The sequence below is a fragment of the Hyperolius riggenbachi genome, chromosome 9, assembly GCF_040937935.1.
Source record: "Hyperolius riggenbachi isolate aHypRig1 chromosome 9, aHypRig1.pri, whole genome shotgun sequence".
NCBI classification, from domain to species: Eukaryota; Metazoa; Chordata; class Amphibia; order Anura; family Hyperoliidae; genus Hyperolius; species Hyperolius riggenbachi.
In genome coordinates, this window is record NC_090654.1 from 92748434 (window position 1) to 93325149 (window position 576716).

Consider the following 576716-nt stretch of genomic DNA (forward strand, 5'->3'; position numbering starts at 1 on the left):
TTGGCGGAGGACGTAGAGCCTCTGCTGGGCTTTCCTCTGAGTGGAGACAGTGTTATCCTTCCACTTTAGGGAGCTGGAGATGGTGGTGCCCAGGAGGCGGACACCAGGCACTTTTTCCACCACCCTCCCTCCAATGTGCAGTGGAGGTGGGGGGGGGGCTGCTTCCTAAAGTCAAAGATGATCTCAACGGTTTTCGCGTTGTTGAGGACTAGCTTGTTCACCCTGCACCAGCTACAGATCCTGTCAACCTGATTGCGGTATGCCTGTTCGTCGTTGTTTGAGATCAGGCCAACTATGGTGGTGTCGTCAGCAAATGTGATTACCTTGACAGAGTCTGCCGAGGATCTGCAATTGTTTGTGTAAAGGGAGAACAGGAATGGTGACAGGACGCAGCCTTGCGGGGCCCCAGTGTTGGTGGTCCTTGGTTGCGAGGTGGTGGAGCCCAACTTGACAACCTGGGTTCTATTTGTAAGGAAGTCCTTGATCCACAGTTGCAGTGTGGGGTGGACTTCAAGCTCAGACAGATTATCCTGTAGTATATGGGAGCTAATGGTGTTAAAAGCTGAGCTGAAGTCGAGGAGGAGGACCCTGGCATATGAATTTAGTTTGTCAAGGTGGTTGTTGACAAGCTCCAGACAGATGTTAATTGCATCGTCGGTCGACCTATTTGCCCTATAAGCAAATTGATATGGGTCTAGCTGGTCTTCCGTTTTGTGTTTGAGGAGGGGCAGGACTGCTTTTTCAAAAGTTTTCATTATGACCGATGTGAGCGCGACAGGTCTGAAGTTGTTGAGGTCAGACGCGCCCTGCTTTTTGGGAACAGGGATGATGGTGGACCTCTTGAAACATGCCGGTACCTTGCCACTCTCCAAGGATTTGTTAAAGATGGGGGTAAGGATAGGGGCAAGCTGCTGTGCGCACACTTTCAGGCAGGCTGGAGACACTCCGTCAGGGCCTGAGGCTTTCCTGGCATTTAGTCTGGTCAGGTGGTGTGCCACATCCGCCTCGTTTACGGTCGGGGGAGGCGAATTTCGGCTTGGTGGTACTGTGGCCTGGGGTGAAGTGAAGGGAGCCCGTAGCTTCGGAGACCCCCCTGGAGTCTCCATCTCCTCGAACCTACTGTAGAAGCCGGAGGTTTTCCGCTAGCTCAGTGCTGGGAGGTGCATTTTGGGGGGGGGCTTGTAGTTGGTGGCTGCTTTTAGCCCTCGCCAAACAACCTGCGAGTCATTTGAGGAGAGGTCCTCCTCCAGTTTAACTGCGTAGCCTTTTTTTGCAATTTTCAGTTCTCTGTCTAGGTTGTTCCTAGCCCTCCTGTATTCCTCCTGGTTCCCAGACTTGTGTGCGGCTTCCTTGCTACTGCGCAGTTGCCGAAGTTTCTTGGTGAACCATGGTTTGTCGTTTGGGTACAGCTTGTGAGTTTTTGTTGGGATACAGGAGTCCTCACAGAACCTGATGTACGAGCTCACATTGTCTGCCCACTCATCCAGGTTTTGTGTCTCCAGGGCCTTCCAGTCCGTGCAGTCGAGGCAGGCTTGGAGTCGAAGCTTGGCCTCGCTTGACCACACTTTGGTTGATTTAAGGACTGGTTTTGCAGTTTCCAGGCGCCTCCTGTAGGTGGGAATTAGATGGATGAGGCAGTGGTCAGATGCGCCTAGTGCTGCCCATGAGGTGGCTTTGTATGCGTCCCTCAAGACCGTGTAACAGTGGTCAAGAGTGTTCGCGTTTCTAGTGGGGCAGGTGATGTGCTGATGGAACCGTGGAAGCTCTTGGCGCAGGTTGGCCCTGTTAAAATCTCCTAGAATGATGAACAGTGAGTCCGGCAGGGCCGTCTCCCATTGAGTGACATTGTCGCTGAGATCACGCCGAGCGGTTTTGACATCGGCATCAGGTGGGATGTACACGCCGACGAGCACATAGGAAGAGAACTCCCTGGGAGAGTAAAAAGGCCTGCAGTTTATCAGGAGGAGTTCAAGCTCTGGTGAGCATTTTTTGGCAAGAACAGAGGTGTTGGAGCACCAGGTGGGTCTGATGTAGAAACAGATGCCGCCCCCTTTCTTTTTCCCGGAGAGGGTGCTGTCGCGATCCGCACGGATGAGGTTGTAGCCTGGAAGGTGAAGGGCACTGTCCAGGATGTTGTCGTGGAGCCATGTCTCCGTGAAACAGAAGACTGGAGTGTTGCTGTCGAGATCCCTCTTTTCCCTGAGGAGCCGCAGCTCCTCTAGCTTATTGGGGAGGGAGCGGACGTTCGCTAGGAGGACTGCCGGTATAGCTGACCTCAAGCCCTTCCTCTGTAGCCTCGCACGGGCACCTGCCCTGCAGCCTCTCCGGCGTTTGCGTGCATGTGGCTCTGTCGGAGAGGCCATAAGTTCCTGGACATGGCTCCAAACGGTAGCGGCCAGGAGCCTATCTTCTGGGTGTGGGGCCGTGGCATGCTCCCACCTGAGTAACTGAGACCTGGTGTAGGTGGTGCGTGTGGGAAGGGGTGGTGCGGGAGACATGCAGGACTGAGGCTATGAACACAACAGTGATACCAGCAGTAACAGCAGCTTATGAGTTAGTGCAACAACAGTGTTACCAGCAGTAACAGCACCTTAAGAGCTAATGCAACAACAGTGATGCCAGCTTCAGCTTTGCCAAACAGTCCATAAATCAGTGCATACAGCAATAGTGCAACAACAAGAATCTGAGGGGTTGGGGGGGGGTGATCAGGAGCCCCCAGGGGGCAGTTAGGACCTAAAATTAAAAAAATAGCGTTGACAGATAGTGACAGGGCGTGATTGATTGGTCATTAGGGGAGTGATTGGGTGCAAACAGTGGTCTGGGGGGTGGGCAGGGGGGGGTCTGAGGGGTGCTGTGGGCGATCAGAGGCAAGGGGGGGGCAGGATCAGTGTGTTTGGTGCAGACTAGGGTGGCTGCAGCCTGCCCTGGTGGTCCCTCGGACACTGGGACCACCAGGGCAGGAGGCAGCCTGTATAATACACTTTGTATGCGTCGATCGTGGGGTTAACAACCCGCCGGCGCTTCCGAACGGCCGGCGGGTTGTCGTCAGTTGCCAGGGGAAGCGCGCGTCACCAGTGATGCAATCTCTCTCCCGGCATGCCGAAAGGACACAACGCCCATGGGCGTATTGCAGTCCTTTCGGCGTCCACTTTGCCGCCGCCCATCGGCTGTGGGCGGTCGGCAAGTGGTTAAAGCAAAACCTGCGACTTTGTATAATATAAAAAAAAATCATACTTCCTGATTGCTGATGTGTTCCAGACACCATCCTTGCTGTTTTCACAACACCCCACTGCTTTTCTCGGGTCTAAATTAATTCTATAAAACTTGATTTTAGGAAGCATGATGGCTGCAACCTTGCACTCATTTCGTACACATAAATCTAGAGCCATGGACAAGATGACAGTAAGCCTGAACATGTGCATTGTGTCCTCTTGTGTGCTACTGCACAGAGCCAGCTGTGAAAGAAAGCACATTCTGAATGAAGTGTGGTTGTTGGAGGCTGAGAGGGTATGTCTTTGGCTGTAATGGGCATGTACAAGGCAACCTATTGCTGCTGATACAGCGCCTTCTGACTTGTTCTTTAGACAAGCTTTTTTTTTTTTATCAATACTTTTTTATTGAATTTCCAAAGGTGAGTATAATACATATGATAACATGCTTTGAACAAAGATAACAAGTATAACAACAGTGTACTCTTGCCAAACTTTAGTTTACAGAACTTTAAAGACCCAAATCTTAATTCCCTTGAGGGTAGCCTATATTGGGGTCTCAACTTCTATATATGAACCAGATGTTTGAGCAACTTTCCCAAACCCTTTATTAACATGTTTTATCTCTCTATCTTTGTTGGTCATCACTCCTAAACAAAGATGTCATAGTTGTTATGCAGTTTACAAGCGAAGTTAGCTACCATTTACCTTACATGGTTAAACGCTGTGAAGTCCCAGGATCTCCCAACTGTGGTACCTGGGGTTACAGCTCGGTGGGAGGGCGGGCACAACCTCCTGAGGGGAAGAGAGGGGAAGGAAGGGGGGGGGGGTTGCGGGGGGATCCAGATATTGCTACTCTCTTTAAGGATTATAATTACTAATCCGTTGAAATATATACTAGCTATAGGGGTTATTTTATTAGTTTGACAGTTCTTCCCAGTTAAAGGACCATACGTCTAGGTGGGTAGGCTGGTTATTACGGAGCTTGAGCAGCTTTTCCATCTGTAGGTTGAATTTAAGCATGCTTATTAGTTGGTTGATGTGAGGCCTTTCTATTTGTTTCTAGTTGGAAACAATTAGTTGTCGAGCGATACACAGGATGTGTGTAGAGACTAGAGTTGGGCCGAACAGTTCGCCTGGCGAACCTCTCTGGGCCTCTTACTACTTCCGGGTCGCAATGACCCGGAGTAGTACGCCTGCGCTGCCCGGCGGAGCGCGTCCTAGATCGCGCTCCTGTTGCCGGGCGCTCTCTGCGCATGAGCGTGACGTCACTCATGACGTCACGCACATGCGCAGAGAGTGCCCGGCAACGGGAGCGCGATCTAGGACGCGCTCCGCCGGGCAGCGCAGGCGTACTACTCCGGGTCATTGCGACCCGGAAGTAGTAAGAGGCCCATGAATTTAGAGATGTTCGCCGGCGAACGGTTCGGGAACCGTTCGCCACATCTCTAGTAGAGACTAAACTCCGATTTTTTGGGATTAGGTCTAGATCTATGGCGAATAGGGCCATTTTGAAATTGAATGTAAAGCTGACTCCTAGGATTTTATTTAGTATGTGTTCTACTTCCTCCCAGAAGGGGCGAATCATGGGGCAATCCCATATTATGTGTACTAGCGTGCCGGTGTCTGAACATTGTCTCCAACAGAGGTGCGTGACATCAGAGGAGAATTTAGAAAGCTTCACTGGGGCGTAGTACCATTTTGTGAGAATTTTCTGAGCTGTCTCGATGTGTGAGGCACATTTTGAGTATTTCTTTATATTTAAAATGGCTTTGGTTAATTCTTCCAAAGTTACCGAGGTGTTTAAGTCATATTCCCACGTTCTTAAGTATTTATTGAGGGAGGAATTACTAGCTTTGGTTAACCAACTATACCATAGAGCTATACCTTTTTTTTTTTGGGGTGTGAAGTTGGATAAGAATTCCCAGAGGACTGTTGGGGAATTTGTATGGGCTTCTTTTTGTATAGGTGGGCTATTTGATAATAGGTGTATTGCTCTGAGTCGGGTAGCTTATATTTCCATTTAAGGAAGGAGAATGACTGTAGTTGATCATGGACTATGATTTCATTCAATTTTGAAATCCCTGCTGCTCTCCATTTGGTAGTGTTCAGGTTTGGAATTACCGAGTTGAGGGTCTGAATAGGTACGTGGATGGTGGACAGTCTCTCTGAGGACAGGTTTAAATTAGCGAGGTACTTCAATGCCAGGTTAGTGGCTGATATGAATGGGCTTTCGACAAGCTTTTGACAAGCATCTTGTCCCAGCTTTGAACAGAGGATTGCACAAAACGGGGGTAGATTGGAGCGTCGATTTCTGAACAGAACACATTCTTTCCCAATGAAGAATGGGTATGTATATTTATTTTTTATAGGAAAACTGGCTTCAGGTACACTTTAACTTGAGCATCATGTTATAAAAAAATGATGAGGGAGAAGAATCAAGAGGCCTCATGATGTAAGCAATATCAGTTAGCTAAAGTCATCCTAATTGTCTGCTTTCAGGTGATGCAGCAGCAGGGACACCGGTAAACATGTGAATTGTTGCCCAAAATCATTTAAATGTGTGTTCAACTAACCAAAATAAAGTATTCCCCTCCTTATAAATACACACACATTGCAATAGTAGTTTTAGCTGTACCCATGTCGTTATCACCAACTGGAACCACTGATAATTTCACAACATATGACACTGCTACAGATACTACTTTGAAATATAATTTATTAATACAAATCATTGACTTAAATACAGTAAATACAGTAATTAGTGTACCCAAAGCTATTTTACTAGTTTTATTTTGCTGCCTGAAAGAGTTAATTTCTAGGCATGGAAGTAATGGCTTTTGTGTTGTTGGTACCTTGTTGGGAATATAGTTAACATCACTGATAAGCAAATTACAGCCATAAAAGTTCTGTAGGCAAAATACAACTTCTAAAGGGCAGGGAGAGATAAAATGCCTGAACTATTGACCTTTTTCTAACTCCAGGACACGTAATAGGCAATAGGCTGCAACCTACTTTGTAAATGTTTAACTATATAAGAAAACCCTGGGATGCTTGAACAAAAAGTCATTTTTAGTTCACCTCATTTTAAAGCCAACCTTTTATATTCGTATTTATTTTAAAGACAGCTAAAAATACAAAAGCGGTGCGCAGAAATCTAGGCGCTGAGTAATACTGATAGTAGACTATCCATAATATTATTAGTATTCTACTATTGTAGATTAAGACTAACCTCACTTCCCTATGCTTAACCCTAAACCTACAGGTAGGCAGTAGATGAAATTTGCTCACATTCCGCCACTATCTCCACCGCTAGTTGGGGTTCAGGTACACCCAGACTCTGGGAACCACAACCTGCTCCCACCTGACAATAGCCAGAGTTCAGCTATATTATAGCCGAGCTCTGGCGCCCAAATTGTCCACCATGCACCACCATAGCCGTAATTTACATTGCGTGGTATGGCGGTCCACAAGTTCCCAGGCTCGCTCTTCACCCAAATTGCCTACTTTGAACTGAAATTACAGTTTGGAAGGTATTTAAAGCTTTAAAATAAAAAAGCTTTGAAATCAAAGTAGAAATAAAACAATATACCGTAAACCGAATAAATGAGTCTAAGGAAACGTAATAAGCTTGATCATACCATGGTTTATTTGTGTTCTTCACAGTTATTATTTTATTTTCAGTTGTCAACTTTTATTCACAATCCAAGAATTAATTTATGGACATCCACTGGTAAAATATATAACTTGCATTGCAAAAGTACTTTGTACAATTGTTATTAACATTGTTGCAATAAAACAACAACAGAGGGCATTCAAAAGACAAGCTGTTTTTGTTGCAAGACAATGTTTTACACAAAGTACTTTGTATTCTTCTACTTTTTAATTTGTCTGTTTTACAGTGCAATTTTAATTAGAAGTTTTCTTTAAAAAAAAAAAAAAGTGTTATTTATTTTGTAGTTTATAGAGTTTAGAGGCTGTTCATAAATATTCTTGTGATAAGTATATTGCTCTGATTTAATGATAAATAATGCTGTGGAATGTACGTTTCTTACCTTCATAGAGCAGGAGTAAGCTGACGAGCTTCATGGCCATTTGTCAGTGATGTAGTTTGTGGTGTACTACATGCTAGCTTTTGCTGTACAATCAATCCTATTTCCCAGAAACCCCTCCTCCTGTCAGACATCAGAGACCTCTTTCTTTCTGATGGGCAATGATAAAAACATACACAGCATTTTGTAAAAATTAGTTGAGCTTTTACAGCATCATTGATTTATATTAACAACTGTGGATATCAAACGTGTATTACAATATGAGTTTAAAGTGGGGTTAAACTCCCAAAACTAAAATTTCTGTAACCTCTATTAACCCTCCTGGCAGTTTGCAAAAAAATCGCCAGGGGGCAGCAAATCTTTTTTTTTTTTATTTTTTTTTTTTTTTTTTCATGTAGCGAGTGATCGGAGATCGGAGATCCGGAGATCCCGTTCAAAGAACGGGATCTCCCGGAGGGCTTCCCCCGTCGCCATGGCGACGGGGCGGGATGACGTCACCGACGTCATCGACGTCGTGACGTCAAAGGGGATTCCGATCCACCTCATAGAGCTGCCTGGCACTGATTGGCCAGGCAGCGCACGGGGTCTGGGGGGGGGGGGGCGGCTGCGGCGCGACGTATAGCGGCGGATCGGCGGGTAGCGGCGGCGATCGGGCACTGCACGCAGCTAGCAAAGTGCTAGCTGCGTGTAGCAAAAAAAAAATTATGCAAATCGGCCCAGCGGGGCCTGAGCGGTGCCTTCCGGCGGCTTACCCCGAGCTCAGCTCGGGCTTACCGCCAGGAAGGTTAATTACATAACAGAACATTCAAAAGCATTTTCAAGCCCTGTGTGTAAAATTCTTTATTTTCACAGCAGACAGCAGTGTACCTGTCTATTTAAGGGTCCGTTTCCACTAGTGCGGTGCGAATCACCGGGATTCCACCGCTGACGAAATCGCATGCGGATGCGATTCCGCGGGCGATTTTTGCCGCGATTTCGCATGCGATTTCGCATAGGCAGGGTATATGCGAATTTAACCATGTCACTGCCTGGTTCAATTTGCATTAGTTTTCATGCGAATTCGCACGCGAAATCGCGGCAAAAAACGCATGTGCGTTTTCCCTATTAAATGCATTATGTGCGAATCGCCTGCATTCCTCACGCAGGCGAATTCTGCAGGCTCTGCCGTGCAGAAAAATCCTGCACAGAAAAATGCTCAGAAATCCTGACAAGTGGAAACAGTCCCATCCACTTTCATTGCCTATGCGAATTCGCCCTAGTGGAAACGGGCCCTAAGTGCAATGTATATTCAACAAAAGTTACATTTTACACATAAACCCTCCTTTTTTCTTTTGATGTATGTTTATGCAATATTGTCTCTAGGGGTGACCATTGGTTTCCGTTTATAGTTTTTGTTATTAAAGAGAACCCGAGGTGCCCGTGTCCCTTCCCTCCCGCTGATAGGAGGGAAGTGACGCGGGCGGGTAGCGCCGATGCGGAGGAGGCGGGGGAGCGACGCTGACTGACAGCGCATATGTAAACATTGTGCTGGCGACGCGCTGCATGTCGCCAGCACTGCGGAGGGGATAGCGGAGCGCAGGGCGGACATGGAGGCACACCATGGGGCAACGGAGGCTGGTCTTAGTGTGCACAACCAGCCTCTGTGCCCCAGTAACATAATTAAATCCCACCTCGGGTTCTCTTTATATTTAAGACAATGCAGACGACATCTTGAGTTTAAATCTCAAAAATAAGAATAAGAGATTGATAGCCAACCAGGTCTGTTATTGTGTAAAGTGGAAATGAAGTGAAAACAACATAATTAACTACCTGTTGACTGACGCAGTTTAAATCTACGGCGGCCGGGTGGCGCTGCGGTTCTGACCAGACGTAAACTCTACGTCCCATTCACCGCGCCCATCCCCGCTGCTCTCGCCGCTCTGTCCCCGCCGCAATGTGCTGCCCTGCCGCCTCTATGACGGCAGAGCACTGTGAGCCGGGCAAGAGCCATTTTCATTGGCTCCTGGCCCTGTCATTCCTGTAAGCCGTTCCCATTGGCTTACATTGAGTGACAGGGTCAGGAGCCAATGAAAGCGGCTCCTGACCGGCGCACAGCGCTCTGCCGTCATAACGACAGCAGAGAGAGCAGCCTGCGGTGGGGACAGAGCGACGTGACCGGCGGGAGCGGCGGATTTTAGTGGCGATTCGTCGGGAAGCGGCGGTTTACTGTACCAGCACCCCCTGGTCTTTAAGGGGGCAGAGGGTGCTGGTACTGAAGTGGTTAATAAAATTGCTTATTTTTTATGTGGGAGAAACAAGACGAACTCTGTGTGAGCGTATGAACCATCACAGGTTCACCATTAACAGGAAAAGAACCAAAAACGAATATGCCAATATCCCGTTGCCCATACACTTCTGCTCATATGGCTATAGTTTAAGTGATCTTCTCCGCACTGTATTAATGGGTGGCTTCAAATTACTCAACGCAAGACTAATATGAAATACAAAGTTTATACATTGGTTAAAAACTGTAGATGAAGGTTAAACCACTTCACCTCCCCCGGCATGAATATCTCCTTGCTTTACCTTGCAGGGACGTAGATACTCCTCCTTTGCTGCCGCGTGCTCCTGATCACCCCCCCCCCCCCCCATGCTCTCTCTGTGCTCCTTACTGCCACCAATCACTAGATGGGAGATTAATGAATGGAAACACTATTCCCATTCATTGATTTAAGTCCTCGTGTGAATGACCGCGGCCGTCTATGAGATGGTGCCGTCATTCACAAAAACTACGCATAGGTAAGTTATGCATGAGGACATCTTGCGACCACATAGTAAAATTACATCTACAAACTTTTGTTTTTATTAAAATACATTTTTTTACATCTGAAAGTAACCCCTTACCTCCCACACTCCAGAATGGTTACCCCAAATTTTTATTTGTATAGTATAATATATATATATATATATATATATATATATATATATATATATTCCAGCAAGGCTTGGTGTACAGAGGCGCCAGAGTAGAATAAAAATGTTTAAAAACCGTCTAAAAGAGGGGGATGTTCAGGTGGACTTACCTCCCTCAAAAATATAAAACTCAATTGAGTCACAATATATCAATACAAAAATATTTTATTGAATTCCACTTAGTGCAACGCGTTTTGCAGGTGTGGTCCTGCTTCATCAGGCAAACAGGAGTATAACTCAATGGGTCTAGATGCAAAAGCGAGTGACAGAGGCGCTCACTTCTGCATCTAGACCCATTGAGTTATACTCCTGTTTGCCTGATGAAGCAGGACCACACCTGCGAAACGCGTTGCACTAAGTGGAGTTCAATAAAATATTTTTGTATTGATATATTGTGACTCAATTGAGTTTTATATTTTTGAGGGAGGTAAGTCCACCTGAACATCCCCCTCTTTTAGACGGTTTTTAAACGTTTTTATTCCACTCTGGCGCCTCTGTACACCAAGCCTTGCTGAAATCTTGAGTCCACCCTCGGTGGAGGGGTGCTACCCCGTTTCCTATATACAGAGAGCGACATCTTAAAAACCTGAGTGGGGTCAGGTTCTAATACTCCCCACCTGCACTTGAAGTGGTTGCCTATGGGTAACCCATGCTTGTGAGTATATCTAAATATCTTGCTTTTAATCACAACCAACTTAACTTAACAATACTACACCATATCGGGCTCTCGATTTCTCTTTGGTCTTCCAAGCATATATATATATATATATATATATATATATATATATATATATATATATATACACAGTATATACAATTAAAAAGAAATACATAAACAGTAATTTTAGGGACTGAACTTTTTTAATATGCATGCCAAGAAAGTATATTACTGTTAATTTTTAAACTATGGGCTTGTAAATAGTGACGGGCGCAAAACTGAAAAAAATGCACCTTAATTTCCAAATAAAATATTGGCGCCATACACTGTACTAGGGAAAAATTTTAAACGTTGCAATAACTGGGACAGATGGGCAAATAAAAAAGTGTGGGTTTAATTACGGTAGCATGTATTATTTTAAAACTATAATGGCCGAAAACGGAGAAATAATGATTTTTTTCCATTTTTTTCTTAATATATAAAATAATTCTTAGCAAAAGTACCCCCAAAGAAAGACTAATTGATGGCAAAAAAATAAGATATAGATTGTTTTGTTGTGATAAGTAGTAACAAAGTCTCTTGCTGCTCATTAGTGTGTGCAGACATCGCTGCTGAGTGCAGTCTCCATTTGAAACTTCAGATCATGGTATCTTTCGCTACTCTACAGATGTTTGTAAACGACGTGCCTCTGAGGACGCAACTTCTGGTCGCGAAACACGTGTCAGGCAGTGTGTGTATGTGAAGTGGAAGTCTGGTTTTGTACCTATGTTTTTTGTCCATGATTTGGAGAGATTGCTAAGAAAGAATAAACTACAAGAACTTTGGTTCAAAAAACCCCCCACTGTTTTGCATGTTTGATATTTGTAGTAATAAAGTTATAGGTGAATAACTGGAAGGAGCGCTATTGCTTTGGTGCTGCGAAAATCTTAAAATTTTAAATATATGTAAACAAATACAGCTAAGAAGTACCTTTCTTCCAGAGTAAAATGAGCAATAAATTACTTTTCTACCATGTTGCTGTCACTTACAGTAAGTAGTAGAAATCTTACAAAACCGACAGGTTTTAGACTAGCCCTTCTCCTCATGGCGGATCCTCAGGGTTTTCTTTATTTTCAAAAGCACTTAGTGAATGGCAGTTTCTCTTTCCAACTGCCAAAAAAATGTGCAGTGAGCATGGAGGTTGGCGAGTATTTGTTTTAATAAATCTTTTTCAAGGACTGTCTTTATAAAGAATAAAGGCCATGCTGAGAATCCCCTATGAAGAAATGGGCTAGCCCAAAACCTGTCGGTAATATCAGATTTCTACTACCTATTGTAAGTGACAGCAACATAGGGGAAACATAATTTATGGCTGATTTTACTCTGAAAGAAACATACTTTTTCTTTGTATGTGTTTACGTGTATGTAAACACATCACCCCAGTACTGCAAACTCTTCACTGGTTGCCAGTGAAATGGAGAATCAATTTTAAGATCTGCCTGCTGACATTCAAGGCCCTAAACCACATGGGACCCAAATACATAGCGGATCTATTGGAACTTTATGCCCCTCCACGCACCCACCGCTCTACCAACAAGATGAAGCTGATTATTCCCAGGATACACTTAACATTTGGTGCTCGGGCCTTTTCCTATGCAGCCCCTACTCTATGGAACTCACTTCCACAATCAGTACGAGAGGCTCCTTCTCTGGACAGCTTTAAAAAAAGGCTAAAAACTCACCTCTTTTCCCTAGCCTCTGAGACTGTATAATGCAGGGTCACAGCGCTTTGGTCCCCAGGGAAAAAAAAACGCTATAAAAATATTATTGTTATGTTACATTTTTACATTTTGCGATAGTGGTCCTTTAAGGGGAAAAAACCTTGGAGGTGAAGTGGTTAAATAAGAAATTAACATTTCTTGTGCAGATATGATGGGTTTTAAATCCCACTATCCTTTTAGTTAATTTCTTTTTAAGATTTGTGCTTGTAAGCAGGGTTTTAAATTCTATAATTGGCTTTAGCCTAGAACAAACATTGTATGTAGCCTGACCAAGTTATGCTTGAATGAGGTATGATGTCTCCTCATCACACTGAGTCTGTGAAATGTAATGATCAAGGAGACATGTGGTCTAATCTTTGTTTGTCATAAATAAGCTAGCATCCCTGTGGGACCTTTTTGATGTTGTATCTAGGCATCCATTGACATTTATTGCAGAACAATGTAAATCCTTTTCAATGTCCAATGTATATAAGATGTGTTCTAACTTTTGTCAGTATACAGGATTCAGTCTGATGAAGGCTTCATAGCAGAAAGCTTTCAGCTTTTCTTCTAAGTTAGCCGATAAATGGCATCATCCTGATTCAAAACTTCTTGCTTATTTTTTTACAATATTCATTCATAGATTATTTAGTCAGTGTTCTGTCAGGTGATCTGTGTGAAATTACTATTATTATTATTAATGTATAAAACACCAACATATTCTGTGGAATGTTAGTTTTTGAAAGTTCTATGCAGAGGAAGATATTACTTTCTTGGCAATTGGAAAAAGATGTTACTTCCCACAATGCAATAAAGTTTACACACAGCAAACTGTCAGGGCCATGGTCATGATATCACACCGTAGGAGGGGTTTTGCCACAAAATTAGCCACACAGACATCCCTAATGATCTATTTGAGAAAAGGTAAAGATTTCTCGGGGTAAAGGGGGTATCAGCTACTGATTGAAAGCTCAGTTCTTGGTTAAAGTTCCTCCACAACTACTATTGTTGAGGGTGTAAAGCTGAGTTCTCACAGACATGGGTCACCAGAAAGGCAAGCAACCACAAGACAGGTGGGGAGAACAAGACTGATGGCTTCAGGTCTGCAGGACCTTCAAGGACGTGTCACACTTCCAGATTAATAGCCCCAACCTTACTACCAATAGGTGGGTAGCTGATAGTGAAAGAAGAGAAGCCCCCCAAAAATTATAAACTTTTTAAAAGCAGGAAAAAGGTGGATTTACCTCAAAGCAATTGTTTTTTTTACATAGCACCACTGGGCTCTTATTTTTATCACCCGATGAAGAAAGTGTTATAGACACTTGAAAAACATTGGGTCATATACAATTCCCGGTGATAAGAAGCTCAAAACATGCAAGCTTTATATCACCAGACATTGCTCAGGTTTTACCGGCAAATTCAATTACTGGCTTCACCTGACCAATGTCTGAACGCAAAGATCCTCACTCAGGTGAATAGTAGCTATCTGCCTGAGGGATGCTCCTGTATCTCGAGCAATGTCAAGCAATGGGGAAGAATTTGTGCAGTGGAGCTATCGGCACTGTTTCCTCACTCGCTCCATCTAGAGGAGCGTACACACCTATCACTGTCAGGCTTCCTGGCACTTACCTGATGTCTGATGTACCATGCCAACCTCTGCTGGCACCATCACTTCCCATCATTCTGCCCTGCTTGTGGGACCCGTTGTGACTGTAACCAGTGCTCTTCTCTTCTCATTCTTCTTTGGAGCTCAGGACATATGCACCCACTCTCCTGGGTACTGGAGGTGTGGAAGAGCCCAGAGGAGAGGGAGAGGCTTTTGTCACCTCTTTCTTACAGAGCCACCCATATCCCGCACCATGCAGGCTGATATAGGTTAGTATGTTGGAGCCCCATGCAGGTTGACTCAGCCATCCAGGCTATACCAGCCTGCATTGGTAAGAAGGGGACAAAGAAAGTTTAAAGGGGAGGTATTATGACATTTTTGTAAGACTTCAGCCCCCCTACCAAAGCTTTAATTAACCCCTTCTCACCATACTAGCCATACCAACCCACATGGTACATGGAATACAAAACAGCTGGTCCACTGCGCTCGAATCAGAAAGAACTATCCAGCACTTTTCATATGCACATCCACAAGAGTGCTGCTCCTTTCTTACTTTTGGGAAGTAAGTGGTTTCCTTGTTTTTCACATGGTACATGGTATGGGGGTCTCTGTAAGAGAGGGGCAACAAAGCACCCCCCCAACACAGAGCACTTGTCCATATCTCCAGAGGCTGGGAGGAGATGGGAGTAGTGTTGGGCGAACATCTAGATGTTCGGGTTCGGGCCGAACAGGCCGAACATGGCCGCGATGTTCGGGTGTTCGACCCGAACTTCGAACATAATGGAAGTCAATGGGGACCCGAACTTTCGTGCTTTGTAAAGCTTCCTTACATGCTACATACCCCAAATTAGCAGGGTATGTGCACCTTGGGAGTGGGTACAAGAGGAAAAAAAATATTTGAAAAAGAGCTTATAGTTTTTGAGAAAATTGATTGTAAAGTTTCAAAGGAAAAACTGTCTTTTAAATGTGGAAAATGTCATGTTTCTTTGGACAGGTAACATGCTTTTTGTCGCCATGCAGTCATAAATGTAATACAGAGAAGAGGTTCCAGGAAAAGGGACCGGTAACGGTAACCCAGCAGCAGCAGCACACGTGATGGAACAGGAGCAGGAGGAGAAGGCCATGCTTTTTGAGACACAACAACCCAGGCCTTGCATGAGGACAAGAAGCGTGCGGATAGCATGCTTTTTACCGCCATGCAGTCATAAATGTAATAAAGATAAGAGGTTCAATAAACAGGGACCGGGCGTCAACGCTAACCCAGCAGCAGCAGATGTGATGGAACAGGAGGAGGCGCAGGAGGAGAAGGCCACGCTTTCAGGTGCAACTCAGGCCTTGCATGAGGACAAAAAAATGTGTGCGCAAAGCAATGCAATGAGTAGTTTTCAGGACACAATGGGCTATTCGGAGGAGCTATTCCCACCCCCACAATCTTCTACCTGTGAAAGGTCAATGGAACAGCCACAAATGTTGTGCCCGGATTCACAACCTTTTTCTGTGGAAAATGCACCTCGCACTGAAATGCAAGGCGAGGCCGAGGATGAACATGACGTCAACAACTCAACATGACGCAAAATGGGGGCGGAACAGAAAGCTGCTTTCAATGTTTTGAAGGCCTTAATTGCCTCCGGTGGCCAGTTAGATGCATCATTCATCACACCCAAATCCCAGAGCAATGTGTGCAGGAATTTGAATCTCAGGAGGTGTACCGAGATCATCTGGACAAGTGACCAAGTGACAAAGTGACCAGTGACAAAGTGACAAAGTGACAAAATGACAAAGTGACAAAATGACAAAGTGACAAGTGACAAAATGACAAAGTGACAAGTGACAAAGTGAGAAGTGACAAGTGACAAAGTGACAAGTGACAAAATGACAAAGTGACAAGTGACAAAGTGAGAAGTGACAAAGTGACAAGTGACAAAATGACAAAGTGACAAGTGACAAAGTGACCAGTGACAAAGTGACAACTGACAAAGTGACAAAATGACAAAGTGACAAAGTGACAAAGTGACCAGTGACAAAGTGACAACTGAGAGGTTGTTCTGGGGAGCTCCACTGCACTCAGTCGCATATGAGGAGAGGTCTCGTCGGGACTGCTGATCTTCCTCAGCTTGCTCAAAGCCTTGAGGGTTCCTGAAGATCCTCTGCTTGGAGTTCGCCGGGGTTCAGCTTGGTGTCGGGGTCGGCGGCGTCCTCCTCACTCCAACGTGGCAGATCTTCTGTTGAAGGAGAAAAAAAAAACATTGTTAAAAGTCCAGTACCGCTTCTGAAGGACTCACCAAGAGATGCAAGAGCGCTTCAATCTAGCGCACCATCGCTCGCTGGGTGATGTCCCTGCCTACGCGCTGGAATTCTACGCTGCACATGCTAGCACGCTTTTGCGCAGTGCCGAGGCGCATTCCAGCAGCTAGTAGCTACCAAGCTTCTGTGGATCTGATTGGGCCACCATGTTGGATCTCTGCCAAGTCCTCCAAAATTTTGAGCAATCCACGTTGCGTGACTGAGCAGTGACAACTCTACAGTCAGCATTACAATACCACTGCTGTGTTTACTGAAGAAATCAATGTTGAAGATGGAAACCGCTGGCATGATGCAAGTGGGGGATTCTGAAGATGAAAACGATCAGCGTGATGATACCAACATCAGGCAACCTGCCTCAGGAAACGCTGGTCCCAGCTATGACAAAGAACAGGACGAGGAACAGCTGGAGTTGGAGCAGGAATTGGATGCCCCCACTGCCGAGGGACAGAGCGGTGCACGTTGGACTTCCACAATTTAGCGGGAAAGGACAGCAGAAGAGGAAGAAAGTGATGCTGGTGACGAATATGGTGCATCACAACAATCACAACGCTTACAAGAACATGAAGATAGAGGAGTCTGGCAGGACTCTCTGGCACACATGGCTCAATTCATGCTAGACTGCATTGAACGCGGCCCGCGCATTATTCACTATTCATTATTATTCATTATTCTGGAATCTGGACAACACCAATTACTGGGTTTATACCCAGTTTATACAAACACAATGTTAAAAAACTGATTGAAGAAAGTGTCAGACAGGTCAAAAATGGAACAATTCCAGCAGGCCCTTGAGGATGGAGACTTTAGAGAGGAGATTGACATCCTCCTCCTTCTCTAGCCAGTTGTACGCCGACAGACTGACTTCAGCAAACCCAGGAGGACCAGGAGGGCAGCAAAGAACACAAGCTGCTGCTAGTGCCCAAAAGGGAATGGTATTGGCAGTGTCCTTGGAGTGGGAACATTTTCTGACACCCATGCAGCAGCCCACAGAACAGCAATCGGGCAGTTCCACGTCCTCCAACACCAATCGCCTAGAGAAGATGGTCAAGGTCCAGGACTACATGTCAGATGGCGTAGCTGTGTTAAACAATCCATCTGCAGACAGACGGTGAGTGTGACAGGCAGCACAGAAGGACCATGGCAACTCACTCATAGTACCACAGTTTGATAGTGCTGCCCAAAAAATTATATGGATCCGTGGACCCGGGCACTGCAGGCAGTACTGGGAAGTGGGAACGCAGATTTTAGTACCTAAACACACGATACAACATGTTTTCCGGGGTCGGACTTTGAGGCACATACAGATGGTCCCGATCATCATCCTCATCATACAACTCTTCTCCTGAGTCTGACCCACCCACCACCTCTGCCACCCCAACATCCCCAGACACAGACCCCTCATCGTCCTCAACATTAACTTGGGATGCTGGCCTGAGCCCGACCTCCTCCTCCACATCAGGCCCCATCATCTCCTCAATGGCAGCCCTCATTAATCGTTCTGGCGACGGACCGATGGACACAACATTCTCCTCCGGAGAGGGCTGCTGCTGACCACTGGCTGCTGTAGTGGATGTTATAGCTTGCGTGGGGCGTTGGCTGTTGCTGTTGTTGGGAGTGCTGCTCACAGCGGAGGTCTCTGAGGAACTCATGGTGAGCTCATATAGTGGTTGGCGGTGAGTGGAGTATTACTGATCCCAGCAATATACACACTGACTGGCAGAGTATGCAATGCTATATAGTCTGGCTGAGCGGTGTACACAGAGTGGCAGTACACACAATGCTATATAGTCTGGCTGAGCCGTGTACACAGAGTGGCAGTAAACACAATGCTATATATAGCGTGGCTGAGCGAGGTACACAGTGGCAGTACACACAATGCTATATAGTCAGGCTAAGCCGTGTACACAGAGTGTCAGAAAACACAATGCTATATATAGCGTGGCTGAGCGAGGTGCACAGTGGCAGTACACACAATGCTATATTAGTCAGGCTAAGCCGTGTACACAGAGTGTCAGAAAACACAATGCTATATATATAGCGTGGCTGAGCGAGGTGCACAGTGGCAGTACACACAATGCTATATATAGCGTGGCTGAGCGAGGTGCACAGTGGCAGTACACACAATGCTATATATAGCGTGGCTGAGCGAGGTGCACAGTGGCAGTACACACAATGCTATATTAGTCAGGCTAAGCCGTGTACACAGAGTGTCAGAAAACACAATGCTATATATATAGCGTGGCTGAGCGAGGTGCACAGTGGCAGTACACACAATGCTATATATAGCGTGGCTGAGCGAGGTGCACAGTGGCAGTACACACAATGCTATATATAGCGTGGCTGAGCGAGGTGCACAGTGGCAGTACACACAATGCTATATATAGCGTGGCTGAGCGAGGTGCACAGTGGCAGTACACACAATGCTATATTAGTCAGGCTAAGCCGTGTACACAGAGTGTCAGAAAACACAATGCTATATATATAGCGTGGCTGAGCGAGGTACACAGAGTGTCAGAAAACACAATGCTATATATATAGCGTGGCTGAGCGAGGTGCACAGTGGCAGTACACACAATGCTATATATAGCGTGGCTGAGCGAGGTGCACAGTGGCAGTACACACAATGCTATATATAGCGTGGCTGAGCGAGGTGCACAGTGGCAGTACACACAATGCTATATTAGTCAGGCTAAGCCGTGTACACAGAGTGTCAGAAAACACAATGCTATATATATAGCGTGGCTGAGCGAGGTACACAGAGTGTCAGAAAACACAATGCTATATATATAGCGTGGCTGAGCGAGGTGCACAGTGGCAGTACACACAATGCTATATATAGCGTGGCTGAGCGAGGTGCACAGTGACAGTACACACAATGCTATATATAGCGTGGCTGAGCGAGGTGCACAGTGGCAGTACACACAATGCTATATTAGTCAGGCTAAGCCGTGTACACAGAGTGTCAGAAAACACAATGCTATATATATAGCGTGGCTGAGCGAGGTACACAGTGGCAGTAAACAATGCTATATATAGTGTGGCTGAGCGAGCGGTGTACTACTGTTCCCAGCAGCGACACACAATGACTGGGGGGGACCCTGGCTAGCGTGGCTGGAGAGCGAACTACCCTGCCTGCCTACCCAAAGCTAAACCCACAGACAAATGGCGGAGATATGACGTGGTTCGGGTATTTATTTACCCGAACCACGTGACCGTTCGGCCAATCAGAGCGCGTTCGGGCCCGAACCACGTGACCCGTTCGGCCAATCACAGCGCTAGCCGAACGTTCGGGGAACGTTCGGCCATGCGCTCTTAGTTCGGCCATGTGGCCGAACGGTTTGGCCGAGCACCGTCAGGTGTTCGGCCGAACTCGAACATCACCCGAACAGGGTGATGTTCTGCAGAACCCGAACAGTGGCGAACACTGTTCGCCCAACACTAGATGGGAGGTGGGTGCATGTGTCCTGGAATATAAATGTGCATTATTATGATGTAGTATATTTTTGGTATGGAGACTGTGCTGTTCACTCCATCACAATAATTCACATGCATGTCATGTCTTTAATGCACACTTTTCATTATCATCATTTTAGAGACACTTTAAAGTGGCCCATAGATGAAGAAAACTGCAGTTTTTTACTTACCCAGGGCTTCCTCCAGCCCCATATGTATGGATGCATCCCTCGCCGTCCTTCCGCAGTCCTCCTGAAAATCTCCGTTCAGCCGCAGTCAACTCCCAGCAAGCGGCTCAATTGAACTCAGTCTGACTGAGTGACGTTACCGGGGCTCACCGTGGCTGAACGGGACATTGTAGGAGGACGGCGAGGGACACAGCCATGCTTATGGGACTGGAGGAAGCCCCGGGTAAGTAAAAACGGCAGTTTTCTTCATCTCTGGGTCACTTAAGCTGAGAGCTCCATGAAGCTGGCCCCCTACAATCAGCAAAAATAAAAATTCCACCATGAATGGTTAGTTCTATGTTTGTGCCCATTTGTGCTGCAAAAATTAAGATTTGTTCTGCTTTCATTTTGAAGATAATAGCACTTTTCCCCCCCAAAACAATACCATCACCCAGCCCCCATACAACAACCCACAGACATGAAACTGGTATGGGTGGAAAGTGTTGTGCATATGCTCATTTGTGCTGCAAAAATCATCTTTCTATCTTTTATAGTTTTTGAGATATTCACATTTTTATAAAGGTCATGGACTCATGTCCACTTCTTCAGGCCAATATTGTGTGCCAGTAAAAACACCCAGCTGAGCTCATAGCATCTCAGAGCTCGACTCCGTTACCTGTGGGTAGGTAGTTACTGGAAAGGGGAGTATAAACCAAGATTTCAAATAACTTAAGTATTAAATAAAAACAATATACACATACGTAATAGGTTTAGAATTAGACAACTGAAAAGTGTTATTATTTGAAAGTTTTAAGTACCCTACTGTCTGAAGGTTTAGATGAGCACAAAATCAACACAGTATAGTACGCATAAAAACACATGTAAAGACTTAGTAAATCAACAATCTTAGTGAATAGGGATGGACAAACTTCATGATTTTGTAATATGCCTTCCCAAATTTTATCCCGAAAATTAATGAAACAATTGTTAGTGGAAAGCTCCATTGACTTTAATGGCAGGCAGTTGCTGTAAGAGGCTTGCACCTGCACGGTTCTCTAAAGACTGAACCGCGCAGGCGCAGGACTCTTACAGTGACCGTGTGATGATCTCTTTTAAAATAGGCAATTGTACACTACCGATAGGTTGATACATTATGTGTCATTTAACCACATTTCTAAAAAAACTTTTTCCTATCAACTTTAAAATCTTTAGGAAAACTACAAGGTCTTTTTGAAGAAAAAAAATCATCTTGTTCCCATTGTTCTACTTAAAGAGGAACTTCAGCCTAAACAAACATACTGTCATTAAGTGACATTAGTTATGTTAATTAAAATAGATAGGTAATATAATCTCTCACCCACCCTGTTTTAAAAGAACAGGCAAATGTTTGATTTCATGAGGGCAGCCATCTTTTTGGTTGAAATGAGGTGACAGGGAGCATGAGACACAGTTCCAACAGTCCTGTGTGCTGATCACCCCTCCCTGTTGCTAGGCAACATGGATAACAACATAGGAAATCCCATCATGCTTTGCACAGCATCAGGGAAAAAAATCCCGGGCAGTTTTCTTTGATGGGTGGAGCTTAACCAAAAATGCAGCTAAAAATGATGCTTTGGTAAGAAAAACAAAGTTCTGATGCTGTGAAACTGTTATAGAAACACCAAGCCTTTTCAGTTCTGCTGAGTAGATTTTTAGTCCGGAGGTTCACTTTAACATACCCTGCAAATCTGGTGATTCCAGCACGTATGAGAGCTATGCTATTAACTGGCGGCCAATGTTAAATGTCAATCTTAAAGGTGAACGCAAATTTTCTCGAACAGGAATTATTCTCCGGGAACTGTTCTCTGGAAACATGTTCATCCATCCCTATCAGTGAACAATCATTTAGAAAGAACAATAACAATAAGACTTAAGATGGTGATAATCGTTTGTGTGTACATACCTAGATTACATTATAACAACATAATTAATGATTATTAAAAAAAAAAAAAAAAAGATTAGAGAATCAATACTATATACTGATTAGGTTAGCAAGAAGTTTTATATCAGGATGATACCATTTATTGGCTAACTAAAAATGAATTCATTTTTAGTTAGCCAATAAATGGTATCATCCTGATATAAAACTTCTTGCTTTTACTGATGGCTAACACGGTAGAATACCCTACTGCTACTACTATGATTAGGTTAGATCATAGTTAGATTGTAAGCCTTTTGGCAGGGTCCTCCCTTCCCTAGTGTATTCTGCATGATTGTGTGCCCCATCATTGTGCTCCTTTCCTATGACCGCCTCATACTTAAATTACTGGACCTACCTGACAAGACCAAAATTGCATGATCATGGATTTTGTATCATGTTTGCCTTGTTTAGCTTTGTCCGATGTTGTATAACCTTGTTACGTTACATGTCATTCTTTATACCATTGTATGTGTTTATTGTGTAATATTTGGCACTTTATAAATACAAATAATAATAATACATTTTCAATTTCAATTGGAAAATAAGACAGAACAGGAAGTGTGATATAATAATGTACAGTAGATAAACAAATAAAATGTATTTCTTGTTTCACGATACGTTCATGATAATAGCATAAAATACAGTAACGGATTTACTAAAAATATTTCTCAAAATGTTGAATTAATCGTGTTGATTAATTGATCTGCAACTTCAATGCCCCATTTCTGGCCATAGACTTTTCCAGTTCCTCCTCCAACTGGCATTTGCTCTTCAGAATCACTGTTAGCTCACTAATATGTATTATGATATACAGATGTTTTTATTACATACTGCAGTTGTTCAAAACCTGCTGTACACGAGGTTTGTATTATGATGTCAGGCCTATGTAGTACCATTTCTAACTAGAGGAAGTCAGAACAACGCCTCTCTCTTGCTTCACCTGATTTCTTAGTGACTGTCACTTTGAGAGTATACAGTATGTGCAAATAATATTTGAAACTGACTGCATTCTTGATGTGGTGAATGTAAAGATCCATTAAGTCTTGTAAGTTCCACACTGGTGCTTCTGCGTAATATGAACAGAGGCGCCAAAAGTATAAAAACAGTACTTATTAAAAAACTAAAAATGCTTCGGAGGCAGTGGTGGACTTACCTCCTCCAAGCAGCCCCAAGAGACTGTATTATTGTTATTTAATAATACAGTCTCTTGGGTCTGCTTGGAGGAGGTAAGTCCACCACTGCCTCCGAAGCATTTTTAGTTTTTTAATAAGTACTGTTTTTATACTTTTGGTGCCTCTGTTCTACTCTGGTCATATATATCCACCCCTGGTGGAGGGGGATACCCCTTTTCTTTTTACTGTCTACAGAGAGCGACTTCTTAATCCTGAGTGAGGACAGGAAAATCTCCTCACCTGCCTATACAGTGGTTGCCTGGAGGTAACCCTGTTTTGTGAGTATACATTTGTACTCTGTCATTACTCCTTCCGTTCCATAACCTACTACACTATATCGGGCTCTAGGCTTCTCTTTTACATATATTCTGTGTAATATGTCACTGGCAAGTCCAAGATAGATGTACGACGAGGATAAACATCAGCAGAACCAGCAGAATCAGCACATATCGCACATAGGAGGTGCACTGAGCGAAGGACCAGTCACAACCTGAATCTGAAAAACAAAAAATGCAGCAGTGTATTAATAGTTTTGCCAAAACATTATGTTTAACATATATAAACTAGAGTGAAAAGCTCCTCATTTACATAATACAAGCTGGAACTTTGGCCAAAAGCCACTGCCCCATGTTTTAGTGGTGGCCAGAGGTATACTTATTTCAAAATGCCTGCTACTTGGGGTGGCATCAAAAGCACCAATTATTATAACAACATGGCACCACCTACGGGGAGTGGGGGGGAATAGATGGGGTTGCTCCCCTCCCTGTCACAGCAGTCCTGTGAGAGCTATAAAATCCATCCGTAAGTGGTCTCTGGATCCAGGTAGGGATGAATGATTATACTGATATCATTTTCATCAAATTAAAGAAATTACCTTCACCTGGGTGCTGCCCATTTTTGGTCGTGCTTTTATTAACTGCTTCTCATAAATTGGGTCACTCTCACCACCACTGGGAAAGTAAGAGGAAACCTTCAAATATAAGAAGCTTTTAAGGGGGTAGTGTTTAATGTGGGGGGCATTGCCCATGATTACTCCTCCTCAGAGGCATAACCAATAAAAGAAGCAAGGTCAGATTTCTGGAAAGGCTCAAAAAGCTCAGGCCTTGGGTAGCTGTAGCCCAAGGGGGCACCTGGATATGAAAGAAGGGTTGCTACATATAAAAGGTACAGACTAACCAGCAAGCTCATGGTGACCCAGAACTCATTGGAGTGTGTAAGGGACTACAATGGTCCTAAAAGCCCCCTTACTAAGACGTTAAGAAAAACAAAAGTTTGCTTTCTTAAAACAGAAAGAATTTGCGATAATTCAGGTTGGAGTGAACTTGAGATGTCTCCCAGAGCAACACTGCTGAATATATGCAAATTAATTTGCATATATTCAGCAGTGGTGCTCTGGGAGACATCTCAAGTTCACTCCAACCTGAATTATCGCAAATTCTTTCTGTTTTAGGAAAGCAAACTTTTGTTTTTCTTAACATCTTATGGCCCATACTCACGGGCATCAAAAGTGGCCTGTCGCCAGCACACGTGAGCGTGCGGGCGACAGGCCGGCGACAGCTCCTCGCCAGGTCCCTCCGCGTACACACTCGGAAGAGGGACCAGCGGCTCGACGGAAGCTGTCGCCGACTTTCCTCCTCCCCCCGCCGGAAGCTCTGCATACCTCAATGGAGGTTGCTGTCGCTAGTCCGCGTACTCACGCGGACTAGCGACAGCTGCGGCGGAGTTGCGGCGGCGACTGTCGCCAGGCGATTGAACATTTCAATCGCCTGGCGACATCAGCGACGGGCGACAGTTCGGGGTGCGCGCCCGTTCAACGGCCCATACTCACGGGCGACCTGTCGCCGCAACACGCGCGCGCCGCGTGTTGCGGCGACATTTGTAGCCCGTGAGTATGGGCCATTAGTAAGGGGGCTTTTAGAACCATTGTAGTCCCTTACACACTCCAATGAGTTCTGGGTCACCATGGGCTTGCTGGTTAGTCTGTACCTCTCGGATTTACAAGCCCTACTGCATAGAGCCAAATTAATCCATGCCATGCACTGATCAAACAATTCGAAACAGTCTGTATGCATGTTGGATTATTATGGCTCTGTACAAATGAACAAGCTGACACATCATTGCATTCCAGCGGTTCTGGAGGTGTGTTTAGCTTCTAAGGGTAACAATGGTTAATTTGCATATATTCAGCAGTGATGCTCTGGGAGACATCTCAAGTTCACTCCAACCTGAATTATCGCAAATTCTTTCTACATATAAAAGAGGAGGCCAAAAATAGGGAGCAACACATGAAAAAGGAGAACTAATGCTCAAGGTGGCTGTTTGTGTAAGAGAGGGGATGCATACAAGGATTACACACATGGAATAGGGGGCTGCACATGCAATGGGAGGGGTGCTGCTGCACATGGGGAACCACAACATACTTGACCTACACAAAGTTTAAATCTGGCCTTGGAAATAAGTACAAGCAGAATTATCAACATGAACCCAGAAACTGCTGCACAGTGGGTCAGAATGGACAGGTTAAAGTTGACTTTGTAACTTGAAAATTGTATTCTTGTTTACTGTTATTTTATGAAACAACTCAACTGCCCCGACAGATCATCAAATTGAAGAAAATTAAATAAAACAATATTTTGCTTTAAAACCCAGAAAACCAGATGGACAGCTTAAACATTGAACATTTGGGCTGTAATTTAAGAAGGTGTACATTCTTGTACCATGTCCAGTGCAGTGAAACTCCATGGAGACCATCTTCATTATATACAATGAGAAAAATAAGTATTTGATCCCCTACTGATTTATCTTGTTTGCTCTCTGATCAAGAAGTGAATTGTAGTGATAGGTTTATTGTAGCTGTGACAGACAAAATAACAATAAAAGGGCCCTCAAAAACCCAGTGCCCCAAGGTCAGAGCTGGATGTGTATTGAAATGAGTGAAATAAGTATTTGATCCCCTATCAAAAGATCAAAATTTCCAGTCCCCCGGGTGTCTTCACTGCATGTATGTTGGGATGTAAGGGAGTGCTCCTAATCCTAGCTTGTTACATGACCTATATAAAAGACGCCTGTCCACAGAAGCAATCAGATTCCAAACTAGCCACCGTGGCCAAGACCAAAGAGCTGTCCAAAGATGTCAGGGACAAGACAGTAGACCTGCACATGGCTGGGAAGAGCTACAAAACCATCGCCAAGCTGCTCGTTGAAAAGGTGACGACAGCACAATAGTTCACAAATGGAAGAAACACAACACAACTATCAATCTCCCTTAATCGGGGGTTCCATTCAATATCTTTCCTTGTGGAATTGCATTCACCATGGGAATTTTGATAAAGCATCCACAACTACACGGGGGAACTTAAAACTTCTTCCCCTCACTGTAGCTCCAAAAGTTATTGCTTAAAGAGACCCTGTACAGAAAAAAATCTCCCCTGGGGGGTATCTACCTTGGAAGGGGAAAGCCTTAGGGCCCCAATGAGGCTTCCCCCTCCCCTGTAGCTGCAGGCAATCCAGCGCTGGCTCCCCCGAAGTCTCTGGCAATCCTGGCTCGACAAGCCTGACAAGCTAGATTTATTTACCTTCCCTGGCTCCAGCGGGTGGCACTGTTGCGGCTCTCAGCACAGAGATAGGCGGAAATAGCTGATCTCTGTTGGGTCTGCTCTACTACGCAGGTGCAGGAGACTTGCGCCTACGCAGTAGAGCGGCCCGACAGCGATCGGCTATTTCCGCCTATCTCCGAGCGGAGAGACGATACTGCGCCTGTGCTGGAGCTGGGAAAGTAAATATTTACATCATCGCTGTTCGAAGGGGCACAGCGAGACCGCCGTGGGACACATGAGGACGGGGAAGCCTCGATCGGATCCGGAGGCTTCCCCCACCCGAGGTGAGTACTCCCCCAGGGGAACTTTTTATCGTTACAGGTTTTCTTAAAAAAAAAAAAAAATGAAACAGTTTTTGACATTTGACATTAAAATTTTCTAATTAAAATGTACCTAAGAGTAAGGGAAGAAAGGATTTTTACTTACCTGGGGCTTCCTCTAGCCTCCTGTAGTCCATCTGCTCCCTCGCTGTCTTCCTTTTCCCCTCTGTTGTGCTTCTAACCAACCCTGTAAAGTCCATGGCTCATCTGAGTAGCGGTCTACTGTGCATAGGCACTCCTCGCCGCAAAAAACACCTGATCATGCTCCCATGGATGGGAGCTTCCTGCGCATTTGCAGTTCATTAAGACTGTAACTGTGCTAGCGCAGAATGTTTCCAGGCACAGGAATGTGATTGGATGGTGAGTGCGCCCAGGACCGCGCATGTGCAGTAGTCCATGATCCAGCTGGATCACCGCCTTTACAAAAGCACAAAGGAGGGGACCTGGGTTACAATGGAGTATCTTTACCTGTTCTTTTTATTCTCCATTGGGTCTGAACAGAAGTCTCACTGAACAAGGCATCACAAGTAACGTTATCTCCATAGTCCCAGTTGTGTTGTCTAAGTGAGAGTAAGTTCAGGACAGTCCAGCTGTGATTTATTTCTTTACAGTACATCATCTTCTTGCCCTTGCGTTGTGTTCCAGAGAGACTCCAGGTCACATAGATGATCGAAGGTGCCAAAGTCACCACACAAGCTATCTGCATTGTATTGTCAGGAGAAGGAGGAGCCAGGAGATAGATGGAGCTGTTTGCAGTGAATCTTTCTGCAAAGGAAGTAAATAGATTATCACGAATAATGTAAGCAGCTTAGTCTTTAAAGACAAATTTTCAACTTAGATAAAATCAGACTTGGTCACTCATCCCTTTCTTTCCCCACCAGAGTGCTGGAATCCGATAGCTGACTGGGTCACTGAGATAAAAGGCACTAGAAGACAATTCCGGGGGCATGGCTAGAAGCTGTAAGAGAATATCTATCTACTTGCTGCATAAAGATACTGATTTTGACCTGAGGAAGCAGCATCTAGCCCACAAAACGTGTCATCTAGTGTTCACAATGAACTATTTTGCAGTTGGTGACTTCTTCAAAAGTAAGCCATCTTCATTTTAAACTGTTTTTAGATGTTTTATCATTCTAGAGGTGCCCCTGCCACCACTGCATAACCATAGACAAGTCATTTTTTACCTAAATGTCTTCAAATTTCAGACTGAATTTCTTGTTCTGTGCTGCTATTAATCGTATGTAACTGATATGAAATTTATGTTGTCATTGACTACTGACGATGGATGATACTGTATTGTTCTGGACACTCTGTGCTTTCTCTGGAAGTTTATTTTTTCCTCTGTTTTACAAACAAAATCAATAAGCTTTAACTGTTAAAAAAAAAACGAAAAAACTTTCAGTCTGAAACTCTCTAGAAACCAGGGCAACAGTATCTAGCTTGGTGTTAACTCTCTGTCTCTTTGGAGCATATTGTGGCTGGATAATACTGGTTAAGGGCTTTGCCTCGGACATTGGAAACTAGGGTTTGAAACTTGGCTCTACCTATTCAGTAAGCCAGTACCTATTCAGTAAGGAGTCCTTGGGTGAGACTCCCTATTACTGTAGCTGCGGCTCTCAAGCACTTTGAGTCCGACAAGAGAAAAGTGGAAAATAAATCTTAGAATTATTATTATTCTATTCACAAAAGGCCAGTAAAATTATCATATGCACACAGCATATATCACACAGCACATTGTTGTTGTCTCTTTTTTTCAGGGGGGGGGGGGGGGGGGCACATTACATCTGATGAAGCAGTGCTGGACTGGATGCTGCAAGGTTACTCTATGCGCAGACCTTGCTGCCAGAAGCAGTGGCCCTCCCAGAAGTAGAAGGTAGACTGTGGTAGCAGATTAGCAACAGCAGCTTCCACCATCATTTAACCCCAAAAGGTATCTATAATGCTGTTGAGGAGGACATCATGAAAGTCTTTGTGGGGGAGGGATTGCTACTGGGTCAAGGCTCCCATAAACTCATAGAGATCTTGGGCCATATGCAATTCACTTTTTCACCTGACTTTTCTCCCTGGAGATAATTTTTCTTCTTTAATTTAGAATAACTTTTTAGTACTTTTTTAGTATTTTTTTTGCTTTCTAGTGATTTAAAAGACATTTTATCGACAAATTTGAAAATTTCACCTAGGAGAAAACTCAGGTGAAAAAGTTAATTGAATATGGGCCCTTGTGCGCTCCACCGTGCAAGTTACGTGGTCTGGCTGACGTCAGTAGTTCTGCACCTGCGCAGTACAATCCTGATGGGATCAGCCAGACCATGTGACCTTCGCGGTGGAGCGCACAAGAAGCCGACCTGGGGAGCGGAGGACACCGGGAACCACCGAAGCTGCAGCGAGGGCACAGGGTGGCTGCCAGGGGCTGGAGGAAGCCCTAGGTAAGTGGATTTTTGTTTTTTAATCTGCCTAGAGGTATCCTTTAAAGTGTACCTGTCGGCATAAAATCAAAAATCAATTCTTTATTTTTACCTGGTAAACAAGTAATAAGGATGCTAACCAGGCAATCCAAAAGTTAAAATCACTATTACTTTTCTTGTTGATAAATGATCATTCTCCAGTTTACCTGGCTCTTATTTGGTACACACAAAATTTGGCACACAAAAAGGAAGTTGCAGGACATGTTGGGTTGTCTTTTTTGCTCATCTATTTCCTCTTAGACTTAACTAATGCGGCCAATCATTAGTTAAGTCTAAGAGGAAATAGATGAGCAAAAAAGGACAACCCAGCATGTCCTGCAACTTCCTTTTCCCTTTTCCTTTTTGCCTCTTTCCCTCCTGTTACACATCCCCCCCCCCTCACTTTCTATAGTGCAGGGTGGGCAATGCATACACAATCAGGCAGAGGAGATTAAGGGAGGAAATCACATCAGGATTGGCTTCAAAATAGCTACACTTAAAATGGGAAATGCTGAGAAGGTTTTTCTCTTTTTTTTTACTGTAGAAAAATTACTAAAATCAAAACGCGGACAGTGCAATACATATATTATGTAAGTAGAGCAAGTATATATATATATATATATATATATATATATATATATATATATATATATATACTTATATATGTGGTTTTTTTCTGAGATAGTATTGCTAACAGCTCCTCTTAAAGGATTTTATGATCTTCCACTGCTTCAGTAAGAAGCTTCTGCAAGATTGCCTTCTGGGTTTTATAAGATTTTCTCAGTTTAGCATCAGTCTGGTTGTTTTAAAATGTCCTCTATTTTAGGTTCTGGAAAATACAGAAGGGGTATGCAACTTTTCACTGCTGACAGTAAGCCCCCACCACTTGTAACACAAAGGGATAGGCTGAAAGTGTTTTTCTCTTTTGAGACAGACGGGCACAGTGCAGAACAAGTCTTCAGACAGCCTGTGTGTTTCACCTTCACTAGCGCATTATTTGTGATGTACAGGTTGTTTTCTACATTTAAAGAAAAAAATAGAAACCTACTGCTTGTCCCAAATAAAAAAACAAAAAACAAAAAAACAAGTCTGTTCACAGCACACGACATGGATGCTTTTGTTCATTAGTCCAGCATGACCATGACCATGCTTCCAATTTTTTAATTTCTATTTTAAGACAGGTAAAAGGCTACACACTGACTTTTATGGCACTCTATGATTATAGTTCAAAAATCATTAGTTTATTATAATGATTTATTTATTAGACTGTCAGTGTCCCAGTTGGTTACATTTCCATTTCCCCTCAGTTTTTTTTTCCAAATTACAGGGGTCATTTGGACCACACAAAATAATACAAATTTATTGCATAGGATTTAGAACTTTTTGTCATGTTTTTTTTTTTTACTGTTTATGTCCATGTTTGGAAAAATCCATCATCTACTGCCTAGACATCAGTCTGGTAACTAGTACAGGAGCCAGAAAATATGTTCAGTTGCTGAAAAGCTGGCATAAATTGTCTTGGTTTATTATCAATTTTGTAAGTTTATTGGTTTCAATAATGTCTTTAGTGGCACACTATACTGTTCTGAAAATTATTTCTTACCTCTTGTAATTAGTGTTGTCCCATTGCCAAACTTCCGGACAGTAACATAATGGAATGAGCAGTAATAAACTCCAGCATCATCACTCTGTACATTATAAATCCTCAGGTTTGCCTTGTTGTCTCTATTCTCACATCCATATTTATGCCGATCTTTATCTGTGGAACAGCTCTTCACAGTCTCTGGGATTTGTGGGGCATTAGAACTCTTCTTATACCAGGAAACAAATGTACCAGTCTCCAGATTCTCACTGGATACACATGTGATAACTCCAGTGGCTCCGATATCCGCTGTCACACTGTCCTGAGGCTGATACAGACTCATCTGTGCATCTATCACTGCAAAAGGAGAGTCAGGTCAATATCTTGTATCAAATAGTTACAATTATACATACTAATGTACTTAGGCTCCTTTCACACTGGCGTAAAGATCTATTCATAAGGGATCTGTTTGGTGCGTTCCGAAAAGTGGAACGGAAGGATGGGTCCCGCACGATTTTTTGGAATCGACTGGATGCGACAGATGGAGGCCATTGGAATCAATGCTAGGCTTGCCTATGAGAATGGACAGTATCCATTCTCGCTAGGCAGCTTGTTATGTGCGTTTCGCAATATACTCAACTGCCACGCTCCCTTTCGAGTCCCTGCATGGAACAAATGCCGGTATGCCGATCGTAAGGCCCCAGCAGAAGCACCTCAGGCTCCCATTGGTTGCAGTATATCATTGGGAATAGTCCCTCCCAGGGAGGATTCTCATAGGTTCACTGAGTTGTGGATCAATGAAAATCCTCACTGGTACTCATGGAGGATTCCTATTGGTCTTTTTCAAACTAATGGGAGCCTGTGATGCTTCTGCTGGGGGATCAGGATCGGTGCACTGGTGTTTCCAGCATGACGTGACCTGAATGAACAGCAGCAGTGGCAGTTGAGACATAAATGGATGGCGGCAGCAGCAGTGGAGGAATGCAGCAAGTGAGTAGGGAATGGACCAGATTGGAAAACAGGATGAAAAACTGATGCACAATGTAAGAAACTGAGCCGTTTAATCGGAAAAAAGGATGCCTTTTTAAAGGATCAGTTTTTCATCCGGTATGGTGTGCTTCCAGCCTAAATCTCTGTAAAACGTATAGCATTATAAGCAAAATGGTCTTTTATACTAGGTAACACTGACAGCTCTGACAAAAACAAACTAGCCATAACCTGAAATATTTTAACATCTGGTAATGTTTTTGCACTACATTTATACTTTAGGATAGTGAGTCTTGAGCTTCTTGGAAATCCACGGATTGATCGGTGAATGTAGAGGGGGAATTGCAAACATTGCTAATTCCAGGACATGTTTATGAACCAGACTGAGGGCCCCTTTCAGATCAGGCATTAGAACCAAGCAATCCCTAACACACAAACACTCTAAAGGCCCTTCCAGACTGAATACGGGATGGCGGTGCACTAAGATTTTCAACAACAAATAACATTTGTAAAGCGATTTTCTCCCATAGGACTCAAAGGGCATAATTATGGCTCAGACCAGTAATTGGTTGATTGGTACATTGTGGTACAGAGGAAGGACTCTATAAGTCTGGAAATGCCAGGCTAAACAGGTGGCTTTTCAATCTTGATTTGAATAACTTCTTGGAAAGGGGCTGACTTTACTGGGTTTGGTAGGGAGTTACAAAGGGTAGGGGCAGCATGACAGAAAGCTCTGGCTCCAAAGGTTTTGAGGTGCACTCTGGGAGTGACCAAGTTTATTGAAGCTGCTGATCGGAAGTTGTGAGAGGTGTGGTGCAGCTTCAGCAAGTCCTTTATGTATCCAGGGCCCAAGTTGCGCAGGGATTTGAATGTCAACAGTCCAATCTTGAAGAGTATTCTCCATTTTACTCAATTTCACTTCTTTTTGATAACGCGTTTTGCCTGGACTACAATTTCCATGCACTCCCTTTCATTTAACCCAAACACAGGAAAAATGCAACAGGCACTACATTTGTGATTGGGTTAAAAAGGGATTGCAGTCTACTGTACAGGGCACCACCATTACTTTGTTAATCACGGTGCCCTTGCAATTCACAAAACACCTGCGCTTCTAAAGTCAGATTGAAGCACATGTAGGCCCATATGCAATTCACTTTTTCTCCTGAGTTTTCTCCTAGGAGATCATTTTTCATCTTCTATTTAAAATAACTTTCTATCACGCTGGGCATGACGAGATAACCATCACAGTAATATAATACACAATAATCGTACAATGTGTAGTCAAGTCTGGTCAGAATTTGTGCACAAGTTTTACAAAGTCAAGGTACAAAATCGTTAAGCTTAATCATAGTCAATATCGAGCAGGGTCATACACGTGTATCAGATGTCAGTCGTATTGCAAGGATCAGGCAGGAACAGAGTCAGGAAACAGGCCGAGTCGTTAACGTAAATCAGATGGCAGTGATACAAAAGAGCTAGGCAATAGCGTGGTCAGGAAACAAGCAAAAGTCGGTACACAGGTAAATCAACAGTAGATGTTATATTAATAATATCAGGAGGATATTATGAATAATTATAATTACAGCTATCAAAAATCAAGACAGAACGACTGACTAACTAGAGTACATATATATTGTGTGTCTACACAATATATTAATGTAACTCAATAAGCTAGCTAGCTAGACCAGGAACCAGCGAACTGATTAGTATCAAGGTCGGCGAGCACTGACTGCTCCCGACCTTAAATCCAGATTCCCTGATCAGTAGCCACTCCCATCTGATGAGGTCACTCATGACCTCATCTGCTGAATCCTCCTCCTGACCCTATAAGGCTCAATGGAGCTCGAGCGTGCGCGATGCGACCTTTGGGTCGCATGCGACCCGGAAGACACAGCTGAAGGGAAGCAGTCCCGCCGCTCGTGCGGACCACGCCAGGCCCGCCGCGGGACCTGCCGCTGGAAAGTAAGGATGTTACACTTTCCAGTGCTTTTCAACTTAAAACGTACTGAAAAGTAGGTGAAAAAGTACTGTAAAAAATATTTTGAGTATTTTCTTGCCTGCTGCTGGCTTGAAAGGCATTTTATTGACACGTTTAAAAATATCACCTAGGAGAAAACTCAGGAGAAAAAGTTAATTGCATATAGGCCCCAGTGTGGAAGGGCCCTGATTACCATTAAAAGAACAGTAGTCCTATGAATTGCTATAGCATGTTTAAGCCAGAGGGTACTTGCGAGCCTCTTGTGTATCACCCATGGTCCTACCACTAGTGTCCCTAATAGCAGGAACTGCATTTCTGATGCTTTCAGGTTTAGATGGAAGACAGAACCAAAGTCAGTGAAAACTGGGAAAGGAGAGCTCAATATATCTATATATATAACCCTGATTTGTGAAGAGTAGATAACTTAAAGGATACCTGGACTCAGAGAGATTTGGGGCTGCCATCTTCATTTGAAAAAAAAAAACAACTCAGTTATCTGGGTGATATCTCGATTTTAGATGTGTCCGAGTCACACATCTGGAGCAGGTGTGGAGTTAGTGTGTGGTCATACAGAAAGCATAAAAGTAAAACCAAAAAACAGGGAAAACACATTTTGTAAAGAGTCTGCAATGATACGCTATGTATTTCTCTGGGTTCAGGTTAATTTTAAGCTAATCTTCTCACTCAGTATTTCTTTTAAAGAACAACTGTAGTGAGAGGGACATGGAGGCTGCCATAGTTATTGCCTTTTAAACAACACCAGTTGCCTGGCAGTCCTGCTGATTTATTTGACTTCAGCAGTGTCTGAATAAGACCAGAAACAAGCATGCAGCTAATCTTGTCAGATCTGACAATAATGTCAGAAACACCTGATCTGCTGCATGCTTCTTCAGGGTCTATAGCTTAAAGTATTTGAAGCAAAGGATCATCAGGACAGCCAGGCAACTAGTATTGCTTAAAAGGAAATAAATATGGCAGCCTCCATATCCCTCTCACTTCAGTTGTCCTTTAAAGACAGGTTAAAAAAAAAAAAATAAGTGACGCATCAGTTTGGAAGGCCTTTGAGTGGAGATTAAAATATGAATAACTAAAAAATAAAGTAGATTTTTATATTGTCGGTCTAAAGAACAGTTTTACTTTCTTACTTATTTTGTCTTCTTTTGTCAAACTTTTTTGAGTAAATAATAATTTATGGATTTATGGACATTGGAATAGTATGTAATTTACAGTATATCCATACAGTACTTAATGTTACTGGTGTTATAACATTATTACAACAACAAAATAAAATAAGACTAGAGAAGACAAAGTTTTATTGCTGCTGTAATGCAACTTTTCATATGGAGTACTACATAACTTATATATTTTGATTAGTGTATATTTTTATGAAGCTTGTCAAGAAATCTAGTGATTTTATTTGTAGTTGTTAGATTTGTGTTTGTTTGTTTTATGTATTTTATACTGTATAGTATTTATAGATTTGATGTTATGTGGGGTTTTTGTTTTGTTTTTCATTCTGATTTTATGATAAATAATGCTGCTAAATATATCCGTTTCTTACCTTCATAGAGCAGGAGTAAGCTGACGAGGTTCATGTTCATTTGTGAGGTAATTTGTGGTATGGTACTTGCTAACAAACAACATAAAATGAATGCCTATTTCTCAGAAACCAGACACCTCCCTTTTGCCTTGCACTTCTTATTCTTTGAAATGTTGCAACATTATTGGTTCATATTAGCAACAGTGGATATCAAATAAGCAAAAATATTTATTACAAAATGGCTTTGAGGCAGAACTTCATAAATCATATTGGGCCCAATCAAATTCACCTTTTTTTCTCCCAGGTTTTTTCCTAGGAAATTAGGATATGTTTACATATCCTGTAAAAATGTGGATACTGACTGTAAAGCCATATACCAAGTTTAACTTTAACTATTGTAACATACTACTTTGTAGACTACTTATTTTGTCCTCCCCTAGAATTACCTCCTCATATTCCCATATAAAAGATTTCACACATGCTTCACCCCTCTGCTGGAATGCCCCTCCACAACACATCCTTCACTCTCCAACCTTTGATATCCTTAAACACTCCCTCAAAACTCACTTTTCCCGACAAGGATATACTCTACCTAAGGCCATTCACCCTTTGACCTAAGGCCAAGCTGCACTCCTACTAGATATCCTAAAAACACATTGCCTCTACCTATGATTATTGTACACTACCCCAACTCGTGCCCTTTCTCCATACCTTTAGATTGTAAGCTTGCAAGGCCAGGTCTCTCTCCCCTTTTTGTGTCTTGGAATTAATTATACATGTTATTCATCGTGTTACTTTTGTCACTGTAATTACCAGTTCAAAATTTTGTATCAATTCTGAATTTTGTACCAGTTCCGTATTTTGTATATTAGCATATGCCGTTGTCTGTATTATTCAGTACCTCAAGTTCGTTTCTTACTTTGTACAGCGCAATGGAATATATTGGGGCTTTATAAATCAATAATAATAAATTCTACATGCAAAAAGAAAAGAACGAGCACCGCTGGGCTGTATTCCTTGATAGAGCAAGTTTATTCAGGGCAGGCATAGACAGCTTGAATTCAAATAACGTTAGACCATGCAGCTACTCAAGACAGAATGTTAGATGCAATTAATCAATCCACATCGTAGTCCAGGTGAGGATAAAAGGGGTGGCTGCAGGGGACTGGTTGCTGGGCGCAAGGGCTGTTTTGCGTTTGACATGTTTGTTCACATGGAGGCCAGGCAAGGGAAGAGGGTGGGCTCTTTAAGCTGTCTGCAACCTACTCCAACTCTGTTGCCTTGGATACCCAAAATGAAGCCTCATTCTGGGGGCTGTTCGCGCATTCTCTGTCTGTCCCTGTGTCTCGCTGCCCAGAGAGGCGGGATTCTAATCTCTGTCCTCCGCATTCTCTGGTGCCTAGCAACATACGGAAAACTGCACAGCCGCAATCTGGCTGTAAAATCACCACTCATGGATGGAAGAACTGCGATGTAAATATACGTTTAAAGGGGAATATTTCTGCATGCAAAAGAAAAGGGAAAGCATCTCAAAACTGATAGATGCTATTAGCAAGACCACCCTGGAGTAGACAGTGACGGGTACGTGGACAACCGCACCATGCCTGCCCGAAGCTGGGAAAGAAACTCCACTGAACAGATAAACACCCACATAGTGACCAAAAATTGGTCGACAAGTTTACAGTAGGTGATAGACTCAATCCTTCAATTTCAGTTGAAATAGGACCAACTACTATAAAACAACATCCTCAATAATGAAACTATGGGCTTGATTCACTAAGACAAATAGCATGCCTTATCAGAGTTAACATGTATTATCTGAGTTAACACGCCTTATCAGAGTTGTCACACATTATCTGTGTTAACACACCTTATCAGAGTAGCATAGCGAGCGCTACAAACTTATGCCTGCTAATTGGCAATGACGAGAGCTCCACCTGTCCTGCCCTGAGCCCCTGCGGGTCCAAATTACTTTAAATGACATTATCCCCGCACTTTGATTGGCCCAATAGGCTGTCTGTCACTTGACAGGAAACTTGACAGGCAGCCTATAGGGCCAATCAAAGTGCGGGGATAATGTCCTTTAAAGTGATTGGACCCGCAGGGGCTCAGGGTAGGACGAGTGGAGCTCTCGTCATTGCCAATTCGCAGGCATAAGTTAGTAGCGCTCGCTATGCTACTCTGATAAGGTGTATTCACTCTGATAAGACATGTTAACTCTGATAAGGCATGCTAAATGTCTTAGTGTGTCAAGCCCTATGAGTGGACAATGCGTGTCAGGCACTGCCCCTACGGGGGGGGGGGGGGGGAACTGGTCATAGTGTGTGTGCATCAAAAAGGGAAAAAGATGGTGGTGGTGGGGAAACGGGTGACACCAAAAAATACTTTGACCACCACAAGCCCTCCTAAGAAAAATGAGAACATACATTTTGGTTCCCACCTTATTCCCGAAAGTAGGGAACCAGATAAGGTCCACTAACATAAACTATCACTTCGATCATGAATCAACCTAGAGGCATGTGCACACAGACCAATCCAACCTGGAGTGTGCGAACCACCCCCTAGATCATCCACAAAACAGCGCAGAAAAAGGGGAAAAGAAAGAAAAACGAAAAGTGAGTATATAAGATAGAGAATAGATTCACAACTATACATAGATTCCATCATAGCTTGTTATTGCTTATTATCTCTACTGGACATCAAGTTAATAAAGGAAGGTATGTTTATAAATACTAAAGGTGAATAGGAGCTCTAGCCTGAATTGCTGTATTTTTTTCTCAGATTAGATCCCTCCCTGATCAGATCAGCTTAGGGCTGATTTAATTTAGTTTAGTTTTCAAGCTCCTGTCAATTAAAAAAAGGAGAAGTCAACACCAGCCAACTAATGAGCACCAGTGGACTAAAGTATGCCATCAGTTTTTACTTTCGTATTCCTCTTCACTGTGTTTTGAGGTGGGAGAAGTGTGAACAGTGTTCATACCAGGGGTGCTCGGATGTGCCTCATCCACGAATTCGGCAATCCGCGTGGTTGCAAAAAAAAATCCGCATTCGGCCCCGCCGCATGCGGATTTTCGTCCGCGTCCACGCAACCACGCGGATTTTCTGCCGTGAATGGCGTAATCACGCGTGGATTCCCGCCCGGAGGCGGAATTTCTTTTAACGTTAATAACAAAGCCCCCAAACATGCTACAATCCCCCAAATTGCATGGATTATCGAGGTGATAAGGGGCAACATAACTTCAACATAAAAAATTCCCAATTTTTTTTTTTTTAATGGCTTTTAAAGACAAATCACCACTGTAAATGGGGCTATTAATTGATAAATACGTGGTTTTAAAAAGGGATATACGCGTTAAGCAATCAAAGAGGTGAAGGCGAGTTCCAATGGCACTTGGCGGCGAAGGTACCGCTGGAGGAGGATGAGTGGCTGACGCCAAAAAGGCCCCAGAGAGGTTTTTGTAATTTTTTTTTTTTTTTTTTTTTTTTTTTTGCAGCAATTAGCAATGACATTGCAGCAGAGTTGTCAGTGGACACGGGCAGTGTGAACGCAGAGTGCAGTGGTGGTAGCGACTGAGTCAGGAGAAGGACTATGCGGGCGGTCAGTTCAGCAGCACAGAAGGACCACGGCAACATACTGGTAGTAGTAGTAGCAGCACAGCGTCATAGTGCTGGCCAAAAAATTAAATGCACCCGGTGACCCGGGCAGTGTGAACGCAGACAGAGTACAGTGGTGGAAGCGAGTGAGTCAGGAGGAGGAGGACAATGCGGGCGGTCAATTCAGCAGCACAGAAGGACCATGGCAACATACTGGTGGTAGTAGTAGCAGCACAGCGTCATAGTGCTGGCCAAAAAATTAAATGCACCCGGTGACCCGGGCAGTGTGAACGCAGACAGAGTACATTGGTGGAAGCGATTGAGTCAGGAGGAGGAGAACAATGCGGGCGGTCAGTTCAGCAGCAGCAGCACAGAAGGATCATGCCAACATACTGGTGGTAGTAGTAGTAGCACAGTGTCATAGTGCTGGCCAAAAAATTAAATGCACCCGGTGACCCGGGCAGTGATAACGCAGACAGAGTGCATTGGTGGTACCGTGGTAGCGATTGAGTCAGGAGGAGGAGGAGGACAAAGCGGGCGTTCAGTTCAGCAGCAGCAGCAGCACAGAAGGACCATGGCAACATACTGGTGGTAGTAGTAGCAGCACAGCGTCATAGTGCTGGCCAAAAAATTAAATGCACCCGGTGACCCGGGCAGTGTGAACGCAGACAGAGTACATTGGTGGAAGCGACTGAGTCAGGAGGAGGAGGACAATGCGGGCGGTCAGTTCAGCAGCACAGAAGGACCATGGCAACATACTGGTGGTAGTAGTAGTAGCACAGCATCATAGTGCTGGCCAAAAAATTAAATGCACCCAGTGACTCGGGCAGTGTGAACGCAGAGTGTAGTAGCGATTGAGTCAGGAGGACAAAGCGGGCGGTCAGTTCAGCAGCTCAGAAGGAGGACCATGGCAACTTACTGGTAGTAGTACCATAACACCAAAAAATTAACCAAGGTAGGCACTAGGCAGGTAGTAACTGTCTTTATAAAGGCAGGCATAGTTAACAACAATGTGCAATGTGTCACTTCCGCATAGTTTGATGCATTTCCGCTAACCACGACTTCAGCGCCGGGTTTCACGAGCGTGAATGCGGATTTCTGTCCGCATTCACGCGAAGCCGAAGCAGATTTTCGTGGTTGAAAATCTATTCACGGCTTAGCGTGTCCGAGGCGGAATGCGTCAAAATGGTCGTGAATCTATGCGTAAGCGTGATCACGACCTGGCGGTGAGCACCACTGGTTGATACAGATCAGTGTTACAAGTTTCATGCATGCATTATTTATTTTAAATTAAACATTTAAAAAAATAAGTAGACTGGCTCAATTGATGTTTTCTGTTTGTTCGGTATGAGGCAGGTAAGAAACATATAAGAAGGCACAAATACGAAGAATTGAAGGCAAGTGTAAAGTGGTATGTGCGATGTGTGGTCACCAGGAAGTGGTCATACTGACATGGCAGGTTAAAGACCTCATACAAATGACAACTTTCTGTTTTAATCAGTTACTGTTTTAGGCGGACGCATGCATTACATGTTCACACAGGATGCTGTATATTGATGTTGACCAGTGTTCATCTTGGCAACCACAATGTGCTTTCAGAATGAATTTAGCAATAGCAGAAGGCTCAGTATTTACTACTGGAAACTTGTGTTCGGTTTCCATCAGTTGAATAATATCTGCATAGAGTGTCTTTTTTGTGGGGTTTCTCCAACAATCCAAAAACTTTTTGGCAGCTTACATGTGCTCTGATAAATTGACACATGTTCTTATGTGAGCTGATAGTGTATGAGCCAATGTACCTATAGCTGACAACACCTTCAGCTCAATCCCCCAAATACTGCACAAGGCAAGCAGGCAGGACCAGATTTACCATAAGGCACTGCGCCTTATGTAGGAGAGGCGGCTACCGTACACAAAGGCCCCCTACCTATTGGGGGGCTACTTAATACTAGGGTGGGGGCACATCGGCTCCATATAATGGATGGGAGCACATCTACTTCCTAGATTAATTGGGTTACCAAATACTGGAGAATATATGGCTACCTAGTCCAGGGAGGAGGGATGCCTACCTAATATGGGGGTGTGGCCTGTGCTTACAGGCTCCTGAGCTGTAAATATGGCTCTACAGGCAGGGCATAAATGTACTAAAGAGAGCTGTATTATTATTATTATTATTATTATTTAGTATTTATATAGCGCCGACATATTACGCAGCGCTGTACAGTGTATATATACTGTATATATTTTGTCACCAACTGTCCCTCAAAGGAGCTCACAATCTAATCCCTACCATTGCCATATGTCTATATTATGTAGTGTAAGTACTGTAGTCTAGGGCCAATTTTAGGGGGAGCCAATTAACTTATCTGTATGTTTTTGGAATGTGGGAGGAAACTGGAGTGCCCGGAGGAAACCCACGCAGACACGGAGAGAACATACAAACTCTTTGCAGATAGTGCCCTGGCCGGGATTCAGCGCTGCAAGGCGAGAGAGCTAACCACTACGCCACTGTGCAAAAAAAACAAGAAGTTTCAAAGAAGTTTCAGTTTGCAAGTGAACCATCCCATCAAATTCAGAGAAATTCCTATTTTTTATCACTGTGCAGATTGTTTGAAATAATCGCAGTTAGATATCATTGGTCATTTAGAGTTTGTTCACACAGCAGATGTTGCCGAGTGGTGCACAATACCTAGTAACAGCCTTAAAGAGAATCTGTATTGTTAAAACCGCACAAAAGTAAACATACCAGTGTGTTAGGGGACAACTCCTATTACCCTCTGACACAATTTCGCCACTCCTCGCCGCATTAAAAGTGGTTAAAAACAGTTTTAAAAAGTTTGTTTATAAACAAACAAAATGGCCACCAAAACAGGAAGTAGGTTGATGTACAGTATGTCCACACATAGAAAAATACATCCATACACAAGCAGGCTGTATACACCCTTCCTTTTGAATCTCAAGAGATCATTTGTGTGTTTCTTTCCCTCTGCAGCTATCTTCCACTGAAGTGTCAGGCTGTTTCTTCCTGCAGATTGCAGACAGCTCTGCCTGTATAATTCCTCAGTATGTGAAAGCCCAGCCAGCTCAGAGGAGGATTTATCCAGCTTGTAAAAGATAATAGAGCAGAGAGAAGCTGCACTAATCTAAATAACACACAGGCAGTGTGCAGAGAGGGGCCTGGAGGGGGGAGATGCATCACAGAACCACAACACTGAAGAACTTGGCAGCCTTCCAGACACAGGCTGACAAGTCTGACAAGAGAGAGATAAGTTGATTTATTACAGAGATGGTGATAGTAGAACGTGCTGCAGTAAGCCAGGACACATTAGAATAGCTTTTGGAACTTGTAGGATGATAAAAAACAGGATGCAATTTTTGTTACGGAGTCTCTTTAACCTCCTTAGCGGTAACCCCGTGTGTGACACGGGGTAAGCCGCCGGAGGGTGCCGCTCAGGCCCTGCTGGGCCGATTTGCTTAATTTTTTTTTTGCTGGACGCAGCTAGCACTTTGCTAGCTGCGCCAGCACCCCGATCGCCGCCGCCGCGCGCGCCCGATCGCCGCTATCCGGTGCGGCGCGCGGCCCCCCCCCCCCCAGACCCCGAGCGCTGCCTGGCCAATCAGTGCCAGGCAGCGCCGAGGGGTGGATCGGGTCTCCCAATGACGTCCCGACGTCGCTGACGTCGGTGACGTCATCCCGCCCCGTCGCCATGGCGACGGGGGAAGCCCTCCAGGAAATCCCGTTCTTTGAACGGGATTTCCTGATCGCCTATCGCCGGAGGCGATCGGCGGGGCTGGGGGGATGCCGCTGAGCAGCGGCTATCATGTAGCGAGCCCTCGGCTCGCTACATGATAAAAAAAAAAAAAAAATTTAAAAAAACTGTTGCGCTTCCCCCTGGCGGTATTTTTCATACCGCCAAGGGGGTTAAACTACTGCTGGCCATTTTTTTCTATTATACACTGCAGTGGACTACTTGTCCGGTGCACCAAAATACTATTTGTAAAAAATTGTAAATTCTCAAATACAAGACAAGACAAACAGGGCCGGCCTTTGACCTGTGCGACCGGAGCGGTCGCACAGGGCGCCGGCTTCCAGGTAGGCGCCATACGTGCAGGTCATCTGGCCGCATCTACCTGTTTTGCGGCTGGGCGCCGGGTCTGTGACGTCACGTAACGTCCACGATCTGGCTGCGGCTTGCGGGCGGGTACGAGTAGCCGTGCTACGCCCCCTGGTGCCGCTGGGGGTGATGGGGACGAAGACCAGGAAGCGACTGGCGGCTGCTACTGCCTCTATCTTGAAGTGAAACAGTAGCGCCGCCCCTCCCATCAGAGGCTACGCTGGTCCTGGACCGGAGCTGCGCATAGGCAGCCAGCACATCTGCATTCAGTGACGGAGCGAGAGCCACTGTGTGACACTCCTCCTGGTCCTGGACTGGCCATCTTCTTCTGGTACACTATGACTGCACAGTAAGTGAAGGGGAATGTGCCTATATACAGGGGGGGGGGGTGGGGGGGGGGGGGGGGGGGGGGGGGGAGATGATATGGGAATCTGCTTTTATCTACTTTTATCTACACTAAGGGATCTGCCAATGAAGGGGTTATGCCTATATCCAGGGGGGGGGGGGGATGGGAATCTGCTCTTATCTACTTTTATCTACACTAAGGATCTGCCAATGAGGGGTTTATGCCTATACAGGGGTGGGGAACTGCTCTTATCTACACTAAAGGGGATCTACCAATGCTAAAAGGGGGAAATGTCTATGTGGGAGGGGGGGGGGGGGGGAAGAGGGCAAGGAATCTGCTTATCTACACTAAAAGGGGATCTACCCAATGCTAAAGGTTGGGTATAACTATACACGCTAAAGAGGAGGGGGGGGGGGTGCAATCTGCCCAGATACACTTAAAGGTATTATCAAGTTTAAAATGCTGCCCCCTAATATACTTACCCGGTGGCTTCCTCCAGCCCCTTGCAGCCGACATGTCCCACGCCGCATCTTTGCTCGCAGCTGCCAGCCAGGGGTCCCGCTGTCTCCTCTAGTGCACTTGCGGAAGCGCCACCATCAATCAAGCCACTTTTTCAACAACTATTAAAGAGACTCTGAAGCGAGAATACATCTCGCTTCAGAGCTCAGAGTTAGCAGGGGCATGTGTGCCCCTGCTAAACCGCCGATATAGCGCGGCTTAACGGGGGTCCCTTCACCCCCAAACCCCCCACTGCGACACTTGGTCGCAGACTTGGTCGCTGACAGAGGCAGGGCTTACGGCTGCAGCCCTGCCTCCAGTCGCGTCTATCAGCGGTGCATCGCCGCCTCTCCCCCGCCCCACTCAGTGAAGGAAGACTGAGAGGGGCGGGGGAGAGGCGGAGATACGCGCTGACAGACGTGCGTGGGGCAGGGCTGCAACGGTTAGCCCTGCCCCAACCAGGAAGCGCTCCCCGGCTGTATCGAGGGGGATTTGGGGGTGAAGGGACCCCCGTTAAGCCGCTGAATATCGGCAGTTTAGCAGGGGCACGTGCCCCTGCTATTTATGAGGTCTGAAGCGAGATTTATTCTCGCTTCAGACTCTCTTTAAGTCCTTTTTAAATTATAAAATGCTGAAAAGTTATTTTAAAGCAAAGATGAAAATTTACTAGGAGATAACTCTAGAGAAAAGGTGAATTGCATATGGGTGTGTGTGTGTGTGTGCTCGCGTGCGTGCATGGGTGTGTGTGTGAAGAGGATGGGTGGGGGGGGGGGCGCCAAAATCTGGCTTCGCTCAGGGCGCTGTGAAACCTAAGGCCGGCCCTGAAGACAAATAATATTTATATTGTGCTTTTCTCCTGGTGGACTCAAAGAGCTAGAGCTGCAGCTCCTTAGGCCGCTCAACAGACAACCAGGATCATTAGGGAGCCTTGCCAATAAAATCCTTACTGTTTTATGTAATAGCTTGAGCTGAGATTTGAACCCTACTCAAAGGCTTAAAGAGACACTGTAAAAAGAAAAACATCCCCTGGGGTGTACTCACCTCGGGAGGGGGAAGCCTCCGGATCCTCATGAGGCTTCCCCCGTCCTCCTCGGTCCCACGGGGGTCTCGCTGCAGCCCTGAACAGCGGCCCGACAGACCCGACAGCCTGTTCAATCTATACCTTTCCAGGCTCCAGCGGAAGAGCTGTTGCGGCTCTTCTGACGGAGATAGGCGGACATAGACGATCTCTGCCGGGTCTGCTTTACTGCGCAGGCACAGGAGACTTGCGCCTGCACAGAAGAGCAGCCCGACTGAGATAGGCTATTTCCGCCTATCTCCGTGGGAAGGAGCGGATACTGCACCTGCGCTGGAGCCAAAAGGTAAATATTTACATCGCCGCCGCTCCGGGAGGATTTTTGCCGCCACCGTGGGACCGAGGAGGACGGGGGAAGCCTCGATTGGATCTGGAGGCTTCCCCCACCCGAGTTGAGTACCCCCCAGGGGTCGTTTTTTTCGTTACAGATTTTTTTTAAATGCTACATCAAAGGCCACACCCTTAAAGAGAAACCGTGACCAAGAATTGAACTTCATCCAAATCAGTAGCTGCTACCCCCTTTTACATGAGAAATCTATTCCTTTTCACAAACGGATCATCATACATAATTATTGTAAAAATGAAGCACTTTTTTAAATTACATTATTTTCACTGGGGTTCCTCTTTAACCAGTACGCTATCCAACAAACCCATGTATACATGTGTACGCATACTTATATGGAGTACATTTCTATCAGATTAAAATGCACCATAAATCACCTTTCTTCTACTTCCCTGTCACTTATAGAAACAGTAACCATTTGGCAGATTTAACAGGTTTTGGATTAGTCCATCTCCTCATTGGGGATTCTTGTTATTTCCTTTATTATTTACAAAAGCTGCCTATGATAAGGATCTATACAAAGTGGCCAACCAGCCTTCCTTATTATTATTGATTAATACAGTGCCAGCATCTTCGAGGAGTAAGTGTGGGTAAGTGACAGATGTGTTGAGAAAGGAAGCTCCGGAGGAGGGGAGAGGATTGAAAGAAGTCTTGTAAGCAGGAGTGAGAAGAGGTGACCAGAGATGAAGACAGGAGAATGTTGTTAGTAGAGCGGAGATTGCTGTAGGTTTATTTAGATAAGAAGGAACTAGGTTGTAAATAGCTTTATGGGGGAGAGTCAGGATTTTGAATTGTATCCTTTGTGTAACTGGCAGCCAGTGAAGGGACTGACAGTGTAGGATAGGGCTGGAGAAGCAGGAAGGAGAGGTGGATGAGTCGTGCAGCAGAGTTCATGATGGACTGTAGTGGGGCTAAACGGTTGGCGGGGAGGCCACAGAGCAGAGAGTGAAATAATCTGGGCATGCACCAGAAGTTTGGTAGTGTCCTTTGTGAGAAAAGGGTTGATGGGGGAGATGTTCTGTCTTTCTTTGCTTCCTTTGGGACTTCCTGTCCTCCTTGTGACCTTCTGTTCCCCTTGATCCTGTTCTGACCTCCTCTGTCCCCCAATCATGGCCACTGGCTGTCCCCAAATTCCTTCCCCTACCAGCAACCAACCTCCCCCTTGCCTGGTGACCCAGCTGTCCCACTATGCTGTGCAACCAATTGGAGCTGATGCGGCGGGTGCCACGAGACCATGCCGCCAAGGGGAAGGATGAGGCTGAGGAGAATCCTTCACAGAGATTGGAGCCAATGGTTTCGCCGGCTGGACCATGCTCTGTCATTGTGGCCAATTACTGCTCCACCTGAGCAGCGGTGACCTATCAGGCATCGGTGGGCGTTGTTCAAAGACAATGCCTACTGATGCCTGATAGGGGAAGAGCTGCTGTCTGCCCACCAGCTTTTGGCAGACTTCCCACCATAGAGAGCCATCGCTCTGGAGCAGGAGACAGAGCGTCTGACAGCTAACAGTTCACATGCGCTGGGTCAGGGGAGTAACACTGGACAACAGGAAGCACCGAGGAGGAGAAAGAGAATACAGATTTAAAGCATGTGGCTCATAGGTGAGCGCCGCTGCACTTTGGGTCTGAATAAAAATAACAACAGAATAGCTTCTTTCCTGTTCTTTACATAAAGAAAGAAGTTTTAAATCAGGATGATACCATTTATTGGCTAGCCGAAAATGAATAAAAATAAGCAAGCTTTCGGCCTTGCAGCCTTCGTCGGGCTTCAATCCTGTTTGCTTGCAAGCTGGTGGTACAGACAGCTATATACATGCAACATCAAAAGGGAAAAGAGATATTTTTTCACGCATAAATACATGTCATTAAGATGCCTTAATTCAAACAGAACATCTAAATGGGGTTAGAGGTTGTTAGCTGAGATAAGGATCCTTGTTTACTCCAGTTTTAGTTAGCCAATAAATGGTATCATCCTGATTTAAAACTGCTTGCTTTTACTGATGGCTAACACGGTACAATACCCTACTGCTACTACTGTACATAAAGAAGGTAATCTGTTTTCTCTTTACCTATAGTAAACATAGTCTATTCTGATGCTGTCGCAGAAGTAGTCAGTAGTGGGCTAATAAGAGGCAGGAACTCAGCTTATTGACTGAAAAAGCTGCACTCTGACTGAAAAAAGAAGATGACGCCATGTATTATGAAATGCTGCTGCTATTTGTAAATATGTGGATTTACATATCATGGACTCAAACATCTTGGAAAACTTTACTCTATTCAAATCAGACAGAGAAACAGGTCAAACAGCCTGACACTTTCCAAGAGGACTTTGCACCATGTGTATCAGAGGCGAGTCAGGTAAAAAGGGTGCTGCTATAGGTCGTAATGTGAATTATGGCTAAAGCGGTGCTCAGTGAGTGACTTGGGTGCCGGCCAAAGACGGAGCCCAAATTACAATAAAAACAGCGCTATTCGGCTGTTAGCAATAGCTGGAAGCTGAATTACGTAGCTGAAAAATTTGGCACAGCAGGGTGAAACGTTTGTGCCTAAATTTCCTGGTGCCATTTTACATCTATGTGTCAGGATAGTGGTGACAGGATGTATTTAATAGCAGAGTACAGTGTCGGACTGGGAGCTGGAGAAGCTGAGGAAATCCACTTGCTGGCCAAGCAGCAGTAATCCGGTCACGTGTTGCTGATCACAGTGAAGACTTGCTGCAGGTTTCTATTGGGAGGAATAACACAGGGTTACTGCTGCTTGGCCAGCAGGTGGATTTCCTCAGTTTTTCCACCTCCCAGTCTGACACTGGCAGAGTACATTTGCTCAATATTGGTTTCACACCTGGTAAGCATTAATGAGCTACATAATAAACGACTTTATTTTCAGCAGTTGCTTACAACCACAGTAGTAGCTCCCCTGGACTCTGGTCAATTATTCTTTGATATTGTTTCAAGAGTCCAACCCAAATTCCTGGGGACTAATAGTGAGGACCATTAATGTATGAAGGTAAATAGCACATTTTACTGCAGTGTTTGTTAGTATGGAATAGCACATCTCTAGCTGTAGGGGTTGTGAAGTGAAGTGTCAATAGTCAGGGCCATGTAATAATTTTGCTGCAGGGTAACATCACACGTAGTTTTACTCTAAAAAGTTATTAATCTGTACTCAAGAAATATCCACACACAGCTTTGTTAAATGCCATTTACCAATATTTTATTGAACGCAGAATAATGTATAAGGATATGTGAAATAAACATTCAAAACATTACTTGAAATATATGGCACCTATGCAGAGATCGTAAACTTGACTTGCTTGACTCGACCACCTGTAAAGTTGATCCTTTGGCTTTAGCAGTCTCCCACACCCGTAACAAGCATGCAGCCAGTTGAGACAATCTAGATATTTTAGAGATCATCCAGTGTACTTCATTGAGTCAAACCCACAACCAAACCCCCCTCCCCCCCCCCCAGTCCCCCCGCTATTTCCCTAACCCCACAGTTATAAAAATATAACAGTGAAGTATCTGGATGGCTGGTCCATGGCAGTCACAGATCTTCCTTTAAATAGTTTAAAAAACTATTGTATAGGAAACTCCATATGTAACCCATGAGAATCCCAAGAGGTAAGTAGGCACTTGTTTAAATAGAATAATTTAACATCATTTATAGAAACATATATTTAACCCTTCATTCTTTATTTTCTACCGTTTATTAGTGGTTTTCAGGTGAGCAAACATTTCTGAAAAAAATATATTTTACAATGTTTTTTACAAAATACAATAAATTAGAAATATTAAAAATACAATATATTTTTTACAGAACGGCTGTACACTGTGAACTCCCTGCTGTTATTTGTACTCAGCTCCATACACAGGGTAACATCTCACCTGCCACAGCACTTTGCCCTTCCACTTGCTGGCCTCCATGTAGAGTCACCATGGTGCCACTTTCCCAGTAAGACAGAACAACAGAAATGGATGCGGGAAGAAATAGGACCTGGATGGAGCTACATCACAGTGGATGTCTGCTGTGCTGACATCCTGTTCATCTTCTTTCTCCATCTCAGAAAACTGCTGGACTTGAGAGTGCTGGTTGGCATGGACAGGCCTGCTTTGTTTTGGCTGCTTTATATACTGTGAGTTACTGCTGAGAACAGTAATTGCCCCTTGCATATTGCTTATTATGCATTACAAATACTGTTTTGTTTTGTTTTTGTTTGTTTTTAAAAACATTGATTCTTTGTGCTTATTATTTGGTTCACCATACTGTGTTGGTGATCCACAGGATGTACAACTCTGAGTTTGTTTATTGGCACACTCCAGGAGGTATTGGAAATTGTACACTGGTACAGGGTTGCACAAAAACTATATTGTGGCTTCTGTCTGCTGGAAAATGCTCTAAAATAATAGAAGCAAATTTGTTCATTTGCACTAGGAGTTATTCAGAACTACAGTCTCAAAGGGAACAGGGGTGCTGAAATACTATAGAATGTACAAACGGCATCAACAATACAGGCCAGTAGTCTTAGCACTAATTATTTCACAATCAATAAATATTTTTCACACTAGGAATTATAACAGTAGCATTATCACAGATCAAGGGGTCGTGTGGCTGCTGCCTGAAACCCAGGTCTTTAGTGAATGCTGGTGCTGGTGCACAGGAAATACAGGGAAATAACTTTACACCCGCTCAAGTATACTGTAATACAGTGCCTTTCAGTGCAACCTGGGGAAGGTAGGCACTGTGAAATTTTTCCTAAGGGCTCACAGATCCCCAAGTAGAACAGTACCATATGTGTGCCTTCTGACACACACACACACTGAGAACTGTAGTGAGAGGTATATGGAGGCTGCCATATTTATATCCTTTTAATCAATACCAGTTGCCTGGCAGCCCTGCTGATCTATTTGGCTGAAGTAGTGGCTGAATCACACCAGAAACAAGCATGCAGCTAATCTTGTCATATCTGTCAAAATTGTCAGAAAAACCTGATCTGCATGCTTGTTCAGGGTCTATGGCTGAAAGTATTAGAGGCAGAGGATCAGCAGGATAGCCAGGTAACTGGTATAGCTTAAATGGAAATAAATATGGCAGCCTCCATATACCTCTCACTACAGTTCTCCTTTAACTATTAACTATACAGGATATAGGGGAGGTTTCATATGGAAACTATTCTGATAACTCACTGATCTACAGTAGCACCAGCTATGACATCTGGGTGAAATTCGGTTGCAGCATCTCCGTTACAGTTCACATATACTGTACAGTAAGTGCGGAGGGTGAATGCTTGCATGCCTTCAGTTGTATCTCTTGGTCCACACATCCTTCACATTTACAGTAAATTGTAGTACAATCCATATGTACTAAAGATGGAAACAATTCATAGTACAGCAGCTGGTGCATGTATACTTGTGTGTCAGGGCTCTATATACATCCACTGTGACATCAATATAACCGTACCCCCAGAAACGGAGAGTTCAAGACACTGTACATTACTGACCACACTGACTGCTGGTATGAAGAGAGGAGTCCCACCCAGTGCATGTTTTTTTTTTTTGTTACTGTACAAATCCATACATAATGTGAAATGTCCTCTCGAGCACTCAGTCAAGAAAGAAGATGTCATATGGGAAATCTCACACTGATTCTTGTAAACAGGGCCATGTCTGACCTAACTGGTGCTCCAGGCAAGAGAACCCCAGACTAGCCCACCCTTCATACACACTGTATGGAGAGAGAAAGGGAGAGAATGAGTGGAGTAGCACCAGCCAACAAATACACAATAAAAAAAACCCTTGAAAGCTGGAAAACATCAAAGAGCCAGTGCAAAACTGGAATATATTGTGCAGCACAGGGAAGACTTCAAGAAATGGAATACCATTAGTACAGAGGGCACACTATTAAGCCTTGTACACTAGATTGCACTCAAGGCAATTGCCTGAACATCCAGAAACTACCCTGCTTGTAAGCTTGTGACGCTTTACATACTACAGTATAATCTCATTATAGTAATGGCCCAGCATGCCCTGGTACATTTTCTGCTGCAAAGGACCAACTTTGTCCAACCATTAGTGGTAGATTACAAGCACTTGCACATTTGGGGGACTACAAGGTTAAGTACACCTTAGGGCTACAGAGCCAGGCTGGACATATTGCTGATACAGTATCCAGGGCTATATAAAAATTGCAGCCGTCACTAAATAGAGGCAGCCACTCGCTTCCTGTGAGTGGCTCCGATACCTCTGCAGGCGGGACTTGAAGCACGTGCCCTGCAGCACCATCCTGAAGAGAGCTGCCAACCATGGATTTCACACTAATATATGACACATGCACTCCCTACTTTTTTACTATATCCAAAGTCAGCATCATGTGCGGGCCAAAAAACATGTTTACTATAACAGAAGTTTTATCATGTACAGGTGTACTATACCAGGCGTGGCTCCCGTAGACTTATAATGGAGATTGGCCGGGACCTGAAGAGGTAGTTTACTACACCCGAATGTTTACTATACCCAGGTTAATTATAGCGAGATTATACTGTACAATAACATGACCTATTATTCACTCACATCCGGGAGGCTTCCAGACAAAAAATAGCTTTGATGCAGTCTTACACGGATATGAAATGTTTAGTTTTTGCAAAGTACTTGATTTACCGTATAGTCCGGCATATAAGACGACTGGGCGTATAAGGCGACCCCCCAACTTTTCCAGTTAAAATATAGAGTTTGGGATATACTCACCGTATAAGACTACCCATCTTCCAAAGCACACCAAATTAAACTAAAAATAAAAAAAAAAACATGTACTGGTGCAATGTATGAACAGATACTGGTCCTGTACTGTATGCGTTACCCAGTATATAGTTAATTGACTTGTTGCATTGGTCAACTCTCCTTAGACTGTTCAGCTCTCCTTGTCTACCTGTTTATCAGAGCGGTATGGAAGAATAGATTGCGCTCCCTCAGCAGGGAGATCTGAGAGGCGGTAACAGGATAGGGCGTATCACCCGGCATCAATGACACCCGGCGTATAAGACGACCCCCAACTTTTCAGAAGGTTTTCAAGGGTTAAAAAGTAGTCTTATACGCAGGAATATACAGTACTAAGATTCTCATGGGCAGGAGAGCACTGGAAAACAAAGATCATCTTGCACTCAGGTTGGTGATGTGTGCATATGACTAACCACATGACCTCTGGTTCACTACAGTGATTTTTCAACTTTTTAACAAACCTCACTTATTTGCCATTACACAGGCTTCTGCAACACGGTAGCCAACAATGCACAATATATTGGAAAGACTTTGGCAATACTAATATGTAAGGAATGGCATAGTTGAGAACCAGTCTGCAGTATGTTCAAACCCATTTCTCAAGAGAATGTTGGACAGTTATAAGATATAAATGCTGGACCATAGATTGAAATGTGATTTTTGGATGTTTTTTCTTTCCCTGAAAAGGATTAGGTTAAGACATTATGAGTGGCCACAACAAAATTCATAAAAAAGAGTCCACTCCAAAAACTTTATAAAGAATGAAGGTGTGATATTTTACCACGCCGGGTCTGCAAGTATGTTATTGTTGGCCTGTCATTGGTAGAAGAGCTGGCTTTTTCTCCTATTCTTCAATATATTCCTATTAAGTATAGATTCATAATAAAAAAAAAAGTTAGTACACAAGCCAGTGCTCTAACTGAGACTTCATGCACTCTAGAGGCCACTCCATCATTTATAAATAGTTAAAGGCCACGTTTGTTGCAAATACTCCAGTTTTGCTTCTACGTCATAATGCACAATCCATTAAGACATGTCCTTCATAATTCTGCGAAGTCAAGTTTTTGTGTTTTTTCTGAAACCTTCATTGCAAGCAAAAGTGGAAAAGGTGATCTCGGTCATTAAACGCCTTCTTCCTGAGTCTCTTCTTCCAGAGAGATTGGTTCTTTCTATAAATAATAAAAAAAAGATTAAAAAGGAATCAACTATGTAATTCATCTGTAGCACTTCAAGGAAAAAAAAAACATTCTTAGCCACATATAACAATTTTTTGGAATGAATTTGGCTTAAATTGCCTTCAGAATGGTGGTGCAGTGGTTAGCGCTCTTGCCTTGCAGCACTTGGTCCCCGGTTCGAATCCCAGTCAGGTCAACATCTGCAAGGCGTTTGTATGTGATCCCCATGTATGTGTGGGTTTCCTCCCACATCCCAAAAACATACAGATAAGTTAATTGGTTTCCCCCTAAATTGGCCCTAGACTATGATACATACACTACACAATATATACATAGACATTTGGTAGGGACTAGATTGTGAGCCCCTCTGAGGGACAGTTAGTAACAAGACAGTATACTCTGTACAGTGCTATATAAATACTTCAAAAAAATTACTTAATTAAGAGACAATTTATGAGATAAATCACATATGAAATAGCATTATTTAGTCATGCTAACCTACTGTAATGACTAGGAAGAGCCCAGGGTTAAATGTTACAGATAAGTAAATCCATAGACTTTTGGAGCTGAAGTAAGGCTGTTTCAGAGCTATTTAGTATCTTAGGCATTAGAACCTTTGTCAACCCCCACACCATCCCTACACCCCCACCACCACCACCATCACCACCACCAGAGCAGACATACACAATACTGTACAATTACTGTAGTATAGGGCAGTGGTTCTCAAATGTTTTTAAGTCATGACACATCTTGCCAAATGCTCAGATCTCTGTGACACGTCACACATGTATAATAGAAAAATACTAATAATAACCACAAAATGGATGAAAATACACTTATAAAATGAAGCTTAGAATCTTTCAGGAATATTAATAAAAAACAATCAGTGGGACAGTTGCCCCCCCCCCCTCCCCCATTTGGAATGATCATTCGCCGACAATATGCACTGTGCGTTTTAGCTGCCCCTCCCCCCCATAAAAACCCTCAAACTCAGTATAGGTAGTTAGATAGCCAGGTATAGGCGCCCCCAATTGAAGAAGGCAGGCGTAGGTGTACCCAATATAGGTAGCCAGACATAGGTGTCCTCAGTATATAGTAGATAGCCAACTATACACGGGAGGACTGGGACTTTTTGGCCTAGGGGGAAAAAAACAACCCAGAGGCCCTTTCACGGCAGCCCCAGCCCAAATGCGTATCTTTGTGTGCAAATACTGTATAAAAATGGTAGCATAAAGCAGTGATACATTTTGCAGTGACATTAATAAATACAAGGAGAAGACCTAATCTTTTGCAAAATTTATATCTATGAATTATGTAAAAATAAGATTTTCATAACCAAAGGATGAAATTAGATCATTAGTGGCCTCCATTAAAGTGAACCTGAAACTAAAAAAATTAAAGCATTTATATGTACCTGGAGCTTCCTACAGACTCCTGTAGGCCGCCATCCTCCTGGGCCGCTTTGATCCTCCACTTGCCTCTTCAATAAATCCTCCAGTGGCACTGTACTGCACCTGTGCGCCTCTATTGCCAGGAGTGTTCTCCGCCTGAGGATCGAAGCATCCTGTGAGGATGGCGAGGGACCCCAGGTTGATATAAATTCATTTTTTTTAGTCTCAGGTTTCTTGGAAGGACAACCGAGGTGACACATGACATTATGAGATAGACATGTGTATGTATAGTACCAAGCACAACCCTCACTGATTAGTAATTATAGGCGTAAAATATTTTTCCTGTCAATAATTGGCTTCTGAAAGCAAGAAATAGATAACAAGGATCCATAGTTCATAGATTTGAGCTCTGGCATACTTCAATGAAGGTGTCATTGAGCAGAGACAATGAAAAAGTAAAAACTTAAAAACTAGATATAAATATAAAATAAAACTGTGAAGTATCTTAAAAAGTCATTTTTAGGAGACGAAGGATGGATACAATTGTTTTTCATAGCAGCTTATTTTCACCACAGATGTCCTTTAAGGTAATTAAACAACGATTCCTAAAACCCCCCGAAGCCCCCTTCCCCCCCCCCCCCAAAAAAAAATAAAAATAAAACTCCCACACATAATAGGGTGTTCTTCTTTTAGATACTTTAAAGCAAATAGTAATTAATGGTCCTCAACCACAATGAAGCGCTGCATTCCAAAGTGGTGTAGGAATGTATAAGACAGCATCCCCCCCCCCCTCAAAAAAAAAAAAAAAACATACATAGTAAAGCAGCATTTCTCCCATAACGTGGTGGAAGAGGAGATTTGCATTATGGATGTGCAGCTAATAAATCCTGCAGAAACTGCATGATGCTAGCCTATCAGTATGCATCACAATCTTTGAGGAATGTCATCATGAAGAATTAAGGAAGTTCTCAAAGCAAAAAGGGGTCCAACTCAGTACTAGCAAAGTATCCCACATAAAGAGGCCAGAGAAATATACAGTATACATTTTCCTATATTTTATATATTGGAGCCGTTCACACTCCCATTGGATCTGTTGCGGTAAGCAGGCCGCACTTATGTTCAGTCCGCAATAATGCTGGCCAGGCGGATGCATTACCCCATATAGCATATGGGGGTAACACTTCTGCTACAGTCCGAGCACAAGTCAGCTGCCAATCACTGCTGCTCGGTCCCTGTACACAGCCCAGTGGGCAGCAAATGCTTCTGCCAGCCTCTGGGCTGAGTAAAGGGACAAAGTAGTGGTGATCAGCGGCGAGACACCTGAGTGGCAATCGCGAGAGAAGCAAACGGGTGGAAGAGAAGGGAATGGCGCAGAGCGGATGCAAAATGGAAGGGAGCGCATCCACTCAGCAGATGCACTTTCTGTACCCCCTTTTGCATCGCTCAAGTGTAAAATGGCCCTGAGAGGGTGACCTACCTCTCAAATCTCTTGCTCTGCTGGTCTCAGTGTGTGGGGTTTGGTATGGTGCAGCCATCCATGCTGTGCTGCCAATACTATTAGAATAGAAGGCTGCATACATGCATATGCCTGTAGGGGAGGAGCTTTGTAGTGATTTGGAGAAGGACCTATGTTCTGCTCTGGGGGCGGGGTTTCACAGAGGTAACCTGGTGGGGAATTCATGTCATTATAACCCCCTCTGATACTTGCACCCCACCACACTCACTGTTTCTGTAATTAGCAGCCAAGGATCTAAAAAAAGGGGGCGTGACAGGAGGAGGCGGAGCAGGAGCATTCAGCCATGCCCTACATCACTGCCTACTCTGACCCAAGTGACAGCAGCCAGGAGGCCTGAGTGAGTGAAACAGAGACAGCCCCATCCCCCAGGAAAGGTGAGGGCGGAGCTAATTGAGCGGCCCGAGCACTGTGAGTGGTGATGCTAATAGCAACATATTCTACCACTATGATCCAGTCGTCCTGGAGTTTTGGAGGATAAGGCGACCCGGGGGAGAATTCCTTCCCTCCCCCAGCCCAGTCTGCGCCTGCAACTATAGATGCCCCCAGTACAGGTAGCCAAGCATATGAAGTCAGGTGTAGGTGCCCCCTGTATAGGTAGCCAGGCGTGGTGACCCCAGTATAGGTAGCCAGGTGTAGGTGCCCTCAGTATAGCTGGCCAGGTGTAGGTACTCTCAGTATAGGTATGTACGTAGATGCCATCAGTATATGTATGTAGGTGCCCTCAGTATAGGTATGTAGGTGCCCCCAGTATAGGTATGTAAGTGTCATCAGTATAGGTATGTAGGTGCCATCAGTATAAGTAGAAAAGCATAGGTGCCTCCAATATAGAAAGTCTCGTGTAAGAGCCCCCAGCATAGGAAGTCAGTTGTAGGTGCACCCAGTAGAATGTGCAGGCGGCAGCCACTGATCACTCACCAGCTCCGTGGGCTCCAGCACTGATGTTTCTGTTCAGCACCATCTCTGTCTCCCTCTCCGCTTCTGTGCTCTGCCTTCAGTCCATGTTTACTGTATAGTTAGAGCAGGGCTACAAGAAAATGGCTGCCACATTTCTGGACATTGGCATCCATTTTCTTGTAGCCCTGCTCTAACTCTACATGGAGCAGAGGCAGAGCAGAGAAGCGTGAGAGGGAGACAGAGCGGGGCGGCAACACATACCAGAGGCTGCCACGACACATGAATGTGTAGCTGCACACATGTGTAGGGCAATCACTTATTCAACTAAAAATGAATTTGTGTAGGGTAAAATAATGATGGAACAACAGAATTCATTTTTCCTGTAAAAGTGTTAGTCTTTGGAAAATTCAAAAGGGTGCTGCTGGGATATTAGAGTATCTGAAGCAGCTCTGGGCATCAAAAAAAGAATAAATGTGTGGAGCGTATAGTATTTCGCACTGAAGAGTAAGTGTGGTTACAACAGACTGTGGGTAGGGCCAAATACAGGACATAATGCAAAAGTATTCAAACCTTTACTGCATGCCGTAGGCAGTGTATGAATTCCTCTACATCCATAGAGCTTATCAACTTACCTATTTGCTCAATAACATTCATTGTGCTTATGTGTGCCATATGAAATAAGACAATCAAATTCATTAACAATAGATCTAGTTTCTTATGCACACCGTGACTCAACACTTAGTGGGCCCAATCCAATTCACTTTTTCTCCTAAGTTTTCTCTTAGGAGATCATTTTTCATCTTCTGTTTCAAATAACTTTTACACACTCTGTAAATGTACTGTCAAAAGTATTTCCTTGCTGGCTGGTGGCATAAAAGGCATTTTTTGATGGAGACTATCTCTTCAGCTAGGTCTTTCAGAGGCAATAGCCTATTGTAATATAATAGGTCCTTCAGGGAAGTATAAACATTTCTAGACCACTAAGTGAACTTGTGATATTGAAAACCTTCAGGGAATTCAGGATTTCTTAAAAATATAGTTAATGGCGATGGGTTGCTCTGCCAACTGTACATCCATCTATACTTTCTTCATAGGGCTAGCATGTGTTTTCTGAGGGCTGGAACACACTAGAGCGATTTTTTTTGAGTGTTTAGGGCTCGTTCACACCTAAAATAGCTAACCACTAGCGACTTGCGTAAGCGGTTTTTGTGGGTGTTTTTTTACGCGATTTAACGCAGAGAAATCGCTGTACAAATTCTCGTTTTTTGAGCGATCGCAATTAACGTTTCTATATATTCTAATGGCGATCGCTCCAAAATTGTCCGAAAAATGCTGCATGGAACACGTTTGCGATTAGTGATAATCACAGAAAGCCTGCGATTATCACTAATCGCTCAAGTGTGAACACTGCCATAGACTAAAATAGCACTAGCATTTTTAAAAACCACTAGCGCTTTAGCGATTAGCGGGAATCGCACGATTAGGGAGGTTTTCAAAATGCTAGTGATTTCCCTAAACGCTCAACTAATGCTAATGGATGGGCCAAATTCCACTGGAGCGATTGTGATTACCAAAATCACAAACGCAGGACTTGCAGCACATTTTTGAGCATTAGCGCTTTGCTTTAGCGTTTCTACAATGTAAATATATAATATATAAACGCTGGCGTAATCACTCGTCAAACCTCCTACACAGAGGGATTTGCTAGCGTTTTTAAATTACTACACACAGTAAAAAATCCAACGTTATTTACCCCAAAGTCGGCACGAAAATTACCCGAAGTTATGCATGATTGCAAAATTACAGTTTCTGGTTATGGTTACAAATTAACTACTTGACCACTGAGGGTTTTTTACCCCTTAAGGACCAGAGCGATTTTCACCTATCAGCGCTCCTCCCATTCTTTTGCTTATAACTTAATCACAACTAATCACAATGACAGGATCTATATCTTGTTTTTTTTTGCCACCAATTAGGCTTTCTTTGAAAGGTACATGATGCTCAGAATTATTTTATTATAAACACATTTTAATTGGAATAATATTAAAAAAGTGGAAAAAATTAATTATTTCTCAGTTTTTGGCCATTATAGTGTTAAAATAAAACGTTATACTTTGGATAAAACCCAATTCATCCATGACTAATTATAAGCCCGCAAATGAAAAATAGTTAATTTTAGATGTAAGTGTAGGTGCTGGTTTTCTGAACAGGAAGAGCCGAGATTCAAACCCTGGTCTCCTGTGTCAGTGGCAGAGCCTTTAACCTTTACACTATCCAGCCAATAAAATGCAATGGCAGCTTTCAGGGCAAGATAAACTACACTTTGGAAACTTGTAATTTGTAGACAGACAATGTTACTTGTGCACAAAAGCAAATCTGATAACTGTATGAGTAATAAAAAGTAGGAAAACACATTTTTATTGAATGTTATGTCAGAGTTTCAGATCACTTTAACCTCTTTGGCGGTATTGACGAGCTCAGCTCGTCAATGACCGCTGGAGGCCTCGCTGGGCCGATTTAGATAATTTTTATTTTAAAACACGCAGCAAGCACTTTGCTTGCTGTGTGTCTCTAACGATCACCGCCGCCGATGCGCCGCTACCCCCCCCCCTCAGACCCCGTGCGCAGCCTGGTCAATCGGTGGCAGGCAGCGCTGAGGGGTGGATTGGGACTCGCAATGACGTCATCACGATTGTCGCCATGGCGATGGGGAAGCCCTAAATGAAATCCCGTCCAGAATGGGATTTCCGGACAGGCTTGATCGCCGGCGGCGATCGGAGGGGTAGGAGGGACGCTGCAGGGAGCGGGGAATCATGTAGCTAGCGCTAGGCTAGCTACATGATTTAAAAAAAATACAAAGAAAACCGCTGCGCAGCCACCCTGGCAAAATAAATAGAACGCCAGGGTGGTTAAATAAAATGTGTTTTGATGTAGTTTTACTATTTGGCCACAAGATGTCCTCAGTCATTATTTCCGATTCACATACGTATGGACATAAATCGGAAATAATGCGTGCACTGTAACAACAGGAAAATACAATGAAGCAGGCATCTATTAGATGCCAGCGTTCATTGCCATGGGGACTTAGATTAATGAATGGGAACTTTCCCATTCATTCATCTCCCCGCTAATGGGCAGCGACGGGAGACTAAGACTAATGCTGGGAATACACGGAGCGATAGCTCCTTATCAATCGAGCCGCTGATGGCTTGATTGATAATATCCGACAGCTCCGATGACCGCGCGGATCAATTCCCCGCTTGAGCAGGAATTGATCTGGGCGGCCGCGGGGACAAGCGGGGACGGGGCGGGATCGCTCCACATATTCCCAAGTGCAGTTCTCCCGGGCCGTGATTATACTGCACAAGGTGCAGTAAGTAGTTAAATAGAGTCTGAAGCCAGATTAAAAATGGCTTTTTAGCTCATATTCAGCAGGGGCATGTTTGCCCCTGCTACAACGCCGCTATCCCGTGGCATAACGAGGGGTCTTTACCCCCCAAATCCCCCCTGCTACCTCCGGGGAGCGCTTCTGTGTGAGGCAGGGCTATAAGCTGCAGCCCAGCCTCACAAGCGTGTATCAGTGGTGGCTCTCCCCCGCCCCTCTCAGTCTGCTTTTGCTGCACTGCCCTGCCTCACACGGAAGCGCACAGGGGCAGCAAAATCCACGACCAAGTTGGTCGTGGATTTTGCAGGGGGTATTTGGGGGGTAAAGACCTCTCGTTATGCCGCGGGATATCGGCGTTTTAGCAGGGGCAAACATGCCCCTGCTGAATATAAGCTTAAAAGCCATTTTTAATTTGGCTTCAGACTCTCTTTAAATTATAATTTTTTCTGAAATGTTGCATTACAATCTTGCATCATAATTGTAAATTACGATGAAAAATCACGATTATGCGAAATTCATGTTCTTGTGAATAATTTTTACCACTTAGTATCTTTTTAGATTTGCATACTACACTATCAGTGACTCTTGGTGTGTGCATGTGCCGGGAAAGGTCAATGATATGTCTATGTGCAGGGCCCCTCTTTGCAAACTACACATTGTAAGTATACCCGTACCTATAGCTACCTCTTCTCACTCCCGCTCCAGTCCTTGCATCTCCCCTGCAGCTGCATAACAGTACACGGCGGTATATAAAAGTTATTATGTGAGTTACAATTAGGGATGGTCGCTGCATTCCGCGGAATTACAAATTCCGCTATTCCGGCTGGAATTTGGTGATTCCAGTTCCGATGCGAAAAATGAGCTCTCTCTCTCTCTCTCTCTCTCTCTCTCTCTCTCTAGGACTTGATGCCATTGAACTGAATTTTCAGCTTAAAACCATCAATGGATATCGGCAGAATTTCACAGGCAATTTGGAATTCCGCCGGATTGAAAAAGCGGTGACCATCCCTACTAGAGAGAGAGAGAGAGAGATGAATCTACATGGCTATCTGGGGTTCTCTTCGGACAACTGTTGAACACAAAAGGCAAGGCCATGCCTGGGTGGGCTTGAAGCACCAACCTTGCAGTTAACAGCCAAATGCGCTAACCAATTGTGCCACAGAGACTGTGTACCACAAAGACTGTGCATGCAGTTGTTGTTGAATGATTTTATGGGGATGTATGTGTGTCTTTTGGAGGGAGGAAGTAAGTCTGCTCCAAGAAGTTTCAGAATGTAGTGTTGGTGGTATAATGGTTAGGATAGCAGCCTACTGAGCACTAGACCTGGGTTCAATTCCCAGCCAATGTATGTAAGCTGGCTTTTGAAATTCTACAATTCCCTAAGCAGGCTCATTTTTCTCTTGGATATATCACAATGGTACATGCTAGGCTGGCTTCAGCATGTAGCATTGTAGTGTGTTGTGTTGGTGGTATAATGGTTAGGATAGCAGCCTACAGAGCGGTAGGCCTGGGTTCTATTCCTGGCCAATGTGAGTTGGCTTTTGACATACGACAAATCCTTAAGCAAGCTCATTTTTCTTTTTGGATATATCACAATGGTACATGCTAGGCTGGCTTCAGCATGTAGCATGTAGCATTGTAGTGTGTTGTGTTGGTGGTATAATGGTTAGGATAGCAGTCTACAGGAGGGAGGGAGTGAGTGAGGAGGGAAAGGACTAAGGGAACAGTTAATAGGGCTTATGGCTACTATATAGCATAAACAAGGTTGCTTTTGCGATTATTTTAATTTTTCCGCCGGAATCCGGAATTCCGCGGGATTTCGCAAAAATCCGGCGGAATTTTCATAGCAACGGAATTCAGCACTGGCGGAATCCGCAAATTCTGGCAGAACGGAATTTACTTTTTCCGATCATTCCTAGTTACAATTAGTTATTATTCTGTTTATATTTACTCTTCAAAATATAACACCTTAAAGGGAAGGTTCAAGCAAAATAAAAAAATGAATTTCACTTACCTGGGGCTTCTACCAGCCCCATGCAGCCATCCTGTGCCCTTGTAGTCACTCACTGCTGCTCCAGTCCCCCCCCCCCGCTGGCAGCTTGCCGACCTCGGAGGTCGGCAGGACGCATTGCGTACATTTTTACGCATTCCCACTAGTGCAGGAACATTAACACATACATTTCTACGCATTACTGGTTCAATGCGTAATTTTTTACGCATTGAACCAGCAATGCGTAAAAATGTATGTGTTAATGTTCCGGCACTAGCAGGAATGCGTAAAAATTTACGCAATGTGCCCCTGCTGACCTCCGAGGTCGGCAAGCTGCCAGCGGGGGACTGGAGCAGCAGTGAGTGACTACGAGGGCACAGGATGGCTGCATGGGACTGGTAGAAGCCCCAGGTAAGTGAAACTCATTTTTTTATTTTGCTTGGACATTCCCTTTAAGTATAAGAGGTACACAGCTTACCTTTGACATCTGATGAATTGGGATAAAATCTTTAGATTTTTCACAGACTGGAAAAAGAAAAAAAAAAAGGTAATTAAACAATGGCAGTGCCAGAGTCACATGAATACATGCGCAAGCTAACAGTGACAGAAAACAAAACAGTAAAAGTGTTCAATAAAACCTGTTAAGTGCTTCCAGACTTTGATGATTGAAATCTACGGCCAGTTTTCATCCTGTTATACCTGCCAAAGCGTAGATTTCTGCCGCACACTTCAGCTGAACGCATCGCTCTCTCCCCATCGCAGATCACTCGCCCTGCTGTCTATATGACGGCAGAGCTGTGTGAGCCGGTCAGGAGCCTCTTTCATTGGCTTCTGACCTTGTCATCACTCAAAGCCATTGGCTTACATTGATGGACAGCTCTGCCATCATAGTGACGGCAAATAGAGGGGCCTGCGGGGATGGATGGTGTGTGCAGCGAATTCGTCAGGAGACGCGGTTCTTTGGTACCAGCAGTCTCTGGTCTTTAACGGGGCAGAGACTGCTGGTACGTAAGTGGTTAATCTCATGTCTGGTATTTTCTTCCCTCAAAGGCCTCAATTCATAAAAATGAGCGTGGTAGTTCAGAGACGTGCGGGAAATTACTGCTAGCGGTAAATTAGGGTTTTTGCAGTGAATTCATTAAAAAAATTCTGAGTGCGATAGCAGTCGGTAAGTGTGCGGTAAGTTTGCGGTGTGGTGCGGAAAGCTGTCGGTAAAATTTGCTGAGTGCGGTAGTTTGCCGCTGACTTCCTAATGACAAGGTGCATGCTGGGTAGAAGTAGGCAGTTTTAGACACATGTGACTTATTTTTTATAAATTATTATATTTTTTATAAATGATTATATATTTTTTATAAATTATTATATTTTATATAAATATATATATAAATATATATATATATGTATATATATATATATGTATATATACATATATGTATATGTATGTATATTATATATATAATTATCCTTATAAATTATATAACTCTGTACGATTTCTAACCCTTCCTCCTCTGTATCCTTAAAAATTCCATAACATTAACCTGAAAGGGCTCCATTTGTCACCTAAAATGCTACTGTGTAGAGCAAACTCGCCAGGTCTTTGCTGGCGATAACAAGCTGTTATTTATCGCTTCCTTACTCCCCCTTTTTTTTCCATGAATACACTTCATTCACTTTACCGACACAAACAACGTTTACATTACCGCACCATTACCACACTAATACCGCATGCGATAAACATGCGTTAAATTTTATGAATCCACTAACAAAAATATACCATGCAGTAATTTACTGCTTGGGCGATAACGCATGCGGTAATGCTTTATGAATTGAGGCCAAAGTAAGAAATCTTTCTTCTATTGATTTTGATCATCTGCATTTCAGTTTTCTGGGGCACCTCTTGCCTCCCAGTTACCCAATTTAGACTGGAAAGACTTTATTTATTCTTTTTTCCGCATTTTTTTTGTAAGTGTATCATTAGGCCATCCAAGAGATGTGTTTGTATAAGAGCAGGCAAAAGTCAATAAATGGATGACATAAAATTACAGTAATATCAAAGACCTCGGCGTCATTTCTGATGGCCCACCATTTTTGTTTGTAAGCTATGCAGATACCTGAACCTGACAGAAATGGTTAGACTCTTTCAAACAGAATCAAACAGAAAAACACGGCCTGCACAGATGTAACTAGTCAGGGGATAATTCAATTATAATTAACTGTCAAATTATCTGAAAAAGTAGCACAATGTACTTACTCTCCTCATTTGGCCAACTCTCTTCAGCACTTAATTTCAAATCCCAAGTCTTATATATTATGCATCCAAAAATACCCAAAAGGAGTAAAATGGCAGGGATCAAAAAGTAGTGGTGTCGATTTTCTGTAATGGACAAAAATGGAGACAAAAACCATAAAGCAAACTTTACATACATTTAATTTCTTTTAAAGCAAACTTAAAAAGCTCACGTCACGTGCTCGTGCACACTAGTGCACTCATTTAACAGTGAATGAGTTTTGCTAATAGCAGCACTTTTTTATGAAAACAAAAAAAAGTTGAAAAAAAAGTATTAAAGTGACAGTGTCACCCTTAAATAATAAAGTCTTTCTCTCATTCCCCACCCCCAGTAAAATATTAAATCCTACCTAACTAATTAACCTCTTGTGTTACCTATACTTAGCCCTAAGATTAGTGGATACCTGTAATGGCTGTAGTGATTGCATGCGATAGCTCTGGGACCCAACACTGTACATATGCATTGCTGTGCTTGGGGTCCCCAAACTGTGTGCCATAGCGATCAGATCCAATCACTACAAACACACAAGCTGGTGATAATGGTATGCCACATTCCACAACTAGTGATGAAATATGGCATGTAGGGTATCATATTAACAGGGCAAAGACAAGTAACATATTTTGAGATGTTTTATAACTGTGGCACATGCCATGCGAAATTTGTAAAATGTGAAATATGAACAAATGTATCTTTTCTGCACTTACGCCAACATTTGTGTGCATAGCTGGCCCAGCATATACCCGCTGATGGGTTACAAATTACCGGCTCTCCAACTTACTATCATTTTCTTCCAGATCTATACTTTGCCCAGCCTAATCACAGCCCTTTATCAACCCTTTCAATTCATTAACCACTTTGTCTCCAAGGGTTTTTCCCCTTAAAAACTAGAGCACTTTTCCCATTTTATCGCTGCGTCCATTCATCTGCCAATAACTTTATCAGTACTTATCACACTGAAATGATCTATAGCTTGTTTTTTTAGGTGAGGTACTTTTTGCTAAGAATTATTTTATTCTAATTGCATTTTAATGGGAATAATAGGAAAAAAATTGAAAAAATTATTTCTCAGTTTTTGGCAATTATAGTTTTAAAATAAACCATTCTACTGTGGATAAAACCTACACATTTTATTTGCCCATTTGTCCTGGTTATTGCAGCGTTTAAAAAATGTCCCTAGTACAATGTATGGCGCCAACATTTTATTTGGAAATAAAGGTGCATGTTTTCAGTTTTGCTTCCATCACTAATTACAAGCCCATAATGTAAAAAATAAAAGTAATTTACTCTCTTGACATACATATTAAAAAAGATCAGACTATAAGGTAACTATTTATGTTTTTTATTATTATTATTTTTTTTATGAAAAAGTTTAATTTGGGTATTTATGGGAGAGTGTGGGAGGTAAGGTGTTAAAGTGGATCCAAGATGCACTTTTACTCATTGCATAATTGTGTTCCTTTCCTATTGTTTATAGGGCATTCCTCAAGCCAAAAACTTTTTTGTTTTTGTTTTAATACTCTAATTCCCTATAAACTAAACAAGCCACGCCCACAGGTTTTCAGAGAGCAAGGCATTTTTTCAGACAGTAGCAAGGGCTCATGGGAGCTCAGTCTGGGCAGGAGGAGGGGGAAGTATTACTAGCCAGAGATTTCAGAGGCAGAGGGGAGGAGGGAGGAGGAGGGGAGATTAGGTTTTTTTCACAGGCTGAGTGCTCGAGATGCAGATAAGCCTGCCTCTGTGTAATGTTTAAAAACAACATGGCTGCTGTCATTGTATCACAGAAAGAAATAATCATATTCTATTTAAGCTGTTTGCAGCTAGATTTGCTGTGTAAACTATCTAAACTTTAGATAATATATATAGATAAGTTACTTGTTATAGTTAGTTTTTCATCTCGGATCCGCTTTAATTTTAAATTATATGTAGGTCTTTTTTTATTGAAATAAGTGTATGTAGGTGTAATTTTACTATTTGCCCACAAGATGCCCTCATACATTTTCTTCCTGCCGCATACTAATAAAAGAAAGAATTTTGCTTTTAGTGTGCGCTTTCACATGGTGTCCGAAAAAGTAGTGCATCCACATGTGGCAACCTCGTTACATGCAGGAAAGCCGTGCGGGATTCAGCCAAGTTTGATCCGCGCAATACATCTAACCCTGCAATTTCTTTCCAAATTCTTCCATGTTTGCATTTGTGATTCTGAGTTTTGTGTTTTTTAGGTTCCAAATCTTTTTTCTTTTCACATTTTTAACAATGGCTCCAGTAGTGCACGTGATAATTCTAATCTTCCAGGTAGGTAAGCATTTTTATTATGCTTGAATATTACTCGAATGTGGACCATGTCCTTGGGGGGCTGTCCGTGCATACTGTCTTATGCAAACGGCGCCTGCCTTAAATATTACTGAGCCTAAAAAAATAAAAATTGAAGGCCAAAAAGTTTCAGAAGTTAAAAATACAGTTCCAGCTCGTTGAGTATTCGCTACCCCGTTTCCAAGCTTGTACATTAGTCTAAGTTGTGACAGCGCTCCTCTTAGTGTAATCTGTGAATTCAAAAGAAAAAGCTCCACATAGTGCGTTACTGATATAACTGTATTGCAATAGCATGCAGCCACCCTCGCATGCACTGTGATCCACTGTGCTCCACTCCGTGTCACAAATCCACACAACACCCCTTCAGTATAGCAGCTCACCAGATTGACACCAACTCAAAATCCAAGTGGGTCTAGCGTACAAACTCCACAGCAACAGATTGTACTGCTCCAGTTTTCCAAAAGTATAAATCCAGTATTTAATCCACAGGTTGCATATAAAACAAGATGAAACAAAGCATAGCGTAATACAGCTTTAAAACTTAGCACATGGGCCTGCGCACTTAAGCACACTCACTTGATCCAGGTTAATGTGAAGTCTATCGGGCTATACAGCCCAGCAGTATCGCTCTTCCGTGCGGTGCCGGTGTCCCGTGCCTCCGCTCCGTAGGTAATCCTTGGATCGGCGAACCCTCAACTTCCCCTGCCCAGTGGGCTGACCCTGATGAGTCCTTAGGACGAAATGTGTAGGGAGGAGCCAGGTGCGTCTGACGTCACTGGGTAGCGGAAGTGGAGGATTCGCCGATCCAACGATTACCGCCGGAGCGGAGGCACGGGACGCCGGCACCGCACGGAAGAGCGATACTGCTGGGCTGTATAACCCAATAGGCTTCACATTAACCTGGATCAAGTGAGTGTGCTTAAGTGCACAGGCCCATGTGCTACGTTTTAAAGCTGTATTATGCTATGCTTTGTTTTATCTTGTTTTATATGCAACCTGGGGATTAAATACTGGATTTATACTTTTGGAAAACTGGAGCAGTGCAATCTGTTGCTGTGGAGTTTGTATGCTAGACCCTGTGGCGAACATTACAGAAAGTCGTGCGCAATCGCCAATGATTTTCGTATGGTCCTGCACAATTACTGTCAGTCCTGTGTACATGTACAATACATGTCTTTTTCCCTCTCTTCTCTTAAAAACACAGCCCTTCACCCTCACATCCTGTGTCAGGTCGGAAAAGAATTTCACACGTGGCCGACCCCCTGGGCAGAGCCATTTGGCTACACAGCTCATGTCCCAGAAACTAGCTCAAACTGGCTGAGATAAAAGTTCCCTCCAAGCTCATAGACTCAAACAAAGAGAACTTTAATTTATTAATAATTCAAAATAGGTTTGGCACAGCAAGACAAAAATGACATTTCCTGATACCTAGAAATCAGCTCTATCATTCACCTGAATTGCAATTTTCTGGCTATCAGGAATCAGTAGAGAAACGGCTTTATCCGGCCTGCGTAGAGCGAATGCAATAGAATAGGCATGTATAGCCTCGTTTAATACAGGGCCGCAGGCCGCTTATGAATATAGTCTCGGATTTGCGATGCGCCAATCTGGGGCAGAGTCAAACAGATTATTAATAATTGGTACATTTCTTGCTCTGGGGGTGGCAACCTTGCTGCCAGGAGATAACCCTGCCTTAAACACACCTACTTTCCAGGTAGTGACAGCCCCAAAACTCAGGTCCTCTAAAAGTGGGGCGGGACCAAACCTGCCCAGTTCTCCAAATTTCATCAACCAAGAAAGTCCAGGCATGCGTTCAAGGAGGACCAACGCATGCTGTGTTCAAGGACTCTTCACCTTAATGCCTACTTTTAAACTGGACTCTGTTTCTTCATTCTCCAAATGGACTATCAGCCATAACTAAGTAAGAATTTTCTGATTTTATTCCTTTTTATTTTTAAGCTCTGTGTATATATGTTAATTGGTGTATATACCTGTATGTAATGCATTTTTGTTATTAAACATTTTAAAAATCGTTTAATGGTTGTGACCTGTTGCTGAACATACACAATCATACCTATTCTCCTGAAATCGCTACCCTGTGTTTAGGTGTGCCTTTATAACCCGTATGCGAGAACCCGGCCCAGATATAACGATCTGACCCAGGTTCCTGCATACTGCTAAGGGTTAATAGAGCGTTCTCGAAGTCCTAGTATAATTACAGTAGCGGGCTGTGTAACTCGCTTGGTGGCAGATCTTTGAATTGTATGTGTGAGGTGAATCCGTTGGCATCCGAACACTCCCTCCGCGAGTCAGTTCATCAAATTGTGAAGTCGGGTTACCCTTCGTGATGAACAAAATGACCGTGTGAGAAGATTTCTGATGCTGATCGATTGACCCCATCCGCAGACCGGCCTTGCGGTCTGTGACAGACCCACCTGGATTTTGAGTTGGTGTCAATCTGGTGAGCTGCTATACTGATGGGGTGTTGTGTGGATTTGTGACACGGAGTGGAGCACAATGGATCACAGTGCATGCGAGGGTGGCTGCATGCTATTGCAATACAGTTATATCAGTAACGCACTATGTGGAGCTTTTTCTTTTGAATTCACAGATTACACTAAGAGGAGCGCTGTCACAACTTAGACTAATGTCCATGGATACTGTGTCAACCACTCACTCCTTTTAGGGTGTAGCATCCCCTTTTGCCAACCTGGGTCCTGCCATACCTTCCTCGTTCTATATTCAAGTTCTAGCTTGCTTCTGTAAAGCAGTAGGACCACCTATTTAGAAGACATTTTTAAAATAAATGAATAATCAATAGGCCAGTATGCCGATAGGTCCTATTCCTTGTCTCTCTCAGATGTACCGGTATTTTAACTTTTGTACATGTGGTATTAATCGAGCTAAGTCACTTTTTAGAGGCCATGTTAAACAATTTGCTCTACACAATAGTTGTTTGATCCCATGCTTACAGAATCATGCCAGTAATTTACATTCAATGTGATGTGTTAATTAATGTTTGTTTATTCACAAGCGTTTGAACCAAGGGTCAGGAACCTTTCTGTCTGAGACAGCCATAAACACCACACATTTTAAAATGTAATTCCGTGAGAGCCATACAATTTGTTTCAAACTGGGACAGTAGAACTCAAGTCCCTGTTGCCATGGTGATGTGTATACATCCATTGTTTTTTTATATCTTGGGTACTTGGTAAAAGGAAATACATACAGCAGCTTCTATTACTTTCTCACTACAGGGTCATTTTAACCTCCGTAGTGTTAACCGTGAACGTAACTTGGGCTTCATAGCTATGTAAAATGGTCAGGCCTGATTACTCATGACAAGCTGTTACAAATTGAAAGTTAAAACTTTACTACAAAATAGAACAACATGGACAGTGTTCTTCTGCCATCTAGTGGCTGATCAAAATCATGTAGCCTTTAGCCGTGTACTGCTTGACTGTTCTACTACTTTGCTATGATGCTGGAAGCAACAACATGCAGCAAATTCACATTATACTGTAAATTTTAAGTATATGTTACATTTTTTATTTATTTTAATAATTAATTGCCTTAAAGTGTACCTGAGATGACCCAAATGGCAACATTTATTCTTACCTGGGGCTTTCTCCAGCCCCATGTATTCCATTGCCTTCCTCCCTATCCTCCCGGGTGCTTCTTCCCATTCATTTACAATCTTTGCCAGTAATAGTCTCCAGTCACGTCAGTCCAGCTCCACTGCGCATGCGCATCCCCATCATACTCCCGTCACAGGGAGAGTCTCTGCAGCCGAACCCGTGCAAATGGAGCCCATTATTTGCAAAGATTGTAAATGAACAGAGCTGCCCAGAGGTCTGGGGAGAAGCATACAGGGAGCTGAAGGAAGCCCAAGGTAAGTATAAATGCTGTCATATGCGTCGTCGTCATATGCGTAATTCGTTTTCTGTAGGGAAAATGAGGTAATGAATAAAATTGATTATTAATTTACAAACATTAATTTACAAATTATTTTGGCAGTGTTTGCTCATTGTAAAATGTTTCCTCACCCTGATTTACATTCTGAAATTTATTACAGATGGCAACATTTTTAGTCCTGTCTGGTGCAGCTCTGCAGAATGTTTGTTTGCTGAGAATTCCGAAGCCAGTAGAAAATATACCTGGCCTCCCAAAATGCTCTGGGAGGAGAATTCCGAATAACTAAACAGCCTGGACTAAACATCTCTGGGAGGGCAGGGATACATACAATTATACAGCAATATACAGTATAGATATAGGAAGTGTTTCCTGATTTCAGCATTAGAAACACTTCCTATATCTATATATCGCTGAAGGGAGAAATAAGACACCTGCAGCCAAAGCTTGAGCAAGCTAATGAGAGATCTGTTCCTGGATCCTCTGCAGTTTCCCCATCAAAGGCACAGCCTAGCAAAGGACAGGCCACCTCTGCACATAACAATGCTAATGCAGATGAGCAGGAGGACCCCCTGCAAGCATACCCTACAGCAAACACAGCAGTGACTGAGACAGTACTTGCTATGTTGCTGTCTCTGAAATCCACATTGCAAAAAGAGATTAATAAATCTAATAGGCATCTACAAGCAGCCATAGATGAAATAGGGACCCGCACAGAACACATGGAAAATAAGAGGGCGGAATTCACCAAAACTCACAATGAATTTGTGGATGCGTACAAAGAACAGGCAGAGGAGATTAAATGGTTGAAAACAAAGATAACCATTTCAACCCTCTGGGATTTTTCTCCTTATGCATCAGAGCAATTTTCACCTCCCATTCGTTTGCTAATAACTGTATCACTACTTATCACAATTTATTAATCTATACCTTTTTTTTCCGCCACTAATTAGGCTTTCTTTGGGTGGTACATTTTGCTAAGAATAATTTTTTTATAAATGCTTTTAACAGGAATATTGAGAAAAAAATGGAAAAAATTCATTATTTCTCAGTTTTCGGCCATTATAGCTTTAAAATAATACATGCTACCATAATTAGAACCTATGTATTTTATTTGCCCGTTTGTCTCGGTTATTACACCATTTACGTTTTGTCCCTATCACAATGTATGGCGCCAAAATTTTATTTGGAAATAAAGGTGCATTTTTTCAGTTTTGCGTCCATCACTATTTACAAGCTTATACCGTAATTTAAAAAATGTTCGTAGTATACCCCCTTTACATGCATATTTAAAAAGTTCAGACCCTTAGGTAACTATTTATGTGTTTTTTTGGTGTTTTTATTGCAATTTTTTTTTCCATTTAACATTTTATTTGGGTAATTTTTTGGTGTTGGGAAATAAACAGTTAATTTTACATGTAATAATGTGTGTAAATTGCCTTGAAAAATGTATGTAGATGTAGTTTTACTATTTGGCCACAAGATGGCCACATTGATTTTTCTTTTTATGTCCTCCTCTCTTCCCGGAAGCATAAGGAGGATGGAAAACGTTTTTTGTTTTTTTTTCAGAAAGACTGCGGCCTCTGATAAGAGACCGTTGGTTTGAGGACTTAGATCGGTGAACGGGAACCATGTTCCCGTTCACTGATCTCAGGGCTACTGGGGAATGGCACGGGTGCACAGGGGCACGCCCGCGAATGCATGCGGGAGTGCACCGAAGTGCGCCACTGCAGCAGAGCAGCTGTCTGGATGTGATGATCACATCCGGGCGGCTGAAATGGATAATTGATAGCGAAGAGAGATCACGCAGCTGCCTGACTTTTCAGAGAGAGACTTGCTAATCAACAGAATTCACGGAATCCCAAAACCTAAAGATTTGCCTGATACTATCCAAAGAGATGTCCTGCTGCGTTTACATGTTTACCATATGAAGGAAAAATGAATGCAGCAGATGCACAAACCTCCACCGCTACCAGAACAGTACTCTTCTCTGAAGTTTTTTGCTGATATATCTGCAGCTACTGCTATGGCAAGAAAATCCTCCCTAGATGTGAACTTTGATAATATGACTATAAAGACTTGTCAAATGTTATGTATGCATAATCTCTCTCTCAATAAAAACTTTTTGACAAAAAACAAAATACATTTTTTTCGTTCGACAAAGTGTGACATTTTTACCATGTTTTTCTAGTTGGAAATGTAATGCTGAACAGGTTAAACCATCTAGCCACACATTATAACAAACATAAAAAGTAACAACTTTTTGTCACAAAACTGAGATAAAAGTTTCTATTCTTCTGTTTATTTTGAAATAAGGTTGAATTTATAAATCACCTAACCTAGAGAATGTTAGTGCACGTCTGGCCAACCCATGGCCAATGCCACAGCTGAGCCAGCCCTTTACAGAGCTACCTGCACTCCATAATTCACGATGTTTAAGTTGTTCAGAAATCCACATTAAAAGTCTTCATGGAAATGCAATACAATGGGACTATATATATTGTTAGGATAATAAAATAATACCTTTTTGCTGACAGGGAGTCACTCGTATGGAAACATTCTTCTTGCTGGCAGGGTTATGGACTATACACCAAACCTCTAAATCCCTGGAGTCCCGACTCACTGGCATCTGAATGGTGGCTGCAGTACTATTATACTCATGATAGTCAGAGTCTCCATGTCTGTATTTCCAGCTGTAGGAGACGTTTGATGTGTTCGGGACAGAGCAATGAAGAACCACATTACACGATTCATTGGTCCTATTTATTTCTGTAACATTTACAGATGGTGTAGGGACAGCCTCTGTAGTTATAGAAAGGGGGGAAAATGTACTGAATCTGATCATCTAAATTGCAGAATTGAAAAATATGACATACATCAACATTCATGTAGGCACTATTTTTGTTTACTGTTTAAAGAAACAAGAACCTTCCACTAATTGAACAATTCTGTAGACATGATACTGTCACAATGCAAACATCAGAAAATAAAGTGTATTCCCAGCCAATCTGGGGAGGTTTGTTACGTATCATCCTCCCACTCTGATCAGCTCCAGAAGTCTAGAGGCCTTTCCGAGACTGGGGTCCATATGCAGTTACATTTTTCTCCTGAAATATTTTCAAACTTGTCAATAAAATGCCTTTTAAATTGCCAGCAGGCAAGAAAATACTTAAAATAATTGTAATAGTACTTTTCATCTTCTTTTTGATACTTTTTCAATTGCAAAGTGCTGAAAAATTATTCTAAATAGAAGATGAAAAAGGATCTCCTAGGAGAAAACTCAGGAGAAAAAGTTAATTTCATATGGGCCTATATCTGAAGAGTCCAACAGCTGTGCAAAAATGAGCAACCACCTGACTTACAGGCAGGGGAGAGACCAGGGCACATATGCAATTCACCTTTTCTTCTGAGTTTTCTCCTATTAATATTTTTTCATATTCTCTTTAAAATAACTTTTCAGAACTTTGCAATTGAAAAAGTACCAAAGGCAGGTAAAAATGTATTATTAAAATAATGTTTATTGTCTTACTTGCTGGTGGTTCAAAAGACATTTTACTCAAAAGTTGAGAAAATATGACCTGTAAGAAAACTCAGGAAAAAGATTGAATTGCATTTGGGTCAAGGTCTTCTAGCATCCCCGTCCCCATTAATTAGATATTGACTACTTGTTCAGACTTTGGGCTCCCCTCTCCTCACCTCAATAATTTGCTAAGGCTGATATAGAGATGCAGGTGTTCCCTGGAAGCCCTGCTTAATCTGAATCCTTTGCTCACTCACTCAGTCCACTCTGATGGCATCACTTGTATTACAGAGTAGATAGCGATGGCCTGGCTGAGATGCCATCTGCTACCTGCACATGGGATAGGGCCCTACTTATCCATACCTGCAGAGCTCACCTCCCTCCTGCCTGCCCACCTTATCCATGCTCAGGTTTGTGCACAAGAGATGGACTGGAGCATGTAATATTTTATTTTCCCCATAAATAGCAAACAAAGTCTAGTGAACATGCTCAAGAGTGAGAAAATTCTATGCGATAACGTGAAAACTGTGGAAAAAAATGTGAAAAAAGCAAATATTTGAAGCAACATTGCAACCATGAACATATTTTTGTAAATTCACCCTAATATTACTTATCTCAGAATCAGAATCATCAGAATCATCTTTATTATCGCCAGCACACCAAGTGGTGTACCCGGAATTCCTTGTGGATCACATGCCAAGAGAAAATCGGGAACATATAACAACACATGATGCAAACATAGCGAAGGCAAGCAGGACATACATACATTTAAGGCATATTTGTTTCAATTCAATTAGAGTCCTGGGGGGTGGGGTGGGGGGACAGGGATTGCTGCTGTGGGAGTCCATGTTTCAGTCATAGTTTACAGCTGAGAGGATGGGACGCCTGGGGCTAGAGTGTCCCTGGAATGTAGGCGGGGGGGGGGGAGTTTTGAGTTCAGTGAGTTCAACAAGAGAACTGTTTGGGGGAAGAAGGTGTTCATGCGCCTAGTGGTCTTGGCGGGGATGGATCTGAGACGGCGTCTTAGTGGAAGGGTCTCAAAGTATCGTCTGCCCGGGTGGGAGGGGTCGAGTAAGATTTTGGAGGCTCTTGTCTTCATTCTCATGGAGTAGAGGAGATCTAGCGAGGGCAGTTGGGCACCAATGATCTTTTCTGCTGTTTTTATCACTCTGTAGAGTTTATACTTGTCTTTGGCGGTGGCTCCTGCATACCAGACGATGATGGAGCAGCAGAGGATGGATTCGATGGTCGCGGAGTAAAAGCTGGTGAGCAGATCCCGTGACATTCCGAATTTTTTCAGTTGGCGTAGGAAGAAGAGCCGCTGTTGAGCTTTCTTCTGGGTTCTGGTGGTGTTCTGCTCCCATTTGAGGTCGCTTGTTAGGGTTGAGCCTAGGAACCGTACGCTTTGGACTCTGGAGACCTCGGACCCATCGATGTACACAGGTAGGGGGGCCGGAGGGAGTTTCCGGAAGTCCACGATAAGTTCCACAGTCTTTGCCGCATTGAGAACAAGGTTGTTGTTCTTGCACCAGTTACAGATCCTCGCAACTTCGTTTCGGTAATTGTCCTCCCCGTTTCTGTCGATGAGGCCTATGAGCGTGGTATCATCTGCGAATTTGATAACTTTGACGGAGTCTGAGGCCGAGGTACAGTTGTTCGTGTACAGAGAGAACAGGAGAGGGGACAGCACGCAGCCCTGCGGAGCTCCGACGTTGGTGGTTCTTTCGCTGGAGATGCGACTGCCAAGCTTGACCCGTTGAGTTCTGTTGGAGAGAAAGTCCTTTACCCACTTGCAGAGGAGGGAATCTGCCCCAAGATGCACAAGGTTGTTGATCAGAATGTCCGGACAGATGGTGTTGAAAGCCGAGCTGAAGTCCAGGAAAAGGACCCTAGCATAGGCCCCTGGGCTGTCGAGGTGTTCCGAGATGTATGCCAGGCTGACATTGATGGCATCGTCGACTGATCGGTTTTCCCTGTAGGCAAACTGGAGTGGTTCGAGGAGGGAGCTGGTGGAGTGCTTCAGGTGGGCCAGCACTAGCCTCTCGAATACTTTCATGGTGATGGGGGTCAGGGCCACGGGTCTGAAGTTGTTGAGTTCCGTGTTCCCTGGTTTCTTGGGGCCTGGGATGATTATGGACCTTTTGAAGCAGGAGGGGACCTTTCCTTCTGATAAGGATCTGTTATAGAGGGAGGTGAGGATGGGAGCTAGTTGGATTGCGCAGGTTCTCAAGCAGAGTGAGGACACCCCATCCGGGCCCGAGGCTTTCCTGGGATTGAGTCTGCGGAGGTGTCGTAGCACAGCCTCTTCCTGTACTGCGGTCAGAGCGGGGATTCCACTGGCCCCTGGGGGGCCCTGGGCGTCCTCTGTCGCGGATGCCGAGAGGTCTGGAGCTGGCTGGGATGCTGGGGCCACGGGCTGCTTGGGTTGGAGATCAAACCTACAGTAGAACTCGTTGAGTTCCTCCGCCAGTTGTGAGCTGGAAGCTGCTTGGTGAAGGGGAGGTTTGAAATTCGTTGCCGCCTTGAGACCCTTCCAGACTTCCCGCGAGTTTTTGGACTGTAGGCTGAGGCCTACCTTATTAGAGTAGGTCCTTTTTGCTGCTTTCAGTTCTCTGTTCAGGGTATTCCTGGCTTCCCTGTACTCTTCTGGGGTGCCCGACTTGTGTGCCTCTTCCTTGATCTTCCGGAGACGTCGTAGGTTGCTGTTAAACCAGGGCTTATCGTTTGGGAAGACTTTGAAGGTTTTGGTTGGGATGCATGCATCCTCGCAGAAGCGGACGTAGGAGAGGATGTTTTCAGACCATTCCTCCAAGGTGGGTGCCTCCAGGGTCGGCCAGTCGGTGCATTCCAGGCATGCCTGCAGCCTCAGTTTTGCATCCTCGGACCACTTTTTAACAGTTCTAGTGATGGGCTTTGTCATCTCAAGCTGCCTTCTGTAAGAGGGGATCAGGTGGATCACGCAGTGGTCTGAGTTCCCTAGGAGAGCGCCTCGAGAGGCCTTGTTAATATGAAAATGCATTTGCAATGAATTAAAATTTTGTGATTTCGTAATGCAAACCGAAATCCATGAAATTTGGAATTCGTTCAAAATTCTAGGCGTAATTTTGGAACTTCAGTAGATTCGGAACATGACAATTCCGAATATCCCTAGTCCTGAAACTGTTGTCCAGTTGCAACTACGTAATTTTCTTTAGACATACTATGACCTGTATAAATAAATGCCAGATTTCACAGGCAAACTGAAAGTAATTATACAGTAGAGTCTCAGTTATCCGGCACCAACAGAGATCGGCTGGTGCCGGATAAGTGTGCTTTCTGGTTGATTAAGACTTAATGTTAAAAATTGGCCTAGCTAATACAGAATTATATCCTACTCTGTATACATACCATTTACTCCGTATTAAATGTTAATATACAGTAATTTAAAGGAAACCAGAGACCTGAAAATAGAAAGAATCAAGAAAGAATCAGGGCTTCCCCCAGCTCCATAAGCACATCTGAGTCCCTCGCCTTCCTCCCGCAGTTTGCCATTCAGCCGCAATCAGCCCCAGAAACTGTCTCAGTCACGCAAGTCATGGTCTTCTGCACATGCATGGGAGGTCCATCCAGGCACAGAAGACCACGACTGATGTGATGGAGCCAGTTACCGGGGCTGATTGTGGCTGAACGGCAGTCTGCAGGAAGACGGCGAGGGACTCAGACGTGCTTATGGAGCTGGAGGAAGCCCCGGGTAAGTATTGATTATTTCTATTCTTAGGTCTCTGGTACACTTTAAAGTATATTAGCCTTGGGAAAGCCATGGAACCCAGTCTTAAAGGGAGTCTGAAGTGAAGAAAAAAAGTGCCTTCTCATTCCTCTCCTGGTCCCCTCGTTCCACCGCTCGCGTAATAAGTCGCCGACCGATGAGCCCTAGTGCTCCCGAAGATGGGCAACTCCATGCTGCACATGTGGAAGCACGCTTTCTCACGCACTTGCACATGTGCAGTAAGGAACCACCGTCTTTGGGAGCACTCGGGCTGCCAAAGACTTTTTAAGCCTCCCGCAGCAGGAGATTTGAATGGGAGAGCCAGCGCTGGAACAAGGGGACCGTGAGATAAACGAGAAGGCTCTATAGGACCCAGAGCCTTCCCTCTCCTTAGGTAAGTATCTGTTTTTGTTTTTTTTTTTGTTCACTTCAGACTCCCTTTAAGCACAGGAAACCCCACAAACAGCCTAAAAAGTTGGCCTTAAAGTGACACTGAAGCGAAATAAAACTTATGATATAACGAACTGTATGTGTAGTACAGATAATTAATAGAAGATTAGTTGCTAAGAAAAGAGTCTCATATTTTTATTTTCAGTTATATAGCTTTTTTTTATAACATTGCATCATTCTTTAATATTTGCAGTTTACATCCTGCACTCTGTATTTTAAACTATGGAACAGATCAGAGCTAATGTCTTTTTGAACTTTCCTGCAGTAAAACCTTAAACAAACAAGAAACAGTGAGAGACAAGGTTGAGATGAGTGCTTCAGAAAACAGCACTGCAGCTGACCAAGCTTGGACAGAGAGCTCAGAGAAACTTTTTTGCATAGATAACAATCAAAGTTTCTTGACTCTTCCTGTACTGGAAACAATATGAGACTCATATCTGTGCTACTAATGTTCTATTTCTTAGCTGTACTACACATACAAATCATTATCTCATAAGTTTATGTTCACTTCAGATTCCCTTTAACCACTGTGAATACTTCTGGCGATTTGTGCTGGTTGGTTGAGACTTCTGGTTAGTTGAGCTCCAGATAATGCAGACTCTATTGTAATATTCTCCTGATGCATCTAATATATTCATGAAAGGCATATAGTTATATGCAGTTGTATTTGACATTTACTCTTTCCTAGCCCTTTTGAAACACGACTTTACAAATACATAAGTCTGAACACGTACCATACAATGTGACATAGTAAGTAAATTTAAGAAGCTGATGGTCCACCAGAGTAACATATGCATAGTAGATCCCTTCATCAGCCTTGGTTGAATCTTTTATACGTAGGACTGTTCCATTCTTCAGTGCCTCAAGACGGCCTGTAAATTGATGGTAATGGGGCTGCAAATCATTGTCTTCAATTTCTGCTATTTTGAATGTTTGATTCCTGTTATCAAACTTCCATGTCACTTGCGTAGGAGGCTCTCCGACTGCTATTGACAAGTCAACAGATTGGTTGAGAAGGCCAATCACTTTAAAAGAAGAACGTTCCCCTGTTATGAAAAGAAGAACTTTGTAAATAATCTCATCTTGCCACATAACATGAGTGCAATGTCATTGCTGATTTTTTATTTCACAAACACATAGTGGAAAGTGCAGTCAGGTCATAAACCAAAATTTCTTACCCAGGGATACAATAATTTGATCGGCTGAAATCACTAGCATTAGATCAACTATCCAATGGACAACAATTTTTGGACAAATGATCAATTATTGTAAGTGTCACATATCTATGCCAAGCATCAGAGAGCTACATCATGGTCAATGAGTAAGCTCCACCCTTCCATAAATCACTGTCACATGATAAATTACTATTGGTTTCCGCTAGCCTACCAGCAGCAAATATTTATCCAATGGTTCTCATACACACGTTAAAGCAGTGGTTCTTAGCCTGTGTACGATTGAAATTCAGGAGTTTGGTGAGTCGGTCTCAGGGGCTTGAGGGAGGTGTGTGTGTGTGTGTGTATCCGTTCCATTGAGTTATGTTTTGAGGTGTTATTCATGTTTTAATTGTTTTGTTCTTTGAATGCAGTGATTTTGTAAGATGCATGGTTCATTTTGTGTACGTATAATATATGTTTTGAATTTGAAAAAAATATATATTTTTCCAACTTTCAAGGGTTCTGACTATAAAGGGTTTGGTACCTCCAACAAGGTTAAGAACCACTGCAGTAGATGGTTCTTGGCTAAGGTGACCAGTCAGAACCATCTCTACCAAGGATCTAGCATTTACACAGTAGCTGGATAGTGTATTGGTACCCTTCCGTCTGGAGGCCCCTCCCTTGTGCTGAATACCGCTATCCCTCCTCCCCCCACCATAACAACAAAACACATTGAAAGACTGTACACATCTGTGTGGCCCCCAACTGTCATTCAAGGGTATCGATTTCCGATCCCCTGTGGACGACATACTTTATGCCTGTGTACACACTTTACATATGAGCCAGTAGACAGAAAAACTGTAAATAAGCGATACGGAAACACACTGGTACTCAATCAGACTTATTAAATACATTTCTTGTTTAGTTTTCAGTGTTCAGCAAAAGAAAAAACTCTTAGGGCCCTTTTACAAAGGGGCGGTGCAGTGCGGTATTTTTACTGCACCCCACCGCCGGGCAATGAAAGTCTATGGAGGCTTTCATACTGCCACCTAACAGCGCGACGCGAGTGACAATTTCACCGCATCCCCGGCGCAGGGCCAGAACTACATTACCGCTGTGGTGTTGCTTCGACTTAGGGCGATCTGTGTCATCCCGGAAGTCATGTTAGTCAATAGCGATGCGTGCTTCTTTAACCATTTCAGCCCACAGGGACTTTTCACCTTATGCATCAGAGCAATTTTCACCTCCCATTCATTCGCTAATAACTTTATCACTACTTAACACAATTTATTGATCTATATCTTGTTTTTTTCCGCCACTAATTAGGCTTTCTTTGCGTGATACATTTTGCTAAGAATTATTTTTTTGTAAATGCATTTTAACAGGATTAATAAGAAAAAAATGGAAAAAATGCATTATTTCTCAGTTTTTGTCCATTATAGCTTTAAAGGGAACCCGAGGTGAGAATAATATTGAGGCTGCCATATTTATCTCCTTTTAAGCACTACCAGTTGCCTGGCTGTCGTGCTGATCCTCTGCCTCTAATTCTTTCAACCATAGACCCTGAACAAGCATGCAGCAGGTCAGGGGTTTCTGACAATATTGTCAGAACTGACAAGATTAGCTGCATGCTTATTTCTGGTGTAATTCAGTTCCCTACTGCAGCCAAATAGATCAGCAGGGCTGCCAGGCAACTAGTATTGTTTAAAAGGAAATAAATATGGCAGCCTCCATATCACTCTCACCTCGGGTTCACTTTAAAGGGAACCAGAAAAAAGATTCTATACATACCTGGGGCTTCCTCCAGCCCCATACACACGGATCGCTCCCACGCCGCTGTCCTCCGCTTCCTGTATCCGGCGGTACCGGGTCCCGTAGTTTCAGCCAGCCGGCGGCAGCACGCGGACAATTGTCCGCATCACAGGGGCTCCCGGCATACCCGTACAGCTGCATACTGCGCAGCCGCACGCGTAAGGGTATGGAGGGAGCCCCTGCTCATGCGGACAATTGGCTGCGACCGCCGGAAGTGACGGGACCCGGTACCGGCGGATCCAGGAAGCGGAGGACGGTGGCGTGGGAGCGATCCGTGCGTATAGGGCTGGAGGAAGCCCCAGGTACGTATAGAATCTTTTTTCTGGGCCCTCTGGTTCCCTTTAAAGTAATCCACGCTACCATAATGAAAACCTATATATGTATTTTATTTGCCTGTTTGTCTCGGTTATGACACCATTTAAATTTTGTCCCTATCACAATGTATGGCGCCAATATTTTATTTGGAAATAAAGGTGCATTTTTTCAGATTTGCGTCCATCACTATTTACAAGCTTATAATTTTAAAAAATGTTCGTAGTATACCCCCTTCACATGCATATTTAAAAAGTTCAAACCCTTAGGTAACTATTTATGTGTTTTTTTTTGTTTTTTTTCATTGCAATTTTTTTTTCCATTAAACATTTTATTTGGGTAATTTTTTGGTGTTGGGAAATAAATAGTTAATTTTAAATGTAATAATGTGTGTAAATTGCCTTGAAAAATGTATGTAGATGTAGTTTTACTATTTGGCCACAAGATGGCCACATTGATTTTTCTTTTTATGTCCTCCTCTCTTTCCGGAAGCATAAGGAGGATGGAAAACGTTTTTTGTTTTTTTTTTCAGAAAGACTGCGGCCTCTGATAAGAGACCGTTGGTTTGAGGACTTAGATCGGTGAACGGGAACCATGTTCCCGTTCACTGATCTCAGGGCTACCGGGGAATGGCACGGGTGCACAGGGGCACGCCCGCGAATGCATGCGGGAGTGCACCGAAGTGCGCCACTGCAGCAGAGCAGCTGTCTGGACGTGATGATCACATCCGGGCGGCTGAAATGGATAATTGATAGCGAAGAGAGATCACGCAGCTGCCTGACTTTTCAGAGAGAGACTTGCTAATCAACAGAATTCACGGAATCCCAAAACCTAAAGATTTGCCTGATACTATCCAAAGAGATGTCCTGCTGCGTTTACATGTTTACCATATGAAGGAAAAATAAATGCAGCAGATGCACAAACCTCCACCGCTACCAGAACAGTACTCTTCTCTGAAGTTTTTTGCTGATATATCTGCAGCTACTGCTATGGCAAGAAAATCCTCCCTAGATGTGAACTTTGATAATATGACTATAAAGACTTGTCAAATGTTATGTATGCATAATCTCTCTCTCAATAAAAACTTTTTGACAAAAAACAAAATACATTTTTTTCGTTCGACAAAGTGTGACATTTTTACCATGTTTTTCTAGTTGGAAATGTAATGCTGAACAGGTTAAACCATCTAGCCACACATTATAACAAACATAAAAAGTAACAACTTTTTGTCACAAAACTGAGATAAAAGTTTCTATTCTTCTGTTTATTTTGAAATAAGATTGAATTTATAAATCACCTAACCTAGAGAATGTAAGTGCCCGTCTGGCCAACCCATGGCCAATGCCACAGCTGAGCCAGCCCTTTACAGAGCTACCTGCACTCCATAATTCACGATGTTTAAGTTGTTCAGAAATCCACATTAAAAGTCTTCATGGAAATGCAATACAATGGGACTATATATATTGTTAGGATAATAAAATAATACCTTTTTGCTGACAGGGAGTCACTCGTATGGAAACATTCTTCTTGCTGGCAGGGTTATGGACTATACACCAAACCTCTAAATCCCTGGAGTCCCGACTCACTGGCATCTGAATGGTGGCTGCAGTACTATTATACTCATGATAGTCAGAGTCTCCATGTCTGTATTTCCAGCTGTAGGAGACGTTTGATGTGTTCGGGACAGAGCAATGAAGAACCACATTACACGATTCATTGGTCCTATTTATTTCTGTAACATTTACACATGGTGTAGGGACAGCCTCTGTAGTTATAGAAAGGGGGAAAAATGTACTGAATCTGATCATCTAAATTGCAGAATTGAAAAATATGACATACATCAACATTCATGTAGGCACTATTTTTGTTTACTGTTTAAAGAAACAAGAACCTTCCACTAATTGAACAATTCTGTAGACATGATACTGTCAGAATGCAAACATCAGAAAATAAAGTGTATTCCCAGCCAATCTGGGGAGGTTTGTTATGTATCATCCTCCCACTCTGATCAGCTCCAGAAGTCTAGAGGCCTTTCCGAGACGGGGGTCCATATGCAGTTACATTTTTCTCCTGAAATATTTTCAAACTTGTCAATAAAATGCCTTTTAAATTGCCAGCAGGCAAGAAAATACTTAAAATAATTGTAATAGTACTTTTCATCTTCTTTTTGATACTTTTTCAATTGCAAAGTGCAAAAAAATATTCTTAATAGAAGATGAAAAAGGATCTCCTAGGAGAAAACTCAGGAGAAAAGGTTAATTTCATATGGGCCTATATCTGAAGAGTCCAACAGCTGTGCAAAAATGAGCAACCACCTGACTTACAGGCAGGGGAGAGACCAGGGCACATATGCAATTCACCTTTTCTTCTGAGTTTTCTCCTATTAATATTTTTTCATATTCTCTTTAAAATAACTTTTCAGAACTTTGCAATTGAAAAAGTTCCAAAGGCAGGTAAAAATGTATTATTAAAATAATGTTTATTGTCTTACTTGCTGGTGGTTCAAAAGACATTTTACTCAAAAGTTGAGAAAATATGACCAGTAAGAAAACTCAGGAAAAAGATTGAATTGCATTTGGGTCAAGGTCTTCTAGCATCCCCGTCCCCATTAATTAGATCTTGACTACTTGTTCAGACTTTGTGCTCCCCTCTCCTCACCTCAATAATTTGCTCAGGCTGATATAGAGATGCAGGTGTTTCCTGGAAGCCCTGCTTAATCTGAATCCTTTGCTCACTCACTCAGTCCACTCTGATGGCATCACTTGTATTACAGAGTAGATAGAGATGGCCTGGCTGAGATGCCATCTGCTACCTGCACATGGGATAGGGCCCTACTTATCCATACCTGCAGAGCTCACCTCCCTCCTGCCTGCCCACCTTATCCATGCTCAGGTTTGTGCACAAGAGATGGACTGGAGCATGTAATATTTTATTTTCCCCATAAATAGCAAACAAAGTCTAGTGAACATGCTCAAGAGTGAGAAAATTCTATGCGATAACGTGAAAACTGTGAAAAAAATGTGAAAAAAGCAAATATTTGAAGCAACATTGCAATCATGAACATATTTTTGTAAATTCACCCTAATATTACTTATCTCAGAATCAGAATCAGAATCATCAGAATCATCTTTATTATCGCCAGCACACCAAGTGGTGTACCCGGAATTGCTTGTGGATCACATGCCAAGAGAAAATCGGGAACATATAACAACACATGATGCAAACATAGCGAAGGCAAGCAGGACATACATACATTTAAGGCATATTTGTTTCAATTCAATTAGAGTCCATGTTTCAGTCATAGTTTACAGCTGAGAGGATGGGACGCCTGGGGCTAGAGTGTCCCCGGAATGTAGGCGGGGGGGGGGGGAGTTTTGAGTTCAGTGAGTTCAACAAGAGAACTGCTTGGGGGAAGAAGGTGTTCATGCGCCTAGTACTCTTGGCGGGGATGGATCTGAGACGGCGTCTTAGTGGAAGGGTCTCAAAGTATCGTCTGCCCGGGTGGGAGGGGTCGAGTAAGATTTTGGAGGCTCTTGTCTTCATTCTCATGGAGTAGAGGAGATCTAGCGAGGGCAGTTGGGCACCAATGATCTTTTCTGCTGTTTTTATCACTCTGTAGAGTTTATACTTGTCTTTGGCGGTGGCTCCTGCATACCAGACGATGATGGAGCAGCAGAGGATGGATTCGATGGTCACGGAGTAAAAGCTGGTGAGCAGATCCCGTGACATTCCGAATTTTTTCAGTTGGCGTAGGAAGAAGAGCCGCTGTTGAGCTTTCTTCTGGGTTCTGGTGGTGTTCTGCTCCCATTTGAGGTCGCTTGTTAGGGTTGAGCCTAGGAACCGTACGCTTTGAACTCTGGAGACCTCTGACCCATCGATGTACACAGGTAGGGGGGCCGGAGGGAGTTTCCGGAAGTCCACGATAAGTTCCACAGTCTTTGCCGCATTGAGAACAAGGTTGTTGTTCTTGCACCAGTTACAGATCCTCGCAACTTAGTTTCGGTAATTGTCCTCCCCGTTTCTGTCGATGAGGCCTATGAGCGTGGTATCATCTGCGAATTTGATAACTTTGACGGAGTCTGAGGCCGAGGTACAGTTGTTCGTGTACAGAAAGAACAGGAGAGGGGACAGCACGCAGCCCTGCGGAGCTCCGACGTTGGTGGTTCTTTCGCTGGAGATGCGACTGCCAAGCTTGACCCGTTGAGTTCTGTTGGAGAGAAAGTCCTTTACCCACTTGCAGAGGAGGGAATCTGCCCCAAGATGCACAAGGTTGTTGATCAGAATGTCCGGACAGATGGTGTTGAAAGCCGAGCTGAAGTCCAGGAAAAGGACCCTAGCATAGGCCCCTGGGCTGTCGAGGTGTTCCGAGATGTATGCCAGGCTGACATTGATGGCATCGTCGACTGATCAGTTTTCCCTGTAGGCAAACTGGAGTGGTTCGAGGAGGGAGCTGGTGGAGTGCTTCAGGTGGGCCAGCACTAGCCTCTCGAATACTTTCATGGTGATGGGGGTCAGGGCCACGGGTCTGAAGTTGTTGAGTTCCGTGTTCCCTGGTTTCTTGGGGACTGGGATGATTATGGACCTTTTGAAGCAGGAGGGGACCTTTCCTTCTGATAAGGATCTGTTATAGAGGGAGGTGAGGATGGGAGCTAGTTGGATTGCGCAGGTTCTCAATCAGAGTGAGGACACCCCATCCGTGCCCGAGGCTTTCCTGGGATTGAGTCTGCGGAGGTGTCGTAGCACATCCTCTTCCTGTACTGCTGTCAGAGCGGGGATTCCACTGGCCCCTGGGGGGCTCTGGGCGTCCTCTGTCGCAGATGCCGAGAGGTCTGGAGCTGACTGGGATGCTGGGGCCACGGGCTGCTTGGGTTGGAGATCAAACCTACAGTAGAACTCGTTGAGTTCCTCCGCCAGTTGTGAGCTGGAAGCTGCTTGGTGAAGGGGAGGTTTGAAGTTCGTTGCCGCCTTGAGACCCTTCCAGACTTCCCGCGAGTTTTTGGACTGTAGGCTGAGGCCTACCTTATTAGAGTAGGTCCTTTTTGCTGCTTTCAGTTCTCTGTTCAGGGTATTCCTGGCTTCCCTGTACTCTTCTGGGGTGCCCGACTTGTGTGCCTCTTCCTTGATCTTCCGGAGACGTCGTAGGTTGCTGTTAAACCAGGGCTTATCGTTTGGGAAGACTTTGAAGGTTTTGGTTGGGATGCATGCATCCTCGCAGAAGCGGACGTAGGAGAGGATGTTTTCAGACCATTCCTCCAAGGTGGGTGCCTCCAGGGTCGGCCAATCGGTGCATTCCAGGCATGCCTGCAGCCTCAGTTTTGCATCCTCGGACCACTTTTTAACAGTTCTAGTGATGGGCTTTGTCATCTCAAGCTGCCTTCTGTAAGTGGGGATCAGGTGGATCACGCAGTGGTCTGAGTTCCCTAGGAGAGCGCCTCGAGAGGCCTTGTTAATATGAAAATGCATTTGCAATGAATTAAAATTTTGTGATTTCGTAATGCAAACCGAAATCCATGAAATTTGGAATTCGTTCAAAATTCTAGGCGTAATTTTGGAACTTCAGTAGATTCGGAACATGACAATTCCGTATATCCCTAGTCCTGAAACTGTTGTCCAGTTGCAACTACGTAATTTTCTTTAGACATACTATGACCTGTATAAATAAATGCTAGATTTCACAGGCAAACTGCAAGTAATTATACAGTAGAGTCTCAGTTATCCGGCACCAACAGAGATCGGCTGGTGCCGGATAAGTGTGCTTTCTGGTTGATTAAGACTTAATGTTAAAAATTGGCCTAGCTAATACAGAATTATATCCTACTCTGTATACATACCATTTACTCCGTATTAAATGTTAATATACAGTAATTTAAAGGAAACCAGAGACCTGAAAATAGAAAGAATCAAGAAAGAATCAGGGCTTCCCCCAGCTCCATAAGCACATCTGAGTCCCTCGCCTTCCTCCCGCTGTCTGCCATTCAGCCGCAATCAGCCCCAGAAACTGTCTCAGTCACGCAAGTCATGGTCTTCTGCACATGCATGGGAGGTCCATCCAGGCACAGAAGACCACGACTGATGTGATGGAGCCAGTTACCGGGGCTGATTGTGGCTGAACGGCAGTCTGCAGGAAGACGGCGAGGGACTCAGACGTGCTTATGGAGCTGGAGGAAGCCCCGGGTAAGTATTGATTATTTCTATTCTTAGGTCTCTGGTACACTTTAAAGTATATTAGCCTTGGGAAAGCCATGGAACCCAGTCTTAAAGGGAGTCTGAAGTGAAGAAAAAAAGTGCCTTCCCATTCCTCTCCTGGTCCCCTCGTTCCACCGCTCGCGTAATAAGTCGCCGACCGATGAGCCCTAGTGCTCCCGAAGATGGGCAACTCCATGCTGCACATGTGGAAGCACGCTTTCTCACGCACTTGCACATGTGCAGTAAGGAACCACCGTCTTTGGGAGCACTCGGGCTGCCGAAGACTTTTTAAGCCTCACGCAGCAGGAGATTTGAATGGGAGAGCCAGCACCGGAACAAGGGGACCGTGAGATAAACGAGAAGGCTCTATAGGACCCAGAGCCTTCCCTCTCCTTAGGTAAGTATCTGTTTTTTTTTTTTTTTTGTTCACTTCAGACTCCCTTTAAGCACAGGAAACCCCACAAACAGCCTAAAAAGTTGGCCTTAAAGTGACACTGAAGCGAAATAAAACTTATGATATAACGAACTGTATGTGTAGTACAGATAATTAATAGAAGATTAGTTGCAAAGAAAAGAGTCTCATATTTTTATTTTCAGTTATATAGCTTTTTTTTATAACATTGCATCATTCTTTAATATTTGCAGTTTACATCCTGCACTCTGTATTTTAAACTATGGAACAGATCAGAGCTAATGACTTTTTGAACTTTCCTGCAGTAAAACCTTAAACAAACAAGAAACAGTGAGAGACAAGGTTGAGATGAGTGCTTCAGAAAACAGCACTGCAGCTGACCAAGCTTGGACAGAGAGCTCAGAGAAGCTTTTTTGCATAGATAACAATCAAAGTTTCTTGACTCTTCCTGTACTGGAAACAATATGAGACTCATATCTGTGCTACTAATGTTCTATTTCTTAGCTGTACTACACATACAAATCATTATCTCATAAGTTTATGTTCACTTCAGATTCCCTTTAACCACTGTGAATACTTCTGGCGATTTGTGCTGGTTGGTTGAGACTTCTGGTTAGTTGAGCTCCAGATAATGCAGACTCTATTGCAATATTCTCCTGATGCATCTAATATATTCATGAAAGGCATACAGTTATATGCAGTTGTATTTGACATTTACTCTTTCCTTGCCATTTTGAAACACGACTTTACAAATACATAAGTCTGAACACGTACCATACAATGTGACATAGTAAGTAAATTTAAGAAGCTGATGGTCCACCAGAGTAACATATGCATAGTAGATCCCTTCATCAGCCTTGGTTGAATCTTTTATACGTAGGACTGTTCCATTCTTCAGTGCCTCAAGACGGCCTGTAAATTGATGGTAATGGGGCTGCAAATCATTGTCTTCAATTTCTGCTATTTTGAATGTTTGATTCCTGTTATCAAACTTCCATGTCACTTGCGTAGGAGGCTCTCCGACTGCTATTGACAAGTCAACAGATTGGTTGAGAAGGCCAATCACTTTAAAAGAAGAACGTTCCCCTGTTATGAAAAGAAGAACTTTGTAAATAATCTCATCTTGCCACATAACATGAGTGCAATGTCATTGCTGATTTTTTATTTCACAAACACATAGTGGAAAGTGCAGTCAGGTCATAAACCAAAATTTCTTACCCAGGGATACAATAATTTGATCGGCTGAAATCACTAGCATCAGACCATCTATCCAATGGACAACAATTTTTGGACAAATGATCAATTATTGTAAGTGTCACATATCTATGCCAAGCATCAGAGAGCTACATCATGGTCAATGAGTAAGCTCCACCCTTCCATAAATCACTGTCACATGATAAATTACTATTGGTTTCCGCAAGCCTACCAGCAGCAAATATTTATCCAATGGTTCTCATACACACGTTAAAGCAGTGGTTCTTAGCCTGTGTACGATTGAAATTCAGGAGTTTGGTGAGTCGGTCTCAGGGGCTTGAGGGAGGTGTGTGTGTGTGTGTGTGTGTGTGTGTGTATCCGTTCCATTGAGTTATGTTTTGGGGTGTTATTCATGTTTTAATTGTTTTGTTCTTTGAATGCAGTGATTTTGTAAGATGCATGGTTCATTTTGTGTACGTATAATATATGTTTTGAATTTGAAAAAACTATATATTTTTCCAACTTTGAAGGGTTCTGACTATAAAGGGTTTGGTACCTCCAACAAGGTTAAGAACCACTGCAGTAGATGGTTCTTGGCTAAGGTGACCAGTCAGAACCATCTCTACCAAGGATCTAGCATTTACACAGTAGCTGGATAGTGTATTGGTACCCTCTCTCTTAAAAAAAAAAAAAACTCTTAGGGCCCTTTTACAAAGGGGCGGTGCAGTGCGGTATTTTTACTGCACCCCACCGCCGGGCAATGAAAGTCTATGGAGGCTTTCATACTGCCACCTAACAGCGCGACGCGAGTGACAATTTCACCGCATCCCCGGCGCAGGGCCAGAACTACATTACCGCTGTGGTGTTGCTTCGACTTAGGGCGATCTGTGTCATCCCGGAAGTCATGTTAGTCAATAGCGATGCGTGCTTCTTTAACCATTTCAGCCCACAGGGACTTTTCACCTTATGCATCAGAGCAATTTTCACCTCCCATTCATTCGCTAATAAATTTATCACTACTTAACACAATTTATTGATCTATATCTTGTTTTTTTCCGCCACTAATTAGGCTTTCTTTGCGTGATACATTTTGCTAAGAATTATTTTTTTGTAAATGCATTTTAACAGGATTAATAAGAAAAAAATGGAAAAAATGCATTATTTCTCAGTTTTTGTCCATTATAGCTTTAAAGGGAACCCGAGGTGAGAATAATATTGAGGCTGCCATATTTATCTCCTTTTAAGCACTACCAGTTGCCTGGCTGTCGTGCTGATCCTCTGCCTCTAATTCTTTCAACCATAGACCCTGAACAAGCATGCAGCAGGTCAGGGGTTTCTGACAATATTGTCAGAACTGACAAGATTAGCTGCATGCTTATTTCTGGTGTAATTCAGTTCCCTACTGCAGCCAAATAGATCAGCAGGGCTGCCAGGCAACTAGTATTGTTTAAAAGGAAATAAATATGGCAGCCTCCATATCACTCTCACCTCGGGTTCACTTTAAAGGGAACCAGAAAAAAGATTCTATACATACCTGGGGCTTCCTCCAGCCCCATACACACGGATCGCTCCCACGCCGCTGTCCTCCGCTTCCTGTATCCGGCGGTACCGGGTCCCGTAGTTTCGGCCAGCCGGCGGCAGCACGCGGACAATTGTCCGCATCACAGGGGCTCCCGGCATACCCGTACAGCTGCATACTGCGCAGCCGCACGCGTAAGGGTATGGAGGGAGCCCCTGCTCATGCGGACAATTGGCTGCGTCCGCCGGAAGTGACGGGACCCGGTACCGGCGGATCCAGGAAGCGGAGGACGGCGGCGTGGGAGCGATCCGTGCGTATAGGGCTGGAGGAAGCCCCAGGTACGTATAGAATCTTTTTTCTGGGCCCTCTGGTTCCCTTTAAAGTAATCCACGCTACCATAATGAAAACCTATATATGTATTTTATTTGCCTGTTTGTCTCGGTTATGACACCATTTAAATTTTGTCCCTATCACAATGTATGGCGCCAATATTTTATTTGGAAATAAAGGTGCATTTTTTCAGATTTGCGTCCATCACTATTTACAAGCTTATAATTTTAAAAAATGTTCGTAGTATACCCCCTTCACATGCATATTTAAAAAGTTCAAACCCTTAGGTAACTATTTATGTGTTTTTTTTGTTTTTTTTAATTGCAATTTTTTTTTTCCATTAAACATTTTATTTGGGTAATTTTTTGGTGTTGGGAAATAAATAGTTAATTTTAAATGTAATAATGTGTGTAAATTGCCTTGAAAAATGTATGTAGATGTAGTTTTACTATTTGGCCACAAGATGACCACATTGATTTTTCTTTTTATGTCCTCCTCTCTTCCCGGAAGCATAAGGAGGATGGAAAACGTTTTTTTGTTTTTTTTTCAGAAAGATTGCGGCCTCTGATAAGAGAACGTTGGTTTGAGGACTTAGATCGGTGAACGGGAACCATGTTCCCGTTCACTGATCTCAGGGCTACCGGGGAATGGCACGGGTGCACAGGGGCACGCCCGCGAATGCATGCGGGAGTGCACCGAAGTGCGCCACTGCAGCAGAGCAGCTGTCTGGACGTGATGATCACATCCGGGCGGCTGAAATGGATAATTGATAGCGAAGAGAGATCACGCAGCTGCCTGACTTTTCAGAGAGAGACTTGCTAATCAACAGAATTCACGGAATCCCAAAACCTAAAGATTTGCCTGATACTATCCAAAGAGATGTCCTGCTGCGTTTACATGTTTACCATATGAAGGAAAAATGAATGCAGCAGATGCACAAACCTCCACCGCTACCAGAACAGTACTCTTCTCTGAAGTTTTTTGCTGATATATCTGCAGCTACTGCTATGGCAAGAAAATCCTCCCTAGATGTGAACTTTGATAATATGACTATAAAGACTTGTCAAATGTTATGTATGCATAATCTCTCTCTCAATAAAAACTTTTTGACAAAAAACAAAATACATTTTTTTCGTTCGACAAAGTGTGACATTTTTACCATGTTTTTCTAGTTGGAAATGTAATGCTGAACAGGTTAAACCATCTAGCCACACATTATAACAAACATAAAAAGTAACAACTTTTTGTCACAAAACTGAGATAAAAGTTTCTATTCTTCTGTTTATTTTGAAATAAGATTGAATTTATAAATCACCTAACCTAGAGAATGTAAGTGCCCGTCTGGCCAACCCATGGCCAATGCCACAGCTGAGCCAGCCCTTTACAGAGCTACCTGCACTCCATAATTCACGATGTTTAAGTTGTTCAGAAATCCACATTAAAAGTCTTCATGGAAATGCAATACAATGGGACTATATATATTGTTAGGATAATAAAATAATACCTTTTTGCTGACAGGGAGTCACTCGTATGGAAACATTCTTCTTGCTGGCAGGGTTATGGACTATACACCAAACCTCTAAATCCCTGGAGTCCCGACTCACTGGCATCTGAATGGTGGCTGCAGTACTATTATACTCATGATAGTCAGAGTCTCCATGTCTGTATTTCCAGCTGTAGGAGACGTTTGATGTGTTCGGGACAGAGCAATGAAGAACCACATTACACGATTCATTGGTCCTATTTATTTCTGTAACATTTACACATGGTGTAGGGACAGCCTCTGTAGTTATAGAAAGGGGGAAAAATGTACTGAATCTGATCATCTAAACTGCAGAATTGAAAAATATGACATACATCAACATTCATGTAGGCACTATTTTTGTTTACTGTTTAAAGAAACAAGAACCTTCCACTAATTGAACAATTCTGTAGACATGATACTGTCACAATGCAAACATCAGAAAATAAAGTGTATTCCCAGCCAATCTGGGGAGGTTTGTTACGTATCATCCTCCCACTCTGATCAGCTCCAGAAGTCTAGAGGCCTTTCCGAGACGGGGGTCCATATGCAGTTACATTTTTCTCCTGAAATATTTTCAAACTTGTCAATAAAATGCCTTTTAAATTGCCAGCAGGCAAGAAAATACTTAAATTAATTGTAATAGTACTTTTCATCTTCTTTTTGATACTTTTTCAATTGCAAAGTGCTGAAAAATTATTCTAAATAGAAGATGAAAAAGGATCTCCTAGGAGAAAACTCAGGAGAAAAAGTTAATTTCATATGGGCCTATATCTGAAGAGTCCAACAGCTGTGCAAAAATGAGCAACCACCTGACTTACAGGCAGGGGAGAGACCAGGGCACATATGCAATTCACCTTTTCTTCTGAGTTTTCTCCTATTAATATTTTTTCATATTCTCTTTAAAATAACTTTTCAAAACTTTGCAATTGAAAAAGTACCAAAGGCAGGTAAAAATGTATTATTAAAATAATGTTTATTGTCTTACTTGCTGGTGGTTCAAAAGACATTTTACTCAAAAGTTGAGAAAATATGACCTGTAAGAAAACTCAGGAGAAAGATTGAATTGCATTTGGGTCAAGGTCTTCTAGCATCCCCGTCCCCATTAATTAGATCTTGACTACTTGTTCAGACTTTGGGCTCCCCTCTCCTCACCTCAATAATTTGCTCAGTCTGATATAGAGATGCAGGTGTTTCCTGGAAGCCCTGCTTAATCTGAATCCTTTGCTCACTCACTCAGTCCACTCTGATGGCATCACTTGTATTACAGAGTAGATAGTGACGGCCTGGCTGAGATGCCATCTGCTACCTGCACATGGGATAGGGCCCTACTTATCCATACCTGCAGAGCTCACCTCCCACCTGCCTGCCCACCTTATCCATGCTCAGGTTTGTGCACAAGAGATGGACTGGAGCATGTAATATTTTATTTTCCCCATAAATAGCAAAAAAAGTCTAGTGAACATGCTCAAGAGTGAGAAAATTCTATGCGATAACGTGAAAACTGTGGAAAAAAATGTGAAAAAAGCAAATATTTGAAGCAACATTGCAATCATGAACATATTTTTGTAAATTCACCCTAATATTACTTATCTTATTGTTAATGTGAAAATGCATTTGCAATGAATTAAAATTTTGTGATTTCGTAATGCAAACCGAAATCCATGAAATTTGGAATTCGTTCAAAATTCTAGACGTAATTTTGGAACTTCAGTAGATTCGGAACATGACAATTCCGAATATCCCTAGTCCTGAAACTGTTGTCCAGTTGCAACTACGTAATTTTCTTTAGACATACTATGACCTGTATAAATAAATGCCAGCTTTCACAGGCAAACTGAAAGTAATTATACAGCAGAGTCTCAGTTATCCGGCACCAACAGAGATCGGCTGGTGCCGGATAAGTGTGCTTTCTGGTTGATTGAGACTTAATGTTAAAAATTGGCCTAGCTAATACAGAATTATATCCTACTCTGTATACATACCATTTACTCCGTATTAAATGTTAATATACAGTAATTTAAAGGAAACCAGAGACCTGAGAATAGAAAGAATCAAGAAAGAATTAGGGTTTCCTCCAGCTCCATAAGCACATCTGAGTCCCTCGCCTTCCTCCCGCTGTCTGCCATTCAGCCGCAATCAGCCCCGGAATTTGTCTCAGTCGCGCAAGTCATGGTCTTCTGCACATGCATGGGAGGTCCATGCAGGCACAAAAGACCACGACTGATGTGAGGCAGCCAGTTACCGGGGCTGATTGTGGCTGAACGGCAGTCTGCAGGAGGACGGCGAGGGACTCAGATGTGCTTATGGAGCTGGAGGAAGCCCCGGGTAAGTATTGATTCTTTCTATTCATAGGTCTCTGGTACACTTTAAAGTATATTAGCCTTGGGAAAGCCATGGAACCCAGTCTTAAAGGGAGTCTGAAGTGAAGAAAAAAAGTGCCTTCCTATTCCTCTCCTGGTCCCCTCGTTCCACCGCTCGCGTTATATATCGCCGACCGATGAGCCCGAGTGCTCCCGCCTCCCGAAGATGGGCAACTCCATGCTGCACATGTGGAAGCACGCTTTCTCACGCACTTGCACATGTGCAGTATGGAACCACCGTCTTTGGGAGCACTCGGGCTCCCAAAGACTTTTTAAGCCTCCCGCAGCAGGAGATTTGAATGGGAGAGCCAGCGCTGGAACAAGGGGACCGTGAGATAAACGAGAAGTCTCTATAGGACCCAGAGCCTTCCCTCTCCTTAGGTAAGTATCTGTTTTTTTGGGGTTTTTTTTGTTCACTTCAGACTCCCTTTAAGCACAGTAAACCCCACAAACAGCCTAAAAAGTTGGCCTTAAAGTGACACTGAAGCGAAATAAAACTTATGATATAACAAACTGTATGTGTAGTACAGATAATTAATAGAACATTAGTTGCAAAGAAAAGAGTCTCATATTTTTATTTTCAGTTATATAGCTTTTTTTATAACATTGCATCATTCTTTAATATTTGCAGTTTACAACCTACACTCTTTATTTTAAACTATGGAACAGATCAGAGCTAATGACTTTTTGAACTTTCCTGCAGTAAAACCTTCAACAAACAAGAAACAGTGGGAGACAAGGTTGAGATAAGTGCTTCAGAAAACAGCACTGCAGCTGACCAAGCTGGGTCAGAGAGCTCAGAGAAGCTTTTTTGCATAGATAACAACTGAAGTTTCTTGACTCTTCCTGTACTGGAAACAATATCAGACTCATATCTGTGCTACTGATGTTCTATTTCTTAGCTGTACTACACATACAAATCATTATCTCATAAGTTTATTTTCACTTCAGATTCCCTTTAACCACTGTGAATACTTCTGGCGATTTGTGCTGGTTGGTTGAGACTTCTGGTTAGTTGAGCTCCAGATAATGCAGACTCTATTGTAATATTCTCCTGATGCATCTAATATATTCATGAAAGGCATATAGTTATATGCAGTTGTATTTGACATTTACTCTTCCCTTGCCATTTTGAAAGTCTGAACACGTACCAAACAATCTGACATCGTAAGGAAGTATAAGAAGCTGATGGTCCTCCAGAGTAACATGAGCATAGTAGATCCCTTTATCAGCCTTGGTTGTATCTTTTATACGTAAGACTGTTCCATTCTTCAGTGCCTCAAGACGGCCTGCAAATTGATGGTAATGGGGCTGCAAGTCATTGTCTTCAATGTCTGCTATTTTGAATGTTTGAATACTGTTATCAAACTTCCATGTAACTTGCGTAGGAGGCTCTCCGACTGCTATTGACAAGTCAACCGATTGGTTGATAAGGCCATTGACTATAAAAGAAGAACATTGCCCTGTTATGAAAAGAAGAACTTTGTAAATAACTGTGTTCCTCTCATCTTGCCACATATCATAAGTGCAATGCCATTGCTGATTTTTTATTTCACGAAAACATAGTGGAAAGTGTAGGCAGGTCATAAACCAACAGTAGTTAATCCTGCCTCATGGTCTAATTAACCCAAAATGAGGCCACACAGCGTACTTAATTCATAATACATGCTGTCTAAATAGTCCATAAATTCACAACCTTCTTGCACACATCGCGATCTACTTTGCCCAATAATAATCTCCATCTCATTGATCCATAAAAATATCAAAACCCACCACTCTATGCAAAACGTTGGGCCACCTATCTGTCCTTAACCCCCTATGCCTAAAGAAATTACATAAAACTTAGTTCGTACTGCATTACTATTTGAATCACCCATTTAACATAGGGCTTAGTTCGTACTGCAATACTGTCGGAATCACCCATTTACACTCATAGCAGCTTAACAACCTAACGCACTGCTCTCTAACTAGCCCATTACACTTCCACCTGAATACTCCATGCATGCTATTAAACCCTCAATCTTCCCTCATCAACTAACTACACTACCACCCTGTGGATGTGTTGCTAACTGCAACCGAACAGATAGACCTATCCCCACATGTACAATCTTTATCCATCTACCACCAATTAATACACTATTAATCATTAGAAATGAAACAGTTTAGATCGATCTCAATATTTAGACCTTCTGGTGTCATAGTGAGCAGATTATAGATCCAACATGTTTCCATTTTCGATAGCTCACGCACCTTATTACATCCTCTCCATTGTGGTTCAAGTTTTTCAATTGCACAGGATTGCATAGACATAGGATCACAATTATGTTGTTTTTTAAAATGTGCCGACACACTACGATTCTCGTGCCCCTTTTTTGCCTTAGGGCTCGTTTCCACTTGTGCGGCGCGCATCTACGAGACGCGCACCAGCACTGAGCGGGTCTGTGGGCAGGCAGGCGAATCTTATCAGCCGCGCCATGCACGGCTATGGAAATCGCAGCCTCCACAGCGAATTCTGCTGGGGGTTCCGGCTGAATCACTGCCGCAAGCGATTTGGCAGGCGGCGCCATTATCCCCTATGGCAGAGTTTCCCTGCGCGATTTGCCTGCAGGGAAACTCTGCGGATTTGCGTCGGTTTCCGCGATAGTGGAAACGGGCCCTTATATATGTGCTCACCGATGCGGTCCTTCAGTGCTCTTGTGGTTCTACCCACATATTGATACCCACATCCACACCATACTGTATAACATAATCCACATATTTGGTTGCACAAGAAATGAATGGTATAATTTTATACTGACGTTTGGTTACAAATGACTCCAGACACTGTCATTTGTAACCATGTTGCTACTCTTCAGAAAAAATTAAAAGAGGACTTACAATTAACCCACTTAAATACTCTTTCTCATAATTGCATTCACCTGTGTACAGTATGTAGGTCAGGAGTCACTGAGCTTACCAAGCCCATTTGAGTTCCAATAATTAGTTCAAAAGGTTTTGGAATCAATAAAATGACAACCGTGCCCAAATTTATGCACCTGCCTAATTTTATTTAAACAATTATTGCGCACTTTCTGTAAATCCAATAAACTTAGTTTCACTTCTCAAATATCACTGTGTGTGTCTCCTATATGATATATTTAACTGACATTTTTTATCATATCAACCAACGATTTATACAGGAAAATCATGATGATTAACAAGGTTGCCCAAACTTTCGCATCCCACTGTACTTTTACTCTAACTACGATTAAGGGCAGATGGTAGGCCCGATACGCGTGAGTTGATCCTGTGATTTTATTGCATGTCTGTGGAATTTTTGAATTTTTTGAATAAACATATCAGCCTTTTACTTCAACCTGGTCTGGATTGCGGATCCTTTTGTGCATATCCACTGTACTTTTACATCGGGGCAGTGCAGTGCGGTATTTTTACCGCACCCATCGCCGGGCAATGAAAGTCTATGGAGGCTTTCATACTGCCACGTAACAGCGAGACGCGAGTGACAATTTCACCGCATCCCGGGCACATTGCCTGAACTACATTACCGCTGTGGTGTTGCTTCGACTTGGGGTGATCTGTGTCATCCCAGAAGTCATGTTAGTCAATAGCGATGCGTGCTTCTTTAAACACGTTGGCATAGTGACGTTACATCACGCATGTGGGGAAGCATATTTTAACAACACACTTCCGCGTATTTGAAGCAGGAAGTGATGGCAAGCGCGTGTCACTTCCTTCTTGGCTTTTGGCCAGACAGGGAACTGTTCCCTGAAGGCCTTTTTTTGGCGCTGCGATGCAGTGTGACGAGGGCACCACACCACATTCCTAACGCTGGTTTCTAGGGTGAAACCTGCCTTACAGTTTCAACTGCATTTAATTTCCATAGCAACATAAAACCAACAATATTAGTTATTCTAAATTTATATATTCAACAAACTTGTCGTGCAGTCTTATTTTTGTTTTCAATGTCAAGGTCGGAAGGTTTTGTTTTTTTATTTGCCCATTATTTTTCTACTTTTTTTTTACTTTTACTTTTTTTTGTGAAAAAAGTAGCTTCCAAAAAGTCAACAAAGAATTTATATTAACTAACTAATCCACAACGATTATCAATAGCTACAATCTGAAGACACTGAGTAGTAGTAAGCAATAATCATTCTTTCAATTCACAAACTAATGAGCTGCACAATGATTCTCTCTCTCTCTATTCTCACTCTATTTCTGTAACGATTGGTGTCGGCACACAGAGAGAATCTGATTATTGATGATCTGCAGAATCATCAACAATACAGATGTATACCTGATTATGGATGATTTGCAGAATCACCAATAATACAAGTATGACTAACCTCTGGACACCTAATGAAGTGTAAGTGTTTTGGTGCAACTGTAGGCTATCTCCCGTGGGGCGGGAGACACAGATAAACTACGGCCAGTGATCACCTAAGGAGCAGGAGGCCTTCGGCTGTGCAGGGACTATCTCTTTAAGAGGAGGAGATAGAGATAACATTGCAGCCAGCGATTCCCAGGTAGACTGGCAATAAGACTGTACTGCAGTCCAGGATTCCCAGTTGGTTTGGAAATCAGACTGTACTGCAGCCAGGGGACTCCTACGGAATAGAGGCCACTGGCTGCACTGCAGGAAGGACTCTCTGAGGAGCAGGAGATCTTTGCAGCTAACTGACACCCGGTGGATTAGTGTCACAGGTAGTACAGACAGACTGAACACTCGAGGGATGAGTGACAGCCAGAAGGGTCAGGCAGGCCAGGTCGGCAACACACGAGCAGAGAAGGTACAAAGACAGAAGGCTGATTCAGTAACCGGGTACAGGCAGGGTTGGCAACTTGTAGACAGATAGGCAGAGGTACCGAATCAGAAAGAAAGAGAGAGGTCGACAGAGCCAAAGCTCATAACAGATATCAAGCACAATCCTAGCCTGAGGTGTGAGGTCCTTGGTCTCGACACCCGGGAACTAGTCTCACAAATAACACAGTATCCTATGCTTGGGTGTGAGGTCCTTGGTCTCAACACCCTGGAACTGGTCTAAAGTATAACACAGCAATGACACAGTAATCCTAAGCTTGGGTGTAAGGTCCTTGGTCTCAACACCCTGGAACTGGTCTAAAGTATAACACAGTAATGACACAATAATCCTAAGCTTGGGTGTGAGGTTCTTGGTCACAACACCCTGAAACTGGTCTAAAGTATAACACAGTAAATAACAAGAGCGGAATCTGGCTAAGTGTGAATTCCCAGGTCCACCTGGTTCTAACACACTGTAGGATCTGACTGAGGTCTGAGTGCTCACACGTAAGTATTCGCAACGGCAGACAACCAGCAACTGACAAGCAAGATCTATATATACTACAGCGCTCTGCAGCGCCGCCCCCAGCCACTCAGCCAATCAGGAGTTCCGCTGGGATCAGCTGATCGTCCTGATCAGCTGATACCTCTCCTGCTGGCATAAAGGTCCTGTCTTCTAGCGCGCGCGCGCGTAGCTCTCCATATGTGTGCACTAGAAGGCCCAGGCAAACCGGACACATGTTGCTGTGCGGAAACCGCCGGTCTGAACGCGGAGACAGCCGTCCCACCGCCAGACCGCGCGGCGGCCTCTCCGCTATTCCTTACAGTACTCCCCCCTGAGGAGTGGACTCTGGACACTTCCCACCCGGCTTCCCAGGATGTGAGTAATGAAATTCTTTCTTTAATACTTCCGCATGCATGTGACAATCTGGCACCCAAGCTCTTTCCTCCACACCATATCCTTTCCAGTGGACCAGATACTGCACATAGTTTTGCACTAAGCGAGAGTCCAGAATCTTTTCAATCTCATATTCAGGTTGGTCATCAACCATCACAGGGGGGGGGGGGGGAGAGGAATCCACGTGTACTGCCGGCTTCAACAGAAAAACATGGAATGATCTCACACCTCTCATGCTGGCTGGGAGATCAATCGCATAAGTGACATTATTAATCTTTCTGGTCACTGGGAATGGTCCTATGAACCTAGGACCCAGTTTGGTGACAGTTGCTTCAAGGCCAAATGCCGAGTGGATACCCATACCATGTCTCCCGGAGAAAACGTCCATTCTACAGACCACCTTTTGACTGCCTGTTTTTTCTGCATCTGGAAAGCTTTCCCCAAGTTCCTCTTAACCATTCCCCAAATCTCCCTCAAAGCTCTCTGCCAGTCCTCCAAGGCTGGGAATGGTGTAGATGCCACAGGTAACGGAGCAAACTTGGGTGATCTTCCCGACACTACCTGAAATGGGGAAAATCCTGAAGAGGAACTTTTCAGATTGTTGTGCGCAAATTCCGCAAATGGCAAAAATGTTACCCAATCAGACTGAGCATCTGCGACATAACATCTGAGAAATTTCTCCAGGGACTGGTTAACTCTCTCGGTCTGGCCATTGGTCTGTGGGTGGTAGCCTGATGAAAATACAAGGTCCATATCCAGCTGATGGCAAAAAGCTCTCCAAAACTTTGATACAAATTGGACTCCCCGATCTGACACTACATTTTCCGGAATGCCATGCAGCCGGAAAACGTGCTGGATGAAGAGATCAGCCAACTCCTGGGCCGAGGGGAGTCCTTTTAATGGAACAAAATGAGCCATCTTACTGTATCTATCTACTACCACCCAAATGACTGTCTTGCCCTCAGACCTGGGGAGTTCTCCTACAAAATCCATGGACAGATGAGTCCATGGTTCACTTGGCACTGGTAAGGATTGTAAAGTACCCACTGGTGCCTGGCGAGAAGGCTTACTCCTAGCACACACTGCACATTCCCTCACTAACTCCTTACAATCTGTTGCTAATGTAGGCCACCAAGCACATCTGGCCAGTAAATTCTGAGTTCTGGTGGCCCCGGGATGACCTGCATTCTTATGGGAATGAAACAGATGTAAGAGTTGCAGACGAAAAGGTAGTGGTACAAACATCACCCCTCGGGCTTCCCCTCTGGAACATCCTGTTGGTAGGGACTCAGAGTGACTGTCCAATCTTTCCAGGTCTCGGTAGCTGCCAGGACTACCCTCTGAGGTAGAATGGTCTCAGGGGCTGAGGGATGTACTGTACTGTCTTGGGCTCGAAACACCTGGACAAGGCGTCGGCCTTGATGTTCTTACTACCAGGGGTATACGTTATAACAAATCTGAATCTTGAAAAGAACAAAGACCACCGGGCCTGACGAGGGCTAAGTCTCTTGGCGCCCTCTATGTACTCTAGGTTTTTATGATCTGTATAAACTGTGATGGTATGCTCTGCACCTTCTAGCCAATGTCGCCACTCTTCAAAAGCTAATTTAATAGCTAAAAGCTCCTGATTACCAATATCGTAGTTTTTCTCTGCGGGTGAAAACCTACGAGAAAAGTAGGCGCATGGGTGAAGTTTGCCCTGCAAACCAGAGCGCTGGGACAATACAGCCCCCACCCCAACCTCTAAGGCATCAACCTCCACGATAAAGGGGAAGGTGACATCCACATGTCTTAAAATGGGTGCAGAACAGAACAGTTTTTTCAGTGTAGAGAAAGCAGAATGTGCCTCTGCTGACCAGTGGTAAGTATCAGCACCCTTCTTGGTGAGACTGGTTAGAGGCGAGACCACTGAGGAGTACCCCTTTATAAATCTCCTGTAGTAGTTATTATTATTGATTTATTATTATTATTATTGATTTATAAAGCGCCAACATATTCCGTGGCGCTGTACAAAGTAAGAAACAAACATGGGGTACATAATACAGACAATGGTGTACACTAATATACAAGATACATAATAAGTGACAAAATACAAAAAATGGTACAGCATACAGAATACAAAATACAGAAGTGGTAATGACAGTGATAAAAGTAACATGATGAATAAAATGTATAATGATTTCCAAGACACAAAAGGGGGAGAGAGCCCTGCCCTTGTGAGCTTACAATCTAAAGGGAATGGGGGGAAACAAGAGGAGCGGTAGTATACGATACAGTATATAAGGGCAGTGTGTTTTAGGATACCTAGTAGGAGTGCAATTTGGTCTTAGGACAAAGGGAAGTGGCCTAGGGTAGCGCATATGCTTGTCGGAACAAATGAGTTTTTAGAGAGCGTTTAAAAGTAACAAATGTTGGCGAGTTACGGATGTGTTGTGGGAGCAGGGCCGGATTTAGGCCAAGGCCACCTAGGCCATGGCCTAGGGCACCACAGGAGCAAGGGCACCAAAGCAGCAGGCTAAACTGGTGTAGCATTTGGAAGCTTGCAAATGATGCAATGCAGAAAGATCAGGCAAGCGCCTGACTGCGGTATTCTGCTGCTAGCCGCCTGTGCAGCAGCCACCTTGCTCTCTGTGCACATTTGCATTGTGCCTGGCAGCTATGGACTTGGGCAGCATTGGAGACCGAAAGGAAGAGGAAGCCTCTGCACTGGAGAGCGAAGAAATGAGTGACACTGATGGCTGCTGCGGTTTGAAGGTGAGCTGGCTACCTATACTGAAAGGGGTAGTGGGCAAAGGAGGGATTAAGGGAGTCACCTGGCTACTTATACTGGACGGAAAGGGGGGAGGGGTCATCTGGCTACCTATATTGGGGCATCATCAGGCTACCTATACTAGAGGGAAAGGGGAGGGGTTATCTGGCTACCTATACTGAGGGGTGGGGATCATCAGGCTACCTATACTAGAGGGAAGGGGGGAGGGATCATCTGGCTACCTATACTGGAGGGAAAAGGGGGGGGGTCATCTCTATCTATACTGAAGGGGGGCAGCTAGTGACAGTGGCCTACTGCGGTAAAAAGTACAAATCCGGCCCTGTGTGGGAGGGGATGCCAGAGAAGGAAAATCTTGTAAGCGGGAATGTGAGGAGGTGATTCTAGAGGAGGACAACAGAAGATCGTGTGCAGATCTGAGATTGCGATTGGGTTTGTATCTGGAAATGAGTGATGATATGTACCGGGGAGAGAGATTGTGGAGAGCTTTGTAGATTAGGGTTAGGAGTTTGAACTGGATCCTCTGGTTAATTGGCTGCCAGTGAAGAGCTTGACAGAGAGGGTCAGCTGAGGAAGATCGAGAAGAAAGATGAATGAGATGAGCAGCTGAGTTCAGTACCGACTGGAGCGGGGCCAGTTTGTTAGAAGGTAGTCCACAAAGTAGTACGTTGCAGTAGTCCTGACGAGAAATTCTAAGAGCATGTATTAACATGTTGGTTGTGTCTTGAGTGAGAAAGGGATGGATGCGAGATATATTTTTGAGTTGGAGATGGCAGGAGCTGGTTATGGAGTTAAGATGAGGAATAAAAGAGAGAGAAGAGTCGAATATTACCCCCAAGCACCGTGCTTTGGGAACTGAAGTTATGGGAGTGTTATCAACATTTATAGTTACTTCAGGCAGAGAGGTGGCCAGAGACGGTGGAAAATTTATTAGTTCCGTTTTACTCATATTAAGTTTTAGGAAGCGAGAGGACATGAAGGAGGATATAGCAGACAAGCAGTCAGGAACACGTTTGAGGAGGGAGTTAAAGAGACTCTGTAACAAATTTTTCAGCCTTAGTTCTTCCATCCTATAAGTTCCTATGCCTGTTCTAATCTGCTCTGGCTTACTGCAGTCTTTCCTAACTGCACTGACTCTGTAATAAATCAATGTATCTTTCCTCTGTCCTGTTTGTCGGGCTAAGGATTGATTGTGTGGAATGTGCAGGGCTGCTTGTGATTGGTAGAAGCGATACACACCCTCTGCAGGCCCCCTGCACACTGTGAATGACTCACACACTATGCTTAGCTGAGCCTATTAGAAGCTGGTTAGTTTGTTTGTAAACATTGCCTAAAACTGTTAATTACAAGCCAGGATTGCAGCAGAGAGTGGCAGAAACAGCACAGAGGGGCACAGGAGAAAATAATGAATAGAATGGTATGCTTTTTATTGTAAGAATATTAGAGTACAGATTCTCTTTAAGGTCTGGGTCCGAGAGGTACAGTTGCGTATCGTCTGCATACAGGTGGTATTGAAACCCGAATGAGTTGGTTAAGTCACCAAGACTGTGCATGTAGATGGAAAAGAGGAGGGGACCAAGGACAGAGCCTTGAGGAACACCGACAGACAAAGCATGAGGAGAAGAGATCTGATCTGAGTAGGAGACTGTGAAGGAACTTCCAGAGAGGTAGGAAGATAACCATGTGAGAGCAAGGCCCTTTATTCCTACATTTGAAAGTATTTGTAAGAGTAAGGTGTGGTCAACCGTATCAAATGCTGATGACAGGTCAAGAAGGATGAGTATGGAAAATTGACCTTTGGATTTGGCTGTAAGAAGGTCATTGGCCACTTTGGTAAGGGCCATTTCCGTGGAGTGGTTGGAGCGAAAGCCAGACTGGAACTGATCAAGTAGGGAGTTAGCTGATAAATAATGGTTTAATTCTGCATGTATGTGGCGTTCAATTAATTTGGAGGCAAATGGGAGAAGTGAGACTAGGCGGTAGTTGGCGAGTGTGGTAGGATCTAGAGATGGTTTTTTAAGTAGTAGTGTCACAACAGCCTTTTTGAGTGGTGACGGAAAGATGCCAGTGGAGAGGGACAGGTTAAATAGCGATGTTAGTGCAGGCATGAGAGATGAGGATAGCTGCGGAATGAAATGGGAGGGAATAGGATCCAAAGAACAAGTGGTTAGATTAGCTTTGGATATTATAGAGGAGAGAGAATGTTCAGAGAGTGTAGAGAAGGCAGTTAGAGAGCAGTCAATGAGAAGTGTGGAGGTGGGATTTGAGGGCTGCTTGGAGAATTCACTTCTGATTTTGTCAATTTTATCAGTGAAGTATGTTGCAAATTCTTCAGCTGATAAGCAAGATGAAGGAGGAGGAGGAGGGGGATGGAGAACGGAGTTGAAGGTGCTAAACAAGCGTTTTGGATTGTGTACTTGGGCGGATATTAGGGAGGCAAAATAGGCCTGTTTTGCCACAGAGAGTGCGTTTCTGAAGGTGTTCAAGGCTATTTTATATGCGATGAAGTCCTCATTTGTGTTACTTTTCCTCCAATGCCTTTCCGCTGCTCTAGAGCATCTTTTTAACTGTTTAATGTCTTTGGTTATCCAGGGTTGGCGACTGACACGGTGAGGGCGGACACTGACGAGGGGGGCGAAGACATCCATGACTTTTGTAATGGAGCTGTTGTAGTGTATAGCAGCTGAGTCTGGGTCAGTGAAGGATTGTGTGAGGAGAGGTGCCAGGGCATCAGAGGCGGATTGCATGTCTAGATTGGGATAGTTTCTGCGAATATGTGAGCGTGCTTGTGCCAGCGTAGTAGGAAGAGAGGAGGAGAGAGAGAAGCTAAGTAGGTTATGGTCAGAGAGTGGTAGTGGATCATTAGTAAAGTCAGTGACAGAGCAGAGACGAGTGAATACGAGGTCAAGCGTATGGCCATTAGTGTGGGTTGAGGTAGAGGACCACTGAGACAAGCCATAGGAGGAAGTGAGTGAAAGAAGTTTGTTGGAGACAGCGTTCTTGGTGTCAATAGGAATGTTAAAATCACCCATAACGATGGTAGGGATGTCAGAGGACAGGAACTGGAGAAGCCAGGCAGAGAAATGATCTAAGAAAACAGAAGCAGGGCCTGGAGGGCGGTAAATAACTGCAATCTGGAGGTTTGAGGGTGAGTATAGTCGGACTGTATGGACTTCCAAGGATGGCAGGGAGAGAGAAGGAATAGGAGTGAGAGGCTTGAAGGAGCATTTGTCTGAGAGAAGAATGCCCACCCCTCCACCATGTTTATTCCCACTTCTAGGAGTGTGGCTAAAGTGGAAACCTCCATAGGAGCAGGCGGCAGGTGAGACTGTGTCAGAAGGGGTCAGCCAGGTTTCAGTGATCCCAAAGAATGTGAAAGCATTGGAAATGAAAAGATCATGGACGAAGGGCAGTTTGTTGCAGACTGAGCGGGCATTCCAGAGGGCAGCCGAGATAGGAGGGGGAGTAGGGGGGAGGAGTGGAATATTAATAAGGTTACAGTAAGAGGGAGGGAAATTTGATTTGTTGAAAACAGTGTTATTAGCAGGGGGGAGTGGGGGTCCAGGGTTAGGTGAAATGTCCCCAGAAGCAAGGAGGAGGAGAAGGCAGGCAGAGCGGAGCAGAGGTTGCGGTATATACTTATATGTAGATTGGCAGATGTAGATAGTAGTTGGCAAAGCCCAAAAACCTCTGGAGTGCCTTCAAACCCACAGGTTGAGGAACTCCAAAACAGCAGAGACTTTTCCAGGATCCATGGAGAGGCCAGACGTAGAGATAATGTACCCCAAGAAGGCAACGGAGGTTACCTCGAAGAGACATTTTTCCAGTTTAGCGGAAAGTGAATTCTGTCTTAACTTCCTTAACACAAACTTGACATGTTTTCGATGTTCCAACAGATTGGAAGAGAAGATCAGTATGTCGTCCAGATATACTAAGACGAACTTCCCCAACACCTCCCTGAATACCTCATTAATCAACTCCTGGAAGACGGCCGGAGCGGTACACAACCCGAAGGGCATCACCAGATACTCGTAGTGCCCATTCGTCACCATCTCTAATTCGAACTAGGTTGCATGCGCCTATTTAATCTAGTTTAGAGAAAATCTTGGCGTTGGTAACCTGAGTGAACAAATCATCAATCAAGGGTAATGGATAACGATTTTTCACTGTAATCTTGTTCAGGCCTCGATAATCAATGCAGGGACGAAGGCCTCCATCTTTTTTTTTTTTACAAAAAAGAATCCTGCCCCTGCTGGTGAACGAGAGGGGCGGATGAAACCCTTGGCCAAGTTCTCTTTGATGTATTCCTGCATTGCCAGTTTCTCAGGCCCAGATAGATTATAGAGGTGACCTCTAGGAGGCATACAACCAGATCTTAAATCGATGGGACAGTTGAAGGTACGGTGAGGGGGAAGTTTATCTGCCGATTTGGGACAGAATACGTCAGCAAACTCTGCGTACTGAGTTGGCACAGCTTTAACCTGAATCTTGGTATTTGTAACGGTTACTTTCGCTAAACAGTGATTATGACAATGGGTAGACCAGCTCGTTAGCTGACCTGAAGCCCAGTCAATCTGAGGGGAGTGAAGTTGTAACCATGGCATGCCAAGAATAATGGTGGAGGTTGCCATACGCAGGACCAGAAACTGCAGACTCTCTTTGTGTAGCACCCCAACATTAAACACCAACACAGGGGTCCGAGAAAGGGGTTGTCTACTTTGCAGAGGAGAGTCATCCACAGCGGTGACCAAAAGCTGTTGGTCTAACGGGAATAGGGGAATCCGTGCGCTCCATACGGATCGAGAATCTCTACTCCGCCCCCTTGCTCGCCCCGCAACTGGTGGTGATAGTAGAGGGTATACTAGAATAGTTACTCAATTCAATTCACATTGGGGTGATCTGAACGAAGCCCTTAAGGGATGCTGGAGGGTGTTACAGTTAGACCCTAAGATAAGGGAAATTGTGGGTCCAAGGCCTCTGATCACTGTACGGCGGGCCAGAAATCTACGGGATATTCTGGTCCAATCGGAACTACCAAAGAAAGAAGGGGGCACATGGCTTAATCGTGTCCCTCCCCCAGTTGGAATGTTCAGGTGTGGGTCTTGTAAGGCCTGCCCCTTTGTTATGAGGACCAATAAATTTAGATCCCAAGACCAATTGAAAGAATACAAATTGAAAAACTTTCTTAATTGTAATTCAACCTGGATCATATATCTAATCATCTGTCCATGTAATAAGTATTACGTGGGCATGACGACACGAACATTTAAGGCTAGACTCCTTGAGCATCTGGGTAACATCACTAATGGGGAGAAAAGTCACCAATTGCTGAACATTTCCAGGAGGCACACAACAGCTCAATTGTGGGACTTAGGGCAATGTGTATTGACAACCTGGAGGTCTCAACACGTAGAGAGCGAACAGAGGCAATGTTGTTGCAATGGGAGGCTATGTGGATGTACCGATTGAGATCGAGGCATCCACAGGGCCTAAATGTGGATTTTTCCCTTAGGAGCTACTTATAGACCCCTTATGGATATTCACTCCATAGAGTTTAACATCTATCTGTGAACTCAGTAATAGTGATGCTTGCAAGTGAGGATGGGTTTGGAGTGGCGAATGTGAATGTGTTGGGTTGATTGATCCAGATGTGATACGACTACTTTAACCCAAATAATTAAAAATCAAAAATGTATATATTTTACCTTGCTCCTTTACTCAACCAATTCCCCTAACCTGTTCTCACCCCTTTCCTCTCCCCCCTCCCCCCCCCCCTTCCTTACCCCTTACCCCACCCCACCTTTGCCCTCCTCCTTCCCCCCAAAAACCTCTCTCCTCCTTTTTCCTCTGGTTCCTAGTATTAAAAACTAAAAAAACATACAGGATAAATACAACTAATGTTGCAAAGGATTTTGTGCATCCTCTGCCCCTAGAGGGGATACCTACAGTAGGCGCATAGTGCTGACCATTGGGGATTGTCCCGATCACTGCTTACTCCTACAAGCTACGTTAATGTGCCCTCTGATGCAATGCTGCTGCGGAACAGGAAGTCGGGTTGGGGTTTCCAGCCCGGACATATGTGTTAGCAACACCTATACCAACTAGCGTGCGGCGGGAGGAGCTAGAGGGATACTTATTCTCAGCCCCCCGCAAGCAAGCCACGCCCCGATGAAGACCGGAAGTACCGGTCGAAACTAGTCGGCCTAGCTGCGTCCTGCCGCCCATCGGACTAGCCACGAGTTCCTCTCCGTGGTCCCCAGAGTATGGATCGTGACATGGATAGATGCTAAGGGTAAACAGGCCCGCCTACACGCTCAATCCACAAGCCGGATGCAGGGCTGAAAACCGGATCCACACTTCATCTGACGGTGGATGTACAGGGGCAGTGGTGCTCCTGTGCCCGGGAATTTGAATAGCTAAAGCAGCCGGCAGTGTGAGTTTGGTGTTTGGACTGAGGACCGGAACCTTAATCACTGGGAGCTTGCCTGAGGAGAGGAGACCTAGTGTGCGGACTGCAAGGGGGCCCCTGTTGTGCGCACATATCAGGACGGACTGTCATCTCTGGGACCCTTTGCGGACTATGGAGTTGTGAGTATGCAATAAGGCCCCACTTGCAGTCTAGGGGGCGGGACTGCTTTACATGTGCTTGCTCATATGACTGCTTTGCTATCTCTAAAAGCCTCCCTGCATGCTGCGGGACTTCATGTAATGCATGGTGCTGACATCAATTTGCTACCCCTGAGTTCATCGTGACTCTACCCGGAGGAGAATATGATAACGGCCCTGTGTGTGCGCTCTTAGGTGGTTCGTGTGTGTGTGTGTGTTGGCATACTATGTGGTGAGTCTGGTGGGCGCCCCGATGCAGGTGTGTACAACAGCGCTGTTGGTTTTAATTGTGTCTTGTACACCATTTTATGCCTTGACGGGTCACAAACAATAAATAAATGATTACCCCTTTTTTCACGACAACCAGGTCACGGCCTATTAATTGTTTACAATTGTGGCGGTTGGGTTAAAAACACCAGGTGGAAAGTGGTTATAAAATTGATTGTCTGTCCCTCTCCCGTGTCCCTTAGCCCCCTTTTGCCGGGAATAGGGGAATCCCCAAATTCTTTGCAAACTCGTAGTCTATAAAGTTAGCCTCTGAACCAGAGTCTAGAAAAGCTTCAGTGGGAACAGTCTGACCCTCCCATGTGATAGAACAGGGAAGGAGTAGACGATTATTGTTTAGAGGTAATAACTGCCCGCCTAGGGTATTACCTCTGACTACACCTAGGCGGCAGCGTTTCCCGACTTTTTAGGACAATTCTGTACCTTATGACCCTCCTCTGCACAGTACAAACAGAGTTGTTCTGTTTTCCTGCGATTCTTTTCCACCTGTGTCAATCTTGAATGTCCAATTTGCATTGGCTCTGGCGGAGGCGACACGGGTGGAGGAGAGGCGTAGGAGACATATCTTACAGTATTCTTACCCCGGGTTTGTTTTTGATAGCGTAAACGGCGATCAACCCGTACTGCTAAAGAGATTGCCTCATCAATAGATTTTGGTTCAGGATGTCCCAACATCAAATCAGAAACTGCATCTGATAAACCTGATAAGAAACAGTCTAACAATGCGAATGACCCCCACCTAGCTGACACAGCCCACTTCCTAAATTCAGCTGCGTAAACTTCTACCGGATCTTTACCCTGACGTAAAATCTTGAGCTTCCGCTCAGCGGTGGAAGCAATGTCCGGATCATCATAAATTATGGCCATAGCCTTAAAAAATTCCTCAACTGATGACAAAGCATCATGCCCTGCCTGGAGGCTATATGCCCATGTTTGTGAGTCGCCTGACAAAAGGGTCTTAATAAAAGTAATTCTCTGTGCCTCAGTTCCCGATAAATTAGGTCTTAACTCAAAATAAGACAATAATCGATTTCTAAAGTTCTGAAAGTCAGATCTATGGCCAGAAAACCTTTCGGGTACAGACATACGCAAGTCTGTAACAGGAGGAGATCGCACTGCATTCACAGCCGTTTGGAGGACTTGTATGGACCCAGACAAAGCGGTAATCTGGGTCTGTTGGCCATCCAACACCCTGATGAAATTCTCCACCGAGGTGGTTAGTCCATCAATACGGCTGTTGAGTGCATCCATTTTGTTTTTTAGGTCTGCCGTTCTGTAACGATTGGTGTCAGCACACAGAGAGAATCTGATTATTGATGATCTGCAGAATCATCAACAATACAGATGTATACCTGATTATGGATGATCTGCAGAATCACCAATAATACAAGTATGACTAACCTCTGGACACCTAATGAAGTGTAAGTGTTTTGGTGCAACTGTAGGCTATCTCCCGTGGGGCGGGAGACACAGATAAACTACGGCCAGTGACCACCTGAGGAGCAGGTGGCCTTCGGCTGTGCAGGGACTATCTCTTTAAGAGGAGGAGACAGAGATAACCTTGCAGCCAGCGATTCCCAGGTAGACTGGCAATCAGACTGTACTGCAGCCCAGGATTCCCAGTTGGGTTGGAAATCAGACTGTACTGCAGCCAGGGGACTCCTATGGAATAGAGGCCACTGGCTGCACTGCAGGAAGGACTCTCTGAGGAGCAGGAGATCCTTGCACCTAACTGACACCTGGTGGATTAGTGTCACAGGTAGTACAGACAGACTGAACACTCGAGGGATGAGTGACAGCTAGAAGGGTCAGGCAGGCCAGGTCGGCAACACACGAGCAGAGAAGGTACAAAGACAGAAGGCTGATTCGGTAACCGGGTACAGGCAGGGTTGGCAACTGGTAGACAGATAGGCAGAGGTACCGAATCAGAAAACAAGAGAGAGGTCGACAGAGCCAAAGGTCATAACAGATATCAAGCACAATCCTAGTCTGAGGTGTGAGGTCCTTGGTCTCGACACCCGGGAACTAGTCTAACAAATAACACAGTATCCTATGCTTGGGTGTGAGGTCCTCAACACCCTGGAACTGGTCTAAAGTATAACACAGCAATGACACAGTAATCCTAAGCTTGGGTGTGAGGTCCTTGGTCTCAACACCCTGGAACTGGTCTAAAGTATAACACAGTAATGACACAATAATCCTAAGCTTGGGTGTGAGGTCCTTTGTCTCAACACCCTGGAACTGGTCTAAAGTATAACACAGTAAATAACAAGAGCGGAATCTGGCTAAGTGTGAATTCCCAGGTCCACCTGGTTCTAACACACTGTAGGATCTGACTGAGGTCTGAGTGCTCACACGTAAGTATTCGCAACGGCAGACAACCAGCAACTGACAAGCAAGATCTATATATACTACAGCGCTCTGCAGCGCCGTCCCCAGCCACTCAACTAATCAGGAGTTCCACTGGGATCAGCTGATCATCCTGATCAGCTGATACCTCTCCTGCTGGCATAAAGGTCCTGTCTTCTAGCGCGCACGCGCGTAGCTCTCCATCTGTGTGCACTAGAAGGCCCAGGCAAACCAGACACATGTTGCTGTGTGGAAACCGCTGGTCTGAACGCGGTGACAGCCGCCGCGCCGCCAGACCGCGCGGCGGCTTCTGCGCTATTCCTTACAATTTCACAATAAGAAATTGAGCGTTTAATATGTAGCCAGCTTTGCTAAATAAATCAAGGTAAGATATGTAACTTCTATCTGTCTGTTAAACAGCTTGCCTCCATAGCAGTAACTCCGAGTCACACTTGGGCTGGAAATCAGCAGCTTAGAGCTGCAACCCCTGAGCCTGACTCATGGTAGCCGGTAGTGAATGTAGAGTATTGCGTGAAGCGGACTTTGTAACTCACTTCCCCCGGGATCCAGACGCCGGAAACCATTCTTCTTCCGGTGCTCAGAGGCTCTGCATCCCTGTGTTGAGATCACCATCTTTCATCATGATGGCAGCCGTCAATCTCACTATAGGGGTACACTGCCGGAGGAAAAACAGCAGTGCTGAATCCAGGGGAGGCGAGTAATGTGCTGGGCTGCAGCAGATCTCTCTGTGGTGTAATTTTTCCAGGATTTAGGGTCTAAAAGCTTGAGAAAAAAATTGCACAACTTTTAGACCCTAAAATGCAGAAGTAATCATACTGCCAGGGAGGTTAGATACCTTGTTTTAAGTAGTCAAAGTCACATATAGCATTGCTTTTTTAATAGAGGGCTTAATGGTCTCTTTAAAGTGAATGTTTACCAATTTAAAAATAAAAAAGTCAGATACTCACCTCAGGAGAGGGAAGGCTCGGTCCTAATGAGCCTTCCCTCTCCTCTCCCGGTGCCCAGTCCCGCGCAGGATCCCCTGTAGGAGTATTCGACCAGTTCGGTCAAATACTGCCACTTCCGCAGCCAAAGGGAGCTTTCGGAAGCCTTCGGGAGCACTCGGACTCCCGAAAACGGGCCGCTCCATACTACGCATGCGCGAGCGCCCTCTATGACGCACTCGTGCGTACGTAGTATGGAGCGGCCCGTCTTCGGAAGCCCGAGTGCTCCCGAAGACCTCCGAAGTCTCTGCGGTGGCGGACGCAAACGGGGGAGCCAGCGCAGCACCGAGGGCACCGGGAGAGGAGAGGGAAGGCTCATTAGGACCGAGCCTTCCCTCTCCTTAGGTGAGTATCTGACTTTTTTATTTTTAAATTGGTAACCATTGGCTTTAAGCCCTTTATACCTTCTAGATGGGTCTGGGTTACCATGAGTTGTCTGGTTATTCCTTGGGCTTGATTCACAAAGCGGTGCTAACAGTTAGCACGCTGGTGAAAAGCCCTTTATCATGCCTAAACTCAGTTTAGGCATGATAAGTTTAGGTGTGATAAGTTTAGGTGTGATAAGTTTAGGCATGATAAGTTTAGGTGTGATAAGTTTAGGTGTGATAAGTTTAAGCGCCAACTGCGTTAGCACCACAGTGCACAGCTGATCAAAAGTTTTACGCTAGCAAAGACTGGTGCACTTCGTATAAAGTTTAATGGCTCTGTTTTGTGTGCGGGACTTTGCAAGCGATCTAAACTTATCTAAACTTAGCATGCCTAAACTTATCACACCTAAACTTATCATGCCTAAACTTATCACGCCTAAACTGGCTGTTCACCGGCGTGGTGCAATGGTTATCATGCCTAAAGTCTCTAACTGGGTTAGCACCGCTTTGTGAATCGAGCCCCTTGTGTTTCTACAGTGAAACCTATTATAGAAGGATAAATATATCTATACTTTAATATCCTGAACAGATTTCAAAATAGCATTATTCTATGGACCACTGTCAATATAACATTCCACAGCTCCTCCTTTTTCTCCATCTCCATCACACCTACCTGTTGAAGATTCCTTCTTACTTGCTAAGCCCTGATCTTGCGGAATGGCCACTCCTCCATCTCTGGTTACTGTGTCCAGTGGCCCCTTAAGTGGTGGTGACAACACATCTGGAAGAGAGGAAACCCAGTGTGACATAAAAGGAAGCCAAGGTGAGAGACATATGGAGGCTGCCATAATTATTTCCTTTTAAACAATACTAGTTGCCTGGCAGTCCTTCTGATCTTTCTTGTCAGTAGTGTCTGGATCTCACACCGGAAATAAGCATGATGCTAATTTTCTCACATTTTTGTCAGAAACATCTGATCTGCATGTTTTTTCAGGGTCTATGGGTAAGAGTATTAGAAACAAAGGCTCGTCAGGAAAGCCAGGCATTTAGCATTGTTTAAAAGGAAATAAATACGGCAGCCTCCATATTCCTCTAATGTCAGTTGTCTTTTAAATCTGATTCATTCAGCTGCAACACAAAGAGAAATAATGACCTTCTGACCTTTTCATAATTATCCTGTTATCACAATTCTTTTTTCAAACAGATAGGCTTCTATTTACTTTTCAGGAAAGTAGACACTGCATTTGACTGCCTCATTTACATAGATAAAGGACTGGTTTCTTAACACTTGCTATGAAATAAAAAAATAAAATAGAAACATTAAATTCTAAGTAGGTCTGGAAGTATATCTACCCATATCTATCTCATGGGGCTCGATTCACAAAGCGGTGATAACCCAGTTAAAGACTTTAGGCATGATAACCATTTTTATCATGCCTAAACTCAGTTTAGACATGATAAGTTTAGGCATGATAAGTTTAGGCATGATAAGTTTAGATAAGTTTAGATTGCGCGCAAAGTTCAGCACGCAAAGCAGCGCCATTAAACTCTATGCAAAGTGCACCAGACTTTGCTAGCGCAAAACTTTTGATCAGCTGTGCACTGCGGTGCTAGCCCAGTTGGTGCTTAAACTTATCACACCTAAAAACGTATCACACCTAAACTTATCACACCTAAACTTATCATGCCTAAACAGAGTTTAGGCGTGATAAAGGTCTTTTCACCACGGTGCTAACTGTTAGCACCGCTTTGTGAATCAGGCCCTTGGTGTCAGATGACAGCTTAGGCATGCTTTAAAGTGTAACTGTTGGGCATAAAATCAAAAATCAATTCTTTATTTTTATCTGGTAAAGACGTAATAAGGTTTCTAACCAGGCAACAGTTGCGGACTGGCCAGGGGGGGAAGGGGGGGGGGGGTTGCCCCCCAGGCCACCTTTCATTCAGTGATTTAGGGCTGGTCCAGTGCCTGGTGTATTCAGGTTTGTTGTTGTAAGGCAATGTGAAACACTGGGCTCCCTGATAAAAAAGCAATAGAGTTGGGCCGAACCTCCGATTTTAGGTTCGCGAACCTGGTTCGCGAACTTCCGCGGAAGGTTCGGTTCGCGTTAAAGTTCGCGAACCGCAATAGACTTCAATGGGGATGCGAACTTTGAAAAAAAAAATAATTATGCTGGCCACAAAAGTGATGGAAAAGATGTTTCAAGGGGTCTAACACCTGGAGGGGGGCATGGCGGAGTGGGATACATGCCAAAAGTCCCGGGGAAAAATCTGGATTTGACGCAAACCAGCGTTTTAAGGGCAGAAATCACATTGAATGCTAAATGACAGGCCTAAAGTGCTTTCAAACATCTTGCATGTGTATACATCAATCAGGTAGTGTAATTAAGGTACTGCTTCACACTGACACACCAAACTCACCGTGTAACGCACCGCAAACAGCTGTTTGTGTAGTGACGGCCGTGCTGGACTGGTGCGCACCATGGCGAGAGTGCAGGTTTTGGTGGCTTTACAGCCCATATGGTCGCCTGGCTGATGTAGCTCCGGGTTCACAGAACAGGTATGCAGTGGCAGGTTCACTGAACACAACAGGTATGCAGTGGCAGGTTCACTGAACACAACAGGTATGCAGTGGCGGGTTCACTGAACAGGTATGCGGTGGCAGGTTCACTGAACAGGTATGCAGTGGTGGGTTCACAGTACAGGTATGCAGTGGTGGGTTCACAGAACAGGTATGCAGTGGCAGGTTCACTGAACAGGTATACAGTGGCGGGTCCACTGAACAGAACAGGTATGCAGTGGCGGGTTCACTGAACAGGTATGCAGTGGTGGGTTCACAGAACAGGTATGCAGTGGTGGGTTCACAGCACAGGTATGCAGTGGTGGGTTCAATGAACAGGTATACAGTGGCGGGTCCACTGAACAGAACAGGTATGCAGTGGCAGGTTCACTGAACAGGTATGCAGTGGTGGGTTCACAGCACAGGTATGCAGTGGTGGGTTCACTGAACAGGTATGCAGTGGTGGGTTCACAGCACAGGTATGCAGTGGTGGGTTCACAGCACAGGTATGCAGTGGTGGGTTCACAGCACAGGTATGCAGTGGTGGGTTCACAGAACAGGTATGCAGCCAGACAGTTAAGCCTAACTAATCTTTCCCTGAGAGACAGTCTGCAGCAGCTCGCCCTACTCTCACTAACGCAGGCAGCACACGAGTGACCGTAATGGCCGCCGCTGCCTGCCTTATATAAGGGGGGGTGGGGCTCCAGGGGCTAGTGTAGCCTAATTGGCTACACTGGGCCTGCTGACTGTGATGTAGAGGGTCAAAGTTGACCCTCCATGTGCATTATGGGGCGAACCGAACTTCCGCAAAGGTTCGCCTGCGGGACGCGAACGCGAACCACTGAAGTTCGCATGGAACCGTTCGCAGGCGAACCGTTCGGCCCAACTCTACAGGCAAGCTGCTAAATATACACAGCTTGATGCAGAGCTTGCCTGGAGGGTCCATGGGCAAAACTCTGTCTGGTCTCTTCCCAATGTTATAATGACTGCATGTGTGGATAAGGTGTTGAACAAGTTGAAAAGTTTTTGACGGTCCCTAGACTCCAGGAGGGCTTTCTGGCTTGTGTGAGAGACTGGCAGGGACAGGAGTCATGTTACAGACAAGTAGTCTCTGTGTGATGTGGGACTGCAATACAGATAAGCTCCCTGTTCCATCTCAGGCTATTCTCAATTTCTCTCCACTCCTCCTCTCTCTGGGCTAGTGCACGGCAAAATCACAATAGCAATCGCTAGCAATTTGTGAGTGCAAGTTTGTGAAGCGATTTTCAGAGCGATTTATGAATGAAACACTCTGAAAAATGCTACATGCAGCATGTTTACAATTTTGAAAAAAAATCACAATGCTGCTGTGAGAACACCCTCATAGGGTAGACAATCACCTTTTAAATTGCTGCTGATTTGAAAAACGCTTAGAAGCCCTCTTGGTGTGCACCAGCCCTCCCTCATTCACCTTTGTTTCCCTCTTCCCCTAGTGCTGGGTGTCTTCTTGTTATTCAGGAAAGCTAAATAAAAGTGCAATCCTGGTGAGGCAAATACCTTTTTCCCTCTCTTTCAGCTTTTCTCTCCTCACCGTTTCTCCCCTTCTCTGCATAAGGACTCAGACACAGTATAAGCACTTTTCTGAGTGATTTTACAGCGATTGCAATTTTACTGTGATTTTAATGTAAATCAATTAGAGCGTTTTTTAAAAAGCTCTCAGAAAGTTCCGATGGCTAAAAAGTGCTCAGAATAGCTCTTATAGTGTGTCTAAGCCCTTAGTATGTGTATGCTGTGGGTGAGTTGGGCGCCGGGGGCGTCAAATGACAGCTCTTCCTGCTTCCACTAAACTCCCTGGCAGAGTTAAATACTATTCCCCCTCCGAGTCGTTGTAACTCGGAGGGAGGTGTAATTTAGGGTACAGCGATCACCGGAGCCCCAAATTACCCTTATGAGCCCTGCGCAGCATATTATTGCTTCTATGGGGCTCCTGGTTTGGGTAACCGGTGCTGAACGCTGTGCACCAAAACCACCTGCTTTGCCTTCTCTCTCCTCTCTCCAATCTGGTTATTAGAAACCATAATCTAAAGCTGGCCATACATGCATCAATTGCTACTGACAGATTATTTCACTATGATCGAATCATAATGTCTTTTCCACCTGTCAGTACTAAGTATGGATGTGGCATATAGGGTTTCATACAATAGTAAAGTGGGTCGTGGGCAGGCAGAGATGCACTGCCCACCAATAAAAAGCAGGTAAGCAAAGCATGTATGTTGGGGGGTGATAATATTGAATCGGATAAAACATTTTGTGGAAATTGGTTGAATGTATTGATCTGAGATGTTGGGAAATCTCGGGCCAATGTGGTTGTCAGGTGCGATAATCCCGGCGTGCGATAACCATGAATGTTAGACACAACGTAAACCCCGGCCGTTGTCCATCAAAACATATTATGTGCCCCTCCCGATGTCTGTACTTTACCTATCATGGTGTCCCTCGAGTGTCCTTGCTGTATTTCCACATTGGTGCTCCACGTGACTACTGGCATATACGACGTGGGGTGCGTGTGTGATGTCATTTGGGCTGGGGCTGCCATGATAACGGGCCTCTAGTTTGTTTTTCACCCCAGGCCATAAGGTCCCAGTCCTCCCCTGCCAGGCAATCCAAAAATTAAGATCACTATTACTTTTCTTGTTGATAAATGATCATTACCCAGTTGACCTGACTCTTATTTGGTACACACAAAATTTGGTACGTACAAAGGAAGTTGCAGGGCATGCTGGGTTGTCCCGTTTTGCTTCTCTATGTCCCCCTCAGACTTAACTAATGCAGCCTGATTGGCTGAAGCCTCTTTCCCTCCTGTTTTCCCCTCCCACACCTCTGTTCCTCTCTGATTGGCCAATATTTCTCATGCTGAGACAATGCACTTTCTATTGCAGAGCTGGGTGGGAGTGCCCCAAGACTGGTACGAGGGCAGGCAATGCATACACAATCAGGCAGAGGAGAGTAAGGGAGGAAATTACATCAGGATTGGCTTCAAAATAGCCACACTTAAAATGGCTATCAGATCAGTGGCTGACCCCGCAACAACTGGAGATCGACAATGTGGTGTGTGACAATAGCAGCAATCTCATTTCGGCTTTGAGTTTGGGAAAGTTGACACACATACCCTGCATGGCACATGCGCTGAATCTAATAATTCAAAGATTTGTGTGTAAGTACCCAGGCTTACAGGAGGTCCTGAAGCAGTCCAGGAAGGTGTGTGGGCATTGCAGGCGTCCCTATACAGCCAAGGCACGCTTGGCCGATATTCAGCAGAGAAACAACTTGCCGGTGAGGCGCTTGATTTGCGATAGCCCGACTCGCTGGAATTCAACTCTCCTGATGTTTGAACGCCTGCTTCAACAGGAGAAATCTGTCAACCAGTATCTGTACAACTACAGTAAAAGGACATGCTCTGGGGAGATGGGGTTGTTCTGGCTGGAGTACTGGACACTCATGCGAAATGCCTACAGGCTCATGCGGCCGTTTGAGGAGGTGACAAACATGGTGAGTCGCAGTGGAGGTGCCATCAGTCACTTGATCCCATATGCTTTCTTCCTGGAGTGTGCCGTGCGTAGAGTGGTGGATCAAGCTGTGGAGGAGTGTGAACATGAACAGGAACAGGAGGAAGAGTTGTGGCAACAATCATCAGCAAAACCAGATGTTTCCTCAACACCTGCGGCAGCACAGAGGAGGGGGAAGGAGGAGGAAGAGTCGTGTGGGGAAGAGGAGTCAGATGAGGAAGGTGTTTTTTTGATGAGGAGGTGGAAGAAAAACCGCAGCAGGCATCACAGGGGGCTTGTGCTGCTCACCTTTCCAATGGTATTGTTCATGGCTGGGGGGAGGAGGAGAACTTGACTGACATCACTGAGGAAGAGCAAGAGGAGATGGATAGTACGTCGGCAGCCAAATTTGTGCAGATGGCATCTTTCATGCTGTCCAGCGTGTTGAGGGACACCTGTATAAAAAAACTCAAGGGGAATGACCTGTACTGGGTGGCAACGCTGCTAGACCTTCGGTATAAGCACAAAGTGGTGGAGAGGTTACCAAATCACCAGAAAGGATGCAGCACTTGCACCCCAAGCTGGCAAGTATGCTTTACAGTGCGTTTAAGGGTGATGTCACAGCACAACGGAATAAAGGTGCCACTGCCAGTAATCCTTCTCCCATGTCCATGCAGGCAAGGACAGGACGCTCTAGTGATCTAATGGTGATGTCGGACATGCGGACATTCTTTAGTCCAACACCTCGCCTTAACCCTTCCGGATCCACACTACACCAATGCCTCAACTGGCAGGTAGCCAACTACCTGGCCTTAACTGAGGATGTAGACACTCTGAGCAGTGATGAACCCCTGGACTACTGGGTGCACAGTCTTGACCTGTGGCCAGAGCTGTCACAATTTGCCATTCAACTTCTGGCTTGCCCTGCCTCAAGCGTCCTGTCAGAAACGACTTATAGGGCAGCTGGAGGCATTGTCAGTGAGAAGAGAAGTCGCCTAGGTCAAAAAAGTGTTCAGTACCTCACCTTTATCGAAATGAATGAGGCATGGATCTCGGAGGGCTACTGCCCGCCCGAAGACTAAGTCAGTCCCCACACACAGCATCTCTGCCTGCACGCCGTGTGACTGCCTGCCCCAAGACTAAGTCGGCCCCCAGTCCCCACACAGCATCTCTGCCTGCAGGCCGCTTGACTGCCTTCACCGCCACCACCAACATGGTTCAGGACTCCAGGTGGATTCCTGAATTTTTAAGCAAGCTAGCAGCGGCCGCTAATAAAAACATTAACAATTTTTTTCTGGTGCGTGTACATGCCTGCCTAATTTTTCTGGCTGCACTGTGGCTGCAACAACAAAACAAAAAAGGCATGTACATGTGTCAATTCCCCTTTCGTGATCGTTACCTTGCCGCGGTGAAGGGGCTTGCATATCACAATGAAGCAATGACCGGCTATATGAGTGTGTAGAAAGACAAAAAGAAGAAGCAACCGAGAGCCCACAATAGTGTATTATTGTTGATATAAGGTAATCTTCAATTTGTAAAGCAGATATGGATATACTCACAAGTCCGGGTTGCCGACCTCAGGCAACCACTCCAATCGCATATGGGGATATTAAGCCTCTCCCCACTTAGGCTGAGAAGTTGCTCTCCGTAGAAGAAAAATAAGGGTGTACACACCAGGTGGATAATGATATTTGTAGTAGTTACAGAGGCACCAGCAGAATAAAAATTAGTAGTCTATTAAAATAAAAATTGGGGGATCGGGGTGGATCCGTCTCCCCAATATATGTGACACCATCACCATATATGGTATCCAGAAGAATATATATTTAATCAGTACTCCACATAAAAATTATGCAACGCGTTTTGCGAGTCCCAAGCCCGCTTCCTCAGGCAAATACAAGAGTAGGAGCAACTCCAAAGTTGTGCAGATAGGTGCAGTGCAACCTGCTATATGAGTGTGTTGGGGGACACATCTGACCCAAGATAATAAGGTCATTGCTTCATTGTGGACTACCAAATTTGATCAGCTGGATAGTCACTGTTGTTCCGTCATTGAGTTACCTCAGCCTGGCGACCATATGGGCTTCAAAATCGCCATCGCCTGCACTCTCGCCATGGTGCGCACCAGTCCAGCACGGCCATCACTACACAAACCACTGTTTGCGGTGCATTACACAGTGAGTTTGGTCTGTCAGTGTGAAGCAGTACACTAATTACACTACCTGATTGATGTATACACATGCAAGATGTTTTAAAGCACTTTATGCCTCCAATTTAGCATGCAATGTGATTTCTGCCCTTAAAACCCTGCTCTGCGTCAAATCCGTAATTTTCCCCGGGACTTTTGGCATGTATCCCACTTCGCCATGCCCCCCTCCAGGTATTAGACCCCTTGAAACATCTTTTCACTTTTGTGGCCAGAATTAATGTTTGAAGTTTTGAAAGTTCGCCTGCCCATTGAAGTCTATTGCGGTTCGCATAATTCGCGCAAACCCGAACTTTTGCGGCGTTCGAGGTTCATGAACCTAAAATCAGAGGTGCGAGCTATCTCTAGCCAAGATATTAATGTGTCTCCAAAGGGCTGAGAACTACATATAAGCACCACTAGAAAAGATGCCCTTTCTAAAGACATTTATAATAAGTACAACTCATCACATCCCAGTATGATGCAGACATATGTAATTTTATTGAGGACTTATCCAACACAAAATACATTTAGGCTACTTACACACCAGGACGTTGCGTTTAGGGGACGTTATAGGGCACATAACGTGCCCCTAACGCAACGCCTGGTGGTGTTGGAGCAGGATGCTACCCAGTGCCGCGTTACAAGCAGCTCTTGGTGCGACTGCTCTGTTGGAGGCGCTGCGCAGACCACGTGAGCGGAGCTCTCCGCATCACGTGGTCCCGCCAGCCAATCCGCGGCCGCTCCAGGATGTAAACACTGCAAGTGCAGTGAATAATAAGTAGCCATGTGCCTGGCTACGTATCGGCTTCTCCCCGCCTCCTCTCTGCTCATAAAATGAAAAAAACAAACTACTGAGCATGTGCAAACAGTCGTACTGCATGCAGTACGTTATGTAGACGTGCTGCGTTACAGTGTAACGCAACGTGGGCACTGTGAACAGCCCATTGATTTTTCATTGCTGTGCGTTGGGGTGCGTTACAGGCTGCTCTAACGTGCGCCTGTAACGTCCCACTGTAAAAGCAGCCTAAAAACAATTGATTAAAATCACCCTCTTAATCCAAATGTAATTGGAAATCCCTGCAGCAGCAGAACAATAAAGTGACAAAAAATGTGTGTTTACAAATACATGGAAACCACTAATCTTTGTGCAAATGTTGCTTATTGCACAACCCTCAAAAAACAATTCATGCAAAAGTGCCAAAGCGTATCAAGTGTTAAACCTGTGGAAAAAAAGTGCTATGTGCTAATAAATACCAATATATCCAATTTTGTACAAAAAAGCAGGCTGTACAAATATAGCTAAAGGTGCTGACCAATCATAAATAAATATATATACATGTATATATATTTATTTATGATTGGTCAGCACCTTTAGCTATATTTGCACAGCCACGTACAAAATTGGATATATTGGTATTTATTTATTAGCACATACTACTTTTTTCCACAGGTTTAACACTTGATAAACTTTGGCACTTTTCCATGAATTGTTTTTTGAGGGTTGTGCAATACAAGCAACATTTTCACAAAGATTAGTGGTTTCCATGTATTTGTAAACACACATTTTTTGTCACTTTATTGTTCTGCTGCTGCAGGGATTTCCAATTACATTTGGATTAAGAAGGTGGTTTTAATCAATTGTTTTTAACGTATTTTGTGTTGGATAAGTCCTCGATAAAATTACATCTGTTTGCATCATACTAGGATGTGATAAGTTGTACTTGTTTGTATGGCTGGCAGTGCCTCTTTAACCTTGCCTCACTTATGCTACGTACACACTTGTGATAACTATCATTTGCAAGGAACGACAGTTACCTGACAAATGATATTAGAAAATTTGGAATGCAACGATGGGATGCAGCGATCATCATACACATTTTAACGATCGTTCTCGCAGAAAAGAACGATCAGAGGGAAATGTTGCGTACATGTTTATATAAAATTAAAAAAAAACTCACTAAAATGGAGTTACAATAGATAAAAATATATGATAGTTAACTTGAAAACAAAGTTTATTTGAAATTTGTAATGTAACAATATTTACGGGTCGCGCTACACAGGAAGTACGGAAGCTAAACAGAATACAACGCAGGCGCATTGGCCCTTGTAACGATCGTTCTCGGCAGATAACTGTACACACTATAGTTTTGTAACGATTGTCGCTCGATACGATCCGTCAGGTTGGATATTTCCATCTTCCCGATGTCGTTCTTGTCACAGGAGCCCTTCGTGGTCCGACCGCAATTGGCCTTCTAAACGGTGCCAGCGCACAGATCGTGCGAACTCTGGTCGCAGTCAATGGGCAGGAACCGTTAAGAATTATCCGCAGACAAACCAGAAGGGGGCCTGTGAGATACGGGTGATTAAAACTCACACACGATTCAGGGTATAACTGCCACCACCACGGGTAGGGGCCCGTGGACCCGACTGCCTGACTGATCCTGCGAATAAAAACGGTTAAAACACGCTGTATTCTGTCTAGCCAAAAACAACCAATAGTAGCGTCTTTTCAGAGGTCTGGTTCAGTGGTGTGCGTGCTGAGTAGTAGGGTAGCTAGAACAACAACTGACGATAGCGTCGGTTTATTAAAAGCAATATAAATAATTAATATATACAGACAATTATTAAAATCAACAATTATTAAAAACAGTAATAGCCAGTATGAAATTAAAAGGGAGAAAATACTTAGGGTTTGCGGAAATATGTCCTTTTGTGGGAAAATCATCAAGTCCAAGCAAAACGGTTTCAAGTTCTCAAAGTTCTTTGTTTCAGAGTAAAGTTCAGCAAGATTTAAAATCCAAACAAAATGGAGGATGTCCTTTGTTTCAGCTCCGGCAAGATGGCCACCACTTGTTCCTCACGGTGGCCGTGTGTTCATGAAGATGTTAAATGGAGGAATAATTTGCCCAGGCAGCTCATTCACTTTTAATGGAGCTGAGTTCAGAGGCGGGCTTAAAGAGTCGGCCCCCGGGCCGGACTATGGTAATCACATCTGGGCAGGGCTTCAGCAACCTCATAATCCTGACATATTCCCTAGGCCGACCTACGCGGCCGGCACACAAATAATAATTACATAATCTCGATCCCCAGAACCTACCGATTAATATGATATCAAACTTGGGCATGTTTGCATGCCTGGTTAAAAAACGGTGGAATTCCCAGAGTTCTGGTTATGCCAGTGGCCCAAATTTAATATCAAAATACTCACAAGATCCGGACCAGCAGAATGATATAACTTTCACATTTCTCACCTGAACGGTATTGCTTAAACATGCTCAAAATCCTAAACTCCATGCTTTCTTATTGGGTCTTATATGGCTCCGGCCGGTCTGGGCAGAGCAGATTTTTGAATAGCCCCCTGCTGTGAGCTCATCCTGTCTTTCCCAAAAGGGCAGAGTGAGCTCTTTGCTGGCTAATTAACATCTAAATGTTACCCCTCTGGCTTAATCAACAAGTCACAGGGCCAGTCTTCCTGCCAGCTGCTAACAGAGGAAAAAAAACTGCCTATTTAAAAAAAACAGGAATGTCAGTCTCTAATTGCTGGCCCGACTACAATCAAGGGCAATCGGCGCAATAAACCGATGGCGTTCTCGTTTCTCACGGCTGTTCCGTGACACCTCCCCTTCCTGACGCTGTGTAGGGGGTTGTCAGCAAGACATCCGCCGTAGCAGCCATTGGCGCTGTTGGGTCTAGTTCCCCCTGACACCGGGACAGCCCATCAGCGTTCCGATGTCGGCTGCCCGCTGCGTGTCGGCCAACCTGGCTGACAGGTCTCGGGTCGCCGGTGTGGCGGTAAAACCCATTGGAGCCTGTGGCTCGGTTCCCCTGGACCGGTCGCGGTCTGCTACCCTCAGGTTTGACCCGACATGGACCGTTCTGGACAGGGCGTTTGCGCCACTGCAGGCGGACGTGGTGTCTGCCGGGACTGCTGACAACGGGCAGTGGGTTGGTTAAGTCAACAGCCAGCCCACGCAGGGTTCCCCTGCTAAGTGGCTGTGGACCTAAGGGAACCCCGCGGGGATCCCTGGACCTTCCCAGCTCCTGACAGACGGCACATGCTCTGCAGTAGTTCGCTACATCCCTGTTCATCCGGGGCCAATAATACTGTTTCCGAATACCGGCAAGTGTCTTGCGGACACCCGAGTGCCCTGTCAGAGGATTACCATGTGCGGATTCCAGCACATGTCCCCTGAACGCACTCGGGACCACAAGCCATTTGGTATTCGCGTGTGATCTACCTGTAGGGGGCTGTACAGACTCACTGTACAGTCTCCCACCTTCCCAGTACACCTTGAAAGCGTCCCCGTCTGCGAGGGGCTCAGAGGCTTGCTGCCTGAGCATCTCCAGGCTTGGGTCGCTTTGTAGTGCTGCTGTGAGTACAGCGCTGTCAGTTTCAGCCAACTGGCTCATGTCACACGAGGCCAGCGGCTGAAAGGTCTCATCCCTGCGGTCAGAGGAGGGGGAGGAGGCCGGAACCCCCTCCACCTGTTCTGAGCTCGGGTTCTGAGCAGTACAGCTGCGCGGTACTGCTAGCACAGGTACACCTTCAGAATGGCACAGACGGGCATTACTCAAATCATCGTTGCATGCATTACTGGCATTGACAGGTATAGACATTAGTTAATTACAGACAGGTTGTACAGTAAACTCAGGTACAGTTACATCATCATCACAGCAGACAGTCTGTACATCAAACTCAGGTGCCTTTGAAGCAGGCACTATTGAACCGGGTACCCTTGAACTGGGCACATTCAACCCACCTCCCCCTGGTGCTCCCCCAAGTGTATAAAGTACCTGGTGGTGGGTGGAGAGTCCGTCTCCTTCCGTGAGCGACAAGGCGGTCGGGGCAGGTTCATAGTAGGACACAAGCTTGCCCAAATCAGTCCCTAGCAACACAGGGACTGGGAGATCCTTCATAACCCCAACAACCCTTTCTTGGATTCCCACCCCCCAATCCATCTTCACTCTCGCGTGGGCTATGTGGAAAAGGGTGCCCTCTACTCCAGTAAGGGCAAGGGATCGACTGGAGCTGATGCTCTCCTTTGGCACAAGGTGTGAGTGAACTAACGTGATGTCAGCTCCGGTGTCTCGGAGTCCGGTGACAACTTTGCCGTAAACTCTAACAAGTTGCTGCTGGTCGGTTCGGTCGCGGATTTCCTTTCCGCGGGCAAACAGGACAAAATCCGATGATCCAGGCTGTGGTTCGCTGGCGGGTTGCCTCTGCGGTGGGTGAGGTACAGGTGATGCAGATGATGCAGGTGCTGTTGGTGTCTGTCTCCGCTCCGGACAGTCGAATTTCATGTGTCCGGGCTGGCGGCAGTAGTGACAGGTGACCCCTCCAGGGGCTGCAGGCCTGGGTGCAGCAGCTGCGCTGAATGGCCTCTGTGGCTGATGGCTCACAGGGGCAGGAGAGTCTGCCGAGGTATTGGACTGACCTCCCCTCCAGCTGGATGGTGCGGTTCTGCGTGCATCAGGCACCCGGGTAGTCGCAAAAGTCTCAGCGAGGTCTGCAGCGACAGTTGCTGACGCCGGCTTGCGCTCTAGCACAAATTGTCGTACATCAGCAGGGCAAATGTTCAGAAATTGTTCTAGGACTATCAAGTCCTCCAGGACATCATAAGACCCTTTGGTGAGGCCTAGAGTCCACGGGCGGAGTGTGGTGAGCACGCTGCTGACCACATCTCGGTACGAATCAGAAGACTTTTTCTGCCAGGCCCTGAACTTTTTGCGATAGGCTTCTGGCGTCAGCTGGTACTTAGTAATGATAGCATCTTTTATAGCGGCATAATCATTATCTTTCTCCGCAGGCAATTCTGCGAAAGCATCAAGCGCTTTGTAGCGCAGCAAAGGTGTCAGATGTCTGGCCCACTGGTCTTGGGACAGATGATACTGATGGCATGCTTTTTCAAAAGACCGCAGAAACAAGTCAATGTCAGTGTCTTTTTCAATATTAGCAAATTTAAATTTTGCACTTACGGGTGATGCAGCTCCTTCAGCAGGGAGGCTGGGCGGAGAACTCCGGCTGGCCTGTTGCACTTTTGCCATGTTTAGCTCATGCTGTCGTTGGCGCTCCCGTTCTCGCTCAGTGGCATTCCTCTCCGCGTGGCGTTCTGCAGATTGGCGCTCCTCACGCATGTACTGCAGGTACTTGTCCAGGTCAGTCTCCATCAGCTTTCGTAATGCCTGCTGCATTACCGGGTCAGCACCCATGGACAGTCCAGTACTGGCCAGTGCCGGGCGAGTACTTTCAGAAACTCTGGGATTGGGGTCCATACTGACAGTCTCTGGCGTATCTGTTGCAACAGGGCCCGCAGGATGCTCAAGCTCTGTACGCCTAGGATCTTCAGCCTCTGGTTCCCCTGGCCTTGAGTCAGATGGGTCAGCGTCTACCTCAGCAGACACGTCCAGCTCCTGCAGTTGCTGGGTATCCCATTGAAACAATTCAGCTACCAGGTCCTGTTGTTTCTTGCGGCCGACATCAATGCCTCTCTCTTGGCAAAGATTTTGCAGGTCCGCCAGGCACATTTTCTTGTAGTTCCCGGACATTTCCACGCCAAATAAAATAAACCTTTCGGGGAGGGGTACTGGCTACACAGTCTCTCTGTATATATAAAAAATATATTGCCTTCCAGCTACACCAACAAATTAGTTCGTTTCTGGATAGCGCTAGAGCGCTATCTTAGATACTCTTCAGCACAACACAGGTCCCAACCGCTGCCTAACACTGTCACAGGAGCCCTTAGTGGTCCGACCGCAATTGGCCTTCTAAACGGTGCCAGCGCACAGATCGTGCGAACTCTGGTCGCAGTCAATGCGCAGGAACCGTTAAGAATTAGCCGCAGACAAACCAGAAGGGGGCCTGTGAGATACGGGTGATTACAACTCACACACGATTCAGGGTATAACTGCCACCACCACGGGTAGGGGCCCGTGGACCCAACTGCCTGACTGATCCTGCGAATAAAAACGGTTAAAACACGCTGTATTCTGTCTAGCCAAAAACAACCAATAGTAGCGTCTCTCCAGAGGTCTGGTTCAGTGGTGTGCGTGCTGAATATTAGGGTAGCTAGAACAACAACTGACGATAGCGTCGGTTTATTGAAAGCAATATAAATAATTAATATATACAGACAATTATTAAAATCAACAATTATTAAAAACAGTAATAGCCAGTATGAAATTAAAAGGGAGAAAATACTTAGGGTTTGCGGAAATATGTCCTTTTGTGGGAAAATCATCAAGTCCAAGCAAAACGGTTTCAAGTTCTCAAAGTTCTTTGTTTCAGAGTAAAGTTCAGCAAGATTTAAAATCCAAACAAAATGGAGGATGTCCTTTGTTTCAGCTCCATCTGTAGAAAGAAGCAGAAGCGTGCACCAATGTCCTCTAATAAATCTCGCCTTTTAATCCTCCATATTAGTTCCATACAAACGGGGTAAACATCAGTGCATACATTAGTATAGTTGCATATACATACTGGTGCTGGTGGCAGTGGTCTGGTGGGTGCCTAGGGTGTGAAGGGATCGGCGACGGCCGTTTCGCGTCCAACAGGACGCTTGGTCACGCTGCGTTCCGGGTGGAACGCAGCGTGACCAAGCGTCCTGTTGGACGCGAAACGGCCGTCGCCGATCCCTTCACACCCTAGGCACCCACCAGACCACTGCCACCAGCACCAGTATGTATATGCAACTATACTAATGTATGCACTGATGTTTACCCCGTTTGTATGGAACTAATATGGAGGATTAAAAGGCGAGATTTATTAGAGGACATTGGTGCACGCTTCTGCTTCTTTCTACATATTGTTGTCATACTCTTCCTTCTATGAATATTGGCGGAGCACATGTCTCAGCATCCCCCGGATTCCTTTAACCACTTGCCGACCGCACGCTTATACCGTGCGTCGGCAAAGTGGCAGCTGCAGGACCAGCGACGCAGTACTGCGTCGCCAGCTGCAGGTTGATTAATCAGGAAGCAGCCGCTCGCGCGAGCGGCTGCTTCCTGTCAATTCACGGCGGGGGGCTCCGTGAATAGCCTGCGGGCCGCCGATGGCGGCTCGCAGGCTAAATGTAAACACAAGCGGAAATAATCCGCTTTGTTTACATTGTACGGCGCTGCTGCGCAGCAGCGCCGTAAGGCAGATCGGCGATCCCCGGCCAATCAGCGGCCGGGGATCGCCGCCATGTGACAGGGGACGTCCTGTCACTGGCTGCACAGGACGGATAGCGTCCTGTGCAGCCCCGATCTCCGGGGGGGGGGAGCAGGTAGGAGAGGGAGGGGGGAATTTCGCCGCGGAGGGGGGCTTTGAGGTGCCCCCCCCGCCAGCCACACGCAGGCAGAAGAGATCGGACCCCCCCAGCACATCATCCCCCTAGTGGGGAAAAAAGGGGGGCAATCTGATCTCTCTGCCTGTGACCTGATCTGTGCTGGGGGCTGCAGAGCCCACCCAGCACAGATCACTAAACACAGCGCTGGTCCTTAAGGGGGGGTAAAGGGTGGGTCATCAAGTGGTTAAAGGGGTATTGGTGGCTACGAGTGGTCAATAGTTTCATTTGCTCTCTCCTGCATACTGGTCATTTCATTCAGGGAGTGCCACACTGGCCTGCTTCTTTGATTCACTTTGTTTCAGCTCCGGCAAGATGGCCACCACTTGTTCCTCACGGTGGCCGTGTGTTCATGAAGATGTTAAATGGAGGAATAATTTGCCCAGGCAGCTCATTCACTTTTAATGGAGCTGAGTTCAGAGGCGGGCTTCCAGAGTCGGCCCCCGGGCCGGACTATGGTAATCACATCTGGGCAGGGCTTCAGCAACCTCATAATCCTGACATATTCCCTAGGCCGATCTACGCGGCCGGCACACAAATAATAATTACATATTCTCGATCCCCAGAACCTTCCGATTAATATGATATCAAACTTGGGCATGTTTGCATGCCCGGTTAAAAAACGGTGGAATTCCCAGAGTTCTGGTTATGCCAGTGGCCCAAATTTAATATCAAAATACTCACAAGATCCGGACCAGCAGAATGATATAACTTTCACATTTCTAACCTGAACGGTATTGCTTAAACATGCTCAAAATCCTAAACTCCATGCTTTCTTATTGGGTCTTATATGGCTCCGGCCGGTCTGGGCAGAGCAGATTTTTGAATAGCCCCCTGCTGTGAGCTCATCCTGTCTTTCCCAAAAGGGCAGAGTGAGCTCTTTGCTGGCTAATTAACATCTAAATGTTACCCCTCTGGCTTAATCAGCAAGTCACAGGGCCAGTCTTCCTGCCCGCTGCTAACAGAGGAAAAAAAATTGCCTATTTAAAAAAACCAGGAATGTCAGTCTCTAATTGCTGGCCCGACTACAATCAAGGGCAATCGGCGCAATAAACCGATGGCGTTCTCGTTTCTCACGGCTGTTCCGTGACAGTTCTTTTGTCGTTCGTATTAATGATCGTTGGGTAAAGTTTTTTCCCCGATTGTCGGTGGAACGATCGTTAATAAGCTGTTTCAAACGACCGTAGTCGCCAGTGTGTACGTAGCATAATGATGTCACATACTTAATCATGGAGGGACATATGCACAAAACTTTGGCTGAATTGTCAAGTGCAGAGAGCACATGGCAGTTTTACAGTTACTCGCGCTGATAAGGTAGCATCCATTGCACAATTGCCATAACTTGTGTTGCCTAGGGAATGTGGGTCATGCTAATTGCGCAACATGCTCTCTACATTGTCAGTGTAAGTAACAGTAAAATGGCCAGCTTTGTGCATGGCAACTCTATCATTAATTTTGTAAATATGCCCCATAGTTACAGACTGCTACATTACTATAGGTAGCCTAAGCTGTTACATACTTTTATGATTACTTTCTATTTCTGTAACATAACAGTCATAACAATAAATATGTATGTGTCAATAAAAACACACACACTCACAATTATAGAGCTGCACCAAGTGAAATGATTCCATGTCTTAAAAGGAACCTGAAATGAGAGGGATATGGAGGCTAATATATTTATTTCCGGTTAAACTATACCACTTGCCTGGCAGTCCTGCTGATCTCTTTGGCTGCAGTAGTGTCTAAATCACACACCTGAAACAAGCATGTGGCCAATCCAGTCAGACTTCAGTCAGAGCACCTGATCTGCATGCTTGTTCAGTAGCTGTGGCTAAAAGTATATGAGGCAGAGGATCAGCAAGACAGCCAGACAACTGGCATTGTTTAAGAGGAAATAAATATCATCCTCCATATGCCTCTAACTTAAAGAGAACCCGAGGTGGGTTCTAAGAATCCAAATAGCAGACAGAGGCTGTTTGTGCATATAATCACCAGCCTCTGTTGCTATATATCGTCCCTCGAGGGCCCCCTGTGCTCTGCTCTGCCCCCCATAAATCACAGCCGCGCTGTCGACACGCAGCGTGTCACCAGTCGACTGTTTACAATTGCCTATCAATCTCCGCCGCTCCCCCGCCTCCTGCATAGCTCCGGTCCCTTTCCTCCCGGCTGATTGGAGGGAAGGGACTCGGGCGGGGACCAGAGCTATGGAGGAAGCGGGGGAGTGGCGGAGATTGATAGGCAGTTGTAAACAGTCGACTGGTGACACGCTGTGTGTCAACAGCGTGGCTGTGATTTATGGGGGGCCGAGCAGAGCGCAGGGGGGCCCTGGAGGGACGATATATAGCAACAGAGGCTGGTGATTATATGCACAGCCAGCCTCTGTCTGCTATTAGGATTCTTAGAACCCACCTCGGGTTCTCTTTAACCTCCCTGGCGTTCTGGACGAGCTAGGCTCGTCCAGAGACGCCGGAGGTCACCGCTCAGGCCCCGCTGGGCCGATTTTAACTTTTTTTTTTAAACATGCAGCAAGCACTTTGCTTGCTGCGTGCCTTACCCGATCGCCGCCGCTACCTGCCGCGATACAGGGCCCCCCTAGCCGAGACCCTGTGCGCTGCCTGGCCAATCAGTGCCAGGCAGCGCTGAGGGGTGGATCGGATCTCCCTGTGACGTCACGACGTCATGACGTTCATCGCCATGGCGACGGGAGAATCCCTCAAAGCAGTCCCGTTCAGAACGGGATTTCTGGACGGGCCATTGCGCCGGCGGCGATCGGAGGGTAGGGAGGGACGCCGCAGGGAGGGGGGAATCATGTAGCTAGCGCTAGGCTAGCTGCATGAAAAGAAAGAAAAAAGTGCAAAAAACTTTCCCGCGGCCACAGGGCCGCGGGAATCAGAACGCCAGGGAGGTTAAGGTGTCCTTTAACCTCATAAAAATCTTCCAATATACACTTCGTGCTTTGATTTATTTGAAATATTTTTCATCTATTTTATTAAATAAAACTAAATAAATTGACTTATGCATTCACCACTCTAGGCCCAGATCAACTTATTCTCAATACACACAAACAACACATGCACACTGAGAAAACTCCAACTTATTCTTGTTGGCCAAAACAAACTGGAGTAATAAAAATAGTCCTACTGTCCTAGCGATTGGCTCACATGATCATGGGTAAGGAGTCAATTAAATCGACTCTCGACTGGCTCACTGAGCTCTGCCGTCATAGCAGCGGCAGAATGAGGGGTCTGAGGCGAGGGAGAGATTGGCAGGAGCAGCAGGTCTGCGCGACGCGGTAATTGAAGTCTACCCTCTGGGAGGAATAAGCTGACACAAACAAAGTGTAGATTTCAATGACCGCGGTCCGGATGCGATTAAACTTAGGTATAAGTTCCAGTCCTGAAAGTAATCGGATGAATCCCAAGAACTGAATAATAATATTTTATGACACCTACAGTATGTGCCTCCAGAATCCATTGTTCCCTTGCTCACTGGTACACCGCTTAAAGCTGGTAACACACTTGAGATTTCACCTGGCAGTGATCAGGACATGTGGAGTCAGGGGAAAAAAACAAAAAAAGGTCCTGTAGGTGTTGGCACATGCGCAGTATGTCCATGGGAGTATGCACGTGCTCCCAAGGGAAGACGTACCAGGTGCATTCTCATGGGAAGATGTACCAGATGTGTGTGCCCTCTGACCCAGACATACTATGTGTGCATGTGCTTTATGTCCCCTTGGGCTACTGGTGATAGCGCTTCCCGCTGAACTCTTGTACATTGTGCACTTGCGCCAGCTACGTCTTCCTGTGGGAGTGCGCACATACATACGTGGACATAATGCAGGTGCCCCGACCCCGCCAACCACAACTTTGAAACAGGACCTTTTACAGATGAACGGACACGTGAGGTGCAGTAAAACTATACTACACACACACACACACACACACACCAGCATCTAGGAATCTAGGAAAGTGGATTGTTGTTAGTATTCACAGGGGAGGGCAGACAGAGAACGCACAAGGAGCATCACAAACTGGGCAGGGTGAGTGGGGGGAACAATGCCCTCAGACACTGCTTGCCTGAGTCAATTCACTAGGCAGATTGCCCGTCCATGCGCTGAGAGGCATTGGGGCCATTGTATAAATGCCAGATTGTCAGCAGGGGCAGACTTTGGTGGCCAACTCGGCTGAGTTTAACCTAGTGTATGTACAAACCTTAAAGGGAAGGTTCAGGGACAGTTGGTAAAAAATAAAAATCCGAATCCACTTATCTGGGGCTTCCTCCAGCCCGTGGCAGGCAGGAGGTGCCCTTGGCGCCGCTCCGCAGGCTCCCGGTGGTCTCCGGTGGCCGACCCGACCTGGACAGGCCGGCGGCCAGGTCGGGCCTCTTCTGCGCTCCATTGTGCGTTCCACGCCGGCGCGCTGACGTCATCGGACGTCCTCCGGGCTGTACTGCGCAGGCTCAGTAGTTCTGAGCCTGCGCATTACAGCCCGGAGGACGTCCGATGACGTCAGCGCGCCGGCGTGGAACGCACAATGGAGCGCAGAAGAGGCCCGACCTGGCCGCCGGCCTGGCCAGGTCGGGTCGGCCACCGGAGACCACCGGGAGCCTGCGGAGCGGCGCCAAAGGCACCTCCTGCCTGCCACGGGCTGGAGGAAGCCCCAGGTAAGTGGATTCGGATTTTTATTTTTTACCAACTGTCCCTGAACCTTCCCTTTAAAGAGATTCTGAAGTCTATTAAAAATCTTTTTTTTATCCCAAAATATTGTTTAACATATTAGCCCTAACTAAACTGCCGCATCCCGCCGCTCTAATCTAAATAAATCCCCCAAACTCCCCAGGGGGCAATCCGGGCAGCGCTTCCGTGAGAGGCAGAGCTATGAGCCGCAGCTCTGCCTCTTAGCACGTCTGTCAGCACGGATCGCCGCCTCTCCCCTGCCCCTCTCTCTTCCTTCACTGAGAGGGGCAGGGGAGAGGCGGAGATCAGCCGCTGACAGACGCGTGTGAGGCAGGGCTGCAGCTCATAGCTCTGCCTCACATGGAAGAGTAGAGAGAATCAAAATCCATGACCAAGAAAGTCGTGGATTTTGCCGGGGAGAGGGAGGGCGAGTTTGGGGGGATTTAGGCGGTTTAGTTAGGGCTAATATGTTAAACAATATTTTGGGATAAAAAAAGGATTTTTAAGAGACTTCAGTGTCTCTTTAAGTCAGAAGAAGCTCTTAGCTCTCTGATTTCTGCTTTTAATGGTACAACAAACTCCAATTTCCTAGAAAAGGTACCATATGCATTCCTGACCCTCCTGATTGAGCTCACTATAAAGCTTGAAAAAAAAAAAGCTGCCAATAACGTAAAAGTTTTTTTTTTATATCCTCATGACATCATCTTCGTAGCTTAGTTGAACTATTGTAGCAAAGTGATTGTTGCTGGCTGCACCCCGCATCAATTATCTGTTGGGCATAGACCCATACTTTCATTGTTAACCACTTTACCCGCCGCTGCCCGCGCTCCCGCTTACTCTAGCGCGCACCCCCGTGGGTAAACGCGCCGTCGGCCGCTCGCCCGGAGATCAATGAACGGGAAAATCCATTCCCGTTCGTTGATCCATGCCCAACAATGATCCGCTGCTTATCCGATAAGCAGCACGATCATTGTGAAAAAAAACCAAACTCCCAGCCTCCTAGTACTTCCTGCTAGCGTCCGGAAGGACGTTTGCAGGTCGCATTAAACAAAAAGTTACTATTGCCATCTTGTGGCCAAATAGTAAAACTACACCCTAAAGCATTTTTCACATACAAATAAATTCATTTTACACATAAATTAACTCCTTACCTCCCACACTCCCCAATTTATTTTTTTTGGAATTATAAAAAAAAAAAATTACATTTAAAAAAAATACATAAATAGTTACCTTAGGGACTGAACTTTTTAAATATTTATGTCAAGAGGGTATAACACTGTTACTTTATAAACTATGGGCTTGTAATTAGGGATGGACGCAAAACTGAAAAAAATGCACCTTTATTTCCAAATAAAATATTGGCGCCAAACATTGTGATAGGGACATAATTTAAATGGTTTTATAACCGAGACACATGGGCAAATACATTTCATGGATTTTAATTACAGTAGCATGCATTATTTAAAAACTATAAAGCACGAAAACTGAAAAATAATACATTTTTTCCCACATTTTCCCCTATTTTCCCATTAAAACACATTTAGAATAAAAAAATTCTTGGCATAATGTCCCACCTAAAGAAAGCCTAATTGGTGGCGAAAAAAACAAGATATAGTTCATTTCATTGTGATAAGTAATAATAAAGTTAGAAACGAATGAATGAAAGGAGCGCTGAAAGGTGAAAATTGCTCTGGTGGTCAAGGGGTAAAACCCCTCAGTTGGGAAGTGGTTAATATCCAGACCAGAAATCAACATCAATAACACCAGGCAAAGACCTCACACTTCCTCAAGTAGACTTTACAGATACTCCTTCCCAGTAGCAATAGTAGTAACAAGAAGTCATGAAAACTTGGGGTCAGTCCAAACATATGTATTATTTGCCCCTCAGTAAGCAAATGGAAATGTCCACTTGGTTGGTAAGGGCAGCAAATTATTCTGTTTGGTCTGCTAGCAGGTTCCTGATACTATTCTTGTTGCCGACTCTGAATACCCCACTGATAGCACTAGAAATGTTGGAAATTTTCATGGCCATTGTGCTACATCTACATAGTTATTTAGGCAGTGGCGTAGCTAAGGAGCTGTGGGCCCCGATGCAAGTTTTACAATGGGGCCCCCCCAAGCACTATATACATAACAATTGATACGGAACACCAAAACCTCCCAATGGCAACTACAGTGTCAGAGGTGCAAGAAGGGGATGGGGAGCTGTTTGTTAATGATCCCTACTATTCAAAGTATCTATAGACGTGATTCTTATGAGCACAGGAGGAATAGAGAGCTAATACTGTAATTGAGGGAGGGCCCTTCGGGGCCCCTTTGGCCCAAGGGCCCCGATGCGGTGGCTACCTCTGCACCCCCTATTGCTACGCCCCTGTATTTAGGTTAAAAAAATATATGCGTCCATCAAGTTCAACCAGAAACCCTAATTCTCATTTTTATGCCCAAACAGGAATGGTAGCCAATTTGATTTGTCAGCATAAGTAATGGTAAAATTCTCATTCACTTTTTGCGCATTGCAATTTTTACCGATGTTTTATATATATGCCCCGTAATTCTCATTTTTATCCCAAAACAGAAACTGTAGCCAAATTGATTTGTTTAGCAACTCAAATTGCATAAAACTGAAACAAAATTGTGCCTTCGGTCTTCAGTAACTGATTACCTAGTGGCAATCGTACCGCTGCAATGCAAAAAAGGACAAAAATCAAGATACTAAAAAAAAATGTGTGGAGCGTAATCGTTTTGTTCATTTAAAGTGAACCCAAGGTGAAAATAAACTGATGAGATAAACAATTGTATTTATCCTCCTGCTCCTAAAAAATTTACTTTTTTAGATATCCCCTGGTTTTATTTTATATTTAAACGTTTACAAAGTACTGTAGATTGAATGTTTTGTTGTCTCTGCTCAGTCAGCGGCATCCCCCCACCCACGTTCAGAATGGAATTTCCTGCTTGGCTTCCCCCGTTGCCATGGCGACGATCGTGATGACGTCATCGACATCGTGACGCCAGAGGGAGTCCCGATCCACCCCTCAGCGCTGCCTGGCACTGATTGGCCAGACTGCTCAAGGGGTCTGGGGGGGGACGGGGACGGCGTGGCGTGTAGCGGCGAGCAGCGACAATCGAGTTATGCACGCAGCTAGCAAAGTGCTAGCTGCGTGCAACAAAAAAAATTGTGAAAATCGGCCCAGCGGGGCCTGAGCAATCCTCCTGCATGGGTTACCTCAGCTCGGGATAACCGGCAAGGTGGTTAAGTGTCCCTAAATTAAAATAAATAAACTATTGACCTTATTCTATCTCTCCTCCTGCTTTCAGAAGTCGTATTCTGCCAGGAAAACTTTTATAGCTGTAATTTGCTTATCAGTGATGTTTACTATATTCCAGACAAGGTACAACAAGGTGCAGACAACACGGAAGCTGTCACTTCCATGTCTAAAAATTAACTCTTTCAGGCAGCAAAATAAAACGAGTAAAACAGCCTGGTTATTATTAATATGTTTTGCATGGTACATACACATGTTTATCTCATCATGTGACGTCGCCTCAAGGATACTTTAGTCCATGAATAGAATTCAAAACAGGGGGAAGCAGGCATGTGTGGTGTGCCGGGAGTGCTCTGCGCATGCACAATACCTAATTGTGACATAGAGTGCTCTTGGACGCGGGCATGCTATCAAGGATGCGCGTCCCTGGGCAGTGCCTGTGCAGTCTTAACCAACCCGCCCGACCAGAAAGCAGCTTCAGAGGGAGGGTGCACAAAAACAGAAAGGGAGAGAAGTAAACGGGGGTATGGTGGGTATGAGAAGAGCCCACCACACATGCCTGCTCTCACTTTTTTTTTTTTTCATGAACTAAGGTATCCTTTAAAGGGATACTGTAGGGGGGTCGGGGGAAAATGAGCTGAATTTACCCGGGGCTTCTAATGGTCGCCCGCAGACATCCTGTGCCCACGCAGCCACTCACCGATGCTCTGGCCCCGCCTCCGGTTCACTTCTGGAATTTCTGACTTTAAAGTCAGAAAACCACTGCGCCTGCGTTGCCGTGTCCTCGATCCCGCTGATGTCATCAAGAGCGCACAGCGCAGGCCCAGTATGGTCTGTGTCTGCGCAGTATTCTCCTGGTGACATCAGTGGGAGCGAGGACACGGCAACGCAGGCGCAGTGGTTTTCTGACTTTAAAGTCAGAAATTCCAGAAGTGAACTAGAGGCGGGGCCGGAGCATCGGTGACTGGCTGCACGGACACAGGATGTCTGCGGGGGACCATTAGAAGCCCCGGATAAGTTCAGCTAATTTTCCCCCGACCCCCCTACAGTATCCCTTTAAATAATGATGTGGAATTTGTGGCAAGCCCCATCCAACTGCTGCTCCCAAAGACAGAAAATGACCTGGCTGGGGCAGCTGTCATTTTAACCAATTTTACGCCAGATCCTTTTTTACACATTTTTCAATTTCTGTATTATGTTTACTATAAAAAAAATCATATTTCTTCTCTATTCTAGCAATTATGATGAATGCACATTTACCATTTTGGGCCAGCAGGTGGCATCTCAACCAAACTTTCTATCACTGCAGCAGCATCTCTGGTATACGGGTAGTTGTGGATTAAAATGATCTGAGATTATACACTAATAACTCAGGTAAGAAACTAAACTATATCCTGATTACATTTGTGTTACAGAGGGTACCTCAATACATAGACTTCTTTATCAGGAAACCCACATAGGTTTGAAATCTGCAGATTATGGCAGCTCCATATGGTAAATATTTTCTTTTAAATAAAAGTATACACATAATGAAAACACCAACACTGTGCATACTTTCTAAAAACTTTTAAGATAAGTATTTTTACATTAGGGTATATTAGCATGAGCACTTCGCAACGTTAGCTACCCCTAGAGATGATCGTAATCTACTAATTAGTAATCTTCTAACTATATATACTCTGTACAGCGCTGCGGAAGATGTCGGCGCTACATAAATACTAAATAATAATAAACAATAATAATTACGATTATGCAAAATTTCACATAAATGTTCGCGATTACGGCAGTACGTAATTACGATTGGACACGAATTTCGTAATCCATTTGTAATTTTGGCAACTTTAAATGGTTAATAGCAAAGCCCCCATACATGTTATCGTCACCAAAATTGGTATGCATTTTAGGAAGGTTGGGAACAAAAAAACATTTTCAAAAAGACCTTGTAGTTTTTGAGAAAATATGCAAAGGAAAAATGTTTTTTAAACTGATTTTTGAGAAATTATTATTTTGGGGGCTCTGCTATTAACCGCTAAAGTCGGCACAGAATTATGCAAAAATTACGCGAAATTACGTTTGCAAACTAAATTAATTAAAGGAATACTATCGATGTATGCATTTATTTTTAAATGCTGTATGTTGTAGCACACATTAGGACAAGTACTAGGAGCAATTTGATTCCTCACACAGCTGTTCCTCTCAGCTGTAAAATCCTCCGTCAGTTTTGGCGTCAGTGTTGGATACAAAATGTATCTAAATACTGAAGGCTCCCAGAGGGCTAGACCATGTCTCTGCACAGGGGAGTTGCTATCAACTCCTCAGTTTATAGTTTAATTATCACCTTGCTGAAAGAATCTTGTTGATATGGTGGCAAGGGGTTAAAGATTCTAGCAATGTGTGTTTATTATCTTTGCTTCTCTTGACTGATAAAGATACTAATAATGCTAATTGTAGACAGTGGTCTGCCCCTCTCAGCAGCTTGTAAAGTGGATGCAGCCTGGAGTGAATCACCTCAAGTAGGCAGCCAGGCAACCAGTCTGAGTGTAAACACAGACTAGTGTTATAGCTAGTTATATTCCAGCAATATTACAACTCATTTAGTTACCTGTTACCACCTCAGATCAGCCTATTTCTCCTCATGTCTCCTGCATGCTGTGAGTGACACAGTGAAATATATTTGTGAGCTGTGTGACAGAGTAACCAAGCAGCTCAGGGTGACCCAAACTACTATGAGCTGTGTGAGAAATGAATTTTTAAGCAGGGATAGCGAGAGACAGACCTGGGTGAATAAATAAAGTGCCCCTAGCACTAGTGGTAATGTGTACACTAATATAGAGTATTAAAAAAAAAGTTGTTTCAATCGATAGTATTCCTTTAAGATTTTACCTGAAATTGCGCACTACAATTTTGCATCGTAATTGCTAATTACGATGCAAAATTAAAACTATGCAAAATTTGTGCTCATCACTAACTGCCCCAAAAGATTTGTTTTGTGCTTGCAAGCAAGCCCCCAGTTCAGCCTTTCATGTGGATAGGACCTTATAATAATATGATGAAACCCCAGCAAAACAGCAAAAGGACAAGAACAAGCACATATGTAAACAGTCTGTGTAGCCAAGCAGTAGCAGAGCTGTGTATAAGCTTCTTGAATAGCTAGTTTAAAATAAATCAATTATATCCTACAGACTAAAACAAATCTCTGATATAAAATATCATTTATGCACAATCTTTGTGTAGCTAAACATCCATGATTAATCAGATGCAGCCAAATCACTTCCAGTAAATAAAAATATACTTTGCTTGGTGCCAAATCATAAAAAAAAAATTACAGAAATGCATAATTAATCGCATATACCTTTCTTTCCTGTGGGCTTATATAACACTGCATATCTATATACTTACTAGCTGATTGTCCGGCGTTGCTCGGGTATGTATTTGGCTGGTGTTGGCACCGCCAACTTTTCTAACCCTAACACACAATGACTCAATGACCTAGTTTGTGAGCTTTGCATTGTTTGGCATTAATTATTTGCATTGAAATGAAACAAATCTGATTGGTTGTGGCTCCACCCTCTTTTCTGAATTTGAAACCCAGTCCCCCAATGACCAACTGTACCAGGTTTTACGCTTGTGTCCTTAACAGTGCAAGAGTGGCAGCAAATGAATATTCCCCTTGAAAAGCAATACATGAATTTGGATTGGCTTTTGTAGGCTCCACCCTCTTTTATGAATATTAATCCCAGTGACCAACTGTGCAACGTTTGAGAACCCTACTGTTAACAGTGTAGGAATGGCTGCAGTTTACATTTTCCCAGAGAAATGTGTATTTTTCTCCGCCCACTGATGACCCAGCATTGCCTGGGTATGTATTTGGCTGGTGTTGGCTATGCCCACTTTTTGTAACAGTAACAGACAATTACTTAATTACTCAATGACCAAATTTGTGAGCTTGGCAGTCTTTGGCATCAATAATTTGCATCGAAATGAAACAAATCTGGTGGGCTGTTTGTGTCTCCACCCCTTTTCTGAATTTGAACCCCATTCACCCAATAAATAACTGTACCTAGTTTGGGGCTTGTGCCATTAACAGTGCAAGAATGGCAGTAATGAAATATTTCCCTTGAAAATCCATAGATGAATTTTGATTGGCTTTTGTAGGCTCCATCCACTTTTATGAATAATAGCTGATGAATCGGCGTTGGCTCGGGTATGTATTTGGCTGGTGTTAGCTCCGGCCACTTTTTCTAACCCTAACACACAAATACTCAATGACCAAGTTTGTGAGCTTTGGGGTCTTTGTCCTCAATAATTTGTAATTTACCAGTGAGATGAAACAAATCTGATTGGCTGTTTGTAGCTCCACCCCTTTTCTGAATTTGAACCCCATTGACCCAATGACTAACTGTACCAGGTTTGAGGCTTGTGCCATTAACACTGCAAGAATGGCAGCAATTTAAATATTCCCCTTGAAAATCAACAGGTGAATTTTGATTTTCCTTTTAGGCTCCACCCACTTTTCTGAGTATTAATCCCAGTCACCCAGTGACCAAGTTTTAAGCTTTTGGGTTTCTGTCATCAAAATTGTGTGAATGGAAGCAGTTTATCCAGTAAAGTAATCTGATTGGCTGTTTGTGGCTCCACCTCTTTAGTGGATTTGAACCCCAGTCACTTCATGACCGACTATAGCTGGTTTGAGGCTTCTGCCATTATTAGTGTAAGTGTGGCAGCAGTTTCAATATTTCCCTTAAAAATCAATAGGTGAATTTTGATTGGCTGTTGTAGGTTACACCCACTTTCCTGAATATTAATCCCAGTAATCCAACTGTGTCATGTTTGAGAACCCTGCCAATAACAGAATATCTGAAATCAATCTAACAAATCTGATTAGCTGTTTGTGGCTCCGCCCCCTTTAGTGAATTTGGACCCCAGTCACCTATCAGGTAAGAGGCTTCTGCCATTAACCGTGTAAGAATGGTAGTAATGTAAATATTCCCCTTGAAAATCAATAGGTGAAATTTGATTGGCTGTTGTTGGCTCCACCCACATTTCTGAATATTGATCCCAGTCACCCAGTGGCCCACTGTGTCAAGTTTGTGAACCCTGCCATTAACAGTGTAAGAATGGCTGCAGTTTATAATTCCCCCTGGAATAAAATGTAGTTGTTGGATCCGCCCACTTTTTCTAACCTTAACATACAGTCACTCAATGACCAAGTTTATGAGCTTTGGGCTTTTAGTATCAATAATTTGTATATTCCCATTGAAATTAAACAACTCTGATTGGCTGTTTGTGGCTCTGCCCCTCTAACAGCAGCACTGCAGTAACTATCTGTAGTAAATGAAGTTAACACAGTAGTAGTACTCTCTCTAACAACTAACTACACACAGTATAAGACTAGCAGTAGCACAGTAATCTAATCCCTAATAACCTACAAGCTATACTGTAGCTAAGGCTGGCAGGAGGCCTAGCCTGTGCACACAACAGGCCCTAACCTAGTCTAGCAGCTGCAGCACTGAGTCTGACTGTCACACTGACTAAAATTAAAATACAAGCTAGCTAACTAAAAAACAATAAAATACTGGTGTAGTACAGGTGTTTAGGAGCAAAAACGCTAGGTTTAACACAGTAATACAGCACTTGCTTAGCCAACAGCACTAGAGATGTCTCTCAGTAAGCAGTCACAAGCAAGGACGAGATTTTCATCATGGCGCCCGCCTTATATACAGGAGGGGCTGGCCAGGGTTCCCCTCTGTGATTGGTTGCTAGGGCTTCGGCTGGGAGCCCTCTGATTGGCTCAATAACTTCATGGACGGCATCTCCGTGTTTACGCTATCCGGACCCGGGTACCCGAACTAGGTATCTGATTTCCAGATACCTAATACGTATCTGGATTCACTCGGATAGTGCATTCCGGATTTATCCAGCTATCTGGAATCCGTATCCAAGTTCAGATACCAGAAAAAAGTTTGGATATCTGGATAGTTCGGGTATCTGGAAGAGCATCACTGCCAAAACTAACCTCTCTTTTGATATGCCTAACACTAACCTTTCTACATATACTCCTAACACTAACCTTCCTACCAACCCTGGAGTCAATTACCCATCTCCTGAAGTCAGGGCTCCACTGCTTTCCAAACACTTAAGCAGCTTGCTGAACAGTCGTGCTTCTTGCCAATTGTATGGGTGGTAGTAAGGGGGCAAGCAACAGCCACATACAGTAGCTTTGTACTGCATTAAGCTAGTTAGTGTCAGCAGCTGTTCAATTTTCAGATTTCTGCTAAAATCTGATCAAGTGTTGCTGTGAGAAAGATCACTTTCCAGTTGAGTTATGATCAGTCGCTTGCTGGATTGGGCTGGAGGATAGGTGTTGCTTAAAGGATATCTTAGTTCTTAATGAATTCTGTAATTGATGCTGTGTGTGTGTGTGTGTGTGTGTGTGTGTGTGTGTGTGTGTGTGTGTGTGTGTGTGTGTGTATGTGGGGAGTATAGTTTTACTGCACCTCACGTCTCCGTTCATCTGTAAAAGGTCCTGTTTCAAAGTTGTGGTTGGCGGGGTCGGGGCAGCTGCATTATGTCCACGTATGTATGTGCGCACTCCCACAGGAAGACGTAGCTGGCGCAAGTGCACAATGTACAAGAGTTCAGCGGGAAGCGCTATCACCAGTAGCCCAAGGGGACATAAAGCGCATGCACACATAGTATGTCTGGGTCAGAGGGCACACACATCTGGTACATCTTCCCATGAGAATGCACCTGGTACGTCTTCCCTTGGGAGCACGTGCATACTCCCATGGACATACTGCGCATGTGCCAACACCTACTTTGGAACAGGACCTTTTACAGATGAACGGAGATAGGCGCTGGGCCATGCAAAGGTGCGGTAAGTCTATGTGCACTTACCCACACACACACATGGCGTCAATTACAGAATTTATTAAGGACTAAGGTATCCTTTAATATCTCTATTTTTTTTATTAATTTTAGAAGTCTATACTTTTGTACACTTGTAGTGTGTTTGGGCTGTAGAACCACTTTGCTTCGGCACTGCTTTATTGTTCCATACAATTATGGTAAGTAGTCTGCTGTTTGTTCTTTAGTTTATTTATTACTTATTTAGATTTAAACTACCGTACTTTGCGGACTGTAAGACACTCCTGACAATAAGATGCACCTAGGTTTAGAGGACAAAAGCCAGGGGAATCAAATACATACTAAACCTGGTGCATCCATGGTGAAGGGGCATCTTGTGGATTATGCCCCCTCTCTATCTCATGCGCCTTTGTACCTGTTGTGTCTCACTGTGTCCACCTGTGTCTACCTCTGTCCTCTATGTGTTCTCCTCTCTGCTCCTTTGTGCCCCCATTGTGTCCTCCTCCTTTTGAGTTTCGTATTGGCAGGTGTTCACAAGTCAGAACCTCCCTGCATTTAGGCTGCTTTTACAGTTAGACGTTACAGGCGCACGTTAGTGCAGCCTGTAACGCAGCCCACCGCACAGTAATGAAAAGTCAATGGGCTGTTCACTGTGCCCACGTTGCATTACATTGTAACGCAGCATGTCAAGTTAAAGTGCTGCGTGCTGTACGTTATAAGCGGCTAAGCTGCGTTAGACTGTTTGCACATGCTCAGTAGTGTTGGAGGAGGAGGTCTCCCCTCCTCCTCCTCGGCCAGCCACATGGCTAATTAATATTCACTGCACGGTGTGACTTCCTGGAGCGGCCGCTCTGTGCGGTGATTGGCTGGCAGGACCACGTGATGACGCATGCGTCCAAGAGTACGCATCACGGCATCACGGACGCCAGATTGAGCTGCACAACGCGGCTCAGTCTGACGTCCACATCCAACACCACCAGGCGTTGCGTTAGGGGCACGTTATGCGACCATAATGTCCCCTAAAACGCAACGTCCTGGTGGGGAAGTAGCCTTACACTATAAGATGCAGTGACTTTTTTCCCCACTTTTGGGGGAGAAAAAGTGAGTCTTCTAGTCCACAAAATACAGTATATTGCATCCCACGCTTATTATTTATTTATTTTATTTCTCTAGATTCTAGATTTTCAACACATGGTACTCTTGCCTCAACTGTGTATTCATTACAAATACAGTAAATATGAGTCAAGCAGTATCTGAGAAAATCCAATATACAACCATGAGTGGCGCTGGATTAGTTCACAGTATCAAACTTGTTTATTAAAAATGAATTCAAACCAATAAAGGACCATATGTATCCACATTAAAAACGGAATCATGTAATAAATTTCACATCACTATCTTTGCAGCTATGCAGTGATTATATAAAACTGTAATGTAGTTTCAGATCACTGCATTTGCTGTTACGCAATGATTATAAAAATCTGTAATGCTGTTATCACCTACTTATCCTCACTCACATACAACATGCATACAGGGACCACCTGATTCCCTACCCTCCAATCTTTAAGTGGTAATAACTATTTCTAGCCATTGTTAAATCAACTTCCGGGTTAGTTACTCGGTGGGAAACAACTTTTACCACAGGGACGCCCGTTCGATCTGAAGGGCGCCCCTGTGGTAAAAGTTGTTTCCCACCAACAAATTTACAATCTGCAATCCCATCGTGGCTACACAGGCTGGAATAGCACGCAGCGGTTTCTGGAAAGCAGGAAGAACCACAGGGACGCCTGTGGGAAGTGACGTCACAGTTGACCAAGTAACTAACCCAGAAGTTGCGCTCCATGAAAAGGCTTGTTGATACGCAGCGCGGGGCCTGCGGGGAAAGGCAGATTAGAGGCAATCCTGCCCAGCCACAAGTAAGTCTCAGCAGGGTAAGAGAGGAAACATTACTTACTCAACAACTCGCCGGGAACTGTAAGTGACCTAAGCGTTTTAGCGCTTCAAACAGCAGATGATGAGCCGTAAGGGAATTATTACTTTAATCTGTATTTTTCCACTGAGACCGAGAAATAACTAAGGGGAGTGTCTTGACTCTTGAATACATATCTGATTTAACAACGGCTAGGAATAGTTATTACAACTTAAAGATTGGAGTGTAGGGAATCAGGTGGTCCCTGTATGCATGTTGTATGTGAGTGAGGAAGAGATTCAAGATTCAAGATCTTTATTGTCATTGTGTAATGCAACAAAATTACTTTTCATGACAACCCCAAAAGTAGGTGATAACAGCATTACGGATTTTTATAATCTTTGCGTAACAGCAAATGCAGTGATCTGAAATCACATTACAGTTTTATATAAATTGGTTTGCGTAACTGTTTGACCCGAGCAGCGCCCTTTCAACTCCCCCTTTAGCTAGGGTCATTGTTTTCCTACTCACAGTTGTATGCCGTCGGTCGTCCCTCCTCCCGCCCTCCATAGCAACAGAATGTGTCGCTAGCCTTTAGGTTAGTGATGCACACCTCCCAACTTTCTGAGATAAGAAAGAGGGACACCTTCAAACACACCCAAGAGGGACACCTTCAGACATGCCCTGCCACACCCCTAAAAAGGCATACCACAAAGAATCCATAAGAAAAAGATGTGGTTTTATAATTCATACCACACTGGTCTTTTCTATCGTCATTAGGTTCCCTTGATATTAACATTTTGAAATACATTAGTTTAAAGAAATGCATGAATTTAAAGGATGGGAGTAAAGTTAAGCATCAATTAAACACCTTTTTAAGTAGAAAAATACATATATTCACATAGATCTTTACATCAGTCATGAAAAAGGGACACATGAGCAAGATGGACAGATGTCCCTCCAGAAAGATGTCCCTCCAAAACAGGGACAGTTGAGAGCTATGGTGATGTGACTGTACAGAACTCGGCCATTAGGGATTGAATCCAGATCTCTGCAGACTACAAAGTGTGTGTGTGTTTGTGTGTGTCTCATGACTATGTACTATGTAAAGTGCTGCTGAAGATGACGGTGCTATACAAATGCATACAGACCGGTTAAATGGTCCCCTCAAAAACTGGCCTTTCAACAGGAACATAAGATAATGACTTAGATCAATCAAATACAAGCCCTGGCGCCACGTGGGATACGATATATCACAGCAGCATACATATGAGTACTGTCCCAATACAACCTCCTCGGATCACAAACCACAATCCAACGCACTGGTGATTCTACCAAATACAATGCAAGGATCTTACACTTTACTCGGGGTCTCCCTTAGTGTTGCTCTTGCGGTATTCAAAGATTGTAGTATATATATATATATATATATATATATACATATATATATATATATATATATATACATATATATATATATATATAGAGAGAGAGAGAGAGAGAGAGAGAGAGAGAGAGCAGGGGGACTCCTTTTAGTAGTAGAATCAGTGCAAATAATTATTTAATAGATCCAATAAAAGGATACAGCACCCCTGACGATGGCAATCGCTGAAACCGGTTGGATTGAAAGGGACACTTTTGTTGGAAGATCCTAAGTGAGCATTGAAAGGTGTACCACAGGAGTGTGAAACTCTAGAAACTCTATATGCCAGTGGGTCCTAAGAGCCAAAGAGCAAGAGCAACACCAAGGGGAGATCCCGAGTAAAGTGGATGATCCTCGTAAAAGCGCTGCAAAAGATGTCGTCATTTTATAAATACACTATAATAATATTAGTAATATTGAAAATGTTGGGTAATTCTGATCTGGCTCTCAGGCTGATGTTTTACCTTCAATCATTTCAATTGCACACCTGCAGCATTCATGACACTTAAAGTGAATGGGAACCGCATTTAAAAAAATGAGACAGATACTTACCCAAGAAGAGGGAAGGCTCTGGGTCCTATAGAGCCTTCCCGCTCCTCTCCTGGTCCCCTCGTTCCAGTGCTGGCTCGCCCCGGTAGCAGTATTTGACTAATTTAGTCAAATACTGCTTTACCTGGCCGAAAGGAGGCTTCAGAAGTGTTCAGGGAGCCCAAGTGCTCCTGAAGAAGGGCGGCCCTGTACTGCGCCTGCACAAGCACGCTCTCTTGCACGCTCACGCCTGTGCAGTATGGAGCCGCACGTCTTCGGGAGGACACGGCTCCCGAAGACTTCCAAATACCCTTTTGGTGGGGGATTGAAACGGGGGGGAGCCTCTTCTTAGGTAAGTATTTGCTTCATTTTTTTTTTAAATGCGGTTCCCATTCACTTTAAGAAGGCTAATTAATTTTTTTCTAGATGAGAGACTCATTGTTATAGTGAAAAGGGAATAACAAGGCAACTGTCATTTATTAAAAAGGGAATTGAGCCAGAAGCCTCTAAGTACAGATGGCAGCATCCGTCCCTCTCACATCAGGATTCCTTTACTTGGGATTGTTGCCGGTCTCTAAACATACAGTTCTGTGCAACTGGAACTACGCATCATCACATCAACAAATCTCTGTGATCTTTGGCGTTGGAATAAAACTAAAAGTTAAAGTACAGATGTGAAAGCCAAGATAACATCCAGAAACAGTGCCCATGAGAGATATTAGCTGTGGTTTTCAAACAAGATCCGTCTGCAGCATTTGCAGAGCTTTTCCTGTATGTCTGTATGGCAGCAGATGGCAGATTCCTTTCTTTCTACAAACATCGGACGTCATAAATCAAGTCAGACAAGAATACAGTCATAGCAAGATTACCTAGAGGCAAAGCTAAGAGCGTTATAACTGCAAGGAATCGATGTCTCATATTTCCCATCTGTTTCGTTGGCCTAATCAACCGCACTCTTCTTCATGCTGCTTCCACTTCCTGGTTTGACGTCCAGGTTTTACGTCCAGTTACGTTCATTATCACGTAGTGAAGGAGGGGCGTAGTAAAGGAGGGGATCTGCACTTTACTTAAAGGGGAGAAAAGAAAAAGCAATAATTATCAAATCTTAGTGTAACTCCACTTTTTGTAAAAAATCTCATAATTCATCTACTAAAGCTATACAAAATATTTTCTGATAAATAACTACTGTAATTTACTTTTGCATTTTAAAGTCCTAGTTTGGATACAATTTTTTGTATGCCTTTAGCGCAACAATCAATTAAATTAATTTTGCATAAACATTTGTAAGATAAATAAAGAAATGTGTTTTTTGCAAATAACAATGCAAGATTAGCTGACACACCAATTTATACATCCTCCATGACCTACAGCTGCCTGGTAACACCAGGTGACCTGAAACACTCCTTTTGTCACATGGGCATGGAGATGGAGAGGGATTGTTCTGTCAGCTACAGCCATGCTTCCCTGCTGATTCTAGAACAACAAGGTTCTTATTATTGCCAGTAATTTCTCAGGGACTTAAATGAACACGAGGTGAAAATAAACTGATGAGGTAAACAATTTTTATCCTTCTACTCCTAAAAATAACTTTTTTAGATATCCCATGGTTTTATTTTATATTTAAAGTGAATGGGAACCGCATTTAAAAAAATGAGACAGATACTTACCCAAGGAGAGGGAAGGCTCTGGGTCCTATAGAGCCTACCCGCTCCTCTCCTGGTCCCCTCGTTCCAGTGCTGGCTCGCCCGGTAGCAGTATTTGACTAATTTAGTCAAATACTGCTTTGCCCGGCCGAAGAAGCCTTCAGAAGTCTTCAGGGAGCCCGAGTGCTCCTGAAGAAGGGCCGCCCTGTACTGCACCTGCGCAAGCACACTCTCTTGCACGCCCTCGCCTGTGCAGTATGGAGTTGCACGTCTTCGGGAGGACACGGCTCCCGAAGACTTCCAAATACCCTTTTGGTGGGGGATTGAAACGGGGGGGGGGGGAGCCAGCACAGGATAGAGGGCACCGAGAGAGGAGACGTAAGGCTCTATATGACCCAGAGCCTTCCCTCTCCTTAGGTAAGTATTTGCTTCACTTTTTTTTAAATGCGGTTCCCATTCACTTTAAACATTTACAAAGCAGATTTATGTTTTATATATAGAAACAACTCAGAGAAAAGGAACAACATCAAATAGGAAACATACTAAATATATATAAATGGCTCAAAAAAGTACCGTACATATATACTGTATATATATCTGTTTCATGCACATGCCAACATAACTAATAGTAAAGGAAAAATAAATGACAATTGGCTCATGGCTCAATGTTTTATAGTCTCTTATTTTAACTTATTAAGCATACCAAAGTTAAAATACATGAACTATTGACCTTTTCTATCTCTCCACAATCTTCATAAGTTGTATTCTGCCATGAAAACTTTTATGGCTGTAATTTGCTTATTAGTGAGGGTTACTACTTTCTAGACAAGGTACTGACAGAAACTGTCACATGTATTGTAGAAAGTGAACAGAGGCACCAAAAGGATAAAATATGCTAAAAAATGTTAAAAATGTTTGGGAGGCAGCGGTGGAGTTTAAACTTGGAGTATGTGAATAAATGTTTCTTGCTAATAAACATTTAAAAATAAATTTAGCATATGTTATCCTTTTGGCGCCTCTGTTCACTTTCTACAATACCAGTGTCCACCCCGAGGTGGAGGGGTGTCTATACCCTTATTTCCTGATCTACAGAGAGCGACATCTTAGTCCTGAGCAGGGACGGGCTTAATCTCCCCGCCTGCATTTACAGTGGTTGCCTGTGCGGTAACCCTGACTTGTGAGTATATCTACTTACATTATATTATTTCACCCTATTCCAATACATACTACACCATATTGGGCTCTCAGTTTCACTTTTTTTCTACAGAAACTGTCACATGCATGCCTGAAAATGTAGGGCCTGTTTCCATTCGGAGCTGTGGCCATTTGTGATTTGGCCACGGCTCCCCTTGTGCTGTAAAGATGCAGCCTGAATTGGTAAGCTGTGCCATGTGGCTGTGCGCTGCAGAACTCTGCAGCATGCCATCCATTGAAAAGACAGGCAGCATTTTCCCGACCCTCTCGCCAGCAAGTAAATGCTGCAGATTCATGCTGAATTTGGCTCTAGTAGTGGAAGCAAGCCCTAACTCTTTCAGACAGCAAAATAAAATGGGAAAAACAACCTGGTTATTAATGTTTTGCACTGTACATACACATTTATCTCATCATGTCACACGTCGCCACGGGTACACTTTAACATGAGGTAAAATCTTTCCAATGGGGCCATGGAGCAGAGTAAAAACCAATACAGTGCTTTACTCCATCCCATCCAGAAACAAAATAAATGTTGGTTTTAAAGTACAGTCTGTGATTTTTTTCAAATAAACTATAGCCTCTTTTACTTCAACCTGATCTGGTCTGCGGATCCTCCTTTTTTGTTCATTCATCTTGTATGGCTTGGCTTACCTGATCCTGCACCGACTGGTATGAGGCCTGGGGGTATAGAGCGTTTATGAACTCTTTTTTGTTGCCGTTTTAAAGTACACCTGTAAAGGTGGCCACTAACAATACAATTTAGTGAGCGATAGTTTATGAACGATTACTCATATAAACAATCAAAAACTAGCGTTTTGGACCACTAACGGACAAAAATCTCCTAACCAATCTGATCAGATTAATGAAATTGATTCGATTTTCAGATGAATCCTGTCAATCATCCAAATCTCCATATGGGATCAATAACGCATAAAGAATCGAACCACATCATTATTTGTTGAAGGCGGTTTGTGTTTATGTAACAGGGCAGTCCTATCATTATCCAACGACCTCTTATAGGCCCAGTCAAGAGTATTTTGCTTTATACCCCTGTGACCTAAAGCACTGTCTAAGATCTGCAGCATCACTGGCAAAAAGGTCAAGCTCTAAGATGTTGTGGTGGGTCCTCAGATACTGGCCTGTAGGGATCCCTTCGATAGTGTGTGAGGGGTGAAAACTATTGCAGCAAGTTATTTGGGTGCAGGCTCACTGCCACACAGCGCCTGACCTTAGTGCCGCCATATACATAATGTTATTACGTCTATAGTGGCGCAGTGAGTTTTAAAGTGTAATTTGGGTGCCAGAGGGGGAATAAACACTGCCTAGAATTTCAATGGCAGCAGGGTGAGCTGTCATTTGGTTCACCCAGCACCCAACTGTCCAGGCAGCGAGTACATACATATTCGAAAAACTATCTGCCCTCAGTAGGGCATTAGTAGAGGTACATTTTCTGCATAAACCAGTGGAGATCTTTCCTTCCTGGTCTACACTGATACATAAATCCAAAAATGAAATACAGTACAAACGAAAGTATTAGCAATTACACCTATATAGACTTGGATGCCCAACCTATGGAGGTACACAGGAATAGGGGAATAGCATTCTCTGGAATTGTCACAATAAAATGTAGTATGGTGCTGATATGCAAAGCTGCACTGAGTAGAAGGAGAGAAAATATTGATCATAATAACTCAGTAAGCTGGTTCAATTATATCCTACAGATGGTTTAACAGATGTGGACTATCAAAAATGTCTGTGAGGGCTGCTGCACACCAAGAGCAATTCTGGGCGATTTTTCTAACGCTAGTGCTTTGAAAAGCACTTGGCTAATGTATTTGTATGGCATGGATCACACCAGAGTGATGTGATTTTTTTTCCCTAACCCAAACACGGGTCCTGCAGCATTTCTGAGGTGATTCAGCGTCAATGTTAAGTATAGGAAAGTGGAAAATTGCGCTAAAACGCACTACAACAGTGATTTCAATTTGATCTATATTTCTAGTATCAATTTGATCTATATTTTTGGGAGATTGTGGATATGCTATTATTATTAGTGTGCAATGATCGGGGGCTGAAATATGAAAATGTCATATCTTTTGAAGTTAAGCTTCTCACCAAAAATAAAACCCCAGGCTCTGAGCTCCGCCATCGGAGCAAGTTTGGATAAAAGAACCACAGCAATTTCAGCAGGCAGTCCTCCCTTGTGTAACATCATTTGATTATAGCCAGCCAAGAGGACCAGGTGGCTGGCCGCCATTTTCACTGAAGTTTTGAAACAAAGAATACCTCCAGTTTGCTTGAATTTTTCACAATGTACATATTTCTTCCAAAACTAAGTATTCATTTTCTTTTGTTTTTCCTTTTATTTTATCTGCGCTATTCTTTCTCTATAATTGTTACTTTTAATAATTTTCTGTTATATTAATTATTAATATTGCATTTATAATAAAACACTTTAAAGTCATTTTCTTCAGCTACATACCGGCTCTAAGCACCGCAGAAAAAATCCTAGCCTTTCTGAAGATTCGCTACCTTGAAGTATTATATTGTTTAGCCAGAGCAGAATGTTTTAACAATTTTCATTCGCAGGTTTAGAATAGTCAGAGCAAGTTCCTCTGTCTTTCACAGAGGTGGTGGCAGTCCTGTACCTAAAGTATTGTGTATTAAAGTGTTTCTGTCGCTCGCACGCTCCCTTCTAGCCTGTCTGCTGCCCAATTCCAGCAGTTTCAGTGTATCGGTTGCATCCACGATGTTGGACAGTCTGTAGGTTGAAATAGATTGGAAGGCATTGAGCGGTCTAGCTACTAGGGGGCGTGTGACAGACCCCATAGCGTACATACAAAAAGGGCACCTGGAAAAAAGGGCGCAGGATATAGCCGAAATTATACGTTTTTATGTAACAATATTTTTCGTTTATAGCTTTTAACCAAAAAATCAAGTGCGAACTATGTTGAATTAACATAAATGAAATGGCAAAATACCATCTATAAAAAAAAACGATATTGGAAATGAAACAGCAAAATACCATCTATAACAAAAAAACGATATTTACACTTGTATTAAGCAAAGTAATACAATTGTAGATATTACAGGTATTTTACTGCAACTATACCTAACTGTACTCTCACACAGATCTCTCCCTATCCCTAACCCCTTGACCCCCCCCCCCCCCTTTATGGAACTATATACATAATTTAATAAATTGTATATATTACAAATATTCTACTGTAACTATACCTAGTCCTACTCTCACACAGGACCCTCCCTGTACCTATCCCTAACCCCTAGACCTCCCTGGTGTGCCTAACCCTACCCCCCCCCCCCCCAGGTGGTGCCTAACCACCCCCCTGGTGGTCCCTAACCACTCCCCTGTTGGTGCCTAACCCTTCCCCTGGTGGTGCCTAACCCTAAAACCCCCCTGATGGTGCCTAACCCTAACCACCACCCCCAGTGGTGCCTAACCCTAACCACCCGGTGGTGCCTAACCACCACCACCCCCTCCTGGTGGTGCCTAACCCTATCCCTTCCCCTGGTGGTGCCTAACCCTAAAACCCACCTGGTGGTGCCTAACCCTAACTATCCACTTGGTGGTGCCTATACCTAACCATCCCCCTGGTGGTGCCTAACCCTAACCACCCCCTGATGGTGCCTAATCCTAACCATCCCGGGAGAACCCCACACAAGATTCACTATTATGGGCATACAACACAGACTAGCGTCCAAAGCTTACTAAATAATTGGGTATACTTAAGTAAAGCTCAAACGTGCTACTCTGTTAGGCTTCATCCACCATAGGCACAGCCAGTGGCAACAGCACAATAACAGTGAGACTATTATGATGATATCACAATATTGGATGTTGTTATATGCTAATTTTGTATCCTGTATTACTGAAGATGCATGTTACACATTTTATGTTATCTGTTCTGTTGAGTTTTTCTTTAATAAACTTAATTGTGAGAAAAAAATCCTAACCATCCCCACTGCACAATCACCCTTACACAAATAAACAATAATATATGTAATCTTAAAAGAGAATCTGTACTCTAAAATTCTTACAATAAAAAGCATACCATTCTATTCATTATGTTCTCCTGGGCCCCTCTGTGCTGTTTCTGCCTCTCCCTGCTGCCATCCTGGCTTGTAATTGCCATTTTTATCCAGTGTTTACAAACAAAAGACATAGCAAGTGATACGCTAAGAAGAGCTGAGTGTGTGAGTAATACAGAGTGTGCAGGGGGCCTGGAGAGGGTGTGTATAGCTTCTAGCCAATCACAAGCAGCACAGCACATTCCACACATTCCAGCCTCAGCCCGACAGAGCCGACAGAGGAGAGAAGATTAGATCATATAACAGAGATAATACAGCCACTGTGTAAATAGGAAAGGCTGCAGTTAGACAGAGCACATTAGAACAGGTATAGGAACTTATAGGATAGAAGAAATAAGGATGAAAATTTTGTTACAGAGTCTCTTTAAAATACTTCACTACAAATAACATGAATAGAATAATTTATATATTTTTAATAGAATAAATAGCCTTAAAATCATATACACATTAAAAATATAAATAGAAAAAGTTATATATGTATAATAGAATAAATAGCCTAATCACGTATGAATTAAAATCTTAAAATAACGGTAATATTAAAAGTGATACATTAGAAAGATAATAAATCTGAAAACTTTAATCGACGCATTATAATTCTGAACACAAGGTTAATACCAAAAGCAATGTATTTCTTATACAATAAGGTTGAAAACGATATGTAAGCATTATACGTATGAAAACTAATTTTAAAACCATAAAATAAGTGTAAAAGAAAATTCACTTGTTACACTCCTGAAAGCGAAATTTTAAAACGAAAAAGTAAGTAAAACCTCCTGAAACCGAAATTTAAAAATGAAAAAATAAGTAAAACCAAAAGTCAAAACGAATTTGTAAACGATATCTGTAATAAACTTTATTCTGTAAACGAAAACTTTTGTTAACAAGATCCCTGCAACAGCTATTTCTCGGGCGCCCTAATTTCCTGTCGGTGCCCAATAGCCGATATTTTGCATTGCAGCCTATGGCGGGAAACCCTTTTTGTCCATTAGCCATATGCGCCATGTGGGGGGGGGGGGGGCATTGCCAGGGGAGGTGGGAGTAGTGGGGAGAGAAGTTATTGGCGGGATTGCTTTTGTAAAAATGTTATGAACACCCTGGGACTCAAAGTAAAGACTGGAGATAACTTTGAGGGCTTTGTTTATTCACTATGTTAATAGTTACAGCTCTTTAATGACGTTAATGGTTTTTATCAAACATAAATGCCTGGGCGAGGGGAGGAAGCACTGCCTCGCTGAGAGGACTACGGCTTCTTAAACCCCGCATAGGTCAGTTCCTGCAAGATGGAACTCGATAAAGGCATTTGCCCTTCTATTAGGAATCCTCATGTTGTAGATGCTACTTTTGAATTTATGTTTGTATTATACTGTACTGTATATGCACAATTGATAAGACTACAGTGCCTGTTGGAGACCCTGAGATAGAAACCAACTTACTTTCTCCAATATGTGCAGGGCCAGATTTGCACTCTTTACCACCTTAGGCCACTGCCACCAGCCGCCCCCCCTTCAGTATAGGTAGCGAGATGAACCCTCCCCTCTTCCCTCTACTATAGGTAGCCTGATGACACCACCAGTATAGGTAGGCCAATGACTCCTCCCCTTTCCTTCCAGTATAGGTAACCAGATGACCCTTCCCCCCATCCCTCTAGTATACGTAGCCAGATGACTCCTCCCCCTTTCCCTCCAGTATAGGTAGCCAGATAATGCCCTTAATCCCTCCCCCCCCCCCTTCCTTTTCAGTATAGGTAGCCAGCTCGCCTTCACACTGCAGAAGCCATCTGTGTCACTCTTTTCTCCGCTCGACTTCAGTGCAGAAGCTTCCTCTTTCTTTCCGTCTCCAATGCTGCCCAAGTCCACAATGCAAACATGCACAGAGAGCAAGGTGGCTGCTGCACAGGCAGCTGGCAGCAGAGTACCGCAGTCAGACACTCGCCTGATCTCCCTGCATAGCAGCATTTGCAAGCTTGCAAATGCTGCACCAGTTTAGCCTGCTGCTTTGGTGCCCTTCCTCCTGTGGAGCCCTAGGCCATGGCCTAGGTGGCCTTAGCCTAAATCCGGCCCTGAATATGTGTAATAAAGGGCACTGGGTATCATTGCCAGATCTCAAACAACGACTTGGATATGAAGATACAACCTGTTGGGAATACTTCCAATTTAGACACAATGTGACAGGAGATCCGCCCCGCACAACTCAGACAGCCAAGCGACTTTGAAGACAGGAGAGGGACCTATGAGGAAAACACTTTCTAAAATGTACATGGTTTTGATTATGTAGTCTGTCCCCTCATTATCCTTTCTTAGTGGATGGGAAGATCCTTTTTGGCTCCTCAGAAGCTCAGAATGTGTATATTTGCAGATCATCTATTGCCACTAGAATACAGGAGGTGAATTACAAAATACTCATACAGTGGAATTACACTCCACATAAGCTACCCAAAATATACCCTGACAATAGTTTAACCACTTCCGGATTCTCGGAGCGTATATACACGCCCCTGAATCCTGAAGTGTATTCCATGGAAACGGCCGCTCGTATGAGCGGCCGTTCCATGTCAGCTCACGGAGGGTGTCTCCGTGAACACCCTGCGAGCCGATCGGCGGCTTGCAGGGTAAATGTAAACACACGGGGAAGATCTTCCCCGGTGTTTACATGTATACGGCGCTGCTGCGCAGCAGCGCCGTAGAGGAGATCGGTGATCCCCGGCCTCTGATTGGCCGGGGATCACCGGCATCTGATAGGCTAAAGCCTATCCCATCAGGCGCAGGACGGAAATCCGTCCTGCGCCGCTCACAGGGGGAGGGAGAGGGAGGGAAGGGGAATGAGGCCAGGAAGCGCTGCGGAGGGGGGCTTTGAAGAGCCCCCCCCCGCAAGCGCAAGCAGCCGGCGGCGATCAGACCCCCCCAGCAGGACATCCCCCTAGTGGGGAAAAAAGGGGGGAAGTCTGATCGGCCTGGCTGCTAGCTGATCGGTGCTGCGGGCTGGAGAGCCCACGCAGCACCGATCAGCACAAAATAGCGTGGTAGGGAAGTGGTTAAACTTACCTATCAAAAGGGGGCCATTATATAGACACAACTGTTTTGTACGTTGTCTTTCCTTATTGATCGATATCTATCAAGAGAGTATACTAATACAACCGTGTTAAGACCTTAGGAGTGTTTACCAACAATCCTACAAAGTTTGGTACATAGATACTACCTTTGTTTTTGATGTTTTACTTTGCTATATACGGTAAGTTGCTGTATTGTTTGATTTATTGTTGTTGCTTTGGTGCATATTTAATACCTTGTGACCCTGCATGGGCTTTCATAAGATTTTGATGTTTATATTTCTGTGACACCAATAAAAACTTTGAAATTAAAATATACCCCGACAAGACAGACACATACTGGAGATGCAACAGACAAGTAGGCACATTACTTCATATTCTATGCCCGGTCCTCACAGAATTCTGGAAACGGATTGAAAGGTTGATCAAATCTGTCACAGACAGAGAGGCACCATTCAAACCTGAGTTCTATCTGTTACACCTTACTTAGACTTATTAGTCTATGAAAACTTATACAAAGTTGACAGTGAATCATACTTAATGCCGCCGAATGCTTAGTGGTCAGGCATTGGAAGGATTTGACAACCCCGAGTGTGTGGGCTATTGTGTGTGAAAAACCTGTCACAGCAGCACACAGTCTGTATACACCCCTTTCCAAGGGCATAAGCCTTCAGACAGGAACATGTGAACTCAAACAGGATGCGAACGATAAGTATGACAGCATCCCGGTGGATAAATGAACCTCTGTACATTCCTTAAACACTCAAGGAGTTTGTTATAGCTTCTGATGATGACAATTTTTGCTTACCAGAGAAATAGCCAGCCCTGATACCTTAATACTGCACTACTGTGCACTACTCACTCTTACAGGTCCACAATGTTTATCAGCATTGAGGGAATGTGAACACCAGATGGAGCTATTCACACATAGAACACATACAGTACAGTGAAACCTTGGTTTCCGAGCCCAAAATTAGTTTTGGAAACATGCTTTAGAGCATTATTATAACAAAGTAAATTTCCCCATACAAATTATTATAGAAACTCAGATGATTTGTTCCACAATCCAAAACATTTATTGAAAAATATTTAATTGCACTGTATAAAGCAAAATGCTATAAGCTAAACATTTTTTTACCTGCAACTACCTTTGAAGAGAATTGTGGCTGGCAGAGACGAAGAATCAGAATCAGAATCATTTATTTCGCCAAGTACAACGGGGGTTGTACCAGGAATTATTTTTGGCACATACAGGGTCGGTGATGGTGCAGCAAAAACGCAAGCAATTTAGTAGTGAGTACACAGTGCATGGAACATAATACTTAGTTACATAGTTACGTAGTGGAAGGTCCCGAGGAGACATCCGGTGCTATTTGAGTGGAGCGCTACCTTCTCTGCAGCGCTCAACAGCTCTGCAGCTATTTGGATGCCCCCCAGAATTCCAGGAAAGAAGCGTAGAGAGAGATATAGAGAATAGAACTTACAGGTGGACCCAGGAGAAGGACTGGAGGGGGTAATCCGCTGCCGTATATGGCACTCAAACGCTTCTGCAGCGATACTTGAATCAGATGCCCCCCCAGTCCAACCCTGGGGAAGAGAGAGAGATGCGAGAGAAGATGCAAGAGAAAAGGAAGGAAGGAAGGAAGGTAAGGAGAGAGCAGAGAGAGAGGAGAGAGATAGTCCCTGGGCATTGCCGCAGCCGGCTAGTGGCCTGGTCAAAAAGTCCCAATGGCTGTCGGTGCAGCTGATGTACAGCAATGGAGCTGCAGGCACAGTGGTGGTGGAGTGCAGGACATCGGGTACCCTGTCGACCCTGTGGTGGGGAGGCTCTGGCAGCGGTGGAAGAGAGCATGGGTCCAATGGCTGCTGGGGCAGTGTGTTGCCGGTGTCAGTATCTGGTGGCCAAAGGGGGCAGCATGGCCAGTGACCCGATGGCTGATGCGGCCCTCAAACAGATCCAGGATCTGCCTTGCCCGGAGCAGTGGACCAGCTCCCATGTGCATTGGAGGGCTGGGACTGGGAGTAGCAGTGTGGCACTAGCTCTGGCCTCTCACTGGGACTCCATGGCTGAGGCTCCACGTGGCCTCGGACGGCTGAGTGCCGTGTGGGAGGCTCCATGTGGCTACAGCAGCTGGGAGCGGCAGAGCAGCTGTGTGGTCCTGTGTTGCCCTGCTGCCAGCGGCTCCTGATCGGCGGCTCCTGCAGCAGCTGTCACCTCCCTCCATGTGCCGTCCTCGTGGCTACAGAAGCTGGGAGCGGCAGAGAGGCTGTGTGGGTTGTTCTGCCTCCCTCCATCGCGGTGGCCGGAACAGCCATGGCCAGCGGGCCTAGCAGGCTGAAGGCAGCGGTGGAAACTGCCTCTGGAGTGGCCGGAGAGCCGCTCTCGCAGCGAGTAGCTCCTCCACGTGGGTGGCCGGGCAGGAAGCAGCGGCGAGTGGGTCAGCTGTAGGAGGCAGTACAGTGGAGCGGGGCCCGACCAGCTGCAGCCCGCAGGCAGAATCCGTCAAGGGGGCAGCATCCGCATCAACACGCATCTAAAGGATGAGGGTTATTGTGTAGGAAGACTTTTACTATAACAGAATCATTGCGATCTGTTGGCTCACTCAATTCTTCTTTGTGTGACTTTAACAAGGAACTAACCAACTAACTAACTATCTAATGGCAGCTGCTTTTGCCTTTTTTAAGAATTTCACAGAAATGTGATATTGAACTGTCACTACACTCGAATGACAGGATACGTGAGACCACCCTACAAAAGAAAAGCTTTGCTCACCTGAGGCTTCTTCCAGCCGTTAGAAGTCTCTCTGTCCAGCACTGAAGTTCTGCCTTGCTTCTGGCTACTGCAGTGGCGTATCTATAGGGGTACAGGTATGGCTAGTGCCATGGGCGCCATGCCTGCACTCCCTTCTCCCTGTGCTGCTCGCCGCTAAAATGTATTTATTCAGCCGCCACTCAAAACAGTCCCCCCTCCTTCTCTCCATGCTGTGCACAGCTAAAATGCATGTATTGAGCCGCTGCTCAATACAGTTCCACCTCTCCCCTCCTTCTCCCCCATGCTGCTTATGCGAAAATACTAACCTAAGATTAGCGGTAACCAAGAGACTGGAGATTGGCGCATAGTAGCCGCGCGATGGACTTCAAATGCAGGAAGTGGCATCATCGGTCACTCCTGCATTTGAAGTTTTGAGGTCAGTGTTTTAGCAGTGTGCAGCACTGGGGAGCAAAAGCCAGTCTACACAAAAGTGCGCCCTCTACGTATCTCTCCAGCGGCTGCTGGAGAGATACGCAAAGAGCGCACTTCTCTTATGTCAGACTGGCCGCGACTGACAGAAGTGACGGGACCTGATATCGAAGCTGCAGTAAAGTGCTGTGTGGTGCAATCAAAGATTGCACTATGGGCTCGATTCACAAAGCCGTGATAAGCTTAATAGTAAAGGTTTGCGCACATTAACTTTCCCATTCCCATGCTAACATATGGGTTAGCGCGTTAACAGGGAAAGTTAATGTGTAGAGTATAGTACAATCTCATAAATATAAAACACATGCAAGACAAAACACATAGGGCTTGATTCACTAACCGCCACTAAGCCGGTTAGTGAGCCTTATCACTTTGTGGGCACAAACCAGGGCGCTAGGTGGTTTTCGCCCACACATTACTCTCAGCTCCGCTCACTGCGCGCAGCACGGTGCTCCTGTATTAGTGCGCGGTGCGAGGATAACGTCGCACCTGCTACCCCTTAAAACGTCGATAATGGTGCATCGGTGCCCCCGAAGCGGCGCATAGGGGTACCCGATGTGCCGTTATCTTCACACCGGGTGCGACGTTTAAGGGGCAGCGGGTGCAACGTTATCGTCGCACAGCGCACTATTACTGGTGCACAGCACTATGCGCACACTGCGCGGGGCTGTGCGCGAAGTAGCTCTGCGCGGCCGTTAGTGCGCGCAGAGCTACTTAAGGGGCACTAAGAGGCTTTTCACAGCGCCACTTTGTGACTCAAGCCCATAATTTCTAAGTGAAAAAAGTGCTGTATGGTGCGATCGAAGATAAGTGCAATATAGACATCAAATAGGAAAAAGGTACTTGTTTGTATCAAAAAAGTCGCAAAAAAGATAGTAAATTCACAGTGATGCAGTCAATAATAATCTAAATACCATAAAGGATCATATGTCACAATAATAACACTAAAAAACCATTAAATAAGTGAACTCAATAAATATCAGGAAAAACCTGCAGAGTGAGAAGCAAAAGGAATAAGAGAAGTTGGCCAAAGAAACACTTACATGAGAAGAGTAGTAGAAAGGAACACCCTGGACCACCGGAAAGAACCAAGCCTTACTGCAACTCGCGGGAAACCCCCACTACTCTTCTGGTTTAAGTGTTTCTTTGGCCAACTTCTCTTATTCCTCTTGCTTCTCACGCTGCAGGTTTTTCCTGGTATTTATTGAGTTCACGTATTTACTGGTTTTTCAGTGTTATTATTGTGACATATGATCCTTTATGGTATTTAGATTATTATTGACTGCATCACTGCAAATTTACTACCTTTTTTGTGACTTTTTTGACGCAAACAAGTACCTTTTTCCTATTTGATGTCTATATTGCACTTACGGTATCTTCGATCGCACTATACAGCACTTTTTTCAGTTAGCGATTATGTGTTTTTTCTTGCATGTATTTTATATTTATGAGATTGTACTATACTCTATGGTGCCTTCAGCTGTGTAGTTGCAATATTAGTGTGGCCTCATTCTCATTTTACTATTGGAGATAGGAACCCCAAGTATTTTTACTATGTAATATGTGACTGTTTTTTGGATACCAGATTTACAACTTTGTGTAGTTTTTAAATTGTTTTTATTATTTTATTTTTATTGTTTTTATTATTTATGTGGTCAGTATTTCAATAAAGATAATTTATATTTTGAATTTAATTGTGCTCAGTTTGGTGCTTTAAGAGAGCAGCCTCTTTTCCTTCTTTTTTTCCTAATACAATATTTTCTCATCTACCCGTCAAGAAAAAGAAAGTGGGAGCAAATGAAAATTTATGGTGTGTGTTTATGGTGCGGTCTTGTCACCCAAGGGGAAGGGGTTTGGTAATATCATCATCCCCATCTAGGTGAATAAATATGATGCCCTACTTCAGGGCTGGTTCAGACGGACGCTTGCGGAGCGTTTACCGCAAGCGTTCGGAACGTCGCGGTAAACGCTCCCATTCAAGTGAATGGGAGCGTTTACACCGAGCTTTTGCGCGCTTTTACCCGAACGCGGCGTTCGGTCCCGATTTCGTTACCGTTCGAGCTGCCCTTGGAAGCGACATGTTGCTTCCAGGGAGCGGCCAACCGCGACGGCTAATGTTTCCCTAGGGGAAATAAAAAACGCTACTGAAAGCCTGAACGCGCAGCCGCCGCAACACCTCCAGACGCGACGCCACGCAGACGTCCGTCTGAACCAGCCCTAAGGTATTCACAAGGAGTTAAAAGGTATAAAAAAAAACACAAAAAAATTGACAACACATGCATCTTGTTTAAAATAAATTCTACTAAATTCAAGGTCACATTGATTCCAAGTACAGCAAAGTCTTAGTATCCGGCACCAGTGGGGATTGTCTGATGCTGGATACATGTGCTCGCTTGAGCAACAGGCCAAAAATACAAAGCAATAGACCAGACATTCCTTACGTGACCGGACCAATGTATACATATGTATACATGTGGTACATATGTATATACATATGTGGTACGAATGACCAAGCATCAGTTGGACGCGAAACGACCGTCGCCCCACCGCTTTGAACCCACCACCTACCTCCTGCACCGTCCACCCTGCTTGGTCCGGTCACGTAAGGAATGTCTGGTCTATTGCTTTCTATTTTTGACCACTAATTGAAATGTTCAGCATGTCTTTATGTTTGGAGTCTGCTGTATCACGCCAGTAAGCTGTGAAAGACGGAAGGTGCACGTTTATTTTTCTTTGTTTCTTGTGACTGCAACTTGATCCACCATGAGCCTGTAAGTCATCATCTTTACTACTGGCAGACATGAAAAAACTAGACAGCAACAACTGCCATTATCTATAACTAAACCTACTAACAATGCAATGCACATAGGGAGATACTGGTTGCTTAGCAGTTGGAATTATGGAAATTGTCTTTAGGTTTGGAGTCTGCTGTATCACGCCAGTAAGCTGTGAAAGACGGGAGGTGCACGTTTATTTTTCTTTGTTTCTTATGACTGCAACTGTGTATAACATTTCCTCTACATTTTGCGCGGAGGACACGTCCATATAGAGGATGCAGTCATTTCACACAAACGCTAGGTGCTGCAGGGCAACGGTCAGTATTTTGCCATAGTAGATTTTTGACCCCACTTTTTCTAAATAATAGTGGGAAGTGCCACACATCACGTTGCTTTTTTCTTAATGAGAGAAGTCATTGTGGATCAAACAACATGAACAAATTATATGGTCCATATCAATCATTGCTTGGTTTCTTCTTTTTTTAACTTCTCACTTTGCAAAGCATTGATTTATTTTTTCCCCCTTTTCACTAAGGTTCCTCTTTAACTCCTCTTGTTTTTCCACCATGTCGGGTTCCTGTTTACTGATGGGTGGGTGTCCAAACTAACTATGTAACCAGGATGTCAGGTGACCAGCCTGTGGTTACACTGTGTACTTCTACAGCACATTTCAAGAGGAAATACATTTTTATAGTGAATTGAGAAGATGTTAGGTCAGATGAAAACGTTCTCCTTGTTTTTGGTGTTGGCTTTTTTCAAGGTTTCAGGTAAAGTATAAAATCTATTTATTTCATGTTAAAGTGATCCTGAGCAGGTGATAAAACAGAATTTACACTTACCTGGGGCTTTCTCCAGGCACTGTAGGCCACAAAGTCCCCCAGCGTCCTCCTGGCTCCCTCCATGGTCCTGGTCCTGACTCTGGTTACAGGACGACTTTGGTCTGAAGTCGTCAGGTCTGCTTCCCACTGCAGACGATCGCGTCATCACACTGGCCGGCTATGCATTATCACACCGGCGTGAGAGTCCTCTGCATGTGCGGTTCTCTTTGTTTGAACCATGCATGAGCAAGAATCGCATGCTGGCCGGTGTGATGATGCGTATCCAGCTGGCACAATGCTGCAATCCAGGGAAGCGAGAAGCAGACCTGACGACTTCAGGTTGAAGTCATCCTGTAACCGGAGCGGGGACCAGGGAAGGAGCCAGGAGGATGCCGGGGGACCTCACGGCCTATGGTGGGCTGGAGGAAGCCCCAGGTAAGTGTAAATTCTGTTTTTATCACCTGCTCAGAGTCCCTTGTGTTATAAGCATCATGGGAAACCACAGTTGCTCACTTACAGCTGAATTATCACAAATACCTTCTGTTTTAAGAAGACAATATTACATTTAGCATTGCTTTTTTTAATGGAGGACTTATTGTGGTCTCTTTAGGTCCTTTATACCTCCCATGTTGTTCTGGGTCACCATGTATATGTACAGCGATGCGATCAGCAGCAGCGCTGTACTGGGGACAGCCGTGATAGGCTGGGGAGTAATCGGCTGAAGCCTATGACAGCCGATCACGCTGATTGGCTGGCAGGGGAAGGGAGGGAGCAGAGGGAAGCAAAAAAAAAAAAAGCCACATTTATTAAAAAATAAATATTTCTAAAAAAAAATAAACAACTGTGGAGCGATCAGACCCCACCAACAGAGAGCACTGTTGGTGGGTGGAAAAGGGGGGGAGGGGATCACTCATGTGCTGTGTTGTGCGGCCCTGCAGCTTGGCCTTAAAGCTGCAGTGGCCAATTAAGTAAACAATAGCCTGTTCTTTAGCGGGGTTTAACACTGCGGTCCTCAAGTGGTTAAGCTATCTCTCACTGTTTCTTTGATGTATAAGTGCCTCAGAAAACAGAACTGTCTGGATCAAAAAGCTCAGAGAAGTTATTTTGCATAAATACCAAGTAAAGTTTCTTAACTCCTCTTGTACTGGAAATAATATGAGACTATTGTCTTTGCTAGTAATGTTCTATTAGCCGTACTGCAAAATGTATCCTTTCATACGTTTTTTTTATTTTTTGCTTCAGCGTCACCTTAGTCACCATAATTATTGTGCACTCATAGAGTAAGTAAAACAAAGCACACGAGTTATTCATCTGACTCCTTCCCATTAGCTGGCCCTTTGGCTCACCATCTCCTGTGTCGGCAAGTGGACACCTGTCTAGTATTCCCCATGCACAACCCAATTCTTAGCTCCATACGAAAGTCCTGCTCAACATGTTTCATCACCAGTGAGACTCATCAGGGACTGATCAGGGCCTGCAGTACCGTGGCTGGTTTATGTACACAGCAATCCTCCTCCTCAGACATGCATAAAAGTTTGTCTTTTAGATGACGCCACGGCTGGATGAGTGCACAGTACAGCCTTGCGCACTGCCAGGGGCATCAAAGATCTTCTACCTGCATGGACATTTTTGAACATATCCAACCCCACTTTCAATTGATGATCTGTCAGAAATTGATCAAAAGCTGAGCGATTGGATACGTTGAGGGCAACAGATTTCTGGCAGATTCCATCAAAGTGATCAAATGGCCAGAAGAATTAATAAATGCATGCCTACCTTGTATCTTTAAAAGTTGTGATATATCTATGTGTGTGTGTGTGTGCGTGTGTGCGCGCACGCGCGTGTGTGTGTGCGTGCGTGCGTGCGTGCGTGCGTAAAAATTGAAGATTTTTCTTTGCCTTGGGATTTCTTTGCTTCACTTTTGTTTCAGGACTGTAATGAATGTTTATTTTAAACAAAAGAATGTTTATTTCTGAACTATACAAGGGCCTAAAAGACACTTGAGAAGTCACATGACATAGTGGCAATCCCAGTGTAGTGCAAACAAGGAAATACTAAGGGAACAATGGAACTGAGTCCTACCTTTAAGGAAGAACTCCTTTCAAGTTTTAAAGAAGGAACTTTATTGGGCACAAGACAAAGCATTTTGCTGCTACAAGCAGATTCCTCAGGTCAGTAATAGTGCAATAGCAAGATATGTACTGTATCTGGCATGGGTGCCCAATTAACTACTTAATGACCGTATCACACCAGCCACGGTAAATTGGCCGGCGGGGGAGGGAGGGAAAAATTAAAAATAAAAGAATAGTCAAACTTAATTAAAAAATAAACACATAAATATATAAATAAATAAATAAACATGCCGGCAGGGATCAGAGCCCACCAACAGAAATCGCTGTTGGTGAGCAGAAGGGGGGGGGGGGGGGGGAATCACTTGTGTGCTGACTTGTACGTTACCTTTTTATACTTGTGCATACACCACTGGGTGCCTCCTGTCCATTGTTACCTTACCCAAGGGATAACTGCTATTGGACCTGTCCTCCTACTATAGCTGAGTTTTTTTTCTGGAGCAATGACAGATCCTACCACTGACAAAGGCCGAGAGAGGACGATACTTCCCCTCATGCACATCTAGTGGTTTGCTACCCTACTGTACTGACGTATTATACCATATTGGGCTCCCATTGTGTTTTTCTCTCATTCTCCCAAAGGAAATACTAAGATATTTTCAAATAGGACTCATAACCTAACTGTGTCTTGTTTTTGGTTGTAGCTAAAAGGTTTCCCGAAGAGGAAGTGTTTGGGCTTCTAAACCAATCTGTCTCGCTGTCAAGCCACAAGAGCTTGGTAGGTCCTGTAGAAGAAGTTGTTTGGACTTTTACATCTAAAGGAAAGACTATCAAAGTGGCAGAGATAAAAAATGACAAATTTAGAAAATTTGCTAAGCATTTTTCTGATCGTATCGAGATGTCTAGTCAAGGAACCGTGTTAGTTATCAAACAGTTGACTCCGAGCGATTCTGGAAAATATACATCTGACATAACCTTTACAACTAAAGAATCCCATGAACCGTCTTTCATTCTCTCTGTTTATGGTATGTGTTTGAATCAATATATACGCAGATTTACAATATGTGGTCTTCACAATAGCTAAGTATGTTTAGCATGAAAGTTCAGGGTTTAATCCTCACCAGGACACTGTCTGGAGAGAGTTTGTAAGCTTGCTCTGTGTTTTTCTCCTGTTGCTCCACATTTTTCCTACATAACTGATCAGATTGGACAACGGGGTTTATTTGCAAAGTTTTTCTCTTAAATTATCTCACCTTACTTATATTTACACCCTTACAATAGCATCTCACAGAATTGTTGAACTCTAAGTTGAGGGGGGGGAGTTGTGATTTTGACACTGTTAGTATTACTTTGAGGCAATGAGGCAAGAGAAGGCAGTAGAGTAACTATATGGCATTAGTAAGTGGGGAAGCAAGTTTTGCTAGACACAGCCAACTTCATCAGGTGGATGTTGTGAATGACGGTTATTTTTCATAATTTTTGTGTCTTCAATGAGAAGATAAGTAAACCTTCCTCAGACTATATACCCTAGAGATTTAGTTTTAAAGGGAAGGTCCAAGCAAAAAAAAAAAATGAGATTCACTTACCTGGGGCTTCTACCAGCCCCATGCAGCCATCCTGTGCCCTCGTAGTCACTCACTGCTGCTCCAGTCCTCCGCTGGCAGCTTTCTGACCTCGGAGGCCAGGGCCAAATTGCGTACATTTTTACACATTCCCACTAGTGCAGGAACATTAACACATACATTTTTACGCGTTAGTGGTGAAACGCGTACATTTTTTTTCCTGCACTAGCTGGAATGCGTAAAAATGTATGCAATGTGGCCCTGACCTCCGAGGTCAGAAAGCTGCCAGCGGGGAACTGGAGCAGCAGTGAGTGACTACGAGGGCACAGGATGGCTACATGGGGCTGGTAGAAGCCCCAGGTAAGTGAATCTCATTTTTTTTTCCTTGAACCTTCCCTTTAAACTGTGGTCATGAGAGAATTTCATCATTTGAAAGCAAAAAAGGCCATTTTTATGCTGCCCTTAGTATTGATATATTTTAGCAACCTAGTGTACACCTTGGGTACTATAGGAAACTAAAGCATTCTTCTTTCGGATTGCAGAACCTGTGTTTGCCCCATCAATAAGGACTGAACATAGGATAAAAACCAATGACTGGTGCAATGTGACTCTTCAGTGTTCTGTCTCAATGAACAGCTCAGCATTGTCCTATATGTGGAAATACAGACACAGAGACTCTGACTATCAGCTGTATAACACTGGAGACAATATGAAGATGTCATTGAAGCCTGACACCTGGGATACTGAGGTCCTGTGTATAGTGCACAACCCTGCTGACCAGAAGAATGTTACCTTCTATGTGCAGCCACTCTGCATTCAAGGTAAGGAAGTACAGAAGGATTGTGGGTTTCAAAGAGGCTGGAGCATAAGTGAATTTTGGACGCCATGGAAGATCAGGCACAAGAACAGTGCCAATAGTAGAATATCAGTACATTTACACATAATCTACTATTTAAAGCGTTAGTTTTCGTTAGTAAAATATTGGTAATTGTTACTGATATTTTACAATAGCAAAACCCAACCCTACTCTTACACAGAACCCTCCACTACCGATGCCTAACCCTAAGATCCCCCCGATGGTGCCTAACCCTAAGACCCCCCAGGTGGTGCATAACCCTAAGACCCCCGAACACAAACCCCTTTCCTGATGCGAAACCTTAACTGCCCCTCCCTTCACAAACCCCCTTGCTGACGCCTAACCTCAACCACCCTCCCCCCCACACAACCCCCTTCCTGACACCTAACCTTAACTGCCCCCTTGCACCTAAAATGATGGTGTCTGAATTTCCCCTCTGTTGCCAGATTCAAAACAGAGAAAACCCCGCAAAAAAAGATAATTATCAGGCATCGCCTGCTGCCTGAATTTTCCTTTTGGTGCCGGCTTGCTGATATATTCAACTGAAGTCTATGGTGGTGCCTGATTTGTCCAGAAGCCGCATGCATCCGATTTGTCTGATACTAAAGGCTGAAAATCATATTGGGCACATACGAGGCTCAGGAAAACATTAAATTATTCCTAAACTCTATTAAACAAATTCACCTCTCACTATGTGGAGCCCATCACTGCGATCTCCGTGTGGCCTAGGAGCTAGTGAACAGTCTGCATTGCATTGAAACTTGACCTTGCACTTGGGTTTTTAAGTTTTACCTCAGAAGAAACAATCGTTTAAAATAAAATATGTTTATATATTAATGTCGGGTTTCCTAAATTACTCCAGCACACAAAGCTGTCTATTCTAATTTAACAGCAATCTGATCAGTAGTATACAAACTCGCATGAGCACACCTCAACACTAACAGCTCTCTCTATAGTCGAAGTCACTAGTAGCTGGAGGTGCCCAAAGATTATAAAATAATCAAAAACTGCTTAAAAAGAAGGTAGGTGTTGGCTTATCTTTCGATATATCTTGACAGTTTATTGAAAAGGACAAACAACAATGCGTTACGGAGTCACTGTCTCAGGTAAATGCAAGCCTTGCCAGCAGCAGAATGTCCCTTGGAGCGCCATTATAAAAGTAAAAAGGTGCTCCAAACGACATTGAGCTGTTGGCAGGACTTATATTTAGGCCATGAAACGCATTACGGTACCGGGTCCTGTAACTTCCTCCAGTCGCGGCCAGTCTGCGCAAGAGTGCTGAAGCCGCTGGAGAGATACATAGATAGCGCACTTTACTTGCATCAGATTGGCCATGACTGGAGGAAGTTACAGGACCTGGTACTGGAGCTGCAGGCAGTGGAGGACGGCGGCGTGGGAGCAATCCATGCCCATGGGGCTGGAGGAAGCCAGGAGTATGTATACAAAGGTAAGTATTGGTCATCTCTGGTACACTTTAATGTTTGTACTTTTCTATAAACCGTCAACATACAGTATATCGAACATTCTTTTGAAGCAGTTTTTAATTATTGTATTATCTTTGGGCACCTCCAGTTACTAGTCGCTTGTGTTTCCACCCTGGTTGGGATGTCTGAAATTTTAGATTTTATAGTTTTAAAATTTAAAAAAGTATTTTTTGGGAGAAGCGACCACATTACCACCCTAAAGGCCAAATGGGGACAGTATTCCTTCACATGCGATTACACTGATTGCATGTTGGGCAACCAAAAATGTGTACCCATTTCTTTCGTTACTGATACAATTTACGAAAAATTCTATACTAGATTGGGCTCCCATTTTCACTGTGTTCCCCTCATGTTTCTCCGCATAAAACGTGTTGTCAATAGCCTAGGTTCTTTTTTTTAATCAAAATATTTTTATTGCAGTTTCAAAAAGCTGAAGGACATTTGTAATGAGAGTGATATGGAGACTGGCATATTTATTTACTTTTAAACAATACCAGTTGCCTGGCAGCCCTGCTGATCTTCTGCCTCTAAGGCCTCATTCACACTGGTTGTGTTCAGAGACGTATGAAAGCGTATGATAAAAAACGCAAGCTTTTGTGCGCGTTTTAGTGTGCATTTCAGTGTGTTGTGGTGAGCTTTTTATGCATGGTTTGCTTATTGTAGTGGTAGCAGTTGTCAAAGATTTGTTTTCAAATGAAAATGTGTTTTTTTTTTTCATTTAGGCCTCTTTCCCACCAGGACGTTGCATTTTAGGGGACGTTAAGGTCGCATAACGTGCCCCTAACGCAACGCGTGGTGGTGTTGAAGTTGGACGTCAGATTGAGCCGCGTTATGCTGCTCTCAAAGCAGCCGCTCCAGGATACTGATGGGAAGTCCGGATCTTTTTAAGGATTTGGATCATTCGAATCGGATCATTGAAAAGATCCGGATCTTTGAACCAAATCATTTGAATCATTTTACTAGGGAAACAGACTGGGGGTGAAACGACTAGCAGGACAGGACTTTCCCTGCACTTTACATTCTGTACAGGGCCGGCCCGTCACTTTTTGCCGCCAGAGGCAAATTTAGCAGAGCTGCTGCCGCCGCCCGCCCCCCCCCCCCTTCCGGGGGGGGGGGGGGGGGGCGGCTGCCGAGCCGGAGGGGTAGCGGGCAGGTCGGGGGTATTGGGCCTAGCGGTGGGGAGGGGGGTTGGACCCCCCCCTCCCTCGCCTGGGTCCCCCGATCTGCGCTCCCCTCGAGCCTGTAATTAGGAAGCTGCTGCCAGATCGTAAGAGGCACGGGCGGGGAGGACTCACCTTTTCCGCGTTCCATCGTGCGCTCCATTGACGTCACTTCCTGCATCGCCGTCCACTTACAATACAGTGGGCGGCGATGCAGGAAGTGACGTCAGTGGAGCGCTCGCTGGAACGCGGAAAAGGTGAGTCCTCCCCGCCCGTGCCTCTTACAATCTGGCAGCAGCTTAATAATTACAGGCTGGAGGGGAGCGCAGATCGGGGGACCCAGGCGAGGGAGGGGGGGTCCGACCCCCCTCCCCACGGCTAGGCCCAATACCCCCGACCTGCCCGCTACCCCTCCGGCTCGGCGGCCAGCCCCCCCAGGCGGGTGCCGCCCTTTGAAGTTTGCCGCCTGATGCAAATGTTTCACCCCGCCTCATGAGCGGGCCGGCCCTGATTCTGTATGTTCCTGTTTCTTCCAGACAGACATCCACTGTGAACCGAATCTTTCATTGTGATGATCCGGATGATTCGACTCACAAAAAAGATCCGTATCAAATGAACGATTCGTTCATGATCCGGACAGCACTACGAGTCCCACCACGAGTCACCACAGTGCAGTGAATATTAATTAGCCATGTGGCTAGTCACTGAGCATGTGCAAACAATCTAACGCAGCTCTATAGGGGTATAACGTACAGCATGCTGCACTTTCATTTAACGTGCAGCGTTATACCCTAACGCAACATGTGCACTGTGAACAGCACATTGATTTTACAGTGATGTGAGTTAGGCTGTGTTACTGGCTGCTGTAACGTGGGACTTTAACGTCCCACTGTGAAACCAGCCTTAGGGGTAAAAAATGCATGTGCTTCTATGCACTAAAAAAGCGCACCTATTCACTTGCATTGATGTCTGCTTTACAGCTCAACGCACAGAAATGCATGCAACACTACTTTTTGTAACGCAGCTCAGCGCAGCACGTAGATGTGAACCAGGCACATTACATGGGAAAATCAATACCTTGCAGAACGCTCTCTGAAAGTTGCACAAAAATGTACCTAGTATGAACGAGGGCTAATGCTTTTAGCCTAAGACCCTCAACAAGCATGCAGCAGATCAGTTGTTTCTGACATTATTGTAAGATCTGACAAGATTAGCTGCATGCATAGATCAGCAGTGGTATTGTTTAAAAGGAAATAAATATAGCAGCCTCTGTATTCTCCTCACTTCAGTTGTCCTTCATCATATAACTTAAAGAAGTCATCAATCAAAAAACGCTCCCCCAGTTCCACTTACCCGGGGCTTCCTCCATCCCCTGGCAGCTGACGTCCCACGATGACAGCTCCGCTCGCAGCCCTCGGCCTGTGCGAGCACCGCTGTCAATCAAGTCCATGTTGTCTGCGGTAAATTGTGCGTATTACAGTAGTTCTGCGCCTGCGCAATACCCCACAGACAACGTGGGCTTGGTTGACAACGGCACTCGCACACATGCAGCAGAGACGACGTTGAGGTCGGCCAACGTTGCATCGGCAGAGACCCTGAGCCAACGGCTGAGCGCAGAGCTGCGGCGTGGTACATGTCAGCTGCAAGGGGAGAAAGCCCCTGGTAAGTAGAATGGAGGGAGATTTTTTTGATTGATTATTCCTTTAGGATGAGTAAGAAGAACGCATTGTAGTTAAACAGTAGTGCAAGAAGTCAAACATGTTTCTAAATACAATACAGTAAACAAATATTAAATAACCAACAGTAAGAAACCTCAGCTATTTAGCATATTGGTGTGGGATCTGTGAGCGACTCAGCTCTGAAGTTACACAGGTAAGTGTATAAACCTTAAAAATACCTATACCCCCCCCCCCCCGGTGCACTCAAGAATGCTATTTGTGATGTGGCATTTAGCCACCCTGGTAAAGGTTAGCCAAGTATAGGTGTGCCCAGTATAGGATGGACAGGTTTAGGTGCCCCAGTAAAGGTTAGACAGGTATAGGTGCCCCAATATAAGTTAGCCAGGTCTAGTTGCCTCCAGTATAGGTCAGTCAGGTATAGGTGCCTCCATATTGGTTAGCCAGGTATAGGTGCCCCCAGTATAGGTTATCCAGGTATAGCTGCTGTCAGTTTGGGGTTAGCCAGGTATAAGTGCCCCCAGTATAGATATCCAGCTGTAGGTGCCCCCAGTATACGTAGCCAAGTATTGTTGCCCCCAGTATAGGTTAGCCAGGTATAGCTGCCCCCAATATAGGTTAGCCAGGTATAGCTGCCCCCAGTATAGAGTAGTCAGGTATAGGTACCCCAGTATAAGTAGTAAAGTATAGTTGCCCCCAGTATAGGTATAGCCAGGTATAAGTGGGCACTCCTCCCTCTCCATGAAACCCCCTCCATGCCCCCCCCCCCCCTTCATTGCTGGAATGTATGGGCAGTGGTAGAGATCATTTACTCACCTTCCTGGCTTCATGCAAAGATCATGTGCCGCCAGGCTGCCCTGTCTTCAGCCCCACTCACAACTTCTGCTATTCAGGAAGTGGTGGGGTGTGCCCCCTTACTGTGCCCCGTGCGGAACACCTGCCTCACCTGGCCCTAGAAACGGGGCTGTACAGAAGTTGATCTCAAGTTCTAGGCTCTACTGACTTGTGGTAGGGAGTCAATATAGCCTAGGTTCAACCTAGATTTTTATATTCAATCAATATTTTGACTAAAAATCTATCAAAATTCGATCAGTTGGACAGAGTCGATTCCCATCTGATTCAATCAGAGTGATCGAATTTGCAGAGATTTAAAGAAGATAAAACATATATAAATAAACCTTAAACATTTCTTATTAATTAATTACACATTTTTTATTTCATTAAAAGCGGTGTTTCGAAAGCATATGTATACCACAGGATGGCTCCTGTATTTTCTGATGTGCTGAATCTCAGCTGTATAGGGTTAAATGTCAAAGTCTACCTTTAGCATTCACTCCTGTAAGAAAACCTTGCAAGCCAGTCAAAACAGTAGCAGATTTCAGTCATATGCCGCATTCCAAGCCTTCACAAGTACAGCATACTTTAGATTGTATACAGTAATTATAAACAGACTTCTGTGTCCCCGGCCACCCCCACACCCTTCTGTCCTCACCTTAACCCACAGTGAGAATCCCAGTACTCCTCTCTGCTTAATGGGCCTTGGCGTGCAAAATAAATCCTATCCACTGCAGCTTTCCTCCACGGCGTTTGTGCCACTGCTTCCTGTACGACCTGACGTCATCCAACCCATTTTTTTCAACTAACTTTATTGTTCTTGAACAATTCAAACTTGAACAATTCAAACTGCACATACAAGAAATTTCTCTTGACCAAATGCACATCATATATTCAATTTTTGAGTGTTAACCTTCACTCACAATAAACTACATGTACAAATTACATTAAAATGCAAGTGTAGATGTTCTGCTATACGCTATTAGATGCTCTTCCCTTTAAATTTACAAAATTGCAGTATGCCTGCTAGGGTTTGCACTCACCAAAAAGGCCATCTTGCCACTAGCCACTCTGCCTATCACCATTCAAGACATTTTGCATTGCAATACACAACCTTTCCTCATTGGGTTGGGCTGCATGTTATAAGAAGCATTTAAATACTAGCAGGGAGGGCCTCTAAGAGAGGCCCTCCCTGCTTGAAAAACACTAGTATTAAGACACTTCTTTGTTACTTGATCCGAGGAAGCGGACTTCGATCCGCGAAACGGGTTGCCATTCAAGTGTCTGGTTTCTATTAAAATGTATCATTTTATTTGGGCTACCCCCTTCTTATTAGAGATAAGACAATTTTTTATGTTTTATCCAGTCAACATTCCCACTTCCACACATTATATCTTGGGGCGCCTACTCCCTACTAGTTACACCAGATACCAGCCGACTCAGCATGGGGTGCTGGGTGTGTATATTGGTTCCTTGAAACCCTTACACCCTTTCCCTTTTCCTGGAGTGCAACCCACATTGCTGAAGACCAAAGAACCCGAGTGAGGACGGGCTTTCCTCACCAGCCGTTACACTGTGGTTGCTGGTCTTGCAACCTACCCTTGTGAGTATTCTGCACTTACCCATTGTTGAGTGTCTCCTACCCTCGACCTACTACACCATCAGGGGCTCCTGGTGCCCAGTCTCATTTTTTGTCTCCTTTGGAAGGTCCTTGGACTCCATTGACACCATACCCTCTATTTAAATACCAAATTCCATGCAATATACTTTTTGTAGGGAACCTTAAGTTAGAGAAATATGGATGCTGCCCTCTTCTTTGCAATACATAGAGCTAAATTTAATATTCATTCTATTTTTTTTTACAAAAGTGAAGTTTTTATTTAACCCTTGCTATGTCTAGCTTTTATCCCTACTGTGGGCCTAACACTAAAATTAAATTTGCCCAAAGAGCAGCTATATCAAATGATATCTCAACTTTCATACTTCCTAACCAATTCAGCTGATTCTACTGGCTTATACAACTAAATCCACTTGGTGACTCTGCAAGTTGGCAGGTACAATGAACTGAAATAGGCTGGTTGAAGCTTGGAGGCGTCTGTGGTCTCAGAAACTGGCTTATACGTTAGCTTAATATAGACTATAAGGCAGAAAGATAGCAGTTCTCCTACCTTAGAGCAGTGATTTTAAAAGTCAGAGTAATGGTAAAAACTTCTTAGCTTTTAATTTTAATAAACACTTGACAAAGTGTTTCACAGCATACGCATCACTCTAAGCACTTTTATTGACCTGAGGAAGCGGCACGGGCAGTGAAACATGTTGTCAAGTGTTTATTGAAATGAAAAGCTAAGAAGTTTTTACCATTACTCCGACTTTTAAAATCACTTCTCTAAGGTAGGAGAACTGCTATCTTTCCACCTTATAGTCTATATTAAGCTAAAGTATAAGCCAGTTTTTGAGACCACGGGCACCTCAACCAGCCTTTCACTACCTCCATCTTGGGGTGGGCACCTTTGGACGACGTCCAAGGGTACAACGTTTTACCAGAGCTGCAACCAACCCTTCCATTAGAAGCAAGGCCAAGTGGGGATGGCTTCTCCCCACATGCTTGATGAGTGGTTTCCTTGTGAGCAACCCATCTTTGTGAGTATATTTTGTACTATCCAAATACCTGACGATATTACACCAGATTGGGCTCCCGGTCTCCCTATGCTCTTTTTGTCTTCTACAAGTATCACAATGAACTGAAATACTAATTTTGGGTGGAGTGATACTTTAAACATTAAATCTACTTTCTCTAGGAAATAGAAACATCTACATACACTGCAAATATTTCAACATGCTAATGCCACAGTATCTGTATGTACTGGGCAGCACAATGACATAGTGCCACCGTAGAACTTGTAGCGCTGGGTCCCCTGTTCGTAATCCAGCCAGGAAACTATCTGCACAGAATTTGTATGTTCTCCTCATGTCTGCTTGGGTTTCCTCACACATACCAAAAACATACAGATAAGTTAATGGCTTCCCTCTAAACTTGTCCCTAGACTACGATACATACACTACACACGATACATACATACTGTAGATACAGTATATGACTATGGCAGGGACTAGATTGTGAGTCCCTCTGAGGGACAGTTTGTGACAAGACAATATAGTCTGTACAGTGCTGCAGAAGACATCAGCGCTATATAAATACATAATAATGATAATAATACTGCCATGAAGTGGCCTATACAATGCACTGCAAGTTGTGAGTAATAGCAACCAGTGCAACAGAAAATTATAGCATTCATTGCATTCCCACAAAAGTGTGCTGTCCTTTCCTGAGTAATAAATAGGTCGGTACAGCCAGGGGTGTAACTACACATCATAGCACCCTAACCCCACAGTAAAACATTGATGAGGACCCCCAATGTGCACACCTCCTTCCCACTCACTCTGGGGTGACCAGTGATGAGGAGGCCCATTTGCCAGAAATCATACACAACTGCAGCCACCATAACTTCCTCCATCCATAATCTACCCTGCAGCTAATGTATTCAGTAAAGGGAGGGTAAGAAGAATGCTTCCCCCGGCACATACACTTATAGCTCTGAACCCCCTTCACAACTGCAGGGCATGCTCCATCCGTAGTTACCCTCACCTGTCCTGCCAGCGCTCCCTCTGATCAGTGTGCCCAGGCTTCCATGGCTCCCAGTTGTGCTGAGCCAGCACTGTGCCACTGCTTCCCTCTTGTGCACTGAAACTGAAATAAGATGTTGGTAGATCATAAAATAAGGGACATCAGGCACACTGATTGCACAGGATGAGGAAGGAATATGCTGCCAGGAGAGGTGAGCGAGAAACTCCACTGCAAAACTGCTCACTGATTACTTATTGGAGGACGCTCATCCATGGGATAGTGCAAGTGGTGGGCTTTCCGCAGGCAACCAGTTTGAGACCCCTGCTGTCCACTGTGTCCATAGCTTACCATCTGTATTATGTCTACACTCTGTCAGCTTCCACATGTCTCTCCCTGCAAAATCCTCACTGCTGCCCATTTCAGCGTGAAAGCTATATTGACATATCCATCATCTACAGTCAGGTCTGATCAATGCTCTCTACATGTGCCTTATTTTTTCTGTGTGTATTTACAGGAACAAGAAAAATAGCACAGAGCAATGATCAGAACTGATCTACCAGTAAACTGGGCAAACCTTTCACACAAGGATGCGGGCAAACCTTTCACACAAGGATGCGGGCAAACCTTTCACACAAGGATGCGGGCAAACTTTTCACAAAAGGATGCAGGGAAACCTTTCACACAAGGATGCAGGGAAACCTTTCACACAAGGATGCAGGCAAACCTTTCACACAAGGATGCAGGCAAACTTTTCACACAAGGATGCAGGGAAACCTTTCACACAAGGATGCAGGCAAACTTTTCACACAAGGATGCAGGCAAACCTTTCACACAAGGATGCAGGCAAACGTTTCACACAAGGATGCAGGCAAACCTTTCACACAAAGATGCAGGCAAACCTTTCACACTAGGATGCAGGCAAACCTTTCACACAAGGATGCAGGCAAACCTTTCACACAAGGATGCAGGGAAACCTTTTATACAAGGATGCAGGGAAACCGTACACAAAAGGATGCAGGCAAACTTGTCACAAAAGGATGCAGAAATATAAAAAATCATTATGGAGTACACGGTATACAGGCTGGTAAAGGAGAAATGTATGTAAACAGTAGACCCCTAGCAAAGGGGATCTCAAATCTTTTAGGAATGGAAATGTGGGCAAAAACAATAAGCATTATAATTGCATTATTGGTTAAGGAGCCTTTTGGGTGTGTTTTAAAATATTATGTATTAAGTACATTTATCTTTTAAATTGAGTTATTTTTTCCTTTTTTATACTTGCTCAACTAAATATGTTATGTTTCATTTTTTTCTAGGTTGCTCCATTTATTTAAGATCTGCACTGACTGCCCTTTATGTGTTAATGAGCTCAGGGTGCATATGTATGTCCCGCAGATATAAGTAGCAAGGTAAATATCCATCTCATTATCAATATACTATTGGGTATGCTAGAAGAATGCACAGAAATGCTACTTTGATATGATTTTAAAATGCTGCAAACTAACAGTAGCAGGTTATTTTAGTGTAAGTATGAATGTTAGTTTCAGAGTTATTTAGTGAAAAGTGTTAAGTTTAGTGTCCAGGTTACTTAATGTCAAAGCGGGATTGTCAGCCGTATAATCAAATTCCATTTACCCACTGCTCTGTGTTTATTATGCAGTCTACATCCTGACCTTGCATTGCAAGCACTCCAATATAAGCATAAATATTTCTGCTGTAATACATCTTATCTCAGTCAGCCTGTGTCTATTTGGTACATTGCCTATGAGAAAGAAGCTTGTCTCCCACATTCCTGCTCCTCACTGATTGGCTGAGGGCAGTTCAGTGAGCTGCTGAAATACGATCTATGCCGTGTTCACATGTGTTTACAAAGCAAGCTAGATATGGCAATGCATTTTCTAAAAGGAAAAAAAAGGTAAGGGAAATTACATCAGAATTGGCTACAGTCAGAGAGAATCAAATATTATTTCAAATATTTAGTACGTTGCCAAGGAGAGGGAAGCTTGTTATCTCCCCTCCCACATTCCTGCTCCTTGCTGATTGGCTGAGAGCAGTTGAGTGGGATAAAAGGCTGAATTCACGCCTCTGTAGAAGCTGCTAAAACCAATCTATGCAGTGCTCACATGTGTTTACAAAGTAAGCTAGATATGACAGTGCAGTTTCTAAAAGGAAAAAAGAGTACGGGAGGAAATGACATCAGAATTAGCTCAAGTCAGAGGCGGTAAAGATGGAAAATGCTTAAAACAATTTTCTCTTTATTTACTATAATGTGGACAGTACAATACATATGTTATGTAAGTAGAACAAGTACTTATCTACAAATATATGCATCCCCTACCGGGATATTATGGCTGTCCCTGCTGCTTTGAGGGTAAGGTACAACTTGGGGTTGGTATCAGGGGTATTGTGTGACTGTAACCCTAAAGCAGGGGTGTCAAACTCAAATACAAAGTAGGCCGAAACTGTACACTGGAACCTAGTCGCAGGCCAACCTCAATCTCTACTGGCCACCTTTCTCATTTATAAAGTTCCCAGGTGTCTAATGGCCCCTCTCCAACTCATATATAGTTCCCTGGTATCTAGTGATCCTCCTTTCCCATACAGTTACCTAGTGTCTAGAAGCCCCCACCCTCCCTTATACAGTTTCCTAGTGTTTAGAGCCCTCCGCCCTCCCCTATACAGTTCCCTAGTGTTTAAGACTTTCCCCCTACCTCCCCCATATGGCTTCCCTGATGTTTTAGGGCTTCATCTCCAATATGGCTTAACTGGAGGGCCAAATTTATTGGCTCTGAGGGCCAGATTTGGCTCGCGGGCCGGAGTTTGACATGTATGCCCTAAAGGGTTGGTGGTAACTGGGCTAGAGTAGATCAGGAGGAAAGCATCCAAACTTTTCTATGTGGTTCCATGAATTGCTTGTTGTTGGTTATTGAACATAATTGCTTTTTACATTTATTTGATTAGCATGCATGTCACAGCTTAATCACAATAGCCACAAACAGCCAGTACTCTGCTTTGATGTAATATATTTCCTCTCCACCTCTTCTTCGTGCTTCCAATTATCTTTAGGCATATGGTCCCGTCCAGCATGGTGAGGTGATGTGAGCTCACCCTGGGCATGCAGTTCAAGAAATCTCTCGGTCTCCAACACTGCTTCCACATGGCATGATAGCCCTATGCTGGGCAGTAGACTTTTTGCTCTAGAGGACTTCAAGGACACAACCTTCAGGCTCACCCTGCAATGGGTCAGAACAGGTGAAGCTAAAGTGTGAGGAGACGATCAGGACCGAAGACAAGCTAGCTAGATCACTGTGGATTCTGGGGTCTATGCATTTTTTTACAAGGACTAATACCCCTCTTTCCTGTAACTCCTATATAAATATTTGAGGAGAGGTTCACTGGAACCCAAAACAGACTGAGGCATCACAAATTGGCAAAATGAAATTATTGATATGGAATAAACAACATGATGAATATAACTTAATGGTATAGAATGGTGTTGGCCTCTATTTTATTGAATTTTAATATGGTGGAAGTGACTGTTTTTTCTACAAAACTTTTGCAATAAATTCTTGCTCATTACTTGGGAGTCCTGAATTAAATATTTGTCCAGTATATTATCCTTTAACATTTTGAAGCTGCTGTTGAGGATGGCTGCCTGAAGCAAATATTACAGTACATACCGTAGTCAGAAGGCAGGAAACAAATACTTTATATTTAGACAGTACTACGTGCCGCAAGACTGCTTGACATACAGAGAGTTTTCAACCAAAACACAAGGACTATACATACTACTCCCCAAAATATCGAACATTCTAGGATAGCTCTTCCCTTACATCACAAAGCCAAATACAAGATATCAAAGATGCAAAATTGTTACCTTTTTTGAGATCATGCCCCTAATCTAGAAAAACAACACAAAAAAAAACCCAAAAACATGAAAATAAAACCCACTCCCAAAAGTCGTGACAGTTAATAATGGCGCACAGCGCCAGGGGAGTACAAAGGGCGCCCCATAGACTTACATTATATAACGCTATTTAGCGTTATAAGTGTTAAAAAATGGCGCAGGCAGTGTGCCTTACACTTATAACGCTAAATAGCGTTATAAGTGTTAAAAATTGCAGCGGGGTCGGGGAAGGAGAGCGGGAGCGGGACACTGGAGGGACATAGGCATCGGGGGAGGATGTGCAGAAGCATACGTTACCTTGTCCTGGCCGCCGATCGCTCCTTCCCTCCGCTCCTTCACTTCTTCCATTCGTTTACCTGCCTACACTAGCCCTGCATGTGTATCATGGCGCACCGCTCTGCAATTAATGTAGCACAAAACGAAATTTACCGTTTTATTGTATTTACATTAAAACGGTAAATAGCGTTTTATGGTACACTTATCGGCAGAACGGTGCGCCATTTTTCTCCCTGCGCCATTTTCAGATGGACCCCCCAAAAGTAGTCAGCAACTAGAATAGGAAAAAGAAAATCTAGAGAAAAAAGGAACCAATCTCGTAAAAAATTGTAAAATTTTAAATCTCTATGTATGCATATACCATATTTTTGAGACCATAAGATGTACTTTTTCTCCCCCAAAAGTGGTGTGAAAAAGTCCCTGCGTCTTATGGTTCGAAGATGTCCCCCCATAGGTGGATGCCTCTGTTCCCGTGACTCTTCTGTGTTCCTTTGTCCTCCTCCCCCATCTCTTATGTCCCCGTGTCTCCTCATTGCCCTGTGTCACCTATCCCCATGTCTTCCTCCCCCTCCAGCGTCTCTTATGTCCCGTTGTTCCTTTGCCCTCCACCCCCCTCTGTCCCCGTGTCACCTCGGTCCCCGTGTCCTCAGGGAAGGTGAGATACTTACCAATCAGCTGAACGATGCAGCAGGAGTCCTGCGAACAGCTGTGGATTCAGAGATTTGTCTCCGGCTCAACAGGACTTGCTTCAGCCTGAACCAGCGCCGTGCACCCAATCAGGTGGAGGAGGTGCAACACATCCCTCCAATCACCACCACCTGCTATTCTAACTGGAGCCAATGGTCTTGTCACTATATCACTAAGCCAATCACTGCTGATGGATCTTCAGCATTCATTATAGCTGTCCTACATCTGATGGATCTTCAGCATTTATTACAGCTGCCCTAAGGCAAGGGACACCTCCTTCAACATTTATCATAGATGTCCTAAGGCCGAGTGATCTTCATCATTTATTACAGCTGTCCTAAAGCCAGGGACACCTCGTTCAACATTTATTATAGATGTCCTAAGGCTGAGGGATCTTCAGCATTTATTACAGCTGTCCTAAAGCAGGGGACCTCTCCTTCAACATTTATTATATATTATTTAAGGCTGAGGGACCTTCAGCATTGATTACAACTGTCCTAAGGCTGAAGCATCTCCTGCAGCTTCTACCACAGCTGTTCTAAGGCTGGTGACATCACCTTTAGGGCCTATTACAGATATACTAAAGCAGTGGGCATCTCTTTCAGTGTCCTAAGGCTGTTAAAATGTCCACTGTCTCATACAGCTGTCCTAAGGCTCATAACATCTCCTTTAGCATCTATTACAGTTGTTCTTATGCTGTGGAAAACATACTGTATAACACATGTACATACATGTACATGAATACATACTGAAGATGTTCCATAGCTGGAGACAGTTCCTTCGGCATTTGTTACAACTGGCCTAAGGATGGAGACATCCATCACCTTGCTGGAGAGGTTCAGAGTAAGCTTGTAAATACAGAAATATGGCAGCTGCTTATGCTGTCTTCTAGACATTTGCAATCAGAGATGTTGCAGATGGGCGACTTTACTGTGTTAGTGTAACATTGCCTATTTGTCTACAGCTCTCAGTGGATATTATCCACTGTTACTGGTGATGGAGCAGAGTGGTCTGTACACACAGACAGGCACCCAGTATAACAAGTTAGAACCCTTTACTGAAGAAAAACATGCAGAACTAAAACATACACCACCATCAGGCAATGCAGCTTACTAAGAATAGAGAGGAACACAGAGTGAATACAGGAAGTCACAATACCATAGAGATCATTGCAACACGTTAAAATTTACAGAGCCATTTTGTGGTTGCTTTACTATACTGCGGTTTAGTAAATTCTGTTGATATTGCCAATAACTGGGCCCCTAACTCTCTACCAAGACTGCCGTTGTACCAACCTACTAAACAATAAAATTAGAATCATGTGTGATCCCATGTTATGTATTTTACTAAGTAAACCAATACATGTTAGCACCCATTGTAGTAACCCTAAAGGCAAACTGACCATTATTTCATACAGAAGGAAAATATTTATCTTTAAGAAAAGTAAAAAATGTAATGTGGACAACACACAAAAGGTTTCCTGCAGCATTCAGTGTGGTTAAGCTGTCACTGGAAATTTACCAATTATGTAGGTTATGTTCTTAACCTCGTGGGTGAGTTGTGGTTTACACATGTTTAGGCTCAGTAAGACAAAAAAAGCTCAACATCTCCGTGATATAATAATTAAACATAAGGCACTTAAACACAGTCCCATTATTAATGAACACTTACTGAGCAGGGATGAGTGTCACACGCCCCCTGGTGGCCAGACCACACAATGCCTTCCAATCGATTAAAGCACACAGACCATGCAATCTGTGGTCGCAATTGGTGCACAGAAACCATTGGAATTTTGGCGGCAGACAGGCTAGAAGGGAGCTTGTGAGTTACAGTAACACAAATTACACACTATTTCAGGGTATAAAACTGCCACCACTTCTGCAGGAGGGCAGAAGACCTAACCTCACTGATACTAATACCTGCAAATAAAACGGTTAAAACACACTCTATTTTATCTAGCTATCAACAGCAGTAGCGACTCTTCGGGACGCTGGGATTCTTTCTGTGTGGCTGAATAGCAGGGGTATCTGAACAAATAAATGACTTTTAGAAGTCTTTTATTATGAATGCAATACAAATAATTAATATATACAGAAAATCATTAAAATCAACAATTAGAGAGACAATAGTAGCGCAGTATAAAAATCAAAGTAAGGGACGAAATAAACGGATACTTAAGCTCAGGTGAAAATGTCCTTCTGGGTATGCACATTAAGTTCCTTTGTTTCTGGAGCAAAGTTCAAACAAATATGGCCGCTGCTCAGTCCTCAGAGCAACAGCATGCCTTCGTGGTGATGGAATTTGAAAGACTCAGGGGAGGAGTCCCTGTCAAGTTCTTTTGAATGAGTGGGGTCTCAGGTTCAGCCCAGGGGCTGGACAGGGGCAGTTACCCTTCTGGGTGGGACTGTAATGATCTGCTCTGCTGTCTGCACAGGCAGACAGCTTTATGCCCATTCTGTAGGTCTGAGTGCTGCAGGTCCCTGGAAAGGAGACCTGTCTTCACTCTGCAACTTGCTGAGCTGCTGCTCTGGTGAGGAATCTGCATCCACTTGGCATGCAAATTGCTTAGCTGCTTCCTTTGATGGCTTGCAGTATAAATACCATTTCCTCCCAGAATACCTGCTGGTCATAAAGGTTTGATCCTGCTAACTTACCTGGAGTCTCATCCCTCTGCATATTGTTTGCTAAGATTGTCTTAGAATAATCCTTGGGAGTGCACTAGCATTCCTTCTAGCGTAGTTAGGTTGTTATTTATCTGTATTGCCTAGTTCTGTCTTTTCTGTTGTGATTGTCTTGTCGCCAGCGGCAGTCGACAGGAAATCGTTCTGTCTGTTGGGATCGCATTCGCCCTAGCGGTAGAGGCGGTGGTTCCTTCTGTATTCTGCCTTAGGTGTGCAAGCCAGAGCAGCGGTTGCTACTGGTAGCCCCATCTGTCTGTCTGTCTGGATCGCATTCGCCCTAGCAGTAGTGGTGGTGGTTCCTTCTGTATTCTGCCTTAGGGATGCAAGCCAGAGCAGCGGTTGCTACTGGTAGCCCCATCTGTCTGTCTGTCTGTCTGTCTGGATTGCATTCGCCCTGGCGGTAGTGGCGGTGGTTCCTTCTGTATTCTGTCTGGGAGTGTAGGCCAGAGCTGCGGTTGCTACTGGTTACTCCTTCTGTCTGTCTTGTCTGGATCGAATGCTTGCTGTAGTCTTGGTGAGGTAACCGTTTAGCAAGCGTTCGAGTTCTCTTTTGTTTTCATGTTTCTTTGGTTAGTCAGGGTTGGTACGCTTTGTCGCTATTGCGCTTCTCGTGTGGCGACCGTGCCGGGCACGCATTTTGTCTCTATTGCGCTTAACGTGTGGGGACCGCGTGTAGTTAGTCCTGTCTGTTCCTTTGCTCTGTCTTAGTTGTGTGTTCACCGTCGCCGGGTAGCGACTAGATTAGTGGACACACATACATTCTGTCGCTGTGCTCACTTTCTCTCTCTAAGGGCTATCTTGCCCTGCATTGCTGCAATTCGTACAATTCCCATCTGGCATCTGTGGCAGTGCAGAGGGGTTGTTTCCCTCTACAGGTGCATTGCACCAAAGCTGGGTTCTGTTGTTTCATACGCTTGTGGAGGATTTCCGCAGTGTCAGCGCTTATTTTGTGCGCTGACCTCGGAAATAATTCCTGAATTGTTACAGTATGACCAGCCAAACCGAAATTCCCAGTGTAGAAGGAATTTCGGATTTGTACAATTTTTCTCAGGTCCCATTACCCAAAGCAAAAGCATATGTGGATCCTATTATAGGCAGAATTATACATTATATTAAAGCAGTAAGAAAATCTATGCATGTTCCTCATCCCAACCCATATGAGTGTTTCTTTGATATAGGGTTGTTTGAGCCTCCATTCGCTCCGTGGGAGATTGGGGCTTTGATTGAGGAGTTCGAGTTTGATTGGAAAGCGTTTTGCGATTTTTACATCGCAGAAAGTGAAGAGATTCTTAATGCTTGTATCGATTCTGTGTACACTTTGATCGAATCTGATGAGTGTGACAAGTGTTTTGTGGATCCGGTGATTTGTGTGTGGCAGATGATTTTGGATGAATTACACACACACCAACCAATTGACTTCAATAAAGAGACACTGTTATCGGATGATTGTTCCTGCCTTTCTGGGGTAAAGCAAGTGAGTTTTGACACTGTGCGATCTGAAATGAATGGGTGTACCACTGTTGTTGACACCTGTGTGAATTCTGAAAGATTTTCTTCTGCTTGTATGGAGTTTGAATCTGTGCGATCTAATGCCTGTTTCTAAGGTGTTCCTGTGAGCCTGCCCTTTACCATGAATGAAATCATGATATCCACACGCACTGACATTTGTGAGTCCCTTTCTTGCTCTGAAGAAAGTACTGACTCTCCACCCTGTACTCTGGATGAGTCAATATTGGCTTGCATAAAATCTCCTGCAGTAAACCTAGAGGCTCATCTAGGTATTGCAGCTACTCTCACCTGTCCTTCTGCCAGTTTGGAATTGCAGTCTAGTTTGACTGCTCTGCAGGATTCTGCGTGCAATGAGTTTAGAGTCAGGGAGTCAGTGTTTGTTCCTGTAGATATTCCTGTGCATCCTGTTCTTGATGATAAAATTCAGTCTCAGCGGATTGTAAAACCATCCCTGGGACATCTGCCCTGTCCGCAGAATGTATTTGATGTTTTGCCCTGTAACATGGATAGTTCAGAATCCTCGATGACCTTGTCAGAAAACTTGGGAAATTATGCTCCTGCGGTTTTGTTTGAGGTTTTGGATGTAAAGGAATGCGGAGATGCCGCCGCGCAGTCTGGCAGCGGGGTGGATGTCTCCGCGTTTAGACCGGCGGTTTCCGCACAGCCGCATGCGTCTGGTTTGTCTGAGCCTTCTATCTAGTGCACACAGATGGAGAGCTACGCGCGCGCGCTGGGAGGCAGGACCTTTATGCCAGGAGGAGAGGGATCAGTTGATCAGGTTGATCAGCTGATCCCAGCGCAGACTGTCATTGGCTGAGTAGCGCTGGGTGGCGCTGAGGAGCGCTGCACAATATATATCGATCTCACTGGTCAGTCTCGGTTGTCTGCCGTTGCGAATACATACGTGTGAGCACTCAGACCATAGTCCAATCCCATAGTGTGTTAGAACCAGGTGGACCTGGGAATTCACACTTAGCCAGATTACGCTTGTGTCATTACTGTGTTATACTTTAGACCAGTTCCAGGGTGTTGTGACCAAGGACCTCACACCCAAGCTTAGGAATACTGTGTCATTGTTGTGTTATACTTTAGACCAGTTCCAGGGTGTTGTGACCAAGGACCTCACACCCAAGCTTAGGAATACTGTGTCAGAGCTGTGTTATACTTTAGACCAGTTCCTGGGTGTTGAGACCACGGACCTCACACTCTAGACTAGGCCTCTGCTTTATCTGTTATGACCAATTGCTCTCTAGACCTCTCTCCTGCTTTCTGATTCGGTACCTATGCATATCTGCCTACCTGTTGCCAAACCCTGCCTGTACCTGGTTACCGAATCAGCCTTCTGTCTCTGTACCTTATCTGCTCGTGTGTTGCCGACCTGGCCTGGCCGACCCTTCTGGCTGTTACTCATACCTTGAGTGTTCAGTCTGTCTGTACTACCTGTGACACTACCCAGCCAAGTGTCAGGTAGCTGCAGAGACCTCCTGTTCCTCAGAGAGGCCTCTCGGCAGCCCAGTCAGGGGCTCTCTCCCTTAGGAATCCTTTGGCTGCAGTATAGTCTGATTCCCAGTATTGCAGGGAATCACTGGCTCGCAGGTTATCTCTATCCCCTTTCCTAGGAGATAGTTCACACCCAGCCAAGGGCCACCTGCTCCTCAGGTGGTCCATGCTCATTGTTATCTGCGTCTCCCGCCCCACGGGAGACAGCCTACTGTTGCACCAAAACACTTACACTTTATCAGGTGTCTACAGGTTAGTCATACTTGTATTATTGGTGATTCTACAGATCATCAATAATCGGGTATATAGCTATATTGTTGGTGATACTGCAGATCACCAATAATCAGATTCTCTCTGTGTGCTGACACCAATCATTACATTGGAGGTCTCCAAGTTCCTCCCAAAGGGTGCAGAACTTTTAGGGGATGCCTCCTGCCCCCCAGGTCTTTCTGAGGTATTGCCCTCTTCAGTAGGCATTGCTGTTATGCTGACTACCTTTGCAGCTCTTGTAGAACTTCAGTCATGCGTAGTCAAGGATGAGTTTTTGTTAGATACAATTACAGTCACAGAGACTTAAAGGGAATGTCCAAGCAAAATTAAAAAATGAGTTTCACTTACCTGGGGCTTCTACCAGCCCCATGCAGCCATCCTGTGCCCTCGTAGTCAATCACTGCTGCTCCAGTCCCCCGCTGGCAGCTTGCCGACCTCGGAGGTCGGCGGGCCGCATTGCGTACATTTTTACGCATTCCCGCTAGTGCAGGAACATTAACACATACATTTTTACGCATTAATGGTTCAATGCGTACATTTTTACGCATTGAACCAGTAATGCGTAAAAATGTATGTGTTATGTTCCTGCACTAGCGGGAATGCGTAAAAATGTACGCAATGCGGCCCGCCGACCTCCGAGGTCGGCAAACTGCCAGCGGGGGACTGGAGCAGCAGTGAGTGACTACGAGGGCACAGGATGGCTGCATGGGGCTGGTAGAAGCCCCAGGTAAGTGAAACTCATTTTTTAATTTTGCTTGAACCTTCCCTTTAAGTCTGAGTCCAAGTCTTCTTTTGAAAGACCAGTACTTTTGACCACTACTCGTGATGATTTTTTACCCGGTCCTGGTTTTGGTCTTGTCGTGACGGACTCTGAGGTTTGCAGTTCCTCGACGTGTCCTGAGGTTTCTCTTGTACCAGTGTACCCCGATGCGCTCTGTGAGCCAGAATGCCCAAGTGTGTCTCGGTTACCAGCATGCTCAGATGCTTCCTGGGTGGAGACATGTTCTGATTTTGCCTGCCTTCCTGCATGCCCAGAAGTGGTCCCTGAAAGCCCTGATCTTGATGGTCATCCTGGTAATTCTGAATCCGGAATTGTCATAGGTTCCATAGGGGTTCTTGATAGTTCTCCATGTGAGCCTGGTGAACGTTCTGGCCTCTTGGGATCTCTGCGGAGCTTCAAAGTGTTCTGGGAGATTCTGGGAGAAATTTTTCTTGGTACCCTGGATGGGATCAACAGTGGCTTCTCTGTTGTAAAGGACACTTCGAATAGGTATTGTGGTAGGTTTGGTATTTTTGGACGGTCCCTGGAAGGTGGTGGGTATTGCTCGGAGAGTGTCGATGGGTTCTTCTCTGGCATTCACAGTTCTGATGGGTGTTACGCCGAAGGCTTGTAGTACTGATGGGCATGTTTTGGTGGCTTCTGCTTCCGATGAGTTCGGTTTCGGGAAGACTGACTCTGGAATTGAGCCTTGTCGGGCTGTCCCGACCTTCATGAGTGTTCAGTCTGATTTTTTTTGGAAATATCAGTTTTGAGAGACGTCTGGAAGCCGTCCGTGGGGGGGGGGGGGGGGTACTGTAATGATCTGCTCTGCTGTCTGCACAGGCAGACAGCTTTTTGACCATTCTGTAGGTCTGAGTGCTGCAGGTCCCTGGAAAGGAGACCTGTCTTCACTCTGCAACTTGCTGAGCTGCTGCTCTGGTGAGGAATCTGCATCCACTTGGCATGCAAATTGCTTAGCTGCTTCCTTTGATGGCTTGCAGTATAAATACCATTTCCTCCCAGAATTCCCTGCTGGTCATAAAGGTTTGATCCTGCTAACTTACCGTACCTGGAGTCTCAGCCCTCTGCATATTGTTTGCTAAGATTATCTTAGAATAATCCTTGGGAGTGCACTAGCATTCCTTCTAGCGTAGTTAGGTTGTTATTTATCTGTATTGCCTAGTTCTGTCTTTTCTGTTGCGATTGGCTTGTCGCCAGCGGCGGTCGGCAGGAAATCGTTCTGTCTGTTGGGATCCCATTCGCCCTAGAGGTAGAGGTGGTGGTTCCTTCTATATTCTTACAGTACATCAAAGGCAGACCGGGCAACTGTCCCTTTAAGCGTTTTTATTTATCTTCATGCCACATTATACATCCATCAAACAAGTAAAGGAATGATCAAACCTGATGATGCTGGTGCTGGGGTGTACAGGCTTCGGGTGACCAGGGATAGTGAGAGGACGGCACTACAGCCGTTTCGCGCCCACCTGTCGCTTGTTCACGTGCTTGTCCTTGTCCAAAACAGCGCTGCGCGGCTTCCTGTATGACGTTCGGGAGCCGCGCCCCCAGCGTTTATGATTGGACAGAGGAGCTGTGTCTGGAAGGTCGGGGGTGAAGGGGCGGGGAAGCGCCGACCAGCGGCGATGTGATACTAAGAGCTGGATACCTGATGTATGAGTTTATGTCCCTGTAGGGGACAGTGGTGGCATTGGGCAACAGTATTAGGGGGAATTGTTACCTCTGTGGGTCTCTTAGAGAACACAGATTCCCCCCAGTTTTTCAGGGGGGGGGGGGGGTTGGGGGGGGGTTTAATGGAGGTCTTTTTAAATCTTAATTAATAAAGATGGGAATATATAATTAGATTTATTATTGAATGTGGCTAATAATAAAATGGAGATAAGCTATGTCCTGTGAGTGCTGCAGTATATGTATTCGATCTGTGCTACACGTTAATAGGTAAAGGCAGTTTGCGTTTGCACTAGATTTATTATGCACAGTGCTTATTATGCACAAGTTTGTCAATATGATTATGTAAATTTGTATATTGCTTTTCACTTCAATTTATGATGCACAAGTTGTTCTCAATGTTTTTTTCACTTTACTATGTCCAGCCCAATGAGGGTTACTATATGTAATCACCACACATGTCCACAGTTTGTGGCATGTCATGCTACATACGCTTGCTTGTAAGCTTATGCAGCTCTTAGTATCACATCGCCGCTGGTCGGCGCTTCCCCGCCCCTTCTCCCCCGACCTTCCAGACACGGCTCCTCTGCCCAATCAAAAGCGCCGGGGTGTGGTTGCTACTGGTAGCCACATCTGTCTGTCTGTCTGGATCGCATTCGCCCTAGCGGTAGTGGCGGTGGTTCCTTCTGTATTCTGTCTGGGAGTGTAGGCCAGAGCTGCGGTTGCTACTGGTTACTCCTTCTGTCTGTCTTGTCTGGATCGAACTCTTGCTGTAGTCTCGGTGAGGTAACCGTTTAGCAAGTGTTCGCATTCTCTTTTGTTTTCGTTGTTCTGTTGTTTCATACGCTTGTGGAGGATTTCCGCAGTGTCAGCGCACATCTTGTGCGCTGACCTCGGAAATAATTCCCCAATCGTTACAGGGACATTTTCCATCCACCCAATTTGACATATTTCATAACTCAGCTTATGTGTCCCGCACACACATAACAATCACAGATTCATATTCCTCAGAATATGACAATTCTTAGGACATCAAACTTGATTAGGGTAACATGTTCTGGCATGAGGCAGCTGCATACCTCGGTGACTGGGTATGTCAGTGGCCCCAATTTAATATTAAAATATTCACCAGATCCGGACCAGCAGAATGATATAACTTTCATATCTCTCATATAAACAGTATTCCTTAAACAGGCTAAAATCATATACTACATTTAAAGTGGATCCGAGATGAACTTTTACTCATTGCATAATTGTGTTCCTTTCCTATTGTTTATAGGGTATTCCTCAAGCCAAATACTTTTTTGTTTTAATACTCTAATTCCCTATAAACTAAAGAAGCCACGCCCACAGGTTTTCAGAGAGCCAAGGCACTTTCAGACAGTAGCAAGGGCTCATGGGAGCTCAGTCTTGGCAGGAGGAGGGGGAGGTATTACTAGCCAGAGATTTCAGAGGCAGAGGGAAGGATGGAGGAGGAGGGGGGATTCGTTTTTTTTGCTCAAGATGCAGATAAGCCTGCTTCTGTGTAATGTTTACAAACAACATGGCTGCTGTCATTGTATCACAGGAATAATCAATCATATTCTATTAAAGCTGTTTGAAGCAAGATTTGCTAAATTTGCTAAAGTTATCTAAACTTTAGATAAGATATATAGACAAGTTACTTGTTATAGTTAGTTTTTCATCTCGGATCCACCTTAAGTTTAATCCTGATGGGATGGCTCCACCGTGTCTGGAGCCCTGCTGTGTGGAAAGCTAGCTCTTGCTGGAATCACCAAATGGTATCCTGTCAGCTCAGCAATTCACACCTGGATGTGATTGGTTCCTTGAAGAAACTTCTTTTGACCAAGTTAATTAAACAAACATTGGGATAGTTAGAGACAAAAGGGGACTTCATGAAAAGAGCTCCATTAGCTACAAAGAAAACCAGAGACACCCAGGCTTGACTGCAAGGACCTACACATCCAATTATGATCTGGCACGTCAATGACAATCGGTGCAGAAAACTGATTGCGATGGCGTTTTCTTTTCTCGCGGCTCTTCCGTGACAATGAGCATGATCAGTTTAGTGAAAGCTGAAACTGTCCCAGAGTGGGTTAGAGAGGAACTGTAGTGAAAAAGGCATGATGAATAAAATTGCTTATTTTTTACTAAATTAATTTATAGAATATTTTGTCAGTTTTTGCCCCTTGTAAAATATTCCCTCTGCCCGATTTACATTCTGAAATTTATCACTGGTGGCGATATCTTCAGTTCTGCCAGGTGATCTGTACAGAATGTTCGTTACTGAGAGTTCTATGCACAGAGAAGATATTTCTTGCTTGGCAGCTGGAAAAAGCCGTTATTTCCCACAATGCATCAAGGATCACAGACAGCAGACTGACAGGATCATGGTCATGACATCACACTGTGGGTCGGGTTTCACCACAATATCAGCCATATACTGTAGACCCCCCTGATGATCTATTCAAGAAAATCTAGAGATTTCTCATGGGAAAGGGGGTATCAGATACTGATTGAGATGAAGTTTAATCGTTGGATAAAGTTCCTCTGTAACTTACCCACGTGTCTTTGCCTCCCGCTGCTGCGTTGTACGCTGTACTCCATCTTCTTGACTTTCAGCTGTGAAAGCAGAAGTTTTGGGAAGTTGTGTAGCAGCGTAAAATGCAGCAGTGATGCAGATGGAAGATGGGAAACAGTGTGGCACATGGGTACAGGAATAATTGTAAGGCAAAAGCTACAGATACGCTAGAATTTTGTCACCCTGATATCTGATTATAAGCTTCGTGGGCGAGAATTAAGCATTAATTTCGGATGACTTTGTAGAGTTGACCATACACTATACATCTTTGATTTTGATCAGCACTGTGATCGACATTACATTTCCAAGAACTAACATTGCGGTTTTGAATTTTGATGGTTATGTAGATTGTAATTTTGATCAAAAACACAAAAATCCACTTCAGTTCATTTATACATTTTTCGTCTAATCAAATCTCCAAAGCCTCGTTCAGATCATTCAGCGCAGATGGCTGAATGAATGAATGAGCGCCATCTGCGCTACTTTGCACTGCGCTGCAAATCCCATTCACTACAGTGAATGGGATCTGCGCTGCGATTCCCGAAAATGCATGCAGCAGTGTGATAGTGCATCGCACTGCTGCGCAGCGCATATGATGGGAATGGTAGAACGGCTGTCTATGCCCTTCTACTGTTCTTGCATGTCGCCCACTATATGTACTGCCAAAATGCACACGGCAGCGCGTATAGTCTGAACGAGCCCTTAATGTATTAAAAAAAATTATAGTGTTTGGCCACCTTCAAGCCCCTTTTACACTTGCCTTGCAAACCTACATTGCTATTTCCAGTTTTACCGCAGGGTAATGCAACGGCAATGCAAGGCAATGTGGCCGAGCACACTCGTGCACCCGGCAAATATGCACCAGCCAGGACAAGTACTACATTATGTTTCACCTATGGAAGGACTGTATGCATATACACACTTTATGGCAATAAATGCTCAAGCAAGTGCCAGGCTTTTTTCTCCTGTTTTTTTTTTTTTTCAATTTCAGGTTTTCTGGGGCTTTGCGATCTCATTTGGTATGTTTTTCCGTCAATTTTCCTCATTCGCTCACAATTTTCCATATTGTGGCGAAGTACATTGTAATTTGGAATGCCCTCATTGTAAAAAAAACAAACAAAAAAAACCAGAAAGCTGTCCAATTTTAAAGTGTGGAATTGGAATGTAAACATTTGCAAAAAAAAACACTCTGTTTACTGAATGATCCATTGACTTCAATTTTTTTTTCAATCATTTGTCAAAAGTATTCTTTTAAGTAGGGCGTTGCAGCTGTAATAGAAAGGCCACTGCAGTGGAGAGAACTGCAAATAGAATAGGATGGCTATGCAGAGGTGTACAACACAATATTATACCTTTACCAAAGAGAATTGACTAAAACCTAATTTTGGTTTGTTTACTAAAAAATATCAAGCCTGATTATAAATCATATGTTCTCATAACTTTCTGGGGGGTGTAAAATCAGTGGTCCCTAAGGATAAGGCTTTGTCTGCCCTCCCACATTAAGCATGCCCTCTATCCCACACTAAATAATGCAATAGCTTATGACTGTGTTTCATATGCACACTATGTAATGGCTGTATGCACAAAAACAAGTAACAGCTCTGTGAAATAAAGTTTGCCATTAAGCCTTGCCATACAGAATACTAATCAGAAAGGGGGTCTCTCTCTAAGCACAAGTGCAGTTTCACACCTCACTGACCTCAGGAACTTTTCAATAGGGAGATGACTACCACGTAATTGTTCTCTCCCCACCCCATTTAGTGCCTTTTCACTAGTCTTGAGAGATATAACAAGTCTGCCACCTGGTGGTCGAATGTGAAAAAGCCCACAATAAAAAATGTGCATACCAGCATGTATTCCTCGTTTTTCTATATAGACAAAATCATGCAAAGTATAAAAGAACAGCAAGGTTCCCAGTGTGAATTTGTGAAATAATATCTCTCAGACGCTCAGTCTTGTAAGATCCAGCTATCCAGATGCATCCTGGGACTGTAGTTTCTAGTAGCACGGGCTAGCCGTGGGGAGGACTGCAAGAGACTACATTTACCAGAATGCACTTCGTCTACCGGAACTGTGCTGCAAGGACACAGGGCTGCAGTGTGGGTTTTGCAGTAAGTAAATATTGTATTGATGGTAAAGTTATGTCAGATATATATAGTGGATATAGGATATAGAAGCTTGTCAATAATATGGATAGATGAAGACAATAACAATAGCCCTGTGAATTGCAATGCTGCACTTATAGTATGACTGGCTCTTAATGTGACACATTGCTGTTGGTTTGTGTGGCTTGGGCTTCTTTCTTATTATATTACTGTGCTGTAAGATGGGTGAACCGCCCCATGTGTGGTCAGGTGGGTCATTTCACTGGGTGGGGCCCTTTTCCACTTGCAGTCGCTAGCTTTCACGCTGAACGCTAGCGATTGCTGAATCGCAATTACCGGAGATTCCCCGACGTTCACGGATGCGATTTTGCTATGCTATGCACTGCATAGCAAAATCGCGGCAAATATCGCTCTGCCGCGCGTTCGCGTTCCCGTAAAAAGCGAATCGCGGTAGTGGAAATGACCTACCGCGATTCCTATGTTAAAAACCAAACCGTAGCGATTGTAAAATCGCTAGCGGTTTGCGTTTTTGCGATTCAGCCAGCGCAAACGCATCGCACTCCTGGCTGTAGGAAACGCAGACGATTCCTCGCAAAGCTTTTTTCCACATGATACGCGTGTTTAGTCTGCGATTGAATACAGGGGTTTGTTTTTTTATAGTAGTCAGTGAGTTTCAAAGAGGAATCGCATGTTTTATTTGAGATTGTGCATCCTTCAATCTCCATTTGCAGCAATTGCGCCATGAGCCGTCAGGGACGGAGTGCAGTCGCGCCAAAAATCATGCAGGCTGATGATTGCATTAGGTTAATCACGGTGCTGTTGCTGTCGGGGAAAACACACGTTTTTTGCAAATCGTATCAATTGGAAAAGGGCCCGTATAGACAAACTTCAACAAGTGCGACGCCTGCCTGAATATCATTCCACTTCCTGCATTATGGCCAGCCTTTCTGTTTTGAAAAACAACCTCGCATTAGCTTAAATGAAAATCGCAGCTGCAAAACCCATAGTCTTTTGGCATTCCATGCTATAGTCTGATATGACTCAGACAAGGGTTGCAGGCAGGCTCTCCTGCTGCATAATGACACACAATGGTTTATAAATGCGGATGTGATTTTGTAGATCATTTAAATTCTTCAATGTTCTACAGCTTTAGATAATATTGGTAAATGAGAACCTTTGTGTCTTTCACAGTGTGTTATACAGTATAATCTTGTTATAATAATAAATGTAGGTATAGTAAACATTCGGATATAGTAAACTAGCTCTCCAGGTCACAGCCAATCTCCATTATAAGTCTATGGGAGAAACACCTGGCATAGTAAACCTGGATATAGTAAAACTTCTGTCATAGTAAACATATACAGTGGTTTGCAAAAGTATTCAGCCCCCTTGAAGCTTTCCACATTTTGTCATATTACTGCCACAAACGTGAATCAATTTTATTGGCATTCCACGTGAAAGACCAACACAAAGTGGTGTACACGTGAGAAGTGGAATGAAAATCATACATGATTCAAAAATTTTTTTACAAATTAATAACTGCAAAGTGGGGTGTGCGTAATTATTCAGCCCGCTTTGGTCTGAGTAGAGTCAGTTGCCTATAGACATTGCCTGATGAGTGCTAATGACTAAATAGAGTGCACCTGTGTGTAACCTAATGTCAGTACAAAAACAGCTGCTCTGTGACGACCTCAGAGGTTATCTAAGACAATATTGGGAGTAACAACACCATGAAGTCCAAAGAACACACCAGACAGGTCAGGGATAAAGTTGTTGAGAAATGTAAAGCAGGCTTAGGCTACAAAAAGATTTCCAAAAGCCTTGAACATCCCACGGAGCACTGTTCAAGCGATCATTCAGAAATGGAAGGAGTATGGCACAACTGTAAACCTACCAAGACAAGGCCATTTACCTAAACTCACAGGCCGAACAAGGAGAGCGCTGATCAGAAATGCAGTCAAGAGGCCCATGGTGACTCTGGACGAGCTGCAGAGATCTACAGGTCAGGTGGGACAATCTGTCCATACAACTATTAGTCATGCACTGCACAAAGTTGGCCTTTATGGAAGAGTGGCAAGAAAAAAGCCATTGGGCTCTATTCTCAAAGACTTCCCGCATGCGGTAAAGTACATGCGGGAAGCTTGCACCCAAAATACCGTCAATTTTGCATTCTCAAAATGTTCTGCATGTTTTTTCCGCATGCGGAAAAAGTGTGGTAAAAGTGCGGGATTCATGCGGAAAAATTTCCGCAAAAGTCGGTATTTTCCGCAATAAAAGATCAATTCTCAAAAACGTTCAGGCGCATCATTTCGTCGTTAATTACCGTTTTTTTTTTTTTTTTTTTTTTTTATTATTATTATTTATTTATTTTATTTTTTTATCACCTACAAGTAGTAGGTGATATATTCCGCATCCCATTGACTTTAATTAAGTCTGAAGGCTTAAAGAGACTCCGTAACAAAAATTGCATCCTGTTTTTTATCATCCTACAAGTTCCAAAAGCTATTCTAATGTGTTCTGGCTTACTGCAGCACGTTCTACTATCACCATCTCTGTAATAAATCAATGTATCTTTCCCCTGTCAGACTTGTCGGCCTGTGTCTGGAAGGCTGCCAAGTTCTTCAGTGTTGTGGTTCTGTGATGCATCTCCCCCTCCAGGCCCCTCTCTGCACACTGCCTGTGTATTATTTAGATTAGGGCAGCTTCTCTCTTATCTTTTACAAGCTGGATAAATCCTCCTCTGAGCTGGCTGGGCTTTCACATACTGAGGAATTACATACAGGCAGAGCTGTCTGCACTCTGCAGGAAGAAACAGCCTGACACTTCAGTGGAAGATAGCTGCAGGGGGAAAGAAACACACAAATGATCTCTTGAGATTCAAAAGGAAGGGTGTATACAGCCTGCTTGTGTATGAATGTATTTTTTATGTGTGGACATACTGTACATCAACCTACTTCCTGTTTTGGTGGCCATTTTGTTTGTTTATAAACAAACTTTTTAAAACTGTTTTTAACCACTTTTAATGCGGCGAGGAGCGGCAAAATTGTGTCAGAGGGTAATAGGAGATGTCCCCTAACACACTGGTATGTTTACTTTTGTGCGATTTTAACAATACAGATTCTCTTTAAGGGCTGTGCTTGCTGGACTTTAAGTTTTTTTTTTTTTAAACACTTTTTCATGCGACCTTTTTACCGCATGATTCCCACATGAATAATGGCTGTTTCCGCATCTTTTTTTCCGCATGCGGCAAACATGCGGGAAATGTTAGAGAATGCTGAAAAAATGCGGAGTTTACCACTGGCGGAAATATAGCGGTAAAATTTTGCGGAAAAGTTTGGTCTTCGAGAATAGAGCCCATTGTTAGCAGAAAAGCATAAGAAGTCCCGTTTGCAGTTTGCCACAAGCCATGTGGGGGAATCTGTCCATAGGACAACTATTAGTCGTGCACTGCACACAGTTGGCCTTTGTGGAAGAGTGGCAAGAAGAAAGCCATTGTTAACAGAAAAGCATAAGAAGTCCCGTTTGCAGTTTGCCACAAGCCATGTGGGGGACACAGCAAACATGTGGAAGAAGGTGCTCTGGTCAAGAGGAGACCAAAATGGAACTTTTTGGCCAAAATGCAAAACGCTGTGTGTGGCGGAAAACTAACACTGCACATCACTCTGAACACACCATCCCCACTGTCAAATATGGTGGTGGCAGGATTATGCTCTGGGGGTGCTTCTCTTCAGCAGGGACAGGGAAGCTGGTCAGAGTTGATGGGAAGATGGATGGAGCAATTTTGGAAGAAAACCTTTTGGAGTCTGCAAAAGACTTGAGACTGGGGTGGAGGTTCACCTTCCAGCTGGACAATGACCCTAAACATAAAGCCAGGGCAACAATGGAATGGTTTAAAACAAAACATATCCATATGTTAGAATGGCCCAGTCAAAGTCCAGATCTAAATCCAATCGAGAATCTGTGGCAAGATCTGAAAACTGCTGTTCACAAACACTTTCCATCTAATCTGACTGAGCTGGAACTGTTTTGCAAAGAAGAATGGGCAAGGATTTCAGTCTCTAGATGTGCAAAGCTGGTAGAGACATACCCTAAAAAGACTGGCAGCTGTAATTGCAGCTAAAGGTGGTTCTACAAAGTATTGACTCGGGGAGGAAGGGAGGCTGAACAATTACGCACACCCCACTTTGCAGTTATTTAAAAAAAAAAGTTTGGAATCATGTATGATTTCCGTTCCACTTCTCAACTGTACACCACTTTGTGTTGGTCTTTCACGTGGAATTCCAATACAATTGATTCATGTTTGTGGCAGTAATATGACAAAATGTGGAAAACTTCTATGAGGCCGAATACTTTTGCAAACCACTGTATACTCTATGTGAATGCGTGGATCTTTCTCTTCAACTATTTAGATAATTTATTGTCCTTTTTCTCCACAGTTGGCTGTGCAGATGCTGTCAGCACGTCTTCTCCAGGCTTGCAGGAATATTCGGTCTATCTTATCTACATCCTGATATTCTATATCCCATCTCAGCATAGAGAAGCCTGTGGAGGCCTCCATCAGATCCAAACTGACAGTTACTATGACAGAAGTTTTACTATATTAAAAAATAACTGGAAAGTGGGGTTTGTGTAATTATTCAGCCCCCTGAGTCAATACTTTGTAGAACCACCTTTTGCTGCAATTACAGCTGCCAGTCTTTTTAGGGTATGTCTCTACCAGCTTTGCACATCTAGAGACTGAAATCCTTGCCCATTCTTCTTTGAAAAACAGCTCCAGCTCAGTCAGATTAGATGGACAGCATTTGTGAACAGCAGTTTTCAGATCTTGCCACAGATTCTCGATTGGATTTAGATCTGGACTTTGACTAAGCCATTCTAACATATGGATATGTTTTGTTTTAAACCATTCCATTGTTGCCCTGGCTTTATGTTTAGGGTCATTGTCCTGCTGGAAGGTGAACCTCAGCCCTAGTCTCAAGTCTTTTGCAGACTCCAAGAGGTCTTCTTCCAAAATTACCCTGTATTTGGCTCCATCCATCTTCCCATCAACTCTGACCAGCTTCCCTGTCCCTGCTAAAGAGAAGCACCCCCAGAGCATTATGCTGCCACCACCATATTTGACAGTGGGGATGGTGTGTTCAGAGTGATGTGCAGTGTTATTTTTCCACCACACATAGCGTTTTGCATTTTGGCCAAAAAGTTCCATTTTGGTCTCATCTGACCAGAGCACCTTCTTCCACATGGTTGCTGTGTTCCCCACATGGCTTGTAGCAAACTGCAAACGGGACTTCTTATGCTTTTCTGTTAACAATGGCTTTCTTCTTGCCACTCTTCCATAAAGGCCAACTTTGTGCAGTGCACGACTAATAGTTGTCCTACGGACAGATTCCCCCACCTGAGCTGTAGATCACTGCAGCTCGTCCAAAGTCACTATGGGCCTGTTGACTGCATTTCTGATCAGCGCTCTCCTTATTTGGCCTGTGAGTTTAAGTGGACGGCCTTGTCTTGGTAGGTTTACAGTTGTGCCATACTCCTTCCATTTCTGAATGATCGCTTGAGCAGTGCTCCGTGGCATGTTCAAGGCTTTGGAAATCTTTTTGTAGCCTAAGCCTGCTTTAAATTTCTCAACAACTTTATCCCTGACCTGTCTGGTGTGTTCTTTGGACTTTATGGTGTTGTTGCTCCCAATATTCTCTTAGACAACCTCTGAGGCTGTCACAGAGCAGCTGTATTTGCACTGACATTAGATTACACACAGGTGAACTCTATTTAGTCATTAGCACTCATCGGCAATGTCTATAGGCAACTGACTGCACTCAGACCAAAGGGGGCTGAATAATTACGCACACTCCACTTTGCAGTTATTGATTTGTAAAAAATGTTTGGAATCATGTAGGATTTTTGTTCTCACGTGTACACCACTTTGTATTGGTCTTTCACGTGGAATTCGAATAAAATTGATTCATATTTGTGACAGTAATATGACAAAATGTGGAAAACTTCAAGGGGGCTGAATACTTTTGCAAACCACTGTATACTCTGTGAGTGTGTAAATCTTTCTCTTCAACCATTTAGATAATTTATTGTCCTTTTTCTCCACAGTTGGCTGTGCAGATGCTGTCAGCACGTCTTCTCCAGGCTTGCAGGAATATTCCGTCTGTCTTATCTACATCCCGATATTCTACATCCCATCTCAGCATGGAGATGCCTGTGGAAGCCTCCATCAGATCCAAACTGACTCAGAGCCTGGAACCATGCCACCTACAGGTGCTTAACGAGAGCCACATGCATGCCGTGCCTCCTGGGTCAGAGACTCACTTCAAAGTTGTGGTAGTGTCTGATGTATTCAATGGGAAGTCTCTGATTCAGAGACACAGACTGGTGAATGACTTGCTGAAAGAGGAGCTTGCTGGCCCTGTACATGCCCTTTCCATCCAAGCCAAGACCCCGGAGCAATGGAATGAGAACCCCACCCTCACAAAGAGCCCTGCCTGTATGGGAGGCTCCAAGCATGATCCCCAAATGAGCAAGAAACTGAGCACTTAAGTTGAGACCCATCAGAAAATGACATTTTAGTTTTGTGGGCATCTAATAAGGCTTCCCGGTGGACACATAAGCGCTGTGTCATGTTCATGGGTGAATGGACATCTGTAACTGAACTAAAGGAAAATAAATGTCTGTCGGAACCGTCTTACCTGCCTCGGGATTTTGTAATTCTTTTGTGGTCTGACCATTATTCTGCTAGCAAATTCTCTGCTGCCTGATACAGTGGAACCTGATTGGCTAGTACTTCTGATGCTTTCTCCTCTAATCTGAGTTCTATTGTTCTAGAGATTACTGGAGGCTAATATTAATGTTAAAGGGAACCTAAACTGAGAGGTATGTGGATTTTTCCTTGTAAACAATAACAGCTGCCTGGCAGTCCTGTTGATCTCATTAGCTGCAGTATTGGCTGAATCACACACCTGAAACAAGCATGCAGTTGATCCAGTCTGACTTCAGTCAGAGTACCTCATCTGCATGCTTGTTCAGGGGCTGTGGCTGAAAGTATTGGAGACACAGGATCAGCAGGACATCCAGGCAACTGGTATTATTTTAAAAGGAAAAATCCATATCCTTCTCAGTTTAGGTTCCTTTTAACTAGCTGCTATCCAAGTTGTATTTAAAGTGTAGCAGAAATGGCACACTACAAAGATTTTTTTACTTACCCGGCGCTTCCTCCAGCCCCATAAGCACGTCCGAGTTCCTTACCGTCCTCCCATGGTCCTCCCTTCAGCCAAAATCAGCCCTGGTAACTAGCTCAGTCGCGTCAGTCGGGGTCCTCTGCGCATTTGCGGGAGGTCCACACATGCGCAGAAGACCCCAACTGACGCAACTGAGCCAGTTAGCGGGGCCGATTCCTGCTGAATGGGGGCACGCGGGAGGACGATGAGGGACTCAGATGTGCTTATGGGGCTGGAGGAAGCCCCGGGTAAGTAATAAATCTTTGTAATATCTTTGGTTTATTTTGAAGTGGTGCTATGGCAAAAAATTGTAAAATTTGAAAACCAGATGTGTGCATAAAATACACATGTCCCAGAGTACACAGTATTTTTTTATTTTGTGTTTAGCCATCACTTACAATAGGTTTTAAAACCTGAAAGCTCTGAATCTTTTACCGTCAGCTTTTGGATTAGTTCAGCCATGGGCAAAGTAAGGACCAAGGCTGCTATGAAGCTGGCTCGTCAGTAGAGGGCCGGATTATGCTCCTCTCCCCTTCCCCATTCCGTCATCCTTAGAAAAATATGTGCAGAGAAAGTAACTCACCCAATCACACTGGCGCCTGCAGGTTCATTCTGATCCTCTGCCCTGCAAAACTTTTTTTTTTTTTTCTTTTAAACGTCCGTTTTTCAGGAAGTGGTGAAAGAAGTGTCAAGAGCATTGAAGCTGATATAACAGCCAGATGCTATTTTCTGAATGGCTTCAGCCTAACACCCCCATGTATGCTTATTTCCCCCATAAACTTCGAACTTTGAAAATAAACTTATGAGATTTAATTCTATGTGTAGTAGAAATGGTAAATATAACTTTCTTGGAGTTTCATATTCTTATTTTCAATTTACAGACTGAAATTTCAAGTGTGAATTTTAAAGAGCACGTCCATGCTGTCTGTTTTGCATCTGCTTTATCTTCTGCCATGCTAATACTCATATTTACCCCTGATTCCGCTGCTACTGACTCCTCCGCTTGATCCTGAAGTTGGTAAACAGATTGGAGACCGGCAGGAGCATGGGGCTTTCCATTGGTTTCCAATAGATCAATTCTCCCTAGCAACGGAGAGGATTTTCATTGGTCCTCCATAAACCAATTAGAGTCCTCCCTGGAGGAACCAGGACACTTGAGTATTTGCAGGCAGTGGGTGAAGTGAACACTGTGACCAGCCTAATGAGAATGGACACTCCTAAAATTTCATTACATCCGTGCACCTGGCATTTTCAGTTGTTCCAGAAAAATGCGGCCGGTCTGGACTCCGCTATTGGCTATCTCCAGTCAGTCACGCGCCCAGCGTCCTATCTCCATGACTACAGCTGTCTTGTGTGACAGTTGTTCACATGACAAAACACACTGCTGTGGCCATAGAGAGAACGCTGGGTGCACGGCTGAAGGGAGGATGGTTTTGGAAGCTGTTGAGTAACGTCTTTTATGCTCCTCTCTCAACTCTGCATAGAGAGGGAGGAAGAGGCATGTCTGCTACATATACTGGAGAGGGGACTGCCTAATACTGAGTGAGGGCACACTTGGCTACCTATACTGGGGAGGGGTTTGCCTAATACTGGGGGCACACCTGGCTACCTATACTGAGGAAGGGGGATACTTAATACAAAGGGCACATCTTCTACCTACAGTATATTGGGGAGGGCGCTGCCTAATACTGGGGGCACACCTAACTACACATACTGGAGGAAGGACCTACCTAGTATTAGGGGCACACCTGACTATATACTAGGGGGTAGGTTCATCTGCCACCTGAACTGGGGGTCACCTGAAGCTCGGTACATACTTTAAATTATGATTGGCCAAACACTGCCCCCATGTAGTAAAAGGGTCAGCAGGTATTGAAGTATTGAATACTATGAGCAGATTGTGTAGGTAAACCCTCATACTACATGAAAAATGCGTAATACTGATTGAAAGTGTGTACCAGGATTAATACATCCCTCAAGTAGAATCACACACATAGGAGTACATTAACCACAGCTTTTCAAATCACAAGTGCTTACAAAAGCGCTGCTAGTGGGTTCCAGGCCTTACGCCCAACTAGGGTCTCTTTACACAACTGGTGCAGGCTAAATACTTTTTTTTAATAAATTACATCCCAGTAGCTAAAAAAAAACTATTCCTTTATAAAAAGAAAAGGGGGCCTAGGTGTCTCAACCCTGAGTAGTTATAATCAGATAACACGGGACTCATATCTGTTAGGATTACACAGCATAAAGGTCTAGAAACTCCTCTCTGAACTCTCCTGTAGATCCCATTGGCTGCACTCCAGACTGTCCAAGACATGTTATGGCTTACTGAGCGCTTAAAGAAAAACCGTAACCAAGAATTTAACTGCATCCCAATCAGTAGCTGATACCCCCTTTCCCTCAAGAAATCTTTTCCTTTTCTCAAACGGATCATCAGGGAACTGTATATGGCTAATATTGTGGTGAAACTCCTCCCACAGTGTGATGTCAGGACCATGGTCCTGACAGTTTCCTGTCTGTGAACCTCATTGCATTGTGGGAAATAGCTGTTTACAGCTGTTTCCAACTGCCAAAAAAAGCAAGCAGCATCAACTTCCACTGATCTCACCTGCCAGCTGTAAAAATATCACCATGTGATAAATGTCGGAATGTAAATCAGGGAGAGGAAAGATTTTACAATGGGCAAACACTGACTAACTCATTTATACATCATTATTGTAAACATGAAGCACTTTTTTATTACACTATTTTCACTCTTCAAGTTCAGACTTATCAGAAAATTACATTTCAGTTTTGTGGGCATCTAATAAGGCTTGCCAGTGGACAGTGCCTGGACATTTGTAACTGAACTAAAGGCAAACTAGAAGCTGCATCATTAAAGTGATACTTAACTGCTTGCCGGCCGCTTAACGGCAATTGACGTGGATGCACCCAGAACGTCCAATGCAAATTGGCCCGGAACCCACTAGAAAGCGCTTATGCAATTGCTAGTGATTTGTGATAGCGATTTTGGTAGTGTTGGGCGAACAGTGTTCGCCACTGTTCGGGTTCTGCAGAACATCACCCTGTTCGGGTGATGTTCGAGTTCGGCCGAACACCTGATGGTGTTCGGCCACATGGCCGAACTAAGAGCGCATGGCCGAACGTTCGGCTAGCGGTGTGATTGGCCGAACGGGTCACGTGGTTCGGACCCGAACGCGCTCTGATTGACCGAACTGTCACGTGGTTCGGGTAAATAAATACCCGAACCACGTCATATCTCCGCCATTTGTCTGTGGGTTTAGCTTTGGGTAGGCAGGCAGGGTAGTTCGCGCTCCAGCCACGCTAGCCAGGGTCCCCCCAGTCATTGTGTCGCTGCTGGGAATAGTAGTACACCGCTCGCTCAGCCACACTATATAGCATTGTGTTTACTGCCACTCTGTGTACCTCGCTCAGCCACACTATATAGCATTGTGTTTACTGCCACTCTGTGTCTGCTGGGAATAGTAGTACACCGCTCGCTCAGCCACACTATATAGCATTCTGTTTACTGCCGCTCTGTGTACCTCGCTCAGCCACACTATATAGCATTGTGTTTACTGCCACTCTGTGTCTGCTGGGAACAGTACTACACCGCTCGCTCAGCCACACTATATAGCATTGTGTTTACTGCCACTCTGTGTACCTCGCTCAGCCACACTATATAGCATTGTGTTTACTGCCACTCTGTGTCTGCTGGGAACAGTAGTACACTGCCGCTCACTCAGTCACCCCATTCTATATAGCATTGCTGGGATCTGTAGTACTCTGCTCACCCACCCATACCATTGTACTGCCAGTCACTGTGTATATTGCTGGGATCTGTAGTACTTCCCTCACCGTCAACCACTATATAGCATTGCGTACTCTGCCAGTCAGTGTGTATATTGCTGGGATCAGTAATACTCCACTCAACGTCAACCACTATATGAGCTTACCATGAGTTCCTCAGAGACCTCCGCTGTGAGCAGCACTCCCAACAACAGCAACAGCCAACGCCCCACGCAAGCTATAACATCCACCCCAGCAGCCAGTGGTCAGCAGCAGCCCTCCCCGGAGGAGAACGTTGTGTCCATCGGTCCGGCGCCAGAGCGATTATTGAGGGCTGCCATTGAGGAGATGATGGGGCCTGATGTGGAGGAGGAGGTCGGGCTCAGGCCAGCATCCCAAGTTAATGTTGAGGACGATGAGGGGTCTGTGTCTGGGGATGTTGGGGTGGCAGAGGTGGTGGGTGGGTCAGACTCAGTAGAAGAGTTGTATGATGAGGATGATGATCGGGACCATCTGTATGTGCCTCAGAGTCCGACCCCGGAAAACATGTTGTATCGTGTGTTTAGGTACTAAAATCTGCGTTCCCACTTCCCAGTACTGCCCGGGTCCACGGATCCATATAATTTTTTGGGCAGCACTATCAAACTGTGGTACTATGAGTGAGTTGCCATGGTCCTTCTGTGCTGTCACACTCACCGTCTGTCTGCAGATGGATTGTTCAACACAGCTACGCCATCTGACATGTAGTCCTTGACCATCTTCTCCAGGCAAATAGTATTGGAGGACGTGGAACTGCCCGATTGCTGTTCTGTGGGCTGCTGCATGGGTGTCAGAAAATGTTCCCACTCCAAGGACACTGCCAATACCATTCCCTTTTGGGCACTAGCAGCAGCTTGTGTTCTTTGCTGCCCTCCTGGTCCTCCTGGGTTTGCTGAAGTCAGTCTGTCGGCGTACAACTGGCTAGAGAAGGAGGAGGATGTCAATCTCCTCTCTAAAGTCTCCATCCTCAAGGGCCTGCTGGAATTGTTCCATTTTTGACCTGTCTGACACTTTCTTCAATCAGTTTTTTAACATTGTGTTTGTTTAAACTGGGTATAAACCCAGTAATTGGTGTTGTCCAGAATAATGAATAATAATGAATAGTGAATAATGCGCGGGCCGCGTTCAATGCAGTCTAGCATGAATTGAGCCATGTGTGCCAGAGAATCCTGCCAGACTCCTCTGTCTTCATGTTCTTGTGAGCGTTGTGATTGTTGTGATGCACCATATTCGTCACCAGCATCACTTTCTTCCTCTTCTGCTGTCCATTCCCGCTAAATTGTGTCCAACGTGCACCGCTCTGTCCCTCGGCAGTGGGGGCATCCAATTCCTGCTCCAACTCCAGCTGTTCCTCGTCCTGTTCTTTGTCATAGCTGGGACCAGCGTTTCCTGAAGCAGGTTGCCTGATGTTGGTATCATCACGCTGATCGTTTTCATCTTCAGATTCCCCCACTTGCATCATGCCAGCGGTTTCCATCTTCAACATTGATTTCTTCAGTAAACACAGCAGTGGTATTGTAATGCTGACTGTAGAGTTGTCACTGCTCAGTCACAAGCAACGTGGATTGCTCAAAATTTTGGAGGACTTGGCAGAGATCCAACATGGTGGCCCAATCAGATCCACAGAAGCTTGGTAGCTAGCTGCTGGAATGCGCCTCGGCACTGCGCAAAAGCGTGCTAGCATGTGCAGCGTAGAATTCCAGCGCGTAGGGAGGGACATCACCCAGCGAGCGATGGTGCGCTACATTGAAGCGCTCCTGCATCTCTTGGTGAGTCCCTCAGAAGCGGTACTGGACTTTAAAAAATGTTTTTTTCCCAGAACGTCATTTCGGACAGCACCCCTGGATGAGACTTGTCTCCCTCCCCACTGTGGACAGGAAACTGTTAAAAGAAGAATTTGCATAAGCAATAGGCAGCCACATATAAGATACTACACCTGCCACAGTACCTCAGTTTAGTTTCCTGTCCCGGACAGGATGCATGGGAGAGGTCTCCAGGAGTGCCATCCATGTCAGGCGGCAGGGGCAGCGTTTTCCAGGGCTCCAAGCAGCACTGTTCAGTGAACAGTCGGAGCCCTGCAGCGTGGAGGAGGCTTCTCCATCGGAGGCAGCAACCTTATGCGCGCATGTGCGTGCATTGGAGAGAGTTCACTTCCGGTTGAACCGGAGGTAGTCACGCGCTGGCGTCCAGCGTGATCTGAAGTCTGAGCCGGGCGGCAGGGGCCGCGGCAGTGATTAGGAATCGGCATACAGCTGATTCCTTAAGGTAAGAAGCTGATTAAGCATATGCTTAGCCGGCAGGGGCCGCATGCATAATTGGATCAGCTGCATCAAATCAGCAGCACAGGTATAAGTTTGTAGAGTCCATGATGCACTCTGGTTTGTGGCTGAGGATCATGGAGGACGCCTCTGGGTCAGCTCCTGCACATTCTGCTGAATCTGCCCAGGATCCCTCTCTGGCAAGTAGATGTGGTTATGTTTCTTCTGCTTGGCTGGATGTATGTTATGTATAGAGGGATTTGTCTAATGGCTGGCTATCGTTTATTATGTTTTATACCCCAAAAGACATAAGACTGAGAAGGTTGAAAAGTCTGAAAAATCTTCTACTCAGTCCAGTCAGCATGGATTGGCAACTCTGAATGGAAATTGTGCCAGTATTGTACAGAGAAGGTCCACAGCAATAGGAAATTAAAGACTCTGCTATTGCTTCTACCGCCTCAGCTGCTTCAGATGGGCCTGGGACTAGTACTGCTATGGCTTATCTACCTGTTCTAGCTAATCAATCATCTCCTATGTTGTCTGCACCTCTAACTATGCGTCCTGCTTCCAAGAGACATAGGCCTCTATTTATTGAGCATTCCTGCATGCGGTAATGCTCAAAACAGCTGACTTTACCCACCATTTAGTAAAGTGTACATTCATAAAACCTGTGTCCGCATGAAAATCTATAATTCCTGAGCAGGTGCGGGAAATTACCGCCTTGTGCGGAGATTATCACAACACAGGTCACTGAAGGTTAATTCATAAAAATTAAAGCAGGCAAATGTGAGCAGAGAAACCCTGGCTGTTTAGAGAAGGCGATAAGCCAGCCATAACAGGCAAGCTAATGGAGAGACAGACATCCCAGGCAGCTGCAGTGAGAGCAGAACAAACTGCATCCCAGAATACCCAGGCTGTGTTTTTAACCCCTTGGGTACCTGTTTTCAGATAAATTTCACATCAGAAAGCCTGCATGTGTAACATTCTTGAAGTTCTTCTAAGCTGCAGCAATTAAATAGATTGTTTAGAAGAACTAGACAGATTCAGGGCAAGGAGAGGCAATTTAAACAAAAATGCACATGTAAAGAAATGCTGGGGCTGCCTCCTTTATAGTAACTCTCTCTGCACAGAGAAGATGTATCAAACTAGGAGGAAGATTTGAGTAAAACTGACTAAAGGCCTTTTTTTCATTACCCTGCGAGTTACGATTTGATTCTGATCACGAGGTACGTTAAACTAATGGAAACTGCAGCAGCAATTTCCATTAGTGCAATCTGATTGCGATGCGATTTGGACAAAGCACAATCGTCATCCTCCTGCATTGTATGCAATTGAGCTGTGCTATAAGTATAGTAGCGCAATCGCATAGTGGAAATTGAAGTGCGATTGGGATCGCAAATGCGGTTGCGATCACATTTCATAGTGGAAAAGAGCCCTAAACGAAATGTTTTTTTCGTGAATTAATGAAAGACTTACTAATAGGTATTAAGTCTGAGCAGAAATCTTTGACACCTTTGGATCAAATGTATGAGAGTTTGGCGGATCCTCATTCTCGGCTTATTCCAGTCCATTCTACTCTTAAGAATAGGATTAAGGAGTGGGATAATCTAGGAAAAGGTTTTTTTTTTGGCCCAGATCATTATCTAAATGTTGTTTTTCTCCTGAAGATCAGGGTTTTGGGGAACCCCGCCTAAATTAGATCCATATTTTTGAAGAGTATCAAACAAAACTGACCTACTTTTTTGAGGATTTCTGGGAAATTTTGAATGATTTCCCTAAAGTTTGGAATGCTTCCAATTATCTAGTGGACGCTTCAGATGATACGGTTAAACTTATGGCCAGAACTACGGCATTAGTTAATTCAGCCAGAAGAGGTGTATGGGTAAAAACTTGGAATGATGACAATTCTTCAAAATCAAGTTATGTGGTGTACCTTGTGAAGGGGGTCTGCTGTTTGAGTCAGTTAGACAACCCTCTAGACAGAACGGCAGACAGACATACAAAAAAAAAAAGTATTCCTGTTAAAGGAATTCTATCGATTCACATATTTTCAATTGACACAGGAATTGTTTGGGAAGTGTTGCTAAGTACTGGTGTATACATTTTAGTAGCAACCTCTTTGTTTACTGTTATCAAAATGCTTTCAAACTTTACTGACAAAACTGACTCTGAGCCATGAGGAGAGGGGAAATTCCCCTCACACTTGATCAGTTAACTCTGTGTAACTGTGTGTGACAGAGAGAACAGCTGCAGCTTCTGTGTCCTGTTTCGGACTGAAGTGTCTGTAGAGAGCAGAGGAAATGTAACTAATTGTTACAGCTTTTCATACTGTTTTTTGCTTTCAGAGTTTGTTTATTTGCTTTCTGTAGTCCGATATGCAACTCTGGCTGTGCATTGAAGTAGACACCCCTTCTGCAATTGATTTATCCCAATATAGCTAATCCTACCCTCAGTAAATTACAGCTTTTGCCTCTGATATTTAACATGAAAGGTAGGTACATGCTTACACAGCAACTTAGACATTATTTGTACATTGTCATTTTAGAACACTTGGGTATTGATAGTATTCCTTTAAAAAAGGACCTTTTCAAAGTAAACGGTCCTTTCGTCCCTCCTTCTAAGAATAAGTCAGATCCCTAGTCCTCTAAGGGCAGGAGATGGGCTCTCTACAAGTCACAGAAGCCTAAGGGCCTGTTCAGACTGCACACGTTTCCAGCTGCGTTTTGGAAACGTGTGCAGAAGGCCAACACGCACGACATCAGACAGTGCATAGAGTGCACTGTCTGATGTGCGGTCCGGGAACGCATGCTGCACGCAGATTTAGCAAAAACGCGCGGCTGTCCCATTCACTTTTCAGTGATATGGGATCAGCCACGCAACGCATGCAAACGCGGATGACGTGCGTTCGTACTCGTTGCGTTCCGCATGCGTGGCCGTCCGCGTTTGTAATGTGAACCGGCCCTAAGTCCAACTTCACTTTTACCAAGAAGTCAGATAAGCAATGACGCTAGTATTCCAGTGAGATGGAGAATTGCAAATTTCAAAACATGGCAACTACAGTGCACAAAATATTGGTTATTTAGGCTTCTTTTACAGTGGGACGTTACAGGCGCAGGTTAGAGCAGCTTGTAACGCAGCCCAGCTCACAGTAATGAAAAATCAATGGGCTGTTCACAGTGCCCACGTTGTGTTACACTGTAACGCTGGACGTTTAAAGAAAGTGCATCATGCTGTGCGTTATACACGGTTTTAGCCGCATTAGACTGTTTGCATATGCTCAATAACGTGTGTTTTTTGTTTTTTCTTGCAGGAGAGGAGGGGAGAGTCCGCTGTTGTGGCCAGCCGCATGACTAATTAATATGCACTGCAGTATTAACTTCCTGGAGCGGCCGCTTATTGGCTGGCAGGACCACGTGATGCGGAGTTTATCCGATCACGTGCTCTCCAGTCTTTTGCCGCATGCGCCGTTTTCGTCCGATAGTATGCGTCAAAAAGTACGCATCACAGACCCATCAGGAGACTCATAACGTGGCTCTAAATAGCATCCAACTTCAAAGCTCACATGCGTTGCGTTGGGGGCACGTTATGTGACCTTAGCGTCGCATCTAACGCAGCGTCTTAGTGGGAAAGAGCCCTTAAGGTGGTTTTTGGAGATACAGAATAGAGTTCTGCCAGCCTCCTTTTAAGAGCTTTTGCATTACTCCCCACTTGCAGGACCAAATAAAGTTTTCAGCCCTACAATCAAAAGTCCTTTCCCTGTTTAGAAAAAAAGGGTAATTCGAGAAGTACCGAAATGTCAGAGGACAAGGATTCTATTGCCCTGTGTTTTTTCTAGTAAAGGAGCTACAGGGAAATTATCAGTTCATACTAAATTTAAAGAGTCTAAACCAGAAGGTAAAATACAGAAAATTCAGGATGGATTTGATCTATTATTCATCTCTTACAGAAGGACGATTTCCTAGCCTTTCTAGACGGAAGAGATGCGTATCTTCAATTACCGATACATCTGTCTTCTCAATAATGCTTAAGGTTTGCCATCCAGATGGAGGAAGAGGTAAGAATGTATCAGTTTAATGCTTTGCCCTTCGGATTATCCTCAGCTCCAGGGTTGTTTATGAAGGTAATGTCTGAGGTTCTGGCTACACTTAGACAGAGAAAGGTTAACATTTTGGGTTACCTTGATTTTCTGTTTTGGTGGACATCTCCCAATTCGGTAAGAGATCAGATTGTTACGACAATAGTCTTACTACAAGATCTAGGTTGGATCATTAATTGGGAGAAATCTTCCTTAATTAAATCCTACACAGATTATAAATTTGTTTGGGCTATTTCATTAGCATATCAGACACAGGGGGAGCAATTAAATTCTATCATGGCTCATTCCACAAGAGGAATTTCGACTTCTTGGGCAGAGAGGGCAGGGGCCTCCTATAGATCAGATCTGCAGAGCTGCGACCTGGTCAAGTCACAATACGTTTGTAAAGCACTATCGCCTTAATGTATTGGCCTCTGCAGGTTTATCCTTCAGAAGGAAAGGTTTGCAAGCTGTGGTCCCACCCTAAGGTTTTAACTCTTGTATATCGTCTCATCCAGGGGTGCTGTCCGAAATGACGTTCTGGGAAAGACCACTTTACTTACGGTAAAGTCTTTTCCAGTAGTCATGAGGACAGCACCCCTGCAACCCGCCCTTATTTGGGTAGGAAAGAGAAATAAGTTTGTGTAAGCATCATTAAATGTCCGTGTCATCTTTTTATCAACTGAGGTACTGTGGCAGGTGTAGTATCTTATATGTGGCTGCCTATTGCTTATGCAAATTCTTCTTTTAACAGTTTCCTGTCCACAGTGGGGAGGGAGACAAGTCTCATCCAGGGGTGCTGTTCTCATGACTACTGGAAAAGACTTTACCGTAAGTAAAGTGGTCTTTTTTTTCCCTTCAACAGAAGATCTGCCACGTTGGAGTGAGGAGGACGCCGCCGACCCCGACACCAAGCTGAACCCCGGCGAACTCCAAGCAGAGGATCTTCAGGAAACCTCATAGCTTTGAGCAAGCTGAGGAGGATCTGCAGTCCCGACGAGACCTCTCCTCATATGTGACTGTGTGCAGTGGAGTAGAGCTCCCCAGAACAACCTCTCACTTGTCACTTTGTCACTGGTCACTTTGTCATTTTGTCACTTTGTCATTTTGTCACTTTGTCAGTCACTTTGTCACTTTGTCACTGGTCACTTGTCCAGATGATCTCGGTACACCTCCTGCGATTCAAATTCCTGCACACATTGCTCTGGGATTTGGGTGTGATGAATGATGCATCTAACTGGCCACCGGAGGCAATTAAGCCCTTCAAAACATTGAAAGCAGCTTTCTGTTCCGCCCCCATTTTGTGTCATGTTGAGTTGTTGACGTCATGTTGATCCTCGGCCTCGCCTTGCATTTCAGTGCGAGGTGCATTTTCCACAGAAAAAGGTTGTGAATCCGGGCACAACATTTGTGGCTGTTCCATTGACCTTTCACAGGTAGAAGATTGTGGGGGTGGGAATAGCTCCTCCGAATAGCCCATTGTGTCCTGAAAACTACTCATTGCATTGCTTTGCGCACGCATTTTTTTTGTCCTCATGCAAGGCCTGAGTTGCGCATGAAAGAGTGGCCTTCTCCTCCTGCGCCCCCTCCTGTTCCATCACGTCTGCTGCTGCTGCTGGGTTAGCGTTGCCGCCCGGTCTTATCTTTATTACATTTATGACTGCATGGCGGTACAAAGCATGCTATCCGCACGCTTCTTGTCCTCATGCAAGGCCTGAGTTGCGCCTGAAAGCGTGGCCTTCTCCTCCTGCGCATCCTCCTGTTCCATCACGTGTGCTGCTGCTGCTGCTGGGTTAGCGTTGCCGGTCCCTGTTTATGGAACCTCTCATCTTTATTACATTTATGACTGCATAGCGGTAAAAGCAGGCTATCCGCACGCTTCTTGTCCTCATGCAAGGCCTGGGTTGTTGTGTCTCAAAAAGCGTGGCCTTCTCCTCCTGCGCCTCCTCCTGTTCCATCACGTCTGCTGCTGCTGCTGCTGGGTTAGCGTTGCCGGTCCCTGTTTATTGAACCTCTCATCTTTATTACATTTATGACTGCATAGCGGTAAAAGCAGGCTATCCGCACGCTTCTTGTCCTCATGCAAGGCCTGGGTTGTTGTGTCTCAAAAAGCATGGCCTTCTCCTCCTGCGCCGCCCTCCTCCTGTTCCATCACGTGTGCTGCTGCTGGTGCTGGGTTAGCGTTACCGGTCCCTTTTCCTGGAACCTCTTCTCTGTATTACATTTATGACTGCATGGCGACAAAAAGCATGTTACCTGTGCAAAGAAACATGACATTTTCCACATTTAAAAGACAGTTTTTCCTTTGAAACGTTACAATCAATTTTCTCAAAAACTATAAGCTCTTTTTAAAATATTTTTTTCCCTCTTGTACCCACTCCCAAGGTGCACATACCCTGCACATTTGGGGTATGTAGCATGTAAGGAAGCTTTACAAAGCACGAAAGTTCGGGTCCCCATTGACTTCCATTATGTTCGGAGTTCGGCGCGAACACCCGAACATCGCGGCGATGTTCGGCGAACGTTCGCGAACCCGAACATCTAGGTGTTCGCCCAACACTAGATTTTGGTAGCGATTTCCCTGCTCCTATACAATTTATTAGAATGGAAAAGCTCCCAAAATGCTGCATTTTAAAGCAATCCCTAAATGCTAAAAAAAAACGCTCTAGTGGGTTCCAGGCCTTACAGGTAGTCTGAAGCCTATAAAGTGTCATTCATTTCTTTATAAATCCCTAATCCCATATCACTCTAAAGAACCCACTAGAAAACTCCTGGAGAGTCTATCAAAGAAAGGCCTTATTGGTGTTTGATGCTATAAGAATAGCTCCTTTTATTTTACAGGTATGTGCTATAAATATATTATACTGAGCCTGTGTTCTGCATCATTCAACAGCTCAATATAGTATTAGGATAGACAGATTAAAGAGAACCCGAGGTGGGTTTCTGACATCAATATTAGGACACAGAGGCACATTCTGCATACAATGCCCAGCCTCTGTGTCCTTACAGTGTGACTCCAGTCTCCCCCGTGCTCTGCTGTCCTCCAATATAAAAACCGTCAGGCTAGCGACACGTAGATTGTCGCTAGTTGGCTGTTTACCTTTTGGCTGCCACTCAGCGCCGCTCCCCCGCCTCCTCTATAGCGCGGCTCCCTGCCTGCTGTAAGCTTCCTCCAAACGGCTGACTGGGGGCACACTGTAAGGACACAAAGGCTGGGCATTGTATGCAGAATGTGCCTCTGTGTCCTAATATTGATGTCAGAAACCCACCTCGGGTTCTCTTTAAGTATTACTTCAACTTCACGTTAATGAATGCTATTCTCCTGTAATTGAGACATCTTGACCTATCCTTCCCTTCTTCGGGTATCAATGTTGTAACTGCTTGATGAGTTATTCTTCAAAAAAACATTCCATATTAATATTTCATTAGACAAATTACAAAAATGAGAAGCCAATTGCTATACAAACCATTTAAATTGCTCGGCGGGGCAGCCATCTGGCCCGGGACTTTCACCAGATGTCATTCCTTTAACTGCAGCCAAAACTCTTCCTCTGAAACCTCTCTTGCTGGGTCTTCTAAGACTTCCTGATTTATCCTTGGTATATTACTTTAATAATGTATCTATGCTGTACTTTGTTCTTCTTTTAAATTGTATAATTTATTATAATAATTTTCAAATTATTCACCAATTTCTTGTCGTACAATTTGAATATTTTTCCATCTGCTCCAATAACCTTTTCAATGAAAGTACCGGTACCTGGTTTTTGCTACAGGCTAGCCCAGGCATGCGCAAACTTGGCCCTCCAGCTGTTGAGGAACTACAAGTCCCACAATGCATTGCAGGAGTCTGACAGCCACAGTCATGACTCATAAAGGCAAATACATTGTGGGATGTGTAGTTCCTTAACAGCTGGAAGGCCAAGTTTGCCCATGCCTGGGCTAGCCAGTAGTCTACCAGATTTATTAGTTCTGATATATCTTGTTGTCCCATGATTTTTTCACCAATCTGTCATACATTTTATATTAATTATACTATTAATCTGTATTTCAATCAAGTTACTTTGTCACTTATTATAATTATGCCTCTGCTCCAAGTCACTCTTTTTTGTTTGTTTGTTTACTAGATATATGATTAAAGGGAACCTGGACTGAAAGGCACATAATGGCTGCCATATTTATTTCCTGTTAAAGGGAACCAGAGAGGAACGGGGGGTGGAAAAAGAAAAAGATTTTATACATACCTGGGGCTTCTTCCAGCCCCATAAGCCTGAATCGCTCCCACGCCGCCGTCCTCAGCTTCCTGGATCCGCCGGTACCGGGCCCGTCACTTCCGGCGGACGCGGCCAATTGTCCGCATCACAGGGGTTCCCTCCATACATGTACGCATGCGGCTGCGCAGTAAGCAGCCACATGCGTATCTGTATGGGGAGAGCACCCTGTGATGCGGAGAATTGGCCGCGTCCGCCGGCCGACTTGCCGACTCGCGGCAATGACGGGACCCAGTGGCGGCTGATGCAGGCAGCGGAGGAGTGCGACGTGGGAGCGATCCGTGCGTATGGGTCTGGAGGAAGCCCCAGGTATGTATATCTCATCCTCTCTGGTTCCCTTTAAACAGCGCCAGGCAGTCCTGACAATCTCTTTGGCTGCAGTAGTGTCTGAATCACCCACCTGAAACAAGTATGTGGCTAATCCAGTCACAAACATCTGATCTGCATGCTTGTTCTTGGTCTAAAAGTGTTAGAGGCAGATTCCCAGAAGGACTGTCAGACTATTTGCATTCTTTAAAAGAAAATAAATATGTCCCATAATACAATTTTCATCATATCTATTGTTTTGCTTTCCGAGTAAAAATTCCTGATTGCGTCTTAAATGTTTTTAATTATTTCCTCATTTTCTTATAAATATTTTGTATGCTTTCATGGCTTGGCACAAGTGACCTTTTCCCTCCATTTTAATATAATCATTACTAGCAGATGGTCTGAATATGTGACTTTACCAATTTTATTGTCATATCTTCTGTTATGCTTAAGATGTAATGCTCAAGAATAATCTTTTCTGAGTAAGAGTTACATACGGGCAGCATGGTGGCGTAGTGGTTATCTCTCTCGCCTTGCAGCGCTGAGTCCCTGGTTCGAATCCCAGCCAGGGTACTATCTGCAAAGAGTTTGTATGTTCTCTCCGTGTCTGCGTGGGTTTCCTCCGGGCACTCCGGTTTCCTCCCACATTCCAAAAACATAAAGATAAGTTAATTGGCTCCCCCTAAAAAAATTGGCCCTAGACTACAGTACTTACACTACATAATATAGACAAGGCAATGGTAGGGATTAGATTGTGAGCTCCTTTGAGGGACAGTTAGTGACAAGATATATATATATACTGTACAGCGCTGCGTAATATGTAGGCGCTATATAAATACTTAATAATAATAATAATAATAATATGTGGACTAGAATATAATGCATGTTCTTTGCATTTAAATTCAAAATTTATAAATGAAGGGATTGCACCTGAACTGAGAGGGATATGGAGGCGTCCATAGTTATTTTCTTTTAACCACCTGTTAGAGCGGTGACAGTATATCTACCCTCCTTGAAACTTCATCTTAGCTACGGGTGTAGATACAAGTACCTTGCCGTGATCGCCTGCCTGTCGTGTTCTCATCGCCGCCCGTTAGTACACTGATTGGTAAATCAAAGTGTCTGTAATCCAGGATCACCGGGATCAGTGAGATGCTGGTGGTTATTGACAAAGTGAAAGTAAAAACACAAACACTTCCTGTTGACAGTACACAGGAATAAAGTGGGGGACATCTAGTGGACACCTACATACATTAAATTAAAATAAATCCCCCATTAATTTACCCCTCCCCCCTTCCTATAGTTACCAAATAAAAACACTTGCAAAAAAAGGTGACCTTTAAAAAAAAAAAAATACATAAATAGTTACCTTAAGTCCTCAACTTTTTTAATCTGTATGTCATGAGGGTATATTACTGTTAGTTTTGCAAATAAGGGCTTGTAGTTAGTAATATAGTGTAAACGAACAACAAAGCTGAGAAAAATTATTTTATTTCCCCAAAAAATATTGTCGTCATGCATTGTACTTGGGACATAATTTAAACGTTGTAATAATTGGAACAAATGGGCAAATGTGTGGGTTTTATCCACAGTAGCACATTTTATTTTAAAACTAAAATGGCTGAAAACTGAGAAATCCTAATTGGTAGCGAAAAAAAACAAGATATAGATCATTTTGGTGTGATAAGTAGTGATGAAGTTATTGTCAAATGAATGGGAGGAGCGCTGAAATGTTTAAATTGCTCTGGTCGATAAGGAAGAACACAACCTGTAGTGGTCAAGTGGTTAAACAATACCATTTGCCTGACATTACTGTTGATCTCTTTGGCTGCAGTTGCATCTGGATCACCCACCAGTCAGACTTCAGTCAGAAATATCTGATCTGCATGCTTCTTTAGGGTATATGGCTAAATGTATTAGAAACGGGATCAACAGGACTGCAAACAAATGCTATTACAAGGAGATAAATGTGGCAGCCTCCATATCGCACTCTGTTCAGTTGTCCAACTGTCTATGAACATTTTTAGGGCTCTGCTCAGAGGACTCTGAATCAAAGCTGAATCAAAAGGAATGATTAGAGCCCTCTTGATAATTTTCTCCCTCATAAAAGGGCTTCAGATTGTCCAAAACTCCTCTAATAAAAAATGACCTGTGTCTGGTTTGCTGCATATAATATTTACCAGTGTTACTCATTGTCTGACTAGTTAAGCTTATACCATTAGCACCCATGCCTGATGATTTTTAGACATTTTCCTGTTTTCAAAGGTAGTTTAAAGTTATTTAAGATGGCTACCTACATGCAATTTTCTTATTAGGATTAATAATTTATGTTTAAAGCCATCGGGAATCATATTTAAAAAAAATAAATAAATAACAGATGTGTTGCAAATGCATAATACTTTCCCATGGTGTCATTTTTGCCGCTCCCCCGCCCCTGGATCAGTAAAGATAGCTGCCAACCTTTGCTTCATCTTCCGGGTCAGCAGCTTCTTCCATTCTAATTTCTCTCACTCTCGGGTGCGCGGCCGTGAGCACGTGCGTGCGCACACTTGTTTAGAAGCGCGTGTGCATGCATGCAATATGTGGTGACTGACTTGTGTGCACAGTCAAAAGAGCTGCCGGCACATCCGTACTTTTGTCTTGCAGTCTTATCTGCTCACAGCGCTGCCTGTCGTCACTGTGCGTGCTCTGTGTTAGCAGGGAGCCACACATCAGTATGTGCCCGCAGCGCTGTTGGAGTATGAGCAGGGGAGCCGCGCATCAGTGGGAGCGCGGCTCAGGGGGTGGAGAAAGGAGAGGAGATGGCTGCGCATCACAGAGGAGTGACAGAGCAGGGGGAATAAGCTCTGCCTCCTCTCTCGTGTGGAATTATTCGACTGAACTGGTCAAAAAAGAAAACAGTGATTTTGGGGACCAGGCTGCAGAAAGAGTAGCGAAATAGGGACAGATCATAAGAGGACAATGAGGTAAGTGGTCCTCTACAGTAAAATCCCCCCCAAAAAAAACAGTTCCCATTGACTTTAAAGGGACTCCGAGCAGTGCAAAAACTATGGAAAGATGCATATCATTTTAAAGCTCTCTTTCTCCTCTTTCCAATGATATATAAACCACCGCCCTACGTCTTTTAGTTTTCGCTATTTTCGCGATTGAAATTGCCGCGGCCGCGATTTCGATCGCGAAAATAGAGAAAACTAAAAGGCGTAGGGCAACGATTTAGGTGTCGCCAGAAAGAGGAGAAAGAGAGCTTTAAAATGATATCCATCAAGCCATAGTTATATTGTATTACACAGGCCGACACTTTCCCCAGTGTCAGCAGCTCCATTTTGCTGAATGCAGCTGCTGACTTTGACAAAAAGTCGCCCTGTGTAATACAATATAACTATGGCTTGATGGATATCATTTTAAAGCTCTCTTTCTCCTCTTTCTGACGACACCTAAATCGTTGCCCTACGCCTTTTAGTTTTCTCAATTTTCGCGATCGAAATCGCGGCCGCGGCAAATTCAATCGCGAAAATAGTGAAAACTAAAAGGCGCAGGGTGGCGGTTTATATATCATTGGAAAGAGGAGAAAGAGAGCTTTAAAATGATGTGCATCTTTCCATAGTTTCTGCACTGCTCGGAGTCCCTTTAAATTTGCATATTGAGCAACCTTGGAATTGACCTGGCTTGGCTCTGAAGATTTATACTGTATAAAGGCTTGCTTTATTTTACTTTTTACTAGTTCATTTATAATTTTCCTCTGTTAAAATTGATAGTTTTTATTATTAAAACATTTATCTTTATTTATCTGTTCTTTAAAAGCATGAAAGAAGTTTAAAACACCAAACGGCTCTAGGAAAGATGTGGAAATCAGGTTCAGCACCAAGCCCCCCAAAGTGAACAACCTGAGAGTCCTCGGCTCTTCACCCACGGCTTAAAGTGAATCTGAAGTGAAATCAACTTATGAGACAATGCGGTGCTACCAACTGTAAATAAATCATTAGTAACATAGAATGAGTCTCATATTTTTATTTTTAATAAAATGGTGTCACACTGCCACAGCTACCATTTAGAATCCACACACTGCATTGTTAAGCTGAAAAAGAAGCAGAAATAATGACCTTTTGAGCTTTCCTACAGTAAAACCTTAGTTGTCCGCCTTCTTCCTGACAGATAACAGGCTTTTGGCTTCGAATTACTTTTTAGCAAACTGGACTGAATTTGACAAGCTGTTCGATGAACTCATTTGCATAGATGACAAAAGTAGTGTTTTAGCTCTTGCTGTACTCGGAAACAGAACAAGACATTCGACAATTTCTAATTAGGGTTAGGACTATATCTATGTTAATGTCATCATGTCACCTATCACTTCAGGTATGTTTTAAGTTTCTCGCATTCCGCCAAGACATATACGTACATTCATAAGCATCCATGTCTTGCTGAAAGGAAAGGAATACTAGGCATGCTTCCGCACCCATACCAGTGACTCTTATGCTAGGTACACACCATACAATTTTCTGTTAGATTCTTCTGTTAGATTTACCTACAACATGGAAAAAAGCTATTTGGCAGGTAAATCTAAGAGAAAATCTAACAGAAAGTTGTATGGTGTGTACCTAGCATTAGACATCCAATTGCCTATCCAGTCTCTATAAGGAAATTATCCCACCCTTCATCAGGCATTTTCTACTTTTTGTAACCTTTACTCCATTAGGAAAGTTAGTCACTTACCTCTTGAGCCCACTGCTAGTCGCTGGGACCCTCTTTTTCTTCGTGGCCATGCTACCATCCATTAAAATTTTCAGCCTCACTTACGGCCCACACTTGCTCAGTAGCACGGAGCCACTCGTGCAGAAAAAATAGCCCTGCACTACACAATGTGGCTGCGCTTGTTCACCAACAGAAGCACGACCACACAAACCAATTTAACAAGCCCTTGTTGAGTAGGTTTAGAGAGTCTAAGCACTGGAATGACAAGCTCGAAGAGAAGCCTTTGGATTAGTCATGTCTTAAGACGTCAGTCTTCTCTACCTTCTTGACAATCAGTGCAAGCAGGTGACCCTATTTACAGGCCCATTTTTGCTCCTATATTTCCCCAATGTTGGTTTGAGTAGTCTTTTCTGCTGTATGGTACAAAGGTGTTTTAAGAAATTCCAAATTATTACCATTATAACCGATAACTTTTTTTCTTCTTAGACTAGTCCATTCATTTTTCTTTAAATTGGAAAAGTGTACTGCATATGACACACATATGACTTGCTATCCTACATACCTGACCTATTTCTATCTCTGGTGGTGCTTCCTCACCAAGAGTGTCTTTAAAGATTAATTTTGCCTTGTGCCACCACATGTAATTTCATTTGATTGATCTTTATTGATGGGGGCTTATTTTATGCTGGAAATCGGGTCTCCCCGTTGTCTTCCCCTGAAAGAGAGTCTGAAGCGAGAATAAATCTTGCTTCAGACCTCATAGATAGCAGGGGCATGTGTGCCCCTGCTAAACCGCCGCTATCGCGCCGCTAAACGGGGGTCCCTTCACCCTCAAATCCCCTCGGTGCAGCGGGGGAGCCCTTCTTGGTTGGGGCAGGGCTAACCACCGCAGCCCTGCCCCACGCGCGTCTGTCAGCGCGTATCTCCGCCTATCCCCCGCCCCTCTCAGTCTTCCTTTACTGAGAGGGTGCGGGGGAGAGGCGGCGATGCGCCGCTGATAGACGCGACTGGAGGCAGGGCTGCAGCCGTTAGCCCTGCCTCCAGGAACGACCAAGTCTGCGACCAAGTGTTGCAGTGGGGGGTTTGGGGGTGAAGGGACCCCCGTTTAGCAGCGCTATAGCGGCGGTTTAGCAGGGGCACACATGCCCCTGCTAACTATGAGCTCTGAAGCGAGATTTATTCTCGCTTTAGAGTCTCTTGAAGTCATATCTTATCTGACACATTTTGACTTCCCTCTCAAGAGCCTGAACACCAGAATTTCCAAACTGACATATTTTAAAAAAAAAAACATTTATATTCTTTTACATTTTTTTTAAAGGTTTTCATTTTTTTGTTGGGGACTCTTCAATTTGTATTGGGGGCTAAGGAGCAAACTTAAAGGGATACTTAAGTCAAAAATAAAAAATGATTTTTACTCACCTGGGGCATCCCTCAGCCCCCTGAAGCTGTATGGTGCCCTCGCAGCCTCTCTCCGATCCTCCTGTCCTCGCCGGCGGCTACTTCCGCGTTCGGCGACAGCCGCCAACAGGCTAGGAACGCGAGTGAATCTCTGCGTTCCCAGCCGCTATATCACCCTCTATGCTGCTATAGCGTATATGTTATATGCTATAGCAGCATATAGAGTGATATAGCGGCTGAGAACGCGGAAAATCACTTGCGTTCCCAGCCTGTCGGCGGCTGTCGCAGAACCCGGAAGTAGCCGCCGGCGGGGACAGGAGGATCGGAGCGAGGCTGCGAGGGCACCATACAGCTTCAGGGGGCTGAGGGATGAGTAAAAATCATTTTTTATTTTTGACTTACGTATCCCTTTAAAGAGGAACTCCAGTGAAAATAATGTAATAAAAAAAGTGCTTCATTTTTACAATAATTATGTATAAATGATTTAGTCAGTGTTTACCCATTGTAAAATATTTTAAATCCCTGATTTATATTCTGACATTTATTACATGGTGACATTGTTACTGCTGGCAAGTGATGTAGCTGCTGCTTGCTGTTTTGGCAGTTGGAAAGAGCTGTAAACGGCTATTTCCCACAATGTAACAGGGTTCACAGACAGGAAACTGCCAGAAGTACCTCGGTATGCAGAGCTTCTTGTGGGAGGGGTTTCACCACAATATCAGTCATACAGCACCCCCGATGGTCTGTTTGTGAAAAGGAATAGTTTTCTCATGTAAAAGGGGGTATCAGCTACTGATTGGGATAAAGTTCAATTCTTGGTCGGAGTTTCTCTTTAAGTCAAACTCTAATAACAACAATTCTATTGAACTATCACTAACCCTATGCTGTAATGGTAATTCCGTGTATGACCCTTAAGGTGGCCATACACTGGTTGATTTGCCATCAGATCGACCAACAGATTGATCCCTCTCTGATCGAATCTGATCAGAGAGGGATCGTATGGCTGCCTTTTACTGCAAACAGATTTCAGCATGAAACCGATCACAATCTGTGAAGCTGCGCCCCCCGCATACATTGCCTGCTCCGCCGGCGCGTATCCCTGGTCTATGTTGTCTTCTTCTCCGCACTGGGCTCTGAGTCCGACTGGCTTCACTAAACTTCCTGCCGGGAAAGTTTAAACAGTAGAGGGCGCTCTACTGTTTAAACTTCCTGCCGGGACAGGAAGTTCAGTGAAGCCTGCCGGACTTGGAGCCCAGCACAGGGAAGAAGACAGCGGAGACCTGGGATACGCGCCGGCCGGATCAGGTAATGTATTGCCTCTAGCATCGGTCGTCGGACATTTGAACGCCGCTATTGACGCACTCCCGACCCGCCGGCGATCTAGCAAAATCTTCCGCACGGACGGATAGACGGGAACGATTGATTTCGGATAGAAATCGATCGTTCTGTCAGCGTTTGTGCAATGATTTCACAGCAGATTCTATCACAGTGAACGAATCTGCTGTATATCGGCAAGAAAATTGTTAGGTGAATAGGCCCCTTTAGACTGACCTTATCTGATAGTCATGATTTGCAAAACTAGCTCCTTTTCAGGTGGCCAAACGCAAATTGGGTAACTGAGCGATAAACTGTTTATCTACTTACTAACTTGTACCAGTTAGTATAAGAGCAGATTCAAGCACAGAAAAGTTCTAACCTTGCACTGCTCAATGCAGTACAATGCAATGAAAATGTGATTGTGCACCCGTCCCAACTATGGTCCATATCCTATTCAAGGTGATAAGTAGCTTGCAGATGCGAGCTACTTATCACCTTGTCATCGCGCGAGGATTACCGGCAAATCCTATTGCCCATATCCTTCGCGCGATGGCCCGACCGTTAAGGAGCATTACTCAGGCGAAAGCCTGAGCGATGCTCCCTATTACCGAGCGATGGGGAGTGAGGTTTACGCTGTGGTGCTGTCCATCAGCACCACGGCCTCACTCCCCACACATGCACACTCGCCCGCCAAACATCGCCGACATCTTCCGCCGCAGCATCTGGGGGTCTCCTTTAATAAGGAGACCCCCAGAGCTCCCTGTCGGGTCACCGCACACTGTAGAAGCCCCCCATGTAGCTGCGCCTGCTCCCCTGCATACATACCGCCGCAGATCACCCGACGCCTCTTGCCGCAAAATCCGTCGTGTAATTACAGTGTATCTGACACTGTAATTACTGTGCGCATAGAAGGAGCCCGGGCAAAGCATCTTTGAATCTGCAGCCTGGGCTCCCCATTGGTCCGCTGTGTGAGTAATTTTATTGGTTTAGACAGCGGACCAATGGGGAGCCCAGGCTGCAGATTCAAAGATGCTTTGCCCAGGCTCCTTCTATGCGCAGTTTGCGCACAGTAATTACAGTGTTAGATACACTGTAATTACATGACGGATTTTGCGGCGAGAGGCGTCGGGCGATCTGCGGCGGTATGTATGCAGGGGAGCAGGCGCAGCTACATGGGGGACTTCTACAGTGTGCGGTGACCCGACAGGGAGCTCTGGGGTCTCCTTATTAAAGGAGACCCCCAGATGCTGCGGCGGCGACGTGCGTTAGCCAGTTTAGACCTGCTTTTTGCAGGTCTAAGCTAACGCTCATGTCTGCCGGGAAGTATCGCTTCCCGGAGGCATGATAAGGGTATTTGGATAACGTTTTATATCGTCCAAGCGAGTTCTTTTCCACCTGGGGGGGTCTAAAGTTTTATAAGATTAGGCGATGCCCCCATCGCCTAAGTTAAGAACTCGCCAGTGCTAAGCACTGGCGAGTTCATCAATAGAATATGGCCCTATGACTCTTACACCCAACACACGCCCCTCCCCCACTTCACTCCCAATGAAAAGAACAGCCTTCCTCGATCATTAAAAAGAACAAGCACCACGTTTGGGGAGTATAGGCTGCTGAAAGATTTCATTTCTTGCTGCTTGAATAGTTAGCAGCATAGAATAGGAGCTAATCACTTCTTAACTGTAACCACACTAATCCGTTGACTAGCAGTAAATTTGGTTGCTCCTGTATCACAGTCCTTGTTAGGTTCCCTGAGAAATAATTGTGTTTTGAAGCGTTCCTGAAATATGCAGAAAGTTTTAAACTAGAAAAGTGGGATGCGAGTTCACTTACCCCTGGCCATCTATCGACTGCTCATTGTCCTTGGGGTCCTCCGATCGACAGTTTCAAAACTCCTTTCCCCTACAGCTTACTGGCATGTGAGTTCCGAACTGTACGCTCCTAGTAAAAAAGAAGATTGTGCACATCTTTTTTCTTTCGTGCATGAGTGCTTCCTTTTATTGGTCATACGTACGCATGCCCAGTTCTCAATAGTTTATGTTTGGCCATGGGCACTTCCTCCATATTATTCAACTGAAGGGGACAGTCAAATATTAAAGGGGCGGGTAATGGGAGGGACTTCAAAGATGATGAACAGTTGGAGGATGGACAGCAGCAGGTGTTCAAGCCACAGTAGCTGTTATCCCCTTTACCACGAGAAGTCTTAACCTTTTTTCGAATAGATCATCAGGGGAGGGGGGGAGGTCTGTGTGGCTGATATGGTGAAACCCCTTCCACAGTGTGGTGTCATGACAATGGTCCTGATAGTCTGCTGTCTGGAACCTCATTGCATTGTGGGAAATAACAGTTTTTCCCAACTGCCAAGCAAGCAGTATCTTCCTCTGTGCATAGAACTCTAAGTAAACGAACATTCCGTACAGATCACCTGGCTGGACCCAGGACCTGTTTCCACTACACGCAGATTGGATGCAGAATGGATGCAGAAAAACTGACTCCAATGAACGCCTGTGGGCCTGTTTCCACTAAATTAGATTTTTCTGATGCAGATTTTCTCAAAGGCATTCGTTGAAGTCAGTTTTTATACATCCATTCTGCATCCAATCTGCGTGTAGTGGAAAGCGGTTGCCTCCCGTAATACGTTTCAGAATGTAAAGCGGGGAATGGAAAGATTTTACAATGGTCAAATTCTGACAAAATCTATAAATGAACCACTTCACCACTGAGGGGTTTTACCCCTTGAGCACCAGAGCAATTTTCACCTTTCAGCGCTCCTTCCATTCATTCGTCTATAACTTTATAATTACTTATCACAATGAAGTGAGCTATATCTTGTTCTTTTCGCCACCAATTAGGCTTTCTTTAGGTGGGACATTATGCCAAGAATTATTTTATTCTAAATGTGTTTTAATGGGAAAATAGGAAAAAATTTGGGAAAAAATTTACTATTTTTCAGTTTTCGGCCTTTATAGTTTTTAAATAATGCATGCTACTGTAATTAAAACCCATGAAATGTATTTGCCCTTTTGTCCCGGTTATAAAGCTGTTTAAAATATGTCCCTATCACAATGTTTGGCGGCAATATTTTATTTGGAAATAAAGGTGCATTTTTTTCAGTTTTGCGTCCATCCCTAATTACAAGCCCATAGTTTATAAGAGTGTTATACCCTCTTGACATAAATATTTAAAAAGTTCAGTCCATAAGGTAACTATTTATGTATTTTTTTTATTGTAATTTTTTTTTTTTAATTACAAAAAAAAAAAAATTGGGGCGTGTAGGAGGTAATGAGTTACTTTTTAGTGTAAAAGTAATGTATTTGTATATAAAAATGCTTTAGGGTGTAGTTTTACTATTTGGCCACAAGATGGCCACAGTAACTTTTTGTTTATGCGACCTGCAAGCGTACAGGAAGTACGCTTGCAGGAAGGGTTAGGAGGCTGGGAAACTGTTTTTTTCTCACAATGATCGCTGCTTCTCATAGAAGCAGCTGATCATTGCGGGGGGCAGAGATCAACAAACGGGAAAGGTTTTTCCCGTTCATTGATCTCCGGGCAAGCGGGCGGTGGCGTGCACGAGCGCAGGGGCGCACGAGCGAGCGGGAGCGCGGACAAGCAAGCGGGAGCGCGGACAGCGGCGGGAGCGGCGTCAGGTGCGAATTTCTCCGTCCCTTAGTGTTAACAGGGTGGAAAAAGGGACGGTGAAATACGCACCGCTGGGGGTAAAGTGGTTAATATTGTATAATTCAAAACAATGTATTGTAATAATCAAATTTTATTAATATTATTTTTCACTACAGTTCCTCTTTAAGTGGCAGGGCATCAGAGTATTGCTGGGGGAAGGGGCATGATTTGATCCAAAAGTACAATATAAAGCTTCTGACACCTTCTGTGATCGAGGCTTTCAGACTAGGGCATAACATGTGATTACTGATACCTCTGCTGGCATACAAGTATTCACTTGGTCATAAACCCAACCTGTAAGGTAATATTTCTCCTAGGCTGAGGCTACCTTGCAACTTTTTAATAAAAAAATATTTCAGTAAGCATGATAAGGAATGACCGGTCTTTTAAATTCTGGTTACGAACCTCAGAAACCCGGGAAAGGAAAAGGGAACAGAAAACACCAGGAGTGCCAGATAGTGTAGTATTTCCAGGCAATTAAATCGTGTGTGAAATAAATACTACTTACAAAACTGGCTTGCTATTAGGCAACCACAGTATCGGGCGGATGTAAAATTCCATCTCCATGCGGATTGGGTATCTTCTTCAGGATCGATTGGGTTGCACTTCAGAAAAAGGACCATTGGACAATTATCACAGGGGAAACTGTACACTACATGGGAGGAGGAGCCCCAATGTGGTATGCAATATTTAAACTTGGGTAATGGAACAGGGGCGTAACTAGGAGCCACCGGGCCCTCCTGCAGAGATTCTGACGCCCCCCCCACCTCTTTCCGCTAGAAAGAGGAACATTCCAGGTGGAACGCAAGGAAGGTATGTATCTGCCTGCCGCTGCCCAGACACTAATTTAAGCTGGAGGGGAGCGCAGAGGGGAGAGCCCAAGGTGAGGGGGGGGGGGACCGTCCCCCCTCCCCGCTGAGTGTGGCCATGGCTTTCCCCTCATGCTGCGTCCCCTCCAGCCCCCAAAATGGCCCTGAGCGGGCCCCGGGGGGGGGGGGCAGGCCCCCCGCAGGGGCTGCAGGCCCTATTGTTACGCCCATGTAATGGAACATTCTTACCTCAAGTTGAACGTTTGAAGGATAATAATTTTATTAGACACAGGAAAATACGATGGCTTTAGCAGGACCTGCCGATTTCCTCAGGTCTAGAGTACAGTGTCGTATACAGCTGCATGCATGGACTAGCAGCACATACCTATAGGCACTCCCATTCCGGGTATGCAGATGCATAAGGCACTGTACTGTAGACCTGAGGAAGAAGGCAAGTTATGTGAAACGCGTTGTTTTTTTTTCCTGTGTCCAATAAAATTATTATCTTTAAACCTCCAACCTGAGGTAAGATTGTTTCATTACCCAAGTTTACCTATTGCATACCACATTGGGGCTCCTCCTCCCATTTTGTGTATTTTAATAAGCAGGAAGGTATGACTGCAATAATGCTATTAAGGAAGCCTCCACCTAGAATTAAAGACCTGACTGTACTAATGCTATGGAGAAAACCTCCTTAGAATGAAGACAGCATGGATCCAGCAGTAACCTTATTTGAATATAGGTCAGAATGTAAACACGTGGGCCAGTGTAGATCCAAAAATGAAAGTAACAACTGATAGGTTGTTGTAAATAATACATAAAATGCCAATCTTGACTTTTTTATCTATGGCTTTTACAAGACCCATTAACCACCAACACTTTTCACTTGTGGACATATATTTATTGATAATTTTGCTCACATCTGGAAATGGTTCATTGCACAATGGAGGGTTACCAAAATCCAGGGAGCACAGTCTCACACAGACCTTCCACAGCACCGTATCAGCATGACAATATAATACCTCTCATAGAACTATTCACTTTTGTACAGACAAAATGGAGCATTTTTTTTTCCAAGACAAAGATTTTACAATTTTTTTTCATACCTCCGTCCTTTACAAACATCTAAAACTACGCCACGGTACAGACTGCAAACGGACAGTACTACGTATGTGAAGACCAACTACCACAAAGAATGGATATAGGACAAGATAACTAATTATTAGGTAGAGAATGGAAGAGTACGTAGCTGGAAGAAATTTCTAGGCAGAAGTAGTTGCTCCGTGCTGTTGTGGGCTTTTGTCCTCCCTTGCTTTGTCCCTGGGAGCTGGAATCCAGGCCAACTCTGGATCTACTGACTCAAGAGTCAGGAAGCCCCAGGTAAAGCTAGGTTTTCAGGGTCTCAGTCAGACACCAAAAGTACATTTTAAAGAATTTGGGGATATTTTAATCCCAGGACAATATACTATAAATAAAAGGCATTTTTAGAATTTCACATTTTTATGTTACTGAACAAGACTATTGACAAAAGATATCCCAGATTCAAAGTTCTTGTGCTCACAACCTTTTCTATATGTTCTCCATGTAGTCCTTATGTTAGCGACACCTGGTCTAGTTAGCACAAGTGTCCATAACATCCAGGGTGTACAAACTGGTCACCTAAATGTTCATCCATATTGGTTTATCAATACGACAAAAATAACTCAGTGATGGACTGTTGTGCACCAATATGGTGGGAGTCAGTAAATGCACAATTCCGCAGACAAGGGTGAATGCACATTAAAATGAATGAGTTTAAGTCCGAGAGTTTACATAAACTTATCAGCCAGCAGCAACTGAGCTTTGGCTTCTTATATATATCTACTATAGCTTTGACAAAAATCCAGAATGTACCAGAAAACATCATCTTGAGTTTCTAAGACTTATACCTTTGTGGTTTAGCGAGCTATGTGGTCGTAAAATAAAACTGACTCTGTAACTAATTATGTACCAAATGGTTATTGTAACAACAAGTTGATATCGGTAGATCATAATGGCATGTTGTCAAATTACTCAACAAAATTAGAGTTCCCTACTAGGATGCTGTGAATTTTTTCCAAACTAGACAGATGGATCTTCAACAGATCTTCAAGTGACGTACTCCCCCCATCCTCTGATGTTGTATTATCATACCCTAAAACACAGCTACGACTATTGCATCATAAGTTATTGAACAATAAATTGGTACAGCTGTTAAGACAAGAAAAAAAAAAGTATAAAAATATTTGGCAATTAATGACAGGTGACGTATACACGGCACACAGACTGATTGTCACAATATGGCCTATGACAAGCTGATGGTAAACATGTGGTTTGTTCATCTTTGTTTTTTGTAGTCTCAGTTATTTGTTGTAGTCCATTTTAAGTAACAATGTGATATTCCTATGATGATTAATTAGCAGATAAGTCATTCCTCTTCAGTTCACACACTGTCATCACTAACATTAAAAATGGAGGCCAAGAAGAATTTAAGGTGAGGACTTCCAACAAACCACTGTACATTGTACTCCCAAGTCCGAAGACACTGCTGTATTTACAGAAATGACACAGAGTAGGGTAAAGCTGGGCATGTTCTTCAATGCTTGGATTAAGAACTTTTTTTTTTAGTTCAATACTTCAGATCCAGTTCCCAAGAGTTCCAAGAATCAAACCTGTTTTAAGCCTTCACCAACAATCCTTTGCGTTTCTCAAAATGGATCAACACATAGCAATTCACTAAACTTTGTCATAGTTTTTGATATAAGGTTTTCTTTTGTTTGTTTTTTCAGAACAGCAAAAGGGATCAGATGAAAAAGAGATGTATAGCAAGTGTGAAACGTCTGTATACGCACAAGCAGATTGCACATCAGAGATGTCCTATTGATCAGAGACACAAGCTGGAGTTCAGTCAACTGCAAGAAAAAGTCTTTTCTGGATAAAGTTTAATATTCACCCTGTTACAATATCTGGAAAAGCATAGCTCGGGTTGGTTTGGTGTTTCATCCAATTAATAGGAAAGCTCGTTATAAGATATCTTGACATAGGACAAAAAAGGAAGCCTCGAAATATTATAGGTCTTCACAATTAGAGCACAAAATTACTTAAAATCTTTACTTTTATTACATTTCTGACGTGCCATGATGACTAAATATGGAATTGAGTTTACCTTTCACCCTAAAATACTTTCCTTGAATGTTAAACACCTCAAAGTTTAAATTGTGCATCAAAGGAACATAATGTTTTCCAGTTGGGGGCAGTATTGAGCTTCTCTGTATGGAATGCAGACATCTGCTGATGTGAATCTGTTCCGAGGCAGATTACTGACCCGGTTATGGAATATGTTGACGGAAACATACAAGTTAGCAAACATGAAAACTCTATACAGTAGTCCTAGTTAACAATTAGCATGTCCACTACACAAAGATGCAAGATATGGCATCATTACATACATTTAATATCTACCATCAAAAATAATTCAATTTTCTTTTCTTTTTTTACATTTCTGTACAAATGAGTACATTATTTTGATTAAATTCATGTGAAGTATTTTTAGAATACATGTTCAGGTTAATCCCAATCAGCAGAGATGTAATAAAACGAAAATTTGCTTTTGTGGCAAGGAGAAGCTCTTAAAGGGAACTTCTGGTGTGGCATATCTTCAATATAACCCCATAGTGAATGATTGATTATAACGATATAGCAGCTTTTTTTTTTTTGTAAAGCATACTGGTGTCATGCATTAACATCTAACCCGGTCATTGCTCCGCCTCCTTTAGAAAAGGGCCTTGGTCTTTTCTCTTTGCCAAGTGCATAGAGGAATCCCCTTGAGGCCATGCCAGCCTGTACTGAGCATGTGCAGTATTTGCCTGGCCCAAATTTATGAAGGAGAGGGCAATTTGCTGAGGTGTACTTGTAAGGCTTCTGAAAGAAAAGCAAACTAGCAATGCACATTCACATTTATTCTTCTTTCTCAGGAGGTTAGGTAAGTAAGACATACGTCATTTATTTTACTGAAATTAGGTGGCTATATCAAAATATTCTGCAGGAAAAATTATTTGGCAATAAGTATACTTTAAGTTATACCGTGTGCTTTTTCCATTAAAAGGCGTAAAGAATATCTTCAGAGCTCTGATTGGGATATGCTGAAGCTATCCAGATCCTTTATACTCTCTAATATAACTAAAACAAATTTACATCATATTAAACTTGTAATTAGTAGGGCAGAGTTTCGTGCCCCCTATATAGACTAGTCGACCTTTCCATGAAGGTAGTCTATAACTCATCATCCTGAGAATCCACATTGCGTGGATCAGTAGGAGTTGACTAACTGAATTTTTAATAACTATTCAAATATTTATAAGTTTAGATGTTACTTGTGGTTGAAGGGTTGTGCTTTCCACAGCAAGGTGATGATGATCATTTACCTTGCGATGACACCTAAGTATCTTATCAGCTCATAGAGTAGGAATGTCTAAGCGGTCCTCAAAGGTTGCCTTATACTGGCCTCAGACCTCCGATATTGAATCACATGATAGATTTACTCATCCGACCAAGTTACAGTCCAACTCCTTGACAACTGCCATGTATTTTGCCTTGTGTACAGTCTTTTTATCCAGTGGAAACCACTGTCACATCACAAATCTTGATATGTGCACATAATATCTATTTATGCTGCAAAGATGTCCATATCCTATACAAATTTAGCATAACTACTATTAGATCAAGAGCAATTAGAAGTATAATTTTCCCATCTATATATTTACAGTATAATACACATGGTGGTAAAATTACCATTTATATTATATAAATAAACCTATATTTTTTTTTTCTTTCTTTACACTTACAGTAGTTTTTTCCCCTCCCAGACGTATAAATATATCTATTCTGGCAGCTTGGGATGTGGTTCTTTAAAGGCATGCAGTGTGCTTGGAGACAAAATGGCTGCCACTTGTCTACTGTGACTGTGAAAAATGCAGGTCTTAACAAGAGCTCAAGAACTGACACCGGTGTCACGCACCCACAATTTTTTTTTTCATATAAAACAGAACTTAAACTATTGTACAAGATAGGTATCTACCAACGCAAGGAGGCGCTAAGAGATCCATATTCATGGCTGTTTCTCTTCTGAAGAATATACATGTAATATTGACATTGCATGAGGTAATTAATCCTCGGTACTACACAGAACAAAAGAGTTCCAAAGACACACTATTTCACAGGGTCAGTCAGGGAAAACCCTAGTATTTCACGAATAAACAACCTTTTGAACTTAATACATCAACTATAGTCATACAGAGATTTTGAAATTGGGCCTGAAAAAATAATTTTCACTCTGTCCACTTACAACATTTACAACAAACACTACACATAAAAAAAGTTCTGCATACACATCTGAACATTTAAGTCAGGAGCAGCTTGGTGGCCATGCCCTGAGGGTAATGAATGTCTAAGTGCTAAAAGAAAGGGATCCTCTAACGCCATATAAGGCAATATAGCAATTGCAAATACTGCCACAAATATGACAGCCAAGCTTCTTAAAAACAGCTACTAGAGAAGTTATACTTTCATTTTCCACACTTCTATTAATTGAAACTTTCTGGGTCCTCAAATCCTGGACTCGTTCTCTGCAATATACTAACATAGACATCTCTTGCATTATTCTTTCAGAATGATCTAATTAAACACTAACTTTAACTAAAATGGACAACACTGCTATGGAATGTGCTATTATTTTATGGAATGTTTATTTCATATCTATTTCCAGCCATGTTTTTGTGCTTTCCTGAAATCTGAGTGAAATACCTAGTTTTGTTGAGTCATTTGGTGACAGTGTACACACATGCATGTCATTAAAAATCTTTATGAGAGCAGAAATTCTAAATATTATTCAGTTCAATTCAGTTGTTGGGCAGTGACAAAGGTCTTGGTGAGTATTGACATCTGTATTAAGTACTAATTAGTGAAGTATACACTGTCTGAACTGTTTACTCTGGACTGTGGAATATAACTATAATCATTTGGGGAGAGCTGCACACAATAACATGTAAGTTGGCCAAAAACTGATAACTCTGCTATAGGATATTGTCAGAGAAATCCATCGCCAAGTCGATCATTCTAACCTTTGAGGTACCCACGGGAGCACCCTTTCCAAAGGTTAAAGCTCCAACTATGCTTGGTCTTCTTTTAGAAACATAGAAGACATAACATCCTTGGACAGTTTTTCGTAGTAAGGATAGTAATCCAGTTTCAAACCTGGTTACTCATCATACGGTCCACAGAAACCCACAAACTGGAGCTGAGATCACAAGGAGTAATTCTCCCACCACCGTTACAAGATTTTGGGCAGTGGAACATTTTGTCAGAATCAGAACTAAGTTGTCATTGTTCGAAAAACTATAATTCAAGTATATGACCAAATATGGGTGATCCACACAGAGACTGGAGCTTAACAGGCATGGTTTAGGTTTAAAGACATGTGGGTTATTCTAAATTATACCAATTGCTATTCTAAAGATTCCAAGTGTATAGTGCACCAAGAAAAAGTACTTGTTGAGAACGATTTTGTCAGCCAGCAGTTATGTGCATATTTCTCCAAGTATAACAGCTCTGCTCATCTCTGCGAATTCACAGAGCTTCAAGCAATCCCATAAAGGACATTAGTGTGTACATGGATGCATTCCTTTTAATTTTTGACCACCAATGTCAGCATGCTGTCCTGCACTTTGTTCTTGATAGCACTATTAGAAGAAAAAAAGCCTGTCCTCATATTGCAAGACTATGCACACACATACATACACCCACAACACCCAGCTGATGAGAGTCTTCGGCAAGACACAGCTCATCCTCCATCTGAAACAGGCCAAGTCGCACAATAAATATGTGCATGGGCCGACAGTCATCACATGACAGCATACTCCATCCTTCTGACCAATATCTGAGCAGATTACAGATGGACAAAAGTCAGGTGCTTAGATGCCACTTATAATAAAATTAGGTCTAAAATAACCTAACTTGGCCAGTAGTGGGCCTGGGTATGTACTCTTTAGCTCAGTACACTGTAATGACTCTAGTTTAGTACATCTTCTAAATAAACAAGAACCTATGAAGGTCTTCTCAAAAATGTATCCATCCTAGAGGATCAAATGGATTTTTTGTAAAACGTAGTTCTTCCAGAACGTCATCGATTCTAAGGAGGAGTTTAAAAACTATGAATAGTGCAAACATGTTTTGCCATGTATGTGCTTGATAACCCATCAGTAATATATGTTTTCTGTATATGGACATGAGTTTAGCCAACATTCTACAAGGAGTAAATGAGGAGGACTTGGAAAAGAAAAAAGACGTTTCACAGTGTCTACAAATCATATCTCTCTGTGACTCTCACTGAAGCACCTGGCCTCTTGTTTCTGGGAGTTTAAGGGCTAAAAAGCTCCCTAGTGCCAATGCTGCAGATGCCATGAGGATGGGCACTGCTTTAGCTACCCCCACAAAGGAGGTGAAAATGCTTATTCCTAGGACAGCGGCCAGCTTGCACAAGGCGTTCAGGAATCCAAAGGCAGTCGTCCTGCAATGAGAAAAAATGTATTACAAATATCAATATGAAACTACCGGAGAAAGGTTTTTTTGCATGTCATCACATGAAACATACCGTCTATTCAATTCTAGAAGCCAGCCATTTTGTAGTGTCAGCCAAAAAGGCTAAAAGTGTAGTAGACTTAACCCACTAAAGGGGAGGAGAATGAAGGTCACAACCAATCAGATTTCAGTTCACTGGTTGGTTCCTATGGCTAGCAAGTAAAATAATTACTCATAGCGTGGTTAACTACTGCAGGATGTATGGCAAACCTCAGAAGGGACCCAGGTATGATGAGGTATTATTCAGAGAGGGATGAGGTTCAGACAGAACTAAGGTATAAGGCAAAGAGACAACCAAGTTATCATGAGGCATGAGGTCCTGAGAAGACTCAGCTATGATTCAAAGAGAGAAATAGAGTGTAATTAAGCGTGAAGTCCAGAGAGCACTCGGGTATAATGAGGAATGATTCATAGCGTGGGATGAAGTAGGAGGCATGAAAAACAGAGAAAACTAAAGTAAAATAGGATATGGAAGCTGAAGTAGTATTGCTTTCTCCATTGAAGAGAAAACCATTTGCAGCAAGTTGGGGTAACTCAATAAAGTTCACTGATCGGTTGAGTAGCCAGGCTGCAGATGTTTTTTTCTTTCAAGCCTTGTATTAACCTTTTAGCAGCCAAACAAAGTAAAACTTTATTTTTCCTACTGCTGGGAAAGTGTGTCTTCCCCAGCCTTGCAGGATCGGCAGGGTATGCAGATTGGGCAGCAGGAAGCTTTTATAGTTACCACTCCGGATGGCTGGATCGGCCTCTTATTCCTCCACTACGGTGGCAATGTAACCCAAACATGTCTTCTTGGTTCTGATCACGTGATATGACATCGGGACTCTCAGGATCCAAGAGACCATGTCAGCATTACTGTGCCACCCGGTGTTGTCAAAGTCTCTTCCATTACCCCTCTTACTCCAGAAGCTTCTCCCATCACCCTCCTCCTCTACATTCCAGTGTTGAGACCCCTGCAAGCCTGTTGACAATGGCTTGTCGACAAAGCTTGCCTGCACATTGCAGGCACACACCACTCACTCCTGCGCACTAGCACAGTGCCAAGCGGGGGCTCTTTGCTACTGCTCAGACGTGAGCCATCTGCACCTGTTCAGTGTGGCCGACCTCCGTGAAATTTAGGGGTCTCAGAGCTGGAATGGAAGAATGGGGGGAATCCTCCAGAGGCTTTCCTCTCCTGAGATATATACATATTTTTCATGTAAAGTTCTAACAGATTTACTTTAAGTCGAGTTAGCTCTTACATTCTTTGTTAATTAGAAGATAAGTACCTTTTGTCAGATGGATAGAGCTCCACAGTCAGGACATCTAAAGCATTCCATGATGCGATACTGACTCCACCGAAGAGACAAAGTAAGGCGATCATGGCAGATTCGCTGTTTCCGAAGAACAGGAAGAAGCAGCTAATACATGACATCACACTGGATCCAGCTAAAAAGAACAAAAACAAAGAGGATATTGTTATTTTATACTTAAAGTGAACCTTAAGTGTAAAAAATAAATGGAGTTTTACTCACCTGGGACTTACCTCAGCCCCCTGCAGCTGATCGGCGCCCACGACGAGTCGCTCTGATGCTCCGAGTCCCGCTGGCGGCCACTTCCGGTTTTGCCGTCAGGACCCGTCAGGCTGGGGAACGCGGCTGATACTACGCGTTCCCAGACAAAATAGCACCCCTATTTTGGCTGGGAACGTGTAGAAACGGCCACCTTCCCAGCCTGCCGGGTCCTGACGGCGAAACCGGAAGTGGCCGCCAGCGGGACCCAGAGCATCAGAGCGACTCGTCGTGGGCACCGATCAGCTGCAGGGGGCTGAGGTAAGCCCCAGGTGAGTAAAACTCCATTTTTTTTTTACCCTTAAGGTTCACTTTAAGTAGGTGTATCCCCGAATTACCCTTGCGCGGGAAGAGTACTATAGCATAAGTGCTATAGCAGCACCCAGTTACGGCTCTTAATGTCGTGCGCTTAAACCACCTGCTTCATTATGTACTACCATCATTCTCTATTTCACCATACAATCCACTGGCTTAAAGTGATCGTGATATGGTGGCTTCCATATTTATTTCCTTTTCAACAACATCAGTTGCCTGGCAGTCCTGCTGATCGTCTTGCTTCAGTAGTGTCTAAGTCATAACCCTAAAACAACCTTGGGACTAATCCAGTCTGACTTGAATCATCTGCATGCTTGTTCAGGGTCTATGGCTAAAAGTATAAGAAGTAGAGGGTCAGGAGGACAGTCAGGCAACTTGCATCGTTTAAAAGAAAATAAATATGGAAGCATCCTTATCACCTCGGAATCCCTTTAAAAAAATGTAGGCATAGGATTACCTCTAACTTTTTGTTATCAGGTAAAGGAACACTGCCCAGTATTTAAATCAGATTCAAGCTAAGGTTTGATTTAAGGATTAGAAGTTTGCATTGGATTCCCTAAATAGGTGGCAGCCATAATGGAAGTGGCAGGGAGGGGAAGCATCATAGGAACAAGAGGAGAGATGTATCCACCAAGCAGTTATAGGTAAACCACACTATCCACACACCTACAGGCCTATGTCTCCAGACCTGGATGCCGGTGCTGGACTCCTGCAGGTACACCACTCCTGCTAAGACCAAAGTAATATAACAAAACCAGAGATTGCACACAAAGGCTTCTTCAAGTAGACTGTACTAACAACATACAGCATACAGAGCACACAACATGTTTTGGGCATCGTCCTTCCTCAGGTGTCATACAGTCTACTTAAAGAAGCCTTTGTGTGTCGTTTTGTTATATGTATCCACCATGCAGCACAGTTTTGTAAGGATTGAACAGGTGCCTGTCTGTTAGTTGATAGTCCACATAGGAGGATCAATATAATAGAGGCTTAACAATGCACTCCAATGGTATTGCCTTGTGTGTGGGTGCTCAAACCATGGATCTTAAAGAGGAACTTCAGCCTAAACAAACATACTGTCATTAAGTTACATTAGTTATGTTAATTAAAATAGATAGGTAATATAATCTCCTACCCACCCTGTTTTAAAAGAACAGGCAAATGTTTGATTTCATGAGGGAAGCCATCTTTTTGGTTGAAAGGAGGTGACAGGGAGCATGAGACACAGTTCCAACCGTCCTGTGTCCTGATCACCCTCCCCCCCCCCCCCCCCCCAGTTGCTAGGCAACGTGAATAACATCATAGGAAATCCCATCATGCTTTGCACAGTATCAGGGAAAAAAAGACCGGGCAGTTTTCTTTGATGGGTGGAGCTTAGCTAAAAATGCAGCTAAAAATGATTCTTTGGTAAGAAAAACAAAGTTCTGATGCTGTGAAACTGTTAAAGAAACACCAAGCCTTTTCAGTGCTGCTGAGTAGATTTTTAGTCCGGAGGTTCATTTTAAGTAATCCAAAAGTATATTAGAGTGCTGACCTCTTACCTTCCCACATAAAAGAAGACTACAGTAACCAGACCAGGATATGATAAGATTTATTTAAGAGAGTTTAGTGTAAGATAGGAGTGGATATGTAATACATTTTTAAGAATAACGAAAAATGAATAGCAGGCAGTATTTAACAAGTTAATATCACCCCTAAACAATGCACTTAAAGAGACACTGAAGTCTCTTTTTTTACCTGATTTTATGCTTAAGTCATCTTTAGCATTAAATTCTAAGTGGATTCGCCGCATTCCCACGGCAAAACTAGTGATATATAGCAGAAAAATAGCCCAGCAAAGTTCTGGGCTCGCAGATTCAGTTTCTTCCTGGAAGAGGCAGAGCTACTGCGTACAGCTCTGCCTCTTCCAGGAAGAAAGGAATCTGCGAGCCTCTCCAGTCAATCTCCGCCGGTCTCCGCCTCTCCCCCTCTCTGTCTTCTTTCAGTGAGAGGGGCGGGGAGATCGGAGGAGACAGAGCTACTGCGCAAAGCTTTGCCTCCCCCGGGCAGCAAAATCTGCGACCTGCAAAGTTGTTGAACTTTGCAGGGCTATTTCTCAGCTATATATCACTTGCTCTGCCACGGGAATGCGGCGATCCACTTAGACTTTAATGCTGAAGAGGACCAAAGCATAAAATCAGGTAAAAAAAGAGACTTCAGTGTCTCTTTAAGGATTCATAGTAAACCCTGTAGTTTCCCAATGAAAAAGTTAAATACTTACAGGGGCGGCCCTACCATGAAGCAGACTAAATCACGTGATTGTAGCAGACTGTAGGGGGCAGCATCAGCTCTACAGCTGGGCGCCGAAACCAGGTGCCCCATAGCAGCAATGTTATGTTGCGCGGGGCTCCTAACAGAATTAGATCTCCCTCCAAGTTGCGATGACTCAGAGGGAATAGTATTTAATGCCACCGGGGAGTACAATACGTACAATACACAGGCGGGGAGACTGTCGTTTGTATGTAAGGTGATCTTAAGGTGCTTACATATGCCAATAATGTTGCTCATAAGGATTTAACTCAAGCAGACACTTCTGGAAAGGAGTGTTGTACAGAAGCGTTGCGGTGGGATAACTGAATAGCATGAACTGTTATAGAGGGGACAGTAGAGACGTCAGTGCAGCTTTAGATGGGAAGGGTGAAGAGGGAAACAATGCCCTCGCTGTCATTTTAAAGTCCAGCATGCAAAATCTTTAAACAAGCTTGGGGGACAATTATACCCATGCTGGATTTTTATCCAAGCTAGCCACCAACGACCGACTCTGCAGAATTACTTGAGTACTGTAATACCCCACTCTGTGGCCTACCAAAAAACAGACTGGCACCTCTCTAGTCCTACTGAGCTCTACTGCTCATCTCATCCACCTCTCCTCTCGCACCTCTGATGCTGCCCCTCTCTGCCAATCCCTCTATTGGCCACCAATCACCCAAATGATCCAGTTCAAATGCTTAACACTATTGTACAAAGCTTTATATAGGCTATTCCCTCCATACATTTCCTTATTAACCACTTAAGCCCAACTGGACGAGATTTCTCGTCCAGTTGGGCTGCGCGCACTCCCGCGGGTCGCGCGCGCTCCCGCGGGCCCCCCCGTGCGCGCCCCCGCTGCTGGCCGCTAGCCCACCGATCAGTGAAAGGGATTATAAATCCCTTTCGCTGATCGGACCCCCCCGGAGAAAAGCCGACAGCGTCTCTTCAGATGCTGCGGCTTTTCTGAGCTCTGGGCTCCTTTCTTCTGCCTGGGAGCGAGATCGATCGCTCCCAGGACTTTTTGATTCTGGCCATCTTGTGGGCAAATAGCAAATTACACCTGAAAAAAAAAAAATTCAAATTAAACATATAAATATATTTAAAAAAACCCTGTTTACCTCCCACACCAAAAAATACCCACATACAAGTTTAAATTAAAAAAAAAAAAATTACAATAATAAAAAAAAAAAAAAAACATAAATAGTTACCTAAGGGTCTGAACTTTTTAAATATGCATGTCAAAGGAGTATATCAATATGATTTAATAAATTATGGGCTTCTAAACAGTGATGGACGCAAAACGGAAAAAATGCACCTTTATTTCCAAATAAAATATTGTCGCCATACATTGTGATAGGGACATAATTTTAACGGTGAAATACCCGGGGCATATGGGCAAATACAATACGTGAGTTTTAATTATGGAGGCATGTATTATTTTAAAACTATAATGGCTTAAAACTGAGAAATAATGAATTTTTTCCATTTTTTTCTTATTCTTCCTGTTAAAATGCATTTACAGTAAAGGGGCTCTTAGCAAAATATACCTCCCACAGAAAGCCTAATTGGTGGCGGAAAAAACAAGATATAGATCAATAAATTGTGATGAGTAGTGATAAAGTTATTGGCAAATGAATGAGGGGTGAAAGTTGTTCGGATGTAAAAAAATTTCAACCCTTCGGGCTTAAGTGGTTAATCTCCACATATCATCCCTCCTGGAACCTTCTCTCTTCCCAAGAGACCCTCTTGTTATGCAGTTTGGTCACCTCCTCTCACTCTTATATGGAGGACTTCTCACAAGTGTCACCTTCCCTTTGGAACTCTCTACCACAGCCTATCCTTCATGCTCCAAGACTGGACATTTTCAAACACACCCTCAAGACACAACCTTTCAGACAAGCCTATAATTTGCCATAACTAGAATTGAAAGCTTACTGCCGCATCGCCATAACCAGGGGAGGACTGGGACCTTTTGGCCTGGGGGGACAACACAAACTAGAGGCCCGTTTCACGGCATCCCCAGCCCAAAGCCATATCTTTCTTGTGTGCAAATCTTCAAATTGTGATGACTAACACACACACACACACACACACACACACACACACACACACACACACACACACACACACACACACACACACACACACACACACACACACACACAGTACCTGATGCCTAACCCCATTTCTCCGCACAATCTACCTGTCTGCGTCTGATGCCTAACCTTAAAGGAGTTACCAGGCTTTTTTTTTTTTTTTTATGAAAATAAGTGCTACTTACCCAGGGCTCGTCCAGCCCCAAGCTCCCAGCATGTCCCTTGCCGCAGCTCTGCAGTCAGCTGTTCGTTACCGCTGTATCCCAGCCCCCGGCGATAATGTCAGGCCGACTGCGCCTGTGCGAGCGGCGCTGTCAATCACCGCCACATGGACCAGAGCATACTGTGCAGACGCAGAACTACTGCGCCTGCGCAGTACACTCCGGTCCACGTGGTGGTGATTGACAGTGCTGCTCGCACAGGCGCAGTACAGGCCGACATCCAGTTCGGACTGATGCCATCGCCGGGGACTTGGAGGCAGCGGCAGCGAATGGCTGACTGCAGAGCTGCGGCGAGGGACATGCTGGGAGCGTGGGGCTGGAGGAAGCCCCGGGTAAGTAGCACTTATTTCATTAAAAATGCCTGATAACTCCTTTAAACAACCCCCCCCCCCCCCACACACACACAAACCTACCTACCTGGTGATGCCTAACCCCACTCCTGCCCACCCACCATACAAAGTACTTGTCTGACACCTACCCCCCCTCCAACTACCTGTTTGACAGTGCCTAACTGCCTGCCTCCCCCCTCCCCTGCCGCCAATCACACCACAAGAAGAAAAAAACGTTCCCCCTCAGGCCAGGGTCAGAATGGGGATGATTATCACACAAAAAAAACCTCAGAGGGCACTGGCCTGGGTAGAGAATTGAATTTGACAGCAGTAGCAGGCAGGCAGCAAAGTGTGTGTAAGTCAGTGACAAGAGGGGAGAAGAAGTACAGAAACAAAATTTATAAAAAACACCTTCTCCTCTGGCAACCTGGACCCGACCTCCTCTATCCTCCTGTCTCCTCAGTCCTACACCTCCTCCTCCTCCACAGCAGCAAGCAGCTATAGGTGGCATCTCCGACTCCCAGCCCCCAGAGTGTCCGACTCCTCCAGCCAGGACAGCCAGCCAGCCACTCGTAGCCGCAGCTCCAGGCCCCCAGCCCCCCCAGCACAGAAAGCTGAAGAGTGAGACAGCTCACTGCGATGACACCGCAGGCACAGCAGCACGTTGCGGGCGGCAATGGCTCCAGGCGGGGGGCGGAGTCAAGCAGGGTCAACCCACCGGGCCGGAGAGGACCTGAGCTATTTGTGTCCTTGTGCCGCTCACATCCACCGCAGGCGCAGCCACGCACAAGGGCACACCACGGCCGGCAGCCTCAGCCCCTTCTCTGATTGGATACTTCAACTTGCCGGGAAATATCGCGCGAGGTTGCGATCCCCACTGCGAACCTGTTACCTGTGGTATGTCTTCGGCCGCTGCGTATAGCAGCGGCCGGCCCTAATTACTTAAGATTCGGGTGGCCCGGGGGGCATTTGCCACCGTCCCCCTGGGCCAGTCCTCCCCTGGCCATAACCCTTTCATCTACTCCCCCAGTGTCTCAACCCCACTACCCTCTAGATTGTAAGCTCCTAAGGGCAGTATACCTCCTCCCTCCTCTTTTGTTCCTGTTTCTGTGCAATTTATCAAATCAACATCTATCAGTATTGGTGATGTTATTCAAACTACACATCGGTCGTATGTATCGATACTTGTGTCACTGGTTGTCTTGATTGTATAATATGTTCTGCTCATGTATCTATGCTCATCCTTGTTGTATGTTTTGCAAGTGGTACAACGCTATGGAATATGTTGACGCTCTATAAGTAAAAATAATAATAATACCACCTAGAGTACATCTGTAGCTTTTGTTTACTACTAATGTGAATGTAATGTTAGTGTTATCAAACACAGGATCTGACACTTCAGGCACATTTTAATGCAGTTTCAATGTAAAATGAGAACATAGCCTCTGGCATTATATGATATAAAACATGCCACACAAAGAAAAGCTCTTATCTTGTGCTGGGCAGGTGTCAGCAGTGATCGAGAGTCTGTGCTTTCAGAGATGTGTGTAGTAGAGTTGTATGGAGCATGTCTGGGCACGGAGTCCTTTAAAACGCATGGCTTTATTAATATTCACACGCTGCCTCTGAGGATATAACTTTATTTTTAAAACGGCTGTGAGGCACAGCTGCAGCCTACCCACTGCTGATACTGTGCACTATTTATGGGGTGCTAATAAAGCAATATGTTTTTAAGGACCCGGGGAGCAGACTTTCTCCATATGTTCCTGCTGCTGGAGATGAAGTGCAAAGGAACCACAAGCTGCTAACTTCAAAATGAAGATATATATTTTTGAGTTCTTGATCAAGAGTTACTTAGAAGCTTTATGTGAAAAAAAAACTTTCCAAAATGAAGTTATCCTTTAAATGAAATCTAAAGCCAGACAAAAGAAGCAGTTTAACTTACCTGGGGCTTCTTGCAGCCCCTGCAGTCATCCTGTGTTCGGGCCATCCTTCTGCAACCCTCCAGCTAACAGCGGCAACCCCCTCAAAGCTCCTCTGCACCTCCTCATCTCATTCTCCTGCACAGCAGGGTTCTACACATGCGCAGTATGAGAAAATAACTACTGCCCAGGTGCAGATCATGGTGTGCGCGGCTCAGGGCCGCACATGCCCAGTAGCCTCCGACTGCCCATGACCGGCAAGCTTTGAGGGGGACGCTGCTGCTTGCTGGAGGGATGCGGAAGGATGGTGCAGGCAGAGGATGACTGCAGGGAGCTGCAAAAAGCCCCAGGTAAGTAAAACGGCTTATTTTATTTTTTTCACTTCAAAGAAACACTGTGAAAAAAATTATGATATCATGAATTGGTTGTGTAGTACAGATAATTACTAGAACATTAGTAGCAAGAAAATATTTTTATTTTCAGTTATATCTTTTTTTTTTTTTTTTATAACATTGCATCATTCTCTAATATTTGCAGTTTACACACTACTCAGCATTCTAAAATGATTTTACAGAGCAGGCTAGTGAACTTTTGAACTGTTCTCTGCAGAAAAAAAAAACAATATAGTGCCATACACTTGAGATAACAAGCTTCAGAAGACAGAGCTCTCTGCAACTTTGAAAATCTTGGGAGTTCAATGGCTCTTTTGCATAGGTAACAACTGGAGTTTCTTAACTCTTCCTGTACTGGAAACAATATTAGACTTATGTCTCTGCTCCTAATGTTTTATTTCTTAGCTGTACTACACATACAAATCATTATATCATATATATTTGTCACTTCAGTGTCTATTTAAGTATTCCTTTAAGTGCAGAAAACTGAACTCCAACAGGATAAGTCCATCTGAGTGTCCTTATCTGCAGCAAATCACCACCAACGGCAGCTCCACAGATTGTGAATTGGTTTTATAGTGAAATCTGTTTGCAGTAAAGGCAGCCATACGATCCCTCTCTGATCAGATTCGATCAGAGAGGGATCTATCTGTTGCCCTTGGCCGGTTTTCAACTAGCATGATCCGACAATCCAGATCTCTCCTGGTACACATGCTAGGTTTTCAGTACAGGTGGCTTCAAAGCAGTGGGGTAACTACAATTCATGGGGCCCCCCATCAAAACTTGGATGCCCCCCCCCCCCCCTCCAGTCACACCCTTTCCCTTGTCTCCCCTTGGTGCCCTTCCTAGCCTTGAGGCCCATCTCACAAAGGTTATAAAACAAATGTGGCCATCATGATCTTCACACCCGTAACAAGTGTAGCCACAAAACACCTGATCTGAAAGATAGTCCCCTGTATCGGAGGAAGGGAAGGTTAGTAGTTGGGGCACCAAAACAGCTCTGGGCCCCCCTGGGATTGCAGGTCCTGCTCCCCTCTATCTACGCCCCTGTCTCAAATCTTCAGTCCTGCTGGGTACTCTGTTGCATTCATCCCTAAGTAGACCTCCCAGCAGAACTTGAAACCCCTAACTCCAGGCACAGGTCTCAATATGCAGTACCACCTTGACAGTTTAGGAGATAAAGGGCCAATATTTTACCTTTCTCAAATGAGACTTCTGCAGATAAAACCTTTTTTTTTTTTAATTAAATTGTAGTTAATTGATCTAAAGAAGCCTAGCTGAAGGATTTAGTCCATGCTACATCTGTAAGGAACAACTAGCATAGGCTCTCAAACTGACAACAAAATAATTAAGTTCTGTTTAAAAAGATGGTAGGTTTGGCTTGCCCTCTGGATAATGGGGTTTTTTTTATAGCTGTATACTGAATCAAGGACAGCACAATTGACAATGCATTTCATGTCCTAGAGCACGCCATCAACATAACTGCCATATCAGCAGTTGAACTAAGCTCTAAGATTGGTTCAAGTGCTGATCTGGTATTTATTCTGACAGCGTTTCACTCCTCTAGGCCATGAAATGCTTTGTTGATTGTGCTGAAAAAACAACTGAATGATTTTTCATAAATTTATTCTCAATCAAGGAAAGCACTATTGACAATGCCTTTCACAGCCTAGAGGCGAATTCACTAATTTTTTTACTCTTGCCCCCCATGTATACCAAATATACTGCATCAGATCGGGCTCCTGGTGTTCCTGTTTATTTTTGGGTTTCCTTGCCTACCCTGCTAAAGCTTCACTTGGAATGTCATGTTATTTAGTCTCCTAGGCATGTGCTGCAGGAAACAGATGATGAAAAGTCTAATGATCAAGTACTTAAAAGTAGTGTGATCTCTTCTTCGAATTCAGATTCACATCCTAAATTCATCCAATCAAAACCTGCGTGTGGACAGCTCCAGGGGTTAACGTACCCCTCTCTCTGTCTCTGGTTGCTGCACTCCAAATTGCGTTCCAGCTCTCCAATACTTCCTCTTTCAGAGCCAAAAGAAGGGAGTATTGAAGAGATGCGAAATGCAACGTAAAGCGCCGTTGAAAGAGGTGTGAACCGGGGTGTTCTGATCGGAAGAACTTAAAACGAGAATCCAAATTTGAAGACGAACATGTCAACGCTGCTTAACCACTTCAGCCTTCAGTCGTTTTCACTTTATGCATCCGAGCAATTTACACCTCCCCTTCATTAGCCTATAACTTTATCAATACTTCTCACAATTAACTGATCTATATCTTGTTTTTTCCGCCACCAATTAGGCTTTCTTTGGGTGGTACATTTTGCTAAGAGCCACTTTACTGTAAATGCATTTTAACAGGAAGAATAAGAAAAAAACGGAAAAAATTCATTATTTCTCAGTTTTCAGCCATTATAGTTTTAAAATAATACATGCCTCCATAATTAAAACTCACGTATTGTATTTGCCCATATGCCCCGGGTATTTCACCGTTAAAATTATGTCCCTATCACAATGTATGGCGACAATATTTTATTTGGAAATAAAGGTGCATTTTTTCCGTTTTGCGTCCATCACTGTTTAGAAGCCCATAATTTATTAAATCATATTGATATACTCCTTTGACATGCATATTTAAAAAGTTCAGACCCTTAGGTAACTATTTATGTTTTTTTTTTTTTATTATTGTAATTTATTTTTTTTTAATTTAAACTTGTATGTGGGTATTTTTTGGTGTGGGAGGTAAACAGGGTTTTTTTTAAATATATTTATATGTTTAATTTGAATTTTTTTTTTTTCAGGTGTAATTTGCTATTTGCCCACAAGATGGCCAGAATCAAAAAGTCCTGGGAGCGATCGATCTCGCTCCCAGGCAGAAGAAAGGAGCCCAGAGCTCAGAAAAGCCGCAGCATCTGAAGAGACGCTGTCGGCTTTTCTCCGGGGGGGTCCGATCAGCGAAAGGGATTTATAATCCCTTTCACTGATCGGTGGGCTAGCGGCCAGCAGCGGGGGCGCGCATATGTCCCGGTTACACTGTTAAAATTATGTCCCTATCACAATGCATGGCGACAATATTTTATTTGGAAATAAAGGTGCATTTTTTCCGTTTTGCATCTATCACTATTTACAAGTTTAAAATAAAAAAAATATAGAAATATTTCATCTTTACATTGATATTTAAAAAGTTTAGACCCTTAGGTAAATATTTACATGTTTTTTTTATTGTAATGTTTTTTCTTTTTTTTTTATATTAAACATTTTATTTGGGTATTTTTGGGGAGGGTGGGATGTAAACAGTAGTCTTAGGGCTCGATTCACCAAGCGGTGCAAAGTGTTAGCACCGTGGTGAAAAGGCCCTTATCACGCCTAAACTCAGTTTAGGCATGATAAGAAGGGCTTCGCGCGAAGTCACCGCGCGTACGCGCGTTCGCGCGTACGCGCGTAAGTGCGCGCGCAGCACCCGACGCTTCGCGCGAAGCTCCCATTAAACCCTATGGGACTTTGCGCGCGCTCTCACTTCGCGCGAAGAGCAGGAAAAAGCGGTGATAACTCAGTGGTGAAAAGGTCATCACGCCTAAAGTCCTTTAGGCGTGATAACTGAGTTATCACCGCTTGGTGAATCGAGGCCTTAGAGTGTAAATGTGTGTTGAGTTTTATTTTTTTTACTTTTAGTTGTAGTTTTACTTTTTGGCCACAAGATGGCGGCCATGAGTTTGTTTACATGATGTCACTCTAAGCGTAACATACGCTTAGAGAGAGGCATGGGGGACGCAAAAGCCAGAAAAAGTGAAGCTTCTGAGAGAAGCTGTCGCTTTTTATGCGGGGGAGAGGAATCCGTGATCGGGCACCATAGCCCGATTCACTGATTGCCAGGCTAACGAACCGCGTCCGGGAGCGCGCGATCGGCCGCGGAAGCGCACGGACGCGCACATGGCCTCCTGGGCGTAGCTAGTACGTCCAGGAGGCCAAAGTAGTTAAAGGACCTCTCCAGAGAAAAAAGTAAGCAGTTAAGATCTGACAGAACCAACATGTTTTGGACTCCTCAAGAGGGATTCTCAGGGTTGTATTTTATTTCAAAAGCATTTCCTGAACGGCAGTTGCTAAGTGTAACTGACAAAACACGGTGCAAATGGGTAGGGAGGCTGTCTGGCAAAGAAAACCTTAAGAATCCCCCATGTGGACTAGTCCAAAACCTGTAGTTTCTGTCAGATTTTAACTGCTTACTTTTTTCGCTGGAGTGGTCCTTTAAGCGGTGATTTATTTTGCATGAGTTAATCGCAAGGTTTTCATACACTGAAGGAAAAAAAAACTCAACCAGTCACAGCCTATATAGGGCTAGAGAAACATTTGTCTCTGATGTTGGCGACATCGCCGTGGGAGCTTCAACCTGCTGTAGCTGCGATTCTTGCTGAAGAAGATGGTGGAGTGTATACAGCCTCCCTACCTATGTCCTCACTATTTACAAACCTGTTTTATACTGTATATTTTATTAATTTATAAATGTAGTGCTCAGATCCCTTTAAAGTCCCACTTTGCTTTTGTTTGCCATCTTGTATCATGTTGGGATTAGATGGGTCCAATGAAATGTTAATGATTTTGAGTTTAAACAAAATGTATTTAATTATATGCAAATGTATACATCTTAGAATTGGACCAATTATAAACATCCGATGACCAGTCTCTTTGTCACCACACTATACAGATCAGATGACCAGTCTCTTTGTCATCACACCATACAGATCAGATGATCAGTCTCTTTGTCACCACACTATACAGATCAGATGACCAGTCTCTTTGTCACCACGCTATACAGATCAGATGACCAGTCTCTTTGTCACCACACCATAAGATCAGATGACCAGTCTCTTTGTCATCAGACCATACAGATCAGATGACCAGTCTCTTTGTCACCACACCATAAGATCAGATGACCAGTCTCTTTGTCACCACACTATACAGATCAGACGACCAGTCTCTTTGTCACCACACCATAAGATCAGATCACCAGTCTCTTTGTCACCACACCACACGCAAGATCAATGTCATCCAGCAGAAAGATACGCAATCCTTTGGGCGTCATTGCAGGGCCGAGGCTTACAGATGTGTTACTATCCGGCAGGCTAACAACGTATTCTGTTGCTATGCAGGAGGGGGGGGGGGGGGGCAAGGGCCAATGGAACTTTGTGGGAGGGACATCATGCAGGAGCCAGGGAAGTGAGAACAATTCTCTCGCCCGTAGCTCGTCACCCACCATAAAGATCAGGTGACCAGTCTCTTGGTCACAACACCATCATTGCAGCGATAGGTATATTTTCGGCCCTGTCCACCTACACAGCTTGGCACACCTTGCTGTGGTTGCTTGAAAAACATACTGTACATGTGTCCATCTTTTCTAACATTTTTCATTTTTACATCAGAATCTTAGTTCTGAGTTGTCATCTCCTTACCCAGCATACGCAGTCGTCCAATTTTGTCCATTAGCAAGGCAGACACGATGTTGCCTGGCAACACAGCCAGGGTCCCCAAGAAGCTCACAAAATAGATCATATATGCGTTGTTGATGTCATCACTGAAGTCCAGCTGACAGCCCTCTTTGCTGTGCAGGAACGTGCTGTTAAGGATTCGGCTGTTGATGAATTTGTAGTCAAACAAGTCTGCAAATAAAGAACATATTGAGGAGATACTTGGCCACACGCACACACAGTACAGCAACCCAGAAGTCTCAACTAACCAGCTTTCCTGAGGGGATAACAGAGACTGTGCTTTGGGGTTTTGGGGGGGGGGGTGGACACCTTTAGGGGTGTTCACCTTCCGGGTGTGGTGTTATCTACAACCAAGAACGACCAACCAGGAGTGCGACCATCCAGTTCCAGCAGGGTCTTAAATACTGAGCGGGGATCGTTATTTCCCCGTTGGCGATATAAGGTGGTTGCAGGGACTGCAACCCACCTTTGTGAGTATAAATACTCTTATACTACAATGTAACATCCAATACTCACATTACTGCACCATTTGGCTCCTGGTCTCTCCTTGTCATACAGGTGACCGTGGTATCACCTTTTATGCTAGATAAAAGTTAGAAACAAACGATCTCTGACTGGCATCAGGCAATCGTTTTTTGGATAACAAATGACCAATGACAGTTTATAAGTACAAAGAAGGAAATGTCTTGGTAGATCCTTTCAGGGAATCATTGTTTAGCTGATATTGTGTGTACAAATGCTATATCACGAACAACCATTGGTGCAAATTATACATTCACCACTTTTCTGCTTGAACTATGAATGAACCGTCCCAGTCTTTCTCCACAGCACTGTGTTGCGCATGACCGTGTTGTTGCAATATGCACAGAATTATTACACGTCGCATCAATCGCAGATGTCAATTGATAGAAATCGTTCAAGCCCATCACCTTTTATCTAGTGTGTGTACTAAGCTTAAAAGTATAAGTATGCCCTGACCGTGGCTGTGTAGTCGCACAGGGCCGCTTGTGTATGCCTTTCTCCTCCATGCATAAGCAGCTTCATGCTACTGTGCAGGCGCGGCCAGTGAAGCAGGTGCTTTTGGCGCTATGTGAGGGCCTGAGTTGGGCACCACTATAGCAGTAATGCTATACTCCATGGCCCGCACATGGGTAATTCTGTGTTCTGCCGATCACCAGACCCTGAATTACTTCTCCCTTCAAGTTGTTCCGACTCAGATGGGCAATAGTATTTAACACCGGTATTTAACACCGCCAGGAATCTGAGCGGCACCCAGGGGGAGACTTCATTTCAGCTCACCCTGCACTCAACTCATTGGCGGTTTTATAACACGTACGTGTGCCCAGGACTCATGCAGGCACAGTGCAGCCACACTTGTACATGGAGGGGACTGCGGCCATAAAGAAGAGAGTACCAGCAAGCAGCAAGGGGTTGGGGAGGACACGGGAAGCCTCTGGATCATCCAGAATGTCCCCTCTACTTTGGTATCTCAATTTTTTTTTTTTAGCCCACAGGTTTGCTTTAAGTTATTATTACACTTTTTTTTTCAGTCAAGCAGTCAGTTAATTCACATACATTGGGTGCTGCTAGAATTGTTAAGTTTGACTTTTACTCACATGATTACAGAAGAGCAAAGTTTGAACTGTGGTCTCTCGAGCCTGAGACACCAACTCCATAAACAACAGATTGCTGCCAACTGTACAGGGATTGCACTAGACACTCAGACTTTTAGTGTGTTACTAGGCAGGCTAAACATCCAGAATCCTGAGCTGTGACCTCCAAACTGGCAGCATGCATAAATGCACGGTGGAGGAATCTCGAGAGTGCGCTCAAACTTTCTAATGCTTATAATCCAGGATATGAACCAAATCCTACATCCATTGTGAAGAAATGGTGATTCTGTACTCTGCCTTGTGCCTGTGAATGCTTGGGAATAACCTTGGGTTTGCCATAAAAGGGAATAAGTAACAACGAATCGGTATAGAGTATTAACCTAATTTAGAAAGTGGTAATATTGCAGTAAGTCCATATTTAAAGAGAACCTGAGGCGGGGTTCTTACATCGCAATCCACATACAGAGGCTGGGTCTGCCTATAGAGCCCAGCCTCTGTTGCTTTTTAGCTTCCCCCAAAGCCCCCCCTGCGCGCTGCGAGACCCCATAAAACACAGCCGCGCTATGCGGCTGTGTTTACCTCACTAATGTCAGTCTCGGCTGCTCCCCCGCCTCCTGAATTGCTCCGGTCCCCGCCCACGTCCCTTCCCTCCAATCAGCGGCGAGGGAAGGGACGTGGGCGGGGTCCGGAGCGATTCAGGAGGCGGGGGAGTGGCGAGACTGGCATTAGTGAGGTAAACACAGCGCACTGCGACACGCTGCGTGTCGACAGCGCGGCTGTGATTAATGGGGTCTCACAGCACGCAGGGGGGGGGGCTTTGGAGGAAGCTACATAGCAACAGAGGCTGGCCTCTATAGGCAGATCCAGCCTCTGTATAGGGATTGCGATGTAAGAACCCCACCTCGGGTTCTCTTTAAAAGGAAGGCGTAGTGACCCTCCTGTCCCTGTTAGCCAGGTCCACTTGTGGCCTGCAGTCCACAGCGGAAACAATGAACAGGGACAGACTTTACAGGTTAAAGGGAACCTGACATGAGAAATATATGGAGGATGCCATATTTATTTCCGTTTAAGCAACACAAGTTGCCTGGCAGTCCTGATCATTCTAGCATTAGTAGCATATGAATCACACATGTGATATGATGCTCATTCAGGGCCCATGGCTAAAAGTATGATCAACACAATCAACCATTACTGTTTGGTGCCTAAGGTCAGTTTTGGAGAAATGTTTCTGGGATGTGGGAGAAAAAACTGTGAAAATACAGAGAACAAAATGTACTAACTTGGCAAAAATTTGAACATAGGACTTACTGTGCGATGCAGGAGACCCATTTTGTGTTACGTTTGTAGGTGAGATTACAAAAGCAAAACTTGACCAAGAGTGTATCTTTAGGGCTTTTGATTTTCCCTAAATATCAAAAGTACAGTCAGGCCCAGATTTACATCACAGGCATCTATAGGCACAGATGTTCTGCCACCATACACTTACCTACCTCTCCCCCCGGTGATCGGGGCTGCACAGGACGCTATCCATCCTGTGCAGCCTGTGACAGGATGTCCTCTGTCACATGGCGGCGATCCCCGGACGTTGATTGGCCGGGGATCGCCGATCTTCCTTACGCCGTTCAATGTAAACAAAGGAGACAAACGTCTCCTGCGTTTATATTTAGTCTGCGAGCCGCGATCAGCGGCTCGCAGGCTATTCACGGAGACCCGCTCCGTGATCTAACAGGAAACGGCCGCTCGCGTTAGCGGCCTTTCCTGATTAATTAGGGAGGCAGGTCCTCCAGCTACCACTTTGCCGCCGCACGGTATGAGTGTGCGGTCAGCAAGTGGTTAATAAAATAGCTTTCCTTTTTTTTTTACAATTTTAATTAATAAATAATTTAGTCAGCATTTGCCCAATGTAAAATTTTTCCTCAGCCCAATTTACATCCTGAATTTTATCACAGGTGGCAACATTTTTAGTCCTAACAACAATGATGCGAAATCTTGCGCTACGGAGGCGGTGTCAGTGGTTGGCTGGTGATAGTCACACTCCAGCTGCTCCTGAAGAGCCCAGCTGTTGGGAGGCTTAAGCAAAAAAACAAAATGGAAGAGGAGGAGGGCTCCGTAGTGTTTATTAAAACAAACCGCCGTGGGGTAAACGTGTGCTGGTGCTGGGCGTGTTATCTGACGAAGGCATGGAACGCCGAAACGTGTAATAACATCACCAGCACACGTTTACCCCACAGTTTGGCACCCAGGGTCCTTTCTCCACCAGATCTGCTCAACTCCGATGGCCACGGTAGTTTGAGGCTGCACCCACCTGGAAAGGATTGAAGGGCTATGTGCCCAATTACATGCTTGGTTTTATACTTATCTAGTAAGTGATTTTTTTATTGCGCATTTTGTTTTAATAAAACATTGTTACACTACGGAGCCCTCCTCCTCTTCCAGTTGTACATTTTTAGTCCTGTCAGGTGATTTCTGCGGAATGTTTATTCACTGAGAGTTCCAAAGCCAGTACAAAATATACCTGGTATCCCAGATTGGTCTGGGAGGAGAATTCTGCATAGCTAATCAGCCTAGTCTAAGAATCACTGGGAGGGTGGGGCCACATACCTATAAACAGCAATATATAGATAAGATATTGGAATTGTTTCTGATGCTAAAACCTGGAACACTACCATGAATGTGAGTATCCTGAATAATTTACTGCATTCTAATATATGTCATGACAGTGCCTCTTTAAGGACCAGAACTGAAGGAGACGATAAGTGGTCCATCTGTTACCTGTGTTGTAGAACATGGTGGAGATGAAAGTGCAGTTCTTAAAGAACGTGTTGCTAGATGTAATGTCTTCAAAGTAGCAGTCTTTGAACAATGAGTCCTCAAATATGACAGATTTCAACTTGAGGCCGATGAACCTGAAAGTGTAGGAGTTGGAATTAGTCAGGCCTTGCTGGACATCAATCACGTGGTTGCATCAGGAGGACATGAAAGGTTGGAACAAAGGTTGATTTCTGTCATATTCTAGCAGTAGCAACCTAAAAACATGGTGCTGTAAAACATCCTTTCCAATGAGCCAACATACATCCTAAAATGGGGAAATAACACAAGATATTGTAGGTTTAGTGATGGCGGTGTGCTTGAGAATGCATGGAGAAGGTCGGGATCAGTCTGATCAGGTGATAGCCCGCCTTGTAAGGCTTTGATTTGCTGGTAAAGATCATGTGCCAAAGCAGGATACAAACGCAGCAAATCACAACTTTGCAATTCTGTCAGCTGATAAGACTGATCTCCTTTTTCCTAATTTTTCCCAGTGAATTTATTGATCCACTTGGTTAAAACATAGCAAGCTTTAAAAAGTATCACACTTATCTGGTACAGGCACTGGCATCATCAGGATGTTTGTATACTAAATCTTATACGTTTGTTTGCTAAATTAACCAATTTTTTAGCAAGTTTCCAAGATTTTGCAATAGGGTTTACTACATATAGTATCAGATAGAATAAAAAAACTACAGCTGTATTGTATATATCAGTCTTTACAGTAAAATAGATGTTAAATAAACAAAACATATACCATGCATTCAAAATAAAAATAATTTATTCACTGGTGTTACTACAAATCATGTCGTGTAGGAGACATGAACTGCCCATGGATTAAAAATGGTTTTGCCATCTATTTAGGAAGGGGTTCTTTACAGTAAGGGTTGTTAAAACATAGAGTATTTTACCACATGAAGTAGTTATGATATATTCTATATCTTCATCTAAAAGAGGTTAGCATTGAAGGACAGCCACAGCTATAACATTACTAGGTGAATCCCAGCAGAGTTGATCCAGGGATTTTATCTGACTGCAACCTGGAGTGGGGAAGGAAATGTTTTCCCTAAAGGTTAATTGGGCCAAGTCTTGTAATGTTTTTTGTTTTTTTTTGCCTTCCCTTGGATCAACTGGGATATGTGAGGGTTCAGGAGAGAAATGTATCTAATGTATACTTATTTGTGTGGGTTTTTTTTTGTGTTTTTGTTTCTTACCCTGGTTGGACTCGATGAACGAATACAACTATGTACTAAGTGTGGCCACAATAGCACATCTGAAGCCCCTGTACATGTAGCCCTGTGGCCACAATAGCACATCTAGAGCCCTGTATTGGAGGGAGGGTAAGTCATTTGAAGCCCCATTCAAAACTGGAAAGGAAGGCAACAACAACATAAAGGGACTTCAGACTTCTTCCCAGGGCTAGTATTATATGTACCTTTGTTTATACCATCATGTCACATGTCACTTCAGGTACGCTTTAAGGGTACCCAGCTAAGTAATAGAAAACCAGAACCACCAGGATTTGTATGCTTGGATGGGTTTCCTCTGGGTGCTCTGGCTTCCTTCAACAAACTAAAAACTTAATGGTAGGTTATTTGGCTTCAAATCAAAATTAGACGGTAGCAGGGACTTTGTGCCCTGCTGGGGGACAGTGGATGGCTTGACGTGTTTAATGTCCTGTGTAATGTTTGCTGCAGACAATGCTGACATGATATAAATCACCAAAAATACTGCCTTCAGATTTTATAGGTCTCTGGCAGCACGCCGTGACCTTCAGCAATGCGTGACATCCTTATATGGCAGTATATCCAGGCTATTAATGGGTTACTGCTCCACTTGGAAGTTGGCACGCCTGAGATTTAGTTAATGAAGGGGTTACAGCCATTTTGTGCTTTGCCAGATCTGTTTCTATAGAATTCCGGGGGAAGCATCCTGACTCAGAGAATGTGAAATGTCGCTGTCAACCCCATAATAACATCCTGCCACATTCTATGAGATGGAGACGGCTCTCCCCTGCTTTCAAATGTCTAACAGACCAAATTATAATAGGCAATCAGCAGACTATGGGGCGATCCTTTACAGGGCTTGTGTCAGGGAAGCGCTATGTTCTGTTTTTAGCAGGAGTCCTTAAGGTTTATTTAGGCTTCTGTATTAAATCCTGGTGGTTCCAGTCATCCATAACTTAGCTGGGTACCCGTAAAAGCGTACCTGACGTGACATGTGATATGATTACATAAACACAGGTACATACAGTGGCTTGCAAAAGTATTCGGTCCCCTTTAAGTTTTCCACATTTTGTCACATTACTGCCACAAACATGAATCAATTTTATTGGAATTCCATGTGAAAGACCAATACAAAGTGGTGTACACGTGAGAAGTGGATCGAAAATCATACATGATTCCAAACATTTTTACAAATCAATAACTGCAAAGTGGGGTGTGCGTAATTATTCGGCCCCCTGAGTCAATACTTTGTAGAACCACCTTTTGCTGCAATTACAGCTGCCAGTCTTTTAGGGTATGTCTCTACCAGCTTTGCACATCTAGAGACTGAAATCCTTGCCCATTCTTCTTTGCAAAACAGCTCCAGCTCAGTCAGATTAGATGGACAGCGTTTGTGAACAGCAGTTTTCAGATCTTGCCACAGATTCTCGATCGGATTTAGATCTGGTCTTTGACTAAGCCATTCTAACACATAGATATGTTTTGTTTTAAGCCATTCCATTGTTGCCCTGGCTTTATGTTTAGGGTCATTGTCCTGCTGAAAGGTGAACCTCCGCCCCAGTCTCAAGTCTTTTGCAGTCTCCAAGAGGTTTTCATCCAAGTTTGCCCTGTATTTGGCTCCATCCATCTTCCCATCAACTCTGACCAGCTTCCCTGTCCCTGCTGAAGAGATGCACCCCCCAAGCATGATGCTGCCACCACCATATTTGACAGTGGGGATGGTGTGTTCAGAGTGATGTGCAGTGTTAGTTATCCGCCACACATAGCGTTTTGCATTTTGGCCAAAACGTTCCATTTTGGTCTCATCTGACCAGAGCACCTTCTTCCACATGTTTGCTGTGTCCCCCACATGGCTTGTGGCAAACTGCAAATGGGACTTCTTATGCTTTCTGTTAACAATGCCTTTCTTATTGCCACTCTTCCATAAAGGCCAACTTTGTACAGTGCATGACTAATAGTTGTCCTATCGACAGATTCCCCCACCTGAGCTGTAGATCTCTGCAGCTCGTCCAGAGTCACCATGGGCCTCTTGACTGCATTTCTGATCAGCGCTCTCCTTGTTTGGCCTGTGAGTTTAGGTGGACGGCTTTGTCTTGTTAGGTTTGCAGTTGTGCCATTCTCCTTCCATTTCTGAATGATCGCTTGAGCAGTGCTCCGTGGGATGTTCAAGGCTTTTAAAATCTTTTTGTAGGCTAAGCCTGCTTTAAATTTCTCAATAACTTTATCCCTGACCTGTCTGGTTGGTTCTTTGGACTTCATGATGTTGTTACTCCCAAGATTCTCTTAGACAACCTCTGAGGCTGTCACAGAGCAGCTGTATTTGTACTGACATTAGATTACACACAGGTGCACTCTGTTTAGTTATTAGCACTCATCAGGCAATGTCTGTGGACAACTGACTGCACTCAGACCAAAGGGGGCTGAATAATTACGCACACCCCACTTTGCAGTTATTTATTTGTAAAACATGTTTGGAATCATGTATAATTTTCGTTCCACTTCTCACGTGTACACCACTTTGTATTGGTCTTTCACATGGAATTCCAATAAAATTGATTCATGTTTGTGGCAGTAATGTGACAAAATGTGTAAAATTTCAAGGGGGCCGAATACTTTTGCAAGCCACTGTATAATACTAGCCCTGGGAAGAAATTCTCTGAAGTCCCTTTATGTTTCCAGTACAGCAAGAGTTCAAAAACAAAAAGTGTTATCTATGCAAAAGACTAGTGAAATTCAGTCTGGTTTCCTGAAAAGTAAATAGAGGATGAAACAGCAGAGAAACATTGAGATAAGGCTTTTGATGAGGTTTTAAAGGACAACTGAAGTGAGAGGGATATAGAGGCTGCCATATTTATTTCCACTTAATCAATACCAGTTGCCCTGCTGATTCTCTGCCTCTAATACTTTTAGCCATAGACCCTGAACAAGCATGCAGCAGATCAGCTGTTTCTGACTTTACTGTCAGATCTGACAAGATTATCTGCATGCTTGTTTCAGGTGTGATTCAGTCACTACTACAGCCAAATAGACCTGGAGCACTGCCAGACTTTCAAAGGAAATAAATATCGCAGCCTCCATTTACCTCTCACTTCCGTTGCCTTTTAAGTGCAGGAAAGTTCAAAAGGTCATTATTATTCTTTCTCTTTCACCTAAACACGAGTGTGAATCAGTGGCATAACTATGAAGCTGTGGGCCCCAGTGCAAGTTTTACATTGAGGCCCCCCAAGCATGATATACGTAGCAATTGATACGGTGCACCAAAACCAATGAAGGACAACCGTAGTGTCAGACGTGGAAGAAGGGGATGGGGAACGGTGTATTAAGGATCACTACTATTCAAAGCATCTATAGAATTGAATATTATCAGCACAGTACCAATAAAGAGCAAATACTGTGGTTGAGGGAGGGCCCCTCGCGGCCTCTCTGGCCCAAGGGCCCTGGTGCGGTCGCAACCTCTGCACCCCCTATTGCTGCGCTCCTGGTGTGGATTCTAAACACCAACTGTGACAGTCTAATGCAATCTTAAAAATTAAGCCACTAAACTGAAAATAAAAATATGAGACTAATTCTATATTACTAATGTTCTACTTATCATTCATACTACACAGAGAATTAATTATTTCATAAGTTTATATTCACTTCAGGGTCATTTTTAATCTCTACTCACCCAAGCCGTGCCACATAGAGAATGATATAAATCTAAACCTTGCATTGATGAGGGAAAATACCATACCGCTAGGGCCCTTTCACACTGCCGCGGTGCGGCATTTTACCGCAGCCTACCGCTAAGGCAATGAAAGTCTATGGGGAAAATCACTGGGCCGGAAGTATCCTATCTAACACAAAAGCATACCTACATTACCGTGTGGCTCCTGCAGCTGACCAGAAGTGATGTAAGTCTATTGTGAAGCGCTGCAGTTTTACACATCGCGCGTCCTTTGAAGCGTATTTTAACTATACACTTCTGAGCAGGTCATCAATTTTGCCAACAGGAAGTGGGCATCACTTCCTGCTTGGCTGGCTGCTGGATGGGGATTACCGCATACTAATGCAGTAATCCCCGAAGGCCTGTTTTTGGTGGTGCAGTGGGGCCCCCTACCACAAATCCGCAGTGTGAAGCTGGCCTGAAATGAGTGTCACTTATGGTGGCCACTATCTTTTGGAATTGTGTACCTATTTTGTTTATGCTTATCTTGTTACAGAGTTGGGCTCTAGTACTAGATGTAGATGTGAATTATCTACTTATCCTTAATGTGAACCTGAAGTGAAAAAATAAATAATAGATACCTCAGTAGAGGGAAGGCTCTGGGTAGTCCAGAGGCTTCCTGCATCCACAACATGTGTACTAGAAGATCTCCTGATCTGCACTGTTGACAAGCAGGACTAGTCCTAAACCCCATCTAGAAAAGTCTTTTAGGAGTCAGGTAGAAACTATGAATTATGCTAAGTTGAGTCAGTTTACAGTATGTGTAGCATTCAGTGACACTAAAGGTACGAGGTACAATGGTTTTTAATATTTCTTAAGCTCTGTGTCTAATCAGCTCACTGACTACTTCCGTGGTAATAAGACTTGGGTATTTAAAGAACACCTGAAGTGAGAAGAATATGGAGGCTGCCATATTTATTTCCTTTTAAACAATACTAATTGCCTGGCAGCCCTGCTGATCTATTTGGCTGCAGTAGTGCCTGAAGCATGCTTGTTCAGGGTTTATGGCTAAAAGTATTAGCAGAGGATCAGCAGGATAGCCAGGCAACTGGTATTGCTTAAAAGGAAATAGATATGGCATCCTCCATGTCCCTTTCACGTCAGTTGTCCTTTAACCAACCGGGCGGTATGGACGAGCTCAGCTCGTCCATCACCGCCGGAGGCTGCCGCTCAGGCCCTGCTGGGCCGATTTTCATCAAATAAAAAGCAGCACACGCAGCCGGCACTTTGCCAGCCGCGTGTGCTGCCTGATCGCCGCCGCTCTGCGGCGATCCGCCGCGAGCAGCGGCGAAAGAGGGTCCCCCCAGCCGCCTGAGCCCAGCGTAGCCGGAACAAAAAGTTCCGGCCAGCGCTAAGGGCTGGATCGGAGGCGGCTGACGTCAGGACGTCGGCTGACGTCCATGACGTCACTCCGCTCGTCGCTATGGCGACGATGTAAGCAAAACAAGGAAGGCCGCTCATTGCGGCCTTCCTTGTTTATTCTGGGCGCCGGAGGCGATCGGAAGAACGCCTCCGGAGCGCCCTCTAGTGGGCTTTCATGCAGCCAACTTTCAGTTGGCTGCATGAAATAGTTTTTTTTTATTTAAAAAAAACCCTCCCGCAGCCGCCCTGGCGATCTTAATAGAACGCCAGGGTGGTTAAGCATTAGATAATCCCAAAATTAATAGAATATGCATGTTCTGACTTGGAGAAATTTTCTTTTGTTGTTGATAAATTGGGGAAATATACTATAGGCCCACTAAAGCATTGTCCAGACTCATGCCATAGTATAGAGCTAGAATAGGCTACTTTGGCCAAACTTTGTAGTCAAGCTAAGGGGGATTTAAAAGTGCATTGCAGTAATAACTGATATAACTTGAGTGATTTTTGTAATGTATCATGGACTGACTTGCCTCTTCATATTAAAATATTAATTTGTTCTACTAAATTAATTTGCTTTGTTTGGAATCTCAGTGTGTCTTACAATCATACAGCATGTGGTATTTGAAATAAAACCCAGCAGCTGTATGCAGTCACTTCCTCTCTCAGAATCTCATAGAATCTAGAGGAAGGGTGGGCATGCATGAAAAAGGGGCGAAAGGAAATTTAGGTGCCACATTTCGGCTAGTAGATTCTCTGTAAAATTTCCCGATATTCTATGTTTTAAAGGTGTAAATTGCCATAGAAAAATATTGGTAAATAATAACAGTATTTTACAACAACTTAGCCTGATATTATTCTCACACCGAACTCTCAGTTATCGATGCTTAAAGAGAACCAGAGATGAAGCACCCTCATGTATTTTATTACATTTATCAGTGGGAACATGACAGTAAACACCTACCCTGCTTTTAGTTTCATTGTTATCTGCTTAATTAGTCTATTAGCAACTGTGATAAGAATCCACCGACTATTCAGTCGAGGTTTGACCTGGAATCATTATAGCTGAGTCACTCTGTGGAGTCCTTTCAAGCCCAAGCCTTCCCCCTCCTGGCTTAGATCTTCTGCTTTGCATACTGAGAGCTGTGATGACTGGGAGGGGCTGCTGCTCCTGAGAGAGAAGCTCTGTGGCTGTAATATGATCCCTGTGTGCTCTGTGTGCACTAGATTCTCATAGGAATGAAAATGCAGTTATTATCAGTGACACTTCCTACAGGCAGATCATACCAATATGAAAGCACATAGATGAAAGGCTGCATTTAGCCTAGATAGCAGCCTAGTCTCATATAGCCTAGACAGCACATCCAGAACACCTCATAACCTGGAAGCAGAAGTGATATGAGCCGGCGGCCATATTTGATTTTTTCTGGAGCAATAATGGATAAAAAACACTAAAAAAAGGCACACCAGAGCGGCAAAATTATCAGGTAGAGCATTTATTCTTTACAAGCTATCAACTGAGATGTTTATTTTGTGTGAAACGTTCATCTCTGGTTCCCTTTAACCTTAACCCCCCTGCCACGCCTAACCCTTAAAAACACCCTCCCCCCATGCCTAACCTTAACTGCCCCCACACCTAATCCTTACAAACACCCCCCCATGCCTAAACTTAACCATCCCCCCATGCCTACACCTTAAACCCCCCATGTCTAACCTAAACCACCCCTACCCCTTCGCCCAACCTTTAAAAACACCTTTCAGGATTAACCTTAACCACCTCAAACTCTTAAAAACACCCCCCCCCCCCCCCGCCCAACTTTAACCGCCTCCCCCAGGCGGCAACCTGCCACAATTACAATATTCTTTTCGGCACCCACATCGCCCAGTAGATAGTGGGCCCCTATATGTCGGGCGCCAAGGCACACAAGTCTCATAGTATACCAGCAATTTATGATAGCGCCTATGGTGGCGTCTAAGTTTCTGGTGATAGCAGGCGCCCAATTTTCCTGCTTCTGAAGGGTGGTACCTGACAATGTGCAGATTTTCTTCTGTCTCCTTTCCCCTTCAACCCATAATCAACAGCAAAAATATATCTTACTTGTCGTTCTGGTACTCTCCATTTTTATGGACCTGGTTTTCCAGAGTGAAGTTGAAGTTGAAGCTGTACACCCTCTCGTTGGAGAAGTACTTGGTGCGTGAAGCGTAGTCAATATTCTGCAAGTGTTTGATCATGTCTGGGAACCATACTGTCAGTCCGTAGTAGCTGAGGAAATAATGGAAAGAAGGATTCATCAGAAGTAAAGCAAAAACTGTGCCTGACGGATAACAGGGACTTTAAATTTTTGCAGGTTTTGATGCTTTTAAAATACTTACTGAGCCTCCAGCGATGTCTAGCAGCCTTCCTGTAGCTGGAAAGCCGATAGCAGCCCGCTAGGTGATTCAGAAAGGCTGCTAGACACTGATGGAGCCTCGGTGAGTATTTGAGGGGGAGGTTTGTGCATTTTAGGCAGGTTTGCAAAGTGAGAAGTTAAAACAGAGAAGAGAGCCTCCCCCCGAACACCCCCCCCACACACACACACACACACACACACACACACACACACACACACACACATTTTATCATAAAGCTTAGTCAGCCTGGTTAATACCTCAAGTGAAGTAATAGTCCCATACCTAAGATACTGGAACACAACAACATGCTAGATATGTTTATGCAAATGTATTTGTTTATACAGAAATAGCCTAATTCTGCAGTCCCCAGGGAGATGTGACTTGTGACTCCCAATAGTAGATCAAAACCCAGGAAGTCAGTTAATGCTCTCCCTTCATGCTATTTTTAATGGAAGGCCAATTTCCTTGTTAAAGGGCAATACCCACAAACGAGTCTCACTTTAGAATCTTGTATAGGAATTGTAGTCTTACCAATAACCTACTATTAAATAATACCATTATCTACTGTAGATCCTACTGTATGTGTCATGTAAAATCCTGCACTGTTGTATTTTATGATACTAATATTACATTGTAATGCATATATGTTTTCTTGTTTGCTTTAAAACCAAATAAAAACTATTGAGACAAAAACAAAACAAAACATAGAAGAGAGATCAAGAAAGGCCCTTTTACACTTAATCAGTTGGTATGCGTTAGTGTGCGTTAGTATGCGTTTTTTTCCATAGCAGTGTATTGTGAAAAAGATTTCAGTTAAAACACATATAGTGTGAACTGTGTCATAGGAAAACAGGGGCATTACTTTGAAAATCAGTTTTCTTTCAGTTTTAACTGAGAGCAACTGATTAAGTGTAAAAGGGGACTAATAGATAAACCTATGCACACAGGGAGATACTGGTTTTTTGTTTTTTTTGACAGTTAGAACTGTTATTTCCCACAATGCAACAAGGGTCACAAACAGGAAACTGTCATGACCTAGGTCCTGACAACACACTGTTTGAGGGTTTTCACCACAATATCAGCCATACAGACGCCCTTGATGATCTAATCGAGAAAAGGTGAAGATTTCTTATAGGAAAGTGGGTATCCGCTGCTGATTAGGATGAAGTTCAATCCTTGGTTACAGTTCCTCTTTAAGATTGCGTAGCTATAAGAAAATGAACGCTGTTAGCTGCCAATCAGTCTGATGGCAGCTGATTATTTCATTACTGGCAACTGGTAGCTTTTATTTTCTTCAGGGGCAATATGGAATGCAAAAAGTATACTTATCCTTTAGGAAAAGTTAGATGGATGGCTGCCGGTGTTTACCGTTCGGGATCCACCACAATGTGTATTGAGATGAATGGTAAGGTTCATCCCATGTCATTTAAGGTCGACCTCCGTGATTACGGCCTTGTTCACATTAGGTGCGGTGAGAATTGTGTGTAAATGCATGGTCAAAAATGCATGTGTTTGTGCGCGCTTTAGTGCGTGTTTCAGTGCATCGCGATGTGCTTTCTTTAAGCAGGTTTTGCTTATTGTAGCAGTGGCAGTTGTCAATAAAGCTTTGTTTTCATATGAAAATATTTTTTTTTAATTAGGGGTTAAAAAACGCATGCGCTTCTATGCACTTGTATGCGCTTCTATGCGTTAAAAAAAAGCGCACCCATTTACTTGCATTGATGTGCACTTTACAGCTCAATGCACAGAAATGCAAGCAACACTACGTTTTTTGCTCAGCGCAGCGCACAGATGTGAACGAGGCACATTTAATTACATGGAAAAATCAACACCTTGCAAAACGCACAGGGCAATGCGCTGTGAAAAGCACACAGAAACGGCCCTGATGTGACTGAGGTCTAAGTCAAGCACCACGGTTGATCAAGATTTCTTTGACCCTACGTATATATTCTGCCATCAGCAGCAGTTACAATATCCCCTAGGGACTCAAAGCGCGTCACAATGACAAGTCACCGGCAAACGATGTCATGAGCCGCCGGCAGTAGGCCATGTGAACCAGCCTTTAAAGTTTGAAATGGTTCTATTTATTCCTTTCAACATCTCAAAATAAACAATTGGATGCTTTTAAATGAGACTAATGTTCTTTCATAAAGATTGTGCTAAATGTTTATTAAATTAGAATTCTGTCAAAACAGCTAATGCGTGATCAAGGGAGAGATGAAAAATTAGCGCACTTTCAAGAGCGTAAAAGCATATTTTTAGATTGAGTAAATTAGCATAGATGAGGTATTAATAAAACGCTATTATGATGCATCGCACGCCTTGTGTCTGCTTTCCACACATTTATATGAGGTAATGAGCCGTGAAATAAAGATTACGAGGCTTCTGAGGCCTGTTTCCTGAATTTCTGTTGACAATCGGTTGGTTTTCTACTGCTGGTGGTAGAGAGGAGAGGGGGTTGGCTGCCAGTTACATTGAACACTGAAGCAACTGAAAACGTGACATGAGATGATGATAGCTTCACCAAGGTTTTGTTTTAGCCAGATTATGTCCCTTTGAATGACTGCTATAGGTAAGGGAGGGATTCAGTGATCCTTGTGGTTACTTTGTACTCAAGAAGACCTAGGCAAACAGAAAGACCAGGAGCCCAATGGTGTAGTATCGTTAATAAATGGGAAGTTGTAAGTATATACAGCTATACTCACAAGAGTGGGTTGCAGATCCCTGCAACCACCATATAAGCCAGTGGGAAAGTAACCATCCCCGCTCGGTTTAAGGTCCGCTAGATGGATGGTTGCTCTCCAGGGTTTGTCGTTTTTAGGGAAAACTATCACCTCCAAAGGAAGTTTATCTGGGTGCTCGTAAGGATGGAGGCGCCCATGTGTAAAAATATATATAAACTTCTAATAGTGAGAGGTAATCTCTTAACTCTCTTGACGACAAAAACACCACTGCATCCTCAGGTCAATACACAGTGTCTTGCAGCAAGGTGAATAGGATATGGGTTTTTGTCATCGGGAGAGGTAAGAGATTACCTCTCATTCTTATTTTAACGATTAGAAGTTTATATATATTTCTACACTTTGGCGCCTCTATCCTTATATGTAAGCTGTAGATATGGAACATTCCACTGTTTTTCCTCTCACCAGCCATAAACATGCTTATCCAAGCTATGCATTTGTGTTTATGAATTCACATGAAGACAGAATGCATTGAGAAGGACGGAAATATGTTCTGTGCATTCTAAGGCCTCCTTCACATGGCATCTGCAGGTGGTGCATTTGCCTGTCAGCCAGTGGCGTATCTAAGAAAAACAGTGCCTATGGCAAACATTAAAACTGCATCCTAGCTGGCCGGTCAAACCGTCCAAACATTATAAAGTGTAGCCTCAACTTGAATTAGGTGTATCCAAGTTGAGGTGAAGCATGACCTGTACGAATAAAGTATGGCTATAAGTCAGTGTATACATGCCCCCCAAATGACTGTACCCCCCCCCCTGAAAATACAGACCCTAAATAACTAGGAAGCAGCATGTCCCTCGAATAACAACTAGGCAGCTCCAAAACAAAATAGGGCAGGCTTTTCTACCAAATTACATAATTCAGAAGCATACACCAGACACCTTCACAGACTCCAGTAACAGATATTGCTCATGACAAGTCCTCTGAACATAAGGCTTTCCCCTTGACAAACCTGAGTAACAGTCAACCCCTCAAATACAAACCTCCAAAAGCAATTGTCCAGTAACAGGGTGCCCCCCCCCCCTTTCACAAAGAGCACCCCCGGTAACAGAGAGCAACTCCATGACAGGACCCCTTTGAAAGGACCCCCATAACAGATAGGACTCTCTATGATAGACAATCCCATTATGTAAAAGACAGGATGTGTAAGTCAGACTGGGCCCCCAGTAACAAACAACTCCTGTAACATGCCTGCAGTAACAGCCAGCGGATCTATGACAAGACCCCCGGTAGCAGAGCATCTCTGTGAGAGGACCCCCAGTAACAGACAACCCTCTTGTTACAGTGTTTTCATTTGAGGGGAGTCTGATGCCTTCCTTGCAACTAGGCATGTTGTACTTATTTAGTTGATTGCTCCTCACCCCCCTTCCCCTCTGTGTAGGACAATATATGCTGCTCCGAAAAGTAAAAAGAACGTTTGCTTGTGTAGAGACTGCTGCCACGCTGTCACCCAACCTGATCATGAAGGACCGTTTCAGGGAACAGCTAGCTAAAGGCTATGGGCCTGATGCATGCACAATTGCCGTGAGCTGCCTATGTACCTCAGGTTGCGCTAATTGAACAAGGCGCGGTACTGTGCTTGCATCAGTACTAGTAATATTGCCTGTGCAGTATGTTAATCGGGCCCAATATGTGGTAATGCTGTGTGAATATTTTACAGCCTTGCCACCAGTTTCCTTTGCTGTTTGCTAAGCTGCTTTCACTATTTGGCTTCAGCTTTGCTTTAAGGTCTGCCTATTTCCGGCTTGGTTCTATACAGCGGATAAATAATATTAAAACCTCTTTTAATCTAACACACTCCTGATATCACTGAAGGGGCTCATTTGGCAGGTTATCGTGACGCACTGTCTCTCCAAATGTCGTCTTTATCGGTGTAGTGCAACCCACAACAGACACGATGCAAAAACACGACGCTCTCCACAAGCAGGGACCAGGTTATTGCTCCCAGCGTCCAACCGCTAGACTATAACTCCATTAGCAAGTGATGGTTTCTGCCTGTAATGTGCAGCAGAGGAACGCCAGGCTGTAACTGGGAATATGGCATTTTAATTACCTCCCTGACAGCTCAGATTAACGCTTATTTGGTGGAATCAATTTGAAAGCCTCAGTGCTGATTAGGAAATACAGACGTTAGGCTGTGCGCACAAAGAGCCTGTCAACTTAAAGGTACGCTCCAGTCAGACGTGAAAATGTGCTATTACTAAGTACACAGTGTATGCAGCCTACATGTTTCAGTGTCTGTAATTTCCATCCTGACGCTGTACATTAGGCTGCCAAGCTCTACAATCTGCTATGCTTGCCTGCTGTATTATTACTTTTATTATTATTGATTTATTATTTATAAAGCGCCAACATATTCTGTGGCGCTGTACAAAGTAAGAAACAAACATGGGGTACATAATAATTCAGACAAATGGAATACACCAATATACAAAATACAGAATTGGTACAAAGTACAGAAATTACACAAAATACACAATTGGTACAAAATACATAACTGGTAATGACAGTGGCAAAAGCAACATGATAAAAAATGTATAATAAATTCCAAGATACAAAAGGCTGAGAGAGTCCTGCCCTTGGGAGCTTACAATCTAAAGGAATAGGGAAACAAGAGGTGGGGCAGCATACAATAAATATATAGAGCAGTGTGTTTTAGGAAATATAGTAGAAGTGCAATTTGGCCTTAGAACAAAAGGGAAGTGGCCTAAGATAGAGCGTATGCTTGTCGGAACAAGTGAGTTTTGAGATCACGTTTAAAGGTAACAAAGGTTGAAGAGTGACGGACGTGTTGTGGGAGGGCATTCCAGAGCAGGGGTGAAGCATGTGCAAAATGTATTAGAAATTTATAAGAACATTTGTGGGACAGCCTAAAATGAGGTCCACATCTACACCCAAAACCTTGGTGGGACCAGATATGTCAAACCTCAAGTCCAAACATTAAAGTTTTCCTAGTTATTTTTATTTTGTATTTAAAAGAAACATCCAAGGAAAGAAAAAAATAAAGATCCACTTACCTGGGGCTTCCTCCAGCCCGTGGCAGCCGTCCTGTGCCCTCGCCGCAGCTCTGGAGGCTCCCAGTCTTCTCTGCTGCAGAACCCGACCTCGCCAAGTCAGGTTCCGGGTCGGCCTCTTCTGCACTCCGCCGCGCGGGTCACGTGGTCTGGCCGACGTCATCAGGACGGTACTGCAATGGAGAAGACCGGGAGCCTCCGGAGCTGCGGTGAGGGCACCGGACGGCTGCCACGGGCTGGAGGAAGCCCCAGGTAAGTGGATCTTTTTTTTTCCTTGGACCTTTACTTTAAGGTTTATATTGCTGACATCTTCATGCAACGTTTTACAGAGTACATAGTCATGTCACTAACTGTCCTTCAGAGGAGCTCACAGTCTATTCCCTACCACAATCATATGTCCATTGTAGACGAGTCCGTCAAATAATAATCGCATCCCTGCCTAGTGGAAAAGGGCCCTTGACCTGACCTCCTCTATCCCCAGGACTCAGTTATGGAAAAAAAAAAAAAAAAAGCAAATTCTCAGGAGCTGCAATAGGTGTCTAAAAATATCAGCATTTGGGCGCCCACGATGCTCAGCTATTTCCCGGGCACCCATATTTCCGCTCCAGCGCCCAAATGCCAATATTTTACATTGGTGCCTATGGCGGCCCCAAATTAGTCCACTTGCTGCATGCGCCTTTTTTTTACCACTTCGATTGCAGACTAGGGCCAATTTAAGGGAAAGCTAATTAACTTGTATGTTTTTGGATATGGGAGGAAACCACAGCTATAACTAACAGCATATCTGTGAAGGAGGGGCATAATAATAGACCACACACACGACCCCCACTGTCGCAAAAAGACGGAGGCAGGGGCAAGGGGGGCCTGGTCCTGAGTCAAGGAGCAGAGCCGAATTGAATTAGGCGATGGTCCTGACATATGACATGATGAGAAAACACTTAAGTGTACAGTCCCAATCCTACTTAGTACTAGCCTATGTCTTTTTTTTTTTACTCACTGTAAGGTTTAAGAATCTAAGGTCCTAAATTACACTTTCTCCACAGTCATACTGTAAAGTAACTAACTTGCCCCTCTAGTGAGCCACCCAAGGTGGGTGACACTTTCCTTATTCCTCATGCATTGCGCAGCACACACACATTTTGTAGTTTCGTTTGCTGCGTTATGCACAGCTCATTTTGAGAATGTTTTTAGGGTAGTGGAAATTCATCTTTAATTTTAAATATTGCGTTCAAATGGAGGTTAATCAACTACTAGCATGACACAAATGTCTTGAACGCTGATAATTAGATTCACCCATGCAAATAATAAACATGCGTTGGGGTAATTTGCTAAATGATATGTGAAATGAAAAGCAATTCGGTGAACCTGTTTTCCATTAATGCATCCAATCACGTACAAGGCAATTTAAAATAAAAAATCTAACTTTTGTGGACAATTGGATGTTTAACCTCCTTGGCGGTCTGATTCTTTCCAGATTTTAGGGTCTAAAAGCGGTGCAATTTTTTTTTCACTCTTTCAGACCCTAAAACCTGAAAAAAATCATTCTGGCAGGGAGATCTGCAGCAAAATAAAAAAAAATGTACCTTCCTGGGCTCCTGGGCTGCAGTTTTCTCTTTGTCCACAAGATGGCGCTAATATACATATAAACGAACTTCTCTATATTTCTCTAATATAGAGAAGTTAGTTTTCAATATTAGCCCCGCCCCCGATGACGTCACGCTGCCACCATCGCTCTGCTGCCACCACCACGGCTGCGCTGCTACAACTGGCTGCCGGATCCCCGGAAGAATAGCGGGGACATGGGGGATCCCGGCGGCCAGGGAAAGACCCCACACTGTCGGGGAGAGAGGCTGGAGTCCCGCTGTGCAGCGAGATCGCGCGCGGGACTCCACAACCACAAGTAAGGCTCTGCAATGCATACCCCGACCTGAGCTCGGGATCACCGCTAATAGCTTGTTTTTTCTACCCCGAGCTCAGGTCGGGAAAACCGGCAAGGAGGTTAAGTGAACATACTGACTGCCCTGCTGGACACTGCACACCTGGTTTACTGACTTACTAATTAGACCTTGATTTGCTATGCCTAAAGCCTCGTACCCACCTCACGATTCTTCCAACGAGTGGTGATTTTTTTGAGCGAAGAGCGATTGTTTCTGCAATCTTGCAAGGTGGGTATGAGTGCGCAATTAGGCGACTATCAGGATGGATTGGATATTTAAGTTCCCAAACGATTCTGATGCAAAGTACCGCAAATGTTTGAACGCTCTTTCGCACACGTTGTGTACCATCACAAGACGTGGTGTGTACTCTCCGGCAGTAAGTTGGATTAAAGAGAATCTGTATTCTTACAATAAAAAAGCATACCATTCTATTCCTTTTGTTCTCCTGGGCCCCTCTTTGCTGTTTCTGTCACTCCCTGCTGCAATCCTGGCTTGTAATTGCCAGTTTTAGGCAGTGTTTACAATTCAAAAACATGGCTGCTAACCAGCATGTGATAGGCTGAGAGAAGCTCAGTCTGGGACTCATACAGAGCCTGGAGGGGACGTGGAGAGGATGTGTATAACTTCTACCTATCACAGCAGAGCAGCACATTCCTGCCTGAGCCGACAAAACTGACAAAGGAAAGAATATTAGATGATATAACAGAGATAATACAGCCACTGTGCAACTAGGAAAGGCTGCAGTAAGACAGACCACATTAGAACAGGTATAGAAACTTATAGGATAGAAGCAATAAGGCTGAACATTTTGTTACAGAGTCTCTTGAAGGAACGTTCTACGTCGGAGGTCGTTTTTTTTCTATAAAAACGACTAATTGTACTGTAGGTAATCTTAAGATGACCATTAACGGTACCATTTTTTCACCAAATGCAATCTTTCGATGCGATTTTAATGATCGAATTGTATAGAAAATTTGCCGTTTATGAAGACAATTCATAAGGAACGATTCTTTGGTTGATTGCAAAATAGGATAAAATCAACCTGAAAGTTGGATTTTATTATCAAATTTGAAGAAAGAATAATTCAGTAAATGTGAACAATCGATAATTACCTTCTGATTATTTTCTATTGTAAAAATAGCATCGAAATATTGCATTTAGTGAAAAAAGTGTATTAATGGGCACCTTAAAGCGGAATATAACCCTGCATTTCTTCTTTGCTCTAAAAAATTATTTACAGCATATTATATACAACCAGCATTTTTTGTTTTACTAGTCCAGCATTCAAAGGGTTACACACAGGGCTGGAAAGTTCAGTGCAGAGAAATCTGGACGCATCTGAAGTGTAGATTATGTTATCTTGTGTTTACTTAATTGTATCAAGTGAGGAATGTGACACATTCTCTGACTGGAGAAGCTGCTGGACACAGACAGAGACTCAAAGCAATTCTGCCTTCAATACATAATGAATAAAACCAGTTATTAAAGAGTAACTGTCAGGCTACAAAAGCTAATTTAAACCTCTATTCTCCTGTGTTAAACAGTTTAGAAGGAAGTCAAAAAGGCATTACTGAAGATAAAAATCTCTCTTACATTTGATGTGTGTTTATCAGCAAAGCTGTTATTCCCAAGCTCTTAAGAAGACGCAAGCCGCATACCATACTGCAAAGCATTCTGGGGCTCTCCCCTCGGCTGCTAATGAGAAGTTACAGGGTCAAGTAACAATAGCATGTAACTCAGTCCAGTGCACAGCACTGATAAATCTCCCCGCAGAGTACACTGCAGGAGTCCGCTATTGTTCCTAGCCACATGGCTAATTAATATTCACTGCACACTAGTGTTATTCAGTACAAGCTTTTCTGTGATCAGGAAGCAGGGAGGACATGACCACACAATTGGCTTCATACAAGACAATCAAACATGGAACCTGCCATGAGCTGTCAGGAGCATCATTTTCTGCATATACTATATAAAAATTCTGTGAAATCCAAACGTGGACAGTGAAATGCATATGTAATGTAAGTACAGCCTATATTTAGCTACTGATATATGTATTTATTTTCTCTGAGACCTTATACCTAACAGCTCCTCTTTAATAAAATGTAAAGTCAGCTCACAAAGCAAAAAACTGTACTTTTGGGAACTTGTAATTTGTAAATGAATAATAATACTTATGCACAAATGCAAATATGATAACCGTACGGCATATAAAAAGTAGGAAAACATGTTTTTATTAAATATTATGTCAGGGTTTTAAACCGCTTTAAAAGAAACTTTTTTTGATGGAAAAAAAATCTGATTGGGAGTGTTGGAAAAATCAGATAGAAAAATGGAAATTTTCATTCGATCGTTTGATATTTTTGGTGAAATCAATCATAAGTGTATGGTATATTGGTTCAATTTTTGTAATGATTTGATGAAGCGGAAAAATCAATCATACTTTTGTAGTTGAAAAAAAAACCAAAAAAACTGAATCCTGTATGGTTGCCTATAGGTATACTACAGACCTATTTTCTCCATGTAATTATTGTTAAAAATCATGAAAGAATGTTTTGAGTCATGATTTTATATATATATATATATATATATATATATATATATATATATATATATATATATATATATACATACACACACACAGCATGTAAGTACTGTTTATTTTTTTTCTATTTATTTTTTTTTTTTGCTTACATTGTGCTATTGTGCTATTAATGCTGCTATTGCAATAGAACTAGCGGCAGTTACATCATTATGCTATACATGTCTTAGGGGTAGTTGCTGAAGGTGACCGTTCCCTGCCTGAGGCATACAGTGTTTTTCATTCATCTATGCATAAAATGCATCAGTTGTTCCATCCATCTTTCATGCTGTTTGCATCATTGAAGTAATGAAGCCTATTGCCTGTCATCCATACAGTACTGGACCTAAGGTGCTGAAATCAAGCACACCAAACTCACATATATCTGTGTAACCAATGGTTAGGAAGCAGTAAGAAGGCAGATTTGTATACTACAAAGTGTAATATATTAATGAGCCTTGCTGCAGAATGTGTATTCATGTGATGATGGTTCATGTTTCTCTGATACTAGGTGGTTTGAGGATAACAAAATATTAAGAGCCCACTCATGTTCTTAATTAAACCAGCATTCTGGCTAGAGGCATATCTAGAGGGTTGCAGGTAGGGTACATGCCATGGGGGACCTCTTACTTAAAGAGACACTGAAGCGAAAAAAAAATATGATATAGTGAATTGGTTGTGTACTATGAATAATTACTAGAAGATTAGCAGCAAAGAAAATATTCTCATACTTTTATTTTCAGGTATATAGTGTTTTTTCTAACATTGCATCATTCTATAATATGTGCAGATTACACAACACTCAGCATTCAAAATGAGTCTTTCAGAGCAGTCTGTGAAGTAATGACCTCTCCTCTAGCAGAGGAAAAGTAAATAGTCCAGGAACAGTTGAGATAATAAAAGTCAGATAACAGCCCTCTCCACGACTAACTTAGTCGGAGAGCACGTTAGCTTCCAAAAACAGTTTGTGCGCAGATCATTCAGTACTAGGCTCTTCCACTATGTTCAGGTGCCCATACAAAAAAGAACTAACCACTAACTAACAATTAAAACATAGTGTAAACCTGGGGCAGCTAGTCATAAACGTTCTACACATTTTTTAAAGAACAGTGAAAAATTGGCAGTGCTCCTAATCAGGCTGGAACTTAAATGAAACCAACAGAGGTGTGCAGTGCCCCCTAGAGACTTAAATACACACCTTGAATACAAATCAGATGCATTTGGAAGCGTTGCCATCTCCTCCTGTTGTACAAAAATATAAGTCTACTTGTGGCGAGCTGCATTCATGTGTGTCAGTTTGCATTCATTAGTTTAGGGTTTAGTGCATAGTTTGCATCTGATTTGTATTCAAGTTGTGTATTTAAGTCTCTAGGGGGCGCTGCCTTCAGTTAGAGCCTAATTAGAAGCGCTGCCTATTGTTCGCTGTCCTCTTAACTTTTATTTTAATGCTGCCTGGTTACATCCTTTAAGGGGACCAATTGCCTAATCTTTATTTGGGGGATATGTATACGCTGACCTATTACTGTATACTTCATTTTTAAAGGCCATGCTTAAAGGGTGTATACAAAAAAGAAGATTTACTTACCCGCGGCTTCCTCCAGCCCCTGGCAGCCGTTCTGAGCCCTCGCTGCAACTCCGCTCCCAGTCATTGGCCCGGGGTCCACTCCGTTGCAGATGCTGATCGGCATCTACTGCGCAAGCGTGCAGCCGCGCTACTTGAGACCGTGCTTACGTGATCTGGAGTGTTCTGCACAGGCGCAGCAGTTCTGCGCCTGTTCAGAACACTCCAGACCACGTTAGCACGTTCATGAGCGGCGCTTGCGCAGAAGATGCCATTCTGGCGAGGTCGGCATCTGCAACGGAGGGGACCCCATGCCACCGGCTGAGAGCAGAGCTGCGCTGAGGGCTCAGGGCAACTGCCAGGGGCTGGAGGTAGCCTCAGGTAAGTAGATTTTATTTTTTTCATATTGCTCGAACCTTCCCTTTAAGTTCAATACAGAGTCAGACTACCCTTAAAAATCTTTTCAAGATTCTATCATTGTTGGCCACCTTAACATGCTCTCATTTTCTGTTTTCCTGCTGGCTATATGTGATATAGCACATACAGTAACCTTAGTCCAGGGCCTCTCTCAGACTAGCATTCGCCACACACCAGCATCCCACATCTCTCTTGTGTTTCTATGTAACTTGTGTCTCCACTCCCACAGCCACGACATTATGGATTGCCAGATCTCTGCATAATAAACTTGGACCTCACATTCCTCCCCCTTTCTTGGACCCAAAGAAACACGATTACCTCATTCAAATGCTGTCTTACCTGCAGCTCCATTATATGAGGGCTTATACAGTACAGTCACACACCGAGACCAGGGAATAAACTTGGTGGTGTTGGTGTCCTTCTAACAGAACATTGCCCATTCTGTCCCCTTTCTCTTGCCCCTGTCTTATGACTTTTATTTTGTTCATCGGAGTCCAATCAGTCCAAGTCTATTCTCCCTTCCACTGCCAAATTACCATTATTCTGACCACTGACATCCCCTCAGTCATCATCAGAGACTTCAACATCCCCATTAACACAACTGCTTCCAAGTATTTCTTACTCACCTGCTTTTTTTCACTCAGTAGTCCTTCACGGGAACGCCCAATAATGCCTACTTTAGCTTGTTTTTTACAGTCTTCTGTTCCCTATCCAATTTCATAAACTCCTCTTTCCCACAGACTAAAACTTACTGAAATTCACTCTTCCTTGATGACCTTACGTCAATGCAGAATCTCACACACAAGACTCATTTACATTCCCTGAAACCCTTGCTCACGTTACTCTCTTTTCAGACTGAAAGCAAGCACATGTACATGATCACAACAAATTAACCTTTGCCCTCGTCGATACTGCTGCTCCTTCGTTCACTGTCCACTGTCCGTGCCAACCATCAATCCCTGGCTTATTGAGCAGATTAAACTACTGAAGCGCTGCTCCCGAGAAGCTGGGGCAAGAGCGATTAGGCACTAGTGCAAGAACAATTTGCTTGAGGTTTTTCAGTATTACAAAAAAGCTCTACATATCTAAAGCCAAAAATTAACTGAGTAGTTTCCAAATGATTAATACTGTACAATACTAGATTTTTATTTCTGTGATCCTATAATAAGGAAATAATTTTATGTAAACAAGCTCCATTACTTAGGTCTACTTTAACCCAGTGGCATAGCTACAGGGCCGTTGACGTCCATGCAAATTTTACACTGTATGTATAATAATTGCATGATTAAAGTGGTTTGAAACCCAGAATTTCTTCTTTGCTCTAAAACATTCCTTACAGCCTTAAACCTACTAGCACAAACAAAAATTGTAGCAGTACAGCATTTAAACAGTTAAAGGACTTACGAGGCCAAATTAGTCAAAAAAGTTAATTACCTGTATAAACTTTTACTGCACGGAGGACGCCGTCCGCGCCCTCCGTGCCGATCCGCCGGGTCCCCCCGCTCATTAGCCCCCCAGGCCGGCTCCCGACCCCACGGCCCGGGTCGGGCTCCCCTGCCTCTCCCAAAATGGCCGCTTCCTCTGGCTGCGGCTGTGCAGTCCGCATAGCTGCGAGTGCGGCTGTGCAGCTCTAGGGCCAACCCCCCGATCCACGCTACGTAGCGTTAATCGGGGAGGTTGGCCCTAGAGCTGCGCAGCCGCACTCGCGGCTATGCGGACTGCGCAGCCGCGGCCAGAGGAAGCGGCCATTTTGGAAGAGGCAGGGGAGCCCGACCCGAGCCGTGGGGTCGGGAGCCGGCCCGGGGGGCTAATGAGCGGGGGGACCCGGCGGATCGGCACGGAGGGCGCGGACGGCGTCCTCCGTGCAGTAAAAGATTATACAGGTAATTAACTTTTTTGACTAATTTGGCCTCGTAAGTCCTTTAAGCACAGCACATCCTGTCATGGAAAGCCCCTTCAGCTTAGGATCTGATCCGGGGGCGTGGCCACGACGGAGTCCAGGACGGCTGTGTGAAGCCTGAGCTCCAGGTCTCGGCACTAAATAAAGCAACCCAAAGCGAAGCTATCCACCCGATTACCCACCCGGAATGCAGGAGGAGATGGACACCGAAGGGAGTTCCTCAAACAAGAGGAAACAACAAACATTGAAGCCGAAGAAACTCACAGATTTCTTCAGCGAGAAGGCACAGCGCAACACGAGGCGGAATCAAGATGGCGCTCCGGCGCCGGCACAGACTGCAGCCCGACAAGACCCTGAAGCAGACAGCAACTATGGGAAGACAGGAGGAGAGGACTCGGCCACACGCACTCTCTCACCCCCGGGGCAGGACACAGACAGTTCGCCGCTAAACAGCCCAGCCAGATCGCGGCCTCGCTGGGATCACAGCAATAACAGCAGCTGCATTAAGGTAGGCCCAGACACACAGCCTAGCATCAGCGCATCCGCGTGCAGTGCGGACATAACAGAATTCCCGGCCACTGACCAAACAGTCTCCCAGGAATACCTCAAAGAAATGATACTATCATTCAGAACATCACTAGTAGCAGAATTTACAGCTATTAACACTACTGTACAGAGGGAGATGGCAGAATTGGGCCAGAGAGTGGACATGGCAGAGAACAAGATTGTAGACATAGTAAAGCAGCACAATTTAATGGTGGACGCATCAGAGCAAAATACCAAAGATATAGCATGGCTTAAATCAAAAGCATCAGACATGGAGGATCGCTCCAGGAGAAATAATTTGAAACTAAGGGGCATACCAGAAACAGTTACTTCTGGAGAGCTAAGAGACTTTGTAACCTCACTCACTAAAGCGACGCTGCCTGCTGCAACATCAATAGAACTCACCATTGATAGAGTGCACCATCTGCAAAAACCTGCTCACCTTCCAGATCACATTCCTAGAGACGTTATCGTCCGCTTCCTTTTTTATCAAATAAAGGAAAACCTTCTATTGGCAATAAGGAAAAATGGCACATTACCAGATCCCTTTGCTAAGATCTTACTATATTCAGATCTATCCCAAGCGACCCTACAGTCCAGAAAAGCCCTGCAACCTCTGGCCAAGGCATTAAGGAATGCACAAATTGTTTATAAATGGGGCTTCCCAACCAAGCTACTCTTCTCAATACACAACAAGCAATACGCAGTAGCATCATTAGACTCAGGAGTCAAGCTCCTTAAACAATTGAAAATCCAAATGCAAGATGACTCCACTTCTAACACCAAGACCTGAGATGATCAATGTAAGTTTCCCAACAATCTACAAGGATAGAGATAGCACAAGTTTAGAGGCAGCCGGACCAGGCCAAGTGTGTTTAAGATTGACAAGTGCATAAACACGGAGCAATTGTTGGAATTGCTTTTCCCCACGTTACAGTGTAGAAGTTGAACTTGTTTCTACATTATTTAGTGTGAACCTATGTGTGAACTCTTGTTATATATGTTTTTTTCTTTTAAGGTACCTTATCTACCAGTCTCCTCAGCTTCTGACATGTGTCAAACTTATGTTCCACCTGTTTAATCGGCTATACATACCACTAGATATGAACATCTACACCATACAAGCATACAAATGGCTTATGACTATAACTTAAAATTCCACTCAATTAACACCCGGGGCCTGAACTCTGCTTTTAAAAGAAGAATGCTATGGAAGGATGCCCAGGAACAAAAGGTCCATGTTCTCATGGCACAAGAAACACATCTGCTATCGAAAGACGCTAAACTATGCTCCTCTAGCAACTACCCGATTGTCTATCACAGTGTTTTTTCTAAAAAGAAAAGAGGAGTACTCTTGGCGTTCCATAAGGACCTCAAGGTTAACCCTTTGTCAATAACTTTAGATGATGAAGGTAGATATGTAATTTATGTAGGTCAAATCAACGACCAATTATACACTATTGTTGCACTATATGCCCCCAACTCTTCACAAAAGCACTTCCTTCAGAAACTTCTCCGCAAAATTGATAAAATAAAACAGGGTCATCTTCTGATAGGGGGCGACTTTAACGCATGCCTAACAAAAGATGACACCTCAACTAAACATACAACCCATACCATACTGTTAGGAAAAGTAGCCAAATGGAATGATCTACTAGATCCATGGAGAATCCTCCATACAACCGAAAAAGATTTCACCTACTATTCCTCGGTGCACCGCACATACTCACGCATAGATTATTTCCTAGTTGACAGAAATCTCCTACAATCAGTCACTGATACCTCCATTGGAAGTATTGCATGGTCAGACCACGCTCCGGTACAACTCACTATCAGAAACCCAGCCTATACCCAAAAACCAAAAATATGGAGAATGAACCACTCCATCCTGACCAACCCAAGCCTTATCCCAACTTTTAAAAGCCACCTAGAAGAATATTTCTCCATTAATAATACCCCTGATGTTAACAAAACCACTGTATGGTCAGCCCATAAAGCGGTTATGAGAGGACTATACCTACAACAGAGTGCTAAATTAAATAGGGAAAGGAAACAAACATACACAAATCTATTAGCTAAAGTACAAGAACTAGAAAAAGCACACAAAGCAACTTTAGACCCCACCGTAAATAAACAATTACATTCCCTCAAGCAGGATTTAAGAAATTTTCTCTTATATAAGTACGAGGCTGATATGAAAAAAACAAATGCCACAAGGTACTCTAGTAATAACAAAGCAGGAAAATACTTAGCCAATCTCATCAGACATAGGAAATCCAAATCAATGATTCACTCAATAATTCACCCAAACACAAAATATAAACTTATGCACCCCAAACAAATAGCTAACGCATTTGCAGATTACTATACTCAACTATATAATCTGCAAGAGGACCCTACCACTACACAACCCTCTCCTAATGTAATTAACGACTTTCTATCCTCAATTGATTTGCCTATGATCAAACCAGACCAACTTGCAGATATAAATATCCCATTCTCCCAACCCGAAGTGCTTAAAACCATTAAATCCCTAAAGAAAAACAAAGCCCCAGGTCCTGACGGCTTCATCAATGAATACTATATGACGTTCTCCCACACATTAACCCCGTTCTTAACAGACCTATTCAATACCTTTATGGCTGGAACACAAATACCCAAAGAATATTTACAAGCCACAATTACAGTTATCCCTAAACCTGGAAAGGACACACAACACACCAACAATTATAGACCTATCTCCCTGTTAAACTCGGACACAAAAATATATGCCAAACTAATCGCCAACAGATTAATGCATATAACACCGGAACTTCTTCTATCGGACCAAGTGGGGTTCATGAAAGGAAGACAGGCACCGGATGGTACAAGGCGCATGCTAAATATTTTAAGACATTTGGAGCTCTGTCGGATGCCTTCTCTGCTCCTCACCTTGGATGCGGAGAAGGCATTCGACAGAGTACACTGGGGTTTCTTGCAAGCTACCCTCTCCAAATTTGGATTTAAGGGACCAATATTACATGCCATCATGTCACTGTACACTAAGCCGTCAGCTAAAGTCAATGCAGCTGGTTTCCTATCTGATGCCTTTGACATAACAAATGGCACCCGACAAGGGTGCCCCCTGTCTCCCATCATATTTGTCCTCTTGATGGAAACGCTAGCTCAAAAGATAAGATCAACACCTGAAATAAAGGGAATAAACATAGGAGGGAACTCCCATACTATCAGTCTCTTCGCAGATGATGTCGCCCTAGTGCTTTCAGATCCTTTAGAATCACTACACCATCTGATTAAAGTGATAACCTCTTTTTCAGAAGCTTCATATTATAAGCTTAATCAAACTAAATCATATATACTAGGACTAAATATACCTCTAGACCTTAAAAGTTCTATTACTCAAAAATTCAATTTTCCTTGGGCAGACACAGGAGTGCAGTACTTGGGGGTACATTTGACAGCAAAGGCATCAGATATTTTTAAGTATAATTTTATCCCTCTCTTAGAAAGTCTCAAAACGGAATCGCAATCCCTCAACAAATTCTCACTCTCATGGTCAGGAAGACTGGCTTCCTTTAAAATGTTCTTGCTACCGAAAATCCTCTATCTATTTCGTACGTTACCAATCCCTATTAAAGCCTCTTACTTTCAAGAATTACGGAAAGTCATTAATACCCTTATATGGGCAGGGAAAAATTCCAGAATAAAGCATAACATAATGACATGGCCCAAAAAAAAGGGAGGTATAGGGTTACCAAGCATGGAAACATATTACCATGCATGCAATTTAGACTTTGCCAAAGCTTGGTGGTCTCAACCCAAAGATAAAAAATGGGTATTCTTAGAACAAGATGTTCTCAAAACAAACACAAGAGATCTCCTATCCAGCATGCTATTAGGACATAAACCGCCCAAACATCCCTTCCCATCTATTACCACTACACTTTTGACATGGGAAGTGTTTTTAAAACACCCCCCTCACAAAGGCATTCTTATCCTTCCTAGAATCCCAATGACAGCAATACAAGTAATGATCCCAGATATAAATGTAATACCTATGATAACAATGGGACTTAGACACCTCAACGATATGTATGTTGGCAACACTATCAAAACATTCACAGAATTAAGAAAAGAATTTGGAATCTCTGAAAACACGTTATTTACATATCAAAGAATTGCCAGTTTTCTAAGAACTAAGAAGATAACCATCCCTGAAATCCACAGCCAAACACTCACAATGCTTAATGCGCTCAAACCAATCCAGGGTGGAATATCAAGCTGGTATAATGAACTTCTAACAAACAGGGAGTCACCCATAGAAAAATACACCAAGATATGGTCATATGATCTAAAGACCGATATTTCAATTGACCAAATAATCTTAGCACAAAAAAAAATATCTCAATTATCTAAATGCATCTCCCACTGGGAACAGCATATAAAAATACTAACCAGATGGTATATCACTCCTAGAAAGCTGGCAACCTTTTCTACTAACTCTTCACCAACATGCTGGAAGTGCTCAGGTTCCATAGGTACTATGATACATATGTTATGGGAGTGTCCAATTGTTGCAGAACTCTGGAAGGCAGCAGAAGGTTACATACAAGACTACTTAGAACCAAACTTTCAGCTATCGCCACAAATGGCTCTCCTAGGTATTGGTCTAGATACAATAAACATAAAAAATCGTATGCAAATATGCCATATAATTCTAGCAGCACAAGGTATGATAACTAGTAATTGGAAGTCCACAGAGAAACTAGACTTTGACTCTCTAATAGCAGTATACAAGAAAAACATCACAATGGAAAACTACCTCAGGCCCGGATGTCCTCCTTCCCAACAATAAGACATAAATAAACAGCAAAATCTTGAACAATAATACATAGTGGTATACTATATTACAACGTCACATGCTACTTATGAAGTATAGGTGAGACACAAGGTTCTTGTTTGTTTGTTCTGTTAAGGTACCCATAGTTAATTTTATAGTACTAGTTGTTAAGTATATGTTTAGCATATCTATCCAATACTGGATATGATCAAACTTTTCCCATATATACGATCTACAGTTAAGACACTATAACCTGTTACATCTTAGCTAATACATCTTATAAACCCAGCAAGTTTGTGGAACAGTAATACAAAAGCGACACCAAGCCCTGTAAACTTTGGAAAAGGCCAATACCATAAAACAAGACCCAGGATGGGCTTACCTAAACCAAAAGATTACAAAAGTCTTTGATTGATAGGTCTAGAGACCACTGCGTCAATCAAACACCACGGTCAGACCTGAGCCTACTTATCAGTCAGCCAAATATTGGTTAGAAATTGACTAGATGGGAGGCCATAGAACCTGACAAAAGCCAACCCAGGGCAATAAGAGTACGAAAGAATAAAATCTGTGTTCGCGAGTTCGGATTTCAATGTTTACCTGTACAAATGTATGATGTTCTGAGTACAATGTCTGTAGAAATTTCTCATATAACATGTTACAGTTCCTATGTTATCTGCTTACCATATCTTTTAATAAAAATTAGAATTGAAAAAAAAAAAAAAAAAAAAAAAGGATCTGATCCGAAGTGGAGATAGCAGTATCTTTTATTTACATTTCTCAGTTGTTACATTGGGCCTGATTCACAAAGCGGTGATAACTCAGTTATCACGCCTAAAAGACTTTAGGCGTGATAAGCTTTGCACCACTGAGTTAGCACCGATTTGTGCTCTGTATCGCGCGCAAAGTCCTGCGCGCAAAGTTTTACGCGCGCAATCGCGTAATTCCGCGCGCAGCGCCCATAGGGTTTAATGGGCACATCACGCGACCTGCACTGTGCGCCGGGCGATTGCGCGCGCAAAACTTTGCGCACAGGAATTTCGCGAGTTTCATTTTATCACGCCTAAACTGAGTTTAGGCGTGATAAGGGGCTTTTCACAGGCGTGCAAACACTTTGCACCGCTTTGTGAATCAGGCCCATTGTGTGTAACAACTGAAAAGGAGCTCCTCTGTGCTTCAAGCATTAGTGTTGGGCGAACAGTGTTCGCCACTGTTCGGGTTCTGCAGAACATCACCCTGTTCGGGTGATGTTCGAGTTCGGCCGAACACCTGACGGTGCTCGGCCAAACCGTTCGGCCACATGGCCGAACTAAGAGCGCATGGCCGAACGTTCCCCGAACGTTCGGCTAGCGCTGTGATTGGCCGAACGGGTCACGTGGTTCGGGCCCGAACGCGCTCTGATTGGCCGAACGGTCACGTGGTTCGGGTAAATAAATACCCGAACCACGTCATATCTCCGCCATTTGTCTGTGGGTTTAGCTTTGGGTAGGCAGGCAGGGTAGTTCGCTCTCCAGCCACGCTAGCCAGGGTCCCCCCCAGTCATTGTGTGTCGCTGCTGGGAACAGTAGTACACCGCTCGCTCAGCCACACTATATATAGCATTGTTTACTGCCACTGTGTACCTCGCTCAGCCACGCTATATATATAGCATTGTGTTTTCTGACACTCTGTGTACACGGCTTAGCCTGACTAATATAGCATTGTGTGTACTGCCACTGTGCACCTCGCTCAGCCACGCTATATATAGCATTGTGTGTACTGCCACTGTGCACCTCGCTCAGCCACGCTATATATAGCATTGTGTGTACTGCCACTGTGCACCTCGCTTAGCCACGCTATATATATAGCATTGTGTTTTCTGACACTCTGTGTACACGGCTTAGCCTGACTAATATAGCATTGTGTGTACTGCCACTGTGCACCTCGCTCAGCCACGCTATATATAGCATTGTGTGTACTGCCACTGTGCACCTCGCTCAGCCACGCTATATATAGCATTGTGTGTACTGCCACTGTGCACCTCGCTCAGCCACGCTATATATAGCATTGTGTGTACTGCCACTGTGCACCTCGCTTAGCCACGCTATATATATAGCATTGTGTTTTCTGACACTCTGTGTACACGGCTTAGCCTGACTAATATAGCATTGTGTGTACTGCCACTGTGCACCTCGCTCAGCCACGCTATATATAGCATTGTGTGTACTGCCACTGTGCACCTCGCTCAGCCACGCTATATATAGCATTGTGTGTACTGCCACTGTGCACCTCGCTCAGCCACGCTATATATAGCATTGTGTGTACTGCCACTGTGCACCTCGCTCAGCCACGCTATATATATAGCATTGTGTTTTCTGACACTCTGTGTACACGGCTTAGCCTGACTAATATAGCATTGTGTGTACTGCCACTGTGCACCTCGCTCAGCCACGCTATATATAGCATTGTGTGTACTGCCACTGTGCACCTCGCTCAGCCACGCTATATATAGCATTGTGTTTTCTGACACTCTGTGTACACGGCTTAGCCTGACTAATATAGCATTGTGTGTACTGCCACTGTGCACCTCGCTCAGCCACGCTATATATAGCATTGTGTTTACTGCCACTCTGTGTACACCGCTCAGCCAGACTATATACCGTTGTTTACTGACACTCTGTGTACACCGCTCAGCCAGACTATATACCATTGTTTACTGACACTCTGTGTACACCGCTCAGCCAGACTATATACCATTGTTTACTGACACTCTGTGTACACCGCTCAGCCAGACTATATACCATTGTTTACTGACACTCTGTGTACACCGCTCAGCCAGACTATATACCATTGTTTACTGACACTCTGTGTACACCGCTCAGCCAGACTATATACCATTGTTTACTGGCACTCTGTGTACACCGCTCAGCCAGACTATATACCATTGTTTACTGACACTCTGTGTACACCTCTCAGCCAGACTATATTGCATTGTTTACTGACACTCTGTGTACACCGCTCAGCCAGACTATATACCATTGTTTACTGACACTCTGTGTACACCGCTCAGCCAGACTATATACCATTGTTTACTGACACTCTGTGTACACCGCTCAGCCAGACTATATACCATTGTTTACTGACACTCTGTGTACACCGCTCAGCCAGACTATATACCATTGTTTACTGACACTCTGTGTACACCGCTCAGCCAGACTATATACCATTGTTTACTGACACTCTGTGTACACTGCTCAGCCAGACTATATACCATTGTTTACTGCCACTCTGATTCTGCTGGGAACAGTAGTACACCGCTCGCTCAGCCAGACTATATGGCATTGTGTTTACTGCCACTCTGTGTACACCGCTCAGCCACACTATATAGCATTGCGTACTCTGCCAGTCAGTGTGTATATTGCTGGGATCAGTAATACTCCACTCACCGTCAACCACTATATGAGCTCAACATGAGTTTCCCAGAGACCTCCGCTGTGAGCAGCACTCCCAACAACAGCAACAGCCAACGCCCCACGCAAGCTATAACATCCACCCCAGCAGCCAGTGGTCAGCAGCAGCCCTCCCCGGAGGAGAACGTTGTGTCCATCGGTCCGGCGCCAGAGCGATTAATGAGGGCTGCCATTGAGGAGATGATGGGGCCTGATGTGGAGGAGGAGGTCTGGCTCAGGCCAGCATCCCAAGTTAATGTTGAGGACGATGAGGGGTCTGTGTCTGGGGATGTTGGGGTGGCAGAGGTGGTGGGTGGGTCAGACTCAGGAGAAGAGTTGTATGATGAGGATGATGATCGGGACCATCTGTATGTGCCTCAGAGTCTGACCCCGGAAAACATGTTGTATCGTGTGTTTAGGTACTAAAATCTGCGTTCCCTCCCAGTAGTGTTGGGCGAACAGTGTTTGCCACTGTTCGGGTTCTGCAGAACATCACCCTGTTCGGGGTGACTATATAGCAGACTATATAGCATTGTGTTTAATGCCACTCTGTGTACATGGCTCAGCCACACTATATAGCATTGTGTTTACTTCCACTCTGTGTCTGCTGGGAACAGTAGTACACCGCTCACCCGCCACTGTATAGCATTGTGCTCTGTGTCGCTGCTGACAAAAGTGGTACACCGCTCACCCACCACTGTATAGCATTTCTGTACTGCTGCCAGTCAGCGTGTACTTTAAGGATAAGTGAAATGAGGAAGAAATCCGGTAAGAGAGGGAGGGGCAAGGGAAGAGGTGTTTCCCCTGACGGTTCACGTACAGGCCACAGGGGAGCACCCAAGAAAACCCACTCAATACCGCCCATGTTGTCCAGGACAACAACCCTCACAGATCCAAAAGAACAGGACCAGATAATTACTTGGATGACCTCTCAAGCGTCCAGCAGTGGGTTAAGCAGCACCAGCACATCACGCACGAGGTCCGAGTCCTCAGCCAGTTACAAGGAGCCAGTGGGCACAAAGCTGACACAACCGGCAGCGACACCACGCACACAACTGCCAGATAACCAGACGACGTTGGAGTGAGCTGCGCAGAGGTTGTTCTGGGGAGCTCTACTCCACGGCGGCGGCCCCCCACAATGACATATGACGAGTTTGAGGAGATGGAAGAGGAGGGTATGGACAATGTGGACATAGACCCAGATTTTGTTTGTGAACGAGAACATCGCCGTCGTAGCAGCAGCACAGATGAGTCTGTTGAGGAACCCACTGCTGCACGAGTTCGCCTTGTGCCACAAGGTAGGCGGCGCGCAATTTCAGGCACCGCAAGCATGGTTCAAGTGAGAGGCAAAAGAGGCGCAAACAGAAATCGCCAGCAAGGCAGGTGCTCCAAAGTCTGGGCTTTCTTTGAAGACTGCACTGAGGATGTTACCATGGCGATTTGCAAGGTGTGCAAGACCCGCCTGAGCAGGGGGAAAAGTATTAACAACCTCTCCACCACCAGCATGAGCCGCCACATTCTATCCAAACATCCCACACTGTGGGCAAACGCGGCAGGACAGGGTACCACCAGCAACACTGCCTCCCTTGGGTTCACCAGACTCACCACCAGACCCGCCTCAGCAGCAGCAGTAGTCCAGCCATTGCGTGGTTCACAACATTCACAAACATCAGACGATGCTGACACTGTCACTTTCCGGACTAGTGCTCTTGAGGTCTCCCAGTGTTCATCAAACACAACAACCAACAGCCCTTCGGTGTGCAGCCCTACGGTTGAGTTGTCTGTCTCTGAGATGTTTGAGCGCAAGAGGAAATTGCCAGCAAATGACCCCCGGGCCGTGGCAGTAACAGCCAGCCAGCATAGCCAAGGTTCTGGCCTGCGAAATGCTGCCATATCGAGTGGTGGAGACAAACAGCTTCAAGGGCATGATGTCAGTGGCCATCCCACGTTACGTGGTTCCCAGCCGCTACCACTTTGCGCGCTCTGCAGTGCCTGAGTTGCATGAGCACGTGGTCAGCTAAATAACCCGAAGCTTGAAGAATGCCGTTGCCTGCAAGGTTCACCTCACCACTGACACCTGGACGAGTGCGTTCGGCCAGGGTCGATACATCTCCCTTACCGCGCACTGGGTGAACCTTGTGGAGCCTGGCAGCGATTCCTCACCTGCTACGGCGCGGGTGTTGCCCACGCCGCAAACAGCTGCACCGCCGTCCCTCCCACTGGATAACAACAGCAGCACCTACCTCTCTGACTCCTTCTCCTCCAACGCATCTCAAAGCTGTACCTCATCCGGAAACGCTAACCCAGCACCAGCAGCAGTAGGATCGTGGAAGCAGTGCAGCACAGCTGTTGGCATGCGTCAGCAAGCGTTGCTGAAGCTGATCTGCCTTGGGGATAAGCAGAACACAGGGGAGGAAATTTGGAGGGGAATAAAGGAACAGACAGATTTGTGGCTGGCACCGCTGGACCTGAAACCGGGCATGAAGCTAGACACCTGGCAGGAACTGGCAATGTACGCAATAGAGGTGCTGGCTTGCCCGGCAGCCAGCGTTATGTCGGAACGCTGTTTCAGTGCTGCCGGAGGCATCGTCACAGATCGGCGTATCCGCCTCTCCACAGAAAATGCAGACCGTCTGACTCAAATTAAAATGAATCAATCCTGGATTGGAAACGACTACGCAACACTCCAGGACCCCAACCAAGTAACATGACCAATGAACATCTGGGATGGTTTAGCGTTTCCGGTCCCTGTTTATTGAACCTCTCATCTGTATTACATTTATGACTGCATGGCGGTACAAAGCATGCTATCCGCACGCTTCTTGTCCTCATGCAAGGCCTGGGTTGTTGTGTCTCACAAAGCGTGGCCTTCTCCTCCTGCGCCTCCTCCTGTTCCATCACGTGTGCTGCTGCTGCTGGGTTAGCGTTGCCGGTCCCTGTTTATAGAACCTCTTATCTTTATTACATTTATGACTGCATGCATGGCGGTAAAAAGCATGCTATCCGCACGCTTTTTGTCCTCATGCAAGGCCTGGGTTGTTGTGTCTCACAAAGCGTGGCCTTCTCCTCCTGCGCCTCCTCCTGTTCCATCACGTGTGCTGCTGCTGCTGCTGCTGGGTTAGCGTTGCCGGTCCCTGTTTATGGAACCTCTTATCTTTATTACATTTATGACTGCATGGCGGTACAAAGCATGCTATCCGCACGCTTCTTGTCCTCATGCAAGGCCTGGGTTGTTGTGTCTCACAAAGCGTGGCCTTCTTCTCCTGCGCCTCCTCCTGTTCCATCACGTGTGCTGCTGCTGCTGGGTTAGCGTTGCCGGTCCTTGTTTATGGAACCTCTTATCTTTATTACATTTATGACTGCATGGCGGTACAAAGCATGCTATCCGCACGCTTCTTGCCCTCATGCAAGGCCGGGGTTGTTGTGTCTCACAAAGCGTGGCCTTCTCCTCCTGCGCCTCCTCCTGTTCCATCACGTGTGCTGCTGCTGGGTTAGCGTTACCGGTCCCTTTTCCTGGAACCTCTTATATGTATTACATTTATGACTGCATGCCGACAAAAAACATGTTACCTGTGCAAAGAAAACAGACATTTCCCGCATTTAAAAGACAGTTTTCCCTTTGAAACTTTAAAATCGATTTTCTCAAAAACTATAAGCTCTTTTTGCTAATTTTTTTTTCCTCTTGTACCCACTCCCAAGGTGCACATACCCTGTAAATTTGGGGTATGTAGCATGTAAGGAGGCTTTACAAACCACAAAAGTTCGGGTCCCCATTGACTTCCATTATGTTCGGAGTTCGGGTCGAACACCCGAACATCGCGGCCATGTTCGGCCTGTTCGGCCCGAACCCGAACATCTAGATGTTCGCCCAACACTATCAAGCATGCACACTTCAGATAAGCTAAACTAGAAGATTTTAATATACAATAAAAAGCAGCTTGAATAAAATGCAAAGGCAGCTTTCAGTGCAGATAAACTGTACTTTGGGAACTTGTTATTTGTAAACAGACAATATTACTTGTGCACAAAAAGCAAGAATGTTATGTCAGAGTTTCAGACCACTTTAAGACACCACAACCTGTTTTCCAAGTAGTATTTAAAGGAGAACTGTAGTGAGAGGTATATGGAGGCTGCAATATTTATTTCCTTTTAAGCAATACCAGTTCCCTGGCAGCCCTGCTGGTCTACTACAGTTCTCCTTTAAGTAAATTGGTTGTATAGTTGATTGGCATGTGTGTACGTGCTTGTTAGGTAAACAACCTGTTGTGTGGTTGGTCATGATGTGCATTAAGTTGGACGTGTGTATGAACTTTAATAAATGGCTAATGCAATGACTGGAGGAGAGCCTTCTGTGGACTCCTCAGGTTCAGGGGCCCTGGTGCAGTTGCAACCTCTGTTTTCTGTATTACTACACCACTGCTCTAACCAATTCCAGTTTTTTATTATTTTTATTATTTTTGTTTTTATCCTGTAGCTTTGGATAATGTAGTGTAAAAAATCCTTTGGTTGTTTTATTGCTGTTGTTGAGATTTTTCTCACTTTGTGTCCCCAGGAAGTCTGTGGAGCATTGTGGCCCTAAAGAGGAACTTTAACCCAGGATTGAGCTTCATCCCAATTAGTAGCCGATAATCCCTTTCCCAAAAGAAATCTTTACTTCTTCTCTAATAATGCACCAGGGATGTCTGTATGGCTTATATTGTGGAGAAACCCCTCACACAGTGTGATATCAGGGCCATGGCCATTTCTGGTCTGTGAACCTCATTGCGTTGTGGGAAATGATGGCTGTTTCCAACTGCCAAGTATATTCCTCTGTGCATATATATCAGATGCATGTATCATGGTGGATTAAACAACATCAACGATTTACATGGCGAACATCAATTGTTTCTTGATCTAGCTTCTATTTTTTAACTCTTTGCGTACCTGCAGGCCCCTCAAGGACCAGAGACCGCTGGTACCAGAAAACGGCGCCTCCCAATGAATCGCCAAACTTACTCTCCTCTCTCGCTGGTCACAACGTTCTGCCATCGCCGCAGGCCCGTCTCTATGGAGGCAGAGCACTGTCAGCCAGTCAGGAGCCGCTTTCATTGGCTCCTGACGCTGTGTATTATTTCAACTCAATGTGATTGGCTCACAGTGATCACGTGGTCAGGAGCCAATGAAAGAGGCTTCTGACCTGCTCACAAAGCTCTGCCATCTTATAGACGGCAAGGCAAGAGCGGCGAGATTGGTGGTGTCGGCGGTATCGCGCGGCTGGGAAGGTGAAATCTATGTCCTGTCAGAGCCGCCTGCAGGACATAGACTTTTACCAACGCGGTCCGGAAGCTGTTAACTTCAAACTTTGCAATTTATCTTTTTTTACCCCTTGTACTATATTTCGACTTGATAAAGTTCCTCTTCAAAGGGACCCTGAGCAGGTGCTAAAATCAGACGTTCCACTTACTGGGTCTTCCTCCAGCCCACCGTAGGCCGCGAGGTTCCCCTGGCGTCCTCCTGGCTCCTCTCCCGGTCCCGGCTGACAGCTCCGTTATTGTACGACTTTGGCCTGAAGTCGTCAGGGCTGCTTCCCGCTTGGCTGATACTCCGTCATTATGCCATCCGGCTACGCGTCATCACACCGGCCAGCGTGAGAGTCCTGCGCATGCGTGGTTCAATAGCCAGGAGGATGCTGGGGGACCTTGCAGCCTACGGTGGACTGGAAGAAGCCCCAGGTAAGTGGAAATTTTGATTTTAGCACCTGCTCAGGATCCCTTTAATATGAAAACTGGTATGCCCAGGGGATAGCAAAAGGACAGCTATACAAACTAGCTAGAGCTTCTAACTCATACCCACCCTGCAAAAAAATGTTTTATTATTTGTTGCTGTCACTTTTGTAGAGATTTCCCAATTCCTGTCTGAGCAGGAAATGATGGAAAATCTTATGGAACAGCAGAAAAATCCAAAAGAGGTTTAAATCTCTAACCAGGTTATCCAAACTGACTTAATTTGTGGCTTATTTCTTTTTTATCCCTGTGTTTATTAATCCTTTCCATGCTGAACTGTGTATGAAACGCCCTGTAGAGTTTTTGGATCCAGAATCTCTTTGTTTTCACAAAACATAAATAAAAAACACGTCCCCCTAGCATATTATCACACTGCAAAACCTACTAATTTCCACTCTGAGATACCAAGCAGTAATTATATTGGACACCTGACAGAAATGTAAGTCTGACAACTGAGGCAATACAAGGAAGGCCTAGAACAAGGCTGCCATGGGGATGTTGTGCCTAACTCTGTCAGTTCTATTTAATTAAAGATGAAATGTGCATTTGCTCTGGAAAGAGTGAAGGCGCCTCGCTGCCCTAACAAAACAATGGCAAACTGACTCAACAGCAGGGTCCATAGAGAAAGGAAGCAGACGGGCCCTCAGTGGTTGCCATGACGATAGTAATTTCACCGTGGAGCTTGGAATTTGATGAAGCGAGTGGGCCGTGTGAAAATGAGCACCATTACCGTGCCACTTGCACATCTGAGCCTCCCTTTATAATTTACATAGAGGCAACAGTCAGATAAAGGTGCATTACAAGCGCTAGGAAAGAAAGGACTGGAGCCAACCGGTGGCCATTTTGGTTGTACTGCATAAACGTTTCTGAAGGAAGAATTGCTCTTATTAGACCGAGACACAAAGAGGTTTTCCATTTAAAGGGAACCCAAGATGAAAGGAATACAGCATGTAGGCTGCCATATTTATTTCCTTTTAAGCAGTACCAGTAGCCTGGCTATCCTGCTGATCCTCTGCCTTTAATACTTGTAGTCATAGACCCTGAACAAGCATGCAGCAGACCAGGTGTATCTGACATTGTTGTCAGATCTTACTAGATTAGCTGCATACTTGTTTCTGGTGTTATACAGACAAAATAGACCAGCAGGGCTGCCAAACAACTAGTATTGCTTAGAAAGAAAGAAATATAGCAGCCTCCATATCTCACTTCAGTTGTCCTTTAACTACATGCCGACCACTCCACACCGATCAGTGTGAACGCGGTGGCAGCCCCAGGGCCATTCTATGATGATTGGCATGAACGGTTTTTAATTGGGCTAGCAGAATATTGCGCATCTCTGCTTGAAAGGTCTCCCAGGGCCTTGCAAAATCTGATAATGCGAAGGTCTCTGCACGTGCTGTCGCTTTAAATGTATCAGGAGGCTCTGGAATGGAACACAATTTCGAGAACGGACGAATTTCCTTGTTAAACACGAAATTCTGATTTGAGTCTGTTATGAAAACAAAATGATTGTAATTACGAAATTACGCATAAACGTGAAAGTTCACGTAATTTCACGACATTACAAATTTTTTATTACGCCCATAATCGTAATTTTGTGAATTACGCAAAATTTTGCATAATTCTAATTAGGTCACTACACTCATCACTACAATGCATGTCTTCCCGCAAGTCTGAACACACAGGAAGAAATGGCCAAATTGGGATGAACGGTGCAGACTCATCCAGCTGCAGAGCTGGCTCCCACTGACTGTGATCTTTTTAGGGCATATAAAATGCTATCCACAGATTGAAAACGACAAGGGTGTGATTTATACCATGAGGACATTGCTAAAAGAACAGTACTGGATCTGGGGAAGGCAAGGCATTGATACGCCTGTTTCATGCTAGTAGACTTGCAAGTAGATGGAATTATGAAGAGAAATAGTACATGTACAGAAAGCATCCATTTATATATAGTAAATTTTATTTATTTTGAATAAATATTTTCTGGGTAAAAAAGTACTGGATGGTGCTTTCGGTGGCTGGCACCTCTATAGCATTAGTACTTTAGTGCGTACCCCGCACAAGGTAATTTATGCCCCACAGCTCCCCGCTCCTGGTTACCCTCATCTCTCTGGTAAGTCATTGCATTACTGCACATTTTCCTCCTTAGGTTCATTCGCAGCACTTTGTTTAGTGTTATATTTTAGTTAGATGGCTGCACTTGCCGTACTGTATCACTTTATATACTCCATGCCTGGATAACGCACACATTTGTGCACTACTGGTGTAATGTGTTTTTGAATACACTTAATAACTTTATATATTTATTCTATATTCATTTAAAATATATTTTCTACATTTCTTTTTACTAATCTTGGACCTATTGTACCAAGACACTAAGGGCACTGTTTTTTTCACTGCTACTCCAGGTGTGGTGCATATACACTGATTCATGGTGTGTTTATACACACCTCATACATGATATATCGTTTTTTGCACAGTCCTTGGCTAACCATTGAGTGTAATTATATATTACAAATGTATATGTATATGTATATTATTATTGACCAGCCTATATAAACTTTGGGTAATTTCCCATGATGTCTGATTATAATCAGCAACTGGGGAACTTTTTAACTTGTTTTTAAGCATGTTCGTGTTTTTGATCTTTAAATAAAATTGACATATTCTTGCAACTTTATTTATGGTGTTTTCCATAATTGTCGCTCCATGAGGGTACCTTTTTTTCTCATGTTTATAGCTATCTATACTTTACCCTAGAGCTGGACTTAAAAATAGTTGGTGTTCTAATCTGTGGGTTTGACAAAACCTGTGATCATCCTGTCCAGCAGGGAGAACATCACTAAGCCGGGGGAAACACTATGCATATTACCCTGTGGGCGGAATCAGCCTCAGGGTATAATGCAGGGGGGAATGGTGTGATCATCCTGCCCCGCCCTCTCCTGCCACAGGACGATCGCGTGGCATCATGTGTAAAAGTAGCCTTAGAGGTGGCCACATACTGTTCAGTTTTTAACTTTTTCATGAAAGTACTGAATTCATAGATCAAATGTTCCTGAGGTTCTTCCTCAGTATCATTCAAGATCACAGCCATACTTCTTACACAGCCGGAGGACCCAGAATGAACGTGTGCAGAGAGTAATGGCTCGGCCAGGCATCATTCATTAATGGGTGGCAGGAGAGGTAAATTATGGATAATAACATTAATGGATGTAGTATGGAGAGAGAGCGGGCAGATTAATAGTGATTTTCCACCAAAGGGAGAAGAATGATCACTTTGTCACAGTGACAAGACAAACAAATAAATCCTGGACACAAGATCGCTGCAACCCACAACTCCCCCTTCCCCCATAATGTATTGGCATTAAAACAGATCTCACTGTGTACATTGTTTACAGTCCTAGGTGGAAGCAGCCAGTGGTGTAGCTAAGGAGCTATGGGCCCCACTGCAAGTTTTACAATGGCCCTCCCAAGCACTCTATACATTACAATTGTTAAAGTGTACCTGAGACGAGATGCATCTCAGGTACCATACTTACCTGGGGCTTCCTTAAGCCCCCTTACTGCGCAGATGCCGAACACTCCCAGGGACGGGAGCACGATGGTGGAAGCGCGTCTGGCCAGGCCACGCATGCGCGATGAAGCGTGACTCTGCAAGGCTTTTAGGAGTGACGAGCGGCCTCGAGGGGGCTTAACCTCCCTGGAGTTATGATTATTTTCAGATTTAGGGCTTAATTTACTAAGCCAAATAGCATGCCTTATTAAAGTTAACACGCCTTATCAGAGTAGCATAGCGAGCACTACGAACTTATGCCTGATAATTGGCAATAACGAGAGCTCCACTCGTCCTTCCCTGAGCCCCTACGGGTTTGTAGCGCTCGCTATTCTATTCTGATAAGGAGTGTTAACTTTGATAAGGCGTGTTACCTCTGATAAGGCATGTTATTTCTGATAAGGCATGTTAACTCGGATAAGGCATGCTATTTGTCTTAGTGAATCAAGCCCTTAGAGTCTAAAACCGTGCAATTTTTCACAAGCTTTTAGACCCTAAAAATGAGGAAAAAAAACATACCACAGAGAGATCTACAGCAGCTCCTGCATATAACTCACTCAGGCTTGGGATTACCGCTCTGAGCTGCGGATTTCCTTACTCAGAATTACCGCTAAGGAGGTTAAGGAAGCCGCAGGTAAGTATGGAACCTGGGGAGCCCAATAACGAACTACTTTCCCAATCAGTCAACCGTCCGATGCGATTGTTGCAATCGGTTGAAAATTAATATTTGGGCACACCAACGGAGGGGAAAATGATAAGTGATCCAATCACACTAATACTTGATCTACACCATTAATGGTACACGATCCGATCTATCTTATGGTCGACCACTCGGGAGATAGTACTGTTAATGGGCACCATGAGAGGGAGGTAACCTAACCCTAGTCAGCACTGTGAATATGTTGCCAAATGTATAGTTTCTTGTGTGTCATGATGTCAAATAACAAAACATTTGCTATACCAGCGGGCCTTGGCTGAGAATTAAACGTGTGCACAGGTGTCCCCTGAGCTCAGTCAAATGGCAGATTTTTTAATTATAGCAAGCCCTGAACGCAATATTTGTCTCTTTACCCCTCCCGCCAGAAGTCAATCCTTTGTGCACTGTGCTGTTGTCACTCCTCCACATAGCAGCAGATGCCTTGCTCTGCTAATAGCAATAAGCGGTCATGTGACCAGGGAGGGCAGAAATGATAACATTTGTCTCCTGAGAGCCTCTGAGAGCCATTGGGGAACATCTCACTGTGATTGCTTTGAGGAAAAAAAAATGTATATACACTACAGTGGTGCTCACCATGACCTTGTGATCACGAGTCGTTTTTGCCGATCATGAGGTCGTAATCAACAATCATAAACTGCTCTCGATCACGAATGCCGATCACAAATGCATTCGTGATTGCACTCATTACCCGACTCGTTACCTGAGTTACTCGTCATCACTAGTCGGTATTCGTGATTAAAAAACCCGCCGACTTTAGCGGTTAATAGCAAAGCCCCCTTACATGCTAGAAACACCAAATTTGAGGACATAAAGAGTAATCGCAGCATTGTGCATACTGATTTCATCTCATTTTTCAAAGTACGGTAACACAGATATTGTAAGTCCTTTTAAACCATGTAAAAGATATTTTTCCCTGTTTACCTCTCTCTCTATATATAATATATACATAGTGGTGCTCGGATACCCCCAATCACAGAATCCGGATACACAGTGATCGTGATCTGGACTTGATGCCCAATTCTGAGTTCGACTCGGATTTTAACTGTGATTAAAAGTGATAACTGTGATCCGGATCACGATCACAGCGTATCTGGATTTTGATACTGCCATGATCGGATTTACTCGAATCCGTGGTTGGGGGTATCCGAGCACCACTATGTATAGTATATAGATAGATAGATAGATAGATAGATAGATAGATAGATAGATAGATAGATAGATAGATAGATAGATAGATAGAGAAAGAAAGGTAAACAGGGAAAGATATCTTCTACATGGTTTAAAAGGAGTTACAATAGCTGTGCTACCTTGAAAAAATGAGATGAAATCAGTATGCACAATGCTGCAATTACTATTTATGTCCTCAAATGTAATTCTCTATAGAAGAAAGAGTGAACAATTACCTTTTGTTTACGGCAACTGCTAAGTGTCAGTTTTGTAGAAAAGCAACTTCTGGAGACCCATAGGCCCTAATCGCTCCATTTTCTCCTAACAAATCTTCCAGTCTGTCACTAAGTCCATAGACAGGTATTAAGTCCAGGAAATGATTGTAAATAAGTGTAGGCATTTCATTACGTATTCCCTGAGTGAATCCCACCGTATTCATGCTGTGTCAGGACATTAAGATGGACTGAGGCACAAGCTAATTATGTCTGTCAAGGTCTGAGAATAAGATGCTTCAGCCCTGTGCTCACAGCAAGCGGCAGTCCCAGATGTTTTATGTGCTGCTTAATAGGTAGTACAGATCACTGTGAGGTGACAGGTCTGATACAAGCATTTGTCAGACATAATTTTCACTGGTACTTACATAATCAGGGATAGCAATGGAATTTAATGGACATTTTGTTTTTACAGTACTTCTGCTTTAAAGTGTAACTGTCGGCATAAAATCAAACATCAATTCTTGATTTGTATCTGGTAAACAAGTAATAAGGATGCTAACCAGGCAATCCAAAAGTTAAAATCACTATTACTTTTCTTGTTGATAAATGATCATTACCTAGTTTACCTGACTCTTATATGGTACATTGCCGCACAAAGAAGTTGCAGGGCATGCTGGGTTGTCCTTTTTTGCTTCTCTACTTTCCTGATTGGCTGAAGCCTCTTTCCCTCCTGTTTTCCCCTCCCACACCTCGGTTCCTCTCTGATTGGCCAATATTTCTCATGCTGAGACACTGCACATTTTATAGTGGAGGGCGGGCAATGCTTACACAATCAGGCAGAGGAGAGTAAGGGAGGAAATGGCATCAGGGTTGGCTTCAAAATAGCCACAGCTAAAATGGGAAATGTTAAGAAGGATTTTCTCTTTTTTTTACTGTAGAAAAATCACTAAAATAAAAATGTGGACAGTGCAATACATATGTTATGTAAGTAGAGCAAGGATTTATCTACTTTAACTGTGGGTTTTTTTCTGAGATAGTATGGCTGACAGCTCCTCTTTAACTTAGTGCCCAATCCTTTTCCTGTTCAAAGTTGCCTCCTGTCTGATATGGTACACACAGTGGAAGACATTTATCAAGAGTGTCTGAGACAAAATATTGGTTGTTTTTTAGAAATCCACCCAGAACTGTCTCAGACATTTTAAGAAATCACTAGATAGTGCAGTTTCCTCCTAAAACTGTTCTTAAATAGGCGGAGTTAGAAAGGTTTCTCAGACAGTGCAGTGTGTGAAGGAAATGTCTGTTGCTGAGGTAACCAATACATCTGCTGTATTGTACGGGCAGGCTCTGAGTGAGGAATCCAGAAAAGGGGAGGAGCACTTCACAAATGATGTCTAGATCTACACTGCACAATCTGTAGAAGTGCTATTAAACACTTCTCAGTGTGCGCAGGTTAAGGGATGGATTTGCACTTTTCTTAAGGTGGCCATACATTGGAAGATTATGAGCAGATTCGACCAAGAGACAAATTTGTCTGTAATCGAATCTGATTAGAGATAAATTTGTCTCTTGGTCGAATCTGCCCATACACTACAGGCCAATTCCCGTCCGATTTCAGCATGAAATCATCAGGGAATCGGCTGAGCCCGCCGCGTCCACCCGGCCGCTGCCCCCAAAATATATAAATGTATGTAGTGTGTGTGCATTTATACATTACCTGTCCTGTAGCTTCTTCCGTATGGTGTCTGTCCATCTCGCCGGGTAACAGCCGCATACACGCTAGCGGCACATAGCGTCTGACATCAGACGCTATGCGCCGCTGACGTGTATGTGGAACCCGGCAAGATGGACGGAAACCGCATGGAGGCTGACACCGGACAGGTAATGTATAAATGCACACACAGTACATACATTTATACTTTGAGGCGGCAGCGGCAAAGGTTTCATTGTCTGGTCGCTCGTTCGCAATTCGGCCACCGTACCGCCGCACACCCGACCAACCAACTTCGGCCCAACATCTTCCAGCTTGTGCGATCGACCGTGCGGCCAATTTCTGTCCCCAAATTGGTAGCTTTGTCAGTCGGGCATGCACTTGGCAGCACAAATTTTCATTTAATTTGATTATAATAATCAAATTGGATGGTCGATTGGTTGGTTGGTCGGCTAATGTATGGCCTGCTTTAACTGTAGTGCAGCTCTAGAAATTTACTCTAAACTGCCACTACTAAGTAGGATTTAAGAAGTTTCTTATTATCCTGCAGAACAGTTCCCCCTGCTGGTTAAAAAAAAACTGTTGGTAAGGCTTTGATAAATCTGTCCCAGTGATCCTTGATCTTCTCAATCTGCTGTCTTGTGCTGTCACATGATGGACAAGTGTTATATCACATCTTGTCACGCATACATGCAAAAGGGGCGCTGGGAAATTTGGGTGCGGGTTGAAGCTGAAAATGAAAAATGTTTCACCCACCTAATGCAAATTTCCTGGCAGCATTAATTACTGTTACCCCCAGGCCTCCATGGACTCAGGGGTAAGATGTAATTCCACTGTCTCTGTTTTTTTGTTTGTTTTGTATTTGTAATTTGGGCTCCGTTTGCTCCGTCTTATTATTATTTAGTACTTGTATAGCGCCAACATCTTAATCAACATGTATAAATACATCAGAGGGCAATATAAAAGCTTGGCGGATGAGCTTTTTGTCCCTAGGCCTTCTCAAAGGACTAGAGGACATGATCTGCGCATGGAGGAAAAACGTTTTAGCCATTTATTTAGGAAAGGGTTCTTTACAGTAAGAGTGATTAAGATGTGGAATGCATTGCCACAGGAAGTCGTTAAAGGGGGCTTAGATGCTTTCCTTGCATTGAAAGACATCCATGGCTACAATTACTAGGTAATGCCCAATGATGTTGATCCAGGGATTTTAACTGATTGCCATCGGGAGTCAGGAAGGAATTTTTCCCTTTTTGGGCTAATTGGACCATGCCTTGTAAGGGTTTTTTCGCTTTCCTCTGGATCAACAGGGGTATGTGAGGGAGCGAGCTGGTGTTGTACTTTGTTCTCTGGTTGAACTGGATGGACGTAAGTCTATTTGCAACCCAAATAACTATGTAACTATGTAACGCTGTACAGGGTACACAGTCTTGTCCCTGAGAGGAGCTTACAATCTAATACCTACTATAGTCATATGTCTAGAATATATATATGGATAGAGGCGGCTGATAGGATCATGGGCGCGGGAGACTTGCGGAAAACTAAATTGCAGCACTGCATAATGGGCACTTTACCAAAATTGCCCCCTCTTGCTGCTAATTGGGCACCTCCTGGCACCGCATCTTACCTTATTGCAGCCTCTTTCCGCTAGGCGGGTGCCTCTGGGCGCGGAAATTTACCTTCATAGCCGCATATTGTGGCCATTCTAAAAGCCGCAATTTAAAACAAAGAAATCAAATTTCGGTGTCCACTAGCGGCCTCCATGCGCCAAAATTTCTGTGTCATGCCGTAAAGTGCAGCTTTTATTATAGGCGCCTATGGCGGCACCGTTTTTAAAAAAAACGGGTCCTGCGCCCTTTTTTTCCTGCTTCACTGATGGAACCTCTTCTGGGGTAAAATCAGCAAAACAGCTCTGCATTTTCACACTTCGATAAATTGGATCCATTTTGAGGAAGATCTCAGCAGAGTAAACATTTTGAATACTTGATACTGGAACATGTTATCTCTTACCTGAAGGACATGGTGAACCACACAGCCATCATCATAAGAGTGACCCTTCGATACTCTGGAGCAAAGCACTGATGGAAATTGGCCCATACCTACAAGTATGGAGATGGGTCAATAGTTAGAAAATGGCAGTAGTCAAACATACTCATAAGTCCATAGCCTGGGCAAAATAATTAGAATCCAAGTATAACTGCCAGGAGTTATCTTCCAAGGCGGGGATTATGGTTGTTATGCAATAAGAAAAACTTCCGTCTTCCATTTCCTGGGAGACAATTAGGCCACTAGAGTGAGAATAATGCATTACAGCTCTTTGTATAGAAACTAAGAGCAAATGGCAAATCCCGACATGCTCTATGACATAATTTGCAGTAAAATCTTCTAGTGATAATCATCCCCTTAACTTTGTTATTATGTCTGATGTAGAAGTCTGACTACATTAGAAATGTTAACAGAAACCGTGATAAGTGATACCGGAGTGGATGGCAGGGCTGCAATACTTCATACAGCACTCGGAATGATTGTGTCCTTATGGAGAACATCCCCCTCGGCAGCCATTTCCCAGAACAGAAGACATCAACATCTCTAAGTGCTCTGTTATTGGCTAGATAAGTGCAGTAACATGGCCATACCTGCTGTGACAAATTGAGGATGCGAACCATCCAGCGCCTGTGCCACGTTCCTGCATCCGACTGGATCTCCACCAGCTCATCTTCCGTCTTTATGGTCTTTATTTGTGTGACCTGGAAACAAACACTTCCAACTTAACAAGCAAGGCTTACCAATTTATCTCCACCACAGTTAAAGTGGAATGGCCCAGTTTCACAAGAATCTTGAATAAATTAGAGTGAAAGAGGAACTTGGAGACGGCACACAAATGGCTCAGCAATTCAAACTGTATTTGGAGCACACAGGGGTACACACAACATGTTTCAGGTGTTATCCTTCTTCACACCCGAGGAAGGGCAACGCCCGAAACGTGTGTATCTCTGTGTGCTCCAATTACAGATTGAATTGCTGAGCCATTTGTGTGCCGTCTCCAAGTTTGTTTTTGTCCAGTGTATTTTAGGAGTGGTGTTCCTGCTGGAGTCTGGCAGTACGGACTGGTCTGTATCTACAGACCAGCTGGGTGCAGAGAGTGTGGTCCTGTATACATTGAAAGAGAAAATGTTTTATTTTTTACAATATTCATAGGTGACCTGGCATCAGGGGAGGCGGGGCCAGTGCCAGCTTGCGTACAGTAGTTCCACCCTATTGCGCATGCACCAGTGTAATATTGTCATTACATGGCGCAACTTGGGAATGAAGAAGATCAAAGTGTTGAATTTTGTCCACATATGGTGATGTCATGCTGGACCAGATCCAGAATGATGCCCCTACAAAACGTCCAAATTAACCCACAATATTTACATTACATTCCGCAGTAGCGGAGGATGGGGTTGGCGGCAATCAAAGTGCCGGACTTGGTCCAACACTGCGATCTGAAGAGAGTGACGCTGCGCCGGATTTTATTCGCCAACAGCGCCATCTAACAGCAGCAAATTTTACTATGTCAGACTATAGCCAACATTGGAGCCATGCAGGAAAATGCAAATGTCGGACATACTCTGACGTAGGAGTGCAAAGGGTTAAATTTGGCAGTGATGCTGGCATCTTTACAGTTGGCAAGGTAAATCACTGTGAAATGCTTTATTTTCCCGCTGTAAAGTTCACATGATCTCCCAGAGAGCTCTGGCGAGAAGACTGAATTACATCATAGCCTAAGCTAAGCATTACTAGGAAGGTGAGATATATAACAATACAGAAAATAATAGATATAAGGAGAATTTCTAACACTGAATCCAGGATAATTAAGGTAAAAAAGGTATCCTGAATAATGTATGTTCTACTATGTCGTTACTTTTGAATATGTTTTTAGGAATACAAATGGCTTGGCATTGCCTCTGACAGCTTCTTGCAAGTATACGGGGCCTATTGCTGTGTCAAAAATGTAGCACAAGTTGAAAGCATGAGAGGGGTATAGAGTGATATGCTAATTGCAAGATGAAATGTCAGCAGCACTTGATGTAATCTTGTTTAAAAAAAAAAGTATTCTATAAACTTTTCTCCTGAGTTGTTTCCTCGAGAGAGATGTTCTCATCTTCTCTTTAAAATACATTTTGAGCATTTACCGAGTGACACCTATACCAAAACATACTGTAGGTATCAAGAATATCAAACTGCAGTTAATTTGGGATAACTAATGTTCAGGGTTTTTTTGTTTTTTTTTTTGTAGTTAGGGCCCGTTCACACTGCACGCGTTTCCAGCCGCGTTTTGGAAACGCGTGCAGGTGGCCAAAACGCACGACATCAGACATTGCATAGAGTGCAATGTCTGATGTTCACACAGCATGCGTTCCGGACCTGTGCGGTCCGGGAACGCATGCTGCACGCAGATTTTGCAAAAACGCGTGGCTGTCCCATTCACTTTTCAGTGATGGGATCAGCCACGCAACGCACACAAACGCGGATGGCCATGCGTTCGTACGCGTTGCGGTCCGCACGCGTTCCGCACGCATGGCCATCCGCATTTCTGATCTGAACGGGCCCTAAGCCTAAGGCCATAAAAGGTAATTAACGGATAGGGTGTGAAAACATTTTATTAGTTCACTAATTCAGAGACTTGTAATTGTTTCTTTAAAGGGGAACTGAAGAGAGAGGTATATGGAGGCTGTCATGTTTATTTCCTTTTAGACAATACCAGTTGCCTGGCAGCCCTGCTGATCCTCTGCCTCTAATACTATTAGCCATAGCCCCTGAACAAGCATGCAGCAGATCAGGTGTTTCAGTGGTTTAGACTTATAAGTCTGATCTGACAAGACTAGCTGCATGCTTGTTTCTGGTTTTAATCAGATACTACTGCAGAGAAATAGACCAGCAGGGCTGCCAGGCAACTGGTATTGATTAAAAGGAAATAAACATGACAGCCTCCATATAACTCTCTCTTCAGTTCCCCTTTAAACTTGCAATATTCCCTTCTTCTGCTGATTTATACTCCTGTTTCTCCCTTTCCCAAATTTGTCTTCATCTGGACTTCATAAGTGCTACACACACAAAGTAAAGAAATTACCTTATGGCCCATATGCAATTCTCCTAGGTGATATTTTCACACCTCATCAATAAAATGCCCTTTAAACAACCAGCAAGCAAGGAAATACTCAAAATAATTTTGCTGGTACTATTTCAACTTCTTTTTGGTGTTTTTTTTCAGTTGTAAAGTGCTGAAAAGTTATTTTAAAGAGAAGATGAAAAATCTCATACGAGAAAACTCAGGAGAAAAAGATAATTGCATATGGGCCTATGTTGCCTTCGCTACAGTAGCTGGATGATTATTGCACGATCTCTAAGGGTGCTTAGACAGCTTGGAAAATTGGCAGGAAGTGGACCATTACTGTACACAAATAGGATTTTGGTCAAAATACACCACAAAGCAAAAATGGAGCATGTCATACCGAATATTTTCACTTTATGCAATGTATCCATACTTAAGATGAACACTGCTGAATCTGTTTACATCTGCAATGCAATAAATTAAAAATAGTATGTGCTTACCACGGTTGCATATTTAACAGCTCTGTGACCTGCTACAGTGAATCACAGGTCCCTAGCTCCTCACCACCATAGATGGGTGCTGAGTTCTGAAGGGCTGGAGAGAGAGTACCCATGTAGATACTACAGACCCCTTCCATATAGCAGGAGTAGGGTTTAACCATAATCCTTGCTAAAGCAAAATGGCTACTTACGGAAAAGACCCGTTCTGGGTGACCTTTGGCCCTCATGTTGGTGTCGTGGACTTGTTTGAGAACCATCCAGGCCTCGTCGTGTTTTCCATTCTGGAACAAGATACATAAAGCACTTGTGTTAGTACATGAAAGTATGGTTCAGTGAAATACAAATGAAGTTCCTACACTGTTGAAAAAGAGGAAAAACAGAACCACAGCCGGACCAGCAAATTACCCAACAGCTTGTAGAACATAGGCTATACCGAATGTACTACAAGTCCAGAATATATTACCAAGTAAAAGATAAAAGATTATGGCATCAATAAACATAACAGTAAAAATGTCATGGTATCAACAAATAATCAGTCCCCCCCCCCCCCCCCCCCCCGCCCCCCCGTCTGCCTTGAGGAGGTAAGGGTGGAAGGTCAAGAAATGTTGTCCTTATGAAAGTGACATCAGCAGTTATGACATAAATCTAAGAATCAAAGGATTTTCCAGTAAGCACACCTTTGTTCCTTATCAAATATTTGATTATCAGAAATCCAATATTTCAGGATCACTAAAGATCTCCATTCTCAAAGAATGGGCTAATCATTACTTTTTTTAGTCATGCACATGTGGGCCATGTCAATCGCTTATTCAATATGCACTCTCTGAGCGGCGGTTGCTGAATGCCAAGAGCACAGTGCATGGCTTTCCATTGAGAGTAAGGCTTTCCTTGCGAAAGATCCTTTACCAAACCAAAAAAGTTGGATTGCTGATTATTTTGGTAAAATCAAAAACTAACAGCGTACCTGGAGTGACATTTGGAGATACACATATGCACATATAGTACTAGCCATACTAAGAAATTGTCTGAAATGTTTTTCTGTTTTCTAGCAAAAACAACAGAAATGGAGGAGCACCCATGCAAAAGGATATGGGGTGTGCCGTAGCTTTAAGACCACTGTACCAATGATCCAAAGATGCAGATCCAGACGAAGCAGGCACCACCTTCAGTAAATAATTTGCTCTTTATTGAAAAAGTCATAAAAAATGACAAGTCATCGATAAAAAATGGCTTTAGCGGCTGACAGCCCGCTGTTTCAAGCTCAGTAGCTCTTTTTCAAAGCCAGAAGCCATACAAACAAGTAGAGGAACAACTCCTCCTTAAATAGGAACTATACAAGTAATTAGCCAATCAATTTAAAATCTGGCTGGCCAATGAGAGCACTCAGGAGGGCTGTGGACCTGATGGGGAACTGAAAAGAATGACATCACCAAAAACAGTCATGCACATGTGGGTAATGTCAATCGCTTATTCAATATGCACTCTCTGAGCGGCGGTTGCTGAATGCCAAGAGCACAGTGCATGGCTTTCCATTGAGAGTAAGGCTTTCCTTGCGAAAGATCCTTTACCAAACCAAAAAAGTTGGATTGCTGATTATTTTGGTAAAATCAAAAACTAACAGCGTACCTGGAGTGACATTTGGAGATACACATATGCACATATAGTACTAGCCATACTAAGAAATTGTCTGAAATGTTTTTCTGTTTTCTAGTACAGGAAGAGTTTCAACATTAGAATTGTTATCTATGCAAATAAGCTTGTTGAACAGCTTGTAGAATTCAGTCCGGTTTCCTAAAAAAAAGTAAATAAAAGCTGAAACATCTGAGAAATTGTAAAATAAGCTTCTGATAAGAATTTAGTGCTGGAAAGATGAAATGGCCATTACTTCTATTTCATTTTTTCAAGTAGAAGGGCAGATTTGTCTGTGTTTATAAAGAAGCCTAAAATGAAATCTTTAAACTGAATGCAAAAATATAAGACTCAGTTCTGGGTTTAATTTACCTTCAGTAAAGCACAAAGGGCTTGATTCACAAAGCGGTGCTAACCCAGTTAGAGACTTTAGGCGTGATTATTGCACCACGCTGGTGAAAAGCCAGTTTAGGCGTGATAAGTTTAGATAAGTTTAGATCGCGCGCAAAGTCCCGCACGCAAAGCAGCGCCATTAAACTCTATGCGAAGTGCACCAGACTTTGCTAGCGCAAAACTTTTGATCAGCTGTGCACTGCGGTGCTAACAAAGTTGGTGCTTAAACTTATCATGCCTAAACTTATCACTCCTAAACTTATCATGCCTAAACTTATCACACCAAAACTTATCATGCCTAAACTGAGTTTAGGCGTGATAAAGGGCTTTTCACCAGCGTGCTAACTGTTAGCACCGCTTTGTGAATCAGGCCCATACAGTGGTTTGCAAAAGTATTCGCCCCCTTGAAGTATCCCTGACCTGACTGGTATGTTCTTTGGACTTAATGGTGTTGTTGCTCCCAATATTCTCTTAGACAACCTCTTAGGCCATCACAGAGCAGCTGTATTTGTACTGACATTAGATTACACACAGGTGCACTCTATTTAGTCATTAGCACTCATCAGGCAATGTCTATGGGGCAACTGACTGCACTCAGACCAAAGGGGGCTGAATAATCATGCACACGACCCCCCTTTGCAGTTATTTATTTGTAAAAAATGTTTGGAATCATGTATGATTTTCGTTCCACTTCTCACGTGTACACCACTTTGTATTGGTCTATCACGTGGAATTTCAATAAAGTTGATTCATGTTTGTGGCAGTAATATGACAAAATGTGGAAAACTTCAACGGGGCTGAATACTTTTGCAAACCGCTGTACAATTAATCATCTCATAATTTATACTCGCACCTAAAGGATTATTAGGAACACCTGTTCAATTTCTCATTGATGCAGTTATCTAGTCAACCAATCACATGGCAGTTGCTTCAATGCATTTAGGGGTGTGGTCCTGGTCAAGACAATCTCCTGAACTCCAAACTAAATGTCCGAAAGGGAAAGAAAGGTGATTTAAGCAATTTTGAGCATGGCATGGTTGTTGGTGCCAGATGGGCCGGTCTGAGTATTTCACAATCTGCTCAGTTACTGGGATTTTCATGCACAACCATTTCTAGGGTTTACAAAAAATGGTATGAAAAGGGAAAAACATCCAGTATGTGGCAGTCCTGTGGGCGAAAATGCCTTGTTGATGCTAGAGGTTAGTGGAGAATGTGCCAACTGATTTAAGCTGATAGAAGAGCAACATTGACTGAAATAACCACTCGTTACAACCGAGGTATGCAGCAAAGCATTTTTGAAGCCACAACACGCACAATATTGAGGCGGATGGGCTACAACCGCAGAAGACCCCACCGGGTACCACTCATCTCCACTACAAAAAGGAAAAATAGGCTACAATTTGCACGAGATCATCAAAATTGGACAGTTCAAGACTGGAAAAATGTTGCCTGGTCTGATAAGTCTCGATAGAGTCAGAATTTGGTGTAAATAGAATGAGAACATGGATCCATCATGCCTTGTTACCACTTTGCAGGCTGGTGGTGGTGGTGGTGTAATGGTGTGGGAGATTTTTTCTTGGCACACTTTAGACCCCTTAGTGCCAATTTGACATTGTTTAATGCCACGGGCTACCTGAGCATTGTTTCTTACCATGTCCATCCCTTTATGACCACCATGTACCCATCCTCTGATGGCTACTTCCAGCAGGATAATGCACCATGTCACAAAGCTCGAATCATTTCAAATTGGTTTCTTGAACATGACAATGAGTTCACTGTACTAAAATGGCCCCCACAGTCACCAGATCTCAACCCAATAGAGCATCTTTGGGATGTGATGGAATGGGAGCTTCATGCCCTGGATGTGCATCCCACAAATCTTCATCAACTGCAAGATGCTATCCTATCAATATGGGCCAACATATCTAAAGAATGCTTTCAGCAGCTTGTTGAATCAATGCCACGTATAATTAAGGCAGTTCTGAAGGCGAAAGGGGGTCACACACCATATTAGTATGGTGTTCCTAATAATCCTTGAGGTGAGTGTAAGTGTCTGTATTGCAGAAAGTGGTTAAGAATTACAATCCTTAGAGAGAACCTTAAAAAACTGTTCCAGTTTGGGTCAAATGATCCATTCCTGCTGTTGTCTAAAAATAAAATTCCAGCACTTGGCGCACTTTCTACATAAGAATTTCTGGATCGGAAGACACGTTATAATGGCATACATCAAATAAGGGCATCAGGACAAATGGGCACGGGGTATAGCCAACATTTTAAAATAACGGTAATAAAAAGGGCAAGATATTGTCTATAACAATGAAAACAAAATTATATTTCCAGTTGTAATGAGCATAGTAAAACATTGGTAAATATTACTGATATTTTACTACAGTGAAACCTAATCCTAGGTAAAATGGAGCTCTGGGCTAAAATGAATGTCAGTCATCTTACATTTTCATACTGTACTTATGCCAAACTCGTGACCTCTTCAGTCCCTGACTTGTGTGGAGGCCCTAAGGAGCTTGGTGCCTAAGGCAGGTGCTGCATTTAAAAACTATGTAGCAGAAAAAGAAGTAAGCCGGCACCATCGAACGTATTTATGCTCTTTAATCAGAAAAAACTATGTAAGAATAATATAGAGTTATACACCATTATACAATCCTTACGTAACCTTACCGCAATTTGTGCACAGTTACATGAACAAATAAAATAATTGGCTGTTGGAGTACTGGAGTTCATCGTAGCCAGACTGAAAGCCAGTCTGTCCCATTTCTGTGTCTGGTGTTATTCTTTGAAATCAGACCCTGAAATCTGTTATAATTATTCTGTGCCAGGCCCTCTATTGAACTGTGTTAAATATATTAATTTTAGTGTAGGAACATTTGAGCTTTAGTAGTAGATGGGGTGGGGCTTACAACAGCATACATTACAGACTCCCCAAGGAGGAGAACAGAGAAGGATTCCAGTATTATCATGAGTAAGTTCAGGGAGTCTATACGGTTCTTGCACTCTGCTTAACCACTTGAGGATTGCGGTGTTAACCCCCCCTAGTGACCAGGACATTTATTACTAAAATGGCCACTGCAGTTTTACGGCCAAGCTGCAGGGCCGAACAACTCAACACACGAGTGATTCACCCCCCTTTTCTCCCCACCAACAGAGCCAGAGTCAGTTGGCAAGTAGTAAATTCCACATACAGAAGAGTCCCCAGTATCTGGCACCGGCGTTGATCACCTGATGCCGGATACATGTGCTAGCCAGTTGCTTGAGCAACTGAAAAAGCAGTTGCTTGAGTGCTGAAAAAGCACAAACTTCCCCCCCAAAAAAATACTCACTGAGCCTCTAGTGATGCCTTGCAGCCTTTCTGCACCACGTAGTGGCTTTCCGGCGTCCTTTGTGAACACTCTGACCTGACACGCCATCTTCCGTGCACGGTGCCAGAAAGCCGTTAAGGGCTGCACAAAGGCTGCAAGACGTTGCTGGAGGCTCGGTAAGTATTTAAATGCCTTCAAACCTGCCCGAAACAACAGTCCCCGTTATCCCTCAGGCATGCCGGTTAGTAGAGGCTTCCGGTGGCCTGAGTTCCGGATAAGGGGGCTTTGTTGTACTTACCTAAGAGGGAAGCCTCTGGATCCTGTAGAGGCTTTCCACACCATCCTCCAGTTCTCTGTTGCTGCTCGTGGACCCCCAAAGAAATCCAACAAGGGCTTGTCAGAATGAAGATCGGGGTCACGCTCTTCTTCAGGAACGAGCACAGCCTTACACGAGTAGTTCCATGCCACGGCTGAGCTCACTTAGGTGCAGCACGGACACACTCATGCATGAAGAGGAGCATGGCCCGGATGTTTACCACCCGGCAAGCGGCGGGAAGCTTCTAGAAAAGCCAGAGGCTTCCCTCTTTTTCAGTAAGTATGTGGTGTTTTAACCCAAGGATTGCCTCGGGTTCTCTTTAAAGGGACCCAGGGCTGGCTCTTGCATTAAGGCAAGGGGGCAATTGTGGCCACAACCCCCCCCCCCCCCACACTGCCAGAACCCCAACACCACCCCCCCCCCAATTCTTCCACGCTGATAAATATAACCGCTAGCGGGGCCCCAACACAACAGCAGCATTTGTAGTTTACCTGTCTTGGCTGCTGTGCTGAAGCCGCTTGCCCATCTTCATTCCACTTCCTGTGTGTGACCCAGCGAATGTTACACATGATATGATGCGCCCGGTCACACAGGAAGTGGAATAAAGATGGGCAAGCAGCTCTAGCACAGCAGCCAAGACAGGTAAACTACAAATGCTGCTGTCGTGCTGGGTCCCCGCTAGTGGTTATATTCATCAGCGTGGAACAATTAGGGGGGAGGTTGGGATTCTGGAAGGGGGGGGGCGCGTTGGCATCTGGGCAGTGGGATGGGGGCCCCAGGTTTCTTTTGCCCCGGGCCCCATTGGGGGTTAAACCAGCCCTGAAGAGACCCTCCTTACCTCTAAGTAGAAGCGTGGACTCTCTGGCATGGTGGTCAGAGCTCCAATGGCGAATACAGAAGGAAAGCCGCAGACCAGCACAAACACTCTCCAGCTATGGAATTGATAGGCTGAACCCATCTGGAAGCTCCAACCTTAGGGGCGAAACAAGGTTTCATTATTTTTCTCTTCTAACAAATCTTCACTTGTAAAACAATTAGTTAAATAACTCCATAAACTGTCACTGGATTGGACATTGAATAATATATATTTTTTTTATTTAAATCTTTTTAAATGTTTTACCTGCAGAGGTTTTCAGCTACAAACATTTTAATACTCCAACAATTTTTCTCGAACCATCTGTCTGACTTATGCTATTGAGTCAGATAGATAAATAAAACTGTGGGTTCTGCCTGTTAGAAATGGCTTGCTTTAACCCTTTAACAGCCAAATAAAGTAAAACTTTATTTGGCTGCAGGGCCAATTTTTTCCTGCCTCTGAGGAAGTGTGCCTTCCCCAGCCTTGCAGGCTAGCAGGGTATGCAGAGTGGGCAGCAGAGAGCTTTTATAGTTACCTGTCCGGACAACTGGATTGGCTTCTTCTCTCCTCCACCGGTAACCCCGACATCTCTGCTCAATTCCAATCACATGATATGACTGGATCGGGGTCTAGGAGACCGTGTGGCATTACAGCACCACCTGGTGGTGGAAGAGGGGTGATGAAAGAGTCTCTTCCACCACCAAGTGGTGCTGTAACCCTGACATGGTCTCCTGGATCCCAATCATGTCATATCATGTGATCCGGCACCAGCGGCGTAGCTAAGGAGCTCTGGGCCCCGATGCAAGTTTTACAATGGGGCCCCACAAGCACTCTATACAGAACAATTGATACGGTGCACCAAAACCTGCCAATGGCAACTACAGTGTCAGAGGTGTAAGAAGGGGGTGGGGAACAGCTTGTTAATGATTACAACTATTCAAAATATCTATAGAAGTGATTATTATGAGCACAGGACAAATAGATAGCTAATACTGTAGTTGAACGAGGGCCCCTTGGGGCCCCTCTGGCCCAAGGGCCCAGATGCAGTCGCAACCTCTGCAACCCCTATTGCTACGCCCCTATCGGGGACCCAGAAGACCTGTTGGATGTTCAGAGCTGTGGGTGGAGGAAGAGAAGAAGCCGTCCGGAACAGGTAACTATAACTGCTCCCTGGTGCCTACTGCACTAGGCAGGCAAACAAGATTTGCCGGTAAAGGTTTACAATGCACAGCATTCTTTAAACAAAAAGTTTTGTTTGAAGATGCTGGTCAAAAATTTTTGTTTGAAGGTGCTAACGGGTTAAAGTTGACTATGCTTTTTTTAAACTTTCTGTAAAGCAATTTGTTTCTCTAGCTTTCCTTTGTTACCCATTCAAACAGCATGAGTTAGAAAACAAACCAGAGACAGACAGTCTTAGGGAATGAAGAATGCACGGGAAGCATGTGTGTGTGTGGGGGGGGGGGGGCTTGATTCACAAAAGCGTGATAACTGCTATCACAGCTGCTATCACGGCAGTTATCACGCGATCTGCCGTGCGTGAAGGTTTGCGCGCATAAAGTATTACGTTCGCGTGTAAATCAATGTTTCACACAAACCTTCGCTTACACACGAACTTAATCCTTTACACGCGCAAACCTTCACACACAGCAGATCGCATGATAATCAAGCCCTTGGAACGCAAACAGGCCATCTGCGCATGTTTATGCCACGTTTGGTCAGCTGTTGTAATAGTTACTTGTCTTGAAAGAGGAATTATCGCGAAAATCTTAAAATTTAAAACACATACAAATAAGAAGTACATTTCTTCTGGAGTGAAATGAGCCATAAATTACTTTCTCCTATGTTGCTGTCACTTACAGTAAGTAGTACAAATGTGACATTACTGCCTATCTTCTCATAGGGGGGTTCTCAGGGTTTTCTTTATTTTTAAAAGCACTTTGTGAATGGCAGTTGCTCTGTTCAACTGCCAAAATAGTGTGCCGTAAGCAGGGAGGCTGGCCAGCATCTTTGTATAAATAATTTTCATAGAATGTCTTTATAAAGAATAAAGGCCATGCTGAGAATCCCCCATGAAGACATGGACTAGCCCAAAACCTGTCATTAATGTCACATTTCTACTACCTACTGTAAGAGACAGCAACATGGGAGAAAGGTAATTTATGGCTCATTTTACTCTGGGAGAAATGTACTTTAGTATGTGTTTTAAATTTTAAGATTTTCGCGACAGTTCCTCTTTAATATTTTGAGTGTGGTGAATAAGCCACGAGTTGTATGCAGCTTGGCCAGATAAAAACAGAAGCCAAGAAAAAGAAGAAGAAGAAATGTATCTTTAGTGGACATACAAATGGATAGAGAGTATGTAGGCTGTAATTGTCAGTTAGATCATTTGAAAGTGAAATTGCTGCCTAAATAATGACAGCGGTGCCTGAGATACTACCTTACCGTAGTGAGGAATGATGGCCCAGGCCATGGCTGAAGCATAGATACCCCCGATCATCCAGAACATACACAACCAGCTCAGGTGCTCGCCTCTCTTTTCCTGGGCTAGGAACTCGGAGAAGTATGAGAAGACAATAGGAATGGATCCCCCAATACTATGGAAAAATAAGAAACACATCATATATATTTATATTGTTTTTAATTTTATATTGTTTTTGGATATGAAGAAGAGAGAAAGATCACGTTAGACACACTGCAGACTGACTGGACACACCCCCCACTTCCTCCTCCAGTAGTGTTGTCCGGATCATGAACGATTCGGATCTTTGATCCGAATCTATTTTATGAGTCGATCATCCGAATCATCAAAATTAGTGATTCGGATCGCAAAAGGGGCGGGGCCAGGAGCGATACGCCCCCTCTCAGCGGGCAGCGGGGTCTTGGAAGCAGAGCAGAGATGGATCGCTCTGTTAGAAGGGAGGCAGCCTTGCACAGCCACAGGTAGATGAGAGAGAGGGATTGTGCATATTGGGGTCATATCTGCTACGGATTGTGCATATTGGGGTCATATCTGCTATGGATTGTGCATATTGGGGTCATATCTGCTACCGATTGTGCATATTGGGGTCATATCTGCTAACGATTGTGCATATTGGGGTCATATCTGCTACCGATTGTGCATATTGGATGTCATATCTGCTACCGATTGTGCATATTGGGGTCATATCTGCTACCGATTGTGCATATTGGGGTCATATCTGCTACCGATTGTGCATATTGGGGTCATATCTGCTACCGATTGTGCATTTTTGGGGTCATATCTGCTACCGATTGTGCATATTGGGGTCATATCTGCTACCGATTGTGCATATTGGGGTCATATCTGCTACCGATTGTGCATATTGGGGTCATATCTGCTACCGATTGTGCATATTGGGGTCATATCTGCTACCGATTGTGCATATTGGGGTCATATCTGCTACCGATTGTGCATATTGGGGTCATATCTGCTACCGATTGAGCATATTGGGGTCATATCTGCTACCGATTGTGCATATTGGGGTCATATCTGCTACCGATTGTGCATATTGGGGTCATATCTGCTACCGATTGTGCATATTGGGGTCATATCTGCTACCGATTGAGCATATTGGGGTCATATCTGCTACCGATTGTGCATATTGGGGTCATATCTGCTACCGATTGTGCATATTGGGGTCATATCTGCTACCGATTGTGCATATTGGGGTCATATCTGCTACCGATTGTGCATATTGGGGTCATCTCTGCTACCAATTGTGCATATTGGGGTCATTTCTGCTACCGATTGTGCATATTGGGGTCATTTCTGCTACCGATTGTGCATATTGGGACCATATCTGCTACCGATTGTGCATATTGGGGCCATATCTGCTACCGATTGTGCATATTGGGACCATATCTGCTATCGATTGTGCATATTGGGACCATATCTGCTACCGATTGTGCATATTGGGACCATATCTGATAACGATTGTGCATATTGGGACCATATCTGATAACGATTGTGCATATTGGGACCATATCTGATAACGATTGTGCATATTGGGGTCATATCTGCTACCGATTGTGCATATTGGGGTCATATCTGCTACCGATTGTGCATATTGGGGTCATATCTGCTACCGATTGTGCATATTGGGGTCATATCTGCTACCGATTGTGCATATTGGGGTCATATCTGCTACCGATTGTGCATATTGGGGTCATATCTGCTACCGATTGTGGATATTGGGGTCATATCTGATAACGATTGTGCATATTGGGGCCATATCTGATAACGATTGTGCATATTGGGGCCATATCTGATAACGATTGTGCATATTGGGGCCATATCTGATAACGATTGTGCATATTGGGGTCATATCTGCTACCGATTGTGCATATTGGGGTCATATCTGCTACCGATTGTGCATATTGGAGCCATATCTGATAACGATTGTGCATATTGGGGTCATTGGACGTGTTTTTTGTTAAAATCTGCTCACATTACGTGTATTTTCTTGAGAAAACCTGCACAATTATGTGAATTTTCTGGGAAAAGGGTCACCAAAGCTTGGGCCCTCTGTCTTTGCGTTGCACTTTTAAAGGGAACCCGAGGTGAGAATAATATTGAGGCTGCCATATTTATCTCCTTTTAAGTAATACCAGCTGCCTGGCTGCCGTGTTGGTCCTCTGCCTCTAATTCTTTCAACCATAGACCCTGAACAAGCATGCAGCAGGTCAGGGGTTTCTGACAATATTGTCAGAACTGACAAGATTAGCTGCATGCTTGTTTCTGGTGTAATGCAGTTCACTACTACAGCCAAATAGATCAGCAGGGCTGCCAGGCAACTAAAATTGTTTAAAAGGAAATAAATATGGCAGCCACCATATCACTCTCACCCTGGGTTCACTTTAAATTACAGTTAGCCCAGCCCTCATCCGGCCATGACTACGCCCTTTTTTTCGTCGCGGCGCGCTTGGCGCGCCACAGGTTGTAGCCACACCCATTTTTTGCCGCGGCGCGCGTCAGCTCCCCCGCAAATTGGTCCAGCACCTGCATAGCACCCCCTAAAAAAAAATCCTGGAGCCGCCACTGTTGGGGGTGCTCGAGCACCCCCTAGAATTGTCCAAGCACCCCCAAAGCACCCCCTGGAGTGAACTGACTTCAGGCGTCTAAAAGACGCCAAGTCAGTTCACACAGCGGCAGCACGGAGCAGCAGGCAGGGCTACGGTAAGATGGCCGCCCGGAGCCCTGTTCTGCAGACTTCGAGTCTGCAGTGCATGGCTTCGGGCGGCCATTTTCCAGTAGCCCTGCTCTCTGCATGCAGGCAGGAAGTCTCGTCGTGACGTCGGGAAGGAAGAGGATCGCGGGCGCTGCGCGCCACAATGAGGTCGGGACAGGAGGTCGGGAAAGAAGGTCTTCTGGCTGTAGGTGAGTAAATGGGTTGTTCTTTTCTTTTTCAGGTGATGCGGATTGTGCATATTGGGGTCATATCTACTACGGATTGTGCATATTGGGGTCATTTCTGCTACCGATTGTGCATATTGGGGTCATTTCTGCTACCGATTGTGCATATTGGGGTCATTTCTGCTACCGATTGTGCATATTGGGGTCATTTCTGCTACCGATTGTGCATATTGGGGTCATTTCTGCTACCGATTGTGCATATTGGGGTCATATCTGCTACGGATTGTGCATATTGGGGTCATATCTGCTACCGATTGTGCATATTGGGGTCATATCTGCTACCGATTGTGCATATTGGGGTCATATCTGCTACGGATTGTGCATATTGGGGTCATATCTGCTATGGATTGTGCATATTGGGGTCATATCTGCTACCGATTGTGCATATTGGGATCATATCTGCTACCGATTGTGCATATTGGGGTCATATCTGCTACCGATTGTGCATATTGGGGTCATATCTGCTACCGATTGTGCATATTGGGGTCATATCTGCTACCGATTGTGCATATTGGGGTCATATCTGCTACCGATTGTGCATATTGGGGTCATATCTGCTACCGATTGTGCATATTGGGGTCATATCTGCTACCGATTGTGCATTTTTGGGGTCATATCTGCTACCGATTGTGCATATTGGGGTCATATCTGCTACCGATTGTGCATATTGGGGTCATATCTGCTACCGATTGTGCATATTGGGGTCATATCTGCTACCGATTGTGCATATTGGGGTCATATCTGCTACCGATTGTGCATATTGGGGTCATATCTGCTACCGATTGTGCATATTGGGGTCATATCTGCTACCGATTGAGCATATTGGGGTCATATCTGCTACCGATTGAGCATATTGGGGTCATATCTGCTACCGATTGTGCATATTGGGGTCATATCTGCTACCGATTGTGCATATTGGGGTCATATCTGCTACCGATTGTGCATATTGGGATCATATCTGCTACCGATTGAGCATATTGGGGTCATATCTGCTACCAATTGTGCATATTGGGGTCATATCTGCTTCCGATTGTGCATATTGGGGTCATATCTGCTACCGATTGTGCATATTGGGGTCATATCTGCTACCGATTGTGCATATTGGGGTCATATCTGCTACCGATTGTGCATATTGGGGTCATATCTGCTACCGATTGAGCATATTGGGGTCATTTCTGCTACCGATTGTGCATATTGGGGTCATTTTTGCTACCGATTGTGCATATTGGGGCCATATCTGCTACCGATTGTGCATATTGGGACCATATCTGCTACCGATTGTGCATATTGGGGCCATATCTGCTACCGATTGTGCATATTGGGACCATATCTGCTATCGATTGTGCATATTGGGACCATATCTGCTACCGATTGTGCATATTGGGACCATATCTGATAACGATTGTGCATATTGGGACCATATCTGATAACGATTGTGCATATTGGGACCATATCTGATAACGATTGTGCATATTGGGACCATATCTGATAACGATTGTGCATATTGGGACCATATCTGATAACGATTGTGCATATTGGGACCATATCTGATAACGATTGTGCATATTGGGGTCATATCTGCTACCGATTGTGCATATTGGGGTCATATCTGCTACCGATTGTGCATATTGTGGTCATATCTGCTACCGATTGTGCATATTGGGGTCATATCTGCTACCGATTGTGCATATTGGGGTCATATCTGCTACCGATTGTGCATATTGGGGTCATATCTGCTACCGATTGTGCATATTGGGGCCATATCTGATAACGATTGTGCATATTGGGGCCTTATCTGATAACGATTGTGCATATTGGGGCCATATCTGATAACGATTGTGCATATTGGGGCCATATCTGATAACGATTGTGCATATTGGGGTCATATCTGCTACCGATTGTGCATATTGGGGTCATATCTGCTACCGATTGTGCATATTGGAGCCATATCTGATAACGATTGTGCATATTGGGGTCATTGGACGTGTTTTTTGTTAAAATCTGCTCACATTACGTGTATTTTCTTGAGAAAACCTGCACAATTATGTGAATTTTCTGGGAAAAGGGTCACCAAAGCTTGGGCCCTCTGTCTTTGCGTTGCACTTTTAAAGGGAACCCGAGGTGAGAATAATATTGAGGCTGCCATATTTATCTCCTTTTAAGTAATACCAGCTGCCTGGCTGCCGTGTTGGTCCTCTGCCTCTAATTCTTTCAACCATAGACCCTGAACAAGCATGCAGCAGGTCAGGGGTTTCTGACAATATTGTCAGAACTGACAAGATTAGCTGCATGCTTGTTTCTGGTGTAATTCAGTTCACTACTACAGCCAAATAGATCAGCAGGGCTGCCAGGCAACTAAAATTGTTTGAAAGGAAATAAATATGGCAGCCACCATATCACTCTCACCCTGGGTTCACTTTAAATTACAGTTAGCCCCGCCCTCATCCGGCCATGACCACGCCCTTTTTTTCATCGCAGCGCGCTTAGCGCGCCGCAGGTTGTAGCCACACCCATTTTTTGCCGCGGCGCGCGTCAGCTCCCCCGGAAATTGGTCCAGCACCTGCATAGCACCCCCTAAAAAAAAATCCTGGAGCCGCCACTGTTGGGGGTGCTCGAGCACCCCCTAGAATTGTCCAAGCACCCCCAAAGCACCCCCTGGAGTGAACTGACTTCAGGCGTCTAAAAGACGCCAAGTCAGTTCACACAGCGGCAGCACGGAGCAGCAGGCAGGGCTACGGTAAGATGGCCGCCCGGAGCCCTGTTCTGCAGACTTCGAGTCTGCAGTGCATGGCTTCGGGCGGCCATTTTCCAGTAGCCCTGCTCTCTGCATGCAGGCAGGAAGTCTCGTCGTGACGTCGGGAAGGAAGAGGATCGCGGGCGCTGCGCGCCACAATGAGGTCGGGACAGGAGGTCGGGAAAGAAGGTCTTCTGGCTGTAGGTGAGTAAATGGGTTTTTCTTTTCTTTTTCAGGTGATGCTGATTGTGCATATTGGGGTCATATCTACTACGGATTGTGCAAATTGGGGTCATTTCTGCTACCGATTGTGCATATTGGGGTCATTTCTGCTACCGATTGTGCATATTGGGGTCATTTCTGCTACCGATTGTGCATATTGGGGTCATTTCTGCTACCGATTGTGCATATTGGGGTCATTTCTGCTACCGATTGTGCATATTGGGATCATTTCTGCTACCGATTGTGCATATTGGGGTCATATCTGCTACGGATTGTGCATATTGGGGTCATATCTGCTACCGATTGTGCATATTGGGGTCATATCTGCTACCGATTGTGCATATTGGGGTCATATCTGCTACGGATTGTGCTTATTGGGGTCATATCTGCTACCGTTTGTGCATATTGGGGTCATATCTGCTACGGATTGTGCATATTGGGGTCATATCTGCTACCGTTTGTGCATATTGGGGTCATATCTGCTACCGATTGTGCATATTGGGGTCATATCTGCTACCGATTGTGCATATTGGGGTCATATCTGCTACCGATTGTGCATATTGGGGTCATATCTGCTACCGATTGTGCATATTGGGGTCATATCTGCTACCGATTGTGCATATTGGGGTCATATCTGCTACCGATTGTGCATATTGGGGTCATATCTGCTACCGATTGAGCATATTGGGGTCATATCTGCTACCGATTGTGCATATTGGGGTCATATCTGCTACCGATTGTGCATATTGGGGTCATATCTGCTACCGATTGTGCATATTGGGGTCATATCTGCTACCGATTGTGCATATTGGGGTCATATCTGCTACCGATTGTGCATATTGGGGTCATATCTGCTACCGATTGTGCATATTGGGGTCATATCTGCTACCGATTGTGCATATTGGGGTCATTTCTGCTACCGATTGTGCATATTGGGGTCATTTCTGCTACCGATTGTGCATATTGGGGCCATATCTGCTACCGATTGTGCATATTGGGACCATATCTGCTACCGATTGTGCATATTGGGGCCATATCTGCTACCGATTGTGCATATTGGGACCATATCTGCTATCGATTGTGCATATTGGGGCCATATCTGCTACCGATTGTGCATATTGGGACCATATCTGCTATCGATTCTGCATATTGGGGCCATATCTGCTACCGATTGTGCATATTGGGGTCATATCTGCTACCGATTGTGCATATTGGGGTCATATCTGCTACCGATTGTGCATATTGGGTTCATATCTGCTACCGATTGTGCATATTGGGGTCATATCTGCTACCGATTGTGCATATTGGGGTCATATCTGCTACCGATTGTGCATATTGGGGTCATATCTGCTACCGATTGTGCATATTGGGGTCATATCTGCTACCGATTGTGCATATTGGGGTCATATCTGCTACCGATTGTGCATATTGGGGTCATATCTGCTACCGATTGAGCATATTGGGGTCATATCTGCTACCGATTGTGCATACTGGGGTCATATCTGCTACCGATTGTGCATATTGGGGTCATATCTGATAACGATTGTGCATATTGGGGTCATATCTGATAACGATTGTGCATATTGGGGCCATATCTGATAACGATTGTGCATATTGGGGCCATATCTGATAACGATTGTGCATATTGGGACCATATCTGATAACGATTGTGCATATTGGGACCATATCTGATAACGATTGTGCATATTGGGACCATATCTGATAACGATTGTGCATATTGGGACCATATCTGATAACGATTTTGCATATTGGGACCATATCTGATAACGATTGTGCATATTGGGACCATATCTGATAACGATTGTGCATATTGGGGTCATATCTGATAACGATTGTGCATATTGGGGTCATATCTGCTACCGATTGTGCATATTGGGGTCATATCTGCTACCGATTGTGCATATTGGGGTCATATCTGTTACCGATTGTGCATATTGGGGTCATATCTGCTACCGATTGTGCATATTGGGGTCATATCTGCTACCGATTGTGCATATTGGGGCCATATCTGATAACGATTGTGCATATTGGGGCCATATCTGATAACGATTGTGCATATTGCGGCCATATCTGATAACGATTGTGCATATTGGGGCCATATCTGATAACGATTGTGCATATTGGGGCCATATCTGATAACGATTGTGCATATTGGGGCCATATCTGATAACGATTGTGCATATTGGGGTCATATCTGCTACCGATTGTGCATATTGGAGCCATATCTGATAACGATTGTGCATATTGGGGTCATTGGACATGTTTTTTGTTAAAATCTGCTCACATTACGTGTATTTTCTTGAGAAAACCTGCACAATTATGTGAATTTTCTGGGAAAAGGGTCACCAAAACTTGGGCCCTCTGTCTTTGCGTTGCACTTTTAAAGGGAACCCGAGGTGAGAATAATATTGAGGCTGCTATATTTATCTCCTTTTAAGTAATACCAGCTGCCTGGCTGCCGTGTTGGTCCTCTGCCTCTAATTCTTTCAACCATAGACCCTGAACAAGCATGCAGCAGGTCAGGGGTTTCTGACAATATTGTCAGAACTGACAAGATTAGCTGCATGCTTGTTTCTGGTGTAATTCAGTTCACTACTACAGCCAAATAGATCAGCAGGGCTGCCAGGCAACTAAAATTGTTTAAAAGGAAATAAATATGGCAGCCACCATATCACTCTCACCCTGGGTTCACTTTAAATTACAGTTAGCCCCGCCCTCATCCGGCCATGACCACGCCCTTTTTTCCGTCGCGGCGCGCTTAGCGCGCCACAGGTTGTAGCCACACCCATTTTTTGCCGCGGTGCGCTTCGCGCGCCGCAGGTCGTCAGCTCCCCCGGAAATTGGTCCAGCACCTGCATAGCACCCCCTAAAAAAAAATACTGGAGCCGCCACTGGTTTTGGGGTCTTCATAAAGACCAAGCAAATTGATTATATACTGTAATGTATAGTGCCGCAATCCTACTTTGCACTATGAACACTCTCTAAGAAACTGCAGCTTATAGCACAAAGTGTGTTGCAGGAGGTGGCCTGGGAGTAACCAACAGAGGTTGAATGGAGCTCAGAAATGGCCCAATCATATGCACTTCCTGATGGTTTGGAATGGCCCAACCCCAGGTCAGGATTAATGAGCATTAAACCTTGCATACAAACCAAAATTATTGGCATCTCAATAAAAATCACTACTGATCAAGCATGGATGATTTGATTGACTCAAGTAGTTGCAACATAGATATGAACAAGCTCAGCCACTGAGTGACTACAAAATATTAGAAAAATATTTGTGCTTGGAGTGGAGTTTTAACATGATCATAATACTATAAAAAAAACCTTACTGTTACCATTCCCTAACCCTTCCTTCTGCTGAGCTTTCTGACTCTGAAATCAGCTAAATGTACTGTACCTATTGGATTCACTGTCATGATGCCCCTGCTCCCCAACACTAAGCCAAGATCACCCAGCTCCAAGAATGCCCCCCCCCCCCCCCCCAGTATCATTATAGATAACCATCTCAGAAGTAGTACTTGATTGTGTACAATAGGGGCCATCTTCTTTTATCCAGGATTGAACTTCATCCCATCAGTAGCTGATAACCCCTTTCCCACAAGAAATCTTTCTCTAATAATGCATTACATCGGTGTGCCTGATAATGTGGTGAAACCCCTTCCACAATGTGATATCAGGGCCCTGATGAACCTCATTGCATTATGGGAAGTAACAGCTGTTGCCACTGCCAAGATATATGCAGTATATCGTCTTTTTAGACTATCGCATTGCTAGTGGGTGTGTTTATATATATAGGCAGTTGGTGCTGTCTATTTTTTTATGTCTGCCAAGTGAACAACCTGCAGGCTCATGGTGGATCACACAACATGAACAAATTACATGGCAAGTATGAATCATTTCTTGATCTATCATCTAATTATTGACTTCTCACTTTGCAATTTTTTGATCTATTGATTTCCTTTTTGATTACCTCATAGAATCATAGCCTTGAGAGACTGTTCCCTCAAGTTATATAATAACTGTTGACCTCATCCCAGAGCTGAAGTAGATGATGCTGGTGGTCTTGTAGCGTCCCATTCTAATATAGGCAGTTTGCAGGGTTGAAGGCAATATTTTTTCGGATATCTTAGTTTGTAAGCACAACCAGTAACAGCCATTGCTAAGTAAGCTTTCTGGTGACATATTTAGCATATGACAAAATGGCTACTCACCCTACTCCAGACAGAAGCCTACAGAACAGGAAGGTGCCATAGCCTTGAACAAATGAGGAGAAGAAGCCAAATACACTGTTGACAGAGAGGCCAATGAGGAGGCACTGTCTTCTCCCGATACGGTCAGCCAATCCTCCCCACAAGAATGCGCCCACCATCATGCCCAGGTACACAATGAGACCTGTTGATAGAATGACAAAAGTAAGCATCCTAAAGACTCCCCTATAGTACATTTACACAAATAAGTACAATTTTAAACAAAGCTTAATTTTATTCCACATCTTGACTTGAGAATCCAACAAACATTGAACTGAAGCAAAAGTGATAGTACATGTTATGATACCTTTCATGAACCTGAGCAACTGAAACAGCATGTGATAGAGACATACATAACTGGATCTTAAATTCAGAGATAGCTCTATGTTAATATTTATTATTATCATTACTATGTATTTATATAACGTTGACATTTTCCACTCTGCTTTACAGAATATATAGTTTTGTCACTAATTGTCCCACTGAGGGGCTCACAATCTAATATATCCATAGTCTAGGGTCAATTTAGGGAGAAGCCAATTAAACTATCTGTATATTTTTGGGATGTTGGAGGAAACCGGAGTGCCTGAAGGAAACATGGGAACATACAAGCTCTGTGCAGATAGTGTCTTGTCTGGGTTACGAAGCGCTGCAAGACCCATCCCAAGATCACAGGAACCCAGTGTCTTCACTTTCCCTTTCAACACAGCAATCTGTACATTATGATGAGAAAGCAAGCATTTGGTAATAAATGCAAGTGTATGTGGATCTTTATTTCCACCTTCTAGAGATTATTTTCTGTATGTTTGGGTTTAAATTAGCCTGTCCACCAACAGCTCCTTTCTGTGGTTTGTAAAACATGTGACCACAGAGCTCCACCTCAAATCGGGTGAACACAGAGCCCCACCTCAAATCTGGTAACAACATTCTTCTTTCCTCTATTATATCTCCATCACTGTACACATCTGGTACTCAATGGTCAAACTATATGGTTCGCCTGGGCCTAGATGCACCCCTGCCCTTAAATAAAAGCTCTGGTTAAAGCTGCAAGAATTGGCAGATGTCAGCAACAGTAGCTCACACGCTCGCCCATAAATCATTATTGGTCTGAAACTCTGCCCCATCGGCAAACTGACACGGCCATTTTTATCTGGAGTCTTTCAAAGCTCTATATGTCTCTCAATTCTCTAGTCTTCCACGCATTATAGGCCTGCACCAAGCTCAGCTGTCGCCTGTTAGGCCACGGGCCAAGGTGACACAGGTAAGGGTGGCCACAGAGTTTTGAACACTTAAGAAAAAACTGCCACGGCAGTTTTGCAGATGGAGGGGGAGGAGTTTCAGACCTCTAATATTTTACGGGCATGCAGGTGATATACAGCTGCTGACACCTGCCGATTCTTGCAGCTCAAGCATAGAGCTTTACATTAACACTTACTGTATTAAAAAAACAAACTTGCAACTTGCAAACTTGCAACTGTTCTGGTTGTAACAATATTTGTATTTCTTGTGATTCACACACCCTTGTAGCACTAAAAAACCTGCCACAGTAATTCACTAGGGATGACGAATGAGGTATAAAAAGAGAGAGAGAGAGAGACCAAATAGAAAACCTGAATAACCAAAAAACACTATTTGTAAAGCTGAAGTACAGCATTAGGGTTTAAGCTTTGAAATTGAATATGGTTCCCCCTCCTTAGCAAATATTTTCAGTACATCTTTACGTAGAATCAGGAGATATGTACTGACAAATAGGATGTCTTGCCTATCAATACATAAGAGATACCCTTTGCTGGCTCATTTTAAAGGTTGCGGTTGAGTTGTACCATGTTAGCCATTAGTAAAAGAATCAGTTAAAGTGGATCTGAGATAAGCTTTTACTCATTGCATGATTGTGTTCCTTTCATATAGTTTTTAGGTCATTCCTCAAGCCAAATACGTTTTTTGTTTTGTTTTAATACTCTAATTCCATATAAACTAAACAAGCCTCGCCCACAGCTTCTCCAGAGAGCCTTGGCAGTTTGAGCCTTAGTTTTTTTAGGGTTTATGGGAGCTCAGTCTGGGCAGGAGGAGGAGGACGTTACTAGCCAGAGATTTCAGAGGCAGAGCGGAGGAGGTAGGAGGAGGAAGTGAAGTTTTCACAGGCTGAGGGCTGGAGATGCTATCAGCTTGCCTGTGTGTAATGTGACAAACAGAACATGGCTGCCCTCATTGTATCACAGGAAGAAATTATCATAAACTGTTGAAGCTGTTTGCAGCTAGATTTGCTGTGTAAACTTTAGATAAGATATATAGACAAGTTACTTGTCATAGTTCGTTTTTCATCTCGGATCCTCTTTAAAGGGGAACTGAAGAGAGAGGTATATGGAGGCTGTCATGTTTATTTCCTTTTAGACAATACCAGTTGCCTGGCAGCCCTGCTGATTCTCTGCCTCTAATACTATTAGCCATAGCCCCTGAACAAGCATGCAGCAGATCAGGTGTTTCAGTGGTTCAGACTTATAAGTCTGATCTGACAAGACTAGCTGCATGCTTGTTTCTGGTTTTAATCAGATACTACTGCAGAGAAATAGACCAGCAGGGCTGCCAGGCAACTGGTATTGATTAAAAGGAAATAAACATGACAGCCTCCATATACCTCTCTCTTCAGTTCCCCTTTAAGTAATTGAGTCTGAAGATGGCATAGCAATAAAAGCAGTGTGGGTGTATTTTGTTTTCCATTCACAATAGCCTTGCTAAACTCCAGTGTAATTGGGATAGCAGCAGTGGATTTGGCTACCAGATTGTAATGGAATAGACCATGTTAATAGGTAAAGAGACTACAGATTAACTGTTCATTTTCAAAACAGTCCTCATTCATTTTCAAAAAAAGGAATAAAAAACTATTATTATTTATTACTATTATTAAAAAATAACCTATATAGTACTTCAGCCCTATAAGGAGAGTAATGGGTTACACTTTTCTTATCAGCTAAGTGATGCCTTTTGATAGCTGAGCAACAGGTCTCTGATTACAGCAGAGCAGAGAGGGAGAAGAACTGCTTTGCTACTTCACTACTGTGGTACTCACTGCTCTGACAGGAAATACAATCATTTGCTGAGAGAGCTGAGAGGAAACATACACAAATATGCACGAGTCACTAAAACGGACTCTGCCTCCTGCAAACAAGTGATCGCTTGGGTGTTGGACAGAATGCTGTTGGGTGAAGGGTGTTGGAAGTATCAACAGGATTACTTAAACTGCATTATAGTAAAGCAACAAAAAGATGCCACTGGGTATGTGCTGCTATGATCTCTATGGTATTGTGATTTCCTGTATTCATTCTGTGTTCCTCTTTGTTCTAAGTAAGCTGCATTTTCTGGTGGTGGTGTATGATTTATCTCTGCATGTTTTGCTTTAGTTAAGAGTTCTAACTTGTTTTATTGGGTGCCTATCTGTGTGTACAGACCACTCTGCTCCATCAGGGAGGGGGCTGTTGGTGGCAGTGGGCCTTGGGGGCTGAAAAGTACAAATCCAGTCCTGAGGATACCTTAGCTTGGGAATGGTTCTCATTGAGGTGCATTGGCAAAATAAATGCTGATAAATGATCATTAATAGTGTATGATCAGGAACTGCTTTACACAAAGACTATTCTCTTTTGTTGAGGTGAAGAGGTTAGCTCACGCTTCCACGCTGCTACTATTTATATACGTGTGATGCCGCGTAACAATTAGACACTCTGGTAAGCCAGCAGGGGTAATGACATTGAGAGCTGGCATCTCTGGTGAGCAGCTGTAAATGAAGCTGTTATATGGCAGATCTTTCACCTCTTCTCCACAGGAGGCCAGAAAGGTTTATGTTCAGCTAAGGATGTCTTCATTCCCAGCCCACACAGCTTGCTGCTCGCTGCCCTCATAAGAACTTGCCTTTGTAACTGCTGATGAAGACTGCATTATTACTAGCTTTTGATCCCTGCTCTGCCCCTGTTGGCAGGAATCCAGCCTTGCCAGGTCAACGTTCTGAAGCATCACTTTCTTGGGATTATGGGAAATCCCAGCATGCCTTTTGTGACACTAGCTACAAAAAAAAAACGACCTGACCTCTCATACAACCTAGAAATATCTTCTCCATAGAGAACATAACGTATTATTGAATATACCACAAAGGACCAACATCTGACGTGCTTCATGTCAGTGTTTTTCAATATTTTTACTGCGTATTTGCCTGTATAACCGACATTGCTTATTATAACCTATTTTAAGAAACACCATCTCAGTTACCACTTCATACAGGATTGTCTGTTGGGAACAATCTATAATTGTGTACAAAAGCCTAGTAAACATTTCCTTTGCTTTTAATTAACTAAATTCATTTAATTAACTTATTCAGGTTTGTTATGTTTTATGTATTTTTCTAAGCTCAAAATCTACTATGCAGCCTACTATTTTTATATAAAAACCCACCAAATAACTTCATGTGCATGGAAGCAGTATCAGTCACCGTTGCTCTTTGTATCTCTGTATTTTCCAATTACATTGCAGCCTATCCTGGCAAGATTGGGAAAACTAAACAAATACGTGTTCCCTACAGCAGTACATGTTTTGTAGGAAACCACAAATATGCACAGGTGGAGTAATTAGTGTTGCAGCAGAGCTGATTAACTACTTCTGTGGATTTATACAAAACATGCAGTGTTGGTGGGCCTTGCGGTCAGGGTTAGGGAACACTTCCCTACAGGAAAAAGGGCCCTAAATGCACTCAAATTAAACTTTTATTGAGTCAGATAAAAATAAGGAGCAGCAACATATATGTATACAGACTAAGACAGTGCTATACAGGATGTGTCAAAATAACGGCACATATACGTCAAGGTGAGTGGTAAATCATCAGGTAGGATACTATGGTGAGGATCAATATCTCAAGATAAATACTGAGGTACTGATTATCAGGCTCGGCTATATCCGTAAGCCAGACCTGCAAGGTGTAAATGCACCATTCCACCAAACAGTACTGACCCTACACTCACAAATGGCTGGTAGTACAGTGAGGTGGTGAATATTCCTTCATCCACACATTTCTAGACATGTTTTACCCGTAAAGGGCTTCATCAGGAGTATGGGTCATTTGTGAGTGTAGGGTCAGTACTGTTTGGTGGGCTGGTGTATGTACTGTACACCTTGTAGGTATGGCTTACGGATATAGCCGAGCCTGTTAATCAGTACCTCAGTGTTTATCTTGAGATATTGAGCCTCACCACAGTACCCTACCTGGTGTTTTACCACTCACATTGCCGTATACGGTATGTGTCGTTATTTCGACACATTCTGTATAGCACTGTCTTAGTCTGTAAATATACAGTATATGTTGCTGCTCCTTATTTTTATCTGACTCAATAAGGGCCTGTTTCCACTAGCCACCGCGCGCGGCTGCGAGACGCACAGCGGCACTTCCGGGTCTGCATGGCTATGGGATTCGCTGCCTCCCATGCGAAAACTGAGGGCAATGCCGGCCGAATCGCTAGGGCAAGTGATTCGGCCTGCGGGGAAACTCTGCGGATTCGGCCCGGTTTCCGTGCTAGTGGAAACGGGGCCCTGAGAGTTATTTTTAATGCGTTTAGGGAGTATTTGCCCCGTAGTGTGGAAGACTGGGAAATTGTCCAGTCCAGACTCCGCCTCCTCTGCTATCGGTGTTCCAACCTCCTATGTTGTAGAGCTTGGCTTGAGGGGTTGTTCAAACACGGGTTCCCCTCCAGAAGTCATGGTGGCATGGCGCTTTTGAACTTCATGACATGTAAGGTGAAAGCCTAGGACTGCTAGGCTGTTGGCAGTAACTTAGAGAGTGGGCATGTGGGCACATGGGAAGAGGGTACAGCATAGAGCTCAGTCAGGTGGGGGACGGAGGAGAGCCTCAAAGCATTCCTGAACTGGACAGTAGGGATGCTCATTCAGATTCTGTAGAAATTAAATTTCAACATTTTGGAATGGAAACCGTTATTTCCGATCGGAACTAAATACCGCATTATTGCAACTCTGTAATTTTAGCCCAATCACAAAACTTTGAAGCATTGGACCAATCAGATAATGCAGAGTCAACTCTGAAGTATTTGGCCATCAGAGGATGCGAAAAATAACAGAAAAAAAGACTCCTCGGAATACGGAATACGGAAATCTGCAGAATCGGTAAATTCCATTGGTGCAAAACAGAATTTTCGTGGAATTGAAAATCTGCTTTTTCGACCATCCCTACCACTTGGTCATTGAGTGACTGTGTTTCAAGGTTACAAAAAGTGGGCGGATACAAATACAAATTTCACTGGGAAAATGTAAACTGCAGCCATTCTTAGACCTCTTGCACACTACAAGCAATTCCGATTCCGATTTTTGATTCCGCTTTAAAAAAAAGTACTGCATGCTTCTACATTTTTTAATCGGAATCAAAAATCGGATCGTACAAAAAATCGGAATCGCTGTAGTGTGCAAAAGGCCTTACACTGTTAATGCCAGGGTTCTCAAACTTTGCACAGTTGGTGACTGGGACTAATATTCAAAAAAGTGGGTGGAGCCTACAAAAGCAGAATATTTTATTGCTGCCATTCTTGCACTGTTAATGGCACAAGCCTCAAACCTGGTACAGTCTGTCATTGAGTAACTGAGTTCAAATTCAGAAAAGGGAGTGGAGCCACAAACAGCCAATCAGATGTGTTTCATTTCAAAGGGAAAATACAAATTATTGATGCCAAAGACCCCAAAGCTCACAAACTTGGTCATTGAGTGTTTGTGTAATAGGGTTAGAAAAAGGGGGAAGAGCCAACACCAGCCAAATACATACCTGGGCTACACCGGGTCATCAGCTAATTTAATAATACAAATTTTACATTCCTTCATGAAAAATTGTAAAGAATTTTTGAGATTTTTTTATCTAATGTAGACAATGTCATTCTGAGTACCTGGAGAAATTTTAGTAAAAGATAAACAAGGCCAAAAGCCAATATTTGATGGCCACGATGTTTGGGCCCTCAGGTAGGAATGCATTAATTATAGACACAATTCTGTAGTGGAAATCACTGCATGGGCTTAGGAACGCATATGTATTAGTACGCAACCGGTAAGCTGGATGCAGGGAATGACTGCTCAGCCTGCTGCCGCTCAAATCCCTGGCAGCATCAAAATACTATCCCCCCTCTGAGTCGTAGCAATTCAGAGAGAGAAGTAATTTAGGGTCCTTACGTGCCCCGCCTAGTTTTGGCAACCACCTGCTTCATCAGGAACAGTTCCGATAACCATTCTCTTCAAAGTAAGTTTGTTGCTGCATTCTTAAATAAAAGATAAAGCTTTACCATGCCATGAAAACACTATATATAAACATTATACAGAAATTCCACCACCTTTCAGCAATGTCTCCTTGGCAGAGTTATCACAATTGGTGAGGAGCAGAATACCCAGATGGATAATGTAATAGTTAAAGACACCACCTCTAACATAGGAGATCAGGGTACAAATTTTGTTGCTTCAGGTCTTCGGTGATTAGCTGCTTTTTACTCAAAAATCCTGACGGGGAATGTCCAGCCATAAGTTTCTGACTACAAGCTGAATCACACGTGGGTTCTGCACAGAGGCGTAGCTAGGGTTTTCAGCGCCCGGGGACAAAGACTATTAATGCGCCCCCTAAGGTGAAGGGTCGTGACCAAATGTGGGCGTGGTTATGGGTGCTCCACATTTGGTCACGCCCCTTCAAATGTACATGGAGGTTAGCAGGCTCACGCTCACCCACCCTCCCTCAGTATGTACCTTCCAGCATGTTCCAAGACAAATTCAGCAATCATGAGCCCCCCCATCAAGACAAATTCCGCAATCATGAGCAAACATGAGGCCCCCAACATGACCAACTCAGCAATCATGAGGCCCCCAACAAGACAAATTTAGCAATCCTGAGGCCCCCAACAAGACGAATTCAGCAATCATGAGGCCCCTAACAAGACAAATTCAGCAATCATGAGGCCCCTAACAAGACAAATTCAGCGATCTTGAGGCACCCAACAAATCATGAGGCCCCCAACAAGACAAATTCAGTAACCATGAGGCCCCCAACAAGACAAATTCAGCAGTCATGAGGCACATAAATAGACAGCATTTCACATAAATAGGCAGAATGCCCCCTTAATATGGTAGACACCTCTCACCTGGCAGCAGTTCCCCAAAATACACTCAATCTGACAGCAGTGCTTCCCCAAAAATAGGTAGCCCCAGGTCTATAGGTGTCCCCAGAATAGGTGGCCAGCAGTATAGATGTCCCCAGAACAGGTAGCCAGGGGTAGAGATGTCCACAGAACAGGTAGCCAGGGGTATATGTGCCCAGTATATGTAGGCAGGGGTATGTGTCCCCAGTATATGTAGCCAGAGGTATATGTGCACAGTATATGTAGCCAGGGGTATATGTGCCCAGTATATATAGTCAGGGGTATATGTGCCCAGTATATGTAGCCAGGGGTATATGTACCCAGTATATGTAGTTAGGGGTATATGTGCCCAGTATATGTAGCCAAGGGTACAATATGTGCCCAGTATATATAGCCAGGTGTATATATGCCAAGTATATGTAGCCAGGGGTATATGTGCCCAGTATATGTAGCCAGGGGTATATATGCCCAGTATATGTAGCCAGGGGTATATGTACCCAGTATATGTAGGCAGGGGTATGTGTCCCCAGTATATGTAGCCAGAGGTATATGTGCCCAGTATATGTAGCCAGGGGTATGTGTCCCCAGTATATGTAGCCAGAGGTATATGTGCCCAGTATATGTAGCCAGGGGTATATGTGCCCAGTATATATAGTCAGGGGTATATGTGCCCAGTATATGTAGCCAGGGGTATATGTACCCAGTATATGTAGTTAGGGGTATATGTGCCCAGTATATGTAGCCAAGGGTACAATATGTGCCCAGTATATATAGCCAGGTGTATATATGCCAAGTATATGTAGCCAGGGGTATATGTGCCCAGTATATGTAGCCAGGGGTATATATGCCCAGTATATGTAGCCAGGGGTATATGTACCCAGTATATGTAGTTAGGGGTATATGTGCCCAGTATATGTAGGCAGGGGTATATGTGCCCAGTATATGTAGGCAGGGGTATATGTGCCCAGAGTAGGTAGCCAGGGGTATATGCCCAGTATATGTAGTCAGGGGTATATGTGCCCAATATATGTAGGCAGGGGTATATGTGCCCAGAGTAGGTAGCCAGGGGTATATGTGCCCAGAGTAGGTAGCCAGGGGTATATGCCCAGTATATGTAGTTAGGGGTATATGTGCCCAATATATGTAGGCAGGGGTATATGTGCCCAGAGTAGGTAGCCAGGGGTATATGCCCAGTATATGTAGTTAGGAGTATATGTGGCCAGTATATGTAGGCAGGGGTATATGTGCCCAGAGTAGGTAGCCAGGGGTATATGTGCCCAGAGTAGGTAGCCAGGGGTATATGCCCAGTATATGTAGTTAGGGGTATATGTGCCCAATATATGTAGGCAGGGGTATATGTGCCCAGAGTAGGTAGCCAGGGGTATATGTGCCCAGAGTAGGTAGCCAGGGGTATATGTGCCCAGAGTAGGTAGCCAGGGGTATATGCCCAGTATATTTAGTTAGGGGTATATGTGCCCAATATATGTAGGCAGGGGTATATGTGCCCAATATATGTAGCCAGGGGTATATGTGCCCAGAGTAGGTAGCCAGGGGTATATGTGCCCAGAGTAGGTAGCCAGGGGTATATGCCCAGTATATGTAGTTAGGGGTATATGTGCCCAATACATGTAGGCAGGGGTATATGTGCCCAATATATGTAGTCAGGGGTATATGTGCCCAGAGTAGGTAGCCAGGGGTATATGTGCCCAGAGTAGGTAGCCCGGGGTATATGCCCAGTATATTTAGTTAGGGGTATATGTGCCCAATATATGTAGGCAGGGGTATATGTGCCCAATATATGTAGCCAGGGGTATATGTGCCCAGAGTAGGTAGCCAGGGGTATATGTGCCCAGAGTAGGTAGCCAGGGGTATATGCCCAGTATATGTAGTTAGGGGTATATGTGCCCAATATATGTAGGCAGGGGTATATGTGCCCAGAGTAGGTAGCCAGGTCAGGTGTCCCCCTCCCCAGCAGGAGGGGAGCAGCGCAGAGAAGAGGAAGAGCTGTTCTCCCTCCCTCGCTCTCCCCTCCAATGTCCGGGTGGCTGGCAGCGGCGGGCGGAACTTACCTCCGTCTCGTCGCAGCGCCGGATGGATCTGCCACTACTCTGGTCTGGTACAGACCAGAGCAGCGGCTGCGCACCCAAACTTCCGGCCGGTGTTCCAACTAACTAGCATACATTGACAGAATAGCATACATTTAAAGTGATATACCCCTTGTTAGTAGAATCAGTGTCCCCTTGCCCGCTCGCTTCGCTCGCTGGGATGCGGGCTCGGTCCTCGCTTCGCTCGGACAACTTTTTATTCTAACTCTATGTCCACTTGGATAGTGGAGATTGCACATCAGCACACAGGCAGCTAACTGGGGTTGAAAAGGTTAATGCTGCTGATGGGTATTATGGGGTTAATGTCTGCCCTGCATGACTTTGCACATGCTCAGTAGCATTTGTATGCTATTCTGTCGGGTATGCTAAAATGTTGGAACACCGGCGCTGGAGCGAGACGGAGGTGAGTTCCGCCCGCCGCTGCCAGCCACCCGGACAGTAATGAAGGGGACAGCGAGGGAGGGAGAGCACCTAAGGTGAGGGAAGGAGGGGGGAGATGGCCCCCCTTCCCCACCGTCCGCACAGCTCTCCCCCTTCTCTGCGCTGCTCCCCTCACCCCCCGCAAGAAAAAAAAAAAACGAAGCTCAGCTGGGCGCCCTTGGGGACCAGGCGCCCCGGGGCACTTGTCCTACCCCGACCCCCCCTAGCTCCGCGCCTGGTTCTGCAATGTGACATTGATCCAAAACACACCAGCAGGTCCACCTCTGAATAGCTTAAAAGACAAAATACAGGTTTTGAAGTCCGGACTTGAAACCAATTAAGATGCTTAAAGGACTACTGTAGGTGTGGGGGAAATTAGTTGAACTAAACCGGGGCTTCTAATTGTCCCCTGCAGACATCCTGTGCCCACGCAGCCACTCACCGATGCTCCGGCCCCGCCTCCGGTTCACTTCTGGAATTTCAGACTTTAAAATCTGAAAACCACTGCGCCTGCGTTACCGTGTCCTCGGTCCCGCTGATGTCACCAGGAGCATACTGCGCAGGCACAGACCATACTGGGCCTGCACAGTACACTCCTGGCGACATCAGCGAGAGCGAGGATACGGCAATGCAGGCGCACTGGTTTTCAGACTTTAAAGTCTGAAATTCCAGAAGTGAACCGGAGGCGGGGCCAGAGCATCGGTGAGCTGCTGCTCGGGCACAGGATGTCTGCGGGGGACCATTAGAAGCCCCGGGTAAGTTCAACTCATTTTCCCCTGACCCCCCTACAGTATTCCTTTAAAGGCAGTATATACTCAGAAACCCTCCCATATGGTTTAATAAAATACATTTTTCAAAAAAGAGTGGGAGAAAAATTCCTCCACAACTATGCGTTCGACTCATTACCAGTTATCACAAACACTTGATTGCATTTGTTGCTTCTAAAGGTGGCCATACTTGATACAATAAAATTATCCGATTGTACGGCAATTCAATAAATATGATCGGATATCCCGAAATCGAAAGCTTTTTTTCATTCAACTGAAAAAATGTTTTTTATTAAATTGAACAGATATTTAAAAAAATGTATGGTGTTTGGCCACCTTAAGGGTGGCACAACCAGTTATTAGATATAGTGGGCAATTACTTTTTTTCATAAAAGATGTAGGTTTGAATAGTTTTATTTTGTTAAGAAGTAAAATTATCACTTAAAAAGGTGCATTTTTTTTTTTTTTACTTTTTTTTACTGATCGCGGCTCGCAGACTAAATGTAAACCCAGGAGACGTTTGTCTCCATTGTTTACATTGAACAGCAGCACCGTAAGGCAGATCGGCAATCAGCGGCCGGGGATCGCCGCCATGTGACAGGAGACATCCTGTCACAGGCTGCACAGGACGGATAGCGTCCTGTGCAGCCCCGATCACCAGGGGGGAGAGGTAGGAGAGGGGGGGGGGCAAATTTCGCCGCGGAGGGGGGCTTTGAGGTGCCCCCCTGCAACATGCCAGCCGGCAGGAGCGATCAGACCCCCCCTGCACATCATCCCCATAGGGGGGAAAAAGGGAGGCCATCTGATCGCTCTGCATGCAATCTGATCTGTGCTGGGGGCTGCAGAGCCGGCCCAGCACAGATCATAAAAAACAGCGCTGGTCCTTAAGGGGGGGTAAAGGCTGGGTCTTCAAGTGGTTAAACAGGTTGAACAGTTTTGACAGTCCCTAGACTCCAGGAGGGCTGCTTTCTGACTTGTGTAAGAGACTGGCAGGGACAGCAGTCCTATTACCGGCAACTATTCTCTGTGTAATGTGGGACTGCAATACAGATTAGCTCTCTGCTCCATCTCTGCTATTCTCAGTCTCACTACACTCCTCCTCTCTCTGGGCTAGTGCACGACAAAATCACAATAGCATTCGCTAGCAATTTGCAAATGTTACATAGTTATTTTGGTTTGAAAAAAGACATACGTCCATCGAGTTCAACCAGTACAAAGTACAACTCCAGCCTGCTCCCACACATATCCCTGTTGCGACTTAATAATTTGGGTTGAGGCTGCCATGATAACGGCCTCAAGTCTATGTTTCCCCCAGGCCAAAAGGTCCCAGTCCTCCCCTGGTAGCAGCATAGTGTGTGTGTATAGTGTATGTCTACTGTGTGCTGTGTGTGTATAGTGTGTGTGTGTATAGTGTGCGTGTGTACTGTGTATAGTGTGTGTGTTGTGTATGCGTGTATAGTGTGTGCGTGTATAGTGTGCGTACTGTGTGCATGTGTATATTGTATGTGTGTGTGGTGTGTGTGAGTACATGCCGCAATAAGTATATTTTATGGTAAAACGCTCTGCTGCATTACAACTATTTTCTGGTGAACCCATGCCACAATAAGTGTATTTTCTGATTTTCTGGTGAAACGCTGCTGTATTATGATTTTCGGGGGTCTATGATTTTCGGGGGTTTTGGGGGTGGGGTTCACCACAGGGCTGGGGGGCAATCACGGGGGTGGGGGGGGGGGCACCACAGAATTTCTCGCCTGGAGTGACAAAATGGCTAGAGACGCCCCTGCATGCATGCTTGACTGCCAGGGCTGGTTTTCTCATGAAGCAAGGTGAAACATTTGCTTCAGGTGCGTAGATTACAGAGGCAGTATTTTTGTACTGTGTTTACACTAACAGCATGCAGTAAGAGTAGGAGGAGGAGCGAGAGGAGAGCGAGCAAGGAGGAGAGCTCAACATTGGAGACAAGCAGCTTGTTGTGCTGTGTGAGGAGTCTGACAGTGAGTGAGGAGGCAGGAGAGCAGCAGTGTTTCACTTCACTTGCACAGCAGAAGAGAGGAGGTGGCACTGCTGTCCTGACTGTGGAGGAATGGAGTGGCTGAGGGTGAGCAGTTTGTCTACCACAGACTGACAGCCAGCCAGTGTGCTATTGTGTTCAGCTGCATCACGTCATGTGAAAACATTTAAATGAAGCAGAGTAAATTGTCGGGCGCTGTGCAATCATTCCATATGGGGTGGGTATATCCTCACAAGTTTGCCTCAGGCAGCAAAAAGTCTAGAACCGGCCCTGGTCACTGCGAATTCTCAGATACAGTTGCAGAAATTGAAGTAAAGCTATAACGACGTTCCTCTAACAGTTGAAGAAAGATGCATACTTTCTTCAACTGTTAGAGGATTAAATAAGATAAATTGTGGTTTTCTCAACATTTTATTGGCATGTAACCATTTTCAAAAAGCCTGTGCTCACCAAGTAGCCCTGGTATAGTAAATACTGTATTATCTCAAGTACCACTTGACACAGATATATTTAATAGGTTCACATGGTACAGCAAAGTCCCCAGTATCTGGCACATGCCGGTACTGCCTGAAGCAGGATACATGTGCTTGCCGGTTGCTTCAACCAGTGTTAAAAGCACTACTTTAATACAAAATAGGGGTTGCTACATATGAAAGAGAAGGCTGCAAAAGGGAAGAAACACATGCAAATGGAAGATGATGCTCAAGGGAGTTGTACACGAAAGAGAAGGGCAGCAGTACATTGAAGATAAACATGGAAGGGAAGGTTGCACATGGATTGGGAGGAGTACTGCTGTACCTGGAAGGGGAGCCGCAATATACTTGTATAAGTCAGGCCTTGCTAACCATTCAGTAACCCCAGTATGTCCTGACATAACCCAGACGAGGTCTACAAAATTTTGCAGCTTAATAGCAGACACTTAAAAAAAAATCCAGGTAAAGTTTGTTGGATCACCTGTGATCTCTACTGTTCTCCAGCCTACCAAATCAACCCCTAAATGTGCTTTGAGTACATCAGAGTCCCCAGAAGTAAAGCGATTCTTCTTCTTAACCCCAGCCAACATTTTGGAGCTTCCAGATGATAAAGGAAGCTGTAATTTAGTTCTGAGAGGTGAGGGTTGTTCTGAAGTAGGAGAAAGGAACGCTGTGATTCTCAGAATTATTGAAACTCCAGGATTAAAAGCGGAATACAGTAGTGTGATTTCCTGCCGAGTTAAACGCTTTAGGGAGAGCACATAAAAGGCATAGCAACAGTCATCGCTGCTGGTGATCCTCACTGCCGCAATCACTGAGACAAAAAATTGCCTCTTTCAAAAAAATGTACATCTTTAATCTCTCACTCATTGATGAGGTGGGAAGATCTTACATAATAATAAGGAGCAGGCTTTAGTTTAAAAGCGTTTTTTAAGAGGGTCCAATTTCTTCCGATTGTGGCATTTAGAAAAAAAAATGAGCAAAAAAAAAAAAACTTCAACAGGTTCTACAAGACACTTCATCACTGCAAAGTAACTTCTAAAGTTTTCTAACTCTAAAGTTCAAATTGAGACCATTATGGGCTTAAAGAGACTCCGTAACAAAAATTGCATCCTGTTTTTTATCATTCTACAAGTTCCAAAAGCTATTTTAATGTGTTCTGGCTAACTGCAACACTTTCTGCTATCACCATCTCTGTAATAAATCAACTTATCTCTCTCTTGTCAGACTTGTCAGCCTGTGTCTGGAAGGCTGCCAAGTTCTTCAGTGTTGTGGTTCTGCTATGAACTCCTCCTTCCCGACCCCTCTCTGCACACTGCCTGTGTGTTATTTAGATTAGGACAGCTTCTCTCTTCTCTCTCATCTTTTACAAGCTGGATAAATCGTCCTCTGAACTGGCTGGGCTTTCACATACTGAGGAATTACATACAGGCAGAGCTGTCTGCACTCTGCAGGAAGAAACAGCCTAACACTTCAGTGGAAGATAGCTGCAGGGGGAAAGAAACACACAAATGATCTCTTGAGGTTCAAAAGGAAAGCTGTATACAGCCTGCTTGTGTATGGATGTATTTTTCTATGTGTGGACATACTGTACATCAACCTACTTCCTGTTTTGGTGGCCATTTTGTTTGTTTATAAACAAACTTTTTAAAACTGTTTTTAACCACTTTTAATGTGGCGAGGAGCGGCGAAATTGTGTCAGAGGGTAATAGGAGATGTCCCCTAACGCACTGGTATGTTTACTTTTGTGCGATTTTAACAATACAGATTCTCTTTAAAGGGAAGGTCCAAGCAAAATAAAAAAATGAGTTTCACTTACCTGGGGCTTCTACCAGCCCCATGCAGCCATCCTGTACCCTCGTAGTCACTCACTGCTGCTCCAGTCCCCCGCTGGCAGCTTGCCCACCTCGGAGGTCGCGGGCCGCATTGCGTACATTTTTACGCATTCCCGCTAGTGCAGGAACAGTAACACATACATTTTTACGCGTTAGTGGTGCAACGCATAAAAATGTACGCATTGAACCAGTAACGCGCAAAAATGTACGTGTTAATGTTCCTGCACTAGCGGGAATGCGTAAAAATGTACGCAATGTGGTCCACCGACCTTCAAGGTCAGCAAGCTGCAAGCGGGGGACTGGAGCAGCAGTGAGTGACTACGAGGGCACAGGATGGCTGCATGGGGCTGGTAGAAGCCCCAGGTAAGTGAAACTTATTTTTTTTATTTTGCTTGGACCTTCCCTTTAAAGAAGATCGGGGCTAAATTTCTGAAAAGGCCACCGAGGCCCAGTCCTTGGGTGGCAGCTAGCTAAAGGGCGGCTGGACATGGAAGAGGGATTGCTGCATATGGAAGAAGAGGCTGCAAATGGAATATAGAGGTTGCAAATTAGGAGCAACACATGGAAATAGGGAGCTGCTGCCCAAGGGACCTGTGTAGAACTGAAAGATGCTGCTGTACATGAATGTTAGACATGGAAGAGGGGAGTGCACAAAGAATGGGGGGAGATGCTGCAGATGGAAGGAGAGCTGCCAATAATTGGCCTAGGGGAGGAAAAAAGTGTAAATCCGGCATTCAAGAAGACTTATGTCCTTCCTGTGCCATTGAATTTATCGTGAAGAAGCACTAATGAAATCCAACAGTTCAGCCACTGAGCGGATCTGTCAGAAACAGTCTAATCAGTCTGCACATGTCCTACTGTCGGCAGGATGCCCGCGCAGCGGGAGAGTTTGACGGACCCATCGTTTGTTACAGTAGTGCGTGTGTACGCACCTGTAGTGTGAAACTAATAGATTTTCAAACAACAAGTCGTTTGTACACGTGCTGACCAAACTATCGTTTGAACGACAGTTAGTCCACGGATCCGCCAAGCGGTTCAGTCAAAACTGCTGCTATCAGTCTAACGATCGAACATACACACGTCCAACTGTCGTTCAAACGACCGGTTTGAACGGCAAGTCGTTCAGAAATATCAGACATGTGTACGTACCTGAAAGAGGAACTTCAGCCTAAGCAAACATACTGTCATTAAGTTACATTAGTTATGTTAATTAAAATAGATAGGTAATATAATCTCTTACTCTGTATTAAAAGAACAGGCAAATGTTTGATTTCATGAGGGTAGCCATCTTTTTGGTTGAAAGGAGGTGACAGGGAGCATGAGACACAGTTCCAACTGTCTTGTGTGTTGATCACCCTCCCAGTTGCTAGGCAACGTGAATAACAACATAGGAAATCCCATCATGCTTTGCACAGCATCAGGGAAAAAAAGCCCGGGCAGTTTTCTTTGATGGGTGGAGCTTAGCTAAAAATGATGCTTTGGTAAGAAAAACAAAGTTCTGATGCTGTGAAACTGTTAAAGAAACACCAAGCTTTTTCAGTTCTGCTGAGTAGATTTTTAGTCCAGAGGTTCACTTTAACCAGCTCAGAAGATCAGGAGCTCAGCTATCTCCACTTAGAAGTGAAACTGAATCCAATTTATTTACTTAATTTCCTACAAGAGCACAGCTAAAGCAGACCTAAACTCTTCCACAGGAGAGAATTAATAACACATAGAAAACCTACCCTGTGTGTATTTAGAGATAACAGCCTGTCTAATTCTCCCTTATCTGAAATTAATGAGCTACTGTAATTTGAGCTGTCATCTCTGTCTGATCTGTGCCATGGGTGTGCCTTTCAGACAGGCTATATGTAAATACAGGAGTTTAACCCTTTCTGTATCCCAGCAAATCAGGAAGAAACTACACTGCAGCATCCCTGAAAGAGCTCTATAAGCTGTAACAAGGAAATGTTTTTCCATAAAAGTTTACAGTGGGATGCGAAAGTTTGGGCAACCTTGTTAATCGTCATGATTTTCCTGTATAAATCGTTGGTTGTTTCCATAAAAAATGTCAGTTAAATATATCCTATAGGTGACATACACAGTGATATTTGAGAAGTCCAATGAAGTTTATTGGATTTACAGAAAGTGTGCAATAATTGTTTAAACAAAATTAGGCAGGTGCATAAATTTGGGCACCCCAAAAAAGAAATGAAATCAATATTTAATAGATCATCCTTTTGCAGAAATTACAGCCTCTAAATGCTTCCTGTAGGTTCCAATGAGAGTCTGGATTCTTGTTGAAGGTATTTTGGACCATTCGTCTTTACAAAACATCTCTAGTTCATTCAGGTTTGATGGCTTTCGAGCATGGACAGCTCTCTTTAACTTACACCACAGATTTTCAATTATATTCAGGTCTGAGGACTGAGATGGCCATTCCAGAACATTGTACTTGTACCTCTGCATGAATGCCTTAGTGGATTTTGAGCAGTGGATTTTTGAGGGTCGTTGTCTTGTTGAAAGACCCATCCCTGGCGCAGCTTCAACTTTGTCACTGATTCCTTGACATTGGTCTCCAGAATCTGCTGATACTGAGTGGAATCCATGCAGCCCTAAACTTTGACAAGATTCCCAGTCCCTGCACTGGCCACATACTGTAGCCCCACAGCATGATGGAACCAACACCATATTTTACTGTAGGTAGCAGGTATTTTTCTTGGAATGCTGTGTTGTTTTTACTCCATGCATAACACCCCTTATTATGCCCAAATAACTCTTTAGTTTCATCAGTCCACAGCACCTTATTCCAAAATGAAGCTGGCTTGTTCAAATGTGCTTTAGCATACCTCTGTTTGTGCTGTGGGCGGAGAAAAGGCTTCCTCTGCATCACTCAAGCATACAACATCTTCTAGTGTAAAGTGGGCCGAATGGTTGAACGATGCACAGTGACGCCATTTGCAGCAAGATGTTGTTGTAAGTCTTTGGTGCCAGTCTGTGGGTTGACTCTGACTGTTCTCCCCATTCGTCACTTCTGTTTATCTGAAATTTTTCCAGCCTTAACTTGAACTGTGCCTGTGGTCTTCCATTTCCTCAATATGTTCCTAACTGTGGAAACAGACAGCTAAAATCTCTGATACAGCATTCTGTATCCTTCCCCTAAACCATGATGGTGAACAATCTGTGTCTTCAGGTCATTTGAGAGTTGTTTTGAGACCCCCATGTTGCTACTCTTCAGAGAAAATTAAAAGAGGAGGAAAACTTACAATTGACCCCCTTAAATACTCTTTCTCATAATTGGATTCACTAGTGTATGTAGGTCAGGGGTCACGGAGCTTCCAAGCCAATTTGAGTTCCAATAATTAGTTCTAAAGGTTTTGAAATCAATAAAATGACAAATTTATGCACCTGCCTAATTTTATTTAAACAATTATTGCACACTTTCTGTAAATCCAATAAACTTCATTTCACTTCTCAAATATCACTGTGTGTGTCTCCTAAATGATATATTTAACTGACATTTTTTATCGTAACAACCAACAATTTATACAGGTAAATCACTACAACAAGGTTAATTTAGGTCCACTTTAATGATTTACACAAAAATCAGTAATGTTTACATGTAAAGATGTATTAAATGTATTAAATGGACCCTGAGCTCGAAATCGAAAACGGGACTTACCTGGGGCTTCCTCCAGCCCCCTATAGCCTGCAGGGTCCCCTGGCATCTCAGGGTCCTTGTAAGAAATCCAATTTACAGCTGTGGCCCTGCCCCTTTATTTCTCAACTGCTGAGAAAATACACTGTTTACAGTGGTTTACAGACCCAAAGTGAGAAAGATAAACAAACAGTGAAATGTGTAAGCAAGCAACACCACCCTGTGGTAAGCTGGAAAAATAACATATGCTAAGACAGTTGTGACTAGAGAATGGTTTTATTATAGTAATAAATGTGGTTTTAAAGCAGACCTGAACTTCCTCTCTGCTCTAAAAGATACACAACAGCATAATAACCTTTCACGAAAAACATTTCTTTGTTACAGCTGATACAAATCCTACAATAAATCTTCAGTGTATCTACTTCCTACTTTCATGGAAGCAGACCTATTGTTAACATCCTGTGCTTTCAAATGAGCTTATCTGCTATGGCAGTCAGCTGACACAGGGGAGAGATCAAATTACTTGTGATTAGACACACATGAGGGGGAAATGAACAGGCTAAACTCTCTAAATACATACAGGGTGCATTTCTCTATGTTTTCCTTCTGTCCTGTGCCAGAGTTCAGCTCCATTTTAAAGGCACTTGGACTGTGTTGACAGCATGCACCCAGCAGTGGCTGGATAGTGTATTGGTTAAGGGTTCTGCCTCTGATGTAGGAGACCTGGGTTCAAATCTTAGCTCTGCCTATTCAGTAAGTTAGCACCTATTCAGTAAAGAGTTCTTTCTGCAAGATTCCCTAACACTGTTACTGCCTACTGAGTGCGCTCTAGTGGCTGCCTCGCAAGCGCTTTGTGTCCAACAGGAGAAAAGCGCTCAACAAATAAAAAAAAATATTATTATGTAACCCTCCAACTTTCAGCATGGCTGGATTTTGTCTGATCACAATTATTATGTGTCCCTTCTGGTTCCTGTATTCTTCTTTTACAGGCGTTCAGCTGTAATACGATAGTTAGAATAGTCAGATTGCATCTGCGTGTCTGGCTTCCACAGTTTGTCTGTATAGGATTTAGGATATTCTGTTACATCAGATGTGTGTGGTCAGTTTTTCTGCCGGAGGATTTATTATACTGCTGAGTTTGCCAAGCTAAGGACTCAGCTTTGAGAAGATTGGCACAGCTTTGCTAATCTAATAGATGGCATGTTTAATTCACGCGCTTATCCTGAAAATAACTTCTTAAGTAAATAAACCCCGTAAATATTCGTTAACATCAAATATTGACTTCCGAACGTGAAAACCCACTGAGGCTTTTCACATCAATATGTAATCAGATTGTGGAATTATGAGAAGGGGTATAAATTTCCACAGGCAATTTGCATGGATAAATATTTGTAAGAAATTAAAGACAGACAACGCAGTTAACGCTATGGCTGCCAGGGACCACCTGGCTTACGCTATAAGGAAATGGCAAAGTGCGATCATGCATAGCAACGGACCAGCAGTTCCTTTCCACTGTTCTGACTGCATGGTAAAGCTGTCTCTGTACTGACGGGTGCCCCAGATGCAATATTCCCCACGAGTGCTCTTTATGAAAAGAGGAGGGCATAAGTAAAATCAGCCAAACATGACACTATCAGGGACACTGTAAAAGTTAGAATATACTGTGATGTGTTCTGAACACTGCCTGTAAAAGAATTTCATTAATACAGATGGTGCAATATTGCATCCTGTGCACTAGAGGGTGCCCAAGCCTTTGCCTGGATGTCCTGTGCCCAGAAACAGCCCTGCTGCACAGAAGGTGCATGAAGCCTAACTGGTTGCTGGCAGGGGCGTAGCAATAGGGGGTGCAGAGGTAGCGACCGCATCGGGGCCCTTGGGCCAGAGGGGCCCCCGAAGGGCCCTCCCTCAACTACAGTATTAGCTCTCTATTGGTCCTGTGCTCATAATAACCACTTCTATAGATACTTTGAATTGTGGTAATCATTAGCAAACTCTTCCTCATCCCATTCTTGCACCTCTGACACTGTAGTTCCATTTGGCAGGTTTTGGTGCACCGTATCAATTGTTATGTATAGAGTGCTTGGGGGGCCCCCTGTAAAACTTGCATCGGGGCCCACAGCACCTTAGCTACGCCACTGGTTGCTGGGATTTAGTGAATGCAGACCTAAATATAGTATCTAGAAGCTAGAAATGCTAGGAGCAGGCGGGGGGTTAGTGTTAGGAGCAAATAAGGGAGACTTAATACGAGAATAAGGTTACAGAGGGTGATAGTAGAATATCAGTAATTATTCCAAAATTCTGTTATCAGGAATACTGGGGACACCAATACCTGTCTACCTATACTGGGGGCACCTATACCTGGCTACCTATACTGAGACACCTATACTTGGCCACTTATACTGGGGGCAGCTATACCTGGCTTCCTGTACTGGTGGTACCTCTTCCGGCTAACTATACTGGGAGCACCTATTCTTGGCTACTTATACTGGGTGCCAACTGGGAGCAGCGCTTGTGTTTCCTAAAGCGTAATCGCTTTGTTCACCACTTTGGCAGCAATTTGTACCACGATTACCTGGCGTTTGCAAGCGCTGTGTACAGTGCTTACAATTTATTCTTTACCTGCATGCCGAATCCTTGTGCGCTGGTTTCTAGAGCTGTGCCCCTTTGCACATAACGTCAGAGCATATAACTTTATTCAACCACAATCGTGGCAAACAAAATAGCTGCAAAAACGCTCCTATATTTTGAACTGGAGGGCAATTGCTCCAAAAATGCTGCAGGATCTGCAATTGTGATTTCCCTAATCGCAATCATTCCTGTGGGTTTGCCCCCATTGACTTTCATTAGCCTAGCGCCTATGGAATCGCCAGCAATCGCTGTCGATTCTAAAGGCGTTCTGGTTGATCATAGTGTACATATGGCATTTCCTCCCGTGGTTGGCAAAATTCCCTCCTCTGAATGGGTTAACAGTGTCTGCTCTGCACCAGAGATGCCCGGCGTTCTGAGTCAGCAGGAGTGACATGCAAAGCGTACAATTTATTCTGACGCCTGCAGGCTGGGTGAACTCTCTGCCGTGCTGCAGTTATAGCGGAGCTTTGACAATGACAAACCTCTGCATAAGGGAAGGAGGGAAAGGACGTATTATGATTTTAGCAGAGGGTGTGATTAGGCAAACAGACACCTCAGCCCTGAATGAGGCAAACAGTGGAGCACAGTGCAGCAAACTGCAGCAGCCAGAAATAACTGATGCCCCATCTTATGGCATAAAAAAACCAGACTGGTCGCTATGGTTACTGCACTTATCACATCAGAGCTGCAGGTGATGGTTCCTTATGGATTATCAAAGCTCCTATAATACCAGCGAACTGTTTATGTTAATTCACGGTTGAGTCATCTGCTGCCCAGTGGCAAGGAATTTGCAAATGCCGGCAAGAAAATGACCTTGAAATGTTTTCGTGCAGAGAGACTCAGTTATGAGCTCAAAGCACAATTAGCTTGATTCATCAAGATGCACTGGTATAGCAGCGCCAGTTAAAAGCCATCAGGGCAAGTTAAATTCAGTGCGTGCATGCTATGCGCGGTAGTGCTGCGTAGCGTGCCCTCCTAAATTATGCCCGCTCCTTCCTAGTTATGCCCGCTCCTTCCTAGTTACGGGTGCTCCTTGCATCTACCGCGAGATGTGAAGTATCGCACCTGCTTTACTTCACTGGTGTGGCCGCTATTATGTTAATTAAAGGGGCAGTTTAGTGGAAATTATTATTTTCCATTAATCACATATAAGTTATTTAATAAGGAGAGCATATGTTTCTCCATAGACCTTGTGTTAAAAAAAAAGTAGATGATAACACTAATTCTGCTTTTTAAGACAGCTGAGCTGCCTCATTGCCATACTCTAAGCTGCTCTAAGTGACGGACTTCACTGATAGTAGCAGACACTCCAGATGATTTATAAGGGCTGGCTCACTCCCTACAGAGAGCCATGCTGTTCTCACATGTAACTAGCTAAGTAAATAGATAAAAAACAGGATGCTAATTAGTTACTTACTTATAGTAGCAAATATATCGGCGCCAAGGGACAATGGAACCGCCGCTGAGAAGAACAATGTCCAAAAGTTCAGAAGTCAGGCATACATCAAAGGTCAGCGCAGGTTTAGAAAGTCATTGTATGTAGGGAATGGTAAATTCTTCACCACAATATATCAAATGCTCAGAGGTAGGTATCCGCCAAACATCAAAACTAGAAAAGGCTTACCAGCTCCCAACAACCCACATTATAAGGTTGTGAAATGGCTCATGTCACAGATAACGTCCAGGGAACATCAGACGTCGTGAAGATCCAGTGGACATCCGTGTGGAGGTAAAGTTTCAGGAATTTATATAGGAAAACAAAAACGGCAATATCTAAGCGTAACCCGTTTATTTAGATAAAATTTCTTTAAAAGGCAGTAGACATAAAAACGATAACTCACATACGGGGCCCATAAACAGGGAACCCCAGAAGATTAGCGCGCATGTAATGGTCAATCGAAGATCAATAGACAATGGTGCCGCCTGTTACCTTCCCGGCCGGTTTCGCAGTCTTGCGTCATCCCCTGATGACGCAAGACTGCGAAACCGGTCGGGAAGGTAACAGGCGGCACCATTGTCTATTGATCTTCGATTGACCATTACATGCGCGCTAATCTTCTGGGGTTCCCTGTTTATGGGCCCCGTATGTGAGTTATCGTAATTAGTTACTTACTTAGCAGCCTGTTTGTTTGTTTGTTTGTTTATTTACTTAGCTAGTTACACGTGAGAACAGCATGGCTCTCTGTAGTGAGTGAGCCAGCCCTTAATGGAAAACCATAATTTTCACTAAACTGCCTATTTTCTATTAATTCTTAATTTTCTATTATTTTTAATTACCAGGCCTGCTGAGTTTTCAAAGCTGTCTTTCTGTACCAATGTCACATGTTGCTCACCTGAGAGAACAGCAGGTCTGTGAGCTGCCAAAACTCCTCCCCATCTACTCATTACCCTCCTGAGGTAACTAGGGAGAAGCTGGTAGAGGCCAACTACTAGAATTTCCCTCTGAGCACAGAGCTGAATCTGCTCACCTCCTTCTTGAATGCAATAAAGGAAAAGGGTGGGCATGGTGAAGTGATGGCCCTGTGCAGGAGAAGCGACTACCACTCTCCTGGCAATACCATACTTTATGCACAGATCTCTGCGTCATGTGACAGACCTTTCCAATGGGAATTTCTCTTGAATAGCTACATCAAACATGAAAATAGACCTGAGCACTAAGCAAATATCTCTGCCAGAAGTCAAGTCATCAGTGCAAAAGCGAAGAGTCATTTGCAAGCTAATTATGCCCTAATTTGCATGGTAGACAGAAGCGAGCTGTACTACATAACTTTTCCAGAGAATAGTGAGGTCGCGGATCTGGTTATACGGCACAGCAGGAGTGTGCAAATAACTTGAACAGAATAGCAAATGATTTATCAGGTAAAACCTTCAGGCTGCTTTTACACTTGTGTGGTACTGTGATCCCATGCAGAGCAGGATCATTCACCAGGCAATCTAGGCAGGTGCCTGGGACTTAGTGGGTGTCAAGGGACCCACCAGCCACCTTTTCTGACCTCTCTTCACTTCAGCTTACGAAACAGATCACAAGAGGGCCCCAAATCTGCTACCTTGCCTAGGTCCTCATTACATCTAAATCCATCTCTGATCCCACAGCAGGGGAGCCTGCCATAGGATTAGCGCACCACACAGATCCGTACTCCATATGACCCTGTGGCAGAGTGCACTGACAGGGTCATATGCATAGGCCCACCCCCATTCAGTGACATACTTACACATAGAGTAAGTATGAATGTCACCACAGAATTTAATTGCCCTTTCAACAAGCTGCGGCGGGGGAGAGTACCGCACAGCAACGTAACGCGGTATGTGTAAAATGGGCCTTAGTCTTATCAGGCAAAATTCAGTTTTAAAGGATACCCAAGGTGACGTGACAGGATGAGAAAGACATGTGTATGTACAGTGCCTAGCACACAAATAGCTATGCCATGTTCCTTTTTTTCTGTCACTACCTAAAAGAGTTAAATATTAGGTATGTAAGTGGCTGACTCAGTCCGGACTCAGACAGGAAGTGAGTACAGTGTGAACCTGATTGATAATAAATTCCAACTATAAGACACTTTCCTAGCAGAAAATGGCTTCTGAGAGCAGGAAAGAGATAAAAGGATCAATAGTTCATACATTTTAGCTCTGGCATACTTCAATGAATGTGTCATTGAGCAAAAACGATAAAACTGGTAAAACTTAAAAAGTAGATTTAAACATAAAATTAAACTGTGGAATAGCTTGTCATTTTCAGGAGAAGGAAGATAGATACAATTGTTTATTTCATTTGTTTATTTTCGCCTCGGGTGTTCTTTAATTAGATAATGTTTAATACTGCATGACAGGTCTTCTTTCAACATTCAGTAAAATGTTGAAATAAGCTGCACAGTGTTTGCTTCGTGTTCCTACTGAAAGCTCTGAGCAGACGCTGTCAACTTCGGAGGCTGCCTGCAAATTTCACAGTCCATCAATCTAACAGCCGTCTCGCCAAAACCTATAATTTTCTGAGATAATGAACCTTAACAATGCATATAACTGCCAATTCTCAAAGTTCTCAAAAACTTTTCCTCTAAAGTGAACCATCCACTTCTTTCGACAAAATAAAGTCTGCACTATTCAGGGAATAATCATGGTAGGTCATAGATATGCTACATACTTCTTTTATTATCAACAGCCATTATCCAGTTGGATGAAAATGAGAAATCTTTCCCTTTGTAAAAAGACTAAATATTCAGCTTGTACTTTTTCAGGTAAAGTGCCTGTCTCTTGCTCTCCTCCTATAAGTACATCAGAGTGATGCATACTGTTTCTATGGGGAGAAGTCACAATGGCATGGCCCAAGGGTGAAGGGATAGGAAGGGGACAATGTGCTCAGCCACACCACTGTTGTTTAAAGGTTCGGAGTGCTGGGTCTTTAAAGTGTACCTGTAGGAGGTAAAAGTGCCCCAATGGTACAGTGACCAGATTTTTCTTGGCTCAACCTGGGACGTAGGGGGTGGGGGGGGGGGGGAGTGCTAGAAAGCCGCAACAAGAAATGGGCATGTCCACGACCACGGTACAAAAATGGGCATGTCCATGACATGGTGTGGGGGAGGAGCGAACATTTATGTAACTCTGAGGCAGTGGGCCAGAGTTTCCTCCCAAAACACAGATAGGCAATGTGACCCTAAGGGCCCATTCACACTAGAAGCGCTTTTCTGAGCTTTTTTTCTATTGATTAGTGTTTGTTATTTAAAATCGCTCCCATTCACTTTCATTAACCACTTAAGCCCGAAGGGTTGTTTATTTTTTGCATGTGAGCAACTTTCACCTCCCATTCATTTGCCAATAACTTTATCACTACTCATCACAATGAATTGGTCTATAGCTTGTTTTTCCGCCACCAATTAGGCTTTCTTTAGGTGATACATTTTGCTGAGAATTAATTTATTCTAAATCCATTTTAACAGGAATATTAAGAAAGAAATGGAAAAAAAATAATTATTTCTCAGCTTTTGGCCATTACAGTTTGAAATTAATACATGCTACCATAATTAAAACCCATGTATTTTATTGCACCATTTAAATTATGTCCCTATCACAATGTATGGCGCCGATATTTTATTTTGAAATAAAGGTGCATTTTTTCAATTTGCGTCCACCACTATTTACAAGCCCATAATTAAAAAAAAAATAGATTAATATACTCCTTTGACATCCATATTTAAAAAGTTCAGACCCGTAGGTAACTATTTATGTTTTTTTTTTTATTATAATTGTAATTTTTTTTTTTTTATTAAAAATGTTATTTGGGTATTTTTTGATGTGGGCGGTAAACAGCTCATTTTAAATGTTAGAAAATGTATTTATTTAATAAAAAGTGGATGTGGGTGTAGTTTTACTATTTGGCCACAAGATGGCCACAGTCGAAAAGTCCTGAGAGCGATCAATCTCGCTCCCAGGAAGAAGAATGAAGACAGGGAACTTTTTGAACTCAGAAAAACCGCAGTGTCTGATGAGACGCTGTCGGCTTTTCTGCGGGGGGCTTTGATCAATGAAAGGGATCTATAATCCCTTTCATTGATCGCTGGGCTAACAGCCGGAGACGGGAGTGGCACGGGAGCCTCCGCGGGAGCGCACGAGGCCCGAACGAGAATGTTCGTCCAGTTGGGCTTAAGTGGTTAAAATAGCAGAAAAATTACTGTGATTTCGCGATCGCGTACGCGAAAATCGCTGCGATTTTTCCGTGATTTTCATGAAAGTGAATAGGAGCGATTTTAAAAAATCGCTAATCAATCGCAAAACGCTCACAAAAGCGTTTCTAGTGTGAATGGGGCTTAAGGTAATTAGGCAATGTTCCCCAAACACTGAAGAAAGCAGTGTTCCCACAATGATGTGGTGAAATGGGAGGTTTGCATGACTATGTACTCTGCAAAAGTGCTGCAGAAGATGCAAGTGCTACATAAATACATAATAATGATATGGCGGGACATTAGACTTTGATGACTATGGCCGGGATTAGATTGTGAGCTCTGCCAGGGACATGACTACATTCTCTGTAAAGTGCTGCCTTAGATGCCAGTGCTTTATAAATACATAATAATATGGTAGGACATTAGACTATGACTATGGTGGGATTAGACTGTCTGCGAAATCTGCAGAAGCTGCTGATGATACAGTATTAGCATGCCATGTAATAATCATGAGCCCCCAAAATGCCAAATGCTGCAACATTAACCCCAAAGTAGCAAATGCAGTCTCATCAAATAATAACTGCAGCAACCATTACCTCCGACAAATGAAATGCAACTACCTTTACCTCTGACACATGAAATGCAGCAGAAAACGACGCAAACAGTAAATGAGGCAAACATTACCTCATGTGGCCACAGAGTCTCACGCTTGGGACATCCTGCGGCCAAAAGTTGGACATAACCTGGAACACATTGCAGCTGGGGACAGTGGACCCTGAACCTGGGACGTGTGTCAGGTAAAACAGGACATCTGGTGAGGGTACCCAATGGATGCTCACCTCGGGAGGGGAGGCCTCTGCATCCTGGAGAGGCTTCCCTTATCCTCCTCCACCAGCCGTTCCAGCGCTGGGGCCCCCGAAAAGCTCAATGCTCAATGCTTGTCGACAACTAGTGCATACGCAGTAGCACACACCCACTCGGTCTCTGTGTTAGGCAAAGGGTATAGTTTAGGGCACTTCTGTGCTCATAGGATCGCAAGATGTAACTCTGACCCTGAATGCAATTCAAGAGTGAAAAAGACATGAAAATCTCTGATTTTCATAAATGAAATCCACAGGTAGGATAATCTTATACATTTCATTAGAAATGCAAATTTGTTAGTAAAAATCAGTTTGAGGTTCACAGTGGTCAGTAGCATAATTCACTCGTTATAATGACTGTGAAATGCAACAGAGACCGGACATAAGGTGGCCAGACACCATACAATTTTTTATAATATCTTTTCAATTCAAGCACAATTTGGAAAAATAAGTGCCCCAGTAGGAATAAAATTAGATTAAAATCAGAGTAAAAATCGAAAAAAGATGAGGTGGCTTACCTCAATGAAGAGATCTTTGTGTAAACAAAGAAATTTTATTTAGCACAGGCAACACGGTTCCAAGCACGCTTCCTCAGGCCAATAGCAAAAAGCCGATTAGCAAAGGAAGCCTCTTTGCAATTCAAGAATTGCAATCCATTTTTCTGATCGATTGTAACATTTCAAAAAAAAAATATTGAAAACTCTGAGAAAATTGCTTGGGAGTATATGTAAGGAAATTGACAATCTACCACAACCACACACCATTCAATCTTTATAAAAGTTGATCAGAAAAATCCACCACTACCGATCGACTTTTATTGAATAAAAATTTGGGGAGATCCGAACATTTTTATTGAATTTCTGTAAAATCGGATCATTTTATTGTATCGTGTGTGGCCACCTTTAGACTTTAATACAAAGCTTACATGCAGCGAATTATATTAATACGATCCGTTACTGTGAACAGCCCCATAGAATTGTATGGGCAGTGAGATGACATGCAGAATTATACTGCAATGCAACTGACCACTGTGAACAGGGCCTGAAAATCAGTTTTCAAACTAGCATACATGGATGTTTCCTAGTGTTTCAATGATGACATTTAATGTCCCAAAACCCTGAAAATCCCCATGCGTGCCAATGTGTAGCGATTTTAGGCTTGAGGGCTGGAACCCACTAGAGCGATTTTTTGAGCGTTTAGGGAGGGCTTTAAAGTGTACCAGAGCCCAGTAATATAAAAAGATTTATACATACCTGTGGCTTCCTCCAGCCCCATCCGCTCTGATCGATCCCGCGCTTCTCTTACGTCAGACTGGCTCCAACTGACGGCAGTGACGGGACCCGGTACAGAAGCTGCAGACAGCGGAGGACGGCAGCGCGGGATCGATCGGAGCGGATGGGGATAGAGGAAGCCCCAGGTATGTATAAATCTTTTTATATTACTGGGCTCTGGTACACTTTAAATCGCTAGTGCTTCCCCTAAATGCTCAGCCAATATAAATAAATGTAACAAATTCCACAGTAGCGATTGCAATTAGCAAAATCGCAATCGCAGGACATGCAGCATTGTGGGAGCGTTTGTGCTTTAATGTAAAGTATTGACGCGCTGGCAAATTGCTCATGGATCGCTACACATAGCGATTTGAGTGCGATTGCAAACTGTAAATAAAATTATGATACATTGAAAGGACCAATCAGAATTAAAATCGCTAATTGCAAATCGCTACACAATCACTGGCAAAAAGCTTACACTTTTTAAAATCGCTCCCAAAAGCACCGGAAATTGCTCATGAAATGAATTGAAAAACGCTGATTAAAAGAGCTAGCGATCGTGCTAGCGATTTGTAGATGTTTTTGATGCCTGGAAAATGCTACAAAATGCACACATACCAGAAAATGCCTAGATACATGCATACAAGCATTTTAATCTGCATTTACAGGCATGTAGAAAATATCCATGTGAACTGGACCTTAAAATGGACTAACAAACACTACAGATGTTTTCCATGTAGAAGATGGCTTGTTATCTATAACTTCAGCTGCAGTTGTGGTAATGGGGTTGTGTCTCCGGTAGGAAGCAGCTGACTCACAAACCAGTCATCAAGTCTAAAGAAAGTGGTTTAGAAACAATCTCCGCATCCGCTTCTGCAGTTTAATTACAGAGAGCATTAATAAGTGCTCAGGTAACCAGCATGGTGATTGCTCTCTTGTCTGCACGCCCCGTCTTCTTCTATAGCAGTCGTGTCTGCTTGTGTAGTGTTCAGGTTATTGCTGACACAAGAAATGTGCTGCTAGGGCAACCATACTGCTTGCATCACAAGGAAACTTGCCTGGCTTGTGTGCATTTGATATAGACACAAGTGGGTTTGGCACGAGCTGATCCTGATAGTAATTATATTCAGGGACGTAACTAGAGGGGAGCAGCCCCTGCGGTCAGAGGGAAGCCCAGAGCTGTGGGGCCCCCAACTACTAACCTTCTCTTCCTCTGATACAGGGGACTATACTTCAGATCAGGTGTTTTGTGGCTACACTTGTTATGGGTGTGAAGATCATGATGGCCACACTTGTTTTATGACCATTTATGAGATGAGCCCCCAGGCTGAGAAGGGCACCCAGGGGAGGCAAGGGAAGGCATGTGAACATTGGATGGCCTCATCAAAGTTTTGCAAGCTCTTCACAGCAGGACAGCAGGCTTACTAGAGCCACTCAAAGTGTATTGCGAATAAATGTATTGTATGATTTTTGCCTGCTGCGCTTACCAGACTCTGTGACTCACAGTTTTAAATCAAAAAAAAAAAGTTCACAACACTGTGAATAAGTTCTCAAAGTTCCTTTCAAAGAATTTCATCCACCGTAAAGATTACCGCTAAGGTGGAGATTTTTTATTCATTTTTTTTAGGAATGGTGAATTCAACTGCATCTCCTCAGTGAACCCTTAGCGGTAATCTTTACCGTGGATGAAATTCTTTGAAAGGAACTTTAAGAACTTATTCACAGTGTTGTGAACTTTTTTTTTTGATTTAAAACTGTGAGTCACAGAGTCTGGTGAGCGCAGCAGATACATTTGAACATTGTGACATATTTTGGAAACCACTGCAGCGACCCCAGAGACTGGTGGCAGATTTATTGGGTAGTATCTATGTGGACTGTGGCGCAATAACTAAGTATTATATGATTTTTGCCTGTTTAAAAGATGCCCTTCATATGATAGGTATGGAAATTATATCATTTTGTTGGTAGGATCCGCTGAATATTCTAATATCAAATTTATGCCTCTGACATACCCAGGAACCACGTTATTCAGCTTCTCAGTACCACAACATCTTACAGTGTGGCTGGATAGTGTAATGGTTAAGGGCTCTGCCTCTGACACAGGAGACCTGGGTTTGAATCGCGGCTCTGCCTGTTCAGTAAGCCAGCACCTATTCAGTAGGAGACCTTGGGCAAGACTCCCTAACACTGCTACTGCCTATAGAGCGCGTCCTAGTGCCTGCAGCTCTGGCGCTTTGAGTATGCCAGGAGAAAAGCGCGATATAAATGTTCTGTGTACCCATGAATAGTATCAATTCAATGTATATTTTTTGAGGATTATGAATTTGTTATTATTATTTGTGTGGAAAACATGGACAGGAATATGGAAAATGTCATAGTTTTTGGGCTTAAGTTTTCCACTGAAAAATGATAATAACGCCCAGTCCAGCCCAAGGGCTGACTCTGAGATCCCGCCCTAAAGGCTAGATCATTCATAAGTCCAGTCCTTCATTTTACCATCGTATAAGGATTGGAAGCAGCTAGCATGAGGCCATCTTGTTTGAACTTTTAATTCTGAAACAAAGGAATTATCCATGTGCTTGGAGTTTCCACAAAGGATATATTTCTTACGAACTTCTGTTACTATATTTTTTCCCTTTTTTAGTTTACATTGGGCTACTTTTCTCTATAATTATTACTTTTAATGATTTTCTGTATACGGTAATTATTTATATTGCATTTATAATAAAAATAACTTTTAAAGTCATTTTGTTTCACATGCAACCCTGCTTTTCAGCCAACCAGAAACAATTCTAACCTTTCTAAAGATTCGCTACCTGGAAGTATTCTATTGAATTTGTTATAGCCAGAGTAGAGAGTTTAAAAATTTTTTATTTGCATATTTAGAATAGCTACAGCAGATTTACCTTTCCCGGATAAGAGGGATAGTGGCAGCTTTGTACCCTGAAATACTGTATTGTAAGTAAAGTGTTTCTGTAGCTCACGCGCGTCCTTCTAGCCTGTCTGCTGCCAAATTCCAGTGGTTTCAGCGCACAAATTTCATCCACAATGTTGGATAGTCTGTATGGAATGGAAGTCATTGAGCGGTCTGGCCACTAGGGGACGTGTGTGACAGTTATACCACTGATTATATTGGTAAAATTGTATTATGGATATTAAACTATCTAGTGCCTATAGCTTTTGGTGAACTCAAGTTGTGACACCCCCATCCACCTATCCTCTCACATTAACCCTCCTATTCTTTACACCTATCACTAACCTTCCAACCACTACTCCTAACACTGATCTTCCTACGGATATGCCTAATACTAAGTGAAACACTCCAGTGCTGCTTACCGATCCATTGCCGTTACTTGCTGATCACTTGTGCTGCTTGCCGAACACCTACTGATACACGTGCAAAACTCACACTGCTTGCCGGTTGGCTTTACTTATCTTTCACTGTGCGGCGCTTACCAAACATTCACGTCACTTACTTCTGCTTTCCAATCAACCCTGGCGCACTGCACCCACAAATTTACATTGTGGTCTATGGGACTGCGGAGATGCAATGGTAGCCATTGCACCGAAGTTAACTTCTTCGCCTGACTTACAGTTTTCAGTACAAAGGTTTGTTATACAAAAGCAATACGCTTGTAAAAACTTTATGACTGGGTGCACACTATGCGTGCTGGAACGCAAGTTTCCAAGAGGATCGGAGAAGGTTCTGGACTTTCCAGACTAGGGGTTGCTGTCTGGGGAGCAGCTGCTTACTCCACATTAACCACTACATGCCAGTGTGTGCAGTTTTGACTTGGGCCTGGTCCTGCTTTCTCCTTTCTTCTCCCAGGTCTCTGCCAACTGTCCATGCCAGAGGTGGTATGCATGTGCAGACTTTGTTTTCACTGGTATTACCGAACAATGTGTGGCACCCAGGGGAGGCAACAGAAGTGCATGTGGGCTTATTAGCTGCCAGGCCAGGTGCAGAAGACTGCACACTAGCAGTCCTGTTGATCCCGGTCACAGCAAAACACGCACCTGTGATCACTTCTGATGCCCTGACACTTTGACCAGCCGCACTGCACCATATTGTCCACCAATTCCACGGTGGCTTTGAGGATTAATAATAATAATCATAATCCTAACCGTTGCATAGTGCTTTTCTTCTGTCGGACTCAAATCGCTTCAGAGCTGCAGCCACTATAGGCAGAGCCCCTAACCAGTACACTATTCAGCCACTAGGGCTCCCCACAATATCAATTAACTTGTGTCATCAATGCCATTTCACCTGGGACTTTGTCAACAACTCCAGTGACCGGTCACCAACACATCTATTAACCGCCGGTGAGATCTTTCCAATTTATCTTTGGTGATTGCCAGCGCACAGTGGAGTTGCTGTGATGGATCATTTCCCTTCCAGCTCCTATGATATTTAAATGTTATTGAGTCTGTCTACTTCTGTGGCAGTTTGATCTGGATTTATTATGGAAGAGGTTGCTGCAACTCCTCTGAGCATCTTACAATATTATTTTATTGGAATCTGTTTGCAATAATGTCTCCAAATCATTATTGCAAACAGATTCCAATCAAATAATATTACAGTTGTGCACTCAAAGGAATTTGTTGAAACTCTCTGGAAAAGTGCTGTGCACAGGCATCCTTTGGATGATATGTCTTTCTGAGGTCACATTGTTTCATGATATGTGATGACAGCTTGACCATCTCTGTATTATTCCTTAGTCCATATCTAGAAGATACAACTGCTGTAGCCACTTTATTACCCTACGTGATACTCATACACCGTTAGAACAATTAGGAACATTTATGTTCATGGGATTCTACCTACACTTTATGGTGCACAGATCATCAATAATTAAGGGCCGGTGGGCAGTCAGTTCATGATGACTTTGATACTGATAATGGTTTATAATAATGTTTTTATGACACAGTATGTAACTGTTATTGATAACTTCTAATACAATATTGACTTTTTAAAAAATATGATTCATACGGTATTTGGGCTATTACATTCGTTGAATAGCATAAATACAATCAGTGTGGTACTTTTTGCATTGTGTGCTTTATTTACAGGAGACCACACTGATTATTTCTAGTTTTTTTTTTCTCACTTCAAGATTTACAGTATTTATACCATAGAGCCCCCAACTTTGGGAGCCAGTATAGTTTAGGTGACCCAAAGAGAAAGTCCATAGGGAACAGTTTTCCAATGACAGGAATGTCTACAGCTTGAATCATTCTAATTAGCTGAATAGCATGGACGTATTATTTACTGCAACACATCTGAAACCTAGAACCTAGAAATGGTAGAGGGTGCTGTCTGTGGAATTTCCCAATTGAATTTCTTGCTGGGTCACCTTAACCATTCTAGCGCCCAACTTTCTTTGTATAAAAGAAAGTACTGTATAGCTATATGGGGAGATTATTTTTCCATAATTAAACCAATGACATTATAACCTTTAAAGTAAACCCGTGCCGAAGTTTGGGTCAAATAAAAAAAAGGTACCTAAGAAGAAGGAAGTCCTTGGATCCTATAGAGGTTTCCTGGGTTCTCCTCACTCCTACCACTGCTCGGCGGGACCCTCCAGAAGGTTCGGTAGCAGTAGCACGGAGCTGCTCATGCTACTGTGCAGGCATGGCCGCACTCGCACACGTGCAGCACAGCCATGCTCGTGCTTGAAGAGGAGCCCGGCCCCAACAAACCCTTCTTAGAAATCTCTAGGGAGTCGAAGAGCAGCAACGGAGGACTGGAAGATGCTGCGGAAAGCCTCTACATGTTCCAAAGACTTCCCTCTTCTTTCATAAGTATTTCCTTTTTGACCAGAGCTTCGGCTGGGGTACACTCTAAGAATGAATATTTAATGTCTTACATAAGCCTGACTATCACTGTTTTTTTCAGGGCTCTGATCTGGGGTAAAAATGCCATTTGGGCAGTGACTGATGGAGCTGCAGCACTACACGGGGGACACAGCACTGAAGCATCCTATGGAGGGTGACCTAGTTTTACTGGAGCAGTCATTTAAATCAGCACACTCGCGCTGCTCCATGTCTAAGCGATTTGCAAAGGTTCTTCTCCGTCGTTAGTCACTTAGATTTATGTGTGGGCGTGCGGACGGATTCGTTCTTGCCTCCAGCCTGCACAATCCTTCCAAGCTGTTGGACATGCTCCCAGCTAAAACGTCCTTTTTTCTTATCCTTCTGTGCCGACTGGGAAGAGTCTCCAGAATGAATTGCGATTGCCAGGAGAATGCTCATTCTAGTTCAGGATCTATTAATAAGAGTTCATTTATCATTTATAAAAACAAATGGAAGCTTCGTATTGTCACTGTAACCCATTCGGCTTATGAACATACGCTACGAGAGTGTGAAAACACAAAGCCCGGTGCCAGGAAAGGATATAGATAGCATCTGATGGCTTAGCAAGCAGAGTGCCCAAATGTTACCTGCTTTGTCTGAGACAAGAGCTCTGTGGTTAAAAAAAAAGTGTTTAAACCAATACTGAAGTGACGCTGAAAAAAAAGTCACCTATGTAGAGGGAAGACTCTAGATTCTGTGCCGAGGGCTGGATTTGTACTTTCCAGCGCCCAAGGCCTGGCCTGCTGTCATCAACTGATTTTTAATGCCCAAGGCCATGGCCTTTGTGGTCTTCCCACTGGTCGAATATGCCATTAGGAGTCCTCGTGCAGGCTTCAGAAGTACTCAGGGACATGAGTACTTCCGAGGATGAGCGGGTCTGTAATGCGCACATGTAAGTTCAGGCTAGCGCATGCGCTGCAAAGATGCCTCTGTCTTTGAAAGCACTGAGACACAATTGCTTTTGAAGCCTTCCAAGGAGTCCCTGAAGGCACATCATTTCAATGGGGGACAGCAGTGGACCAAGGGAACCAAGGCATGGGAATGTTCTATATGATTTAGAGTGTTCCCTCTACATTGGTGAGTATGTAAAAAAATGTCAGCGTCACTTCAACATTTTAAATGTTCGGGCATGTAACCTGAAGCAGCCCATATAGAGAAGTTAAGAGCAGATTGATGTGCTACTTGGCTTAACATCATTCAATTGTTAAACCGGAAGGGGAGGAGCCACTAACACAGCTCAAAAAAGACTGCAGCATGCCTCTCTGTAAGGCTTGTTGCACACAGGAAGGACATTCAGCACCTGTTGGCTGCTCCTGTGCACCCGCCTGGCAGATGCAAGCGCTCAGCATGGGCAGTGGAGAAAAGCCCACCGCGTTGAGTCACATCTGAGCAGGCCTGCAGCCACACTCAGATGCAACATGGTGTGGCTTCTTGCTGCCAAGTAACCACACTGCAAGTCAAATACTGCTGCGTGTGGAGCTACAAACGCTGCCATTTGATAGCAGACTTAAACTACTGAAGGTGCTACAGACATTCACACACAAGGCATACGTGTGAGCTGTCTTGTGTTGATGTCAGTAAATCCAAGAATGGTACAACAGATGCTAAGAATTTACCTTCTCTTGTTGCAGCTCATTAGCCATGCAGCACAGTGGGAATTTGTTATTTTCTGTAAAGCTAAGGGAGAAATCGGTACACTGCACAGCAGTATATCCAGATCACAGTATCACACACATTCTTCAGCAAAACAAAAATTGTTCTTATAATTTATTTTCCTGAGAAGCCATAAAATAACTGATGATCATTTTGGGGCCACACAGAATGTACTTTATGCATTTCTTCAGGACTGGGCATGTGTCGTTCCTTACAGCACACCTTCTTTTGTGCCCAGAGGCGTATCTACAGGGGTGCAGGTATGGCATGTGCCATGGGCGCCTCATATTGAGGGCACTGCTCCATAGCATCCCTGAGGATTTCCATATAGATTCTAGTTTTCATCTGGGAGGCATTCTACCGCCTGGTTACATTATTTGGAGGGACAAGCTGCCTAACTATTATTTGGGAAATATGTACAGGCTGACACTAATGCCATACTTCATAATTACAGGTCATGCCTCACATCAACTTGGGCACAACCAATTCAACTGGGACTACACCTTAAATGTTTTGGATGGTGTCCCTTTCCTCCTCTACCCTGGGACGTATTTCAGTCTGTGCCCATTGGCCAACACTTGTTACAAGACTGAGCACGTGCAGATAGATTTGTTGTGGTCTAATTATGCTTTCCAGCTACTCCCTCTTGCCCCTAGTAGCTTGTACTCTCCTTTGAGCAAGATCCACAGTGTCGGTAGATCCCCTCTGTTCCTGCATCTTATTGGCCAGCGGTTCCTACAGCAATTTCCTACAAACATCTCATCTGGACTTATGTGTGTTGTGGACAGTAAAGATGTACTTACAAGTATTATGCAGAGTATGCTGCACTGTCTGCACATGATTTTTTCAGGTTTTTTGAGTTATGAGTTATAATTATAGCTACTGTGTGTTTGCTGTTTAACTATAATACTTATTTTGGTGGATCTGTCATGACAGTAGCAGTTAATTGGTGATTGGGTGCTGATAATATCCTGGTTTTGTCCTCTTCCAGATGAAATAGAAAAATAAGTGTGGTGGCATAAGACAGCCAAATATCTTAGTACGGCTACGTAGCTACTCAGTAAAAGCAACACTACCAGGAACTTATCAGTATATATATATAAACTAGCTGACCTAAGCCCGTTTAAAAACGGGCTCTAGGTCTGTCACTGCATGTCACTGCGTGTGCGCCCGTCACGCGCATGTGCGCAAACGCATCGCGCCCGTCGCGCTCGCCTGCTGTGCACAAACACCTGCCCACCCATTGGCCCATCTGCCCCTTGAAGCTGCACGTCACTCCTCCTCAGTGTCTCTGCGCACATGCACAGTTCGTTATGAGCAGGGACAGACACACACGGACGCAGAAACACTTGGATTTTATTATATAGGATGTTTTGCACTCTGACTAATATAACATGACTTTCCAAATTTATGTTGAATTAACTGTTTGAATGATTTATGGTATGCTGACCAAAACCTTCTTTTATTGTACACCAAACATTCTACGGTTGCCATGGCTGCAAAGAAGTGAAATTTGATCCCCCTGGTAATATTACAGAATTGTAGCTGGCTGCCACCTGAGATGGAAAGGTATTTTTTCATAGCATTACAAATGGCTTGCTTCGCGCTGATAAATGCTATATCACACTCTAATAGAAGAGAAGCGTTCCTTTGGGTGTCATTTGTGCTGCCAGGGCACAGCGCCGCCACCTCTCTGAAATGTGGGGGGCGGTCAGGCGAGGTTACAGAAGCCAGAGATCAAGGTCTCCGCTCTGTTGGAAAAATTCAGGATTTCCCCATTGGATGTTAAAAGCAAAATGATCGATGCAGCCAGCTGTTTGTAATGGAGATTTCTGGCTTGTCGGAGCAATCAATTGATTTTTCTCTCCTTCCCTCGGAGCTGGGATTTGCAGATCTCCTAAGAAGGATGGGAAGGTCGTTTGAAAGAGACAATAGAGAGGCAGTGCTCGGGGAGTTCAGCGTCTTTACAGGAAATGATGATCTATGCTGCGCATCTGTGACCCAGCCTGCCTGATTACCGGAGTATTTAGCGCTATAGATTTTTATCTACCTACAGCAGAGGCACAGATTATCGCTAAGGTTACACTCAAAGCAATACAGCTCCTATTATGGATAAATGGCTGCTGTTACAAGCGTTATTTGCCTGTAAAATAGCCATGAACGGTAACCTCAATGCACAAACACAACGACCCATTCTGGGAAAGAAAAATACATAAGCACTTCACTACCCTGATCAATTATTGGCACCTCAGCAGTGGCACCAGCTTAACCTTCAAAGCAAACCTGAAGCGAAAATAAACGTATGAGATAATAAATTGTATTTGTAGTACAGCTAAAAAATAGAACATTAGTAGCACTAGCAAAGAAAAGACTTGCATATTGCTTTCCAGTACAGGAAGGGTTAAGAAGCTTCAACTGTTATCTATGCAAAAGAGCTTCTCTGAGCTCTTCGATCCAATTTGGGTCAAAGACAGTCCTGTTTTCTGAAGCACTTATACTTCAAAGAAACAGTGAGAGATAAGCATTTTCTGCAGGGAAGTTCAAAGGGCCATCAGCTCTCTGCTGTTTTATAGTTAAAAATACAGAGTGTAGATGTGGAATTGCAAATATTACAGAATGATGCAACGTTATAAAAAAATCTATACTGTTTACCTGAAAATAAAAATGAGAGTTTTTTCTTTGATACTAACGTTCTATGAATTATCTGTAGTACGACACATACAATTCATTGTATCATAAGGTTTTTTTCGTCACTTTAGTATGTTTTCATGCTTTATGGCAATCCTAAGAAGGTGATTCAGCAAGCACTCCAAATCAATATGCAGCTTTATTCATTCAGTTTAAAGAGAACCCGAGGTGGGGATCGTACAAAGAAATCTACACACAGAGGCTGGGTCTGGCTATAGTGCCCAGCCTCTGTTGCTAGGTGAATCCCCGCTAATTCCCCCCTGCGCTCCGCTCTTCCCCATAAATTACAGCAGTGCTGGCGACACGCAGCTGGCTGTATTTACCTCACTAGTGTCACTCACGGCGCTCCTACGCCTCCTGCAGAGCGCCGGTCCCCGCCCACGTCCCTTCCCTCTCCGCTGATTGGAGGGAAGGGACGCGGCCGGGGCCGGCGCTCTGCAGGAGGAGGGAGGAGCAGAGTGAGTGACATTAGTAAGGTAAACAGCGCGGCCGTAATTTATGGGGGAGAGCGGAGAGCAGGGGGCACTTCAGGGGGATTCAACTAGCAACAGAGGCTGGGCACTATAGCCAGACCCAGCCTCTGTGTATAGATTTCTTTGTACGATCCCCACCTCGGGTTCTCTTTAATTCATTTTGACATGACAGGGACTCAGTGGACCCCTTTATCAATGAAATCACAGTGACAGCCATAGTCAAGGCTGCAGGCGCTTGTGCTGGCAATGTGCACAGTGTGAGTGGCTGCTGTGCAGTAAGCACGCTTAATTAAGCTTTCACAAAAAAAAAGAAAGATAAAACATAGTCATCTCTAGCTCCCAGTCCAGTTATGCAGGTTGGGTACCATCCGGAAAGCGGGCCATTGAGCATGTGCCCCTTAACGCTCCCCTCACTGCTAAGAGACAAAAACATCTTCTCCACATGCTTCTAAAAGGGGAGTGCGTATTGCGGCGCTGCCGCATGAATTGGGCACCGGGTACATTTTTTTCTGGGACAAAAGTGACCAAGACCACAGAGAGCCTCACAAAGTGGCATCCTCAGAGGTGATAGGGGACCCTGGTGACACAGGTAAGGGTGTCAGTGGGGGCAGGACATAGAAAGTCAGAGGGAGCACAGAAGAACAGGTGGAGGTACAGAGACCGCACAGGACGACTGGAGGAAGTACATGGGGGCACAGTATGGCAGGAGGAGGCACAGAGGTGGCAAAGGCTGACTGAAGTAGGCACAGAGGGTGCACAGGGAGGACACATATGGGGAGTAAGGGATCAGGAGTAGGCAGGGAGGGGCACAGGAGGGCAGGAGTCAGCAAAGAGGGGGCATAGAGGGACTGTAGTGGGTTACTGGAGGCACAGAGGAGGACATTGGTGGCACATAGGGGGACAGAGGGACAGAAGTGGAACAGAGAGCAACACTGGAGGCACAGGGAGGCACAGTGTTCCAGCTGAAAATAGCCTGCAGCCTCTACACAATCCCTCATCCTCCTGTCCCTGGTAGCCAAATTAGCCCTACTCCATCCCCATGTAGTTCATGTGGTGCCCACAGTAATATAGACTCTCATGGGGAAGCAGGGCCAGCTGTAAACACACCTCATTATTGAATGACAGTCCATCCAAACTATCATAGACCCACTGTTCATAACGAGGATCACTGTGGATGCCATATGAACTAATCAACTGCTGGGAAGGGAACAGAAAATCCAAAACAGGCTCCAATTGTCAAAAATTTAGGACCTGGACTATCTATGACTGCAGCAGTCAGCTTAGAATTTTATACAAGCAAAAACGTAATTTTTTTTATTATTATTATTATTTTTATATAACTGTAGTTCTATAAAATGCAATGATAAAATCTGAGTTTGACCTCATGGGCTTTTTGAGTTGTTACTGTTTTCTGTGTCTGTCATTAAAAGAGGAAGTGAAGATTTTTCCCCCCAACAAGGACACGGACTGCACTAAAAACCCAGAAGTGTTCTATGAGTTCCCCACTAAATCCAAGGTAGAATGTTGACTGAAGTTGGGCCTGAAGCATTTTTAGCCTAAAAGTGGATAAACAGGTTGTGCAGCAGTAGATGTTGAATTTACACTCTTTACATACAGCCATTTCAAAAATGTAAATGAAGAGAAGACAGACTTACCCAGCATGCCTTTGTTTGAGTCAGACAGGCACATGTCCTTCTCAGCGCTAGGCAAGACAAATCCCACTACAAAAATCTCTACGCCATCTGCCATAAGGGCAAGTCCTAGTACAAAGTAGAGAGTCCACTGAAATCGTCCATGTCCACATTCTTGAAGGATGAGCTCATACTGTTGGGCCAGCTCTTCCTTGTCTTTCTTTTTCTGTCCTTCAAGATCAGCAAAGTCTTTAAACTCTGTAACCAGCTGCTGGTTATTGGCAATGTGGTCTCCTTTCATGGAATCAGCTCTGGGGATGCCCTGATACTCTCCTTCATAGATTTCATCATCCTCATCATGGCCTTCGGTGGCATCACTAGATCCTCCCTCATCATCATTGACTGAGTCTCCACGGTAGTATCCATCTTGAGGCGGGTAATCATCATCATCATCTTCTTCAAACCGAGTGTAGGAACGCTTGGTGTACTCATCCTGTACCTTATCCACGCCTTTCCCAACCTTCTTTGCGGCATGCCTCTTAACTTCCTTAGCTATGTCTTTGGCTCCTCGTATGAAAGCAGTCCGATCTCTGAATGAATCATCCATGGTGACCAGCAGAAGTTGTTAATATCTGGTGGACTGAAAATTCAAAGTACTTAACCGTCAAAGTTTATGAACTTCTTACTATTCCTACAGAACTGTTTTCAGCACTGAACAAGCTGGACAGCTCCCTATAGTGACGTTGCTAAAGCTGAGATCATTTCACGGTTTTGAAAACCTGTCTTCTTCCGGAAAGAATGGAAATTCTCTTGCGAATGCTAAGAAGTCTTCAGACTCATGCTTTTCAGGAAAGTAGTTTGATCTCTCAGCTTCTGAAAATAAAAATATAACATTATAAATCAGTAAAGGAATATTGTTTAAAGAAAAACAGATGGGTACAGATCAACAATGGATAAAACACAGATTATACAAATATCATATTTTCATTAATAGAAAACCACTACAATGTTTTGACCATAATCAAAGCTTTATAATGTATTGAAGACATGAACCAGCTCTGGGGCTGGTGTGGAGATGGGTTTCTGGGTTGGAGTAAATGTCAGCATTAAGCTGAGCTTTGGAGCATGTAGATCATTTTTGAAATGTGCTGGAGCTGATGGTTTTTATGGTTGAAAGCAAGACTGTAGCTGGGGCTAAGTTGCTGGTGCCAAAGACGTAGCAATAGCCAAAGCAGCCCTAGCAAATGCTATGGGACACAAGCACAGGGTTTTCAGGTGATCCTCAATCTGCTCACTTTTCTTTTAATTTCTCTGTGTTCTATGACCATTATTATTATTATTTAGTACTTATACAGTGCCGACATCTTTCGCAGGACTGTACAGAGTATATATATATATATATATATATATATATATATATATATATATATATACATATATATATATATATATATGTATATATATATATCTTGCCACTTAACTGTCCCTCAGAGGGGCTCACAATCTAGGCACTTGTATTAAAAGTAAGCGGTTGAGCTCAAGGAGGGATATGTGATATGCAAGCGGTGTGAGGATTGAGGAAATTACGTAGTATTATTATTGTTTAGCATTTTTATTGTGCAGATATCTTCTTCAGCGTTGTACATATATATGTATATATTGTCTTGTCACTCTGTCCCTCAGAGGGGTGCACCATCTAACCCCTATTATAGCCATATGTCTATGTATGCATTGTGTAGTGTATGTATCCTAATCTTGGCCCAATTTAACGGAAAGGCAGTTAACTTATCTGTAGGTTTTTGGGATGTGGGCGGAAACCAGAGTGCCCGGAGGAAACCCACGCAGGTCTCAATGCAGAAAATACACATTTTTCCATGTTTCACCCTTCATAACTTTCACATGGCAAGTGCCAACAACTCAAAATATATTATTTGACTTGTCTTGGATAAAATGATACCCTATATGCCATATTTCATCACTAGCTAGGAATGTAGCATACCATTATTGCCATCCTGTGCATCTGTAAAGATTGGAAGCGATTGTTAAAGCGCACAATTTGGGGCCCCCAGTGCTCTACATATACATTGTTAGGCAACAGCAAATCAAGGCATCTGTACAGCATCGGGTACCTGAACTGTCCCCCTAGGAATCACATCTGCTCATTGATGGGTCACTAACCGTCACAGGTGTCCATAAATCTTAAGGCCAAGTATAGGTGACACAAGAGGTTAAATAAACTTGAGGGCCCTTTCACACCAAGGCGGTGCGGTAGTGCGGTATTTTTACCGCACCCCACCGCCGTGCAATGAAAATCTATGGAGACTTTCATACTGCTACGTTTTGGCGCGATGAAACAGAAAAGACGTTTTCGACGCATCCCTGACGCAGGGCCAAAACTACGTTATTGCGTGGATTCTGCGGCAAAGTGAGTCGGCCTCAGAAGTCATGTTACTATGGCGACTCGTAGATCTTAAAAAAAAACACAGATGCTTCCATGCACTTCCGCATACCCAAAGCAGAAAGTGACAGCAAGTGCGCTTCACTTCCTGCTTGGCCGGTGGCCAGACAGGGAACTCAGCACAATAGCCTGAAGGCCTGTTTTTTTTGACGGTGCGGTGGGTTGGGCGCAACACATCGCTGACACTGGTTTCCAGTGTGAAACCAGCCTGAATGTTGATCTTTTTTTTTTTCTCTAAGTTTTCATGAATGATTGCCGCTATGAGCTAATTTAAAGGAGAGCCCTGCAGGAGTGCACGCGCCACGGGAATTTTCAGTGCAGGATGTGAATTTCACGTCCTGGAATGTACATGATGGACCAATTAGGATGTGAAATTCACATCCTAAAATGTAAAAGGATTACAGAAACAATCAATAATGCAAATGTTTAGGATTGATTGAGCCCACCTGCTTCTGTTTCCTTTTAATTCAATCTAAATGATCTTACCAAAAACACGATTGTTCACTAAATTTCGCACAACTAATAGCCACCTTTACTGAGAGATAGATTAAGATGTAATGGGGCCTAGGCAAAGTAGGAGATTTGGGCCCCCTTGTGGTTCTTTTAGTAAGCTGAAGTAGAGAGAGCTCAAAAAGGATTGACCGATGGACCCCTTGACACCCACCAGGTCCCAAGCACCTGCCTAGGTTGCCTGGTGAATGATACTGCTCTGCTTTTACTGGCAGCTATGGGGAACAGACCGTTCTATCTCAGACATTTTGATAAATGAGGCCCAGTATCCAGTGAATCTTTATTGATTTCATGGTTCAGAGATCCTTCCAGTGTGAATCGTTTGCATGGTCGGAAAATTCCGCGGAATTAATAATTCCGTGATTCCGGCCGACATTAGCTAATTCCGATTCCGGTGGTCGGAACGGAATTCCTATACCTCTTAAACGGAACTCCGACGGAATTTTCCAGAATAACACACAATCTCTCTCTCTCATTTCATCCAGTAGGGAATTGCAGATCTTCAAAACAGCTTATATACCATAGCTGGGATTTGAACCCAGGATGCAGTGTGTAGTAGGTATCTGTCTTACCCTCTAGACCATGAACCACATTACATGTTAGTAGGTATCTGTCTTACCCCCTAGACCATCAACCACACTCAGGGCCGGGCCGAGGCAGAGGCTGGAGAGGCTCCAGCCTCAGGGCGCAGTGTAGGAGGGGGTGCCCAATTCATTCAGCTGTCATTCCCAATTGTGTTTGAAGTAGAAAGAAATAAGAAAAGGTGATACATGGCAGTGACTGCAAGCCAGATATGTATAGATTAAGGTGTTGGGGGGGTTGGGGGCCCTGGGGCACCTCTTAGTGTAATAGCAATCAGTGTGTGACGGCTGGGGTGGGAGGGATGGGGGGGCGCAATTTGCTGTCTCAGCCTTGGGTGCTGAAGGACCTTGTCCCACCTCTACATGCTAAAGCTGGCCTAGCATGTACCATACTACCATTATGATCAATTCAATAGATATGCTATGGTATATAAGCATGCTTTTCAAAAAGTACCAATCCTTAATCATGCTACTTAGCTATTAGCCATAGCCCCTGAACAAGCATGCAGCAGATCAGGTGTTTCAGTGGTTCAGACTTATAAGTCTGATCTGACAAGACTAGCTGCATGCTTGTTTCTGGTTTTAATCAGATACTACTGCAGAGAAATAGACCAGCAGGGCTGCCAGGCAACTGGTATTGATTAAAAGGAAATAAACAGGACAGCCTCTATATACCTCTCTCTTCAGTTCCCCTTTAATCATGCTACTTTTTCTATTGAATTAATCATAATGGTAGTATGGTTTATGCTAGGCCAGCTTTACCATGTAGTGTGGTTCATGGTCTAGAGGGTAAGACAGATACCTACTACACACTGCATCCTGGGTTCAAATCCCAGCTATGGTATCTAAGCATGCTTTTCAAAAAGTACCAATCCTTAATCATGCTACTTTTTCTATTGAAATGATCATAATGGTAGTATGGTTTATGCTAGGCCAGTTTTACCATGTAGTATGGTTCATGGTCTAGAGGGTAAGACAGATACCTACTACACACTGCATCCTGGGTTCAAATCCCAGCTATGGTATATAAGCTGTTTTGAAAATCTGCAATTCCCTACTGGATGAAATAAGAGGATGGATGGATGGATGGATGGATGGATAGATGGAGGAGGAGGAGGAGGAGGAGGAGGAGGAGATATTTTAAAAAATTTCCGACGGAATTCCGTATACCTCGGAATTCCGCGGAACGGCTCAGGAATACCGTCGGAATGAAATGGTAGCGGAATTTCGGTAGTGGCGGTATGCGGAATTACTGCGGAATCGGAAATTGGCTATTCCGACCATGCCCGTGGGGGCCGGACCGAGAGAATTCAGGAAAGCTCAATTACATGTGTGTGTCACCGGAAGGTTTTCACCTCATAATTCTGTGATCTAAAAACAGATCCTAAATGAATACGGATAGCGAGAGAGTCGAGTTGTTATTCTGCTTGTGTGTGCAGGAATGCCAGAGGCCAATTCACGTAATCACTCAAAATAAGCTGAGAGGAATTCATTTCAACAGGAAAAATTCATTATGAGAAGATGTAGGGGGAAAAGTCTGTCAGTGGTCAATATGCAATTTCATTACAGATTCCACTGCCCACACACAGACAAATCCAGATCTAAGCAAGAAATCTGGTAAAGCAAGTCATATTGCACTGTGTGCAGGGCCGGCGCTACCATAGAGGCAAAGGAGGCAATTGCCCCAGGGCCCCAGTGCCTGTAAGGGCCCCCAGTGGCTACAAGAGGAAAAAAAATCAAAAAGACCTTATAGTTTTTGAGAAAATCGATTTTAAAGGAAAAAAAATACACATTTAAAAACCCGCTGACTTTAAAGGTTAATAGCAAATCCACCTTAAGTGCAAGAAACCCTAAATTTGCATGGTATGTTAAGGAGATCATTGGGAATAAGAGGAAAAAAACCATTTTTCAAAAAGACCTTATAGTTTTTGAGAACATTTATTTTAAAGTTTCAAAGGAAAAAAGTATACTTTTAAATGCGGTAATTGTCACTTTTAGTAGCAAACCTAACGATAGTGTAATTTTACATGCATCAAAAGAAAGAGCAATACATTTCCTGACGGGGTTTCCAGGGGGTCCATACGCAGCCACAGCGCTTTGGCCAGGGATTCCTATACAGCCGCAATATGGCTGTATGAAGATCCCTGGCATTTTTTCCTATTTTCCCAAATTTTTTTTTTATGTTTAGAGTGTGGGAATTTTTTTTATTTTTTTTTTTTTAAATTATGTGGAGTCCCCCCTCCTGAAACTTTTTAACCCTTTGTCCCCCATGCAGGCTGGGATAGCCAGAATGTGGAGCTCCGACCGATTGGGGCTTCACACCCTGACTATACCAGCTGCAAAAAAGGTCCCTTAATGCCGATTTTTGTTACGGGGTATCTGCAGGGGGGCCCCCCAGGTTTATCTTGCCCTGGGGCCCCATTGTTGCTTAAACCGGCCCTGACTGTGTGACTTGTTCCACTGCTCTTTTTTCCCATAAGCAACCCATAAATGTCCTACTTTTACTGACTCTCACACAGCATGGGAGTGTGAAAGGGAGGAAGGTGATTGGTCAGTGGTAAGTGAAGGCAGGAAACGTTACACCTTGCGCTGTCCCTTCACTAAGTAAAACATGGTCCGCACAAAAGTGTTCCCAATCCATACTGCTGGTGACCATATTGCATGATAATTCAGCCATTGCAGGGGAACACAGCTTTACAGGGAATATACATTTGTTTATACACTATTTTTGTTTTATTTATGTACTAGTCAGGGACAGGGTTCACACTTATCAACTGCATTTCAATTGCAAGAAATTGCAAAATTGTGTTTGCTTTTTTGTGTACATGAAAAAAAAATACATCTTGCAGCATAAATTTGCACAGTGCATGCAATTTTTCATTAACTCTCATTGGCCACTGTAAAAAAAACAAAAACATGCATTAAGTTAAATAACATTAGTTAAAAAAACACAAATGCATATCTGCGACTGGAAAATTTGCACGCAAAAAAAAGATGTGTGTGGTTTCTACCCTGATGAGTGCGAACCCTGCCTGAGGGCCATTTCACACCGGGGTGACCGCAAGCGTGTGCCACTTCCTGCTTGGCTGGTGGCCAGACAGCGAGCACCGTGTACCAATGCATTGTTCCCTGAAGGCCTGTTTCTGGCGGTGCAATGTGGTGCGGCGGAAGCAAGGCACCACATCGCTGCCGCCAGCTTACAGAGTGAAACCAGCCTTCAGGCTAGCTAAACATATACAGTATATATTTGTTTGCCGTACCACCTACTGAATTTAGAAGACTGCCAATGTTTTATATAAGAATCATAATAATCTTAACATTTGTATAATGCTTTTCTCCTGAAGGACTCAAAGCACTCAAGAGCTGTAGCCACTAAGGACGCGCTCAAGAGGCCACCCTGCAGTGTTAGGGAGTCCTGCCTTGAACCTTACTTAAAGAAAACCCGAGGTGTGTTTAAAGAATGTTATCTGCATACAGAGGGTGGATCTGCCTATACAGCCCAGCCTCTGTTGCTATCCCAAACCCCACTAAGGTTCCCCTGCACTCTGCAATCCCTCATAAATCACAGCCGTGCTGTGAGGCTGTGTTTACATCTGTAGTGTCAGTCTCAGCTGCTCCCTCGCCTCCTGCATAGCTCAGGTCCCTGCCCCCGTCCCTTCCCTCCAATCAGCAGGGAGGGAAGGGATGCAGGCGGGGACTGGAGTTCTGCAGGAGGCGGGGAGAGCAGCAGACTGACACTATAGAGATAAACACAGCCAGCTCTGACAAGCGGTTTGTCAGCAGCGTGGCTGTGATTTATGAGGGATTGCAGAGTGCACAGGGACCTTAGGGGGGTTTGGGATAGCAACAGAGGCTGGGCTGTATAGGCAGATCCAGCCTCTGTATGCAGATAATATTCTTCAAACCCACCTCGGGTTCTCTTTAATAGGTACTGACTCTAGCCAGGATTCCAACCCTGGTCTCCTATTTAAGTAGAAAAGCTTTTTTCTTCACCACAACATGCAAAGAAAGAAGTTTTTTTCACTTACAGATCCTGACAGTTCCTCCAGCAGATGGTGCTTCAAACAGGTGCTAAATATTTCTAATTTTTTTTTTCAAATCTGTTTTTATTGGTTTTTAACAGTAAAAAAAAATAACAAAGAAAAACATTTTCCAATATGACCTGAAAACAAATCAGTGAAAAACGGCGCCTAGCGCCAAAGGTATACAAACGGCGCCTCATAGACTTTAATTATAAAATGATATTTATCGTTTTTAAGGTGAAATTATGGCGCAGGATGTCACTTCGAAATTTATTGTTTTTAAAGCTAAATTAGTGCGCATGTACTCCATACGAAATGTTTCGTTTTAAAATTTTAATCAGGGGACGCGCCGACCATACGAAATTTAGAGTTTTAATCTTCATCTTCTTGTTTCTTAATACGTTATTTATAGTTTCAAATTGCCATCCTTGTTTGCCATTCTAAAAGTTTATTTTTCTTTAATAACATTGTTATACCTAATAGCCCTAACTAAACCGCCGCATTCCCGATGCTCTAATCTAACTAATTGCCCCCAAACTCCCCGGGGGGCAATCCGCCCCTCTCAGTGAAGGAAGACTGAGAGGGGTGGGGAGAGGCGGAGATCCGCCGCTGACAGACAAGCGTGAGGCGGGGCTGCTGCTCATAGCCCTGCCTCACTGGGAAACGAAGCCTGGATTTCCCTCCGGGGAGTTTGGGGGCAATTAGTTAGATTAGAGCATCGGGAATGCGGCGGTTTAGTTAGGGCTATTAGGTATAACACTATTACTAAAGAAAAAGAGGCTTTTACAATGGCACCAAGGATGACAACTGAAATTATAAATATCGTTTTTAAAAATATATTGTTCAAAAAATGGAGCCGTTATTCGGCCGGCGCCATTTTTCACTGTACCCCCTGAAAAGGCTACAACCGTACCAACCAGATAGAAAAAGTACAACACCCTTAAAAGTGTACATAATTGTCACAGGTTCAAATGGAATTATGCATATCACAATGGGACAAAAAGAAACAAAAAAAATCTTGTTGGCGGAAGGGACGTCCAAGTTTTGGCCAAAAGGATTTTAGAGGCATTGCATATCTGACCTAGGAGTCTATTCTGAGATTTATTAAGTTGTGGAAGGGGTTTGTGAAATAGGGCAGACCAGGGATCTGGTTGGATATGTTTTCCTTAGACTTCAGACGCTAAGGAGAAGCACAGCCTCCAAAAGCTAACCACATGAGGACAAGTCCACCAGCAGTGGGTTTGATCTGCAAGAGCAGAACAGCAACAAAAGCATAGGTTAGATGAAGTTAGTCCCCACTTGGCCAGCTGGGCCGGGGTGCGGAACCAGTCATATAATATTCATAATTCCGTTCCTTGGTAAGAGTGTGTTTAGAAGAGCTAGCAGGGGCAGTGAAAATTAACTCCCACTGTGAGTGGGGGAGGTGTTTAGTCTATCCTGCCATTTCAACATAGCCGGAGAAAAACTTGCCTGTTTAGAGTACCATAGATCATAGTACATGGAAGAAATAAGGCCATCGGGTAGAGGGGAAGAGCAAAAGGCAGACTCTACGATAGAGTGCAGTAAGTGTAGTCCATCTGAACGATGGGATTGAATGAAATTGCGGATCTGTAAAAATCTAAACGCCTCTGAGTCCGGCAAATCAAATTTCTCTTTAAATTGAGGCCATGGTAAGGGAGAGCTGTCGCTCACATCATTAATGGCATGGATCCCACTAGATCTCCTATTCCATTAGGCCAGGCCACAAACCCCAGGTGGGAAATCTTCATTATAAAACAAGGATTCCAAGATATAAGAGGATCCTATTTGAGTTAGCATCTTGTAGAGTGATCTCTTGATCAGAAGAGATTTGTTGATTGGGAGCAAAGCAGAATTTGGGCCTAGACAAGGTTTAGGGATCCATAGTAGATATTTAATAGGGAAAGGGGAGATAAGTTCTTGCTCAAGGTCGACCCATCTGACTGTACCTCTAGGAGAGGACCATTGAAAAAATATTTATATTCTTTATTTGTACTATTTGATATTTTTCCATTGAAAAGTTAACTTAAAAAATCCTTATAATTTTATGTCTTATAATTGTAGTGTTTATAATGAGAGGAATGTGTAATGTTACAAAATAAAATTGTTTTGGTGCTTCTCCTTCACAAAAACTTTACGCTCTGTACTAAGTTATAGTCTTAAAGTGGGATGCAACTCCATACTAACTGAAAAAAAATAAAATAAATCATCCAATAAGAAAGTATTTATTTGGCCTGTTGTTTTTAGTGCTCACTGTCCGATTTAAGAGATATGTGATATGAAAAAAGAAAATAATAATTCTGCTAGTTTCCACCTTTACTGTTTCTCTGTGATGCCAAAAGTGACATCACTTCTGGCCTTTATTTTTTTTTAAATGCAGCACAGTGTTAATTTACTGCTTAGTTTACAGCTTACTGTCTCTCTCACAGCAAACATCACCTAGATAATAGGCTTACATCACTGTGTAAGGAACGGTTCATACTTGTTTTAAAAACATATCCGTGGCTACGTTTTTGGGCCCGCCCCGGACCATAACCGGAAACACGGATACCAATGGTAAAAATAGCAGCTGTCTTCACTCATTTAAAAAAATTGAACCAGGGGATCCTTGAAGAAAAACTAAACGCACAGTCCGGATTTGTCAGGACTTCAGGGACCCCAGATCACGGAGGGGTAGGGAAGGCAATACAAAAACACATCTCCCTCTACACAGGCTACAGAAACGAAGGGAGATCCGGATTGCCATGCTGGAGAGGGGTAGCAGGCAGGAAGGGGGCAGGCAGGCACAGCAGTGGGGAGGGGGGTCGGACACCCCCTTTACCTGGGTGCCCCCTTCCCTGCTTGCCCTCCAGCTACTTTTGTTATAATCATTGCCTGCGGCGAGTGGGGAACTCACTCACCTCCTTGTTCCACTGCTCGCCGCGTCACTTCCTGCAATGCCGCAATTTGAAGTATAGAGGGCGGCATTGCAGGAAGTGACGCAGCAAGCATGGAACTCAAGGAAGTGAGTGAGTTCCCTGCTCGCCACTCCCCACAGGCATTGATTTTAACAATAGTAGCTGGGGGGGGAGTGCAGAAGGGGGCACACAGGTGAGGGAGGGGGACCCCCCTCCCCACCGCCGTTCCCACCGGCCCCCTTCTTGGCTGCTACCCCCTCCAGCATGGCGCTCCCCCTCTCCCCCCACCAGGACATGGAACATTTTGCACGGACTGGATTTTTGCAGCACAGATCAGTTTTTTGGCCATTTACATTCCGGTTTGAGCTTTCAAGACAATCAAACAATGAGAATATTTTTTTCTGTGTAAAAAACTTGTTGGTCAAACCAGCAGGTGGAGCTGATTTGACCAACAAGTACCCCATTGCATAGCTCCCAACTGTCCATCTTTTGGAGGGACAGTCCCTTTTTGGGAGCCCTGACGCTCTGTCCCTCTTTCTCCCTCATTTGTCCCTCTTTCAGGACTTTGTCCCTCTTTCTATGTAAATATATATATTTCTCTGCTAAAAAAATGTGTTTGACTCTAAACTTTATTCTCATCCTTTAAATTGATATATTACTAATTTTAAAATGTTAAAGGACCAGTGTGGTTTGAATTATAAAACAACATATTTTTCTTATGAAATCTTTATGGTATCTGTGACTAGAGGTGTGACGGGGCGTGATCAGGGGTGTGGCAGGGGCATGGCTTGAGTGTTCCTCTTTCTCATCTCAAAAAGTTGGGAGGTATGCCATTTTGATATGAATTTCCTCACCTCCCCCCTTGTTCTATTAAGATGTCTGAGAAAGAGGAAGTGAGAGAAAATCATACCACTGAAAATACAGTACAGACAACAATAGTTTATCCCAAAGTAGGATGGAGTTACCCTTAAAGCCTTTACAGCTTATGTGCTTACAGATTGGGTAGTACAGGTTATCTCACAATATCCCTAGTGGTGTTTGCATTGTAAATCTTATTTCACACACCTATATAGTGCTGACAGGTTTTCAGGAGTGCTTTGTAGATGACATTGAATTAATTGATTATGCATTGTCCATCAAAGACTCTGACCGTGCCAGTTTTGTTGCACAATTATTCTTCCAGTATATGTTTTTACAACGTGTGAGGAAAAGAGACTACCAGATGAAATCCTACAATATAGAAGTAGGAGTTGAGGAGAGGCACACCTTACCGTATCAGATCGGGTGCATAACCATGGATGCTAAGCAACATCCCAATTCAAGTCCAGTAGTAGAAATAATTGGTTAGCACTCCAGCCTCTCAATGAGCAAAGTTTATTCTCCAATCATGTGTCAACATCAAAGTTAACAATTGTTTCAGGGCCACATAGGGTGACAAACTTTGTCTGCACTGTTCTGAAGGGGACCCTGTGTGGCCCCGAAACAATTGTTAACTTTGGTGTTGACACATGATTGGAGAATAAACTTTGCTCATTGAGAAGCTAGAGTGCTAACCAATTATTTCTACTCCTACAAAAATATAGGAAGAATTATACTTTTGTCACTAAACCAGCCTCCCCAGCCTGTATGAAGTAACATACATATGCAGCTGCAGCCCTCACTCCAGTCTCATCCTCCTCTCTTTTCCCTTCATGAGCCACCTCTCATGTGCAGCAGTTGCCACCTTAAACTACTTTCGGAACAAGCTAGTTGAAATCTACCCTGCCATCTTCCATCGCAGCTTACTCGCCCTTCCAGTCTCTATGCCTGCAGAGTCCTGTGAGCCGGTCAGGAGCCGATTTCAATGGCTCCTGGCCGTGTCTATCAATGTAAGCTACTCCGATTGACTTACATTGATAGACGCGGTCAGGAGCCAATGACCGGCTCACATGAACTCTGCCGACAAAGAGACGGCAGAGTGGGTGGCCCAGGTTCCCGACATGCGGTGGTGATGGCGGTTGCAGCGCGTATGTGCGTCGATTTGTCGGAATTCCTTAGTTTCTGTACCAGCAGTCTCTGGTCCTTAAGGGGACAGAGACCGCTGGTACTTAAGTGGTTAATGTGCAGCTTACTTGTTCCTGTTCCACATATGTCCACATGTGTCCTGCTCCAAGTGGAATCTCCTACCCCTTATGGAGCATGCGCCCCAATGCCATAACCTACATGGCCTTCACAGAAATGCAGTACTGAGATTCCCCTCTAAATCATTGAATTTGGATGTTCCAATCATTTCCATGGCCACATCTGTATAAAATTAAGCAATTAGGCACAGAGATTTATAATTTTTACTGTTTTTAACTTCGTTTTATAAACCCCTGGATGCTTCTTTACCCTCATTGTGCTTAGTCACCCACCCAAATCGGCTGTGGGCTGGGTTCAAAAACGGACCATGATTGAAGCCGTTATTGTCTTTTAATGAAGAAGCGACCGCCACCAGTTCCATTCTGGGACACCCTAGTGGAGATGGGTTCATTATATTCACCTGTTTCCTGTGGTGAGTTGACCCCAGCAACCCACCTTTGTGAGTAGCCCTTTTATCATCATATTGTTCTCAGTGTTACTGACATACTACACCATTTGGGCTCCAGAGTTTTGTTTTGTCTCTTCTTTCCAGGGTGTCCTGACACCCCATTCACTGCATCCTCCTCCAGAAATTAAATAGTACAAAAAGGGAGCAGAACGTTAAGCTTTGACCTGTTCTATCCTGAGGGCCCTTTCACACTGGGGCGGTGAGCTATTTTTACTGTGCCCCATCTCCGGCAATGAAAGTCTATGGAGTATCGCAGTACTTCCCCGAAGGCCTGTTTTTGGCGTTGCGGTGCAGCTGCCACACCGCCAGTTTGCAGTGTGAAGCCGGCCTCAGTAGGGTATGCCTGTTATAGCAGAAGATTGAACATTTGTGCAATGGAAAACACACAGCAATTGCAGGAAAACGATTATATGTAGTAAAAGTCTATTGAATTTTTCCCTGGACAATTGGACAGCTGTTTCTGTGATTGGAATTACACGCTTTTATAAATGATTTTCAGAATAATATTGAGCTGTTTTTCACAAGTGGTTCAATAATTCTGTATGTAAGTCATAAGCAGGCTCCCTAGAGACAACCTTAGCTATATCAAGGCTAAAGAGTGTCAACACTCCACATTTTCACCAAAGACAAATATTACTGATCATTTCAACTTCAAGCAAGGAAAATGTAAAGCGTGTATGATGCTTGAGCTTGCATTTCTAGCAGGGCCAAGACATACTTTTTATTTGTTGCGCAACACAGGTGGCCATGCATTTTACAGAAACGCACAGCATCTGCATTGCAGCACTAACCCCATTCAGTTATATTGATTGGGACAGTGATGTGATACAGTGGGATGAGAATGTTTGGGCAACCGTGTTAATCGTCATGATTTTCCTGTATAAATCGTTGGTTGTTACGATAAAAAATGTCAGTTAAATATATCATATAGGAGACACACAGTTATATTTGAGAAGTGAAATTAAGTTTATTGGATTTACAGAACGTGTGCAATAATTGTTTAAACAAAATTAGGCAGGTGCATAAATTTGGGCACAACAAAAAAGAAATGAAATCATTATTTAGTAGATCCTCCTTTTGCAGAAATTACAGCCTCTAAACGCTTCCTGTAGGTTCCAATGAGAGTCTGGATTCTGGTTGAAGGTATTTTGGACCATTCCTCTTTACAAAACATCTCTAGTTCATTCAGGCTTGATGGCTTCCGAGCATGGACAGCTCTCTTTAACTCCCGCCACAGATTTTCAATTATATTCAGGTCTGGGGACTGAGATGGCCATTCCAGAATGTTGTACTTGTTCCTCTGCATGAATGCCTTAGTGGATTTTGAGCAGTGTTTAGGGTTGTTGTCTTGTTGAAAGATCCAGCCCCGTTGCAGCTTCAGCTTTGTCACTGATTCCTGGACATTGGTCTCCAGAATCTGCTGATACTGAGTGGAATCCATGCGTCCCTCAACCTTGACAAGATTCCCAGTCCCTGCACTGGCCACACAGCCCCAGAGCATGATGGAACCACCACCCTATTTTACTGTAGATAGCAGGTGTTGTTCTTGGAATGCTGTGTTATTTTTCCTCCATGCATAATGCCCCTTGTTATGGCCAAATAACTCAATTTTAGTTTCATCAGTCCACAGCACCTTATTCCAAAATGAAGCTGGCTTGTCCAAATGTGCTTTAGCATACCTCAAGCAGCTCTGTTTGTGCTGTGGGCGGAGAAAAGGCTTTCTCTGCATCACTTAGGAATACAGCATCTCCTTGTGTAAAGTACGCTGAATGATAGAACGACGCACAGTGACTCCATCTGCAGCAAGGTGATGTTGTAGGTCTTTGGTGCTGGTCTGTGGGTTGACTCTGACTGTTCTCACCATTCGTCGCTTCTGTCTATCCGAGATTTTTCTTGGTCTGCCACTTCGAGTCTTAATTTGAACTGAGCCTGCAGTCTTCCATTTCCTTAATATGTTCCTCACTGGGGAAACAGAAAGCTGAAATCTCTGAGACAGCTTTCTGTATCCTTCCCCTAAACCATGATGGTGAACAATCTTTGTCTTCAGGTCATTTAAGAGTTGTTTTGAGACCCCCATGTTGCTACTCTTCAGAGAAAATTAAAAGAGGAGGGAAACTTACAATTGACCCCCTTAAATACTCTTTCTCGCAAGGTCAGGGGTCACTGAGCTTATCAAGCCAATTTGAGTTCCAATAATTAGTTCTAAAGGCTTTAATCAATAAAATGACAACGGTGCCCAAATTTATGCACCTGCTTAATTGTATTTAAACGGTTATAGCGCACTTTTTGTAAATCCAAAAAACTTAATTTCACTTCTCAAGTATAACTGTGTGTGTCTCCTATATGATATATTTAACTGACATTTTTTATCGTAACAACCAACGATTTATACAGGAAAATCATGACAATTAACAAGGTTGCTCAAACTTTCGCATCCTACTGTATCATATACACTGAAATGCATGCAACAGTACATTGTCAGGAATGCACTGCTGTGCAGCGCTGGAGTTTGCACGTCAGACAGTGCAGTCCATACATTGCTGAAATAAAGCTGGACAGCACCCTGGTTCAGGCTCTCGCCACTGACGTGGGATCTGAGCCTTTAACACCGTTTGCCGCCACGCCAGTAGGCGTGGCCGCGGCGGCAGCCCCAGGACCAGCTAACGCCAATTGGCGGAAAGTCCTGGGACAGCAGGTTTCCGGGAGATCGCGCGCACGGTGCGCGCGCATCTCCCGCTTGGTGGGTGGAGCTGAGCTCCGCCTTCAGTCTCCGAGCGGCGATTGCCGCTCGGGAGACTGTTACATGGCGAAACCGCCGTGTATTTACATGTGCAGCGCTGCGATCAGCAGCAGCGCTGCACTGGGGACAGCCGTGTGACACGGCTGTCCCCATGGGGGACAAGAGAGCGATCGGCTCTCATAGGCAGAAGCCTATGACAGCCGATCGCCGTGATTGGCCAGCTGGGGGGAGGGAGGGGATTTAGAAAAAAAAAAAATGTCAAAAAATATTTTAAAAAAAACCAAACAAATATTTATTAAAAAAAAAATAAACACAGGGGGGGCGATCAGACCTCACCAACAGAGAGCTCTGTTGGTGGGGAGAAAAGGGGGGGGGGAGATCACTTGTGTGCAGAGGTATACGGCCCTGCAGCTTGGCCTTAAAGCTGCAGTGGCCAATTAATGTAAAATTAGGCTGGTCACTAGGGGGGTTTACCACCATGGTCCTCAAGAGGTTAACCAGGGTTTGAGTCCAGGCTCAAGCTAGTATGTAAAACAGCAAGGAGTCTTTGGGTAAGGATCCCTAATGATCCTTGTCAGGCACGTGCAGGAGAGAGGGGGTTCTGGGTGCTCAAGCACCCCCCCAATTAAAATTAAAAAGACCCCTTTGGCTGCGAAAAATAAGCCCCACGTCTGGCTGCTATAAGCTCTGCCCAACACATGCAGGAAGCCCCGCCCATCACCCACGGGATGTTCCTCCCCATCTGGGACACTGGAGTAAAGAGGTCCCATACAGGATTCCTAATGTAACCACCCCCACAGCTGTGTGGTAACAGGTAAGATGGTGTCTCCCTGACAGCAGTGACCTCTCCCTCCCCCAGCATTCACAGTGACTTCTCCCTTAACTTTGCACCAACAGTGACCTCTTCCTTCACCTAGGACCCATACTGACCTCTCCCTCCCCAGCATTAGCACTGCAGTTATCCTGCCTCCCCCAGCACCCACGTGACACCCAATGCCCACCCATAGCCAGAACCCAGTACAGGCATGGCACCAAGTATTCGCACCCATGTCACACCCAGTACCTGCACCCAGCACCCACATGACATCCAGTACATGCACCCAGATCTCACATGGCACTAAGTACCTGCAATCAACACCCACATGACACTTGATACTCACCCACAGCCAGAACCCACATAACACCCTGTACCCACACACAGAACCCACATGACACCCTGTACCCACACACAGAACCCACATGACACCCTGTACCCACACACAGAACCCACATGGCATCCAGCATCTACATTCAACACCCATATGACAACCAGTACCCCCTAGGCAGAAATGAGGAGGGGGAAATGCGCGGCCACCAGTGACAGATCCAACTGAATGTATGTGTCAAGCAGAGGGGCTCAGGGGTATGGTTTAGGAGAGTTGGAGAGCCGGGGGGGGGGGGTGAAGGTCACATGTCACTGAGAGGGCATGTGGGTTTTGGGGGGGAAGGTCCCCCACCACTTGTAAGTACTACTGTGCATTTCGGGGAGGGGGCGAGGCCCCTTTTTTAAACTTGAGCACCCTCCATTTAAGGACCTTCTGCACGGCCCTGATCCTTGTTGTGGCTGCAGCTCTGGCATTTTGAGTCCGTCAGGAGAAAAGCGCAATATAAATGTTCTGTATCTTGTCTTAGTGTTCACAATCAGGGCCAGTTCACGTGGACGGCAGGCGGTTTCCGCACAATGCTAAACGCTCAATTCACTTGAATGGGAACGTTTAACCGACAAGTCCCGAATGCTTAGCGGTAAACGCCGCCAAGCGTCCGCGTGAACTGGCCCTTATCCAGTTTATACCCAAAGTAAAATAAGGCACACTTCTCTGCACTGTGCCAAGGCTGGCACTACCATAGGGACAGCTGGGCAATTATATAGAGCCCCACCGGCTGTATAGGCCCACAAGTTTTGCCCATAGATAGAATTAGGTTGTTCCGCTAATGCTGGGTACACGCGATACGTTTTTCCACTCGATTTTCCATCCGAACGGTTTTTGCGCTCAATTCTGCGCTCGATTCTCTTATCTTCCGCTCGTTTTTCTTATCTTTTTCCATTCACTTCTATGAGAAATCAACCCAAAAACGATCGGAAAGAATATACGACATGCCGGAAATTATCTATCAAACCCATCTATCAAGGGGAAAAGTGTATGGTGTATTCCCAGCATTAGGTCCTGTTTCACTGCAGTGGAGCATTCTTACCTGTCCAGCCAGTGCATTTTTCTTCCTTCAGAGTCCTCCCGTCTCTGTCCCTGTCCTCCCGTCTCTGTCCCTGTGACCTGGGGTCATGTGCATAAGTATGTGCATGCCTGTGGGTATAAAGATAAAGGAGCATTCTGAAGGAACGAGAATGAGCGCACCAGCCGTTCAGGTGAGAATGGCATGCTGTGAGCACTCTGCAATGAAACAGGGCCCTGGAGAGACAACCGAATTCTATCAGGGGAAAGGGGGGGAATGACCAACAGGGTCACCCATGACCAATAGGTCAACCAATAACAATAGCCCCCGTAACCACGGAGGGGATCCGGGGGCTAAGGGGCCCAATCCATCTCCTTCACAATTTGCAGAGAGTGGGTGCTGTAATCTTCTTCACATCAAGTATGATTGGGAGCCAGAAGAGGGCAGCTTTGAGCGAGTTGCTGCTGGGAGGAAGTGGACTTCCGATGAAGGATGGTCTCATAAATTCTGCCACAAGCTGGGGTTATGGGGGGGGGGGCACGAATCTGCAGGGTGCCCCCTGACCATTTCGTCTGCAGGGGGCATTATTATGCCTTTGCAACTAATACTGCTATATTGGGGGGTCAGTGGGGGCACCATGTTAATTTTTACCCGGGCTCTATTTTTCTTGAACCGGCCCTTCGCTCTCCTAGCTGGTCAGGAGATTTAGCCTTTCTTTAGACAACATAGACTGACAACAGAGCTGAGAACTAGCAGAGCAGAGACAGGTGATCTCAGGAATACTTTATGTGAAAGGGAAAGCGCTAACCCTTCTTTTTTTTACTGCAATATGGTTCAGTTAAAAACAAAGAAATATCCTAGACTATGTTCAAGGTCATTTTTCTTTACTGCATTCTGCAGTAAATATATTTTTTAAAGGGCAACTGAAGTGAGAAGAATATGGAGGTTGTCATATTTATTTTGCATTGCATCCTGCTGATCTATTTAGCTGCAGTAGTAATGTCAGAAACATCCATGCCCGGTCCGCCCATGATGCCAACTGAGGCGACTTTCTCAGGCAGCAGAAGTCTGGGGACAGCACCAGGCCAAAACAGGAAGTGAAGTGAGTGCCTGGCCAACCTATGCTGGGGGCACATATACCTGGCTACCTACCTATACTGAGGGTGTTTTTGGAGGCTCACCGCAGCTATAATGTGCAATGCAAATTGTCAGGTGCTGTGCAATCATACCAATTTGAGGGGGGGGGGGGGGGGACAAGTTTGCCTCAGACAGCAAAAATTCTAGATCAGTATCATCTGATCTGCAGCATTCTTGTTTAGGGTCTAAGGCTAAGGGCTCTTTCAGACTTAGATGTTGCATTGCAGGGGACGTTAAGGTCTCATAACGTCCCCTAATGCAACGCTTGCTGGTGGCAAAGGTGGACGCTATATAAAGCCGCGTTATGCGGCTCTAGGTGCCCCGTTAAAATGAATGTGGAGACCACGTGATCGGAACACTCCGCATCACGTGGTCCCACCAGCCAATAAGCGGCCGCTCCAGGAAGTAAACACTGCAGTAGTGATGGGAAGTCGGCTCTTTTCAATGAATCGATTCATTGAAAAGAGCCGGACTTCCCATCACTACTGTTCAGAATCGATTCAGAGGCAGAGCAGCAGGACTGAACCTAGTGATCGGAAGTCCGGCTCTTTTCAATGAATCGATTCTGAACAGTAGAGATGGGATGTCCAGCTCTTTTCAATGAATCGATTCACTGAAAAGAGCCGAACTTCCCATCACTACACTGCAGTGCAGTGAATATTAATTAGTCATGTGGCTGGTCACAATAACGGACTCTCCCCTCCTCCTTTCCTGCACGAGTAAACAAAAAAAACCACATTACTGAGCATGTGCAAACAGTCTAACGCGGCTAAAACCGCCTATAACGCACAGCATGCTGCACTTTCATTCAACGTGTGGGCACTGTGAACAGCCCATTGATTTTTCATTACTGTAAGCTGGGCTGCGTTACAGGCTGCTCTAACGTGCGCCTGTAACGTCCCAATGTGAAAGCAGTCTAAAAGTATTAGAAACAGAGGATAAGCAGGATAGCCAGGCAAATGGTATTACTTAAAAGGAGATAAATATGGCAGCCTCCATATCCCTCTCACTTCGGTTGTACTTTTAATAGTCACAAATATTTTTATACAGGTAATCAATTTTGTATTATAAAAATGGTAAGCACCTGCAGCATTAATTTACATGTGTCCATCTCCATTTTCTGATGTCTGGTATTTCTGGTATGTGTTCCTGCAGCTCCCTGTCCCTGCGGCTACACCCCAGGGAAGGGGAGCCAGCAGGGGAAAATTCGTACATGAAAAAAAAGGGCGCCCAGAAATAGCCGATAGTAGATACCAGTACATTTACCAATATTCTACTCTTGCAGAGCTAATGAGGATAGCAAAAAAATCAGTAATAGATATCGATATTGTACTGCAGCTAAACCTACCGTAATCCTATTCTCACACTGAATTCTCCCTCTACCAATGTCTAACCCTAACCACCCACCCTGAACACCTAACCTTAACCAGCCCCTTCCAATACCTGACCAGCTGACCTGAACCATCTCCCCATGCCTAACCTTAATCATCCCCCTTAAAGTCTATTAACGTCCCCCCCCCCCCCCCCAAAACCTAACCGTAACCACCCCCCACCTTCCCTCCGCACTCCTAACCTCCACCATCCCCCACCCCACGCTGCCAATCTGCTGAAAAGAAAATGCTAATTTTCAGGCAACACCATAGGCCCACCTATAAATAGTGGCTTGCAACTGCTATTTATAGCGTGTCGTTGGTGCCTAGATTTCCCCCTATAGCCGCTAGTTATATGGGCACCTGTGGCAGCACCCAAACTTCCATGGCTCATGAGCACCCAAATTTCCTGTTTTCCCAGGGAAAAGACATCACCAAGAAAGAGATAACCAGCCCCCCGTGAACTGTTGCAGCCGATTTTTGACACTTTTACATTGAAAAATTTACTCATGCTATAAAAATTATACATACGCGAGACTCAGAAGAGCGTGTGACGTGGGAAAATGGAGGATATTGGGTCATGTGGAGACGGGCCTTAGTAAATCGAGCCCATGGTTTCCATGCTGGGATTCCAGCCTAGACTATTAGATCTGCAAGAGTGCTAAACCCTTATCCACCATTCTGCTTACTTTATTAGTATTTATGTAGATCAAAGCTAACAATCAGAAAAAAACATCCAGGAGGACCCATAAGCCGATGCTACATAAATGAACTGGTGATTGTTATCTTTTCTGGTGTCTTCTGTAAAAAGTCAGGAATGGTCCTGATGCAGAATTGTAGATGGTAGAAGGAGGAGGAGGAGGGGGAGGCAGTGCAGCCTGCAGCTCTCAGCACTGCTCTGTCTCCTTCAATCTTATCTCCCCCTGCCAGCCCTTGCTTTCCACACAGGCTTTGTGTTCTGCTAGCTGCTGACATGTGACGCACAGGCTTCTCTCTGCCTCAACCAAAATGTACATACACAGCATTCAATCACCAGACATTACTAGCTGTACACTGCAGAAACCTTGTGTACTGCTAGAAGCCAAACACAGACATGGCATCTGCAGAGGGGGAACCTTCTACTTTCATTTTAAAGGGACTCCTGTCTCAAAAGCTTAATACTCACTGCAGGGCAGTAACATTGCTAAAGGATGGCCATAAATGCACAAAGGAGGTTGGATACAGAGCCGCGGCCACTGTCACGTCCTATTCAACAGATTGAGTCACACTAATAGGCAACTGATATGACTATTTGATGCATAGTATTGTATTTGTTGGGGAAGGTTAGGATAGTGGATGTTAGTATAGGCTCTAGGGCAACTTACAGTCATGTTAGGATAGGGTTAATGGCTAGGATCAAAAGTTATCAGGTTAGGGTAAAAGTAGGCTGATGGCTAAGCATTTGGAAGGAAATAGTTAAGGCTAGGGCTGTCATGTGGCAGTGGTACAGTTAGGCGATCCCAAAAAGTGCTACGCTGATGAAAGTGAATGGAGGGGAACCCACAGGAGGGATTGCGATTAGGGAAAATTCCAATACTGGATCAAGCAAAATTTATAGAGCCATTGCGCTCCACGGCAAAATATAGGAGCACTTCAAAATCGCTTTTCAAAAGCGATTTTGCAGCGACTTTGTGTGAGATTTCCACATGTTAATAAAACTAAAATTACTTGCCAAGTCTTCCGAGTTCCATTTCCACCGGCTTCCAGTGCGTTGCCCCACCCACTGGTGCAAGAGGGCATCAACGCTTATCTATTTGGACCTATGACCTCTTGTGCTGGGGGGCAGGGCTACACACCAAAAGCTGGCAAAAATCGACCTCGAGAGACCAAGTGAGTAGATTAAACTTTATTTATACCTGATCCCAAAGAAGAAAAAAATGTTGTACAATTGCCGGCAGTACATTGTACAGCACCTTAGGCGCTTCTGCCCCGGACACATACGCATCTGGCACGTATTTGACCTGAAGAAGCTGTCTACGCCAAGAAACGCATTGTCATAGTGCTGTGATTGAATAACGCATTGATTTTTTATTAAAACTCCTTGCGAGTCAATTTTTATATGATCCTCCTACCCTATATCAACTATGACTAAAGGCAGATTGTAAGCCCGACATGCGTCAGTTGATCCTTTGGTTTTATTGCACATTGTCTTGTGGATTTTCTAATCAAGAACAGCTATTTTTTCATCACCAAGTCTGGCTTGTGGATCCTTCCTTGCATGCTCATGTGGATTGGCCTGGCTCTCCAGATTCTGCACCGACTGGTATGATAAATAAGGGGGTAGAGCGTGCACAAACTTTCCTTCCTGCCCTATATCTATTATTGGATGATGTATTTTTGCTTTGGGCGCCGCCTACTCTTGCTACAGCGATTGGCGATCTGTAGTGGGCCCCAGTCCTGAGTGTTAAGCATGGGATAAATGAAGCAGGGGGTGGGGGTGGATAGCTTTAGGGTTGGGGTAAGGTTACAGCTTGGTGGCTACAGTAGGTTGTGTATGGATCTAAACCACAAGAGGGCCAGCAAAAGTCACTTTTTCAAGATTGCTCACCTTACCCAGGTATCCTATATTCGGGAACTGGTGCAAGACAAACAACATGGTTGGACAGTAAACACACACTGACCTCCCTTAGGGCATCAGTAAGCTGACAGCTCCATGAAAACAAGAGACATTGACTCAGCTGAGAGGTCCTTGACTGTGCAATGCAAAACAGAAGGGAGCAAACACTGACAATGTAAGGGGACACTGCTGGCTATTGCTACATACAGATGTTATTCTTTCATCATTAGAGACAATCATGATTTGGGGCAAAAATCTTGCATCAGTACATCTGTCCCATGATAGGGCTTGAAAAGACAGGAGAGGGAGAGAGTGCACTCAAAAGAGAGAAGTGAGAAATGGCCATCTGGTTGAGGAGTAGTATCACCTTGTGTAAATGCTGATGAGCCCGTATAGGTCTATCAGCTAGCAAGCTGTTATCCCTAGCTGATAAACTCATACAGGTTCATCAGCCAGTAACCAAAGTGAGATTACTCCTTGGCTGGCTGGCCATTTCTCACTTCTTTTCAGATTTACCAACCACTATATAGTGGAAATCCTAAAGCTGCACCTTACTTCTATTGCCAAAGTTGACTCAATAAACGGACCAACCCATACACTGGCATATGGTCAGCAGTTGCCGGTAGGATAACGGGGTAAGCGGTACAGGCGGCCATGAAGAAAGATGCAGGACACAGAAGGAGGTATGCCAGCGGAAAGGCGAGCCTGCGACACCACGGGTCTAGGGCCATGGACCCAGCTTGGCTCAGCTCTTTCTGCTGAGCCCAAGTGACTGTGCTACTGCGCGGTCTATCAAAATACCAGTAAGGGTTGCTACTTCTACATATTCGGAGGGCACAATCATGAGACTGACTGCATAAAACAGAAAATGCGATTTCAGCGTAGTACATTTTTTTTTTTATTGTACTGACACAGGGAACAACTGCAGCATAACAGTGTAAGCCCAACCTAGGATGTGCAGCAAATTTACTTGATAAAGTCATTTGCATGGAAACTCAGGTCTGGTTAACATTGTTATGCTGCTCTTCACAAATGCCTCCCTGTTTATTAAAAACATTTTTGTGCTGAAAGTACCTTTTGATGTCTGTGCAATTAGTCTCCTGCATAAGGAGGCAGGGGAAATACAATCTTGTAAGATTGTGGTCATTAGTAGGACCCCTTGTTTGTTCCCAGAGTGGAAGCTGCAATATGTGTATGTTGAAAGAATCCCTGGATGTAAACTGACCCTAACACACAACCAAACCAGTTCTCTAACCTTCCTGACTTTAATACTGCCATTATGTACATTATGTATCTATAGGGATGAAGAGACACTAGTCCCTCAAAGCCTGTGGCCAAATGACCAGGAGTCTTCACCAGCTGTCCAGTTGGAGCTACAAAGGGCTTGATTCACTAACTGGCGCTAAGCCGGTTAGTGTGCCCTAAGTGTTAGTGGGCGCAAACCACGGCGTTAGGTGGTTTGCGCCCACACAGTTGAAACAATCCCGCTCACTGCGCACACAGCGCGCAGCGCGGGTAATAGTGTGCATTGCCGGCCTTTAAAAGTCACACCCGATGCGACGAAAATGATGCATCGGGTGCCCGTTAAGCAGCGCTATGATGCGCCACTTTGGGGGCACCCGATGCGTCATTTTTGTTGCATCGGGTGCGACTTTTGAAGGCCAGTGGGTGCAACGTTATCCTCGCACCGCGCACTAAGATTGGCGCACCCGCGCTGCGCGCGCAGTGCACGGGGCAGTGCACAAAGCAGCTTTGCGCACACTAGCGGCCGAAAAGGGCTTTTCACTCCGGTGCTAACATTTAGTGCCGGTTAGTGAATCAAGTCCAAAGAGTATTAAGACCCCCCCCACCCCCGCACCCCCCTAAACCCTATTCTTTCAGTCCTGCTGCTTAGACAAGGTAAAAAAAGGTAGTTCTTTGATTTTGCTACCTCTTATATTGATATCCATTGGATATCAATATAAGGCATTGCGTAAGCTATGCATCCTTATAGAAAGCACAGCCCTGTTCTTAGTAAACTGGGACAGCTTGAACATTTTACCTATGCCAACCTTTTTACTAACCGATTCCATGTTCTCTCACATCAGCCTGATTTTCCATAGGACAATGTGCTGGGATATTTATAGACTGCCTGAGTATTGCTGCGTATGCATTTTCTGTGCATCGGCTGAGGTCGTGCTGGAAATGGAGTGGCAGCTCCCTGGAGCTCTAATAAGAGGTCTCCAGTGGTGGCGAAGAATGAGGGCAGACGCAGGCATGGAAATGAAGTCCTTTCCTGTGTAAGGAGCTTTTAGGAAAAAGACACACAAAAGACACTGGGAACCATTAGCGGAAGTATTTAAATAACTTTTTTTGGATGTACCAACATCCTGATTGTATTCACAGGAGGTGGTCACCAATTTGAAACTCAGAACCTGTGGAGAATACTAGCCCATCTCCTCGCAGGTCTAGAAAGCATAGATTTTTCTTGGGTTGCTCTCTAGGTTTTTTTTGGAATATGGCCAATTGCTGAAAGACATCTAGAATACCAGACCATAGTAGAACAATGTACTGGGAAGGGGGGAAAGGGTTTTTCAGAGGCACCCCAGGTGAGGGAATAGGAGTGTTTTCTGGAGCCACTTATCTTTCAATGACAAGACAACTAAAGTATCATGCACACAATTACTGTTGCCCATAGTGCAGTGGTTAAGGGCCCTGCCTCTGACACCAGAGCACAGGGTTCGAATCTCAGCTTTTCCTGTTCAGTAAGCCAGCGTCTATTCAGTAAGCTCTGGCGCTTTGCGTCCACCAGCAGAAAAGCGCAACATAAATGTTGGTCTTTTGGGAAACAGTTTGGAACCTTATTACAGTAGAATGTCATTATAGTAAACTCTGATATAGTAAACCTATGGCTATAGTAAACTCAGTCCCCAGATGCCAACGATGAATATCAAGGTATAACGAATCCTGATAGTCTAGCACGCCGGGGACAGGACTGTCTGTTGCTCATAGGGTCGCTGTATCGCGCGGGCGCGCGCGGAGACAGGACCTTTATACTGGGAGGAAGCGCGTCAGCTGACCTGCCGGTCGGCTGACATCAGGAGAGACTCACAGCGCTCGGATTGGCTGCTTGGGCATGGGCACGGCTGTGGGCTCTCCTCGCTGCTTCAAAAGCTTTCTCCGCTCACTTGCAAAATGTCTGCTGTTGCGAATACACTCGTGTTAGCGCTCAGACCTTAGACTAGTATCCGGTGTGCTTTGATCTGGGAGGAAACCAGGGATTTCACACAAGACTAGGATTATTGCTTTATTGTATTATTGATATTCTGTGTATGACTCTGGCTTATCTCTGACTCTGCTTTTGCTCAACGTTTCTGTACTTCTGCCCATCTGATCTAGTTGCCGAACCTCTGCCTGAATCTTTACTATTCTCTTGCCTTCTGATTTTGTACTATACCTGCCTCTCTGTTGCTGAACCTTGCCTTCTACTCTCCAGTGAGCCCTTGTCACTGGTGCTGGGTCCCTGGTTCGAATCCCAGCCAGGGCACTATCTGCAAAGAGTTTGTATGTTCTCTCCGTGTCTGTGTGGGTTTCCTCCGGGCACTCCGGTTTCCTCCCACATCCCAAAAACATACATATAAGTTAATTGGCTCCCTCTAAAAAATTGGCCCTAGACTACAGTACTTACACTACATAATATAGACATATGGCAATGGTAGGGATTAGATTGCGAGCTCCTTTGAGGGACAGTTAGTGACAAGATATATATAAATATACACTGTACAGCGCTGCGTAATATGTCGGCGCTATATAAATACTAAATAATAATAATAATAATAGCTCTCCCCAGCTCCTCTGGTGAGATCTACCCTTTCATCTACTGTTGCACCAAACACTATTACCACAGTACCTCAGCTTTCTATACTTGCATTATTGGTGATACTGCAGATTACCACATAATCAGGTATAGAGTCTGCATTATTGGTGATTCTGCAGATCACACATTAATCAGACGTCTGTGTTGCTACACCAATTCGTTACACCGTGCTTGTTAGACTTCACAATACCACAATATCTTCCTTTAACGTATTGCCTATATTGCTGCAATTTGTCTTTTGTTTCATTTTGGCCAGAGCTCCTCTCATATATGGGTAGACAATTGCTTTGGAAAAAATAAAAAATACTTTGGTGTACAGCTGGCTGCAAATTGAAATGGAATAATAATCTTAAACGGTAACTTGTATAGTACTGTTGTAAGTGAAAGGTTTTTGGTTTTTTTTTTTAAACAAAATTGGAATTGCCCTTTAAATAATTTATTCCTCTCAAAAGTCAGCCCCTGAGGATTCTGGGTAAATGACCTTTGACCTTTTACAGTAATAAACAATGACAAGCATTCACTTTGTGTGCTAAATGAGCAGCAGATTAGTCTCCTTGTTAATTGAGTTCGGAAGAAGCAATGGCTTGTGTTTTCTCTGAAGAAATATCAGAAAATCCATCGGGACAAAAATACTTACAGTGAATTGCTGGGGATTAGAGAGACCGTGGAGATGATTTTATCGCAGAGTTGAGCATTAAAATGATTTATTGAAGTCAGCTATGACATATTTATCACAGCCCAAATCCAAGCACAAATGCTTTAGTCCTGTGCGGCACTGCGTGATCAAGACATGCGAACAAAACAGGAGCAAAAGTGGGGCAGTTGCCCTGAGTGGCCAATCAGGATCTTTGTTTCGTTTAATTTCTAAACTTATTGATTGCTATAGGAAACTGCTTCATTTTTGCTTGTTTTGCCTTGATGAATTAACTTCACTGTCTGAAGAAGGAAAGCTCATAGTCTTGGCTTTCCTACTGCTTTGGCTTGGGTGTTCTTCTACTGGGGAAATTGTTATGGGCTAAAGAGAGTGGGCCTCACGGTCGAAGAATATGGCAGTAGAGCAGTTTGCATTCCTCTCTTACCTACCACTTTGTTTTTTCCTCATGTGCTGTTAGGACACATGTATAGTGGACATGGATAGGTTGCTAGAAGAGAAGCTGAAAATGTTCTTCAGCCAAGTATTTATTATGCTAGCTATATACATTATACTTTAGCCATAACTACCAACTTTTTGAGATATAAAGGAGAGACACTTAATAGTGAAAAACATACTTATGCAAAAAGTACACCCCTATCACTCCGACGGTCACTCCGTCACAGCTCTAGTCACTTCTTCACACCTCCAGACATATTTTCATTACAGCTCCAGCCACACACAATTCCAGTCATGTCACTTCATGACAGTTCCAGTCACATCTTCTTCACACCGCCAATCATGCCTTCATCACTCCTCCAGTCATGCCTTCATCACACCTCCAGTCACACCTTCATATCACCTCCACTTACACCTTCATCGCACCTCCAGTCACGCCTTCATCGCAACTCCAGTCACGCCTTCATCACACCTCCAGTCATGCCTTCAACATACCTCCAGTCACACCTTCATCACACCTCCAGTCATGCCTTCATCACTCTTCCAGTCATGTCTTCATCACACCTCCAATCACGCCTTCCTCACACCTCCAGTCATGCCTCCATCACATCTCCAGTCACGCCTTCATATCACCTCCACTTACACCTTCATCGCACCTCCAGTCACGCCTTCATCACACCTCCAGTCATGCCTTCATCACATCTCCAGTAGAGTTGGGCCGAACCTCCGATTTTAGGTTCGCGAACCTGGTTCGCGAACTTCCGCGGAAGGTTCGGTTCGCGTTAAAGTTCGCGAACCGCAATAGACTTCAATGGGGATGCGAACTTTGAAAAAAAAAAATTATGCTGGCCACAAAAGTGATGGAAAAGATGTTTCAAGGGGTCTAACACCTGGAGGGGGGCATGGCGGAGTGGGATACATGCCAAAAGTCCCGGGGAAAAATCTGGATTTGACGCAAAGCAGCGTTTTAAGGGCAGAAATCACATTGAATGCTAAATGACAGGCCTAAAGTGCTTTCAAACATCTTGCATGTGTATACATCAATCAGGTAGTGTAATTAAGGTACTGCTTCACACTGACACACCAAACTCACCGTTAGAGTTGGGCCGAACGGTTCGCCGGCGAACAGGGTTCGCGCGAACTTAGGTGGTTCGCGTGCGGGTACCGCACGCGAACCTTTTGCGGAAGAAGTTCGGTTCGCCCCATAATGCACCTGAGGGTCAACTTTGACCCTCTACATCACAGTCAGCAGGCCCAGTGTAGCCAATTAGGCTACACTAGCCCCTGGAGCCCCACCCCCCCTTATATAAGGCAGGCAGCGGCGGCCATTACGGCCACTCGTGTGCCTGCATTAGTCAGAGTAGGGCGAGCTGCTGCAGACTGTCTCTCAGGGAAAGATTAGTTAGGCTTAACTTCTTCCTGGCTGCATACCTGTTCTGTTCAGTGAGCCCTCAGCCCACTGCATACCTGTACTGTGATCCTGCCACTGCATAGCTGTTCAGTGATCCTGCCACAGCATACCTGTTCTGTTCAGTGAGCCCTCAGCCCACTGCATACCTGTACTGTGATCCTGCCACTGCATAGCTGTTCAGTGATCCTGCCACAGCATACCTGTTCTGTTCAGTGAGCCCTCAGCCCACTGCATACCTGTACTGTGATCCTGCCACTGCATACCTGTTCAGTGATCCTGCCACAGCATACCTGTTCTGTTCAGTGAGCTCTCAGCCCACTGCATACCTGTACTGTGATCCTGCCACTGCATACCTGTTCAGTGATCCTGCCACAGCATACCTGTTCTGTTCAGTGAGCCCTCAGCCCACTGCATACCTGTACTGTGATCCTGCCACTGCATAGCTGTTCAGTGATCCTGCCACAGCATACCTGTTCTGTTCAGTGAGCCCTCAGCCCACTGCATACCTGTACTGTGATCCTGCCACTGCATAGCTGTTCAGTGATCCTGCCACAGCATACCTGTTCTGTTCAGTGAGCCCTCAGCCCACTGCATACCTGTACTGTGATCCTGCCACTGCATAGCTGTTCAGTGATCCTGCCACAGCATACCTGTTCTGTTCAGTGAGCCCTCAGCCCACTGCATACCTGTACTGTGATCCTGCCACTGCATACCTGTTCAGTGATCCTGCCACAGCATACCTGTTCTGTTCAGTGAGCTCTCAGCCCACTGCATACCTGTACTGTGATCCTGCCACTGCATACCTGTTCAGTGATCCTGCCACAGCATACCTGTTCTGTTCAGTGAGCCCTCAGCCCACTGCATACCTGTACTGTGATCCTGCCACTGCATACCTGTTCAGTGATCCTGCCACAGCATACCTGTTCTGTTCAGTGAGCCCTCAGCCCACTGCATACCTGTACTGTGATCCTGCCACTGCATAGCTGTTCAGTGATCCTGCCACAGCATACCTGTTCTGTTCAGTGAGCCCTCAGCCCACTGCATACCTGTACTGTGATCCTGCCACTGCATACCTGTTCAGTGATCCTGCCACAGCATACCTGTTCTGTTCAGTGAGCTCTCAGCCCACTGCATACCTGTACTGTGATCCTGCCACTGCATACCTGTTCAGTGATCCTGCCACAGCATACCTGTTCTGTTCAGTGAGCCCTCAGCCCACTGCATACCTGTACTGTGATCCTGCCACTGCATACCTGTTCAGTGATCCTGCCACAGCATACCTGTTCTGTTCAGTGAGCCCTCAGCCCACTGCATACCTGTACTGTGATCCTGCCACTGCATAGCTGTTCAGTGATCCTGCCACAGCATACCTGTTCTGTTCAGTGAGCCCTCAGCCCACTGCATACCTGTACTGTGATCCTGCCACTGCATAGCTGTTCAGTGATCCTGCCACAGCATACCTGTTCTGTTCAGTGAGCCCTCAGCCCACTGCATACCTGTACTGTGATCCTGCCACTGCATACCTGTTCAGTGATCCTGCCACAGCATACCTGTTCTGTTCAGTGAGCCCTCAGCCCACTGCATACCTGTACTGTGATCCTGCCACTGCATAGCTGTTCAGTGATCCTGCCACAGCATACCTGTTCTGTTCAGTGAGCCCTCAGCCCACTGCATACCTGTACTGTGATCCTGCCACTGCATAGCTGTTCAGTGATCCTGCCACAGCATACCTGTTCTGTTCAGTGAGCCCTCAGCCCACTGCATACCTGTACTGTGATCCTGCCACTGCATACCTGTTCAGTGATCCTGCCACAGCATACCTGTTCTGTTCAGTGAGCTCTCAGCCCACTGCATACCTGTACTGTGATCCTGCCACTGCATACCTGTTCAGTGATCCTGCCACAGCATACCTGTTCTGTTCAGTGAGCCCTCAGCCCACTGCATACCTGTACTGTGATCCTGCCACTGCATACCTGTTCAGTGATCCTGCCACAGCATACCTGTTCTGTTCAGTGAGCCCTCAGCCCACTGCATACCTGTACTGTGATCCTGCCACTGCATAGCTGTTCAGTGATCCTGCCACAGCATACCTGTTCTGTTCAGTGAGCCCTCAGCCCACTGCATACCTGTACTGTGATCCTGCCACTGCATAGCTGTTCAGTGATCCTGCCACAGCATACCTGTTCTGTTCAGTGAGCCCTCAGCCCACTGCATACCTGTACTGTGATCCTGCCACTGCATACCTGTTCAGTGATCCTGCCACAGCATACCTGTTCTGTTCAGTGAGCTCTCAGCCCACTGCATACCTGTACTGTGATCCTGCCACTGCATACCTGTTCAGTGATCCTGCCACAGCATACCTGTTCTGTTCAGTGAGCCCTCAGCTGGACAGTCACTGTTCTGTCATTCAGCTACATCAGCCAGGTGACTGACCATATGGGCTGTAAAGCCACCAAAACCTGCACTCTCGCCATGGTGCGCACCAGTCCAGCACGGCCGTCACTACACAAACAGCTGTTTGCGGTGCGTTACACGATGAGTTTGGTGCGTCAGTGTGAAGCAGTACCTTAATTACACTACCTGATTGATGTATACACATGCAAGATGTTTGAAAGCACTTTAGGCCTGTCATTTAACATTCAATGTGATTTCTGCCCTTAAAACGCTGCTTTGCGTCAAATCCAGATTTTTCCCGGGGACTTTTGGCATGTATCCCACTCCGCCATCCCCCCCTCCAGGTGTTAGACCCCTTGAAACATCTTTTCCATCACTTTTGTGGCCAGCATAATTAATTTTTTTTTTCAAAGTTCGCATCCCCATTGAAGTCTATTGCGGTTCGCGAACTTTAACGCGAACCGAACCTTTCGCGAAAGTTCGCGAACCCGGTTCGCGAACCGAAAATCGGAGGTTCGGCCCAACTCTACTCACCGTGTAACGCACCGCAAACAGCTGTTTGTGTAGTGACGGCCGTGATGGACTGGTGCGCACCATGGCGAGAGTGCAGGTTTTGGTGGCTTTACAGCCCATATGGTCGCCTGGCTGATGTAGCTGAATGACAGAACAGTGACTGTCCAGCTGATCAAATTTGGTCTGACCACAATGAGGCAACGACCTTATTATCGTGGGTGTGCCCCCCGAGACACTCATCTAGGCGCCGGTCATTGCTTCATTGTGATACGCAAGCCCCTTCACCACGGCAAGGTACTGATCACGAAGGGGAATGGGCGCATGTACATGCCTTTTCTTTTGTTGTTGCAGCTGCCCGCAGTGCAGCCAGAAAAATTAGGCAGTCATGTACACGCACCAGAAAAATTATTACAGCGGCCGCTGCTAGCAGCGGCCTAAAAAATTCAGCAATCCGCCTGGAGTCCCGGACCCTGTTGGTGGTGGCGGAGAAGGTAGTCAAGCGGCCTGCAGGCAGACATGCTGTGTGGAGGGACTGGGAGCGACTTAGTCTTCTTGGGGCAGGCCAGGCAGCCAGTAACACGGCGTGCAGGCAGAGATGCTGTGTGTGCGGGGACTGACTTAGTCTTGGGGCGGGCAGCAGCCCTCCGGGATCCATGCTTCATTCATTTTGATAAAGGTGAGGTACTTAACACTTTTGTGACTTAGGCGACTTCTCTTCTCTGTGACAATGCCTCCAGCTGCGCTGCGGCAGGGCAGGAGAGAAGTTGGATGGCAAATTGGGACAGCTCTGGCCACAGGTCAAGCCTGCGCACCCAGTAGTTCAAGGGTTCCTCATCGCTGTTCACAGCAGTGTCTACATCCACACTTAAGGCCAGGTAGTCGGCTACCTGCCGTTCCAGGCGTTGGTGGAGGGTGGATCCGGAAGGGCTACGGCGAGGCGTTGGACTAAAGAACGTCCGCATGTCCGACATCACCATGAGATCGCTGGAGCGTCCTGTCTTTGACTGCGTGGACACGGGAGGAGGATTAGTGGCAGTGGTACCTTGCTGGCGTTGTGCCGTCACATCACCCTTAAAGGCATTGTAAAGCATAGTTGACAGCTGGTTCTGCATGTGCTGCATCCTTTCCACCTTCCGGTGAGTTGGTAACAGGTCCGCCACTTTGTGCCTGTACCGAGGGTCTAGTAGTGTGGCCACCCAGTACAGCTCATTCCCCTTGAGGTTTTTTATACGGGGGTCCCTCAACAGGCAGGACAGCATAAAAGACGACATCTGCACAAAGTCGGATCCAGTACCCTCCATCTCCTCTTGCTCTTCCTCAGTGACGTCAGGTAAGTCAACCTCCTCCCCCCAGCCGCGAACAATACCACGGGAAGGTTGAGCAGCACAAGCCCCTTGCGATGCCTGCTGAGGTTGTTCTCCTGCCGCTGTCCCCTCCTCCTCCTCCTCCTCCCCCAAAGAAACACCTTGCTCATCATCCTCTGAGTCTGACTCGTCTTCTGCACACGACTTCTCTTCTTCCTCCTCCTCCCCCCTCTGTGCTGCCGCAGGTGTTGAGGAAACAGCTGGGTCTGATGAAAATTGGTCCCATGCCTGTTCCTGCCGTAACGGTTCCTGGTCACGCTCATTCACAGCTTCATCCGCCACTCTACGCACAGCACGCTCCAAGAAGTAAGCGTAGGGAATTAAGTCGCTGATGGTGCCCTCACTGCGGCTCACCAGGTTGGTCACCTCCTCAAACGACCGCATGAGCCTGCATGCATTTTCCATCAGTGTCCAGTTGTCGGGCCAGAACATCCCCATCTTCCCAGACTGTTTCATTCTACTGTAGTTGTAGAGGTAGTGGGTCACGGCTTTCTTCTGTTCTAGCAGGCGGGAGAACATGAGCAGGGTCGAGTTCCAGCGAGTCGGGCTATCGCAAATGAGGCGTCTCACCGGCATGTTGTTTTTGCGCTGAATTTCCGCAAAGCGTGCCATGGCTGTGTAAGACCGCCTCAAATGCCCACAGAACTTCCTGGCCTGCTTCAGGACATTCGCTAAGCCAGGGTACTTTGCCACAAATCTTTGAACCACTAGATTCATGACATGTGCCATGCAGGGTATGTGTGTCAGCTTCCCCATATGCAAAGCGGCAAGCAGATTGCTGCCGTTGTCGCACACCACGTTGCCTATCTCCAGGTGGTGCGGGGTCAGCCACTCATCCACCTGTTTCTTAAGAGCAGCCAGGAGAGCTGCTCCAGTGTGACTCTCCGCTTTGAGACAAGACATGTCTAAGATGGCGTGACACCGTCTTACCTGGCATGCAGCATAGGCCCTGCGGAGCTGGGGCTGTGTAGCTGGAGAGGAGAACTGCCACTCAGCCAAGGAGGAGGAGGACAGCGAAGAGCATGTAGCAGGAGGAGAGGAGGTGGCAGGAGGCCTGCCTGCAAGCCATGGAGGTGTCACAATTTGGTCCGCTGCACCCTGCTTGCCATCGTTCACCACCAGGTTGACCCAATGGGCTGTGTAGGTAATGTAGCGGCCCTGCCCGTGCTTGGCAGACCAGGCATCCGTGGTCAGGTGTACCCTTGACCCAACGCTCTTCGCAAGAGATGACACCACTTGCCTCTCAACTTCACGGTGCAGTTGGGGTATGGCCTTTCTCGAAAAATAAGTGCGGCCTGGCATCTTCCACTGCTGTGTTCCGATGGCCACAAATTTACGGAAGGCCTCAGAGTTCACCAGCCAGTATGGTAACAGCTGCCGAGCTAACAGTTCCGCCACGCCAGCTGTCAGACGCCGGGCAAGGGGGTGACTGGCCGAAATTGGCTTCTTCCGCTCAAACATTTCCTTCACGGACACCTGACTGCTGCTGTGGGCAGAGGAGCAGGAACCGCTCAAGGGCAGAGGCGGAGTGGAGGAGGGTGCCTGTGAAGGTGGAAGGGAGAAAGCGGCAGAAGCAGATAATGCACCTGATGGAGGAGGAAGAGGAGAAGGAGGGTGGCTTTGCTTTTGTGTGCTGCTGCTGCTTTTGCTCAGGTGGCCATCCCATTGCTGTTTGTGCCTTTTCTCCAGGTGCCTTCGTAAGGCACTTGTCCCTACGTGAGTGTTGGCCTTTCCACGGCTCAATTTTTGTTGGCAGAGCGAACAGATGGCTTTGGTCCGATCTGAGGCACACACATTAAAAAATTTCCACACCGCTGAGCCACCCTGGGATGTGGGCACTATGGGGACCGTCACCTCAGCAGCTGATGCTGAAGGGCAAGTTGGCTGGCTGTACATAGGTGGCGATACATGGTGCCGGACTCTGCCACCAGCTGTTTCTGACCAAGAGCTGCCCCAGCTTCTTTCAGCAACTTCTCTCCTCCTACTACTCTCTGACTCCCCCTCTGAACTGTCCCCCTCTTCATCTCCTCTATTGGGAACATACAGAGGATCCCTATCATCGTCATCATCGTAATCATCCTGCCCAGCTTCGCTTGCCTCAGACAAATCCAAACATGCACCATCAGTAGGTCCTTCATCCTCCTTACACGTTACATCCATAGTGTTGCCGGGTAACTCAAATATATGAGCTGGTGAAAATTCATCTGGCTGGCTGTAACAACAATGGCTGTGCATCAGTGATTTCAACACTAAATAATTCTTGCGAAGTGTCAAATGCAGCGGAAGTGGTGCTAGTAGTAGCGCTGGTGGCTGAGCAAGATGAGGTGTTCTGTGTCGCTAAATACTCAACCACGTCCTGACAATCTTGGGAGGTGATGGGACGTGCCTTCTTCCGAGCACTGTACTGTGGGCCAGGTCCACACGAAATTACATTTACACGACCTCGCGCAGATCTGCCGGGTGGCCTTCCTCTGGCTCTGGCACTACCTCTTCCTCTACCTGTTCTGTCCATATCGGGTATGCACGGAGTGGTATATCACACTGCGTGCACTCACGTAGGTAGGTGGGTTCACTTAACTGCACAGGTATGCGCACTGATGCGGTGGGTTCACTGAACAGAACAGGTATACAGTGGCGGGTTCACAGAACAGTTATGCAGTGGCAGGTTCACTGAACACAACAGGTATGCAGTGGCGGGTTAACTGAACAGGTATACAGTGGCGGGTCCACTGAACAGAACAGGTATGCAGTGGCAGGTTCACTGAACACAACAGGTATGCAGTGGCGGGTTCACTGAACAGGTATACAGTGGCAGGTCCACTGAACAGAACAGGTATGCAGTGGTGGGTTCACTGAACAGGTATACAGTGGCGGGTCCACTGAACAGAACAGGTATGCAGTGGCGGGTTCACGAAACAGAACAGGTATACAGTGGCGGGTTCACTAAACAGAACAGGTATACAGTGGTGGGTTCACTAAACAGAACAGGTATACAGTGGCGGGTTCACAGAACAGGTATGCAGTGGTGGGTTCACAGCACAGGTATGCAGTGGTGGGTTCAATGAACAGGTATACAGTGGCGGGTCCACTGAACAGAACAGGTATGCAGTGGCAGGTTCACTGAACAGGTATACAGTGGCGGGTCCACTGAACAGAACAGGTATGCAGTGGTGGGTTCACAGAACAGGTATGCAGTGGTGGGTTCACAGCACAGGTATGCAGTGGTGGGTTCAATGAACAGGTATGCAGTGGCGGGTCCACTGAACAGAACAGGTATGCAGTGGCAGGTTCACTGAACAGGTATGCAGTGGTGGGTTCACAGCACAGGTATGCAGTGGTGGGTTCACTGAACAGATATGCAGTGGTGGGTTCACAGCACAGGTATGCAGTGGTGGGTTCACAGCACAGGTATGCAGTGGTGGGTTCACAGCACAGGTATGCAGTGGTGGGTTCACAGAACAGGTATGCAGCCAGACAGGAACAAGTTAAGCCTAACTAATCTTTCCCTGAGAGACAGTCTGCAGCAGCTCGCCCTACTCTCACTAACGCAGGCAGCACACGAGTGACCGTAATGGCCGCCGCTGCCTGCCTTATATAAGGGGGGGTGGGGCTCCAGGGGCTAGTGTAGCCTAATTGGCTACACTGGGCCTGCTGACTGTGATGTAGAGGGTCAAAGTTGACCCTCCATGTGCATTATGGGGCGAACCGAACTTCCGCAAAGGTTCGCCTGCGGGACGTGAACGCGAACCACTGAAGTTCGCATGGAACCGTTCGCAGGCGAACCGTTCGGCCCAACTCTAATCTCCAGTCATGCTTTCATCACACCTCCAGTCATGCCTTCATCACACCTCCAGCCACGCCTTCATCACACCTCCAGCCACGCCTTCATCACACCTCCAGTCACGGCTTCATCACACCTCCAGTCACGCCTTCATTACACCTTCAGTCACGCCTTCAGCACACCTCCAGTCATGCCTCCATCACATCTCCAGTCATGCCTTCATCACACCTCCAGCCATGCCTTTATCACACCTCCAGCCACACCTCCAGTATGTGGGGGTGGGGTATTGTGGGGTGGGAAGAGGTATTAATAACCAATAATGACTTTGATGAACAGAGGCGCCAGCAGAATAAAAACAATAATTAAAAGTTTTAAAATATGCTGGGGAGGCAGTGGTGGACTTACCTCCGAAAGCAGACTAGACTACTTGTCTGACATGAATAAACACTTTATTAGTACCCCAATAGATGCAACGCGTTTCGCAGGACCAAGCCCGCTTCATCAGGCAATAAAACAGGGGACAAAACAGTAGCTCTCAGGTAGCACATATAGTGCCTGAGGCACTATATGTGCTACCTGAGAGCTACTGTTTTGTCCCGTTTTAGTCTGCTTTCGGAGGTAAGTCCACCACTGCCTCCCCAGCATATTTTAAAACTTTTAATTATTGTTTTTATTCTGCTGGCGCCTCTGTTCATCAAAGTCATTATAGTGTCCACCCTTGGTGGAAGGGGGACCTACCCCTACCTTTCTTCTATCTACGGAGAGCGACTTCTTAACCCTGAGTGAGGACAGGTCTAATCTCCTCACCTGCATTCACAGTGGTTGCCTCAGCGGTAACCCTTGTTTGTGAGTATAACCTTCTCACATTACATTATTCACTATTGTCCTGAGCATACTACATCATATTGGGCTCTCGGTGTCTTTTTCTAATAACCAATAATAAGTAACCTTCACCAGAATAACCCGGGCAAGTTAAACATCCTTTCTAAACTAACACATGCTTAACCACTCAAGGACCGCTAGACATATTAAAGCATTCTCTTTTCCCCTGCAAATGGTCTTATTTAATATGTTGCCGCAAATACTCACCTAAGTAGAGGAAAGGCTCTATAGAGCCTTCTCATTCTCATGCCTGTCTCCTCGTTCCCTCACAGGCTCCTTTGTTTGAATCTCCTGCTGTGGAAGACTTCAGCAGTCTTCAGAAGCACTAGGGCTTCTAAAGACCGGCGTCTCTTTACTGCGAGAGGGTGCTCGCCCATACACAGTACAGAGCGGCCCCTTCTTCAGCCCAAGTGCTTCCAAAGACTGCTGAAGTCTCCCCAACCCGGAAAAGAGCAGTCCACGACCAATTGGTCATGGACTGCTAATGGGGGAGCCTGTGGGGAAATGCGGGCCCTGGGAGGCGAGCCTTTCCTCTCCTTATGTGAGTTATTTTAAAAAAACACTTCAGACTCCCTTCGAGTTCACTTTAATGCTGCCATATAAATTAGCTTCTTAGAGCCAGGGTTCCTTCAGTAAGGTGGGATCGACCTGTCCAGGGACTTGATTTGCACAGCCCTGACTGCTATGGCTTTCGTTATTCATTCCCCCTCCACACACGCAAATACACTTTATGTCCGTGTGCTGATGTCAGAAAATAATTTTCCAGAGCCCTTTTCCATCTCTTAAGGAAAAAAAACGAAATCTCTCCAATGGGAGGGGTGAAGGGGGGAGAAGGGAGGAGAGGGTAAAGTCATCAGTTTGTTAGCGTAAGATGGATACATGAGCCAGTTGCCACAGCAACCGCAGTGAGTGATAATAACCGGTAACGACAAGCGTTTCATCAAGCCTTCTCCCCAATCTTTTCAAAGCTTCATGCGACCAGGATTGGCATTATCACTGTGAGGATTAGCTTCCACTTGGCCTTTTTATTTTTCTGACGCTAATAACATATTGTCTCTGCTGAGAGGGAAAAAACAGACAAAACTGCAGCACCCCAGCTGTGGTAATAATATATCACCTGCTGCGCTAGCAACACAGCTTCTGGAAAATAGAATTGTTTTTTTTTTCCTACTAACATTTGATGGTAAAGGAAAAGCCCCAGGTAAAAATGTTTCACATTCAGTTTATTTCATTGGTATACATGACAAGGAAATGTTATTTTTGCACTGATCCGAGGGTAGTTATTTGTATTTCTGCTTTATATTAAAATTGCACCGTCATTGGCACAGCAGATGAATATTATTGTGTTCAGTAGTCATGGAGGAAGGATAAGTTGAAACTAGGTTTATTTAAAGTATTCACCAACTCAGCAGCTCTCCTACGCGTTTCTAGCCAGGGCATACCAGGAACAAACGATCCACAATAGTCTAGATAATCTCACTAGTTATACAAGAACATTGCTATCTACAGGCCAGATGTATGAATGCTACATATTACTCTCTTGTTCCAAAAGCTTCTTTAAAGCAGATCCGAGATGAAAAACTAACTATAACAAGTAATTTGTCGATATATCTTATACAAAGTTTAGATAGTTTACACAGGAGATCTAGCTGTAAACAGCTTCAACAGTATATGATTATTTCTTCCTGAGATACATTACACATAGGCAAGCTGATCTGTATCTCCAGCCCTCAGTCTGTGTAAACTTCACTCCCCTCTCCTCTTCCCTCCTCCCCTCTGCCTCTGAAATCTCTGGCTAGTAACATATCCTCCTCCTCCCCAGACTGAGCTCCCATAAGCCCTTGCTACATGAGTCTCAGAGTGCCTTGGCGCTGGAGGAGCCATGGGCGAGGCTTGTTTACTTTATAGGGAATTAGGGTATTAAAACGAGAAAGAAAATTGGCTTGAGGAATGCCCTATAAACTATATGTAAAGAACACAATTATGCAGTGAGTAAAAACAAAAGTCAAGGGTGCTAATATCAGGTTATAACACAAAGCAATACTAAGCAAATTAACTACATCACATAGTCCTTTGTCCACACGGGTGGACTTCAGAACCTTTGAGTATATCCAATTAGTTCTGTTACTTGTTCTCCAGTTTGATTTATCATCAGTCGCAATATGACCATGTTCTTCATCAAATGAGACATCCATCATGGTTGCCTAACAGATGCAATACAACTGGCATTCCGTATATGTCCATCAGACAGTTCATCCATGTGAGGTCTTCAATGTTTTTTCACTCTAAGCTAGTTAGAAAATTTGTATTATACCTGTTTCAATATTACAGGTCTAAATATTGTATATAGGCATGCAGTTAATGGGTCTCCACAGTGGCGCAGCAATAGGGGATGCAGATGTTGTGACCCCACCGGGGCCCGTGGACCAGAGTGGCCCACTAGGGACCCTCCTTCATCTCTCTTATTAGCTTTTATTTGGTGCCATGCTGGAAATGAACACCTCTATATGTGCATTGAAAAGTGCTAATCCTTAACAAACTGTTTCCGTACTCCGATTACATCTCTCTGGAGCTGCCCTTGGTAGGTTTTGGGGCTCCACATCAATAGAGTGCTTGGGGCCCAAAGTTCCTTAGGTACGCCAATGGCCCTCCATTAGTTGCCAGGGCAACTAATGTGTGTGTGTGTGTGTGTGTGGGGGGGGGGGGGGGTTGCTGTGCTGCTGCTGGATCTTGCTGCTTAGTATACAAAGAGTTGCAGTTTATGTAAAACACATTTTAGTTAGTATCTGCTCCCCTGGACCCCCCAGCCCCCCCCCAACTCCAGTGCAGTTAGTATCTGTTCCCATGGACCCCCTAGCCCCTCCCCCAACCCCAGTGTAGTTAGTATCTGCTCCCCTGGATCCCCCAGCCCCCCCCCCCCCAACTCCAGTGCAGTTAGTATCTGTTCCCATGGACCCCCTAGCCCCTCCCCCAACCCCAGTGTAGTTAGTATCTGCTCCCCTGAATCCCCCTCCCCCCAACACAGTGCAGTTAGTATCTGCTCCCCTGGATCCCCCAGCCCCAGTGTAGAATCTTCTCCCCTGGACCCCCCCCTCCCCTCCCCCAAACACAGTGCAGTTAGTATCTGCTCCTCTGAAACCCCCGTCCCCCTTTAGTAATAAGTGAAGCAAAGTTCTGTGTCCTCCCACCAAATATCTCCAGTAGGTGCCTGGGAGCTAAGGGGGCCCGCCTCCCTCTTTCCCCCTATCTGAATAGATCTGAATAGTAGAGTGAAAAGCAGAGCACAGATACCTAGTCCAGTGCTGGTTCCTCTTCTTCAATGAAGTCCATCACCATGCAAAAGCATACCTACATAGGCTCCTGATGCATGTCATGTGACAGTGGGAGCCTATAGAGAGATGCTGCTGTATGGTGATAGGCTGCAGTGCAGAAAAGGAGAGGACCCAGTACGCATGCTCTGAGTCTGCCATTCACATGCAGCTAATCTTGTCATATCTGTCAAAATTGTCAGAAAAACCTGATCTGCTGCATGCTTGTTCAGGGTCTATGGCTGAAAGTATTAGAGGCAGAGGATCAGCAGGATAGCCAGGCAACTGGTATAGCTTAAATGGAAATAAATATGGCAGCCTTCATACACCTCTCTCTACAGTTCTCCTTTAACAGTTTTACAGTGTCAGAACTTTGTTTTTCTTACCCAAGCCTCATTTTTAGCTGCACAGGAGCTAAGCTCCGCCCCATCAAAGAAATCTGCCTGGGCATTTTTCCCCTGATGCTGTGCAAAGCATGATGGGATTTCTGATGTTGTTCTCCTTCTGCTGTTTTGGCACAATTTTTTTTTTCCTTGTTTTTATTTTGAATTTGAGATTTAAAGGCTAGCGCGTGCAGCTGGGATCAGGACACAGGACAGTTGGAACTGTGACTCATGCTCCCTGTCACCTCCTTTCAACTTAAAAGATGGCTGCCCTCGTGAAATCATACACATTTGCCTCTTCTTTTAAAACAGGGTGGGTAAGAGATTACCTATCTATTTTAATTAACATAACTAATTAAACTTAATGACAGTATGTTTGTTTAGGCTGAAGCTCCTCTTTAAGCACGGTGCTTGCGGTAGCGCTCTGCTGTCCTTGCGTCGGCTTAGATACTTCCACCGCACCGCAATGGACCGCAATAAGTGTGAAAGTCTCCATAGACTTGAATTGCTTTTGCGGCCCCTTGTGGTATAATAGGGTAATGCACCACAGGAAGCAAATCTCCTGTCTGCAAGGAGCTTCCGTTTCCTGACTGCTGAGGCACACAAGATCTGGTACAGTGAAACTGAGTCTGTTCAGCTTCATGGCTCTGGAACAAGTAACCCCACTCAGGGATCATCAGCTTCCATCAGAGACTAATTACACAGGTGTTTGGCTTTCTGACAAATGTCTTTTAATCTTGCTCCTGCAGCTGCTCCAGTCTTTGTCACAGCAAACGACCCACAATGCTTTGTGCTCTGACACTAAAATGGTCAATGAGCTTATTGCCAGGAGACTGGAGAGCCTAATGAGTCCCTGTGCATCATTCTCTCTGTGAAGCAACCTGGCTTATCTGCCAGATCTCTACACTGTGTCCTTCTGCCTCCTTGTAGAAGTGCAGACTCAACAGTTATATACTATCCTGCCAAAATGTAAAGAAGAACTGTACATGTAGTACTTAAAGGGAATCTGAAGTGAAAATAAACTTATGAGATAATGATTTGTATGTGTAGTACAGGTAAGAAATAGAACATTAGTAGCACAGATACAAGTCTCATATTGTTTCTAGTACAGGAAGAGTTAAGAAACTTTAGTTGTTATCTATGCAAAAGAGCTTCTCTGAGCTCACTGACCCAGCTTGATCGGCAACAATGCTGTTTTCTGAAGCACTTATCTCAACCTATCTCTCACTGTTTCTTGTTTGTTTAATGTTTACTGCAGGAAAGTTCAAAGCATCATTAGCTCTGCTCTGTTTCATAGTTTAACCACTTCCCAACTGAGGGGTTTTACCCCCTGACCACCAGAGCAATTTTCACCTTTCAGCGCTCCTTCCATTCATTCGTCTATAATTTTATCATTACTTATCGCAATGAAATGAACTATATCTTGTTTTTTTTCGCCACCAATTAGGCTTTCTTTAGGTGGGACATTATGCCAAGAATTATTTTATTCTAAATGTGTTTTAATGGGAAAATAGGAAAAAATGTGGGAAAAAATTTATTATTTTTCAGTTTTCGGCCTTTATAGTTTTTAAATAATGCATGCTACTGTAATTAAAACCCATTAAATGTATATGCCTATTTATCCCGGTTATAAAACCGTTTAATTTATGTCCCTATCACAATGTTTGCCGCCAATATTTTAGTTGGAAATAAAGGTGCATTTTTTTCAGTTTTGCGTCCATCCCTAATTACAAGCCCGTAGTTTATAAAGTAACAGTGTTATACCCTCTTGACATAAATATTTAAAAAGTTCAGTCCCTAAGGTAACTATTTATGTATTTTTTTTAAATTGTAAATTTTTTATTTATTTTTTTAATTACAAAAAAAAAAAATGGGGAGTGTGGGAGGTAAGGAGTTAATTTTTTGTGTAAAACAAGTTTATTTGTGTGTAAAAAATGGTTAGGGTGTAGTTTTACTATTTGGCCACAAGATGGCAACATTACCAATTTGTTTCATGCGACCTGCAAGTGTTCTTCCGGACGCTTGCAGGAAGTAGAAAGAGGCTGGGACTTTGTTATTTTTTCACAATGATCGCGCTGCTCAGCCGAGCGGCAGCAGATCATTGCGGGGCTTAGATCAACGAACGGGAATGGATTTTCCCGTTCGTTGATCTCTGGGCGAGCGGGCGGCGGCGTGTTTACTAGCGGCGGGTGGCGTGTTTACGAGCGGGAGCGCGGACAGCGGCGGGAGTGCGCAAAGTACGGATTTCTCCGTCCCTGGGGGTGAAAGGATGGAAAAAGGGGCGGAGAAATCCGTACGCGCGAGGGTAAAGTGGTTAAAATACAGAGTGTAGTTTGTAAACTGAAAATATTAGAGAATGGTGCAATGTTATAAAAAAAAAGCTATATAACTGAAAATGAAAATATGAGACACTTTTCTTTGATATTAATATTCTATTAATTATCCATTCTACACATATAATTCATTATATCATATGTTTTGTTTTCATTTCAGTGTTACTTTAACATTTATTTAACAAACTGCTGCCATCATGGGATTCTTTACCTCAGTTCTAATATTAAAGGACTACACCTCAGTTCTAATATTAACTGCTTGCCGACCGTGTCACGCCGACGGGCGTGGCCGGCCACTGCGGCGGCCCCAGGACCGTCTAACGGTGATTGGCGTAAGGTCCTTGGGGCTCGCAGTGCAGGAGATCGCGCACAGCTCTCCTGTTAGTGGGCGGAGCTCCGCTTTCAGTCTCCGAGCGGCGATCGCAGCTTGGGAGACTGTTAGACGGTAAAACCGCCGTCTAATTTCATTGTACAGCACTGCGCTCTGCAGCAGCGCTGTACTGGGGACAGCTGTGTGACACTAGAGAGCGATCGGCTCTCATAGGCAGAAGCCTATGAGAGCCGATAGACATGATTGGCTGGCTGCAGGGAGGGAAAGTAAAACAAAAATAGTAATATTTATTATAAAAAAATAGAAAAATATTGACAAAAAAAAATAAACACAGGGGGAGCGATCAGACCCCACAACAGAGAGACCCCACCAACAGAGAGTTCTGTTGGTGGGGAGAAAAGGGGGTAATCACTTGTGTGCTGTGTTGTGTGGCCCTGCAACTTGGCCTTAAAGCTGCAGTGGCCTTTTTGACAAAAATAGCCTGGTCTTTAGGGGGGTTTAAGCCCATGGTCCTCAAGAGGTTAAAGGACTACTACTGTGAAATATTGTAAGATGTACAATACATACATATAAATTACAGATTTCTCCTGGAGTAAAGTGCGCTATAAATTATCTTTTCCTATTTTGCTGTCACTTAGGTAATGAATACCTGACAGATCTGACTGGTTTTGGACTAGTCCATCTCTTTATGAGGCATTCTCAGGTATTTCTTTGTTTACAAGAGCACTTACTGAAGGGCAGTTGCTCAATCCAACTGACAGAATAGTTTGCAAACGAGTAGAAAGGCTAGCCAGCAATTTCATATAGATCCTTTCCAGGAAGTGCTTTTGTAAAGAATAAAGTGTTTACTGAGAAACCCCCATGATGAGGAGATAGGCTAGTCCAAAATCTGTCAGGTCTGTCAGCTTTTTACTACTTGCTGTAAGTGACAGCTACATAGGAAAAGGGTAATTTATGGCGCATTTAACACTAAGAGAAATGTACATTTTATATGTACAGTATGTATTTTAAATGTTACTATTTTTTGTGATAGTGTTCCTTTAAGCCTTGTACACCTGCTAGAGGGTCCTTGGCAAAACAGATGTAGGTTTCTCTAACAGTAAGTATATAAAAAAAAAAAAGTAACGATGGAACACCTGCACTCTGCTAGTTCAATATCAGGGCCGAGCTGAGGCAGAGGCGAGAGAGGCTCTAGCCTCAGGGCGCAGTGTAGGAGGGGGCGCACAACTCGCTCAGCTATCATTTCCTTATTGTGTTTGAAGCAGAGAGAAATAAGAAAAGGGGATACATGGCAGTGACTGCAAGCCAGATAACTAGAGATTAAGGTGTTCCAAGCCCTGGGGCACCTCTTAGTCCAGTAGTAATCAGTGTGGGACAGTTGGGGTGTGAGGGATGGAGGGGCGCACTTTGGTATTTCAGCCTTGGGTGCTGGAGGACCTTCTCCCGGCACTGTTCAATATCATAACTTCAACTCCACAGATGGCAAAAAAGATCAAATTGTGGACTTGTTTATAGGGTGCTTTAATACAAGGCATCCCAAGTGGTTGGGACATGACCAATATTCACTAATACTAACCTCCAGAAAATAGTCACAGACCATAATCAATTCCTATCTTTATTACCTCATATTCAAAAATTGTAGAAAGGGGCATTCAGCATAAAAAACACGTTGCCTGTTGTTAAAATTAAAAAAATAAAAAAGTTTTAATGTACAAGACCCTGCAAAGCAAAGACCCCTATATGTCAAATGTATCCACTGTTTCTGTGGCTGCCCAGTACCCCCATAATTGGATTTATGTGGCATGGTGTAAGTCTGGCAATAATTGTTTAAAAACAAATATAGCACTTACCATTTTAAAATATATATATATATAAAAAAAAACAGCCAAGGTTCAGTATTGCTAGGCACTTCTACAAGAGCTTCACAAGGCACTCCAGATTTAAGGTGCTCAAGTAACAGACACTGCATTTTGTTGACCTGAAGAAGCGGGTAAGGCCTGCGAAACGCATCATCCTTTAAGTGTCCAATAAATTGAATCTTTCTTACTAGCCTTCCTGTATCGAGGTAAGAATGAGGTGTTTATTCCATTGCTTCCCGGCTGTTCACAATTGCTTGGGGTGCCTCCTCCCACCTATTTCACTTCTCCAAATATTTAAATACTGAACATTTGAACATTTTTTTTTTTGTATTCTAAAATTGTAACTTACTTCTGGCATAATTGTAAAACAAGAAAAAAGACAATCAAGAGCCCCCAATCGTGTATTATTGATAATACGAAGTACATATGGTATGTAATGAATGAATACTCACAAGTATGTGTTGCCAAGATCAGGCAACCACTATATGCGCATGAGAGGAAATTAGACCTGTCTCCACTCAGGCTAAAAAGTCGCTCTCCGTAGAACAAGAAAGAAGGGTGATCACGCCCATCCACCAGGTAGATAAATATTATAAGTATCACTTAGGACAATACAGAGGCGACAGCAGGATAAAAATATCAAGTTAAAAGATAAAAAGAGAGGCAAGGGTGGACTTACCTACCCAAGCAATGGACACAACTATTGTGTAAGATCAAAAACAAAAAGGTATTTAACTTATTCTATTATTCTATACAGGGGTTTGGAGTAAGAATACCCTTTTCTTTTTGATCTTACACAAGAGTCGTGTCCTTGCTTGGGGAGGTAAGTCCACCCTTGCATTGTTATCCTGCTGGCACCTCTGTATTGTCCTATCTGGCATAATTGTGTACATTAAACCCGTTGAATGTGATTTCAGGACAGATACCATGGGACTGCCATTGTAAATGTTCATTTGAACTGTTTTGTGTCATGAGTTAATAAAGATAAAAATTGATTTTAATCTGTAATTATTCCCTAGAGTACCATTTTTAATATTAACCTTCCTGGCGGTAAGCCCGAGCTGAGCTCGGGCTATGCCGCGCAGGGAGATATCTCAGCCCCTGGTGGAGCGATTTGCTCCATTTAAAATGCTGTACGCGCAGCTAGCACTTTGCTAGCCGCGCGTACAGCTTGATCGCTGCCGCTCTGCGGCGATCGCCCGTACGCAGCGGCGCAAGAGGGCCCCCCCCCCGCCAGAGCCCTGCGCTGCCCGGACCAATGAGTTCCGGGCAGCGCTATGGGCTGGATCGGAGGTGTCTGACGTCAGGATGTCGGCTGACGTCCATGACGTCATTCCGATCGTCGCCATGGCGACAGGAGAAGCCAAACAGGGGAGCGCGTTATATACGCGTTCCCCTGTTTGCTATTGATGCCGGCGACGATCGCACTAGAGGGACACATGCGCCCTCTAGTGGTGTTTAATGTAGCTACCACTCTGGTAGCTTTACATGAAACACAAAAAAAAAAATTTTAAAAAAAAAGGATTTTTGCCATTTTGGCAAAAAAAATTAACCGCCAGGAGGGTTAAAGACAATTGGTCAAATCCCTTCCCCTAATGGAGATAATATAATGTTCAAGGAGGAGAATCACCCCATTCAGTTAAAAAAGGGGGCTGGGGCTGCCTGGGAAGCTGTATAAGGTGAGTATAAAGTTTTCTCCCCATAAATGATAGCATTTCTCCTAGATGATATTTTTAGATTATAAATAAAATGCATTTTAAGCCTACAGTACTTTTTCACCTACTTTTTGGTACTTTTTAAATTGCAGAGTGCTGATGATGAAAATTATCTCCTGGGAGACAACTTGGAGAAAAAAAAGTGGATTGGAGCGGGCTCAGTGTCTTGCTTTACAGCAAAGCGGTCTCTAATGTTACAGAAGCCAAATCTCTGTATGATAATTAAATTGTATTATTCACTATGGGCCTATCTGTACTGCAGGAAAACTGTTTTGCACTGACAAGGCTAACCAATCAGCCTGGCTGGTAGAGCTCCAAAGAGAATTTTAGATATTTATTTTTGAATTAATATAGTTTTCTGGTGAATTTGCTTTAAACATTTAATACTCAAGAAATAATTTTAAAATTATTTATTTTCATGTTCATGCTACAATACACGTTCATGTAGTTTGAGAGCTTACCTATACAATCTGTTCATAGTTAGGGTCGGTCAATGAGATGCAAATCTATCCGAGTTCATACAGGATTATGGAAAATTTTGTAAGTAAATGTAACAGCTGAAAAATGCACCAATTAAATTATGCAAGGTGGAATTTGGTTGGTTCATTTTCAAGCCACACAAATTTACATGCAATTTCTGCATAATTCTGTATCAATTCATAACCATTTGCATTCCATCCCTGTTCATTGTATTCATAATCTGTTGGCCCACATACTTCACAGAAGTGGTAAAATTGGCCAATTAAAATTGAATGCGTGTGCATAACACACCAACCAGAAGTGGAAAATATTCTGGTCCCTATTTACCTGATCTGGGAATACCTTATCCTTAGCCTGGGAATCTGTAGGCCAGGGATTCCCAGGGCAGGGATCTGGGGCAACTCCTAAGGTTGCCTTATGGTAGTGCCAGCCCTGACTGCAGTATTCTTTATTTAATTGAAACAAAAAAGATATTTAAATATGTTTTATTAAAATCAATAAGACAATCAGTTATTGATACTGGGGGAGGGGGTGGAGCTGGCTTTTAAATATTTTTATAAAAATCTTCTCAATCCACTTTGAAAGTAATTTATTTGAAGGTTAAACAAAAAACTTACAATGCAGATGAATTAAATGAATGTCAAAAAAATGTCAGACCATCTATTCCGATGGTTTATTGACTATAGATAAAGTGCATCGCTTGGTAGTGATAATTACAATTAGTAGACCAAGCCCAGACCTGCATGACACATTGATTCTACATGTTGGGCCCTAAATATCCAATCTATAATGATGGTCAAAGCAATAAGTCACTGGAATTACCTATCAGAGGTCCTCCCTGCAGCAGCGCTAATAATCAGAGCTTGTCCAGCAGCAGAGTCTATTTTATCCAAGTCAAATTACTGTGGATTCATTTGCTCTCAAGGAAAGTGACTGTAGTTTTTATAGCATCCGATGGTAGACCTCAACTAGAAGTAATGTACTGCAGAACCACACACGCTATATGAAGCTTAAACACCAGGTTATCTTAGAATCTAATAAGTATTTACTTAATATAAAAATCATCCTATATGCAAATATATGCATCTGGCAATGCTAGTTTCTTATTAAAGTTACATGCTCCATGGCAGGCGTATCCTCATCCTAGCCTTCGTGTTTTGTGCTCTTGAAGACTGGAGCACAGGTGCAGACCAGGGCGCATCCTACATCCTGGATGCTTGCTGTGAGACAAGGGCCCATATGCAATTCACTTCTTCTCCCAAGTTTTCTCCTAGGTGATATTTTCAAACCTTATCAATAAAATGCCTTTTAAGCCACCAGCAAGCAAGAAAATACACAGAATAATTTTGACAGTACTTCTTTTTGGTACTTTTCACTTTCTTTTTGGTACTTTTTCAGTTGAAAAGTGCAGGAAAGTTATTTTAAATAGAGGATGAAAATGTATCTCCTTGCAGGGGCAAAGGCAGGATTTTTAAGGGGGGGGGGGGTTCCTGAAAGGTCCAGAAGCACGTATGTCCCCGAGTGCTTCCGAATACAGGTGGCTCCATACTGCCCATGCACAAAAGTGCGCTGGCGTATTACGGAGCTGCCTATCTTTGGAAGTACTCAAGGACACGAGTGTTTCTGAGGGCTTCTGGTAGCAGCAAATTTGAACGGGGTACAGCGCTGGAACAACTCCCCAAGAGAGGAACAGGAGATAGACTTAGTTTGGACAATTCAGTGGAATATGCTACATAGTGTCACATAGCGCAAGCGATACCCATATGATGCAGGGATATATGCATCTGCGGAAGATGGCGGCGCTATATAAATACTAAATAATAATATTTTGCCTCACCAGGATTGCACTTTTATTTAGCTTTCCTGTATGACAAGAAGACACAGCCAGCCAGCACTAGGGGAAGAGGGAAACAAAGGTGAATGAAGGAGGCTGGTGCACACCAAGAGTGCTTCTGAGCGTTTTTCAAATCAACAGTGATTTGAAAAGCGCTTGGCTAATGTTACCCTATGTGGGTGTTCCCACAGCAGCGTTGTGATTTTTTCAAAACCGCAGGTATACTGCATGTAGCATGTTTTTGAGCAATTCATTAAAAAATCGCTCTGAAAATCACTTCACAAAATCACACTCACAAATTGCTAGCGATTGCTATTGTCATTTTGGCGTTGCACTAGCCGAGAGAGAGGAGTGGAGAAATTGAGAATAGCCTGAGATGGAGCAGAGAACTTATCTGTATTGCAGTCCCACATCACACAGGCTACTTGCCTGTAATTGGACTCCTGTCCCTGTCAGTCTCTCACACAAGTCAGAAAGAAGCCCTCCTGGAGTCTAGGGACTGTCAAAAACTTTTCAGCTTGTTAAACACCTTACCCACACATGCAGTCATTATAACAATGGGGGAGAGACCAGACAGATGTTTGCCCACAGACCCTGAGTCCAAGCAAGCTCTGCATCATGCTGTGCATATTTACCAGCTTGCCTGCACTCTAATTTCATCATGTCAGACACTTCTGTGCTGTGGAGAGTCCAGGACTCCATAATCAACATTCTCTCACTGCAGGCTGCATCTTCTTGTGAGGGAAGCTGGGCTGCCTCTCTCATTCTATTAGCTGGAGGGAGGCACCAGAAGTAAGAAGGGAGGGAGAATGAGGCTGTTTATATTATGCGGGCTTCCCTGGCTGAATACACAGCTCAGTGCAGGGGGGAGGTTCCAGACATCCGGAATAGCCCCCTCAGTTCGCCAGTGCCTTGGAGAAAACTCGGGTGAAAAAGTGAATTGCATATGGGCCCTGGGCAGAAAAAGTTCTGTCAAAATATTTTTTCTTTGCTTGCTGGTAACATGTGAAAATATCACCTAGGAGAAAAATTGGGAAAAAAGTGAATTGGATCAGGCCCAAAGTGACTTGAATAAGGGCTTCAGAACATTTGACCATCTGTACAGGTAAGCCAATCTCTTCCTCTCTATCTTATAGTTTTATAATCTTTTTTGGGTGCTTCCACCTGTTAAGTATCTAGCTTACACCCTCGTGGAGCGTATATATTAGTACATCCTGGTGAGCTGGGAGCAGGTTGACCCAAATGACAGCTCACCCTGCTGCCACTAAAATTCCTGGTGGCATTGGCCTCAATTCTGGTAGGGTTTTCAAACAAATTACCTCATGTACGGTAATTTACCTCATGAGGTAATGACATTTAGCAATTCTGTTGGGTTTTACCTCATGTTTTACCTCATGCGGTAAATTAAGGGGTAATTTGTAAGGTAATATGCATTCATTTTACCTAAAATAGCTATTCTCAAGGAAATTAGGGGGCATGTTAGCACATAATTTACCGATCAGTTTAAGACCTGCCTGTACCTGGAGGTAAAGTCAATTTGTATGCTACATAATTAAATACACCTTCCAGCCCTCAAAAAAATAAAAATAAATCTTCCAAAGACTATCCTAACTTATGGAAGACAATTAAAGACTACTATTATTTATTTACTGTATGCTTACTGCTGAAATACTGCACGGTTTACCGCACCTTATACATCTACCGCACGTTTTACCACATGTTTGGAAATGCAGACAAATCTTTCAGAATTGCAAAAAAAAAAGAGGAAAATTCCGCATGAGGAATTTTACCTACAAAAGATATTTACCTCTCATAGCTACCAGAATTGGGCCATTATATACTATTCCCCCTCCAAGTCGTGGCAACTCGGAGAGAGATGTAATTTGAGGTCCGGCAATCGCCAGAGCGATTATATGCCTATATGCGCCCCGCGCACGCATTACTGCTGTTGCGCCGCCTAGTTTCAGCACTCTGTGCTGAGCGTAGTGCTCCAATACCACCTGCTTTGCTCGTAGAAGGTTGTACATTTGTAGTTTTCAACCCTTGATTTGAGAGTTTGCTTTTCTCTAACCATTGAGGAGTCTTCTATTGTCCTGGAGACTCCAGTGAAGAAACGACACTTGGCACACAGCTGGTTACGTGGGGGGTACAGCTAGCTCCAATATACCTGCATTAAGCATCACCCATTCAGCAGCGCCCAATAGTTAGCTCACAGTCCAAACATTGGGAAGTGCAGCAAGCTTTGGGGTAGTGCAGAGCACAAATTCAAATGCAAAGTACACACAGAGAACGCTGTGCACCTTCCTTCAGTATGTTTATTATTTCCGTTTCACAGCCAACAGCCAGCATGGATGACATTTGGAAAAAAAGAATTGCCAAACCTGGATCGATGAGGGTGCCGGGGTGAGCAGGGAAGAGGTGACCAGGGGATGTGTGGACGGCACTACAGCCGTTTCACGCCGTCTGGCGCTTGTTCACGTGCGTGTGTCCGATAATGGGGCAGAGCTGAACGGCTTCCTACATACTGTCATCAAGCCGCGCCCCCAGCGCTGCCCCATTGGTGTGAGTTGCGTGATGGTGGGGTCGGGGGTGAGGGGGCGGAGACTCTCCGCTCTGTGGAGAGATTTGGCCATATGTCATGCGTGATCGTGCTGGGCTGCGCTATGCAGCCAATAGAAAAGTGACCTATGTAAACAAACCATATACGTGCATTACATTTAGTGCATTATTGAACAGGAATTATTGTAAACATCACTCGTCTCTGTGCTTCACATAACATTTAAAGTGCATGAAACTAAAAGTGCATTAGTGCATTGTTGGAGGCATACATTAACGCCAGCATGGTGGCTTGACCATCCGGAATCCTACAGTTTTGTATGTTTAAAACTCACCCTTTATTAATACAAGCTAAAAAAGGGGTGATAAATACCCCATCCGACCTACCCCAAGGGGAGTCCCACTAAAACAGATCAGGGGGTGAAGCGCACTAGAAGGAGACCTAAAGGGGCGCATTCACCTTTGGGAATACACCCATACTCCTATTTGGTTTAATTCCATCCTCTGGGAGTAAGGGTATACGAAGGACTGCCCACCCCATACCTGGACTATTGCTTCTCTTTATTGAAGAAAGGGTTGGGGTTTTCACCAATACAGAAATTTGACTATGTAGATTTCTTTATCGATCTCTACAAGACCACCAGAAAAATGATGATAAACCAGCTGTATCAAAGGGGTGGGGAAGGGGAGGAGGGGCTCCAAGGACGGAATGATGGAGGCCCAACCTCGGCTGTGGACCCCTTTTCTACCCTGGGCTTCAGTCCTGGAGTGAATTGGGACGTCGCCGAAATGGAGGCACTCCGGATGCTGGAGGAGCTGTGGGAGGAGGTTTTTTTTTGTGATATGGAGGAGGTCCACGCATCCCCGCAGGCCCTACCCTTGGGTGACCCCGGGGCTTTCCGGGCCTGTAGGTCGACCCGACCTATACCCATTCCCCCCGGTTCCCCGATTGACCAGTTTCTTCACCAGGTCGCTATGGACATGAAAGCAATATGCTACAACCGGGTCCCGGACAATTTGTCCAAAACCGACAAAGTCGCCATCAAATGGTTCGAGCGGCATCGCGACCTGGTGATCAAGCAGGCGGACAAAGTGGGGAATGTGGTGATCATGTCGAGCGAGTTCTATACAAAGGAGGCCTACAGGCAACTGAATAATACTGAATTTTATCAGAGGTTGGGGAGTAATCCAACATGCAGGTACCAGTCAACTCTCCGCACTTTGCTAAGGCGGGGAGTTGAAAATGGGTACATGTCGCAGAGGCTGGCGGTTGATCTACTCCCCGTGTCCCCCCGGTACCCTGTGTGGTATCACCTTCCCAAACTGCATAAGTCCGCGGAGAGCCCCCCGGGAAGACCGATTGTCTCAGGGTGTGGCTCTCTGACGGAGCGCCTGTCCAGGTTCCTTGATCATCTGCTGCGTCCCTTACTCGTGGGGGTTCCGGCCTATTTGGCCGACACACTTGATACGATCAATATGGTCGAAAATATCATATGGGAACCTGGTTACAGACTGGCCACCATTGACGTGGAGAGTCTGTATAGCAGGATACCCCACGAGGAGGGACTGGGAGCGGTTCGGAGGTTCCTGGACAGGACGAATAAGGATGAAGGGTACAAAGACTTCATCTGTGATTGTTTGAGGTTTATCCTAACACACAATGCCTTCATGTTTGATGGAAGGTGGTACCACCAGACATCCGGGACGGCCATGGGGACCTCTGTGGCATGTACCTATGCTGGCCTCTTCCTGGGGACGTGGGAGGAGGATTGCGTGTGGGGCCCCAACAACCCTTATAGGTATAACATCAAGAAATGGGCCCGATATGTGGACGATGTGCTGGTCGTGTGGCAGGGAGGTACAGAAGCTTTTGAGGCCTTCATGGATTATCTCAATGATAATCGTGTGAATATGCGTTTCACGTCAGAAATAAATGATGTTTCCACCAGTTTCCTAGACCTTAAGATAAAGCCACATGGCACGAAATTGGTATGTGAGGGCTTCAGGAAGACCACAGCTGTTAACTCCCTGCTACACAGGAATAGTTTCCATCCTAAGCATGTCACAGCCTCCCTGCCATACGGCCAGTACTTGCGATTAAGACGCAACAATTCAAGTTTAGATACTTTTGAACAGCAGGCACAGGAACTGACTGGGCGACTGGAGGCAAGAGGGTACGACAGGCGCTCCCTTGAGGTAGCTCATGATAGAGCAAGAAAAGCGGATAGGAACTCCTTCCTCACTAGGGACCCCAAAAACCAGGAGAGAGGAACCTTCACGTTCACTTTCGATTACACTCCAATGTCCAAAAAATTGACACAAATTATCAAGAAGAACTGGGGAATAATAGTGAGAGACCCTACCCTTCATAAGATGTTCCCGGATCCCCCCAGAGTAGCATACAGGAGAGCACCGACCTTGGGGGACACTTTGACTCGGAGCGAATATCGCTCACCCCCTATTCAGAACTGGCTTTCCAGTAGACGCCCCAAGGGGAATTATAGGTGTGGTAACTGTAGCTTCTGCAGGAACATGTGGGAGGGCACGAATTACCGGTTAGGTGGCCTACAGTGGGAAGTGAGAGCCTTCATCGCATGTCAGACCAAATTTGTTTCGTATGTGATCTTCTGCCCCTGCCTCTTTTACTATGTGGGTAAAACTACCCGCCCCCTAAAAGAAAGAATAGGGGAACATTTTAAGTCGATCAAATCGAGGTTGATTGAACATGTGAGGGAGGCTCATGGGGGTAGGGCCAGGTGTCTGAGATTCTCAGGCCTTCTGCACGTTTCCCCTTCGGGTAGAGGAGGCGACCGCGATCGGGAACTGACCAGACGAGAATCGCGAGTCATCTTACATGCAGAGGCCATGGGCCCATTGGGCTTGAATGATAGGTTGGAGCTATCATGCTTCTTGGACCCCTAAGGACTCCTGTTTCTTTCCTTCCCCTTTCCCTTCCTCCCCTTGGCTGGTTCCTACCCCCTCATTCATGGTGCTTCTCTCACTTACAGTGCACTTCTTTCTATGTCTGGCCTCCCACCTCTTGGTATTTGGGACTAACCAATTCATCTCTGCCCCTCTGGGATTACCCTGAGCACTCCCCCTTTTTTGGAGTCTTTCTTGCCGGCGTGTGAGGCGCACCCAAGACGGACCAGTTGCCCGACCACGATGTAGTGTCGGGCTGGGGAGGTGCAGACTGCACCGCCAGGTTCTCAATAAGAGACCAGGCTCCCCACCGTTTTGACCGAGAACAATTGTAGTTTGCGGCCAAAAGATAGAAGATTGAGCCGGTTCTCTGACCCTGCGTCCGGGACCCGACCCTCTTCCCCTTCCCCTTCCTCCTCTCCCCCTTGGGAGAGGGGTCTGGGGGTTTGGACCTCGGTCTAGAGGGGTTGGGCCTGACATGCGGCCCGGTCTCTGGGAACTTTCTGGGTGATGGGCTCTATGACGCCTTGGCTTTCCTCTGGGCCCCACTATCCCAGCCTGCCTGGAATGATCCAGGTCTGTCCCCACGTGGTGCTCCCCTCCCCATAGATCCCTCTCCTTTCTCTTTTTCTCCCCCTTCTCCCCGTGCTCAAATACACACCTGTTAGCAACAGGCACCTGACCTGGTGTCTACCTGGCTTGGAGGTCCAGAGTTCTGGTACCCCCAAGCATTCTCATTGTAAAAATGACCAGCACCTGTTTTTGAGTATACAGGTGGGATGCCCTTGGGGCATCCAGGTATGGGGTGGGCAGTCCTTCGTATACCCTTACTCCCAGAGGATGGAATTAAACCAAATAGGAGTATGGGTGTATTCCCAAAGGTGAATGCGCCCCTTTAGGTCTCCTTCTAGTGCGCTTCACCCCCTGATCTGTTTTAGTGGGACTCCCCTTGGGGTAGGTCGGATGGGGTATTTATCACCCCTTTTTTAGCTTGTATTAATAAAGGGTGAGTTTTAAACATACAAAACTGTAGGATTCCGGATGGTCAAGCCACCATGCTGGCGTTAATGTATGCCTCCAACAATGCACTAATGCACTTTTAGTTTCATGCACTTTAAATGTTATATGAAGCACAGAGACGAGTGATGTTTACAATAATTCCTGTTCAATAATGCACTAAATGTAATGCACGTATATGGTTTGTTTACATAGGTCACTTTTCTATTGGCTGCATAGCGCAGCCCAGCACGATCACGCATGACATATGGCCAAATCTCTCCGCAGAACGGAGAGTCTCCGCCCCCTCACCCCCGACCCCCACCATCACGCAACTCACACCAATGGGGCAGCGCTGGGGGTGCGGCTTGATGACAGTATGTAGGAAGCCGTTCAGCTCTGCCCCATTATCGGACACACGCACGTGAACAAGCGCCAGACGGCGTGAAACGGCTGTAGTGCCGTCCACACATCCCCTGGTCACCTCTTCCCTGCTCACCCCGGCACCCTCATCGATCCAGGTTTGGCAATTCTTTTTTTCCAAATGTCATCCATGCTGGCTGTTGGCTGTGAAACGGAAATAATAAACATACTGAAGGAAGGTGCACAGCGTTCTCTGTGTGTACTTTGTTATTGTCCTGGAGAGCCACCATCAAGTGGTGGACAACCCAACTCAAGCAGAAGCGGGTTTCTTCTGTTGACCTTATTGTTGGTTGCAAAATCTAGCAACCAAAAGAGTGTGAGTTTAAGAGGATCTAAATATCTTTGTAAGGTGTTTACCACAGATAACACCATTGACTCCTGGTTTCTTCCTTTTGTCTCCTTTTGATTAAGCAGTTCACTGAGATTACCCAGCAATTTTGTTACGTTTTATTAAGTAACGTTCCTCTATAACCCTATTATTATTATTATTATTTATTAGATTTATATAGCGCCAACATATTACGCAGCGCTGTACAATAAATAAGGTAATAAGATTATGGGAAACATTGGAAACAACAGCTTACAAAATGGCTGCCACAACTGTAGTTAAGCAACAGCAAATTTATTTCCTATACGTTTATTTCCCCCCCCCCCCCCAGCATATAAAAGATAATTAACATACTATGTTCTTAACACGTTAATGTGTTCAATTAACACTAGCTGCATCACTTTCCTATGGAGAACTGCTTACATGTGCAGGTGTTGAATGCTATAAAGGGATTTTGAAGGTCGCAGTGTAAAAGGAAGTTGTCATTCACAGAGAGCGTGCTGGAAATCTACACAGTAAATGTGGCGTTTCATTCATCACCCTGAATAATGGTATCGATGAGCAGATGTTGTGTGGCGTCTCTCAGTTCAATAAGGGAATCATGAAATATTTCCACATTGTCAGGGCTGATTGAAAGGGCTGATTATAGGAGGTGAAAGTGTGGCTGGTCTACAGGGAACTCCATATAAAAGAAAGGATCTTAAAGAGGAACTTTAACCAAGGATTGATTTGAACTTCATTTTAATCAGTAGCTAAACCCCCTTTCCCAAAAAAGAGAACTTTACCTTTTCTCAAGTAGACCATCAGGGGGTCTGTATGGCTGATATTGTGGTGGAACCCCTCCCACAGTGTGATGTCATGACCCAGGTCCTGACAGTTTGCTGTCTGTGAACCTCATTACATTGTGGGAAATTTCCAACTACCAAGCAAGCAATATCTGCTTCTGTGCATAGAACTTTCAGTAATGAACATTCCGTACAGATCACCCGGCAGAATTAAAGATGTCACCACCAGTGATACATTTCAGAACGTATTGTTACGAACGTAACGTTATTTTCACTACAATTCCTCTTTAAATAATGCAAGTTGCCTGGCTATCCCCGTGATCCTGGGTCTCTAATACTATTAGACATACCCTAAACAAGCTTGCAAATCAGGTGCTCCGACTCAAGTCTGACTAGCTACATGCTTGTTTCAGGGTTGTGATTCAGACACTACTGATACCATGGAGACAGCTTATCCTCCAAACATAACCAATGTTGTTATGCACAATTATTATTTATTCACAAAGACCCTGAGTTTGGCCCGTCAATTATTGGTTGTTGCCAGTTATTGGCTGTTGGCAGGACCATTATATACACTGGTGTTTACTGAATATCTTAATAGATTAGGGATATTTCAATTGTTATAGTCTGAGCCACCTGCTTGCTGTATAGTAATGTGGAATCTACCATTGATGATGCTTCTAAAACCCCCTTTTCTTCCAGCTTTTGTGTTATTCTGCGAAGACATGCCAGGTGGGAACAGAGACGGCCTATTGCAGGGTAGACGGCTGATGCCAACTGGCTGTCCCTGAACAAGCATCATATGCAAAGATTGGGGAGGTTCCATGCGGCATAGGACTGCTGCGCTGATGCTACTGTGTGAATTTAGTCACTCAGTTTTGTCAGCTTGAAGGGACTTGGTGACAGACAGGAACACTGACCTCTTAGTGATGCATCAGACTGAGCCCCTAATGGTCCAATTTCTAGTGAAAAATAGTTCGAGCGATCAGAAATTCTGGTTGTAAATAATCTCCATTGATGGGCACAATCGATTATGAAAGATTATAAAAATAATCGTCCGATTGGATTTTGGTCAAACCAAAATTTGGATTTTCTAGTTAGCTGCGATAGATAGGGAGCAAAGATTGGTTCGTTGATGGTGTAGTGAACGATTTTCCTTCTGATTAGAATGATCTGATAACTATAACGATTTTTTGCTAGAAAATAGATCGTTAGTGGCCACCTTTAGTATGATGCAGTGCAGCACAACGTATACTACAGACAAGGGCATCAGACATTGCATAGAAAGCAATGTGTGACATTCACAGAAGTGGTATAGGCTATACTGCTGATCAATGTTGCACTAACCCAAACATGTCTGTGCACTGTGTCTCTCTTCAGATTTACCTCATGATTTGGAAAAATAAAGACTCTGGCTGAATAAATAAAGAGGCAGGCTTTGTTGTAGCCGCCAGGATGTCTGTGATTGCTGATGACCTGGTATCCTCGGCACGCATTATATGCATCATGGCAGGAATAGCAGCTAGCTGTCTCTCCTATAGCTGCTCTCTTTCCAGGTGGTCTCGCACAATAAAAATCAATCAGTATTCAGCTGCGCAAGTACACAAACACCTCCAGCGTACGCACCAGCCCTGCACAATCCCTCACCCACGCACCCCCTCCTCCTCTGCCTATCCATGTGCGTAAACTGTGAATGTGCTGATCACTGCTGGAGAGGAGATCTTATATCTACTAATAACAGCATGTGTGATTCAAGAGGCCTGGAAGTATAGTGGACTTGTCATTCAGTATTGTATAGCTCCCAACTGGCCCCATTTTGGCGGGAAGAGTCTCTTTTTTTAAATCCTTTGGCCCTCTTCGAGGGCTGGTTCAGACGGACGTGTCAGTATTCGTCGTTTAATGCCGGGATTGAAGGCACCCCACTTTGAGATGAATAGCATTAATCTCAATGCATTTACCATCTATTGCGCGAACATCGCAGGTGATCAAAATTCTTGAGATAATGCGTGTAGTGTTCAGTAGCGGTAGCGTTCGCCCAGTTCCGAGCTCCCTTTGGGGCTCAAAACCCAATGACTGAACGATGGAAACTGATGCGAAATGATGCCAAGCACTTTTCTGCTCAGATGCAGACAGTGTTTAGCATTGGCTTAATGCCCCGCCCACAGAAGTCTGAACCAATCTTAATGCTAGGTACACACGTTGTGATTTCCCGCTCGATCCGCAGGATCGATCCCGGTCGATTGATTATTTCCGACATGTTCGATCGGGTTTCGATCATTACAGCCGTCGATTTTGCATACTTGAGTAAATCGACGTCTGTAACGATCGAGCCCCGATCGAACATGTCGAAAATAATCGATCGACGGGATCGATCCCATGGATCGAGCGGAAAATCACAACGTGTGTACCTAGCATTAGGTCTCATGTACAGATAAACAGAAGCAAATGCATTTGGTAATTTAAACAAAAAACTGCTAAACTTTATTTCAAGTTAATAAAATGAAAACATAAAACTACATTAAAAATGAAAATATTTCTTTTGCTTGTGAACTTCGTGTTGCAGACGTGACTGGAGGTGTGGCGAAGGTTATTGATACTTATGTCAGAAACGTGACGGCTATGTATTAGCATTTGAAAAGAACCTATGCTTTAATGTGCAGGTTGAACACAATAGGCTTGATTCACTAATGGGCTTGATTCACTGTTCAAGTGACAGGCAGCCTACAGGGCCAATCAAAGTGCAGGAATCTCGTACTTTGAAGCTACTGGACCCGCCAGGCTTCACTCCGGGTTCACTGGAGCGCTCGTTAAGTGTAACAAAGCGCCCTTTACAATATCTAAGCACAGCGTAATTTCACTGCACATGCTATGGCTGCATAGCGTGCGCAGGCCATTATAACACTCTCTGCACTCATTAATCTGTGCTGCTGTAGCAGTGCAGCTTAGTGAATCAAGCCCAATGAGGGTTATTCACTAAGGCAAAGCCTCGAACATAAGTATGAGGCATGTCACCCGGTGAGGATTGGTACCCAATTCCTCTGGCAACATTGTAGGGCTGAGACTGTACAAACGAGTTGCTAGCCTGTAGGCTAGCAATGTGTTCTGTTCCCATGTGGGGGGGGGGGGGACTGACAGAGCACCATGGGTGTGACATCATGTGCAAGCCAGGTGAGTGGGGAGAACAATGCTCTCAGCCGTCGCTTGGCCGAAGCCATCTGCTGGCCGAGCGGCGTCGGGGGCTGCTGTGCACACACTAGATTTCGGCAGAGACGGTCATTATCAGCAAATTTGACGAGTTTTATCTAGCATGTGTACACAGCTTTAGGTAAAACCAAAATGTTCCAAAACTGGAGATCGGTATTTAGAAAACAATATGGTGGAGTTGTACGATTACATGTGCTACCCAATGGCTGTTTGGGAAGTCACAACTATCATTGTTTTCTTTTTAGATTTTAGTAAAATATAAACAAATAAATGAATAAATAAAAATGTTACATTTAATCATACTCAATGCCAAGCCGCTAAAGCTAAAGCTTAAACATTTTGGGATGCATTAAAAGGGAAATAAAAACTCGAGATGCTAGCATAATATTGCCCCTGTTTAACTCTCTAGTGAGGCCACATCTGGAATATGGAATTCAGTTCTGGGCACCACATTACAGGAAAGATATTGCAGTTTTAGAGCAGGTGCAGAGACGAGCAACAAAATTGATACGTCAGATGGAAGGTCTCACTTACCAAGAAAGGTTAGATAAACTGGGTCTAGAGAAAAGACGCCTTAGAGGAGCTCTAATTAACATGTATAAATACATCAGAGGGCAATATAATACCTTGGCGGATGAGCATTTTGGCCCTAGGCCTTCTCAAAGGACTAGAGGACATGATCTGCGCATGGAGGAAAAATGTTTTAGCCATTTATTTAGGAAAGGGTTCTTTACAGTAAGAGTGATTAAGATGTGGAATGCATTGCCCCAGGAAGTCGTTATGGCAAACTCTATACCTGCATTTAAAGGGGGCTTAGATGCTTTCCTTGCGGTGAAAGACATCCATGGCTACAATTACTAGGTAATGCCTAATGATGTTGATCCAGGTATTTTATCTGATTGCCATCTGGAGTCGGGAAGGAATTTTTCCCTTTTGGGGCTAATTCGACCATGCCTTGTAAGGGTTTTTTCGCCTTCCTCTGGATCAACAGGGATATGTGAGGGAGCAGGCTGGTGTTGTACTTTGTACTGGTTGAACTCGATGGACGTATGTCTTTTTTCAACCAAAATAACTATGTAACTATGTAATAACAATATTTACAGTTGTTCAAACAGTAGGCAACAAGTGAATTTTTGTACTTCAACATTTTTACCAGTCCTGAATGTTTTACCACATTTGTTGCTGAAAGCCCTAGCAGTGCTTCTCGGATACCCCTTTTAAAAATCCGGATTGACCCGGATTCGGATACCCAGATATCCGATCCGGGTCGGATATCCGATTTCAAAATTTTCCAAACCGAATCCGAATCGGATATCCGACCCTAGTATCCGGGATATCCGAGCAAATTCGGATATCCGGATAGAAAAACCGGAAGTGGCCTTTAAATTGCTTTAAAAACGTTTTTTAAGGTATATGAGGCATGTAGCATCATTATTTTGTAAAGGGGAACACTAATTGATGATGTGGGGACTTAAAATCCCCCCCCCCAAAAAAAATGGCTGTCAATTAGCATTAGGCCTAGGTTCCAGACAGCGGTCGTGCAGCCCACATTGTGTCCTAAGTCCAACCGCACAACTGGGACATGACAGTTTTCAGCCAAGACACCTCCAAAAAATTACGCAGCAATTGTGTTTTGGGTTAAAAATAGGTGGTATCAGTGGCCTGTGGCATCCTGGCCTGGCGGTGGGAGCTGCACAGGCAGCAGGAGCAGGGAAATGCAGCAGCAGTAGGTGTAATGTGTGCCAGGAGCATGCCGGACGTGGCACGTTGCAATTGGCCCTTGCCACGTGTCACAATGCACTTGCCACGTGGCATTTGCCACATGTCACGTGGCACTTGCCAAGTGTCATGTGGCACTTGCTACGTGTCACTTGGCACTTGCCAAGTGTCACGTGGCACTTGCCATGTGTCACATGACACCAGTGACAGTCAGTGTCATGTGACAGTCAGACAGCAGAGGAGAAGACACTAGTGCACACTAACTGTCACACTGCCACTGCTCACAGCACAGCAGTTCTGTAGAAAGTGAACACAGTAGTACTACTACTCTAACAACTACTAGCACACTGACTGCAGTACTAACTACACAATAACACAGTAATCCTATCCCCTAATCCCTAACCTGTACCTAAGGCTAATAGCTGGCCAGCAGGCAGCAGTTGGCCTGGTCTGTGCACAGCACACACACAGACACATAGCAGCTGCCTGCAGCACACACTCTGATTGTCACACAAATGACATCAAGCTAATTAATGATAACAATAGTGTAGTGATAGTGAAGGGGTTAATCACTGAACAGCTTATCACTGTGTACAGCCCTTGGCCCAGCAGCACTGGAGCACACACTATGACTGTCATACAATGACATAAATCAAGCTAATTAACGTTTTAACAATAGTGTAGTGATAGTAGTGAAGGGGTTAATCACTGAACAGCTTATCACTGTGTACAGCCCTTGGCCCAGCAGCACTGGAGCACACACTCTGACTGTCATACTATGACATCAATCAAGCTAATTAACGATTTAACAATAGTGTAGTGATAGTAGTGAAGGGGTTAATCACTGAACAGCTTTAGGTTTATAACTGTGTACAGCCCTTAGTAGGCCACCAGCACTGGAGAATGTCTCTCAGTGGGCATTCAGCAAGCTAAGACAATATGTCTCATCATGGCAGCCCTCCTTATTATACAAGGGGGCTGGCCAGTGATCCTTTCTGTGATTGGGTGCCAGAGTTTAGGCTGGGAGCCCTCTGATTGGCTCAAAGAGGTCAGGTGGGGATAGCCATGGTTCCCCTTTATGATTGGTTGCTAGGGCTTCTGCTGGGAGCCCTCTGATTGGCTCCAGGACGTTATCTCCTTAGTTACAGTATTTCAGATCCGGATATCCGCGGATATCTGGGTTATGCAGCCAAATATCTGCAGATAGCTAGCCAGATTTAAAAAAAAATCTGAATCCGAATCGGATATCGTAAAAAAGTTTGGATATCCCGGTTACCCGGATATCTGGAATCCTGATGAGCAGCCCTGAGCCCTAAGTCAGAGGTAAGTTTTTTAGGTTGCCTATGTACATCTAAAGGGTAGGTAAGTGGCAGAAATATTGTAGATAAGAATTCCATGAGGGATGATAATCATGAGAAATCCTGTATGCAGCAGCGAGAGAGGATCAGTATGGGGCAGTATCTGGAAATTTGAGAGGGACGTTAGCGAAAAGGGGGAAAAAAATAAATCGGCACATTGCAAAGTGGGAAATTGAAAAATAGAAGAGAGATCAAGAAATGATTGACATTCCCCATGTAATTTATTCATATTGTTTGATCCACAATTAGCCCGCGCGTAATCATCTTTACTACTGGCAAACATAAAAAAAAACAACTGCCATTATCTATAATCACATCTCCTAGCAATGTGATAGACTGAGGGCTCGTTCACACTAAGGGTGTTTTTGCCCTTTTTTCAAGCGCAGGTGATTTTCAAAATCGCCTTAAAAACGCTTGTGCAATAATTCCTTATGAGAGAGTACACAGCTGAGCGTTTCGTTTGCAATCCGCTCAGCAAAGCGCTGCCTGTACCATTTTTGAGAAATGGAAATTATAGGAAAAATGCAAAACGCTCACAAAATCGTTTTGTGCAGAGATTGCATGAGCATTTTTAAGAATAAATACATTGTATTTATTATTTTCCAGCTCAAAGAGTTCACTTCCTGACTAGCGCCAGGGAGTGAATTACAAAACCGTTCTGGAAAAGCACTTAGAAGAGCACTTTTACCAGAAATGCATTGCGCAGTGGAGCACCGGGTGGAGGGGAAAAAACGCACAAAAAAGTTTTCGATTTTAGGTGTGAATGAGGCCTAAAAGGTTGTTTTTTTAACCTCTTGAGGACCACAGTGTTAAACCCCCCTAAAGACCAGGCCATTTTTTGTAAAATAGGCCACTGCAGCTTTAAAGCCAAGCTGCAGGGCCGCACAGCTGCAGGGCCGCACTTGTGACGCGGTCGGCAAGTAGTTAATAGATATACATATGCACAGAGGATGATACTGGTTGTTTGGCATTTTGAAACAGCTGTTATTTCCCACAATGCAACAAAGGCTCACAGACAGGAAATTGTCAAGACCTAGATCCTGACACTGTTTGAGCGGTTTCACCCCAATATCAGCCATACAGATCATCTATTCGAGAAAAGGCAAAGATTTCTGATGGGAAAAGAGGTATCAGCTACTGATAGGGAGGAAGTTAAATCCTTGGTTACAGTTCCTCTTTAAGGCAGCTGTATATAATAGATCCAGGATGAAGATATCAGTCACTGTTTGGACCTGAGGGCTGTGGGCCCTGAATCATTGGCTGGGAATATGTCACACAGGCATAGAAGTGAATATAATAAATAAAGTTCACTGCTCTCAATTTTTCCACATTACTCAAAATGTTCACAAAAACTTTGCAGTAAAAGCTACACTTCAATTAGGAACGTACTATAATAGCTCTCGCCAACGTAGCGAATAACAGAAAGAAAAGCACAGCAGCCAGGCGAGATGTGAACTCTGCACCCTCATAAAGCCTCAGTACAAGCAGCGCTAATGACATTTGAGGCTCATTTTAAAGAAGTCTGGGATTTGCGCAGATTTAAGCGGCATTGTGGGAATTTTTTTCTTCATCTTGCTCAGTGGGTTGTTTCAAAGGGGGGTAGAAATTAAACGGACTATGAATTGAAATGATGGAGTAAGTTCCCACTGAGTCGCAGAACCTCATTAAAGCTTTAGTTAAAATGAGGCACCATTTGCCGACACTACTAAGCAGTGTGTTGTAATGCATTATTCTGCACATCGAGGTTTATTAACTCCCAGGAGATGTCGGAAGGCACTGGCAACAGAGAGAGAAGGAGGTGGTAGATAAAGGGTGGGAAAGATAGTGGGGGGAGCGAGATAGATGGCGGGGGAGAGTAATGCTGGGAATACACGGTTCGTTTTTGCCTTCGTTTAAACCTTCGATTCGTTCGGTAAACGAATCGAGTGTTGAAAACGTATGTGAAAATAGTCATAATCTCATTATAGTTTCGATTAATAGACCCCAAAAACGAACGACTAGTGATCGAACATGTTTGATATTATCTCTCTTTATCCATCTAATCGAGCCATTGGTAGGCTTGATGGCTCTTCAGATCGATTATATATTCGTTTATGCTAGTCCGTCCCTGTAAAAAGGGATTTTCGTTTCGTTTCTTTGCAGCCTTCGATCATTGGAAAAACGAAACCATCAGAATCGAAAAAAAAACCGAAACCGTGGGTGGTGATATTAACCGTATGATCGATTATTTCGGGATCGAAAAGGACAAAAGGCACAATCGAAACGAAGGTTTAAACGAAGGCAAAAACGAACCGTGTATTCCCAGCATTAGAGGGAGACAAAGAGATGGAGCAGTAAGGGAAAAGGGGCAAGAAGAATGAGGAACAGTCAAAGATGGAAAAGAGATATCAATGCATGGAAAAGGGAGAGATGAATGGTGTAGATAAAGGGTTAAAAATATAGAGAGAGAGAGAAGATCAGATGGATTGGGAGAGTGTCCCAGATGGAGGAGTAGTAAGGTGAGAGGAACAAGAAAAGAGAGGAATAGTCTGATATGGAAAAGAGAAAGAGCTAAATGGAACAGAAGAGAGAGCGAGAGAGATGGAAGGTGTAGATAATGGGTGAGAAAGATAAAGAGAGAGGGAATATGAGATGGGGAGAGAGTCACAGATAGAGATGGCCCAAACTATTCTGCCGGCGAATAGTTCACTGCGAACGAGGGGTGTTCATGTATACCCCCTCAGGTGAACACATAGGGTGTTCGATTCGCCCCTTATACATTATAATGGAGCCAAACTTTGACCCCTCACCCCAGAGTCAGCAGACACATTGCAGCCAATCAGCTGTCCCTCCCACCTGGACCCCGCCCCCCCATACACATACACCTATCACAAAGCCAGCACAGCAGCCATTTTACAGTCTGTGTGTGAGAAAGCGTGGAGGAGCCGCCGCCATGAGCCAGCGGCGGGCGGCTCCTTCCGCGCATGGCGAGCCTGCACGCGAAGAGGCAGCCGCCTCCTCTCGGTATGGAGCGGCTGTCCCCGTGCATGGCTCGGCGAAACGCGCGCATACCCCCGCTGCGGACACACCGCTGAGCGGGGCTGCGCTGGCTGGGACCCGTAGTCCCTCTAGTTTTAGAGTGACGCGCGCGCGCGCACTCAGGCAGGGGATATATGGCAGCAAGGAAGGAATCAGCTGACCAGGCTGGTCAGCTGATTCTGGCTCCACACCTCATTGGTCCAGCACTTAGGGAGGTGCTGGAGAGAGGATCAGGTATATATACTGCTGGCTGTTCACTTGTTCCTTGTCTGGCGTTGCGATCACATATGTGGGAGCACCCAGATCCGTAGTCAGATCCGCAAGTGTGCCGGGACCAGCTGGAGCTGTAATCCTACACTTAGCTAGATTATTGATAGCTAAAGTACTAGTTTGATTGTGTTTATCTGTTATGACCTATTGCCTGCCTGACCATCCTTCTGAACTCTGATCTTGTACCTCGATATTTCTGATACTCTGTTGCCGAACCCCGGCTCGTTCCTAGACTCTGCTTCTGCCTCCTGATTTGTACCCCGATATATCTGATACCCCGTTGCTGAACCCTGCCTGTACTTTGACTCCGCCTTTGTCTACTGTATCTGTACTTTTTCTGTCCGTGTGTTACGACCTGGCTTGTCCGACCTCGAGAACCGACCTCACGATTGGAGGCGGTTCCCCGTCCTGTTAGTGTCACTTCCTCCTGAGTGTCACTCTCGGGCTATCCTTCCTACTGTCAGTCTGACTCCTCCCGTCTTGGAGAGCTCAGGTCTGCGGAAGGAATCCGTGCAGTTCACCTTGCTGCACGGAGGCCTAGGCCTCCAAGTGTTACTGTTACACCAAACACTACACTCTACTTAGGTGAGCAGAGGTTAGTTAGTATATTGGATTATCGGTGATACTGCAGATCACGTATAATCTGGTATACATCTGTATTTCCTGTGATACTGCAGATCACCGGTAATCAGATCCTCTCTGTGCTTCACCGATCGTTACACTGTGTTTGGCTTCTGTGCTAGGCAGATCAGGGAGAGTGTACTGCTGACAGGGTGAACGTTAGATAGGCCTGTGTTCTGTGTCCTCAGTACAGATTCTTGCTGCTACCACATTGTCCTGAACAGCTAAGCCCTTCTTAGGGCTGGTACATTTTTTTTCTTGCCATTGTATTGCTGCTCTGCATCCAGTGCACAAGTTAGCTGATGGAGACAGGTCTGCTGGTCCTAGTAGTGCACCGACCATAACCCAATAATCCTTCACCACCACTACTGACATCTAGTTTTGCCATGGATCCTCCTTCGACATGCCACGGTCCAGGTGTTAGGCCCCTTGAAACAGCATTTCCATCACTTGTGTGGCCAGAAACAGTCCTTATAGGTTTTATAATTTGCCTGCTCATTGAAGTCTATGGCGGTTCGCCAAATTCGCCTGTTCGTGAACTTTTGCGGAAATACGCATTCGAAGTTCGTGAACCGAAACGTTGATGTTCGGGCAATCACTAGTCATAGATGGAGAAGTAGTAAGGTGAGGACATTAAGAAAGAGGAATAGTCAGATATGGAAAAGAGAAAAATCTGAATGAAACAGACAAGAGAGAGAAATGGAGGTAGTAGATAAAGGGTGAGAAAGATAGAGAGTAGGGGGAGCAAGATAAATGGGGGCAGGAGTCAGAGAGAGAAAAACAGATGGGGGAGCAGTAAGAGGAAAGGGACAAGAAGAGAAAGGGACAATCAGGGGCGTCTCACCCACCAGGCAAGTATAGGCGGTTGCCTGGGGCGCCATGAGGTGGTGAGGCGCATTCCCCCGCCGCTGCTACCGTAACCATGTTTTTTGTTGTTTTTTTTATATTATATTATCTCCCGACTCAGTCCCCGGTGCTCGGCACGCAACCATGTGCTCAGCAGTGCCTCCACCTCCACTTCTCCCCAGCCAATAGAGCAATCAATACTGCTCTTCTCTGCCAGGCTCCTTCTTTAAAGCCGTGCCCCTTCTTCTCAGTAGCCACACAGGTAAAGTGTTTACCTCGTGTGGCCCAGCCTTTAACTCCGCCCCACGCCAGTCAAACCAGGAGCCAGCGGCCAGCCAGCTTATGCCCCCGACAGTCTGACCCCCCACCTGTGTCACTGGCTGCACACAGACACTGGAGCGAGACAGCCAGGGGACAGATGCAGTCACAGAGAGAAGAATGTGATGTGTCCGTGTTGGAGCCCCGCCCCCGCACAAGACAGCACCACAGCCCGGGAGAAGGGACGTTTCTGCTCCAGAGTAGTGATGGGAATTCTGGCTCTTTTCAGAGAATCGGCTCTTCTGAATCGGCTCCCATTAAAGAGCCGGCTCTTATGGCTCTGAATCGGCTCTTCATTAAATATCACTAAACACCACTCAGAATCGGAGTAAGTGCCCCGCCCCCGTCTCCATGACAATTCCAGACTGCTTCTCTAACTGGGGCAATCCCTCCTGCTACTGCTCTGCTCTGCCCCATACACTCCTACAAGCTGCAAGAGGAGGACTACATCTCCCAACATGCCTCAGCGCCCTTTATTGCAGAGCAAAGCAGAGCTCTGTGGGGCGGCTGAGGCATCGGCTCTTTCAAAACTGAGAACCGGCTCTTGTCGTTCGCAGCAAAGAGCCGGCTCGTTTGCGAACGACCCATCACTACTCCAGAGATGATAAGCTGCATGCACAGGCAGAAGAGAAGGTATGCAGGCAGGCTGCTAAGAGCACTTCCTGTCCTATGTGCAGACTCCCAGTACTTTTATAACTGCTAGAATGTGCCCTGCTCTCAGGGGTGCCTCTAGTCATTTTGTCACTCCAGGCGAGAAAACCTGTGGTGCCCCCCCCCCCCCCCCCCCCCCCCCCAGGAAAATAATCATAATGCAGCATCGTTTCACCAGAAAATAATCATAATGCGGCAGTGTTTCAGCAGAAAATAATAGTAATTATCGTAATTCAGAATCGTAATTCACCAGAAAATCCTCGTAATGTAGCAGTGTTTCACCAGAAAATACACTTATTGCAGCAGCAGTTCACCAGAAAATATTCGTAAGGTGGCAGCGTTTCACCAGAAAATACACTTATTGCAGCAGCATTTCACCAGAAATTAATCATAGGGCAGCAGCGTTTCACCAGAAAATAATGGTAACGGGGCAGCGTTGTCAGAAAATAATCGTAATGTGGAAGCGTTTCACCAGAAAATACACGTAATCCGAGCAGAGGGAAAGAGTAGAGAGGGAGAGGCAGCATAAGATGTAAGAGGGGGGTAGAGGAAAAGAGTGGGGGAGGGATAGACAGCATAAGATGGAAGAGGGTGCAGAGAAACAGAGGGGAGAGGGAGAGACAGCATAAGATGGAAGAGAGTGCAGAGGAACAGAGAGGGGTAGAGACAGCATAAGATGGAAGAGGGGGCAGAGGAACAGAGAGGGGAGAGGGAGAGACAGCACAGCACTAAAGCACAGGTTTACAGCTTTACCAGCCTACAGCCTAACCAGCTTTCAAAGAAAACTCTAGTATCAAAAGAGCAGGGCACATTCTAGCAGTTATAACAGTACTGGGAGTCTGCACATAGGACAGGAAGTGTTCTTAGCAGCCTGCCTGCATACCTTCTCTTCTGCCTGTGCATGCAGCTTATCAGTCTGGAGTAGTGATGGGTCGTTCGCAAACGAGCCGGCTCTAAGAGCCGGCTCTTTGCTGCGAACGACAAGAGCCGGTTCTCAGTTTTGAAAGAGCCGATGCCTCAGCCGCCCCACAGAGCTCTGCTTTGCTCTGCAATAAAGGGCGCTGAGGCATGTTGGGAGATGTAGTCCTCCTCTTGCAGCTTGTAGGAGTGTATGGGGCGGAGCAGAGCAGTAGCAGGAGGGATTGCCCCAGTCAGAGAAGCAGTCTGGAATTGTCATGGAGACGGGGCGGGGCTTTTACTCCGATTCTGAGTGGTGTTTAGTGATATTTAATGAAGAGCCGATTCAGAGCCATAAGAGCCGGCTCTTTAATGGGAGCCGATTCAGAAGAGCCGATTCTCTGAAAAGAGCCGGAATTCCCATCACTACTCTGGAGCAGAAACGTCCCTTCTCCCGGGCTGTGGTGCTGTCTTGTGCGGGGGCGGGGCTCCAACACGGACACATCACATTCTTCTCTCTGTGACTGTATCTGTCCCCTGGCTGTCTCGCTCCAGTGTCTGTGTGCAGCCAGTGACACAGGTGGGGGGTCAGACTGTCGGGGGCATAAGCTGGCTGGCCGCTGGCTCCTGGTTTGACTGGCGTGGGGCGGAGTTAAAGGCTGGGCCACACGAGGTAAACACTTTACCTGTGTGGCTACTGAGAAGAAGGGGCACGGCTTTAAAGAAGGAGCCTGGCAGAGAAGAGCAGTATTGATTGCTCTATTGGCTGGGGAGAAGTGGAGGCACTGCTGAGCACATGGTAGCGTGCCGAGCACCGGGGACTGAGTCGGGAGATAATATAATATAAAAAAAAACAACAAAAAACATGGTTACGGTAGCAGCGGCGGGGGAATGCGCCTCACCACCTCATGGCGCCCCAGGCAACCGCCTATACTTGCCTGGTGGGTGAAACGCCCCTGCCTGCTCTTTTGATACTAGAGTTTTCTTTGAAAGCTGGTTAGGCTGTAGGCTGGTAAAGCTGTAAACCTGTGCTTTAGTGCTGTGCTGTCTCTCCCTCTCCCCTCTCTGTTCCTCTGCCCCCTCTTCCATCTTATGCTGTCTCTACCCCTCTCTGTTCCTCTGCACTCTCTTCCATCTTATGCTGTCTCTCCCTCTCCCCTCTGTTTCTCTGCACCCTCTTCCATCTTATGCTGTCTATCCCTCCCCCACTCTTTTCCTCTACCCCCCTCTTACATCTTATGCTGCCTCTCCCTCTCTACTCTTTCCCTCTGCTCGGATTACGTGTATTTTCTGGTGAAACACTTCCACATTACGATTATTTTCTGACAACGCTGCCCCGTTACGATTATTTTCTGGTAAAACGCTGCTGCCCTATGATTAATTTCTGGTGAAATGCTGCTGCAATAAGTGTATTTTCTGGTGAAACGCTGCCACCTTACGAATATTTTCTGGTGAACTGCTGCTGCAATAAGTGTATTTTCTGGTGAAACACTGCCACATTACAATTATTTTCTGGTGAATTACGATTCTGAATTACGATAATTACTATTAATTCCTGATGAAACACTGCCGCATTATGATTATTTTCTGGTGAAACGATGCTGCATTATGATTATTTTCCTGGGGGGGGGGGGGGGGGGGGGCATCACAGGTTTTCTCGCCTGGAGTGACAAAATGACTAGAGGCACCCCTGGGGACAATCAAAGATGGAACAGAAGAGAGAGAAGTGGAGGGTGTAGACAAAGGGTGAGAAAGATAAAGATAGAGAACAAAGATAAGATAGATGGGGAGAGATAGTCACAGATGGAGGAGTAGTAAGGTGAAAAGGACAAGTAGAGAGATGAATAGCACGATATAGAAATGAGAAAGAGCTGAATGGAACAGAAGAAAGAGAAGTGGAGGGTGTAGATAAAGGGTGAGAAAGATAGAGATAGAGAACATAGATAAGATAGATGGGGGGAGAGAGATTCACAGATGGAGGAGTAATAAGGTGAGAAGGACAAGAAGAGAGATAAATAGCACGATATAGAAATGAGAAAGAGCTGAATGGAACAGAAGAGAGAGAGGTGGAGAGTGTAGATAGAGGGTGAGAAAAATAGAGATGACTGAACCCACTCACAGCTGCATACAGGCATAAATACACTTTCCAGACATGCTGTTGCAGCTGCGCCAGTATGTAGCTCCAAGTGGTGGAGTGTGGGACCATGACTGTGTCTTGGACCAGGGTCATATGTGTGGAAACATACTGCTTCTCTGCAACCATGAGTCAAAATGCACACATGATGACCAGGCATTTATTATAATAGCCAGTGTGGAGATAGTAATAAGTACACTGACCACCAGTGGCGTAGCTAAGGAGCGGTGGGCCCCGATGCAAGTTTTACAATGGACCCCCCCCAAGCACTCTATACGTAACAATTGATACGGCGCACCAAAACCTGCCAATGGCAACTACAGTGTCAGAGGTGCAAGAAAAGGATGGGAAACAGTTTGTTAAGGATTACCACTATTCAAAGTATCTATTGAAGTTATTATTATGAGCACAGGACCAATAGAGAGCTAATACTGTAGTTGAGGGAGGGCCCTTCGGGGCCCCTCTGGCCCAAGGGCCCCGATGCGGTCGCTACCTCTGCAACCCCTATTGCTACGCCCCTGCTGACCACCAATGAGGTAGGCCGGACACGGACAACATGTTTGGAGGGTGGGAATAAGCTGAGTTGGGGAATGCAAGATGTGAAGAGAGATGGAGAACTCATAAGAGGGTTTGGCTGAAATGTGGAGCATAGGAGGTCAGCTGAGATGTGGGGATGGGGAGACATAATGGGGCATATGAGGGATTAATGGGTAAAAGCATAGGGGTGAGAAGAAATGCAGGGCCTGGTTGGATGTGCTAGTATAAGAACACGGGGCGGTGAGCAGAGAATGGGGCATGGTTAGCGTTGAATAGAGATGTATAACACAAGGGTTGGTGATGTGAGCAGAGATGATGGGCACATATGGGGACAGCAGATAAGGGGCAGAAGTGGAAACAGTAGATGGGGAGAGTTAAAGCAGTGGTGGAAGTACGTGTGTGTGTGTGGGGGGGCGGGGGGGGGCTTGGGGGTGACACAAGTTGCCTTGCCAGGGACACCAAATCTGTCAGATATGACCCTGCCTACAGATTTATTTATACGTTTCTACTTTTTCTTCCATTCAGAAAGTCTGTTTTGTCATAGTCTGACTCTCTCTGATTTATCTCTGAATGGAAAGGCAGGTGGATTTTCTAGAGAATGTCCACTCCTGACCAACAAGGATGAGTAAGCACAGTTTCACGAGAAACAAAACTACAACCGCTCGAGTCTGAGAAGGGGGCTGCAGCAGTGAGAGTAAATATACAGTGGGATGCGAAAGTTTGGGCAACCTTGTTAATCGTCATGATTTTCCTGTATAAATCGTTGGTTGTTATGATAAAAAATGTCAGTTAAAAATATCATATAGGAGACACACACAGTGATATTTAAGAAGTGAAATGAAGTTAATTAGATTTACAGAAAGTGTGCAATAATTGTTTAAATAAAATTAGACAGGTGCAATTTGGGCACTGTTGTCATTTTATTCATTCCAAAACCTTTAGAACTAATTATCGGAACTCAAATTGGCTTGGTAAGCTCAGTGACCCCTGACCTACATACATACACTTGTGAATACAATTATGAGAAAGAGTATTTAAGGGGGTCAATTGCAGATTTCCCTCCTCTTTTAATTTTCTCTAAAGAGTAGCAACATGGGAGTCTCAAAATAACTCTCAAACCTAATGACAAAGATTGTTCACCATCATGGTTTAGGGGAAGGATACAGAAAGCTGTCTCAGAGATTTCAGCTGTCTGTTTCCACAGTTAGGAACATATTGAAGAAATGGACGCCCACAGGCTCAGTTCAAGTTAAGGCTCGAAGTGGCAGACCAAGAAAAATCTCGGATAAACAGAAGGGACAAATGGTGAGAACAGTCAACCCACAGACCAGCACCCAAGACCTACAACATCATCTTGCTGCAGATGGAGTCACTGTGCATTTTTCAACTATTCGGCACACTTTACACGAAGAGATGCTGTATGCGAGAGTGATGCAGAGGAAGCCTTTTCTCAGCCCACAGCACAAACAGAGCCGCTTGAGGTATGCTAAAGCACATTTGGACAAGTCAGCTTCATTTTGGAATAAGGTGCTGTGGACTGATGAAACTAAAATTTATTTATTTAGGCATAACAAGGGGCATTATGCATGAAGGAAAAACAACACAGCATTCAAAGAAAAACACCTGCTACCTACAGTATCATCATGCTGTGGGGCTGTGTGGCCAGTGCAGGGACTGGAAATCTTGTCAAAGTTAAGAGACGAATGGATTCCACTCAGTATCAGCAGATTCTGGAGACCAATGTCCAGGAATCAGTTACAAAGCTGAAGCTGCGCCGGGACTGGATCTTTCAACAAGACAACAACCCTAAACACTGCTCAAAATCAACTAAGGCATTCATGCAAAGGAACAAGTACAGCATTCTGGAATGGCCATCTCAGTCCCCAGACCTGAATATAATTGTAAATCTGTGGTGTGAGTTAAAGAGAGCTGTCCATGCTTGGAAGCCATCAAACCTGAATGAACTAGAGATGTTTTGTAAAGAGGAATGGTCCAAAATACCTTCAACCAAAATCCAGACTCTCATTGGAACCTACAGGAAGCGTTTAGATGCTGTAATTTCTGCAAAAGGAGGATCTACTAAATATTGATTTCATTTCTTTTGTGGTGGCCAAATTTATGCACCTGCCTAATTTTGTGTTGCACACTTTCTGTAATTCCAATAAACTTTTCACTTCTCAAATATTACTGTGTGTGTCTCCTATATGATACCGTATTTTTCGCCGTATAAGACGCTCCGGAATATACGCACTCAGGTTTTGAGGGCAAAGACCAGTGAAAAAAAGAATATATAGTAAACCTGGTGCGTCTATATTCCAGGAGCGTCTTGTAGGTGTTTCTACCCCAATTAATGTCCTCAGGAGTCCCCCATGTGCCCTCAGGTGTCCCCATGTGCCCTCAGTGTCCCCATGTGCCCTCAGTGCCCCCCCCCTCTTTAGGTGTCCCGCATGTGTCCTCAGTGTCTCCCATGTGCCCTTAGGTGTCCTCAGTGTAGTCCTCAGGTGTCCCCCGTGTGCCCTTGGGTGTTCCCAGTGTGGCCCCCATGAGCCCTTAGGTGTTCCCAGTGTGGCCCCCAGGTGTCTCACATGTGCCCTCAGTGTCCTCCATGTGACTTTAGGTGTTCCCAGTGTTGCCCCCAGGTGTCCCACATGTGCCCTCAATGTCCCCCATATGCCCTTAGGTGTCCTCAGGTGTCCCCATGTGCCCTTAGGTGGTCCCAATGTGGCTCCCAGGTGTCCCCCATGAGCCTTTAGGTGTTCCCAGTGTGGTCCCCAGTATCCCCCATGTGCCCTTAGGTGTTCCCAGTGTGGTCCCCAGTGTCCCCATGTGCCCTTAGGTGTTCCCAGTGTGGTCCCCAGTGTCCCCCATGTGCCCTTAGGTGTTCCCAGTGTTGCCTGAGGTGTCCCCCATTTGCTCTCAGATGCCCTCCATGTGCCTTTAAGTAACCCCAGCTCTCTGTGTGGTCCTCCCCCCTTCCCTGTGTAAATAGTGTGGCGGGCGGCGTGTATGTATCAGAGTGGCCGCTGAGATCACTGCGGGGCTCCCCGTGCAGTCAGCTTGCCCAATCTCCCCTCCCCGCATATGTGCGCTCCCCCCGCTGGTGTCCGCGCTGCCCCCCGCTTGTGTGTCCGCTCCCCCCGGGTGTCCGCATAGCGGCAGTCATACTTACTCCAGCCGCTCTCCGGGAATGCAGACCTGGTCTCCTCTCTCGTCGCTCCTCTAGTGATGGCTTCTGTAATACGCGTCATTGATGAAGCCATCACTAGAGGAGCGCACATATGCGGGGAGGGGAGATTGGGCAAGCTGACTGCGCACAGACACAAAAATATGATCATGCATTGTAGCTTGCTGGGCAACTGGTATTGTTTAAAGAGACACTGAAGCGGAAAAAAAATATGATATAATGATTTGTATGTGTATTGTGTAGTACAGCTAAGAAATAAAACATTAGGAGACATAAGTCTAATATTGTTTCCAGTACAGGAAGAGTTACATAGTTACATAGTTATTTTGGTTGAAAAAAGACATACGTCCATCGAGTTCAACCAGTATAAGTTAAGAAACTCCAGTTATTATCTATGCAAAAGAGCCATTAAGCTCCACGACTTTCAAAGTCGCAGAGAGCTCTGTCTTCTGAAGCTTAATATCTCAACTGTCAGTCACTGTATTTTCTTTTTCTCTGCCAGAGGACAGGTTAATAGTTCACTGTCCTGCTTTGTAAAATCATTTAGAATGCTGAGTAGCGTGTAAACTGCAAATATTAGAGAAGGATGCAATGTTATTAAAAAAAACTATATAACTGAAAATAAAAATATGAGAATATTTTCTTTGCTACTAATGTTCTAGTAAATATCCGTACTACACAACCAATTCATTATATCATAATTTTTTTCGCTGCAGTGTCTCTTTAAAAGTAAATAAATATGGCTACTTCTAAATGCCTCTCACTTTAGATTGCCTTAAGTCATCTTTATGCAGAAAACAATGGTCATTCAGAAGAGTAAGCAAACTTAAAAGCACCTCTGTAGAAAATATACTATTTTCCCAGTGTGCCTTGGCACAGCATGGGAAGAGCGTAATAGCTGTATTAGTATTGTTCTCAGTTCTTAATGTTTCCTTCTATATTTTTTCATCTGTCTCATTTAGCACTTAGCAGTACTTAAAAATCTATGAAGAGCTGGAAAGGTTTTTAATTTGCCAGACATATCTCCTTGTTACGTCTCCCCGAGTGCCACTACACGACTTATGATGTTCAGAGCGTCACAGGGCGACGGATGAAGCCAATGCTCTATCAGTTTCACAATGCCCTGCAGACTCCATAAACTGGGCCCCTGTGCTTGTGAATATGAAATGAAAGAGAGCGGGCTAGCATTATATAAGGTAAAGTGAGTAGGCCAGAAGGACCTGTGCTGACAACATAACATGTTCTTGGCCTATATCTAGTTCATAGCAATATATATATTTGCTATTGCTATACTGTATGTGTGACCAGTATATAAAAATATATCCCCAATTGCACATGAAGTTGTAATGCTATGTATGTAAAAACAAAATGTGATGATCTGCACATTCTATAGAGCACATGTGTTGAACTCCAGGCCTGGAGGGCCAGATCCATGCCAGTGTTTAGGATGGCCTGAGAAAGAGATGAATGTGTTCTACCTGATGGACCACACCTTTCCTGATTAAGACCCATCAATTAATTTGAGCTGTGTCAAAAATGTGTGAGGACCTCGGCCCTCGTAGGACCGGTTTGACATCCCTGCTACAGAGTCTATGGCAAACCATTGACTTTAGGGAGGAGGGGGGAGTCAGATATATACCAGGGAAGCCTATAGATCCTCCAGAGGCTTCCCAGATCTTTCTCCAGACCACCACCGCTGCTCAAGACCCCCTGAAATTTTGTGGTCGCACTCCCATTCGTGAACAAGCACGGCTACACTGTGTAGGTGCACTGATGGCCCAGACCTGCACAATAGCACATGCACTGTGGAAAAAGTCTCCTTGCTACTGCGCAGAAACAGGCATCTTCCGACTGCGCTTTGTGGCCACACTGGTACACAAATGGGAGCATGATGGCTCATACCTCTTGTGACTGACGAGACAAGACTAACGTGACAGGACTGACTTGAAGAACGACGTGGAAATGCCATGGCTGAACTGAAACATAACAGCACTGAGCAATGTTCGGTCAGGGTTTAAATACCCTGTCCCTGACCTCCGCCCCAGTGTTGATGCCACGGCAGCCCGTCGTAATGTCAAAAGGGCTGCGTGTGCGTGCGTAACAGCATGCGCTTGCGCCAGCTGGGCCCGGTTAGGCCGATCCCAGAAGTCCACCGGGACAGCATCCTTGTACCAACGACAGACCTCCACTGAAGCCCAGGAGTGGGTCAAATACAGTCCTGGTTTCTGAAGCACTTAAAGTGGACCTGAACTTTAGTGGACCTGGACTTGCAGAAGGTAAACAGAGAAATACACCCTGTATGTATTTAGAGAATGTAGCCTGTTTAATTCCCCCTCATTTGTGTCTAGTCACAAGTTGTAATTTGATCTTTCCCCTGTGTCACATAACTGCCATGGCAGAGATGGCAGATTAGCTCATTGGAAAGCACAGGCTCTCAACAATATGTCTGCTTCCATGCAACAGGAAGTAGAAACAGTGCAGATTTATTGCAGGATTTGTATCAGCTGTAACAAAGAAATGTTTTTGTTTAAAGGTTATTATGCTGTTGTGTATCTTTCAGAGCAGAGTGGACATTCTGAGTTCAGGTCTGCTTTAAACAGCCAAGTAACAGTTCTAGACAGCTTGAGATAAGGTTTTACTGCAGAAAATTTCAAAGGGTCATTAGCTCTGCTCTGTTTTATAGCTTAAAATACAGAGTGGGGTTTGTAAACTGCAAATATGACAGAATGATGGAATGTTATAAAAAATATATATATATAACTGAAAATAAAAATGAGATTTTTTTTCTTTGCTACTAATGTTCTATTCATTATCTGTACTACACATACAGTTCATTATATCATAAGGGTTCTTTTTTTCTTTAGTTTTGCTTTAGATGCCCTCGTCACCAGAACTCAGCAAAGTTTCTGTTCTCAGTCCTCTTCAAAACTTTCATATTCCCTCCCCTTTACCTTCTGATCTCATTCAAAGTAGACAAGCACAATTAGAGGTAGAGCTAGAAGACTATTCTGAGTTTTTTTCTGTTGAAAAGGTATCAGTATTAGGAAGCAGAGCACAGTTTGTAGGCCACCTGCTCACATTGAATACAGTACTATCCTGCTTCTGGATATACTCCTGCCAGTGCAGAAAGAGAAGTAAGATCCGATGGCTGGAAGATATCAAGGCAGAATCACCAACATGGAGTTCTAAAGACATGTGAGAACCCACTGCCTGATCCCAGCCCTTGAACATCGATCCATAACCAATACATCTACTGAGCTCCACGACCCCTTGATATTTATGTCACACAAACATGATAATAGAATTTTAACGGAAATGGAGGTTAGTTGCCCTTTAAAGCCACTCAGCTAAACTGATAGCAGCATGACTAATGCACAGCACTGAGGTTGTCCTCAGGGCGTTGCTGGTTGATTAATGTCCCCTATCACAGTGACCCAGGTATGATTGCAAGGCAGCAGCAGCCAAGCATTAATATTCACGTCACATCCTCACTCCGACAGCTCTTTCAACATCCAGGCTTTAGCGTATTATCACCACGCAGCAAAGCTTAGCACTTCTAGATCCCACTGGGGCCAAAACAATAAAACAATTTATTATGAGAGCAAAGAAGCGTCGGCTACACTGCCTACATTCTTTACTCTACATAGCATGGAAGGTTATTTGCTGAAGGTAACTAAACAAGCAATACACTGGCTATCATACCGGTGACCCTTGCAGTAAATTATGAGGACATTGAGATTCATAGTAGAGCTCCATGACCATATAAATGTATGAGATTACAGGCCCAGTGCAATCATGAAGGTCATAGACCAGCAAGGGGATCAAACAATTCTCAATAATTCATTCCATTTCTTATGATATATTTACATAACTGGACAGTGGCACCAAAAGGGAGAGGGGAGTGGGTAGGAAAGTTACGGTACAAAACCAGTTTGTATAGCAGAAGGATCAGCACACTCAGTAATGTGTTGCAAAACTTTAAAGAGAACCCAAGGTGGGGTTCTGACAATGCTATCTGCATACAGAGGCTGGGTCTGCCTATACTGCCCAGCCTCTGTTGCTATCCAGATCCCCCCTAAGCCCCCCCCCTGCGCTCTGCTATCCCCCATAAATCACAGCTGCGCTGTCGACACGCAGCGTGTCGCAGCGGGCTGTGTTTACCTATGTACTGTCAGTCTCTGCGCTCCCTCCGCCTCCTGCATAGCTCCGGTCCCCGCCTGCGTCCCTTCCCTCCCCACTGATTGGAGGGAAGGGACGCGGGGGTGGACCGGAGCTATGCAGGAGGCGGGGGGAGCGCCGAGACTGACAGTACACAGGTAAACACAGCCCGCACAGCGCGGCTGTGATTTATGGGGGATAGCAGAATGCAGGGGGGGCTTAGGGGGGATCTGGATAGTAACAGAGGCTGGGCAGTATAGGCAGACCCAGCCTCTGTATGCGGATAGCATTGTCAGAACCCCACCTTGGGTTCTCTTTACGCTCTTTTAATACAAAAAAGTTTCCACTTTGCACTTTGTGTACAACAAGGACCAGCAATTTGCAGTAGGTATGCGCCAAAGACACCCAAAGTCCATCAAATGCCTGCTGGCCGACTTGTATAAAAAGTCAGTGAGGGAATAGAGTCCAAGATCCACACTTCCCAGGAAAAATGTGTCGCAAAACATGGCGACAGTGTGGATCTTGGACTCCCTCACAGACTCTTTATACTAGTCAGCCAGTTGGCATTTGATGGACTTTGGGTGTCTTTGGCGCCTATCTACTGCAAGTTGCTGGTCCTTGTTGTACACAAAGTGCACTTATGGAAACTTTTTTGTATTAAAAGAGCTTAAAGTTCTGCAACATATTACAGAGTGTGCTGATCCTTCTGCTATACAAATTGTCGATTGCCACCTGGTGCTCTGGTGACTGGATCGTTGCACCTTACATACGACTAGGGGAGTGCGGCCAGATACTACTACTTTACTGCACAAAACCAGGGCATGGTGTGGCAAGTGCAGGATATCACAGCATTGGAGACTTTAAATTAGGTCATGTGACAGTCAAATTAGGTCATGTGAGGGCTAGTTCACACTGGGAGCGCAAATTGCGTTCGCAATTGTGTTCGCAATTTTGCCGCACAAAATTTGGCAATTTTACTGCGATTTGAGATTCCCGTTCAATAGAAATAGAATCGCAATGCAAACGCCCCCAAAATGCTGCGTGCAGCGAGTTTGTGATTTATGCAAATCGCAAAAGCTGCAGTGAGAATGATCCCATAGGTATGCATTAGTCACATCGCTTTGCTGATCGCCGGCAATCAGCAAAGTGCTCCCAAGTGTGAACCATTCCTGACAGTTATTAAGTCAAGCACAATATTAGTGGGGTTAAGGGCTGGATTTAGGGGAGGGCCACAAAGGCCTAGGGCGGCAGAGTAACAAAAGGTGGGCAGTCACTCACACTACACTGGCCACAGTGAAGTGGCACCCACACAGTAACACCCCCAGTCTGTGCCCGCCCCTCTGTGCTTAGCACACTGCAGTGTGTGCAGTGCAGCAGAAGACTATGGATGGGGACAAAGAAGGATCGGCAATCAACATCCACACTGCAATCACTCTGCTCCTCCTGAGATTCTACACTCATTTTTAGTACAAATATCTGGTGGATACATTTCAATGGAAAAAAACAATTAAAGGACACCCGAGGCGAAAATAAACTAATGAAATAATGAAGTAAACAATTGTATCTATCTTCCTTCTCCTAAAAATGACTTGTTAAGAAATTCCAGTTGTATTTTAAAGTCTTATAACGCAGCTTACTGCACTCCAATGCTAATCCTATCTGCCATTCACAGTGCGACATTAAAGTCGCGTTAAAAAAAATGTTGCGTTGTGGTAACTCACTGCTTGCAGTGCGTTACCTCTTAACGCAGACACGTTGCAACTTTAACCTCGCAATAAACGCAACGTCCCACTGTGAATGCGACCTAAATCTACTTTTTAAGTTTTACCTGTTTTAGTGTTTTTGCTCAATGACACATTCATTGAAGTATGCTAGAGCTAAAAATCTATGAACTATTGACCTTTTTATCTTGTTCCTGCTCTCAGAAGCCATTTTCTGCTAGGAAAGTGTTTTATAGTTGGAATTTCTTATCAGTGAGGGTCACACTGTAGTCACTTCCTGTCTGAGTGAGCCACTTACATACCTGATATTTAACTCTTTCAGGCAGAGAAAGAAATAAAAAATGAACACAGCATAGCTATGTGTGTGCTAGGCACTTTACATATACATGTCTATCTCTTCATGTCACATGTCATCTCGGGTATCCTTTAATAAAAAGGGATATGAACAGGTTAGGGATGAACTGTGCTACCTCATAGTAGCTTCTACAGCATAGAAAAACATTTCTAGAAGGTGTATTGCACCAGGAAAAATGTAAAAGAAACAAAGTTCAATCCATAAAAACAAATTAGTGAAAAAAATGATTGGCCTTTGTTTTTTTTACGTATAGCGTACATAAGAAGGCTGCTGTGCATGGAAAGTGGGCTGCATGTGAAAGAGAAGCCAGGTCAAAAAGGTTAGCCTAGGATTGCAACAAATATAACGTAGCACTTGCACTTTACCAGCATGATGATGCAGAACCAGAGCCTGCTGTTAACTCCTTCAGCTGGGCTAGTTCAGGACACATGACTACGTAAGCTTTCAAATGGGGTATTTAACTTCTTGACGTTGGGCTTTAAATAAACCTTATATAATATTGTCATATACTGTGTAGCTGTTGTGTTGTTACATTGTGCTGTGTGCATCTGAAGGGCAGAGCAGGAAGGGACGCATGCCCACTGTTGCTCAGGGTCTGCTGGCTGCCCTGACTCAGACCCTGTGGGAATGCGTGATCTTTCTGTGCAATTTACTGCCTTGGTAATATGACCTTTCTTTATGAAACGAGTCATGTATGACCTTAAGCCACTTGTTTAGCCTGTGCTATAGGATGTAAATTACACACTCAGCCTGCTGGAGCGCATCCCAGAATCCCTCACTTAGATATACAGTAAATGAGCCTTCCTTTAGGGAACAGATGACTACATATGTAAGCTCCCAGAAGCAGCCAGAATAAAACATAATGACGTTAAAGAGAATCTCCGGGAAAAACAATGTCCACAGAATGGGATGATATCTTTAAAGGTTAAGTAAACTCCTACCAGAAATCAGTTCCCAGTAGTTCCCTGATTAATAATGATATTATGATACAGATACAGAGGCGTCACTAGGGTTGTTGTTGCCTCATGCGGAGACTCATGATGTCACCCCTCTCTTACCCCATGATCCTCCAGCCTCGTCATGCTAAATAAAACCAATAATAATAATAATAATAATAAATGACGTTACTTGTTACTGTCATTTGTTGAGTATGGGGTTGGGAAGGGGTTACACTGGACCCATTTACTACGGGGTAGAGAAGAGTTAGGTACACTGGCCACACTTTGCTATAGTGTGTGTGTGTGTTTCTGTGTCCCCGTGTGTGGCCACGCTCAGAGACGTAGCTATGGGTGGGCAAGGGGGGGAGCACTGTAAGGGGGCGCAGAGCATGCCCACCGCACCCCCAAGTGAGTTGGTTGCCTGCAGTGCCCCTGCTTCTCTCCCTCCCTCTACAGAGGAATGCAGAAGTGTTAACAGCAGCAGAACAAGGGGGGCACATCTGGCCAACTATAGGGGGTACATCTGGCTACCTAAACGTGGGGAAGGGAGGCACATCTGGCTGTCTAAAGGGGGGCACAACCTAAAAACTGCCTCTCATATAATCAAATACTGCCTCTCATCAAATACTACATGCAGCATAGTACCCCACCTCTTGTTTCCTCCCTATTCCTTTAGATTGTGAGCTCACAAGGGCAAGGTTCTCTCGCCCATTTGTGTCTTGGAATGTGCTATGGATTTTAGTCATCATGCTATATTTTTCACTGTAATTACTATGTCTACCAATTCTGTATTCTGTAGTACCACTGTCTATATTTTATGTATACCAGTGTTTGTATTCTTATGTACCCCATGTTTGTTTCTTACTGTGTACAGTGCCAAGGAATATGTTGGCAGTTTTAAATCAATAATAATTCATGGTTCTTTCAGGTGCAATATTCTTAGCTGCAACTTCATTGCATGCGAGGCCAATTTGTTGTAAAGTGATAATGGCTGTACGTGTTTTCATGGAGGTGACCATTGCTAACAAAGGAAGACAATGACTTCAAGCACATCTGTCCCATTTTATAACAATCAGCATCCCCTTATAAAATTCAGAGTGATTCCGGTTAAACTCTTTCACTGTGGTCAGTGAGAAGCGAAAATGCCAATATTCTTTTATTTTCATGAAAATAATGTTAAATTGGATTTTCAAGCCAAAAAAAAAAGCCATCGAAAATAAGGTTGTTTTTTTTTTTTGTTTTTTTTTGCATTTTTCGCAGTAAAAATATGGTTTTTGTGGTCACATTTTTCATGGTAAAAATATAATTTCCCACGTCTTACGCTGCTAGCCAGTAAAATATGAATTTTTTGCATTTTCGTGAAAAACACAAAAACTTGAAAATGTTAACGATTTTCACAACAATTTTCTCGAAATCGAAAGTAGCTTTTTTACTTTGTTGAGAATTTGCAAGTAATACTGCTGATGATAGGACCATACTCAAATTAGGTCAGATGATCACTTTGTGCCAGGGCCAAAATACAGGTAAAATGGGTCTCTGTGATTGAGCTTTATACAATGAATTAAAATATATCTGTTCACCCACAGCACAGTAATCTAAAAACAATATGAATTACCACCACAAAAACTAAACCTTAAAATTCTTCAAAACAAAATTTGTGTCATCACTAAAATTGTTGGTTATGACTGTTTGTGACTGACCTCTTCTAGTCTTAAGAATGGGGTATTGTCCACATCCATGGCATTGCTAACCTCAAAGATCAGTGGCACGTGTCAGCTGTGGTGCCTCAATGGTGGACCTGCTGGGAGCTGTGGTGCATCAAGGGGTATGCTGGGCACTGTGGTGCCATGCTAGGTGCAGTGATTCCTTTATGGGGGCATGCTGGGAGTTGTGGTGCCTCAATGGCCACAAGAAGGCCAGGGAATGCTATGAGGGAACTTCCAGATAACTTGGTAGCAGGCCAGGCTGCCCAGCTGAAAGCCAATTCATCCTTCACAGGAGCCAGATAACTCTGCCTAGTTATGTTTAAGTGACACTTATTTATGTGATATGCTGTGGGGTTTTTTTGAGGGGGGGGGGGGTTGAATTAATGGAGAGGGGGCTTCATCCAACATTTTGCTGGGCTAGCCTACTTAGACTGCTGTTAAGTTCATGTAAATTTGACTCCACCCATGACCACATTCACATTATGGTGCGTGGCTGGAGTGCCCCGGATCTCTTAGGATCCTAGCAACGCCCCTGATTTGTAAGCTAGAAGAGACTTTGTCTACATTAGACATTAATAACGTAGTCACGTAGGCAGAGTTCATTTTCTCCTCAACCCACCCCTTTCTTTGATTAATCAGAAGTTTTACTTTAACCACACCCACGGCTTATCTCCGCCTCCAACACTGCACTTTCCCAAATTCTGGCTGTTAAAGAAGCATAAGCTCATCTGGCAGATGAGGATTTGTCAGATATTAAAAAAAAAAGTATACAGGTAGTCCCTGGGACAGTTCCTCATTAAGCATTTAAGCATTTACGATACTGTACAGAACTAACTGTACTTTATAAAAGTCTTCAGAAGAGGCATTGCTACGGTAGTAAAGATGGCCCGAACTGTTCGCCGGCGAGCAGTATCCTGCGAACATCCGATGTTTGCATTTTCGGCGAACAGCATATATTTGGTGTGTTCAATTCGCCCCCTATACATTATCATTGAGCTAAACTTTGACCCCTTTCCATATAGTCAGTAGACACATGGCAGCCAATTAGCTAGCACCCCCTCCCGGACTCCTCTATCAAAAAGCAATTGCGGTGGCCATATTGGATTAATTTTCTGCTGGCTGCTGACTGTTAGTGAGAGCAGGGTCAGACTTGCTGCAGTCTGCAGATAGGTAGGGAAAGCATTAGTTAGGCCTGAGTTCTTGTTCCTCACTAGCCTTAAAAGAATCCCAATCAGCCTTTTGAGGGCTAGCACATAGGTCTCCTGTGGTTTTTTTAGTGTGTGACACTCCACAACAACCCACTGACACCCAGAGCTGTGTGCACACTACTGCTGTTGCCTCATTAAGTTGCAGGCACAAAACCACTCCAGTGCATTATTATTTCACTGTATTCTGTGAGACACTCCACATCCCACTGACAGCCTGGAGCTGTGCATAATGTGATTTCTGCCCTTTAGGGATTAAAACCCGACTTTGCATCAACTCTGTAATTTTTGGTGGGTCTTTAGGCATGGATCCCTCTCTGGCATGCCTCTGTCCCGGTGTTAGACCCCTTAAAACAAGTTTTTCAGCACTTTTGTGGGCAGAAAGTCTGTAGGTTTTAAAATTTGCCTGCCCAATGAAGTCTATGCCAGTTCACCAGATTCACCTGTTCACAAACATTTGAAGAAGTTCGCATACGCCTTTCGCGAACGGAAAATTCTATGTTCACGACATCCCTAATTGCTAGCAGAAAGGGGGCACACAAACGTTGACAAAGGAGGCACTCAAAGGGAGTCAAATGGGAACGGAGAATACACAGGAGGCACACAAGGGGGGAGGGGGGTAGATAAACACGTAAGCATTCATATCAAATGGGCAACTCAGTCACTAGCAACTAGTCACTAATCATAGCAACTAGATGATGTAACTAGTTGCTAGAGTCAGTGGTTAGTCACTGCAACAAATTGCCTTCGCTGTCAACTCCACACTGGAGTCTATTAAATTCTACTCACAGGTATTAGTCAATGCGACAGAGTCACCTGTGTCACATGGCTGTAGATCATGTGTCTTTATGCTGTCTCTTTTGCGTTTCTACAGACCACTTGAAACCTTTTTTAATTCAATTCAATCGTTCTACATCAGACCATCAGGTTTCTTCTCCGATGGAAGGGAATGTAAGAACTTTACAGGTTAGACATAGTGCACAGTAGGTGTTGTGCTGGAGAGAAATAATGTGTTATCACAAGGCAGACGTTGAGCTCTCCTCCTCCCTAGCGCATCATTTTTCTGTCGCTCCTCAGCTAGTGACCTATTTTTAGAACATCTGCAGTGAGGGAGGTGAGAAAAACGTGTGTAACAGTCTTTACAGAACATAGAAACGAGATATTTATAGGCAAGAGGCTGCAGCACACTTCCACCAAAACTGATAAGAGACTTAGTTGTAAATGATGGTGTGAATGGTGACTATGGATAGTTCCACCACACTGCAGCAGGTGTGTAAGTCCACAATGGAGGGGAGTGGGGACATCTTTGGCTTTTTCCATGGGCCCATTGGGGAGAACGACAAACTACCAATGAGGGTATCTGATTGTTTTGCCAGGGCTTTGTTGACTATTTGGCACAGCAGGCACATTCCTACAGGGGTAAGCTCTCACCTAGATTCATCTCTCCTAGGGGAGGTGGCCCTGTTACCATGGACCTTCATGTCCAGTCACATAAGGGCCATTAACGTTCATGGACGTTGCTGTATCATAGTGCCATTTGATGCAGTAAAACTGCACCAATACATTTTATGGGTGCATTTGAAGTTTTCATGGCTTGAAGCATAAAGAACAAGACATTGAAGAAAATTCCAAAGGAAGTGTGGCACCTATGAGCAGTCTGGTATGTAAGAGTGAGAGGAAATTAACAGAAATTGAGGATAAGAGGGTTTCTTGTAAAGAGCGAAGGTTGTGGGTGGGGAAGTATTTGGAAATTAGTGAAGAAATGTATGGAGGGGACAATTCATAAATCACTTTGTAACAAAGGATTAGGAGTTTCAAGTGAATTATGAAGTAAATAGGTAGCCAATGGAAGGATTAGCAAAAATGAACAGCATTAGAGGAGTGGGGGGAGTGATGGATGAAATGAGCTGCAGAGTTGAGTGGGGACTGGAGAGGCACTAGTCTGCTATAGGGGAGCATTATAATTATGGGACCTATAATAAGAAACAGTAATGTGCGCTACTATAATAAGGAGCATTGTAAGGGAGAAACATGGAATGGGGGGGGGGCTAATGTTACAATAAATAGCCACATCCACTTTTAAAGACCATGGCCTCAATTCACTACGCATATCTCCTGGCTTTAATAACTCTTCTAGAGTTATCACCATGGTGATGAAGCATGTAATAATTAGGAAACATTTTACCTCAGGCAAAACTACAGTTAACTCTTCTGTCTTTAAGTTAACTCTTCAATCCTTAAAATAACTCCAGAGTTAAAGACAGGCTGTTTATTAACTGCATGTGAAAATAACTACAGAGGAGGTAAATTAACTATAGAGGAGGTAAATTAACTACAGAGGAGGTAAATTAACTACAGAGGAGGTAACTTAAGGAATGAAGAGATAAAATAACTCTCACTGTGTGGAGGTAAGTTATCTCTTGCCTTATTATCTCCAGCATGATCTTAGTGAATTGAGGCCCATGCCTCCTGTAAAAGTAACCCCCACTCGCCTTCTAATGTGGAGGTTCCTTGAGATCCAATGAAGGGTATGAAGGGTTCCTCCAAGGTAAAAAGGTTGAGAAAGGCTGCACTATAATATATTACCAACAATATAGCTCATAAACAGATAAAACAGATAAACTGTGTTGAATAACAGAGAAAAGATTGTCATTAAGCTACAATCCTAGGTTTTGTTATATTGTGGTATTTGGTTGAAAAAAAATCTGTTAAGTGTTAAGGTACCCATACATCAATCAATTTTCCATTGAGCGATTAAGCGATCGACTTAATTTGCTAATCAACTACAATGTGGTTGATCAAAAGTCAATCGACTAGTAGCCCAAATACTACAAATGAGATCCTATGTGATTCCCCTTTGCTAATTGATCTGAACGATGTTGTGCCTCTATGCTCTGATAACAATACAGCAGATAACGGCCAACTTCCATCGATCAAGCAGAATTGCTGTCATTATTTATGAAGCGCCCACATATTACGTACCGCTGGACAATAAATACATACAATAATACAAAGGATGAAAGACGTAACAAGGTTATACAACATAGGACAAAGCTGTACATGGCAAACAGTACAAATACCTGGCAGTCATAGGAAAGGAGCACAATGATGGAGGCACATGATCATGTAGAATACATAGGGAAAGAGGACCCTGCCAAAGGCTTACAATCTAAGGGGAGGGGGAGAGAATGGAACATAATTGATTCTCCCCAATCCAATAAAATGATCTAAACGAATAACTTATCATACATGAAAATTGAGTAATGTATGAGCACCGTTACTGTTATCTCACTTTCCCATTCATTTTTTTTCAGCAGTAAGAAGAAACAGGTGAGAAATTGTTAAATAAATGAACAGTCTGGCTAAACTCTCTAAATACATGCAGGGTGCATTTCTCTATGTTTTCCTTCTGTACTGTGCAAGAGTTCAGATCCACTTTAAAAGAAATACCTGTATAAAGTTGTAGATCGCTGCCCTAAAAGGATGACATGAACACCAGCTGCTGCATAACATTTAAGGCTCGGTAATGTTTCTTTAGATCAACTAGCTGATGAGGCTGGTAAAGGTAAAACCAGCAAAATGCCAATATAACTCCTGTTAAAGATAAAATAATTCAGTGCCAAAGTATTTAGAAGTTGAAGAAACTTTGATGTTCCATTACTGCATTTAGGAGCTAATGGTTGAGAACGTGCCACTGCCATCCCATAAATAAACCTATTTTAGACTATTTACGAAAAGGAACTTTAGGAATAAATACCGTATGAGTAATAGAAATCAAGACACGGTTTAGCCAGTTTTAGTTTAGTAATAAAATGCTTTATTTGACTACTCCACAATGCAATGCAACACGTTTTGCAGGTGCTTCGTCAGGCAAATGATGGAGCAACTAGACACAGTCATAGGAATACCAAACGTCTCTGACATACTGTGTTTTATTACTAAACTGAAACTGACTAAACCATGTCTTCCATTGGGGAGGTAAGTCCACCAATACCTTCCATTTTATATAATTTTTAGCAAAATGTTTTTATTCTTTTGGTGCCTCTGTACTAATAATCAGTGTTATAATTGTCCAGTCTTAAAGGAGGGATGTGCTCCCCCTCTTGTCTACAAAGAGCGACTTCTTAACCTGCGTGGGGTCAGGTATAATCTCCCCACCCATCTTACCAGTGGTTGCCTTATTGGTAACCCTTGCTTGTGAGTATAAACTCTCGATTTAAAGGGACCCTGAGCAGGACCGTAAAACAGGCAAATTAACTTACCTAGGGCTTCCTCCAGCCCCTCGTAGTCAGTGAAGTCCCCTGGTGTCCTCCGGGCTTCCTCCATTTTGCCCCCGGCAGCTCCGTTGACTTTGGCTGAACTGGTGGACCACAGCGCATGCGCAGCCCCTCCGCACGCCCGTTGCCTTAAGTGTTCTGCGTAGAACAATTATGGAGACATGCATGTGAGCGAGACGGGTAGCCCACCACTTTGGCCGAAGTTGCCAATCGAGCTTCCGGGCAGAACAGAGGGAGCCCGGAGGACGCTGAGGGACTTCACTGACTACGAGTGAGATGTGGGCACGGACTAGGAAGCCCCCCAGGTAAGTTTATTTGCCTGTTTTATAGTCCTGTTCAGGGTCCCTTTAATGCATACTGCGAATTTACTTTGATATACTAGACCATTGGGGCTCGTTTTCCTTTTTATTTAATTGTGTAACTACATGAAAGACAGTGACACTACCCTACACCCTTAGCACAAACATCACTCTGCATGTGTGCTAACATCTCTGACACAAAAAGATCTATCTGCCTCTCATCAAAGAACTGATTTACTGAGGTTTCAGAGGAAATCGATATTGGCCATGGTCTGTAATGATAAAGTGTCCACCAGAGGAAAAGAAGGTGATAACTCAATTTGAAGGCGTACTGCTCATCGCCAAATGTCTAGTGGTTGATGTAAGATACCACCATAGAATTGTCTGACTGAATGGAAATGGATTTGCTTGACTGACTCTTGACTGACTCCTGACTGAAACTTCATCGCTTTAAGAGATTGTTAAATTGTAAATAAATAAACCAATTTCAGAGGAGGAACCCATTATAAAATAGTTACATAGTTGTTTGGGTTGAAAAAAGACATAAGCCCATCGAGTCCAACCAGAAAAACAAAAAAAAAATCCAGGTGATCTGGTCTCAGTAGTAAAGATGGGGAATTTGACAACAAACTGACAGAAGAACATGCAAGAGACCACTAAGCAAAGAAACTTGTACCACACCTGTAACCATTGCTATAGTTGACAATGTTGACGATAACAGTATTTCCACAGAAAACAATGTTGTATTTATTTGCAAGACTGAAGGGAATTTGGTGGTTGTACTAACACGTTTATGACTTAATTACTGACTTCAGAAAACTACACATGGAATGAGTGTTAGATAAGCCAAAATACCATGACCTTCCAATGATAAAGCTTTTCTCCCAACTGAAATGTCAGAACCACCTCAGGAACAAGTAAAATTGTAATTTTGTAATGAATGTGTCTTCTTGCAGGACTAACATTATCACAAATAATCCTTCCCTATCAAATACGTCAGGTCAAAAAGATGTTCAGATCTATTTTCTTGATAGAACTGGACCTCAGAAGCCATTTTGTTAAGCTACAGGAGAAAGGTGAGTTATCCATCCACTTTTTAGACTAGAGGATTCTATCTGTACCTAAGCCATAACTAGATTGAGTGAGCTAAAGGGAAATGTGAGAGAGGAAGGAAAAGATTCTCTTTCTAACTCTTTGAACAGCCCAAACAAAATGTCTCCCAATCCCCCCAAAAAGCTGTGGGGAAGGAATGAGTAGTAAGGAAGACAGGGCCGGTGCTTCCATAGAGGCAAGGGGAACTATTGCCCCAGAGCCTGTGGGGGACCCCCAAGGTGCCCTTACTCCCCTCCAGCTATGGTGACCCATGAGAGCAGGGATGCTGTGTGTACACTCCATATAGGAAAAGGAGGTGGTGAATAATGGGCACCCCAAAAATGCTTTTTTATGGGATATATGAAGTACACCTAATGATATTGTGTGACGGGATGGGGAATGGATTGGATTGGGCCTGGCAGATGGCTCAAGGGACCTAGGGGGGATCTGATAGAAAGGAGGTGTCAGTGGGTCCCCCAAGTTTCTTTTGCCCCTGGACCCCATTATAGCTAGATCTGGACTTGAAGGAAGAGGAAGAGGAAGCTCTACATTTTAGCAGCATATTTTAAGGACTACTGTAGGGGGGTAGGGGGAAAAAGAGTTGAACTTACCTGGGGCTTCTAATGGTCCCCCGCAGATGTCCTGTGCCCGGGAGCCACTCACCGATGCTCCGGTCCCCGCCTCCAATTCAATTCTGGAGTTTACGACTTTAAAGTTGGAAAACCACTGCACCTGCACGGCCGTGTCCTCACTCCTGCTGACGTCACCAGGAGCATAATGCGCAGGCGCAGACCACACTGGGCCTGCACAATCCACACCTGGTAACGTGAGCGGCAGCGTGGGCGTGGCAGCGCAGGCACTGTGCTTTTCCGACTTTAAAGTCGCAAATTCCGGAAGCGAACCGGAGGCGGGAACCGGAGCATTGGTGAGTGGCTGTGGGGGCACAGGACCTCTACGGTGGACCATTACAAGCCCCAGGTAAGTCCAACTCTTTTTCCCCCTACAGTACTCCTTTAACTCAGTTGGCATTCAGTCCAATTGTCAAAATAATTTCTTGAGGCACATTTCACTGTAAAGCCCAACAGTGGTAAAGACATGCAATTGACACTTCTCTCTCCTTAATTTGCAAAGGTTTTTGCTGAGATCATACCAAACGGGATGCTCTCATTATTGCTTAAATGAATTGCTTAGCTGAGCTGCATGAGTGGAAGAATGACAACTGACTAAAGCTAAATGGAGACAAAACTGACGTTCAACTTCTTTCCCTTGGTGGTCAGTGCCTGGCAGCAAAACAGCTCCGGTCTCAATCATCACCACTGCGGGTGGGGAGCTCAGATCTAAACAGCTCTGGCCATGTGCACAGCCTGGGTGTATTAATTATGCCGGATTGAACTTTAGAAATAAAATCTCTGCTGTCGTTAAATCTTTCTACTTTCACCTAAGGAATATTGCAGAAATGTAACACTTCAACCCCTCAGAAGATCTGTCAGCCCTTGTTCACACTTTCATCACATTATGGCTGAACTATTGAAATGCCCTCAACACAGGCCCTACAAGTAAGGACCTGCATTACCTGCACTTGAAACAGAATGCCAGGGCCCGGATGTAAGAAACCAACCCCAACATTGCCATATTACACAGATTATTTGTTCACTCCAATGGTTAGTCATAACATCTGAAGACCAGTGTACTGACATTCTAATCCATGCACAATTTAATTTTTGAAAGATTGGTTGAAGCTATTGCACTCCTTTTACAAACTCAGGTCAACAGGATGTAGTAATTTGGTCAATCTGAGAGCCTACCTCAAAACCTTTGGAAAAAAGGGCCTTCTGTCATGCTGCTTCTATGTTTTGGAACTCCTTACCCTGCCACTAAACTAAAATGAGACATGCTATCCCAATCACTTTTGTTATTGTTATTAATAATTTGGCACCAAATATATAATGTAACTTTTTGAAAGACTGAAGATCTGGTGCACCCCCAATAGCTAGAGACTTCCTGGAAAATAAGTCACTGTACCCCCACCACCACCCCAATTAAAGCCTAGTTAGCTCCATTTGAAAACAAAAGCTTGGAGAAAGGCCCCATAGACCTGTGATCCCCTGAATTTATATCCCATTGATATGAAGAAATGAGGCAAAATTATTAAGCTACCACAAGTCTTGGGGACTGTTTAAGGGCTGGAACCCATTAGAGCGATTTTTTGATCATTTAGGGAGCGATTCAAAATGCTAGCAATTTCCCTAAACCCTCAGCTAATGTTAATGGATAGGTCAAATTCCACTGGAGCGATTGCGATTAGCAAAATTGCAAATGCAGGACATGCAGCATTTTTGAGCGTTAGCGTTTCTGCAATGTAAAGTATATAAACGCTGGCATAATCGTTTATGAATCTCTATACAGAGCCGTTTTGCTAGCGTTTTTCAATTACTGCACAATGTAAAAAAATTAAAATTAATTGAAAGGACCAGTCAGAATTAAAAATGCTAATCGCAAATCGCTACACAATCGCTGGCAAATGTTTTATGTTTTAGCTAGCACTTCGCTAGCTAACTATGTCCCCCAAGCCCCGCAGAACCTAACTAAGCCCCCCGATCGCTGCCGGCAATATTTACTCCTCCGCGATCCCGCAAGAGCCGCAGCTTCACCATTCAGCTTCACTCATCGCTATGGTGACAATCGGACGTCATCGACGTCATGCGCAGTCCCGATCCTCCCCATAGCGAAGCCTGGAGCTGATTGGGAGAATGTGGGATCCCTGGGGGGTACGTATTTCGGTGGCGATCGGGGGGATCGGAGGAGAGAGGTGAAACTTGGGGGACATAGTTAGCTAGCCAAGTGCTAGCTTAAGCATATACAACACATTTTATAAAAAAAAAATCCTCCTGGGGCAATATGATGCTCTGCGGCAGCTAGCCCGAGCATAGCTCGGGGTTACCGCCAGGTTAAAAACGCTAGCGATTGTGATTAGTGATATCACTTTGTAGTGAGTTCCAGGCCTTACTGAGGAGTAGTAAAAAAAATAATGGTGACAATAACCCACAGGAGCGCAATCAACAATGAGATGATGCAGAAACACAAACTGAAATTTCAAGCTTGGGGTACAATACTCAAATAGGCGTAATAGAATAAACCCAGTATAAGAAATAAATGCAGTGTGGTGAGTAGGGAGAAGACCTGCTACACATTACTTGGACATGTCCGAAAGTATCTGTAGGCTCTCCACTAGTCAAGTGATGCAGCGAGATTCTTTATTCCTCGTATGTGTAAGTCTCAGACAACAATGACATGGAAGCAGAGACGATAAAGAATATATACAATGCTGGAAATGGAGGCTGCTTCCAAATTTGCGCATGGGGAAAAAACGGACAGTCGGCAGCACTTTTTCTCATTACGTATGCACATCCCCATTGCTGTGCATGGCCCGACTAGAGGGTTCCATATTCGCATCAGAACAAGTGCCGGCATGCGGGATACCTAATGATTTCTCAAAAGTGAATTGTCCTTTACAGCCAACAGGAATTTCAATGCTAATTACAAAAAAAGCACTTAAATGGACTTAGAAATTGTTTAGAGATTAGAAACAATGCAGAAAAACAGGTGGTTTCGCTGCTAGTCCCACATAGGAGATTTATTCACCACTCCATTTACCAATTGCCACATTCAGTCACTGTACACTAAACCATGGGGTGCATTAGAAGTCGCCAATGTAGTATTTCTGCAAGACAACAGATTTTCTCTCTTTATATAAATTTGCACTGAAAATGAGCCTTAAGGTGGCCACACACCATACAATTTTTTAAATATCTGTTCAATTTAAGAATTGCAATACATTTTTCTGACTGATTGTAACATTTAAAAAATATGACCAATGTACCACACACGTATGTTCAATTTTTCTCCCAATTATGATAAAAATGATTGGAAACTCAGACAAAATTGCTAGTGTGTGTATATTAATAAATTGACAATCCAACACACACCATACAATCTTTAAAAAGATTGAAGAAAAATATCTGGCATTCCGGATCGGTTAAAATCGAAGAAAACGGGAATTCCAATCGGATTTTTCAGTCGAATGAAAAAAATGCTTTCGACTTTTTCGGGAGATCCGATCGTTTTTATCGAATTACCGTAAAATCGGATCATTTTATTGTATCGTGTGTGGCCACCTTTAGGCCGGGTTCACACTTGGATAAGTTTGACAGCCGTCAACAGTTTTTTGGACATCCCAGACATACTTCCTCTATTTTCTATGGTGCTGCTGTGGGAACACAATAGGCACATGATTTCACTGCACTCCACTGTAAACCTACCTTCAGGGACAAATGTATTTTCTCAAAAAGGTTTAAATGACTTGTGTAAAAATGCCACCATCCTTGACTTAGCAATGTGAGGTTATTTGACACCCCAGCAGTACTGCTCACCTCAGGGCTTTCTCTGAGGTAAATATACTTGTTACTCCTCTTGAAATCTGTTCCTTATTTGATGAAATAAAGGGGGATCACCTAATACCCTTTTTAAAAAGAGTTTGGTTGTGTGGTGAAGTCTAAAATCCAATTGCCATCATACTGCATTTTGTTTCATTGTGCCGCTACAAAAGAATAAACTGTGCTTGCATGAACATGCAATGATTGTGGGATAACCGTTGATCCTCTTAGTTGGAACTGCACAGCAACCGGTTGTTACTTACATATACCACAAGGCCTTGTTTGGTTTGCGCCTGGTGGTGGGAACAATATAACAGCCATTTATGTTAAGTGGCAGTACAGGATTTGTATAGGAATTTGCTGGACGATACTTGTTTGCAATTACGGTACTTCACCAGGGTTGTATGCATGTAATTAGGAGAACATACTCTCAGTATTGGTATTAATGTGTTTTAAACAGGGGTGATAATTCATGTCACTTATTCAGGTGTCATTTAATACATTTGTATTTTTTCAAGCACATGATTCAGTATTTTTGAGACCTGTTTTTGAGCTAGCTCATAACATTGATACTGCTCCCAGCAATGGTGAGTGCTTTTTTTTTTTGAATGGTGGCTGCTTCTTTCTATTGTATTGCAATGATAACGGTAGCATTCTCCAGCAGCACCTCACCCATCAGCCGTTGCTAGGTGACTGCTTCCTGTTGGATAAAACATCTTCTAATCTTTTGGTCAATTTGTCCCTGATAGCACTGAGCCTATGGTGACTGAAGACCATCCACAAGAAAATAGTCATCTCTAGCGATGGAGAAAAGTTCTCTTGACACGCAGATTTGCACTCATGCAGGGAGGGTAGAAAGTTAAGTCAGTCGCGGCCTCTGGCTGCCCGGTAATTAACTAGTTCCTGATGACCATAACCTCCAAACCCTTCCTGATAAAACTATTCTCCACTTACCCTGTCCCCTAATAATGACCTTCCTAAACAATGCCTAACCCTAACAGATAGTCACCTTCTGTTGTCTTCACTCCAGGCACTGGTCTCAACCACCTAGGGCAGAAATCTTCATAGTTTTTGCCTTAGCAATATAACAGCCAAGTGGCAGCACTCTAACCAATCCTCATGAGTGACAACTTCTCCTAGCTGACAACCTCCCTAGTCCTGGCATCAGCTGTATAGTAGTCAAGCACTGGCACTCAAATGAATAGCTCTGAAACAAACGTGTCTCTCTTCACTAATCCCTACAAGAATCTAGAACTGTTAACTATTATTTTAAATACAGTAGAGTCCAGATTATCCAGAACTCAGCTAACCAGAATTCTCAACCAACCAGCACAAATCACCAGCAGTACTCACAGTGGTGAAGGCCAACTTCTTAGGCCCCTTTTACACTTAATCAGTTGGTATGCGTTAGTGTGCGTCAGTATGCGCTAGTACGCGTTAATGTGCGTCGGTACGCGTTTTTCCAGAGCAGTGCATTGGGAATTCAGTTAAAACGCGTTAAAGGGAGGGTTCAGGGAGGGGAGTGAAAAAATAAAAATCTATTTCCACTTACCTGGGGCTTCCTCCAGCCCGTGGCAGGCAGGAGGTGCCCTTGCCGCCGCTCCGCAGGCTCCCAGTGGTCTCCGGTGGCCGACCCGATCTGGCCAGGCCGGCTGCCAGGTCAGGCTCTTCTGCGCTCCAAGGCCCGGCACTTCTGCGTCCCAGGCGGGCGCGCTGACGTCATCGGACATCCTCCGGGCTGTACTGCGCAGGCGCAGTAGTTCTGTACAGCCCGGAGGACGTCCGATGACGTCAGCGCGCCCGCGTGGGACGCAGAAGTGCCGGGCCTTGGAGCGCAGAAGAGCCCGACTTGGCAGCCGGCCTGGCTAGGTCGGGTCGGCCACCGGAGACCACCGGGAGCCTGCGGAGTGGCGGCGAGGGCACCTCCTGCCTGCCACGGGCCGGAGGAAGCCCCAGGTAAGTGGAAATTGATTTTTATTTTTTCACTCCCCTCCCTGAACCTTCCCTTTAAGTGTGAAAGGTGCCATAGGAAAACATGGGACTTACTTTGAAAATCAGTTTTCTTTCCGTTTTAACTGAGAGTAAAAGGACCCCTAGGCTGTGTTTGGGCTCTGCTGTGCTTAAACACTGGGTTCCACAGCTCCCCCAAGGTTAATATACTTTCAATTACTGTATTTTAACATTTAATACAGAGTTCATGGTATGTATATAGAGTGGGGTATAGTATTGTATTAGCTAGACCTATTTTTATCATTCAAGCAACCAGAAAGCACAGTTATCCGGTATCACCAGCCAATGTCGAGATAACCGAGACTCTACTATAGTTGTGGAAATCTTTAAAGGACAACTGAAGTGAGAATAATATGGAGGCTGCCATATGTATTTCCTTCTAAAAAAAAATACCAGTTCCCTGGCAGCCCTGCTGGTCTATTTAGCTGCAGTAGTTTCTGAACCATACTAGAAACAAGCATGCACCTAATCTTGTCAGATCTGACAATAATGTCAGAAACACCTGATCTGTATATGTTTGTTCAGGGTCTCTGGCTAAAAGTATTAAAGGCAGAGGATCAGCAGGATAGCCAGGCAACTGGTATTGTTTAAAAGGAGATAAATATGGCAGCCTCCATACCTCTCTTGTTACAGTGATCCTACCATTTAAGGACCAGGCCATTTCTCCCAGATCTGTGCTGCGTGGGCTCTCCAGCCCACAGCACAGATCAGGAATCAGCCAGGACGATCAGATTTCCCCCCTTTTTTCCCCACTAGGGGGATGTCCTGCTGGGGGGGTCTGATCGCCGCCGGCTAATTTTGCCTTTCGGGGGGGGGGCTCCTCAAAGCCCCCCTCCGCAGCAATTTTCGGCCTGCCTGTCCTTCCCTACCTTCCGATCTCCTTTACGGTGCTGCTGCACAGCAGCGCTGTATGATGTAAACAGCAGGGATTTCTTCCCCGCGTGTTTACATTTAGCCTGCGAGCCGCGATCGGAGGCTCGCAGGCTGTTCACGGAGACACCCTCCTTGAACTGACATGGAACGAGCGGCCTTTTCTATGGGAAACCACTTGCGACCTGCTAACGCCTATCGGCGTTAGGCGGTCGTTAAGTGTTTAATGTCAGACTGAAGACTGCAATTTTTGGTGAGCTGAGTTGTTTGGACAACTGTAACAAGATGGATATGGAGACTGCCATATTTATCTCCTTTTAAACAATACCAGTTGCCTGGCTATCCTGCTGATCCTCTGCCTGTCCGATCTGACAAGATTAGCTGCCTGCTTGTTTCTGGTATGATTCAGATACTACTGCAGCTAAATTAACCTGCAGGGCTGACAGGCAACTGGTATTTTTTAAAAGGAAATACATATGGCAGCCTCCATATTCTTCTAACTTCAGTTGTCCTTTAAGTGCCTCAGGTTAAATTCAATTCTATTTTCATTTTTACACAATTGTATGAAGCTTGAAATTGGATCAACCTAATGCAACAGCTAGTAATTTTGATTGCCACATAAGTCACTGTCACCCAGTTGCATACTAGTGGAAATAAAAAGAGTGTGAAATTGTCATTGCATTACTCCTCCCTAGCACCTCCTGGAAAGGAACTCTTATTCACTGCGAGAAACTCACTTCTGTGGTGTTTTTTGAACAGGCCCAGATTACCCACAAAGCAACTGAGGGAGCTTTGTGGAACTGTCCATGGAAAGCCAAGGCAGGGCTGGCGGACTGCAAGGAGCCGAACAGTCTGAGAAGAGTTAGCTCACCTCACCTATCCACCATTCAGCAATGTGATCTTCCTTCATCCTCCTCAGTGTCTCCGTCTCCATAGCTCCAGCAGCGTCTTACATCATTAGACTATTTTATCTTGGGTTAATATGGCTACTTATTTTTTTATCTGGGGAATTTGCCTACTTTATACCTTTATCTGGAGGCACACGGCTACTTAGATGTTGTATCTGGAGGCACACGGCTACTTAGATGTTGTATCTGGAGGCACACTTATTTTTTGTACATAGGGGGCACCTGGCTATTTAATTATTTTATCTTCTTCAGGCACATGGCTACTTACGGTAATTATTTTATCTGGAGGCATGTGACTTTTTATGTACAGTATATGTTTTATGTTTGATGAGACACCACTATTGCATGATATGAGCTGTACGATTAAAGAGTTATTATGGAGGACCTTTGATTTGGGTCCCTCTTGCTTGCATATAATTGGTGATGGGAACGATGTGTTCTTGAGATCTGGCACATGGATTATTATTGATGAGACTATATTATTTTACCGGATTGGCAGATGGACAATTTTAGTTTTGGCTGCTGGACTTACATATCTGTCATCTGATTGGAACTTCACTGATCTTTTATACTGAAGACATGCCAAAAGTAATCAACGGTAGCCAGAGAATCTCTTCAAGGGTTCAGACGAGGGGCATTACCGATTAGGTAGCAATTAGGGGCTGATTTAGTATAACGCAATTATAAGTACACCCATCCTTTAAGGCCAGTCCTGAGAAGGTGCTGATGCAGGCTAGGTATTTCTGCTGGGTTATTTTTTGGAGGACACTGCTGCTAGTCCAGTGGGTAATCCTCGCTCTGTGCTCTGGGCAGTGGCTGGAAGGGGGAACTGGTTAAGGGCTCTGCCTCTGACACCCATGACCAGGGTGACACACGCTGCCAGTCCAATGGGTAAACCTTGCTCTGTGCTCTGGGCAGTGGCTGGATGGTGTATTGGTTAAGGGCTCTGCCTCTGACACACGTGACCAGGGTTTGAATCTTCCTATTCAGTAAGCCAGTATCTATTCAGTAAGGACACCTTGGCCAAGACTCTCTAACACTGCTACTGCCTACAGAGCACACCCTAATGGCTGCAGCTCTGGCACTTTGAGTCTGCCAGGAGAAAAGCGCAATATAAATGTTTTTTGTCTTGTCTTGCTTCAGCAGAGGACATGTGAAAGCCCAAATCATTCTATTTAATCAGCTGCTACCTTTCGCATTGCTTTTATCTTTGCAAAGATAAAATCTGCATTTTGATTGGTTAGCCCCCACACAGGTTGTTAAAACATTTTCAGAGCAGGGTATATAATCTGCACGCCTGACCCCTTTGCCAGCCTGTTCTCCAAGCTAGGGGGATGCCTTGTATCTGAGCAACCCAAACAGACTCAGCTGACAAATCGGTGCAATCAGAGGTCCTCACAGCTGCGCTCAGCCTTCAAACCAAATTATAAGTCATGCACGACGCCCGCTCATCCCTCTCCTGCACTTCCTCCTCCAGTCAGTCTCTGCCTGTCGTGGCTGAAATCATTCAGGCATCAAATAGGGAAACAAGGGCTGAAGCACGCCTCGCAAAATGAATTCACAATAATGCTGTACATGTCTCCAGAGGCCAGGAACGCTAACATATATATTCACCACACAGACAAAAGGATACATACACACAACTGTGACACACATTCAGCTAAAGACTCGGTTGCTTTGGCATCACTGCGTATTTCACCAATTACGCCAACTGACCTTTGCGTTTATTATTACCATCATTTTTTTTTCTTATGCCTGCAGAAGGCTGTCATTATAAACATGTTGTGATAACTTGTACCTTGCCCCAGGCTCTGAGAGCGTATCTGCTCTGCAGCATGAGGCAAGCCAGTGAGGTTTGTCTATTCCCTCAGCGAGCCACACAGCATGCCATTTGCTATAAGCGTAGTGGAGACTGGAAAAAAAAACACACTACACCTATACTATTAAGTATTGGAAAAGTCAAGGTCACTTTCAGCTGTGGAGTATAGCAGGAACTCTGTGGGCTGCACAGTATCAATAGGCACCACTAAGATGGATCTACTGCACTGGGAAATGCCTGAGGCAAACAGCACAAGGTTAACCCCTGCATGGATGGTACAAAGATAATTGGCTTGTGCTATGATGGATGCATATTTCTCTACCTAGCTAATATATGCATATATATATATATATATATATATATATATATATATATATATATATATATATATATATATTGCACCTGTACACATCTGATGCATTTTCGTCCAAAGTAACTAATATTTGCACAGAAACATACATTATTATCTATTTATCTCACAACCTCTTTCTCTCGATGGGTGTAGCGAATCTGCTATCATGTACATATTTTACACACACAATGCGTGTCACATCTTAATTAGATATGCAAAAGTTACCCAATTTACATGCAAATTGCTTTAGAATCGCAAATCCATTTCATCACCATGCATTAAAATATGAATTTCGAATTCCTACTGAAACATCACACAGAATCCAGTTCAAATATATTCCTACAAGACTCCTAACAAAAATTCCAAGGTCATAGTATATTTCACCAGCAAGAGAGCAGGCTGGTCTTCCTCTTCGGAGAGAAAGGCAGGGGTACATTCTGGCCAATACAATCCTACAGCATGGAGTGACACCTGTCACTTATATCCATTAAAAATGTAGGTAGGTAGACAAAAAGGTCCAAGGATCTCTAGGACAAAATGGCCACAATACCTTGAAGGAGTGATTGTAGTTTACAGGAAATAGTAAGAAAGTGGAAGGATGGTGAAAGGGTTTGGGCTTTACCTGATGTGCAGCATGCCAGGAGGAGTTCGGCGGTGGGTGTGGGTGCCAGGGATGCTGTGCGGAAGGATGCTGGGATGAGGATGCTGAGGCTCTGGGTACCAGATGCAGAGCAGAGGAGAGCCTCTTCCTGCCCTCAGAACAGAGCATCGGGTGAAACCATTCACAGCTGAAAAATAGGGGGAAGGGCAAAGAGGAGGAAGATGCACGACTGAACAGAATCTCTCTGGAGGAAAGTAAAAGCTGGTTATGATTTTCTCCTCTTCCTACATGACACTTCATATGAGGGATAGCTGTTAACCTCTGCCTAGGTACTGCATATGGGCGATGGCATTGGCTGGCTCACCCTCCTGCGCTCTCTGGTGCCAAGCCTAATGTGGCTCATTGAAATGCACTGAACGAGCTGAACCTGACAAATTGTGTGTTATTATTAGGTGGCTTCAGCTGACAGAGAGAAATGGGTGCAGGAAGGATACAGGGTGGAGAGTAGGGGAGGATGGGAGAGATCAGCAAGTCAAAGGTGACAAGATCTCTTGCTGCAATCTACATAGAACATGACTACATTATATGCACTCTGTGTGTTTGTGTGTGTGTGTATATATATATATATTTATCTACTAAAAAATGTGTTTGATTGACTCTAAACTTTATTCCCATCCTTTAAATTGATATATTACTAATTTTAAAATGTTAATATGAAGGAAAAAGAACCATGATAGAAAGGACCAGTGTGGTTTGAATTATAAAACAACATATTTTTCTTTGTGAAGGGTGCGTGATCAGGGGTGTGGCAGGGGCGTGGCTTAAGTGTCCCTCTTTCTCATCTCAAAAAGTTGGGAGGTATGTATATATTTAGATTGTAAGCTTGCAAGGGCAGGGCTCTTTCACCCTTTTGTGTCTTGGAATTAGTTACACATTTTATTCATATTACTTTTGTCACTGTAATTACCAATTCTGTATTTTGTACAGGTAAATGTAACTTAACAGGTGAAACTAATAAGAAGTTCAACTTAACCCCTTCCCGACCGCCTAACTCCGATGAGCAGTGGGAAGGTGGCGCCCCCAGGACCGCCTAATGCCGACTGGCATCAAGTCCTGGAGGCGTAGTTTAGCAAGCAGGGAACTCACACGCGCATGCGCGATTGTTCCCTGCAGAGACACGGAGCTGAGCTCCGGGATCAGCCTGATAGCCGCAATCGCGGTTGGCAGACTTTTAGAAAAAAAAAACATTTGTTTACCTTTGTACAGTGCTGCGATCTAGCGCAGCGCTGTACACGGGACAACCCTGTCACTGAGCTGTCCCTCCGAGCGACTCGCAACCTAAGTGTGAGAAAACGCGGAAAAGCCGCCGCGTGTACTCAGAACAAGGCGGCTGATTCCGCGTCCTACGTGGCGGTCTGCACGCGTAGGCCTGCATCTAGTAGTATGGCTGAACGCGGAGAAACCGCCGCATGCTGTGATAGCGGTGCGGCGGATTCCGCGTCCAGCGCGGCGAGTGCTTTGCAACACATGTCTGGTGTGGCTGGGACTAATAGTCCACACAGGTTCAGAAGGACGCGCGCGCGTGGAGAGGCAGAGCCTTTATGACAGCCAGAAGGGAGTCAGCTGACCAAGCCGGTCAGCTGACAATTCCACCACTTCCCATTGGTCCAGCACTTAGGGGAGGCGCTGGAGAGCGCCTTGCTATATATATTGGGTGCTGGTCATTCTCTGGTTGTCTGCCGTTGCAATCACTACGTGGAAGCACTCAGACCTGTTTGTCAAAATCTGTGTTATTCTTTAGACTAGTTCCAGGGTGTTGATGACTACGGAGCTCACACCCAAGACTAGGATTACTGTGTATTATCTGTGTTATCATTCAGTCTAGTTCCAGGGTGTTGATGACTACGGAGCTCACACCCAAGTCTAGGAATTAGCTTAACCATCCTGTTATACTTCAGTCTAGTTCCAAGGTGTTGATGATCAAGGAGCTCACACCTATAGATTAGTCATTGTTGATTATTTGTTATGACCTTCTGCATTCCTGACCTCTCTTCTGATTTCTGATTTGGTACTTCGCTATATCTGTTACTCCGTTGCCTAAACCTTGCTTGCCTTAGGATTCCGAGTCTGTCTTCTCCCTCTGTACCTGATCTGTCTGTCTGTTGCCGACCTGGCTTGTCCGACCTCGAGAACTATCTCCTCTGTTTAGAGATAGTTCACAGATCTGTCAGTGACACTCCACCATTAGTGTCTCTCACACTCTGGTCCTTCCCAGTCTCAGCCTGACTCCTCTCCTTGGGGAGCCTCCTCAGGCTTTTGGAAGGAAACCTGTTCTTTGGGCAGTATCTCTACGGCCTTGCACCCTCTATACGGGTGCTCTCCTCAAAGTATTACTGTTGCACCAAACACTCATGTTACTCAGGTGTCCAGAGGTTAGAGATATATTTGATTATCGGTGATACTGCAGATCATCAATAATCAGGTATATATCTGTATTTTCGGTGATACTGCAGATCACAGATAATCAGATTCTCTCTGTGTTACACCGATCGTTACACTAAGCCCTCTCATAGGCTGATGTCTATTGGAGGAGAGGAAGTGGACAAATCGCCATCCAGGGACAATTTAGGGGGGGAAGGGGGGAGGGAGTGGGACGATAATGATTAAAAAAATAAAATAAAAAAAAACTAACAATCGCAGTAGCGATCAGAGACCACCAAAAGAAAGGGACAAGAAAAGGAGGGCAGGGTAATTTGGGTGGTAAGTTGTATGGCCGTGCAGCGAGCTGTTAAAGCTGCAGAGTGCAGAATTGTGAAAAATCGCCTGGTCACTAGGAGGTGTAAGCCTGTGGTCCTCAAGTGGTTAAATGGTAAAACTAATATATGAAATAGACTCATTACAGGCAAAGCGAGAAATTTCAAGCCTTCACTTGTTATCATTTTGCTGATTATGGCTTACAAAATGTTCAATATTCTAGACTCAATGTGTCAGACTCTAATCAGCGAATTAATCCAAAACACCCGCAAGGGGTTCCTACTTCATATATTAGCTTTACCTGTTAATCTCCTTAGCGGTATGGACGCATTGTTACGTCCATTACCGCCGAAGGTCGCCGCTCAGGCCCCGCTGGGCCGATTTGAATAATTTTTTTTTAAACACGCAGCAAGCACTTTGCTTGCTGCGTGTCTCACCCGATCGCCGCCGCCGATCCGCCGCTACCCGCCGCGATGCAGTGCCCCCCCAGGCGAGACCCCGTGCGCTGCCTGGCCAATCAGTGCCAGGCAGCGCTGAGGGGTGGATCGGGTCTCCCTGTGAAGTCACGACGTCGCCGACGTCGATGACGTCACGACATGCGTCGCCATGGCGACAGGGGAAGCCCTAAAGGAAATCCCGTTCAAGAACGGGATTTCCTTATGGCTTACAGCGCCGGCGGCGATCGGAGGGGTGGGAGGGATGCGGAAGGGAGGGGGGCATCATGTAGCTAGCGCTAGGCTAGCTACGTGATTGAAAAAAAAATATTAAAAAATAGCGCTGCGCTGCCCCCTGGCGATCTTTAATAGAACGCCAGGGAGGTTAAAGGGGAACTGAAGTAAGAGGTATATGGAGGCTGTCATGTTTATTTCCTTTTAATCTATACCAGTTGCCTGGCAGCCCTGCTGGTCTATTTCTCTGCAGTAGTATCTGAATAACACCAGAAACAAGCATGCAGCTAGTCTTGTCAGATCTGACTTTAAAGTCTGAACCACTGAAACACCTGATCTGCTGTATGCTTGTTCAGGGGCTATGGCTAATAGTATTAGAGGCAGAGGATCAGCAGGGCTGCCAGGCAACTGGTATTGCTTAAAAGGAAATAAACATGACAGCCTCCATTCACCTCTCTCTTCAGTTCCCCTTTAAGTTGAATTATTAAATAAATGGACGTCTGCACAGTATTCAAATTTTCTGAGTTTCACCTGTATATTGGTGTACACCATTGTCTGTATTATTATGTACCCCATGTTTGTTTCTTACCTAGTACAGCGCCACGGAATATGTTGGTGCTTTACACACACACGCACGCACGCACGCACGCACACACACACACACACACACACACCTTTTCTTGCAGATCTAGACGCAATTTATTAATATATTATTATTCTTTCTTTTCTAATTTTTTTTCAGTATTTTTCAATAAAACAAGACATTTTTAGATCAGATAAAACTCTGGTACAAGAAGCTTCCTTTCGCAGAGACAAAATAGGTGATATTCAAAATTTTAAATGGGTAGGCAGAAACGTACCTCCTTTCTAGGTATTAGACAAGGATGATATTTTGTTGTACAATGCATTTCGCTGGACTAGGTCAGCTTCCGCAGGTACCGATTATATTCAAAGAGTGCCTCTAAGAGAGGTTTCCTAGAGATTGTGTACCAGAAGAAGCTGGCATAGTCTGACGAAACACATTGTACAACAAAATACAGCTTTCTTACCTCTTTCCCATTAAAATATCACCAATATTTGTTATTATCAAAGGGTGCCCTTTTGTACCAGTGTTTTACCTAGTCTAGTGTACCACTCTACAGCAACACCGCAGAGTGAGAGGGTGGAACCAAGGAGGCAACCAAAACCATTGTATCACTATATTGCAGGGGTACAAAGCCCGTATATGTCCCCTGAAGGCTAGTGTAATGATCTGCTCAGCTGTCTGCACAGGCAGACAGCTGTTTGACCATTCCTTAGGTCTGAGTGCTGCAGGTCTCTGGAAAAAAGACATTTCTTCACTTTGCAAGTTTCAGAGTTGCTCTGCTGGTGAGGAATTTGCATACAATTGTCATGCAAATTGCTCAGCTGCTTCCTTTGATGGTTTGCAGTATAAATAACTTTTGCTCCCAGAATTCCTTGTTGGTCATGATGGTTTGTTCCTGCTAACTCACCTGGAGTATCAGCCTTTGCTATTGTTTGCTAAGATTATCTCCTTGGGACTGCACTAGGCATCCCTTCTAGCGTAGTCAGGTTGTATTATCTGTTTTGCCTTGTACTGTATATCTGTTGCGATTGTCTTGTCGCCAGCGGCGGTCGACAGGAAATCGTTCTGTCTGTAGGGGTGCAAGCCAGAGCAACGGTTGCTACTGGTTGCTCCATCTGTTTGTCTGTCTGGATCGCATTCGCCCTAGCGGTAGTGGTGGTGGTTCCTTCTGTACTCCGTCTTAGTGGTGCAAGCCAGTGCAGCGGTTGCTACTGGTTGCTCCATCTGTTTGTCTGTTTGGATCGCATCCGCTCTAGTGGTAGTGGTTCCTTCTGTGCTCTGTCTGGGAGTGTAGGCCAGAGCTGCGGTTGCTGCTGGCTACTCCTTCTCTCTGTCTTGTCTGGTACGAACGCTTGCTGTAGGCTCGGTGAGGTAACCGTTTAGCAAGCGTTCGCGTTCTCTATTTCGTATTTGTGTACATTGGTTAATTAGGGTGGCACGCTTATCACTGGGCGCCTAACGCGCGGTAATCGTGTCTTTAACGCGTTCGCTGTTGCAAATGAGTGCGGAGTTCGCGTTTAGCTAGCGTTTGTTATTTTCCTTGGCTGATCATTGTTATTTGCTATGTCTTTCTTGCTACACTTGTGCTCTGTCTAACTCGATCTTGTGTCACTATTGGCAATCGCCACTCTTGCGATTGCGTTCCCACTTCGTTTCCGCTGTTGTGTATTCACCGTCGCTGGGTGGCGACTAGATTGGTGGACACACATACATTCTGTCTCTGTGCTCACTTTCTCTCTACAGGTGCATTGCACCAAAGCTGGGTTCTGTCGTTTTACATGCTTGTGGAGAACTTCCGCAGTGTCAGCGCACATCTTGTGCGCTGACCACGGAGATAGTTCCACAATCGTTACAGCTAGCGACTTATCTCTTGCGATGTGGATTCCGGGGGCAGGGTGAGGAGGAGAGCAATGCGCTCGGGGTCAGTAGGAAGCCAAAGTATCTAAAGAACTTAAAGGACCACTATTGCAAAAAATTATAAAATTAACATATATGTATGTATGCATACCTATAGGATATATATTTCTCCCAGAGTAAAATGCACTTTCAATTATTTTTTTTCCCAAACTTCCTGTTATTTACAGTAGGTAGTAAAAATTTGACAGAAATTTGACTAGTTCATTTTCTAATGGGGGATTCTCAGGAATTCCATTATTTTCCCCAGGACAGCAATGGCTCAGTCCAACTGCCAGAAAAGTGTGCATGTGATGAGACATGGTTGCTGGCATCTGCAGGCATATTTGAATATGTATTGTATGCATGTTGTAGAGAGAAGAGATTATCTGTATTTACATGGTTAACTAATACCTATATCTGAAAAGCACATATGGCTGGCTACCTAATACTACTGACTGGGGGCAAACATGGCTGCTTTTATCTCATGGCACAATGGCTTAATATCTGAGGTTGCACACGGGACTATCAAATATTGATACTTTGGGGCACAATGGCTGCCTTATACGGATATCTGGGATGCATGGCTACTTCATTCTTGTATCTGGGAGCACATGACTACATAAGTAAATTTTGTACATAAAGGGGCATCTGGCTATTAATGCTTTCATCTGGGGGCAACTGGATACTGAGTTATTGTATCTGGGGGCAACTGGCTTATTTTTTATGTGGGGTTTCATGGCTTCTTTATTTTTTTGTATCTGTGGGGCACCTGTCTACTTAATTATTTACTCTGATCTCTGGGGTTTCACACATGGCTAACGAATATTGATATCTGGGGACACAATGGCTACCTAATACTGATATCTGGGGTGCATGGCTACTCCATTCTGGTATCTGGGTGCAGGGTTGCTTGGATAGCCCTGATCACGAGTACGAGTGATCACGAGCATGACTCCGCCCACTTACGCAGTGACTTGTGATCACGAGTAGAAAGGGATATCCGACTCGAGTGCAGCTTCGAGTCGAATAACCGCATGCAATCACTAATCACGAGTCGGTATGTGTGATTAAAAACCCGCCAACTTTAAGTTCTCTTTCACAATAGGACGTTGCATTTCAGTGCGGCGTTAAGGTCGCAAAACGTGGCCCTAACGCAATGCATATAGACTTTAACTTGGACGTTTTCTTTATGCGCCTCTTGGTGCGCTGTTTTCAGTGCACAGTGATGGAATGAAAACGGCGCATGCGTTACGTTGTTTTTTTAAAAAAAAAAAACATTACTGAGCATGTGCAACACAAATAACGCAGCAGATTCATTGCTAAACGCACAGCATGCAGCACTTTCTAATAGCACTACATGTTACACACAAACACAACGTATGCACTGTGAATGTCGCACAGACTTAGTATTGCTGTGCGTTAGTCTGCACTGAAACATTTTCTAACGCGCAACTTTAACATCGCACTGTGAAAGAGGCCTAACGGTTAACCCCCCTGGCGGTATGAAAAATTCCGCCAGGGGGCAGCGCAGCAGTTTTTTTTATTTATTTATTTTTTTTTAATCATGTAGCGAGCCCAGGGCTCGCTACATGATAGCCTCCGGCGATAGGCGATCAGGAAATCCCGTTCGAAGAACGGGATTTCCTGGAGGGCTTCCCCCGTCGCCACGGTGACGGGGCGGGATGACGTCACCGACGTCAGCGACGTCATTGGGAGTCCCGAAGAACCCCTCGGCGCTGCCTGGCACTGATTGGCCAGGCAGCGCACGGGGTCTGGGGGGGGGGGGCCCGCGCGCCGCATCAGATAGCGGCGATCGGGCGGGGGCCGGCGGCGATCAGAGTGCTGGCGCAGCTAGCAAAGTGCTAGCTGCGTCCAGCAAAAAAAAAATTATGAAAATCGGCCCAGCAGGGCCTGAGCGGCACCCTCCGGCAGCTTACCCCGTGTCCAGCACGGGGTTACCGCTAAGGAGGTTAATAGCAAAGCCCCCTTACATGCTAAAAACACCAAATTTTCAGGATATGTTAAAAAGAACAGTGGGAATAAGAGGACATTTTTTTTTTCAAAAAGACCTTATAGTTTTTGAGAAAATCAATATTAAAGTTTAAAAGGAAAACAGTATACATTTAAATGCGGTAAATGACAGCTAATGTAGCAAACCTCACGGTAGTGTAAATTTACATATATCAAAAGAAAGAGTTAAAAAATTAATTTATTGACAGGGTTTCCAGGGGGTACATACGCACTGCGTACGGACCCCCTGGAAACCCCTCCGGAGCCGCAATGCTTTGGCCAGGGATCGCTATACAGCCGCAATACAGCTGTAAAAAGATCCCTAGCATCTTTTCCTATTTTTTAAAACTTTTTTTGTATGTTCTCAGAGGGTGGGAAATTAAAAAAAAAAAATGAAGTTGGGTCCCTCCTACCGAGCATATTTAACCCCTTGTCCCCCATGCAGGCTTGGATAGCCAGAATGCGTTGCCCCCACCTCCTCCTGGGGCACTGGAGGTGGGAAGAGCCCCTTGTCCAATAAATGGGAGGGGGGAAGGCTTGGCCGCCCCTCTCCCCTGGAGCCCCCCCATTCCATGGACCATGCGGGCAGGTATAGCTCAGGGTGCGAGGCCCCAGTCAGCCAGGCCTCCGCATTCTGGCTATCCCAGCCTGCATGGGGGACAAGGGGTTAAAAAGGCTCGGGAAGGGGGGGACTCCACGTCATTTTTTTTAAATGTTCCACCCTCTGAACTTAAAAAAAAAAGTTTTAAAAAATAGGAGAAGATGCCAGGGATCTTTATACAGCCATATTGCGGCTGTATAGCAATCCCTGGCCAAAGCATTGCAGTTCCGGAGGGGTTTGCATACAGACCCCCAGGAAACCCCATCAGAAAATTCATTGCTCTTTCTTTTGATATATGTAAATTTACACTACTGATTGGTTTGCTACATTAACTGACATTTACCGCATTTAACCACTTGAGGACCGCCCCCAGCCGATGGGTGGTGGCAAAGTCCAGGCCTAAACGACCGCAATACGCCCATCGGCGGGGGCGGCTGCGGGAGTGGCTATGCGGCGATCGCGTCATTCGTGACGCGATCAGCCGCCGGGGACTGGCTCCGCCCACCGTTCGCTGTAACCCGCTGGCCGTTCGGAAGCGCCGGCGGGTTACTATCACCCGGATCGCCGCTGCACGCATGTATAATAGGCTTTGTAATGTATACAAAGCCTATTATACTGGCTGCCTCCTGCCCTGGTGGTCCCAGTGTCCGAGGGACCACCAGGGCAGGCTGCAGCCACCCTAGTCTGCACCCAAGCACACTGATTTCCCCCCCCTGCCCCCTGATCGCCCACAGCACCCCTCAGACCCCCCCTGCCGACCCCCCAGACCACTGTTTGCACCCAGTCACCCCCCTAATCACCCATCAATCACTCCCTGTCACTATCTGTCAACGCTATTTTTTTTTTAGTCCCTAATCTGCCCCCTACTCCCTCCTGATCACCCCCCCACCCTTCAGAATCTCCCCAGACCCCCCCCCCCCCGTGTACTGTATGCATCTATCCCCCCTGATCATCTGTCAATCACCTGTCAATCACCCGTCAATCACCCGTCAATCACCCCCTGTCACTGCTACCCATCAATCAGCCCCTAACCTGCCCCTTGCGGGCAATCTGATCACCCACCCACACCAATAGATCGCCCGCAGATCCGACATCAGATCACCTCCCAAGTGCAGTGTTTACATCTCTTCTCTCCTCTAAACACCCACTAATTACCCATCAATCACCCATCAATCACCCCCTATCACCACCTGTCACTGTTACCCATCAGATTAGACCCTAATCTGCCCCTTGCGGGCACCCAATCACCCGCCCACACGCTCAGATTGCCCTCAGACCCCCCCTTATCAATTCGCCAGTGCAATATTTACATCTGTTATTCCCTGTAATAACCCACTGATCACCTGTCAATCACCTATCAATCACCCCTGTCACTGCCACCCATCAATCACCCCCTGTCACTGCCACCCATCAATCAGCCCCTAACCTGCCCCTTGCGGGCAATCTGATCACCCACCCACACCAATAGATCGCCCGCAGATCCGACATCAGATCACCTCCCAAGTGCAGTGTTTACATCTCTTCTCTCCTCTAAACACCCACTAATTACCCATCAATCACCCCCTATCACCACCTGTCACTGTTACCCATCAGATTAGACCCTAATCTGCCCCTTGCGGGCACCCAATCACCCGCCCACACCTCAGAACGCCCTCAGACCCCAGCCCTGATCATCTCGCTAGTGCATTGCTTGCATCTATTTCCCCCCTCTAATCACACCTTGAGACACCCATCAATCACCTCCTGTCACCCCCTAGCACACCTACCCATCAGATCAGGCCCTAATTTGCCCCGTGTGGGCTCCTGATCACTCAGCCAAACCCTCAGATCCCCCTCAGACCCCCTTCCGATCACCTCCCCAGTGCAATGATTGCATCTATTTTCCCCTCTAACCGCCCCCTGAGACACCCATCAATCACCTCCTGTCACCCCCCTAGCACTCCTATCCATCAGATCAGGCCCAAAACATCCTGTCATCTAAGAGGCCACCCTGCTTATGACCGGTTCCACAAAATTTGCCCCCTCATAGACCACCTGTCATCAAAATTTGCAGATGCTTATACCCCTGAACAGTCATTTTGAGAAATTTGGTTTCCAGACTACTCACAGTTTTGGGCCCGTAAAATGCCAGAGCAGTATAGGAACCCCACAAGTGACCCCATTTTAGAAAGAAGACACCCTAAGGTATTCTGTTAGGTGTATGATGAGTTCATAGAAGATTTTATTTTTTGTCAAAAGTTAGCGGAAATTGGATTTTTATTGTTTTTTTCACAAAGTGTCATTTTTCACTAACTTGTGACAAAAAATAAAATCTTCTATGAACTCACCATACCCCTGACGGAATACCTTGGGGTGTCTTCTTTCTAAAATGGAGTCACTTGTGGGGTTCCTATACTGCCCTGGCATTTTAGGGGCCCTAAACCGTGAGGAGTAGTCTAGAAAACAAATGCCTCAAAATGACCTGTGAATAGGACGTTGGGCCCCTTAGCGCACCTAGGCTGCAAAAAAGTTTCACACATGTGGTATCGCCATACTCAGGAGAAGTAGTATAATGTGTTTTGTGGTGTATTTTTACACATACCCATGCTGGGTGGGAGAAATCTCTCTGTAAATGGACAATTGTGTGTAAAAAAAATCAAAAATGTGTCATTTACAGAGATATTTCTCCCACCCAGCATGGTTATATGTAAAAATACACCACAAAACACATTATACTACTTCTTCTGAGTACGGCGATACCACATGTGTGACACTTTTTTGCAGCCTAACTGTGCTAAGGGGCCCAAAGTCCAATGAGTACCTTTAGGATTTCACAGGTCATTTTGAGACATTTGGGTTCAAGACTACTCCTCACGGTTTAGGGCCCCTAAAATGCCAGGGCAGTATAGGAACCCCACAAGTGACCCCATTTTAGAAAGAAGACACCCCAAGGTATTCTGTTAGGTGTATGATGAGTTCATAGAAGATTTTATTTTTTGTCACAAGTTAGCGGAAATTGATATGTATTGTTTTTTTTTCACAAAGTGTCATTTTCCGCTAACTTGTGACCAAAAAAAAATCTTCTATGAACTCACCATACTCCTAACAGAATACCTTGGGGTGTCTTCTTTCTAAAATGGGGTCACTTGTGGGGTTCCTATACTGCCCTGGCATTTTAGGGGCCCTAAACCGTGAGCAGTAGTCTAGAATCCAAATGCCTCAAAATGACCTGTGAATAGGACGTTAGGCCCCTTAGCGCACCTAGGTTGCAAAAAAGTGTCACACATGTGGTATCGCCGTACTCAGAAGAAGTAGTATATTGTGTTTTGGGGTGTATTTTTACACATACCCATGCTGGGTGGGAGAAATCTCTCTGTAAATGGACAATTGTGTGTAAAAAAAATCAAACAATTGTCATTTACAGAGATATTTCTCCCACCCAGCATGGGTATGTGTAAAAATACACCCCAAAACACATTATACTACTTCTCCTGAGTACGGCGGTACCACATGTGTGGCACTTTTTTGCACCCTAAGTGCGCTAAGGGGCCCAAAATCCAATGAGTACCTATAAGATTTCACAGGTCATTTTGCGACATTTGGTTTCAAGACTACTCCTCACGGTTTAGGGCCCCTAAAATGCCAGGGCAGTATAGGAACCCCACAAATGACCCCATTTTAGAAAGAAGACACCCCAAGGTATTCCGTTAGGAGTATGGTGAGTTCATAGAAGATTTTATTTTTTGTCACAAGTTAGCGGAAAATGACACTTTGTGAAAAAAAACAATTAAAATCAATTTCCGCTAACTTGTGACAAAAAAAAAAATCTTCTATGAACTCACCATCCTCCTAACGGAATACCTTGGGGTGTCTTCTTTCTAAAATAGGGTAATTTGTGGAGTTCCTATACTGTCCTGGCATTTTAGGGGCCCTAAACCGTGAGGAGTAGTCTTGAAACGAAATTTCTCAAAATGACCTGTGAAATCCTAAAGGTACTCATTGAACTTTGGGCCCATTAGCGCAGTTAGGGTGCAAAAAAGTGCCACACATGTGGTATCGCCGTACTCAGGAGAAGTAATATAATGTGTTTTGGGATGTATTTTTCCACATACCCATGCTGAGTGGGAGAAATATCTCTATAAATAGACAATTGTGTGTAAAAAAAATATGTCATTTACGGAGATATTTCTCCCACCCAGCATGGGTATGTGTAAAAATACACCCCAAAACACATTATACTACTTCTCCTGAGTACGGCAATACCACATGTGTGGCACTTTTTTGCAGCCTAACTGCGCTAAGGGCCCCAAAGTCCAATGAGCATCTTTAGGCTTTACAGGGGTGCTTACAATTAGGCACCCCCAAAATGCCAGGACAGTGAACACACCCCACAAATGACCCCATTTTGGAAAGTAGACACTTCAAGGTATTCAGAGAGGAGCATAGTGAGTCCGTGGCAGATTTAATTTTTTTTTGTTTCGCAAGTTAGAAGAAATGGAAACTTTTTTTTTTTTGTTGTTGTCACAAAGTGTCATTTTCCGCTAACTTGTGACAAAAAATAAAATCTTCTATGAACTCACCATGCCTCTCACTGAATACTTTGGGATGTCTTCTTTCCAAAATGGGGTCATTTGGGGGGTATTTGTACTATCCTGGAATTTTAGCCCCTCATGAAACCTGACAGGTGCGCAGAAAAGTCAGAGATGCTTGAAAATGGGAAAATTCACTTTTGGCACCATAGTTTGTAAACGCTATAACTTTTACCCAATCCAATAAATATACACTGAATGGGGTTTTTTTTTTGTATCAAAGACATGTAGCAGAATAACTTTCGCGCTCAAATGTATAGGAAATTTTACTTTATTTGAAAAATGTCAGCACAGCAAGTTAAAAAAGTCATTTTTTGCCAAAATTCATGTCTTTTTTGATGAATATAGTAAAAACTAAAACTCGCAGCAGCAATCAAATAGCAGCAAAAGAAAGCTGTATTAGTGACAAGAAAAGGAGGTAAAATTCCTTTAGGTGGTAGGTTGTATGACCGAGCAATAAACCGTGAAAGCTGCAGTGGTCTGAATGGAGAAAAAGGCTCTGGTCCTTAAGGGGCGAAAAGACTGTTGTCCTTAAGTGGTTAAATGTATACTTTTTTCCTTTGAAACTTTAAAATCGATTTTCTCAGAAACTATAAGGTTTTTTTGAAGACCCACTCATGATCACGAATCGGGTAATGACTGCGATCATGAACTCGTGATCGCAAAAAAAAACAGCTCATGATCACGAGTTACTCATGATCACGAGCTCGTGATGAGCAACACTGTCTGGGTGCACAAGGCTACCTACTTTTTGCATGTGAGGGCACATGGTACCTGGGAGGGGGCCCATGCACAATTCTGGTACCTAGGGAACACAAATGCTTAATTTTGGTATCTAGGGAACCCAGCTGCTTAAGGCCCGGTTCACATTAGCGGTGGCCGTCCGGAATCGCCGTGCCGGAGCCGGACCGCTTGCAGAACGGACAGAACGGACGCACGGCAATAGCAATGAAAGCCTATGCGTCCGTTCACATGCGTCCGTTCTGCCGGACCGGAGCCGGACCGGATCCGGACCGGATCCGGACTCCGGCGTCCGTTCCAACATGCGCTATTTTTTGGTCCGGCTCCTCCGGCAGCCGTATCCGGGGCGGAGCCGGACTGCACCATCCGGCCAATACAAAGTAATGAGAACCGGAGAGCGCACAACACACTGGCTACAAAAACCGGACGTTCTACCCCACTTCCTATGCATTTTGGATGGGGACCACATGGAGTTCACAGAGTGGGGCAGCAGCGATTTCATGCTGGAGCTCTAGGCAGCAACATGTCTGATATAAGTCTGATAACGAGGAGGCGAACAACAGAGAATTCCCAGGTATACGAAAAATGCCTGGATCCATGGTCCCAACTGCAGTCTCTGTATCCACGGATGGTCTCCACACGTCCACCTGTCTCCAACAATGACCCCAGACCCTTCTGCTGACCTCCCAGACCCCAGGTATTTACAGGATGGTATCTCCTTAAGAAACCGGATCCGGACCGCAACCGTGTTCACACCGCACGAAAACCGGATGCAAACGGACCGGATCCGGACCGGATCCGGATAGGAACCATGCGGATCAGGTCCGGTCCGGCTCCGGTGCGGTCCGGACATCCGGTGCGGTTTTGACAAAACCGCAAGTGTGAACGGGGCCTAATACTGGTATCTGGGGAACACATGCCTGTCTAGTACCTGTACTGCTGCTACCTGTATTTCTGTCTTCCATCACTCATTTGTCTGAGATTTTCCAGCACGCATGATCACCCTTTCAGTCAATAAATTGATAGGTAAGGGGAGGGGTGGGCAACACCATTGTTTTGGGCCCTGCCTAGTCTTAAATCAGTTCAGACTGCTTGGACAGGATTAACATAGCCTTTTTTCTGGATAAAAATACAAAAATAAAAAGTCTGCAACTGCAATAAGTGTCAGCTGATTGAGCCTCTGTCCTTCATCATTATCTCGTACACAGGGACAAATGCAAGGGACAGACACAAATTTCTCTTCCACACATCTCAAATGTGGTCCAAGGTCAACAGGATAGCGTACAATCCCTCCCACCCAGGCAGTAACTTCTTCAACCTGCTTTCCTCAGGTCACCGCTACAGGACCATCTCCACCAAAACCTCCAGGCACAGGAACACTTTCTTCACCCAAGCAGTCCTTCTACTCAACTCAAGTCCCCTCCCCAATGATACTGCCCAGTCTCCTCCAAGTACTCTGGTGTCCTAGCATATGTACACATAACCATATGTTTGACTTTCACCTGTTGCACTATACCATATGTTGTTATCTGCAGTATGTTAATGCTGTATGTACCACAAATAATTACAGATGCAGCACCTGTCCCACTTGGCGAATAAAGTTGATTCTGAAATTCTGCCAATGAAAATGTGATAAAAGTTAAAGTAAACCTTCCAGGTCATTCACAAAAATAAATGAATAAACAAAATGTGGTCTCGGGGACCTCTGTACAAAAATGAAGTGTCCTTATTTACAATAAAAACATAGTCAATATAAATACTGGTAGTTGGTATGTGTCATCCAACAACTTAAAAAGCTAGACCTACAGTGTGTGAGGGTCTTTGCTAATCCCCCACTTCCCTATATGTCAGAATCATGGAGCGGTGTAGCTATCTTAATACACATATAGCGAAGTGGGGGGGTCAGCAAAGACCCTCACACACTGTAGGTCTAGCTTTTTAAATTGTCGGATGACGCGTACCAACTATTTATATTGACTATGTTTTTATTGTACATAAAGGACACTTTATCATTTTTGTACAAGTAGGGCGTGCCTGAGACCACATTTTGTATTCCCTAGTATGACTTTCGGAATTCTTCCAAAATACATTAAGGTAGGTCTGAATTACATGGAACATATTATATGCCATGGATGTGCTTCAGGTAATAAAAAATAAAGTGAATAGCTGTTCTCACCTCATCTGTATGACCACAGACTGTTATTTTCCTGGTCAGATGTAGCTGTCCGCCCTCTATAAAAACAACAACAAACAAACAGGCTGTATACTGTGGCACCCAGAATGTGCCTTGGCTGTAGACCACTGCTGTCTTCTGCACAGGCTTGTGTGAAAGCATCCACTTGTTTATGTAAGCTGAACCAAAAAAAAAAAAGCAAAAGAAAAAAATTGTTACAAGATACAAGACATCTATAGTAACAGATTTGCATGTTTTTCCATAGTGATCCGCTCTGTTTACATAAAGTGTAAACATGTGCTGCATTATATGGCCATTCAGGAAAATGAAGGACTGTAATTGCTCCAGCAGATGTCTGACTGAGCAGCTACCCCCTCCCTACGGCCTACATGAAAAAAAGGCGCCGGGAAATTTGGGCGCAGAGTGAAGTAAAAAAATGGCTCACCATTCTATTGCAAATTTACCAACGGCATAGATTACTGTTCCCCCTCCAGGCCGGCATGGACTCGGGTAAGATGCAATTCGGCTGCAAGCTATTGCTAGTGGCTGAATTGCACTGTTTTTTTTGTAATTTGGGCTCTGTCTTTTGCCAGCGCCCAAATACCCCTCTGAGCGCTGCTGTAGCTGTAATTCATATTACTCTTTCAGCCTCTCAGCTGCTGCCCACTAGTGCTATTCAGGTGCAATTAAAATGCAGCCAAATGGCGCTCCTGTTTATAACACTATGCATGTCTGCGCTTGACAAGCAGTGGTGTTACTAGAGAACCGTGACATGTGACTCCATGTGGGGGGTGGTCTGTCCAACGCCGGTTCCGAGCGCTAACAAGCACACAGCCGGTGCATGAGAGCAGCTGACAGGTCCTGAATTCACCGCCTTCATCTGCTCATACAAAAGAGGCCTAAGCAAGGGCATAACTAAAGGTGAGCAGCCACTCCAAATGCAGGGGGGCCCAGAGATGTAAGGGGGCCCCAACTACTACTTCACTGCCTCTGATAAAAGGGTACATCCTCCAGATCAGGTGTTTTTTAGAGATGGCCTGAACTGTACGCTTGCGAACACTACATGGGGAATGACCTCGGGATCACTTCCGTGTTCGAAAGCTTCCTCAATACTACGCAGGCGCTTTCCCAGGGGCTGTGCGTCTTTGATCACGTGCCCGCAGCTGGGAGCGCTCTGCGCATGAGCATGACATCACGCAGAGCACTCTCGGTGCAGGCACGTGATCAGGGACGCACAGCCCCAAGGAAAGCGCCTGCGTAATATTGAGGAAGTTTGCGATCAGTGACCCCATGGTCATTCCTCATGTAGTGTTCGCAAGCGTACAGTTTGGGCCATCTCTAGTGTTTTTGTGGCTACACTTGTTATAAGTGTGAATATTACGATGTCCACATTTGTTTTATGACTATTACAAGATGGGGCCTCAAGCTTTGAAGGTTACCAGGGGTAGGCAAGTGTAAGGGGATGACCATTGGGGGGCCCCCATCTAAGTTTTGCTGGGGTGGCCCACGATTTATAGTTACGCCCCTCGGCCTAAGGCCAGTATCGGACTGGGAGGTGGAAAAGCTGAGGAATTTCACCTGCTGGCCAAGCAGCAGAAACCATGTGCTATCGCTCCCAATAGAAGCCTGTAGCATATCTTCACTGTGAGAAAAAACACCTGATTACCGCTGCTCGGCCAGCAAGTGGATTTCCTCAGCTTTTCCAGCTACCATTTAAAGCAAACCTGTATCAAACATAAGTTCAATAAGCTGAAGGTTGAAGGCACGTACAAAGAGCATGAGTGAAGTTACCTGCTTTCTGTTTTGTCTTTGGTCTGTTTTCTTTAGTCTGTCATTGGGGAACAGGAAGTCTGTGGCTCTGTACACTGCATTTGTCTTCCAAAGGGAATGTGTCATTGACTTTTGGTTCCTCTAAAATGTTACTTCTGTCATTTTGTAGTACTGATTTGCAAATGAAGAGGGATATGATTGGTTGCTATGGGCAACAAACACAAATGTTCCATATACCTCAGGTTCCATATACCTGAGGCCATGGGCTTGAGTTTTATCACTCTTGGGCCTCTGGCACGCTACATGTGATTCCGATTCCGATTTGCTATTTTGACACGCTTTTACATGTGATTTTTAATCTTGTGTTGATAGCATGCAGGGAAAATCGGATTTGTGATTTGCAGTGTGCAAGAGGTCTAAAAGTGGCCACTAACGGTCTCATTTCTAGTGAAAAATCGTTCGAACGATCAGAAATTCTGATTAGATTGGTTGTAAATAATCTCCATTAATGGGCACAATCGATTACGAACGATTATAAAAACAGTTGTCCGATTGGATTTTTATGAAACCAAAATTTGGTTTTTCTTTTTGGTTGTGATAAATAGGAAGCAAATATTGGTTCGTTGGTGGTGTAGTGAACGATTTTTCTTCCGATCAGAATTATCTATTTGGATCGTTAGTGGCCACCTTTAAGGTTGACACTGATGATCCAATCTTTTTCATCCAATTTTACTAAATCAATGTAGTATAGGTGTAAACTGAATATATTGAATGGATAATTTAGGCAGTCCTTTATATTACATAGAAATGTTAAGATTTGATGAAAAGGATTGGTTCATTAGTGGCCACCATTAGGCCTCATGCACATCAAAAATCACCAGGCGTAATCGCAAACACTAACGGATTTTTGTAGCGATCTACAGTAGCGAGTCTGGGTATGTGCCTAGCAATATCCTATTTATGCCTATCAATTTGGGAGCATTTGTTTGTAGTGATTTTGTAGTTCTTGTTAATATGGAAGTGAACAGCTTTGGGCAAAAAAAAAAAAAAACATTATTTCCCACAATGCACAGACAGCAAACTGTCAGGACCTTGATCAAACTGTGGGAGCAGTTTCACCACAATACCAGCCACACATCCCCCTGATGATCTATTCGATCAAAGGTAAAGATTTCTTGTGGGCAAGGGGATATCAGCTACTGGTTGGAATGAAGTTAATCCTTATTTACAGTTCCTCTTTAATTCTTTTTAAATCGCTTTCCCTATAAGGGTTTGTGCACACCAAGAGCGCTTCTGATCGCTTTTAAAATCGCTAGCGCTTTGAAAAACACTTGGTTAATGTGTTTGTATGGATTTGTTCACACCAGAGCCATGTGATTTTTTTTCCCCAAGTGCAAACGTGGGCTTTGCAGCATTTTGGAGGCAATTACACCTCAATGTAAAGTATAGGAAAAGTGGAAAATCGTTCTAAAAAGTGATAAATAGAGCGATTTTTCAAAGCTTTTTTTTCGACTGCTAAGCACACAGTATCTCCCTCTGTGCATAGAACTCTCAGTAACGAACATTTTGCACAGATGACCTGGCAAAACTAAAAAAAAAAAACCTGTGATACATTTCAGAATGTAAATCTGGCAGAGGAAAAGATTTTACAATGGGCGAACCCTTACCAAATAATCTATAAATAAATATTGTAAAAAATGAGAATTTTATTCATTATGTTATTTTCACTACAGTTCTTTTTTAAACACTAGTACACATTAATCCTAGTACCTAGAGAAAATAGTGCCTAAATCAAGAACTGAGGCCCAGTGCACACCAAAAACCTCTAGCAGATCCTCAAAACGCTAGAGGTTTTTGAAGCAGATTTCAGAGCGATTCTAGGCATGTAAAGGCCCCATTCACACTTAGAAACGCAAAACGCGGGCGATTTTTGCCAGCGTTTTGCAGGAGGGATTTTTCCGCAGAAAAATCACTGAACACTGCGGCCATTTTGCCGCGATCGCGCTTAGCGCTTCTATAGCACTGAAACGCGATCGCCGGGAAATCGCCTGAAAGTGGTGCAGGCGACGCGTTTGCATTTCGCGTTTTTGTCCATGTTTGGGCGATTTGCAGCTGTCACGGACGGTTGCGGGGCCACAGACGCGTCCTGGAACCGCCCGTGAAGAAAAAGCGATCGCACTCGATTCTCTGCATCGATTGCGCTTCAGATCAATAGAACCAAGATTTGATGTGTAGTATCCCTCTACCTAGGAACAGCTGGGGGATCTGTCTTAGCTGAGTAAAAGCCTGGGGGGAGGTGTTAATTAGCTTGGACATATTCCCTGTGGAAGGCACAATTCCCCTTTCTGTTCTGGGAACCAGGTGACACCTAGCTGATCTCATGTAGATGTTAATTAACCAAAGGGTGATAAGGATGCCTAGGTGCAGCCAGGCAGGCTACGAATCCCCGGGACGTCTTGACACCTTGCTCCCTGGTAAAGATCAAAGGGAAGTCAGCTGTTAGCAGCTAGCACACATCCTGAATAACCTGAGTCTCATAGCATAATCCATAACTTCCCAGATCTGTCATATTTCTGGGGTTCATGAGATGGCAGCTTCGCCAAACGTGGGGGAAGTGTAGCATGAGTCCCGGTGCTGGTTCTGAGGAAGTTTCAGAACATTCTGAGGTAAAGACTGCCAGTTAGGCAGTTTGAAAGTGCCCTGATGATACCACAGGGGTCCCACCCCTCATGTCTGGTATCAGGGCGCTGGGTAAATCGAGACAGACCTGAAAATGTTAATAAATCTGCCCTGACCTGTACGGTCTGTGAGATAGAGCCCATATATGGGTAGATACAATTTCTGGTCCCCAGGACAAGGGGAGGGCTCATCTCATCTTCTAAGGGGGTGTGTGGCTCCCCGCCCTCACTCCCTCCTACTGAATCAGGGGCATAAGAATGGCAGAGGACCCAAACTCAGTGTCCTCCACCCTGAAACATCTTGAACATTCTGCTGCCAGCCAGAGGACACATGGCTGGTGGCCATTTTGCTGAACTTTGAATCAAGCTCTGAAACAAAAGACACATGGGCTAGCGGCCATCTTGATTGGCCATCTTCTGTAACCTGGAACAAAGAATTCTGCTGAGCTTTGATTGAAACCAAGAGCTTTAAGAAACTGAAACCGTTTTGCTTGGACTTGATGATTTTCCCACGAAAGGACATATTTCCACAAACCCTAAGTATTTTTCTCCCTTCTTTTATTTTTTATACTGGCTATTACTGTTTTAATAATTGTTGATTTTAATAATTGTCTGTATATATTAATTATTTATATTGCTGTGAATAAACGACTTTATCCAAGTCATTCACTGTCCGCTACCCTGCTTATCAGCACACACAGAACTGATCCCGGGTCTCTGAAGATACGCTACTGTTTGTTTGTTGTTGGCTAGACAGAATATCGTGTGTTTAACCGTTTTATTCGCAGGACTAGTCAGTCAGTGGGCTCCTCGGTCCCATGGTAACCGCGTTGGTGGCAGTTTACCCTGAACCAGTGTGTGAAGTTGTAATTACCCGTATCTCACAGGCTCCCTTCTGGTTTGTCTGCGGCTAATTCTTAACGGTTCCTGCGCATTGACAGCGACCAGAGTTCGCACGATCTGTGCGCTGGCACCGTTTAGAAGGCCAATTGCGGTCAGCCACCAGGGCTCCTGTGACAGTGTTAGGCAGCGGTTGGGACCTGTGTTGTGCTGAAAGTATCTGAGATAGCGCTAGCGCTATCGAGAAACGAACTAATTCGTTGGTGTAGCTGGAAAGCAATATATTTTTTATATATACAGAGAGACTGTGTAGCCAGTACCCCTCCCCAAAAGTTTTATTTTATTTGGCGTGGAAATGTCCGGGAACTACAAGAAAATGGGCCTGGCGGACCTGCAAAATCTTTGCCAAGAGAGAGGCATTGATGTCGGCCGCAAGAAACAACAGGACCTGGTAGCGGAATTGTTTCAATGGGATACCCAGCAACTGCGGGAGCTGGATGTGTCTGCTGAGGTAGACGCTGACCCATCTGACTCAAGGCAAGGGGAACCAGAGGCTGAAGATCCTAGGCGTACAGAGGTTGAGCATCCTGCGGGCCCTGTTGCAACAGTTACGCCAGAGACTGTCAGTATGGACCCCAATCCCAGAGTTTCTGAAAGTACTCGCCCGGAACTGGCCAGTACTGGACTGTCCATGGGTGCTGACCCGGTAATGCAGCAGGCATTACGAAAGCTGATGGAGACTGACCTGGACAAGTACCTGCAGTACATGCGTGAGGAGCGCCAATCTGCAGAGGCGCGGGAGAGACGACAGCATGAGCTCAACATGGCAAAGGTTCAACAGGCCAGCCGGAGTTCACCGCCAAGCCTCCCTGCTGAGGGAGCTGCAGCACCCGTAAGTGCAAAATTTAAATTTGCTAATATTGAGAAAGACACAGACATTGACTTGTTTTTGCGGTCTTTTGAAAAAGCATGCCGTCAGTATCGTCTGTCCCAAGACCAGTGGGCCAGACATCTGACACCTTTGCTGCGCTACAAAGCGCTTGATGCCTTCGCAGAATTGCCTGCGGAGAAGGATAATGATTATGCTGCTATAAAAGACGCTATCATTACTAAGTACCAGCTGACGCCAGAAGCCTATCGGAAAAAGTTCAGGGCCTGGCAGAAAAAGTCTTCTGATTCGTACCGAGATGTGGTCAGCAGCTTGCTCACCACACTCCGCCAGTGGACTCGAGGCCTCACCAAAGGGTCTTATGATGTCCTGGAGGACTTGATAGTCCTGGAACAATTTCTGAACATTTGCCCTGCTGATGTACGACAGTTTGTGCTAGAACGCAAGCCGGCGTCAGCAACTGTCGCTGCAGACCTTGCTGAGACTTTTGCAACTACCCGGGTGTCTGATGCCCGCAGAACTGTCCCATCCAGCTGGAGAGGAGGTCAGCCCAATACTCTGGCAGACTCTCCTGCCCCTGTGAGCCGTCAGCCACAGAGGCCACCCAGCGCAGCTGCTGCACCCAGGCCTGCAGCGCCTGGAGAGGTCACCTGTCACTACAGCCACCAGCCCGGACACATGAAATTCGACTGTCCGGAGCGGAGACAGACACCACCAGCACCTGGATCATCTGCATCACCTGTACCTCACCCACAGCAGAGGCAATCCACCCCGCCAGCGAACCACAGCCTGGATCATCAGATTTTGTCCTGTTTGCCCGCGGAAAGGAAATCCGCGACCGAACCGACCAGCAGCAACTTGTTAGAGTGAACAACAAAGTTGTCACCGGATTCCGGGACACCGGAGCTGACATCACGTTAGTTCACTCACACCTTGTGCCAAAGGAGAGCATCAGCTCCAGCCGATCCCTTGCCCTTACTGGAGTAGAGGGCACCCTTTTTCACATAGCCCACGCGAGAGTGAAGCTGGATTGGGGAGGAGGGGTCCAAGAAAGGGTTGTTGGGGTTATGAAGGATCTCCTAGTCCCTGTGTTGCTAGGGACTGATTTGGGCAAGCTTGTGTCCTACTATGAACCTGCCACGACCGCCTTGTCGCTCACGGAAGGAGACGGACTCTCCGCCCACCACCAGGTACTTTATACACTTGGGGGAGCACCAGGGGGAGGTGGGTTGAATGTGCCCAGTTCAAGGGTACCAGGTTCAATAGTGCCTGCTTCAAAGGCACCTGAGTTTGAGGTACAGACTGTCTGTTGTGATGATGCTGTAACTGTACCTGAGTTTACTGTACAACCTGCCTGTAATGAAAAAACGTCTATACCTGTCAATGTCATTACTGCATGCAACGATGATTTGAGTAATGTCCGTCTGTGCCATTCTGACAGTGTACCTGTGCTAGCAGTACCGCGCAGCTGCACTGCTCAGAACCCGAGCTCAGAACAGGTGGAGGGGGTTCCGGCCTCCTCCCCTCCTCTGACCGCAGGGATGAGACCTTTCAGCCGCTGGCCTCGTGTGACATGAGCCAGTTGGCTGAAACTGACAGCGCTGTACTCACAGCAGCACTACAAAGCGACCCAAGCCTGGAGATACTCAGGCAGCAAGCCTCTGAGCCCCTCGCAGACGGGACCGCTTTCAAGGTGTACTGGGAAGGTGGGAGACTGTACAGCGAGTCTGTACAGCCCCCTACAGGTAGATCCCACGCGAATACCAAATGGCTTGTGGTCCCGAGTGCGTTCAGGGGACATGTGCTGAAATCCGCACATGATAATTCCCTGACAGGACACTCTGGTGTCCGCAAGACACTTGCATGTATTCGGAGGCAGTTTTATTGGCCCAGGATGAACAGGGATGTAGCAAACCACTGCAAAGCATGTGCCGTCTGTCAGGAGCCAGGAAGGTCCAGGGATTCCCTTAGGTCCACAGCCACTTCGCAGGGAACCCCTGCGTGGGCTGGCTGTTGACCTACCCAAACCACTGCCCGTTGTCAGCAGTCCCGGCAGACACCACATCTGACCGCAGTGGCGCCAACGCCCTGTCCAGAACGATCCATGTCGGGTCAAACCTGAAGGTAGCAGACCGCGACCTGTCCAGTGGAACCAAGCCGCAGGCTCCAATGGGTTTTCCTGCCGTGCCGGCAGCTCGAGACCCATCAGCCAGGTTATCGGCGCCGCCACACATCTTGCGGATATGTGTCTAAGCCGCAGACAAGAGGGGGGGGGGGGGCTGTCACGGACGGTTGTGGGGCCGCAGACACGTCCTGGAACCGCCCGTGAAGAAAAAGCGATCACACTCGATTCTCTGCATCGATTGCGCTTCAGATCAATAGAACCAAGATTTGATGTGTAGTATCCCTCTACCTAGGAACAGCTGGGGGATCTGTCTTAGCTGAGTAAAAGCCTGGGGGGAGGTGTTAATTAGCTTGGACATATTCCCTGTGGAAGGCACAATTCCCATTTCTGTTCTGGGAACCAGGTGACACCTAGCTGATCTCATGTAGATGTTAATTAACCAAAGGGTGATAAGGATGCCTAGGTGCAGCCAGGCAGGCTACGAATCCCCGGGAGGTCTTGACACCTTGCTCCCTGGTAAAGATCAAAGGGAAGTCAGCTGTTAGCAGCTAGCACACATCCTGAATAACCTGAGTCTCATAGCATAATCCATAACTTCCCAGATCTGTCATATTTCTGGGGTTCCTGAGATGGCAGCTTCGCCAAACGTGGGGGAAGTGTAGCATGAGTCCCGGTGCTGGTTCTGAGGAAGTTTCAGAACATTCTGAGGTAAAGACTGCCAGTTAGGCAGTTTGAAAGTGCCCTGATGATACCACAGGGGTCCCACCCCTCATGTCTGGTATCAGGGCGCTGGGTAAATCGAGACAGACCTGAAAATGTTAATAAATCTGCCCTGACCTGTACGGTCTGTGAGATAGAGCCCATATATGGGTAGATATGATTTCTGGTCCCCAGGACAAGAGGAGGGCTCATCTCATCTTCTAAGGGGGTGTGTGGCTCCCCGCCCTCACTCCCTCCTACTGAATCAGGGGCATAAGAATGGCAGAGGACCCAAACTCAGTGTCCTCCACCCTGAAATATCTTGAACATTCTGCTGCCAGCCAGAGGACACATGGCTGGTGGCCATTTTTCTGAACTTTGAATCAAGCTCCGAAACAAAGGACACATGGGCTAGCGGCCATCTTGATTGGCCATCTTCTGTAACCTGGAACAAAGAATTCTGCTGAGCTTTGATTGAAACCAAGAGCTTTAAGAACCTGAAACCCTTTTGCCGCCACAGTTTACTTTAAATAAAATTTCCCCACACAATAGTCATCATGTTGGACTATGCTGTACAGTGTACATTCTGTGACATGTATGCATGCCTTGATCAGCGGATTGAGGGTGTTTACTGTTGCCCTGGGTGTGTGCGTGTTGCTCAGTTAGAGGCGGAAGTCGCAGAGCTAAATAAGCATCTCGCAACACTGAGACGCATACACAACATGGAGATGAGCTTGGATCTCACGATCCAGACACTGGATGGAATCGGTGAAGATGAGGTGGGTGGAGTAAAGCCGGAGCAAGAAGCAGAGGTAGCCGCTAGTTGGGTCACAGTTAGAAGGGGTAGGGGAAAAAGTGACAGGGAGGCTAGTCCCGAGTTGTCCCTCACTAATAAGTATGCTTGTTTGCGTAATATTGGGGAGGATGATTCTGGAGTAGCAATGCTGCAGCAGGATGTGCTCCTTAGCAACCAAGGGGCAGACTGCTGTAACGAGAAAGGGAATAGGAGTGCAGCTAAGGCTAGACAGGTACTGGTGGTAGGGGATTCAATTATTAGGCGCACAGATAGGGTAATCTGTCGAAGAAACCGTGAATGCCGTACAGTCTGTTGCCTCCCGGGTGCTCGGGTTCGGCATGTAGCGGAAAGAATTGACAGATTATTGGGTGGGGCTGGGGAAGACCCAGCTGTCATGGTACACATTGGCACCAATGACAAAGTTAGTGGGAGATGGAAGGTCCTCAAAAATGATTTTCAGGTACTTGGAGATAAACTTAAAGCAAGGACCTCCAATGTGGTGTTCTCTGAAATACTGCCAGTGCCACGCGCTACATCTGAGAGACAGAGGGAGCTTAGGGAGTTAAATAAGTGGCTGAGAAATTGGTGTAGGAAGGAAGGGTTTGGGTTCCTGGAGAACTGGGCAGACTTTGCAGTCGGCTACAGGTTCTACAGCAGGGATGGGCTGCACCTTAATGGGGAGGGTGCAGCTGCATTGGGGGAGAAGATGGCTAAACGGTTGGAGGAGATTTTAAACTAGGATCTGGGGGGAGGCGGGAGGATAAAGTCTCAATATGTAGACAAGATAAGGTAAAAAGACAGTGGGAGCCTAACATTATGGGGGGTGGAGAGGGGGGTGGAGACAGTGTAAAGATTAAGGAGGTTGGTAAAACTTCAAGTAGCCCATTTCGTGTAAACAAAATTGGTAAATGTGTTGGTAAAAATATAAAGTGCATGGTAACCAATGCTCGGAGCCTTGCAAATAAAATAGACGAACTAGAGTTCATTCTGAATGACAAAGGCTATGACATTGTGGGAATAACCGAGACATGGATGGATGAAAGCCATGACTGGATAGCTAATTTAAAAGGATACAATGTGTTTAGGAGGGATAGAACAGGGAAAAAAGGTGGAGGGGTTTGTCTCTTTGTTAAGAATTCTTTTACAGCTGTCCTCAATGATGAGATGGAGGAAGATTGCGAAGATGTGGAGTCCGTTTGGGTAAATATTCATGGTGGAAATAAAAGTTGCCAATTGCTTATTGGGGTATGCTACAGACCACCTCTTATTAATGAAGCTGCAGAACTGCGATTACTACAGCAGATTGAAAAAGCTGCAAGTAAAAACGAGGTCATAATTATGGGCGACTTCAACTTTCCAGACATTGACTGGGGTATTGAGGCTACCCATTCTGGTAAAAGCAGCAGATTTCTGGCAGCACTACAGGACAATTACTTGACTCAAATGGTAACGGAACCAACTAGGGGGAATGCGTTACTGGATCTGATCATTTCTAATAGACCAGATAATGTATCAAATGTGCAGGTTCAAGAACATTTGGGAAATAGTGATCACAACATGATAACGTTTGATCTGGTGACTGATAGGCCACAGGGCAGCGGGACCACTAAAACTATGAATTTTAGAAAAGCAAAGTTCAATCAAATTAGGCAGGCACTAAGTTTGGTGAACTGGGATAATGTACTACAAGGGGACGACACTGAAGGGAAATGGCAAGCTTTTAAACGTATTCTCAATCAATATTGTAGTATGTATATCCCATATGGAAACAAAATGTCTAGGAATAAAAAAAGGCCTCTATGGATGAATAGAAAGGTTAGGGATAAAATGAAGAGGAAAAAGAATGCCTATAAGGTCCTAAAACAGGAGGGGACTGAGGCTGCACTAAGCAATTATAAGGAGTGCAATAAAAATTGTAAAAAAGAAATTAGGCTGGCAAAGATCGAAGCTGAAAATCAAATCGCTAGGGATATCAAATCTAACCCAAAAAAGTTTTACAAGTACATCAACTCTAAAAAAAGAAAGGTTGACTGTATAGGAATCCTAAAGGATGAGGGTGGGAACTCAATGGTGGACGACCAAGGTAAGGCAGAGTTATTAAATGCTTTCTTTGCTTATGTCTTCACAAAGGAAACAGCACTGTTGCAAATTACAGAGGCAGAAGAGTCTCAATCTTCTAACTGTAATATTAAATACTTAACGCAGGAAGAAGTAAAGGCAAGACTAAATAAATTAAAAATAGACAAGGCACCTGGCCCGGATGGCATGCATCCTCGGGTCCTAAGAGAATTAAGTTCAGTTATAGCTAAGCCCCTTTATCTTATCTTTTGTGACTCTCTTGCAACTAGCAGAGTCCCAGTGGATTGGCGTACAGCCCACGTTTTCCCATTATTTAAGAAGGGCAAAAAATCTGATCCAGGAAATTATAGACCTGTAAGCTTAACATCAGTTGTATGCAAACTATTTGAGGGGTTACTAAGAGATACTATACATGACTTCATAGTAGAAAATAATCTTATTTCTCAGCATCAACATGGGTTTACTAAAGACAGTTCCTGTTTGACTAACATGCTCAGCTTTTATGAGGTAGTGAATGCTAATATGGATATTGGGAATGCTGTAGATGTGATATACTTGGACTTTGCAAAGGCCTTCGACACTGTTCCCCACAGAAGTCTGGTGCAAAAGTTGAGGATGCAAGGACTGGGGAAGAGTTTGTGTGCATGGATAGGGAACTGGCTAATGGACAGAAAACAAAGAGTTGTGGTCAATGGATCGTACTCAAAATGGGAGACTGTTAGCAGTGGGGTCCCACAGGGGTCTGTACTGGGTCCAGTGCGCTTCAATTTATTTATTAATGACCTAGTAGATGCAGTAGTGAGCAATGTTGCTGTTTTTGCAGATGATACAAAATTGTGCAGAATCATCAACTCTCAGGAAGATAGTGTCATATTGCAACAGGATCTGGATAGGATGGCTATATGGGCACATACATGGCAGATGAAATTCAATGTTGACAAATGTAAAGTCATGCATTTTGGTCGTACCAATGGTCTAGCACCATACAAAATAAATGGGATACAGTTGGGAACATCAAACTTGGAGAAGGACTTAGGAGTACTCATCGACAACAAGTTAAATAATCGTACTCAATGCCAAGCCGCTGCAGCTAAAGCGAACAAAATTTTGGGATGCATTAAAAGGGAAATAAAAACTCGAGATGCTAGCATAATATTGCCCCTGTTTAACTCTCTAGTAAGGCCACATCTGGAATATGGAATTCAGTTCTGGGCACCACATTACAAAAAAGATATTGCAGTTTTAGAGCAGGTGCAGAGACGAGCTACAAAATTGATACGTGGGATGGAAGGTCTCGCTTACCAAGAAAGGTTAGATAAACTGGGTTTATTTAGTCTAGAGAAAAGACGCCTTAGAGGAGATCTAATTAACATGTATAAATACATTAGAGGGCAATATAATAGCTTGGCGGATGAGCTTTTTGTCCCTAGGCCTTCTCAAAGGACTAGAGGACATGAGCTGCGCATGGAGGAAAAACGTTTTAGCCATTTATTTAGGAAAGGGTTCTTTACAGTAAGAGTGGTTAAGATGTGGAATGCATTGCCACAGGAAGTCGTTATGGCAAACTCTATACCTGCATTTAAAGGGGGCTTAGATGCTTTCCTTGCGTTGAAAGACATCCATGGCTACAATTACTAGGTTATGCCTAATGATGTTGATCCAGGGATTTTATCTGATTGCCATCTGGAGTCAGGAAGGAATTTTTCCCATTTGGGGCTAATTGGACCATGCCTGGTGGGGTTTTTTTTGCCTTCCTCTGGATCAACAGGGGTATGTGGGGGACGGGCTGGAGTTGTACTTTGTACTGGTTGAACTCGATGGACGTATGTCTTTTTTCAGCCAAAATAACTATGTAACTATGTAACTATGTAACTATGATGATTTTCCCACGAAAGGACATATTTCCACAAACCCTAAGTATTTTTCTCCCTTCTTTTATTTTTTATACTGGCTATTACTGTTTTAATAATTGTTGATTTTAATAATTGTCTGTATATATTAATTATTTATATTGCTGTGAATAAACGACTTTATCCAAGTCATTCACTGTCCGCTACCCTGCTTATCAGCACACACAGAACTGATCCTGGGTCTCTGAAGATACGCTACTGTTTGTTTGTTGTTGGCTAGACAGAATATCGTGTGTTTAACCGTTTTATTCGCAGGACTAGTCAGTCAGTGGGCTCCTCGGTCCCATGGTAACCGCGGTGGTGGCAGTTTACCCTGAACCAGTGTGTGAAGTTGTAATTACCCGTATCTCACAGGCTCCCTTCTGGTTTGTCTGCGGCTAATTCTTAACGGTTCCTGCGCATTGACTGCGACCAGAGTTTGCACGATCTGTGCGCTGGCACCGTTTAAAAGGCCAATTGCGGTCAGCCACCAGGGCTCCTGTGACACTGCCATATTTAGTTCCTTTTAAACAATCCCAGTTGCATGGCAGCCCTGTTGGTCTATTCATTAGTGGCTGATCACACCAGAAACAAGCATGCAGCTAATCTTGTCAGATCTGACAATAATGTCAGAAACATGATCTGCTTCATGCTTGTTCAGGGGCTATGGCTAAAAGTATTAGAGGAAGAGGATCAGCAGAGCAGCCAGGCAACTGGTATTGCTTAAAAGGAAATAATTATGGCAGCTCCCATATCCCTCTTGTTACAGTTGTCCTTTAAACAACCAAGAAACAGTGAGAGACAGCATGAGATAAGGTTTTACTGCAGGAAAGTCAGAGTCATTAGCTCTTTTCTGTTTCATAGTTTTTAAATACAGAGCTTGGTTTGTAAACTGCAAATATGATAGAATAATGCAGTGTTATAAAAAAAACAACTACTGTATATAATTAAAAATATAACTTTTCCTTGCTAGTAATGTTCTATTCATTATCCGTACTACACATACAATTCATTATATCGTACTTTTTTTTTTTTTTTTTGCTTCAGTTTCGCTTAAGAAAACACAAAAGGGAAATCCGAGAGCACGATATGGTGTACAGTAGTATTTGCTGATAATTGAGTACTTCAACTAGAGTAAACATTCACAACATGTGTTACCTCAAAGGAAACCACTGAAAATGCGGGTGAGTAGAACAAGCCTTAACCTTAAATTCAACCCCAGTCAGGTTAAGAAGTCACGCTCTGTAGTGTCTTGAAACAAAGGGTAACACTCCTCCACCAAGGGTGAACAGTAGGCAATAATAGTAGGTAAAACAGGCACCAATAAGATTAAAATACACCAAAAACTGTTTGAAATAGGGAGGTAGTGGTGGACTTCTCTCCCAACAGAAGACACAAGTGGACTATTCCAAAATCAGCTTCATTATGACAACAAAAATGTGACACATTTTGCAGGTAAACATCTGCTTCGTCAGGCAAATAAGACTGGACTTAATTATGTTTGTAATCCCCCACTCTAGGGAATCCAGTAAGAATAATGACAATTGCAGATGGGACTTGAGAACCACTCCTGAATCTGCTAGATTTAGCATAACATCCAATCACAAAATGATTTGAGTTGACCATTTCCTCTGCAACAGCAGAACGTAGTAAAAAATTCTTGACGTGGACAAAACACCACATTAGAGGCAGGAAAACGGATAACAAAAACCATCTTACTAAGTTTGTACTGTGAGTTGGGTTTTCTGGTATTTGTAGATGTAGTAGTAGTAGATGTCTCTGAGGTCCAGAGATTCTATGAAATAATTTTGAATCAACAAATTGTTCACTGAGGGCCCTTTTCCACTACGGCGTTTGCGATGGCTGAATCGCAAAACCGCAAACCGCTAGTGATTTTTCAAATTGCTACAGTTTGCTTTTAACATAGGAATCGCGGTAGGTCATTTCCACTACTGCAATTCGTTTTTGACCTGATCGCGAGGCGGAGCGATTATTGCCGCGATTTTGCTATGCAGTGCATAGCATAGCAAAATCGCGATCGCAAACGTCGGGAAAACGCCGGTAATTTTTTTACCTTTTGCGATTCAGCAATCGCTAGCGTTCAGCGTGAACGATAGCGACTGCTAGTGGAAAAGGGCCCTAAAGGTATAGATTCCATCAGAAATGTCTTGTATAATATTAATGACTTGCATGAGCAGGTGGATGATTGGATAGATTTTAGTTTGTGCGAGAGTATGTTTTTTTTTGTTTGATGTACCACATTTTCCAGACCATAAGATGCACTTCTTCCCGAATACTGGGAGAAAAGTCAGTGCGTCTTATGGTTTGAACAAGTGCTAGGTGGTCTCCCCCCCCCCCCCCCCCAAGCTCTTCCCACTCCAGCAGTGTGATTTGAGACTTCATCCGTCTCCTTCTCCATCTCCAGCAGCACTTGAATCCACAGAGGCTCCATTCTTGCTGCATGACCCCAGCACCTATGCGCTGCCATGCATGACCCCAGCGGCAGCCATCAGCAGTAAGACTCCCACCTCTGCCTGTCTCCTCCCCATCTCCAGTGGCGATTGAATCCTCCAAGACTCCATCGTTGCTGCGTGACCTGGCACCTGTGCGCAGCCATGCATGACCCCAGCAGCAACCATCAACAGTAAGATTCCCTCCGCCGTCCGTTTCCTCCTTGTCTCAGCGGTGCTTAAATCCTAGAAGGCTCCGATCTTCCTGCTTGCTGTGTGACCCAGAGCCTGTGCCACTCTGCATGTCGGGGAAGCTTTGGGGATGTGAGTGGTGACCGGAGGACAGTCACCAGCCGCCACAATAGGAAAGTTCAAGACATGAAGTTTAAACCAGTGAGGGAGCTGGGTTAAACTATATGGGGTACAGCAATGCTCCAGTCGGGAAACAAGCTGCTGCCCTCCAGCTACACTTCGTGCCAAATAGTGATCCTGACATGGGTTCCATACTTCAGGATGAAATGCTTAGATGACTGAAGCATGACACACTCCATCTCTTCTACAGCATGCAAGAAAAGTTTGGTTTGCACGCCTTTGAATAAATGCAATTTCTGCATTTATTGCATGATTATGCACAGAAATTTGACAATTGTTTTGGGGCCACGAAGGGACCCCTTCTTCAGAAAAGTGCAACCAACACCTGGGTAAGGTGTGCCCTGCCAATCCCATGTGTTCACACTCCATCTCTTCTGATACATTCCCCTCCCACAAGACATCCCTGCACCATGGATAAACCAGGTTTAGTATATTTTTTTTCGCCTGCTTTTTGCCCTCTAAACGTAGATTTGTCTTATGGTCAAAAAATATGGTAAATACAGTGATCAGCTAAAACACTGAAACCTACCTGCCTGATGAAGCCGTTGCAGGATTTGATTGGTCCACCAAAACAGCGTTGATTGGTCAAAACATAGACTCCGTGTAACTGCAGAAGGTGTTGACATTGGGAATATTATGTTGCACTTTAAATGTACTGTTCTATAAGTAGGTGATAGCTAACCAAAGTGTGAAGGGGCTAAGTGTCCCCTTTCTCACAGCAGTTTTATGAATAATTTCCCCATCCTCTGGGGCTACAGGAAGCAAGGAGACCAGTAGGGATGGTCAATGACATGCAAAACTTTTCCAATTCATGCAGAATTATGCAAATTGATGCAGCTTGTCAGTTGGTTCATTTTCAAGTTGCATACATTTGCATGAATATGCATCAACTTGGAATTATTTGTATCCTATTGAACGTCCCTAGATTCAAGCAACTCCACAGTAAAATGATTTTCATTTAAAGAGAGACTGAAGCCTCCGAAAATCACCCTTTTTTTTAGCCAGACTTGTTAAGCACTAATGGGCTAGCTGAACCGCCGGTATCCTGTGGCAAAACGAGGCTTTAATCACCCTGAAATGCCCAGGGCTCCTTCCTGTTGGAGACAGAGCTTTGAGCTGCAGCTCTGCCTCCATTCGCATCGATCTCCCGCGGATCTCCACCTCCTCCCGTCCCTCTCAGTCTTCTTTCACTGAGAGGGGTGGGGAGGAGGCGGAGATAGACGCGAATAGAGGCAGAGCTGCAGCTCAAAGCTCTGCCTTCCCGGGCAGCAAAATCCACGACCAGGAAAGTCGTGGATTTTTGCCCCGGTATTTAGGGGTGAATAAAGCCTTGTTTTGCCGTGGGATAGCAGCGTTTCAGCTAATCCATTAGTGCTTAACAAGACTGGCTTATAAAAAGGGTGATTTTCTGAGGCTTCAGAGTCTCTTTAACCCCCCTGGCGGATTGCAAAAAATCCGCCAGGGGGCAGCAAATCTTTTTTTTTTTTTTTTTTTTCATGTAGCGAGACAAAGTCTCGCTACATGATAGCCGCTGCTCAGCGGCATCCCCCCAGCCCCAATCCCCCCAGCCCCAGTTCAAAGAACGGGATCTCCTGGAGGGCTTCCCCCGTCGCCATGGCGACGGGCGGGATGACGTCACCGACGTCATCGACGTCGTGACGTCAGAGGGGACTCCGATCTGCCCCATAGCGCTGCCTGGCACTGATTGGCCAGGCAGCGCACGGGGTCTGGGGGGGGGGGGGGCGGCCGCGGCGAGAGGAATTGCGGCGGATCGGCGGGTAGCGGCGGCGATCAGATGCTACACGCAGCTAGCAAAGTGCTAGCTGCGTGTAGCAAAAAAAAAATTATGCAAATCGGCCCAGCGGGGCCTGAGCAGTGCCTCCCGGCGGCATAGCCCGTGCTCAGCACGGGCTTACCGCCAGGGAGGTTAAGAGTGTGGTACTGTGCACATACATGTAGTTAAGGCGCCGAGAAATTTGGACGCAGGGTAAAGCCGAAAAACAGCTCACCGCGCTGCTGCAAAAGTCCTAAGGGCGTTAATTACTATTCCCCCTCTAGGGCGCCATTGATCCTGGGGTAAGGTGCAATTCGGCTTCCAGCTATTGCTGGAGGCCAAATCACGCTGTTTTTAAAATAATTGGGCCAAAATTACTGACTGAGCCTTTCTATAGCTGTAATTCACAGTACGACCTATGGCGCCGTTGGCTGCGCACATATTTCCAGCACTGTTTTTGCCTATGTCGGTACTGTGCATGGTCCTCAATGTCTCCTGTTTCCTACCCCAATATACTCTATAACACTCTGCACTAGCAGCCAGTACATCCCCACCATTCAGTGGGTCACACACTGAGTAGGGTAGGTTGACATCAAGCTAATCCATCAGTGGCGCAGTTTCAGGGCTGGTGCACACCAGAGCGGTTCTGGAGCGTTTTTTAAAACGCTTGCAGGGGGAAAACTGCTTGGCTAAGGAAAGTGAATGGGCTGGTGCACACCAGAGCGGCTCGTTTCTTCCACAAACGCAAACTCGGGGCTGCAGCATTTCTTAGATTTCTGAGGCTTTTCTGCCTCAATGTTAAAGTATAGGAAAGTGGAAAACAGCTCTGAAGAACGCTAGATCAGAGCGGTTTTCCAGGCGTTTTTGTTACAAAAGCTGTTCAGTAAGAGCTTTACTGTAACAATATTTGAACTCTGCTACTCAAAAAACGCTCCAAAAAATGCTAGGCATGTTTTGAAAATCTCTCTAAGGGCCCATTAACACTAGAGTGTTTTGCAGCGATTTTGGCAAAACGCTCAAAAGCTAGCGCTTTTTAAAAGCGCTAGTGTAATGAAACCCTATGGGCCTGTTCTTACTTCGGCGATTTGCGCTAATCGCTGCTGTCACGGACGGTTGCGGGGCCGCAGACTCGTCCTGGAACCGTTCGTGAAGAAAAAGCGATCGCACTCGATTCTCTGCATCGATTGCGCTTCAGATCAATAGAACCAAGATTTGATGTGTAGTATCCCTCTACCTAGGAACAGCTGGGGGATCTGTCTTAGCTGAGTAAAAGCCTGGGGGGAGGTGTTAATTAGCTTGGACATATTCCCTGTGGAAGGCACAATTCCCCTTTCTGTTCTGGGAACCAGGTGACACCTAGCTGATCTCATGTAGATGTTAATTAACCAAAGGGTGATAAGGATGCCTAGGTGCAGCCAGGCAGGCTACGAATCCCCGGGAGGTCTTGACACCTTGCTCCCTGGTAAAGATCAAATGCAAGTCAGCTGTTAGCAGCTAGCACACATCCTGAATAACCTGAGTCTCATAGCATAATCCATAACTTCCCAGATCTGTCATATTTCTGGGGTTCCTGAGATGGCAGCTTCGCCAAACGTGGGGGAAGTGTAGCATGAGTCCCGGTGCTGGTTCTGAGGAAGTTTCAGAACATTCTGAGGTAAAGACTGCCAGTTAGGCAGTTTGAAAGTGCCCTGATGATACCACAGGGGTCCCACCCCTCATGTCTGGTATCAGGGCGCTGGGTAAATCGAGACAGACCTGAAAATGTTAATAAATCTGCCCTGACCTGTACGGTCTGTGAGATAGAGCCCATATATGGGTAGATATGATTTCTGGTCCCCAGGACAAGGGGAGGGCTCATCTCATCTTCTAAGGGGGTGTGTGGCTCCCGCCCTCACTCCCTCCTACTGAATCAGGGGCATAAGAATGGCAGAGGACCCAAACTCAGTGTCCTTCACCCTGAAACATCTTGAACATTCTGCTGCCACCCAGAGGACACATGGCTGGTGGCCATTTTGCTGAACTTTGAATCAAGCTCTGAAACAAAAGACACATGGGCTAGCGGCCATCTTGATTGGCCATCTTCTGTAACCTGGAACAAAGAATTCTGCTGAGCTTTGATTGAAACCAAGAGCTTTAAGAACCTGAAACCCTTTTGCTTGGACTTGATGATTTTCCCACGAAAGGACATATTTCCACAAACCCTAAGTATTTTTCTCCCTTCTTTTATTTTTTATACTGGCTATTACTGTTTTAATAATTGTTGATTTTAATAATTGTCTATATATATTAATTATTTATATTGCTGTGAATAAACGACTTTATCCAAGTCATTCACTGTCCGCTACCCTGCTTATCAGCACACACAGAACTGATCCCGGGTCTCTGAAGATACGCTACTGTTTGTTTGTTGTTGGCTAGACAGAATATCGTGTGTTTAACCGTTTTATTCGCAGGACTAGTCAGTCAGTGGGCTCCTCGGTCCCATGGTAACCGCGTTGGTGGCAGTCTACCCTGAACCAGTGTGTGAAGTTGTAATTACCCGTATCTCACAGGCTCCCTTCTGGTTTGTCTGCGGCTAATTCTTAACGGTTCCTGCGCATTGACAGCGACCAGAGTTCGCACGATCTGTGCGCTGGCACCGTTTAGAAGGCCAATTGCGGTCAGCCACCAGGGCTCCTGTGACAGGCAGCCTCCATATTCTTCTCATTTCAGTTGCCCTTTAAGTGCTTCAAATAGATAACTAAAGTATTTGTACTGTCCACATTTTGATTTTAGTGAATTTTATATAGTAAAGAAAGAACGAGAATTCTGTTCCTAGCATTTGTCATGTTGGTTCCCTCTGACTGAAGCCAATCCTGATGTAATTTACTTCTTTTTTTCTCCTAGAATCTAGATTGCTTTGTAAACATGTGAGCTTAGCAAGATCAGGTTTCAACAGCTTCAAACTGAACTGCCCTCAGCCAATCAGTGAGGAACAGGAATGTGGGAGGGGTGATGACAAGCTTCCTTCTTCTTTTTGCAATGTACCAAATAGAGCCAGGCTGACAGATGAGATTTATTACAGCAGAAACATTTCCGATTAGATTGAAGTGCTTGCAATGCAGGGTGAGGCTGCACAGGATGCATAAAAAACACAGAGCAGTGGGAAAATGGAATTTGATTTCGTGGCTGACAATCCCTCTTTAACTCTTCCTGTACTGGAAAACGATGAGACTTTTTTTTTTGCTAGGTATGTTCTATTGCAGGGGTCCCCAACCTTTTCCGGCCCGGGGACCGCTTTCTGACCAATTTTTTCTCTGGGGGGGTGGGTGTTGGATTTGGGGATTGTGCGACCTAGTGGACCGTGTCGTGCGCAGCGGGTTACCGGGGAGGGGGGGGGGGCTGGGGTGCGGCGGCATGGCTAGCATAGTTGCCCCAGTATGGCTAGTATAGTTACCCCAGTATAGTGCCCCAGTATAGCTAGTATAGTGACCAGTATAGCTAGTATAGTCCCAGTATGGGTAGGTAGTGCACCAGTATAGTGCCCAGTATAGCTAATATAGTGTCCAGTATAGCTAGTATAGTGCCCCAGTATAGCTAGTATAGTGCCCAGTATGGCTAGTATAGTGCCCAGCATGGCTAGTAAAATGCCCAGTATAGTGCCCTAGAATGGGTAGGTGGTGCCCCCGCAGCCGCCACTCCTGTTACCTTATGAGCGGCCGGCCGCTTCTGGATTCCCCCAGGCGCCGCTCTCCTTCATGCATCATCTCCGATAACAGCAGAGCGTCTTGCGGAGGAGGGAAGGAGGCGGGGCAGCGGCTTCCTGTAGCGGCAATATGCTACGCTGCTACCATGGCAACCGCTGCCCCGCTTCCTTCCCTTCTTACAGCAGCCGCAAGACGCGCTTCTGTTATCGGAGATGCTGCATGAAGGAGAGAGGTGCCTGAGGGAATCCGGAAGCGGCCGCCCGCTCATAAGGTAACAAGAGCGGCGGGGGTGAGGGGCGAGAGGACAGACCCGCCGCGGGCCAGCTGGAAACTGCCAACGGACTGGCAGTGGGCCGCAGCCCGGTGGTTGGGGACCCCTGTTCTATTGCTTAGCTGTACTGCACATACCATTCATTATATCATAAGTTTTTATTTTCGCTTCAGGTTTGCTTTAAAGGGAATCTGAAGCGAAAACAAACTTAAGATATAATAAATTGTATGTGTAATACAGCTAAGGAATAGAGCATAAGTAGCAAAGAAATTAGTCTTATGCTGGAAATACACAATGCGATTTTTCAGTCAATTTACTGTTCGATCGTTTGTCTTATCTTTTCTTATCAATTTCCATTCACTTCTATGAGAAATCGATCAGGAAGACAATCGAAAATAAGATCAGACAAGTCGGAAATGATCTATTGAACCACCTATCTGCCAAAATATCTGATGGTATATTCCCAGCATAATATTGTTTCCAGTACAAAGAGTTAAGAAACTGCAGTTGTTATCTATGCAAAAGAGCTTATCTGAGCTCTCTGCCGACCCAACTTGGGTTGCTGTTTTCTGGAGCACTTATACATCAAAGAAACAGATAGGCCTGGTGCACACCGAAACCCGCTAGCAGATCCGCAAAATGCTAGCGGATTTTGAAACGCTTTTTCTTCTTTTTCTGTAGCGTTTCAGCTAGCATTTTGTGGTTTTGTGAAGCGTTTTTGGTGTAGTAGATTTCATGTATTGTTACAGTAAAGCTGTTACTGAACAGCTACTGTAACAAAAAACGCCTGTCAAACCGCTCTGAAGTGCCGTTTTTCAGAGCGGTTTGCGTTTTTCCTATACTTAACATTGAGGCAGAAACGCATCCGCAATCCAAAATCTGCAGCAGCCCGGGAGAAAGTGTTTTTGCAAAACGCCTCCCGCTCTGGTGTGCACCAGCCCATTGAAATACATTACCCTAGCGGATCCGCAACCGCAAGCGGATCGCAAACCGCAGCCGAACCGCTCTGGTGTGCACTAGGCCAGACAGATTTGGATAAAAGTTTTAAGGTGGCCATTCATCAGGCGACTTGGCGGCCGATCGACCATCCAATTTGATTATTATAATCGTCTTGAATGAAAATCGGTGCTGCCAAGTGCATGCCCGACCGGCATTGCGACCAATTTCAGGATGAAAATTGCTCACATTGTCGATCGCACATGCTGCAAGATGTTGGGCCAACTTGCTCGATTGGGTGCGCGGCGGGAACGGTGTGTAATTTCGCAACGAACTCCCCCGTGCTGTCCCCTCTAATGAAAAATGTCCCCCCGATGCTCAGTGTAAAGTATACATTACCTGTCCATGGCCTCCGCTTGTCCCTCTTTGATTAGAGAGAGATTTGTCTCTTGGTCGAATCTGCCCATCATCACTAGATGTATGGCCAGGGCCGGATTACCGACCAGGCAACAAAAGCAGTCGCTTGGGGCCCCATTCAGAGTCAAAGGGGCCCCATTAGCACATAAACCAGCCCTTGCCATCCTGTCAGCGGTGGCTGGATGGTATAATGGTTAAAGGGACTCTGAGCAGTGCAGTAACTATGGAAAGATGCATATCATTTTAAAGATCTCTTTTTCCTCTTTCCAATGATATATAAACGGCTGCTCTATGCCTTTTAGTTTTCGATATTTTCGCGATTGAAATCGCGGCCACAGGACGACTTTTCTCCAAAGTCAGCGGTGGCTGGATGGTATAATGGTTAAAGGGACTCTGAGCAGTGCAGTAACTATGGAAAGATTCATATCATTTTAAAGCTCTCTTTCTCCTCTTTCCAATGATATATAAACAGCTGCTCTATGCCTTTTAGTTTTCGATATTTTCGCGATCGAAATCGCGGCCACAGAACGACTTTTCTCCAAAGTCAGCGGTGGCTGGATGGTATAATGGTTAAAGGGACTCTGAGCAGTGCAGTAACTATGGAAAGATTCATATCATTTTAAAGCTCTCTTTCTCCTCTTTCCAATGATATATAAACAGCTGCTCTATGCCTTTTAGTTTTCGATATTTTCGCGATCGAAATCGCGGCCACAGGACGACTTTTCTCCAAAGTCAGCAGTGGCTGGATGGTATAATGGTTAAAGGGACTCTGAGCAGTGCAGTAACTATGGAAAGATGCATATCATTTTAAAGCTCTTTTTCTCCTCTTTCCAATGATATATAAACAGCTGCTCTATGCCTTTTAGTTTTTGATATTTTCACGATCGAAATCACGGCCACAGGACGACTTTTCTCCAAAGTTGGCAGCTCGTTTCAGCACAATGCAATGAAATATAAGGAACCCAGGGGGATATAATTACAAACATCATGCTGGTAGGTGTGAGGATGTAATGAATTAGTTGTGGGTATGCTTAAAGGCATATCCACAGGCACTGCTTGGAGTCCCTTTAAGGGCTCTGCCGCTGACACAGGAGACCAGGGTTCGAATCTCAGCTCTGCCTGTTCAGTAAGCCAGCACCTATTCAGTAGGAGACCGTAGGCAAGTCTCTCTAACACTGCTACTGCCTATAGGGCGTGTCCTAGTGGCTGCAGCTCTGGCGCTTTGAGTCCACCAGGAGAAAAGCGCGATATAAATGTTATTTGTCTTGTCTTGTCAAATGATGCCGTGCGCTGCTGATTGTCTTCAGAGCCAGGTTCTCCTCCTAGGTCCCCCTCCTGCTACTGTGCGCTCTGCCGCTGCCCACTCCACCCTCCCTTCCCACAGAGAACCACAGCTGCAGCAAGAATGATAGCAGCAGATGGCAAACGCTCACTCACCTATCCATGATCCAAGCAATAGAGATCCCGTCATCTGAAACCCATCTGTCTCTTCTACAGTGCAGCCGCTCGCTCTGAACTCCCTGATTCTCAGATCAGACATGAAGTAGGAAGTAGTAATAGTAGTAGTAACAGAGCGGCAGCACTCTAGAGGAGACAGATGGGCTCCGGATGACGGGACCTCTATTGCTTGGATCGCAATAGGTGAATGTGATTCATCTGGTGCTGTCATTCTCCCCCACTGCAGCTGCCTTCTCTGCTGGACTATCGTATTCACTGGGATGGAGGCTGCATGGTGGCTGTCTAGTTTGGGAGGAAATTGGTTGTTCGGTGGTGGGAATGGTTATGCAATTCTGTCTGGGGAAACGGCTTCCGGTTTGGCGGTGTCCAGAGCTTTCTGCTATTGCCAGGCTGGAGATGCAGGGGGAAAGTGCTGCTGCTGTGATATCTGGCGCCCTCTTCACAGGGGTGCCCCAGCCCCTGAGTGCAAATGTCCCAGCCATTCATCTCTCACTCTGCATTTTGCCGCTGCTATTCCCTGCATTGTGCACCCACAGAGGAAAGCGTGCTGTTGCCTATAGCAACCAGTAGCTCGGCTGCCCGGTGTGTGCGACATATTGCTGTGCAGCTGCATCTTCTGATTCTATTACGACATGATGGGGGGGCCCAAATCAGTTACTTTGCTTAGGGCCCCATTTAGCCTTACTCCAGCTCTGTGTATGGCTACCTGTACTGCAGGGAAGTTGAAAGGATCATTAGCACTTCTTGTTTTATTATTTAAGGCCTCTTTTCCACAAACAGTTATATGTCCAGTGCACACCAAAAACCTCTAGCAGATCTGCAAAACGCTAGAGGTTTTTGAAGTAGATTTCAGAGTGATTCTAGGCATGTGTTCTAAACATGTCTAGCGTATTTTGGAGCATTTTTGTGTAGCAGATTACAAATATTGTTACAGTAAAGCGGTTACTGAAGTTTTTGTAACAAAAACGCCTGGAAAACCGCTCTGATCTAGTGTTTTTGACAGCGGTTTTCCACTTTCCTATACTTTAACATTGAGGCAGTAACGCCTCAGAAATCTAAAAAATGCTGCAGCCCCTGAGTTTGCATTTGTGGAAAAAACGAGCCGCTCTGGTGTGCACCAGCCCATTCACTGTTATTAGCCAAGCGGTTTTCCCCCTGCAAGCGTTTTAAGAAACTCTCCAGAACCGCTCTGGTGTGCACTAGCCCTAATTGTGTGCTCAGCAAGCAGTTACCAGGTGTTAGTGAGCAGTGACCAGGCCGCAGCAAACCGCAGTTTTAGAGACATTTCCCTGCCTATGAACTGTCCGTGGAAAAGAGGCCTAAACCACAGAGGCACATTTGCAATTAACTTTTTTACTCAAGTTTTCTCCTATGAGATAATTTTTAATCTTTTTAAAATAATTTTTTAGCACTTTGAAAAAGTACCAAAAGGTAGTTGAAAAGGTACTATCCAAATTGAGTATTTTCTTGCTTGCTGGTGGATTTAGGCTAATTTCACACCAGGACGTTGCGTTAGAGGGGGCGTTAAGGTCGCATAACGTCCCCCTAACTCTACGCCTGGTGGTGCTGGATCTGGACGTCAGAGTGAGCCGCGTTGTGCAGCTCACTCTGGCGTCAGTGATGGCGTGATGCGCACTCTTGTGCGCATGCGGCATCACGTGGTCCCGCCGGCCAATCGCCGCACAGAGCGGCTGCTCCAGGATGTAAACACTGCACGTCACAACGTGCAGTGCATAATAATTAGCCATGTGCCTGGCCGCTCTCCGCTCCTCCCCAACATTACTGAGCATGTGCAAGCAGTCTAACGCGGCTCAACCGCGTCCAAAGTACTGCATGCAGTACGTTGTCTTGTGACGCAGCGTTACAATGTAACGCAACGTCCGCACTGTGAACAGCCTCATTGATTTTTCATTGCTGTGCGGTGGGCTGCGTTACAGGCTGCTCTAACGTGCGCCTGTAACGTCCCACTGTGAAACCAGCCTAAAAAGCATTTTATTGATAAATTTAAAAATATAACCTAGGAGAAAACTCAGGTGAAAAAGTGAATTGCATATGGGCCAGAGTGTGGCTTGTAACTGCAAATATGACAGAATTATGCAACGTTCTAAAAAAAAAAAAAGCTATATATTTTCTTTGCTACTAATGTTCTATTAATTATTCGTACTACACATACAATTCATGATATAAGGTTTTTTCCACTTCAGTATCACTTTAAAAACAACAATTTGTACTTACCTGGGGCTTCCTCTAGGCCACCATAGGCCGCGAGGTCCCCTGGCATCCTCCTGGCAGCTCCATTAATTGGCGATTTCCGCCCGAAGTCGCCAATACGAGTCCCCATCGTGCAGGCTACGCATCATCATGGCGGCCGGCATGAGTCCTGCGCATGCACAGGAATCTCACGCTGCCCGCCATGACGACCCGTAACGTGCAGGGCAGGGACTCGTACCGGCAACTATAGGTGGAAGTGGACAATTAACGGAGCTGCCAGCGGGACTGTGGGAGGAGCCCGGAGGATGCCGGGGGACTTTGCGGCCTATGGTGGGCTAGAGGAAGCCCCAGGTAAGTACAAATTGTTTTTTAAAGCTGCTCGGTATCCCTTTAACTCCTGTACCGGAAACAATATTAGAATCTGTTCTTTGCTACTAATGCTCTATTTCTCAGATGTACTACACATACAATTCATTATATCATAAAATTTATTTTCCCTTCAGATTCCCTTTAATAATGCTGCAAGACACAGTTAAAGGAGACCCATTTAGTTGCACCACTCTGACACATACAGCTAATCATGTGACGCTCGGTGTAATGGAGCGCACATGCAGCAAAAAGGGGACAGCATGCTTCTGAGCCTGGCACTATGCGCCGGCCAGAAGCGAAGGGGGAAGGACATACTGCGCACACAGGGCGCAGTATGTCCGGGGCAGAGGTCAAGCAAGTCGCCACACACCGGAGTGTATAACGTATGAACGGCGGCAGACGGAGGGGGGCGGGAGGAAATGCAGGTATGCTCTCATCACCCCCTACACAGTCCAGCAATCAATTTTACCACAACCATTCGGTTGTGGTATCCTTTAAGCCTATGAGCATTTCAGTACATGCTTTTCACCCTTCTCTTTTTATAACTAGGGTTATACAGGGGGCAGCTATTACTTCTGAGCTTAGTAGGAGGTTTTAGATCATGGGTGTGTTTTTCATCAGCTACCCTTCCTCACAGGGGCGTAGTCTATGTGAAATCTCACACAAGCTGAGATCACTCCTCTGTGACATCATCAGTAGCAGCCTGTGTTTTGTTTTTGTTTTTTATCTCCACCAGTTTGCCAGAAAAATCCCAGCAATATGAAAGGAAGGGAGGGGTTCCTCCAATAAATGTAAAATCTATATATATAATAGAGTAAGTGCCTCAACCTTCAAGCAAGAAGAAGTAGCGCCCTGCCCCCAGGGCCGGTCCAAGCAAGAAGAAGGGGCTGGTCCAAGCAAGAAGAAGTAGTGTCATATCAAACCAAGGGCAAAGAGGGATAATTTGCATATTCAGTAGCAGTGCATTGTGGGTAACCACAAATGTTCACTTATAGCTGAATTATTGCAGATTTGCTTCTGTTTTAAGAAGGAAAATTACACCAAGCTTTGCTTTTTTTTTTAGTAGGAGGGCTTTTTGGTCTCTTTTATCCCCCTTTACATTCTTAGTAGTTTGGGTCACCCTGAGCTGCTTGGTTACTCTGTTGTACTGGTCCAAGCCCTATCTCATACAGCCATATCAATCCTTGCCATGTATAGATGAGGAAAAGTCTGAAACAGGCTGTCACATGTGGGTTTGATATGGCTGTGTAAAATTTAAAGCTATAGGCTTGCTATACACCAGTGCTTCTGGATGCTTGCTTGGCTTGCTAAGGGTGAAAAGGAATTATTTGCATATTTAGTAGCAGTGCATTGTGGGTAACCACAAATGTTCACTTATAGCTGAATTATTGCATATTTCCTTCTGTTTTAGGAAGGCAAATTACACCAAGCTTTGCTTTTTTTTAGTAGGAGGTCTTTTTGGGCCCTTTAATCCCCCTATACATTCCAAGTGGGTTGGGTCACCCTGAGCTGCTTGGTTACTCTGTTGTACTGGTCCAAGCCCTATCTCATACAGCCGTATCAATCCCTGCCATGTACTGATGAGGACCAAAAGTCTGAAACAGGCTGTCTACATGTGGGTTTGATATGACTGTGTAAAATGTAAAGCTATATGCTTGCTATACACCAGCGACTCTGAATTCTTGCTTGGCTTACCAAGGGGAAAAAGGGGTAATTTGCATATTTAGTAGCAGTGCATTGTGGGTAACCACAAATGTTCACTTATAGCTGAAATGATTTCCTTCTGTTTTAAAAAGGCAAAATACACCAATACAGTGTGCGGCATTGCAGGAAGTGACGACGGTGGAACGCATAATGGAAACCGGAAGAGGTGAGTCATCCCCGCCCGCTGCCTCTTACTAATAGTAGCGGCTGCTACTGTGCTTAAGCAGGAGGGGGAGCGCACATGGGGGACCCAGGTGAGGGGGGGTTCCTGCTGAGCTTAAGCTGAAGGGGGAATGCACATGGGGGACCCAGGTGAGGGGGGGTTCCTGCTGAGCTTAAGCTGGAGGGGGAATGCACATGGGGGACCCAGGTGAGGGGGGGTTCCTGCTGAGCTTAAGCTGGAGGTAGAGCACACATGGGTGACCCAGTTGAGGGGGGTCCAACCCCCCTCCCCGCCGCTGTGCCCAATACCCCCTTCCTGCCCTCTACCCTCTTATGCGTATGCTACGCCGCGGGTCGGCTAGTATTTTATATTTGTCATCATGCAGCTGAAAAAAAGGCTGCTATTTATTATTATAATTTAAAAAATAGATTTTATTTCTGAAATCTTGTATTTTTAATTTGGGTCCACTTTAACAGAAAAGGGCAAATGTGCAAATCTGGTCTCCTAAAAAACAATCATCCCGCTTCCCATGTAACGAAAATGAATATTGTTAAAGCAAGGATTAGTGTTCACAGCCAGGACAGTGCTCAGTGATGGAGGATATTCCATCACAGCTGAGGAAAGTCTGCCCACTGTAATCATTACAGTTCACATCTATAAAGAGTATGATAGGCAGATAACCTGATTTATGTGAACTGTTTTACTTACCAGAAGATTGTAATTTTATTTAGCCAATTAGATTCAGTTATTCCTACCAGACAGCTAAATCCAGAACTGAAGCCTACGTTTATACAGCATTATCCATGCCTATGCCATATAGAGTATAAACTAATGTTTGTGCCTAAGACTAACCCCACTTACCACATCAGCAGGTCACTTCCCTAGTCTGCCAAAGCAATCCATCTTTGTCCTGACATTACTGGCTTTCTGTATGAGTTCAATGATAACTATGAGCAGCTCCCAGGAATGTGCATATCCCGACAGCCCATCTGATGAGGCCACTCTTGCATGACTGCAATATGCTGACTGGATGGCTACTGATGATATTCCAGCATTAGCAGTTCTACTTCCACCATGCAAACCATGGTAATATAGGCCCAACAGCTCTGCAATAATCTGCTCTCCCCATCTTCCAGGAACTTCCTGCTGCCCAAGATGATAAAAAAGGGAAATTCTGATTTTGTTCATTTTTTTTCTTTTCCCAACAAACCAAATTTTGGTGCTGTACAGGTCCGTATACATTTTAATGTTATTATATCAATAGCTTTTCGTTTCAGTCTGCAGTCAGCTACTTTGTTATTCTTGTTCACTCCTGTTAGCTTGGCTTATTTTTCCTTTTCTCATTTGTTTCTATGTTAGTGAGAAATTGAATTTCATATATGTCACTTTGTAATTTTTTCTCTTCCTGAATAAAGTTTTTGATAGTGAAGAATTTACAAAATGTGTTAGAGAACCTGTAAAATAGATACTACTGTACTTACCGTATTTTTCGGACTATAAGACGCACCTAGGTTTAGAGGACAAAAACCAGGGAGAAAAAAAATACTAAACCTGCTGCGTCCATGGTGCAGGGGCGTATTATGGACCTTTCCCCCCAGAATGATTATGTCCCCCTTGTGCCTTACTTGTACCTCTAGTGTCCCGTGTTCTCCTCTGTCCCCCTTGTGTCTCCTGACCCCCTTCCTTTATTATCCCAGTGTCTGCTATCCCTGTGTCTTCCATGAACCAGTGTCTAGTGTCTCCCTGTGTCCTGCCTGTCCTAGTATCTGCGTGTACTACATGCAGCTGCAGCTTTCCTCAGGCTGTCTACTGCTTTTATCACCTAGCTGTCCCCGTCGGTAATACATACAGTTGTCCGCACTGTCCCCGTCTGTAATATATACATTTGTCCGCACTGTCCCCGTCTGTAATATATACATTTGTCCATGCTGTCCATGAGTCTTACATACATACAATTGTCCACGCTGTCCCCCGGTACTGCGGCAGCTGTCTTGTGAGAAAGTCCGCACAACTTTACCGATTACATACACATGGTTCCTCATGCTGTCCCTGGGTACTGTCGCCAGGAAGTCCCGCGTTCTTCATGCTGTCATCACCGCGCTGTCCCCGGGTACTGTCGCCAGGAAGTCCCGCTCAACTTGGCAGAGAGATGCACCAATCAGGCGGGGGGGGCGCTGGCCCCAACCGCCAATCACGCTGCCCACTGTTCCTGGTTCCTTCTCCTAATAGGGCGCGCTGGTCCCGCGGGCGGGACCACCTCTCCGTCATTGGGGCCAATCACTGTGCGCTCTGCAGTGATTGGCCCTAATGACGGAGAGGTGGTCCCACCCGCGGGACCAGCGCGCCCTATTGGGAGAGGAACCAGGAGCAGTGGGCAGTGTGATTGGCGGTTGGGGCCAGCGTCCCCCCGCCTGATTGGTGCATCTCTCTGCCAGGTTGAGCGGGACTTCCTGGCGACAGTACCCGGGGACAGCATGAGGAACCATGTGTATGTAATCGGTAAAGTTGTGCGGACTTTCTCACAAGACAGCTGCCGCAGTACCGGGTGACAGCGCGGACAATTGTATGTAAGACTCAGGGATAGCATGGACAAATGTATATATTACAGACGGGGACAGTGCAGACAAATGTATATATTACAGACGGGGACAGTGCGGACAAATGTATATATTACAGACAGGGGGACAGCTCGGTGATAAAAGCAGCAAACAGCCTGAGGAAAGCTGCAGCTGCACGTAGTACACGCAGATACTAGGATAGGCAGGACACGGGAAAGGATCCACAGGTCATAATAGTAGTATTCGGACTATAAGACGCACTGACTTTTCCTCCCACTTTTGGGGGAGAAAAAGTGCGTCTTATAGTCCGAAAAATACGGTACTTTGGAGGGAATCTACTGGATAGTGCAGAAGCTTCCCCACCCATCCTTCCATGAGCCCACCATTCCTGCCAAAGTCCCTCTGAACATATCCAAAAAGGCTTTGCTGGATAGGTTTCCTTGGCTGTGCTGCCCTCCATGTACAAGTACAGCTGCAAGCAGGAAGAGGGTCTCAGCCAGCACCAGTGGAGGAGGATATGTGAAACATCAGCACCACCCAGAGTCTTGCCTTCTTCTTAAGTACTGTATCTACCTTTTAGTGTGTGTATATTACAGGTTTATATGTGTATGTCACCCATAAATATTGTCCAACAAACTGATGTCCAGCGCTGCACAATATGTTGGCGCTTTATAAATACAGCAGCTCAGATTGCTTCTTTGCATAAAAAAAAACAGCTCCATTTATATCACTTGTCAGGAGTGAGCTTGCAGGGAATAACCACTTTGCCGACACTTCGCTATACTAGAGACTGTGTCCGAAACAGGAGAGGACCCGCAGCATCCACACACAAGAGGCCTGAGGGAGTCAGGAACTGGTAGGCTCAGCAAACAATGGAAGAAAAGTTCCGCTACACCAAAGGCTGGGTGAAAAAGTGTTTCTCCATTAGTAACTTCAGTGGATACAAGAAAATGTTAAAAAAGCTCACGCGTATCGGAGCTCATGGCTCCTTAATCATAGCTGTGCATAGGTGTCCGCTTCGGTCCACCTCTTAGCATCTGTAAAGTTGACGTCGTGCGGAAAAGCAGACACAACTAAGAGCTAAGGCCCTTATGTGATAGTTATACGGAGGCTGCCATATTTATTTCCTTTTAACCAATGCAAATTGCCTGGCTGTCCTGATACTTTTAGCCATAGACCCTGAACAAGCTTGCAGCAGATCAGGTGTTTCAGTCATCATTGTCAGATCTGACAAGATTAGCTTCATGTTTTTCTAGTGATAATCAGACACTACTGCATCCAAATAGATCAACAGGACTGCCGGGCAACTAGTATGGTTTAAAAGGAAATAAATATGGCAGCCTCCATATTGTTCTCACTTCAGGTTCCCTTTAAGCAGTCTAATGCGACACCTGTACAAAAATCAGATTCTTGGCCAAGACAGCCCTAGAAAGCCACCTCAGCTGAGTTGTATCAAACGTGTGTACATAGCTTCAGCAACAGCCCCTGTAATACCTACTTTCTGTATGAGTAATAGGCTGCACAAAAAAGGCAAAGTAATAAAGGCGAAAAATGCAATTTTTGCAATATCTAAAGCCAACCAAGAGGCAACAAAGGTGAAATTCCATTCAAGGCCCAATGGGGGTGTATTGAGGAAAGACTGATAAAGTTGCAGCATGCAAAGAGCACACAGCAATAATACTGATTATTCCTAATGGTAAGAATATAACGTACTGTGCAATTCGCATGACCCACATCAGGTTATGTGCAAGTTGCCAGGGTAGTGTGTGCATGGAGACTGTACTGTTCTTTTCTGAATACACCCCTATGTACTCCACCAATCATGGTGTGCAGGGATGTCCAGAAGACTAGACTAGATAGTCAGATCCTGATAATTCTGGCATGCAGCTTGGAGCTTATCAAATTAACTTCCTGTCGATATAGACTGGTCCACTTCTAAGCTGCATATCCGGTTCAGCACCGCAGTGCCAAAAATCTCATGTATCTGAGCAACGTTCACCTCTCATTCATTCGCCTATAACTTTATTGCTACTTATCACAATGAATTGATCTACATCTTGTTTTTTTCCGCCACTAATCAGGCTTTCTTTGGGTGCTACATTTTGCTAAGAATTATTTTTTTCTAAATCCATTTTAACAGGAAGATTAAGAAAGAAAATTTAAAAAAATTCATTATTTCTCTGTTTTTGGCCATTGTAGTTTGAAATTAATATAAGCTACCATAATTAAAACTCATTTTATTTGCCAATCTGTCCCGATTATTACACCGTTTAAACGATGTCCCTATCACAATTTATGGTGCCGATATTTCATTTAGAAATAAAAGGTGCATTTTTTCAATTTGTGTCCATCACTATTTATAAGCTTATAATTTTAAATAATATAACACTCTTGACATGCATATTTAAAAAGTTCAGACCCTTGGGTAACTGTTTTTTTTATTGTATTTTTTTTTTTTACATAAAATATGTATGTGGGTAATTTTTGGCGTGGGAGGGGAAACTCCTAATTTTAAATGTAAAATAGAATTGTTTTATTAAAAGTGTATGTGGGTGCAGTTTACTATTTGGCCACAGTAAAAAAAAAAAAGTCCTGGATGCGAACAATCTCGCATCCAGGAACTAAAGTTCATGGAGAAGTTTCCTGGGGGGCAGAAATACCACGCTCTCTCACTAGAAAGCGTCGATTTTTCTGCGGGGAAATTAGATCGGTAAATGGGAATTATATTCCCATTCACTGATCGGGGGGCTAGCGGCAGGCGTGCGCACCATGCGGCAGAAACAGCAGTGCCTATCTGGACGAGGAAGCTCGTCCAGATAGGCCGAACTGGATATAATCTGTAAGCAAGCCATAATGATTAGCAACTCATTCTCTATCTACAGTCCTGGCCAAAAGTTTTTTAGACTGTCAAAAATATTGGGAATTAGAAAAGTTGGTGCTTAAAGAGACACTGAAGCGGAAAAAAAATTATGATGATATGATTTGAATGTGTAGTATAGCTAAGAAATAAAACATTAAGATCAGATACATCAGTCTAATTGTTTCCAGTACAGGAAGAGTTAAGAAACTCCAGTTATCTCTATGCAAACAAGCCATTAAGCTCTATGACTTTCAAAGTTGTGGAGAGGGCTGTTATCTATTATCTCAACTGTTATTGAACTATTTACTTTTTCTCTGCCAGAGGAGAGGTCATTAGTTCACAGACTGCTCTGAAAGAATCATTTTGAATGCTGAGTGTTGTGTAATCTGCACATATTATAGAATGATGCAATGTTAGAAAAAACAACACTATACCTGAAAATAAAAATCTGAGAATATTTTTTTTGCTGCTAATCTTCTAGTAATTATTCATAGTACACAACCAATTCACTATATCGTATTTTTTTTTCCGCTTAAGTGTCTCTAAGTTTTTATAATAGCAATTTGCATATACTCCAGAATGTTATGAAGAGTGCTCAGATGAATTGCATAGTCCTTTGCCATGAAAATTAACTGAATCCAAAAAAACCTTTCGACTGCATTTCATTGCTGTCATTAAAGGACCTGCTGAGATAATTTCAGTAATCGTCTTGTTAACTCAGCTGAGAATGTTGACGAGCACAAGGCTGGAGATCATTATGTGAGGCTGATTGGGTTAGAATGGTGGACTTGACATGCTAAAAGGAGGGAGGTGTTTGAAATCATTGATCTTCCATTGTTAACCATGGCGACCAGCAAAGAAACACGTGCAGCCATCATTGCGTTGCATAAAAATGGCTTCACAGGCAAGGATATTGTGGCTACTAAGATTGCACCTAAAAACAACAATATATAGAATCAAGAACTTCAAGGAAAGAGGTTCAATTCTTGTTAAGAAGGCTTCAGGGCGTCCAAGATAGTCCAGCAAGCACCAGGATCGTCTTCTAAAGAGGATTCAGCTGCGGGATCGGAGGGCAAACAGTGCAGAGGTTGCTCAGGAATGGCAGCAGGCAGGTGTGAGTGCATCCGCACGCACAGTGAGGCAAAGACTTTTGGAAGATGGCCTGGTGTCAAGAAGGGCAGCAAAGAAGCCACTTTTCTCCCAAAAAGACATCAGGGACAGATTGCTCTTCTGCAGAAAGTATGGTGAATGAACTGCTGAGAAAAGGGGCAAAGTCATATTCTCCAATGAAGCCCCTTTCCGATTGTTTGTGGCATCTGGAAAAAAAGCGTGTGAGGAAAAGAAAAGGTGAGCGCTACCATCAGTCCTGTGTCATGCCAACAGTAAAGCATCCTGAGACCATCCATGTGTGGGGTTGCTTCTCATCCAAGGGAGTGGGCTCACTCACAATTTTGCCAAAAAACACAGCCATGAATAAAGAATGGTCCCGAAACACCTTCCAACAGCAACTTCTTCCAACAATCCAACAACCAGTTTGGTTAAGAGCAATGCATTTTCTAGCACCGTGTCATAAGGCAAAAGTGATAATTAAGTGGCTCGAGGAACAAAACGTTAAAATTTTGGGTCCATGGCCTGGAAACTCTCCAGATCTTAATCCTGTTGAGAACTTGTGGTCATTCCTCAAGAAGCAGGTACACAAACAAAAACCAACTAATTCTGAGAAACTCAAAGAAGTGCTTATGAAAGAATGGGTTGCTATCAGTCAGGATTTGGCCCAGAAGTTGATGGAGAGCATGCCAAGTCGATTTGCAGAGGTCCTGAAGAAGAAGGGCTAACACTGCAAATACTGACTCTTTGCATAAATCTCATGTAATGGTAAATAAAAGCCTTTGAAAACTTATGAACTGCTTATAATTACATTTCAGTACATCACATAAACAACTGAAACAAAGATCTAAAAGCAGTTTAGCAGCAAACTTTGTTAAAACTAATATTTTCAAAACTTTTGGCCAGGACTGTACAAGAGGCAAATACACCTATACAGTAGAACCCCTTTATGGTAAATTCTAAAAGGGACCAGGCAAAGAAGTTTACTATATCAGAAATTGTCACTCAAGCTCATAAACTATACTGTGGTATCAAAGTGTACCTGAGATGGGGCCACAGCAATAAAATATACATACTTGATGCTTCCTCCAAACCCTAAACCCCCACCCCCGATCGTGCTCTCAGCGCCGTCCTCTTGACTGCCCATTCACGTGCAATTGGCAACAGAAAATACTCCAGTCTGGCCAGGCACACTCCCGTCTTGCTCCTGTTGGGAGCATACAGTGCAGGCACAGAACGCTCCCAGCAACATGAACGCGACAGGAGCGTGCGCACGCACGCACAGTTGGCTTCGGACTGGAGGACTTTCCGGAGCCAATTGCAGGTGAACGGACAGTCAGAAGAGGAAGGCATGGGAGAGATCAAGCCGGAGGAGGCCCCAGGAATGTATATTTTATTGCTGTGGCCCCATCTCAGGTTCCCTTTAATTCACTCAATCGGTGCAATATAAATGTTATTTGTCTTGTCTACTATTACTATTCTCAAACTTGCCCATATCCATGGTTGTACTAACCTCCCCCACTGAAATCTATCCTAAAATTGTGCAATGGCCAACAGGCATAACTTTTCTAGTTGAGGGAGATTAAGGCAATTATATCAGTAGTAGATAAAAACATTTTATTGATTTTTATTTACCAAAATGTATCACATGGTGGTATCCACATCTATGTGGAGTTTAACTATACAAAACCTCTAATTGTATTCAGTCCTTCAGGTTCCAAAGGATTTGGGGTCTTTTTCTGGAAAGGTGAGATTTTCTTACACAGCAGTACAGCCAAAAAACAATGGAATTTGAAGAGGGTCCCCATAAAAGTCTGTATGGTTTGAGCTGCAATACAAGCTGTATTATACTCTACAGCTACTGTCAATTATGCAGTCCAGCTTCCAAGTGGTACACAAAAAAAAAAAAAAAAAAGTCTGTACATATGTAAAAGTCATACAAATCTCTACAGACTGATAAAAAGACATGACATGAAGCTGCAGATTGATGCACTGTATTGAGCTCTCACTCCACGTGGATTGGCCAGGCATCCATCTGCTGCTCACTGTGCCATTGGTAACCTCATGGGTGCTGGTGGGCGTACTGTCGGGGGGCGTGGTGGAGGAGGAGTTGGACGAGGTGGTGGAGGGGGACCCCGCTGGTAGCCAAAAGGAGGAGGTCTTGGAGGGCCATTGAAGCCATGTGGTGGCATGAGGGGTGGAGGACGCATTCCGGGAGGCATGGCAGGATGTCCTGAAGAAGAAGAGGAAGAGTATTAGCTGAGAAGAGATAAGCCCGGTGACCCCTATCCTATGTCCATTTAAGTGTAAGAGTTTGTGAGTATAAATCTTTAAACAGACCAAGCACAGTTTACACCACAGAAAGCCCACTGCCCAGGTGCACTACTGCATTCTCCACAAGTTGTTCTGTCAGGTGTTTACATCACCAACACCTTTTGGAAAATGTCAGCAAACTTGGCACAGTTACCACCCAATGCCTCAACTTGACACAACTTAAAAGTAAGCAGCAAAACAGACTGGGCACTTTAAAGCAGACCTGAACGCCAGGAAGTCATCACAACAAATCAGACTACAATACATACATAGACATGACTACGGTAGGGATTAGATTGTGAGCCCCTCTGAGGGACAGTTAGTGACAATACACTCTGTACGGCACTATATAAAAAATAATAAAATGCAAAAATTCTTTATAGCATTCACAATGTCAAAGCATACAACTCACGCAAACGATGGAGCCTAATCAGACAGAGCAGACAGGTTGGCAGAGCGAGTTGAATGCCTTGTCATTGAGGGTGTATTAAATAATTGTTGGAACAAAGGATATAATGGTGATTTAGAACCATATGGATGTTCTGCTCTTTATGCTGTATGGCTGGATTCAATGAGTTGGAGGCACTTGCGTGATATATCAGGAGACACTGCAGTTATGCCCGTCACTGAATTGACAGAGCAAGTGTTGCGATTGGCCACTCTGAAGAGCTGCTCTGCCTCTATACCACTTTCCTTTTAGTTTGCTTTAATTCTACATGTTCTGGTTTTGAGAACAAACAAACAAAAAAAAAAGTACTCTGCAATTTTTAAGAAAGCTATAAAGTGAAGATATTTGAAAAAGTAATCTATAAATATAACTACTTACTGAATTAACCTGCAAAAGATCATCAATAATGGATGCGACCATCCTTTTGGGTACGTACGTGCGTGCGTTCTTCTGATGCCCACCGCTCTCATTCTCTTCCGCTATGATGCGACAACCCTCCAAAGCTACTCCCTGGTTGAGAGTGTTGGCAAAGACTGCAGGAGCTGCCCGGTGACGTGTCTCCGTTGATTGCGTGCCCGCGTCTGGGAGCACTCTGCGCAGGGGCACAAGTAGCTTTGGAGGGTAGGTGCTTCATAACAGAGGGGTGACTTGCAGTGGGCATTAGGAGAGCCCACTACACACGCCTGCTCCCTCCATTTTTACATCTTCCTGAAGAAGGTAATGCCTAAAGCACGGTTCACTCTTCTTAAAACTCACATGCAAATTATGAATGTGCGAAAATGCGTTCCCACACATCTTAACTAAAGTCATGGGAGAATCGCACTTCTGCTAAGATCCGCGAAACTGCGTCAGTGTTCACGTGCATGAAAAAAAAAAAAAAAAAAAAAAAAAAAAAAAATCTTGCAGCATAAATTTGCACATAACATGGAAATTTCCATTTACTTTTATTAGCTGTGGCAAAAAGAAGCGCAAGCAAAACTTTTATGCCTGCGGTTGTTAATTTGTTTTTCAGTTTTTAGCAATGATAATCGTGAAGCCTGCCTATGACATTTGCACCATACTACAAGCAATAATAAAAAAAAATAATCTGAAAATTGTGCTATAGCTAAACCACTTGCTGTATTCCTTTAGCAAAGAATTAGTGCAATGCGACTTACCCATTGCTCCAAAGGGAGGAGCCCGTGGCGGCATCCCCATGGGAGGCGGCCCTGGAGGAGTCATGCCAGGAGGACGTGCTCCCAGCTGACCGGGATTTGGGCCCAATGAGGGATGTGGAACCTGCATCTGCAAACCTGTGGAGAAATAAAAATGTAAGCGACACTATGTAACTGGAATAACTTGCCCTTTTCCCATCCCTTCTTTGGCCAGCATCTTTTTAGCTCCCATAGCAGAGTGACTCTTGTTATCCTTCCCTCTTCGTAAAACATAATATACTGCTTAGCCAGAAGAGCAGTGCGTCTGTAACAACTGGGGATCGACTATCAACCAACCACAAACGGAAAAAAAAATAATATAGTTCCTGTAAAGCAGGAGTGCCCAATAGGTAGATCATGATCTTACGGTAGATTGCAAAGGACTTCTGAGTAGATCACACACCGCCCGTCTGAGGAAACGTGATGCTGCAAGGTGAGGGGCCATACATTTAGGGCCCTTTTCCACTAGCAATCACTAGCGTTCATGCTGAACGCTAGCAATTGCTGAATCGAAAAAGCTAAAAATTTACCGGCGATTTCCCGACGTTTGCGGCCGCGATTTTGCTATGCTATGCACTGCATAGCAAAATCGCGGCAAAAGTCGCTCTGCGGCGCGATCAAGTAAGAAACGAATCGCGGTAGTGGAAATTACCTACCGCGATTCCTATGTTAAAAAGCAAACCGTAGCGATTTTAAAATCACTAGCGGTTTGCGGTTTTGCGATTAAGCAGTCGCAAACGCCCTAGTGGAAAAGGGCCCTGATCACACAGACTTCCGCGGGCAGTGTGTCTAAATGCCTTACTGCAACTGAGCAGAAGGGAGTTTGGCATCTGCGCTTTGAGCCTCATAGGGGGCATGGAACTGCTGAACACAACTACGGCAGGATGCCACATACAGCATCCGAAAAAATTAAATTGGTAGTGACATTCTCACAATCTCCAGTAAATGCACGCAGATGAACACTCCCATTCGACAGCGACAACCTTGAATGACAATCACCTACCTGAACCAAGCTTTATGTGCTACATAGTTACTTGGGTTGAAAAAAGACATACGCCCAGAGTTCAACCAGAGAACAAAGTTGCTGGCCACTGAGCATGATATGGTACGCGCTATACTGTGACTATTTGGCCAAGCACTGTTCTATTTGGCATACTGAGGCGTACTCTATGATATGCATCTATGGCTTGTGGTAACCACTGGACTGCTGATGTCCATGTGCTGCAGTTGTGAATAGCATCTGTAGGCAGAGCCTACCTGGTAGATCATTTTCAATTTGTGATTTTCCAAATAGTGCACAAGTTGAAAAAGTGTGGACAGCTCTTTTGGACAGGCATGATCTCCCCCCCCCCCCCCAAAGGACCGTAGGATCCATTTCTCTGGTAATCATCTAGTGCCCTCCCTCCCCATTTAATGTAATCTAGTGCTCACCCCTTTCTGGAACATTCCCTAGTAGTGTGCCCCCTCTCCATACCTGCCCCCCTGCAGAGATCAGCAGCAGGAAGTAATGCTGGGTGAAGAATTACTCCCCCATTTCCCTCTTCAGCAAAGAACAAGCATCACAGGAACCAGCCCTGCATTGAAGCATGTGTCAGGGTCCTGGCTTGATGACCTCATCATTCCAGGCCAATACATGCTTCAGTACGGGCTGGTGATGAAGATGGACGTGCGCAGTGATCGTCTCTAGACCTGGACACACAGATTATTTGTTGTTCACTAAAGTGTACAATAAACTATTTCCTCCCCTACACTGATGTCCTTCATTGCAGTAAGTCATATTTTAAATTTTTATATATTTTTGGGGTGCCTCCTCCCTTTAGCTACATCACCCTCCACTCATACATATTCAGGTTTTCTTTATTTATCTGGACAGCAACTCCAGCCTGCAGAGTGAGGGACATCTGTGCAGCATGACGACAATTGGTTACACATAACATCATGGCACACGTTGATTGGATCAAGTACAATTAACCCATTTAAATCAGGTTTGACCAAATAGTAAGAGTACACGGGGGTACTTGCAAAAAGCTATTCCGTGGCATAGCTACACCAGGGATAATGCGGGAATGGTGGGCTAACTGGAGGAACAGGTAGGCTCTATACATAGAGAAGTATCAACTCTAAGGTTGGCTCACTTCAGATGTAAACAAAATGCCTGTGATTCAATGCAATCAGAACCTTATGGGTACAAGAGTAAGGAATCTCCTGCTCTCTCACTCAGCCAATGGAAGGGTCACTTACCGGGGTGCAATGCGCCAGCTTGGAAGGGAAGCGGCACTTGTGGTTGACCAGCTGATGCAGCTCCTGCTGTTCCAGCTGCAGTGAGTGGAGACATGGGGGGTGGAGGCAGAGCAGGAGGGATACCTGGAGGCATCGCCCCAGGGGGCGGAACTGGAGGAAACGCAGGCATGCCTGTAAAATCAAACATGGACAGTCTTGATAAATTCACAGGAAGACCAGTGACATTAAACAGCACATTTAAACTTGCCAATATGCTAACAGTCAAACACATGGAAAGAGCTATCCGCAGCTACCCCAGAATACCTTCAAAAGAGCAGGTCTAAAGAAAGATATTCAGACCTGAAAAGTTCAGTTGAGCCATGCAACAGAAGTGACATCACTGAAACAAACAGGAGCTGTTGAAATTCATTGGCCGTCAGTTAGGGCAGCAGCCACTGGCTATCTATAGCTGATGCTAGTACCTTTTTGTGGTCAAATTTATGCCTATTAAGTACAAGTCAGAGAAGGAAAAAAAAAAAAAAAAGGGCTGGCCAGAAAATCAATGGGAACCCCGGGCGAAAGGAATAGGGAGACTGCCATCTTCATTCTCTAATAAACAATGCCAGCTGCAGACTTCTGTGCAGATGCTCTGCCTCGTTTACACCAGGGCTGTGGAGTTGGAGTCGAAGCAATTTTGGGTACCCGGAGTCTATGATTTTATAAACTGAGGCGGAGTCATGATTTTTGTACAAAATCCACAGTCCTGACAAGTATTAGACCAAGGAGTCGGAGTCATTTTGGGTACCCAGAGTCAGAGTTGGTGTTTTCATAAACTGAGGAGTCGGAGCTGGAAGATTTTTGTCTCGTCTCCACAGCCCTGGTTCACACATTCAATTTTGATTGACCAATGACCCCCCCCCCCCCCCCCGCATGCTGTGAGATGGGAACTTGTGCAGTCTGCTCTCCACGGCACAGAAGGACTTGATAGTAAAACATACAGCATACAATTTGGCAGTTTCAGAAATTCATTGCTGACTGGAATATTGTAACGGTAAGAATTTTTAACACAATCATGAAAGGACGTGTGTACCACTGATCTACAGCTACAGTCCCTTTCTTGTATAAACGTGGAATTTCCCCCAGAAAACAGATACGGCAAGATATTTAAGATGGATGTTGCAATGTTATAAGATGAAAAAAAACATGCAAAGGAATAAAGATGTTAAGCATTGTATAAGATAGTCCGGAACACATTGAAGAAAAAAGGGGAAACCAGAAGCCAGCACAGGACACTCTTGGTACAGCACCATGTAGGACTCACCTGCAGCCACCGCACTGGTTAGAGATGTGATAACAGCAGGAACTGTAGGAGGAGGAGGAGCATCTGCAAACAGCTGATGAGGCCTATCAGCCTGAGAGAGCGGGTTCTGTGCAGCCAGCAGACGCTCTGCCGCTGACCCATGCCTCTCTCCCTTGGAGTCCTTCTTAAAGGCATAAGACACTGTGATAGGCCTGTTACATAAATACTGTCCATTCATGGCCTCAATGGCAGCGTCCGAAGCATCAAAGCTGGCGAAATTGATGAAGGCATAACCTTTGGAGTTACCGGTGTCAGGATCTCGCATGATCTTAGGGGTCTGCAGAATGACGCCAAAGGCGCTGAAGGTGTCATACAGCAGTTTCTCATCAATCTCAGGGTCCAGATTGCCAATAAAGATGTTTGCTCCAACATCCAGGTTTTTGTTGTGTGCGGAAGCTTTGTTTACTCGGATGGGCTTCCCATATAATTTTATCATGTTCATAATCTTAATGGCGTAGTCTGCATCTTCCTCACTGAGGAACTCCACAAAGCCATAACCTGGAGGACATAAAAGAGCTTAGTAAACATCACACCATGCTGCCAAAATGACAGCAATTCACAGCTAGTTCCCAAATATATAAACCACACTTTGGAATGGAGGATAAACTAGAGTAAAGTTCAGTTTACTACTTATCACTGCCACTAATATTCTGGGCTAAAAGGGTATTTTTTAAATTTGAAATTACACTTTTGTTGACAAACATAGGACACTCAAGCTCTATTAATTGCAAGAATTATTCAGGAACACCTCAGCTTGTTTGTTGCATATGTTACGGCCAGAACCCGAAGTTTGACCACTTCGTGTTCTGGCTGGCCACTTTGGGTTCTGGCCGGCCAATGTGCGAAGTGGCCGCTGCGGCCAGTGTTAGAAATGAAATGATTCCTGTTACGATTAATGTATTTTCTGGCCGTCTCGCTGCAGCCAAATGTATGAAAAGTTAGTTAATTTCATGAAATGAAGCCGGCGGCAAATGTAGCAGATGAAGCCGCCGGCTTCAGCTCTCTCTCCTCCCCCTGCCTCTCTCTCCCTCTCCTACTGGCAGCCGGCGGGGACACGCGTGTCCGAGAGTCGTTCGTCACGCCAGGGAAGCAAAGCGGGGAGGCTGCAGACATTGCTTCTGCCAGCACCCGCTCTGCAGGAACGGCAGGATTCCCTGCCGCGACGAACGACTCTCGGGGACTTGCGTGTCCCCGCTGGCTGCCAGTGGGAGAGAGGCAGAGCGGAAGCCGGCGGCTTCATCTGCTACATTTGCCGCCAGCTTCATTTCATTAAATTAACTAACTTTTCATACATTTGGCCGCAGCGAGACGGCCGGAAAATACATTAATCTTAACAGGAATTTCATTTCTAACACTGGCTGCAGCGCAGCGGCCACTTCGCACATTGGCCAGCCAGAACACAAAGTGGCCAAACTTCGGGTTCTGGCCGTAACACATACACAAAAAACATGCAACAGCCATGCCCCAATGTTCCTAAAGGCGTTCCTGCGCTATGTGACAGCGGTGGCCCCATCCTGTGAAGAAGTCACTATGAAGCTCTGTACCCCCCACTAGATAGATTGTGAGAATCACCCAACTAACCAATCATTCCATGATCTATCTTTCACAATACCAACAAGACCTGATGAAAAAAAACTTGATGTGTTGCTAGGTGATATGGTAAAAAATCTGATCATTAAACGATGCAGTTTGTGCGACAAGCACCTCAGACTTTGGACACATTGTTTAATAGACTTCGTAACTCTGTGCACACTGCTAAGAATGAACCATTATCTACTGATGTAATCTGTCATGACGGTCCTTTGAAAGACATGAGAATTGTTGCAGCTCATTCACTGTATACTGTACAGTGGGCCAGCTATTGCAGGCATCCAAATTGCGCTGTTTTTAATCATAATCTGGGATTAGTCTATTTTTGACTCTCAAGTTACTCCCTGGGTGCCGCTATAGCTGTAATTCACTTTAAGAGTAGATATATGGTACACTGAATGGCCATTGAACTCCTGTAGGTAGATACAGGACTATGGAATGCACAACCGATATACAAGAGCAAGAACCGTTTCCTCCTATATAGGACTGTATGCAGTATGATACATAGGCATTAGTACTGGAAAATGCCCACACCTGTTACTGCTCAGGCTGCCACACATCGGAGGTCATACCTGAGGGATTGCTCTCGGTCACAGGCATGGGTGCCAGATACACCAATCTGGAACAGTAGCCTAGACCATGAACTGTTACATACAACATAACCGTACAATACACAGTTTACAATACAAAGCAAAGGGAAACATTTTGAATGAAGACCTAAACATTTAACATGTACCCCCGCTTCCATGGAGAAAAAAACAAAAGCCTCCTCCAGATCTATATTCCTCTACAGAGAGGTCAGGAAATAGTCCTATTAACTGTCAGACAAATTCACTGAAGGAGTATAAACTGAATGGGAGCCGAGAGCACACAGCTGACAATAGAGTCCCCTCCAGGGGCGATGAGCCTAGCCTATGGAAATGCTCACAGTAGAGCAGGGCTGTTCAAGTCCAGTCCACAAGTGCCATTTTCATGCCAGTGTTTAGGATGGGCTGAGAAAAAGAGAAATGTGTTCTACTTGATGAGCCACACCTTTCCCGATTCCGTACCATCAACTTGAGCTGTGCCAAAAATGTGTGAGGACCTAGGCCCTGGAGGACTGGAGTTGGACAGCACTGAGAAGAAAAGGGGATGCCACAAGAATCTGAATCAAATGTCCACTAACTGTGGAAATTTGCCATGGCTGCAGAAATTGCACTGATTTGGCATGTCTGGAAAATCAATAGTGGGCAAACGCAGACTGAACTGGAGAGGATTATAAATATTACTATTTAAAGTTTACCAGTGACACCTGCAATAATTTAAGATCCCAAAAGTGGAGTTAAAATTTAGGATATATAAAAGATTTGGTACTTATCCGTTAGCCGGGCGCATCCTCTAGGTGGCGACAAAACTCCACCAGAGTTACATCTTTCCCTACTATCCATGTCGGCCTGGAGGAGGAATAGTAATTAGCGCCACCTGCCAGATGCGCCCGGCTAACGGATAAGTACCAAAGATTTTTAAAATGGAAAAACTGGACAGTTAAAATAGCCAGAAATTATCCCTGATCAATAATGCATCAGTCTTTTTGCTTCTCTGAAGACAAAGCCAACCTATAGCGAGAGACTGATTGAGACTGCCATATTTATTTCCAGTTACACAATGCCAATTGTCTGGCAGGTGTTCATGTAATCAAGGTGCTGGGAAATGTGGTTGTAGCGTAAAGCCAAAAAACCAGCTTACCCTGCTCATGAAAAAGTCAGCGGCGTTAAATTACTATTCCCACTCTACGCCACCATCGGGGGTAAGATGTAATTAAGCTGCAAGCTATTTCTGGCAGGCAAATTATGCTGCATTTATTGTAATTTGGACGCTGTCTTGATTGCGTCCAAATTACTGAATGAGCGATATTACAGTCGTAATTCACATTATAGCCTATAGCAGCGCATGGTGCACCCAAATTTCCAGCGCTGTTTTTGCCCGACTCAGCCTGGCAGTCCTGTTGATCCTCTGCCACTAATACTTTTAGCCATAGACCCTGAACAAGCATACTGATCCGATGTTTGACTGGATCTGCAACATGCTTGTTTCAGGTGTGTGATTCACACTTCTAATGCCTGAACGATCAGTAGGAAGGAGGCCAGGCAACTGGTAGGGTTTATGAAGAAATAAATATAGCAACCTCCATATCCCTCTCACTTCAGGTACCCTTTGATACCTCAAAATTAGATCAGGGCAAGTCACATTACTTCATGGACTATATTAGAGAAGCTTGAGACTATAAGCTTACCTTGATGCTGGCCTGTGACCCTGTCCTTGGGCATGTGGGTGTTTACTACAGGCCCAGCTTGTAGAAACAGTTCCCACAGTAGAGGCTCCGATACCTTCTCATCCAGTCCTCCAACGTAGACAGTGGCATCTAGAAGTGACCAAGAGTTAGTGAAAAGGCAGATTTAACCCACGTTCTACCATAGAAAAAGCCATCTATGCAAAATGTAGGGGGGGGGGGACCAAACCTTATGAAGTAGTTAGGAAGCCGGACAGCCCAAAGAAGCAAAATTTCTGAACCACATCCAGTAGATCTATAGCAGTGAACATAAGTATCCTCATTTGCTCTGTTCTGTTACTACCAAAGGCTGGAAAGTGCTTTTTTTTTATGGGTCTCATGAGGAAACCTCATAGTGAACAATTATCCATTCACAGCACCCTCTACAAGATGAAGGGTTTAAACTGGCCAAAAGGCATGGTTAACTACTAGTGATGGGAATTCCGGCTCTTCTCAGAGAATCGGCTCTTCTGAATCGGCTCCCATTAAAGAGCCGGCTCTGAATCGGCTCTTTATTAAATATCACTAGACACCAGTCAGAATCTGAGTAAAAGCCCCGCCCCCATGACAACTCCAGACTGCTTTTCTGACTGGGGCAATGCCGCTTGCTACTGCTCTGCTCCGCCCTGCATATACACCTACAAGCTGCAAGAGGAGGACTACATCTCCCAGCATGCCTCAGCACCCTTTATTACAGAGAAAATCAGAGCTGTGTGGGGCGGCTGAGGCATCGGCTCTTTTAAAACTGAGAACCGGCTCTTGTCGTTCGCAGCAAAGAGCCGGCTCGTTCGCGAACTCCCATCCGAAACCCAAAGGTTCGAGTGGGTTCTGTCCACTCAATCACATTAGCAGAATTTCCCCCTGGGCCCCCTAATGCAGACTAGCACCTCCTTTGCAGCCCAACATCTGAAGTAAGAGGGTTATGGAGTCTGCCATAATTCCCTTTAAACAATGCAAATTGCCTAGCTGTCCTGTTGATCCTCTGCCTCTAAAAATTTTAGCCATAAGTAACCCTTGAACAGCATGCAGATCAGGTGTTTGACTGGATTTTCCACTTGTTTTAGGGGTGTGATTCAGACACTACCAATGCATGAAAGGGCACCTAGTCTATTTGAGGGGACCCAGCAGGAAACCTCAGAGGGAACATATCGCCAATCAAAGCACCCTCTACAAAGTGAAGAGTTGCAACTGGCTGAATAGTGTGGGCATAGTTTACTATAACTGATCAAAAACTAAAAGTTCGAGAAGGTGCTATCCACCCAAATCACTATGGCGGAATTACCTATGGGGTTTCCCACTGGGACTCCTCAAGCAGACTAGCACCCACGAAAGATCAGCAGGATGCCAGGCAACTGGTGTTGCTATATAAAAAAAGAGGTAATAAATATGGCAGCCTCTAATTTCAGGTGACCTGCTGACAAATCAAATCAGCAAAAGCTGAATGAAACAAATTATCAGCTTCAACTTATTTAATCAATAGAGGACACTGTTTGATTTGTACATATTGGATCCATTTGAACTATTAACCGCGTGGATCACCCAGGTCCACTGTGCGAAACAGACAGCTTTCATCCCATACAGGTCTATTGTGCCTCTACAGGTCCCTCCATGGAGACACGTGTACGCAGGGGGTGTCCTGGTGCTCGCAGCCGGCAGACTTCCAGCCTCACAGTGACAGAAAGAGGCTGCTCCCCATGCAAACCTCCTTCCAGCACTCAGCGCCGAGGTCTCCTGCGGCAGTCAGGGCATGCTGGCTCTTGTAGTCCCCCAGCGTTACTTATGACTCGCGCTTACCCTGGTTCCGTTCAGAGATGGGCCCAGCCGCCATCTTCTACGAGCCCTAAACGCACAGCTATACTGGCGCCTTCCGCCTTATTTTTACGCCACTTCCGCTAAGTAACCGTAGTTCTTTTTTTTTTTTAGCTTCAGCCTAGAACTTTATTGAGCGTGCACAAAGTGAGCAAAACCTGCGCGCGGCTTGTGTGTGCTGGTAGTTACTTTTCTTAGATTACTGTTTTCTCTTATTCCGCACAAAGCTATGAATACGTCTGCATATGGTTTCCTGTCTGTGGATCGAAGTCCTGAAAATGCTCCGAATCTACTGACCTGCCCACCCCTTTCCTTGTTGGTTAGCTTGCCTAAGGGGAATATGCCAGTGCTTGAGATGTACCACATCCTGGGGGTGGGGGGATTAATATTGTCTATTATTTGTCATACCTCCCAACTTTTTGAGATGAGAAAGAGGGACACTTAAGCCACGCCCCTGCCACACCCTTGATCACTCCCTCTTCACACCCCCTAGTCACACATACCATAAAGATTTCATAAGAAAAATATGTTGTTTTTTAATTCAAACCACGCTGGTCCTTTCTATCCTGGTTAATTTTCCTTCATATTAACATTTTGAAATTAGTAATATATCAATTTAAAGGATGGGAATAAAGTTTAGAGTCAAACACATTTTTTTAGTAGAGAAATATATATATTTACATAGAAAGAAGGACAAAGTCCTGAAAGAGGGACAAAGAAGGAAAGAGGGACAGGACTCCCAAAGAGGGACTGTCCCTCCAAAAGAGGGACAGTTGGGGGCTATGATTTTTGTAAGGTTAGTGCCTATGTTTCAAATAAAGTCTAAAACCAACAATTTTTGCTCTTGGAGGTACAGTCCCCCTTTGGGAACTCAGTCCCTCTGATCCTGTACTCATTTGTACATCTTTCAGGACTGGTGTACAGATACGTAAATATATGTATTCTTCTAGTGGAAAATGTGTGTGTGTGTCCATTTAGATACTTACCTCAACCAGAGGTTCTCTAGCCCACCCCCCACCCCCTCACTGATCCAGTGATGGGACTCCCGAAGCTCTTTCACAAGGATTTGTCAAGAGGTGTGTGCGGCTGCACTCTTGTCTGTGGTGCACTGCAGGCGCAGGAAGTCTCACGCCAGGATCTAGCAAGAGTACAGGCATCTCACCTATCTCTGTATGTTTATTCCATCAGCAACAACTTTGAACTTAATTCTCTTAAAGTAAACCTGAAGGGTAAAAAAGGGCCCCTGGTGGGGTACTTACCTCAGGAGGGGATAGCCTCTGGATCCTAAGGGAGCTTCCCCCGTCCTCCTCAGCCAGCTTGTTCCAGCAGAATCTTTGGGGGTCCCAGTGCTAGTTCCCTCTGGTGAGGAGGACAGGGATGCAGAGGCTTCCCCCTTGAGGTACCATATATACTTGAATACAAGTCCAACCTCGTGTATAAGTCGACTCCCATATTCAACCCTCTTAAGCTTGAATTCCTTATTGACTCAAGTATAAGTCTACCCAGCAAAGTTAATGGCTGCACTTGGGGCTCAGGAGGGGTAAATGATTGCACTGCATACAGTATTGCAGCCATTAACCCCTCCTATCCCTTAAGTGCAGATAATTCCTCCTCCAGACCCCCAAGTGCTGCAATTATTCACTCCCTTTTATGCAGCCCAGTATTTCCCCCCTGCCCATTTCCTTCTTAATTGTTGTGGCCAGGACTTTCAGACCTGTGTTTTCTTGGCATTTCCTTTCCTCAAAGTATCACTTACCACTGGGTAAATTGCTGCAAATGGGAATGTCACTATTAGTACTTAGTACACACATAACTCAGTGTGCTCAGTGTTGCCCATGACTCGTGTATAAGTCGACCCCTATACTTTTATGAAATTATTCAGACTTAAATTTCTAGACTTATAATCAAGTAAATACAGTAAGTACCCGCTAGGGGCCTTTTTTCCCTTCAGGTACTCTTTACAGCCATGGGGATGATGATAGACTTTAGGAACCCCCCCCTTCCTTCCCAGCAACCCCCACCCCCTAATGATAAATGGATCTACAGCGACCCAAATAGAGTAATTCAGATTTTGTGCATCCATAATCTCCAACTTAAAATGAGATAACAATACTGTCACCATCAATAAAGTGCAACAGAGGATGTACCACGGCAGCTGAAAAAGTTTGGCCTACCACAAAAAAAGAATGCTGCAGTTCTATACTGCGATCATCGAATCCATCATGATATCAACTATGACTGTCTGGTTTGGCTTATGCTCCGTACAAGAAAAGGTGAGACTGCAGCGCATCACCCAAACAGCAGAAAGAATAATTGGCTCTAGCCTTACTTTCCCTGCAAGATCTTTATTCTAGCAGCTGCAGAAAGAGAGCGACCAAGATTGCCTCTGACCCCTCTCCTCTTGCTCACTCCATCTTCCAACATATGTCTTCAGGTGCGAGATACCAGAAAGTGGCAACTAAAACTTCCAGGCACAGGAACAACTTCTTCCCTCAGGCAGTAGCCAAACTTAATGCAGAACGATGGTAGAGCAGCTAGGACTTGAAAGCATTACAGCACAGAGCCGAAAATGACCACTTCTCACACATTTACTAACTCTTTAACTTACTCTATATACTGTCCTTAACCTATAATAAATATATTGGCTGCCCTTATGTTGATTTGTCTGTGTCTTTTAAAAGAAATCCGAGTTATAAAGCCTATGGAAGCTGTGATATTTATTTCCTTTTAAACAATACTAGTTGCCTAACAGTACTGCTGATTTTTCTGGTCAGTAGGGTCTAGATCACATACCTGAAACAAGCGTGCAGCTAATCTTCTCAGGTTTATCATAGACATCTGGTCTGCATGCTTGTTCAGGGTCTATGGCTTAAAGGAGGGGTCCTCAAACGTTTTGGGTCGAGGGCCAGGTCAACATACTTCAGACTGCTGGGGGGCCGGAACATACATAAAATGATGTAGAAGTCTTTGTGGACCAGAGAGTGAAGCATACCCAGGTGACAACCTGCAGTCCAATTGGATAGCAGTGTCACCTGATATGGAATTTGATAGGAAACAAGAGAATTACTGCGTTCTGGCTTCCATGTGGATGGGTGGTGCCAGCATTCTATATGCAGACCACCAATATTTAAAGATGTAACTGACAGCATCTATAATTAGTTTAATTAGTTTGAGGACCACTGGTTCAAGGATTTGAGGCAGAGGATCAGCAGGACAGCCAGACAAAGGCCTCAATTCACTAAGATCATGCTAGAGATAATAAGGCAAGGGAAAACTTACCACGGCACAGTGAGAGAGTTATCTTATCTCTTCATTCCTTAAGTTACCTCCTCTGTAGTTATTTTCACATGCAGTTAATTAACAGCCTGTCTTTAACTTTTGAATTCTGGAGTTATTTTAAAGGCCCATACACACGTCGGATTTTAGCGAACGACCCGTCGTTTGAACGTTCCGTCGTTCGGACGTTTTCGCGTCAAATCCGACGTGTGTACAGACTATCGTTCGGGTGATAAGACTGGTTACCAACGATCCGCCGGGCGGATCGCTGGTAACCAGTCTTATCACCCGAACGATAGTCTGTACACACGTCGGATTTGACGCGAAAACGTCCGAACGACGGAACGTTCAAACGACGGGTCGTTCGCTAAAATCCGACGTGTGTATGGGCCTTATGGATTGAAGAGCTAACTTTAGGTTTGCCTGAGGTAAAATGTTTCCTGAATACTACATGCCTTATCATCATGGTGATGACTCTAGAAAGGCTATTAAAGACAGGAGATAAGCTTAGTGAATTGAGGCCAATGTGCATTATTTGAAAGGAAACAAACATGACAGCCTCCATATCCCTCTCACCTTAGGTTGTCTTTAAGCAACTGCAGAGTCAAATTCCTTATAAGTGTAAACTTATTTGGCCAAATAAAATTGATTCTGATTCTGAGGTTTATGTACAGTAGACCAAAACATTTTGGTAGAGCTTTTGTTAGTCAGGTTAAAATGTAAAAGCCTATTATCAATGTGTTTTATTTAGATCCTGCAACGGTTGTATGAAAAGAGCTGCAGACATCCTATGCTGAGTTCTGTGACACCAACCTACAGCTTCCATAGCTGCTGGAGAAGACATTTTCCTTCATCACGTATTCTCTCTGTACATGGTGAAATCATGTAATTACAAGAGCTGAATAAGAGTACTGAGAGGTAGGCATAGGAATGAATGGGAGGCAGTGCATAAAGATCGCAAGACAAGACACTAGTGTTGTTCGGATCATGAACGATTCGGATCTTTGATCTGAATCTCTTTTGTGAGTCGAATAATCCGGATCACCAAAATGAATGATTCGGATCAAAAAGGGGGTGGAGCCAGGAGCGGCACGCCCCCTTCTCAGCGGGCAGGGGGAACCTGGAAGCAGAGCAGAGATGGATCGCTCTGTTGGAGGGGAGCCAGCCTTGCACAGGAACAGGTAGATGAGAGAGGGGACATGGGTGCCACTGCCAGATATGTGTAGATCACACATACTGGCTGTAATGTGCTGCTGATTTTAATCTGTCTGTTCCGTAGTGCTGCATAGTGAACAAATGGGAAAGTTTTGGCTCAGAAGCACAGTTCAGTAACCTTGCAGACAGCGTGCTGGGATAGAAGGGCAGGCACTGTGAATGCTGTGCAATATGATCCTCCTGCACTCTGCTCTAAACAGCTGCACTTCACTTCTCCCTAAATTTATGATGTGTGTTGGAGGTGAAAACAGGACACATTGGGGTGGGGAATGCTTTCTTTCACTGTGAGCATGCCAGTCTGTTCCTTTTCCACAGTGAGCATATGATTGCAACATGTGGGTAATGTGTGCAAAAAACATTTCTGTTCTCTGCTCAACCCTCTTCGTCCACCTCCTCCCTTCTCTGTCCATCCACCACCCTCCCCTTCTCTGTCCGTCCACCCCCTCCCCTTCTCTGTCCGTCCACCCCCTCCCCTTCTCTGTCCGTCCACCCCCTCCCCTTCTCTGTCCGTCCACCCCCTCCCCTTCTGTCCGTCCACCACCTCCCCTTCTCTGTCCACTGCAGGAAAAGTCCTGTCCTGCTAGTCATTTCACCCCCGAATGCTTCCCTAGTAAAAATGAATCGAGATTCGGATCAAAGATCCGGATCTTTTCAATGATCCGATTCGAAGCATCCGAATAATTGAAAAGATCTGAACTTCCCATCTCTACAAGACACAGAACATTTATATTGTGCTTTTCTCCCGGCGGACTCAAAGTGGTACATGATGCAGCAGGGATCAGTAAAAGCAAGGCAGGATAGTACATAAAGCAGCAGGGATCCGTAAAAGCAAGGTAGGATAGTACATAAAGCAGCAGGGATCAGTAAAAGCAAGGCAGGATAGTACATAAAGCAGCAGGGATCAGTAAAAGCAAGGCAGGATAGTACATAAAGCAGCAGGGATCAGTAAAAGCAAGGTAGGATAGTACATAAAGCAGCAGGGATCAGTAAAAGCAAGGCAGGATAGTACATAAAGCAGCAGGGACCAGTAAAAGCAAGGCAGGATAGTACATAAAGCAGCAGGGATCAGTAAAAGCAAGGCAGGATAGTACATAAAGCAGCAGGAACCAGTAAAAGCAAGGCTGGATAGTACATAAAGAAGCAGGGATCAGTAAAAGCAAGGCAGGATAGTACATAAAGCAGCAGGGACCAGTAAAAGCAAGGCAGGATAGTACATAAAGCAGCAGGGACCAGTAAAAGCAAGGCTGGATAGTACATAAAGCAGCAGGGATCAGTAAAAGCAAGGCAGGATATTATTATTATTATTATTATTATTTTTTATTTATATAGCGCCAACATCTTCCGTAGCGCTGTACATAGTACAAACAAATAATGGGGAACAAATATACATAAGAAATACAAGACACTGTACAGTCATGACATTGAATAGAGTAAATACAGATACATACATAGTTGATATGTAGTTGGTACATATACATATGTTAAAATTACAGCAGTATGAGAAACACTAGGAGGAGGTCCCTGCCCTTGCGAGCTTACAATCTAGAGGGTAGTGGGTAGGAAACAAAGGGGAAGGAAACACAAGGATTAGTGGGTGAGCCAGTGTGCCTTCAGTGCTGCCTATAGCAAATTATAGGCTTGTCTGAACAGGTGTGTTTTCAGAGTACGTTTGAAGGTTTCCAGACTCGTGGCATGACGAACCGGTTGAGGGAGAGAGTTCCAAAGGAGAGGGACCGCCCGTGAGAAGTCTTGGATGCGAGAGTGAGAGGAGGTGACTAGGCTGGAGGACAAAAGGGTCTCCTGTGAGGAACGGAGGGTCCGAGCGGGGAGGTATCTGGAGATTAAAGAGGAAATGTATGGAGGCGATAGCTTGTGTAGAGCTTTGTATGCCAGTGTGAGAAGTTTAAACTGGATCCTTTGGGCAACTGGTAACCAATGGAGGGATTGGCAGAGAGGGGCTGCCTCAGAGGATCTAGAAGAGAGGTGGATGAGACGGGCTGCAGAGTTTAGTAGGGATTGGAGAGGTGCCAATCTGCTTTTTGGTAGACCACAGAGTAGGGTGTTGCAGTAGTCAAGACGGGAGATGATTAGGGCATGCACAAGCATTTTAGTTGCTTCTTGTGTAAGGAAGGGACGGATTCTGGAAATGTTTTTGAGATGGAAGTAGCAGGAGGTAGTTAAAGTGTTAATATGTGATTTAAAGGAGAGCTCAGAGTCCAGAGTTACCCCTAGGCAACGAGCTTTGGGGGTTGATGCTATTGGGGTGTTCTCTACATTGATTGTGACAGTGGGAGGTGGAACAGAGAGCGAAGGTGGAAATATTACAATCTCCGTTTTGCTCATATTGAGTTTAAGGAAGCGGGATGACATAAATGTAGATACAGCGGATAGACATTTGGGGACTTTTGATAGTAGTGTGGAGAGGTCTGGGGCAGAACAATAAATTTGGGTGTCATCAGCATAGAGGTGGTATTGAAACCCAAAAGAGCTTATTATCTGTCCCAGGCCATGGGTGTAAATGGAAAAGAGGAGGGGTCCGAGGACGGACCCTTGTGGTACTCCCACAGACAGTGGGCGTGGAGAGGAGTTGGTATTGGCATAGGAGACCATGAAAGAACGTCCAGACAGGTAAGAGTTGAGCCAGGAGTGTGCTAAGCCCTTGATTCCCAGTGTTGAGAGGGTTTGGAGAAGCAGGGTATGATCAACAGTGTCGAAGGCAGAGGACAGATCTAGGAGTATTAGTACCGAAAATCTGCCTTTGGCTTTAGCAACTAGGAGGTCATTGGCAACCTTAGTGAGAACGGTTTCCGTAGAGTGTTGAGGGCGGAAGCCAGACTGGAAGGGGTCCAACAGGGAATTAGCAGAGAGAAAGTTAGACAACTCTGAGTAAATGTGGCGTTCCAGCAGTTTGGAGGCAAAGGGAAGGAGAGAGACTGGGCGGTAATTAGAAAGGGCAGTAGAGTCTAAAGAGGGTTTTTTGATTAGTGGCGTTATGATAGCTTGTTTAAATGAAGAAGGGAAAATGCCAGTTGAGATGGAAAGGTTAAACAGTGTTGTTAAAGCAGGAGTGAGGGGGGAGGAGAGCTGGGGGATAAGATGAGAGGGAATAGGGTCTGAGGCGCATGTAGTAAGATGAGCTTTAGAGATTAGTGAAGAAGAAAGATGCTGTTCAGTTAAGGCAGAGAAGGTTGTTAGCAGGGAGGGGGTTTGAGTGGGTGAGTGGTTATGTGGAGAGGGATAGTTAATAGTAGGGGAGCTGCCGGGCAGAGAGGAAAAAGGAAGAGGTGATTGGACCGGTGAAGAGGGTTGCTTTTGAAAGCTGTTCTGTAGCGTTTCAATTTTGCTCACAAAATATGCTGCAAAGTCCTCTGCAGACAAGCTTGTGGTTGTAGGGGGAGGCGGGGGGTGGAGAAGAGAGTTGAAGGTGTTAAAAAGTTGTTTAGGGTTATGGGATTGTGAAGAAATAAGTATAGAGAAGTATGACTGCTTTGCAAGTGAGAGAGCGTCCCTGAGCTGGAGCAGGGTGTTTTTATAGTGGACAAAGTCATCTGCGTTGGAGTTTTTCCTCCACTGCCGTTCTGCTGCCCTGGACTGTCTTTTCAGTTGTTTGATGGGTTCAGTCAGCCAGGGCTGTCTGTTGATGCGGCGGGGCTGAAGTTGGTGAGAGGGGCGGCTGTGTTCATGGCAGCAGAGACTGTGGTGGAGTAGTAGATGGATGCTGACTCGGGGTCGGTGTAGGATGACAGGGAGCCCAGGGGTTTTAGAGAATCAGCTAGGGAGCAGAGGTCGAGGTTGCGATAATTCCTGCATAAGCGTGATGGCTGCACTACAGTAGCTGGAGGAGGCAGGGAGGGGCTGATTGTAAACGTTATGAGATTGTGATCTGAAAGGGGGAATGAAGAGTTATTAACTGTGGAAACTGGACAGAGCCGGGTAAAAACTAGGTCCAAAGTGTGGCCATCTTTGTGGGTGGAGGTTGAGGACCATTGGGAGAGGTCATAGGATGAGGTGAGTGAGAGGAATTTTGTGGTAGTGGAACAGTTAGTGTCTATGGGGATGTTAAAGTCCCCAATGATGATGGAAGGAATGTCAGTGCATAGAAAGTGGAGAAGCCATGTTGAAAAGTGGTCAATGAAGGTGGAGGCTGTTCCAGGAGGACGGTAGATGACAGCAACCTGGAACTGGTGAGGGGAGTAGATGCGGACAGCATGAGCCTCAAAGGAAGAGAAAGCCAGAGAAGGTGCAGGTGCAAGCGGTGTAAAGGAGCAGTGTTCGGAAAGAAGAATTCCCACCCCACCCTCATGTTTGTCACCCGATCTAGGTGTGTGGCTAAACTTGAGGCCACCGTATGAAAGGGCAGCTGGAGACACAGTATCAGATGGGGTTAGCCATGGATAGTACATAAAGCAGCAGGGATCAGTAAAAGCAAGGCAGGATAGTACATAAAGCAGCAGGGACCAGTAAAAGCAAGGCAGGATAGTACATAAAGCAGCAGGGACCAGTAAAAGCAAGGCAGGATAGTACATAAAGCAGCAGGGATCAGTAAAAGCTAGGCAGGATAGTACATAAAGCAGCAGGGACCAGTAAAAGCAAGGCAGGATAGTACATAAAGCAGCAGGGACCAGTAAAAGCAAGGCAGGATAGTACATAAAGCAGCAGGGATCAGTAAAAGCAAGACAGGATAGTACATAAAGCAGCAGGGACCAGTAAAAGCAAGGCTGGATAGTACATAAAGCAGCAGGGACCAGTAAAAGCAAGGCAGGATAGTACATAAAGAAGCAGGGACCAGTAAAAGCAAGGCAGGATAGTACATAAAGCAGCAGGGATCAGTAAAAGCAAGGCAGGATAGTACATAAAGAAGCAGGGATCAGTAAAAGCAAGGCAGGATAGTACATAAAGCAGCAGGGATCAGTAAAAGCAAGGCTGGATAGTACATAAAGCAGCAGGGACCAGTAAAAGCAAGGCAGGATAGTACATAAAGCAGCAGGGATCAGTAAAAGCAAGGCAGGATAGTACATAAAGCAGCAGGGACCAGTAAAAGCAAGGCTGGATAGTACATAAAGCAGCAGGGACCAGTAAAAGCAAGGCAGGATAGTACATAAAGAAGCAGGGATCAGTAAAAGCAAGGCAGGATAGTACATAAAGCAGCAGGGATCAGTAAAAGCAAGGCAGGATAGTACATAAAGCAGCAGGGATCAGTAAAAGCAAGGCAGGATAGTACATAAAGCAGCAGGGATCAGTAAAAGCAAGGCTGGATAGTACATAAAGCAGCAGGGATCAGAAAAAGCAAGGCAGGATAGTACATAAAGCAGCAGGGATCAGTAAAAGCAAGGCAGGATAGTACATAAAGCAGCAGGGATCAGTAAAAGCAAGGCAGGATAGTACATAAAGCAGCAGGAACCAGTAAAAGCAAGGCTGGATAGTACATAAAGAAGCAGGGATCAGTAAAAGCAAGGCAGGATAGTACATAAAGCAGCAGGGACCAGTAAAAGCAAGGCAGGATAGTACATAAAGCAGCAGGGACCAGTAAAAGCAAGGCTGGATAGTACATAAAGCAGCAGGGATCAGTAAAAGCAAGGCAGGATATTATTATTATTATTATTATTATTTTTTATTTATATAGCGCCAACATCTTCCGTAGCGCTGTACATAGTACAAACAAATAATGGGGAACAAATATACATAAGAAATACAAGACACTGTACAGTCATGACATTGAATAGAGTAAATACAGATACATACATAGTTGATATGTAGTTGGTACATATACATATGTTAAAATTACAGCAGTATGAGAAACACTAGGAGGAGGTCCCTGCCCTTGCGAGCTTACAATCTAGAGGGTAGTGGGTAGGAAACAAAGGGGAAGGAAACACAAGGATTAGTGGGTGAGCCAGTGTGCCTTCAGTGCTGCCTATAGCAAATTATAGGCTTGTCTGAACAGGTGTGTTTTCAGAGTACGTTTGAAGGTTTCCAGACTCGTGGCATGACGAACCGGTTGAGGGAGAGAGTTCCAAAGGAGAGGGACCGCCCGTGAGAAGTCTTGGATGCGAGAGTGAGAGGAGGTGACTAGGCTGGAGGACAAAAGGGTCTCCTGTGAGGAACGGAGGGTCCGAGCGGGGAGGTATCTGGAGATTAAAGAGGAAATGTATGGAGGCGATAGCTTGTGTAGAGCTTTGTATGCCAGTGTGAGAAGTTTAAACTGGATCCTTTGGGCAACTGGTAACCAATGGAGGGATTGGCAGAGAGGGGCTGCCTCAGAGGATCTAGAAGAGAGGTGGATGAGACGGGCTGCAGAGTTTAGTAGGGATTGGAGAGGTGCCAATCTGCTTTTTGGTAGACCACAGAGTAGGGTGTTGCAGTAGTCAAGACGGGAGATGATTAGGGCATGCACAAGCATTTTAGTTGCTTCTTGTGTAAGGAAGGGACGGATTCTGGAAATGTTTTTGAGATGGAAGTAGCAGGAGGTAGTTAAAGTGTTAATATGTGATTTAAAGGAGAGCTCAGAGTCCAGAGTTACCCCTAGGCAACGAGCTTTGGGGGTTGATGCTATTGGGGTGTTCTCTACATTGATTGTGACAGTGGGAGGTGGAACAGAGAGCGAAGGTGGAAATATTACAATCTCCGTTTTGCTCATATTGAGTTTAAGGAAGCGGGATGACATAAATGTAGATACAGCGGATAGACATTTGGGGACTTTTGATAGTAGTGTGGAGAGGTCTGGGGCAGAACAATAAATTTGGGTGTCATCAGCATAGAGGTGGTATTGAAACCCAAAAGAGCTTATTATCTGTCCCAGGCCATGGGTGTAAATGGAAAAGAGGAGGGGTCCGAGGACGGACCCTTGTGGTACTCCCACAGACAGTGGGCGTGGAGAGGAGTTGGTATTGGCATAGGAGACCATGAAAGAACGTCCAGACAGGTAAGAGTTGAGCCAGGAGTGTGCTAAGCCCTTGATTCCCAGTGTTGAGAGGGTTTGGAGAAGCAGGGTATGATCAACAGTGTCGAAGGCAGAGGACAGATCTAGGAGTATTAGTACCGAAAATCTGCCTTTGGCTTTAGCAACTAGGAGGTCATTGGCAACCTTAGTGAGAACGGTTTCCGTAGAGTGTTGAGGGCGGAAGCCAGACTGGAAGGGGTCCAACAGGGAATTAGCAGAGAGAAAGTTAGACAACTCTGAGTTCCAGCAGTTTGGAGGCAAAGGGAAGGAGAGAGACTGGGCGGTAATTAGAAAGGGCAGTAGAGTCTAAAGAGGGTTTTTTGATTAGTGGCGTTATGATAGCTTGTTTAAATGAAGAAGGGAAAATGCCAGTTGAGATGGAAAGGTTAAACAGTGTTGTTAAAGCAGGAGTGAGGGGGGAGGAGAGCTGGGGGATAAGATGAGAGGGAATAGGGTCTGAGGCGCATGTAGTAAGATGAGCTTTAGAGATTAGTGAAGAAGAAAGATGCTGTTCAGTTAAGGCAGAGAAGGTTGTTAGCAGGGAGGGGGTTTGAGTGGGTGAGTGGTTATGTGGAGAGGGATAGTTAATAGTAGGGGAGCTGCCGGGCAGAGAGGAAAAAGGAAGAGGTGATTGGACCGGTGAAGAGGGTTGCTTTTGAAAGCTGTTCTGTAGCGTTTCAATTTTGCTCACAAAATATGCTGCAAAGTCCTCTGCAGACAAGCTTGTGGTTGTAGGGGGAGGCGGGGGGTGGAGAAGAGAGTTGAAGGTGTTAAAAAGTTGTTTAGGGTTATGGGATTGTGAAGAAATAAGTATAGAGAAGTATGACTGCTTTGCAAGTGAGAGAGCGTCCCTGAGCTGGAGCAGGGTGTTTTTATAGTGGACAAAGTCATCTGCGTTGGAGTTTTTCCTCCACTGCCGTTCTGCTGCCCTGGACTGTCTTTTCAGTTGTTTGATGGGTTCAGTCAGCCAGGGCTGTCTGTTGATGCGGCGGGGCTGAAGTTGGTGAGAGGGGCGGCTGTGTTCATGGCAGCAGAGACTGTGGTGGAGTAGTAGATGGATGCTGACTCGGGGTCGGTGTAGGATGACAGGGAGCCCAGGGGTTTTAGAGAATCAGCTAGGGAGCAGAGGTCGAGGTTGCGATAATTCCTGCATAAGCGTGATGGCTGCACTACAGTAGCTGGAGGAGGCAGGGAGGGGCTGATTGTAAACGTTATGAGATTGTGATCTGAAAGGGGGAATGAAGAGTTATTAACTGTGGAAACTGGACAGAGCCGGGTAAAAACTAGGTCCAAAGTGTGGCCATCTTTGTGGGTGGAGGTTGAGGACCATTGGGAGAGGTCATAGGATGAGGTGAGTGAGAGGAATTTTGTGGTAGTGGAACAGTTAGTGTCTATGGGGATGTTAAAGTCCCCAATGATGATGGAAGGAATGTCAGTGGATAGAAAGTGGAGAAGCCATGTTGAAAAGTGGTCAATGAAGGTGGAGGCTGTTCCAGGAGGACGGTAGATGACAGCAACCTGGAACTGGTGAGGGGAGTAGATGCGGACAGCATGAGCCTCAAAGGAAGAGAAAGCCAGAGAAGGTGCAGGTGCAAGCGGTGTAAAGGAGCAGTGTTCGGAAAGAAGAATTCCCACCCCACCCTCATGTTTGTCACCCGATCTAGGTGTGTGGCTAAACTTGAGGCCACCGTATGAAAGGGCAGCTGGAGACACAGTATCAGATGGGGTTAGCCATGGATAGTACATAAAGCAGCAGGGATCAGTAAAAGCAAGGCAGGATAGTACATAAAGCAGCAGGGACCAGTAAAAGCAAGGCAGGATAGTACATAAAGCAGCAGGGACCAGTAAAAGCAAGGCAGGATAGTACATAAAGCAGCAGGGATCAGTAAAAGCTAGGCAGGATAGTACATAAAGCAGCAGGGACCAGTAAAAGCAAGGCAGGATAGTACATAAAGCAGCAGGGACCAGTAAAAGCAAGGCAGGATAGTACATAAAGCAGCAGGGATCAGTAAAAGCAAGACAGGATAGTACATAAAGCAGCAGGGACCAGTAAAAGCAAGGCTGGATAGTACATAAAGCAGCAGGGACCAGTAAAAGCAAGGCAGGATAGTACATAAAGAAGCAGGGACCAGTAAAAGCAAGGCAGGATAGTACATAAAGCAGCAGGGATCAGTAAAAGCAAGGCAGGATAGTACATAAAGAAGCAGGGATCAGTAAAAGCAAGGCAGGATAGTACATAAAGCAGCAGGGATCAGTAAAAGCAAGGCTGGATAGTACATAAAGCAGCAGGGACCAGTAAAAGCAAGGCAGGATAGTACATAAAGCAGCAGGGATCAGTAAAAGCAAGGCAGGATAGTACATAAAGCAGCAGGGACCAGTAAAAGCAAGGCTGGATAGTACATAAAGCAGCAGGGACCAGTAAAAGCAAGGCAGGATAGTACATAAAGAAGCAGGGATCAGTAAAAGCAAGGCAGGATAGTACATAAAGCAGCAGGGATCAGTAAAAGCAAGGCAGGATAGTACATAAAGCAGCAGGGATCAGTAAAAGCAAGGCAGGATAGTACATAAAGCAGCAGGGATCAGTAAAAGCAAGGCTGGATAGTACATAAAGCAGCAGGGATCAGAAAAAGCAAGGCAGGATAGTACATAAAGCAGCAGGGATCAGTAAAAGCAAGGCAGGATAGTACATAAAGCAGCAGGGATCAGTAAGAGCAAGGCAGGATAGTACATAAAGCAGCAGGGATCAGTAAAAGCAAGGCAGGATAGTACATAAAGAAGCAGGGACCAGTAAAAGCAAGGCAGGATAGTACATAAAGCAGCAGGGATCAGTAAAAGCAAGGCAGGATAGTACATAAAGCAGCAGGGACCAGTAAAAGCAAGGCAGGATAGTACATAAAGAAGCAGGGATCAGTAAAAGCAAGGCAGGATAGTACATAAAGCAGCAGGGATCAGTAAAAGCAAGGCAGGATAGTACATAAAGCAGCAGGGATCAGTAAAAGCAAGGCAGGATAGTACATAAAGCAGCAGGGATCAGTAAAAGCAAGGCAGGATAGTACATAAAGCAGCAGGGATCAGTAAAAGCAAGGCAGGATAGTACATAAAGCAACAGGGATCAGTGATAACAAGGCTGGATGGTACACGAGGAATAAAAATTATTTGAGAAACCACAATATTAGAGTTCCAAAATCAGTATCCACTTTGTTATATCAAAATGTACAAAAGTTCAAAAATTGAATGCAAAACACGCAATTCAAAAAAAGGGGACATCTGAGCAAAACAGATATCATACCACATCATCCTACTAGCTAACTAGGAAATCAAAGTGCTGTTACCAAGGAGTGCATTCAACATTTTTTGGCTCTTTAGAGACCTTCTATGCTTTTTGAGGCCTGATAAAGCGTTGACAATTGACCTGAAACGTACTAGTGTGGTTGCCTTAAAGGCATACTGTACGGGGTCGGGGGAAAATGAGTTGAACTTACCCGGGGCTTCTAACGGTCCCCCGCAGACATCCTGTGCCCGCACAGCCACTCACCGATGCTCCGGCCCCGCCTCCGGTTCACTTCTGGAATTTCAGACTTTAAAGTCCGAAAACCACTGCACCTGCGTTGCCATGTCCTCAGTCCCGCTGATGTCACCAGGAGCGTACTGCGCAGACACAGACCATACTGGGCTTGCACAGTATGCTCCTGGTGCCATCAGCGGGAGAGAGGACACGGCAATGCAGGCACAGTGGTTTTCGGACTTTAAAGTCCGAAATTCCAGAAGTGAACCGGAGGCGGGGCCGGAGCATCGGTGAGTGGCTGCGCAGGCACAGGATTTCTGCGGGGGACCATTAGAAGCCCCGGGTAAGTTCAACTCATTTTCTCCTGACCCCCCTACAGTATCCCTTTAAATATTCTCTTGCAAACAAACATGTTATATGTAGCCAATAATGTCATGTTTATGACTATCACGAGAGTGGGTTGATGACTATAAGTCTTTGAAGATTCGTGTTACTATTGACAAGTTTTTATCAAAACATTTTTTGAACTTTTGCTATAATGAAGTGTATACTGATTTTTGGAACTCCAGTATTGTGGTTTCTCAAAGAATTTTTGTTCCTCCTAACCTATACATCTTTTACATCGAGTGTGGTGGACTACTCAAATAAGGGCTACCTCTTATCAATAAACTATAAGGCTCTCTCTCCCAATTATGACTAATATAGGATGGTACATGAGGCAGCCTAGATCACTTATAGTAGTGCAGGATGGAACATGAGGCAGTAGGGGTCAGTGACAGTGCAGGATGGTGTGTGAGGCAGCAGGGATCAGTGACAGCAGTGCAGGTTGGTACATGAAGCAGTAAGGATCAGTGTAAGCAAGGCAGGATTGTACCTGAGGCAGTCTAGATCACTGATAGTAGTACAAGATGGAACATGAGGCAGTAGGGGTCAGTGACAGTGCAGGATGGTGTGTGAGGCAGTAGGGATCAGTGACAGCAGTGCAGGTTGGTACATGAGGCAGTAAGGATCAGTGTTAGCAAGGCAGGATTGTACCTGAGGCAGCCTAGATCACTGATAGTAGTACAGGATGGAACATGAGGCAGTAGGGGTCAGTGACAGTGCAGGATGGTGTGTGAGGCAGCAGGGATCAGTGACAGCAGTGCAGGTTGGTACATGAGGCAGTAAGGATCAGTGTTAGCAAGGCAGGATTGTACCTGAGGCAGCCTAGATCACTGATAGTAGTACAGGATGGAACATGAGGCAGTAGGGGTCAGTGACAGTGCAGGATGGTGTGTGAGGCAGCAGGGATCAGTGACAGCAGTGCAGGTTGGTACATGAGGCAGTAAGGATCAGTGTTAGCAAGGCAGGATTGTACCTGAGGCAGCCTAGATCACTGATAGTAGTACAGGATGGAACATGAGGCAGTAGGAGTCAGTGATTACAGTGCAGGATGGTGTGTGAGGCAGCAGGGATCAATGACAGCAGTGCAGGTTGGTACTTGAGGCAGTAAGGATCAGTGTAAGCAAGGCAGGATTGTACCTGAGGCAGCCTAGATCACTGATAGTAGTACAGGATGGAACATGAGGCAGTAGGAGTCAATGATTACAGTGCAGGATGGTGTGAGGCAGCAGGGATCAATGACAGCAGTGCAGGTTGGTACTTGAGGCAGTAAGGATCAGTGTAAGCAAGGCAGGATTGTACCTGAGGCAGCCTAGATCACTGATAGTAGTACAGGATGGAACATGAGGCAGTAGAGGTCAGTGACAGTGCAGGATGGTGTGTGAGGCAGCAGGGATCAGTGACAGCAGTGCAGGTTGGTACATGAGGCAGCTAGGATCAGTGATAGTGATACAGGACGGTATATGAGGCAGTAAGGGGTCAGTGACAGCAATGTCAGTTGGTACATGAGGCAGTAAGGATCAGTGAAAGCAGTGTCAGTTGGTACATGAGGCAGTAAGGATCAGTGACAGCAGTGCAGGTTGGTACATGAGGCAGTAAGGATCAGTGATGGTGACACAGGACGAACACGCTGAAACCAGAGCAGGAGATTTGGGCACAGCCGGCGGCACCATAGGTCGTAATAGGAATTACGGCTATAGCAGGCACAGGGGTAACGTCAGCGCCGTCAGAAGACGGAGCTGAAGTTACTTTTAAAACATAATAAGCTGGAAGCCGAATTATTTCATTCCCCACTATCCATGGCGGCCTGGAGGGGGAATAGTATTTAATACGGCTGGGACTTGTGCGACAGCAGGATCAGCCATATACCGGCTGTGTCCTGCGCCCAAGTCTCCCGCACCGTTATCTCTCATACGGGACACAGGATGGTATATGAGGTAAGATGGATCAGCAATGACAGTGCATGATGATGCACAAGCCAGTAGTGACCACTGCTGGTGGTACAAGGATGGCATGAGGCAGCAGTAACATATCTGCACCAAACAAACAATTTATTATAAATAGTTAGCTTTAATACATTTTTACTTTACTACAAAATATACACATAATAATCATCCCATGTTAAGTCATTGTACAAATCATTTCCTATTGAAGTGGTCAGTGTACATTTTATGACTGCTTACAGGACATAAAATCATTATCAAACCGATAAAAACATGCAGGATGAAATGAAAGCAGATTTCCAGGCAGACATAAGTAGGCTGCTTCATTTATTAGTCCTTGCTTGGAACTTCTATGCATATTAAATACAAAATAATTGCTTCCAAAGCTGAATCTGCATGGCAGTCACATGACGGCTGCAAGCGGCTGTTTCTGCCTCTGGATAGAGGTTGGCATGTCCTGCAAGCTGCTGTTCCTGGCCCTGGATAGAGGTGGGTGCGTCCTGCAAGCTGCTGTTTCTACCTCTGGATAGAGGTGGGCGTGTCCTGCAAGCTGCTGTTTCTGCCTCTGGATAGAGGTGGGCGTGTCCTGCAAGCTGCTGTTTCTGCCTCTGGTGGGCGTGTCCTGCAATTGCTTTTTATGCCTCTGGATAGAGGTGGGCATGAAGTTGGACCTCTTTTTGTCACATCATGGTTTTGGTAATCAAAGACCAGATGCAGCAGGCAGTCATACGACAGTTTGGATATAAACTTCAAGTACAAATTATGTTTTACATAATGCGCATAGCAGTATCAAGCCAGGGATGAAATCAAATAAAATGAGTTTTCTCATAGAGAAAGGGAATGCCTGTGCTGCCTTTAAATAGTAATTAGAATACTCTTGAACATATAATTTGGCTTCTTAGGGGTGTATGCAATAAACTGAGTTATGCAGAAATAAATGCGTAAAGTCCTACCAAACCATGAGTAGAGTAGAATGCAATGCATTACACTCTACCCTTTACACACGTAATTCTGTAGAATTTACACACATAATTCTGTTTAACGCTAGTGTTGGGCGAACAGTGTTCGCCACTGTTCGGGTTCTGCAGAACATCACCCTGTTCGGGTGATGTTCGAGTTCGGCCGAACACCTAATGGTGTTCGGCCAAACTGTTCGGGTTCGCCCGAACTGCTTAATGGCCGGCCGAACAGGGCCCTGTTCGGCCGAATACGGCCCCCCTGTGGGGTCGCAGGCATAAGGGGGGAGCATGCCCCGAACGCGGGGGGGGGTCGCAAATTCCCCCCACCCCCTCCGCTAGCGCTCCCCCCTCTGCCCGCTTCCCCATAAAAAAAAGTTTAATGCAAGTTAAATAGTACCGGTGGCTGGCAGTGGAGTGAGGAGGAGGAGTCCGAGTAGGAGAGTGACGCGTTGAGGCCGGGCAGCGGGCGGTTCAGCGGTAGTACCCTCGTGGTACTTCCGCCCTTTCTCTGACCTCACGTCCTCTACGTGATGACGCATACGAGGGTACGCGTGACGCGTACCCTCGTATGCAGAGGACGTGAGGTCAGAGAAAGGGCGGAAGTACCACAAGGGTACTACCGCTGAACCGCCCGCTGCCCGGCCTCAACGCGTCACTCTCCTACTCGGACTCCTCCTCCTCACTCCACTGCCAGCCACCGGTACTATTTAACTTGCATTAAACTTTTTTTATGGGGAAGCGGGCAGAGCGCTAGCGGAGGGGGTGGGGGGAATTTCCGACCCCCAGCCCCCCCCCCCGCCGGCGATCGGAGCATGCTCCCCCCTTATGCCTGCGACCCCATAGGGCCCCCAAAATGGGCATGTTCGGGGGTCCCATTGAGTTCGGGGTTCGGGCCGAACATGCCGAACATCTGGCCCATGTTCGGCCTGTTCGGCCCGAACCCGAACATCCAGGTGTTCGCACAACACTGCCGGGTCATCCTCAAGGATATTCTAGGCAGTTGCCTAGGGCTTGGAGAGAGTCTAGGGGCCTGGTGGATGGTTAGTCCAAACCAAATCTTACAGTGGTGGGCAAAAACGACTATCTTGCCTAGGGCCCCATTTAATCTTCATCCATTCCTGCTTAACGCAGTTTATTGCATACACCACTTAGTATCAAGGGTGTTTATTGAATGTATAAAAGCAGTGAGGTTATTTTGGGGAAAAAACTATACATGCCTCGAGAGGGGGAACCCACTGGATCCTGAAGAGGCCTCCCCCATCCTTCTCAGGTAGCCCGATCCAGTCTTGGGACCCACAAAGAGTGGCCTCCCTGTAAACGCATCACCGTCCCGCTCCAAACCTGCGTGGGTCCATGTTACTGCGCCATCACAGTAACAATGACCCGATCTGGCTTTTTCCAAAGAAAGCTGAGCAGGGCGGTGCTAGTGCGCCTTTGCAAGCTCTTTTCGGGGGTCCCAGCACTGGAACAGGGCTGCAGAGGAGCACGGGGGAAGCCTCTTTAGGATCTAGAGGCTTCACCCTCCCCGAGGTATAGTAAGTACCCCCTAGGGGCACTTTTTACACTACAGGCAGACTTTAAAGGGTATCATAACTAAAAGGAATGTGGGGGCAGCCATATTTATTATTTTTTCAAAAAAATATTCTGCTACCTGGCAGCATGCCTAATCTTTTGCCTGCAGACACCTGTCACAAGCATGCAGCCCATAAAGTTACTTATGTTCATACCTATTCTGGGTCAGTGACTACAATCAAAAGATCGGTATTACAGGAAAACAACACTTTAAAAACAGAGTCGACTATGGTGCTTTCCATATTCCTCATATTGACTTCAGGATTCCTTATAATTCAGAATTTTTTAACAATGAATCTACTAAACACTGATTTTAGCTGAAGGTTGATGGATTGAATTAATAGCCGCCTTTTTAAAATGCATGAAAATCCTAGAAAAAGATCCCCCTGACCCTCAGAACCTCCCTTCCTCTATTCCACCTGGGCTCAGACCTTCTTCAGTGGTGTTGACTTATGAAAGGTAGTTGGGCTTCTCTCAATATGGTCAATGTAGAACACACTTTATTCAGACTAGAGTCTTGGGGTGAAGATGAAATCAACCATGCCCGATAAGGATGTTAAGGTTGGAAATTGTCTTCTACAACAGAGGGAGCTATATTGAAAAATGCATCCTTGTTAGATTACCGACAAATTAAAGGACAACTATAAAAAAAAATGTAAAAATTAAAATACATAGACATAAAAAAGTAATTTATAGTGTATTTTACTCTTGGACAAATGTACATTTTAGATGTATGTATTTTAAATAAATGTTTCAGGATAGTTGTCCTGTAAATGCTCTACACTCCCACTGATACTTCACTGATAACGTACCTTTAATCAAAGGACTTTTAACATTTTTAACTTCATAGCAGACTAAGGCTGCCTTCACGTGTATCCCCACAGTTTAAGCCAGGTTTTTGCACACTTTTTTCCTTTTCCGATTCTGTTTTTTGTAATTTTTTTGTGAGCTCTTAATACTGATTTTTGGGTGACCACACTGGTGGGTAAATCATTGGCTGACTCTATCCACCACAGCACTTCTAATATCAGTGCCCTTCAATCCTTTGACTAAACATCTCTCCTTGATGTGTTCCATTGCTAAAGCATCTCTGGAAAATCCACAGGGGCTGATTAATGTGGGCTTCTCCTCCATGTTACTTCACAGAAGACCCCAAACTACAGATTTCCAGTTTTCTGGGACATCATCAATAGTACATATATGTGTGCATGTTATAAGTCTCCAGAAGATATATGTGTAGATGTAGAAAGACAATTCCCACCCACAGCTACATTCTTCTGTAGTATTCCCAAAAACACCAAATACTAGTAAGTCTTTTTAAAATAAGCCTGTTATGTTGCAAAACATGACCAAACTAACAATAATGGCAGTCAACAGGCAAGTTATGGTGCTTATAGCAATCCTAAGATGAAGTTCTAGTTTTCTTGGAAACCCCAGGTGTAGGCAAATTAGGCAGTTGATAGATTTTAACTTTTTACTGCAATAAAGTACCTCGTATGTACAAAACCCACCCAACATAGTCCAGTGCCAAAACCCCAGTGGCGAACAGAAGCCCCCTCTCACTGGACTGATAATAGCTGTGGCCAGGACCTACCACAGTTAACAGGGTCAGGCTTAATGTCAAAGCTGTCAATATGATGGTGTTTATAGCGAGGGCTCTAGATGTGTGCAGGTATTTGAGGGTTACTGAGGGTACCAAAAAGAGCATTATAATTTCAGCACAGTCCCTGTTATACAGAACTCTGTCAAATAACTGGAAGTCTCAACTAACCGGCAGCCAGAGGTGAATAACAGAGACAGTACTTTTACCATTCGAAGAGTTTTGGGAGCAGCAGAAACAACTTACCGATCCTTTGGACGCCGCCTTCTACACTTCCTGTAGCTTCCAGTGGCTTCCCTGCGTCCATGTACCGGTCACATGACATGTCGGGACTCGTACACAGAGGACGCTGGAAAGCCACCTGGAGCTACAGGAAGTTCAGAAGATGGCGCCCGGAGGATCAGTAAGTGGTTTCTGCTGCACGAGGTGGGAGGTTTGTGCTATTTTCGGCCAGTTGGTCAAGCAACCGCAAGCACACATATCTGGTAACAGGCAATCCCTGCCTGTGTCGGATATTGGGGACTTTGCTGTAACATGGTCATATTTTATGATGTAACATATTCACTTTAGTCCTTCTTTAGCCTAAGATAGTGATTAACGCAGAACATTAGGCTGCACAGAAAAGTTAAACATTGTCACAAAGCTCCTTTTTTTGTTTCGATTTTAGTATGTCCGCATACACTTTTATGATTTAGGTTTACATCTTCTCAGCTGCTGCAGACCTGAGTTTATTATACTCAGGAACTGCTGTCTTCCAGTGCTTCCTCCTGCAGTACTCGCTGACTTGTTTAACCACTCCTGTGTCACTTGTAAGTCAAGCTCGCTTGATGTTCAGCTCTGGTGAAAACCATCTGGAGATATCTTGATAAGCATATTGAAGTAATTCTTCATTTGTGTCTTCCATAAGAAGTCCCAGTTAAGCTGTTGCTATCTACGGGAAGATGAGGTGAGGCCATTGGGATGACCAAGATGCCTGAACTTTTGATCTTTGCTGTCTATATAGAGGTTCCTCAGTCTGTTCTCCAGGATCTTCAGCTCCTCAGCTAGGCTGGCTGCTGGTGGGCTGACTGTGGACTCACACTGTTTTGAAAAGAAAAGAAAGAAATTACTACTAGAACATGTAATTTACACACAAATCAGCACACAACATCAATCTACCAGCAACAGAAGAAGGTTGGAGGACACCATGGAACTAAATATAAATTGTTGGTGTCAATGTTTTATTTATTAGTTTGTATAATTTCATAAAAGTTAAAAAATAATTTACCAACGATTCCCATGTTTTCCCTTTAAACAAATGTATCAGCAAAGTGAAGTTTTAATCTTTGAGGTAAAGCAAGTTGCATTAATACAAAATTACCAGTAGAGGGCAGACTAGCACAACACATGCAACAGAGAACCTGAAGAAAAGATCAACCAAAGGACAATTGAGGTCTTGTTCACAGTGGTTACTGTCCATACAACTCTATGGGCCTGTTCACAGTAACATATTGCAATTTTCTAACCTGCTGCATGCAGGCTTTGTTTTAAAGTCTATGGTCAGTCTCTACTGCAGTTCACAGTCATTATAACACGTGAGTTATACAACTGACCACTGTGAACCTAGCCTTAAAGTGTACCTGAAACAGGGGGTTAGAGAGGGGATGGGGGGGTGGGAGATAAGGGATAGAAAAAAAACCTGAGACGGGGAGAGAATTGCAGAGGATCCCATGGGCGCAGGAGGATGGCGAGGGAGCGATCAGCCTGGAGGGGGCTACGGGAAGCCCCAGGTATGGTGTGTATCATTTTCTTTTCTCTCACCATCTCAGGTTTCCTTGAAGTGAGAGCAGGGGCATAACTAAAAATCACAGGGCCCTCCTGCAAAAATGTGCATGCCCCCCTCCCCCCCGGGGCCCGCTCAGGGCCGTTTTGGGGGGCAGTAGGGGTCGCAGCATGAGGAGATAGCATGGCCACACATCGGCGGGGAGGGGGGACACTCCTCCCCTCCCTCACCTCAGACTCTCCCCTCAGCGTGCTCCCCTTTTGCGGTTTATTGCTCGGTCATACAACCTACCATCTAAATGAATTTTACATCCTTTTCTTGTCACTAATACAGCTTTCTTTTGGTGCTATTTGATTGCTGCTGTGATTTTTAGTTTTTATTATATTCGTCAAAAAAGACATGAATTTTTTCAAAAAAATGATTTTTTTAAAGGGACTCCGAGCAGTGCAGAAACTATAGAAAGATGCATATCATTTTAAAGCTCTCTTTCTCCTCTTTCCAATGATATATAACCCGCTGCCCTACGCCTATTAGTTTTCGCTATTTTCGCGATTGAAATTGCCGCGGCCGTGATTTCAATTGCGAAAATAAAGAAAACTAAAAGGCGTAGGGCAACGATTTAGGTGTCGCCAGAAAGAGGAGAAAGAGCGCTTTAAAATGATATCCATCTTCCCATAGTTACATTGTATTATACAGGGCGACTTTTTCTGCTGAATGGACCTGCTGACACTGGGGAAAGTGTCGTCCTGTGTAATACAAGTAACTATGGAAAGATGGATATCATTTTAAAGCTCTCTTTCTCCTCTTTCTGACGACACCTAAATCGTCGCTCTACGCCTTTTGGTTTTCTTTATTTTCGCGATTGAAATCTCGGCCGCAGCAATTTCAATCGCGAAAATAGCGAAAACTAAAAGGCATAGGGCCGCGGTTTATATAGCATTGGAAAGAGGAGAAAGAGAGCTTTAAAATGATATGCATCTTTCCATAGTTTCTGCACTGCTTGGAGTCCCTTTAACTTTCTGTGCTGACATTTTCAAATAAAGTAAAACTTCTATATACATTTTTGTCCAAATGTATTGTGCTACATGTCTTTGATAAAAAAAATCCAATAAGTGTATATTTATTGGTTTGGGTAAAAGTTATAGCCTTTACAAACTATAGTGCAAAAAGTGAATTTTCCCATTTTGAAGCATCTCTGACTTTTCTGAGCACCTGTCAGGTTTCATGAGGTGCTACAATTCCAGGATAGTATAATGACCCCATTTTGGAAAGAAGACATCCCAAAGTATTCACTAAGAGGCATGGTGAGTTCATAGAAGATTTTATTTTTTGTCACAAGTTAGCGGAAAATTACACTTTGTGACAAACAAAATAAATAAAAAAAAGTTTCCATTTCTGCTAACTTGTGACAAACAAAAAAGAAATCTGCCACGAACTCACCATGCTCCTCTCTGAATACTTTGGGATGTCTACTTTCCAAAATGGGGTCATTTGTGGGGTGTGTTTACTGTCCTGGCATTTTGGGGGGTGCTGTAAAGCCTAAAGGTGCTCATAGGACTTTGGGCCCCTTAGCGCACCTAGGCTGCAAAAAAGTGTCACCTGTGGTATCGCCATACTCAGGAGAAATAGTATAATGTGTTTTGGGGTGTATTTTTACACAGACCCATGCTGGGTGGGAGAAATATCTCTGTAAATGAGATTTGTTTTATTTTTTACACATGAGTGCCTTTAGGATTTCACAGGTCATTTTGAGGCATTTGGTTTCTAGACTACGCCTCATGGTTTAGGCCCCCTAAAATGCTAGGGCAGTATAGGAACCCCACAAGTGACCCCATTTTAGAAAGAAGACACCCCAAAGGTATTCCGTTAGTAGTATGGTGAGTTCATAGAAGATTAAATTTTTTGTCACAAGTTAGCGGAAATTGATTTTTATTGTTTTTTTTCACAAAGTGTAATTTTCCACCAACTTGTTTAAAAAAATAAAATCTTCTATGAACTCACCATACACCTAACGGAATACCTTGGGGTGTCTCCTTTCTAAAATGGGGTCACTTGTGGGGTTCCTATACTGCCCTGGCATTTTAAGGGCCCTAAACCGTGAGGAGTAGTCTAGAAACCAAATGCCTCAAAATGGCCTGTGAAATCCTAAAGGTACTCATAGGACGTTGGGCCCATTAGTGCACCTAGGCTGCAAAAAAGTGTCACACATGTGGTATCACCGTACTCAGGAGAAGTCGTATAATGTGTTTTGGGGTGTATTTTTACACATACCCATGCTGGGTGGGAGAAATATCTCTGTAAATGACATTTTTTTTTTTTTTTTTTTACATACAATTGTCCATTTACAGAGATATTTCTCCCACCCAGCATGGGTATGAGTAAAAATACACCCCAAAACACATTATACGACTTCTCCTGAGTACGGCGATACCACATGTGTGACACTTTTTTGCAGCCTAGGTGCGCTAATGGCCCCAACGTCCTATTCACAGGCAGTGCAGTTTCTAGGCTAAAATGCACCCAGGGCGAGGGTGTAAAAATTACGCCCCCCCCCCCAAAGCAAGGTATGGGTGCCCGCAGTGTAGGTTAGCCAGGTCTAGTTGCACTCAGTATAGATTCCCCAAGAATAGGTACCCCAGTATAGGTAGCCAGCTATAGGTCCCCCCAGTATAGGTAGCCAGGCATAGGTGAGCCAGTATAGTTGCTCCTGGTATAGGTTAGCCAGGTAGGTGCCTCCAGTATAGATAGCCAGTATAGTTGCCCACAGTATAGGTTAGATAGGCAGGCGTCCCCGGTATAAATTAGATAGTTAGGTGCCCCCAGTACAGGTTAGCTAGGTGGGTGCCTCTAATATAGGAAGCCAGAATAGTTGCCCCCCGCATAGGTTAGATAGGTAGATGCCCCCAGTATAGGTTAGTTAGGTAGGTGCCTCCAATATAGGTAGCCAGTATAGTTGTCACCTGTATAGACTAGCTAGGTAGGTAGGTGCCCCCAATACAGGTTACATAAGTTAATGCTCCCACTATAGGTTAGATAGGAAGGTGCCCCCCAGTATAGGTTAGGAAGGTGCCCCCCAGTATAGGTTAGATAGGTAGCTGCCCCCCAGTATAGGATAGGTAGGTGCCCCCCAGTATAGGTTAGATAGGTAGCTGCCCCCTAGTATAGGTTAGATTAGGTAGCTGCCCCCTCAGTATAGGTTAGATTAGGTAGCTGCCCCCCAGGTTAGATAGGTAGCTGCCCCCCAGTATAGGTTAGATAGGTAGCTGCCCCCAGTATAGGTTAGATAGGTAGCTGCCAGCCAGTATAGGTTAGATAGGTAGCTGCCCCCCAGTATAGGTTAGATAGGTAGGTGCCCCCCAGTATAGGTTAGATAGGTAGGTGCCCCCCACTATAGGTTAGATAGGTAGGTGCCCCCCACTATAGGTTAGATTAGGTAGCTGCCCCCTCAGTATAGGTTAGATTAGGTAGCTGCCACCCAGTATAGGTTAGATTAGGTAGGTGCCCCCCAGTATAGGTTAGATAGGTAGGTGCCCCCAGTATAGGTTAGATAGGTAGGTGCCCCCCCAGTATAGGTTAGATAGGTAGGTGCCCCCCAGTGTAGGTTAGATTAGGTAGCTGCCCCCTCAGTATAGGTTAGATTAGGTAGCTGCCCCCTCAGTATAGGTTAGATTAGGTAGCTGCCACCCAGTATAGGTTAGATTAGGTAGGTGCCCCCCAGTATAGGTTAGATTAGGTAGGTTCCCCCCAGTATAGGTTAGATAGGTAGGTGCCCCCAGTATAGGTTAGATAGGTAGGTGCCCCCCAGTATAGGTTAGATAGGTAGGTGCCCCCAGTATAGGTTAGATTAGGTAGCTGCCCCCTCAGTATAGGTTAGATTAGGTAGCTGCCACCCAGTATAGGTTAGATTAGGTAGGTGCCCCCCAGTATAGGTTAGATAGGTAGGTGCCCCCTCAGTATAGGTTAGATTAGGTAGCTGCCACCCAGTATAGGTTAGATTAGGTAGGTGCCCCCCAGTATAGGTTAGATAGGTAGGTGCCCCCAGTATAGGTTAGATAGGTAGGTGCCCCCCAGTATAGGTTAGATAGGTAGGTGCCCCCCAGTATAGGTTAGATTAGGTAGCTGCCCCCTCAGTATAGGTTAGATTAGGTAGCTGCCCCCTCAGTATAGGTTAGATTAGGTAGCTGCCACCCAGTATAGGTTAGATTAGGTAGGTGCCCCCCAGTATAGGTTAGATTAGGTAGGTGCCCCCCAGTATAGGTTAGATTAGGTAGGTGCCCCCCAGTATAGGTTAGATAGGTAGGTGCCCCCAGTATAGGTTAGATAGGTAGGTGCCCCCCAGTATAGGTTAGATAGGTAGGTGCCCCTCAGTATAGGTTAGATTAGGTAGCTGCCCCCTCAGTATAGGTTAGATTAGGTAGCTGCCCCCCAGTATAGGTTAGATTAGGTAGCTGCCCCCCAGTATAGGTTAGATTAGGTAGGTGCCCCCCAGTATAGGTTAGATTAGGTAGGTGCCCCCCAGGATAGGTTAGATAGGTAGCTGCCCCAGTATAGGTTAGGTAGGTGCCCCCCATGATGGAGGGGGGTGCCGCAGCCGCGGGGAGGGCAGCCCGACCTCTCCCTCCCTCTCCCCGGGCCGCCCTCCATGCGATCCCCCCTCGGACGGAGTGCAGAGTAATGTGCAGGGAAGCGCTATAGAAAACTACTCACCTCGCTGGCTCCAAGCGCTGCTCTCTCGCCGCCAGTCTCATCTCTGCCTACACGCTGATACACACACACGCTGCTAAACAGGAAGCAGCGTGTGTGTGTATCAGCGTGTAGGCAGAGAGAGGAGACTGGCGGCGAGAGAGCAGCGCTTGGAGCAAGCGAGGTGAGTAGTTTTCTATAGCGCTTCCCTGCGCATTACTCTGCAGTCCGTCCGAGGGGGGATCGCATGGAGGGCGGCCCGGGGAGAGGGAGGGAGAGGGAGGGCTGCCCTCCCCGCGGCTGCGGCTCCCATATCCATCACAGCGCCCCCCTCCCAGCAGCGCCCCGGGCGGCGGCATGCCCCGCACGGCCGTAGAAACGTTCACAGGTCATTTTGAGGCATCACATGCCCATGTTCTCTGCTGCCATGTCCAGGTCACGATTTCAGAACATCCTGCACTTCCTGCACTTCAGTGCCAATACAACCTGTCATCTAAGAGGCCACCCTGCTTATGACCGGTTCCACAAAATTCGGCCCCTCATAGACCACCTGTCATCAAAATTTGCAGATGCTTACACCCCTGAACAGTCATTTTGAGGCATTTGGTTTCCAGACTACTCCTCATGGTTTAGGGCCCCTAAAATGCCAGGGCAGTATAGGAACCCTACAAGTGACCCCATTTTAGAAAGAAGATACCCCAAGGTATGCCGTTAGGAGTATGGTGAGTTCATAGAAGATTTTATTTTTGTCACGAGTTGGTGGAAAATGACACTTTGTGAAAAAAAAAAACAATAAAAATCAATTTCCGCTAACTTGTGACAAAAAATAAAATATTCTATGAACTCACCATACACCTAACGGAATTTTTGGGGGTATCTTCTTTCTAAAATGGGGTCACTTGTGGGGTTCCTATACTGCCCTGGCATTTTAGGGGTCCAAAACCGTGAGGAGTAGTCTGGAAACCAAATGCCTCAAAATGACTGTTCAAGGGTGTGAGCATCTGCAAATTTTGATGACAGGTGGTCTATGAGGGGCCGAATTTTGTGTAACCGGTCATAAGCAGGGTGGCCTCTTAGATGACAGGTTGTATTGGCACTGAAGTGCAGGATGTTCTGAAATCGTGACCTGGACATGGCAGCAGAGAACATGGGCATGTGATGTATTGGGTGCTTAGACCAATAAGACCGCAATACATTCTTTTTAACTAGACCCATGTTAAGTAGAAGGCCCCAAAAAAATGTTACGTTCAGAAAATTGGAGTGGCTTCCACCGAAAAGGCTGGGCATAGTAGCTTCTTGGATTGGCGGTTGCGTATTGTGTGGCATAACGGTTGGTTTCAGCCACAATTAAGTCGTACCAGCAGTGATCAGAGAAAAAAATTCTGTCACTGCGGTGGGGCGGGTGAGGGTTTGGTCGGGTGATCAGAAGCCCGCAGGGGGCAGATTAGAACCTGATCTGATGAATAGCAATGCTAGGGGGTGACAGGTGGTGACAGGAGGTGATTTATGGGTGTCTCAGGGGGTAATTAGAGTGGAGAATAGATGCAATCAATGCACTGGGGAGGTGATCGGAAGGGGGTCTGAGGGGGATCTGAGGGTTTGGCCGAGTGATCAGGAGCCCACACGGAGCAAATTAGGGCCTGATCTGATGGGTAGGTGTGCTAGGGGGTGACAGGTGGTGACAGGAAGTGATTGATGGGTGTCTCAGGGTGTGAATAGAGGGGGGAATAGATGCAAGCAATGCACTGGGGAGGTGATCGGAAGGGGGTCTGAGGGCGATCTGAGGGTGTGGGCGGGTCATTGGGTGCCTGCAAGGGGCAGATGAGGGTCTGATCTGATGGGTATGATGGGTAGCAGCGACAGGTGGTGACAGGGGGCGATTGATGGGTGATCAGTGGGTGATTAGAGGGGAGAACAGATGGTGACAGGAAGTGATTGATGGGTGTCTCAGGGTGTGAATAGAGGGGGGAATAGATGCAAGCAATGCACTGGGGAGGTGATCAGAGGGGGTCTGGTGGCTATCTGAGGGTGTGCGCGGGTGATTGGGTGCCTGCAAGGGGCAGATTAGGGTCTGATCTGATGGGTAGCAGTGACAGGGGGTGATTGATAGGTGATCAGTAGGTGATTACAGAGGAGAATATATGCAAGCAATGCACTGGTGAGTTGATCAGAGGAGGTCTGGGGGGCTATTTGAGGCTGTGGGCGGGTGATTGGGTGCCCACAAGGGGCAGATTAGGGTCTGATCTGATGGGTAGCAGTGACAGGTGGTGACGGGTGATTGATAGGTGATCAGTAGGTGATTACAGAGGAGAATATATGCAAGCAATGCACTAGCGAGTTGATCAGAGGGGGTCTGGGGGGCTATCTGAGGCAGTGGGCGGGTGATTGGGTGCCCGCAAGGGGCAGATTAGGACCTGATCTGATAGGTAGCAGTGACAGGTGGTGACGGGGTGATTGATAGGTGATCAGTAGGTGATTACAAGGGAGAATATATGCAAGCAGTGCACTGACGAATTGATCAGGGGGGGTCTGGGGGGCTATTTGAGGGTGTGGCGGGTGATTGGGTGCCCACAAGGGGCAGATTAGGTTCTGATCTAATGGGTAGCAGTGACAGGTGGTGACGGGGTGTTTGATGGGTGATCACTGGGTGATTAGAGGGGAGAGTAGATGTAAACAATGCACTTTCGGAGGTGATCTGAGGGTGGGTCTGCGGGCAATCTGAGGGTGTGGGCGGGTGATCAGGTGCCCACAAGGGGCAGGTTAGGATCTGATGGGTGGCAGTGACAGGTGGTGACAGGGGGTGATTGACAGGTGATCAGTGGGTGATTACAGGGGAGAATAGATGTATACAGTACACGGGGGGGGGGGGGGGGGTCTGGGGAGAATCTGAGGGTGTAGGGGGGGGGTGATCAGGAGCCCCCAGGGGGCAGTTTAGGACCTAATCTACAAAATAGCGTTGACAGATAGTGACAGGGGGTGATTGATGGGTGATTAGGGGGGTGATTGGGTGCAAACAGGGGTCTGGGGGAGGGTCTGAGGGTTACTGTGGGCGATCAGGGGGCAGGATCAGTGTGTTTGGGTGCAGACTAGGGTGGCTTCAGCCTGCCCTGGTGGTCCCTCGATCACTGGGACCACCAGGGCAGGACGCAGCCTGTATGATACGCTTTGTATACATTACAAAGCGTATTATACGCTTTCCATGCGGTGACCGAGGGGTTAACAACCCGCCGGCGCTTCCCAGCACCCGGCGGGTTGATGTCACGGGTGGGCGGAGCCTATTCCCGGTGGACGCGCGCGCATCACAGCGCGCGATCCCCGGCCAGCTAGTGTCCCAGGACCCGACGCCAATTGGCATTACGTGGTCCTGGGTGTGCCACTTTGCCGCCGCACTTTAGCTATGTGCGGTCGGCAAGTGGTTAAAGGACACCTGAAGAAAGAGAGATATGGAGGCTGCCCTATTGATTTCCTTTTAAACAATATCAGTTGCCTGGCAACAGGGGCATAACTACAAATCATGGGGCCCCTAGCAAAACTGTAATGGGGCTCCTAATGTTCACATCCCTTGTCTACGCTTGGTGACCCTCATAGCCTGAGGCCACATCTTGCAAGGGTCGTAAAACAAGTGTGGCCATCATTGAAGCAGGTTATCTTGGCGCGTGCTGCTGAGCGCTGTGCGCCCAAGCTGTGCGCCATCATAGCAGCAATGTAATGCGGCGCAATCCGCATAGCGGTAATTCTGGACTTCAGCGGCTGCCAGACCCCAAATTACATCTCCCTCCGAGTTGTGACAACACGGAGGGGGAATAATATTTAATGCTGCTCGGAGTTTAGCGGCGGCAGAGAGAGCCGTCATTCAGCTTTCCCTGCGCCAAACTGAGCGGTGCTGAGACAATATGTACTCGGCCATCAGGATCTTCACATCCATAACAAGTGTAGCCACAAAAACACCTGATCTGGATAGACCTCTTTATTGGAGGAAGTGACGGTTAGTAGTTTGGGCCCTCTCACAGCTCTGGTCGCACTGTGGTTGCAGGGGCTGCTTCCTCTGTAGGCATGCCTCTGCCTGGCAACCTACTGATCTATCATGCATCACTAGTGTCTGAATCACACAAATCCAGTCAAACTTCTGTCAAACATCTTATCTGCTTCTTCAGAGGCTTAAGGTACCCATACATTTACCGATTTCCCGCCGATAGACAGCAGATTCGATCACTGTGATCGAATCTGCTGAGAAATCGATTACGCAAATGTGGACCAATTGACCGATTTCCATCTGAAATCGATCGATTCCGTTGGTCTTTCCAGGCGGAAAATTTTGCTCGATCGCCGGCGGGTCGGGAGCGCATCGTTTGATTTGGCGATGATTGACGCAGCAATAATCTCACACGTTAATCTCACAGGATGGGACAGGAAGTAAAGTGCAGATGAAGAATGCCAGCGGGAAAAAAATTTCGGCACACACCTGGGGACTGCTGGCGGAACAGGTAATGTATTGCATAGCACCCAACTGTCCCTTTATCGGAGGAACAGTCGCTTTTTTGGGAGCCCTGTCCCTCTTTCACCCTCATTTGTCCCTCTTTCAGGACTTTGTCCCTCTTTCTGTGTAAATATATATAGTTCTATACTAAAAATGTGTTTGATTGACTCTAAACTTTATTCCCAACCTTTAAATTGATATATTACTAATTTTAAAATGTTACTATGAATGAACATGAACCAGGATAGAGAGCACCAATGTGGTTTGAATTATAAAATAACATATTTTTCTTATGAAATCTTTATGGTATGCATGACTAGAGGCGTGGTGAGGGCGTGGCCAGGGGTGTGGCTTAAGTGTCCCTTTTTCTCATCTCAAAAAGTTGGGAGGTATGTATTGCTGCTGGGGGGGGGGGGGGGGGGGAGCAGGGGCAGAGAGGCGGCAGTGGCAGCTCCACAGATTGTGAATCAATTTCATGCTGAAATCGATTCAAAATATGTGTGCAGCGTATGGGCAGCCAATAGATCCCTCTCTGATCAGATTAGATCAGAGAGTGATCTATCTGTTGGTCGATCTCTTGGCAGTGTATGGCTGCCTTAAAGGGATACTGTAGGGGGTCGGGGGAAAATGAGTTGAACTTACCCGGGGCTTCTAATGGTCCCCCACAGACATCCTGTGCCTGCGCAGCCTCTCACCGATGCTCCAACCCCGCCTCCGGTTCACTTCTGGAATTTCAGACTTTAAAGTCTGAAAACCACAGCGCCTGCATTGCCGTGTCCTCGCTTCCCCTGATGTCACCAGGAGCGTACTGTGCAGACACAGACCATACTGGGCCTGCACTGTATGCTCCTGGTGACATCAGCGGGCGAGAGGCTGCGCAGGCACAGGATGTCTGTGGGGGACCATTAGAAGCCCCGGGTAAGTTCAACTCATTTCCCCCGACCCCCCTACAGTATTCCTTTAAGGCTAAAAGTATTATGCTGGGCATACACAGCTCGTTTTTGAGCCATTAAGATGGCTCGATAGATCATTTCTGACATGTCCGATCTCCCGCTCGATCGTTTCGCAGCTCGATTCTGGATAGCAGTGAATGGAAAAAGAAAAACGAGCGGAAGATAAGACAATTGACTGCGGAATCGAGCGGCAAAACGAGCGAGAGAATCGAGTGGCAAAAACGAGCCGTGTATGCCCAGCATAAAGCTACGTACACACATGCGACAACGATCGTTCGTTGTGAACGACGAACGAACTTTTAATTGAGGAAAGAACGACCTAAGTAAAGTTAGTTTTTAAAGGTGTGTAACGATCTGATCGTTAGAACGAACGTTACATCACGCAAAGCAACTATTGCGCTTGCGCATAATAATGAAAAGTTCCATGTAGAAATAGCGAAATGCGCATGTCAAGCCTAGTACGAACGACCGTTTTCCAACGATGTACTACTTTTGCAAACGATCGTCGTTGGAAAAAATCTGCCAAGCTAGATCGTTCGTTTTTAACGCTCTAGCTCGTCCGTCGTTAGACTTAATGGTCGTTGGCTGTTTTTTTTTAAACGATCGTCGTTTGAAATGATCGGGGAACGCATGTAGCATGTGTGTACGCACCTTAAGAGGCAGAGAGAGGATCAGCGTTCTGCCAGGCAATTAGCATTATTTAAAAGGAAATAGACATGGCAGTCTCCTTTAAGCAAAAATGTCTAATGCTACGTACACACTTGCGATAACTATCGTTTGCAAGGAACGATAGTTACCAGACGAACGATATTGGAAAGATTGGAATGCAACGATGGGATGCAGCGATCATCATACACATTTTAACGATCGTTGTCGCAGAAAAGAACGATCAGAAGGATATGTTGCATACATATTTATATAAAATAGAAAAAAAAAACACTGACATGGAGTTACAATAGATACAAATATATGATTGTTAACTTGAAAACAAAGTTTAATTGAAATGAGCAATGTAACAATCTTTACGGCCGCGCTACAAAGGAAGTACTGAAGCTGGGCAGAATTAAACGCAGGCGCATTGGCCCTTGTAACGATCGTTCTCAGCTGATGTCGGTACACACTATAGTTTTGTAACGATTGTCGGTAGATACGATCCGTCAGGTTGGATATTTCCATCTTCCCGATGTCGTTCTTTTGTCGTTCGTGTTAATGATCGTTTGGTAAAGTTCTTTCCCCGATTGTCGGCGGAACGATCGTTAATTAGCTGTTTCAAACGACCGTAGTCGCCAGTGTGTACGCAGAATAGACTGTGTAGGTATGGCTCTCACACTACATGGAAGGGGGTAAAATTGGTCTGTGATCTTTCATTTTCCAAAGACTATGGTCTGATGTGTGTATGAGCCTTTAGACAAGGCGTGTATGATGATCTGCAGATCTCATAGACTATGAATGCAATTTGCAGGAACGGATCTTTGGCAGGAACAGATCTTTTGCAGATAATGATCTTTTGTGTCTGTACAGCATCTGTGTGTGCAGCATTTTGCAAAGATTTTTTTCTGATGGGGAGTTCAGCTCCATAGAAAAGACTGTGTAGGTATCGCTCTCATACTACATGGAAGGGGGTAAAATTGGTCTGTGATCTTTCATTTTCAAAAGACTATGGTCTGATGTGTGTATGTGGCCTAACTGACATTCATCTGCAGATCTGAAGATCCATCCTGGTGGATCTGATCTGCAGATGAATGTCTGTTAAACAAGGTGTGTATGATGATCTGCAGATCTCATAGACTATGAATGCATTTTGCAGGAACTGATCTTTTGCAGGAACAGAGCCTTTGCAGATACTGATCTTTTGAATGTCTACAGCATCTTTGTGTGCAGCATCTTGCAAAGATTTCTGTCTCATGGGGAGTTCAGCTCCATAGAATAGACTGTGTAGGTATGGCTCTCATACTACATGGAAGGGGGTAAAATTGGTCTGTGATCTTTCATTTTCCAAAGACTATGGTCTGATGTGTGTATGTGGCCTTACACAATCTGCTCATAGTATTCAATATGTTGACCCTCACACTACATGAACGTGTTTAAATTGGTCAGTGATTGGCCAATCATAATTTTTAAAAAATATTGTCGCGCATGCAAATCCCTCTAGCTATGCATATCAGTATTCCGTTCTGTTACCTTGTTACCATATTCAATATAATATATATCTTTACTTCCTGTGAGGCCTGGACCAAGCGGTCGCCTGGAGCGCTGTGGTGCACCCCCGCCAGATTGTGGGACCCCCGTGATGAACTGGCTTGCGACGTGTTCACTCCCTACAGCCCACTTCAGCCTGCAAAGTCTTCCGACACGCAGAGCAGGGCTATGGGAAGATTTCGTCCGAAGCCCTACACTGGAAACTATTTGTGTCTCCAGTACAAGGCTTTGGGCGCCATCTTCCCGTAGCCCTGCACTCTGCCTGTCAGTGCGGGACTTTCGCAGCAGCTGGCTGCAGGAAGCTCATCGGGGAGCTGCGCGCCGGGAGAGGAGTCTTCTGCAGGTGAGTAAAGTTTTTTTGTTTTGTTTTCTACAGGTGCACATTGTTTTCTGGTGAAACGCTGCCCACAGTATGATTATTTTCTAGTGAAAGATTGCCGCATTACGATTATTTTCTGGTGAAACGCTGCCCACATTACGACTATTTTCTAGTGAGAGATTGGCGCATTACGATTATTTTCTGGTGAAACGCTGCCCATATTACGATTATTTTCTAGTGAAATATTGGCGCATTACGATTATTTTATGGAGAAACATTGCTGCATTACGATTATTTTCTGTGAAATGCTGCCCACATTAGGCCCCATTCACACTAGAGCGTTTTGCCGCGATTTCAGCAAAACTCTCAAACGCTAGCGCTTTTTGAAAGCTCTAGCGTAATGAAACCCTATGGGCCCATTCTTACTTGGGCGATTTGCGCTAATCGCCCCAAAACGGGAAAAACCGCCAAACACAAATGCGTAATTTTTCCGCATGAAATTGCGGAAAAATCACTCCTGCAAAACGCCTGCAAAAATTGCCGGCGTTTTGAAAACGCAGATGTGAATAGAGCCTTACGATTATTTTCTGATGAAACATTGCCAGATTATAGGCACCCCTGGGCAGCACCGTGCGTTATATGCATATTGCGTCACATACAGTGAAGCATAGTCATTGAAAAGTATGCTTCAATGTACTGTTAACACGGGCATTATGTGGTCAATGCACTGAATGCAGTGCGTTGGGGTACCACACTCTGATCAAACGAACCACAATGTTCTTTTTTAAAATGCAGCGGTTACAACGCACCGTAAGTATCCACTTTGAACCTGGGACTAAGGCTAGGGTCACACTTGGGAAATACCAGGGGCGTTTTCTGCAACGCAAAACCGCACATAATGCTTTCCAATGTATAATATCAGTGCACAGGGAGCGATGTGTCGTTTTCCGCAGCGGGAAAAAAAAAGTTGACGCTGTTGCTTTTTATTGCACAACGCGTGAGATTCCCCTTTGCCGACAGTCGGCTGTCCTCAGCTGGCTGCTGGCCAA

General features: G+C 44.6%; 8 protein-coding genes across 17 annotated transcripts in view; 3 read left to right on the forward strand and 5 right to left on the reverse strand.

Annotated features, from left to right (window-relative positions):
* Window positions 1-23397: 23397 nt before the first annotated feature.
* Window positions 23398-49628, reverse strand: LOC137533472 (immunoglobulin lambda-1 light chain-like). Its single transcript, XM_068254855.1, has 5 exons — window positions 49577-49628; window positions 35741-35809; window positions 31236-31571; window positions 27657-27953; window positions 23398-23768 (listed from the first exon to the last, which is right to left on the reverse strand). The coding sequence occupies exons 1-5, from the start codon at window positions 49626-49628 to the stop codon at window positions 23653-23655; spliced, it is 870 nt and encodes a 289-aa protein (XP_068110956.1). The 3' UTR covers window positions 23398-23652.
* LOC137532559 (T-lymphocyte surface antigen Ly-9-like) lies at window positions 49188-177393 on the reverse strand. Of its 3 annotated transcripts, none has more exons than XM_068253191.1 (12): window positions 177301-177393; window positions 151045-151241; window positions 115591-115698; window positions 96994-97284; window positions 93462-93740; window positions 89689-90000; window positions 83803-84081; window positions 79773-80084; window positions 73847-74125; window positions 65065-65187; window positions 63292-63338; window positions 49188-53631 (listed from the first exon to the last, which is right to left on the reverse strand). In XM_068253191.1, exons 2-12 carry the CDS (start codon window positions 151100-151102, stop codon window positions 53584-53586), a joined length of 2136 nt encoding a protein of 711 aa, XP_068109292.1. In that variant the 5' UTR covers window positions 151103-151241; window positions 177301-177393; the 3' UTR covers window positions 49188-53583. The 3 variants fall into 3 exon arrangements, with proteins under 3 accessions (XP_068109292.1, XP_068109291.1, XP_068109293.1); XM_068253190.1 differs by having other exon boundaries at window positions 96994-97305; XM_068253192.1 differs by lacking the exon at window positions 79773-80084 and having other exon boundaries at window positions 96994-97305.
* Window positions 166867-183745, forward strand: LOC137532560 (SLAM family member 9-like). Its single transcript, XM_068253193.1, has 5 exons — window positions 166867-166950; window positions 169775-170095; window positions 171175-171453; window positions 181584-181676; window positions 183334-183745. The coding sequence occupies exons 1-4, from the start codon at window positions 166890-166892 to the stop codon at window positions 181670-181672; spliced, it is 750 nt and encodes a 249-aa protein (XP_068109294.1). The 5' UTR covers window positions 166867-166889; the 3' UTR covers window positions 181673-181676; window positions 183334-183745.
* Window positions 183746-198157: 14412 nt separating this feature from the next.
* Window positions 198158-204917, forward strand: BOLA1 (bolA family member 1). Of its 2 annotated transcripts, none has more exons than XR_011023703.1 (2): window positions 198158-198232; window positions 202663-202794. XR_011023703.1 is itself a non-coding variant. In XM_068251620.1 (2 exons), the coding sequence occupies exon 2, from the start codon at window positions 204341-204343 to the stop codon at window positions 204770-204772; it is 432 nt and encodes a 143-aa protein (XP_068107721.1). In that variant the 5' UTR covers window positions 198191-198232; window positions 204329-204340; the 3' UTR covers window positions 204773-204917. The 2 variants fall into 2 exon arrangements, 1 of the variants encoding a protein (XP_068107721.1); XM_068251620.1 differs by lacking the exon at window positions 202663-202794 and adding an exon at window positions 204329-204917 and having other exon boundaries at window positions 198191-198232.
* Window positions 204918-232957: 28040 nt separating this feature from the next.
* On the reverse strand, window positions 232958-474721 carry SV2A (synaptic vesicle glycoprotein 2A). Of its 2 annotated transcripts, none has more exons than XM_068253195.1 (13): window positions 474566-474721; window positions 370418-371263; window positions 328246-328426; window positions 318066-318217; window positions 315606-315739; window positions 309307-309396; window positions 306157-306267; window positions 305531-305619; window positions 267140-267304; window positions 258715-258848; window positions 254294-254500; window positions 241000-241159; window positions 232958-239660 (listed from the first exon to the last, which is right to left on the reverse strand). In XM_068253195.1, the coding sequence occupies exons 2-13, from the start codon at window positions 370998-371000 to the stop codon at window positions 239477-239479; spliced, it is 2190 nt and encodes a 729-aa protein (XP_068109296.1). In that variant the 5' UTR covers window positions 371001-371263; window positions 474566-474721; the 3' UTR covers window positions 232958-239476. The 2 variants fall into 2 exon arrangements, with proteins under 2 accessions (XP_068109296.1, XP_068109295.1); XM_068253194.1 differs by having other exon boundaries at window positions 370418-371266.
* Window positions 474722-528233: 53512 nt separating this feature from the next.
* On the reverse strand, window positions 528234-539966 carry SF3B4 (splicing factor 3b subunit 4). The gene is made up of 6 exons (XM_068253196.1): window positions 539869-539966; window positions 538039-538167; window positions 534138-534674; window positions 532838-533008; window positions 530561-530695; window positions 528234-528875 (listed from the first exon to the last, which is right to left on the reverse strand). Exons 1-6 carry the CDS (start codon window positions 539900-539902, stop codon window positions 528685-528687), a joined length of 1197 nt encoding a protein of 398 aa, XP_068109297.1. The 5' UTR covers window positions 539903-539966; the 3' UTR covers window positions 528234-528684.
* An 18993-nt stretch (window positions 539967-558959) lies between these two features.
* Window positions 558960-576716, reverse strand: part of MTMR11 (myotubularin related protein 11) — a 191311-nt gene continuing 173554 nt past the window's right edge. For all 6 annotated transcript variants that reach the window (XM_068253201.1, XM_068253198.1, XM_068253202.1 and 3 more), the window contains one exon: window positions 558960-562354. In XM_068253201.1, coding sequence (XP_068109302.1) covers window positions 562202-562354 — 153 coding nt within the window. In that variant the 3' untranslated portion in view covers window positions 558960-562201. The remainder of the gene's footprint in view (window positions 562355-576716) is intronic.
* LOC137532565 (serine/threonine-protein phosphatase PGAM5, mitochondrial-like) overlaps window positions 572126-576716 on the forward strand; it is a 21486-nt gene continuing 16895 nt past the window's right edge. The window contains exon 1 of the mRNA XM_068253204.1: window positions 572126-572203. Coding sequence (XP_068109305.1) covers window positions 572151-572203 — 53 coding nt within the window. The 5' untranslated portion in view covers window positions 572126-572150. The remainder of the gene's footprint in view (window positions 572204-576716) is intronic.

Bases quoted from the DNA above. Each gene is read 5' to 3' on its own strand.
- LOC137533472 (XM_068254855.1), bottom strand. From the start codon at position 49,628: ATGGTGACTCTACATGGAGGCCAGCAAGTGGAAGGGCAAAGTGCTGTG. The intron at 31,572-35,740 runs GTAAGAAACGGA...CTCCTTTTGCAG, and splicing joins CTTACTCCTGCTCTATGAAG to TGATAGATGCACAGATGAGT. The intron at 23,769-27,656 runs GTAAAGATACTC...TTTGTTTTTCAG, and splicing joins ATGGAGAATAAAAAGAACAG to ATTCAGGTTGTGACTGGTCC.
- LOC137532559 (XM_068253190.1), bottom strand. From the start codon at position 151,102: ATGGGAAATATGAGACATCGATTCCTTGCAGTTATAACGCTCTTAGCT. The intron at 115,699-151,044 runs GTAATCTTGCTA...CCTCTCTTCCAG, and splicing joins GCTCTTAGCTTTGCCTCTAG to ATGTGTTGTCACCACCACTT. The intron at 80,085-83,802 runs GTATTATTTTAT...TTTTCATAACAG, and splicing joins GACTCCCTGTCAGCAAAAAG to GGGAACGTTCTTCTTTTAAA.
- LOC137532560 (XM_068253193.1), top strand. From the start codon at position 166,890: ATGTTAGGTCAGATGAAAACGTTCTCCTTGTTTTTGGTGTTGGCTTTT. The intron at 170,096-171,174 runs GTATGTGTTTGA...TTCGGATTGCAG, and splicing joins TTTCATTCTCTCTGTTTATG to AACCTGTGTTTGCCCCATCA. The intron at 171,454-181,583 runs GTAAGGAAGTAC...ATTTTTTTCTAG, and splicing joins GCAGCCACTCTGCATTCAAG to GTTGCTCCATTTATTTAAGA.
- BOLA1 (XM_068251620.1), top strand. From the start codon at position 204,341: ATGCTGTCAGCACGTCTTCTCCAGGCTTGCAGGAATATTCCGTCTGTC.
- SV2A (XM_068253195.1), bottom strand. From the start codon at position 371,000: ATGGATGATTCATTCAGAGATCGGACTGCTTTCATACGAGGAGCCAAA. The intron at 306,268-309,306 runs GTAAGTAGCCAT...GTTTGTTTCCAG, and splicing joins ACCCAGAACGGGTCTTTTCC to GTCACACAAATAAAGACCAT. The intron at 258,849-267,139 runs GTAAGATATATT...CTACACTTTCAG, and splicing joins GGAGAGTACCAGAACGACAA to GTTCATCGGCCTCAAGTTGA.
- SF3B4 (XM_068253196.1), bottom strand. From the start codon at position 539,902: ATGGCGGCTGGGCCCATCTCTGAACGGAACCAGG. The intron at 534,675-538,038 runs GTAAGCTTATAG...TATGTCCTCCAG, and splicing joins GGTCACAGGCCAGCATCAAG to GTTATGGCTTTGTGGAGTTC. The intron at 528,876-530,560 runs GTAAGTCGCATT...CTTCTTCTTCAG, and splicing joins TCCTCCCTTTGGAGCAATGG to GACATCCTGCCATGCCTCCC.